This window comes from Dermacentor andersoni, chromosome 4 (genome assembly GCF_023375885.2).
Source record: "Dermacentor andersoni chromosome 4, qqDerAnde1_hic_scaffold, whole genome shotgun sequence".
In the NCBI taxonomy this organism is placed as follows: Eukaryota; Metazoa; Arthropoda; class Arachnida; order Ixodida; family Ixodidae; genus Dermacentor; species Dermacentor andersoni.
In genome coordinates, this window is record NC_092817.1 from 61,077,173 (window position 1) to 61,653,888 (window position 576,716).

The 576,716-nt window shown below is 45.4% G+C and overlaps 12 protein-coding genes and 1 long non-coding RNA gene across 21 annotated transcripts; 7 read left to right on the forward strand and 6 right to left on the reverse strand.

Annotated features, from left to right (window-relative positions):
* Nucleotides 1-156,671: 156,671 nt before the first annotated feature.
* Nucleotides 156,672-175,582, reverse strand: LOC126536182 (uncharacterized). Its single transcript, XM_072287612.1, has 9 exons — nucleotides 175,485-175,582; nucleotides 173,526-173,581; nucleotides 170,905-170,975; nucleotides 167,670-169,422; nucleotides 166,335-166,403; nucleotides 161,804-161,942; nucleotides 160,739-160,831; nucleotides 159,995-160,050; nucleotides 156,672-159,828 (listed from the first exon to the last, which is right to left on the reverse strand). Exons 1-9 carry the CDS (start codon nucleotides 175,580-175,582, stop codon nucleotides 159,749-159,751), a joined length of 2,415 nt encoding a protein of 804 aa, XP_072143713.1. The 3' UTR covers nucleotides 156,672-159,748.
* Nucleotides 175,583-190,861: 15,279 nt separating this feature from the next.
* On the forward strand, nucleotides 190,862-218,270 carry Stt3A (catalytic subunit 3A of the oligosaccharyltransferase complex). The gene is made up of 14 exons (XM_050183069.3): nucleotides 190,862-191,123; nucleotides 191,910-192,037; nucleotides 193,715-193,897; nucleotides 196,305-196,450; nucleotides 197,357-197,554; nucleotides 200,681-200,791; nucleotides 200,885-200,965; nucleotides 202,309-202,465; nucleotides 205,022-205,257; nucleotides 207,955-208,116; nucleotides 208,844-209,032; nucleotides 213,435-213,654; nucleotides 215,356-215,544; nucleotides 217,820-218,270. The coding sequence occupies exons 2-14, from the start codon at nucleotides 191,923-191,925 to the stop codon at nucleotides 217,963-217,965; spliced, it is 2,133 nt and encodes a 710-aa protein (XP_050039026.1). The 5' UTR covers nucleotides 190,862-191,123; nucleotides 191,910-191,922; the 3' UTR covers nucleotides 217,966-218,270.
* A 6,033-nt stretch (nucleotides 218,271-224,303) lies between these two features.
* Nucleotides 224,304-228,948, reverse strand: RpLP0 (ribosomal protein LP0). The gene is made up of 4 exons (XM_050183081.2): nucleotides 228,866-228,948; nucleotides 227,565-228,177; nucleotides 225,124-225,342; nucleotides 224,304-224,548 (listed from the first exon to the last, which is right to left on the reverse strand). Exons 2-4 carry the CDS (start codon nucleotides 228,135-228,137, stop codon nucleotides 224,384-224,386), a joined length of 957 nt encoding a protein of 318 aa, XP_050039038.1. The 5' UTR covers nucleotides 228,138-228,177; nucleotides 228,866-228,948; the 3' UTR covers nucleotides 224,304-224,383.
* A 4,544-nt stretch (nucleotides 228,949-233,492) lies between these two features.
* gkt (tyrosyl-DNA phosphodiesterase glaikit) lies at nucleotides 233,493-239,192 on the reverse strand. The gene is made up of 2 exons (XM_050183074.3): nucleotides 237,503-239,192; nucleotides 233,493-235,648 (listed from the first exon to the last, which is right to left on the reverse strand). The coding sequence occupies exons 1-2, from the start codon at nucleotides 238,585-238,587 to the stop codon at nucleotides 234,880-234,882; spliced, it is 1,854 nt and encodes a 617-aa protein (XP_050039031.1). The 5' UTR covers nucleotides 238,588-239,192; the 3' UTR covers nucleotides 233,493-234,879.
* Nucleotides 239,193-239,285: 93 nt separating this feature from the next.
* NAT1 (N-acetyltransferase 1) lies at nucleotides 239,286-284,164 on the forward strand. Of its 2 annotated transcripts, none has more exons than XM_050183064.2 (8): nucleotides 239,286-239,306; nucleotides 242,283-243,492; nucleotides 243,712-243,992; nucleotides 244,861-245,265; nucleotides 251,940-252,164; nucleotides 260,185-260,493; nucleotides 273,090-273,395; nucleotides 283,671-284,164. In XM_050183064.2, the coding sequence occupies exons 1-8, from the start codon at nucleotides 239,304-239,306 to the stop codon at nucleotides 283,755-283,757; spliced, it is 2,826 nt and encodes a 941-aa protein (XP_050039021.1). In that variant the 5' UTR covers nucleotides 239,286-239,303; the 3' UTR covers nucleotides 283,758-284,164. The 2 variants fall into 2 exon arrangements, with proteins under 2 accessions (XP_050039021.1, XP_050039022.1); XM_050183065.3 differs by lacking the exon at nucleotides 239,286-239,306 and adding an exon at nucleotides 239,987-240,090.
* A 1,283-nt stretch (nucleotides 284,165-285,447) lies between these two features.
* On the forward strand, nucleotides 285,448-304,542 carry LOC126536195 (sodium/potassium-transporting ATPase subunit beta-2-like). Its single transcript, XM_050183082.3, has 5 exons — nucleotides 285,448-285,606; nucleotides 292,318-292,389; nucleotides 296,134-296,360; nucleotides 297,081-297,388; nucleotides 297,930-304,542. The coding sequence occupies exons 3-5, from the start codon at nucleotides 296,322-296,324 to the stop codon at nucleotides 298,528-298,530; spliced, it is 948 nt and encodes a 315-aa protein (XP_050039039.1). The 5' UTR covers nucleotides 285,448-285,606; nucleotides 292,318-292,389; nucleotides 296,134-296,321; the 3' UTR covers nucleotides 298,531-304,542.
* A 31,649-nt stretch (nucleotides 304,543-336,191) lies between these two features.
* LOC126536190 (proton-coupled zinc antiporter SLC30A1-like) lies at nucleotides 336,192-402,891 on the forward strand. Of its 2 annotated transcripts, XM_055073854.2 has the most exons (9): nucleotides 336,193-336,548; nucleotides 363,681-364,109; nucleotides 378,240-378,521; nucleotides 381,270-381,504; nucleotides 383,712-383,921; nucleotides 386,665-386,832; nucleotides 389,374-389,456; nucleotides 391,305-391,487; nucleotides 396,888-402,891. In XM_055073854.2, exons 3-9 carry the CDS (start codon nucleotides 378,318-378,320, stop codon nucleotides 397,152-397,154), a joined length of 1,350 nt encoding a protein of 449 aa, XP_054929829.1. In that variant the 5' UTR covers nucleotides 336,193-336,548; nucleotides 363,681-364,109; nucleotides 378,240-378,317; the 3' UTR covers nucleotides 397,155-402,891. The 2 variants fall into 2 exon arrangements, with proteins under 2 accessions (XP_050039035.1, XP_054929829.1); XM_050183078.3 differs by lacking the exon at nucleotides 363,681-364,109 and having other exon boundaries at nucleotides 336,192-336,548.
* A 9,404-nt stretch (nucleotides 402,892-412,295) lies between these two features.
* Nucleotides 412,296-436,581, forward strand: LOC126536198 (DNA damage-regulated autophagy modulator protein 2-like). Its single transcript, XM_050183087.3, has 8 exons — nucleotides 412,296-412,763; nucleotides 413,538-413,615; nucleotides 417,843-417,964; nucleotides 419,700-419,854; nucleotides 420,238-420,415; nucleotides 423,204-423,277; nucleotides 425,631-425,747; nucleotides 435,507-436,581. The coding sequence occupies exons 2-8, from the start codon at nucleotides 413,545-413,547 to the stop codon at nucleotides 435,657-435,659; spliced, it is 870 nt and encodes a 289-aa protein (XP_050039044.1). The 5' UTR covers nucleotides 412,296-412,763; nucleotides 413,538-413,544; the 3' UTR covers nucleotides 435,660-436,581.
* Nucleotides 436,582-442,687: 6,106 nt separating this feature from the next.
* Nucleotides 442,688-465,223, forward strand: LOC126536189 (tetratricopeptide repeat protein 17). Its single transcript, XM_050183077.3, has 10 exons — nucleotides 442,688-442,846; nucleotides 443,850-444,109; nucleotides 447,215-447,323; nucleotides 450,074-450,190; nucleotides 455,880-455,989; nucleotides 458,578-458,725; nucleotides 458,980-459,119; nucleotides 459,807-459,973; nucleotides 462,354-462,608; nucleotides 464,818-465,223. The coding sequence occupies exons 1-9, from the start codon at nucleotides 442,718-442,720 to the stop codon at nucleotides 462,605-462,607; spliced, it is 1,434 nt and encodes a 477-aa protein (XP_050039034.2). The 5' UTR covers nucleotides 442,688-442,717; the 3' UTR covers nucleotide 462,608; nucleotides 464,818-465,223.
* A 1,456-nt stretch (nucleotides 465,224-466,679) lies between these two features.
* Nucleotides 466,680-486,764, forward strand: LOC140217339 (uncharacterized). 3 transcript variants are annotated; one of them, XR_011893854.1, is made up of 3 exons: nucleotides 466,680-466,781; nucleotides 467,513-476,393; nucleotides 483,879-486,764. It is a non-coding gene; the product is annotated as an uncharacterized lncRNA (long non-coding RNA). The 3 variants fall into 3 exon arrangements; XR_011893855.1 differs by lacking the exon at nucleotides 466,680-466,781 and having other exon boundaries at nucleotides 467,083-467,630; nucleotides 471,505-476,393; XR_011893853.1 differs by lacking the exon at nucleotides 466,680-466,781 and having other exon boundaries at nucleotides 467,079-476,393.
* On the reverse strand, nucleotides 479,476-505,360 carry LOC126536199 (23 kDa integral membrane protein-like). Of its 5 annotated transcripts, none has more exons than XM_055073856.2 (8): nucleotides 505,048-505,360; nucleotides 494,880-495,080; nucleotides 493,442-493,522; nucleotides 489,918-490,016; nucleotides 489,719-489,832; nucleotides 488,464-488,547; nucleotides 488,260-488,379; nucleotides 479,476-479,662 (listed from the first exon to the last, which is right to left on the reverse strand). In XM_055073856.2, exons 1-7 carry the CDS (start codon nucleotides 505,102-505,104, stop codon nucleotides 488,305-488,307), a joined length of 711 nt encoding a protein of 236 aa, XP_054929831.1. In that variant the 5' UTR covers nucleotides 505,105-505,360; the 3' UTR covers nucleotides 479,476-479,662; nucleotides 488,260-488,304. The 5 variants fall into 5 exon arrangements, with proteins under 5 accessions (XP_054929831.1, XP_054929832.1, XP_054929830.1 ...); XM_055073857.2 differs by lacking the exon at nucleotides 479,476-479,662 and adding an exon at nucleotides 481,242-481,477; XM_055073855.2 differs by lacking the exon at nucleotides 479,476-479,662 and adding an exon at nucleotides 481,242-481,481.
* A 16,763-nt stretch (nucleotides 505,361-522,123) lies between these two features.
* On the reverse strand, nucleotides 522,124-536,846 carry LOC126536200 (23 kDa integral membrane protein-like). The gene is made up of 7 exons (XM_050183089.3): nucleotides 535,527-536,846; nucleotides 534,822-535,022; nucleotides 532,648-532,728; nucleotides 532,375-532,464; nucleotides 530,002-530,112; nucleotides 526,164-526,247; nucleotides 522,124-523,811 (listed from the first exon to the last, which is right to left on the reverse strand). The coding sequence occupies exons 1-7, from the start codon at nucleotides 535,584-535,586 to the stop codon at nucleotides 523,767-523,769; spliced, it is 672 nt and encodes a 223-aa protein (XP_050039046.1). The 5' UTR covers nucleotides 535,587-536,846; the 3' UTR covers nucleotides 522,124-523,766.
* Nucleotides 536,847-538,845: 1,999 nt separating this feature from the next.
* LOC126536197 (23 kDa integral membrane protein-like) lies at nucleotides 538,846-565,017 on the reverse strand. The gene is made up of 7 exons (XM_050183086.3): nucleotides 564,703-565,017; nucleotides 550,540-550,737; nucleotides 543,272-543,352; nucleotides 542,605-542,718; nucleotides 541,844-541,954; nucleotides 541,307-541,390; nucleotides 538,846-539,264 (listed from the first exon to the last, which is right to left on the reverse strand). The coding sequence occupies exons 1-7, from the start codon at nucleotides 564,907-564,909 to the stop codon at nucleotides 539,190-539,192; spliced, it is 870 nt and encodes a 289-aa protein (XP_050039043.1). The 5' UTR covers nucleotides 564,910-565,017; the 3' UTR covers nucleotides 538,846-539,189.
* Between the last annotated feature and the right edge of the window lie 11,699 nt (nucleotides 565,018-576,716).

Genomic DNA, 576,716 nt, shown 5'->3' on the forward strand with positions numbered 1-576,716 from the left:
TGGGAGCTGTTTGTTATGGCCTTTTCAATTCGAATAGGCGATTCTCCTCTTTTTCTGTCGTGTTCCTTTGACAAGTACTTTGATTCAGTTGTTCTTCAGTTCCGTATCCTAGATGACGAGAAACCTGCCTGCTTGTTTTGACCTTGCTGGCGGCAAGAACTTTCAACACAAGCACGTCGGAAGGTTGGCGAATGGGCTCCGGGTGGCACTTTGATAAGGTTTGTCACCGGAACCCATTCGTGTGACCTTCCATGCTGCATTGTCGTCTCCCCGCTTCTAGCAGTTTAATATTGCCTTTTCCATTCAAATGAGCAATTCACCTCTTTATTTAAACCCCTTTGATAAGCATTTAGATTCTATAGTTCTTCATTTCCATATCCTCACGAACGAGAAAACTGCATGCTCGTTTGGACGTTGGTTTCTTCAAGCACTATAAAGAAAAAAAGCAGGTATCAAGGTTGGCGAATGTGCTCCGGGCGGCATTTATTTAGGTTTGTCACCGGCACCCATTCGTCTAACCTTCCTACCGTATTGTTGTCTGCACACTAGGACTTGTTTAATTGCCTTTTCCATTCCATTGAACAATTCAACTCCTCTTTTCTCCCTAGCCCTTTGACAAGCATTTTGATTCCATCGTTCTCGTTCTCCAGTTGCATATCCTTACGAACGAGAAAATTGCCTGCTCATTTTGACGTCGTTGTCTTCCAGCACTTTCACAACAAAGGACGTATGAAGGTTCGCGAATGTGCTCCGGGCGGCATTTAATTGAGCTTTGTCACCGGGACCCATTCGTGTAACCTTCCGTGCCGTATCACCATCTGCACGCTTGGAGCTATTTAATATTGCCTTTATACGAATGAGAAATTCACCTCCCCTTTTTCTTTCGTGTTCCTTTGACAAGCACTTTAATTCAGTGCTTCTTCAGTTCCATATCCTAGTGAACTAGAAACCTGCCTGCTTATTGACCTTGCTCCCGGCAACAACTTTCAAGACAAGAACACCTGTGAAGGTCAACGCAGGTTCTTCAAGCTGCATTTAGTTGAACTTTGCAACTGATGAACCTTCGTCTAACCTTCTTGGCTGTATCGTCTACACGCTTTTAGCCGTTGAAGGCTACCTTTCCAGTGCAAAAAAGCAATTCACTTTCTCTTTTTTTTTTCATGCACCTGTGACAAACCCCGTCATTTCAGTATTCTTTAGTTGAATGCTGTAGTCAACGAGATAACTACCCGCTTGTTTTGACGTTGGTGTCTTCAAGCACTTTACAGCCAAAAGCAGGCATGAAGGTTGCCAAATGTGCTCCGAACGGCATTTTATTGATTTTTGTGACCGGGCCCCATTCGCATAACTTCCTTGCAGTATCGTCGCAAACATGCGAGATGTTGAATGCTACCTTTGGCATCTGAATCAACAGTTCCCCTTATCATTTCTTTCGTGCCCCTTTGACGAACCCCTGAATTCTATATTTCTGATGTCCTTCTTTGCAGCTCCTATCGTTCCAAATCATAGTCAATGACAAAAATATTGGCTTATTTTGTAATGTTATTTACTAATACTTAGTAATGACCTGTAATGACTAATAATGATTTAGGTGACTTGTAATGTTTAGTGAAGACAATGATAAGACCAACATGCCTCACAACGGCTCGTTGCGCCCACAAATTACTAAAAATGCTAAGCAGTTATCAGTAATGAGTAAAAGAAAGAAGAGAATTCATAAAAAGAGCTAGAGTAGGCAATCGCCGTTGACTTCTAAGGAGGGATCTTACCAGTCACCTTGTAGTCTTTTGACGTTGCTGTCCTCAACAACTTCAAGAAAGAGGCACGTTTGAAGGTTGGCGGATGTGCTCCATGTGGCACTTACGTGAGATTTGTCACTGGGGCCCACTCGCCCAACCTTCCGAGCTGTATCGTCGTCTCCACACAGTTTAATATTTCCGTTCCCATTGAAAGGAGAAATTCACTTCGTTTTTCGTCGGGCCCCTTGGGGAAGCACTTTTTTTCCCATGGTTTTCAGTTCTATATTCTAGCGAACGAGAAAACTGCGTGCTCATTTTGACGTTGCCCTCTTCAGGCACTTTCAAGACAAAAGCACTGTGAAGGTTGGCGAATGTGCTCCGGGCGGCATTTAATTGAAGTTTGTCACCGGGACCCATTCGCGTAAATCTTCCGTGCCATATCATCGTCTGCACTGTGGGAGCTGTTCAATATTGCCTTTCAATACGAATGAGAAATTCACCTCCCCTTTTTCTTTCGTGTTCCTTTGACAAGCACTTTGATTCAGTGCTTCTTCAGTTCCATATCCTAGTGATCTAGAAACCTGCCTGCTTCTTTTGACCTTGCTGGCGGCAAGAACTTTCAAGACAAGCACGTCGGAAGGTTGGCGAATGGGCTCCGGGTGGCACTTTGATAAGGTTTGTCACCGGAACCCATTCGTGTGACCTTCCATGCTGCATTGTCGTCTCCCCGCTTCTAGCAGTTTAATATTGCCTTTTCCATTCAAATGAGCAATTCACCTCTTTATTTAAACCCCTTTGATAAGCATTTAGATTCTATAGTTCTTCATTTCCATATCCTCACGAACGAGAAAACTGCATGCTCGTTTGGACGTTGGTTTCTTCAAGCACTATAAAGAAAAAAAGCACGTATCAAGGTTGGCGAATGTGCTCCGGGCGGCATTTATTTAGGTTTGTCACCGGCACCCATTCGTCTAACCTTCCTACCGTATTATTGTCTGCACACTAGGACTTGTTTAATTGCCTTTTCCATTCCATTGAACAATTCAACTCCTCTTTTCTCCCTAGCCCTTTGACAAGCATTTTGATTCCATCGTTCTCGTTCTCCAGTTGCATATCCTTACGAACGAGAAAATTGCCTGCTCATTTTGACGTCGTTGTCTTCCAGCACTTTCACAACAAAGAACGTATGAGGGTTCGCGAATGTGCTCCGGGCGGCATTTATTTAGGTTTGTCACCGGCACCCATTCGTCTAACCTTCCTACCGTATTATTGTCTGCACACTAGGACCCTTTTAATTGCCTTTTCCATTCCATTGAACAATTCAACTCCTCTTTTCTCCCTAGCCCTTTGACAAGAATTTTGATTCCATCGTTCTCGTTCTCCAGTTGCATATCCTTACGAACGAGAAAATTGCCTGCTCATTTTGACGTCGTTGTCTTCCAGCACTTTCACAACAAAGGACGTATGAAGGTTCGCGAATGTGCTCCGGGCGGCATTTAATTGAAGTTTGTCACCGGGACCCATTCGCGTAAATCTTCCGTGCCATATCATCGTCTGCACGATGGGAGCTGTTTGTTATGGCCTTTTCAATTCGAATAGGCGATTCTCCTCTTTTTCTGTCGTGTTCCTTTGACAAGTACTTTGATTCAGTGGTTCTTCAGTTCCGTATCCTAGATGACGAGAAACCTGCCTGCTTGTTTTGACCTTGCTGGCGGCAAGAACTTTCAACACAAGCACGTCGGAAGGTTGGCGAATGGGCTCCGGGTGGCACTTTGATAAGGTTTGTCACCGGAACCCATTCGTGTGACCTTCCATGCTGCATTGTCGTCTCCCCGCTTCTAGCAGTTTAATATTGCCTTTTCCATTCAAATGAGCAATTCACCTCTTTATTTAAACCCCTTTGATAAGCATTTAGATTCTATAGTTCTTCATTTCCATATCCTCACGAACGAGAAAACTGCATGCTCGTTTGGACGTTGGTTTCTTCAAGCACTATAAAGAAAAAAAGCAAGTATCAAGGTTGGCGAATGTGCTCCGGGCGGCATTTATTTAGGTTTGTCACCGGCACCCATTCGTCTAACCTTCCTACCGTATTATTGTCTGCACACTAGGACTTGTTTAATTGCCTTTTCCATTCCATTGAACAATTCAACTCCTCTTTTCTCCCTAGCCCTTTGACAAGCATTTTGATTCCATCGTTCTCGTTCTCCAGTTGCATATCCTTACGAACGAGAAAATTGCCTGCTCATTTTGACGTCGTTGTCTTCCAGCACTTTCACAACAAAGGACGTATGAAGGTTCGCGAATGTGCTCCGGGCGGCATTTAATTGAGCTTTGTCACCGGGACCCATTCGTGTAACCTTCCGTGCCGTATCACCATCTGCACGCTTGGAGCTATTTAATATTGCCTTTATACGAATGAGAAATTCACCTCCCCTTTTTCTTTCGTGTTCCTTTGACAAGCACTTTAATTCAGTGCTTCTTCAGTTCCATATCCTAGTGAACTAGAAACCTGTCTGCTTATTGACCTTGCTCCCGGCAACAACTTTCAAGACAAGAACACCTGTGAAGGTCAACGCAGGTTCTTCAAGCTGCATTTAGTTGAACTTTGCAACTGATGAACCTTCGTCTAACCTTCTTGGCTGTATCGTCTACACGCTTTTAGCCGTTGAAGGCTACCTTTCCCGTGCAAAAAAGCAATTCACTTTCTCTTTTTTTCATGCACCTGTGACAAACCCCGTCATTTCAGTATTCTTTAGTTGAATGCTGTAGTCAACGAGATAACTACCCGCTTGTTTACGTTGGTGTCTTCAAGCACTTTACAGCCAAAAGCACGCCTGAAGGTTGCCAAATGTGCTCCGAACGGCATTTTATTGATGTTTGTGACCGGGCCCCATTCGCATAACTTCCTTGCAGTATCGTCGCAAACATGCGAGATGTTGAATGCTACCTTTGGCATCCGAATCAACAGTTCGCCTTATCATTTCTTTCGTGCCCCTTTGACGAACCCCTGAATTCTATATTTCTGATGTCCTTCTTTGCACCTCCTATCGTTCCAAATCATAGTCAATGACAAAAATATTGGCTTATTTTGTAATGTTATTTACTAATACTTAGTAATGACCTGTAATGACTAATAATGATTTAGGTGACTTGTAATGTTTAGTGATGACAATGATAAGACCAACATGCCTCACAACGGCTCGTAGCGCCCACAAATTACTAAAAATGCTAAGCAGTTATCAGTAATGATTAAAAGAAAGAAGAGAATTCATAAGAGGAGCTAGAGTAGGCAATCGCCGTTGACCTCTAAGGAGGGATCTTACCAGTCACCTTGCAGTCTTTTGACGTTGCTGTCCTCAACAACTTCAAGAAAGAGGCACGTTTGAAGGTTGGCGGATGTGCTCCATGTGGCACTTACATAAGATTTGTCACTGGGGCCCACTCGCCGAACCTTCCGAGCTGTATCGTCGTCTCCACACAGTTTAATATTTCCGTTCCCATTGAAAGGAGAAATTCACTTCTCTTTTCGTCGGGCCCCTTGGGGAAGCACTTTTTTTCCCATGGTTTTCAGTTCTATATTCTAGCGAACGAGAAAACTGCGTGCTCATTTTGACGTTGCCCTCTTCAGGCACTTTCAAGACAAAAGCACTGTGAAGGTTGGCGAATGTGCTCCGGGCGGCATTTAATTGAAGTTTGTCACCGGGACCCATTCGCGTAAATCTTCCGTGCCATATCATCGTCTGCACGGTGGGAGCTGTTTGTTATGGCCTTTTCAATTCGAATAGGCGATTCTCCTCTTTTTCTGTCGTGTTCCTTTGACAAGTACTTTGATTCAGTGGTTCTTCAGTTCCGTATCCTAGATGACGAGAAACCTGCCTGCTTGTTTTGACCTTGCTGGCGGCAAGAACTTTCAACACAAGCACGTCCGAAGGTTGGCGAATGGGCTCCGGGTGGCACTTTGATAAGGTTTGTCACCGGAACCCATTCGTGTGACCTTCCATGCTGCATTGTCATCTCACCGCTTCTAGCAGTTTAATATTGCCTTTTCCATTCAAATGAGCAATTCACCTCTTTATTTAAACCCCTTTGATAAGCATTTAGATTCTATAGTTCTTCATTTCCATATCCTCACGAACGAGAAAACTGCATGCTCGTTTGGACGTTGGTTTCTTCAAGCACTATAAAGAAAAAAAGCACGTATCAAGGTTGGCGAATGTGCTCCGGGCGGCATTTATTTAGGTTTGTCACCGGCACCCATTCGTCTAACCTTCCTACCGTATTATTGTCTGCACACTAGGACTTGTTTAATTGCCTTTTCCATTCCATTGAACAATTCAACTCCTCTTTTCTCCCTAGCCCTTTGACAAGCATTTTGATTCCATCGTTCTCGTTCTCCAGTTGCATATCCTTACGAACGAGAAAATTGCCTGCTCATTTTGACGTCGTTGTCTTCCAGCACTTTCACAACAAAGGACGTATGAAGGTTCGCGAATGTGCTCCGGGCGGCATTTAATTGAGCTTTGTCACCGGGACCCATTCGTGTAACCTTCCGTGCCGTATCACCATCTGCACGCTTGGAGCTATTTAATATTGCCTTTATACGAATGAGAAATTCACCTCCCTTTTTCTTTCGTGTTCCTTTGACAAGCACTTTAATTCAGTGCTTCTTCAGTTCCATATCCTAGTGAACTAGAAACCTGCCTGCTTATTGACCTTGCTCCCGGCAACAACTTTCAAGACAAGAACACCTGTGAAGGTCAACGCAGGTTCTTCAAGCTGCATTTAGTTGAACTTTGCAACTGATGAACCTTCGTCTAACCTTCTTGGCTGTATCGTCTACACGCTTTTAGCCGTTGAAGGCTACCTTTCCAGTGCAAAAAAGCAATTCACTTTCTCTTTTTTTTTTCATGCACCTGTGACAAACCCCGTCATTTCATTATTCTTTAGTTGAATGCTGTAGTCAACGAGATAACTACCCGCTTGTTTTGACGTTGGTGTCTTCAAGCACTTTACAGCCAAAAGCAGGCATGAAGGTTGCCAAATGTGCTCCGAACGGCATTTTATTGATTTTTGTGACCGGGCCCCATTCGCATAACTTCCTTGCAGTATCGTCGCAAACATGCGAGATGTTGAATGCTACCTTTGGCATCTGAATCAACAGTTCCCCTTATCATTTCTTTCGTGCCCCTTTGACGAACCCCTGAATTCTATATTTCTGATGTCCTTCTTTGCAGCTCCTATCGTTCCAAATCATAGTCAATGACAAAAATATTGGCTTATTTTGTAATGTTATTTACTAATACTTAGTAATGACCTGTAATGACTAATAATGATTTAGGTGACTTGTAATGTTTAGTGAAGACAATGATAAGACCAACATGCCTCACAACGGCTCGTAGCGCCCACAAATTACTAAAAATGCTAAGTAGTTATCAGTAATGAGTAAAAGAAAGAAGAGAATTCATAAAAAGAGCTAGAGTAGGCAATCGCCGTTGACTTCTAAGGAGGGATCTTACCAGTCACCTTGTAGTCTTTTGACGTTGCTGTCCTCAACAACTTCAAGAAAGAGGCACGTTTGAAGGTTGGCGGATGTGCTCCATGTGGCACTTACGTGAGATTTGTCACTGGGGCCCACTCGCCCAACCTTCCGAGCTGTATCGTCGTCTCCACACAGTTTAATATTTCCGTTCCCATTGAAAGGAGAAATTCACTTCGTTTTTCGTCGGGCCCCTTGGGGAAGCACTTTTTTTCCCATGGTTTTCAGTTCTATATTCTAGCGAACGAGAAAACTGCGTGCTCATTTTGACGTTGCCCTCTTCAGGCACTTTCAAGACAAAAGCACTGTGAAGGTTGGCGAATGTGCTCCGGGCGGCATTTAATTGAAGTTTGTCACCGGGACCCATTCGCGTAAATCTTCCGTGCCATATCATCGTCTGCACTGTGGGAGCTGTTCAATATTGCCTTTCAATACGAATGAGAAATTCACCTCCCCTTTTTCTTTCGTGTTCCTTTGACAAGCACTTTGATTCAGTGCTTCTTCAGTTCCATATCCTAGTGATCTAGAAACCTGCCTGCTTCTTTTGCCCTTGCTGGCGGCAAGAACTTTCAAGACAAGCACGTCGGAAGGTTGGCGAATGGGCTCCGGGTGGCACTTTGATAAGGTTTGTCACCGGAACCCATTCGTGTGACCTTCCATGCTGCATTGTCGTCTCCCCGCTTCTAGCAGTTTAATATTGCCTTTTCCATTCAAATGAGCAATTCACCTCTTTATTTAAACCCCTTTGATAAGCATTTAGATTCTATAGTTCTTCATTTCCATATCCTCACGAACGAGAAAACTGCATGCTCGTTTGGACGTTGGTTTCTTCAAGCACTATAAAGAAAAAAAGCACGTATCAAGGTTGGCGAATGTGCTCCGGGCGGCATTTATTTAGGTTTGTCACCGGCACCCATTCGTCTAACCTTCCTACCGTATTATTGTCTGCACACTAGGACTTGTTTAATTGCCTTTTCCATTCCATTGAACAATTCAACTCCTCTTTTCTCCCTAGCCCTTTGACAAGCATTTTGATTCCATCGTTCTCGTTCTCCAGTTGCATATCCTTGCGAACGAGAAAATTGCCTGCTCATTTTGACGTCGTTGTCTTCCAGCACTTTCACAACAAAGAACGTATGAGGGTTCGCGAATGTGCTCCGGGCGGCATTTATTTAGGTTTGTCACCGGCACCCATTCGTCTAACCTTCCTACCGTATTATTGTCTGCACACTAGGACCCTTTTAATTGCCTTTTCCATTCCATTGAACAATTCAACTCCTCTTTTCTCCCTAGCCCTTTGACAAGAATTTTGATTCCATCGTTCTCGTTCTCCAGTTGCATATCCTTACGAACGAGAAAATTGCCTGCTCATTTTGACGTCGTTGTCTTCCAGCACTTTCACAACAAAGGACGTATGAAGGTTCGCGAATGTGCTCCGGGCGGCATTTAATTGAAGTTTGTCACCGGGACCCATTCGCGTAAATCTTCCGTGCCATATCATCGTCTGCACGATGGGAGCTGTTTGTTATGGCCTTTTCAATTCGAATAGGCGATTCTCCTCTTTTTCTGTCGTGTTCCTTTGACAAGTACTTTGATTCAGTGGTTCTTCAGTTCCGTATCCTAGATGACGAGAAACCTGCCTGCTTGTTTTGACCTTGCTGGCGGCAAGAACTTTCAACACAAGCACGTCGGAAGGTTGGCGAATGGGCTCCGGGTGGCACTTTGATAAGGTTTGTCACCGGAACCCATTCGTGTGACCTTCCATGCTGCATTGTCGTCTCCCCGCTTCTAGCAGTTTAATATTGCCTTTTCCATTCAAATGAGCAATTCACCTCTTTATTTAAACCCCTTTGATAAGCATTTAGATTCTATAGTTCTTCATTTCCATATCCTCACGAACGAGAAAACTGCATGCTCGTTTGGACGTTGGTTTCTTCAAGCACTATAAAGAAAAAAAGCAAGTATCAAGGTTGGCGAATGTGCTCCGGGCGGCATTTATTTAGGTTTGTCACCGGCACCCATTCGTCTAACCTTCCTACCGTATTATTGTCTGCACACTAGGACTTGTTTAATTGCCTTTTCCATTCCATTGAACAATTCAACTCCTCTTTTCTCCCTAGCCCTTTGACAAGCATTTTGATTCCATCGTTCTCGTTCTCCAGTTGCATATCCTTACGAACGAGAAAATTGCCTGCTCATTTTGACGTCGTTGTCTTCCAGCACTTTCACAACAAAGGACGTATGAAGGTTCGCGAATGTGCTCCGGGCGGCATTTAATTGAGCTTTGTCACCGGGACCCATTCGTGTAACCTTCCGTGCCGTATCACCATCTGCACGCTTGGAGCTATTTAATATTGCCTTTATACGAATGAGAAATTCACCTCCCCTTTTTCTTTCGTGTTCCTTTGACAAGCACTTTAATTCAGTGCTTCTTCAGTTCCATATCCTAGTGAACTAGAAACCTGTCTGCTTATTGACCTTGCTCCCGGCAACAACTTTCAAGACAAGAACACCTGTGAAGGTCAACGCAGGTTCTTCAAGCTGCATTTAGTTGAACTTTGCAACTGATGAACCTTCGTCTAACCTTCTTGGCTGTATCGTCTACACGCTTTTAGCCGTTGAAGGCTACCTTTCCCGTGCAAAAAAGCAATTCACTTTCTCTTTTTTTCATGCACCTGTGACAAACCCCGTCATTTCAGTATTCTTTAGTTGAATGCTGTAGTCAACGAGATAACTACCCGCTTGTTTTGACGTTGGTGTCTTCAAGCACTTTACAGCCAAAAGCACGCCTGAAGGTTGCCAAATGTGCTCCGAACGGCATTTTATTGATGTTTGTGACCGGGCCCCATTCGCATAACTTCCTTGCAGTATCGTCGCAAACATGCGAGATGTTGAATGCTACCTTTGGCATCCGAATCAACAGTTCGCCTTATCATTTCTTTCGTGCCCCTTTGACGAACCCCTGAATTCTATATTTCTGATGTCCTTCTTTGCACCTCCTATCGTTCCAAATCATAGTCAATGACAAAAATATTGGCTTATTTTGTAATGTTATTTACTAATACTTAGTAATGACCTGTAATGACTAATAATGATTTAGGTGACTTGTAATGTTTAGTGATGACAATGATAAGACCAACATGCCTCACAACGGCTCGTTGCGCCCACAAATTACTAAAAATGCTAAGCAGTTATCAGTAATGAGTAAAAGAAAGAAGAGAATTCATAAGAGGAGCTAGAGTAGGCAATCGCCGTTGACCTCTAAGGAGGGATCTTACCAGTCACTTTGTAGTCTTTTGACGTTGCTGTCCTCAACAACTTCAAGAAAGAGGCACGTTTGAAGGTTGGCGGATGTGCTCCATGTGGCACTTACATGAGATTTGTCACTGGGGCCCACTCGCCCAACCTTCCGAGCTGTATCGTCGTCTCCACACAGTTTAATATTTCCGTTCCTATTGAAAGGAGAAATTCACTTCGTTTTTCGTCGGGCCCCTTGGGGAAGCACTTTTTTTCCCATGGTTTTCAGTTCTATATTCTAGCGAACGAGAAAACTGCGTGCTCATTTTGACGTTGCCCTCTTCAGGCACTTTCAAGACAAAAGCACTGTGAAGGTTGGCGAATGTGCTCCGGGCGGCATTTAATTGAAGTTTGTCACCGGGACCCATTCGCGTAAATCTTCCGTGCCATATCATCGTCTGCACTGTGGGAGCTGTTCAATATTGCCTTTCAATACGAATGAGAAATTCACCTCCCCTTTTTCTTTCGTGTTCCTTTGACAAGCACTTTGATTCAGTGCTTCTTCAGTTCCATATCCTAGTGATCTAGAAACCTGCCTGCTTCTTTTGACCTTGCTGGCGGCAAGAACTTTCAAGACAAGCACGTCGGAAGGTTGGCGAATGGGCTCCGGGTGGCACTTTGATAAGGTTTGTCACCGGAACCCATTCGTGTGACCTTCCATGCTGCATTGTCGTCTCCCCGCTTCTAGCAGTTTAATATTGCCTTTTCCATTCAAATGAGCAATTCACCTCTTTATTTAAACCCCTTTGATAAGCATTTAGATTCTATAGTTCTTCATTTCCATATCCTCACGAACGAGAAAACTGCATGCTCGTTTGGACGTTGGTTTCTTCAAGCACTATAAAGAAAAAAAGCACGTATCAAGGTTGGCGAATGTGCTCCGGGCGGCATTTATTTAGGTTTGTCACCGGCACCCATTCGTCTAACCTTCCTACCGTATTATTGTCTGCACACTAGGACTTGTTTAATTGCCTTTTCCATTCCATTGAACAATTCAACTCCTCTTTTCTCCCTAGCCCTTTGACAAGCATTTTGATTCCATCGTTCTCGTTCTCCAGTTGCATATCCTTACGAACGAGAAAATTGCCTGCTCATTTTGACGTCGTTGTCTTCCAGCACTTTCACAACAAAGAACGTATGAAGGTTCGCGAATGTGCTCCGGGCGGCATTTAATTGAGCTTTGTCACCGGGACCCATTCGTGTAATCTTCCGTGCCGTATCACCATCTGCACGCTTGGAGCTATTTAATATTGCCTTTATACGAATGAGAAATTCACCTCCCCTTTTTCTTTCGTGTTCCTTTGACGAGCACTTTGATTCAGTGCTTCTTCAGTTCCATATCCTAGTGAACTAGAAACCTGCCTGCTTATTGACCTTGCTCCTGGCAAGAACTTTCAAGACAAGCACGTCGGAAGGTTGGCGAATGGGCTCCGGGTGGCACTTTGATAAGGTTTGTCACCGGAACCCATTCGTGTGACCTTCCATGCTGCATTGTCGTCTCCTCGCTTCTAGCAGTTTAATATTGCCTTTTCCATTCAAATGAGCAATTCACCACTTTATTTAAACCCCTTTGATAAGCATTTAGTTTCTATCGTTCTTCATTTCCATATCCTCACGAACGAGAAAACTGCATGCTCGTTTGGACGTTGGTTTCTTCAAGCACTATAAAGAAAAAAAGCACGTATCAAGGTTGGCGAATGTGCTCCGGGCGGCATTTATTTAGGTTTGTCACCGGCACCCATTCGTCTAACCTTCCTACCGTATTATTGTCTGCACACTAGGACTTGTTTAATTGCCTTTTCCATTCCATTGAACAATTCAACTCCTCTTTTCTCCCTAGCCCTTTGACAAGCATTTTGATTCCATCGTTCTCGTTCTCCAGTTGCATATCCTTACGAACGAGAAAATTGCCTGCTCATTTTGACGTCGTTGTCTTCCAGCACTTTCACAACAAAGGACGTATGAAGGTTCGCGAATGTGCTCCGGGCGGCATTTAATTGAGCTTTGTCACCGGGACCCATTCGTGTAACCTTCCGTGCCGTATCACCATCTGCACGCTTGGAGCTATTTAATATTGCCTTTATACGAATGAGAAATTCACCTCCCTTTTTCTTTCGTGTTCCTTTGACAAGCACTTTAATTCAGTGCTTCTTCAGTTCCATATCCTAGTGAACTAGAAACCTGCCTGCTTATTGACCTTGCTCCCGGCAACAACTTTCAAGACAAGAACACCTGTGAAGGTCAACGCAGGTTCTTCAAGCTGCATTTAGTTGAACTTTGCAACTGATGAACCTTCGTCTAACCTTCTTGGCTGTATCGTCTACACGCTTTTAGCCGTTGAAGGCTACCTTTCCAGTGCAAAAAAGCAATTCACTTTCTCTTTTTTTTTTCATGCACCTGTGACAAACCCCGTCATTTCATTATTCTTTAGTTGAATGCTGTAGTCAACGAGATAACTACCCGCTTGTTTTGACGTTGGTGTCTTCAAGCACTTTACAGCCAAAAGCAGGCATGAAGGTTGCCAAATGTGCTCCGAACGGCATTTTATTGATTTTTGTGACCGGGCCCCATTCGCATAACTTCCTTGCAGTATCGTCGCAAACATGCGAGATGTTGAATGCTACCTTTGGCATCTGAATCAACAGTTCCCCTTATCATTTCTTTCGTGCCCCTTTGACGAACCCCTGAATTCTATATTTCTGATGTCCTTCTTTGCAGCTCCTATCGTTCCAAATCATAGTCAATGACAAAAATATTGGCTTATTTTGTAATGTTATTTACTAATACTTAGTAATGACCTGTAATGACTAATAATGATTTAGGTGACTTGTAATGTTTAGTGAAGACAATGATAAGACCAACATGCCTCACAACGGCTCGTAGCGCCCACAAATTACTAAAAATGCTAAGTAGTTATCAGTAATGAGTAAAAGAAAGAAGAGAATTCATAAAAAGAGCTAGAGTAGGCAATCGCCGTTGACTTCTAAGGAGGGATCTTACCAGTCACCTTGTAGTCTTTTGACGTTGCTGTCCTCAACAACTTCAAGAAAGAGGCACGTTTGAAGGTTGGCGGATGTGCTCCATGTGGCACTTACGTGAGATTTGTAACTGGGGCCCACTCGCCCAACCTTCCGAGCTGTATCGTCGTCTCCACACAGTTTAATATTTCCGTTCCCATTGAAAGGAGAAATTCACTTCGTTTTTCGTCGGGCCCCTTGGGGAAGCACTTTTTTTCCCATGGTTTTCAGTTCTATATTCTAGCGAACGAGAAAACTGCGTGCTCATTTTGACGTTGCCCTCTTCAGGCACTTTCAAGACAAAAGCACTGTGAAGGTTGGCGAATGTGCTCCGGGCGGCATTTAATTGAAGTTTGTCACCGGGACCCATTCGCGTAAATCTTCCGTGCCATATCATCGTCTGCACTGTGGGAGCTGTTCAATATTGCCTTTCAATACGAATGAGAAATTCACCTCCCCTTTTTCTTTCGTGTTCCTTTGACAAGCACTTTGATTCAGTGCTTCTTCAGTTCCATATCCTAGTGATCTAGAAACCTGCCTGCTTCTTTTGACCTTGCTGGCGGCAAGAACTTTCAAGACAAGCACGTCGGAAGGTTGGCGAATGGGCTCCGGGTGGCACTTTGATAAGGTTTGTCACCGGAACCCATTCGTGTGACCTTCCATGCTGCATTGTCGTCTCCCCGCTTCTAGCAGTTTAATATTGCCTTTTCCATTCAAATGAGCAATTCACCTCTTTATTTAAACCCCTTTGATAAGCATTTAGATTCTATAGTTCTTCATTTCCATATCCTCACGAACGAGAAAACTGCATGCTCGTTTGGACGTTGGTTTCTTCAAGCACTATAAAGAAAAAAAGCACGTATCAAGGTTGGCGAATGTGCTCCGGGCGGCATTTATTTAGGTTTGTCACCGGCACCCATTCGTCTAACCTTCCTACCGTATTATTGTCTGCACACTAGGACTTGTTTAATTGCCTTTTCCATTCCATTGAACAATTCAACTCCTCTTTTCTCCCTAGCCCTTTGACAAGCATTTTGATTCCATCGTTCTCGTTCTCCAGTTGCATATCCTTGCGAACGAGAAAATTGCCTGCTCATTTTGACGTCGTTGTCTTCCAGCACTTTCACAACAAAGAACGTATGAGGGTTCGCGAATGTGCTCCGGGCGGCATTTATTTAGGTTTGTCACCGGCACCCATTCGTCTAACCTTCCTACCGTATTATTGTCTGCACACTAGGACCCTTTTAATTGCCTTTTCCATTCCATTGAACAATTCAACTCCTCTTTTCTCCCTAGCCCTTTGACAAGAATTTTGATTCCATCGTTCTCGTTCTCCAGTTGCATATCCTTACGAACGAGAAAATTGCCTGCTCATTTTGACGTCGTTGTCTTCCAGCACTTTCACAACAAAGGACGTATGAAGGTTCGCGAATGTGCTCCGGGCGGCATTTAATTGAAGTTTGTCACCGGGACCCATTCGCGTAAATCTTCCGTGCCATATCATCGTCTGCACGATGGGAGCTGTTTGTTATGGCCTTTTCAATTCGAATAGGCGATTCTCCTCTTTTTCTGTCGTGTTCCTTTGACAAGTACTTTGATTCAGTGGTTCTTCAGTTCCGTATCCTAGATGACGAGAAACCTGCCTGCTTGTTTTGACCTTGCTGGCGGCAAGAACTTTCAACACAAGCACGTCGGAAGGTTGGCGAATGGGCTCCGGGTGGCACTTTGATAAGGTTTGTCACCGGAACCCATTCGTGTGACCTTCCATGCTGCATTGTCGTCTCCCCGCTTCTAGCAGTTTAATATTGCCTTTTCCATTCAAATGAGCAATTCACCTCTTTATTTAAACCCCTTTGATAAGCATTTAGATTCTATAGTTCTTCATTTCCATATCCTCACGAACGAGAAAACTGCATGCTCGTTTGGACGTTGGTTTCTTCAAGCACTATAAAGAAAAAAAGCAAGTATCAAGGTTGGCGAATGTGCTCCGGGCGGCATTTATTTAGGTTTGTCACCGGCACCCATTCGTCTAACCTTCCTACCGTATTATTGTCTGCACACTAGGACTTGTTTAATTGCCTTTTCCATTCCATTGAACAATTCAACTCCTCTTTTCTCCCTAGCCCTTTGACAAGCATTTTGATTCCATCGTTCTCGTTCTCCAGTTGCATATCCTTACGAACGAGAAAATTGCCTGCTCATTTTGACGTCGTTGTCTTCCAGCACTTTCACAACAAAGGACGTATGAAGGTTCGCGAATGTGCTCCGGGCGGCATTTAATTGAGCTTTGTCACCGGGACCCATTCGTGTAACCTTCCGTGCCGTATCACCATCTGCACGCTTGGAGCTATTTAATATTGCCTTTATACGAATGAGAAATTCACCTCCCCTTTTTCTTTCGTGTTCCTTTGACAAGCACTTTAATTCAGTGCTTCTTCAGTTCCATATCCTAGTGAACTAGAAACCTGTCTGCTTATTGACCTTGCTCCCGGCAACAACTTTCAAGACAAGAACACCTGTGAAGGTCAACGCAGGTTCTTCAAGCTGCATTTAGTTGAACTTTGCAACTGATGAACCTTCGTCTAACCTTCTTGGCTGTATCGTCTACACGCTTTTAGCCGTTGAAGGCTACCTTTCCCGTGCAAAAAAGCAATTCACTTTCTCTTTTTTTCATGCACCTGTGACAAACCCCGTCATTTCAGTATTCTTTAGTTGAATGCTGTAGTCAACGAGATAACTACCCGCTTGTTTTGACGTTGGTGTCTTCAAGCACTTTACAGCCAAAAGCACGCCTGAAGGTTGCCAAATGTGCTCCGAACGGCATTTTATTGATGTTTGTGACCGGGCCCCATTCGCATAACTTCCTTGCAGTATCGTCGCAAACATGCGAGATGTTGAATGCTACCTTTGGCATCCGAATCAACAGTTCGCCTTATCATTTCTTTCGTGCCCCTTTGACGAACCCCTGAATTCTATATTTCTGATGTCCTTCTTTGCACCTCCTATCGTTCCAAATCATAGTCAATGACAAAAATATTGGCTTATTTTGTAATGTTATTTACTAATACTTAGTAATGACCTGTAATGACTAATAATGATTTAGGTGACTTGTAATGTTTAGTGATGACAATGATAAGACCAACATGCCTCACAACGGCTCGTTGCGCCCACAAATTACTAAAAATGCTAAGCAGTTATCAGTAATGAGTAAAAGAAAGAAGAGAATTCATAAGAGGAGCTAGAGTAGGCAATCGCCGTTGACCTCTAAGGAGGGATCTTACCAGTCACTTTGTAGTCTTTTGACGTTGCTGTCCTCAACAACTTCAAGAAAGAGGCACGTTTGAAGGTTGGCGGATGTGCTCCATGTGGCACTTACATGAGATTTGTCACTGGGGCCCACTCGCCCAACCTTCCGAGCTGTATCGTCGTCTCCACACAGTTTAATATTTCCGTTCCTATTGAAAGGAGAAATTCACTTCGTTTTTCGTCGGGCCCCTTGGGGAAGCACTTTTTTTCCCATGGTTTTCAGTTCTATATTCTAGCGAACGAGAAAACTGCGTGCTCATTTTGACGTTGCCCTCTTCAGGCACTTTCAAGACAAAAGCACTGTGAAGGTTGGCGAATGTGCTCCGGGCGGCATTTAATTGAAGTTTGTCACCGGGACCAATTCGCGTAAATCTTCCGTGCCATATCATCGTCTGCACTGTGGGAGCTGTTCAATATTGCCTTTCAATACGAATGAGAAATTCACCTCCCCTTTTTCTTTCGTGTTCCTTTGACAAGCACTTTGATTCAGTGCTTCTTCAGTTCCATATCCTAGTGATCTAGAAACCTGCCTGCTTCTTTTGACCTTGCTGGCGGCAAGAACTTTCAAGACAAGCACGTCGGAAGGTTGGCGAATGGGCTCCGGGTGGCACTTTGATAAGGTTTGTCACCGGAACCCATTCGTGTGACCTTCCATGCTGCATTGTCGTCTCCCCGCTTCTAGCAGTTTAATATTGCCTTTTCCATTCAAATGAGCAATTCACCTCTTTATTTAAACCCCTTTGATAAGCATTTAGATTCTATAGTTCTTCATTTCCATATCCTCACGAACGAGAAAACTGCATGCTCGTTTGGACGTTGGTTTCTTCAAGCACTATAAAGAAAAAAAGCACGTATCAAGGTTGGCGAATGTGCTCCGGGCGGCATTTATTTAGGTTTGTCACCGGCACCCATTCGTCTAACCTTCCTACCGTATTATTGTCTGCACACTAGGACTTGTTTAATTGCCTTTTCCATTCCATTGAACAATTCAACTCCTCTTTTCTCCCTAGCCCTTTGACAAGCATTTTGATTCCATCGTTCTCGTTCTCCAGTTGCATATCCTTACGAACGAGAAAATTGCCTGCTCATTTTGACGTCGTTGTCTTCCAGCACTTTCACAACAAAGAACGTATGAAGGTTCGCGAATGTGCTCCGGGCGGCATTTAATTGAGCTTTGTCACCGGGACCCATTCGTGTAATCTTCCGTGCCGTATCACCATCTGCACGCTTGGAGCTATTTAATATTGCCTTTATACGAATGAGAAATTCACCTCCCCTTTTTCTTTCGTGTTCCTTTGACGAGCACTTTGATTCAGTGCTTCTTCAGTTCCATATCCTAGTGAACTAGAAACCTGCCTGCTTATTGACCTTGCTCCTGGCAAGAACTTTCAAGACAAGCACGTCGGAAGGTTGGCGAATGGGCTCCGGGTGGCACTTTGATAAGGTTTGTCACCGGAACCCATTCGTGTGACCTTCCATGCTGCATTGTCGTCTCCTCGCTTCTAGCAGTTTAATATTGCCTTTTCCATTCAAATGAGCAATTCACCACTTTATTTAAACCCCTTTGATAAGCATTTAGTTTCTATCGTTCTTCATTTCCATATCCTCACGAACGAGAAAACTGCATGCTCGTTTGGACGTTGGTTTCTTCAAGCACTATAAAGAAAAAAAGCACGTATCAAGGTTCGCGAATGTGCTCCGGGCGGCATTTATTTAGGTTTGTCACCGGCACCCATTCGTCTAACCTTCCTACCGTATTATTGTCTGCACACTAGGACTTGTTTAATTGCCTTTTCCATTCCATTGAACAATTCAACTCCTCTTTTCTCCCTAGCCCTTTGACAAGCATTTTGATTCCATCGTTCTCGTTCTCCAGTTGCATATCCTTACGAACGAGAAAATTGCCTGCTCATTTTGACGTCGTTGTCTTCCAGCACTTTCACAACAAAGAACGTATGAGGGTTCGCGAATGTGCTCCGGGCGGCATTTATTTAGGTTTGTCACCGGCACCCATTCGTCTAACCTTCCTACCGTATTATTGTCTGCACACTAGGACCCTTTTAATTGCCTTTTCCATTCCATTGAACAATTCAACTCCTCTTTTCTCCCTAGCCCTTTGACAAGAATTTTGATTCCATCGTTCTCGTTCTCCAGTTGCATATCCTTACGAACGAGAAAATTGCCTGCTCATTTTGACGTCGTTGTCTTCCAGCACTTTCACAACAAAGGACGTATGAAGGTTCGCGAATGTGCTCCGGGCGGCATTTAATTGAAGTTTGTCACCGGGACCCATTCGCGTAAATCTTCCGTGCCATATCATCGTCTGCACGATGGGAGCTGTTTGTTATGGCCTTTTCAATTCGAATAGGCGATTCTCCTCTTTTTCTGTCGTGTTCCTTTGACAAGTACTTTGATTCAGTGGTTCTTCAGTTCCGTATCCTAGATGACGAGAAACCTGCCTGCTTGTTTTGACCTTGCTGGCGGCAAGAACTTTCAACACAAGCACGTCGGAAGGTTGGCGAATGGGCTCCGGGTGGCACTTTGATAAGGTTTGTCACCGGAACCCATTCGTGTGACCTTCCATGCTGCATTGTCGTCTCCCCGCTTCTAGCAGTTTAATATTGCCTTTTCCATTCAAATGAGCAATTCACCTCTTTATTTAAACCCCTTTGATAAGCATTTAGATTCTATAGTTCTTCATTTCCATATCCTCACGAACGAGAAAACTGCATGCTCGTTTGGACGTTGGTTTCTTCAAGCACTATAAAGAAAAAAAGCAAGTATCAAGGTTGGCGAATGTGCTCCGGGCGGCATTTATTTAGGTTTGTCACCGGCACCCATTCGTCTAACCTTCCTACCGTATTATTGTCTGCACACTAGGACTTGTTTAATTGCCTTTTCCATTCCATTGAACAATTCAACTCCTCTTTTCTCCCTAGCCCTTTGACAAGCATTTTGATTCCATCGTTCTCGTTCTCCAGTTGCATATCCTTACGAACGAGAAAATTGCCTGCTCATTTTGACGTCGTTGTCTTCCAGCACTTTCACAACAAAGGACGTATGAAGGTTCGCGAATGTGCTCCGGGCGGCATTTAATTGAGCTTTGTCACCGGGACCCATTCGTGTAACCTTCCGTGCCGTATCACCATCTGCACGCTTGGAGCTATTTAATATTGCCTTTATACGAATGAGAAATTCACCTCCCCTTTTTCTTTCGTGTTCCTTTGACAAGCACTTTAATTCACTGCTTCTTCAGTTCCATATCCTAGTGAACTAGAAACCTGCCTGCTTATTGACCTTGCTCCCGGCAACAACTTTCAAGACAAGAACACCTGTGAAGGTCAACGCAGGTTCTTCAAGCTGCATTTAGTTGAACTTTGCAACTGATGAACCTTCGTCTAACCTTCTTGGCTGTATCGTCTACACGCTTTTAGCCGTTGAAGGCTACCTTTCCAGTGCAAAAAAGCAATTCACTTTCTCTTTTTTTTTTCATGCACCTGTGACAAACCCCGTCATTTCAGTATTCTTTAGTTGAATGCTGTAGTCAACGAGATAACTACCCGCTTGTTTTAACGTTGGTGTCTTCAAGCACTTTACAGCCAAAAGCAGGCATGAAGGTTGCCAAATGTGCTCCGAACGGCATTTTATTGATTTTTGTGACCGGGCCCCATTCGCATAACTTCCTTGCAGTATCGTCGCAAACATGCGAGATGTTGAATGCTACCTTTGGCATCTGAATCAACAGTTCCCCTTATCATTTCTTTCGTGCCCCTTTGACGAACCCCTGAATTCTATATTTCTGATGTCCTTCTTTGCAGCTCCTATCGTTCCAAATCATAGTCAATGACAAAAATATTGGCTTATTTTGTAATGTTATTTACTAATACTTAGTAATGACCTGTAATGACTAATAATGATTTAGGTGACTTGTAATGTTTAGTGAAGACAATGATAAGACCAACATGCCTCACAACGGCTCGTAGCGCCCACAAATTACTAAAAATGCTAAGTAGTTATCAGTAATGAGTAAAAGAAAGAAGAGAATTCATAAAAAGAGCTAGAGTAGGCAATCGCCGTTGACTTCTAAGGAGGGATCTTACCAGTCACCTTGTAGTCTTTTGACGTTGCTGTCCTCAACAACTTCAAGAAAGAGGCACGTTTGAAGGTTGGCGGATGTGCTCCATGTGGCACTTACGTGAGATTTGTCACTGGGGCCCACTCGCCCAACCTTCCGAGCTGTATCGTCGTCTCCACACAGTTTAATATTTCCGTTCCCATTGAAAGGAGAAATTCACTTCGTTTTTCGTCGGGCCCCTTGGGGAAGCACTTTTTTTCCCATGGTTTTCAGTTCTATATTCTAGCGAACGAGAAAACTGCGTGCTCATTTTGACGTTGCCCTCTTCAGGCACTTTCAAGACAAAAGCACTGTGAAGGTTGGCGAATGTGCTCCGGGCGGCATTTAATTGAAGTTTGTCACCGGGACCCATTCGCGTAAATCTTCCGTGCCATATCATCGTCTGCACTGTGGGAGCTGTTCAATATTGCCTTTCAATACGAATGAGAAATTCACCTCCCCTTTTTCTTTCGTGTTCCTTTGACAAGCACTTTGATTCAGTGCTTCTTCAGTTCCATATCCTAGTGATCTAGAAACCTGCCTGCTTCTTTTGACCTTGCTGGCGGCAAGAACTTTCAAGACAAGCACGTCGGAAGGTTGGCGAATGGGCTCCGGGTGGCACTTTGATAAGGTTTGTCACCGGAACCCATTCGTGTGACCTTCCATGCTGCATTGTCGTCTCCCCGCTTCTAGCAGTTTAATATTGCCTTTTCCATTCAAATGAGCAATTCACCTCTTTATTTAAACCCCTTTGATAAGCATTTAGATTCTATAGTTCTTCATTTCCATATCCTCACGAACGAGAAAACTGCATGCTCGTTTGGACGTTGGTTTCTTCAAGCACTATAAAGAAAAAAAGCACGTATCAAGGTTGGCGAATGTGCTCCGGGCGGCATTTATTTAGGTTTGTCACCGGCACCCATTCGTCTAACCTTCCTACCGTATTATTGTCTGCACACCAGGACTTGTTTAATTGCCTTTTCCATTCCATTGAACAATTCAACTCCTCTTTTCTCCCTAGCCCTTTGACAAGCATTTTGATTCCATCGTTCTCGTTCTCCAGTTGCATATCCTTACGAACGAGAAAATTGCCTGCTCATTTTGACGTCGTTGTCTTCCAGCACTTTCACAACAAAGAACGTATGAGGGTTCGCGAATGTGCTCCGGGCGGCATTTATTTAGGTTTGTCACCGGCACCCATTCGTCTAACCTTCCTACCGTATTATTGTCTGCACACTAGGACCCTTTTAATTGCCTTTTCCATTCCATTGAACAATTCAACTCCTCTTTTCTCCCTAGCCCTTTGACAAGAATTTTGATTCCATCGTTCTCGTTCTCCAGTTGCATATCCTTACGAACGAGAAAATTGCCTGCTCATTTTGACGTCGTTGTCTTCCAGCACTTTCACAACAAAGGACGTATGAAGGTTCGCGAATGTGCTCCGGGCGGCATTTAATTGAAGTTTGTCACCGGGACCCATTCGCGTAAATCTTCCGTGCCATATCATCGTCTGCACGGTGGGAGCTGTTTGTTATGGCCTTTTCAATTCGAATAGGCGATTCTCCTCTTTTTCTGTCGTGTTCCTTTGACAAGTACTTTGATTCAGTGGTTCTTCAGTTCCGTATCCTAGATGACGAGAAACCTGCCTGCTTGTTTTGACCTTGCTGGCGGCAAGAACTTTCAACACAAGCACGTCGGAAGGTTGGCGAATGGGCTCCGGGTGGCACTTTGATAAGGTTTGTCACCGGAACCCATTCGTGTGACCTTCCATGCTGCATTGTCGTCTCCCCGCTTCTAGCAGTTTAATATTGCCTTTTCCATTCAAATGAGCAATTCACCTCTTTATTTAAACCCCTTTGATAAGCATTTAGATTCTATAGTTCTTCATTTCCATATCCTCACGAACGAGAAAACTGCACGCTCGTTTGGACGTTGGTTTCTTCAAGCACTATAAAGAAAAAAAGCAAGTATCAAGGTTGGCGAATGTGCTCCGGGCGGCATTTATTTAGGTTTGTCACCGGCACCCATTCGTCTAACCTTCCTACCGTATTATTGTCTGCACACTAGGACTTGTTTAATTGCCTTTTCCATTCCATTGAACAATTCAACTCCTCTTTTCTCCCTAGCCCTTTGACAAGCATTTTGATTCCATCGTTCTCGTTCTCCAGTTGCATATCCTTACGAACGAGAAAATTGCCTGCTCATTTTGACGTCGTTGTCTTCCAGCACTTTCACAACAAAGGACGTATGAAGGTTCGCGAATGTGCTCCGGGCGGCATTTAATTGAGCTTTGTCACCGGGACCCATTCGTGTAACCTTCCGTGCCGTATCACCATCTGCACGCTTGGAGCTATTTAATATTGCCTTTATACGAATGAGAAATTCACCTCCCCTTTTTCTTTCGTGTTCCTTTGACAAGCACTTTAATTCAGTGCTTCTTCAGTTCCATATCCTAGTGAACTAGAAACCTGCCTGCTTATTGACCTTGCTCCCGGCAACAACTTTCAAGACAAGAACACCTGTGAAGGTCAACGCAGGTTCTTCAAGCTGCATTTAGTTGAACTTTGCAACTGATGAACCTTCGTCTAACCTTCTTGGCTGTATCGTCTACACGCTTTTAGCCGTTGAAGGCTACCTTTCCAGTGCAAAAAAGCAATTCACTTTCTCTTTTTTTTTTCATGCACCTGTGACAAACCCCGTCATTTCAGTATTCTTTAGTTGAATGCTGTAGTCAACGAGATAACTACCCGCTTGTTTTAACGTTGGTGTCTTCAAGCACTTTACAGCCAAAAGCAGGCATGAAGGTTGCCAAATGTGCTCCGAACGGCATTTTATTGATTTTTGTGACCGGGCCCCATTCGCATAACTTCCTTGCAGTATCGTCGCAAACATGCGAGATGTTGAATGCTACCTTTGGCATCTGAATCAACAGTTCCCCTTATCATTTCTTTCGTGCCCCTTTGACGAACCCCTGAATTCTATATTTCTGATGTCCTTCTTTGCAGCTCCTATCGTTCCAAATCATAGTCAATGACAAAAATATTGGCTTATTTTGTAATGTTATTTACTAATACTTAGTAATGACCTGTAATGACTAATAATGATTTAGGTGACTTGTAATGTTTAGTGAAGACAATGATAAGACCAACATGCCTCACAACGGCTCGTAGCGCCCACAAATTACTAAAAATGCTAAGTAGTTATCAGTAATGAGTAAAAGAAAGAAGAGAATTCATAAAAAGAGCTAGAGTAGGCAATCGCCGTTGACTTCTAAGGAGGGATCTTACCAGTCACCTTGTAGTCTTTTGACGTTGCTGTCCTCAACAACTTCAAGAAAGAGGCACGTTTGAAGGTTGGCGGATGTGCTCCATGTGGCACTTACGTGAGATTTGTCACTGGGGCCCACTCGCCCAACCTTCCGAGCTGTATCGTCGTCTCCACACAGTTTAATATTTCCGTTCCCATTGAAAGGAGAAATTCACTTCGTTTTTCGTCGGGCCCCTTGGGGAAGCACTTTTTTTCCCATGGTTTTCAGTTCTATATTCTAGCGAACGAGAAAACTGCGTGCTCATTTTGACGTTGCCCTCTTCAGGCACTTTCAAGACAAAAGCACTGTGAAGGTTGGCGAATGTGCTCCGGGCGGCATTTAATTGAAGTTTGTCACCGGGACCCATTCGCGTAAATCTTCCGTGCCATATCATCGTCTGCACTGTGGGAGCTGTTCAATATTGCCTTTCAATACGAATGAGAAATTCACCTCCCCTTTTTCTTTCGTGTTCCTTTGACAAGCACTTTGATTCAGTGCTTCTTCAGTTCCATATCCTAGTGATCTAGAAACCTGCCTGCTTCTTTTGACCTTGCTGGCGGCAAGAACTTTCAAGACAAGCACGTCGGAAGGTTGGCGAATGGGCTCCGGGTGGCACTTTGATAAGGTTTGTCACCGGAACCCATTCGTGTGACCTTCCATGCTGCATTGTCGTCTCCCCGCTTCTAGCAGTTTAATATTGCCTTTTCCATTCAAATGAGCAATTCACCTCTTTATTTAAACCCCTTTGATAAGCATTTAGATTCTATAGTTCTTCATTTCCATATCCTCACGAACGAGAAAACTGCATGCTCGTTTGGACGTTGGTTTCTTCAAGCACTATAAAGAAAAAAAGCACGTATCAAGGTTGGCGAATGTGCTCCGGGCGGCATTTATTTAGGTTTGTCACCGGCACCCATTCGTCTAACCTTCCTACCGTATTATTGTCTGCACACCAGGACTTGTTTAATTGCCTTTTCCATTCCATTGAACAATTCAACTCCTCTTTTCTCCCTAGCCCTTTGACAAGCATTTTGATTCCATCGTTCTCGTTCTCCAGTTGCATATCCTTACGAACGAGAAAATTGCCTGCTCATTTTGACGTCATTGTCTTCCAGCACTTTCACAACAAAGAACGTATGAGGGTTCGCGAATGTGCTCCGGGCGGCATTTATTTAGGTTTGTCACCGGCACCCATTCGTCTAACCTTCCTACCGTATTATTGTCTGCACACTAGGACCCTTTTAATTGCCTTTTCCATTCCATTGAACAATTCAACTCCTCTTTTCTCCCTAGCCCTTTGACAAGAATTTTGATTCCATCGTTCTCGTTCTCCAGTTGCATATCCTTACGAACGAGAAAATTGCCTGCTCATTTTGACGTCGTTGTCTTCCAGCACTTTCACAACAAAGGACGTATGAAGGTTCGCGAATGTGCTCCGGGCGGCATTTAATTGAAGTTTGTCACCGGGACCCATTCGCGTAAATCTTCCGTGCCATATCATCGTCTGCACGGTGGGAGCTGTTTGTTATGGCCTTTTCAATTCGAATAGGCGATTCTCCTCTTTTTCTGTCGTGTTCCTTTGACAAGTACTTTGATTCAGTGGTTCTTCAGTTCCGTATCCTAGATGACGAGAAACCTGCCTGCTTGTTTTGACCTTGCTGGCGGCAAGAACTTTCAACACAAGCACGTCGGAAGGTTGGCGAATGGGCTCCGGGTGGCACTTTGATAAGGTTTGTCACCGGAACCCATTCGTGTGACCTTCCATGCTGCATTGTCGTCTCCCCGCTTCTAGCAGTTTAATATTGCCTTTTCCATTCAAATGAGCAATTCACCTCTTTATTTAAACCCCTTTGATAAGCATTTAGATTCTATAGTTCTTCATTTCCATATCCTCACGAACGAGAAAACTGCATGCTCGTTTGGACGTTGGTTTCTTCAAGCACTATAAAGAAAAAAAGCAAGTATCAAGGTTGGCGAATGTGCTCCGGGCGGCATTTATTTAGGTTTGTCACCGGCACCCATTCGTCTAACCTTCCTACCGTATTATTGTCTGCACACTAGGACTTGTTTAATTGCCTTTTCCATTCCATTGAACAATTCAACTCCTCTTTTCTCCCTAGCCCTTTGACAAGCATTTTGATTCCATCGTTCTCGTTCTCCAGTTGCATATCCTTACGAACGAGAAAATTGCCTGCTCATTTTGACGTCGTTGTCTTCCAGCACTTTCACAACAAAGGACGTATGAAGGTTCGCGAATGTGCTCCGGGCGGCATTTAATTGAGCTTTGTCACCGGGACCCATTCGTGTAACCTTCCGTGCCGTATCACCATCTGCACGCTTGGAGCTATTTAATATTGCCTTTATACGAATGAGAAATTCACCTCCCCTTTTTCTTTCGTGTTCCTTTGACAAGCACTTTAATTCAGTGCTTCTTCAGTTCCATATCCTAGTGAACTAGAAACCTGTCTGCTTATTGACCTTGCTCCCGGCAACAACTTTCAAGACAAGAACACCTGTGAAGGTCAACGCAGGTTCTTCAAGCTGCATTTAGTTGAACTTTGCAACTGATGAACCTTCGTCTAACCTTCTTGGCTGTATCGTCTACACGCTTTTAGCCGTTGAAGGCTACCTTTCCCGTGCAAAAAAGCAATTCACTTTCTCTTTTTTTCATGCACCTGTGACAAACCCCGTCATTTCAGTATTCTTTAGTTGAATGCTGTAGTCAACGAGATAACTACCCGCTTGTTTTGACGTTGGTGTCTTCAAGCACTTTACAGCCAAAAGCACGCCTGAAGGTTGCCAAATGTGCTCCGAACGGCATTTTATTGATGTTTGTGACCGGGCCCCATTCGCATAACTTCCTTGCAGTATCGTCGCAAACATGCGAGATGTTGAATGCTACCTTTGGCATCCGAATCAACAGTTCGCCTTATCATTTCTTTCGTGCCCCTTTGACGAACCCCTGAATTCTATATTTCTGATGTCCTTCTTTGCACCTCCTATCGTTCCAAATCATAGTCAATGACAAAAATATTGGCTTATTTTGTAATGTTATTTACTAATACTTAGTAATGACCTGTAATGACTAATAATGATTTAGGTGACTTGTAATGTTTAGTGATGACAATGATAAGACCAACATGCCTCACAACGGCTCGTTGCGCCCACAAATTACTAAAAATGCTAAGCAGTTATCAGTAATGAGTAAAAGAAAGAAGAGAATTCATAAGAGGAGCTAGAGTAGGCAATCGCCGTTGACCTCTAAGGAGGGATCTTACCAGTCACTTTGTAGTCTTTTGACGTTGCTGTCCTCAACAACTTCAAGAAAGAGGCACGTTTGAAGGTTGGCGGATGTGCTCCATGTGGCACTTACATGAGATTTGTCACTGGGGCCCACTCGCCCAACCTTCCGAGCTGTATCGTCGTCTCCACACAGTTTAATATTTCCGTTCCTATTGAAAGGAGAAATTCACTTCGTTTTTCGTCGGGCCCCTTGGGGAAGCACTTTTTTTCCCATGGTTTTCAGTTCTATATTCTAGCGAACGAGAAAACTGCGTGCTCATTTTGACGTTGCCCTCTTCAGGCACTTTCAAGACAAAAGCACTGTGAAGGTTGGCGAATGTGCTCCGGGCGGCATTTAATTGAAGTTTGTCACCGGGACCCATTCGCGTAAATCTTCCGTGCCATATCATCGTCTGCACTGTGGGAGCTGTTCAATATTGCCTTTCAATACGAATGAGAAATTCACCTCCCCTTTTTCTTTCGTGTTCCTTTGACAAGCACTTTGATTCAGTGCTTCTTCAGTTCCATATCCTAGTGATCTAGAAACCTGCCTGCTTCTTTTGACCTTGCTGGCGGCAAGAACTTTCAAGACAAGCACGTCGGAAGGTTGGCGAATGGGCTCCGGGTGGCACTTTGATAAGGTTTGTCACCGGAACCCATTCGTGTGACCTTCCATGCTGCATTGTCGTCTCCCCGCTTCTAGCAGTTTAATATTGCCTTTTCCATTCAAATGAGCAATTCACCTCTTTATTTAAACCCCTTTGATAAGCATTTAGATTCTATAGTTCTTCATTTCCATATCCTCACGAACGAGAAAACTGCATGCTCGTTTGGACGTTGGTTTCTTCAAGCACTATAAAGAAAAAAAGCACGTATCAAGGTTGGCGAATGTGCTCCGGGCGGCATTTATTTAGGTTTGTCACCGGCACCCATTCGTCTAACCTTCCTACCGTATTATTATCTGCACACTAGGACTTGTTTAATTGCCTTTTCCATTCCATTGAACAATTCAACTCCTCTTTTCTCCCTAGCCCTTTGACAAGCATTTTGATTCCATCGTTCTCGTTCTCCAGTTGCATATCCTTACGAACGAGAAAATTGCCTGCTCATTTTGACGTCGTTGTCTTCCAGCACTTTCACAACAAAGAACGTATGAAGGTTCGCGAATGTGCTCCGGGCGGCATTTAATTGAGCTTTGTCACCGGGACCCATTCGTGTAATCTTCCGTGCCGTATCACCATCTGCACGCTTGGAGCTATTTAATATTGCCTTTATACGAATGAGAAATTCACCTCCCCTTTTTCTTTCGTGTTCCTTTGACGAGCACTTTGATTCAGTGCTTCTTCAGTTCCATATCCTAGTGAACTAGAAACCTGCCTGCTTATTGACCTTGCTCCTGGCAAGAACTTTCAAGACAAGCACGTCGGAAGGTTGGCGAATGGGCTCCGGGTGGCACTTTGATAAGGTTTGTCACCGGAACCCATTCGTGTGACCTTCCATGCTGCATTGTCGTCTCCTCGCTTCTAGCAGTTTAATATTGCCTTTTCCATTCAAATGAGCAATTCACCACTTTATTTAAACCCCTTTGATAAGCATTTAGTTTCTATCGTTCTTCATTTCCATATCCTCACGAACGAGAAAACTGCATGCTCGTTTGGACGTTGGTTTCTTCAAGCACTATAAAGAAAAAAAGCACGTATCAAGGTTCGCGAATGTGCTCCGGGCGGCATTTATTTAGGTTTGTCACCGGCACCCATTCGTCTAACCTTCCTACCGTATTATTGTCTGCACACTAGGACTTGTTTAATTGCCTTTTCCATTCCATTGAACAATTCAACTCCTCTTTTCTCCCTAGCCCTTTGACAAGCATTTTGATTCCATCGTTCTCGTTCTCCAGTTGCATATCCTTACGAACGAGAAAATTGCCTGCTCATTTTGACGTCGTTGTCTTCCAGCACTTTCACAACAAAGAACGTATGAGGGTTCGCGAATGTGCTCCGGGCGGCATTTATTTAGGTTTGTCACCGGCACCCATTCGTCTAACCTTCCTACCGTATTATTGTCTGCACACTAGGACCCTTTTAATTGCCTTTTCCATTCCATTGAACAATTCAACTCCTCTTTTCTCCCTAGCCCTTTGACAAGAATTTTGATTCCATCGTTCTCGTTCTCCAGTTGCATATCCTTACGAACGAGAAAATTGCCTGCTCATTTTGACGTCGTTGTCTTCCAGCACTTTCACAACAAAGGACGTATGAAGGTTCGCGAATGTGCTCCGGGCGGCATTTAATTGAAGTTTGTCACCGGGACCCATTCGCGTAAATCTTCCGTGCCATATCATCGTCTGCACGATGGGAGCTGTTTGTTATGGCCTTTTCAATTCCAATAGGCGATTCTCCTCTTTTTCTGTCGTGTTCCTTTGACAAGTACTTTGATTCAGTGGTTCTTCAGTTCCGTATCCTAGATGACGAGAAACCTGCCTGCTTGTTTTGACCTTGCTGGCGGCAAGAACTTTCAACACAAGCACGTCGGAAGGTTGGCGAATGGGCTCCGGGTGGCACTTTGATAAGGTTTGTCACCGGAACCCATTCGTGTGACCTTCCATGCTGCATTGTCGTCTCCCCGCTTCTAGCAGTTTAATATTGCCTTTTCCATTCAAATGAGCAATTCACCTCTTTATTTAAACCCCTTTGATAAGCATTTAGATTCTATAGTTCTTCATTTCCATATCCTCACGAACGAGAAAACTGCATGCTCGTTTGGACGTTGGTTTCTTCAAGCACTATAAAGAAAAAAAGCAAGTATCAAGGTTGGCGAATGTGCTCCGGGCGGCATTTATTTAGGTTTGTCACCGGCACCCATTCGTCTAACCTTCCTACCGTATTATTGTCTGCACACTAGGACTTGTTTAATTGCCTTTTCCATTCCATTGAACAATTCAACTCCTCTTTTCTCCCTAGCCCTTTGACAAGCATTTTGATTCCATCGTTCTCGTTCTCCAGTTGCATATCCTTACGAACGAGAAAATTGCCTGCTCATTTTGACGTCGTTGTCTTCCAGCACTTTCACAACAAAGGACGTATGAAGGTTCGCGAATGTGCTCCGGGCGGCATTTAATTGAGCTTTGTCACCGGGACCCATTCGTGTAACCTTCCGTGCCGTATCACCATCTGCACGCTTGGAGCTATTTAATATTGCCTTTATACGAATGAGAAATTCACCTCCCCTTTTTCTTTCGTGTTCCTTTGACAAGCACTTTAATTCAGTGCTTCTTCAGTTCCATATCCTAGTGAACTAGAAACCTGTCTGCTTATTGACCTTGCTCCCGGCAACAACTTTCAAGACAAGAACACCTGTGAAGGTCAACGCAGGTTCTTCAAGCTGCATTTAGTTGAACTTTGCAACTGATGAACCTTCGTCTAACCTTCTTGGCTGTATCGTCTACACGCTTTTAGCCGTTGAAGGCTACCTTTCCCGTGCAAAAAAGCAATTCACTTTCTCTTTTTTTCATGCACCTGTGACAAACCCCGTCATTTCAGTATTCTTTAGTTGAATGCTGTAGTCAACGAGATAACTACCCGCTTGTTTTGACGTTGGTGTCTTCAAGCACTTTACAGCCAAAAGCACGCCTGAAGGTTGCCAAATGTGCTCCGAACGGCATTTTATTGATGTTTGTGACCGGGCCCCATTCGCATAACTTCCTTGCAGTATCGTCGCAAACATGCGAGATGTGGAATGCTACCTTTGGCATCCGAATCAACAGTTCGCCTTATCATTTCTTTCGTGCCCCTTTGACGAACCCCTGAATTCTATATTTCTGATGTCCTTCTTTGCACCTCCTATCGTTCCAAATCATAGTCAATGACAAAAATATTGGCTTATTTTGTAATGTTATTTACTAATACTTAGTAATGACCTGTAATGACTAATAATGATTTAGGTGACTTGTAATGTTTAGTGATGACAATGATAAGACCAACATGCCTCACAACGGCTCGTTGCGCCCACAAATTACTAAAAATGCTAAGCAGTTATCAGTAATGAGTAAAAGAAAGAAGAGAATTCATAAGAGGAGCTAGAGTAGGCAATCGCCGTTGACCTCTAAGGAGGGATCTTACCAGTCACTTTGTAGTCTTTTGACGTTGCTGTCCTCAACAACTTCAAGAAAGAGGCACGTTTGAAGGTTGGCGGATGTGCTCCATGTGGCACTTACATGAGATTTGTCACTGGGGCCCACTCGCCCAACCTTCCGAGCTGTATCGTCGTCTCCACACAGTTTAATATTTCCGTTCCTATTGAAAGGAGAAATTCACTTCGTTTTTCGTCGGGCCCCTTGGGGAAGCACTTTTTTTCCCATGGTTTTCAGTTCTATATTCTAGCGAACGAGAAAACTGCGTGCTCATTTTGACGTTGCCCTCTTCAGGCACTTTCAAGACAAAAGCACTGTGAAGGTTGGCGAATGTGCTCCGGGCGGCATTTAATTGAAGTTTGTCACCGGGACCCATTCGCGTAAATCTTCCGTGCCATATCATCGTCTGCACTGTGGGAGCTGTTCAATATTGCCTTTCAATACGAATGAGAAATTCACCTCCCCTTTTTCTTTCGTGTTCCTTTGACAAGCACTTTGATTCAGTGCTTCTTCAGTTCCATATCCTAGTGATCTAGAAACCTGCCTGCTTCTTTTGACCTTGCTGGCGGCAAGAACTTTCAAGACAAGCACGTCGGAAGGTTGGCGAATGGGCTCCGGGTGGCACTTTGATAAGGTTTGTCACCGGAACCCATTCGTGTGACCTTCCATGCTGCATTGTCGTCTCCCCGCTTCTAGCAGTTTAATATTGCCTTTTCCATTCAAATGAGCAATTCACCTCTTTATTTAAACCCCTTTGATAAGCATTTAGATTCTATAGTTCTTCATTTCCATATCCTCACGAACGAGAAAACTGCATGCTCGTTTGGACGTTGGTTTCTTCAAGCACTATAAAGAAAAAAAGCACGTATCAAGGTTGGCGAATGTGCTCCGGGCGGCATTTATTTAGGTTTGTCACCGGCACCCATTCGTCTAACCTTCCTACCGTATTATTGTCTGCACACTAGGACTTGTTTAATTGCCTTTTCCATTCCATTGAACAATTCAACTCCTCTTTTCTCCCTAGCCCTTTCACAAGCATTTTGATTCCATCGTTCTCGTTCTCCAGTTGCATATCCTTACGAACGAGAAAATTGCCTGCTCATTTTGACGTCGTTGTCTTCCAGCACTTTCACAACAAAGGACGTATGAAGGTTCGCGAATGTGCTCCGGGCGGCATTTAATTGAGCTTTGTCACCGGGACCCATTCGTGTAACCTTCCGTGCCGTATCACCATCTGCACGCTTGGAGCTATTTAATATTGCCTTTATACGAATGAGAAATTCACCTCCCCTTTTTCTTTCGTGTTCCTTTGACAAGCACTTTAATTCAGTGCTTCTTCAGTTCCATATCCTAGTGAACTAGAAACCTGTCTGCTTATTGACCTTGCTCCCGGCAACAACTTTCAAGACAAGAACACCTGTGAAGGTCAACGCAGGTTCTTCAAGCTGCATTTAGTTGAACTTTGCAACTGATGAACCTTCGTCTAACCTTCTTGGCTGTATCGTCTACACGCTTTTAGCCGTTGAAGGCTACCTTTCCCGTGCAAAAAAGCAATTCACTTTCTCTTTTTTTTTTCATGCACCTGTGACAAACCCCGTCATTTCAGTATTCTTTAGTTGAATGCTGTAGTCAACGAGATAACTACCCGCTTGTTTTGACGCTTGTTTTGACGCTTGTTTTGACGTTTTGTCTTCAAGCACTTTACAGCCAAAAGCAGGCATGAAGGTTGCCAAATGTGCTCCGAACGGCATTTTATTGATTTTTGTGACCGGGCCCCATTCGCATAACTTCCTTGCAGTATCGTCGCAAACATGCGAGATGTTGAATGCTACCTTTGGCATCTGAATCAACAGTTCGCCTTATCATTTCTTTCGTGCCCCTTTGACGAACCCCTGAATTCTATATTTCTGATGTCCTTCTTTGCAGCTCCTATCGTTCCAAATCATAGTCAATGACAAAAATATTGGCTTATTTTGTAATGTTATTTACTAATACTTAGTAATGACCTGTAATGACTAATAATGATTTAGGTGACTTGTAATGTTTAGTGAAGACAATGATAAGACCAACATGCCTCACAACGGCTCGTAGCGCCCACAAATTACTAAAAATGCTAAGTAGTTATCAGTAATGAGTAAAAGAAAGAAGAGAATTCATAAGAAGAGCTAGAGTAGGCAATCGCCGTTGACCTCTAAGGAGGGATCTTACCAGTCACCTTGTAGTCTTTTGACGTTGCTGTCCTCAACAACTTCAAGAAAGAGGCACGTTTGAAGGTTGGCGGATGTGCTCCATGTGGCAATTACATGAGATTTGTCACTGGGGCCCACTCGCCCAACCTTCCGAGCTGTATCGTCGTCTCCACACAGTTTAATATTTCCGTTCCTATTGAAAGGAGAAATTCACTTCGTTTTTCGTCGGGCCCCTTGGGGAAGCACTTTTTTTCCCATGGTTTTCAGTTCTATATTCTAGCGAACGAGAAAACTGCGTGCTCATTTTGACGTTGCCCTCTTCAGGCACTTTCAAGACAAAAGCACTGTGAAGGTTGGCGAATGTGCTCCGGGCGGCATTTAATTGAAGTTTGTCACCGGGACCCATTCGCGTAAATCTTCCGTGCCATATCATCGTCTGCACTGTGGTAGCTGTTCAATATTGCCTTTCAATACGAATGAGAAATTCACCTCCCCTTTTTCTTTCGTGTTCCTTTGACAAGCACTTTGATTCAGTGCTTCTTCAGTTCCATATCCTAGTGATCTAGAAACCTGCCTGCTTCTTTTGACCTTGCTGGCGGCAAGAACTTTCAAGACAAGCACGTCGGAAGGTTGGCGAATGGGCTCCGGGTGGCACTTTGATAAGGTTTGTCACCGGAACCCATTCGTGTGACCTTCCATGCTGCATTGTCGTCTCCCCGCTTCTAGCAGTTTAATATTGCCTTTTCCATTCAAATGAGCAATTCACCTCTTTATTTAAACCCCTTTGATAAGCATTTAGATTCTATAGTTCTTCATTTCCATATCCTCACGAACGAGAAAACTGCATGCTCGTTTGGACGTTGGTTTCTTCAAGCACTATAAAGAAAAAAAGCACGTATCAAGGTTGGCGAATGTGCTCCGGGCGGCATTTATTTAGGTTTGTCACCGGCACCCATTCGTCTAACCTTCCTACCGTATTATTGTCTGCACACTAGGACTTGTTTAATTGCCTTTTCCATTCCATTGAACAATTCAACTCCTCTTTTCTCCCTAGCCCTTTGACAAGCATTTTGATTCCATCGTTCTCGTTCTCCAGTTGCATATCCTTACGAACGAGAAAATTGCCTGCTCATTTTGACGTCGTTGTCTTCCAGCACTTTCACAACAAAGAACGTATGAAGGTTCGCGAATGTGCTCCGGGCGGCATTTAATTGAGCTTTGTCACCGGGACCCATTCGTGTAATCTTCCGTGCCGTATCACCATCTGCACGCTTGGAGCTATTTAATATTGCCTTTATACGAATGAGAAATTCACCTCCCCTTTTTCTTTCGTGTTCCTTTGACGAGCACTTTGATTCAGTGCTTCTTCAGTTCCATATCCTAGTGAACTAGAAACCTGCCTGCTTATTGACCTTGCTCCTGGCAAGAACTTTCAAGACAAGCACGTCGGAAGGTTGGCGAATGGGCTCCGGGTGGCACTTTGATAAGGTTTGTCACCGGAACCCATTCGTGTGACCTTCCATGCTGCATTGTCGTCTCCTCGCTTCTAGCAGTTTAATATTGCCTTTTCCATTCAAATGAGCAATTCACCACTTTATTTAAACCCCTTTGATAAGCATTTAGTTTCTATCGTTCTTCATTTCCATATCCTCACGAACGAGAAAACTGCATGCTCGTTTGGACGTTGGTTTCTTCAAGCACTATAAAGAAAAAAAGCACGTATCAAGGTTCGCGAATGTGCTCCGGGCGGCATTTATTTAGGTTTGTCACCGGCACCCATTCGTCTAACCTTCCTACCGTATTATTGTCTGCACACTAGGACTTGTTTAATTGCCTTTTCCATTCCATTGAACAATTCAACTCCTCTTTTCTCCCTAGCCCTTTGACAAGCATTTTGATTCCATCGTTCTCGTTCTCCAGTTGCATATCCTTACGAACGAGAAAATTGCCTGCTCATTTTGACGTCGTTGTCTTCCAGCACTTTCACAACAAAGAACGTATGAAGGTTCGCGAATGTGCTCCGGGCGGCATTTAATTGAGCTTTGTCACCGGGACCCATTCGTGTAATCTTCCGTGCCGTATCACCATCTGCACGCTTGGAGCTATTTAATATTGCCTTTATACGAATGAGAAATTCACCTCCCCTTTTTCTTTCGTGTTCCTTTGACAAGCACTTTGATTCAGTGCTTCTTCAGTTCCATATCCTAGTGATCTAGAAACCTGCCTGCTTATTGACCTTGCTGGCGGCAAGAACTTTCAAGACAAGCACGTCGGAAGGTTGGCGAATGGGCTCCAGGTGGCACTTTGATAAGGTTTGTCACCGGAACCCATTCGTGTGACCTTCCATGCTGCATTGTCGTCTCCCCGCTTCTAGCAGTTTAATATTGCCTTTTCCATTCAAATGAGCAATTCACCTCTTTATTTAAACCCCTTTGATAAGCATTTAGATTCTATAGTTCTTCATTTCCATATCCTCACGAACGAGAAAACTGCAGGCTCGTTTGGACGTTGGTTTCTTCAAGCACTATAAAGAAAAAAAGCACGTATCAAGGTTGGCGAATGTGCTCCGGGCGGCATTTATTTAGGTTTGTCACCGGCACCCATTCGTCTAACATTCCTACCGTATTATTGTCTGCACACTAGGACTTGTTTAATTTCCTTTTCCATTCCATTGAACAATTCAACTCCTCTTTTCTCCCTAGCCCTTTGACAAGCATTTTGATTCCATCGTTCTCGTTCTCCAGTTGCATATCCTTACGAACGAGAAAATTGCTCATTTTGACGTCGTTGTCTTCCAGCACTTTCAAAACAAAGGACGTATGAAGGTTCGCGAATGTGCTCCGGGCGGCATTTAATTGAGCTTTGTCACCGGGACCCATTCGTGTAACCTTCCGTGCCGTATCACCATCTGCACGCTTGGAGCTATTTAATATTGCCTTTATACGAATGAGAAATTCACCTCCCCTTTTTCTTTCGTGTTCCTTTGACAAGCACTTTAATTCAGTGCTTCTTCAGTTCCATATCCTAGTGAACTAGAAACCTGCCTGCTTATTGACCTTGCTCCCGGCAACAACTTTCAAGACAAGAACACCTGTGAAGGTCAACGCAAGTTCTTCAAGCTGCATTTAGTTGAACTTTGCAACTGATGAACCTTCGTCTAACCTTCTTGGCTGTATCGTCTACACGCTTTTAGCCGTTGAAGGCTACCTTTCCCGTGCAAAAAAGCAATTCACTTTCTCTTTTTTTCATGCACCTGTGACAAACCCCGTCATTTCAGTATTCTTTAGTTGAATGCTGTAGTCAACGAGATAACTACCCGCTTGTTTTGACGTTGGTGTCTTCAAGCACTTTACAGCCAAAAGCACTCCTGAAGGTTGCCAAATGTGCTCCGAACGGCATTTTATTGATGTTTGTGACCGGGCCCCATTCGCATAACTTCCTTGCAGTATCGTCGCAAACATGCGAGATGTTGAATGCTACCTTTGGCATCCGAATCAACAGTTCGCCTTATCATTTCTTTCGTGCCCCTTTGACGAACCCCTGAATTCTATATTTCTGATGTCCTTCTTTGCACCTCCTATCGTTCCAAATCATAGTCAATGACAAAAATATTGGCTTATTTTGTAATGTTATTTACTAATACTTAGTAATGACCTGTAATGACTAATAATGATTTAGGTGACTTGTAATGTTTAGTGATGACAATGATAAGACCAACATGCCTCACAACGGCTCGTTGCGCCCACAAATTACTAAAAATGCTAAGCAGTTATCAGTAATGAGTAAAAGAAAGAAGAGAATTCATAAGAGGAGCTAGAGTAGGCAATCGCCGTTGACCTCTAAGGAGGGATCTTACCAGTCACTTTGTAGTCTTTTGACGTTGCTGTCCTCAACAACTTCAAGAAAGAGGCACGTTTGAAGGTTGGCGGATGTGCTCCATGTGGCACTTACATGAGATTTGTCACTGGGGCCCACTCGCCCAACCTTCCGAGCTGTATCGTCGTCTCCACACAGTTTAATATTTCCGTTCCTATTGAAAGGAGAAATTCACTTCGTTTTTCGTCGGGCCCCTTGGGGAAGCACTTTTTTTCCCATGGTTTTCAGTTCTATATTCTAGCGAACGAGAAAACTGCGTGCTCATTTTGACGTTGCCCTCTTCAGGCACTTTCAAGACAAAAGCACTGTGAAGGTTGGCGAATGTGCTCCGGGCGGCATTTAATTGAAGTTTGTCACCGGGACCCATTCGCGTAAATCTTCCGTGCCATATCATCGTCTGCACTGTGGGAGCTGTTCAATATTGCCTTTCAATACGAATGAGAAATTCACCTCCCCTTTTTCTTTCGTGTTCCTTTGACAAGCACTTTGATTCAGTGCTTCTTCAGTTCCATATCCTAGTGATCTAGAAACCTGCCTGCTTCTTTTGACCTTGCTGGCGGCAAGAACTTTCAAGACAAGCACGTCGGAAGGTTGGCGAATGGGCTCCGGGTGGCACTTTGATAAGGTTTGTCACCGGAACCCATTCGTGTGACCTTCCATGCTGCATTGTCGTCTCCCCGCTTCTAGCAGTTTAATATTGCCTTTTCCATTCAAATGAGCAATTCACCTCTTTATTTAAACCCCTTTGATAAGCATTTAGATTCTATAGTTCTTCATTTCCATATCCTCACGAACGAGAAAACTGCATGCTCGTTTGGACGTTGGTTTCTTCAAGCACTATAAAGAAAAAAAGCACGTATCAAGGTTCGCGAATGTGCTCCGGGCGGCATTTATTTAGGTTTGTCACCGGCACCCATTCGTCTAACCTTCCTACCGTATTATTGTCTGCACACTAGGACTTGTTTAATTGCCTTTTCCATTCCATTGAACAATTCAACTCCTCTTTTCTCCCTAGCCCTTTGAAAAGCATTTTGATTCCATCGTTCTCGTTCTCCAGTTGCATATCCTTACGAACGAGAAAATTGCCTGCTCATTTTGACGTCGTTGTCTTCCAGCACTTTCACAACAAAGAACGTATGAAGGTTCGCGAATGTGCTCCGGGCGGCATTTAATTGAGCTTTGTCACCGGGACCCATTCGTGTAATCTTCCGTGCCGTATCACCATCTGCACGCTTGGAGCTATTTAATATTGCCTTTATACGAATGAGAAATTCACCTCCCCTTTTTCTTTCGTGTTCCTTTGACAAGCACTTTGATTCAGTGCTTCTTCAGTTCCATATCCTAGTGATCTAGAAACCTGCCTGCTTATTGACCTTGCTGGCGGCAAGAACTTTCAAGACAAGCACGTCGGAAGGTTGGCGAATGGGCTCCGGGTGGCACTTTGATAAGGTTTGTCACCGGAACCCATTCGTGTGACCTTCCATCCTGCATTGTCGTCTCCCCGCTTCTAGCAGTTTAATATTGCCTTTTCCATTCAAATTAGCAATTCACCTCTTTATTTAAACCCCTTTGATAAGCATTTAGTTTCTTTCGTTCTTCATTTCCATATCCTCACGAACGAGAAAACTGCATGCTCGTTTGGACGTTGGTTTCTTCAAGCACTATAAAGAAAAAAGCACGTATGAAGGTTGGCGAATGTGCTCCGGGCGGCATTTATTTAGGTTTGTCACCGGCACCCATTCGTCTAACCTTCCTACCGTATTATTGTCTGCACACTAGGACTTGTTTAATTGCCTTTTCCATTCCATTGAACAATTCAACTCCTCTTTTCTCCCTAGCCCTTTGACAAGCATTTTGATTCCATCGTTCTCGTTCTCCAGTTGCCTATCCTTACGAACGAGAAAATTGCCTGCTCATTTTGACGTCGTTGTCTTCCAGCACTTTCACAACAAAGAAAGTATGAGGGTTCGCGAATGTGCTCCGGGCGGCATTTATTTAGGTTTGTCACCGGCACCCATTCGTCTAACCTTCCTACCGTATTATTGTCTGCACACTAGGACCCTTTTAATTGCCTTTTCCATTCCATTGAACAATTCAACTCCTCTTTTCTCCCTAGCCCTTTGACAAGAATTTTGATTCCATCGTTCTCGTTCTCCAGTTGCATATCCTTACGAACGAGAAAATTGCCTACTCATTTTGACGTCGTTGTCTTCCAGCACTTTCACAACAAAGAACGTATGAAGGTTCGCGAATGTGCTCCGGGCGGCATTTAATTGAGCTTTGTCACCGGGGCCCATTCGTGTAACCTTCCGTGCCGTATCACCATCTGCACGCTTGGAGCTATTTAATATTGCCTTTATACGAATGAGAAATTCACCTCCCCTTTTTCTTTCGTGTTCCTTTGACAAGCACTTTGATTCAGTGCTTCTTCAGTTCCATATCCTAGTGAACTGGAAACTTGCCTGCTTATTGACCTTGCTCCCGGCAAGAACTTTGAAGACAAGAACACCTATGACTGTCAACGCAAGCTGCATTTAGTTGAACTTTGCAACTGATGAACCTTCGTCTAACCTTCTTGGCTGTATCGTCTACACGCTTTTAGCCGTTGAAGGCTACCTTTCCCGTGCAAAAAAGCAATTCACTTTCTCTTTTTTTTTTCATGCACCTGTGACAAACCCCTTCATTTCATTATTCTTTAGTTGAATGCTGTAGTCAACGAGATAACTACCCGCTCTTTTTGACGTTGGTGTCTTCAAGCACTTTACAGCCAAAAGCACGCCTGAAGGTTGCCAAATGTGCTCCGAACGGCATTTTATTGATTTTTGTGACCGGGCCCCATTCGCATAACTTCCTTGCAGTATCGTCGCAAACATGCGAGATGTTGAATGCTACCTTTGGCATCCGAATCAACAGTTCGCCTTATCATTTCTTTCGTGCCCCTTTGACGAACCCCTGAATTCTATATTTCTGATGTCCTTCTTTGCACCTCCTATCGTTCCAAATCATAGTCAATGACAAAAATATTGGCTTATTTGGAATGTTATTTACTAATACTTAGTAATGACCTGTAATGACTAATAATGATTTAGGTGACTTGTAATGTTTAGTGATGACAATGATAAGACCAACATGCCTCACAACGGCTCGTAGCGCCAACAAATTACTAAAAATGCTAAGCAGTTATCAGTAATGAGTAAAAGAAAGAAGAGAATTCATAAGAGGAGCTAGAGTAGGCAATCGCCGTTGACCTCTAAGGAGGGATCTTACCAGTCACCTTGTAGTCTTTTGACGTTGCTGTCCTCAACAACTTCAAGAAAGAGGCACGTTTGAAGGTTGGCGGATGTGCTCCATGTGGCACTTACATGAGATTTGTCACTGGGGCCCACTCGCCCAACCTTCCGAGCTGTATCGTCGTCTCCACACAGTTTAATATTTCCGTTCCCATTGAAAGGAGAAATTCACTTCGTTTTTCGTCGGGCCCCTTGGGGAAGCACTTTTTTTCCCATGGTTTTCAGTTCTATATTCTAGCGAACGAGAAAACTGCGTGCTCATTTTGACGTTGCCCTCTTCAGGCACTTTCAAGACAAAAGCACTGTGAAGGTTGGCGAATGTGCTCCGGGCGGCATTTAATTGAAGTTTGTCACCGGGACCCATTCGCGTAAATCTTCCGTGCCATATCATCGTCTGCACGGTGGGAGCTGTTTGTTATGGCCTTTTCAATTCGAATAGGCGATTCTCCTTTTTTTCTGTCGTGTTCCTTTGACAAGTACTTTGATTCAGTGGTTCTTCAGTTCCGTATCCTAGATGACGAGAAACCTGCCTGCTTGTTTTGACCTTGCTGGCGGCAAAAACTTTCAACACAAGCACGTCGGAAGGTTGGCGAATGGGCTCCGGGTGGCACTTTGATAAGGTTTGTCACCGGAACCCATTCGTGTGACCTTCCATGCTGCATTGTCGTCTCCCCGCTTCTAGCAGTTTAATATTGCCTTTTCCATTCAAATGAGCAATTCACCTCTTTATTTAAACCCCTTTGATAAGCATTTAGATTCTATAGTACTTCATTTCCATATCCTCACGAACGAGAAAACTGCATGCTCGTTTGGACGTTGGTTTCTTCAAGCACTATAAAGAAAAAAAGCACGTATCAAGGTTGGCGAATGTGCTCCGGGCGGCATTTATTTAGGTTTGTCACCGGCACCCATTCGTCTAACCTTCCTACCGTATTATTGTCTGCACACTAGGACTTGTTTAATTGCCTTTTCCATTCCATTGAACAATTCAACTCCTCTTTTCTCCCTAGCCCTTTGACAAGCATTTTGATTCCATCGTTCTCGTTCTCCAGTTGCATATCCTTACGAACGAGAAAATTGCCTGCTCATTTTGACGTCGTTGTCTTCCAGCACTTTCACAACAAAGAACGTATGAAGGTTCGCGAATGTGCTCCGGGCGGCATTTAATTGAGCTTTGTCACCGGGACCCATTCGTGTAATCTTCCGTGCCGTATCACCATCTGCACGCTTGGAGCTATTTAATATTGCCTTTATACGAATGAGAAATTCACCTCCCCTTTTACTTTCGTGTTCCTTTGACGAGCACTTTGATTCAGTGCTTCTTCAGTTCCATATCCTAGTGAACTAGAAACCTGCCTGCTTATTGACCTTGCTCCTGGCAAGAACTTTCAAGACAAGCACGTCGGAAGGTTGGCGAATGGGCTCCGGGTGGCACTTTGATAAGGTTTGTCACCGGAACCCATTCGTGTGACCTTCCATGCTGCATTGTCGTCTCCTCGCTTCTAGCAGTTTAATATTGCCTTTTCCATTCAAATGAGCAATTCACCTCTTTATTTAAACCCCTTTGATAAGCATTTAGTTTCTATCGTTCTTCATTTCCATATCCTCACGAACGAGAAAACTGCATGCTCGTTTGGACGTTGCTTTCTTCAAGCACTATAAAGGAAAAAAGCACGTATCAAGGTTCGCGAATGTGCTCCGGGCGGCATTTATTTAGGTTTGTCACCGGCACCCATTCGTCTAACCTTCCTACCGTATTATTGTCTGCACACTAGGACTTGTTTAATTGCCTTTTCCATTCCATTGAACAATTCAACTCCTCTTTTCTCCCTAGCCCTTTGAAGAGCATTTTGATTCCATCGTTCTCGTTCTCCAGTTGCATATCCTTACGAACGAGAAAATTGCCTACTCATTTTGACGTCGTTGTCTTCCAGCACTTTCACAACAAAGAACGTATGAAGGTTCGCGAATGTGCTCCGGGCGGCATTTAATTGAGCTTTGTCACCGGGGCCCATTCGTGTAACCTTCCGTGCCGTATCAGCATCTGCACGCTTGGAGCTATTTAATATTGCCTTTATACGAATGAGAAATTCACCTCCCCTTTTTCTTTCGTGTTCCTTTGACAAGCACTTTGATTCAGTGCTTCTTCAGTTCCATATCCTAGTGAACTGGAAACCTGCCTGCTTATTGACCTTGCTCCCGGCAAGAACTTTGAAGACAAGAACACCTATGACTGTCAACGCAAGCTGCATTTAGCTGAACTTTGCAACTGATGAACCTTCGTCTAACCTTCTTGGCTGTATCGTCTACGCGCTTTTAGCCGTTGAAGGCTACCTTTCCCGTGCAAAAAAGCAATTCACTTTCTCTTTTTTTTTTCATGCACCTGTGACAAACCCCTTCATTTCATTATTCTTTAGTTGAATGCTGTAGTCAACGAGATCACTACCCGCTTGTTTTGACGTTGGTGTCTTCAAGCACTTTACAGCCAAAAGCACGCCTGAAGTTTGCCAAATGTGCTCCGAACGGCATTTTATTGATTTTTGTGACCGGGCCCCATTCGCATAACTTCCTTGCAGTATCGTCGCAAACATGCGAGATGTTGAATGCTACCTTTGGCATCCGAATCAACAGTTCCCCTTATCATTTCTTTCGTGCCCCTTTGACGAACCCCTGAATTCTATATTTCTGATGTCCTTCTTTGCACCTCCTATCGTTCCAAATCATAGTCAATGACAAAAATATTGGCTTATTTTGTAATGAGTTTTTACTAATACTTAGTAATGACCTGTAATGACTAATAATGATTTAGGTGACTTGTAATGTTTAGTGATGACAATGATAAGACCAACATGCCTCACAACGGCTCGTGGCGCCCACAAATTACTAAAAATGCTAAGCAGTTATCAGTAATGAGTAAAAGAAAGAAGAGAATTCATAAGAGGAGCTAGAGTAGGCAATCGCCGTTGACCTCTAAGGAGGGATCTTACCAGTCACCTTGTAGTCTTTTGACGTTGCTGTCCTCAACAACTTCAAGAAAGAGGCACGTTTGAAGGTTGGCGGATGTGCTCCATGTGGCACTTACATGAGATTTGTCACTGGGGCCCACTCGCCCAACCTTCCGAGCTGTATCGTCGTCTCCACACAGTTTAATATTTCCGTTCCCATTGAAAGGAGAAATTCACTTCGTTTTTCGTCGGGCCCCTTGGGGAAGCACTTGTTTTCCCATGGTTTTCAGTTCTATATTCTAGCGAACGAGAAAACTGCGTGCTCATTTTGACGTTGCCCTCTTCAGGCACTTTCAAGACAAAAGCACTGTGAAGGTTGGCGAATGTGCTCCGGGCGGCATTTAATTGAAGTTTGTCACCGGGACCCATTCGCGTAAATCTTCCGTGCCATATCCTCGTCTGCACGGTGGGAGCTGTTTGTTATGGCCTTTTCAATTCGAATAGGCGATTCTCCTCTTTTTTTGTCGTGTTCCTTTGACAAGTACTTTGATTCAGTGGTTCTTCAGTTCCGTATCCTAGATGACGAGAAACCTGCCTGCTTGTTTTGACCTTGCTGGCGGCAAGAACTTTCAACACAAGCACGTCGGAAGGTTGGCGAATGGGCTCCGGGTGGCACTTTGATAAGGTTTGTCACCGGAACCCATTCGTGTGACCTTCCATGCTGCATTGTCGTCTCCCCGCTTCTAGCAGTTTAATATTGCCTTTTCCATTCAAATGAGCAATTCACCTCTTTATTTAAACCCCTTTGATAAGCATTTAGATTCTATAGTTCTTCATTTCCATATCCTCACGAACGAGAAAACTGCATGCTCGTTTGGACGTTGGTTTCTTCAAGCACTATAAAGAAAAAAAGCACGTATCAAGGTTGGCGAATGTGCTCCGGGCGGCATTTATTTAGGTTTGTCACCGGCACCCATTCGTCTAACATTCCTACCGTATTATTGTCTGCACACTAGGACTTGTTTAATTGCCTTTTCCATTCCATTGAACAATTCAACTCCTCTTTTCTCCCTAGCCCTTTGACAAGCATTTTGATTCCATCGTTCTCGTTCTCCAGTTGCATATCCTTACGAACGAGAAAATTGCCTGCTCATTTTGACGTCGTTGTCTTCCAGCACTTTCACAACAAAGGACGTATGAAGGTTCGCGAATGTGCTCCGGGCGGCATTTAATTGAGCTTTGTCACCGGGACCCATTCGTGTAACCTTCCGTGCCGTATCACCATCTGCACGCTTGGAGCTATTTAATATTGCCTTTATACGAATGAGAAATTCACCTCCCCTTTTTCTTTCGTGTTCCTTTGACAAGCACTTTAATTCAGTGCTTCTTCAGTTCCATATCCTAGTGAACTAGAAACCTGCCTGCTTATTGACCTTGCTCCCGGCAACAACTTTCAAGACAAGAACACCTGTGAAGGTCAACGCAGGTTCTTCAAGCTGCATTTAGTTGAACTTTGCAACTGATGAACCTTCGTCTAACCTTCTTGGCTGTATCGTCTACACGCTTTTAGCCGTTGAAGGCTACCTTTCCCGTGCAAAAAAGCAATTCACTTTCTCTTTTTTTTCATGCACCTGTGACAAACCCCGTCATTTCAGTATTCTTTAGTTGAATGCTGTAGTCAACGAGATAACTACCCGCTTGTTTTGACGTTGGTGTCTTCAAGCACTTTACAGCCAAAAGCACGCCTGAAGGTTGCCAAATGTACTCCGAACGGCATTTTATTGATGTTTGTGACCGGGCCCCATTCGCATAACTTCCTTGCAGTATCGTCGCAAACATGCGAGATGTTGAATGCTACCTTTGGCATCCGAATCAACAGTTCGCCTTATCATTTCTTTCGTGCCCCTTTGACGAACCCCTGAATTCTATATTTCTGATGTCCTTCTTTGCAGCTCCTATCGTTCCAAATCATAGTCAATGACAAAAATATTGGCTTATTTTGTAATCTTATTTACTAATACTTAGTAATGACCTGTAATGACTAATAATGATTTGGGTGACTTGTAATGTTTAGTGATGACAATGATAAGACCAACATGCCTCACAACGGCTCGTTGCGCCCACAAATTACTAAATATGCTAAGCAGTTATCAGTAATGAGTAAAAGAAAGAAGAGAATTCATAAGAGGAGCTAGAGTAGGCAATCGCCGTTGACCTCTAAGGAGGGATCTTACCAGTCACTTTGTAGTCTTTTGACGTTGCTGTCCTCAACAACTTCAAGAAAGAGGCACGTTTGAAGGTTGGCGGATGTGCTCCATGTGGCACTTACATGAGATTTGTCACTGGGGCCCACTCGCCCAACCTTCCGAGCTGTATCGTCGTCTCCACACATTTTAATATTTCCGTTCCCATTGAAAGGAGAAGTTCACTTCGTTTTTCGTCGGGCCCCTTGGGGAAGCACTTTTTTTCCCATGGTTTTCAGTTCTATATTCTAGCGAACGAGAAAACTGCGTGCTCATTTTGACGTTGCCCTCTTCAGGCACTTTCAAGACAAAAGCACTGTGAAGGTTGGCGAATGTGCTCCGGGAGGCATTTAATTGAAGTTTGTCACCGGGACCCATTCGCGTAAATCTTCCGTGCCATATCATCGTCTGCACGGTGGGAGCTGTTTGTTATGGCCTTTTCAATTCGAATAGGCGATTCTCCTCTTTTTCTGTCGTGTTCCTTTGACAAGTACTTTGATTCAGTGGTTCTTCAGTTCCGTATCCTAGATGACGAGAAACCGTCTCCCCGCTTCTAGCAGTTTAATATTGCCTTTTCCATTCAAATGAGCAATTCACCTCTTTATTTAAACCCCTTTGATAAGCATTTAGATTCTATAGTTCTTCATTTCCATATCCTCACGAACGAGAAAACTGCATGCTCGTTTGGACGTTGGTTTCTTCAAGCACTATAAAGAAAAAAAGCACGTATCAAGGTTGGCCAATGTGCTCCGGGCGGCATTTATTTAGGTTTGTCACCGGCACCCATTCGTCTAACCTTCCTACCGTATTATTGTCTGCACACTAGGACTTGTTTAATTGCCTTTTCCATTCCATTGAACAATTCAACTCCTCTTTTCTGCCTAGCCCTTTGACAGGCATTTTGATTCCATCGTTCTCGTTCTCCAGTTGCATATCCTTACGAACGAGAAAATTGCCTGCTCATTTTGACGTCGTTGTCTTCCAGCACTTTCACAACAAAGAACGTATGAAGGTTCGCGAATGTGCTCCGGGCGGCATTTAATTGAGCTTTGTCACCGGGGCCCATTCGTGTAACCTTCCGTGCCGTATCACCATCTGCACGCTTGGAGCTATTTAATATTGCCTTTATACGAATGAGAAATTCACCTCCCCTTTTTCTTTCGTGTTCCTTTGACAAGCACTTTAATTCAGTGCTTCTTCAGTTCCATATCCTAGTGAACTAGAAACCTGCCTGCTTATTGACCTTGCTCCCGGCAAGAACTTTCAAGACAAGAACACCTGTGAAGGTCAACGCAGGTTCTTCAAGCTGCATTTAGTTGAACTTTGCAACTGATGAACCTTCGTCTAACCTTCTTGGCTGTATCGTCTACACGCTTTTAGCCGTTGAAGGCTACCTTTCCCGTGCAAAAAAGCAATTCACTTTCTCTTTTTTTTTTCATGCACCTGTGACAAACCCCGTCATTTCAGTATTCTTTAGTTGAATGCTGTAGTCAACGAGATAACTACCCGCTTGTTTTGACGCTTGTTTTGACGCTTGTTTTGACGTTTTGTCTTCAAGCACTTTACAGCCAAAAGCAGGCATGAAGGTTGCCAAATGTGCTCCGAACGGCATTTTATTGATTTTTGTGACCGGGCCCCATTCGCATAACTTCCTTGCAGTATCGTCGCAAACATGCGAGATGTTGAATGCTACCTTTGGCATCTGAATCAACAGTTCGCCTTATCATTCCTTTCGTGCCCCTTTGACGAACCCCTGAATTCTATATTTCTGATGTCCTTCTTTGCAGCTCCTATCGTTCCAAATCATAGTCAATGACAAAAATATTGGCTTATTTTGTAATGTTATTTACTAATACTTAGTAATGACCTGTAATGACTAATAATGATTTAGGTGACTTGTAATGTTTAGTGAAGACAATGATAAGACCAACATGCCTCACAACGGCTCGTAGCGCCCACAAATTACTAAAAACGCTAAGTAGTTATCAGTAATGAGTAAAAGAAAGAAGAGAATTCATAAGAAGAGCTAGAGTAGGCAATCGCCGTTGACCTCTAAGGAGGGATCTTACCAGTCACCTTGTAGTCTTTTGACGTTGCTGTCCTCAACAACTTCAAGAAAGAGGCACGTTTGAAGGTTGGCGGATGTGCTCCATGTGGCACTTACATGAGATTTGTCACTGGGGCCCACTCGCCCAACCTTCCGAGCTGTATCGTCGTCTCCACACAGTTTAATATTTCCGTTCCTATTGAAAGGAGAAATTCACTTCGTTTTTCGTCGGGCCCCTTGGGGAAGCACTTTTTTTCCCATGGTTTTCAGTTCTATATTCTAGCGAACGAGAAAACTGCGTGCTCATTTTGACGTTGCCCTCTTCAGGCACTTTCAAGACAAAAGCACTGTGAAGGTTGGCGAATGTGCTCCGGGCGGCATTTAATTGAAGTTTGTCACCGGGACCCATTCGCGTAAATCTTCCGTGCCATATCATCGTCTGCACTGTGGTAGCTGTTCAATATTGCCTTTCAATACGAATGAGAAATTCACCTCCCCTTTTTCTTTCGTGTTCCTTTGACAAGCACTTTGATTCAGTGCTTCTTCAGTTCCATATCCTAGTGATCTAGAAACCTGCCTGCTTCTTTTGACCTTGCTGGCGGCAAGAACTTTCAAGACAAGCACGTCGGAAGGTTGGCGAATGGGCTCCGGGTGGCACTTTGATAAGGTTTGTCACCGGAACCCATTCGTGTGACCTTCCATGCTGCATTGTCGTCTCCCCGCTTCTAGCAGTTTAATATTGCCTTTTCCATTCAAATGAGCAATTCACCTCTTTATTTAAACCCCTTTGATAAGCATTTAGATTCTATAGTTCTTCATTTCCATATCCTCACGAACGAGAAAACTGCATGCTCGTTTGGACGTTGGTTTCTTCAAGCACTATAAAGAAAAAAAGCACGTATCAAGGTTGGCGAATGTGCTCCGGGCGGCATTTATTTAGGTTTGTCACCGGCACCCATTCGTCTAACCTTCCTACCGTATTATTGTCTGCACACTAGGACTTGTTTAATTGCCTTTTCCATTCCATTGAACAATTCAACTCCTCTTTTCTCCCTAGCCCTTTGACAAGCATTTTGATTCCATCGTTCTCGTTCTCCAGTTGCATATCCTTACGAACGAGAAAATTGCCTGCTCATTTTGACGTCGTTGTCTTCCAGCACTTTCACAACAAAGAACGTATGAAGGTTCGCGAATGTGCTCCGGGCGGCATTTAATTGAGCTTTGTCACCGGGACCCATTCGTGTAATCTTCCGTGCCGTATCACCATCTGCACGCTTGGAGCTATTTAATATTGCCTTTATACGAATGAGAAATTCACCTCCCCTTTTTCTTTCGTGTTCCTTTGACGAGCACTTTGATTCAGTGCTTCTTCAGTTCCATATCCTAGTGAACTAGAAACCTGCCTGCTTATTGACCTTGCTCCTGGCAAGAACTTTCAAGACAAGCACGTCGGAAGGTTGGCGAATGGGCTCCGGGTGGCACTTTGATAAGGTTTGTCACCGGAACCCATTCGTGTGACCTTCCATGCTGCATTGTCGTCTCCTCGCTTCTAGCAGTTTAATATTGCCTTTTCCATTCAAATGAGCAATTCACCACTTTATTTAAACCCCTTTGATAAGCATTTAGTTTCTATCGTTCTTCATTTCCATATCCTCACGAACGAGAAAACTGCATGCTCGTTTGGACGTTGGTTTCTTCAAGCACTATAAAGAAAAAAAGCACGTATCAAGGTTCGCGAATGTGCTCCGGGCGGCATTTATTTAGGTTTGTCACCGGCACCCATTCGTCTAACCTTCCTACCGTATTATTGTCTGCACACTAGGACTTGTTTAATTGCCTTTTCCATTCCATTGAACAATTCAACTCCTCTTTTCTCCCTAGCCCTTTGACAAGCATTTTGATTCCATCGTTCTCGTTCTCCAGTTGCATATCCTTACGAACGAGAAAATTGCCTGCTCATTTTGACGTCGTTGTCTTCCAGCACTTTCACAACAAAGAACGTATGAAGGTTCGCGAATGTGCTCCGGGCGGCATTTAATTGAGCTTTGTCACCGGGACCCATTCGTGTAATCTTCCGTGCCGTATCACCATCTGCACGCTTGGAGCTATTTAATATTGCCTTTATACGAATGAGAAATTCACCTCCCCTTTTTCTTTCGTGTTCCTTTGACAAGCACTTTGATTCAGTGCTTCTTCAGTTCCATATCCTAGGGATCTAGAAACCTGCCTGCTTATTGACCTTGCTGGCGGCAAGAACTTTCAAGACAAGCACGTCGGAAGGTTGGCGAATGGGCTCCAGGTGGCACTTTGATAAGGTTTGTCACCGGAACCCATTCGTGTGACCTTCCATGCTGCATTGTCGTCTCCCCGCTTCTAGCAGTTTAATATTGCCTTTTCCATTCAAATGAGCAATTCACCTCTTTATTTAAACCCCTTTGATAAGCATTTAGATTCTATAGTTCTTCATTTCCATATCCTCACGAACGAGAAAACTGCAGGCTCGTTTGGACGTTGGTTTCTTCAAGCACTATAAAGAAAAAAAGCACGTATCAAGGTTGGCGAATGTGCTCCGGGCGGCATTTATTTAGGTTTGTCACCGGCACCCATTCGTCTAACATTCCTACCGTATTATTGTCTGCACACTAGGACTTGTTTAATTTCCTTTTCCATTCCATTGAACAATTCAACTCCTCTTTTCTCCCTAGCCCTTTGACAAGCATTTTGATTCCATCGTTCTCGTTCTCCAGTTGCATATCCTTACGAACGAGAAAATTGCCTGCTCATTTTGACGTCGTTGTCTTCCAGCACTTTCAAAACAAAGGACGTATGAAGGTTCGCGAATGTGCTCCGGGCGGCATTTAATTGAGCTTTGTCACCGGGACCCATTCGTGTAACCTTCCGTGCCGTATCACCATCTGCACGCTTGGAGCTATTTAATATTGCCTTTATACGAATGAGAAATTCACCTCCCCTTTTTCTTTCGTGTTCCTTTGACAAGCACTTTAATTCAGTGCTTCTTCAGTTCCATATCCTAGTGAACTAGAAACCTGCCTGCTTATTGACCTTGCTCCCGGCAACAACTTTCAAGACAAGAACACCTGTGAAGGTCAACGCAAGTTCTTCAAGCTGCATTTAGTTGAACTTTGCAACTGATGAACCTTCGTCTAACCTTCTTGGCTGTATCGTCTACACGCTTTTAGCCGTTGAAGGCTACCTTTCCCGTGCAAAAAAGCAATTCACTTTCTCTTTTTTTCATGCACCTGTGACAAACCCCGTCATTTCAGTATTCTTTAGTTGAATGCTGTAGTCAACGAGATAACTACCCGCTTGTTTTGACGTTGGTGTCTTCAAGCACTTTACAGCCAAAAGCACTCCTGAAGGTTGCCAAATGTGCTCCGAACGGCATTTTATTGATGTTTGTGACCGGGCCCCATTCGCATAACTTCCTTGCAGTATCGTCGCAAACATGCGAGATGTTGAATGCTACCTTTGGCATCCGAATCAACAGTTCGCCTTATCATTTCTTTCGTGCCCCTTTGACGAACCCCTGAATTCTATATTTCTGATGTCCTTTGCAGCTCCTATCGTTCCAAATCATAGTCAATGACAAAAATATTGGCTTATTTTGTAATCTTATTTACTAATACTTAGTAATGACCTGTAATGAATAATAATGATTTGGGTGACTTGTAATGTTTAGTGATGACAATGATAAGACCAACATGCCTCACAACGGCTCGTTGCGCCCACAAATTACTAAAAATGCTAAGCAGTTATCAGTAATGAGTAAAAGAAAGAAGAGAATTCATAAGAGGAGCTAGAGTAGGCAATCGCCGTTGACCTCTAAGGAGGGATCTTACCAGTCACCTTGTAGTCTTTTGACGTTGCTGTCCTCAACAACTTCAAGAAAGAGGCACGTTTGAAGGTTGGCGGATGTGCTCCATGTGGCACTTACATGAGATTTGTCACTGGGGCCCACTCGCCCAACCTTCCGAGCTGTATCGTCGTCTCCACACAGTTTAATATTTCCGTTCCCATTGAAAGGAGAAGTTCACTTCGTTTTTCGTCGGGCCCCTTGGGGAAGCACTTTTTTTCCCATGGTTTTCAGTTCTATATTCTAGCGAACGAGAAAACTGCGTGCTCATTTTGACGTTGCCCTCTTCAGGCACTTTCAAGACAAAAGCACTGTGAAGGTTGGCGAATGTGCTCCGGGAGGCATTTAATTGAAGTTTGTCACCGGGACCCATTCGCGTAAATCTTCCGTGCCATATCATCGTCTGCACTGTAGGAGCTGTTCAATATTGCCTTTCAATACGAATGAGAAATTCACCTCCCCTTTTTTTTTCGTGTTCCTTTGACAAGCACTTTGATTCAGTGCTTCTTCAGTTCCATATCCTAGTGATCTAGAAACCTGCCTGCTTGTTTTGACCTTGCTGGCGGCAAGAACTTTCAACACAAGCACGTCGGAAGGTTGGCGAATGGGCTCCGGGTGGCACTTTGATAAGGTTTGTCACCGGAACCCATTCGTGTGACCTTCCATGCTGCATTGTCGTCTCCCCGCTTCTAGCAGTTTAATATTGCCTTTTCCATTCAAATGAGCAATTCACCTCTTTATTTAAACCCCTTTGATAAGCATTTAGATTCTATAGTACTTCATTTCCATATCCTCACGAACGAGAAAACTGCATGCTCGTTTGGACGTTGGTTTCTTCAAGCACTATAAAGAAAAAAAGCACGTATCAAGGTTGGCGAATGTGCTCCGGGCGGCATTTATTTAGGTTTGTCACCGGCACCCATTCGTCTAACCTTCCTACCGTATTATTGTCTGCACACTAGGACTTGTTTAATTGCCTTTTCCATTCCATTGAACAATTCAACTCCTCTTTTCTCCCTAGCCCTTTGACAAGCATTTTGATTCCATCGTTCTCGTTCTCCAGTTGCATATCCTTACGAACGAGAAAATTGCCTGCTCATTTTGACGTCGTTGTCTTCCAGCACTTTCACAACAAAGAACGTATGAAGGTTCGCGAATGTGCTCCGGGCGGCATTTAATTGAGCTTTGTCACCGGGACCCATTCGTGTAATCTTCCGTGCCGTATCACCATCTGCACGCTTGGAGCTATTTAATATTGCCTTTATACGAATGAGAAATTCACCTCCCCTTTTACTTTCGTGTTCCTTTGACGAGCACTTTGATTCAGTGCTTCTTCAGTTCCATATCCTAGTGAACTAGAAACCTGCCTGCTTATTGACCTTGCTCCTGGCAAGAACTTTCAAGACAAGCACGTCGGAAGGTTGGCGAATGGGCTCCGGGTGGCACTTTGATAAGGTTTGTCACCGGAACCCATTCGTGTGACCTTCCATGCTGCATTGTCGTCTCCTCGCTTCTAGCAGTTTAATATTGCCTTTTCCATTCAAATGAGCAATTCACCTCTTTATTTAAACCCCTTTGATAAGCATTTAGTTTCTATCGTTCTTCATTTCCATATCCTCACGAACGAGAAAACTGCATGCTCGTTTGGACGTTGCTTTCTTCAAGCACTATAAAGGAAAAAAGCACGTATCAAGGTTCGCGAATGTGCTCCGGGCGGCATTTATTTAGGTTTGTCACCGGCACCCATTCGTCTAACCTTCCTACCGTATTATTGTCTGCACACTAGGACTTGTTTAATTGCCTTTTCCATTCCATTGAACAATTCAACTCCTCTTTTCTCCCTAGCCCTTTGACAAGCATTTTGATTCCATCGTTCTCGTTCTCCAGTTGCATATCCTTACGAACGAGAAAATTGCCTACTCATTTTGACGTCGTTGTCTTCCAGCACTTTCACAACAAAGAACGTATGAAGGTTCGCGAATGTGCTCCGGGCGGCATTTAATTGAGCTTTGTCACCGGGGCCCATTCGTGTAACCTTCCGTGCCGTATCAGCATCTGCACGCTTGGAGCTATTTAATATTGCCTTTATACGAATGAGAAATTCACCTCCCCTTTTTCTTTCGTGTTCCTTTGACAAGCACTTTGATTCAGTGCTTCTTCAGTTCCATATCCTAGTGAACTGGAAACCTGCCTGCTTATTGACCTTGCTCCCGGCAAGAACTTTGAAGACAAGAACACCTATGACTGTCAACGCAAGCTGCATTTAGTTGAACTTTGCAACTGATGAACCTTCGTCTAACCTTCTTGGCTGTATCTTCTACACGCTTTTAGCCGTTGAAGGCTACCTTTCCCGTGCAAAAAAGCAATTCACTTTCTCTTTTTTTTTTCATGCACCTGTGACAAACCCCTTCATTTCATTATTCTTTAGTTGAATGCTGTAGTCAACGAGATAACTACCCGCTTGTTTTGACGTTGGTGTCTTCAAGCACTTTACAGCCAAAAGCACGCCTGAAGGTTGCCAAATGTGCTCCGAACGGCATTTTATTGATTTTTGTGACCGGGCCCCATTCGCATAACTTCCTTGCAGTATCGTCGCAAACATGCGAGATGTTGAATGCTACCTTTGGCATCCGAATCAACAGTTCCCCTTATCATTTCTTTCGTGCCCCTTTGACGAACCCCTGAATTCTATATTTCTGATGTCCTTCTTTGCACCTCCTATCGTTCCAAATCATAGTCAATGACAAAAATATTGGCTTATTTTGTAATGAGTTTTTACTAATACTTAGTAATGACCTGTAATGACTAATAATGATTTAGGTGACTTGTAATGTTTAGTGATGACAATGATAAGACCAACATGCCTCACAACGGCTCGTAGCGCCCACAAATTACTAAAAATGCTAAGCAGTTATCAGTAATGAGTAAAAGAAAGAAGAGAATTCATAAGAGGAGCTAGAGTAGGCAATCGCCGTTGACCTCTAAGGAGGGATCTTACCAGTCACCTTGTAGTCTTTTGACGTTGCTGTCCTCAACAACTTCAAGAAAGAGGCACGTTTGAAGGTTGGCGGATGTGCTCCATGTGGCACTTACATGAGATTTGTCACTGGGGCCCACTCGCCCAACCTTCCGAGCTGTATCGTCGTCTCCACACAGTTTAATATTTCCGTTCCCATTGAAAGGAGAAATTCACTTCGTTTTTCGTCGGGCCCCTTGGGGAAGCACTTGTTTTCCCATGGTTTTCAGTTCTATATTCTAGCGAACGAGAAAACTGCGTGCTCATTTTGACGTTGCCCTCTTCAGGCATTTTCAAGACAAAAGCACTGTGAAGGTTGGCGAATGTGCTCCGGGCGGCATTTAATTGAAGTTTGTCACCGGGACCCATTCGCGTAAATCTTCCGTGCCATATCCTCGTCTGCACGGTGGGAGCTGTTTGTTATGGCCTTTTCAATTCGAATAGGCGATTCTCCTCTTTTTTTGTCGTGTTCCTTTGACAAGTACTTTGATTCAGTGGTTCTTCAGTTCCGTATCCTAGATGACGAGAAACCTGCCTGCTTGTTTTGACCTTGCTGGCGGCAAGAACTTTCAACACAAGCACGTCGGAAGGTTGGCGAATGGGCTCCGGGTGGCACTTTGATAAGGTTTGTCACCGGAACCCATTCGTGTGACCTTCCATGCTGCATTGTCGTCTCCCCGCTTCTAGCAGTTTAATATTGCCTTTTCCATTCAAATGAGCAATTCACCTCTTTATTTAAACCCCTTTGATAAGCATTTAGATTCTATAGTTCATTTCCATATCCTCACGAACGAGAAAACTGCATGCTCGTTTGGACGTTGGTTTCTTCAAGCACTATAAAGAAAAAAAGCACGTATCAAGGTTGGCGAATGTGCTCCGGGCGGCATTTATTTAGGTTTGTCACCGGCACCCATTCGTCTAACATTCCTACCGTATTATTGTCTGCACACTAGGACTTGTTTAATTGCCTTTTCCATTCCATTGAACAATTCAACTCCTCTTTTCTCCCTAGCCCTTTGACAAGCATTTTGATTCCATCGTTCTCGTTCTCCAGTTGCATATCCTTACGAACGAGAAAATTGCCTGCTCATTTTGACGTCGTTGTCTTCCAGCACTTTCACAACAAAGGACGTATGAAGGTTCGCGAATGTGCTCCGGGCGGCATTTAATTGAGCTTTGTCACCGGGACCCATTCGTGTAACCTTCCGTGCCGTATCACCATCTGCACGCTTGGAGCTATTTAATATTGCCTTTATACGAATGAGAAATTCACCTCCCCTTTTTCTTTCGTGTTCCTTTGACAAGCACTTTAATTCAGTGCTTCTTCAGTTCCATATCCTAGTGAACTAGAAACCTGCCTGCTTATTGACCTTGCTCCCGGCAACAACTTTCAAGACAAGAACACCTGTGAAGGTCAACGCAGGTTCTTCAAGCTGCATTTAGTTGAACTTTGCAACTGATGAACCTTCGTCTAACCTTCTTGGCTGTATCGTCTACACGCTTTTAGCCGTTGAAGGCTACCTTTCCCGTGCAAAAAAGCAATTCACTTTCTCTTTTTTTTTTCATGCACCTGTGACAAACCCCGTCATTTCAGTATTCTTTAGTTGAATGCTGTAGTCAACGAGATAACTACCCGCTTGTTTTGACGTTGGTGTCTTCAAGCACTTTACAGCCAAAAGCACGCCTGAAGGTTGCCAAATGTGCTCCGAACGGCATTTTATTGATGTTTGTGACCGGGCCCCATTCGCATAACTTCCTTGCAGTATCGTCGCAAACATGCGAGATGTTGAATGCTACCTTTGGCATCCGAATCAACAGTTCGCCTTATCATTTCTTTCGTGCCCCTTTGACGAACCCCTGAATTCTATATTTCTGATGTCCTTCTTTGCAGCTCCTATCGTTCCAAATCATAGTCAATGACAAAAATATTGGCTTATTTTGTAATCTTATTTACTAATACTTAGTAATGACCTGTAATGACTAATATTGATTTGGGTGACTTGTAATGTTTAGTGATGACAATGATAAGACCAACATGCCTCACAACGGCTCGTTGCGCCCACAAATTACTAAAAATGCTAAGCAGTTATCAGTAATGAGTAAAAGAAAGAAGAGAATTCATAAGAGGAGCTAGAGTAGGCAATCGCCGTTGACCTCTAAGGAGAGATCTTACCAGTCACCTTGTAGTCTTTTGACGTTGCTGTCCTCAACAACTTCAAGAAAGAGGCACGTTTGAAGGTTGGCGGATGTGCTCCATGTGGCACTTACATGAAATTTGTCACTGGGGCCCACTCGCCCAACCTTCCGAGCTGTATCGTCGTCTCCACACAGTTAAATATTTCCGTTCCCATTGAAAGGAGAAGTTCACTTCGTTTTTCGTCGGGCCCCTTGGGGAGGCACTTTTTTTCCCATGGTTTTCAGTTCTATATTCTAGCGAACGAGAAAACTGCGTGCTCATTTTGACGTTGCCCTCTTCAGGCACTTTCAAGACAAAAGCACTGTGAAGGTTGGCGAATGTGCTCCGGGAGGCATTTAATTGAAGTTTGTCACCGGGACCCATTCGCGTAAATCTTCCGTGCCATATCATCGTCTGCACTGTGGGAGCTGTTCAATATTGCCTTTCAATACGAATGAGAAATTCACCTCCCCTTTTTCTTTCGTGTTCCTTTGACAAGCACTTTGATTCAGTGCTTCTTCAGTTCCATATCCTAGTGATCTAGAAACCTGCCTGCTTGTTTTGACCTTGCTGGCGGCAAGAACTTTCAACACAAGCACGTCGGAAGGTTGGCGAATGGGCTCCGGGTGGCACTTTGATAAGGTTTGTCACCGGAACCCATTCATGTGACCTTCCATGCTGCATTGTCGTCTCCCCGCTTCTAGCAGTTTAATATTGCCTTTTCCATTCAAATGAGCAATTCACCTCTTTATTTAAACCCCTTTGATAAGCATTTAGATTCTATAGTTCTTCATTTCCATATCCTCACGAACGAGAAAACTGCATGCTCGTTTGGACGTTGGTTTCTTCAAGCACTATAAAGAAAAAAAGCACGTATCAAGGTTGGCGAATGTCCTCCGGGCGGCATTTATTTAGGTTTATCACCGGCACCCATTCGTCTAACCTTCCTACCGTATTATTGTCTGCACACTAGGACCCTTTTAATTGCCTTTTCCATTCCATTGAACAATTCAACTCCTCTTTTCTCCCTAGCCCTTTGACAAGAATTTTGATTCCATCGTTCTCGTTCTCCAGTTGCATATCCTTACGAACGAGAAAATTGCCTACTCATTTTGACGTCGTTGTCTTCCAGCACTTTCACAACAAAGAACGTATGAAGGTTCGCGAATGTGCTCCGGGCGGCATTTAATTGAGCTTTGTCACCGGGGCCCATTCGTGTAACCTTCCGTGCCGTATCACCATCTGCACGCTTGGAGCTATTTAATATTGCCTTTATACGAATGAGAAATTCACCTCCCCTTTTTCTTTCGTGTTCCTTTGACGAGCACTTTGATTCAGTGCTTCTTCAGTTCCATATCCTAGTGAACTAGAAACCTGCCTGCTTATTGACCTTGCTCCTGGCAAGAACTTTCAAGACAAGCACGTCGGAAGGTTGGCGAATGGGCTCCGGGTGGCACTTTGATAAGGTTTGTCACCGGAACCCATTCGTGTGACCTTCCATGCTGCATTGTCGTCTCCTCGCTTCTAGCAGTTTAATATTGCCATTTCCATTCAAATGAGCAATTCACCACTTTATTTAAACCCCTTTGATAAGCATTTAGTTTCTATCGTTCTTCATTTCCATATCCTCACGAACGAGAAAACTGCATGCTCGTTTGGACGTTGGTTTCTTCAAGCACTATAAAGAAAAAAAGCACGTATCAAGGTTCGCGAATGTGCTCCGGGCGGCATTTATTTAGGTTTGTCACCGGCACCCATTCGTCTAACCTTCCTACCGTATTATTGTCTGCACACTAGGACTTGTTTAATTGCCTTTTCCATTCCATTGAACAATTCAACTCCTCTTTTCTCCCTAGCCCTTTGACAAGCATTTTGATTCCATCGTTCTCGTTCTCCAGTTGCATATCCTTACGAACGAGAAAATTGCCTGCTCATTTTGACGTCGTTGTCTTCCAGCACTTTCACAACAAAGAACGTATGAGGGTTCGCGAATGTGCTCCGGGCGGCATTTATTTAGGTTTGTCACCGGCACCCATTCGTCTAACCTTCCTACCGTATTATTGTCTGCACACTAGGACCCTTTTAATTTCCTTTTCCATTCCATTGAACAATTCAACTCCTCTTTTCTCCCTAGCCCTTTGACAAGAATTTTGATTCCATCGTTCTCGTTCTCCAGTTGCATATCCTTACGAAGGAGAAAATTGCCTACTCATTTTGACGTCGTTGTCTTCCAGCACTTTCACAACAAAGAACGTATGAAGGTTCGCGAATGTGCTCCGGGCGGCATTTAATTGAGCTTTGTCACCGGGGCCCATTCGTGTAACCTTCCGTGCCGTATCACCATCTGCACGCTTGGAGCTATTTAATATTCCCTTTATACAAATGAGAAATTCACCTCCCCTTTTTCTTTCGTGTTCCTTTGACAAGCACTTTGATTCAGTGCTTCTTCAGTTCCATATCCTAGTGAACTGGAAACCTGCCTGCTTATTGACCTTGCTCCCGGCAAGAACTTTGAAGACAAGAACACCTATGACTGTCAACGCAAGCTGCATTTAGTTGAACTTTGCAACTGATGAACCTTCGTCTAACCTTCTTGGCTGTATCGTCTACACGCTTTTAGCCGTTGAAGGCTACCTTTCCCGTGCAAAAAAGCAATTCACTTTCTCTTTTTTTTTTCATGCACCTGTGACAAACCCCTTCATTTCATTATTCTTTAGTTGAATGCTGTAGTCAACGAGATAACTACCCGCTTGTTTTGACGTTGGTGTCTTCAAGCACTTTACAGCCAAAAGCACGCCTGAAGGTTGCCAAATGTGCTGCGAACGGCATTTTATTGATTTTTGTGACCGGGCCCCATTCGCATACCTTCCTTGCAGTATCGTCGCAAACATGCGAGATGTTGAATGCTACCTTTGGCATCCGAATCAACAGTTCGCCTTATCATTTCTTTCGTGCCCCTTTGACGAACCCCTGAATTCTATATTTCTGATGTCCTTCCTTGCACCTCCTATCGTTCCAAATCATAGTCAATGACAAAAATATTGGCTTATTTTGTAATGTTATTTACTAATACTTAGTAATGACCTGTAATGACTAATAATGATTTAGATGACTTGTAATGTTTAGTGATGACAATGATAAGACCAACATGCCTCACAACGGCTCGTAGCGCCCACAAATTACTAAAAATGCTAAGCAGTTATCAGTAATGAGTAAAAGAAAGAAGAGAATTCATAAGGGGAGCTAGAGTAGGCAATCGCCGTCGACCTCTAAGGAGGGATCTTACCAGTCACCTTGTAGTCTTTTGACGTTGCTGTCCTCAACAACTTCAAGAAAGAGGCACGTTTGAAGGTTGGCGGATGAGCTCCATGTGGCACTTACATGAGATTTGTCACTGGGGCCCACTCGCCCAACCTTCCGAGCTGTATCGTCGTCTCCACACAGTTTAATATTTCCGTTCCCATTGAAAGGAGAAATTCACTTCGTTTTTCGTCGGGCCCCTTGGGGAAGCACTTGTTTTCCCATGGTTTTCAGTTCTATATTCTAGCGAACGAGAAAACTGCGTGCTCATTTTGACGTTGCCCTCTTCAGGCATTTTCAAGACAAAAGCACTGTGAAGGTTGGCGAATGTGCTCCGGGCGGCATTTAATTGAAGTTTGTCACCGGGACCCATTCGCGTAAATCTTCCGTGCCATATCCTCGTCTGCACGGTGGGAGCTGTTTGTTATGGCCTTTTCAATTCGAATAGGCGATTCTCCTCTTTTTTTGTCGTGTTCCTTTGACAAGTACTTTGATTCAGTGGTTCTTCAGTTCCGTATCCTAGATGACGAGAAACCTGCCTGCTTGTTTTGACCTTGCTGGCGGCAAGAACTTTCAACACAAGCACGTCGGAAGGTTGGCGAATGGGCTCCGGGTGGCACTTTGATAAGGTTTGTCACCGGAACCCATTCGTGTGACCTTCCATGCTGCATTGTCGTCTCCCCGCTTCTAGCAGTTTAATATTGCCTTTTCCATTCAAATGAGCAATTCACCTCTTTATTTAAACCCCTTTGATAAGCATTTAGATTCTATAGTTCATTTCCATATCCTCACGAACGAGAAAACTGCATGCTCGTTTGGACGTTGGTTTCTTCAAGCACTATAAAGAAAAAAAGCACGTATCAAGGTTGGCGAATGTGCTCCGGGCGGCATTTATTTAGGTTTGTCACCGGCACCCATTCGTCTAACATTCCTACCGTATTATTGTCTGCACACTAGGACTTGTTTAATTGCCTTTTCCATTCCATTGAACAATTCAACTCCTCTTTTCTCCCTAGCCCTTTGACAAGCATTTTGATTCCATCGTTCTCGTTCTCCAGTTGCATATCCTTACGAACGAGAAAATTGCCTGCTCATTTTGACGTCGTTGTCTTCCAGCACTTTCACAACAAAGGACGTATGAAGGTTCGCGAATGTGCTCCGGGCGGCATTTAATTGAGCTTTGTCACCGGGACCCATTCGTGTAACCTTCCGTGCCGTATCACCATCTGCACGCTTGGAGCTATTTAATATTGCCTTTATACGAATGAGAAATTCACCTCCCCTTTTTCTTTCGTGTTCCTTTGACAAGCACTTTAATTCAGTGCTTCTTCAGTTCCATATCCTAGTGAACTAGAAACCTGCCTGCTTATTGACCTTGCTCCCGGCAACAACTTTCAAGACAAGAACACCTGTGAAGGTCAACGCAGGTTCTTCAAGCTGCATTTAGTTGAACTTTGCAACTGATGAACCTTCGTCTAACCTTCTTGGCTGTATCGTCTACACGCTTTTAGCCGTTGAAGGCTACCTTTCCCGTGCAAAAAAGCAATTCACTTTCTCTTTTTTTTTTCATGCACCTGTGACAAACCCCGTCATTTCAGTATTCTTTAGTTGAATGCTGTAGTCAACGAGATAACTACCCGCTTGTTTTGACGTTGGTGTCTTCAAGCACTTTACAGCCAAAAGCACGCCTGAAGGTTGCCAAATGTGCTCCGAACGGCATTTTATTGATTTTTGTGACCGGGCCCCATTCGCATAACTTCCTTGCAGTATCGTCGCAAACATGCGAGATGTTGAATGCTACCTTTGGCATCCGAATCAACAGTTCCCCTTATCATTTCTTTCGTGCCCCTTTGACGAACCCCTGAATTCTATATTTCTGATGTCCTTCTTTGCACCTCCTATCGTTCCAAATCATAGTCAATGACAAAAATATTGGCTTATTTTGTAATGAGTTTTTACTAATACTTAGTAATGACCTGTAATGACTAATAATGATTTAGGTGACTTGTAATGTTTAGTGATGACAATGATAAGACCAACATGCCTCACAACGGCTCGTAGCGCCCACAAATTACTAAAAATGCTAAGCAGTTATCAGTAATGAGTAAAAGAAAGAAGAGAATTCATAAGAGGAGCTAGAGTAGGCAATCGCCGTTGACCTCTAAGGAGGGATCTTACCAGTCACCTTGTAGTCTTTTGACGTTGCTGTCCTCAACAACTTCAAGAAAGAGGCACGTTTGAAGGTTGGCGGATGTGCTCCATGTGGCACTTACATGAGATTTGTCACTGGGGCCCACTCGCCCAACCTTCCGAGCTGTATCGTCGTCTCCACACAGTTTAATATTTCCGTTCCCATTGAAAGGAGAAATTCACTTCGTTTTTCGTCGGGCCCCTTGGGGAAGCACTTGTTTTCCCATGGTTTTCAGTTCTATATTCTAGCGAACGAGAAAACTGCGTGCTCATTTTGACGTTGCCCTCTTCAGGCATTTTCAAGACAAAAGCACTGTGAAGGTTGGCGAATGTGCTCCGGGCGGCATTTAATTGAAGTTTGTCACCGGGACCCATTCGCGTAAATCTTCCGTGCCATATCCTCGTCTGCACGGTGGGAGCTGTTTGTTATGGCCTTTTCAATTCGAATAGGCGATTCTCCTCTTTTTTTGTCGTGTTCCTTTGACAAGTACTTTGATTCAGTGGTTCTTCAGTTCCGTATCCTAGATGACGAGAAACCTGCCTGCTTGTTTTGACCTTGCTGGCGGCAAGAACTTTCAACACAAGCACGTCGGAAGGTTGGCGAATGGGCTCCGGGTGGCACTTTGATAAGGTTTGTCACCGGAACCCATTCGTGTGACCTTCCATGCTGCATTGTCGTCTCCCCGCTTCTAGCAGTTTAATATTGCCTTTTCCATTCAAATGAGCAATTCACCTCTTTATTTAAACCCCTTTGATAAGCATTTAGATTCTATAGTTCATTTCCATATCCTCACGAACGAGAAAACTGCATGCGCGTTTGGACGTTGGTTTCTTCAAGCACTATAAAGAAAAAAAGCACGTATCAAGGTTGGCGAATGTGCTCCGGGCGGCATTTATTTAGGTTTGTCACCGGCACCCATTCGTCTAACATTCCTACCGTATTATTGTCTGCACACTAGGACTTGTTTAATTGCCTTTTCCATTCCATTGAACAATTCAACTCCTCTTTTCTCCCTAGCCCTTTGACAAGCATTTTGATTCCATCGTTCTCGTTCTCCAGTTGCATATCCTTACGAACGAGAAAATTGCCTGCTCATTTTGACGTCGTTGTCTTCCAGCACTTTCACAACAAAGGACGTATGAAGGTTCGCGAATGTGCTCCGGGCGGCATTTAATTGAGCTTTGTCACCGGGACCCATTCGTGTAACCTTCCGTGCCGTATCACCATCTGCACGCTTGGAGCTATTTAATATTGCCTTTATACGAATGAGAAATTCACCTCCCCTTTTTCTTTCGTGTTCCTTTGACAAGCACTTTAATTCAGTGCTTCTTCAGTTCCATATCCTAGTGAACTAGAAACCTGCCTGCTTATTGACCTTGCTCCCGGCAACAACTTTCAAGACAAGAACACCTGTGAAGGTCAACGCAGGTTCTTCAAGCTGCATTTAGTTGAACTTTGCAACTGATGAACCTTCGTCTAACCTTCTTGGCTGTATCGTCTACACGCTTTTAGCCGTTGAAGGCTACCTTTCCCGTGCAAAAAAGCAATTCACTTTCTCTTTTTTTTTTCATGCACCTGTGACAAACCCCGTCATTTCAGTATTCTTTAGTTGAATGCTGTAGTCAACGAGATAACTACCCGCTTGTTTTGACGTTGGTGTCTTCAAGCACTTTACAGCCAAAAGCAGGCATGAAGGTTGCCAAATGTGCTCCGAACGGCATTTTATTGATTTTTGTGACCGGGCCCCATTCGCATAACTTCCTTGCAGTATCGTCGCAAACATGCGAGATGTTGAATGCTACCTTTGGCATCTGAATCAACAGTTCGCCTTATCATTTCTTTCGTGCCCCTTTGACGAACCCCTGAATTCTATATTTCTGATGTCCTTCTTTGCAGCTCCTATCGTTCCAAATCATAGTCAATGACAAAAATATTGGCTTATTTTGTAATGTTATTTACTAATACTTAGTAATGACCTGTAATGACTAATAATGATTTAGGTGACTTGTAATGTTTAGTGAAGACAATGATAAGACCAACATGCCTCACAACGGCTCGTAGCGCCCACAAATTACTAAAAATGCTAAGTAGTTATCAGTAATGAGTAAAAGAAAGAAGAGAATTCATAAGAAGAGCTAGAGTAGGCAATCGCCGTTGACCTCTAAGGAGGGATCTTACCAGTCACCTTGTAGTCTTTTGACGTTGCTGTCCTCAACAACTTCAAGAAAGAGGCACGTTTGAAGGTTGGCGGATGTGCTCCATGTGGCACTTACGTGAGATTTGTCACTGGGGCCCACTCGCCCAACCTTCCGAGCTGTATCGTCGTCTCCACACAGTTTAATATTTCCGTTCCCATTGAAAGGAGAAATTCACTTCGTTTTTCGTCGGGCCCCTTGGGGAAGCACTTTTTTTCCCATGGTTTTCAGTTCTATATTCTAGCGAACGAGAAAACTGCGTGCTCATTTTGACGTTGCCCTCTTCAGGCACTTTCAAGACAAAAGCACTGTGAAGGTTGGCGAATGTGCTCCGGGCGGCATTTAATTGAGGTTTGTCACCGGGACCCATTCGCGTAAATCTTCCGTGCCATATCATCGTCTGCACGGTGGGAGCTGTTTGTTATGGCCTTTTCAATTCGAATAGGCGATTCTCCTCTTTTTCTGTCGTGTTCCTTTGACAAGTACTTTGATTCAGTGGTTCTTCAGTTCCGTATCCTAGATGACGAGAAACCTGCCTGCTTGTTTTGACCTTGCTGGCGGCAAGAACTTTCAACACAAGCACGTCGGAAGGTTGGCGAATGGGCTCCGGGTGGCACTTTGATAAGGTTTGTCACCGGAACCCATTCGTGTGACCTTCCATCCTGCATTGTCGTCTCCCCGCTTCTAGCAGTTTAATATTGCCTTTTCCATTCAAATGAGCAATTCACCTCTTTATTTAAGCCCCTTTGATAAGCATTTAGTTTCTATCGTTCTTCATTTCCATATCCTCACGAACGAGAAAACTGCATGTTCGTTTGGACGTTGGTTTCTTCAAGCACTATGAAGAAAAAAAGCACGTATGAAGGTTGGCGAATGTGCTCCGGGCGGCATTTATTTAGGTTTGTCACCGGCACCCATTCGTCTAACCTTCCTACCGTATTATTGTCTGCACACTAGGACTTGTTTAATTGCCTTTTCCATTCCATTGAACAATTCAACTCCTCTTTTCTCCCTAGCCCTTTGACAGGCATTTTGATTCCATCGTTCTCGTTCTCCAGTTGCATATCCTAACGAACGAGAAAATTGCCTACTCATTTTGACGTCGTTGTCTTCCAGCACTTTCACAACAAAGAACGTATGAAGGTTCGCGAATGTGCTCCGGGCGGCATTTAATTGAGCTTTGTCACCGGGGCCCATTCGTGTAACCTTCCGTGCCGTATCACCATCTGCACGCTTGGAGCTATTTAATATTGCTTTTATACGAATGAGAAATTCACCTCCCCTTTTTCTTTCGTGTTCCTTTGACAAGCATTTTGATTCAGCGCTTCTTCAGTTCCATATCCTAGTGAACTGGAAACCTGCCTGCTTATTGACCTTGCTCCCGGCAAGAACTTTGAAGACAAGAACACCTATGACTGTCAACGCAAGCTGCATTTAGTTGAACTTTGCAACTGATGAACCTTCGTCTAACCTTCTTGGCTGTATCGTCTACACGCTTTTAGCCGTTGAAGGCTACCTTTCCCGTGCAAAAAAGCAATTCACTTTCTCTTTTTTTTTTTTCGTGCACCTGTGACAAACCCCTTCATTTCATTATTCTTTAGTTGAATGCTGTAGTCAACGAGATAACTACCCGCTTGTTTTGACGTTGGTGTCTTCAAGTACTTTACAGCCAAAAGCACGCCTGAAGGTTGCCAAATGTGCTCCGAACGGCATTTTATTGATTTTTGTGACCGGGCCCCATTCGCATAACTTCCTTGCAGTATCGTCGCAAACATGCGAGATGTTGAATGCTACCTTTGGCATCCGAATCAACAGTTCGCCTTATCATTTCTTTCGTGCCCCTTTGACGAACCCCTGAATTCTATATTTCTGATGTCCTTCTTTGCAGCTCCTATCGTTCCAAATCATAGTCAATGACAAAAATATTGGCTTATTTTGTAATCTTATTTACTAATACTTAGTAATGACCTGTAATGACTAATATTGATTTGGGTGACTTGTAATGTTTAGTGATGACAATGATAAGACCAACATGCCTCACAACGGCTCGTTGCGCCCACAAATTACTAAAAATGCTAAGCAGTTATCAGTAATGAGTAAAAGAAAGAAGAGAATTCATAAGAGGAGCTAGAGTAGGCAATCGCCGTTGACCTCTAAGGAGAGATCTTACCAGTCACCTTGTAGTCTTTTGACGTTGCTGTCCTCAACAACTTCAAGAAAGAGGCACGTTTGAAGGTTGGCGGATGTGCTCCATGTGGCACTTACATGAAATTTGTCACTGGGGCCCACTCGCCCAACCTTCCGAGCTGTATCGTCGTCTCCACACAGTTAAATATTTCCGTTCCCATTGAAAGGAGAAGTTCACTTCGTTTTTCGTCGGGCCCCTTGGGGAGGCACTTTTTTTCCCATGGTTTTCAGTTCTATATTCTAGCGAACGAGAAAACTGCGTGCTCATTTTGACGTTGCCCTCTTCAGGCACTTTCAAGACAAAAGCACTGTGAAGGTTGGCGAATGTGCTCCGGGAGGCATTTAATTGAAGTTTGTCACCGGGACCCATTCGCGTAAATCTTCCGTGCCATATCATCGTCTGCACTGTGGGAGCTGTTCAATATTGCCTTTCAATACGAATGAGAAATTCACCTCCCCTTTTTCTTTCGTGTTCCTTTGACAAGCACTTTGATTCAGTGCTTCTTCAGTTCCATATCCTAGTGATCTAGAAACCTGCCTGCTTGTTTTGACCTTGCTGGCGGCAAGAAGTTTCAACACAAGCACGTCGGAAGGTTGGCGAATGGGCTCCGGGTGGCACTTTGATAAGGTTTGTCACCGGAACCCATTCATGTGACCTTCCATGCTGCATTGTCGTCTCCCCGCTTCTAGCAGTTTAATATTGCCTTTTCCATTCAAATGAGCAATTCACCTCTTTATTTAAACCCCTTTGATAAGCATTTAGATTCTATAGTTCTTCATTTCCATATCCTCACGAACGAGAAAACTGCATGCTCGTTTGGACGTTGGTTTCTTCAAGCACTATAAAGAAAAAAAGCACGTATCAAGGTTGGCGAATGTCCTCCGGGCGGCATTTATTTAGGTTTATCACCGGCACCCATTCGTCTAACCTTCCTACCGTATTATTGTCTGCACACTAGGACCCTTTTAATTGCCTTTTCCATTCCATTGAACAATTCAACTCCTCTTTTCTCCCTAGCCCTTTGACAAGAATTTTGATTCCATCGTTCTCGTTCTCCAGTTGCATATCCTTACGAACGAGAAAATTGCCTACTCATTTTGACGTCGTTGTCTTCCAGCACTTTCACAACAAAGAACGTATGAAGGTTCGCGAATGTGCTCCGGGCGGCATTTAATTGAGCTTTGTCACCGGGGCCCATTCGTGTAACCTTCCGTGCCGTATCACCATCTGCACGCTTGGAGCTATTTAATATTGCCTTTATACGAATGAGAAATTCACCTCCCCTTTTTCTTTCGTGTTCCTTTGACGAGCACTTTGATTCAGCGCTTCTTCAGTTCCATATCCTAGTGAACTGGAAACCTGCCTGCTTATTGACCTTGCTCCCGGCAAGAACTTTGAAGACAAGAACACCTATGACTGTCAACGCAAGCTGCATTTAGTTGAACTTTGCAACTGATGAACCTTCGTCTAACCTTCTTGGCTGTATCGTCTACACGCTTTTAGCCGTTGAAGGCTACCTTTCCCGTGCAAAAAAGCAATTCACTTTCTCTTTTTTTTTTTTCGTGCACCTGTGACAAACCCCTTCATTTCATTATTCTTTAGTTGAATGCTGTAGTCAACGAGATAACTACCCGCTTGTTTTGACGTTGGTGTCTTCAAGTACTTTACAGCCAAAAGCACGCCTGAAGGTTGCCAAATGTGCTCCGAACGGCATTTTATTGATTTTTGTGACCGGGCCCCATTCGCATAACTTCCTTGCAGTATCGTCGCAAACATGCGAGATGTTGAATGCTACCTTTGGCATCCGAATCAACAGTTCGCCTTATCATTTCTTTCGTGCCCCTTTGACGAACCCCTGAATTCTATATTTCTGATGTCCTTCTTTGCAGCTCCTATCGTTCCAAATCATAGTCAATGACAAAAATATTGGCTTATTTTGTAATCTTATTTACTAATACTTAGTAATGACCTGTAATGACTAATATTGATTTGGGTGACTTGTAATGTTTAGTGATGACAATGATAAGACCAACATGCCTCACAACGGCTCGTTGCGCCCACAAATTACTAAAAATGCTAAGCAGTTATCAGTAATGAGTAAAAGAAAGAAGAGAATTCATAAGAGGAGCTAGAGTAGGCAATCGCCGTTGACCTCTAAGGAGAGATCTTACCAGTCACCTTGTAGTCTTTTGACGTTGCTGTCCTCAACAACTTCAAGAAAGAGGCACGTTTGAAGGTTGGCGGATGTGCTCCATGTGGCACTTACATGAAATTTGTCACTGGGGCCCACTCGCCCAACCTTCCGAGCTGTATCGTCGTCTCCACACAGTTAAATATTTCCGTTCCCATTGAAAGGAGAAGTTCACTTCGTTTTTCGTCGGGCCCCTTGGGGAGGCACTTTTTTTCCCATGGTTTTCAGTTCTATATTCTAGCGAACGAGAAAACTGCGTGCTCATTTTGACGTTGCCCTCTTCAGGCACTTTCAAGACAAAAGCACTGTGAAGGTTGGCGAATGTGCTCCGGGAGGCATTTAATTGAAGTTTGTCACCGGGACCCATTCGCGTAAATCTTCCGTGCCATATCATCGTCTGCACTGTGGGAGCTGTTCAATATTGCCTTTCAATACGAATGAGAAATTCACCTCCCCTTTTTCTTTCGTGTTCCTTTGACAAGCACTTTGATTCAGTGCTTCTTCAGTTCCATATCCTAGTGATCTAGAAACCTGCCTGCTTGTTTTGACCTTGCTGGCGGCAAGAACTTTCAACACAAGCACGTCGGAAGGTTGGCGAATGGGCTCCGGGTGGCACTTTGATAAGGTTTGTCACCGGAACCCATTCATGTGACCTTCCATGCTGCATTGTCGTCTCCCCGCTTCTAGCAGTTTAATATTGCCTTTTCCATTCAAATGAGCAATTCACCTCTTTATTTAAACCCCTTTGATAAGCATTTAGATTCTATAGTTCTTCATTTCCATATCCTCACGAACGAGAAAACTGCATGCTCGTTTGGACGTTGGTTTCTTCAAGCACTATAAAGAAAAAAAGCACGTATCAAGGTTGGCGAATGTCCTCCGGGCGGCATTTATTTAGGTTTATCACCGGCACCCATTCGTCTAACCTTCCTACCGTATTATTGTCTGCACACTAGGACCCTTTTAATTGCCTTTTCCATTCCATTGAACAATTCAACTCCTCTTTTCTCCCTAGCCCTTTGACAAGAATTTTGATTCCATCGTTCTCGTTCTCCAGTTGCATATCCTTACGAACGAGAAAATTGCCTACTCATTTTGACGTCGTTGTCTTCCAGCACTTTCACAACAAAGAACGTATGAAGGTTCGCGAATGTGCTCCGGGCGGCATTTAATTGAGCTTTGTCACCGGGGCCCATTCGTGTAACCTTCCGTGCCGTATCACCATCTGCACGCTTGGAGCTATTTAATATTGCCTTTATACGAATGAGAAATTCACCTCCCCTTTTTCTTTCGTGTTCCTTTGACGAGCACTTTGATTCAGTGCTTCTTCAGTTCCATATCCTAGTGAACTAGAAACCTGCCTGCTTATTGACCTTGCTCCTGGCAAGAACTTTCAAGACAAGCACGTCGGAAGGTTGGCGAATGGGCTCCGGGTGGCACTTTGATAAGGTTTGTCACCGGAACCCATTCGTGTGACCTTCCATGCTGCATTGTCGTCTCCTCGCTTCTAGCAGTTTAATATTGCCATTTCCATTCAAATGAGCAATTCACCACTTTATTTAAACCCCTTTGATAAGCATTTAGTTTCTATCGTTCTTCATTTCCATATCCTCACGAACGAGAAAACTGCATGCTCGTTTGGACGTTGGTTTCTTCAAGCACTATAAAGAAAAAAAGCACGTATCAAGGTTCGCGAATGTGCTCCGGGCGGCATTTATTTAGGTTTGTCACCGGCACCCATTCGTCTAACCTTCCTACCGTATTATTGTCTGCACACTAGGACTTGTTTAATTGCCTTTTCCATTCCATTGAACAATTCAACTCCTCTTTTCTCCCTAGCCCTTTGACAAGCATTTTGATTCCATCGTTCTCGTTCTCCAGTTGCATATCCTTACGAACGAGAAAATTGCCTGCTCATTTTGACGTCGTTGTCTTCCAGCACTTTCACAACAAAGAACGTATGAGGGTTCGCGAATGTGCTCCGGGCGGCATTTATTTAGGTTTGTCACCGGCACCCATTCGTCTAACCTTCCTACCGTATTATTGTCTGCACACTAGGACCCTTTTAATTTCCTTTTCCATTCCATTGAACAATTCAACTCCTCTTTTCTCCCTAGCCCTTTGACAAGAATTTTGATTCCATCGTTCTCGTTCTCCAGTTGCATATCCTTACGAAGGAGAAAATTGCCTACTCATTTTGACGTCGTTGTCTTCCAGCACTTTCACAACAAAGAACGTATGAAGGTTCGCGAATGTGCTCCGGGCGGCATTTAATTGAGCTTTGTCACCGGGGCCCATTCGTGTAACCTTCCGTGCCGTATCACCATCTGCACGCTTGGAGCTATTTAATATTCCCTTTATACAAATGAGAAATTCACCTCCCCTTTTTCTTTCGTGTTCCTTTGACAAGCACTTTGATTCAGTGCTTCTTCAGTTCCATATCCTAGTGAACTGGAAACCTGCCTGCTTATTGACCTTGCTCCCGGCAAGAACTTTGAAGACAAGAACACCTATGACTGTCAACGCAAGCTGCATTTAGTTGAACTTTGCAACTGATGAACCTTCGTCTAACCTTCTTGGCTGTATCGTCTACACGCTTTTAGCCGTTGAAGGCTACCTTTCCCGTGCAAAAAAGCAATTCACTTTCTCTTTTTTTTTTCATGCACCTGTGACAAACCCCTTCATTTCATTATTCTTTAGTTGAATGCTGTAGTCAACGAGATAACTACCCGCTTGTTTTGACGTTGGTGTCTTCAAGCACTTTACAGCCAAAAGCACGCCTGAAGGTTGCCAAATGTGCTGCGAACGGCATTTTATTGATTTTTGTGACCGGGCCCCATTCGCATACCTTCCTTGCAGTATCGTCGCAAACATGCGAGATGTTGAATGCTACCTTTGGCATCCGAATCAACAGTTCGCCTTATCATTTCTTTCATGCCCCTTTGACGAACCCCTGAATTCTATATTTCTGATGTCCTTCCTTGCACCTCCTATCGTTCCAAATCATAGTCAATGACAAAAATATTGGCTTATTTTGTAATGTTATTTACTAATACTTAGTAATGACCTGTAATGACTAATAATGATTTAGATGACTTGTAATGTTTAGTGATGACAATGATAAGACCAACATGCCTCACAACGGCTCGTAGCGCCCACAAATTACTAAAAATGCTAAGCAGTTATCAGTAATGAGTAAAAGAAAGAAGAGAATTCATAAGGGGAGCTAGAGTAGGCAATCGCCGTTGACCTCTAAGGAGGGATCTTACCAGTCACCTTGTAGTCTTTTGACGTTGCTGTCCTCAACAACTTCAAGAAAGAGGCACGTTTGAAGGTTGGCGGATGAGCTCCATGTGGCACTTACATGAGATTTGTCACTGGGGCCCACTCGCCCAACCTTCCGAGCTGTATCGTCGTCTCCACACAGTTTAATATTTCCGTTCCCATTGAAAGGAGAAATTCACTTCGTTTTTCGTCGGGCCCCTTGGGGAAGCACTTGTTTTCCCATGGTTTTCAGTTCTATATTCTAGCGAACGAGAAAACTGCGTGCTCATTTTGACGTTGCCCTCTTCAGGCATTTTCAAGACAAAAGCACTGTGAAGGTTGGCGAATGTGCTCCGGGCGGCATTTAATTGAAGTTTGTCACCGGGACCCATTCGCGTAAATCTTCCGTGCCATATCCTCGTCTGCACGGTGGGAGCTGTTTGTTATGGCCTTTTCAATTCGAATAGGCGATTCTCCTCTTTTTTTGTCGTGTTCCTTTGACAAGTACTTTGATTCAGTGGTTCTTCAGTTCCGTATCCTAGATGACGAGAAACCTGCCTGCTTGTTTTGACCTTGCTGGCGGCAAGAACTTTCAACACAAGCACGTCGGAAGGTTGGCGAATGGGCTCCGGGTGGCACTTTGATAAGGTTTGTCACCGGAACCCATTCGTGTGACCTTCCATGCTGCATTGTCGTCTCCCCGCTTCTAGCAGTTTAATATTGCCTTTTCCATTCAAATGAGCAATTCACCTCTTTATTTAAACCCCTTTGATAAGCATTTAGATTCTATAGTTCATTTCCATATCCTCACGAACGAGAAAACTGCATGCTCGTTTGGACGTTGGTTTCTTCAAGCACTATAAAGAAAAAAAGCACGTATCAAGGTTGGCGAATGTGCTCCGGGCGGCATTTATTTAGGTTTGTCACCGGCACCCATTCGTCTAACATTCCTACCGTATTATTGTCTGCACACTAGGACTTGTTTAATTGCCTTTTCCATTCCATTGAACAATTCAACTCCTCTTTTCTCCCTAGCCCTTTGACAAGCATTTTGATTCCATCGTTCTCGTTCTCCAGTTGCATATCCTTACGAACGAGAAAATTGCCTGCTCATTTTGACGTCGTTGTCTTCCAGCACTTTCACAACAAAGGACGTATGAAGGTTCGCGAATGTGCTCCGGGCGGCATTTAATTGAGCTTTGTCACCGGGACCCATTCGTGTAACCTTCCGTGCCGTATCACCATCTGCACGCTTGGAGCTATTTAATATTGCCTTTATACGAATGAGAAATTCACCTCCCCTTTTTCTTTCGTGTTCCTTTGACAAGCACTTTAATTCAGTGCTTCTTCAGTTCCATATCCTAGTGAACTAGAAACCTGCCTGCTTATTGACCTTGCTCCCGGCAACAACTTTCAAGACAAGAACACCTGTGAAGGTCAACGCAGGTTCTTCAAGCTGCATTTAGTTGAACTTTGCAACTGATGAACCTTCGTCTAACCTTCTTGGCTGTATCGTCTACACGCTTTTAGCCGTTGAAGGCTACCTTTCCCGTGCAAAAAAGCAATTCACTTTCTCTTTTTTTTTTCATGCACCTGTGACAAACCCCGTCATTTCAGTATTCTTTAGTTGAATGCTGTAGTCAACGAGATAACTACCCGCTTGTTTTGACGTTGGTGTCTTCAAGCACTTTACAGCCAAAAGCACGCCTGAAGGTTGCCAAATGTGCTCCGAACGGCATTTTATTGATTTTTGTGACCGGGCCCCATTCGCATAACTTCCTTGCAGTATCGTCGCAAACATGCGAGATGTTGAATGCTACCTTTGGCATCCGAATCAACAGTTCCCCTTATCATTTCTTTCGTGCCCCTTTCACGAACCCCTGAATTCTATATTTCTGATGTCCTTCTTTGCACCTCCTATCGTTCCAAATCATAGTCAATGACAAAAATATTGGCTTATTTTGTAATGAGTTTTTACTAATACTTAGTAATGACCTGTAATGACTAATAATGATTTAGGTGACTTGTAATGTTTAGTGATGACAATGATAAGACCAACATGCCTCACAACGGCTCGTAGCGCCCACAAATTACTAAAAATGCTAAGCAGTTATCAGTAATGAGTAAAAGAAAGAAGAGAATTCATAAGAGGAGCTAGAGTAGGCAATCGCCGTTGACCTCTAAGGAGGGATCTTACCAGTCACCTTGTAGTCTTTTGACGTTGCTGTCCTCAACAACTTCAAGAAAGAGGCACGTTTGAAGGTTGGCGGATGTGCTCCATGTGGCACTTACATGAGATTTGTCACTGGGGCCCACTCGCCCAACCTTCCGAGCTGTATCGTCGTCTCCACACAGTTTAATATTTCCGTTCCCATTGAAAGGAGAAATTCACTTCGTTTTTCGTCGGGCCCCTTGGGGAAGCACTTGTTTTCCCATGGTTTTCAGTTCTATATTCTAGCGAACGAGAAAACTGCGTGCTCATTTTGACGTTGCCCTCTTCAGGCATTTTCAAGACAAAAGCACTGTGAAGGTTGGCGAATGTGCTCCGGGCGGCATTTAATTGAAGTTTGTCACCGGGACCCATTCGCGTAAATCTTCCGTGCCATATCCTCGTCTGCACGGTGGGAGCTGTTTGTTATGGCCTTTTCAATTCGAATAGGCGATTCTCCTCTTTTTTTGTCGTGTTCCTTTGACAAGTACTTTGATTCAGTGGTTCTTCAGTTCCGTATCCTAGATGACGAGAAACCTGCCTGCTTGTTTTGACCTTGCTGGCGGCAAGAACTTTCAACACAAGCACGTCGGAAGGTTGGCGAATGGGCTCCGGGTGGCACTTTGATAAGGTTTGTCACCGGAACCCATTCGTGTGACCTTCCATGCTGCATTGTCGTCTCCCCGCTTCTAGCAGTTTAATATTGCCTTTTCCATTCAAATGAGCAATTCACCTCTTTATTTAAACCCCTTTGATAAGCATTTAGATTCTATAGTTCATTTCCATATCCTCACGAACGAGAAAACTGCATGCGCGTTTGGACGTTGGTTTCTTCAAGCACTATAAAGAAAAAAAGCACGTATCAAGGTTGGCGAATGTGCTCCGGGCGGCATTTATTTAGGTTTGTCACCGGCACCCATTCGTCTAACATTCCTACCGTATTATTGTCTGCACACTAGGACTTGTTTAATTGCCTTTTCCATTCCATTGAACAATTCAACTCCTCTTTTCTCCCTAGCCCTTTGACAAGCATTTTGATTCCATCGTTCTCGTTCTCCAGTTGCATATCCTTACGAACGAGAAAATTGCCTGCTCATTTTGACGTCGTTGTCTTCCAGCACTTTCACAACAAAGGACGTATGAAGGTTCGCGAATGTGCTCCGGGCGGCATTTAATTGAGCTTTGTCACCGGGACCCATTCGTGTAACCTTCCGTGCCGTATCACCATCTGCACGCTTGGAGCTATTTAATATTGCCTTTATACGAATGAGAAATTCACCTCCCCTTTTTCTTTCGTGTTCCTTTGACAAGCACTTTAATTCAGTGCTTCTTCAGTTCCATATCCTAGTGAACTAGAAACCTGCCTGCTTATTGACCTTGCTCCCGGCAACAACTTTCAAGACAAGAACACCTGTGAAGGTCAACGCAGGTTCTTCAAGCTGCATTTAGTTGAACTTTGCAACTGATGAACCTTCGTCTAACCTTCTTGGCTGTATCGTCTACACGCTTTTAGCCGTTGAAGGCTACCTTTCCCGTGCAAAAAAGCAATTCACTTTCTCTTTTTTTTTTCATGCACCTGTGACAAACCCCGTCATTTCAGTATTCTTTAGTTGAATGCTGTAGTCAACGAGATAACTACCCGCTTGTTTTGACGTTGGTGTCTTCAAGCACTTTACAGCCAAAAGCAGGCATGAAGGTTGCCAAATGTGCTCCGAACGGCATTTTATTGATTTTTGTGACCGGGCCCCATTCGCATAACTTCCTTGCAGTATCGTCGCAAACATGCGAGATGTTGAATGCTACCTTTGGCATCTGAATCAACAGTTCGCCTTATCATTTCTTTCGTGCCCCTTTGACGAACCCCTGAATTCTATATTTCTGATGTCCTTCTTTGCAGCTCCTATCGTTCCAAATCATAGTCAATGACAAAAATATTGGCTTATTTTGTAATGTTATTTACTAATACTTAGTAATGACCTGTAATGACTAATAATGATTTAGGTGACTTGTAATGTTTAGTGAAGACAATGATAAGACCAACATGCCTCACAACGGCTCGTAGCGCCCACAAATTACTAAAAATGCTAAGTAGTTATCAGTAATGAGTAAAAGAAAGAAGAGAATTCATAAGAAGAGCTAGAGTAGGCAATCGCCGTTGACCTCTAAGGAGGGATCTTACCAGTCACCTTGTAGTCTTTTGACGTTGCTGTCCTCAACAACTTCAAGAAAGAGGCACGTTTGAAGGTTGGCGGATGTGCTCCATGTGGCACTTACGTGAGATTTGTCACTGGGGCCCACTCGCCCAACCTTCCGAGCTGTATCGTCGTCTCCACACAGTTTAATATTTCCGTTCCCATTGAAAGGAGAAATTCACTTCGTTTTTCGTCGGGCCCCTTGGGGAAGCACTTTTTTTCCCATGGTTTTCAGTTCTATATTCTAGCGAACGAGAAAACTGCGTGCTCATTTTGACGTTGCCCTCTTCAGGCACTTTCAAGACAAAAGCACTGTGAAGGTTGGCGAATGTGCTCCGGGCGGCATTTAATTGAGGTTTGTCACCGGGACCCATTCGCGTAAATCTTCCGTGCCATATCATCGTCTGCACGGTGGGAGCTGTTTGTTATGGCCTTTTCAATTCGAATAGGCGATTCTCCTCTTTTTCTGTCGTGTTCCTTTGACAAGTACTTTGATTCAGTGGTTCTTCAGTTCCGTATCCTAGATGACGAGAAACCTGCCTGCTTATTTTGACCTTGCTGGCGGCAAGAACTTTCAACACAAGCACGTCGGAAGGTTGGCGAATGGGCTCCGGGTGGCACTTTGATAAGGTTTGTCACCGGAACCCATTCGTGTGACCTTCCATCCTGCATTGTCGTCTCCCCGCTTCTAGCAGTTTAATATTGCCTTTTCCATTCAAATGAGCAATTCACCTCTTTATTTAAGCCCCTTTGATAAGCATTTAGTTTCTATCGTTCTTCATTTCCATATCCTCACGAACGAGAAAACTGCATGTTCGTTTGGACGTTGGTTTCTTCAAGCACTATGAAGAAAAAAAGCACGTATGAAGGTTGGCGAATGTGCTCCGGGCGGCATTTATTTAGGTTTGTCACCGGCACCCATTCGTCTAACCTTCCTACCGTATTATTGTCTGCACACTAGGACTTGTTTAATTGCCTTTTCCATTCCATTGAACAATTCAACTCCTCTTTTCTCCCTAGCCCTTTGACAGGCATTTTGATTCCATCGTTCTCGTTCTCCAGTTGCATATCCTAACGAACGAGAAAATTGCCTACTCATTTTGACGTCGTTGTCTTCCAGCACTTTCACAACAAAGAACGTATGAAGGTTCGCGAATGTGCTCCGGGCGGCATTTAATTGAGCTTTGTCACCGGGGCCCATTCGTGTAACCTTCCGTGCCGTATCACCATCTGCACGCTTGGAGCTATTTAATATTGCTTTTATACGAATGAGAAATTCACCTCCCCTTTTTCTTTCGTGTTCCTTTGACAAGCATTTTGATTCAGCGCTTCTTCAGTTCCATATCCTAGTGAACTGGAAACCTGCCTGCTTATTGACCTTGCTCCCGGCAAGAACTTTGAAGACAAGAACACCTATGACTGTCAACGCAAGCTGCATTTAGTTGAACTTTGCAACTGATGAACCTTCGTCTAACCTTCTTGGCTGTATCGTCTACACGCTTTTAGCCGTTGAAGGCTACCTTTCCCGTGCAAAAAAGCAATTCACTTTCTCTTTTTTTTTTTTCGTGCACCTGTGACAAACCCCTTCATTTCATTATTCTTTAGTTGAATGCTGTAGTCAACGAGATAACTACCCGCTTGTTTTGACGTTGGTGTCTTCAAGTACTTTACAGCCAAAAGCACGCCTGAAGGTTGCCAAATGTGCTCCGAACGGCATTTTATTGATTTTTGTGACCGGGCCCCATTCGCATAACTTCCTTGCAGTATCGTCGCAAACATGCGAGATGTTGAATGCTACCTTTGGCATCCGAATCAACAGTTCGCCTTATCATTTCTTTCGTGCCCCTTTGACGAACCCCTGAATTCTATATTTCTGATGTCCTTCTTTGCAGCTCCTATCGTTCCAAATCATAGTCAATGACAAAAATATTGGCTTATTTTGTAATCTTATTTACTAATACTTAGTAATGACCTGTAATGACTAATATTGATTTGGGTGACTTGTAATGTTTAGTGATGACAATGATAAGACCAACATGCCTCACAACGGCTCGTTGCGCCCACAAATTACTAAAAATGCTAAGCAGTTATCAGTAATGAGTAAAAGAAAGAAGAGAATTCATAAGAGGAGCTAGAGTAGGCAATCGCCGTTGACCTCTAAGGAGAGATCTTACCAGTCACCTTGTAGTCTTTTGACGTTGCTGTCCTCAACAACTTCAAGAAAGAGGCACGTTTGAAGGTTGGCGGATGTGCTCCATGTGGCACTTACATGAAATTTGTCACTGGGGCCCACTCGCCCAACCTTCCGAGCTGTATCGTCGTCTCCACACAGTTAAATATTTCCGTTCCCATTGAAAGGAGAAGTTCACTTCGTTTTTCGTCGGGCCCCTTGGGGAGGCACTTTTTTTCCCATGGTTTTCAGTTCTATATTCTAGCGAACGAGAAAACTGCGTGCTCATTTTGACGTTGCCCTCTTCAGGCACTTTCAAGACAAAAGCACTGTGAAGGTTGGCGAATGTGCTCCGGGAGGCATTTAATTGAAGTTTGTCACCGGGACCCATTCGCGTAAATCTTCCGTGCCATATCATCGTCTGCACTGTGGGAGCTGTTCAATATTGCCTTTCAATACGAATGAGAAATTCACCTCCCCTTTTTCTTTCGTGTTCCTTTGACAAGCACTTTGATTCAGTGCTTCTTCAGTTCCATATCCTAGTGATCTAGAAACCTGCCTGCTTGTTTTGACCTTGCTGGCGGCAAGAACTTTCAACACAAGCACGTCGGAAGGTTGGCGAATGGGCTCCGGGTGGCACTTTGATAAGGTTTGTCACCGGAACCCATTCATGTGACCTTCCATGCTGCATTGTCGTCTCCCCGCTTCTAGCAGTTTAATATTGCCTTTTCCATTCAAATGAGCAATTCACCTCTTTATTTAAACCCCTTTGATAAGCATTTAGATTCTATAGTTCTTCATTTCCATATCCTCACGAACGAGAAAACTGCATGCTCGTTTGGACGTTGGTTTCTTCAAGCACTATAAAGAAAAAAAGCACGTATCAAGGTTGGCGAATGTCCTCCGGGCGGCATTTATTTAGGTTTATCACCGGCACCCATTCGTCTAACCTTCCTACCGTATTATTGTCTGCACACTAGGACCCTTTTAATTGCCTTTTCCATTCCATTGAACAATTCAACTCCTCTTTTCTCCCTAGCCCTTTGACAAGAATTTTGATTCCATCGTTCTCGTTCTCCAGTTGCATATCCTTACGAACGAGAAAATTGCCTACTCATTTTGACGTCGTTGTCTTCCAGCACTTTCACAACAAAGAACGTATGAAGGTTCGCGAATGTGCTCCGGGCGGCATTTAATTGAGCTTTGTCACCGGGGCCCATTCGTGTAACCTTCCGTGCCGTATCACCATCTGCACGCTTGGAGCTATTTAATATTGCCTTTATACGAATGAGAAATTCACCTCCCCTTTTTCTTTCGTGTTCCTTTGACGAGCACTTTGATTCAGTGCTTCTTCAGTTCCATATCCTAGTGAACTAGAAACCTGCCTGCTTATTGACCTTGCTCCTGGCAAGAACTTTCAAGACAAGCACGTCGGAAGGTTGGCGAATGGGCTCCGGGTGGCACTTTGATAAGGTTTGTCACCGGAACCCATTCGTGTGACCTTCCATGCTGCATTGTCGTCTCCTCGCTTCTAGCAGTTTAATATTGCCATTTCCATTCAAATGAGCAATTCACCACTTTATTTAAACCCCTTTGATAAGCATTTAGTTTCTATCGTTCTTCATTTCCATATCCTCACGAACGAGAAAACTGCATGCTCGTTTGGACGTTGGTTTCTTCAAGCACTATAAAGAAAAAAAGCACGTATCAAGGTTCGCGAATGTGCTCCGGGCGGCATTTATTTAGGTTTGTCACCGGCACCCATTCGTCTAACCTTCCTACCGTATTATTGTCTGCACACTAGGACTTGTTTAATTGCCTTTTCCATTCCATTGAACAATTCAACTCCTCTTTTCTCCCTAGCCCTTTGACAAGCATTTTGATTCCATCGTTCTCGTTCTCCAGTTGCATATCCTTACGAACGAGAAAATTGCCTGCTCATTTTGACGTCGTTGTCTTCCAGCACTTTCACAACAAAGAACGTATGAGGGTTCGCGAATGTGCTCCGGGCGGCATTTATTTAGGTTTGTCACCGGCACCCATTCGTCTAACCTTCCTACCGTATTATTGTCTGCACACTAGGACCCTTTTAATTTCCTTTTCCATTCCATTGAACAATTCAACTCCTCTTTTCTCCCTAGCCCTTTGACAAGAATTTTGATTCCATCGTTCTCGTTCTCCAGTTGCATATCCTTACGAAGGAGAAAATTGCCTACTCATTTTGACGTCGTTGTCTTCCAGCACTTTCACAACAAAGAACGTATGAAGGTTCGCGAATGTGCTCCGGGCGGCATTTAATTGAGCTTTGTCACCGGGGCCCATTCGTGTAACCTTCCGTGCCGTATCACCATCTGCACGCTTGGAGCTATTTAATATTCCCTTTATACAAATGAGAAATTCACCTCCCCTTTTTCTTTCGTGTTCCTTTGACAAGCACTTTGATTCAGTGCTTCTTCAGTTCCATATCCTAGTGAACTGGAAACCTGCCTGCTTATTGACCTTGCTCCCGGCAAGAACTTTGAAGACAAGAACACCTATGACTGTCAACGCAAGCTGCATTTAGTTGAACTTTGCAACTGATGAACCTTCGTCTAACCTTCTTGGCTGTATCGTCTACACGCTTTTAGCCGTTGAAGGCTACCTTTCCCGTGCAAAAAAGCAATTCACTTTCTCTTTTTTTTTTCATGCACCTGTGACAAACCCCTTCATTTCATTATTCTTTAGTTGAATGCTGTAGTCAACGAGATAACTACCCGCTTGTTTTGACGTTGGTGTCTTCAAGCACTTTACAGCCAAAAGCACGCCTGAAGGTTGCCAAATGTGCTGCGAACGGCATTTTATTGATTTTTGTGACCGGGCCCCATTCGCATACCTTCCTTGCAGTATCGTCGCAAACATGCGAGATGTTGAATGCTACCTTTGGCATCCGAATCAACAGTTCGCCTTATCATTTCTTTCGTGCCCCTTTGACGAACCCCTGAATTCTATATTTCTGATGTCCTTCCTTGCACCTCCTATCGTTCCAAATCATAGTCAATGACAAAAATATTGGCTTATTTTGTAATGTTATTTACTAATACTTAGTAATGACCTGTAATGACTAATAATGATTTAGATGACTTGTAATGTTTAGTGATGACAATGATAAGACCAACATGCCTCACAACGGCTCGTAGCGCCCACAAATTACTAAAAATGCTAAGCAGTTATCAGTAATGAGTAAAAGAAAGAAGAGAATTCATAAGGGGAGCTAGAGTAGGCAATCGCCGTTGACCTCTAAGGAGGGATCTTACCAGTCACCTTGTAGTCTTTTGACGTTGCTGTCCTCAACAACTTCAAGAAAGAGGCACGTTTGAAGGTTGGCGGATGAGCTCCATGTGGCACTTACATGAGATTTGTCACTGGGGCCCACTCGCCCAACCTTCCGAGCTGTATCGTCGTCTCCACACAGTTTAATATTTCCGTTCCCATTGAAAGGAGAAATTCACTTCGTTTTTCGTCGGGCCCCTTGGGGAAGCACTTTTTTTTCCATGGTTTTCAGTTCTATATTCTAGCGAACGAGAAAACTGCGTGCTCATTTTGACGTTGCCCTCTTCAGGCACTTTCAAGACAAAAGCACTGTGAAGGTTGGCGAATGTGCTCCGGGCGGCATTTAATTGAAGTTTGTCACCGGGACCCATTCGCGTAAATCTTCCGTGCCATATCATCGTCTGCACGGTGGGAGCTGTTTGTTATGGCCTTTTCAATTCGAATAGGCGATTTTCCTCTTTTTCTGTCGTGTTCCTTTGACAAGTACTTTGATTCAGTGGTTCTTCAGTTCCGTATCCTAGATGACGAGAAACCTGCCTGCTTGTTTTGACCTGGCTGGCGGCAAGAACTTTCAACACAAGCACGTCGGAAGGTTGGCGAATGGGCTCCGGGTGGCACTTTGATAAGGTTTGTCACCGGAACCCATTCGTGTGACCTTCCATGCTGCATTGTCGTCTCCCCGCTTCTAGCAGTTTAATATTGCCTTTTCCATTCAAATGAGCAATTCACCTCTTTATTTAAACCCCTTTGATAAGCATTTAGATTCTATAGTTCATTTCCATATCCTCACGAACGAGAAAAGTGCATGCTCGATTGGACGTTGGTTTCTTCAAGCACTATAAAGAAAAAAAGCACGTATCAAGGTTGGCGAATGTGCTCCGGGTGGCATTTATTTAGGTTTGTCACCGGCACCCATTCGTCTAACATTCCTACCGTATTATTGTCTGCACACTAGGACTTGTTTAATTGCCTTTTCCATTCCATTGAACAATTCAACTCCTCTTTTCTCCCTAGCCCTTTGACAAGCATTTTGATTCCATCGTTCTCGTTCTCCAGTTGCATATCCTTACCAACGAGAAAATTGCCTGCTCATTTTGACGTCGTTGTCTTCCAGCACTTTCACAACAAAGGACGTATGAAGGTTCGCGAATGTGCTCCGGGCGGCATTTAATTGAGCTTTGTCACTGGGGCCCATTCGTGTAACCTTCCGTGCCGTATCACCATCTGCACGCTTGGAGCTATTTAATATTGCCTTTATACGAATGAGAAATTCACCTCCCCTTTTTCTTTCGTGTTCCTTTGACAAGCACTTTAATTCAGTGCTTCTTCAGTTCCATATCCTAGTGAACTAGAAACCTGCCTGCTTATTGACCTTGCTCCCGGCAAGAACTTTCAAGACAAGAACACCTGTGAAGGTCAACGCAGCTTCTTCAAGCTGCATTTAGTTGAACTTTGCAACTGATGAACCTTCGTCTAACCTTCTTGGCTGTATCGTCTACACGCTTTTAGCCGTTGAAGGCTACCTTTCCCGTGCAAAAAAGCAATTCACTTTCTCTTTTTTTTCATGCACCTGTGACAAACCCCGTCATTTCAGTATTCTTTAGTTGAATGCTGTAGTCAACGAGATAACTACCCGCTTGTTTTGACGTTGGTGTCTTCAAGCACTTTACAGCCAAAAGCACGCCTGAAGGTTGCCAAATGTGCTGCGAACGGCATTTTATTGATTTTTGTGACCGGGCCCCATTCGCATAACTTCCTTACAGTATCGTCGCAAACATGCGAGATGTTGAATGATACCTTTGGCATCCGAATCAAGGGTTCGCCTTATCATTTCTTTCGTGCCCCTTTGACGAACCCCTGAATTCTATATTTCTGATGTCCTTCTTTGCACCTCCTATCGTTCCAAATCATAGTCAATGACAAAAATATTGGCTTATTTTGTAATGAGTTTTTACTAATACTTAGTAATGACCTGTAATGACTAATAATGATTTAGGTGACTTGTAATGTTTAGTGATGACAATGATAAGACCAACATGCCTCACAACGGCTCGTAGCGCCCACAAATTACTAAAAATGCTAAGCAGTTATCAGTAATGAGTAAAAGAAAGAAGAGAATTCATAAGAGGAGCTAGAGTAGGCAATCGCCGTTGACCTCTAAGGAGGGATCTTACCAGTCACCTTGTAGTCTTTTGACGTTGCTGTCCTCAACAACTTCAAGAAAGAGGCACGTTTGAAGGTTGGCGGATGTGCTCCATGTGGCACTTACATGAGATTTGTCACTGGGGCCCACTCGCCCAACCTTCCGAGCTGTATCGTCGTCTCCACACAGTTTAATATTTCCGTTCCCATTGAAAGGAGAAATTCACTTCGTTTTTCGTCGGGCCCCTTGGGGAAGCACTTGTTTTCCCATGGTTTCAGTTCTATATTCTAGCGAACGAGAAAACTGCGTGCTCATTTTGACGTTGCCCTCTTCAGGCATTTTCAAGACAAAAGCACTGTGAAGGTTGGCGAATGTGCTCCGGGCGGCATTTAATTGAAGTTTGTCACCGGGACCCATTCGCGTAAATCTTCCGTGCCATATCCTCGTCTGCACGGTGGGAGCTGTTTGTTATGGCCTTTTCAATTCGAATAGGCGATTCTCCTCTTTTTTTGTCGTGTTCCTTTGACAAGTACTTTGATTCAGTGGTTCTTCAGTTCCGTATCCTAGATGACGAGAAACCTGCCTGCTTGTTTTGACCTTGCTGGCGGCAAGAACTTTCAACACAAGCACGTCGGAAGGTTGGCGAATGGGCTCCGGGTGGCACTTTGATAAGGTTTGTCACCGGAACCCATTCGTGTGACCTTCCATGCTGCATTGTCGTCTCCCCGCTTCTAGCAGTTTAATATTGCCTTTTCCATTCAAATGAGCAATTCACCTCTTTATTTAAACCCCTTTGATAAGCATTTAGATTCTATAGTTCATTTCCATATCCTCACGAACGAGAAAACTGCATGCTCGTTTGGACGTTGGTTTCTTCAAGCACTATAAAGAAAAAAAGCACGTATCAAGGTTGGCGAATGTGCTCCGGGCGGCATTTATTTAGGTTTGTCACCGGCACCCATTCGTCTAACATTCCTACCGTATTATTGTCTGCACACTAGGACTTGTTTAATTGCCTTTTCCATTCCATTGAACAATTCAACTCCTCTTTTCTCCCTAGCCCTTTGACAAGCATTTTGATTCCATCGTTCTCGTTCTCCAGTTGCATATCCTTACGAACGAGAAAATTGCCTGCTCATTTTGACGTCGTTGTCTTCCAGCACTTTCACAACAAAGGACGTATGAAGGTTCGCGAATGTGCTCCGGGCGGCATTTAATTGAGCTTTGTCACCGGGACCCATTCGTGTAACCTTCCGTGCCGTATCACCATCTGCACGCTTGGAGCTATTTAATATTGCCTTTATACGAATGAGAAATTCACCTCCCCTTTTTCTTTCGTGTTCCTTTGACAAGCACTTTAATTCAGTGCTTCTTCAGTTCCATATCCTAGTGAACTAGAAACCTGCCTGCTTATTGACCTTGCTCCCGGCAACAACTTTCAAGACAAGAACACCTGTGAAGGTCAACGCAGGTTCTTCAAGCTGCATTTAGTTGAACTTTGCAACTGATGAACCTTCGTCTAACCTTCTTGGCTGTATCGTCTACACGCTTTTAGCCGTTGAAGGCTACCTTTCCCGTGCAAAAAAGCAATTCACTTTCTCTTTTTTTTTCATGCACCTGTGACAAACCCCGTCATTTCAGTATTCTTTAGTTGAATGCTGTAGTCAACGAGATAACTACCCGCTTGTTTTGACGTTGGTGTCTTCAAGCACTTTACAGCCAAAAGCAGGCATGAAGGTTGCCAAATGTGCTCCGAACGGCATTTTATTGATTTTTGTGACCGGGCCCCATTCGCATAACTTCCTTGCAGTATCGTCGCAAACATGCGAGATGTTGAATGCTACCTTTGGCATCTGAATCAACAGTTCGCCTTATCATTTCTTTCGTGCCCCTTTGACGAACCCCTGAATTCTATATTTCTGATGTCCTTCTTTGCAGCTCCTATCGTTCCAAATCATAGTCAATGACAAAAATATTGGCTTATTTTGTAATGTTATTTACTAATACTTAGTAATGACCTGTAATGACTAATAATGATTTAGGTGACTTGTAATGTTTAGTGAAGACAATGATAAGACCAACATGCCTCACAACGGCTCGTAGCGCCCACAAATTACTAAAAATGCTAAGTAGTTATCAGTAATGAGTAAAAGAAAGAAGAGAATTCATAAGAAGAGCTAGAGTAGGCAATCGCCGTTGACCTCTAAGGAGGGATCTTACCAGTCACCTTGTAGTCTTTTGACGTTGCTGTCCTCAACAACTTCAAGAAAGAGGCACGTTTGAAGGTTGGCGGATGTGCTCCATGTGGCACTTACGTGAGATTTGTCACTGGGGCCCACTCGCCCAACCTTCCGAGCTGTATCGTCGTCTCCACACAGTTTAATATTTCCGTTCCCATTGAAAGGAGAAATTCACTTCGTTTTTCGTCGGGCCCCTTGGGGAAGCACTTTTTTTCCCATGGTTTTCAGTTCTATATTCTAGCGAACGAGAAAACTGCGTGCTCATTTTGACGTTGCCCTCTTCAGGCACTTTCAAGACAAAAGCACTGTGAAGGTTGGCGAATGTGCTCCGGGCGGCATTTAATTGAGGTTTGTCACCGGGACCCATTCGCGTAAATCTTCCGTGCCATATCATCGTCTGCACGGTGGGAGCTGTTTGTTATGGCCTTTTCAATTCGAATAGGCGATTCTCCTCTTTTTCTGTCGTGTTCCTTTGACAAGTACTTTGATTCAGTGGTTCTTCAGTTCCGTATCCTAGATGACGAGAAACCTGCCTGCTTGTTTTGACCTTGCTGGCGGCAAGAACTTTCAACACAAGCACGTCGGAAGGTTGGCGAATGGGCTCCGGGTGGCACTTTGATAAGGTTTGTCACCGGAACCCATTCGTGTGACCTTCCATCCTGCATTGTCGTCTCCCCGCTTCTAGCAGTTTAATATTGCCTTTTCCATTCAAATGAGCAATTCACCTCTTTATTTAAGCCCCTTTGATAAGCATTTAGTTTCTATCGTTCTTCATTTCCATATCCTCACGAACGAGAAAACTGCATGTTCGTTTGGACGTTGGTTTCTTCAAGCACTATGAAGAAAAAAAGCACGTATGAAGGTTGGCGAATGTGCTCCGGGCGGCATTTATTTAGGTTTATCACCGGCACCCATTCGTCTAACCTTCCTACCGTATTATTGTCTGCACACTAGGACCCTTTTAATTGCCTTTTCCATTCCATTGAACAATTCAACTCCTCTTTTCTCCCTAGCCCTTTGACAAGAATTTTGATTCCATCGTTCTCGTTCTCCAGTTGCATATCCTTACGAACGAGAAAATTGCCTACTCATTTTGACGTCGTTGTCTTCCAGCACTTTCACAACAAAGAACGTATGAAGGTTCGCGAATGTGCTCCGGGCGGCATTTAATTGAGCTTTGTCACCGGGGCCCATTCGTGTAACCTTCCGTGCCGTATCACCATCTGCACGCTTGGAGCTATTTAATATTGCCTTTATACGAATGAGAAATTCACCTCCCCTTTTTCTTTCGTGTTCCTTTGACGAGCACTTTGATTCAGTGCTTCTTCAGTTCCATATCCTAGTGAACTAGAAACCTGCCTGCTTATTGACCTTGCTCCTGGCAAGAACTTTCAAGACAAGCACGTCGGAAGGTTGGCGAATGGGCTCCGGGTGGCACTTTGATAAGGTTTGTCACCGGAACCCATTCGTGTGACCTTCCATGCTGCATTGTCGTCTCCTCGCTTCTAGCAGTTTAATATTGCCATTTCCATTCAAATGAGCAATTCACCACTTTATTTAAACCCCTTTGATAAGCATTTAGTTTCTATCGTTCTTCATTTCCATATCCTCACGAACGAGAAAACTGCATGCTCGTTTGGACGTTGGTTTCTTCAAGCACTATAAAGAAAAAAAGCACGTATCAAGGTTCGCGAATGTGCTCCGGGCGGCATTTATTTAGGTTTGTCACCGGCACCCATTCGTCTAACCTTCCTACCGTATTATTGTCTGCACACTAGGACTTGTTTAATTGCCTTTTCCATTCCATTGAACAATTCAACTCCTCTTTTCTCCCTAGCCCTTTGACAAGCATTTTGATTCCATCGTTCTCGTTCTCCAGTTGCATATCCTTACGAACGAGAAAATTGCCTGCTCATTTTGACGTCGTTGTCTTCCAGCACTTTCACAACAAAGAACGTATGAGGGTTCGCGAATGTGCTCCGGGCGGCATTTATTTAGGTTTGACACCGGCACCCATTCGTCTAACCTTCCTACCGTATTATTGTCTGCACACTAGGACCCTTTTAATTTCCTTTTCCATTCCATTGAACAATTCAACTCCTCTTTTCTCCCTAGCCCTTTGACAAGAATTTTGATTCCATCGTTCTCGTTCTCCAGTTGCATATCCTTACGAAGGAGAAAATTGCCTACTCATTTTGACGTCGTTGTCTTCCAGCACTTTCACAACAAAGAACGTATGAAGGTTCGCGAATGTGCTCCGGGCGGCATTTAATTGAGCTTTGTCACCGGGGCCCATTCGTGTAACCTTCCGTGCCGCATCACCATCTGCACGCTTGGAGCTATTTAATATTCCCTTTATACGAATGAGAAATTCACCTCCCCTTTTTCTTTCGTGTTCCTTTGACAAGCACTTTGATTCAGTGCTTCTTCAGTTCCATATCCTAGTGAACTGGAAACCTGCCTGCTTATTGACCTTGCTCCCGGCAAGAACTTTGAAGACAAGAACACCTATGACTGTCAACGCAAGCTGCATTTAGTTGAACTTTGCAACTGATGAACCTTCGTCTAACCTTCTTGGCTGTATCGTCTACACGCTTTTAGCCGTTGAAGGCTACCTTTCCCGTGCAAAAAAGCAATTCACTTTCTCTTTTTTTTTTCATGCACCTGTGACAAACCCCTTCATTTCATTATTCTTTAGTTGAATGCTGTAGTCAACGAGATAACTACCCGCTTGTTTTGACGTTGGTGTCTTCAAGCACTTTACAGCCAAAAGCACGCCTGAAGGTTGCCAAATGTGCTGCGAACGGCATTTTATTGATTTTTGTGACCGGGCCCCATTCGCATACCTTCCTTGCAGTATCGTCGCAAACATGCGAGATGTTGAATGCTACCTTTGGCATCCGAATCAACAGTTTGCCTTATCATTTCTTTCGTGCCCCTTTGACGAACCCCTGAATTCTATATTTCTGATGTCCTTCCTTGCACCTCCTATCGTTCCAAATCATAGTCAATGACAAAAATATTGGCTTATTTTGTAATGTTATTTACTAATACTTAGTAATGACCTGTAATGACTAATAATGATTTAGATGACTTGTAATGTTTAGTGATGACAATGATAAGACCAACATGCCTCACAACGGCTCGTAGCGCCCACAAATTACTAAAAATGCTAAGCAGTTATCAGTAATGAGTAAAAGAAAGAAGAGAATTCATAAGGGGAGCTAGAGTAGGCAATCGCCGTTGACCTCTAAGGAGGGATCTTACCAGTCACCTTGTAGTCTTTTGACGTTGCTGTCCTCAACAACTTCAAGAAAGAGGCACGTTTGAAGGTTGGCGGATGAGCTCCATGTGGCACTTACATGAGATTTGTCACTGGGGCCCACTCGCCCAACCTTCCGAGCTGTATCGTCGTCTCCACACAGTTTAATATTTCCGTTCCCATTGAAAGGAGAAATTCACTTCGTTTTTCGTCGGGCCCCTTGGGGAAGCACTTTTTTTTCCATGGTTTTCAGTTCTATATTCTAGCGAACGAGAAAACTGCGTGCTCATTTTGACGTTGCCCTCTTCAGGCACTTTCAAGACAAAAGCACTGTGAAGGTTGGCGAATGTGCTCCGGGCGGCATTTAATTGAAGTTTGTCACCGGGACCCATTCGCGTAAATCTTCCGTGCCATATCATCGTCTGCACGGTGGGAGCTGTTTGTTATGGCCTTTTCAATTCGAATAGGCGATTTTCCTCTTTTTCTGTCGTGTTCCTTTGACAAGTACTTTGATTCAGTGGTTCTTCAGTTCCGTATCCTAGATGACGAGAAACCTGCCTGCTTGTTTTGACCTGGCTGGCGGCAAGAACTTTCAACACAAGCACGTCGGAAGGTTGGCGAATGGGCTCCGGGTGGCACTTTGATAAGGTTTGTCACCGGAACCCATTCGTGTGACCTTCCATGCTGCATTGTCGTCTCCCCGCTTCTAGCAGTTTAATATTGCCTTTTCCATTCAAATGAGCAATTCACCTCTTTATTTAAACCCCTTTGATAAGCATTTAGATTCTATAGTTCATTTCCATATCCTCACGAACGAGAAAAGTGCACGCTCGTTTGGACGTTGGTTTCTTCAAGCACTATAAAGAAAAAAAGCACGTATCAAGGTTGGCGAATGTGCTCCGGGTGGCATTTATTTAGGTTTGTCACCGGCACCCATTCGTCTAACATTCCTACCGTATTATTGTCTGCACACTAGGACTTGTTTAATTGCCTTTTCCATTCCATTGAACAATTCAACTCCTCTTTTCTCCCTAGCCCTTTGACAAGCATTTTGATTCCATCGTTCTCGTTCTCCAGTTGCATATCCTTACCAACGAGAAAATTGCCTGCTCATTTTGACGTCGTTGTCTTCCAGCACTTTCACAACAAAGGACGTATGAAGGTTCGCGAATGTGCTCCGGGCGGCATTTAATTGAGCTTTGTCACCGGGGCCCATTCGTGTAACCTTCCGTGCCGTATCACCATCTGCACGCTTGGAGCTATTTAATATTGCCTTTATACGAATGAGAAATTCACCTCCCCTTTTTCTTTCGTGTTCCTTTGACAAGCACTTTAATTCAGTGCTTCTTCAGTTCCATATCCTAGTGAACTAGAAACCTGCCTGCTTATTGACCTTGCTCCCGGCAACAACTTTCAAGACAAGAACACCTGTGAAGGTCAACGCAGCTTCTTCAAGCTGCATTTAGTTGAACTTTGCAACTGATGAACCTTCGTCTAACCTTCTTGGCTGTATCGTCTACACGCTTTTAGCCGTTGAAGGCTACCTTTCCCGTGCAAAAAAGCAATTCACTTTCTCTTTTTTTTCATGCACCTGTGACAAACCCCGTCATTTCAGTATTCTTTAGTTGAATGCTGTAGTCAACGAGATAACTACCCGCTTGTTTTGACGTTGGTGTCTTCAAGCACTTTACAGCCAAAAGCACGCCTGAAGGTTGCCAAATGTGCTGCGAACGGCATTTTATTGATTTTTGTGACCGGGCCCCATTCGCATAACTTCCTTACAGTATCGTCGCAAACATGCGAGATGTTGAATGATACCTTTGGCATCCGAATCAAGGGTTCGCCTTATCATTTCTTTCGTGCCCCTTTCACGAACCCCTGAATTCTATAATTCTGATGTCCTTCTTTGCAGCTCCTATCGTTCCAAATCATAGTCAATGACAAAAATATTGGCTTATTTTGTAATGTAATTTACTAATACTTAGTAATGACCTGTAATGACTAATAATGATTTAGGTGACTTGTAATGTTTAGTGATGACAATGATAAGACCAACAAGCCTCACAACGGCTCGTAGCGCCCACAAATTACTAAAAATGCTAAGTAGTTATCAGTAATGAGTAAAAGAAAGAAGAGAATTCATAAGAGGACTTAGAGTAGGCAATCGCCGTTGACCTCTAAGGAGAGATCTTACCAGTCACCTTGTAGTCTTTTGACGTTGCTGTCCTCAACAACTTCAAGAAAGAGGCACGTTTTAAGGTTGGCGGATGTGCTCCATGTGGCACTTACATGAAATTTGTCACTGGGGCCCACTCGCCCAACCTTCCGAGCTGTATCGTCGTCTCCACACAGTTAAATATTTCCGTTCCCATTGAAAGGAGAAGTTCACTTCGTTTTTCGTCGGGCCCCTTGGGGAAGCACTTTTTTTTCCATGGTTTTCAGTTCTATATTCTAGCGAACGAGAAAACTGCGTGCTCATTTTGACGTTGCCCTCTTCAGGCACTTTCAAGACAAAAGCACTGTGAAGGTTGGCGAATGTGCTCCGGGCGGCATTTAATTGAAGTTTGTCACCGGGACCCATTCGCGTAAATCTTCCGTGCCATATCATCGTCTGCACGGTGGGAGCTGTTTGTTATGGCCTTTTCAATTCGAATAGGCGATTTTCCTCTTTTTCTGTCGTGTTCCTTTGACAAGTACTTTGATTCAGTGGTTCTTCAGTTCCGTATCCTAGATGACGAGAAACCTGCCTGCTTGTTTTGACCTTGCTGGCGGCAAGAACTTTCAACACAAGCACGTCGGAAGGTTGGCGAATGGGCTCCGGGTGGCACTTTGATAAGGTTTGTCACCGGAACCCATTCGTGTGACCTTCCATGCTGCATTGTCGTCTCCCCGCTTCTAGCAGTTTAATATTGCCTTTTCCATTCAAATGAGCAATTCACCTCTTTATTTAAACCCCTTTGATAAGCATTTAGATTCTATAGTTCTTCATTTCCATATCCTCACGAACGAGAAAAGTGCATGCTCGTTTGGACGTTGGTTTCTTCAAGCACTATAAAGAAAAAAAGCACGTATCAAGGTTGGCGAATGTGCTCCGGGTGGCATTTATTTAGGTTTGTCACCGGCACCCATTCGTCTAACATTCCTACCGTATTATTGTCTGCACACTAGGAGTTGTTTAATTGCCTTTTCATTCCATTGAACAATTCAACTCCTCTTTTCTCCCTAGCCCTTTGACAAGCATTTTGATTCCATCGTTCTCGTTCTCCAGTTGCATATCCTTACCAACGAGAAAATTGCCTGCTCATTTTGACGTCGTTGTCTTCCAGCACTTTCACAACAAAGGACGTATGAAGGTTCGCGAATGTGCTCCGGGCGGCATTTAATTGAGCTTTGTCACCGGGGCCCATTCGTGTAACCTTCCGTGCCGTATCACCATCTGCACGCTTGGAGCTATTTAATATTGCCTTTATACGAATGAGAAATTCACCTCCCCTTTTTCTTTCGTGTTCCTTTGACAAGCACTTTAATTCAGTGCTTCTTCAGTTCCACATCCTAGTGAACTAGAAACCTGCCTGCTTATTGACCTTGCTCCCGGCAACAACTTTCAAGACAAGAACACCTGTGAAGGTCAACGCAGATTCTTCAAGCTGCATTTAGTTGAACTTTGCAACTGATGAACCTTCGTCTAACCTTCTTGGCTGTATCGTCTACACGCTTTTAGCCGTTGAAGGCTACCTTTCCCGTGCAAAAAAGCAATTCACTTTCTCTTTTTTTTCATGCACTTGTGACAAACCCCGTCATTTCAGTATTCTTTAGTTGAATGCTGTAGTCAACGAGATAACTACCCGCTTGTTTTGACGTTGGTGTCTTCAAGCACTTTACAGCCAAAAGCACGCCTGAAGGTTGCCAAATGTGCTCCGAACGGCATTTTATTGATGTTTGTGACCGGGCCCCATTCGCATAACTTCCTTGCAGTATCGTCGCAAACATGCGAGATGTTGAATGCTACCATTGGCATCCGAATAAACAGTTCGCCTTATCATTTCTTTCGTGCCCCTTTGACGAACCCCTGAATTCTATATTTCTGATGTCCTTCTTTGCAGCTCCTATCGTTCCAAATCATAGTCAATGACAAAAATATTGGCTTATTTTGTAATCTTATTTACTAATACTTAGTAATGACCTGTAATGACTAATAATGATTTGGGTGACTTGTAATGTTTGGTGATGACAATGATAAGACCAACATGCCTCACAACGGCTCGTTGCGCCCACAAATTACTAAAAATGCTAAGCAGTTATCAGTAATGAGTAAAAGAAAGAAGAGAATTCATAAGAGGAGCTAGAGTAGGCAATCGCCGTTGACCTCTAAGGAGGGATCTTACCAGTCACCTTGTAGTCTTTTGACGTTGCTGTCCTCAACAACTTCAAGAAAGGGGCACGTTTGAAGGTTGGCGGATGTGCTCCATGTGGCACTTACATGAGATTTGTCACTGGGGCCCACTCGCCCAACCTTCCGGGCTGTATCGTCGTCTCCACACAGTTTAATATTTCCGTTCCCATTGAAAGGAGAAGTTCACTTCGTTTTTCGTCGGGCCCTTTGGGGAAGCACTTTTTTTCCCATGGTTTTCAGTTCTATATTCTAGCGAACGAGAAAACTGCGTGCTCATTTTGACGTTGCCCTCTTCAGGCACTTTCAAGACAAAAGCACTGTGAAGGTTGGCGAATGTGCTCCGGGAGGCATTTAATTGAAGTTTGTCACCGGGACCCATTCGCGTAAATCTTCCGTGCCATATCATCGTCTGCACGGTGGGAGCTGTTTGTTATGGCCTTTTCAATTCGAATAGGCGATTCTCCTCTTTTTCTGTCGTGTTCCTTTGACAAGTACTTTGATTCAGTGGTTCTTCAGTTCCGTATCCTAGATGACGAGAAACCTGCCTGCTTGTTTTGACCTTGCTGGCGGCAAGAACTTTCTACACAAGCACGTCGGAAGGTTGGCGAATGGGCTCCGGGTGGCACTTTGATAAGGTTTGTCACCGGAACCCATTCGTGTGACCTTCCATGCTGCATTGTCGTCTCCCCGCTTCTAGCAGTTTAATATTGCCTTTTCCATTCAAATGAGCAATTCACCTCTTTATTTAAACCCCTTTGATAAGCATTTAGATTCTATAGTTCTTCATTTCCATATCCTCACGAACGAGAAAACTGCATGCTCGTTTGGACGTTGGTTTCTTCAAGCACTATAAAGAAAAAAAGCACGTATCAAGGTTGGCGAATGTGCTCCGGGCGGCATTTATTTAGGTTTGTCACCGGCACCCATTCGTCTAACCTTCCTACCGTATTATTGTCTGCACACTAGGACTTGTTTAATTGCCTTTTCCATTCCACTGAACAATTCAACTCCTTATTTCTCCCTAGCCCTTTGACAAGCATTTTGATTCCATCGTTCTCGTTCTCCAGTTGCATATCCTTACAAACGAGAAAATTGCCTGCTCATTTTGACGTCGTTGTCTTCCAGCACTTTCACAACAAAGGACGTATGAAGGTTCGCGAATGTGCTCCGGGCGGCATTTAATTGAGCTTTCTCACCGGGACCCATTCGTGTAACCTTCCGTGCCGTATCACCATCTGCACGCTTGGAGCTATTTAATATTGCCTTTATACGAATGAGAAATTCACCTCCCCTTTTTCTTTCGTGTTCCTTTGACAAGCACTTTAATTCAGTGCTTCTTCAGTTCCATATCCTAGTGAACTAGAAACCTGCCTGCTTATTGACCTTGCTCCCGGCAACAACTTTCAAGACAAGAACACCTGTGAAGGTCAACGCAGGTTCTTCAAGCTGCATTTAGTTGAACTTTGCAACTGATGAACCTTCGTCTAACCTTCTTGGCTGTATCGTCTACACGCTTTTAGCCGTTGAAGGCTACCTTTCCCGTGCAAAAAAGCAATTCACTTTCTCTTTTTTTTTTCATGCACCTGTGACAAACCCCGTCATTTCAGTATTCTTTAGTTGAATGCTGTAGTCAACGAGATAACTACCCGCTTGTTTTGACGTTGGTGTCTTCAAGCACTTTACAGCCAAAAGCAGGCATGAAGGTTGCCAAATGTGCTCCGAACGGCATTTTATTGATTTTTGTGACCGGGCCCCATTCGCATAACTTCCTTGCAGTATCGTCGCAAACATGCGAGATGTTGAATGCTACCTTTGGCATCTGAATCAACAGTTCGCCTTATCATTTCTTTCGTGCCCCTTTGACGAACCCCTGAATTCTATATTTCTGATGTCCTTCTTTGCAGCTCCTATCGTTCCAAATCATAGTCAATGACAAAAATATTGGCTTATTTTGTAATGTTATTTACTAATACTTAGTAATGACCTGTAATGACTAATAATGATTTAGGTGACTTGTAATGTTTAGTGAAGACAATGATAAGACCAACATGCCTCACAACGGCTCGTAGCGCCCACAAATTACTAAAAATGCTAAGTAGTTATCAGTAATGAGTAAAAGAAAGAAGAGAATTCATAAGAAGAGCTAGAGTAGGCAATCGCCGTTGACCTCTAAGGAGGGATCTTACCAGTCACCTTGTAGTCTTTTGACGTTGCTGTCCTCAACAACTTCAAGAAAGAGGCACGTTTGAAGGTTGGCGGATGTGCTCCATGTGGCACTTACGTGAGATTTGTCACTGGGGCCCACTCGCCCAACCTTCCGAGCTGTATCGTCGTCTCCACACAGTTTATTATTTCCGTTCCCATTGAAAGGAGAAATTCACTTCGTTTTTCGTCGGGCCCCTTGGGGAAGCACTTTTTTTCCCATGGTTTTCAGTTCTATATTCTAGCGAACGAGAAAACTGCGTGCTCATTTTGACGTTGCCCTCTTCAGGCACTTTCAAGACAAAAGCACTGTGAAGGTTGGCGAATGTGCTCCGGGCGGCATTTAATTGAGGTTTGTCACCGGGACCCATTCGCGTAAATCTTCCGTGCCATATCATCGTCTGCACGGTGGGAGCTGTTTGTTATGGCCTTTTCAATTCGAATAGGCGATTCTCCTCTTTTTCTGTCGTGTTCCTTTGACAAGTACTTTGATTCAGTGGTTCTTCAGTTCCGTATCCTAGATGACGAGAAACCTGCCTGCTTGTTTTGACCTTGCTGGCGGCAAGAACTTTCAACACAAGCACGTCGGAAGGTTGGCGAATGGGCTCCGGGTGGCACTTTGATAAGGTTTGTCACCGGAACCCATTCGTGTGACCTTCCATCCTGCATTGTCGTCTCCCCGCTTCTAGCAGTTTAATATTGCCTTTTCCATTCAAATGAGCAATTCACCTCTTTATTTAAGCCCCTTTGATAAGCATTTAGTTTCTATCGTTCTTCATTTCCATATCCTCACGAACGAGAAAACTGCATGCTCGTTTGGACGTTGGTTTCTTCAAGCACTATGAAGAAAAAAAGCACGTATGAAGGTTGGCGAATGTGCTCCGGGCGGCATTTATTTAGGTTTGTCACCGGCACCCATTCGTCTAACCTTCCTACCGTATTATTGTCTGCACACTAGGACTTGTTTAATTGCCTTTTCCATTCCATTGAACAATTCAACTCCTCTTTTCTCCCTAGCCCTTTGACAGGCATTTTGATTCCATCGTTCTCGTTCTCCAGTTGCATATCCTAACGAACGAGAAAATTGCCTACTCATTTTGACGTCGTTGTCTTCCAGCACTTTCACAACAAAGAACGTATGAAGGTTCGCGAATGTGCTCCGGGCGGCATTTAATTGAGCTTTGTCACCGGGGCCCATTCGTGTAACCTTCCGTGCCGTATCACCATCTGCACGCTTGGAGCTATTTAATATTGCTTTTATACGAATGAGAAATTCACCTCCCCTTTTTCTTTCGTGTTCCTTTGACAAGCATTTTGATTCAGCGCTTCTTCAGTTCCATATCCTAGTGAACTGGAAACCTGCCTGCTTATTGACCTTGCTCCCGGCAAGAACTTTGAAGACAAGAACACCTATGACTGTCAACGCAAGCTGCATTTAGTTGAACTTTGCAACTGATGAACCTTCGTCTAACCTTCTTGGCTGTATCGTCTACACGCTTTTAGCCGTTGAAGGCTACCTTTCCCGTGCAAAAAAGCAATTCACTTTCTCTTTTTTTTTTTTCGTGCACCTGTGACAAACCCCTTCATTTCATTATTCTTTAGTTGAATGCTGTAGTCAACGAGATAACTACCCGCTTGTTTTGACGTTGGTGTCTTCAAGTACTTTACAGCCAAAAGCACGCCTGAAGGTTGCCAAATGTGCTCCGAACGGCATTTTATTGATTTTTGTGACCGGGCCCCATTCGCATAACTTCCTTGCAGTATCGTCGCAAACATGCGAGATGTTGAATGCTACCTTTGGCATCCGAATCAACAGTTCGCCTTATCATTTCTTTCGTGCCCCTTTGACGAACCCCTGAATTCTATATTTCTGATGTCCTTCTTTGCACCTCCTATCGTTCCAAATCATAGTCAATGACAAAAATATTGGCTTATTTTGTAATGTTATTTACTAATACTTAGTAATTACCTGTAATTACTAATAATGATTTAGGTGACTTGTAATGTTTAGTGATGACAATGATAAGACCAAATGCCTCACAACGGCTCGTAGCGCCCACAAATTACTAAAAATGCTAAGCAGTTATCAGTAATGAGTAAAAGAAAGAAGAGAATTCATAAGAGGAGCTAGAGTAGGCAATCGCCGTTGACCTCTAAGGAGGGATCTTACCAGTCACCTTGTAGTCTTTTGACGTTGCTGTCCTCAACAACTTCAAGAAAGAGGCACGTTTGAAGGTTGGCGGATGTGCTCCATGTGGCACTTACATGAGATTTGTCACTGGGGCCCACTCGCCCAACCTTCCGAGCTGTATCGTCGTCTCCACACAGTTTAATATTTCCGTTCCCATTGAAAGGAGAAATTCACTTCGTTTTTCGTCGGGCCCCTTGGGGAAGCACTTTTTTTCCCATGGTTTTCAGTTCTATATTCTAGCGAACGAGAAAACTGCGTGCTCATTTTGACGTTGCCCTCTTCAGGCACTTTCAAGACAAAAGCACTGTGAAGGTTGGCGAATGTGCTCCGGGCGGCATTTAATTGAAGTTTGTCACCGGGACCCATTCGCGTAAATCTTCCGTGCCATATCATCGTCTGCACTGTGGGAGCTGTTCAATATTGCCTTTCAATACGAATGAGAAATTCACCTCCCCTTTTTCTTTCGTGTTCCTTTGACAAGCACTTTGATTCAGTGCTTATTCAGTTCCATATCCTAGTGATCTAGAAACCTGCCTGCTTGTTTTGACCTTGCTGGCGGCAAGAACTTTCAACACAAGCACGTCGGAAGGTTGGCGAATGGGCTCCGGGTGGCACTTTGATAAGGTTTGTCACCGGAACCCATTCGTGTGACCTTCCATGCTGCATTGTCGTCTCCCCGCTTCTAGCAGTTTAATATTGCCTTTTCCATTCAAATGAGCAATTCACCTCTTTATTTAAACCCCTTTGATAAGCATTTAGATTCTATAGTTCTTCATTTCCATATCCTCACGAACGAGAAAACTGCATGCTCGTTTGGACGTTGGTTTCTTCAAGCACTATAAAGAAAAAAAGCACGTATCAAGGTTGGCGAATGTGCTCCGGGCGGCATTTATTTAGGTTTGTCACCGGCACCCATTCGTCTAACCTTCCTACCGTATTATTGTCTGCACACTAGGACTTGTTTAATTGCCTTTTCCATTCCACTGAACAATTCAACTCCTCTTTTCTCCCTAGCCCTTTGACAAGCATTTTGATTCCATCGTTCTCGTTCTCCAGTTGCATATCCTTACGAACGAGAAAATTGCCTGCTCATTTTGACGTCGTTGTCTTCCAGCACTTTCACAACAAAGGACGTATGAAGGTTCGCGAATGTGCTCCGGGCGGCATTTAATTGAGCTTTCTCACCGGGACCCATTCGTGTAACCTTCCGTGCCGTATCACCATCTGCACGCTTGGAGCTATTTAATATTGCCTTTATACGAATGAGAAATTCACCTCCCCTTTTTCTTTCGTGTTCCTTTGAAAAGCACTTTAATTCAGTGCTTCTTCAGTTCCATATCCTAGTGAACTAGAAACCTGCCTGCTTATTGACCTTGCTCCCGGCAACAACTTTCAAGACAAGAACACCTGTGAAGGTCAACGCAGGTTCTTCAAGCTGCATTTAGTTGAACTTTGCAACTGATGAACCTTCGTCTAACCTTCTTGGCTGTATCGTCTACACGCTTTTAGCCGTTGAAGGCTACCTTTCCCGTGCAAAAAAGCAATTCACTTTCTCTTTTTTTTTTTCGTGCACCTGTGACAAACCCCTTCATTTCATTATTCTTTAGTTGAATGCTGTAGTCAACGAGATAACTACCCGCTTGTTTTGATGTTGGTGTCTTCAAGTACTTTACAGCCAAAAGCACGCCTGAAGGTTGCCAAATGTGCTCCGAACGGCATTTTATTGATTTTTGTGACCGGGCCCCATTCGCATAACTTCCTTGCAGTATCGTCGCAAACATGCGAGATGTTGAATGCTACCTTTGGCATCCGAATCAACAGTTCGCCTTATCATTTCTTTCGTGCCCCTTTGACGAACCCCTGAATTCTATATTTCTGATGTCCTTCTTTGCAGCTCCTATCGTTCCAAATCATAGTCAATGACAAAAATATTGGCTTATTTTGTAATCTTATTTACTAATACTTAGTAATGACCTGTAATGACTAATATTGATTTGGGTGACTTGTAATGTTTAGTGATGACAATGATAAGACCAACATGCCTCACAACGGCTCGTTGCGCCCACAAATTCTTAAAAATGCTAAGCAGTTATCAGTAATGAGTAAAAGAAAGAAGAGAATTCATAAGAGGAGCTAGAGTAGGCAATCGCCATTGACCTCTAAGGAGAGATCTTACCAGTCACCTTGTAGTCTTTTGACGTTGCTGTCCTCAACAACTTCAAGAAAGAGGCACGTTTGAAGGTTGGCGGATGTGCTCCATGTGGCACTTACATGAAATTTGTCACTGGGGCCCACTCGCCCAACCTTCCGAGCTTTATCGTCGTCTCCACACAGTTAAATATTTCCGTTCCCATTGAAAGGAGAAGTTCGCTTCGTTTTTCGTCGGGCCCCTTGGGGAAGCACTTTTTTTCCCATGGTTTTCAGTTCTATATTCTAGCGAACGAGAAAACTGCGTGCTCATTTTGACGTTGCCCTCTTCAGGCACTTTCAAGACAAAAGCACTGTGAAGGTTGGCGAATGTGCTCCGGGAGGCATTTAATTGAAGTTTGTCACCGGGACCCATTCGCGTAAATCTTCCGTGCCATATCATCGTCTGCACTGTGGGAGCTGTTCAATATTGCCTTTCAATACGAATGAGAAATTCACCTCCCCTTTTTCTTTCGTGTTCCTTTGACAAGCACTTTGATTCAGTGCTTCTTCAGTTCCATATCCTAGTGATCTAGAAACCTGCCTGCTTGTTTTGACCTTGCTGGCGGCAAGAACTTTCAACACAAGCACGTCGGAAGGTTGGCGAATGGGCTCCGGGTGGCACTTTGATAAGGTTTGTCACCGGAACCCATTCATGTGACCTTCCATGCTGCATTGTCGTCTCCCCGCTTCTAGCAGTTTAATATAGCCTTTTCCATTCAAATGAGCAATTCACCTCTTTATTTAAACCCCTTTGATAAGCATTTAGATTCTATAGTTCTTCATTTCCATATCCTCACGAACGAGAAAACTGCATGCTCGTTTGGACGTTGGTTTCTTCAAGCACTATAAAGAAAAAAAGCACGTATCAAGGTTGGCGAATGTCCTCCGGGCGGCATTTATTTAGGTTTATCACCGGCACCCATTCGTCTAACCTTCCTACCGTATTATTGTCTGCACACTAGGACTTGTTTAATTGCCTTTTCCATTCCATTGAACAATTACACTCCTCTTTTCTCCCTAGCCCTTTGACAAGCATTTTGATTCCATCGTTCTCGTTCTCCAGTTGCATATCCTTACGAACGAGAAAATTGCCTGCTCATTTTGACGTCGTTGTCTTCCAGCACTTTCACAACAAAGAACGTATGAAGGTTCGCGAATGTGCTCCGGGCGGCATTTAATTGAGCTTTGTCCCCGGGACCCATTCGTGTAATCTTCCGTGCCGTATCACCATCTGCACGCTTGGAGCTATTTAATATTGCCTTTATACGAATGAGAAATTCACCTCCCCTTTTTCTTTCGTGTTCCTTTGACGAGCACTTTGATTCAGTTCTTCTTCAGTTCCATATCCTAGTGAACTAGAAACCTGCCTGCTTATTGACCTTGCTCCTGGCAAGAACTTTCAAGACAAGCACGTCGGAAGGTTGGCGAATGGGCTCCGGGTGGCACTTTGATAAGGTTTGTCACCGGAACCCATTCCTTTGACCTTCCATGCTGCATTGTCGTCTCCTCGCTTCTAGCAGTTTAATATTGCCATTTCCATTCAAATGAGCAATTCACCACTTTATTTAAACCCCTTTGATAAGCATTTAGTTTCTATCGTTCTTCATTTCCATATCCTCACGAACGAGAAAACTGCATGCTCGTTTGGACGTTGGTTTCTTCAAGCACTATAAAGAAAAAAAGCACGTATCAAGGTTCGCGAATGTGCTCCGGGCGGCATTTATTTAGGTTTGTCACCGGCACCCATTCGTCTAACCTTCCTACCGTATTATTGTCTGCACACTAGGACTTGTTTAATTGCCTTTTCCATTCCATTGAACAATTCAACTCCTCTTTTCTCCCTAGCCCTTTGACAAGCATTTTGATTCCATCGTTCTCGTTCTCCAGTTGCATATCCTTACGAACGAGAAAATTGCCTGCTCTTTTTGACGTCGTTGTCTTCCAGCACTTTCACAACAAAGAACGTATGAGGGTTCGCGAATGTGCTCCGGGCGGCATTTATTTAGGTTTGTCACCGGCACCCATTCGTCTAACCTTCCTACCGTATTATTGTCTGCACACTAGGACCCTTTTAATTGCCTTTTCCATTCCATTGAACAATTCAACTCCTCTTTTCTCCCTAGCCCTTTGACAAGAATTTTGATTCCATCGTTCTCAATCTCCAGTTGCATATCCTTACGAACGAGAAAATTGCCTACTCATTTTGACGTCGTTGTCTTCCAGCACTTTCACAACAAAGAACGTATGAAGGTTCGCGAATGTGCTCCGGGCGGCATTTAATTGAGCTTTGTCACCGGGGCCCATTCGTGTAACCTTCCGTGCCGTATCACCATCTGCACGCTTGGAGCTATTTAATATTGCCTTTATACGAATGAGAAATTCACCTCCCCTTTTTCTTTCGTGTTCCTTTGACGAGCACTTTGATTCAGTGCTTCTTCAGTTCCATATCCTAGTGAACTAGAAACCTGCCTGCTTATTGACCTTGCTCCTGGCAAGAACTTTCAAGACAAGCACGTCGGAAGGTTGGCGAATGGGCTCCGGGTGGCACTTTGATAAGGTTTGTCACCGGAACCCATTCGTGTGACCTTCCATGCTGCATTGTCGTCTCCTCGCTTCTAGCAGTTTAATATTGCCATTTCCATTCAAATGAGCAATTCACCACTTTATTTAAACCCCTTTGATAAGCATTTAGTTTCTATCGTTCTTCATTTCCATATCCTCACGAACGAGAAAACTGCATGCTCGTTTGGACGTTGGTTTCTTCAAGCACTATAAAGAAAAAAAGCACGTATCAAGGTTCGCGAATGTGCTCCGGGCGGCATTTATTTAGGTTTGTCACCGGCACCCATTCGTCTAACCTTCCTACCATATTATTGTCTGCACACTAGGACTTGTTTAATTGCCTTTTCCATTCCATTGAACAATTCAACTCCTCTTTTCTCCCTAGCCCTTTGACAAGCATTTTGATTCCATCGTTCTCGTTCTCCAGTTGCATATCCTTACGAACGAGAAAATTGCCTGCTCATTTTGACGTCGTTGTCTTCCAGCACTTTCACAACAAAGAACGTATGAGGGTTCGCGAATGTGCTCCGGGCGGCATTTATTTAGGTTTGTCACCGGCACCCATTCGTCTAACCTTCCTACCGTATTATTGTCTGCACACTAGGACCCTTTTAATTTCCTTTTCCATTCCATTGAACAATTCAACTCCTCTTTTCTCCCTAGCCCTTTGACAAGAATTTTGATTCCATCGTTCTCGTTCTCCAGTTGCATATCCTTACGAAGGAGAAAATTGCCTACTCATTTTGACGTCGTTGTCTTCCAGCACTTTCACAACAAAGAACGTATGAAGGTTCGCGAATGTGCTCCGGGCGGCATTTAATTGAGCTTTGTCACCGGGGCCCATTCGTGTAACCTTCCGTGCCGTATCACCATCTGCACGCTTGGAGATATTTATTATTGCCTTTATACGAATGAGAAATTCACCTCCCCTTTTTCTTTCGTGTTCCTTTGACAAGCACTTTGATTCAGTGCTTCTTCAGTTCCATATCCTAGTGAACTGGAAACCTGCCTGCTTATTGACCTTGCTCCCGGCAAGAACTTTGAAGACAAGAACACCTATGACTGTCAACGCAAGCTGCATTTAGTTGAACTTTGCAACTGATGAACCTTCGTCTAACCTTCTTGGCTGTATCGTCTACACGCTTTTAGCCGTTGAAGGCTACCTTTCCCGTGCAAAAAAGCAATTCACTTTCTCTTTTTTTTTTCATGCACCTGTGACAAACCCCTTCATTTCATTATTCTTTAGTTGAATGCTGTAGTCAACGAGATAACTACCCGCTTGTTTTGACGTTGGTGTCTTCAAGCACTTTACAGCCAAAAGCACGCCTGAAGGTTGCCAAATGTGCTGCGAACGGCATTTTATTGATTTTTGTGACCGGGCCCCATTCGCATAACTTCCTTGCAGTATCGTCGCAAACATGCGAGATGTTGAATGCTACCTTTGGCATCCGAATCAACAGTTCGCCTTATCATTTCTTTCGTGCCCCTTTGACGAACCCCTGAATTCTATATTTCTGATGTCCTTCCTTGCACCTCCTATCGTTCCAAATCATAGTCAATGACAAAAATATTGGCTTATTTTGTAATGTTATTTACTAATACTTAGTAATGACCTGTAATGACTAATAATGATTTAGATGACTTGTAATGTTTAGTGATGACAATGATAAGACCAACATGCCTCACAACGGCTCGTAGCGCCCACAAATTACTAAAAATGCTAAGCAGTTATCAGTAATGAGTAAAAGAAAGAAGAGAATTCATAAGGGGAGCTAGAGTAGGCAATCGCCGTTGACCTCTAAGGAGGGATCTTACCAGTCACCTTGTAGTCTTTTGACGTTGCTGTCCTCAACAACTTCAAGAAAGAGGCACGTTTGAAGGTTGGCGGATGAGCTCCATGTGGCACTTACATGAGATTTGTCACTGGGGCCCACTCGCCCAACCTTCCGAGCTGTATCGTCGTCTCCACACAGTTTAATATTTCCGTTCCCATTGAAAGGAGAAATTCACTTCGTTTTTCGTCGGGCCCCTTGGGGAAGCACTTTTTTTTCCATGGTTTTCAGTTCTATATTCTAGCGAACGAGAAAACTGCGTGCTCATTTTGACGTTGCCCTCTTCAGGCACTTTCAAGACAAAAGCACTGTGAAGGTTGGCGAATGTGCTCCGGGCGGCATTTAATTGAAGTTTGTCACCGGGACCCATTCGCGTAAATCTTCCGTGCCATATCATCGTCTGCACGGTGGGAGCTGTTTGTTATGGCCTTTTCAATTCGAATAGGCGATTTTCCTCTTTTTCTGTCGTGTTCCTTTGACAAGTACTTTGATTCAGTGGTTCTTCAGTTCCGTATCCTAGATGACGAGAAACCTGCCTGCTTGTTTTGACCTGGCTGGCGGCAAGAACTTTCAACACAAGCACGTCGGAAGGTTGGCGAATGGGCTCCGGGTGGCACTTTGATAAGGTTTGTCACGGGAACCCATTCGTGTGACCTTCCATGCTGCATTGTCGTCTCCCCGCTTCTAGCAGTTTAATATTGCCTTTTCCATTCAAATGAGCAATTCACCTCTTTATTTAAACCCCTTTGATAAGCATTTAGATTCTATAGTTCTTCATTTTCATATCCTCACGAACGAGAAAAGTGCATGCTCGTTTGGACGTTGGTTTCTTCAAGCACTATAAAGAAAAAAAGCACGTATCAAGGTTGGCGAATGTGCTCCGGGTGGCATTTATTTAGGTTTGTCACCGGCACCCATTCGTCTAACATTCCTACCGTATTATTGTCTGCACACTAGGACTTGTTTAATTGCCTTTTCCATTCCATTGAACAATTCAACTCCTCTTTTCTCCCTAGCCCTTTGACAAGCATTTTGATTCCATCGTTCTCGTTCTCCAGTTGCATATCCTCACCAACGAGAAAATTGCCTGCTCATTTTGACGTCGTTGTCTTCCAGCACTTTCACAACAAAGGACGTATGAAGGTTCGCGAATGTGCTCCGGGCGGCATTTAATTGAGCTTTGTCACCGGGGCCCATTCGTGTAACCTTCCGTGCCGTATCACCATCTGCACGCTTGGAGCTATTTAATATTGCCTTTATACGAATGAGAAATTCACCTCCCCTTTTTCTTTCGTGTTCCTTTGACAAGCACTTTAATTCAGTGCTTCTTCAGTTCCATATCCTAGTGAACTAGAAACCTGCCTGCTTATTGACCTTGCTCCCGGCAAGAACTTTCAAGACAAGAACACCTGTGAAGGTCAACGCAGCTTCTTCAAGCTGCATTTAGTTGAACTTTGCAACTGATGAACCTTCGTCTAACCTTCTTGGCTGTATCGTCTACACGCTTTTAGCCGTTGAAGGCTACCTTTCCCGTGCAAAAAAGCAATTCACTTTCTCTTTTTTTTCATGCACCTGTGACAAACCCCGTCATTTCAGTATTCTTTAGTTGAATGCTGTAGTCAACGAGATAACTACCCGCTTGTTTTGACGTTGGTGTCTTCAAGCACTTTACAGCCAAAAGCACGCCTGAAGGTTGCCAAATGTGCTGCGAACGGCATTTTATTGATTTTTGTGACCGGGCCCCATTCGCATAACTTCCTTACAGTATCGTCGCAAACATGCGAGATGTTGAATGATACCTTTGGCATCCGAATCAAGGGTTCGCCTTATCATTTCTTTCGTGCCCCTTTCACGAACCCCTGAATTCTATAATTCTGATGTCCTTCTTTGCAGCTCCTATCGTTCCAAATCATAGTCAATGACAAAAATATTGGCTTATTTTGTAATGTAATTTACTAATACTTAGTAATGACCTGTAATGACTAATAATGATTTAGGTGACTTGTAATGTTTAGTGATGACAATGATAAGACCAACAAGCCTCACAACGGCTCGTAGCGCCCACAAATTACTAAAAATGCTAAGTAGTTATCAGTAATGAGTAAAAGAAAGAAGAGAATTCATAAGAGGACTTAGAGTAGGCAATCGCCGTTGACCTCTAAGGAGAGATCTTACCAGTCACCTTGTAGTCTTTTGACGTTGCTGTCCTCAACAACTTCAAGAAAGAGGCACGTTTGAAGGTTGGCGGATGTGCTCCATGTGGCACTTACATGAAATTTGTCACTGGGGCCCACTCGCCCAACCTTCCGAGCTGTATCGTCGTCTCCACACAGTTAAATATTTCCGTTCCCATTGAAAGGAGAAGTTCACTTCGTTTTTCGTCGGGCCCCTTGGGGAAGCACTTTTTTTTCCATGGTTTTCAGTTCTATATTCTAGCGAACGAGAAAACTGCGTGCTCATTTTGACGTTGCCCTCTTCAGGCACTTTCAAGACAAAAGCACTGTGAAGGTTGGCGAATGTGCTCCGGGCGGCATTTAATTGAAGTTTGTCACCGGGACCCATTCGCGTAAATCTTCCGTGCCATATCATCGTCTGCACGGTGGGAGCTGTTTGTTATGGCCTTTTCAATTCGAATAGGCGATTTTCCTCTTTTTCTGTCGTGTTCCTTTGACAAGTACTTTGATTCAGTGGTTCTTCAGTTCCGTATCCTAGATGACGAGAAACCTGCCTGCTTGTTTTGACCTTGCTGGCGGCAAGAACTTTCAACACAAGCACGTCGGAAGGTTGGCGAATGGGCTCCGGGTGGCACTTTGATAAGGTTTGTCACCGGAACCCATTCGTGTGACCTTCCATGCTGCATTGTCGTCTCCCCGCTTCTAGCAGTTTAATATTGCCTTTTCCATTCAAATGAGCAATTCACCTCTTTATTTAAACCCCTTTGATAAGCATTTAGATTCTATAGTTCTTCATTTCCATATCCTCACGAACGAGAAAAGTGCATGCTCGTTTGGACGTTGGTTTCTTCAAGCACTATAAAGAAAAAAAGCACGTATCAAGGTTGGCGAATGTGCTCCGGGTGGCATTTATTTAGGTTTGTCACCGGCACCCATTCGTCTAACATTCCTACCGTATTATTGTCTGCACACTAGGACTTGTTTAATTGCCTTTTCCATTCCATTGAACAATTCAACTCCTCTTTTCTCCCTAGCCCTTTGACAAGCATTTTGATTCCATCGTTCTCGTTCTCCAGTTGCATATCCTTACCAACGAGAAAATTGCCTGCTCATTTTGACGTCGTTGTCTTCCAGCACTTTCACAACAAAGGACGTATGAAGGTTCGCGAATGTGCTCCGGGCGGCATTTAATTGAGCTTTGTCACCGGGGCCCATTCGTGTAACCTTCCGTGCCGTATCACCATCTGCACGCTTGGAGCTATTTAATATTGCCTTTATACGAATGAGAAATTCACCTCCCCTTTTTCTTTCGTGTTCCTTTGACAAGCACTTTAATTCACTGCTTCTTCAGTTCCATATCCTAGTGAACTAGAAACCTGCCTGCTTATTGACCTTGCTCCCGGCAACAACTTTCAAGACAAGAACACCTGTGAAGGTCAACGCAGGTTCTTCAAGCTGCATTTAGTTGAACTTTGCAACTGATGAACCTTCGTCTAACCTTCTTGGCTGTATCGTCTACACGCTTTTAGCCGTTGAAGGCTACCTTTCCCGTGCAAAAAAGCAATTCACTTTCTCTTTTTTTTCATGCACTTGTGACAAACCCCGTCATTTCAGTATTCTTTAGTTGAATGCTGTAGTCAACGAGATAACTACCCGCTTGTTTTGACGTTGGTGTCTTCAAGCACTTTACAGCCAAAAGCACGCCTGAAGGTTGCCAAATGTGCTCCGAACGGCATTTTATTGATGTTTGTGACCGGGCCCCATTCGCATAACTTCCTTGCAGTATCGTCGCAAACATGCGAGATGTTGAATGCTACCATTGGCATCCGAATCAACAGTTCGCCTTATCATTTCTTTCGTGCCCCTTTGACGAACCCCTGAATTCTATATTTCTGATGTCCTTCTTTGCAGCTCCTATCGTTCCAAATCATAGTCAATGACAAAAATATTGGCTTATTTTGTAATCTTATTTACTAATACTTAGTAATGACCTGTAATGACTAATAATGATTTGGGTGACTTGTAATGTTTGGTGATGACAATGATAAGACCAACATGCCTCACAACGGCTCGTTGCGCCCACAAATTACTAAAAATGCTAAGCAGTTATCAGTAATGAGTAAAAGAAAGAAGAGAATTCATAAGAGGAGCTAGAGTAGGCAATCGCCGTTGACCTCTAAGGAGGGATCTTACCAGTCACCTTGTAGTCTTTTGACGTTGCTGTCCTCAACAACTTCAAGAAAGGGGCACGTTTGAAGGTTGGCGGATGTGCTCCATGTGGCACTTACATGAGATTTGTCACTGGGGCCCACTCGCCCAACCTTCCGGGCTGTATCGTCGTCTCCACACAGTTTAATATTTCCGTTCCCATTGAAAGGAGAAGTTCACTTCGTTTTTCGTCGGGCCCCTTGGGGAAGCACTTTTTTTCCCATGGTTTTCAGTTCTATATTCTAGCGAACGAGAAAACTGCGTGCTCATTTTGACGTTGCCCTCTTCAGGCACTTTCAAGACAAAAGCACTGTGAAGGTTGGCGAATGTGCTCCGGGAGGCATTTAATTGAAGTTTGTCACCGGGACCCATTCGCGTAAATCTTCCGTGCCATATCATCGTCTGCACGGTGGGAGCTGTTTGTTATGGCCTTTTCAATTCGAATAGGCGATTCTCCTCTTTTTCTGTCGTGTTCCTTTGACAAGTACTTTGATTCAGTGGTTCTTCAGTTCCGTATCCTAGATGACGAGAAACCTGCCTGCTTGTTTTGACCTTGCTGGCGGCAAGAACTTTCTACACAAGCACGTCGGAAGGTTGGCGAATGGGCTCCGGGTGGCACTTTGATAAGGTTTGTCACCGGAACCCATTCGTGTGACCTTCCATCCTGCATTGTCGTCTCCCCGCTTCTAGCAGTTTAATATTGCCTTTTCCATTCAAATGAGCAATTCACCTCTTTATTTAAACCCCTTTGATAAGCATTTAGTTTCTATCATTCTTCATTTCCATATCCTCACGAACGAGAAAACTGCATGCTCGTTTGGACGTTGGTTTCTTCAAGCACTATAAAGAAAAAAAGCACGTATCAAGGTTGGCGAATGTGCTCCGGGCGGCATTTATTTAGGTTTGTCACCGGCACCCATTCGTCTAACCTTCCTACCGTATTATTGTCTGCACACTAGGACTTGTTTAATTGCCTTTTCCATTCCATTGAACAATTCAACTCCTCTTTTCTCCCTAGCCCTTTGACAAGCATTTTGATTCCATCGTTCTCGTTCTCCAGTTGCATATCCTTACGAACGAGAAAATTGCCTGCTCATTTTGACGTCGTTGTCTTCCAGCACTTTCACAACAAAGGACGTATGAAGGTTCGCGAATGTGCTCCGGGCGGCATTTAATTGAGCTTTGTCACCGGGACCCATTCGTGTAACCTTCCGTGCCGTATCACCATCTGCACGCTTGGAGCTATTTAATATTGCCTTTATACGAATGAGAAATTCACCTCCCTTTTTTCTTTCGTGTTCCTTTGACAAGCACTTTAATTCAGTGCTTCTTCAGTTCCATATCCTAGTGAACTAGAAACCTGCCTGCTTATTGACCTTGCTCCCGGCAAAAACTTTCAAGACAAGAACACCTGTGAAGGTCAACGCAGGTTCTTCAAGCTGCATTTAGTTGAACTTTGCAACTGATGAACCTTCGTCTAACCTTCTTGGCTGTATCGTCTACACGCTTTTAGCCGTTGAAGGCTACCTTTCCAGTGCAAAAAAGCAATTCACTTTCTCTTTTTTTTTTTCATGCACCTGTGACAAACCCCGTCATTTCAGTATTCTTTAGTTGAATGCTGTAGTCAACGAGATAACTACCCGCTTGTTTTGACGTTGGTGTCTTCAAGCACTTTACAGCCAAAAGCAGGCATGAAGGTTGCCAAATGTGCTCCGAACGGCATTTTATTGATTTTTGTGACCGGGCCCCATTCGCATAACTTCCTTGCAGTATCGTCGCAAACATGCGAGATGTTGAATGCTACCTTTGGCATCTGAATCAACAGTTCGCCTTATCATTTCTTTCGTGCCCCTTTGACGAACCCCTGAATTCTATATTTCTGATGTCCTTCTTTGCAGCTCCTATCGTTCCAAATCATAGTCAATGACAAAAATATTGGCTTATTTTGTAATGTTATTTACTAATACTTAGTAATGACCTGTAATGACTAATAATGATTTAGGTGACTTGTAATGTTTAGTGAAGACAATGATAAGACCAACATGCCTCACAACGGCTCGTAGCGCCCACAAATTACTAAAAATGCTAAGCAGTTATCAGTAATGAGTAAAAGAAAGAAGAGAATTCATAAAAAGAGCTAGAGTAGGCAATCGCCGTTGACCTCTAAGGAGGGATCTTACCAGTCACCTTGTAGTCTTTTGACGTTGCTGTCCTCAACAACTTCAAGAAAGAGGCACGTTTGAAGGTTGGCGGATGTGCTCCATGTGGCACTTACGTGAGATTTGTCACTGGGGCCCACTCGCCCAACCTTCCGAGCTGTATCGTCGTCTCCACACAGTTTAATATTTCCGTTCCCATTGAAAGGAGAAATTCACTTCGTTTTTCGTCGGGCCCCTTGGGGAAGCACTTTTTTTCCCATGGTTTTCAGTTCTATATTCTAGCGAACGAGAAAACTGCGTGCTCATTTTGACGTTGCCCTCTTCAGGCACTTTCAAGACAAAAGCACTGTGAAGGTTGGCGAATGTGCTCCGGGCGGCATTTAATTGAAGTTTGTCACCGGGACCCATTCGCGTAAATCATCCGTGCCATATCATCGTCTGCACTGTGGGAGCTGTTCAATATTGCCTTTCAATACGAATGAGAAATTCACCTCCCATTTTTCTTTCGTGTTCCTTTGACAAGCACTTTGATTCAGTGCTTCTTCAGTTCCATATCCTAGTGATCTAGAAACCTGCCTGCTTGTTTTGACCTTGCTGGCGGCAAGAACTTTCAACACAAGCACGTCGGAAGGTTGGCGAATGGGCTCCGGGTGGCACTTTGATAAGGTTTGTCACCGGAACCCATTCGTGTGACCTTCCATGCTGCATTGTCGTCTCCCCGCTTCTAGCAGTTTAATTTTGCCTTTTCCATTCAAATGAGCAATTCACCTCTTTATTTAAACCCCTTTGATAAGCATTTAGTTTCTATCGTTCTTCATTTCCATATCCTCACGAACGAGAAAACTGCATGCTCGTTTGGACGTTGGTTTCTTCAAGCACTATAAAGAAAAAAAGCACGTATCAAGGTTGGCGAATGTGCTCCGGGCGGCATTTATTTAGGTTTGTCACCGGCACCCATTCGTCTAACCTTCCTACCGTATTATTGTCTGCACACTAGGACTTGTTTAATTGCCTTTTCCATTCCATTGAACAATTCAACTCCTCTTTTCTCCCTAGCCCTTTGACAAGCATTTTGATTCCATCGTTCTCGTTCTCCAGTTGCATATCCTTACGAACGAGAAAATTGCCTGCTCATTTTGACGTCGTTGTCGTCCAGCACTTTCACAACAAAGAACGTATGAGGGTTCGCGAATGTGCTCCGGGCGGCATTTATTTAGGTTTGTCACCGGCACCCATTCGTCTAACCTTCCTACCGTATTATTGTCTGCACACTAGGACCCTTTTAATTGCCTTTTCCATTCCATTGAACAATTCAACTCCTCTTTTCTCCCTAGCCCTTTGACAAGAATTTTGATTCCATCGTTCTCGTTCTCCAGTTGCATATCCTTACGAACGAGAAAATTGCCTGCTCATTTTGACGTCGTTGTCTTCCAGCACTTTCACAACAAAGGACGTATGAAGGTTCGCGAATGTGCTCCGGGCGGCATTTAATTGAAGTTTGTCACCGGGACCCATTCGCGTAAATCTTCCGTGCCATATCATCGTCTGCACGGTGGGAGCTGTTTGTTATGGCCTTTTCAATTCGAATAGGCGATTCTCCTCTTTTTCTGTCGTGTTCCTTTGACAAGTACTTTGATTCAGTGGTTCTTCAGTTCCGTATCCTAGATGACGAGAAACCTGCCTGCTTGTTTTGACCTTGCTGGCGGCAAGAACTTTCAACACAAGCACGTCGGAAGGTTGGCGAATGGGCTCCGGGTGGCACTTTGATAAGGTTTGTCACCGGAACCCATTCGTGTGACCTTCCATGCTGCATTGTCGTCTCCCCGCTTCTAGCAGTTTAATATTGCCTTTTCCATTCAAATGAGCAATTCACCTCTTTATTTAAACCCCTTTGATAAGCATTTAGATTCTATAGTTCTTCATTTCCATATCCTCACGAACGAGAAAACTGCATGCTCGTTTGGACGTTGGTTTCTTCAAGCACTATAAAGAAAAAAAGCACGTATCAAGGTTGGCGAATGTGCTCCGGGCGGCATTTATTTAGGTTTGTCACCGGCACCCATTCGTCTAACCTTCCTACCGTATTATTGTCTGCACACTAGGACTTGTTTAATTGCCTTTTCCATTCCATTGAACAATTCAACTCCTCTTTTCTCCCTAGCCCTTTGACAAGCATTTTGATTCCATCGTTCTCGTTCTCCAGTTGCATATCCTTACGAACGAGAAAATTGCCTGCTCATTTTGACGTCGTTGTCTTCCAGCACTTTCACAACAAAGGACGTATGAAGGTTCGCGAATGTGCTCCGGGCGGCATTTAATTGAGCTTTGTCACCGGGACCCATTCGTGTAACCTTCCGTGCCGTATCACCATCTGCACGCTTGGAGCTATTTAATATTGCCTTTATACGAATGAGAAATTCACCTCCCCTTTTTCTTTCGTGTTCCTTTGACAAGCACTTTAATTCAGTGCTTCTTCAGTTCCATATCCTAGTGAACTAGAAACCTGCCTGCTTATTGACCTTGCTCCCGGCAACAACTTTCAAGACAAGAACACCTGTGAAGGTCAACGCAGGTTCTTCAAGCTGCATTTAGTTGAACTTTGCAACTGATGAACCTTCGTCTAACCTTCTTGGCTGTATCGTCTACACGCTTTTAGCCGTTGAAGGCTACCTTTCCCGTGCAAAAAAGCAATTCACTTTCTCTTTTTTTCATGCACCTGTGACAAACCCCGTCATTTCAGTATTCTTTAGTTGAATGCTGTAGTCAACGAGATAACTACCCGCTTGTTTTGACGTTGGTGTCTTCAAGCACTTTACAGCCAAAAGCACGCCTGAAGGTTGCCAAATGTGCTCCGAACGGCATTTTATTGATGTTTGTGACCGGGCCCCATTCGCATAACTTCCTTGCAGTATCGTCGCAAACATGCGAGATGTTGAATGCTACCTTTGGCATCCGAATCAACAGTTCGCCTTATCATTTCTTTCGTGCCCCTTTGACGAACCCCTGAATTCTATATTTCTGATGTCCTTCTTTGCAGCTCCTATCGTTCCAAATCATAGTCAATGACAAAAATATTGGCTTATTTTGTAATCTTATTTACTAATACTTAGTAATGACCTGTAATGACTAATAATGATTTGGGTGACTTGTAATGTTTAGTGATGACAATGATAAGACCAACATGCCTCACAACGGCTCGTTGCGCCCACAAATTACTAAAAATGCTAAGCAGTTATCAGTAATGAGTAAAAGAAAGAAGAGAATTCATAAGAGGAGCTAGAGTAGGCAATCGCCGTTGACCTCTAAGGAGGGATCTTACCAGTCACCTTGTAGTCTTTTGACGTTGCTGTCCTCAACAACTTCAAGAAAGAGGCACGTTTGAAGGTTGGCGGATGTGCTCCATGTGGCACTTACATGAGATTTGTCACTGGGGCCCACTCGCCCAACCTTCCGAGCTGTATCGTCGTCTCCACACAGTTTAATATTTCCGTTCCCATTAAAAGGAGAAGTTCACTTCGTTTTTCGTCGGGCCCCTTGGGGAAGCACTTTTTTTCCCATGGTTTTCAGTTCTATATTCTAGCGAACGAGAAAACTGCGTGCTCATTTTGACGTTGCCCTCTTCAAGCACTTTCAAGACAAAAGCACTGTGAAGGTTGGCGAATGTGCTCCGGGAGGCATTTAATTGAAGTTTGTCACCGGGACCCATTCGCGTAAATCTTCCGTGCCATATCATCGTCTGCACTGTGGGAGCTGTTCAATATTGCCTTTCAATACGAATGAGAAATTCACCTCCCCTTTTTCTTTCGTGTTCCTTTGACAAGCACTTTGATTCAGTGCTTCTTCAGTTCCATATCCTAGTGATCTAGAAACCTGCCTGCTTGTTTTGACCTTGCTGGCGGCAAGAACTTTCAACACAAGCACGTCGGAAGGTTGGCGAATGGGCTCCGGGTGGCACTTTGATAAGGTTTGTCACCGGAACCCATTCGTGTGACCTTCCATGCTGCATTGTCGTCTCCCCGCTTCTAGCAGTTTAATATTGCCTTTTCCATTCAAATAAGCAATTCACCTCTTTATTTAAACCCCTTTGATAAGCATTTAGATTCTATAGTTCTTCATTTCCATATCCTCACGAACGAGAAAACTGCATGCTCGTTTGGAGGTTGGTTTCTTCAAGCACTATAAAGAAAAAAAGCACGTATGAAGGTTGGCGAATGTGCTCCGGGCGGCATTTATTTAGGTTTGTCACCGGCACCCATTCGTCTAACCTTCCTACCTTATTATTGTCTGCACACTAGGACTTGTTTAATTGCCTTTTCCATTCCATTGAACAATTCAACTCCTCTTTTCTCCCTAGCCCTTTGACAAGCATTTTGATTCCATCGTTCTCGTTCTCCAGTTGCATATCCTTACGAACGAGAAAATTGCCTGCTCATTTTGACGTCGTTGTCTTCCAGCACTTTCACAACAAAGAACGTATGAAGGTTCGCGAATGTGCTCCGGGCGGCATTTAATTGAGCTTTGTCACCGGGACCCATTCGTGTAATCTTCCGTGCCGTATCACCATCTGCACGCTTGGAGCTATTTAATATTGCCTTTATACGAATGAGAAATTCACCTCCCCTTTTAATTTCGTGTTCCTTTGACGAGCACTTTGATTCAGTGCTTCTTCAGTTCCATATCCTAGTGAACTAGAAACCTGCCTGCTTATTGACCTTGCTCCTGGCAAGAACTTTCAAGACAAGCACGTCGGAAGGTTGGCGAATGGGCTCCGGGTGGCACTTTGATAAGGTTTGTCACCGGAACCCATTCGTGCGACCTTCCATGCTGCATTGTCGTCTCCTCGCTTCTAGCAGTTTAATATTGCCTTTTCCATTCAAATGAGCAATTCACCTCTTTATTTAAACCCCTTTGATAAGCATTTAGTTTCTATCGTTCTTCATTTCCATATCCTCACGAACGAGAAAACTGCATGCTCGTTTGGACGTTGGTTTCTTCAAGCACTATAAAGGAAAAAAGCACGTATCAAGGTTCGGGAATGTGCTCCGGGCGGCATTTATTTAGGTTTGTCACCGGCACCCATTCGTCTAACCTTCCTACCGTATTATTGTCTGCACACTAGGACTTGTTTAATTGCCTTTTCCATTCCATTGAACAATTCAACTCCTCTTTTCTCCCTAGCCCTTTGACAAGCATTTTGATTCCATCGTTCTCGTTCTCCAGTTGCATATCCTTACGAACGAGAAAATTGCCTGCTGATTTTGACGTCGTTGTCTTCCAGCACTTTCACAACAAAGAACGTATGAGGGTTCGCGAATGTGCTCCGGGCGGCATTTATTTAGCTTTGTCACCGGCACCCATTCGTCTAACCTTCCTACCGTATCATTGTCTGCACACTAGGACCCTTTTAATTGCCTTTTCCATTCCATTGAACAATTCAACTCCTCTTTTCTCCCTAGCCCTTTGACAAGCATTTTGATTCCATCGTTCTCGTTCTCCAGTTGCATATCCTTACGAACGAGAAAATTGCCTACTCATTTTGACGTCGTTGTCTTCCAGCACTTTCACAACAAAGAACGTATGAAGGTTCGCGAATGTGCTCCGGGCGGCATTTAATTGAGCTTTGTCACCGGGGCCCATTCGTGTAACCTTCCGTGCCGTATCACCATCTGCACGCTTGGAGCTATTTAATATTGCCTTTATACGAATGAGAAATTCACCTCCCCTTTTTCTTTCGTGTTCCTTTGACAAGCACTTTGATTCAGTGCTTCTTCAGTTCCATATCCTAGTGAACTGGAAACCTGCCTGCTTATTGACCTTGCTCCCGGCAAGAACTTTGAAGACAAGAACACCTATGACTGTCAACGCAAGCTGCATTTAGTTGAACTTTGCAACTGATGAACCTTCGTCTAACCTTCTTGGCTGTATCGTCTACACGCTTTTAGCCATTGAAGGCTACCTTTCCCGTGCAAAAAAGCAATTCACTTTCTCTTTTTTTTTTCATGCACCTGTGACAAACCCCTTCATTTCATTATTCTTTAGTTGAATGCTGTAGTCAACGAGATAACTACCCGCTTGTTTTGACGTTGGTGTCTTCAAGCACTTTACAGCCAAAAGCACGCCTGAAGGTTGCCAAATGTGCTCCGAACGGCATTTTATTGATTTTTGTGACCGGGCCCCATTCGCATAACTTCCTTGCAGTATCGTCGCAAACATGCGAGATGTTGAATGCTACCTTTGGCATCCGAATCAACAGTTCGCCTTTTCATTTCTTTCGTGCCCCTTTGACGAACCCCTGAATTCTATATTTCTGATGTCCTTCTTTGCACCTCCTATCGTTCCAAATCATAGTCAATGACAAAAATATTGGCTTATTTTGTAATGTTATTTACTAATACTTAGTAATGACCTGTAATGACTAATAATGATTTAGGTGACTTGTAATGTTTAGTGATGACAATGATAAGACCAACATGCCTCACAACGGCTCGTAGCGCCCACAAATTACTAAAAATGCTAAGCAGTTATCAGTAATGAGTAAAAGAAAGAAGAGAATTCATAAGAGGAGCTAGAGTAGGCAATCGCCGTTTACCTCTAAGGAGGGATCTTACCAGTCACCTTGTAGTCTTTTGACGTTGCTGTCCTCAACAACTTCAAGAAAGAGGCACGTTTGAAGGTTGGCGGATGTGCTCCATGCGGCACTTACATGAGATTTGTCACTGGCGCCCACTCGCCCAACCTTCCGAGCTGTATCGTCGTCTCCACACAGTTTAATATTTCCGTTCCCATTGAAAGGAGAAATTCACTTCGTTTTTCGTCGGGCCCCTTGGGGAAGCACTTTTTTTCCCATGGTTTTCAGTTCTATATTCTAGCGAACGAGAAAACTGCGTGCTCATTTTGACGTTGCCCTCTTCAGGCACTTTCAAGACAAAAGCACTGTGAAGGTTGGCGAATGTGCTCCGGGCGGCATTTAATTGAAGTTTGTCACCGGGACCCATTCGCGTAAATCTTCCGTGCCATATCATCGTCTGCACGGTGGGAGCTGTTTGTTATGGCCTTTTCAATTCGAATAGGCGATTCTCCTCTTTTTCTGTCGTGTTCCTTTGACAAGTACTTTGATTCAGTGGTTCTTCAGTTCCGTATCCTAGATGACGAGAAACCTGCCTGCTTGTTTTTACCTTGCTGGCGGCAAGAACTTTCAACACAAGCACGTCCGAAGGTTGGCGAATGGGCTCCGGGTGGCACTTTGATAAGGTTTGTCACCGGAACCCATTCGTGTGACCTTCCATGCTGCATTGTCATCTCACCGCTTCTAGCAGTTTAATATTGCCTTTTCCATTCAAATGAGCAATTCATCTCTTTATTTAAACCCCTTTGATAAGCATTTAGATTCTATAGTTCTTCATTTCCATATCCTCACGAACGAGAAAACTGCATGCTCGTTTGGACGTTGGTTTCTTCAAGCACTATAAAGAAAAAAAGCACGTATCAAGGTTGGCGAATGTGCTCCGGGCGGCATTTATTTAGGTTTGTCACCGGCACCCATTCGTCTAACCTTCCTACCGTATTATTGTCTGCACACTAGGACTTGTTTAATTGCCTTTTCCATTCCATTGAACAATTCAACTCCTCTTTTCTCCCTAGCCCTTTGACAAGCATTTTGATTCCATCGTTCTCGTTCTCCAGTTGCATATCCTTACGAACGAGAAAATTGCCTGCTCATTTTGACGTCGTCGTCTTCCAGCACTTTCACAACAAAGAACGTATGAAGGTTCGCGAATGTGCTCCGGGCGGCATTTAATTGAGCTTTGTCACCGGGGCCCATTCGTGTAACCTTCCGTGCCGTATCACCATCTGCACGCTTGGAGCTATTTAATATTGCCTTTATACGAATGAGAAATTCACCTCCCCTTTTTCTTTCGTGTTCCTTTGACAAGCACTTTAATTCACTGCTTCTTCAGTTCCATATCCTAGTGAACTAGAAACCTGCCTGCTTATTGACCTTGCTCCCGGCAAGAACTTTCAAGACAAGAACACCTGTGAAGGTCAACGCAGCTTCTTCAAGCTGCATTTAGTTGAACTTTGCAACTGATGAACCTTCGTCTAACCTTCTTGGCTGTATTGTCTACACGCTTTTAGCCGTTGAAGGCTACCTTTCCCGTGCAAAAAAGCAATTCACTTTCTCTTTTTTTTCATGCACCTGTGACAAACCCCGTCATTTCAGTATTCTTTAGTTGAATGCTGTAGTCAACGAGATAACTACCCGCTTGTTTTGACGTTGGTGTCTTCAAGCACTTTACAGCCAAAAGCACGCCTGAAGGTTGCCAAATGTGCTGCGAACGGCATTTTATTGATTTTTGTGACCGGGCCCCATTCGCATAACTTCCTTACAGTATCGTCGCAAACATGCGAGATGTTGAATGATACCTTTGGCATCCGAATCAAGGGTTCGCCTTATCATTTCTTTCGTGCCCCTTTCACGAACCCCTGAATTCTATAATTCTGATGTCCTTCTTTGCAGCTCCTATCGTTCCAAATCATAGTCAATGACAAAAATATTGGCTTATTTTGTAATGTAATTTACTAATACTTAGTAATGACCTGTAATGACTAATAATGATTTAGGTGACTTGTAATGGTTAGTGATGACAATGATAAGACCAACAAGCCTCACAACGGCTCGTAGCGCCCACAAATTACTAAAAATGCTAAGTAGTTATCAGTAATGAGTAAAAGAAAGAAGAGAATTCATAGGAGGACTTAGAGTAGGCAATCGCCGTTGACCTCTAAGGAGGGATCTTACCAGTCACCTTGTAGTCTTTTGACGTTGCTGTCCTCAACAACTTCAAGAAAGAGGCACGTTTGAAGGTTGGCGGATGTGCTCCATGTGGCACTTACATAAGATTTGTCACTGGGGCCCACTCACCCAACCTTCCGAGCTGTATCGTCGTCTCCACACAGTTTAATATTTCCGTTCCCATTGAAAGGAGAAATTCGCTTCGTTTTTCGTCGGGCCCCTTGGGGAAGCACTTCTTTTCCCATGGTTTTCAGTTCTATATTCTAGCGAACGAGAAAACTGCGTGCTCATTTTGACGTTGCCCTCTTCAGGCACTTTCAAGACAAAAGCACTGTGAAGGTTGGCGAATGTGCTCCGGGCGGCATTTAATTGAAGTTTGTCACCGGGACCCATTCGCGTAAATCTTCCGTGCCATATCATCGTCTGCACTGTGGGAGCTGTTCAATATTGCCTTTCAATACGAATGAAAAATTCACCTCCCCTTTTTCTTTCGTGTTCCATTGACAAGCACTTTGATTCAGTGCTTCTTCAGTTCCATATCCTAGTGATCTAGAAACCTGCCTGCTTGTTTTGACCTTGCTGGCGGCAAGAACTTTGAACACAAGCACGTCGGAAGGTTGGCGAATGGGCTCCGGGTGGCACTTTGATAAGGTTTGTCACCGGAACCCATTCGTGTGACCTTCCATGCTGCATTGTCGTCTCCCCGCTTCTAGCAGTTTAATATTGCCTTTTCCATTCAAATGAGCAATTCATCTCTTTATTTAAACCCCTTTGATAAGCATTTAGATTCTATAGTTCTTCATTTCCATATCCTCACGAACGAGAAAACTGCATGCTCGTTTCGACGTTGGTTTCTTCAAGCACTATAAAGAAAAAAAGCACGTATCAAGGTTGGCGAATGTGCTCCGGGCGGCATTTATTTAGGTTTGTCACCGGCACCCATTCGTCTAACATTCCTACCGTATTATTGTCTGCACACTAGGACTTGTTTAATTGCCTTTTCCATTCCATTGAACAATTCAACTCCTCTTTTCTCCCTAGCCCTTTGACAAGCATTTTGATTCCATCGTTCTCGTTCTCCAGTTGCATATCCTTACGAACGACAAAATTGCCTGCTCATTTTGACGTCGTTGTCTTCCAGCACTTTCACAACAAAGGACGTATGAAGGTTCGCGAATGTGCTCCGGGCGGCATTTAATTGAGCTTTGTCACCGGGACCCATTCGTGTAACCTTCCGTGCCGTATCACCATCTGCACGCTTGGAGCTATTTAATATTGCCTTTATACGAATGAGAAATTCACCTCCCCTTTTTCTTTCGTGTTCCTTTGACAAGCACTTTAATTCACTGCTTCTTCAGTTCCATATCCTAGTGAACTAGAAACCTGCCTGCTTATTGACCTTGCTCCCGGCAACAACTTTCAAGACAAGAACACCTGTGAAGGTCAACGCAGGTTCTTCAAGCTGCATTTAGTTGAACTTTGCAACTGATGAACCTTCGTCTAACCTTCTTGGCTGTATCGTCTACACGCTTTTAGCCGTTGAAGGCTACCTTTCCCGTGCAAAAAAGCAATTCACTTTCTCTTTTTTTTCATGCACCTGTGACAAACCCCGTCATTTCAGTATTCTTTAGTTGAATGCTGTAGTCAACGAGATAACTACCCGCTTGTTTTGACGTTGGTGTCTTCAAGCACTTTACAGCCAAAAGCACGCCTGAAGGTTGCCAAATGTGCTGCGAACGGCATTTTATTGATTTTTGTGACCGGGCCCCATTCGCATAACTTCCTTACAGTATCGTCGCAAACATGCGAGATGTTGAATGATACCTTTGGCATCCGAATCAAGGGTTCGCCTTATCATTTCTTTCGTGCCCCTTTCACGAACCCCTGAATTCTATAATTCTGATGTCCTTCTTTGCAGCTCCTATCGTTCCAAATCATAGTCAATGACAAAAATATTGCCTTATTTTGTAATGTAATTTACTAATACTTAGTAATGACCTGTAATGACTAATAATGATTTAGGTGGCCCTTAATGTTTAGTGATGACAATGATAAGACCAACAAGCCTCACAACGGCTCGTAGCGCCCACAAATTACTAAAAATGCTAAGTAGTTATCAGTAATGAGTAAAAGAAAGAAGAGAATTCATAAGAGGACTTAGAGTAGGCAATCGCCGTTGACCTCTAAGGAGGGATCTTACCAGTCACCTTGTAGTCTTTTGACGTTGCTGTCCTCAACAACTTCAAGAAAGAGGCACGTTTGAAGGTTGGCGGATGTGCTCCATGTGGCACTTACATAAGATTTGTCACTGGGGCCCACTCACCCAACCTTCCGAGCTGTATCGTCGTCTCCACACAGTTTAATATTTCCGTTCCCATTGAAAGGAGAAATTCACTTCGTTTTTCGTCGGGCCCCTTGGGGAAGCACTTCTTTTCCCATGGTTTTCAGTTCTATATTCTAGCGAACGAGAAAACTGCGTGCTCATTTTGACGTTGCCCTCTTCAGGCACTTTCAAGACAAAAGCACTGTGAAGGTTGGCGAATGTGCTCCGGGCGGCATTTAATTGAAGTTTGTCACCGGGACCCATTCGCGTAAATCTTCCGTGCCATATCATCGTCTGCACTGTGGGAGCTGTTCAATATTGCCTTTCAATACGAATGAGAAATTCACCTCCCCTTTTTCTTTCGTGTTCCTTTGACAAGCACTTTGATTCAGTGCTTCTTCAGTTCCATATCCTAGTGATCTAGAAACCTGCCTGCTTGTTTTGACCTTGCTGGCGGCAAGAACTTTCAACACAAGCACGTCGGAAGGTTGGCGAATGGGCTCCGGGTGGCACTTTGATAAGGTTTGTCACCGGAACCCATTCGTGTGACCTTCCATGCTGCATTGTCGTCTCCCCGCTTCTAGCAGTTTAATATTGCCTTTTCCATTCAAATGAGCAATTCATCTCTTTATTTAAACCCCTTTGATAAGCATTTAGATTCTATAGTTCTTCATTTCCATATCCTCACGAACGAGAAAACTGCATGCTCGTTTCGACGTTGGTTTCTTCAAGCACTATAAAGAAAAAAAGCACGTATCAAGGTTGGCGAATGTGCTCCGGGCGGCATTTATTTAGGTTCGTCACCGGCACCCATTCGTCTAACATTCCTACCGTATTATTGTCTGCACACTAGGACTTGTTTAATTGCCTTTTCCATTCCATTGAACAATTCAACTCCTCTTTTCTCCCTAGCCCTTTGACAAGCATTTTGATTCCATCGTTCTCGTTCTCCAGTTGCATATCCTTACGAACGAGAAAATTGCCTGCTCATTTTGACGTCGTCGTCTTCCAGCACTTTCACAACAAAGAACGTATGAAGGTTCGCGAATGTGCTCCGGGCGGCATTTAATTGAGCTTTGTCACCGGGGCCCATTCGTGTAACCTTCCGTGCCGTATCACCATCTGCACGCTTGGAGCTATTTAATATTGCCTTTATACGAATGAGAAATTCACCTCCCCTTTTTCTTTCGTGTTCCTTTGACAAGCACTTTAATTCAGTGCTTCTTCAGTTCCATATCCTAGTGAACTAGAAACCTGCCTGCTTATTGACCTTGCTCCCGGCAAGAACTTTCAAGACAAGAACACCTGTGAAGGTCAACGCAGCTTCTTCAAGCTGCATTTAGTTGAACTTTGCAACTGATGAACCTTCGTCTAACCTTCTTGGCTGTATTGTCTACACGCTTTTAGCCGTTGAAGGCTACCTTTCCCGTGCAAAAAAGCAATTCACTTTCTCTTTTTTTTCATGCACCTGTGACAAACCCCGTCATTTCAGTATTCTTTAGTTGAATGCTGTAGTCAACGAGATAACTACCCGCTTGTTTTGACGTTGGTGTCTTCAAGCACTTTACAGCCAAAAGCACGCCTGAAGGTTGCCAAATGTGCTGCGAACGGCATTTTATTGATTTTTGTGACCGGGCCCCATTCGCATAACTTCCTTACAGTATCGTCGCAAACATGCGAGATGTTGAATGATACCTTTGGCATCCGAATCAAGGGTTCGCCTTATCATTTCTTTCGTGCCCCTTTCACGAACCCCTGAATTCTATAATTCTGATGTCCTTCTTTGCAGCTCCTATCGTTCCAAATCATAGTCAATGACAAAAATATTGCCTTATTTTGTAATGTAATTTACTAATACTTAGTAATGACCTGTAATGACTAATAATGATTTAGGTGACCCTTAATGTTTAGTGATGACAATGATAAGACCAACAAGCCTCACAACGGCTCGTAGCGCCCACAAATTACTAAAAATGCTAAGTAGTTATCAGTAATGAGTAAAAGAAAGAAGAGAATTCATAAGAGGACTTAGAGTAGGCAATCGCCGTTGACCTCTAAGGAGGGATCTTACCAGTCACCTTGTAGTCTTTTGACGTTGCTGTCCTCAACAACTTCAAGAAAGAGGCACGTTTGAAGGTTGGCGGATGTGCTCCATGTGGCACTTACATAAGATTTGTCACTGGGGCCCACTCACCCAACCTTCCGAGCTGTATCGTCGTCTCCACACAGTTTAATATTTCCGTTCCCATTGAAAGGAGAAATTCACTTCGTTTTTCGTCGGGCCCCTTGGGGAAGCACTTCTTTTCCCATGGTTTTCAGTTCTATATTCTAGCGAACGAGAAAACTGCGTGCTCATTTTGACGTTGCCCTCTTCAGGCACTTTCAAGACAAAAGCACTGTGAAGGTTGGCGAATGTGCTCCGGGCGGCATTTAATTGAAGTTTGTCACCGGGACCCATTCGCGTAAATCTTCCGTGCCATATCATCGTCTGCACTGTGGGAGCTGTTCAATATTGCCTTTCAATACGAATGAGAAATTCACCTCCCCTTTTTCTTTCGTGTTCCTTTGACAAGCACTTTGATTCAGTGCTTCTTCAGTTCCATATCCTAGTGATCTAGAAACCTGCCTGCTTGTTTTGACCTTGCTGGCGGCAAGAACTTTCAACACAAGCACGTCGGAAGGTTGGCGAATGGGCTCCGGGTGGCACTTTGATAAGGTTTGTCACCGGAACCCATTCGTGTGACCTTCCATGCTGCATTGTCGTCTCCCCGCTTCTAGCAGTTTAATATTGCCTTTTCCATTCAAATGAGCAATTCATCTCTTTATTTAAACCCCTTTGATAAGCATTTAGATTCTATAGTTCTTCATTTCCATATCCTCACGAACGAGAAAACTGCATGCTCGTTTCGACGTTGGTTTCTTCAAGCACTATAAAGAAAAAAAGCACGTATCAAGGTTGGCGAATGTGCTCCGGGCGGCATTTATTTAGGTTCGTCACCGGCACCCATTCGTCTAACATTCCTACCGTATTATTGTCTGCACACTAGGACTTGTTTAATTGCCTTTTCCATTCCATTGAACAATTCAACTCCTCTTTTCTCCCTAGCCCTTTGACAAGCATTTTGATTCCATCGTTCTCGTTCTCCAGTTGCATATCCTTACGAACGAGAAAATTGCCTGCTCATTTTGACGTCGTCGTCTTCCAGCACTTTCACAACAAAGAACGTATGAAGGTTCGCGAATGTGCTCCGGGCGGCATTTAATTGAGCTTTGTCACCGGGGCCCATTCGTGTAACCTTCCGTGCCGTATCACCATCTGCACGCTTGGAGCTATTTAATATTGCCTTTATACGAATGAGAAATTCACCTCCCCTTTTTCTTTCGTGTTCCTTTGACAAGCACTTTAATTCAGTGCTTCTTCAGTTCCATATCCTAGTGAACTAGAAACCTGCCTGCTTATTGACCTTGCTCCCGGCAAGAACTTTCAAGACAAGAACACCTGTGAAGGTCAACGCAGCTTCTTCAAGCTGCATTTAGTTGAACTTTGCAACTGATGAACCTTCGTCTAACCTTCTTGGCTGTATTGTCTACACGCTTTTAGCCGTTGAAGGCTACCTTTCCCGTGCAAAAAAGCAATTCACTTTCTCTTTTTTTTCATGCACCTGTGACAAACCCCGTCATTTCAGTATTCTTTAGTTGAATGCTGTAGTCAACGAGATAACTACCCGCTTGTTTTGACGTTGGTGTCTTCAAGCACTTTACAGCCAAAAGCACGCCTGAAGGTTGCCAAATGTGCTGCGAACGGCATTTTATTGATTTTTGTGACCGGGCCCCATTCGCATAACTTCCTTACAGTATCGTCGCAAACATGCGAGATGTTGAATGATACCTTTGGCATCCGAATCAAGGGTTCGCCTTATCATTTCTTTCGTGCCCCTTTCACGAACCCCTGAATTCTATAATTCTGATGTCCTTCTTTGCAGCTCCTATCGTTCCAAATCATAGTCAATGACAAAAATATTGGCTTATTTTGTAATGTAATTTACTAATACTTAGTAATGACCTGTAATGACTAATAATGATTTAGGTGACTTGTAATGGTTAGTGATGACAATGATAAGACCAACAAGCCTCACAACGGCTCGTAGCGCCCACAAATTACTAAAAATGCTAAGTAGTTATCAGTAATGAGTAAAAGAAAGAAGAGAATTCATAAGAGGACTTAGAGTAGGCAATCGCCGTTGACCTCTAAGGAGGGATCTTACCAGTCACCTTGTAGTCTTTTGACGTTGCTGTCCTCAACAACTTCAAGAAAGAGGCACGTTTGAAGGTTGGCGGATGTGCTCCATGTGGCACTTACATGAGATTTGTCACTGGGGCCCACTCGCCCAACCTTCCGAGCTGTATCGTCGTCTCCACACAGTTTAATATTTCCGTTCCCATTGAAAGGAGAAATTCGCTTCGTTTTTCGTCGGGCCCCTTGGGGAAGCACTTCTTTTCCCATGGTTTTCAGTTCTATATTCTAGCGAACGAGAAAACTGCGTGCTCATTTTGACGTTGCCCTCTTCAGGCACTTTCAAGACAAAAGCACTGTGAAGGTTGGCGAATGTGCTCCGGGCGGCATTTAATTGAAGTTTGTCACCGGGACCCATTCGCGTAAATCTTCCGTGCCATATCATCGTCTGCACTGTGGGAGCTGTTCAATATTGCCTTTCAATACGAATGAAAAATTCACCTCCCCTTTTTCTTTCGTGTTCCATTGACAAGCACTTTGATTCAGTGCTTCTTCAGTTCCATATCCTAGTGATCTAGAAACCTGCCTGCTTGTTTTGACCTTGCTGGCGGCAAGAACTTTGAACACAAGCACGTCGGAAGGTTGGCGAATGGGCTCCGGGTGGCACTTTGATAAGGTTTGTCACCGGAACCCATTCGTGTGACCTTCCATGCTGCATTGTCGTCTCCCCGCTTCTAGCAGTTTAATATTGCCTTTTCCATTCAAATGAGCAATTCATCTCTTTATTTAAACCCCTTTGATAAGCATTTAGATTCTATAGTTCTTCATTTCCATATCCTCACGAACGAGAAAACTGCATGCTCGTTTCGACGTTGGTTTCTTCAAGCACTATAAAGAAAAAAAGCACGTATCAAGGTTGGCGAATGTGCTCCGGGCGGCATTTATTTAGGTTTGTCACCGGCACCCATTCGTCTAACATTCCTACCGTATTATTGTCTGCACACTAGGACTTGTTTAATTGCCTTTTCCATTCCATTGAACAATTCAACTCCTCTTTTCTCCCTAGCCCTTTGACAAGCATTTTGATTCCATCGTTCTCGTTCTCCAGTTGCATATCCTTACGAACGACAAAATTGCCTGCTCATTTTGACGTCGTTGTCTTCCAGCACTTTCACAACAAAGGACGTATGAAGGTTCGCGAATGTGCTCCGGGCGGCATTTAATTGAGCTTTGTCACCGGGACCCATTCGTGTAACCTTCCGTGCCGTATCACCATCTGCACGCTTGGAGCTATTTAATATTGCCTTTATACGAATGAGAAATTCACCTCCCCTTTTTCTTTCGTGTTCCTTTGACAAGCACTTTAATTCACTGCTTCTTCAGTTCCATATCCTAGTGAACTAGAAACCTGCCTGCTTATTGACCTTGCTCCCGGCAACAACTTTCAAGACAAGAACACCTGTGAAGGTCAACGCAGGTTCTTCAAGCTGCATTTAGTTTAACTTTGCAACTGATGAACCTTCGTCTAACCTTCTTGGCTGTATCGTCTACACGCTTTTAGCCGTTGAAGGCTACCTTTCCCGTGCAAAAAAGCAATTCACTTTCTCTTTTTTTTCATGCACCTGTGACAAACCCCGTCATTTCAGTATTCTTTAGTTGAATGCTGTAGTCAACGAGATAACTACCCGCTTGTTTTGACGTTGGTGTCTTCAAGCACTTTACAGCCAAAAGCACGCCTGAAGGTTGCCAAATGTGCTGCGAACGGCATTTTATTGATTTTTGTGACCGGGCCCCATTCGCATAACTTCCTTACAGTATCGTCGCAAACATGCGAGATGTTGAATGATACCTTTGGCATCCGAATCAAGGGTTCGCCTTATCATTTCTTTCGTGCCCCTTTCACGAACCCCTGAATTCTATAATTCTGATGTCCTTCTTTGCAGCTCCTATCGTTCCAAATCATAGTCAATGACAAAAATATTGGCTTATTTTGTAATGTAATTTACTAATACTTAGTAATGACCTGTAATGACTAATAATGATTTAGGTGACCCTTAATGTTTAGTGATGACAATGATAAGACCAACAAGCCTCACAACGGCTCGTAGCGCCCACAAATTACTAAAAATGCTAAGTAGTTATCAGTAATGAGTAAAAGAAAGAAGAGAATTCATAAGAGGACTTAGAGTAGGCAATCGCCGTTGACCTCTAAGGAGGGATCTTACCAGTCACCTTGTAGTCTTTTGACGTTGCTGTCCTCAACAACTTCAAGAAAGAGGCACGTTTGAAGGTTGGCGGATGTGCTCCATGTGGCACTTACATAAGATTTGTCACTGGGGCCCACTCACCCAACCTTCCGAGCTGTATCGTCGTCTCCACACAGTTTAATATTTCCGTTCCCATTGAAAGGAGAAATTCGCTTCGTTTTTCGTCGGGCCCCTTGGGGAAGCACTTCTTTTCCCATGGTTTTCAGTTCTATATTCTAGCGAACGAGAAAACTGCGTGCTCATTTTGACGTTGCCCTCTTCAGGCACTTTCAAGACAAAAGCACTGTGAAGGTTGGCGAATGTGCTCCGGGCGGCATTTAATTGAAGTTTGTCACCGGGACCCATTCGCGTAAATCTTCCGTGCCATATCATCGTCTGCACTGTGGGAGCTGTTCAATATTGCCTTTCAATACGAATGAAAAATTCACCTCCCCTTTTTCTTTCGTGTTCCATTGACAAGCACTTTGATTCAGTGCTTCTTCAGTTCCATATCCTAGTGATCTAGAAACCTGCCTGCTTGTTTTGACCTTGCTGGCGGCAAGAACTTTGAACACAAGCACGTCGGAAGGTTGGCGAATGGGCTCCGGGTGGCACTTTGATAAGGTTTGTCACCGGAACCCATTCGTGTGACCTTCCATGCTGCATTGTCGTCTCCCCGCTTCTAGCAGTTTAATATTGCCTTTTCCATTCAAATGAGCAATTCATCTCTTTATTTAAACCCCTTTGATAAGCATTTAGATTCTATAGTTCTTCATTTCCATATCCTCACGAACGAGAAAACTGCATGCTCGTTTCGACGTTGGTTTCTTCAAGCACTATAAAGAAAAAAAGCACGTATCAAGGTTGGCGAATGTGCTCCGGGCGGCATTTATTTAGGTTTGTCACCGGCACCCATTCGTCTAACATTCCTACCGTATTATTGTCTGCACACTAGGACTTGTTTAATTGCCTTTTCCATTCCATTGAACAATTCAACTCCTCTTTTCTCCCTAGCCCTTTGACAAGCATTTTGATTCCATCGTTCTCGTTCTCCAGTTGCATATCCTTACGAACGACAAAATTGCCTGCTCATTTTGACGTCGTTGTCTTCCAGCACTTTCACAACAAAGGACGTATGAAGGTTCGCGAATGTGCTCCGGGCGGCATTTAATTGAGCTTTGTCACCGGGACCCATTCGTGTAACCTTCCGTGCCGTATCACCATCTGCACGCTTGGAGCTATTTAATATTGCCTTTATACGAATGAGAAATTCACCTCCCCTTTTTCTTTCGTGTTCCTTTGACAAGCACTTTAATTCACTGCTTCTTCAGTTCCATATCCTAGTGAACTAGAAACCTGCCTGCTTATTGACCTTGCTCCCGGCAACAACTTTCAAGACAAGAACACCTGTGAAGGTCAACGCAGGTTCTTCAAGCTGCATTTAGTTGAACTTTGCAACTGATGAACCTTCGTCTAACCTTCTTGGCTGTATCGTCTACACGCTTTTAGCCGTTGAAGGCTACCTTTCCCGTGCAAAAAAGCAATTCACTTTCTCTTTTTTTTCATGCACCTGTGACAAACCCCGTCATTTCAGTATTCTTTAGTTGAATGCTGTAGTCAACGAGATAACTACCCGCTTGTTTTGACGTTGGTGTCTTCAAGCACTTTACAGCCAAAAGCACGCCTGAAGGTTGCCAAATGTGCTGCGAACGGCATTTTATTGATTTTTGTGACCGGGCCCCATTCGCATAACTTCCTTACAGTATCGTCGCAAACATGCGAGATGTTGAATGATACCTTTGGCATCCGAATCAAGGGTTCGCCTTATCATTTCTTTCGTGCCCCTTTCACGAACCCCTGAATTCTATAATTCTGATGTCCTTCTTTGCAGCTCCTATCGTTCCAAATCATAGTCAATGACAAAAATATTGCCTTATTTTGTAATGTAATTTACTAATACTTAGTAATGACCTGTAATGACTAATAATGATTTAGGTGACCCTTAATGTTTAGTGATGACAATGATAAGACCAACAAGCCTCACAACGGCTCGTAGCGCCCACAAATTACTAAAAATGCTAAGTAGTTATCAGTAATGAGTAAAAGAAAGAAGAGAATTCATAAGAGGACTTAGAGTAGGCAATCGCCGTTGACCTCTAAGGAGGGATCTTACCAGTCACCTTGTAGTCTTTTGACGTTGCTGTCCTCAACAACTTCAAGAAAGAGGCACGTTTGAAGGTTGGCGGATGTGCTCCATGTGGCACTTACATAAGATTTGTCACTGGGGCCCACTCACCCAACCTTCCGAGCTGTATCGTCGTCTCCACACAGTTTAATATTTCCGTTCCCATTGAAAGGAGAAATTCACTTCGTTTTTCGTCGGGCCCCTTGGGGAAGCACTTCTTTTCCCATGGTTTTCAGTTCTATATTCTAGCGAACGAGAAAACTGCGTGCTCATTTTGACGTTGCCCTCTTCAGGCACTTTCAAGACAAAAGCACTGTGAAGGTTGGCGAACGTGCTCCGGGCGGCATTTAATTGAAGTTTGTCACCGGGACCCATTCGCGTAAATCTTCCGTGCCATATCATCGTCTGCACTGTGGGAGCTGTTCAATATTGCCTTTCAATACGAATGAGAAATTCACCTCCCCTTTTTCTTTCGTGTTCCTTTGACAAGCACTTTGATTCAGTGCTTCTTCAGTTCCATATCCTAGTGATCTAGAAACCTGCCTGCTTGTTTTGACCTTGCTGGCGGCAAGAACTTTCAACACAAGCACGTCGGAAGGTTGGCGAATGGGCTCCGGGTGGCACTTTGATAAGGTTTGTCACCGGAACCCATTCGTGTGACCTTCCATGCTGCATTGTCGTCTCCCCGCTTCTAGCAGTTTAATATTGCCTTTTCCATTCAAATGAGCAATTCATCTCTTTATTTAAACCCCTTTGATAAGCATTTAGATTCTATAGTTCTTCATTTCCATATCCTCACGAACGAGAAAACTGCATGCTCGTTTCGACGTTGGTTTCTTCAAGCACTATAAAGAAAAAAAGCACGTATCAAGGTTGGCGAATGTGCTCCGGGCGGCATTTATTTAGGTTTGTCACCGGCACCCATTCGTCTAACATTCCTACCGTATTATTGTCTGCACACTAGGACTTGTTTAATTGCCTTTTCCATTCCATTGAACAATTCAACTCCTCTTTTCTCCCTAGCCCTTTGACAAGCATTTTGATTCCATCGTTCTCGTTCTCCAGTTGCATATCCTTACGAACGACAAAATTGCCTGCTCATTTTGACGTCGTTGTCTTCCAGCACTTTCACAACAAAGGACGTATGAAGGTTCGCGAATGTGCTCCGGGCGGCATTTAATTGAGCTTTGTCACCGGGACCCATTCGTGTAACCTTCCGTGCCGTATCACCATCTGCACGCTTGGAGCTATTTAATATTGCCTTTATACGAATGAGAAATTCACCTCCCCTTTTTCTTTCGTGTTCCTTTGACAAGCACTTTAATTCACTGCTTCTTCATTTCCATATCCTAGTGAACTAGAAACCTGCCTGCTTATTGACCTTGCTCCCGGCAACAACTTTCAAGACAAGAACACCTGTGAAAGTCAACGCAGGTTCTTCAAGCTGCATTTAGTTGAACTTTGCAACTGATGAACCTTCGTCTAACCTTCTTGGCTGTATCGTCTACACGCTTTTAGCCGTTGAAGGCTACCTTTCCCGTGCAAAAAAGCAATTCACTTTCTCTTTTTTTTCATGCACTTGTGACAAACCCCGTCATTTCAGTATTCTTTAGTTGAATGCTGTAGTCAACGAGATAACTACCCGCTTGTTTTGACGTTGGTGTCTTCAAGCACTTTACAGCCAAAAGCACGCCTGAAGGTTGCCAAATGTGCTCCGAACGGCATTTTATTGATGTTTGTGACCGGGCCCCATTCGCATAACTTCCTTACAGTATCGTCGCAAACATGCGAGATGTTGAATGATACCTTTGGCATCCGAATCAAGGGTTCGCCTTATCATTTCTTTCGTGCCCCTTTGACGAACCCCTGAATTCTATATTTCTGATGTCCTTCTTTGCAGCTCCTATCGTTCCAAATCATAGTCAATGACAAAAATATTGGCTTATTTTGTAATGTTATTTACTAATACTTAGTAATGACCTGTAATGACTAATAATGATTTAGGTGACTTGTAATGTTTAGTGAAGACAACGATAAGACCAACATGCCTCACAACGGCTCGTAGCGCCCAAAAATTACTAAAAATGCTAAGTAGTTATCATTAATGAGTAAAAGAAAGAAGAGAATTCATAAGAAGAGCTAGTGTAGGCAATCGCCGTTGACCTCTAAGGAGGGATCTTACCAGTCACCTTGTAGTCTTTTGACGTTGCTGTCCTCAACAACTTCAAGAAAGAGGCACGTTTGAAGGTTGGCGGATGTGCTCCATGTGGCACTTACATGAGATTTGTCACTGGGGCCCACTCGCCCAACCTTCCGAGCTGTATCGTCGTCTCCACACAGTTTAATATTTCCGTTCCCATTGAAAGGAGAAATTCACTGCGTTTTTCGTCGGGCCCCTTGGGGAAGCACTTTTTTTCCCATGGTTTTCAGTTCTATATTCTAGCGAACGAGAAAACTGCGTGCTCATTTTGACGTTGCCCTCTTCAGGCACTTTCAAGACAAAAGCACTGTGAAGGTTGGCGAACGTGCTCCGGGCGGCATTTAATTGAAGTTTGTCACCGGGACCCATTCGCGTAAATCTTCCGTGCCATATCATCGTCTGCACTGTGGGAGCTGTTCAATATTGCCTTTCAATACGAATGAGAAATTCACCTCCCCTTTTTCTTTCGTGTTCCTTTGACAAGCACTTTGATTCAGTGCTTCTTCAGTTCCATATCCTAGTGATCTAGAAACCTGCCTGCTTGTTTTGACCTTGCTGGCGGCAAGAACTTTCAACAGAAGCACGTCGGAAGGTCGGCGAATGGGCTCCGGGTGGCACTTTGATAAGGTTTGTCACCGGAACCCATTCGTGTGACCTTCCATGCTGCATTGTCGTCTCCCCGCTTCTAGCAGTTTAATATTGCCTTTTCCATTCAAATGAGCAATTCACCTCTTTATTTAAACCCCTTTGATAAGCATTTAGATTCTATAGTTCTTCATTTCCATATCCTCACGAACGAGAAAACTGCATGCTCGTTTGGACGTTGGTTGCTTCAAGCACTATAAAGAAAAAAAGCACGTATCAAGGTTGGCGAATGTGCTCCGGGCGGCATTTATTTAGGTTTGTCACCGGCACCCATTCGTCTAACCTTCCTACCGTATTATTGTCTGCACACTAGGACTTGTTTAAATGCCTTTTCCATTCCATTGAACAATTCAACTCCTCTTTTCTCCCTAGCCCTTTGACAAGCATTTTGATTCCATCGTTCTCGTTCTCCAGTTGCATATCCTTACGAACGACAAAATTGCCTGCTCATTTTGACGTCGTTGTCTTCCAGCACTTTCACAACAAAGAACGTATGAAGGTTCGCGAATGTGCTCCGGGCGGCATTTAATTGAGCTTTGTCACCGGGACCCATTCGTGTAATCTTCCGTGCCGTATCACCATCTGCACGCTTGGAGCTATTTAATATTGCCTTTATACGAATGAGAAATTCACCTCCCCTTTTTCTTTCGTGTTCCTTTGACGAGCACTTTGATTCAGTGCTTCTTCAGTTCCATATCCTAGTGAACTAGAAACCTGCCTGCTTATTGACCTTGCTACCGGCAAGAACTTTCAATACAAGCACGTCGGAAGGTTGGCGAATGGGCTCCGGGTGGCACTTTGATAAGGTTTGTCACCGGAACCCATTTGTGTGACCTTCCATGCTGCATTGTCGTCTCCCCGCTTCTAGCAGTTTAATATTGCCTTTTCCATTCAAATGAGCAATTCACCTCTTTATTTAAACCCCTTTGATAAGCATTTAGTTTCTATCGTTCTTCATTTCCATATCCTCACGAACGAGAAAACTGCATGCTCGTTTGGACGTTGGTTTCTTCAAGCACTATAAAGAAAAAAAGCACGTATCAAGGTTCACGAATGTGCTCCGGGCGGCATTTATTTAGGTTCGTCACCGGCACCCATTCGTCTAACCTTCCTACCGTATTATTGTCTGCACACTAGGACTTGTTTAATTGCCTTTTCCATTCCATTGAACAATTCAACTCCTCTTTTCTCCCTAGCCCTTTGACAAGCATTTTGATTCCATCGTTCTCGTTCTCCAGTTGCATATCCTTACGAACGAGAAAATTGCCTGCTCATTTTGACGTCGTTGTCTTCCAGCACTTTCACAACAAAGAACGTATGAAGGTTCGCGAATGTGCTCCGGGCGGCATTTAATTGAGCTTGGTCACCGGGGCCCATTCGTGTAACCTTCCGTGTCGTATCACCATCTGCACGCTTGGAGCTATTTAATATTGCCTTTATACGAATGAGAAATTCACCTCCCCTTTTTCTTTCGTGTTCCTTTGACAAGCACTTTGATTCAGTGCTTCTTCAGTTCCATATCCTAGTGAACTAGAAACCTGCCTGCCCATTGACCTTGCTTCCGGCAAGAACTTTCAAGACAAGAACACCTATGAAGGTCAACGCAAGCTGCATTTAGTTGAACTTTGCAACTGATGAACCTTCGTCTAACCTTCTTGGCTGTATCGTCTACACGCTTTTAGCCGTTGAAGGCTACCTTTCCCGTGCAAAAAAGCAATTCACTTTCTCTTTTTTTTTTTTCATGCACCTGTGACAAACCCCTTCATTTCATTATTCTTTAGTTGAATGCTGTAGTCAACGAGATAACTACCCGCTTGTTTTGACGTTGGTGTCTTCAAGCACTTTACAGCCAAAAGCACGCCTGAAGGTTGCCAAATGTGCTCCGAACGGCATTTTATTGATTTTTGTGACGGGCCCCATTCGCATAACTTCCTTGCAGTATCGTCGCAAACATGCGAGATGTTGAATGCTACCTTTGGCATCCGAATCAACAGTTCGCCTTATCATTTCTTTCGTGCCCCTTTGACGAACCCCTGAATTCTATATTTCTGATGTCCTTCTTTGCACCTCCTATCGTTCCAAATCATAGTCAATGACAAAAATATTGGCTTATTTTGTAATGTTATTTACTAATACTTAGTAATGACCTGTAATGACTAATAATGATTTAGGTGACTTGTAATGTTTAGTGATGATAATGATAAGACCAACATGCCTCACAACGGCTCGTAGCGCCCACAAATTACTAAATATGCTAAGTAGTTATCAGTAATGAGTAAAAGAAAGAAGAGAATTCATAAGAGGAGCTAGAGTAGGCAATCGCCGTTGACCTCTAAGGAGGGATCTTACCAGTCACCTTGTAGTCTTTTGACGTTGCTGTCCTCAACAACTTCAAGAAAGAGGCACGTTTGAAGGTTGGCGGATGTGCTCCATGTGGCACTTACATGAGATTTGTCACTGGGGCCCACTCGCCCAACCTTCCGAGCTGTATCGTCGTCTCCACACAGTTTAATATTTCCGTTCCCATTGAAAGGAGAAATTCACTTCGTTTTTCGTCGGGCCCCTTGGGGAAGCACTTTTTTTCCCATGGTTTTCAGTTCTATATTCTAGCGAACGAGAAAACTGCGTGCTCATTTTGACGTTGCCCTCTTCAGGCACTTTCAAGACAAAAGCACTGTGAAGGTTGGCGAATGTGCTCCGGGCGGCATTTAATTGAAGCTTGTCACCGGGACCCATTCGCTTAAATCTTCCGTGCCATATCATCGTCTGCACTGTGGGAGTTGTTTGTTATGGCCTTTTCAATTCGAATGGGCAATTCTCCTCTTTTTCTTTCGTGTTCCTTTGACAAGGACTTTGATTCAGTGGTTCTTCAGTTCCGTATCCTAGAGAACGAGAAACCTGCCTGCTTGTTTTGACCTTGCTGGCGGCAAGAACTTTCAACATAAGCACGTCGGAAGGTTGGCGAAGGGGCTGCCGAGGGCACTTTGATAAGGTTTGTCACCGCCTCCCATTCGTGTAACCTTGCATGCTGCATTGTCTCCCCGCTTCTAGCAGTTTAATATTGCCTGTTCCATTCAAATGAGGAATTCACCTCCTCTTTTCCCTACCCCTCTGACAAGCACTTAGATTTCATCGTTCTCCAGTTCCATATCATCAGGAACGAGAAAATTTCATGCTCATTTTGACGTCGCTGTCTTCCAGCTCTTTAACAACAAAAGAACGTATGAAAGTTGGCGAATGTGCTCCGGGCGGCATTTAATTGAGGTTTGTCACCGTACCCATTCGTGTAACCTTCTGTTCCGTATCATCTTCTGCACGCTTAAAGCTGCTTATTATTGCCTTTTCAATTCGAATAAGCGATTGATCTCCTCTTGTTCTTTCGTGTTCCTTTGGCATGCACTTAGATACATTGTTCTTCAGTTCCATGTCCTAGAGAACGAGAAACCTGCCTGCTTATTTTGGCCTTTCTGGCAGCAATAACCTTCAAGACAAAAACACCGAAGAAGGGTGACGAAGGTTCTTCGGGCTGCATTTAGTTGACCTTTGCAACCGATGAACATTCGTCTAATCTTCTGGGCTGTATCATCATCTCCTCGCTTCTACCAGTTTAATATTGCCTTTTCCATTCAAATGAGCAATTCACCTCCTCTTTTTTCCCTTCGCCTTTGACAAGCACGTATATTCCATCGTTTTCTGTTCCATATCCTCATGTACGGAAAAGATGCCTGCTTATTTCGACGTTGCTGTCTTAAGCAGTTTCACAACAAAAGAACGTATTAAGGTTGGCGAATGTGCTCCGGCTGGCATTTAATTGAGGTTTGTCACTGGGACCCATTCTTGCAACCTTCCGTGCCGTATCTTCATCTGCACGCTTTGAGCTGTTTAATATTGCCTATTCCATGCGAATGAGCAATTAACCTCCTCCTACTACCCCCTTATTTTGACGTTGCCGTTTTCAAGCAATTTACAGCCAATAACACGTCTGAAGCTTGGCAAATGTACTCCGGATGGCACTCCATGGAGGTTTGTCCCCAGGCCCCATTCGGGTAACCTTCTGTGCTGTATCGTCGTCTCCGTGATATGAGCAGCCTAATATTGGCTGCAAAGGGTAAAAAGTCATGTACGCATCGAGGAACCTTCGTGCAAAACAATGTTTGAATAAGAGCGTCAGTGCCACGAAAAGCTTGCACGAAAAAGCTTTTAAAATGAAAATTGCAGCCACTACCGCTCGGAGGCGGCCTGCTGGGACTTACTTGATAGCGACATCCACCAGGTGCACTCGTACAACTGTTAGCCCAGGGGCTTTTCCAATATATTTTTCAGTGGTGTATACAACTCATTTCTATGCGAAATTTATCGATAGTAAAATTTCGCTGCAGTTTGCGTTTAAGGGCCGAAGCTGACACTGACTGGCGTGGCGTGAGTACAATGAAAGGAAGGACAATGAATATTATTAGTTAAAATCGGGAGCAGCGGCAAAAACTTCAATCGGAAATGTGGTTCACTGTAGGATCAGTGCAGTTCACGAAATCTGGTTCTGTATCAGCGAATCACCAGTGATTCTCCATTGAATCATCAGTGATTCTTCAGCGATTCATGAGTGAAACCGAACAAAGACTCCGGAAGTCAAACCCATGCCAACCCTGCCTCAAAGATAGGAATAAAAAAAAAGCGCACGACAACGCCTTTATCATTTCTGCAGATAGGAGCGATGGTGGGAAATTTTTTATCGCGCCTAGCGTGAGAATGACCAGTCGCTGATTCTATCTGCGAACGCTCGGTCATACCAGAAAGTCCACTCCAGCTTTAAAGCGCACTGCGAGTAATCAGTGTATTTTGCCCTGAATACGGGGCGTTGATCTTAACTAGAATTTTTTATCATATTTAACAATCCGGGTTGCGCATTCTTTCGAGGTTTTTTGCGTTCTTTAGGTTCCTTCTCCTTTTTTTCGTCTTTCTGCCCTTAAATTGTAACGCGGGAACCACATTCAGTTGCCATGGTTCAAAAGGTAGTTTTGTATGACTCTACTGTATAGATGGTGTAGAAAGCATGTCCGGGCTACTAATAAGCCGCCACAAAGTCGAATTGGCAAAACGTGTTCTCCGACACGTGTTCTGGTTTGCCTGAATGCAGTGACGACGGGGAACATAAGAAAATTTGGACGGACTTCTAAACATTTTGCAGGACGAATAGATGATGAAAGATCGCTAAGTGGGAGTTGCAACGAGTCGACAAGGTTTGCTTTTGGGGACACTCTCTTTACAGTACGCCCGCAAGCTGACCACATTGGAAGGGACTCATTAGATTACAAACGAGGACAAAAACGCCGCGTTCACGTTGACGTCCTTTTCTTGTCCTTGTTTCATTTCGTGCCATGAGGGCCTACCCACGTAGCTGTTTTCGTCGTAGTTACTAATGCAATTAGTACTTTTCGGCAACTTCATCGAGTTCGCTGCACGTCTGTTTGTCCGTGTTTATCGAGCGGAGCAGATGTGGTTTATTAGGTATGTAACCGAACAGACGACTTCGGTACTGCGCGTATGAAATCGGTATGTACCCATTGTTGACCAACCCATCAGGACGGATGTGCCTAGGTGACGCAGGAAGCGCATAGCCTTAAATAGAGATATTTAGGTGAAGGCGCCCCGTCCACATCGAGCGCGATCGCTTGACGGATAGCCATTGCAAATACGAGCGACTAACCGTCAAGGCCGCGCTTCCGAAAGGGACGAAGAAAGATCATATTACTCAACATAACATATAGACATATCCCACCATCGATTGCACACACATCATAAGAAATATTGCTAATCCCACAACCGCCACCAAGCATTTCCAAAATATGGATGGGTGCGCAGCCAATTTTATCGCGGAGCAATATTCGCCTTGTGTTCGAAACTGAAGTCATCTTAATACATCATGGAAGAAAGACGCGGTGCACGACGGCAAACCATCGACACCGAGAGAATTGCTTTTAAAATATATGGAACACATGTACTGTGGGAATAGATGTAAGCGAAGCTTTATGTGTTCGCGTCGATTGACGATAATTAGCGGTGGTGTTGACGGCGCATGTTTTTATTTCTTCAACTTTTAGTCCAACAGGGGAATGTTGACCTATGTTAAACATTACCTTGCGTGCACCACTGCTGTTTGTCTGCGCAGTACCCGGAACAAAGGGGGAGATGTGTGCTCGAGGGGTTGTTGGGCGCCGTACTTCATAACCTCTGAGAGGGTTGAATCGTCTTTGTCTCACATGGCACATTCCATGGTGGCAGAAGTATTAAATTATATTATGGGGCTGTGCGTGCCAAAACTACAATCAGATTGTGAGGCAGGCCGCAGATGCGCACTCTGGATTAATTTTGGCGCCGTGGTGTTCTTTACTGTGCCCCTAAATCAAAGTGCACGAGCATTTTTTTTATTTTGCCCCCGTCCAAATGCGGATGCCTTGCTCGGGATCAAATGACGCGACCTCAAGCAATGTCATTGCCGCAGAGCTATTGCTGCATGCACAGAAGTGTTGATTTGACGGGCGACCGCTTCCTTGGTGTCTTCTAGACCCTGCGATGCGCTTTAATTAATGCGGCTCTGCTTCTGGACGTCCTGCATAAGTTTTCTGCTGTTCAGGAATATCAAAAACGCACCGTACCGTATACTTAAATTAATACCATTTGCCCGTAATTACAGTCGTGTCCATAGTAGTAGTCTTTCCTTAACTTCTCACGCCGCTTTTTACAAATCCCCCCCCCCCCCCCTTTAATGGAACTGCGAGCGAACAATGCCAAGACTGTAACTCACTCGTTTCTGAGCTGCGTGGTTCTAGCCATCTTGTGCCTGTTCTCCACCCTCCTCTCGGCCATTCTATCTTAATTCCCTCTTTATTTGCATGTTAGCAGAAAAATAAGCGCTGCAACTTTTGCAATGCTTTAGCGGAGGTCACGGATAATTACAGCTGTCAAGACGCTAATGTGGCGACGGCCAAGGAGCTGCGGAGGGCATTGTGCATATTCGACCCGTTGCAAAGGTCCAAACGAGTTTCTCGTGTTTCCTTTACTCTTTGCCGCGCTCCTGGTATGTATACACACGCTCAGAAACCTCCCTACCCCCCCCCCCCCCCTGACGCGGTGTGCCAGACAGATGCAGTAAGTCGTGGCATACAAACTCCTGACTCGTCTGCGTTTCCCCTTTTTCGTAGAAGTCTCGCCTTGTCGATTGAGTATTCCATTCATTATTCTATCCGAGTATTCTATTGCGTATTCACGAGAACCCATGTCCTTCCCAGTGTACTTCTCGCCCACGCGACGGCCAAAGTATTGTTTTAGGCCGCGCACCTCGAGTTTTCGGTTATGCAAAGCCCTCTTTCGTCTTTCTCGCTTGAAATGGTTTAGTGACTTTACAAAACTGCTCATTTTCAGCAAAATATCGCACTATAAAGCGACAGCCCGCCGTCATTGTGCATGTGCGGACAATCTTCTCGCCTTCGTCGCTTGGGAAGACAGGGTCCCATAAAAATTCAGGCGAATTAAAGAAAGATAAATCGTACTAAATAAAGCCACAAGCACAAATATCGGATGATTACTTGTGCTAACCGCGATTCCCACGGTGGCTGAACGATCCCAGCACCATAATTCCCTCGAGTAATTTTAGTAAGCAACTATGGCTCACAATACCCAAAATGATTTTGACAACAGAGCGGAAAAACGTGACCATAGGCTCTATCGAATGAACATTTATTCCCCCCCCCCCCAAAAAAAAAAGATCAACTTACAAATACGGGCCCATGTTCCACACATGCGCCCTTGTCACTTTATAGTAAACCACAGGAGGAATGTGCGTCACACCGCATCGTTATTATTGTCGTAATAATGATCTTCTCTCCCGATCCAGAAGGCGACGTATCTTTCTGGAGAGGGTGCCAGATGTTTGACTGTCGCACTCATCGTAGGTCTTTCCTTGCATATTTTAAAGCAATGCGTCTCAAAAATTTTCAGTCAGCAAGAACAACGACCCCCGTCGCCCACCGACTTCTCTCTCACTTACAGATCACTCGCTTTCAGCGTCGTCCTCATACTTTCATCGCGTACAGCACAGACGTACCCTTTAGCCTTTCATTGGTTCCTCTTCCGCCATTGTCATAGCAAACATGCTTCGGGCTATCTGACCACTTAATTATTTATCTTAGTCAGCTTTTTTCTCTATCTGGGGGGTCAAGGCGCAGGGTATGCAAAGAAAGAATGGCGTGTAAAAAAAAGGGAGATGAAAAAAAAAGATATCGGATCCTGTTGATCATATCTGTGTCTGGGTGGGTCAAGCGCCCATCCCTATAAATGCTGGGCGCCGTGCCTCCTTCTAGCTAGTCGCTGAGTGCAGATTCCTCGGGCTACAAGTTCCAACTAAGGCAAGTTGCTCTGCGTTCAAACATCTGTTGTTATATTCCGGTCTAGCAGGTTCTAGTCGGCCGCAGTTCTTCTAGTTTTGTGGTTTCTTTGGGATCCCAATTTCTCAAGCTTGACCCTCCTTCTATCGAATGATTTTGCATCTCTTACAGATTGCTTGCACGATAGCGCAAACTGCGATCGACTGAAGCAGGGTGGCTAAGAACCTTATTGTCGGCGAGATTTTTCATGAAAATGCTCCACTGTCGGTTACATGTTCGCTAGTATACAATGGAGGGGGGGAGGGGGGCGGGAGTCTATGAGGGGCTTCGGTTTCATTTCAATCAAATACAGCGTTCCTTAACGTGCTCTCAAGGCCCGGAATAAGAGTATTTCTCTTTGTTGTATCTGAGCACAGCCAAGAATTCAAACTGCGACGTGGTGCTCACGGTGGGTACGCCGGGCATCGGAGTTTGTGCCCGGCATCGAATGTACGCGGGGTATCGCGCGCGGTATGTCGCCGGAGCAAACAAAATATGGGCTTGCATTGCTGTGGGCGTGCAGATTTGAAGTTTGATATATGCGATACCAAGTTCGATATAAGTCAAACTTTGAAACGAAACGGGATATACCAAAATAATGGATATAAAAAAGTGAAATTCCTCCTCGTGTCTCCGTAGAGATTCATAATACAGTGTATGTAATAGTGAAAATAACTAAGTGATATAATATATATATATAACTAAATCATTATGGGTCCCCGATCAACGTCGTTATGACGAGGTTTTCCTTTAATTAAATCATAGTCTGTTCCGGTACCGTCTCTTTATTAATGGACTATGTTTGGGTGCATCTCAACTTCTTCCATGCCTTTTTTTTTTCGTTCAAGGAAGGCGCTTTCCTACTCGGTTACTTGTTATAGCAAAAAGCATCCTCACGTACGTCGCCAAAGCTTAATATAGCGTTACCTTCAGATTCAGCGCTGTGCACATTTTTACGGCTGCAGCCCACGAACAAAAGGATCGTCGCACCGGTGCATAGATGCCAGTCCAGCGAACTAAAAACGCCTGCTCATTACGTCACAACGTCCCAAATCAGCATTGTGCCCTTTCACAATACCATTTTTATTGTAATACTAATAAGATGGAGAAACCAAGCGAATTTTGACCGTCAGTGTAACCGTTAGGCTACAGTATACTTAGGTATTTGTAAGCTATATGCGATGCTATGCTATATGCCATGATTGCTACGCTATTTTCTTACTATAGCTGCTCCTGCCAATGACAGTTCACAAACAAAGCACGTGCTATGAAAGCGATGAAATTTTACTGGTGCGGCTCTTTAAGGGCAGCGCCGCGGATCCCGTCTCTACGCTTGGAGCAGTTGTATGTTGCTTTTGCCATTCAAATGAGCGATTCACCTCCTCTTCTCTTTCGTGCCTCTTTTTGCATACCTTAAATTCTATAGTTCTTATGTTCCATAGCGGGATGGAGGCACCTGGCCTCATGTTCGCATAATCTATGGGGTGAAGGCAACTGATCAATAATTGACCAGTTGTCGTCACCCAAAAGGATCACGTACGCGTGACGCCTGCGGCAGGAAGGGTATTCCACATCCTCCGCCAAGGTGTGTGAGTGGTGGCACTCGGTAACCCTCCCATGTGTTATTTCAAGTAGTAAAACATAAATACACAAGAAAATGGATGGGAGAACGCCGGCGGCGGTAGCTCAATTCGTGGAGCATCGCACGCGTAATCCGAAGACGGGCTCGTTCCCCACCTGCGGCAAGTGGTTTTTTTTTTTTTTCGTCCACTTTCATTTACATTAATTTATTATTTTTGCTATGTTGTCCTTGATATCAATGTTTGTTGGAATCTTATGATATGACCTCCACTCTTGTAGCACTTGGACGTTGTTTTTGTCATTCGAATGATCAATTCGCATACTCTTTGGTGCCCCTTTGACCTATATTTAAATTCTATGGTACATCAATTCGATATCGCACTCAACGAGAACACTGTCTGCGTATTCTGACGCTGTTACATTTTTACCCAGCAGTCTACAAGCACTTTCAAGGCAAAAACACGATTGAAGGTTCGCGAATATGCTCCGAGCGGCATTTAATTAAGGTTTGTCACCGGGACCCATTCGTGTAACCTTCCATGCTGGATAGTCGTCTCCATATTTCAAGCAGTTTATTATTGCTTTTCCACTGAAATGAGCAATTCAACTCTTTTTCTTACAGCCCCTTTGACAAGCACTTAGATTCCATCGCTCTTCAGTTCAATATCTTTAAGAACGAGAAAACTGCCTGCTTATTTGCACGTTGCTGCCTTTAAGAATTTTCAAGACATAGGCACGTATAAAGGTTGGCGAATGTGTTCCGACTGGCACTTTATTAATGTTTGTCACCGGTCCCCATTCGCGTAACCTTCCGTGCTGTACCGTCATCTCCACGCATGGAGAAGTTGAACGTTGCATTTCCCATGCGAATGAGCAATTCACCTCATCTTCTTAACGCGACAGCGTTAAGGAGCTCGTGTCGAAGAAAATCCGGTGTCGGCGTCGGTGCGTTAACCGTGAGCGATAAATCTGGGAAGGCACTTCATAAATAGTAAAAAACAACTTGCAGGATGGGCTGGGTGGGAATCCAACCAGAGTGAGACGGAGACGCTACCACTCAGCCACGAGTTCGATAGTTCAAAGAGGGACAAAAGCGCCTCTAGTGAATGCGGTGTTGCCTTAGAAAGCTATACTGCGGTGTATATCGGTAATTATGAGCATGTAATTGCAGAAGTCGGTGTTACACGAGTAGCGAAGTACGTTCCCGCTACATTTATTCGGCGCTCTGCACACACGCAGAGCCATCTTGCGGCAAACGCAGAAGACCCCCTCCTCGCAATGTACGGTGCTGCCCCGACACGTGGCGCGCCACTCGCCCTATGATCGCATCCGCCTTCGTGGCGCGTCGCCGCCCGGCTGTCCGTGCCGATCGCGAAGTTTGGCCCGCGTAGATCGTTTGAGTGGGCGGTGCGAACGGGATGCGATAACGATATTGCGTTCCACTCTTGAAGGCGAAGCTAAAGCGTCCTCCAATTTTTTTCCTACCACTTTAACAAGCATTTACATTCCATCGTTATTCAGTTCCATAATCTCACGAACGAGAAAACTGCCTGCTTATTTCGTTGCTGTCTTCAAACACTTTCAAGATAAAACCGCGTATGAAGGTTGGCGAATGTGCTCCGGGTGTCATTTATTTGAGGTTTGTCACAGGGACCCATTCGTGTAACCTTCCGTGCTGTATCATCGTCAGCGCGCTTGGAGCTGTTTAATATTGCCTTTTCCATTAAAATGAGCAATTTACCTCCTGTTTTCTTTTTTGTGCCCCTTTGACAAAACTTAAATTCCATAGCGCTTAAGTTGGATCTAGTAGCCAGTGAGAAAACTACCGTGTTTTATGACGTTGCTGTCTGCATGAACTTTCATGAAGCAACGTTTGGAGGTTCCCGAATGTACTCCATGTGGCACTTAAATGAATTTTGTCACTTGGGTACCCTCGCGCCCTATTCCTAGCTCTATCGTCGTCTGCACACTTTGAACAGTTTAATATTGCCAATTCTATTCAAACTAACAATTCACCACTTTATTTTTAGTGCCTCGTTGACAACCACTCATGTTCCATGGTTTTCACTTCTATGTCCTAGAGAACGAGAAAAAAGCCAGCTTATTTTGATGGCTGCTGTTTCCAATTAATTTACAGCGAAAAGCACCTCTGAAGGTTGGCGACCGTGCTCCGTATGACATTTTATTTGTGTTAGTCACCAGGCCCCATTCACCTAACCTTGCTTGCTGTATCCTCGCATACATGCGAGATGTTGAATGTTGCCTTTGCCATCCAAATCAGCAGTTCGCCTCATGATTTCTTTGGTGCTCTTTGACAAACCTCCTAATTGTATAGTTCTTTAGTTCCATTTTGTAGTGCATATCGTTCAATATCATAGTCAATGACAAGAATACCATCTTATTTTGACGTTCCTGTCTGCACGAACTTTCAAGAAAGAAACACGTATGAAGGTTAGCGAATGTGCTCCGGACGGCATTTATTTGTTTGTCACCGGTTCCCAATCGCGTAACCTTCCGTGTTATATCGTCCTCTCCACGCTTGAAGCAGTTGAACGTTGCATTTCTTACGCGAATGAGCGATTCCCATCCTCTCCGCTTTCGTGCCTTTACGACACTTTTAAACAACAGTTTTTTTGTTCCATATCTGCGTCAACGAGAAAACTACCAGGCTAATAATAAGGCGAAAGCCTCTGCAGGCTTATTGTGAAGTTTGTGTCGGCAGACCTGACCGCCGAAGTGTCCGCCTAAGCGTCGCCACGCCATATGAAGACAGATTAAGCAATGAAAAATGATTGATAGTGACAATTAGTGAATGATAACGTAATAAGAGATTGATGCAGGTCAATAAGGAGTAGCAATGACAAGTATTGAGTACCATTGCCTAATAATGACTGAAATTAGTTGTAATGACTACGAAACGACCAATATCTCTAACGACAACTTGTGCCAAAGTTCCTATATTTAGAAATGGCTAAATATGCCTAGTAATGACCATTAATGACTAATAATGAATTAGGTGACTTGTAATGTTTAGTGATGACTGTGATAAGACCAAGATGCCTCACAATGGCTCGTAGCGCCCACAAATGACTAAACATGCTATGTAGTTATCAGTAATGAGTAAAAGAAAGAAGAGAAAGAAAAGAGGCAAAGAGAAAGAGGCGAATCATAAGACGAGGAAGAGTAGGCGTTCGCCGTTGATCTCTAACGAGAGATCTTACCAGTCACCTATTAGTCTTTTGACGTTGCTGTCCTCAATAACTTCAAGAAAGAAGCACGTTTGAAGGTTGGCGGATGTGCTCCATGTGGCACTTACATGAGATTTGTCACTTGGGCCCACTCGCACACCCTTCCGAGCTGTATCGTCGTCTCCAGACAGTTTAATATTTCCGTTCCCACTGAAATCAGAAATTCACTTCGTTTCTTGTCATGCCCCTTTGGGAGGCACTTTTTTTCCATGGTTTTCAGTTCTATATTCTAGCGAACGAGAAAACTGCGTGCTCATTTTGACGTTGCCCTCTTCAGGCACTTTCAAGACAAAAGCACTGTGAAGGTTGGCGAATGTGCTCCGGGCGGCATTGAATTGAAGTTTGTCACCGGGACCCATTCGCGCAAATCTTCCGTGCCATATCATCGTCTGCACGGTGGGAGCTGTTTGTTATGGCCTTTTCAATTCGAATAAGCAATTCTCCTCTTTTTCTTTCGTGATTCTTTGACAAGGACTTTGATTCAGTGGTTCTTCAGTTCCAGATCCTAGAGAACGAGAAACCTGCCTGCTTATTTTGACCTTGTTGACAGCAAGAACTTTCAAGGCAAGCACGTCGGAAGGTTGGCGAATGGGCTCCGTATGGTACTTTAATAAGGTTTGTTACCGGAACCCGTTCGTGTAACCATCCATGCTGCATAGTCGTCTCCCCGCTTCTAGAAGTTTAATTTTGCCTTTTCCATTCAAGTGAGCAATTCACCTCCTCTTTTTTCCCTATACCCTTTGACAAGCATTTAGATTCCATCGTTCTCCAATTTCATATCCTAACGAACGGCCTGCCTATTTTGACGTCGCTGCCTTCAAGCACTTTTAAACAAAAGGACCTGCGAAGGTTGGCGAATGTGCCCCGGGCGGCATTTAATTAAGGTTTGTCACCGGGACCCATTCGTGTAACCTTCCGCGCGGTTTCGTCACCTGCACGCTCAAAACCGTTGAACGTTCCAGTTTCCGTGCGAATGAGCAATTGGTCTCCTCTTTTTTTCGTGGCTTTTTAACATACATTTAAGTACCCTAGTTTTGTGTTCCATATCTACGTCAACGTGAAACAATATGTGTAGATTTACAGAGCGGTCTACAAGCACTTTCAAGGTAAAAGCATTTAGGAAAGTTGGTGGATGCGTTCCGGATGGCACTTACATCAGGTTTGTCACCGGACCCCATTCATCCAACCTTCCGTGCTGTATCGTCTACACGCTTGGAGCAGTTGAACGTTGCCCTTGCTTCGGAAATTTGAAAATGATCTCTTCATTCCTTTCCTGCCGCTATTACAAACACTTAAATTCTATAGCTGCTATACATAGTGTAGGGAAGGAGTAAATTACCGGCGTATTCTAACGCTACTGTTTGCAAACATTTTAAACCAAAAGCACATCTAAAGGTTGGCGAATGTGCACTATGGCACTTTATTAAGGTTTTTCAGCGGAACCGATTTGTGTAATCTTACCGGCTGTATTTCGTCTCCACGCTTGGAGCAGTTGAACTTTGCATTTCCCATGCGCATGGGCAAATCACCTCCTCCTTTTTTTCGTGCCGCTTTGGCAAGCAATTACGTTCCATCATTTTCAGTTCTATCCTATCGAGCGAGAAAAATGCCTGCTTGTTCTTCTGCTGCTGTTTGCAAGTATTTTACAGAGAAAAGCACCTCTGAAGGTTAGCGAATGTGCTCCGGATGGCACTTTATTGATGTTTGTCACCGGGCCCCATTCGCGTAACCTTCCTTGCTGTATCGTCACATATATGCGAGAAGTGGAATGTTGCCTTTGGCATTCAAATCCGCCGTTCGCTTCCTCTTTTCTTTCGCGCCCCTTCGATAAACCCCTAAATTTCATAGTTATTTAGTTCCATATCCTAGTCCATATCGCTCCATATCACAGTCAATGTCAAAAACACCGTCTTATTTTGACGATGCTGTCTTCAAGCACTTTAAAGACAAAAGCACGTATTAAGGTTGGCGATTTTGCACCAGGCGACACTTATTTAGGTGTGTCACTGGTCCCCATTCACGTAGCCCTCCATGCTCTATCATTGGCTTCACGTTTCTAGCAGTTTAACATCGCCCTTTTCATTAAATTGAGAATTTCACATGCTATATTTTTTCCGTGCGCCCCTCTGACAAGCACTTAGATTCCATCGTTCTTCAGTTCCATATCCTTGAGAACTAGAAACTTGCCTGCTTATTTTGACCTTGCTGTCAGCAACAACTTTCAAGACCAAAGCACGTATGAGGGTTGGCGAATGTGCTTCGGCAGGCATTTAGTGGATCTGTGCACCCGGCACAATCCGCTCAACCTTCCCTGCTGTATCGTCTTCTACTCACATGGAGTCGTTGACTGCAGCCTTTCCCATTCAAATGAGCAATTCACCTCCTCTTCTTTTTCGTGCATCTTTGAACGACACCTTAATTTCATAATTCTTTAGTTTCATGTCGTAGTCAACGAGAAAACTACCCGCTCGTTTTGACGTTGTTGTGTTCAAGCACTTTACAGCCAAAAGCACGCCTGAAGGTTGGCGAATGTGCTCCAGATGGCACTTTATTAAGGTTTCTCACCGGAACCCATTCCTGTAACCTTCCCTGCTGTATAGCCATCTCCATGCTTCTAGCATTTTACTTTTGCCATTTCCATTCAAATGACCAATTCACCTCCTTTTTATTTCCTGCCCCTTTGACAAACATTTAGATTCCATCATTCTTCAGTTCCATATCCTCACGAACGAGAAAACTCCCTACTCATTTTGACGTTGCTGCCTTCAAGCACTTTTAAATAAAAGCACCTGCGAAGGTTAGCGAATGTGCCCCGGGCGGCATTTAATTAAGGTTTGTCACCGGGACCCATTCGTGTAACCTTCCGCGTGGTTTCGTCACCTGCACGCTTGGAGCAGTTGAACGTTCTATTTTCCATGCGAATGAGCAATTCGCCTCCTCTTTTTTTCGTGCCTTTTTAACATACTTTCAAAGCCCAGTTTTATGTTCCATATCTACATCATGGTAAAACAATATATGTAAATTTACAGAGCAGTCTACAAGCTCTTTCAAGGCAAAACCATTTAGGAAGGTTAGTGAATGCGTTCCGGGTGGCACGTACATGAGATTTGTCACCGGATCCCATTCATCCAACCTTTCGTGCTGTATCGTCTACACGCTTGGAGCAGTTGAACGTTACCATTGCCTCGCACATGTCAAATTTATCTCTTCATTCCTTTCCTGTCGCTATTACAAACAATTAAATTCTATAGCTGCATTACATAGTGTAGCGAAGGAGTAAGTTACCGGCGTGTTCTCACGCTGCCTTTTGCAAACATGTTAAACCAAAAGCACGTGTAAAGGTTGGCGAATGTGCTCTAGATGGCACTTTATTAATGTTTTTCACCGGAACCCATTTGTGTAATCTTCCTTGCTGTGTCGTCGCTACGTGCGAGAAGTTGAGTGTTACCTCTGGCATTCAAATCCGCAGTTCGCCTTCTGTTTTATTTCGTGCACCTTTGAGAAACCCCTAAATTTTATAGTTCGTTAGTTCCATATCGTAGTTCATGTCGTTCCTTATCATAGTCAATGACAAAAATACTGGCTTATTTTGACGTGGCTGCCTTCAAGAACTATCAAGACAAAAGCACGTATGAAGTTTGGCGAATGTGCTCCAGATGGCACTTTCATAGGGTTTGTCACCGAAACCCATTCGTGTATCCTTCCATGCTGTATAGTCGTCTCCGCGCTTCTAGCAGTTTACTATTGCCTTTTCCATTCAAATGAGCAATTCGCTTCTTTTTTTCCTGCCCCTTTGACAAGTATTTAGACTCGATCGTTCTTCAGTTCCATATCCTTACGAACGAGAAAACAACTGCCTGCATATTTTGTTGTTGCTGTGTTCAAGCACTTTCAAGACAAAAGCACGTATGAAGGTTGGCGAATGTGCTCCGGGCGACACTTATTTAGGTTTGTCACCGGTCCCCATTCGCTTGACCTTCCGTGCTGTATCATCATCTTCACGCTTCTGGCAGTTTAACATTGCCTTTTCCATTCAAATGAGCAGTTCATCTCCTCTATTCTTTTCGTGCGCCCCTCTGACATGCACATAGATTCCATCGTTCTTCAGTTCCATATTATTGAGAACGAGAAACTTGACTGCTTATTTTGACCTTGCTGTCAGCAACAACTTTCAAGACCAAAGCACGTATGAGGGTTTGCGAATGTGCTCCGGCAGGCATTTAGTGGATCTGTGCAACCGGGCACAATCCGTGTAACCTTTTCTGCTGCATCGTCTTCTACAAATGAGCAATTCGCCTCCTCTTCTTTTTCGTGCACCTTTGAAAGACACCTTAATTTCATAATTCTTTAGTTCCACGTCGTACTCAACGAGAAAACTCCCCGCTCATTTTGACGTTGCTGTGTTCAAGCACTTTACAGCCAAAATCACGTCTGAAGGTTGGCGAATGTGCTCCAAATGTCACTTTATTAAGGTTTCTCGCCGGAACCCATTCCTGTAACCTTCCCTGCTGTATAGCCATCTCCATGCTTCTAGCATTTTACTTTTGCCATTTCCATTCAGGTGACCAATTCACCTCCTTTTTATTTCCTACCACTTTGACAAACATTTAGATTCCGTCATTCTTCAGTTCCATGTCCTCACGAACTAGAAAACTGCCTACTTATTTCGACGTTGCTGCCTTCAAGCACTTTTAAACAAAAGCACCTGCGAAGGTTAGCGAATGTGCCCCGGGCGGCATTTAATTAAGGTTTGTCACCGGGACCCATTCGTGTAACCTTCCGCGTGGTTTCGTCACCTTCATGCTTGGAGCAGTTGAACGTTCCATTTTCCATGCGAATGAGCAATTCGCCTCCTCTTTTTTTCGTGCCTTTTTAACACACTTTCAAAGCCCAGTTTTATGTTCCATATCTACATCATGGTAGAACAATGTATGTAAATTTACAGAGCAGTCTACAAGTACTTTCAAGGCAAAAGCATTTAGGAAGGTTGGTGAATGCGTTCCGGGTGGCAAGTACGTGAGATGTGTCACCGGACCCCATTCATCCAACCTTCCGTGCTCTATCGTCTACACGCTTGGAGCAGCTGAACGTTGCGATTGCCTCGGAAATTTGAAATATATCTCTTCACTCCGTTCCTGCCGCTATTACAAACACTTAAATTCTATAGCTGCTATGCATAGTGTAGCGAAGAAGCAAATTTCCGGCGTATTCTGACGCTGCTGTTTGCGAACATTTTAAACCAAAAGCACGTCTTACGGTTGGCGAATGTGCTCTATATGACTTTATTAAGGTTTCTCACCGGAACCAATTTGTGTAACCTTGCGTGCTGTATATTCGTCTCCACGCTTGGAGCAGTTGAACGTTGCATTTCCCACGCGAATGAGCAATTCTCCTCCTCTTTTTTTTTTTTTCGTGCCTCTTTGGCAAGCAGTTACGTTCCATCGATTTCAGTCCCATATCCTAGCCAGGGAGAAAAAATGCAGCTTATTCTGCTGCTGCTGCTGTTTGCAAGTATTTTACAGAAAAAAAGCACCTCTGAAGGTTAGCGAATGTGCTCCGGATGGCACTTTATTGATGTTTGTCACCAGGCCCCATTCGCGTAACGTACCTTGCTGTATCGTCGCATATATGCGAGAAGTGTAATGTTGCCTTTGGCATCCAAAACCGCCGTTCGCCTCCTCTTTTCTTTCGCGCCCCTTCGATAAACCCCTAAATGTCATAGTTCTTTAGTTCCATATCGTAGTCCATGTCGTTCCATATCATTGTCAATGACAAAAATACCGTCTGAAGATTGGCGAATTTTCTCCGGGTGGCACTTTATTAAGGTTTGTCACCTATTAATTTTTGCCACCTATTCGTGTAACCTTCAGTGCCGTATCATTGTCTGCACGCTTGGAGCAGTTTAATATTGCCTTTTCCATTAACATGCGCAATTCACCTCTTTATTTCCCTACCCCTTTAACAAGTATTTAGATTCCATCATTCTTCTCTTCCGTAGCCTCACGAACGAGAAAACTGCCTACTTATTTTGACGTTGCTGTCTTCAAGCACTTTTCAAGACAAAAGCACGTCTGAAGGTTGGCGAATGTGCGCCGGGTGGCATTTCTTATATCTTTGCAACCGGGCGCCATTCATGTAACCTTGCGAAAGCGTAGTGTATCGTCGTCTCCACGTTTGGAGCAGTTGTGATTTGCCTTTGCCGTTCGAGTAGCTCTGTACATCCGAATCGCTGCCGTATACATCTCCTAGCATGAAAGCTTAGATTGCTTTTAAGCTATTCATGTGAGTTCTTTGCGAGCGTTGCTCGCACCGTAAACTGCACTTTCTGAACCTGCATCTGATTGTCGCTGCGATACTGCTATATTTTCGTGAGGATTCGGTTTATAGTGCGTGCCGGTGAATGTTCTTTATGAGACTTTAATGCGGGGCGCATTCACATGGAATTCAAAATACTATTCATGGGTTTGCTGCCTATGCGGTTGTTTTTTCTGTGCCAAATGGTAAACCTCACTTGTTTGTCACTGTGCGCCGTTAGCTCTGGCACGTGCGTATTTTAAAGCACGCTCCATCACTTGTACCGTTTTGCCATAAATGGCATGTGAATTTTGAGATTACATGTATATTTCATGTTCGGATGTGGCTGCTACCGTTAGGTACCTCTGTGCGTGTTCATTGGTTGATTTTGCTTCATTTCATCCCCTTCTTTGCCTGCACGAAATCGCGCGACCCAGTTTTTTGATTTATTCAACGTCGGACAGATTTTATTTACTTTTGTCTTCGGTGTGGCAAACGGTAACTAAATCTCGCTAAACGTCAACTTTGCAGCGCATAATCCTTTCTCAGGCCTAATATTTTCTGTTGCGACGATAGGAAGGTGCGGTAACGTTGTTGGTGATTTGTCGACTAATTTTTGCATGACGTGCGTCGTATACCTCTGTAGTCATGCTGTTCCGGTCGGTCTGTATGAACAAGAATTTCTACGATGTTTGAGCGGCAGCCAGTTTCTGCATAGTCGCTTTGTGTCTTTTGGAATGAACGGCTGCGATTGCGTTCAGCCTGTTTTTCTCGCGCGCTCTATTACCGCCGGTGTTCCTTCGTCGTGGTTTTGTCATAAACTGTTTTTGAAATTGGTGACATAACTTTGGGGAACGCCATCGGCCAGTCGTACAAAACGGAAAGGACGTACAAATTGACTCAAAATTAATTTTTATTTCCGGGTCGCAACTTTGCTTGGGGACGCTAGTAGTAAAGCCAAGGATCGCTTTATTTTGTTGGCAAAGCATAATCCTTCTCAGCTCGATCACCACAGTCGCTGTGATATTATGTCTGAACAGCTCACAACAAAGCCGAGACTTGCGAATGGCGACGCAGAGTATGCCATAGGATAAGTTTTATCGCGACAGTTCGTTTCGCCATTTCATTCCGCCAGTTTGCGCAGTCTCCTGATTCCGGTATAGTCGCGGTGGCGCACAGCAGAGGCGCTTTTCGTTATGTATTTCGATGGCTGTTTCATAACTTCGTTGGTTTTTCTTTTTTTTTTTCTCGCAGGTTTCTGAATGCCGTACTCATGGACTCGGACAACGTAAATGTGACTGGAACAACTGTCCCAACGACAAGTTGGGCCGCTGTAATTACTGTCATTTCTCGAAATAAAAGCTGTGGGCAACACCACTTTTCAGTGCAGTACAAGTATTTCCCGCCCTGCCTACAGGAATGGCAGCAGGCACGTCAAGACTGCAGCTACAGCAGCATAAAACTGTCACAGTGTCAAATGTCCAAATCCTATTGTAGCGAAACGAGGCCGTCAGAGTTATAGTTGAACAGTGTTGTTTCCCCAAGGGCTCTAGCATGTAAAAGTAGTAGTAGAATGTTTTAGTTACCGAAAGGCAGAAAGGTCGGCCTGGGTTTGTGCAGTTTGAGCTGCTGCTAGTGACTTGAGGATGTGGTACAGTGGTTTAAATAACCGAGTAACCGTATGCTGCATTCGCCATCTCGCTGATGGCTGCCACTAAGCGTGGCCTTCGTTAGCGTGGCCTTCGTTACTTCGTGTCGCTTCCCGCAATAAAATCGCACACAACGTTTTCGTATCGCTGGAAAGGACGGTGCTATATGCTCTGTAAACCAATAAGCCGCACTCTGTTCAAACTATATAACTCCTACAGTGGCACCGGACACACTGCAAACGCCCTGTAGCTACTGCCTTTAGTACCGCAAAATATTTTAGTATACCGAATCGTCACGCAAAGCAAGTGCTTGGTATTCTCGATTCATTCGAGTGGAAAGAACCAGCGTCTTCCAGAGTCTCCCAGCACAAGAAGGGTGAAAGCCAATGAACGGATGCGACTGAAGCGACTCAGTCGATCTCCTGGGACGAAGGCTCCAGCAACAGCAGTAGCAACAACAACAAGGCAGTCATAGAAAGGATTTCGCCTATCGCAGTTTAGCTCAGCGAAGTGCCCATAGATTTTTTAGGAACAGCGGCCTTCGCAGAAATACCTGGGGTCATAACTGCGTCACGACTGCGTTACGTCTGTACGTCTGTACGGTGCGTCTGTCCTTTGCTACCCTAATACAAGTTTTCTTGAGCAACCAGTCTGTATCCACTTTGAATTTGTCTCATCACTTTGACAGAGGAACAACAAACTTTCCGTTCATACTCCGTTTATTCCGTCAAGACTACCACCGTATACATGACTGTCCATCGACAAGCAGTGCCTCCTCGTGGATACACTACTCGTCAGAGAAGTAAGACACTTCCGACATTATATTTCTTGCGGTAAATGAAAGTACCCTGATACAGTAGAAAAAAATACTGGCAAGATTCAGACTTTATCAATTCAGTATAATAGGTTTTCCATGAGCCAGTTCCGGCTTTGTATCCCGAGTAGTGCCTGTGCCATGACGCAGGTGGTGGTCGCGTGGAAGAGGAACATCGTGATGGACTGGCACTCGGTCCGCTGTGCTGCATGGCCCAATGCATACACCAGACAGCGCATGACTTCAGCACACACCTCCTGAGAAATGAATTCAGAAACTAGCTCGTAGAATTTTGCTGAATTACAAAAGTGAGCTCTCAAGCCTTTGCCAGACAACCTCCTCTTTGATAGAATTTTGAGGTCCATGACCTTCATTGAACGCAAAACAAAAAATGAACAGTCGGAAATGTGACGTCAGTATATATAACTATAGCTCGCCTAGACTTCAGTGGTAAAGGATCAAAATAAATCCCCAAATACAGATCAGCTCTGGACATGAAAGAACGGACTTAAGTTGTACGCTGGTGGGCATAAAAAAATGTTTACGGAGAATCGCGCTTGTACTAGCTCGGGAGTGAGCAATGAGCAAATGAAACGCGTATGAGCGATAATATATGTTTATGCATTGTAAACAAGGTGTCATGCAAATTCGCAGGCATAAAAAAGGGGGCTTAAATTAAAAGTAGGAACTGACATCTCGCCATTTCTCTAATCGTTGCGTGATGTCATAGACCTGGTGATTGTTACGGAGAATGTGGTAGAAAATCCTGTCCTGTACTTTCATATTTAGAAAGCGAACAAATTCATTCCATTCACTTGCAGTTTACTTGATCAGAAAATTCCACCTCGCTGTCCGTTTTATGTGTATGTGTCGCCAAACGATCATCTCTTTTACAAGTTCTAACAAACTAAGAGAAAGTAGTACAATTCTAGTTAAAGTGACTGGGCAATAGTGCAGGCCGTAGGACTAGAACGCGATGTTCGAATTCACTATAAAAGGCATAATTCACAGAAATATATGAGCACTTGCAGGATAGTTAGCTGGTGGCCTCGGTGCAAAAGACGTCTGCCTCGTTCTGCCCGAACACATGCAGTACTGGCACTGCGCTTGTGTAAGCCACTGTATGGCCTCGTTACTGCAAATATCGTAAAGGCGAAGTCGTTCAATGACCTTCTGGATTTTCAATACTTGCTTTCCTGATATTAATTGGTTCCGCTCCAGGAGTGCAATATATAAATCGTTGTTATCTCGTCCGCTTTTTTCGGAATCGTTCATCGAATTAATGAATTCCTTTAAATTAAATCTTAATTCATCGAATTAAGAGCCCTCGGCGGGCGTGAGAACCAATATCGGTCGGATATTGGCTCGTATTAGTCTTACTTATCCACCGCAGTATAACAGTGGGTGCACCGTGCTTCGGATTGAAAATGACGACGACGCATTTGTTGACACCGACGCCTGACTGTGGTTTCTATGGAACAATTGTGCACACGAACAAACTAACAGAAATCTCAACGTTACATTGGCCTTTGAATGTACAACTTTTCAGTGCTAACTATACGTACAAGAGAGCACCTCGGTATTTTCAGTACTGCTCCATCTTAGAATGGACATATTAAAGCGTGAACAAAAACGGATTGTACCGCTATTACAGCCTACTGCAAAAGCGTGAAGGACAGAAAAAGCCAGGTATTGAGTTAAGAGCCTTAACACAGGCATACACGAACGTTGGAACTTTTCTCTATTGCTTTATAACGATGCCGTCACTTGTTACTGCACTGCCACGGCGTCAAGTCATGCTAAGCAACGCGGGGGTCAGCGACTACATTTGTAGAATCGCCATACCTCAGCTAAAGCCCCTCCATGTGCGCGCCACCACCGCTTATCGGCGGGAACGTGCATGGCGGCGCTTTAACCTCAGTCTTACGTGCAGGTGGTCAACGCGCAGTCATGTATGCGGCACTTGTGTTTGGGACGGCACAGCGTGGTCGTGCACGTTTTTGGCGTTTGTCTACGCAATGGTGTGGAAAGGCAAGTGGTCTGTTGTGCACTTGACATAACTGTACTACGCAAACTTCTGATGACGACGCGTACCGTCCAAGGCATTTTCGGCAACGCTGCCAGGGTATAAGCGCTATAAGCGTATAAGTAAGCGCTCCTCAAGGCGAAGTTACCTCCGCCCTGAACTCCAACGTCACCGCTGTCGCAATTTCAATTTTTTTTTTTCTGAAAGGCTTCATGTTATCTCAGCGGCCTATTTCACACTTATATCTAATGTAGCAGAGAGAAAAGTGTAAACGGGGTTTTAGTTCGACAGCCACGAACTGCCCATTATGATATGCCATCTGACTCCTATGACACTCGACTTCGTCCTCGTTTCTTCGTTGTCCATACTTTTTCGCGTTTCTTCTACAGGATACGGCGAGCATACACGCGTTTGTTCGATGTATTGATATTTTTTACCTATATGTTACAGCTATAATTTCCCTCTCTCTCTCGACAGGTTACATTTTGTAAACGGGCAAACGTACTTTGCTATAAGCTCCTCTCACACCACATCCTTTGTGGGGGAGCGACTCAAGGTAAAGGCTAAATGAATAGGCGGCGGTATAGTTGAGCATGTTCTCCTTCCTGAACAGGAGAAGGCGTGGCTGTGGCTTGCAATAATGTGTATAAAACCAAAGATACAAAATTCCTGACGCGTTGGCTGCAATGGTCTAGCATTGATGTAGTCTTTGTTATACGGGAGCAGTGAAAACAGCCCGCAAAGCGGTTTCGCCAGGGCTCGTGGCAACCACGATGCGTTTTCACTGCCGCCGACTAAGCAAGGCGAGAGTGCATCTGGGGCAGTGCTCCAGTTCGCACCCACCGAAGATCTCCGCATATCACACACGTAGCGAATGCGCCCGCGGGCTACACAGAAACGAACGGAGCTGCAGGCTTCAGCTTCACGGTGTATCCCCGTCAGTCGAAGAAGCTGTCTTCGTCGTCTCGCTTTTGGCTCTGCAATATTTTGGGCTCCGCGTACATGTCGAGGCCCAGGACTGAAACGAACGAAAAGAGCGCTAAGGTTCATTGGTGGCTATCCCGGAACGCTTCTGCAAGTGTACAGGAAGGCGGTCTACCAGGTCTGGATATAATAGTTGCATCTCTGGGGTGAAAAGCTGCTACCCAGGAGTACAAATGTAAGGAAAGGACAAAGTTACTCACCTTTCCGTGAAATAAGCGAAGGCACGTCATGTTTAACCTTGGCGCTGATTAGATTCCTATGAAGAAAAAAAGTAATCAATCAATCTGTTTTAGGGCGTCCTATACCAAAGCATCCCATATATATACAAGGGGCTAGGGCGAAGCAGCGAAATATATCTCACAATTTTGCAATTGTTGCTTGATACGGCCTCGCGATGGTAAAAACACAACCTGGGGCCTTACTGATCGCAGCTTCTCGTTCTTTCAGTGGCACCCTTTGCTGCAGTAGTGAAATAATGTGGCACCGAAGTAGAAACTGTGCGGCAACCTATCCAGAGAGCAATGTATTACAACGCCATGTGCCAGGACATATAGTCTGCCTTGCCTCAGGGTCTGGTAGTTCCAACTCTAATGCTAGGTTTTCATGGAACAGAATATAGGTCGGGGTTCCTTTTTGACTACGGTAAGGTTAAATGATTTTTCGTGCGTCAGCATCTTGCATTAGGAGGCCGCGATTTTCCAGTTACCTATAAAGGACTGCTTTTACCAACCACGTGATGCGAAATTTAGCGTGCCTTCATTTCTTTTATATTAGTTGCGTTCCCTTACTCAGCACCTGCACGGTATAGTCACGCGCAGATATTCTAGCATCTTACTTGGCGGCTCCTGCTCAGGCAAGTGCAGACGTGCAGATATCTAACGTCATCTCTGAACATCAGCTTCGAAAGATTAACGTGAAGACAGCCGGTATGAGAAAGAACTCACTGTATGTTGACAGAGGTCACGTCATACTCCGGAGGGGAGCTATCATTGCTGCCAGCTTTGGGATCCTCGAGCTCTTCGGGACTCTTTTTATACCTTGGGTGGGTGCAGTGAGAAAGTGCGCTGTGTCACGATGGTGCAGTGCAATAACTTTACGTGTAACTTAAACAATGAACGTTTTGTTTCGTGCACCGATGTCGCCTACTTGGAAGAAAATTCAGGTATGCCTTCAAATGTAGAAATAAACAAAAAACATTTATTTGCCATAGAAGCTTGAATATGACATGCAAGTGCATTCAAAGCAATGGCATACCTATCGGTTTCATCTATAAATATATAGGTGGTCTTTTTTTTTTTGCTTTTTGTGCATTTCTAAGCAATGCTACTGAATAGATTCTAAAGAAAACTACGATCAGTATAGACCAATTAAGCATTATTCCTAAACTATATTTCCTTTCCTTTGGTGACTGAAATTTCATTGTTATAGGACACAAAATGAAGGCCCAACTTAGCCTTTACAATGTCGTGCCTAAACGCTGCGCGAATGACGTCAGTGCGACGTGACCTATTCTGAATATTTCTCTTTCAATATTTTATTGTTGCATCAGAAACAATGCTAACGGCAAGAAGAGGCTACGGAATGGTTATAATGTCACGAGGATCCGGTGGCGGAATATTAAAGATACGTCGCCAACGAAATTTTGCTTCTGCGTCCCTCCTGGACGACAAAGCGTTCGCCCACATAGAGGCTTACTTATTTCTGATGGCAGAAGAGAAATGTTTTGATATAACTGTAAGATTAATTTCTTGCGTAATTACATCCGTTTTCGTATCTTTCACACGCAAACAAAACTGTCGCTGTATATGTGCATCGAGTCTTAGCGTATCTTCATGAATTATTTGTATAGCTTCGTGCTCGGAGAGCGTTCTGAAGTTTGTTTTGAGCAACCAAAATACGAGTGCGTACAGATTAGCTTCTACAGTTAAACATGATATAGACGCGGCTAATGCGAAATATATACTTTACAATAAGAGATAAATGAAACCCTATACGACCGCGTGTCTTACTTGGGTTGGCTGGTCATAACTGCGGCTGCCATTTCGTTCTCAATGTCAGTGCTGCTCTCCGAGGGCTGGTCCACCACGGAAGGCTTTTCCGGAGCAGTGGGCTTCACATTGCCAAGGAGAAATTGGTAGGCAGTGGTATCTGAGCGGCAGAAAGAATGCAGCAAAAGCGTTGCGTTCTGGGGGGGGGGGGGGGGGGGGGGGGGCAAATTATGATCGAGTTCTGCTGTTAACAGCGCAAAATGTAGACAAGAGACGAGACAAGAAGACACTTCTTATCTCGTCTTCTTGTCTCGTCTCTTGTCTGCATTTTGCACTGTTAACAGCAGGATAGAAAACCAGCAAGCCCAAGCTGCTATTCTAGCGAAATGATCGAGTTGTTGTGCAGATATTAAGCTGAAGAAAAGAAGATAAGTTTGCAGATCCAACGCGCACATTTCGTTCACTTTCATCCTACGCAACGCGTGAATGTCACGCAACGGTTATGTTTGCCACCTTGTCGAGGAAATAACGGTGACGACGGGTGTACGCACAGAAAAGTACGACACGCGCATAACTACATTTGAGGATTCTGTAGTTCCCGTGTCGCAGCAAAGCGCATACTCGTTCTGGAAGATTAGGGACAGCTCCCGACAGGAACATTCCCCAACTTAAACCTGCTCAGTAAAAATGTGCCCAACCAGATACGCTGCTAACTGCCCGGGATGCGGTTAAAATGCCACCTTGTAGCACAGCTCATGCCAACTTATAGCAGCAGTCACCATAAATCATAAATCCAAGTGCGGAGCAAACGGTGGCACTACTGGCCAGCGACCGCTGCCAAGAATTGGTCTCGCGCAGTGCGGGCGCAGGGCTGTTGGAGACCTGGACAAAGTGCCCCGCCCCTGCTGAACCCAGTCAACAGCGTCTGGAAAGGCCCTGACGGACAACAACAAAATACCCTGTAAATAGACACCAATAAATGTTTTTATGATCATTACGATGATGATGATGAGGATGATGATGCAGGAGGATCAGCCAAGGACGGGCACACACCCAGCCCCACGTAACCAATGGCTAAATCAAAGAATATGAAGTATACATGAATTAATTCGTAAACTATAGCCATGTCTGCTCTCTGTAGACGACAAAGACAATGACAGAAGTTTCAGCAGGCTGATTATTGTAGCCTGGAAGATCCGAAGACAGCCCAATGCTTGATCTGTACATATACTAAACAGGCTGGTGTTATAATACGTCTCCTCGTCTGCTGTTTTCGGTGCACCATTCAATTCCATTACCAGGCTGGTGTACTTTAGAACGTATGCCGGCATTATATGTTCGGGTTTTACGTATGAATTTACGTCGTGTTACGAGCAACACAGGTGCGCATATTTGCACGTCATAAGCCCGTTCGCTGGTACTTTCATTCGGGACAATATGACATTTGTGTGTATACATACAGGGTGTCCCAACTATCATGCACCAAGATTTAAAGATATCCACATGGCACGTAGCTCGACAGGACCAGGGTATTGTTGTTTGCGGTCGCTTGGAGATACTCAGATTATTTTTTGCATTCCGTCCAATTGCATATTTAGTCTTAATTAATTAATCAAATCAACTCCTCAAATATTATAATTAGATGAAAGGCGTCAAAAAGGAAATTGTAGAGCATCATGAAAAACTCCCGATACAGCTTTCTGTTGCTCAATACGTGCTACATAAATGTCTTTTCCAGAGCGTGAAAGAAGCCCGCGCGAATACACGCAAAGTGCCTCGAGCGGCCGGTCGCGCTGTAGTTTTGCGTGTATATATATATATATATATATATATCCACTGAGATAGTGAGCAACCCAGCCAGCTTCCACGCCAGACCAGGGAGGCTACGCGAAGCAAGATTCGCTTTAAAGACATGCACAGCCAACGTTATGTTGGAATCCAAATGACGAGAAGACGAGAAGCTTCCTTCCAGCTATAGCCGGGTACAGCTTTAGAATAAAGGGGACGCCCCGCCAAGATGACCGGAGTGGGACAGACGATTGCGTCCGCGACTAAAATAGTCCCGCTCAAAGAATCCTGCTTCTAAAACGCGTAATTCTCCGTATAAATAGACTATTGTGTTTTTGGTGACAACAATGCTGCGCGTCGTCTGCTTTTTAGCTTCATTGCAAGGGACAAAAGAAGAAAGAGCAGCTCTGCATGGATTTTGCGCTGGTTTACACGTCCACGGCACATTTACTACTTGTTTTCGGAGCTTAAAATGAATCATTTGCGATTCAATGAGTACAAAAAGACTAACAATGCATTTATTGAAACCATTACAAACCTGGGGCGAGAAGACGTTCGAGGCAGGAAACATACAAAAATGCTTCATCAATTGCTTTAAGTAAATGCCTTTGGTTTTAAATAGCGTACAATTCATATATATATATATATATATATATATATATGTTTTCATAAACCTATTTAACAGAATGTCATCGGTTTGTTTGTTTGTTTTGTTGTTTTCATTCCTTTTCACGCTTTTGTTTTTTTGCAAGCCTGCAGTCTTGCCAGTTCACGTAGCGTAGCGGCGGCGATCCTCGCTGCAAACTTTCATCGCCGGATCACGGCTCAGAATAAACGCGCGCGCTGTGGGTTTGGGCTGCTGAGCACGAGGTCGCGGGATCGAATCCCGGCCACGGCGGCCGCATTTCGATGGAGGCGAAATGCGGAAACACCCGTGTACTTAGATTTAGGTGCATGTTAAAGATCCCCAGGTGGTCAAAATTTCCGGAGTCCTGCACTACGGCGCGCCTCATAATCAGAAAGTGGTTTTGGCACGTAAAACCCAATAATTAAAAAAAGAATAAACGCACACGGCACAAATGGTGCATAGTAAGCTCGCGAAATAATATTTCCGGCATGACAGGCCATCACAAACAGTTTGAGAATTCACTCTGACGAGGGGCAGACGCACACGACTGACGCGACACGGCTTGGTTCGAAGCGAGGGCGGCCACCTTCTTCATTGAGTATATACAGCGTTGCATGCGCGTCCATTTCACGAGTCTTAGTTCCTCCCGTCCCATCTGGCCACAGAAACATCCAGGAGGGTCCAGTCCAGATAACACGGCGCAGCAAAACACGTTGGCTAGCTCAAACCTGCCCACACGACGCCTTTGCCACGGTACGAAACGTACGGAGCAACACGTGCGAGCGCGCACAACCATAACAAAGCCGCCATTGTGGCCCGAGAACATGGCCGATAAAGCAAATTAAAGAAAAAAAAAAGGAAAGAAAGTACCACGTCACTTCCTCCGTGGAGGGGGTAGGGCTTCTCCTCAGTTTTTTTTTTCCTTCCTCCGTGGATGAAGCGAAGCGCGCGACTAATCGCCAACATGTCGCGCCGCGTATTGTTAGAACACCGTTAGAACACCGTTATTGTTAGAGCACCGTCCGAGAAGTTTGAGCAGAATGCTTAGCTTTGCTATCGTTTTCTACGCTTTACCCTTCGAGCGAAACTGACTTTCTTTTTTTTTTTTTTTCCACCCTGCTTCCTTTTCCTTCTTTACTGTGGCCTGAAATGCTCCGTATTTTGGGATAGCGGCTCTAAAAAAAGCCTAGCTCTCCATTTTTCTTCATATAAAATGAAAATAAAATAGAATGCCAACCAGTACATTAGCTGAAAGAAATGCACTGTGTACCAATTTCGCCGTTTTACGTGGATATATACCCTTACATAGGTCGAACTCGAAGCTTGATCAGTTGTTTAAACGATCATTTAATGGAGCATGCGTCCCAGTGAATGAGTTCGCTGGCAACAATTTGGCGTCGCACTGCAAATTGTGATGATGTTGGCCTGAGCTTGACAGGGAAGTTGTCCTGAAACGTTATCGTTATAGACGTGCACGAAATGCATGAGGCCTTCGTCATCGACAAAGTAAGGAGCATCGTGCTTTAGGGCTGCAACGCGAGCGCTGTTTGCGAAGGAAGCTCAGATTTTCGAAAGAGTTTGAAAGAGGTGACACGTAAGCATAGCTCACACATGCTATTTGCCCTCATCCCAACTCAAAGTGGATGCCGTGAGCAATTATTATTATGACCGTTGACTACCTTCACAGCTAATAATACCAACATGTCTTAGTGTTTCCTCTGTTGCCGATTAATTCTTTTCACTCTTATGCCTTCTTTGCTGTCGTTGTGGCAATGATACTGACTGTTTCTTTTAACAGATTTATCCCATGGAGCACGTAGCACACTTCGACCTTTTCCGATGAATTATCTGAAGAGGGCCAGACATTACATGTATGACAAATCGCAATGTCCAAGTAGCTAATTAAGAATATGTATTATCAAACGTATTAAATATTTTTTCGCACATGTTGCAAGTGCAAAATTGAAGTTGTGCAGCGAGCCATGTCTTCCTGCATTCGCTTCGTAGTTTCGGCTGGATTAAGCTTTTAACGAATTTTCCATATTAAAATTTAGAATGACACATTAATTTTTGGTCTTTTCTAGACGTGCGATACAGAAAGCAAGCGCTGCACAGCTACAAATATCATTATCTTACCTTGCGGTAGAATGTCCTTGTCGAAAAAGCTGTCCTCGCTGTTATCGTTGGATTGGCCTTTTCCTTTTCCTGCGTTTGCAGCGAACAATACTACTTAAAAGTCCGAACTACTCGTTAGAACATTATTAAGGAAAAAATTATCAGTTTGAATATATATTTGTAGATTTATACACCTTGGTCGGGTGATTTATTGGCTTCCCCATAATATACTTATTTCTAAATCAATCGACATATTAGTTTCTTATTAACGTACGTAATTTCATTTTCGCAAGCACTTTCATGTTTTCGAGTTCCCAAGTGACAACAATTTCACGTAGATTGCGCAAAAACATAGAGAAAGAGAGAGGTGAAGGAAAAGTATGCATAAGGAATTAAGTTAACTAAACTTTGTCAGCCGGATGCCATACATTGTGGAGGTAAACAGGGGTGAGCGAGAGAGAGCGAGATAATGTGAAACAGTTTAAAGAGCTCAATTAAACACTCACAGGAGACAGCATGCACCTGTTACGCATACTAATTATTTTAGAACCGTAGCAAAAGCTTGTGGCGCGCGAGGAAGGTATCCGTGTGCAACTAGCACCCAGTTACATGGACGTTATATACGTTCCCCAGGAGGCTTTTAGTAAGTGTTCAGCGTATCCAAGGAGATACATGGCTAACGTAAAAGGTTTTGGTACCATGTCAATTAAAGAATTGTCGATCGCTTCTCGATATTTCGACTAATATCAAACTGTAAACCATTTTCGAGGAAGCGGTGGCGTCTTTTGTTAGAGCTAGCTAGAGTTTTCGCATAGTAACTTTAGGCTTAGCAGTGTCAAAACCGACTGCTGATCTCAACATAACAGCAGAACATTCCTAACACTTTTCCCTCAGCGTGAGATGAGGCTATAAGTGAAGGCTTATGTTACCACTAATTTATTGCTTTCGTGACAAAGAGCACGTAGCAAGGTGAATTCGGATCGAAGTGGGTGGCCTGCAAGCCGCCATGTTGTTGCGCTAGATACGCTAGACAAGAAGGATAAAATCCACGCGAAGCTCGCGACTCATTATTACGTATTGCTTTTATACGCATTTCAGACCTGCGAGTTTAACAGGGTCTTTGTGTGCGCTTCCTTAAAAGTCAAAATGAAACGAAAGTTCTCGGTTGGCAAATAGGTTTGCAGGGCAGCCGACTTACATAATTTTACATAACAGTCCAAAGAAAAACCACTGCTAATCACTCGTACGTCCGCAAGCTTCCTTGTGTCTTGTGCAAAAAAACATGCACGGTTTTGTTTTTAGCTTAAGTAAAAGCGCAGATTCGTTGAAAGCGAATATGTGAAAGTGTTTACGTACCACTTGGCGCCTCCTTTGGACTGTCAGACGGCAAGCTTTTGCTGCTAGAACTACTCGAACTGCTCAGGTTCCTGGACTGCTTATGAGACTTGCTCTTCTGTTTATCCGGACACTTTCCCGGTGCCTCCTCGGAATTCTGGACCGTGTGTGCGGACTGGTGGTGGTCCGCCTCTTGCTCCTCGGTGTTCGGCAGAGCCATGCGTTGCGAGTGGCCAGCCAGGTGGCGTGACTCCACCAAAGCAGCTGGCACACTTCTTCTCTCACTGCGATGTCCTGACGAGTCCAGCTCCAGAAGCTGTCCTTCGCTGCCGCTTCTCATGAGCCTGTCCGTCCCCGACTGCTGATTCCAGGAGGAGTGGTCCTTCTCCATGGGAAGCTGAAGCTTTGAGTCCTGAATCCGCGTGACTTCGTCCTCTCTCTGACCAGTGTCCCGCGACGCATCTTGCTTGCTCTCGCTCAACTGCAGCTGTTCTCCGCAGGACACTGACCAGTCGCTGTTCTTGTCGTGGCCCGCGTCGCTGGCCTCGCTCCTCTCAGGCGCGTCGTGCGCCGTTTGTTTGACATCATTCCGGTCAATATGTGACTCATGATCCCCAGTTCGAACATGCTGTCTCACCCTCCTCGTTGACCGCTCAGGCTCGTACGCGTCCTTCGACGTCCTCGAATTACTGGGAGTCGACTTGCTGGGCTCTGCGCCACTGCCGTTGGACGGTCGCCTTGTCGGCGCGACGTTCCGCGGCGCAGCGTGCGGCTGAGCTCCTCGTGATGCCGGGGTCGCTTCACGAGCGGCCTCTCTTCTCGACTGCTTGAACGATCCCTGCTTTTTCAGGGGAGTCCCAGTGTCGTGTCCTTCCCTGGAGCGGCTCGCTGCAGCCTGCCCGCCGTGGCTCCTGCTGGCTTTGCGGAGGCGCACAGTGGGTATGGACTTCGGGTCGTGCCGCCCTTCGTCTGTGTCGCCCTGGTGGAAGCTGTCGCCGCTCGTGTCACTGTCGGCTGCTTTCTTCGTGTCTGCTACGCAGTGGTCCTGTTGCTGACGCGTCTTACCTGTTGCCCCGGCGTCCGAGAGAAGCACTTCGGTCGTGTGGTTGATGAAGACACCTCCGAGGTCCGGTGGCTGGGTTGACGGACCCAGGCGCCTCCTCGCCGCAGGTGGCGACTCGTTGCTCGGGATGTAATCCGAGAACTGGCTCATGCGCGATGGCATTTGTTGCTGGTGGTGGTACTGCTGCTGTTGCTGTTGCTGGTGGTGGTACTGCTGCTGTTGCTGTTGCTGCTGGTACTGCTCTTGATGATCTTGCTGCTTCATCGATAATGTCGCGTCCGTGGCAGCGTGTGGCATGTTGTCTTCCTCCTCAGTGGCCATCGACCGCGCAGGTTTCCTGTCTAGCGCGCTGGTAGTGCGAAAGAATTCGGCACTGTCCGGCATCCAGTATACGGAAGGCTCAAGTAAGGATCCGCCGCTGTTCTTGGCGAAGTGGTTGAACCACGGCTCACTCGTCTCGCCGTCAGGGTATCGCGGACGTCTGTCGGCGCTGCTGGCGGGTTCCTTAGTCGCCGGATGCGGTGACGGGGCGCGAGGTTGGCGGTGCGCCGGAGGCACCGCGGCCGCCGGAGGTGAAGGCGGAGGCCTCCAACGTTCGGGGGTCTGGTTGCGCGAGAGCAGGAGGGGGCCTTCGCGAGGAATCCAGGGCGGTGTCGACAAGCCGAACAGAATCGGGTCGGGGATGTACTCAGGAGGGCTGTAGTCAGATGTCTGCGACAGGGCAATGAAGTAAAGAACTTTGGGGTTTTACGGGCCAAAACCACGATTTGATTATGAGGCACGCCCTATTGGGGGACTCGGGGTTAATTTTGACCACCAGGACGTCTTTAACGTGCTCCCAATGCACGGCACACAAGACGGTGTTATTTATTATTCATTATTATTTTATTTTATTTTGCGCCACAATTCCCTTCGTTCTACAATTTAAAAGCCAGTCGCTATCGCAAGAAGTGACAAGGGAGGATTTTCTTGCCGTCGACATCAAGACAAACGTGTCAGAACACTATAGCATGGCAATGATTTATGCCAAACCCTGTCACACACTCCCAAAAGTTGCCTAGGCCTCATCACACACACAGAGCCATGATTAGGTCTCGTTGAACCATTTGTTGAATTGTTTTCTTGGAAAAGCACAACAGGCGTTGCGTGTGTGGCATCAAGAAATTAATTACGGTTATGTAAACTAAAATATCATTTCACGAATAAGCATGTGCCCTGTATAAATGTAAGTAGGACGTCCCCGTACTGCATGCTATATCTGCGTGGTACAGCTTTGAAATGCGTAGAACTTTTGAGAATTCTTTTTTTTTTTGTTTTTACAATATACATTTAATCCCTCACAGCTGGCGACGAACACCAAGTTGGCGAAGTTATTTAACCCTCTTCTGCCTACCCCCCACCCCCTCCGAAAGAACCCGCTAAATCTTGTATATGCCCTTTTGCACTTGACCTCTTGCCCTTATAGCGCTCCTAGTTTATTAAAGTTGAATTTGCTTCGGCAAACGAACTTCTCAAAACTTACCATGCTATACCTTGCACACTTTGTAGCATTCGTGCTGAATCCAGTGCAGTGTGAACATGCGTAACTTGTCTTCCACGTGGCCAATTTTTTTCTTCACACACAGACTAACAACTACGCATTCTAGACAAAACAACTATTTGCAGTTCTAATGGCGTAATAGATGTAATTGTTCATATATAGGTTCGTATAGGTACCACTTTGCTTTCAGAAAGAGATATGTAGCTTTTCTTCTTCCTCTCTTATTTCGAAGAGAGCAGCGTGACCGTCAATGGAAGGTATGCAGCGTCGCATATGCTGTTGGTATACATACTGGTTTTGCTCATCGTGGAACAGTAAGTATTGCCCGAACATTAACACGTTTAACAAGAAATTATAAGCAATGTACAGTTCAAAAAGCAAGTTTACTTCAATACTACCTGTGTGTGAACAGCGCAGGGACACTGCTCTTGACAGGACAACGCGATCTTGTTCTTGATGTGTCTCATTCTTGTGCTGTCCAGCCACACTTAATTACGCATTAACTGGTCCAAATGCATAACTTCACTTACCGGAACTGAGCCTGTAGTGATAGCAGTGACTGAAATAACTCGCAGCTCTCAATAAATAGTGTGTCAACATGAAAATAAACGTGTCGGATCGTGGAAAGAGTATAAGAGCTTGCCAAAACTCACCTTCGAAGGCTGGTTGTAATCATATCTGTAGCTCATTTCTTCGGGACTCAGATAGCGTTCCCGGATCAGCTCTGAAAAATTATCCTGCAAGTTTAACAGTTTAGGGGTCATGTATAAATAAAAAACTGCATCAAGCACTTGTCTCATATCATTTAATACAGCGTAGGGCCGCTTTCCTTTTGTAACGGTGTCCTGTATATATGCGCGCATGCTGACTTAGTGTGGATTTAGCATAGCGCAGATTGCATCGAGTTGCCGCGTTATCGCGACGCAGAATAATCGTGATAAAAGCAGCTGTACTTAAAGTAACACAAAGTTCTAATTGTGGTCCATGTGTCCAAGTCTCTTAGTCGGCAAGGTTATAGTAGCCGATTCATTCGGGAAACACCAGTTCTTATATTATACGTAAAAGCCGTAATGTCGAAACTCCCTTATTCCTGAGACTCCGCTACAACAGTTTGATAAAACGCTCCGATTCGGTACAGAAGAAGCACCTTGGTTTGACAGCATGATCACCAATTTTGTGCCAGCGTTTCAAATGGCAAACGGGAGTTTTAGCCCGTAGTTCAAGCTATGCCGGCACACTGGCAGCAGTTTTGCATATGCATACGGGAAAGCAGTTTTGGCAGCGACGTTTAGTGACACTGGTGTGCGATAACGCGCTAGAATCGTTGTCGGTTGTTGTTGTTTGGTTGTCGTTGTCGTCGTTGCTTGGTAGTCTTCGCCGTTTCTTGGTGTCATCGTTGTTTGGTCGTCGTCGTTGTTGTTTGGCAGTCGTCTTTGTTTGGTGTTGTCGTTTGGTCGTCCTCGTCATGGTTTGTCGTCCTTGTTTTGTCGTCGTCGCCGTCGTTTGGTCATTGTTTTGTCGTTGTCATCACGTCGTCGTCGTTTTGTCGTCATCATCTTATGGTAGTCGTCGTCATCGTTTGGTCGTTGTTGTCCTAGTTTGGTCGTCGTCTAAACATCACGCGGTGGTCGAAAGGCTTCCGCATTCGTACACGTAGGGATAACTAAGTGCCCCTTGAATTATTTTTATTTCCTCAGTAGTGTTTGGGATGGCATAGACAGCCTAAGAAAACCCCTCACCAGATTTGGCCCTTGCAGACAGACAAGCGCCGTACGTAGATCACGCACTGAACATCGTATCTGCAAAGTATCAAGCCGCCGCTTGGCGCGAAGCTAAATAAAATTTCAAACTGAAGTTGGTGGGCCCTTCTTGGTGAGGGAGCGGCTCTACCTGCCAGACAATCAAGGTCATACGCATAAACGCCTCTACGTCAGACGCACTATCTGCAACGTAGCAATGTGCAGAGTAGCAGGCTAGCTCAGGCTGACCTCTCCATTTCTTTTGATGATTTATCTCTCTCTCCTCATCTCATCGCTCTAACCAACCCTCTGCCGCCCCCTGTTGCGTTTTCTTTTCATGGACGCCCTTTCAGACCCGCAGTTATTCTTTCTGCGCCTTACGTGGCATGCCCGACTGCATTCTTTTCTCTCATACAGACATTCTAGAAACACTAAAAGAGAGAGATAGAAGACAGGAAAGGCAGGGAGGTTAACCAGACGCACGTCTGGTTTGCTACCCTGAACTGGGGGAAGCGGCATGGGGATAAAGAGAGAGAGAGGAGAGAGAGCTATCACAGTTTCGCGCACATTTGAAGCTTCGCACCGAGTCTACACACGGTTGCCAAGACCTGTCGACTTGACGTATTTCAACAACGCATTCGTGGCTTTGTGTGCCATCGACGCGTGCGGCCATGATCCAAGGATCTCCATTTCCGAAAATGGTCTAGAATCCAGCTGGTTCAATTTGCTGTCCGGAGAGCGTCACGGGCGACGTCGTACTTGGGGCAGATACATAGAAGGTGTTCAATCGTTTCTGTGGTTCTATAAGAGTCGCACATGGGCGTATCCCCCACTCCAATGCGGAACGAGTAGGCCTTCGTAAATGCCACCCCGAGCCAGAGGCGGCACAATACTGTCGCCTAGGAGCGGGAAACTTTTGATGGCACTTAGATGGATCGAGCCTATGAAGATGATACTTCGGGAGATTGGAAGAAGACCAGCATTTGTGTGTCATAGCTTTAGCCACGATATGAGGTTTTCTTGCAGCGTCTGTTCTGTATAAGGACATTGGAACTGGTTAGGCTTCCAGATGGGCAGACCGGGCGGTTCCGTTGGCGATGTCATTACCAGCAATGCCGGTATGTCCAGTTAGCCTTTTCATGGCCTTTAGCGATATCTTGATGGTGATCTTCTCTTATTCCATATGTCAGCTGTGCATCAGTCCTATGATATAGGGAAAATGCACACTGAAGTGCTGCCTTAGAGTAAAGAAATGACCCATTTCTGAGGTGTCTCTTGCAGGAGGTATTTGACAGCAGCACACAGGGCAGCAAGCTCTGCCGCCGTTGTTGTCATGTCGGACAGTTTGCATTTCATCGTGGTTTTCGTAGCCGGAATGACAACCGCACCTGAAGATCTGGTAGGTGAGACCTAACCATCGGTATAGATTTGTATTCGGTCTCCGTATGTCTCATTGATTAATATCAGCGTCATCTGTTTCAGAGCTATTTTTGGGTGATTGGCCTTCTCTTTACACCCGGAATACTTAGGCGCACCTGAGGCTGTTGGAGACGCCACAAAGGCACTAAAGGCCTTGCTGCTGGTATATATCCTGGGAAGACAATCTGTATGGGTGATTCAGAAAATGCTGCACGAGGTTTCTGCGATGGCAAAAACGCCAAGTGATGATCGGGGACGCGGGGAAGATGACGGATCTGCATCCTGAGACAATCCACAGCAACGTATGTTTGGATAGAATGAACTTTGGCGAGCACGATTGTTGCAGCTGTTGATGCACAGCGAGGAAGTCCTAAACACGCGCGCAATGATTGGCCCTGTAAGTTCTTCAATGAGCGAATACACTTGCACGCACTGGACAACACTGGAAGGCTGTAGCGTAAGTACCCTAGGAATAGAGCTCTGTACAACTGAAGCATAGAGCGTACAGATGTGCCCTGTGTTTTCCCGCACATTAATATGTACCTGGGCAATCGACAACAGTTTTTCTTCAGGTACGTGCAACGACGGCTCCAGGAAAGATTTCGGTCGATTATTACACCCAAGAATCAATGGGTCTTTCCATCGGTTATAGTGTGCCCATTAATGGAGACTAGGTATGGTGTCATATGTTTATATGTGAATGCAATCAATGCGCATTTCTCGGTCCATAGAGTCAAGCCTTGTGTTTGAAGGTATGCTGATTTCAAAGTTGCTGCCCACTGCAAGCGCCCGCGAACCTGAAGGCGAGTGACCGCAGAATTCTAAAGGCAGATGTCATCTGACTATATAGCGAGGTAGATTGTTTCAGGTAAAACTTCAGCTAGGCCAATGAGTGCCACATTGAACAACGTGGGACTCAATACTCCTCCTCACGCCGCAGTAAGTGCAATATCCAGCTGTGGGGCCATCTTCTGTTTGTACAAAAAATGACTGGCGAGTTACGTAGTCGGATAACTAGCGAAGCATGCGGCCGCCGATTCCAATAGTCTCCAGGGAGTGATTACGGCGTCATGTGCAACGTTGTCATACGCGCATTTCACGTCGAGAAAGAGCGCAACTGATATGCGCTTAAGGCTTTTCTCCTCTTGCACAAACGTTGTCAGGCCAATGACCCTTCAGCTGAGGAACGACCCCGGCGAGAGCCTGCCATGGAAGCGGGGTAGATATTGTAACGCTCGAGATACCATTCTAGAGGTGCAAGGACCATCCTTTCCATCACCTATCTGATGCAGCTGGCCAGAGTGATAGGACGATATGCCGCCAACTCCAAGGGATATTTCCCCGGCTTTAGCAAAAGTACCAGTTGACTTAACTTTCATAATCAGCAGCAGCAGCAGCAGCAGCAGCCTGGTTACGCCAACTGCAGGGCAAAGGCCTCTCCCATACTTCTCCAAATGCCCCGGTGATGTACTAATTGTGGCCATGTCGTCCCTGCAAACTTCTTAATCTCATCCGCCCACCTAACTTTCTGCCGCCCCCTGCTACGCTTCCCTTCCCTTGGAATCCAATCCGTAACCCTTAATGACCATTGGTTATTTTCCCTCCTCATTACATGTCCTGCCCATGCCCATTTCTTTTTCTTGATTTCAACTAAGATGTCATTAACTCGCGTTTGTTCCCTCACCCAATCTGCTCTTTTCTTATCCCTTAACGTTACACCCATCATTCTTCTTTCCATAGCTCGTTGCGTCGTCCTCAATTTAAGTAGAAGCCTTTTCGTAAGCCTCCAGGTTTCTGCCCCGTACGTGAGTGCTGGTAAGACCAGCACTCTTGTTATAGCACTGTTATATACTTTTCTCTTGAGGGATAATGGCAACCTGCTGTTCATGATCTGAGAATGCCTGCCAAACACACCCCAGCCCATTCTTATTCTTCTGATTATTTCAGTCTCATGATCCGGATCCGCGGTCACCACCTTAACCTAACTTTCTAACTTAACTACTTAACTTTCATTTCCGGGGAACACTACCTCTATGCCATGAGTTGTTTAAACTGTTCAGAAGCACTCTTCTTGCCTTTTGTCCAAGGTGTCCCAGGGCAGCATAGGTGACACCTCAGGACCTGGCGAGCATAATCGTTTAGAAACGGTCAGGGCAGCTTCGAGTTCTTCCATCGTAAAGGACACGTCTATTTCTGATACCCAAGCCGCAGGAAGGTCACTTACATCAATGTTGGTGTCGACAGGCTTACCAGTGACTCTCGCACAGAATTACCCCGCCACACCAAACTTAGTTTGGCCAAGATGGAGGGCCAAAGCTGCGAATGGGTGTCATTGTTGTGGGGATGAACGAAGACCATGGACTGTCCTCCAGATATGGGAAAGCGGCTTGCGAGGATATCCAGTGATTCACAGAATGTCTTCCATCGCTCACTCTTTATAGTTTGTCTATGCCAGGCTTAACTTTCTTCTGAATGCGGCGGGCGTCTCTGAGATCACAAATTGATATAGTGCGTCTGTGTCGTCGCTCTGCACACCGTCGATTCGCATGTAGTCTCTCAAGTTCAATGTCGAAATCCGTTCGGTTTAACGACAGTGATAATAATAACACTTGGCAGCTTTCATTGCTGCTGCGATGGTGTCGTTGATGTTGCCGGCAAAATCTCTCCGACACGTTTCTTCCATAAGCGACGTAAGCATAGCCTACTCAGCTCTCTTCAAGACACCACGAGAGAAAAAACCGAGTGTGTCCATTATCTTTGGGTAGGTAGGAATGTGATCACTCCCGTAGTCTCGATGTCGCAAACTTATTTAACATGTGACGTGAAGCTCCGTGACACTAAGGTCAAGTCGAGACAGCTGCTATACGTAGGACCCCGCAGTTACGTCATCGCTACCATCGTCCATGATGCAAAGGTCATAATCAGAGGCAAGCGACACAACATTCCTTCCCCTGGAGTTGATCTTGGTGCTTCCCCAAAGCAGGTGACGCGCATTGAAGTCCCCAGTGATGACCCAGGGGCATCAGTTTTCTTTAATATATATTTGTCTTTCACAGTCAAACTGCCTTGATGGAGGGATGTAATAACCAATACAAGTGAAAGACGCGTTGTTATTTCTGACGCGGAGGCATACGTATTGGCTGTAGTCATGAGGCTGAACAGTATACGAAACATAGGTCAAGTCCATGCGGGTGCAAATGAGAACGTTGCTTCGTTCCTCGATAGTGGAAGAAGCAAAAACTTCGCAACCAGATAATCTGTAAGGAGTTGGTACGTTCGGTTCGCAAATAACAAGTGTAGGAAACCGATTTTTCAAAACAAATAGGCTCAAATATCTGAGATCCGGGACTTCAAGCCTCTGGCATTCCATGGAAAAATTGTCGCGCTTCTAACTTCAGTGCGAAAAGAAAGGTTTGGGTGAGCCACGGAGCTTATATTATATAGGCTTACAAGTACTGAATTCAGTGCATCCAGTATTTGCAATTCGCTTTGCGCTGTCGGTATCTGCAGCTTGTTCAGTAGCATGTGAATCGTATTCATTAGTAATCACACCATCACAACCGCTTGCCGATGCTGATCAGTCAATTCACCGGCAGGAGGTGCTCGGGGTGAACTATACTTCCGTCGGCGTGCAGCGATTCTGCTGGTGATTGCCGTTTTGGCAAAGTAGGCCAGGTTTCAGTGTCCATATTCTTCTCAGTGCCCCTGTCCTTGTCCTACGTAGACCTTTTTAATGTGCGTCGCCTGTGTGGCAGTGGAGGAGGTGAGAGTGGACATGGCTTACGCATCACCGACGCAGCTTTCCTTGAAGAACGTCGGCGACAGGAGCGTCGTTCCCTGGTTTTAGGATTTCGACATTGAACTTGAGAGCCTACATGCGAATCGACGGTGTGCAGAGCGACGACACAGACGGACTATATCAATTTGTGATCTCAGAGACGCCCGCCGCATTCAGAAGAAAGTTAAGCCTGGCATAGACAAACTATAAAGAGTGAGCGATGGAAGACATTCTGTGAATCACTGGATATCCTCGCAAACCGCTTTCACATATCTGGAGGACAGTCCATGGTCTTCGTTCATCCCCACAACAATGACACCCATTCGCAGCTTTGGCCCTCCATCTTGGCCAAACAGAGTTGCCACTTATTTTAAGATAACGATTTCTTTCTTAATTTTTGGGCAGCCCTTTGATGAAGGCTCATGAGATCCGTGGCAGTTTGGACATTTCATGCCAGTGACTGCACATCCATCCGCGGCGTGTGGCTCAGCGCAGCGGGGGCACACTGTTTCGTTCTCACAGATGCTGCTCACGTGTCTTAGTTGCATGCAGTTGCGGCACTGCAGAGGCTTCGGAAAGAAAGGCCGGAAAAGATGACGAAAGTAGCCTACCTTAACGTGCGACGGCAGGCAGTTGCCCTTGAACACAATCTTAATGCAACCTGAGTTGCCCAGGCGCAAGACATCAACAATGACGTAATGATCCCTCGCTGCTTTAACCGAAATCGGCAAGTCATTGCTAAGGATGGCCAAGTCTATCAGAGCCCAGTGGGATGTGATAGCGCACCTGCATGCCATCAAGCTCTGTTATCTTGCTTAGGGCACTAAGTGCACCCGCATGCAGAAGATCAACCGCCAGTACATTTTTGCGGGTGTTCACTTCAATCACCGTGATTTCGTTGGGCATCACGGTCTCCAGCCTAATCAAGACAGATTGCCTATTAAGCCGCTTGTTGGCGTCGGGGCTCCGCGTGGGCCCAATAGTTTGTCTACTGGAGGACGAAGAGGTCCTGATGTTCCTCCTCTTCGCCTTGCGGCTCCGCACAAGTTCGAAGTCGTCGTCATCCGAAGGGCCCTCGCTGCTGAGCGAGTAGACATGGGTGCCTTCGCTGTCAGTCTGTAGCCCGATCCGTTTTCTGGAGGTGGCCGTCGCTGACGCCACCGGTTCCGGCAGACGCCCTGGACGGTCCACGTCCATCGCCACCGAACTAGGTGCGACGACTGTTAGATACACTGGAGATTTCACAGGAATAGCCAGAGGCAGAAAAACAACTTCGCCAAGAGACACTTTGTCGTCGTCCTCCCCGCGACTAAAGCGAAACACTGAATCACTTTAGGCTGATAAAAGTTCTTTCAAAACTCTATTTTAGTTCCTTTCGCAGTAAGAGGCTGACTACTAGAACAGAAAATGAACGCTAACCTGCCACGTTTTGAATTCTCGCCGGACAATAGCGCCAGTACATCAGTGTGACGTCTTGTCTTGCCTTGTGTCCTCAACAGTGTCGCGTACCCACTATGGGGGATTGGCCAAGAACCAGGCGGTTTTCCGTATGGTTAGAAGTAGTTAGAAGTAGAGAGAAACTAGATTTGAATAGGGGAGCGTGGGACGATAGAACTGTAATTTAGAAGTGTCACAGACTTCAAAGATTCACTTCTTTCTTTCTTGGAGTTGGATCGTTGTGGCACAGTAAAAATTATCGAAACTTGCCAAGTTCGTTCTCTGGATCCTTTTCAATGCAAGGTAGTCCGTACTTACCGATAAAATAATAATAACAATAAACTAGGCCAGAGCACAGACCGTGAAAAATCCATGACGTCACCGCTAGCTGATGTGGGAATTCTTCAAGGCGGCCTCGGCCACCCGTTCTCTGTCGTTCTTGTTTCTTTTCTGACAGGTCAAGCCTCTTGACATGGTAAGAGTGGCTTGAATGGCATTGTGCAAGTGTTACTTAGTAACATAGCTCAACTTAATTTTCTCTTAATGTGTTGTTTTCAAGAAGAATGCTAAGTTAAGATGGAGTGGTATACTACGCTTCTGGGTATACCATGCAGAAACGTCAGTTTTACGATGAGTGACATTTTTAGTAAGCCAGAAAAAACGCAGAAACGAATAAAATATGCAGCAATAATATATATATAATTTGAATATGTGGTCTTCTGGCATCGTGCATGCGCGAAATACATCATGTTTTTTTTTTTTAGTTTTTCCCAACAAAAATATCAATCCTGAACTTGCAACAATACATTAAAATCCTAGACGACGCCATAATAGCATAGCGGTGCTGCAGTTTGGGCGGAATACTGTCTCTTCATTTTATCTGCTAATAACCGACCTTTTTTTTCGTATAACAAATGGTAATAGGGTCCCGAAGTAGTAAACATTAAACTTAGCGTTCTTATTCATTGAGCCTTAAATCACAACTACGATATCAGCTATATCCCCTCTAAAACAGTAAATATTCCACAGCGCCAAAGGAAACAAACGTATATATCCACGAAAGAAGACAAAGGGTGTGGGCGCCTTTCCGACTGTCACATCGCTCATCAGTGACCGCTACGAATATCTTCTTTTTTCTCTCTCTCATTCCCCTTTTCTCTTCGTCTAACGAGAAATTTCCATCAGGAGCAAATTTGCCCCGCAGCACTCGTTGTCTGACATTTGTCGAACAAGAGCTTTGCAGCTACACGACACGGCGCTGAAGGACATCAGCGCTCGTCACAGAGCTCGCTGTGGGAAGCTCCCGTGGGTTCAATATCGCTAATAAGGTAAGCGGTTAGCTCATTCGCTCGTTGTGTGGTTCTGCAATGTCGGTCACGACCTTTAGGTTGTTCGTCGCCGTTCGCTATAATTCTTCCTCAATCCGTAACGGCGCTATACTAAATGCGAGCAGTTTATTAGCTAACGGCATAATCTTATTAGTCCTAATGGCGCTGACCGAAGCTACAGCTATGCTTTCTTTTTCAGCTACTTCGTAGAGTTAGAGGGCGCGATCCCGTGCAGATGTACACGCACCTACACGCATGCACGAATGCGTGTAGCGTTGCATCATAATTTTCCCGCAACAACACCATCTCTACAACGTTACTTTGATCGAAGCAGATATGGCAGGAGTAACACGAAGGGTATTCGTTCGGCAAGGGGAAAAATTAGAATTTAGAAGAGAAAGTTGGCAGTTTCTCCTGAAGAGGGGGAGAAGAGGGAACATTGGCAGCGATAGCATGCGATGTTTAGCGTTGCGTTTGAACTCCTCGGGCGGATTTCTAACTATGCGCGACGGCAACACGCTGGCGGGACGCAGCACGCGCAAGGCAGCCCCTGCTGCTCAGAAGGAACAGCGCCCTCGCAGCTGCCAGGCGTCTCACAACGTTGTCGTGATGAAGAGCGCCGGCCGTGGTGTTGCAGGAGTCGCACCTCGACGGTGCACGAGATTAGACAGACGGAACACCGTTAGCGCCCAGTGTATGCTGTAGGCTTGACGTATACTGCCTGTTCAGCTCAGACCAGTGCATACACACAGCGCTGCAGCTCAGCAGCAAGGCTTGTGTGGTTATAGTGTGCGTGCACACAATGCTGTCCTGGCGGCGCCACTGAGGCGATTCAGCGTAGCGTCAACGGTGCGTCAACTTCGCTTCGTAATTACTGCGGCCAAACGCACTCCGCGTCTCTGAAGACCCTCTAACTTTCTGTGCGCGTTCTGCACATGCGCTGTCGATAGGGCACGCGTGACCGCGTTGACGCCAACGGCGACGGCGTGAACGCGCCTTGGGTGTCCTTACTTGATTTTAAAGCCAATAGAAGACCAAAAAATACTATTTGAGCGAAAGTTATTTCTTCACATAGTCCGCGAGGCACGGAACTGACTCCGTTGTGTGTTATAAAATTTTAATACATTTCTACCGCGCTCCTATACCTCGTCGTTTACCAGGTATGCTCCACCTTACTCCTGTAGAGATGGCTCTGCCACACAAAACATCAAGTTGCGGAGAAGCTGTTTTTACGATACAACTGTTACAGAAATTGCATGCATGAAAAGCGGCTCCTCCACGTAGTCCGCGAGCAGTAAAGAATTAATATTAAGGTGAAAGCCTTAAGTGGCTCGTTGCAATGGCTCACACCCGAAAAAAGTGGCGTCTATTCCAGTGAGACAAAAAAATATCATCAACAAGAATGGCTCGCACCCCCGTAAGCAAGCAAAAATCCAATGGCTGAATATGAATAAAGAAACTAAGGAAAGAACGAACGCAAGAACGAAAGAAGGAAATGAAAGAAAGAACGAAAGACCGAACGAAAGAGCCAAGCAAGAAAGAACGAAAGAAAAAAAAAGGAAGAACCTTTAGGTAGTGGATTAGGTGCTTGCATGTGTCGTTGAGGAGGTCGACTACAGCGCCATACGTTTACTTCGCACTGCAGCTGGTTATGTCTTGCAAGAATTCTGACCACTCCGGTCGTATAACTTAATGCACTACCACGTATCCAGCAGGCTTTCCCCTTCACTTGTTGCAGGAGTGTAACACGCTGCCGAACTTTTTTTTTCGTAGGCACAATGAAATTCGACCAAGTGATTAATGTTTGCGTGCCCAATATACCCAACCCGCTCCTACGCACCTAACCACTCACCATGACCCCTGTAAATAAGTATCTGCCACCAGCACAGTCTCATTGCCGAGAAGATGTTGCTGTAATTCAACTATGCCACAACAAGCAATGTCATGTTGGTAAAATAGACAGAACATTGCATGCATGAAAAGCTCCTCCACTACGTATTCCGTGAGCAGTGAACATCTTATATTTGTTTGTAAACGTATGAAGTTTCGCAAGTTATATATATTTGCCTGCTAGATGTACCCTCCTTAGCCCTCTGCTCCCCACAACCACACACTACATCAGCATTGCCATTTGTTGGGCGTGTTGGTAAACTGACTTTTTCCTGAAAATAAAGTTGTTGAAGTTAGCGCATTGTGGTGTCGTCTCCCTTCTGTCCTTGTTCGCTGGCGCTACATATGCTTTCGAACACACTATGTGTCTGACTCCTGTAAAGAAACCACTGCAACAAGCAGAACCGCACTGCAGAGAAGCTATTGCGGTGCTACAACTATGATACAGCTTTACATGCACAAAAAGTGGTTCTTCCACGTACATCACGGGCTGTAGAAATTTTTCAGCGGCCACGCAAAGAAAATTTTCGCACTCGCATCCATCGTCGAGTTATGATATTTTATGTATCTCAAGAATAAATGATAACTTGACGAGATACATACGTATCTGTTTCAAAGCGCTCGAGAATTCCAACGTCGTAGTGGTCGCGAAAAACGTGAACGGCATCCAAAAAGACTCTCTCAAATGTCTTATTTTTTATATACGAGGTGTCGGGCTCGGTAACTACGTCGCATCGCTTACGTTAACTCTGAGGTTGCTCCACCATCGAAGTCATGTTGCCTATTCATCATTCGTACACTGTTAAATTGTGCATGTGAGGCTCCGACTAGCGTGTCGTTTCAAGCTCCTGTAACACCAACCCGCCCACCCAAACTATCCCGCCCCACTCAGGTAAAACTACTGTCCTCTTGCAAGACACTAAAAAAAAAAAAAAAAAACATTGCTATCCCTTATCCGTAATTGTCACAAAGCAGCACACAAAAGGGCGAGCACACGCGTGCGTAGTAGTCAAGTAAAATTATTGTGGCTTGTTATCACACATTGAAATTTCGCAGCCAATGAGTTAAAAGCCGAACGTTGCTGGCAGCCTAACTACCTGCGGTGAAGACTATAGTAAAGACGTCTCTGGGGGGGACACACAGAATAAGAAGGGACATTGCATTAGGGTTCGATAATAAATATTTTTTCAGGTTCCATTGTTTGTTGACACGAACCGCGGATCTTAGGAGCCGATAGCAAACGCAGAAGAAAGATAAATATAACAAGCGTAAGTAGCATTCGCCGCCACTCAGCTTCAATAGGGATGGTCATACTATTCCTTCCATGGCGTCATCAGTACCGAAGTGCTGTTGGAGACAAGAACAAAAAAAAAACAAATACGGCCGAGTAAATTAGGATGAAGAAATCACGGGCGAGCAGCGTTCTACATGTCGTAATTATGAATTCCTTTGTTCTTAGCTTTGCTTGCGGAACACAAAGTGCTTCGCAAGTCTTTCAATAATGTTTCCAATAATGCCACGCCATCGCTCGACGAGTTGCGTGCGCGGAATATACTGTCGCTGATTAGCGCCGGAACTGGAAGAAGAAGAGAAAAAAAAACTCTGCTACTTTAATTTACGCTGGGTATTTCGCTCTTGCGCAAGCTTACTTAAGTATTGCGGCTAATCACGGCCTATAGGATCGATACACAGCGCGCAAAGCCAGCGGTATAGCCCCAAACCATTGCAGCGTTTGTCACCTATACTCTGGCAACGCCCTAGAATATTAGGTGCCCCACTGACTCATAAACCCCGCATAATCGTTAGGTCACGTTCGCTACGCAACTGTGATGACGCGCACAATGCAGAATATTAACTACAAAATAAATGATCCGAGATTAAAATTACGTACTCTTTTCTGGATTATACCAAGATATTGTATATTATCAGGAGTTGAACGAGAAAAAGGGGAACAGAGGGGTCCCATTTTGTTAAACCATATAAAGCCAGCAGATAATGAATCAAAGGAAAGCATAGGAAGAATTTGTTATTATTTAGTATTATTTCGTTTTTTTTTTTTTTCCTAGCAAGGGTGAATTTGTGAATGAGGAGGTGACCCAACGGCGACGTTAGCGTAACGGTATGGACGGACGGACAAATTTAGCCCAGCTTCAAAAGAGAGGTAAGAAAATGTTTTTAAGCTTTTCACTGATTTGAAGGTTTCGTAATGACCTCCTCAAAAGCTCTGGCGAAGGTTAATCTACAACACTTTAATAGCGAACGCCTATAGTCACTTCACAATAAATTATTGCCTCTGCTTTTTATTCGCGGGTTTTCTACTATCTCGTAGAAGGAGCAAAGAGTTACTGTATCAAGATATAGGTCATCTTCGATAGCAGATGCATAAGCTGAGGGCGGAATTGGGTTATCAGTGTCCCGTAAAACATTTGGCACACGAAGCATATACCATCTATTACAACGGCGGGTTACTATATACCTAGAAAAAAACAAAAGCCGAAGTGTCTTTAATGCCCAGATTCATTTTATCAGTTGTTTTCAGCAAAGTTCATGCCTGGAAGCATAAATTTGCGATGGGATCACTATAGCAGTAGATGATGAGCAAATCGAGAACAAGGTAAAAGCGGAAGCCAACGTTTCGACAAGTGAACTTGTCTTTTTCAAAGCGACATATGCTTTCGTCGGCACAGTATATATATGGGTAGGGTTCTTCTAAAAGGGAGAGGAGGTAAGGAGGGTGGGTGAGGCAACGACCAAGGGTGTGTTAGCGGAGAGGGTGTACAATTGAAAAGAAAGGTGTGCTATATTCAACGTCGGTAGAGGACTGTGAGGTAGTGCCATGTGTTAGCCAGTTGACGTGTCACTGTAAGTTCCTTTTTTCGTGCAAGTGTCCTGAACGACGAAGGGGGGGGGGGGGGGTGTATGTGCTCTATTGCCTTGCCCATCCCCCTTACCCTCTTTCCCCTTTAGAAGAACCCTACCCTTATATATATATATACTGTGCCGACAAGAGCATATGTCACTTTGAAAAAGACAAGTCCACTTGTCGATGCGTTGGCTCTCGCTTTCTCGTTTTGCTCATCGTCGTGAATTTCCATCCCCGCTTTCCTCATTTTTTGCCTAATGTGTTTTCTATCGAGAGACACCTCGTATACAGTGAGGGCTATACGTATACGCTTAGTGAGTACGAACGAATTGCGTAGGTCAGGCTTTAGTCGTTTAATAATGCAGAAGTATTAGCAGATAAAAGCAGCTCGCGCCAACAAGCAGGCACTATATATCTATATTTAAAAACTTACATGCGATCTTATCTAATTGAATCCGATCAAAATATGCTTTTTCCTCTAAACGCGACACTTTCTGGAAAGCTATGGAATCAAGCTGTGAACACGTGTTTCAAGCACTGCTCACTTCATGACTTCTCCCTTGCACCGCTTTTATTGCGTCAATTGTCGTCCCATTTCCACGTTCTTTTAACAGCTGCCGTGACATAGGAAGCGAGTCGTGTCTGCCACAGGAAATTGTGCTGTCTGCCACAAGAAATTTTAAAATATTTTATGCAGCTATAGAAAGAAAGGCACCTGATGTAGCGGACGGCATGCGGACGGTTTCGTCTCCTGTAGCTGTTAATGCGTTACGAGAACGAAAGCAATGTATGATGTTTGTCTAGGAAACAATCGCTATGAGAGGCGTTTGCGTAGAGAAGTACGACGCATATCTAAATACATACAAGGCTTCTACACCTCTTATGACACAGTGGCACATACCCATTCGTAATTGACACACCGTGATTACACTCATTCTGCTGAGATGAGTCAACAATGGGCACATACCAAGTGGGCAGCCCAAATATAAGAAATTTAAGAAAATCAAAGAAGCCGTTAAATATCATGCGCTAAATTCCATAAAAAAAGTGTGACTGCTTTAAGGATACCTACGTGCCGCATTATAAAAGTATTGATTTTATATAACGATTTATTGTTTGATTACGCAGAACGGGATTACGCAGATTAAGCTCACGGGCACTACACTCTTAGGCAAAGTTACACCCTTTGGCTTGCCCCTTCTGCCACACAACAATAATCGTTATCTGCCTTGATGCGTTTCCTTTCTTTAACGCTGCGAGCCCGGTACTTTCCAGTAACGAACGGCACGCCCGTTATCAGCATAGAACAGTTTACACCCTTTGGATTGCCCCTTCTGATAACGCGCGTGCCGTTCGTTACTGGAAAGTTCCGGGCTCGCAGCGTTAAAGAAAGGAAACGCATCAAGGCAGATAACGATTATTGTTGTGTGGCAGAAGGGGCAAGCCAAAGGGTGTAACTTTGCCTAAGAGTGTATATGTATACTTTGTCGGTCAACGTTCAGTGTTATGCTATGTAAGTAGTCTATTCGGCGAGACTAGTTTTGCACTGACGTACTTCAACCAAATCTCGGTGGCGAACGTTGGCACAGGAAACTTCGCCATAGTAATTTGTCATAATAATTTGTCTACACGATGAGTAGAAATTAATAAGCAGGAGTTATCTGCCTCGTGCGCTCGCTCAGGAACTGCTGTCTCCGTGCAACAACCGCGGTTCTCGCCTATAGCAGGATCATACGGAACAGTCCCCCGCACCTGCACCGATGTCGCATATGCAAGGTAGATGCTACACTATTCGATCCCCAATGTTCTTCAAACCAGATCTATGTTCTTGATTGAATTATTCCTGGTTTTCTAGAAAATTGAAGCGTGCAAGCTAAACTCACAAAATATTTCTTTTAGAGCGCAAATAATTTTATCCTAAATATCCCGAATATTAAAAAGTACAAAACAAATATTAGCGCTCACAATCTGAAAATTGTGTAATTTCGCTGGCGCCGCTCTTTACTGGAAGCGCAGTGGCGCTTGTGCGATGTCATTGCTAGGCCCTATAGTTTTCACGGAGTGCTGAACCTTTTAAGGGTGCCAGAAAATAAGGATGCCGCGCATAGTTAGAACACCGTCCGAGGAATTCAAGCGCAGCGCTAACCTTTGCTGTGGCGTTAGAAAGGTCACTGTACGTAGCGTTAGAAATGTCCCAGAGGGCGAAGCAAAGCTGTAGAAGAAACAATGCACGTGCGGTTCTCACCCTGAGCTGTCGCAGTCTCTCGGAGCGCTCGCTGAGCAGGCTGGTGCGTTGCTCGATCTCGTCGAGCTTGCGCATTAGCATGTGGTTGCGCTCCTCGTTCTGCTGCTCTTCCATGAGCAGCCTACGCCAGTACTCGTACAGCGACGCATGCTCGTTCATGCTGCGCACGAAAACAACACGCGTGCGAAGCCCCGCTTTATCAAACGCGACGTTTCTTCTGTCACCACGTGCGCAGCTTCCGAGTTACTTTCCGCATACGTCGCCAACAGTGATTGTACAGATTACTAGTGCGGTAAACCCTCGACGTACCGAAATCAGCGCGACAGAAAACGGAACTCGCTATAAGCGGTATTTTGTTAAAAACTGAGAGGTTCTCAAAGAGCCGTCCTAAAGCGGTAAGTGCGCTCCGACGGTCCGGAGGTTCGTAAAACGTGCTATCGTGAACGAAGCAATCGCGGACAAGCTGTAAACTAGGATGCATTATTCCGTTCCCGCTTTGAAGACTATTGCATAATGTCGGCATCATTTCGGCTTGAACGCATAGGTTAAGGCCTGCACCATCACGAGCGACTTGATATTAGCGGTACGAAATCGCACTATCGTGTTTATTTTATTTGTAAGAGATGTTCCTCATTTATAGTTTCACGCTAAGTGTTTTATTTATTTGTCCACGATTGTACGTTGAAACAGGGCTGGGTTCCATGAGGGGTGATATGAAAGTAGCGAGATTCTGATGACTATACCGCCAGCGACTGCTTCGTCTCGTTTGTGATCGCGTGATGCAGCCACAGTCCCGATCAGCTGCTGACATGTGGTTCATTTCAGCGCTGTGTCTGTACAAGATACGACACGAAAAAAGTAAATGATCACCTTTCTTGCTGCACCGAGCTGTCCCGTGCGGATTTTTCGATTTTCACTTCACACTATAAGAGGAATCTGGCACCGCCACACTTCGAATATTCCGGTATAAAAATGCACACACTGCTGCTGGGACATCGTATAACTTCGAATAAAGTGATGTATCGGATAAATCGATTTCGTTGTGACGAGTGTCACAACGGAGATGACTAGCAAGAAGGAAAATAAGGCTTAAACACCGCAGTCAAGGCGAAGGCAGTTTTAATAATCGAGTTTCCCTCCGAAGCTGATGATTCCTCTATACGTTCGACGTTCGCTTGCTGTTCGATCGTCTAAGAATAAATACCTTCGATCAAACGTAGACGTTCGATTTCATTTTTGCAAACCTTCAAAAGTGAAGTAATCCTACCTGTTAGGTTATCGCAATACCGGTCCGCTGTAGTTACAATTCGAAACTGCTACCGTCTGAGGAACAGTACCAGTACTGGAACTTTATGCTCAGGCAGGCCATCGGCCACACATATACTATACCAAGCTGATTATGTTCTCGTCAGATGGTACATACAACAGCTGCTTTATTATCGTTGCCACCATTATCATTCGCACTATAAAAGTATTGTTCATTTGGCGGAAAAGTAAACTATAGAGAACTTTTATACAATTGCTGTATACAATGCTGTATTTTCGCGCGTAGAAGCCGAGCGTACATACTGCCTGCACGGAGGCTTAAAACCCACGGGGAAAAAAGGAAGAATCGAACATATAACCCGCACAAATGAGCGCATGTTTGAGCATACTTGACCGCATACTGGCTGAGCATTACAAAAGCGAGACGGCACTGTTGTATAGTCCCAAACAAAAGCTCCGGAAACAATCGTGTTCTGCGCGCTTACTCACCGCCGCAGTCACAAATCCCTGTCAGCGTAACGCAGCTTCACAGCACTGCAGAGCGGGTTTATGCGCACATTTTACTTCAGTGGGTGACTTTTTTTTCCTTTCTTTTTTTTTTACGTACGGCTTTTTTGCAATGCACTCCGCATTGTTGTGGCTACGCACTTAAAGGAAACAATGGTGCGTAACTTTTATCCACTATGTGTTCTTAAGTTTCCAGAATTTTTCTATGTGGGATTGTATGCGCAAATCTATAAGAACGCTGTCATTGCTTACGTACCTTCCTGAAAATGCTTCGCACGTACCTTTCATTATCTCTGTAATTTAAGTACAAAGTACTAAAGATGTTCCATAGTACGTCTTTGATATCTTAATTAGTGCATTCTTTGTGATCTTGTTCCGTGAGGAATGTCTTAACTATAGTTCCATACACATTTAGGCGCTTGTAGTCTATATTAGTTACATAGGAGCTAATGTGCAATGTAAAACAGATTGCACAGCTGGCAGCATGGAATGGTACATCATGAATAATGTACGAACAAACGAATTCGCTATATAATCTTGTAATAAAGCATTTTTACTCATGGTCACACGTTTTTACACATTCCACGCAAGTTTGAAACCATTACCACCGTCGCATAAGCTCATTTCAAGTAATTAAACGTTTTCATAAAACAGCGAGGCGACTTGACTCACATCGTCGTGATTCAGTCAGTTAGCAAGCACGGAGCGCGCAATTAAGAGAGTATTCCGCCTTACCTAAGTTCTGGCGAGGCGTAAACGCGCTCCACTGGCGAATAGCTCATACCGCATGCAAATGAAATTTGTCCCTCCGCTGCTGCGGCCTGGCGATATCCGCGATGTTCACGCCGACGCTGAACAGGGGCATCTCGGGTTCTTCCCGACAGAGTTCCCTGCGCGCGGCGTGGCCCAATAGCCGTAGCGTGCGTGACCTACATATTGCGGGACGGGATCTGCCGCTAATGATTTGTATTCAGGCTGCGTCGCTATATAAAAATGCGTCTAAAACGTTGCAACATCAATGAAAAAGGAAGAAAGGAAAACTAGGTCGGCACCGCAATTCTCGCGCTCATTCGTCATATGCTATACACCTGAAACTTCTAAACACTTTCCGCGGACCAAGGTAACATCGGGATCAATTAGAGTGGCTTGCGCGGGCTCATAACCCGAACACTGTACTCCTCTTCTTACGTTCTCTGACGAAGGCCCCGTTATCCCATCTTTCTTTTAGGAGACAAACTCTCAACGTTCTCATTCGACAACCACGGAGCAAGTTTAAAGTCAAAGAGAGGAAAATTCACGTTCCCACCGTTCGCGCGGGACTGCGATGCCAAGGCGTCATGTTCGTCTTCCTCGTGAGGGTACCGCAATCTCAGTCGGCCGGCACCGTTGACAAGGCCGCAGCACTTTCTCCCTGTGGCGAGTGCGGCGTAAAACTGGTGACAGCCGCCGAGTAACTCACCTTTGAAAAAGTCCCGCACTGTGTAGACGGTGCGTTGGGCACGTGTGCGTAGGCGGGACGGCGATATGCTCCGTAGAATCGATATACGGATGGGCAAGCTTCTTTTTCAATTTTTGCTACCTTTCTTCTAAGCCCACCGAGAACGTGATGTAGCCGCCGCTGCGCTCTGTTTGGGTAATTACGTGCGATTCACTCGAGCGCTCAACCATTTCAGTTTACGCGGTTGCTACGGGCAACGAAAGCAGACAGCGCTCGACATGTTCGCAGAAGGGGGGAGAAGAAGAGGGAAACTCTGGTTTTTGTGTGCGTGTTGGCCTAGGCGTCATTTTCGTCGTTATGCGGCCCTGCTCGCCGATGTGTTCTTTGATGCTGCCCTTGAAAAGCTTCGTTACGTCGAACATAACCGTTTACACCTTCGAAGGATCCGCTTCAGTGATCATTGCGTTACGAAATTAAACTGCCGTCCAAAAGTGGCCGTGGGCGGCCTTTTACGGCGTGCAGCGTATTCTTAAGAATGACCAAGGTTGATTTATTAAATATTGTCTGCGTATTGTGCTTTACAAGCGCGAAACATAAGTGAACAATGCACAAAAAGCACAGTCGCATAGACAAAAGGCTGCATCTATCTTGCGGGCTTGCAGCCGATTTGTAGCCGTCGCCGGCCGTTCCCCTGTCCCAATGTTTGCCACGTGTAGCTGCGTGTGTAGCGTTGTCGGCAAGTTTCACCGGCTTTGAAGTGGGCGATAGCGTTAGCGCGGTGCGCCCGGCTTACTATGGTGAAACCTTCCATCGCACCGCCGTTGTTTTAGATGAGGCGAAGATCGCACGACCATCACCAGGTGTATACGGCGACCACAGAGAAAAGGAAAAGACAAAAACGCATCTCTTGACTGAGCGTCAAGAGAAACTTCTTGACACGGTCGCCACTTGCTTAGGCCTAGGTAAGCTGATCTTACGAGCTCTTACTTTGTAAATACGGATCGGCAGGTGATCTGCATCCGTGGGCGCATAGTTTTCACGTATAGGCTGCATTAACAGCGCTTGCTTGGGCTCTTGTCGTTGGTGTTGACGCGTTGGTGTGAGGAAACAGGTTGGTGCTGACGATGCCGGTTGGGCGGTTGTTTTTGCTTTTGGTTGCCGGCCTCTAGAAAGGTTTGAACCTGTTTGACACATGCGCGCTGCCCTTGAGAATCAAACTGCTCAGATTGTATGTGCTGCACCTAGATATTAAACTGCTCTTAATTGCCGGACGCATTTTGGACGTTATATTTACACACGATCGTGGTGGTCGTGGTACGAGTTTCTTGGCTGACGTGAGGAAAAGGCCACTGTCTGCCAACTTGTTTCTCGACGTGTATCATTTTAACCTTTTCCTGGCCGAACTTTTAGTACCGCATACAGTGTCGAAAAACAGCAGTGAACACGGTGCTCGATGCGAGAATGTAGTGATGTGTGCCGAGACTCGCTGGAGGCGTGTTCAATCGCGCATGCTGCCAACGTGCTCGGTTTGATGTTCGTTGCGTCTCACTGTTCTCTATAAGGTTTTCGGAAAGCTTTGAAATGGGTGTAGCAGCCGCGAATAGAGAACTCAGTGCAAGCCTCACCACGTTGCACGATTGATACCCGCTCCGGAGATAAGACAGCGCTAGATGCAGTGCGCGCGTGTGAACGTGGCGCTTCCGGAAGCCGGTTGGCGAGTGTTTCTATCCGCTCCCTTGGCATCGCAGGCTCGGGCTCAACATGTCATCTGCAAGCCCCGTCCAGTACAAGAGAGCGTCATGGTGGTCGCGAATGAATCCGGAGAAGCAGGAGACGCTGCTCAAGATGTCCATACTCTCAATGGCAGCGGTGCTGTGTGAGTAATGTGTTAGCGTTTGGTGCACTGAGCTGGTTTTAATGTTAGAAACAGACCACTGTTCCATAATGAAGTGTAATTTATAGATTAGAAGGCGTTCAGTAAATGCTACCGAACTTGAAAACATATTACAACACTATAGTCTTCAACTCTCAAGCTTCACTTAATGTTATTACAAGTATGCGACCATTAAAGGAGATATTGGAAATGTGGAGTAGTTCGCCTAAGTTTTGATATATAAGGGGGACAATGCACGCAGGTTAACCAACTTAACACGAGAAAGTAATATTTGGCCACGGTGTTGTGATGACCAATATTACAGTGAAGTTTCATTTGCATTAACCCCATGTTTTTCCCATACCTGCTTTCTTCCTGTTAAAATTGACCTTTGCCACAGCTACATGCTGTGCACTGTGACCTGCTAGGGTGAATGGGAGCTATTATTAGTGCATGTTCAAATGCATTAGGGAGGTCAAATTGCCAGCTTTATCTGTTCAATCCTTTCTGTACAATCATTGTGCTCACCTCAATACACTTCTTTCAAGGTTTTTAATTATTGTTGTAAATGGTGTTTCATGGAACGCAATTCCATGAATATGTTAGGCTCAATGTCCATCGACAAGGTGCTGAGCTATTGTGAGGAGGCTGTCTGTATTGAAAGTGAACAATAGCTTGTATTTTTTTCCTCATTTTCCTTTCGCTGCTATTTAGAAAATAGCATCCTTCAACAATGCTCTCATCTCACCGAGTTGCAAGAGAGACAATGAAAAGCCAGGTAGCCTCAGGAAATCATGTTAACAATGAAAATGAGCTGGCTTCCACTTCTGAAAAAGTCTTAAGTGGAATACAAGAATCATGTGAGAACTAGGGCTGCTGACTAAAATGAATGCCACAGTTTTGTGGGTCAAGATCCCACATACTTGAACCTAGTTCTTGATATACAAATGCATCAAAGCCAGTTTTCCTTTAGCATTTTTTTATTCGATGTGTGTTCAAAACTGCAGAGATTGATCTTGTTTCAAGGAGATTCGCTCAGAAAATAAATCAGCAAATGGAAATGTGCATTGAAGCTCAAACTAGGATTTCTCGCGACTAAATATACTGAACAAGAAAGAGAGAGGTATAGTGTAAGAATTGTCCATGTTGATGTGGAATGTCCACAAATACAAAAGTTCAAATTGTCTTTTTACATTAAAAATTCTTAAAATTAAAATTTGCTTGAAGTTTTTAACAGTACTGAATTAGTTAAACTGTCCCAGTAGCACATGTTTTGACTGAAGTATAAATCATCAAAAGTGTTATGCTGCATTTGTTCCACACAGAACCAGCATTAAGTGTACTTAGTTTGCAAGCTGCCAAACATGCATGGTACTATCATGCCAGAATGAAAATGAGATTGGTAGAAATAAACTCACCTCTTTCACCTGATTACTTCAGAGTGGTCCATGTGATGGGAGTGTAGCAGGATTCTAAAGCTCGCTGGCCCCAGAACTACGCCTGTGGGAAATAATTGTTGCAGTTTCATGCACAGCTGTGAATGTAAAAATGGAAATTCGCTTTCTAGTTAACTTTATGTGTGAAAGTGATTCCACATTGCAAAGAAGGTATTGCAGTATGGTATCAAGTTCTTGAAAACAAGGTGGCTCACTCACTGTGCTATGTTTATTTTTCTTTCAGCATTCGTCTGCCGGCTCTTCTCTGTACTACGCTTCGAAAGTGTAATTCATGAATTTGATCCATACTTCAACTACCGCACTACCCGCTACCTCGCTGAGGAAGGCTTCTACAGCTTCCACAACTGGTTCGATGACCGAGCCTGGTATCCTCTTGGAAGGATCATTGGTGGCACAATCTATCCCGGTAATTTGTGATTGCTAGGTATTTTTTTCTGATAGCCCTTTGCATGTGGCTGCAGTATGTAATCAGCCTTGTCGATTAAGAATTGCAATATTTACAGAAGAAATAGCTGCGATCTCTGTTCCCTAGTGAGTTCAGATTTCATTTTATGACCCTATCCAGGGAATGTTGCCAGTGATGCGACTATACTTCCAGCATGTAGTGGTTAGAGGTGGGTTTTTTTTTTTTTTTTAAAGCCGAGTAGGTCATACAAGTACACTTGGTCATTGCACTTATGCACTGTCTTAGCACTGCTGAACACATCTTCAAAAGAACCCTCACATTAGCCCTTTCACTACTGATAACAAGTATAGTTCTCACCGAAATTTGTACCAAGATAGCTGATGAATAGTATAGTCAATATGAAGAAAATACCGCGCAATGTGAATTGATAGCAACTATATCTGTCAGCTTGCTTCTAGTTGCATTTGTCGATGTTAGATTGCAGCACTTGTCAAAATTAATGGAAGCATCAACCGGCCAGCAGTCGAGATAAACGAGACGTTTTGAATATTGGTGAAAAAAAAAAGCAGGGATGAGGTTGATATGACCAGGTCTGTTACAGGCATAGGTAGCAGTGCAAGATGGACAGAGAAGTTTTCAGGAAGAGAAAAAAGATTAAAGAGACGTATACAAAAATGCTAGAATGAGAAGCATTTATATAATACCTGAGTAGCTCAAGCAGGCTAGGTGACTGTTTATCACCGCCCCATTTCAAAGGGGTTGCCAATAAATCCCCATCATCATCATCAGTGGCATTGTGTATACTCCTTCCCTTAATCATTGGCTGCTTGAATCGAAAACAAATCAGCCTGCACACCACATTACTGGCAGATATTGCACAATAATAATTTCCTGTGATATAGAAAGAGTGAACACTAGTGCCCAATGCTTATGAAGTGGCAAACTTCATAAGCTGAAACCGAAAGGTTGAAAACCGAAAGGGCTGAAGCCGAAAGGTTCAGCAGTTCATTGCGTAAATCCATGTGATTAAAAAAATAGTGTAACAGGGAAGAGTAGCCTGCGCCTCAGTAGCATCGCCACCGGCATGAGCTCGTCATTGCTGTCCTTCGCCGAACGCTTGTGACTGCTGCCCGTTCGCCTGTGTCCGCTGCTAATAAATCTCTTGGCAAGTACTGGAGGTTGCTGGGTTTCAACCACCCTGGAAATTCGGAGTCATCATTCGCGACGACGCACACACTCTTCCAACTCCTCCAACGGTGCCGCCCAGCCTGGTTTGTGCCGGTGCCTTGCATAAGGGAGATTCCCCTATCTTCTCTGATGCAGATGACAAAGACGTTGAAGATTGGATCTCCTCTTACGAGCGACTGAGTGCCCATAACCAGTGGGCAGAGGCTAGCAAGTCAAGAAACGTAGCATTCTATCTCTGGGACGTTGCGAAACTATGATTTCTAAACTATGAAGCTGACCTAACTGCATGGTTGGTCTTCAAGACCAGCTTTACCCATGTTTTTGATCGGCCAGCAGTACAAAAGCTTTGTGCAGAACAATGTTTGCGTACACGATCCCTAGAGATTGGAGAGAATTTCACAAGCTCTATTGAGGACATTGTTGACCTTTGCAAACATATAGTAAAGGATATTGAGGATGACGCGTTCCAAATGTTATTATCGAAGAGTCCTCACACTTTCATTGAAGTGATCAAATTGTGTCAATGTTCATCGAGTTGCGCAGGCAACGGCTTCACACTTGACGTCCCCCTATGCCCACCAACTCTTTGTCAAGCCTTGGAGTCTGCGACAACCATGCTACTCTGTTCCTAAAAATGAAGAAGTTTGTTCCCGCAGAGTTTGCTCGCCAGCTATCTTTGATGTCTTCTGTCCCGGAATCACCACCCGCTTTGCCACCTCCGATCCATGATTTCATCCATGAGCAAATTTCTCAAGCCGTTCCTCCGGCCCTTGACGCCAGTCACTGCACCTCTCACCTACGCAGAAGCAGCTGCCCGATTTCGTCCACACATGCTCTCGCCGCCCCCAATGTATCGACTGCCTATCTTTTTGCTGCCACCTATGCCGCTATTAGTCCGACAGCATTTTCCTCTTATGCCACTACCGACTGATAGCATTTTCCGACTGCTCAGCCATGACTCGGACGTTACCCCTATCAGTGGCGCAACTTCGATGACTAAGAGATTCATTAGCAGCGGACGCAGGCGAATGGACAGCAGTCACAAGTGCTTGCAACCATGAGTTCGTGCCAGTGGCGATGCTGCTGAGGCACAGGCTAGTCTTCTTCGTTACAATCGCATCAATGAGGCAGGTTTTGTTACTGATCTTATAATTATCTCTTATTATTTTTGTTTGAGGTGTCCTATGCATGCTTCACATTCTCTCTCTTACATTTACAGGTTTGATGGTGACATCAGCAGCTCTGTACCATGCGTTGCAGTTTCTGCACATTACAGTGGACATTCGCAATGTGTGTGTCTTCTTGGCTCCATTCTTCTCAAGTCTGACCACCCTCGTAACCTTCCTGCTTACAAAGGAACTCAAGGTGAGTTGGATGATCGTCAGTACAGCCATGCTGAAACATTCCATGTGGAAAACTTGCCAATCATTCCCTGCGTTTTCTTTATGATTCTTATGGAAATTACATTAGCTATACAGAATTCATATTGACTCTGTCAGAATGGCACACCAACTGAACCTGAAATGCCTTGGCGTCGGCAATGTGGGCTTAGCAACTTTTGTGGCTGTGCTCAGATGTACACATTACCAGGTGCTTGCGTTGATAAATTTATCTGGTTACATTGAAATCCTTCTGACTTCAGGGCTGGGATGGCTAAAGAAATCAATCGGATTTCTCCTTCAGAGCTGCAAAGAGACATTTGTCACTGGCAACATCATCTGCATTCTTTTATTCATGTGAATACTCCTTATTATTGCGATAAGTGTTTGTAGTGCATACAATAATAGGCTGTATAGAACAACTGCTTGTTCATTAATAGATTGCTTGGGCCTGGAAATGTGTAGCAATAATGGAGATAGAGAAGAAGATGGCACACAAATTGCAGTATGTGAAAATGGAGAAACCGACAGTACTCCTTTGGCCATCATCCACAGCACCATAAAGGCTGTTTAGAGTGTTTATGCAAGTATGTTGAAAACATGCAGGTCCAGTGCGTGTTTCAGCTATTTCCAGACATGTTTCAAATGGTGCAAGTGAAAGTCATGCTGACAGTACATGAAATGCTAAAAATGAAAATGAAAGAACAAGTTCTAGCTCGCTTTTACTTGTTCATGCTTCATTAGTCCATCATACTGCAACCATTCTCATTATTTCAGCCCAAATTTAGTCTGCTGCGGTTTGGTGCCCTGAGATTGGCAAATAATTTTCTCACATTGAAAGCACTTTTGTGCAGCATTTCACTTTCAATCATTGATCACTGTCTTTGCGCAGGACACTGCTGCTGGCCTGATGGCCGCTGCTATGATATCCATCGTCCCTGGCTACATCTCTCGATCAGTAGCTGGGTCTTATGACAACGAAGGCATCGCCATCTTCTGCATGCTCCTGACTTACTACATGTGGATCAAGGCTGTCAAGACAGGGGCCATATTCTGGGCTGCCCTCTGTGGCCTTGCATACTTTTACATGGTGAGCTAACAAGTGTCACCCATATATATGTATCACACGTACGAATGGCCAGTCAGAACGTGCAACTGCTCTTAAAAGGCACCTCAACAGGCCACATAACAAATTATGGTTATGCACTGGAAGTTATGTGCCCTCAAAGGAGTGTTCTACCACAATAATATTTCAGGTAGTTCATAAATAGCAGAGATAGAAATACAGTGAAACCTCGTTAAACCGTAGTCGGCCGGAGCTCGGAAAAAGTACGTACTAAACGGTAGTACTGTTTAACCGAAATAGCATAAGATCGCCCACTTACCTGTAGAAAACGGAACTCAGAGAGAGTGCGATGAAAGGGGAAAAAACATGCAGTATTTATTCACTTCGCGCGACATAAGTGTTATTTTCGTTTGATGCCGCGGCGGCCTAGCACGACGACAGCAGCCTCAAACTTACTCAAGTTGCGTGCCAGCTTCTCAGCCAGCCCCCCTCCTCTCGGCAAACACTCGCACGGCAGATTCCTCGTTGGCGTTACGTATTCTCCGTGCACGCGCGCACTAGTGCTGCATAAGTTCCGGGGCGCCTTTTTCATTGCCAGGTGCCGGAGTTCGGAAAACTTTTCGTTTGGAATGGTTACGTTATCGCGCCCCTGTTCTCGTTGCGACGATTGCATTCACGAGGCTGACCTAACGCGCAGCTTCTGCCACTGTCGGGCCTGAATCGCCCGTGCTGTCGCTTTCCGTGTCGTCCTCATCACTGTCGCTAGTCGACACTTCGGCAACAACAGAGGCAACGATGGCGAAAAGTCGAACCTCGTAGCCGACATCTCTTTGCGGTCGCAGCAGCGCTGCCGAGCAACTTCACATTCCAAATGCCACACACTGTAGTCAACAGCAGATCCAAGTCGCGGGCCAGCGCCGACTTCTTCATGTCACGTTCGATAGCACGGACGACGTCTAATTTTTCTTCTATGCTGAGCACCCGGTGTCTTTTATCCGAGCTTCGGCATGACGCGAGTCCTCGCTTGCACGACGCCATAGCGCTCTCTCGCTCTCTGGCACGGCGTCGAAATGATGTTGATGTTGATGCGGCTTCACGTGCAAACGCACAGGGCGCTTGGAGGCCGTTGTACCGATCTCTGAGGCTTGTTGTTCTGCCGGACCGCCCGGTGGAGACGACGCACCGCCGTGTTTGCGCGACGAAAAGTGGAAACGCTACGTTTTAACCGATGCGTACGCAATAAGCTGGTACGGTTTATGCGGATACTAAATACATTATGTTCAATGGCCGCTGAGTCGGGGAATTGACTTTACTACTTTTAAACCGAAACTACTGTTTAAGCGGGTACGGTTTAACGAGGTTTTACTGTATATGAAGTGCTGAGAACCCATGATTTCAGGAGGCGAGCTTCACCACCAACGTAGACTCTCTCCACTTTCCCCCATCAAGCCTCGACAACTGAAATTCCTTCCCTAAGTTCTTTCATACCGGAGCCAGAGAATCACTTGACGTGGACCCTGCCTTCCTTTCTTTTCCCTTTTTTTTTTTCTTTTCTCATTTTCTTTCTCTCTGTCATGTTTTTTCAGAGTGGTGCACTTCCGGTGATGGTGTCGCGCGTGAGCTGTTGCATTTGTTTCGTTTCGCACAGCTCCCTATTTTGCGCACTCTGCAGAACACCTGAGTAGCCGTATAAGCCAGTGCCACAGTCACAAGGACTGAGGCAGACGTAAGTGGATCAAAGAGCACACCCACGTATTGGAACCCAGTAGAAAATGGCAGATAGTTTTGCACATGTGACTGCACAACGTGGGAACAAACACACGAAACTGAAGTATGTACCTCTCGCTACAGCACAAAGTATAACAAAGACTCCCAGACATTTGGTTTGTAGGTTTTCTTATTTCTGTAAACTTTCAATTATCTATTAAAGCAACAAGTCAAACAAATAACTGATGTTGCCTTGAATAATTATCCAAGTCATGTCTCACTCCGAGTGACGTCGTAGCACTGCAATTTATGTAGGCACACTTTTGTGATTGACGTCGGCTCTCCGGCTGGGAGTGCGGCAGCCACGAGGAGCAGGGTGCAAAGTGTTTGGTTTGAAATTACAGCCCTTTTCACGGTGCATAGCGGTGTAAAACTTTGCAGACACATCATCAGCACGCATTGTATGCACTGCGCTTGTCAGCTCAAAATGGGCGGGCCTGGTGAGGAGCCCTTTAAGGGGTCCTGAAATGATTTTGACGGTTCAGTGCAAATGCATTGGGTCCGTAGGGTAGGTTTTTGTGATTATAAGAGCCCAAATATGAGTGGTCTGCATAAACCCTCTAATTTTTTATTGTGTTCTAAACATCTGCATAGCTACAGATTGCTGCGCAGCCACTTGTGTTTTCAGTTACCCCTGCCCATTCTAGGTTGAACGTGTGAAGGATGTCACTCCAGAGAGTGATCCGATTTGCTTCCTATGTAACATCATTCGGAATACATGAAGCGTGCTGCTGTAGTGCATCCCGACAAAGCCAATACTGATAAAAAATAAGTAAATGAGCAGACATCGTCAAAATTCATGGCATCACGGCTAGATGGTGCAGGAACTTCAGTGCGGTGTTGCCACAAGTGTTTTGTTTTTGTGATCTTTGTGGCTTACCAATCCTCCTCTCACGGTCATTGTCGTGTTTGGTGTTAGAAGCGTCATTTACTAATGCTCCTCAATCTATTTTTCTGTTTAGTGTCCCTTTAAGCTGAATACTAGTGCAACTAAGTGACAGCATGCAACAAAACCTAGACGATCAATAGAGCCTTTTCATAATTCTCAAGTTCTCTTCTCAGCACTGCACTTTTGCCCAACTAATGGCAGAACCAGTGATCATTCAAATAAAGACGAAGTGCTAGTTGCACATGTTGAGGATTGTCTTTTGTGCATGGTTTCATCACGAGAGCCGTGTCTACATTTGTCAAGCCATAATACAAGCAAACTGGGTTTGTACACATTGTTTGCAAAACATTTCTATGCCTCCATTAGTTTGGCAAACTGCCTTGCAATAAAGCTGCCTTTGCAATCATGAAAAGGGTTTTATAGTGGCTGCCAGAGATGAGGAGGGATTGCTTCCTGGATGTGCATGTGTTAATAAAATCAATTCATTTCCGCAGGTGTCATCGTGGGGAGGCTACGTGTTCCTCATCAACTTGATTCCACTCCATGTTTTGGCACTGATGTTCACGGGGCGCTTCTCACACCGTATTTACACAGCCTACAGCACAGTAAGGTTTTCCACATTGCTTGTTGCGCCCTTTAGTTTCTGTGTAAGTTAGATACTAAGTCCAATTTTTCTTTTCGTCTCTCTTCTATGCTAGCTCTACGTGTTGGGCACACTGCTTTCGATGCAAATCTCATTCGTCGGTTTCCAGCCCGTGCAGTCCTCGGAGCACATGGCAGTAAGTCGGACATGCCCTTGCTTATTTGGTGACCTAATAGGTTGCAATGGATCAAAAGTGAATGATTCCATCAAAGAATAACGGATACTGCAGTGTAATTCTGCGCAGTAATTGCTGATACTAAAATAGCTGATGTTCAAAAACTTCCAAGAGCTTTTTAACACATCCGTGCAGCCATCCTTACATGCAAAAGTTTATATATTCATACTGCAAAGCATTGTAACTATTCACAGTAAGAATACAATAGATACTACATAAAAAATCTAGCCAGATGTTGTGCAAGGTGCAAGGGCAGAAACTGAAGCGAACTGTCATTGCCAGTGCTATTGTAGCATTGATTTTGTAAGCTCACTTACTGCGTGAATTACTATAAAATCAAAAATCTTGAGAAATTCTGCACAGTGCAGGGTGCTTGTGGAACACTTGTGAATACAAAAGTGATTTGTGATCCACATTAGCTCATGCATGCATTGGACAGAGCTGACCATTGCAATTAACGACTTGGGCTTCATGCAAGTACATTCTCTCCTTTTTCTATTGCACCTTTTTATCTATACTAGGTAAGAAAAGGTACTAGAGCATATTCTCCACTCTGAAGGGCATCACTGTTGATGACTACGAACATCAACCACATCGTTATCCACATCTTCGACCTTGGGTCGTCGGTTCATTTCTTAGCCACAGCTGCCAACTATGTGGTGACAAAATGCAAAATGCTTGTGTATTAGTATTTTCTGTGAAAGAATGCCAGGTGGTTAAATTTAATCTGGAGTCCTACACAGCAGCATCTTTTCTTACTGCGCAGCCTAGGGGCATGAGATGCAATCAATCATTGATAACCATCACATAACTCAGAGATGCGATGTGACATTTTGCTGTTTTGGCACTAGAATGCAGTGATTTGGGCTTGTTGGCAAGACATCATGAGGCTTAAAGCGCATGAAAAGACAAGGACAAAGGGAAGACGTGACACACACAGGCGCTAACTTGCAACAATATTTCGAGCAATGGCCCCATATATATATAGTACAACTTTTTCGCGCACATCATCATACATAAAGATCGTTGCAAGTTAGCACCTGTGTGTGTCACGTCTTCCCTTCGTCCTTGTCTTTTCACGCGCTATAAGCCTCACGTTGGCACTAGAACTTTTTCTTGCGCTGCTATGCACGTCTGTTGACAAAAAGTCCACTTGAACTGTCCAGCAATTGTATGATTGCAATGGAACATAGTACACAGATTTTGTTTTGTCAACTCTATTCACACACAAAAATGGTTTGTGTACTTGCCAGGGAGGAGTTCTTGCTCAAACCTTGCATGTGACTGCCTTTTCTCTTCTGCAGGCCTTGGGTGTGTTTGGCCTGTGCCAGCTGCACGCCTTTGTGGACTATGTGCGTTCTAAGCTGCCCAAGGAGCACTTTGAGCTTCTCTTCCGCACCGTTGTTGTGGCCACAGCCACAGTGACATTGGCTGTGGGTGGTGTGCTCACCATCCTCGGCAGTATCCTTGCCTCTTGTTTTTACAGAGTCCTCTGTTCTCTTAGTAGGACCGACTGTACTGCACTGTGCATGAATGTCACGGTAGGTCTCCTCGATTTGGCTGCACTTTCTGCACTAGTTCAGGGGGTGCAGCACTCTATCACTCGATTTGCCAGTGCAGCTAGCGCCACCTGCACTTCGGCACTTGATTTGACGTCGTGCTGCACGAGTTCATGTACACTTCAGCACTAGACTCTCCGCAGGTTCTTTTCTCGTGCACGTAGTGCAAGGCTTTTGATAGCAGATGACAGATGCGGCTCCGTGGCCGTGCGGGTGTTAGTAGACGGCATCGACGGTGCCTGCTATTAGTAACGCAGCACGAACGCCAGTTTTCTTCAGGATGTGTACGCAGCATCTTGTTAAGGGTGCTTTCCAGGTTCAACTGCTGCTAAGTGCACTGAAGGCCGGGATTTTCCCTCGGGTCGCAGTCGTTTGTATTAATTTTCACGAGCTTACCGCTACCTCGACGTTAAGTTTGCGCGAAACCACATCGGTCAGTCGTTTGAAATATGACATATATGAGATATATGATTCAGAAAGGTGTGGAAACCACGCTTGGTCATGCTTTCTGAATAATGACACACCAACAAAAGAAAAGCCACAGCCGCCCACTCGCAGCAGACGAAGGCCTGTACGTTTCTGCACTTTTGTCCTCGATTTGACCGCTGCACCGAAAGCGCTAGTGTCACGCTACACTCACACTTCAAGAACTGGCACTGCACTGGCACGACACTTTTCTGAACTAGTGCAAAAGGTGCAGCCAAATCGAGGAGACCTGGTGCCTTCAGCATGCTTGGTGCCGTTGCGTGAGGTGCCAGAGAGTAGGATGTTGTTAGCTGCAGGTGGACCTAGCCTTGTAAGACTTGCCCACAATTGCTCCACCCAAGTGTTACCTCTCGGGAGAGTTAAAAAATGTAAACTCTATAGGTATGTCGTTCAGTGCGCCATCATTCTAAAGCATAGCAAGTATTGGGGACACACACAATGAGGCAGAACAGGAAGAACAGCCCACAATTCTTGATCCATCCATCACATGATGCCACACTGACCGTCCCACTTCTCAAACATAAAACTCTGGAATCAGTCTGGCAAATGTTACTAATCTCAGGCTAAGTCAAGGAGTCAGTCAGTCGAGAGGATCAGGAGAAGTCAGGACACCTGCTTCCTGAATCTCCAGCATCCTCACATAAAGACTACGTCGTCCACACTAGTGTGAGGAGCGCCTCAACGGTGAAGCACCCCAGCCAAAGAATTGTGCTCTGTAGCAAATCCAGAACACTCCAACAAATAGTGTTCAATGCCACAGTGAGTCTTACAGGTTTCATGTAACAGCGAGTGGTACTGACACTTTTGGTGATCGAGTTTTCTGGGGGCTCTTGCTGTGTGCCACAAGTGCCCCTATTGCTCAGTTTAATAACATGTCTGGTGTTTTTAGCATTGCATGGCCTAGAGCACAGTGGGATAACAATGCAAAGACAGTGCAGCATATTGAGAACAGCAACACATTGCACAATGTGTTGCAGCTTGCCTCAAGGACTCAGAAAAAATTGCAAATCAAGTAAATGTCATAGTAAAATCTGACTGTGTGTTTTGCAGAACCACCGCAGGGCACACAGCTTTTCACAGTTCCCAATTTCTTCACAGTTCTTTTTTATGAGCTTATTGGAAGAGACGTGACCAACAGTGCATATCATTCTTGAAGCACACTGAATCCTGTGGTTTTTCAGCATGTATTGCACCTTGAGTGTCTCAGACAAACCTTTTAATTGATTTGGAACCCTTAGCTTCCAGCAACTTTATTTGAAAGAGTTCATGGTTGGCAAATGTATCCGTGCACTTGCCCATAATAAGTACTTGTGAGCTGACACGTGACTACAGGAAGATGCAGGAAGCATTATAATTACTGAAAGCTGTTAAAGCAATCATAAATTCTGAAGTGTACTTTTGTCTATTAAACAACTGCAACTCTCATTATTATCATGAGCATTTATTTTCATCAATTCTATTCCTTGTTTTCCTGGACAGTAACACAATGTCAGTTACACACTACTGAAATGAAATGCACTGTGCAGTTGTCATGATGTTTGTTGTGGAATACAAGTTCACAATTAAAGATATACTAACTCCTCTGCCCCCCCCCCCCCCCCCCCCCCCCCCCCCATCGCCCCCAATGTGTAACGCCATTATAAATACTGAAGTACTGAGCTTATTCAACAGGGTCTGTTTGTCAAATGTTTTATTTTTCGTTTGCCGGTGAATTTGTCTTTTGTCATGATACACATGCAGCATACAGTAGAGAAGCTACAATGAGAGAGAGGTGAGAGAAAGTGGAAAGGCAGGAAACTCCACCGTGATAGAAAATCTAGTTTACTACTCTGTATCGCGGCAAGAGAACAGAAACTATAAAGTTAAGAATAAGATGGGGGAGAAAGGGGAATTTAATATTATGAAAAATGTTTTTGCAAATGGCCGTAGCATCACACTCAGAATGTTATTGCTTAGCGAAAGTATGCTTCAGAGATTTCCCCATGGACTGGACGTTTCTACTCGCTGCTCGATCCGTCATACGCCAAGAACAACATCCCAATCATTGCCTCCGTCTCTGAGCACCAGCCAACATCTTGGTCCTCCTTCTACTTCGACCTGCAGCTACTCGTCTTCATGTTTCCAGTCGGCCTGTACTTCTGCTTCAGCAAGCTGACCGACGCAAACATCTTCATCATCCTCTATGGCATCACAAGCATATACTTTGCCGTGAGTAGCACCCCTGATCACTGCCCTTGTTTGCATGTGACTGGGCATTGTTTTTTTTTTTTGTTTAGAATGAATAAGCACCAGTGAAAAAGCATGCCAAATCAGTTTCCGAAAATTCTGTTTTGCTTTCTTTAAGGGGGCCATGACACCAAATCGTCAAGCTTGAATTATGCTTTGCATGTTAAGCAGTGCGCGTCCCACAGCAAGCTAACAAAATTTTAGCACATTCACTGTGGTGGAAAACTTGTTTGTGAATTTTTTTCAATGTTGCAGTTTAACTGTACAGCAGTCTGGCAGCGCTGATGTGTGACAAAATGAAGTGCATTCTGTGCAGTAAATGCGTGCATTATACTACTCGTGATCTAATTTTTACATGTGTACCTCAGTGGTCACTGATTTGTGCTCTTTTTCTCGTGTGAGGGAAATAATTAGAAACACAATGCAGCAATGATGCCCTTGCTGCACTGTTGGTTGCCATTGCAAATGGAGTAAGGAGAGTTTGGCATAGCATGGTTTCAGAATGTTTCGGAGCAGGAAACACAGTGGTAGCCCCGGCACTTTTTGACGTCATACAAGTCATGACAGAATGGCAGTTACGGTCAGTGGGAGGTGCTAAGAGGCAGCGAATTCAAATTGAAATTTTGGGTTAATATTCATACCTAAGCGCCCAGTCTTCTTTTCTTTTTAAAGCATAGCTTTCTTTGCCTCTTTCTTTGACTTTCCGCTGCTGCTGTGGTCTTGCATGTCGCTGCCACTAACGCTGGCCACATCGGGTTGTGGATGAGGCGTGGTCACGTCACAAAAACATAAAAGGCATGCGCTGTCAGTGTTTTGTTTCATGAAATTTGTTTATGAGCTGTCATTCTCAAAATTCAGAGAAATAACTTTGTAAAGAATGTAAGACAAGGTATGGAGGGCCTGCGCAGTTGTGTTTCAGGATAATTATTTGCCAAGTGACACCCGCAGCATCGACACCGGATGTTCTATGACACGGTGCCCTTGACACTGTCACATTAGTACAAGACAGGAGTGTGGCATAATGGAAAGATGACCGGAGAAGCTCGTGTCAACATTTGCATCGCGTCACATGTGCGCAATGCCCTCTGGACACGTAACTAGGCGTGACCACCCACAAATGCAGTGCTGGAACTGCCGCTCTTGTCTCCACGCTCACCCGCAACAACAGTGACAGTAGAGGGAGGAGGTTGGGAGAATGTTAGTGAGGGAATAGAGAGAGAGAGAGAGGAGGCAGTTTTGTGAGCCACAGCGCTACAACCCAGAATGGCGCCAAAGCGTGCGCTTAGTGCCGAGGAGACGAAGGCTCGTATAAAGCATCAATCGGAGCAAGAACAACAAACACAAACGGAGCAGGCAAGGTAACATTTCACATCACGTCATGACTGTCATATGGCGTCAATATATCGCTGCCAAATAACATAAATGAACGCACACAGCAGACAAAGCTTCACTTGCATCGATTCCTCACAGTGCACGGGATCTGCATGTTTGTTTTATTTGCTTCTCCTTCTTTTATATATATATATATATATATTGACTCCTCTTACAATGATAAACAGACTAATCAGATGACCATGTCACGGCCCCCTTAGGAAGGTCATTGTAATGAAAGGAGTGTTGGTTCGATTGAAATATTTCTTAGCACTTGAGTGGCATGGCATTGTTGATGAAATTTGTTCAGATATGTGAGTGCTGCCAATAATAAGCTAGTTGTTGTGAAGATTAGATGGCATTCACTAGACCTTGTGAGAGCCGCTGAATACCTGTTTTGCTTGTCTAGTACATCAGCTTGCATGCAGGCTTCTTCACATTTTGTACACTTCTCATGTCATGAAGAGAGGTGTCCAGCACAGTAGTTAATTGCCAGTGCCAGTCGTACTTTGTGCCCAAATAGTTTGGTCAACTGGATTGTCATTTGTTCACACATCACAAAATTAGTTAGTGTACAGGATGCGGTTAAAGCAATTTTAGACTTCTTCAAAAGGCTTTGAATAAGAAATGTCATAGTGACCTAAGATATGATGCTAGTTAATGAAACAGAAAAATGCTAAGCAAGAAACTTCTAGCAGTTTTGTGTCTGAAAAGGTTTTCTCCAAGAAATGTGATATTTTCACTCAACGTAGAAACCACAAAAAGTTAAGCTCCATTGTCAAAATATGAAAACCAGATATGCTAAAGCCCACTTCTTAACAACACTCTATTTCAGAAGCCTTCTTGAAAGGGAAGTTATGCTCTGTTTGATTCACCTACACTTTTTTCGCAAGTTTACTGCACAGTTCCAAGCTTGTGCAGCACCCATTCAGAAGTGCAGCCACAGCACAACACTATGGCCTAAAATAGTTGATGCATAAAATGAAACCGACGGAAAGGAAGAAGGCTCAGTTATCAATATATTTTATTGTATTGAGCTATCATTGCCGTTGCTGCAGAATACAAATTGGGCTTAGCCATTATGATCTCCGAGAAAGAAACAACAGTGCGTGAAGATGGGACAAAAGTAAACATGAAAATCAAGTGCCGAGTAGCGACTAGGTGTTGAGTTGCTAGTCAGTGTTTCAGGTACTCTTTTCCCATTTACACTAGCTTTATGCACTGTTGCTTCCTTCTTTAGTTGTGCCTGATTAGGTGCTCTATGTAAGACTGCAAATCTTTGTGCTTCTATGGCTGTTGATCATGCAGGGCGTGATGGTGCGTCTGATGCTGGTGCTGGCACCTGTCATGTGCATCCTGGCAGGCATCGGAGTCTCTGCCATGCTCACCACCTACTCCAAGCAGGTGGACGTTGCTCCACCTGACAAGAAAGGCAAGCGCCATGAGGGCAACTACTTTATGCGCACTGAGGTGAGCACTTGACATTGCTCTTACTTTAAACATCATAATAAATAAGACTATAACATAAGACAATAAATAAGATTTTCATGTATATAATCTGCCTGCATGTTTAACTGTTGCCAACATAGAGCATGGTGGAATTGTCAGTTAATGCCAGTGTAGCAGTTCAGAATGGTTATTCCGTTTCAAACATTCACATGCAAGACTAAATGTTCTTTTTTCTTCACATCACATTACATTTTCTTTCTTTATGGAGTTATGCAAAATGTTTATGCTAAAGCAGCAAATCTCTATAAGTTACGTATGTAGTTGTATATGTACTATGTCTACATTATATGTGTGTATATAAGTATGTGTACGTGCATGTATGTATGTGTATAGTTGTGTACGTATAAACTACATATGTAGTTGTATGCAGCTTGTATACCCAGCACGAGGACTCAATGCTATGGTGGTGTGCCGCTGATAATGAGGTTGTGGGTTTAATTCCCAGCTTTTACAGCCTTATTTCGATTAGGGCAGCATGCAAAAATGCTTGTGTTCTTAGATTCATGTGCGCATTAAGCAACCCCAGGTGGTCTGAATTAATCTGGAGCATTCCCATTATACAGCGTCTATCATAGACTAATTTTGATCTTCACTATGCTTGTATCATTTACATACGTAGTGGGTTGCACTGTAGTCTCGATGCATGTGCTCTGTGTGACATTGGCTAGTGCCGTGCAACATGTCGCAGGTGGCACAAGGCTTTGTGGCCATGATGTGCATCTTCCTGACATCATACACAATGCACTGTACCTGGGTGACCTCGGAAGCCTACTCATCACCCTCCATCGTGCTGTCGGCGAGAGCGCACGACGGCTCGCGCATCATCTTCGACGACTTTCGTGAGGCCTACTACTGGCTGCGGCACAACACCCCAGAGGTATGCACCATGCAACTGTAGCCACATTCTGCAGCAGTGACTTTCGGGGATACTTAAATGTTGTGCAACATCAGTCGCAATATCTTGCTGTAGCATACCTGCCAAATCTGCAGAATTTCCCCGTAATGTTTACAAATTAGGGCTCATTTTATAGCTTTACAAATTTTGCTTCAAGTGTTCACATTGCTGTTCCGCTCGTCGATATCTGAACCTTTCCTTCTGTTGATGATCAAAACATGTAACACAGGTACTTGCTTCGAGCAAGCTTATACAGACGGGATCCTCAGGCGGGTGCAATCTGCAACATTGAAGTCGGTGAAAAAAAGTCAGAATAATTTAAAGACAATGTGTTGCTCGTCAGTATTTGCTGTGCAAAATATATTGCTGCTTGCGGGCTGAATTATAAAGGTAAATCATCTTTAATAAAGCGTGTATGTACAATAGAACCTTTCTAATACGTTTCGGAAAGAAAGTACCAGGAAAAATGCACTAACTGAGAAAACATACGATCCAAATTCACTAAAAAATTAAGCAGACTCAACTGTACTTGACATCTAGGTAATGCGAAACATTGCATGAATTGTTGCAATTAGAGACACTAGTACATGCCGATCTGTTTGGTCCTGAGCCACCTGAGGCATGTGTTTTCATTTTTGTGGCTTCTGCAAACTTGCATTAGCACTCCTTGAATTGGGCCTGGGTCAGCAGCTTCTTCTGTCGGAAGCATCTTGGCATGAAGTTGTGACATGGCGAGAAAGGTTGCAGTGTGAGACACCAATACATAAAACTACTGGTGGTGGCCCAGATGCGCATTGTTGTTTTAAAACAGCCATGGGGAAGCCAAAACAAAATTGAGCTACCGGGCAATGGCAAAATACGATGCCACAATGCCACCAGAGCGAAACATGATGCTCGTGTCACGCCGCCTGCAGCAAGAACTAGAGATGCGTTTGGGTTATTATTAAAAGCATGCAGCACACTTCCTGTGCCACGCACGCTGTGAAACAAACAGGAGAAATGCTTATCGCAATAGGATGAGCAGTCGTAGCTGTGAATGTCAGCTTGTCACAACCCGCGAGGAGATTTGCTAGTAACGGAACAGGAAAGAGTGCATGGCGGCATTAGAGAGCGTTAGCTTGTACGATACTTTAACGCAGGCGGACTGGGCATAGGCATAGGCATAAATGTGAGCAGCTGGAGTGGTGCAGCCACCTGGTGGTGCAGAGCTCACCCAGACAAACACAAACATGGCCTCCGAAATATAAGTGCGCCGGCTGGCTCCGGCTGTCCCATTCATTGTGCTCCTCAGCAGAAAAAGTGTAATGTGGCGCTGTTAGCCGAGGCATACGGCGCCAGCACAGGCCACAATAGAAGGCAGACTGCGAGATGTCAGCATGCACATTGGCTCTTTCTTTGCGTTTTGCAGAGCATTTTCACCGTCAAGAGGAAGGACCAACACCCAGATCCTTCACATACACACACATGTGCACATGCACACACATAGGAGCTTTACGTATGCACCTGTAGCTCCAGTCCAGAGCCGTTACAGTGCCAACTACGCTCGGGCTAGACATAGGGCCACTGCTTCACCCTGCTCCATGCTTCTAAGAGTGTGTCCACTCTTTGCACCTCCACAGCACAACGGAAAGAATTTGGAAGGGAAATATAGGGAGCCTGGCAGGCAAGTGGCGAATCATTGTGCGCTATGCGAGCATAGCTCTCGCTTTCACCTTCACTTCGCCAGACCGACGCCTTAGGCTCTGGCGATGTATGACCCTCCTCACAAAGGTGAGGAAGGTCAGGTGTCGCCAGACGTGGTGGCACCAGCAGTATCACGAGAAGCGAGCATATAGATGCCTGTTGCGATTCCACCCGTTCAGTTAGCATCACTCTTCAGCGTGCACTCACTCTTCTTTCTTTGTAATGTGCACATGCTGGTTAAATTGAGCATTTGTGCTGTTGCCTTGTTTGGATGCGGCGCTGCTGTTCAGCGCAACTGAGAAGAAATGTTGTATGTCACAGCCTGGAGTGTCTATAGGTATTGCAATAGAAAATAGTGGGTGTACGGGCCAAAAACAATATGATTATAAGGCACGCCGTAGCGGGGTACTCCGAAATAGTTTTGGCCACCTAATGTTCTCAGTCGTGCACCTCACTCTATATACACGGGCGATTGCAGCAGGTTTCCATGAGTGGGTCATGCCATGTCTTGCTTCACACCCTATCTAGACGAAAACAAGTGCCAACACCAGCAAGTGAAACTGCTTTGAAACTGGCTGCTTTGGTGAGCCAGCATTGGAACCAGCCCACAAAATGATAATCATAACTACATATCCCCCAAATTTCGAAGTATTGTGCGTTTCCAGCACATGACAATCTTTTGCCGAGACATTCCACTTCTACATACCCACATCAGTGTAGCGGGAGTAAGTCTGTCGAAAAAAAAAATTAAAAGCCTTTGAGAATAAATGGGCACCAGCATGCACTTTGCCCCTCGTACACCTTGAGCCATCATTTCCAAATCAGTAAAATATTATATATATAGCAGCACAAAAGCATTCTTTTCTCGCCTAATCCATGCTGCAGCAACAGTCCCAGAGCTCTCAAAAGCCACCCCGACGCTTCCATAGCCCTTGGTCGCAAGCGCTGCGACACGGAGGAGGAGCCGGCCACGCGCACCTCAGAAATTACGCTCTCTTCATGCGATTGGGACGGCCGGAGAAAAACCTGCTGGCGTGTCCAAATCTCGGAGGCCGTGACGCAGAGCTAATATTGCAGTAACGAAGTGTATTCTTTCCCGCTGCTGCTCTGAATTTTCAGAGGCATTATTGTGTCACGATTCACCGCTGTCGAAAATTTACATCAGCAGCGAAGTAGAATATACTCGGTTGATGCAATGTTAGCTATGTGTTTGTGGGGTTCAGCTCTGCCCCATGAGGTGACAGGCACTTGTCAAGCCGCTTATGTTTACACTTGCCACCTATCCGGTAAAAGGCCCAGTCCGCTGGCATTTACCAAAACGCCAGACAAGCTAAAACTCTCTATTCTCAGGTGACACGGGCCGGCCAGTTCTGCGGGGAAGCTGCCGTTGCAGGCCCCAACTGCTCTCGAATGTTCATGTTTCGCACCTTTTCTTGTTCACATGGGATCTAGCAGCCAGAAATTGTATTATACGATCGCAGTTTGGCAATATACTGAACGATCGTGTTTTCTGGGAACATTTTAACTGGTATAATAAGAAGCGTAACTGTACTGAATTATTTTTTTGCTTTCTCGATCGCGAACGTTAGCATCGGGAAATCATACGAAACGGGATTGTATATCCATGACATTCTATTGTAGGTATTCCTGAAAAGGAGTATTTTCAGACAAGCTTCAAAAAAAATTTTGCTGTTCCCATTGCCTTCCCTCCCCCTTCAGTGGCGTGCTTGTGGGATTTTACAAATTTTAATGTTCACAGGCTGGCAGTGGTAAAAGTCATGAAGCAGTACTACCCAATTTGTGCTGTGCTCAGTTTGAGTGCTGAGTTGCGATTTCGGCATAGAAAATAGCACTGGATTGTGCAAGTTGGCGTATCGCTGAACTCATATGAAACGTGCAGCACCTTTTAAGGAAGTTGTAGAAACGTTAAGAAAGCTGTAGTGTGTGCTGTAGTAAAATTGAGGAAAGGAATTTTGACCATCTGTCACTGTTTTACTTTCTTCTATGAAAGATGATTTCACTCCACCAAACAACTGCCCTGAGAGTTCTAAGAGTTATCTTTATAGCCTAGTTTGGTGTCTATTTTAAAGACTGTCTGAAAATAATTTTACGCACACATACAGCGTTTGTTACTTGCTGTCGTAGCTGCGGCATTGTGCTACTAAGCCCGAAGGTGCGGGATCGAATTCGACCACGCAGCCACGTTTCAATGGGTGTGAAATGCAGAAACGGCCATGTACCATGGACTGGGTGCACGTTAAAGGACCCCAAATGGCAATATTAACCCAGAGTGCCTCCACTACAGCATGCCTCATAATCAGATCGTGGTATTGGCACATAAAGCCCCAGAATTGAAAATGAAATTAGTTTAACAGCATTTGTTTTCCCATATTAAATGTAAGCGAATGACTACAATCACTGCAACAAATTCTGGTTTCTTTGGTATGGTCTTCTGGTTTCTTCATCAGTTGACAGATGCCATTGTTTCACAGGTATAAAGGCCTCCTTAACGCTGCTAGAGCTTCCAACTTATTTTTCCTACCTTGGTAACACCACTGTACCCTAAATCATGAAAGCAAAAGTAAAGAGAGGCGCTTGGTGTTGACTTATTGGGGAACATACAAATAGGTCTGTTCACCGAAGTGGTTTATACCGGTGTATAATGTTCACTGACCCCGGCTTATTTATCCACCATTGGCAGGATGCCAAGGTTATGTCGTGGTGGGACTACGGCTACCAGATCACCGCCATGGCGAACCGTACCATCCTGGTGGACAACAACACATGGAACAACACACACATCTCTCGCGTAGGCCAGGCCATGGCCTCTCCCGAGGACCGTGCCTACGAGATCATGCGTGAGCTGGATGTCAACTATGTGCTCGTCATCTTTGGTGGCCTCTCGGGCTACTCGTCAGATGGTCAGTAGCTGCTCCCCTCTTGTTGTCTTGCTTTTTATATCATTGCCATTCTGTCTTGACTTTGACGAGCACATTTGTTAAAGCTGTTTGGCACTTGCTCGCAAATTTTTCTTCAAGTGCTTGCTCTATACCCTTCAGGTGCTGTATGCACAATTATGCACACCAATTAGTGCATCAAATGCGAACCCACTGATGACAGTAATATTTAAGATGTGTCACATGCATATTGAAACACTTTTGATTGACCTGCGCTGCGAGTTTTAACAGTAAGTGTAAGCTCTCTTTTAGTTAAACAAGTTGCAAGGTAAATGGCTGGGTGTTTGCTCTCGGTGTCGGTACGGCGTCATGTAACAGGTTCGCTTCTTTCATTGTTTTCCGCAATTTTTTACATAGGGCATTACTTTTAGGTAGCTATATAACCCATCACAGGGATTGCGCAGCTCAGCACAAGGTCACAGGTTCAATCCCGTTCATGGCAGCCAGCCCTATTTTGATGGAGGCGCAGTGCATGAGCACGTCATCCACTACAGCGTGCCTTATAATCCACTATGCTGTTTTGGGATGTTAAACGTACACTTTATTTAAGTAGCTGGATAGGTGCTTTCTAAGTACTATGTTAGACATGAAATAGTTGTTCACTTATCTGACATTCCTGTAAGAATTCTCTCATGTTGTCCACATCATGTAAACTTGACAAAACTCATTCTAGAATTGACCATTCTTATTCTGTTCTGCAGCTGTAAACTTTTCACAATTCTGAAGATGCAAGAAGTGTGATGAAATTAAGTTTTCAATGGACATAATTAATTGTGCTAATTAATTAGTGCAATTGATTATGTCATGAATTAACACCCACCAAAACTATTGGTGACATAAGCACCGCAGCACCTCATTTTCATGTGAGATGGGCGGGCGAGTTTTGCGGTGAAGCTGCAGCGGTGGGTGGCTACTGTTCTTGAGCATGCACACCTTGCGCATTTTCTTTTGTATATGGGATGTAGTGGCTGGAAAACATATCCTACGATTGCAGTTTGGCAATGTGCTGACCATTGGTGCCAAATGATGGTGTTTTTCTGGAATGTGTGAACCGGTAAAAAATAAGTGTAGCTCTATTGAGTCATTTTTGTGTTCTTGATCATGAATGTTGCCTACGGGAAATCCCACATAACAGGATCGTATCAAAGAGGTTCTACTGTAGCTTCCCTGAGTTTTCAGCTGCCCCGTTACAATCTGCTTAGTTGGGTGAGCTGTCCGATTGGCTACCCAGGTTGTGTCGTCGATAGATGTTGCTTGTAATAGTTGGAATATTGGTGAATTTTTTCTATATAGAAAGAAAAGTAACCGAAAGACAATACACAACGACAATTTATCATTACATTTAAGCACTTCCAGCACACAACAGGTGTCGTCTGCTTCGCATTACGTAGATGTCATCAGTAGTCGAGTCTGTCTAATTTTTTTAGTTACTTCAGATCGTACGTTTGCCCTGTTCGTATGTTTTTTCTGCATTTTTTTTCCCTCCTATACGCATGAACGAGGTATGAACTACTGGTTAAGCGAGTATGGTTTATTGAGGTTTTACTGTATTCGAAAACAACTTTTCTCCTGTTTGATTTGCTATTCAGCATTTCCGAATGTTGTTAGCACCCCTATGCTGGAAAGCCTGAAGGCAGAGTGCATCATTACTCCTGCTTTCCGCAGACATCAACAAGTTCCTGTGGATGGTGCGCATTGGCGGGAGCACAGACCGAGGCCAGCACATCAAAGAGCAGGACTACTACACACCGTCAGGAGAGTTCAGCGTGGACCGTGAGGGCTCCCCTGTGCTGCTCAACTGCCTCATGTACAAAATGTGCTACTACCGCTTTGGCTCCGTCTACACTGAAGCTGGTAAATTTCACAGTAGTACATTCTGCAGCTCAGCTTGGGAACATTTCAGAAGTTCCCACAAGTATTCCTTGTTCTCAATGTGATCCTTTTTTATTGCCAAACGTTTAACCCTTTATGGACAAGTGTTACCTATTAGGCAACACACCAGGAATTTTAAAATCTATTTTTGCCATGTTTCCGTTTTGAGTATGGAGGTTCTGGCTACTGTATTTACTCAAATCTAGACCGGCCGCGATTCTAAGCCAACCCCCAAATTTCCGAAGCAAAAAAAAAAGATATATAAAAAACTTAACTCGAATGTCAGCCAAACAAAAAACGTGAGGACAGCGTTCACAAAATGATAGCAGCATTTATTTAATATGCACATGCCTAGCTCACTCTACATTGTCCTTTATCCATTAGCCTTGTCCCTATAGCCCAGACCACACGTACACTTGCAGATGCGCACAAGCTCACGTCCGCGCGCCCATGCATGCACAGACAGTGCGATATCGCACGCGTCAAAACTCGGCATGATCTCGGTGAACAGCTCCTCTCTATTATTGCACACTTCCTTACCGCTGTCATCTTCTCGTTGCGGCACATGCAAAAGCATCTCCCGTTGCCCCTTCCTACGATAGATGTTTTTCTCATCGATGCTGAAGTCCCACCTGGCTTACTACGCCTCTGCGGCTAGCACAACCTTTCGTTTGAAAACTGCACTATAGTGTGCCATTACGATAGCGCCACACAGCACGTTGATACCATAGAACCAGCTATGATACGACACAGGTCAAAGCGACGACATCGCTCGTGTACTTCAGTTGACTACTTGCCCGGCTAGTAGTGGCTGTGATACTGACTTTTTTAGATGGCACTAGCTATGGACCATATTTATCATTTTCAGTTACAAACAGGCGCGTTTTTTTAAATCCTCGAATCTAAGCCAACCCTAGAGTTTTGTACATGATTATTTGGAAAAAAACTATCAGCCTAGGTTCGAATAAATACGGTATATCCCTTCGGCCTACAACGCTGAATGACAAGTAGCAAGCATTATTAGTTGGATTGTCGTAGAAATGGAAGACGAGAAAGAAATAAGTATGGCAGGTGACTTGCTTTCTTTGGAAAGCACAGTCAGAGGAGAACTGCCAGTGCAATATCCCTAGCTGCTCTGGTTTCATGCAGGAAATGTAGAGGAAGTGCAGTGTACACCTCTATGTCATATCCGATGAGAACTGTGCGTACAAGCTCCATGCAAAACCTTTGGTGGCTTGATGTGTAGCTCACCTTCAGTGTTCTGCCCGGTGTTGCCCCAGCTACTGCTGGAAGAGCTTCCGCGATACTTCTTTTTTTTTTTTTTTCGCATTGAATACTATTGTCAGTGTATTCTGCACATATCGGTGAAAAATAAACATTTCCTATGGGTACCTTTTTTATAGGATAAAGCAGTGCTGACTTGACAGTTTCGCCTCATGACCATTTTGCCCCCATTCAAACTTTGTGAGGAGAAATACTGGCAAGCACCAGACTGTTCTAGTTGTAATTTACTATAACACTTGCTTTGACAAGCAAGTTTCAACATGGCAACTGGCTTCATTGCTGTGATTGTTGCCGCTGACACACAGGCACAGCCAGAAGAGACGTGCAGCACTATTGTTTACTTTTTTTTTTTTACGAGCTACACCAGCGCTTCTAGCCTTATTGCTACAAAGTCAGCACATTTTCCTTTGTGTCATGACTTCAGCATATGGTTGGTAATGCTAGGCCTGACATCAAACTTTAAGCATTTCTCAACGTTCATACTTACTAATTATACTTGCTAAGTGTGATCTTCGCACATGCAAGAAGCTTGTGGTACAGTTTTTACTCTTTGGAAAATGTGTGTCATTATTCCTTTAACTAGCACCAGTCAGACATTGTTAACTTTCTTGACAGATGTTATACACTTATGAAAGGAGAAAAGTGGTACAGACTCATGATGAAACTGTTCGGTGAAGAGTAAGTTCGGTGAAGATGAAGGCAAGCAATGCTTATGTTGCGAGGTCATCTTTGTTGAGATTATAGTGGGCTAGTTGGCTGACCATTATTGTTGTAAAAGCAGCACATTTCTGGATTACATAGACAAACGTCAGAGCAGAGCTGTCTGTTCGTGTATCCAGAAGTGTGCTGCCTCTATTTTCTTTTGTGTTTATTTCATCTTAGTTGTTGCCCCTGACCTGTCTGCAAGGATCTTGTTCTACTGCTACAGAGGAAACCAAGAGCTTCCGTTGACCAATTTTATTCACATTTCCAGGCAAACCACCAGGCTATGACAGGGTGCGCAATGCTGAAATTGGCAACAAGGACTTTGAGCTTGACGTTCTCGAAGAAGCATACACGACAGAGCACTGGCTGGTGCGCATCTACAAGGTCAAGGACCTCCCAAACCGGGGCATCTGAGGACCAGAGCAATCGTCACTTGCTGCTGTATCCTGTGACATACAATCTGTGCAGCAGAGGGCCACACTGCAGCACTGAGATTGTTCTCCATTCTTTTGCTGGACACAACAGTGTCATGGAACACACGCAAATCATCCTCACATTTCTGTGAGAAGCCCTGTGACATCCTTGGCTCTCGCCCCTCCATTTTTGTTTACCCTGTGAAAGTCCTTGTGGGTTTCTCTCTCTCTCTTTTTTTTTTCCTGGGCCATGTGTTGAATGAGAGAATGGGTGCTGAATGCGAATAAAAGCTTTCTACAAAATAATTCACTACTTGAATTTTATGCAGAGCTTTGTGGAAGTATTGGAAGCATGTATCTGTAGTGGCCATAAGGTTTCTAAATTCTCCTACAAGAGAAGATTTTGCCTCCACCCTCATTAGATACGGAAACTAGCTCGATTCATCAAAATGTTAACTCCATTGGAAAAAGTTTCCCTCCCCCTCCCTCCCTTATTGCAAAGCTTAATCGGCAAGGAGCTGAATTCGCTTCATTTGCAGCGTTCAGCTACTACCCTATCTGGATGCCAATTTTTTCTTTAACAGAAGTTTCTGAAGAACTCTGCACAATCTCTGTGCAAGTTACTGTGTCAAGTTCTAGTCAACAGTCTTATTGACCATGCGAAATGCAAGGGGCCGTACTCCGTTTCCCATCCCCACAGGAAAACATGGTCCGATTGGCTGGTACGGAGATGAGGAAGGGGCCCATTCAGGTGTGACAAGACGTGCGAGTGCAGTGACAGCACACATTGTTAATGTTCTTATCATTGCCCTCTGTCTGCAACACCCTCTTTTCCAAGATTACACAAGCAGGTACGGTGCATTATTGCTGTACAGTGCTTCATTTGTGAATATATTTTCTAAATATACCTAGTTGTGCAATTAAGCTTTGTTTGCAAACAGGCAAAACAATTTCAGAATAAGTTTTTACAGCCATAGTTCCTGTGAGATATTGACACGTCCACTTTCATATGTTGCATAAGCTGCAATAACCTCGCACCCAAGACTGGTCCAATGACTAGTCCTGAACGCAGTCAGACAAGTCATTTTATCCTGGTTGGAGGATGTGTTGTAGATAGACACATTTTGTTGCAAATTGAACGAAATCTGAATCTGCTGTTTCAGTCAATCAGACTATGCTCCTTGGGGATTGTGTCCGTGGAGATGAAAAATTGGAAAATTTGGAAGGCGCTTAAGCTTTGCCTTTAAGAGTGGAACGCAATAGCATTCAAAGATCCTCGACTGCTTCTCACGCCTCCTGGCAACCGCAGCGTAGGTAACTGTAATGTTTACCAGGAAACACTCGCGGCAAACACTATGCTCAAAGGTGGGCTTTCTGGTCGAAATGTAGCCTCTCGCAGGGACCGCAATGCGGCGGAGGCGAGCGCCATCTAGAAGTATTTCAAAGAAGGGGGCGCGCTGCTCCGTGGACTCCGAGATATTTAGGTGCCGGCATGCGCAAATGGCAGATGCTGTCTCTGGTTTGTGCATTGCAGAAATGCTGGAAAAGAGGTTCGAGTTTTCACGTAACAGAATTATGTTTTCTCATATGTTCAAATTACAGTTCGAGAGCCATCATATTGGTAGGTTGTGTGTAAGTCGTAGTTTACTATTTTTCCACATATGTTAGCTTGAGAAATTCAGTTCAGTGAATTCCTTGCGTCACATGAACGGCCTGGGTATGTGTGGTTCGAAAGTGTTCTTGCTGGTGCGACGCCAGTTGCTGATGTGGGACGCTAGATTTTCTGTGACACGGGCTCCTTAACGCTATCGCTTTAAAATGGCCTCAGTGTCCCTCAGCTACTATGATTAATAGTGGTCAAACAAGAGACATTTCTGAGCACAATTTTTCTCCACCATGTGTCCGTGGAGATGAAAAATCGGAAACACTTCCCCATTGCCTAGGCAACCCACAGGCTGTGGAGCAGAACGTACTGCGAAAAATTCGGACAGAAGCCATCTCCAGGTGATTGTCAGCATTAATGTGACACACCATATTGCCACCGTCGAACATGTTATGTACGAGCGTGCACTGCAGCCGGGCACCTCTGGCACTTCCCATTTGGACATGCTTGCACCATCTAGCGGTGCTGCCACAAAGTACATGCATGATTTTATATTTTTTCCTGATTCAAGGGGTAAAAGTGGGTTGCATTTTGAAAGAGTAAAACTGGAGAGAAATCTTTTTCTTGTCTGGCAAGTTGGAGGATCTTGTTATTTGTCAGTCCAAAGCTCAGAATTCATAACTTCTACAAACAATTAGCACAAGCACTAGTCTCTCTTTAGACATAAACATTATGTTTAAGTAAGCGAAATCACTCACAGGAACGTGTAATGGCAAAATGAGCTGCTAGCAAATCATGTGACGAACTCATCTCAACAAATCTTCGTTGGCAGGCATTATGAATACAATTAAAAGAAACTGCATTACGAAAAGCAACAAATACAGGCAGACCCGGCAATCCCTTGTTCCTTTTGTTCTGATTATTTTTGAACAAAGTAAGAAAGTGCAAAAAGTAGCTCGCAGGTGGTGTGGTGCTTTCCATTACTAGTATTACAAGACCTTATCGCTACCATGTGCATCGTAACAATCTTGTGCCCATCCTAGCGGACCTTTCGGGCCTTTAGTCCTTGTCTGTTGTTCTGTTTTGCTGGTTTCCAGTATACTTTCTTGTAACAAAATTAATTGTAATGGCATCATTACCCTGGATCACATGCTTTGGCAGTGTCCTGTGACTTTCACAGACTGTGACAAGGAGAGAGACTGGTGGCAGCGAGTCCTACACAGTGGAGGTCTTTTCGATCAAGTACAGGCCGTCCAGAAGGCCCATGATACGGCGGTAAGGTTAAACCTTACTGTCCCGACGTGGGAGCCGCCTGCGTCAACCTAAGGGTTGATCTTCAGGACATTAACCCTTTCGCTGTCGGACGTTTCTGGCCGCGACGCACCCGCAGTGTCGGCTTGGTTTCAGGGAACGAGCATAACAGGGAATGAACATAGCAATTTATTTTTGATTATGATTGGTATACAAATAACATAGTCAATGCAATATGCACATTTCAGTGTTCTGCAGCTGTTGTTAGTAAACATCATCATCATCATCAGCCTGACTATAAAGTCTGTTCAACATCCGAATCTGACGATGCGGAACCCTCTTCGTCTCAAGCGACTTTGTCCGAGTCAGAATCCGAGCTCGGTTCGTATTCTGAATCGGAATTCAGCCACCGCTCCCATGAGCAGACGAAGGTCCCGCGCGCCGAGCCATCCGAAAGTAACTGCGCGCAGGGAGGATGCGCTTTCACTCGCCCGCGCAACGGAGAGAAATGGCACGTTGCGTGATCAAGAAGACAGAGGGAGATGAAAAAAGGCTAAACAAAGTTCGAAGGGCTTTGCGTTTACTGCTGCAAGTCGGAAGCGAGGGTGCGGCGAGAGAGCGAAAGTAGCAATCGAGTCACCCCTTTTGGAGAGGCAACGGCACGTGCGCCTGAACTTGACGCGCCGTAGCAGGCACACCAACAGAAGAAAAATAAAAACCTTCAAACCAGCGGAGATTACAGAACAACCCTTGAACCCATAACCACACGCGCGCGGCGCATGATCCAGCGAACGCGGAGCCACCGCGCCACTCAGCAAAGAGAAAGTGGGGAGTGGCAGTCGCACCGTACTCTTCAATACATGGGTTAACACAGGTTGGAGCGAATATACGAACTTGTAGAAAGAGTCAACAGATGGCGTGGCCAAACCAGGAGCGCCTGTTTTTGCGCTCAGGCGCGAAATTTTGAACGCACGATAGAGAACGTACCGGTACGTCAGTGACACCGTGGGGGGGAAGCGCGATGACGTACCGGTACGTCAGTGACAGCGAAAGGGTTAAATAAAGTTCATCATACCATAGACAACTCAGCCACTCTTTCTTGAGCGTAACGTGCTTTAGTAAACATCGTCTCGGTGTCAAAGCTACCATTTGCTACGTAGAGCAGCGTCAGGGCTATGTTAATTTGCTTCTCATCACATTACATTACTGCTGTTCGTGTGTATGTAAAAGGCGAGAAATGTGATGCAATACACCACTGTTGTATTCTTGTAAATGCAACTAAAAAAGCAGCAAGCTTTAATTCACTTGCAGCGGACAGGTACTAAAAACATACATATGCCGGTTTTTGCTTAAGCGTTGGGTAAAAAGAAGGCACTTGCAATATTCATATAGTAACGATATTATTACAATGCATCCATGAACACTTGCTTGCAAAAGGTGGGCAGCGGTAATTCGTTTTGCAACACCTGCACTTATTATCCTTTATGAAAGGACAAAGTTTGGAGTCAAATCAGTTTAACCCAATATTGATACATTTTTTGGAGGGTGCAAAAATCAGGAATGTTGAGTTTTACCTGAAAACGAAGGACCCTATATACTGTATAGACTCTTGTAAGGGCTGCGCCCGTGCAAGGGCCGCACCCCCAACTTGGTAGCCCAAATTTGGGAAAAAAATTTCCAGCAAAGCAATGGCCATCGGTGCCCCGATGCCGCGCACACGCATCAGCGAATTTTCATGCACTGCGCACTTCCCTGTGTTACTACTAAATGGCTTCACTACTTCCGCTACTAGATGGCTATCGATGGATCGCCATCTAGTAGCAGCCCTTAGACAGGAATGGTTCGGTCCCATGTAAAGGCCGCATCTTGTCAAAATTGTGGGGAAAGTGCGATCCTTACACGAGTCTATACAGCATATATGGCACAAGTTTGATTCTGCCTAGCACTGAAGACATTTTAAAGGATTCCTTTGTCATTGAAGAGTGGCATATATCCAGTTACCCCAGTTAAAAAAATTATGGGGTTTTACGTGCCAAAACCACTTTCTGATTATAAGGCACGCCGTAGTGGAGGACTCCAGAAATTTCCACCACCTGGGGATCTTTAATGTATACCTATACCTAAGTACACAGGTGTTGTCGCATTTCGCCCCCATCGAAATGTAGCCGCCGTGGCCGAGATTTGATTCCGTAACCTCGTGCTCAGCAGCCCAACACCATAGCCACTGAGCAACCATGCCGGGTACCCCAGTTGGCATCAGAGGTTCATTGAAGAGCAGTGCATACCGAGTGAATCAAGTGGCATAGGTCACAGCACAGATAAAGTGCAGGGAGTATCCCAAGAATGCTAATTGCATTAAAAATCATCTCCATCGCTGCACTTTCTCGCTTGCAACCTGTACTGTTCCTATTAGTATCCCCAACACTTCTGGTCATTCTTGGCTCCCTCGCATGCCGGGAGTTTTGCATCGATACCAATTACGAGGGCTGTCATCCAGGTACCCCTCACCATACACCCTTCTTTATATCTCCACACTTCCCCACACTGTTGACTTGACATTTAAATGTCAGGGGCATGCTAGGCAGTTCAACACTTTCATCGGCTTTAGGCACTGCAAACAGACAAGCTCATACCTACGTAGCATCAAATGGCTAGACGGCATGAAAACAGTTAAAACTTGAAACGCCTGTGCGCCTCTCCTGCCATAAAAAATGTTATATCAGATGCACTGCCCAACGACATGAATTATGGCACGAGACTTCAGTAAATCATCCAATAGTGCACAGAATGGGCTAAACCGCCAATGAAAGCGCACAGATGTGCTTCCATTGCAGGCCTCCCAACGTAAACATGACCCTGCAGCTCTGGTAAGTGGGTAGGAATCTCACTTGCGGACACTACTCAAGACTAAAGGAGAGTATGTTGGTAGGGAAGCTTGCTTCCTGGAAACATGACGAGACACTTCTATTTCTTATGCCTCCTCTAATAAAGAAACTAATTACACTCTTAGGTAAAACACTCCTTAGACAATGCTTAAAGAATCTCCAATGTACAACTAAAACTTGCAATGGGGCTTGGTGTGGAACCTTTTAAAAAGTACCATTGTCCATACTATGCGTCAGCATTGCTGCACTTCCGCTTTGCCAGCGACAACAAACGCAGCAGTCTTGCCAATCCTGTCGAGATCATTTAACTATTGCACTGCATTTGCCTAAAGCCATGCTACTGTTCACCCTCTTCATTACTCATATCTGCACACTTAATTGCCGCCACTTTTTCGGGTAGGTAGAAAAAGTTTGCTTTTTCCACATGGCTATATTTAGTGCGACATGGAATGGAATAAGTTACCACTGCAATGTCCCCTCGTGGGTAACTTCTCAAATATCCTAATTTCGTAGCAAAATCACATCCATTATCATTCGTTCTAGTGGCTGAAAGCAGATTTTTACCATGTATCACACCCTGCAATAACAAAACAAGCAGCAGACCTTTCTGAGCAACTTTATTGAGGAGCGGTAAAAGCCACTGCTGCAAAGCAGCAGTGGGCAGCCAGCCATATGGAAGCTCAGTCGAAGAGTCCGAAGCCCATGTCGTCATCCTCCTCTTCGGATTCCTCCTTCTTGGCCTCTTCCTTCTTCGAGGCTTCCGGCTTGGCTGCGGCTGCCCCACCTCCTGCGGCTGGAGCTGCTGCTGCAACGAACTTCGACGGGTCCTTGAGGTACTCCTTGGCCTATATGGAAATGCATGATTGCGGTGAGCCTCTTGGCAACAAATACTAACATGCAGTGCCCACGAACTAGTTAGCTACTAACAAAATAATCAGTGCACTGCTTAAGACAAACAGACATGTTAGCTTAACTTCTTGCCTCGACAAAAAAATTCTGAGTGTGCTGACTGCTTTCCCTGTGTTAGCTCATTACACTTTGCAGCCTCTCAATAGAATGGTGTGGCCAGTCCAAGCTATGTGAAACTTCCACTTGGGAAATATGAACTTCATACCATCTTGAATGTTGTCTGCTTGATAGAAAGCACTTTGAGCGAAATGCAATATGTGCATCCAAAGTTGAACCAATGGCTCGTAGTTGACTCACTAAAGGACAACCAACCTTCAGAAGGAAGTTATGAGGACGTCTAAAAGGTTTTGTACAGAAAACCACTTTTTAAATACATATTTGCCTCACAAAAGTGAAGGCATTAGATCGACTAGCTACTACAATGCCCAAGACAGAGCTACAGCCATAGAAAAATTCACATCTGACAGCAGAAACCAACTAGAAATGGTGCTCGCTCCAACACGACACTGACCATTTCTGCCTCCTTGAATGTGATGTCTGTCTCCACAGCAATGGCAATGAGGTTCTTGAGACCATTGACAATGGAGTGTGGAACCGATGCAACAGTCGGGTATCCGATGGACAAGGATACAGCAGCGACATTGCGGACACCTTCAACAAACGCTGATCGCAGGTCCTCTGGTGTGATGTCCAAAATGTCGGGAGAGAAGACAGTGCCAGAATCGTACACCTGTACAGGAAAGTTGGGCATGTTAACACAGACAAAAATATTAAATGTTTATAATACTTGAAATACGACAAGGAACACATAAATATAGGTTTGTCAATGTTGAATAAAACTGCAAATTGTCTCCAGGGCACTTCGAAAGGCGACATTTAAGCTGTATGACATTAGTTTGCAATAGCTTTTAATGTCAGAAGCACGACCTACTGAACTACAGACCTGCACAGATCTCCCTGCTCCTGCACACCTGGTCTAGTTCGCCCCTTTTGTCGCTAGGGACAGAGCATACAAGCAGAGTGCCGCTGGTTATAACTTGTTCGCTGTCGTCTGTTTCTGCGATCTGTTCAGCGCTTGTGCTGCCATTTCGGCAGGCACAAAGCGCTTGTATTGGTGTTAAAATAGCAAATTCACAAATATAAAAAGAAAACAAAAATTTGTGAATGCTCTGCATTTGAATAGTGAAATTAGAGGAGGAGGAGCAGTGCAAGAAAGGTAGGTGGCAGCTGCAATGCAAAACAGCATAAATTTCCCTTTCCTAACTTCCGTAAGAGACTGGAAGAATTGTTTTAGAAGGTTCATAGGATAATCTAGCTTTTTTGAGTTGATTACAAATGCCTTAATGTTGCAGATGACATTAGGATTTACTGCTGTGTGCCGTAGTGAAAGGCAGGTGGTCTGGTAAAAGTATTCACAAGTAGGTCCTGCGCCCGATATGTGCAATAGGTTGATCGAGTCTGTTTCAAGGAAAGGTGAGCCTAGCTCGTCTTTAATGTTGGATGTCTAGCTCAGCAGAAAGCTTGCAAAAGCGATCCCACTAATTTAAAACGTGCTGACTGCAGGCCTTGTGTCACGGAACTCTTTTCAAACTGCAAAGCTAGCTAGCTTTTCTGCGTGGTACGGCGGCAGCAAAACAGTGGTGCAAAAGATATGTACACAGTGAAGCTGTATATGCAATTCTCTTTTTGAACTCTCGACAAATTCACGGGCAACTTTTTAGAGTTAAATGAGTGGTAATCGTTTGTTGTCGAACGTTACGGTGGTTTCTTCTCTACAAACTCTACAAACAATATACGATTTAACGTGAAAGATCTGTATGGTTTGCTACTGCATGAAAAAAGGCAATATGAGCGGCTATTTAACACTATTTTAGAGAGCAGCGGGCTACACGCACCTACATTTTTAAGGTTCGGGCAGTCAACTTTTGGAGCCAAGTGACCGATCAAAGCCTTGTGACACCATTGTCACTGTGTTCGCAAAAATCATCAATTAGGCAAGCAGTTCATCACAACAGCCGCCGTACTGATTACAACACTGCACTAGTGAACCGTAGAGTAGCAGACGAACAGGTTATAAAAGCAACACCAACAGCCAACGGTCGAACGAGAGTGGGCACAAGTGGCTCCCATAGAAGCCGGATATCTGTGCAGGTCTGGAGTTCCAGTAGGTCGTGGTCAGAAGTATGCAGCAATGTATAAATGAACTTGTAGAAGGTTACAATGCATTAGCCTTTGTTCTTACTAGCCTCGCCGTGCTCCACATTACCACTTAGTGCTATTTGGACTGTAAAAACTGTAAAATTATGTAATCAACACCGATGCACATTTTTTCTCAAGCTCCGGCTACAAAAAATAAGGGATGTGGCACTTTTTTCAGCAACAGAGTTGAAATGTGCTTTACTTAGAAGGGATCACAAAGAGACACTGCTTAGTGCAACACACGGTAGACCATTGCAAAGCTGTAACATTCTTCAAGCTTCGAGGCAATGCAAACACTACCTTGAAGTTACCCATGAGTTGCTACCCCTGAAAAGTCGGCTTGTTATACCCAAAACTTCTAACTGTCATCATTCACCCAGTTTTTTGTACCATGAGAAATACAGTCACTAATACACACAATGAGCACAAATGTACAAATTGAGGTGCCTGCCCAGCAGAGAAGCAGTTATGTCCAGTGTACGAGAAAAGTTAAATAAGGCATTGTACCTGATCTACAATTGTGACTTCAATTTCTTACTGTTTAAGCAATAACCACAACAAGGAGCTCTCATAAACTTTCGCATACCAGGAATTTGATATGCACCTGCAATAGTGTCCTGCTCCCAGTTCACAAAAATAATCCCACAATGTGCTACGTAATCAATTTAGCAAAGCGAACGTGTAAATTCAGTTTATGGTTATCGAAGAATCAGTTACTGTGCAATGCTATGCACACACTGTGCAGGTGCATACCTGGAGAATCTTCAGGCCGTACGAGAATGGCGAGATGTTCAACATGTTGAGAAGGGTGGCCTCAGAAGCCCCAACCCTGTCATCCTTCTTGATCAAGTGGATCTCGTTGAGAATTTCAATGGTACCCTTCGAGATCTTGGTAGGGATCTGAAGGGCCTGGAAGAAAGAGGTCTTCTCGGGGCCAAGGCCGGTGTTTTGCGCCGGGATCATGACGTCGAGCGGGGCCAGGGCGCCAGCTCGGGCGGGCGCCTTCACCTTGTTGTCGATTATCTTCTCGCGCACCTCGGTCAGGTCCTCCTTGGTGAAGACGAAGCCAACGTTGCCCTTGATGTGCGGGAGCAGCTTCTCGAGGGCCGGGTTGTTGTCCAGGTGTCCACGGATGGCCTTGCGGATCATGGTGTTCTTGCCCATGAGCAGGACGGCGTGCTTGCGCAGCGAAACACGGATCGTCTGCATCTGCTTTGAGCCGACATTGTCGACGCCCACGATGAAGCACTTGGGGTACTCGTCGAGCAGCTGCACCAGCCGCAGGAAGTAGTTGCTCTTCCAGGTCGTCTTATCCTCCCTGACCATCTTGATAGTGAGCCAAGGATTACTCTTGCGAGTTTAAGGACTGTCAAGAGAAGAAAATAACACGTGGCGATTACATGCTTGCGCGCAGTGCGTAAAGGACGTCTAATAATTTAAATTATGGAGTTTAACATCCCGCAACTACGCAGCTGGTTACGTGGAACTCCGGGTTAATTTTGACCACCTGGGATTCTGTAATGTGCCCCCAAATCTTAGTAGAGCGTTTTGCACCATCCGCGAGCTGCCGACTAGAGGGATGCTTTGATACGGCACACGCGGGAGACACGCACGTTATCCGTGACAAGGCGATGTAGAGAATGCGACGGCATGCCTACAAATTCACATGCGAGTCACTAAAACACAACGCAGGTGATCAAATATGCTGTACAACCACGCAGCTTGGCCACATGCGTCCGAGTATAAATGATCTTAAAACTGTAATTCGCAACAAAACTGAGACACACGTAAACTTTGTCCGAGGACCACTTCTTTTAAATAAAGAATGGTAACAGCGACACTCCACTCGTAGATTATCATTCGCAAGCCCGGCACGCAGCCTGTATTGGCCGCAAGTTTACACCGCGAACAAAAGTTCTATAAAGTTCCACGCTCATTCTGGATTGTTCAGAAAGAAATCACAAACAGTTCGCGTGTCTGCAGTTTCAATATTCACTAAAAGCAATGAATATAACACTCGATTAACTTCGATTTTCAGGAGCGAAATTTCATACCGTAACAAGACGACAACTCTTCGTATGAAAGGAAGTTGCGAAGCGGAAGCAGCCGAAAGCTTCTCATCCGACTTCGACTTCATTTCGAACTTGGATTCAAGTTAGAATTCACGGAATCTTTATTTTCGGTTTCGTTCACAGCGCTACTCGTGCGGAATGAAAGTACGTCATTTAATAAGCTGTTGTCTTAGATTATCGAATCTCGGCCATTTTAATATTAAAAAAATGTTTCTCTTGATCTTTTTGAAATTATTAGTAGTATAGGTCCTAAAATTGTATAGCCGTTTCAGCTAATTAAATTGTATGCGCGTCTTGCAGTACACTCTTAAGCAAAATTACACCCTTTTGCCACACAACGATAATCGTCATCCGTCTTGTTCGCATTTGCTTTCTTTAACGCGGCGAGCCCGGTACTTTCCAGTAACGAACGGTATGCGCGTTATCAGTATGGCATAGCATTACCGACAGGAAAGTAGCGGGCGCGGCGTTTTCAAAAATGGAAACGCAAGCAAGACAGATGACGATTATCGTTGTGCGGCATAGATACACTCCAAAGGGTGTAACGTTGCATATACTCTTAAAACAGTTGCACCCTTTGGGGTGTATATTTGTCCCACAACAATAATCGTCATCTGCCTTGCTTGCGTTTCCTTTCATGAAACTCGGCGCTCGCTACTTTCCTGTCGAGAATGCTGCGTCACACTGATAACGCGCATGCCGTTCGTGACTGGGAAGTACCGGGCTCGCAGCGTTAAAGAAAGGAAACGCGGGCGAGACAGATGACGATTATTGTTGTGGGACAAGATACACCCCAAAGGGTGTAAATTTTTCTAAGAGTGTACACTCTAAAACAGTTTGCACCCTTTGGGGTGTATATTTGTCCCACAACGATAATCGTCATCTGCCTTGCTTGCGTTTCCTTTCTTGAAAACACGGCGCTCGCTACTTTCCTGCCGAGAATGCTGCGTCACACTGATAACGCGCATGCCGTTCGTGACTGGGAAGTACCGGGCTCGCAGCGTTAAAGAAAGGAAACGCGGGCAAGACAGATGACGATTATCGTTGTGGTACAAATAAACACCCCAAAGGGTGCAACTGTTTTTAGAGTCTACACTCTTAAAACGGTTGCACCCTTTGGGGAGTATATTTGTCCCACAACAATAATCGTCATCTGCCTTGCTTGTGTTTCCTTTCTTGAAAACTCGGCGCTCGCTGCTTTCCTGTCGAGAAAGCTCTGTCAGTGCTAACACGCAAGCCGTTCATGACTGGAAAGTACCGGGCTCGCATAGTTAAAGAAAGGAAACGCGGGCAAGACAGATGACGATTATCGTTGTGGGACAAGATACGCCCCAAAGGGTGTACATTTTTCTAGGAGTGTAAGATTGTGAGCAATGTTACGCCCTTTGGGGTGTATCTCATACACCCTTAAAGAAAGGAAATGCGGACAAGACAGATGACGATTATCGTTGTGGCAAACGGGTGTAATTTTGCTTAAGAGTGTTGGCAGTGTCCGCGGTTACGTTGGCTGCGCCAGTGCGGCTGCAGGCGCTGTTGTTCTCGCCAACGTGACATGCGCGCGCTACGCCAGACTATATTTTCCCTTGACTAGTCACGTAGTACGCAGTGGCAAGCATGGCGGCGAGGCTCGAGCGAGCGCAGCTCCGACGCTTCTCCTCAGCGGATCACGTGACGTGACGTCACACCTTCACACGTGCGCGCCGGCGACTGAAGGTCAAACGCGCTCCGAGATTGACCTTGGGAGTGGTACCTCGAGGAGTAGAGCTTTCGCTCTAAAACGGCTGTGTGGTTAGGCTCCTCTTCTGCTAGGAGACAGCCTCACCTTCACTCCCTGGTCATTCTTACTGCATGTCCTCCCCAAGAGAGAAAAAAGTTTTACTGTCAAGGTTGAGTGGAGTTTTCTTTCCCAGCGGTGTGGCCTAGCGTACGTGGCGTCTGCTTCGTCGCGACGCTATCAGCCCATTCCGCCAACCGTATCTGGTCTTCCGGGTTGTAAGTTTTCGTCTTCATCTCCCACTCTTCGTGTGAAGGAGCTTACCTAGCGAGTTCTCTTGGGGGAGGGTTCTTTTGGCATCCCCACAAGATGTGATATTGGTCCGCAAGGGGGCAGTTACAATGTTTGCAGTTTGGTGGATATTCACCACCGGCCATTGCAGCTAGTCTTCTTGGACTGAATACAGACCTAGTTGGTACTCTCCTGAGGTTGGTGGCCTGTATTCTTGTCAGTGTCTCGTGCGGGGATGGATATATATCTGCCTCGAGTCGCAGTAATAAATGGTCATTTTATTAAAGGTGTGGATACCTTCATGTAGGTCAACCCCGTCGGGCAAGCTCACCTCCCGGTTACTTGCTACTCGGGTGGCTAGGTGGGCGGCCTCATTACCAGGGTTGCCCGCATGAGTGGGTACCCACACCAACTTCAATTGATCAAGTTCTTTGTTGACAATTCTGAATGCTTGAGGGGAAATGAAACCCGAGGTGCAGTTACGAATGGCTGTTTTTGAGTCGGATATAATAATCTAGTTAAAGATAACACAGTCAATTGTGCGACACAATGCATTTTATACAGACTTGACTCTCTGTCAATATTATATTGCAAGTAATCAGCAAACACCTCAGAGGCACCGACTGTCAGCATCAGTCAGGCCACTGCCATGTGTGGCTGCACCAAAGCTTGAGAGAGGGAGAGAGTTAAGCTGTAATGAGAGAAAGGTGGAGTAGTCAGCCTGAATGGTGGGGCTACCAAAGCTCAGTGTGGGACACTGCTGAAATATTGCGAATTGCTCTTAACTAGTGAAAAACTATCGATTTTGTTGACGGCCGAAAATGTTCGCTTATCTATATCCTTAATGTGTACACATATTCACATATATCTTACTGTAGCATATTCTCTTGGTTTTATACATGCTTTCTGTTAACTTTGAGTACATATATAAATATGTTCTCATTAAACCTTAGTTGACAGGTATCACAATTATTTGTGCAGCCTTGTCTGTAGTGTACTGTTTGCACTGTTAATATGAAAGCGCATTGACTGGCTCATTTAATTATTTTACTCATCAAAAATTACTAAATGTTTAGGGCACTTATTGTGAGAGTACCCTATTCTCTATTACTTTAAACAGATTTCTAACTCTGCAGTTGCCTTACTAAGAGGTGAAAAATACCTTCATGGAAAATGTAAATGTTCAGTCTGCTAATTAAGAAAGTATCAGTAATTAATCATCATCATCAGTAGCCTATTTTTATTTCCACTACAGGACAAAGGCCTCTCCCTGCGGTTTCCAATTACCCCTCCACCTTGTGCCTGCAAATTTCCTAATTTTATTACCCCGCCTAGTTTTCTGCTGTCCTCGACTGTGCTTCCCTTCTCATGGCACCCATTCTGTAACTCTAATGGTCCACCAGTTTTCCACTCTACGCAAATATATGGCCTGCCCAACTCCATTTTTGTCTTTTCATGTAGACTAGAATATCAGCTCCGAGCACAGTCCTCAACTTGTTCTATAATTAATAACTGCAATAACTTGTGTAATTAATAGGGGAGTGCAAATATTAAAAACTTTGAATAACAAACCGGATTTGGTCTTTGAATCAAATAGTCGCTATTCATTAATATGAATAGTTTTTGAATATTTGAGAATCACAAACTGTGCTTGGTCAAAAATAAAACTAGAGCAGAAGTACGATAAATTTCACCCCCATGGCCCCAGTAGGCATAAAACATGAGAAATTACCTAATTACATAGTGCAGCACACTACATCGTACAGGGAATCGGAGCTTTCAGGATAAACTGCGACCATTCCCACTCCTTTAAGAGTTCGAGGAATGTGAACTAGACATTCATTCCTAATGTTACCTTTATGCCTTTAATCAGCAAGCCTTCATAATGTGCAATGTAATGACAGTGATTCACTGGCTTTATTGATACTCGAATGTGAACATTGTTGTTTTATAGTAATGGTGATAACTGTCCATTATTCAAAAAGTATTCTACATTTGATTCGATTCTACTCTTGCAGTAGGACTTGAACAAGATGAATTGCACCGTCTTCTACATGCAATTAAATATAAAGCAGGTCATACACGCACACGAAAAGCACCGTAAAGTAGATACGTGCACATATTCATATTAAATTTGGGAATGCATTATTCAAAGGTGTTGAATATTCATTTCTGCTAGTGTAAATGGGCTAACACTTATTGGAGTCGACAGGGAGGAAGACAGAGGCAAGTGGTGACGGTTCCGAGCGATTCTGCTGCAGGGGAGCCGTGGTTTCTGCAGAGAGGCTCCAGTCACTGAACAAATGTATGAAGCATGGTAGCTAAATTCTGCTCAATATCCAGACAGTCAATGAGGATAGCTGGCCTTTAGGAAGCTTATAAATTTGTTTTCTCAACTTAAGCAAAGCAATTTATTACTGAGACAGCCTGACCAAGTTTGCATTCCTTGACAATGTGATCTGTGGTAGTACATTAAACATTGCTCTTTCAGCAAACAGAACACTCTACATGCATATATAGTGACGAGCTGTTCATTACTGGTGTTGGTGATGGCACAGAAGATACAACCACATTTCAGTTGTTTTTCACTGACAAGCCCCTCAGTTTATCAGATGTTTTTTCAAAAAAAATTTTTTTTTTTTGAAGACAAAGTATTTTATTTAGGCATCAAAAACGGTTGCCTAGGAGGCAGACATAAAGGCAATTAATGCCTGACAGAGTGTCAAGCCCCTTCCGCACTCTCCAAACATGTCACCCAACATCACTGTAATAATTGCTGCATTGCCTGTGGACAAAACTTTCAATTATAAATCAGTGGAAAGCACTGGCGACAATGCATCAAAATGAAAACATTTGAAACAAGAGGATTCTGTATCACGAGAAATGTGCAACTAAGAACGAATGACATTTGTGACATGACGTACATGAAAATCGACCAAAGCAATGAAACAGGGACAATACAAACAAAACTCACAACTGAAACCAACATTTACTGATCACTTATCACACCGAGAGCAAAAAAAAAAAGAAGAAAAAAAGAACATCTCAAAATTTTGTGCCATGAAGGTAACTGCTTATGCTCTTTTTAAATGCTTGCACTGAGACGCTGTCTGTAACAATGGTCATAACTGTTTTGTGTCTATTCAACAGGTCCGGAATCTGGTATGATAATTTTTGTGAACTGTAGTTAGTGTGAATGTTTTCTTTGTTATAGTTATGTTCAAGTGTACATGGCATTACATGTACCAAATTATATATATAAGCCTCCTCCTTTCTATCACATGGGCTCCACACAACCTCTAGATTTCACATTGTTTAGAATTATGAAAATATTTGGTATACTTGGTATTCAATACTGTTTACAAAGGTAATTTTTGTCAAATAATCATATTTAATCTGAAAATTTTTCTATTCAGACACAACTACCAAAAAATGCAAAAGGGCAGGGCACCTTGACTCAGTCTTTGCAAAGCAGATTATTACTGTCATAGTTAACTCTAGTGTCTTGTGCATTCAACATACAAAACAATCACCATGAAGTACGTTAAAGAAAGAAATAGAGTTCTTTATGGTGAAAAGTTACTTTTTTGACCTAAGTTATCACTAAGACAAGTGGCATACCACATTATTGGTCATGAAGCAAGTGATTACACCAGAAGTTACGTGCATGTGCTGATAATTCTTAAGGTTCCTATCCCACTCACAAGCATAATGAACAATATACTGAACAAAATCAACATCGTATCATAGTGGGTTCTGCATTTAAATTGAAATGCTGTATCACTCGCACTTTCCTGGTGTAAGCAAAAGTTTGGCACTGTATAATTTAACACAACATCATAGTTGCACACCAGGCAAGAGAGGAAGGAAAGCAGCACACAAGGTCATCACAAATAGTGGAGACATAAAATAATAGAAGCACAGTAAACATCTTTGCCACACATTTTTAGATACTCTGCAGCACATCACAATTTTTGAAGCATAAACTATCCTATCGACCCCGCCTATTTACAGGTGGACACCACATGTTCCCAAACCTATCAGGCAGTTCTCTATGCTGGCTGTCCCAAGTCCAAGGTTCATCCTCCTTAGTGTATGGGACCAAAGGCACATCATATGGAAGAGGCAAGAACAAAGCATTGTTTCCACTTGACCCGTCGGACACAACAAAGGTGGTCGTCTGCCCGAAATTTGCTGGAAAAAGTAGGACTCCGAGTTCATAAGAACGTATCATCAACTGGCTTCCATTCTTCTCCAAGGCACCCCAAGCAGCCTTCGAAAGATTGGCACTCGTGACCAGCAACCAGGCAATCTGTTTACTGCTGGGTGATAGCCGGGTGTATGTCTTGATGTGGGGGGATGCTGCAGAGCGGCCTAACCGGTCGCTCTTCCACCGGTGAAAGTAAGAGTCCAGCCATCGCTGCTTGTCTGCCGTGACTATGCTGTACGGAATTGAGGCACCGGCAGGGTAGCCTTCAAGGCTGCAGCGAACATCGTCCACCGATGGGAACACAAGCTTCAGAGGCACTGACCGTGCAGTCACCACAGAGCCCTTTGTTGTCGCAAGGCTAGAGAGGAATTCACCTAACAGCCAACTCTCTGCACTAGCACCTAGAGAACCAATGCTAGAGAACTGGGCAACGAGGGGCCAGTGGTTAGACACCAGGTCCTTGCTAGGTCCATGTTGACTGAGCAGGTTGCGGAGTCTCAGGTGACCGAAGCACGACTTCCTTGGCCCCGTGTGTCTTCCCGGCACTGAACTGCAAGATGATCCAGATAAGCACGAGTGGATGGCAGCAGTTATTGATTATACAAAAACATTATTACATAGTGCAGCCAATGACGATGATGTGTAAGACTACAAAGAGGGACAAACAAACCGAATGTAGCTTGAATCGGTTAGCTGAACTGTCTTTCACCAAATCTCATAATCCATCTTCACATCTGTTACAAAGCCTATTAGCTTCTTCTCCCTGTACATTGTTAAGCACAATCAACAAATTGTTACCACTGCAGCCTGAATTAATTCAGCCCACTCTTGCTCACAGTCAACAGTGGCATAGTAAGGTCCATAGTATATGTACAGTCATTTTACAGAGATCTCCAATTAACTCTCACATGAATCAACTAAATTAAGCAACAGCAGTTGAATTTTGCAACATCGCCACTGCATTAAACTGAATGCATTTTCCATCCCATGGTATTAACTACTCTGTTCCTTTATTAGAAGACTGCTTACAATGCCTGGCCTTTTAATGAAGCTAAAACATAATAAACTTGCATATGATTCCTAAACTATCATGCTGACCATTATAAATTTCATGGCACACTCATAACACCACTAGGTAATGATCTGAACACTACTCGCTAAGCTGATACATACACAACATAAGGATGCAACATGCTGCCCACAGCATTATCGCCAAAGGAGATTATCGCAATTCAACAAATGTTGCCAATGTTGCAAAAAAATACAGTGCTGAACAAACCCTGGACAGATACAATCGGCCACTTTCTTACGGAACCATTAAGCGACTTGTGATCACAATGTCAATTGCACCTTCCCTAAATTTTTCAACATTGCAGAATTAGCTCAAGATAATTACCACCAATCATATCTTTAAGTTTTAAGATTCAACTTCTTATAACACTTCGGTATTATCGCATTTCAACTATTGCCACTTTTACAAGTTCACACCGAACTGCATCTATTAAAGGAAAAGTATTCAGTTCGCTTTTCATGACCATTCTTGAGGGCAACTTTTGTAGAAATACCATTTTCTAAAAGGCTTCAACTTCATTGTTTAGGTTTTCATTACCAGCTTGTAAAAAAACAATAAAAATTTTAACTCTCTCATTTCTCTTTTTTACAAAATGGGCTATAGGTAACATACAACCAAATATAAGCAATTAATATATTCCCCTGAGTAACAGTGAACTATGTCTAATTATTGGAATAAATTATGTAGCTTTTACTTTTACTACACAAATAGTTTTGAGCCTTTGATTTGCCTTCACATTCTCTGAAAAATAATTTTGCTGCTTATGACACATGCTCTTGTACAAAACAGGTTAAGAATAATATGGGTGTCCCATGTCGTAGTTTCGATTGTGATCTATTTCTCAGATTCCATTGGCTCCTTTGCGCAAGCTGTGGGAGGGAGCCAATCGTGGTTCAGAATTTCAATCCGGATCGGATTTGATCACGGTCAAAAGTATCCGTGTGACACCGGTGTTACAAACCATCTCGTGTAAATTACCATAGCTATTAAACTTTTGTGTAACAGATGGCTACTGCACGGATGTTCTTGATTTGCCTTTGTGATGTTTTAAAATATATAATGTGTCTAAATAACTATGTTGCACATAACACGCTGTGATGAGTGTTATGCAAATATTTTGTTTTTGGAGTGGAAGATGCCCGTTATCCTTCTGATGTGGAGATGCAAATGGAAGTATTAATAAAAATAAAAAAAGCACATCACAGGTTAAGTTTCACGCTGCATTGATAAGAGCGAAAGCGAAATGCGTAGCTCTGACGCAGTTGGTTTTACCAGGCCAAGTTTCCGCATCTGCAAATACCCAAAATAGCAGGTAGAAATAACAGAACGCACCCGACAAGGTAAACCTTGACTGCCGAGAAATCGTGCGTGCGAATATAGTGACACCACTCGTTTATGTGCATGTCACCGTAGGCCGACAGATAGCTCAGGAGGTCGGCTCTAAACCCAGTTTCAGAGTCGCCGTCCTTGGAGCCCGGCGCAAGGCGAGGACAAAGGGGTCCAACCCAGACAGCCTGCGTTTTCTGAGCCCAGTCGGACGGGACCATGTTGGCAGTGTGTATAATAACTCGCAGCCCGTCTTTGTAAAGCAGCAGCATCATTTTGGTGTGGTGGGTGCCGTATATAATTTCCAGCTTGGCCTGCGCGAACGAGACGTGCTGGAAGACAGCCGCCGACGCCTCCAGCTCCCTTTTCGCCTCTCGCTGTTCGCCGTGCACCACGAGCAGAGGAAGGTTTCGGAACTCGGCCGGGTACTGCTCAACGAGCCACGGAATATCGAAACAGTAATTGAACTGCGCAGAGCGCACTAGGCGGCCCATGTCGGGCGACAGCAGGTCCCGTACGGACCGTGCGATCTGTGCCGCATTGTAGCGGGCTGGAATTCCAGCGACACTCGTGTAGTAGAGCCTCAGCAACGCGTCGTTGTAGCATGACGGCTTCTGCTTTTCAGCGACGTCGTGGCGATACGCCCGTATGTGCTCCGGGTTCTTGCGATAGCAGCCGGGCCCGTATTTACACACCGGCCGATCGTCCGAAGCGGCCTCTGCCGCTTCTACTGCCTTGGTCTCTTGTACAACTTTACTGTCTCCTCCGACTGTTCTTCTAACAGCTTTCGCTGTTTCTTTCCTGTCAGCTGCGAGTTTTTCCGTACCGGAGGATGTGCCGGGCTTGCGCTGAGTAACTGACACGGGCATTTTAGAGACTGCCTTCGAGATGGCAGTGGGCATACTTGGAGCATCTTCGCAGTCGGTATCGCTGCTGGAGTCCGATATCTCGTGTATCTTGACTGGCCGTTCGCTGACCTTTATTTGTTTTCGCGGAACGTCGTGGTCAGTCTCACGGCTATTTTGTCTGCGCTTCGTTGAAAGAAAGGAATCCAACTCATCCGAGTCGATCGTGGCATCGGAATCACTCATGCTGCCAGCACTCGGGAAATTTCAGGCAAGCAGCTCTTCTCTCACGAAAGTTAATCCACGGTTAAGGTCTTGGTGGAATATGTATTGTACATACATGGCACAAAGCATAATCAAGCACGACAACAAAACCACAATTTACGCAGCCACAGGAACTACATCACCACTACACCGTGATCTCCACATGCATTTCCTTCCTCCATGGCCACACGCACATGTAACCATCGGCTGCTACTACATTGCGGCTACCGCACGTTCACGGAGCACAAAACGGGTACAAAGAAACCGAAACTCCGAAATACAATGTCATTTTCTGGGAAAATACAACAAAGCGCCTAGAAAACTATAATTTGACCAAGCACGAGAGGTAGCATCATATTCACACACAACTTGCGTGTCCTGCGCGTGCAGTATGGCAAAAAAAAATTAATAAGAAAGTCCAGGCACGCGCACACTCCGGGCACGCGAAAATCATCCAGCGCCAGGTGACGACACCGTCGCGTGGTCTGCTCTTGCTCCCATTGCGATTCCCAGAAACCTTCCTCTGTATCCGTGACGCAACTTTTCTCTCTGCGTCACTGATCTGCGAGTGACGTCTCGTAAGCGCGAAAGCGGCGCAATCGCACAATCACACTGACACTACTGGCGTTGTCCCAGCACAGCCGCACTGTAGACTTCAGCTGTAATCATAGTACGATCAGCAGCGCGCGACGCACTACATGGTGAGTACTTGTTCATAGGCATTTTACTCACGACCTTTATGTCACGACTTACCTTTCGTCTGCTACAACTGAGTTGCGATGTCCAATGACGCTCAAGCAGCGCGCTCGCACTGTCGTCTTTGTTTTCGCAGTGTTAGCAGTCACCGCATACTCAGTGTAACGCCTGTGTTTGGCGTTTCACGCAAGGTTTGATGGTCATAACTGAATTTTCTTTTGTAATGTCGACTTCGTACTGTTAAACAAGTTGTAATTTTTCTACAAATGCACATTTCCCCATGAGTTGGTGTTTACATTTCTATAAGAATTGTCACCATGCTGGAATAGTATTAATTTTTTTTGTTCAAGTATATTCCATGAATAAACAGAAAAAAAAAGGTGGTTACAGATTAGTTTTCAGCTCTTTGTCAAATCGACGTCAAAAGCGAATCAGCTGATTGAGAAGGTGATTCTCGTGCGGGTATAAACAAAGTGCACGCTGGTGAACGAACCGCTATGGATGACTGTTAAGTAAAACGTCAGCCTCACCTGAAACTAAAAAGGTGCCATTTGTAATGAAGTTTTAAGCGCGCATATTCATCCACCGTGAGCAACTCGGAAAGTCACATGCCGAGGTTCGCGCTCTGCTCTGGTCACGTGATCAGTCAGGTTTCTGACCTCACACCGAAGTCTCGAACAAAACGTGAATCAGCGCGAACGGCCCGAACGGTTCGCGAGCTCCCAGGAATTCTGGGAGAGCTGTGCTGGCTGCGTGCACAACGCAGTCTGGAACAAAGCGTCGTGCAGGGTGAGTGCGATTCCTCCGCAGGGGCGAGATGGTATTTTGTGTCTCTAGGTTTCGTTTGTTGTTTTTGTATCGAGTTCTTAAGCAGTTAAAGACCGCAAGTATACGCGTTTCAAGGGGCAAAAGACCATCGTAGCAAGCGTTTCGTTATTACACCTAGCTTTTGCACCGATGCGAGTGGTAGTTGATCTTGTCGGTTGCTCAGGCCTCGTTGTTCGCTGCAGTTAGTCCTAGCCACAGCCATATTGGCCACCCGGACTTCACGTCAGGGTCGCCGGTTTTTATTTTTTCTGTTCATCGAATAAACGACCTTCGAATTCCTTTTGTAATTTCTTTTCTTACAGAAATTTGCTTTGTTTGAGATTGCTCGGTTTGATTCAATATGTTATCTTCGGCGTAGGTGTATCGGCGCAGTTGAACAACCGCTATTTTTTCACCGCTACCGATCTTTTCTGCACGCTGGTTAGGCCTCATTCGAAATTTCGGAGTGAGACTCGTTGAAAACTGCACAGTGGTTTTCGACACAATCCTAAGGGATCCGGTGCAAGTGTTGCGTTTCGGAAGCAGGGACGCTAACCTTGTTCAGTTTATTTAGCGACCTCCTCTTTGTTCCCGAGTCGTCCGGCATGAGCAATTCACTTATTTCCTTTCGCTTTGAAGTTCGTGCAGAGCGGCGGGATGTCCAGTGAGCTGGCAATGGAATCTGCATTTCCGGGCTAGCGGGTGAGAGGGAGGGGTAGCCCGTGCGACCCCCCTCCCTCCTCTCCAATCTTTTGGACTTTGCTCCAAGGCACTGACGCACTCGCGTTCAAGGGAGGGCACGCAGGGGGGTCACGTTCAAGTCGTGTTCGTGGGGCCACGTAGGGGAGGGGGTTAGGGTAGCACACGCCGCGAACCGTTTCCTGTTCGTCGTCGCAACTCGTTCTCTGCCTCCTCGAGAGTGGAGCGAGTCCCGTTCTTCACACTTTTCTTACTTTTTGTTTAGTTCGTTTTTTTCCCTTGCTTTTCCGACAAAGACTGCGGTGAGAAAATTAAAGCGCATGTCCCATTTGCTACGTAGGCGGAGGAGACGCCATTCATTCTCGCGACCACTGTTGGGAGGGGGGTGTACAGCAGTGAAGCTAACCTGATTTTTGTTGCGCTCGCACCTTTCTCTTCCTCTTGCCTCTCTTAATCGTGCACGAATTCACTGCGGCCGCACCGTGCAAAGCACGACAACGGGCCGTCGTTCACCGCAGCTTGCTTAGCCACGCATTCGTTTCTCGTGCATGCTTTGAGAACTGCATTTAAAGGCCCCATTGCATCGCCTCCTGCAAGCGCAACGTTGGTCTGTGTTGCAGCGTCCGCATATGCTTTCTCGAGTTATCCAGTCAGCAAGGTCTCGCTCAGTTTACGAGTGCGTCAAGTATCTGAAGTACTGCGTGGCAAGCGCTGTCTTCGCCGCATGATTCTGCCGTCATGTTCCAATCTCCACTCGTCCAGGAATTCGGGAGTAAGAAAACGTCCTAGCCTCCCAGTGACCTCCGATTAAAAAAAGAACGGCTTTTCTCTGAGGAACGCATCCCTGGTGTTCGGGGTTGGTTTTAGTTGGCGCCATGTGCCGGCTGGTGCCAGATTGCGTAGTCGCCGACCTTGTGTTGCAGCGAGTAATCGAAAGCAAGCGGTGCGACGGCCGCAGCAGACAGCGCGCCTGGTGTCCCTCCTCGAATTCGCCGGGGCTCGTCGAAAGTGCACGCGTCCTTGGAGGCGGCCTTCCAGATTTGGGCGACGGCTGTGTAGCCTTGTGGCTGCCTTCTTTGCGATCCTTCCAAGTTCATTACGGCTGGCTCCGATGCCCGGTGGTATTTTTGTTGCACTTCGCGAGCCGATGGAAGAAACGATGGGGCCGTATAGAGGGAAGGGGGGGACACAGGCACCGTTTTCACGGCGCGGCTGCCTGACCGAAAGAATGGTGTCATCCGGGCCATTCCCTGCGTACCGTTTCGAACGTTTGCCTGACTGGATACTCCCTCTCCCACTAGGCGCTGAAGGCTTTGTCGTTCGCGGTTGCTATGCGAGCTGAAAGGGGCTTGCTCGTGATCGAAAGAAACAAGCGATTGGGCTGCTACCTTTGAAACGATGGCTTGGGGAGCAGGGTGTTCAATCGGTGCTTGCATGTGTAGCATATCGTTAATTTCGCCTTCCTCCTGACCCAGGTACAAAGGCCCTGCGAGCAGGAGCCCCACACGACCAGGCGAGCGGCGGCGAGGCGGTTTAGTGTGGCGCGGGCGTCCCCAACAGACGCAACAACGGAAGGGCCGCGAGGAGCGGGGGGCTCTTCATCTCCGTGCAACAGGGACGGCACAGCAGCGGCAGCGACTGTCTCCTCCCCGTGCGTGCACCGATGGGTTCCCCCAAGCGTTGTCCGGCGAGATGCCCCCATCAACTCTGCCGACAAGAATGACCTCGTATTCCGAAAGGTGCGCGGCATTCTCAACAAGCTCACGCCGGAAAAGTTCCACAAGCTCAGAAAGGAGCTGCTGCTCGTGGGCCTCGACTCGACGCACATTCTCAAGGGCGTAATCCTGCTTATCTTCGACAAGGCCTTGGATGAGCCCAAGTACAGTTGCATGTACGCGTCCCTCTGTCGGGAACTGTGCGACGAGTCACCAAATTTCGAGCCGCCCCCGAGCAGCAGCAGCAGCAGTCAGACCACCACTTTCCGCCGCCTGTTGCTGACCAAGTGCCAGGACGAGTTTGAGAACCGGCGGCGCGCCAACGAGGCCTTCGAGCGTCGAAATGGGCCCCTCACGCCCGACGAGCAGGAGCAGCGGCTGGTCGCCAAGCACAAGATGCTCGGCAACATCAAGTTCATCGGCGAGCTGGGCAAGCAGGGCCTGCTGCAGGAGTCCATCCTGCACCAGTGCGTGCAGCAGCTGCTGGTGGCCTCGGCGCGCGTGCAGAGCGGCGGCGACTGGCAGGACCTGGAGTGCCTCTGCCAGATCCTGGTCACGGTGGGCCGCCGGCTGGACACCCCCCGGGCCCGGCCCCTCATGGACCAGTACTTCGAGCGCATGCGCACCCTCTCCCACTCCCCCGAGCTGCCCGCGCGTATCCGCTTCCTGCTGCGCGACGTCATCGAGCTGCGCGCGAACCGCTGGGTGCCGCGGCGAGGCGCCGCCGAACACGGGCCCCGCACGCTGCAACAGATACGCGACGAGGCGTCGCGCGACCTGGGCATCTACTGCGGCTCCCGGGTGAGCGGACCCCGGGCCGCTTCCCTCGGGGGAGGCATGGACGACGTGTTTGCCCCGCTCCCAATGGCCAGCCTGGGCACGGGGCCCGGGGTCATCCCCTCGGGAGGAGACCGCTTCTTTCCCTACCGCGCGGGCGGCTCGGCCCGCACGCCCCTGAACAACTCTGGCGGTGAGTGAGCATCTACGATTGATTGCGGGGTGTGTGCTTTGAGCGCAATACTAGTTGCGTAGTGTACGGAGTACTAGCATTGCTGGATCTTGGAACCATGTTTTGAACAATGGTGGAATGGCCTTGTGGCGGGCCCGTAGATTCGAGGCTGAAATGTACATATTGGCAGTTTCTGTGCAAGGTTGCCTGCAGGAAGTCATGGTTACTTCTGCCGTGCAGGATTCCTGGGCGGTGGTGGTGGAGGCAACTTCTACAACGGCCGTAACAATCAGCCCCCACCACAGCAGTTTGGCCGCGGCCAACGGGGCGGGGAGCATCTGCCCCCACGCTTCCTCAAGAAGCAGAGCCCTGGCAGCGCAGATGAGATCTCCCTGCGACCAGCCCAGAACTCCATTGTGCTCAAGCCCAAGACTCCGCTGAGCTTCTCAAAGACAAACACTGGCTCCACGGGCAGCACACCCCTGGGACCACACCCTCTCGCTAAACAAGCCATGAAGGAAGTGAGTGGGCACCTTTGTTTCCTGCATTGACTTGGTGAAAATCTAGTGATTCTACTGCAGTGGAGTTTTGGTGGCTTGACTTCACTGCAGTCAAGGCTGAAATAACATTTTATCAGAGTTCAGTTGTATGCTGCACAAAGAGCTATTGGCAGACATAATTTTAACCCCACAGTAAAGCAAGCTAATGCTGAAGTGGTTAAGCCTTCTCTTATTGTACATCAGTGGCTTTCTCTTGAAAGTGTAGTGTAATATTTCAGAAAGGTGCTACAAAATTTCTGTGAGCATAAAACTAGCTACAAATGCAACTCCCTCTCTGCAGTGGACAAGGTGTCCATCGGCACAATACTCCGTGCCAATCCTAAACAGCTAGGTGTAGCAGCTGAGCTGTACCAGCTAAGTTGTGCAACAAGTGCACATCCAGTAGAAACTTTGCATTAGTTCAGCTTTTTCAGCCAGCAGACTACCAACATGACTAAAGAACTGACAGCATTTTGCTGTCATCTGAGTAGGCTTAGCAGTCAACATTGTTTAGTATTGTACATTGAGCATGTCGTTATTTGGCGTAGGTCTACTCAAGTTTGGTGAAAGTGCAGTTATGTCGCTCACTGAGAATGCCACTTCACTAGTGTTATAGCTCATCCTGTGGGACTGTCTCCATGCAGTCTACTGTGAATGTAGCGTACTTGTACATGACCAAGAGCAGGTCTCAGTAGGCCAGTCTTCTCTCTAGGGCAACTTTTTCAGCCGAGTTCAGTGTTCATCAGGCGCCATAATTCTGTAGATGCCTTTGCAGGTTATTAGTATGGCATCCTGATAGTAAATTTCTTGCCTCTGTTATCGGCTCCTGACAATTGTTTTCCTGCCACAGCCCCCTATAGTGATCAAGCAAGTGGTGCAAGACAAGAACCGTGCCAACCGCAGTGCTCCTGAACGTGAGAAGGGGGCCACCCGTGAGGAGGTGATAGCACGGGTGGACGAACTCTTGGCTTCCCTGAAATTCTCCAATGGTGCTGAACAGCAGCAGGGCACCACCACTGCCAACAATACGACCAACAACAATGGTACCACCACTCCTCCTGGGGGCAGCGACAATGGGCTGCCAGACGAGGCAAGCAGAGCTTTTGAAGCGCTGAAGATCCCCCGGAAGTTCCTCTCAGAGGCCCTGGCACATGCCATGTTGGCCACCCTGGACAAACCCCAGGCTGAGCTGCTACCCCAGATGGCGCTAGCCTACAAGAAGGATGGTGGGGCGGCCTACCTTGAAGCCCTGCAGGCAAGTTCAACATTTTAAGAACTCGCTTTGTGCACTCACTAAGATGTTAGCTTGTTGGTGCTCCTCGGCTATCACTTGTGGAGGCGAGCAGAATCTGATCGTAAAGCACACTATGCATCTATTTAATAAAGCTGTATAGGAAGGGCCTTCGAAAGAACAGCTCCTTGAATTAGACTGATTTCACGAGTTTCACAATGTTTCCACAGAACATGCCGGTACTTGTAATAGTAGTCCTTATAGGAGTAAAAAGCTTGTGGTATGACAAACCTGCTTATCCCTAGAGGTCAAAGGCAAGGAGTTGAGAGTAACAGGAGTGAGGTTGAGAAAGTGCAGCCCCGAACTTCCTCTTGAATTTCACTGGAAAAATCCACAATGGCACTGGGCTCTGCAATCGCATCAATGTTGCCTCGGACCCAAGTACAGAGGGACAGTGCCACCGAGGACTACTGTCGTCAGTGCTGTGCATGCGACCTGCACATCGTGAAATCAATGTATTGCTTGTAATGGGGCCATTCGAGCAGTGGTTACAAGGACTGTTGCTGCCCGCTGCTTCAAAAGTTAATGGGGGAACCCTGCGGTTCAGAGCTTTTTAATTCTTATTGATTTTGGTGAAACTTGCATAGTTTATGTATTTAAATGTGGTAATTTTAAATACTCTAATTACTCTAATTTAGGTCAGCCCTGATTCTAAGCCGACCCCTGAATGTCTGAAGCCAAGAAAAAAAAGCCGTAATGTCGAATCAGGCACATACCCAGGATTCTTTTTCCGGGGGAGCACAGCCCAAGGTAACTTTTCTATGCAAATGAGGGTGGGGTGCTTTTACTGGTACAAATATGAATAACATCCACCATTTGCCTTAAAGACTCGTAAACCTGCAAAAGAGAAATCAAATTAGGCGTATCTCACATGTAGGCATGCAAAATACCTGTCCTTTATTTGGCAAACAAGGAATCTCATCAAATGGACTCACAGGAAACAGGCGCAGGAAGAACACTGCCAAGAACAAGTAAACAAGCGAAAGTGTAAAATAAAGATTTCTATAGTAGAATACTACTTAAGAATAACAGCAGTTAGCCACCAAGGTACACGGACCGTGCAGGGTTGTATTACTCCGCCAGCTAATCACAAAACAATATTGTCGTACAGTCTTTTCAAAATGGCATTGTACTTGATAGCTCTGGAGCGTCTGTTCTTGAAGAGTCTTTATGGAGTCTGAGCATTTCACTCTCCAAAAGTCTGCGGTCTGCAGTTCAAAAATCTGCATGGCCCACTATTGCCATTCCATTTGTTTGCATTGCGCAGTGTTCTGCCATGCTGTGCTTGTTTGGTTAGTTAGCATTCCAGACGGCTCTGCTGGCTTCAAGTCTTTCTCGTGAAGTTATATATAGGCCGCGTCAAATGGCACGAACGGTGCCGTCGCAGTCCGAATGAGCCCGATTCCGCAGCTGAAGACACTGAACTGCCGCCTACCACAACGAACCCTAATGCGGACATCATTGATCACCTGCTGGGCTGCAGTGTGCCAATGCCTGACGCTGTTAGATTTGAAGACTTTGCAGACCCCAACGGCATGGTTTCGTCGTGTGCCAAACGATGACGAAGTAATTGTGCAAGTTCTCCCACCGTCAAACAGACTCTGACTCGGATGATGTGCCGTATGCTCCAGAGCTTTCCACATGCGGATCTTTCCGCAAGCCTTTGTAGTCCTTGCATTGGCGTACAGCGAAACTCAAAACTGGCAGAAATGCAGGCAGACTTAGTTGCATGTAAGCGGAAGTGCGTGCAGCAATGCATCGACCATTCGTTCCATGCACAGGCACCTTAAAACGGTGATCTTTTTTGGATACATTCGTTTTTTCGGGCATCCGATAGTTCAGACTTACGTTCCTCGTGGAGTCCGAATTATCGGTCAGCAACTATACTACACAATTTGTGTCGCGCATGCATTATGATAATATACAAGGTTTGGAGAGGACATACGCTACAAATGAGGACATTTGTGTAAGTTCCAAATCATGCAGGCAAGTCTTGCACTGAGCGATAACATTTTAACATTTGTTAGCCAGTGAACAGTGGTCACCAAAGAAAGGTAAACAAGCACACATGCCAGTGTTTACTGTGTTATGCGTTTGAACTTTGGCACACGTCCAGGCTGGTTGAATGCACAAGGCTGGTATAATGCAAGATTGCAAGCAGTACAGTGAAACTTCGGTAAACTGTAATCGGCCAGAGCTCAGAAAAAGTACTTAGTAAACTGTAGTACTGCTTAACCGAAATAGCGTGAGATTGCACACTTACCTGCCAAATACTGAAGTCGGAGAGAGTGCGAATAAAGGGTAAAAGCATGCAGTATTTATTCACTTTGCTTGACAAGTCTATTTTCGTTTGATGCTGCCACGGTGTAGCAGCGACGACAATGGCCTCAAACTTACTGAAGCTGCGAGCCAGCTTTTCAGTCGGCCCCCTCTTCTCAGCAAACACTCACATGGCAGATCCTCGTTTGCGTTGCATATTCTCCATGCACGGGCACGGCCGCACTGCAGAAGTCACGGGGCACGCCTTTTCATTGCAGGGTGATGTTCTCGTCGCGACAGTTTTATTCATGAGGTTGACATAACACGCAGCTTCTGCCACTGTCAGGCCTGAATCGGCCGTGCTGTTGCTTTCCATGTCGTCCTCATCACTGTTAGGTGACACTTCGGCAACAACAGAGGCAACGATGCCGAAAAGTCTAACCTTGTAGCCGACATATTTTTGAGGTCGCAGGAGCGTTGTTGAGCAACTTCGCATTCCAAATGCCATACACCATAGTCAATGGTAGATGCCTGTCGCGTGCCAGCGCAGGCTTCTTCATGCCACCATATGGTGCCAAGTTAGACGGCATGAATGGTCCAATTTTTTTTTTTTTTTTTTAATGCTGTGCTCCCGGTGTTGTGTATCTGAGCTTCGGCATGATGAGTTCTTGCTTGCACGACACTGAAATGATGTGGCTTCACACGCAAACGCACACAGTGCTTGGAGGCCGTTGTTCCGATCACCGAGGCTTGTTGTTCCGACAGACCACCTGATGGGGACGACGCACCACCGTAATTGCACGACAAAAAGTGGCAACGCTACCGTATTTACACGATTGAAAGCTACCTCATTTTTTAAACTTTAAAATCTGAAGTGGGGGGGTCGACTTACAATCAAAACCAAAACATGGCACCGCAATGAAAAGAGACCAAAGGGATATCGGGGGCGCTACAATGTAGTTCCCATTTTATGTTTGCTCTACGGCTCCACCCGTAGCTTTCCGCTATCCTGTGCGTTTGTTCGCTTTTCGAAAGGGTTTTTCAACATTTTTGAGTTTTACAGTGCACACAGCACTCATGTGAAGGTATCAATAGTTCGTGGAAGTGCCGCTGTTCCATTTTCGGCGGCACCCTCAGAACATCGGCGTTTGCGGGGAGTATCGATAGTTCATGGAAGAGCAGACACCGCTCGCAGCTCGCATGTTTCTATTTCCCTGGAGCTCTTTAGTTTTATGCGTTCGATTGACTGGCGGCCACATGCCACTTCCATGCTTCCTCAGTCGTCACGAGTGCTCAGTCCACTAAACATTCGGTGCTCGTTCACAGTGGCATTGCAGAGGGCTGCCATCTTTTAAGCTGAAGAAACAAATAACTGCGCAGCGGGCCGCAAGTTTGATGTTTCTTAATGTATGGTGCGAGAGTGGCGACGACAGCGAAGCAAAATTTTCACCTGTGATGACAAGTGAAGAGGTTTACGTGGGCCGAAGTCGGGGTGCTTTCCGGAGCTGAAGGCGAAGCTTGCAGCGTAGTACAGTAAGTCGCCGAAATGTGTGATCGGTCCCTGCCAGTGACGTGACGTGTGACATGGTCATGAGACAAGCCTGGATCTTCACCTTTTAAGGACCTGCTCCGCCGTGAGTACGAGTGGCTGGCGGCAGAAGACCGCGAACTTACGCCAACTGGACATGTCAAAAGAGCCTGATGGCTCGTGTGTGGTTGGGTGCTTTCGGCGTGGACTTGCGTCTGTATGCAAATGCACTTATGTATGCAAATCTGGAATTTCGCTGGACGGCGACAGGCTGTTGGACTGTAGCAGCAATGACGATGGCAGTACTAGTGAGTAGTCCAGTGACTATGCCAGCTACTGATAAATTTTCGTTATGGAATGCGCCCGCAGGTATGGTCTTTGTTTTTCCCTGTCCCGCGATACGGGGGGGGGGCCGATTTACAATCATGTAAATACGGTACGTGTTAACAGATACATACGCAATACGCTGGTGCAGTTTACGCGGATACAAAAGGCATTATGGTCTATGGCCGCCAAATCTGGGATCTGACTTTACTACATATAAAATGAAACAGCTGTTTAAGCCAGTACGGTTTAACGAGGTTTTACTGTAATCTCAAAATTCGCTGCATGGGGTTGAGCGAGACTGTGCAGTCGGGTTTGTTTATAGCATAGATTCTCACTGTTTCCAAGAAGTGGTCAGAACAAATCTGACCCCATCCTGTCTTTCCCTATTCACTTGCACTTATCATTCTAGGAAAGAGTTTGCATTGTATTTGTCATTGCACGCCGCATCTCCATACCAGTTGTCTGCGAGCGAGAGACTGGGTGCTTTTAATTAGTGGTTGCAAGCGCTATTTGTAACACGAGAGGGGATCAACTCCGAAGTTGTGTAAGCTGAGAGCCGCTTTCGAATTCAGCAGTGTCATCCTGTTCGACTGTTGCTAATGGTATTAACCGTTTAAACAGCATATTGTAAAATGAACTTAGGCCGCGTTTGCATATTATTTGGGGTTCAAGCATATAGCTTATGTACATCTGACGCTTTGTTTGCGTGAAGATGCCATTTTGACACACAATGCATAGAGCGGTAGCTGTGTGCTCAGCGCATGCGACATTGCAGAGTACGAAGCAGTGAGGAAAAAGATTGCTCCTCTAATGCGTTGTCATCAGCTCCTCAAGGATTAAAAATAACCTTAACCATTAATAATTCAGGCCACATGCAGACACGTTCGGCAGGTGCTACTTTGTCTAGGCAGATCCAGAGGGTTAGAAAGCTTATTTGTTTGTACGTACAGTAGAACCTCGTTGATACTTTCCCGGAAAATGAGATTTTTCGGCACCAACGTTCAATATGTGGCCTAACTGCGATCGTATGATACCTTTTCGAGCAGCTAGATGCAGTGTAAACAAGATGATGCGCGAGGCACGCGGGATCAATAATGGTATGTAGCTGCCCGCTGCGTTAGCTTCACCGCAATACTCTCCCACCTGTCTCGCGTGAAAACGCCGCCGCGCACTCGTTTTCTCATTCCGGCACCAGCAAATCTCCGGGGTCATCGCACGCAGCATTCACAGCTATCACCACCAATCCTATTGCGATAAGCATTTTCGCCCATCTGTTTCAATGCCTAGTGCCATAGGCTTTCAATAGGCAATAACCAAAACCCGCCGCCAGTCCCTACTGCAGACTGAGATCCGATCCGTAGACATTTTCTGGCTGCTAGATCCCATGAGAACAAGAAGATATGAGGCGGGCGTGATCGAGAACAGTACTATATAGCTGCCAGTCTCTCGTAAAAACGGCGGCGCGCGGTTTTTATTCCAGTACCAGCAAATCTCTGCCCTGGTCGTCGCACGACGCAGTCACAACTATCACCACCAAGATTATTGCGATAAGCATCTTCACCTATCTGTTTTACAGCGCGTGGTGCCTATTGCCATTCGTAGTGTGCTGCATGCTTTTAGGAGATAATCCAAATGTGCCGCTGTTGCGCAATGTGGGCATTGCATTTCGCTTTGGGGGCATTTGGCATCGCCCACCACAAGCTTGGTTTCGTTTCGGTTTCCTGTCGCCTTCTTAACGCCAGGCAACAGAAAACGACAAAATGGACCACCGGAGCACCATCAACTCTACACGCATTGGCGTCTCGGGCGGCAACGATAGGAGCGACGCTTCGTATTACGTAGATGTCAACAATAGTTGAGTCTGTCAAATTTTTTGGGCTACTTCGGATTGTACGTTTTCCTGGTTAGCAACATTCTTTCTCGCTTTTTTTTTTTTCATCAGAACGTGTGATTGAGGTTCTTCTGTGTTAGCTCGCAGTGGCTATTGCGTTCTGCTGCTACACAGGTAGCTGGTTCAATTTCCAGCCATGGTGATCACAATCTGATGAGGCCAAATACAAAAATACTCGTCTAGATTAATAGACAAGCTCAACTAGTTGAAAAATTACTCTGGAGCCTGCCCCCTTGTGTACATACACATAGACATGCATGCACCCGTATAATAGCTTGTCTCATACCTTTCCTGTTGCTTTGGGACATGAAGCCTCATACTTTTAATTCCTATAAATTGGGTCCTTCAGAAAATTAACATGGCTTACATACAGCTACTTGGTTTTTGCAGCATGCATTTTCACTAGATTCTACTGTTGCCACTTCTGCATAAGTGGGTAATACTGGTGGTGGCAAGACCTCGCACTGATCTGGTCAAGTATGGACAGAAAGAATGTAAAATGAAAAGAATTCTTGCGTAATGTGGCTCCTGACCATATCTTTCCCAGCTGCTCTTGAAGTGTCAGTGCCATATAGCTACGGGAATTAAGAAATGCAATTGATGTTGCTCATATTGTGACCCTTCATTGTGCAGGAGGTGTTTGGGCGCATGTCAGCACTGGAGGCAGAGATGCCCCTGGTGAAGAGCATGGTGGCAGGGCACGTGGCTCGTGGTGTGGCCAAGGGGCTCATCACCCTCTCCGATGTGGCGAGCGCGCTGCCCCAGGGCCAGCACTACCCGCTGTTCCTCCTGGTGCTACAGCAGCTGGCCCGCACTCAAGGCCGCCCGTGGCTCACCCAGGGTCTGGCACAGGCCAAGGTGGGGAGTCCTAGTAAAAACACTTTCTTGTTGGCCATTTGTGTGCACAGGGTGTTCTGTAGGCAACCATTTTACCAAGCTTGATTCCGTGGGTGAAATTCCAGAATACCCTCAGGCACTTACTCCATGGCCATGCCACTAAAGTAGTATTATGACTAATGTGGGTTGCTTGCCAATATGAAGCAGTCTGTCATTTGTTGCATCGTGAACTTGAGCACAGTGACAGAGGCCAAGTATAGGGACGTTATGTTTCCTACTATATTTATAAAGACATTAACCTTTTAAGAATGATACATAAATACTCGGAAGGAAATGTTTATTTTTCATCTAAATGTGCAAAATACACAGAAGCATATTCATGAAAGCAAAAGTATCTTTTGCAAACTCTCAGTAATGGAGAGGCAAAACTGGGTTGAACACTGGATGCAACATTCACCCCAAGCCACCTCTGGTGTTGTACAGAACTTGTGTTCGTGTATTGTATAGAATCATGTCTTCAAAAGAATGGTGGTTGCATGCCAAGCTTTTGTAGTCCTCTTGTTTCTGGTTTAATCAAGACGATCACTGTTGGCCGAAGTTGCTTAGCCGGAAACTCCGTACTCAAAACTAAAGCTGCTAATAAAATATAATAAGAATAATATAATAATAATAAATAAAAAATAAAATCCATAATGAGTTTATAGAGAAGTTGGTGGTGCTGCAATGAAGTTCTAATAAAGCTGGTCTGAGAAATTGACTGGTGTAACTTTGTCCTTAGTTTGCCTTTGCTGTGAGCCATCGGGTTAGTGCGACATTCTTAAACTGTCAATGATGCACGCTTGTAATTTGTTTGCTCTGAATACTGAAAGTTAAGTAAATCGACTGGCAGTGCAAAGCCCCAATATTCCCCAGCTGTGTTGTGGCAAATGCTCACTCCCCCCCCACCCAGAAAAAAAGAAATCAAATATAACACATTTCAAATTGCCATTAGTAAGACTGCAGTTGCCTGTGGTATGTTTCTTCATGTCCTTGTTTTATTTTCGCTGTTCAACCTCAGTTCTATTTCAAGATGCTGTATATTTGCACAAGTATGTTAAGGCGAGATGCTACTTGAAAAAAGTTATTTGTACTAGAGATACTGTCATTTGCAGTTACGTAGATTTCAAATATGTCATTACTTGTGTAGCTATTTTTCTAGTTAATTCCTACACAACTGCAAAATGTAGTGGTCTTTAGAGGCAGTTCCTTGTATATTAAATTTCTGTGAAAAGCATGGTGCTGTAGCTTCTATAAAATTTATTATACCTCATAAGGTCCCACAAGGGACATCACATGAGGGGTGGGTACAGGGGACAGTACACCTGTTTGCAGACTCCAAAAGTGTGACATCTATCCAAAGGGTATGTTTAATTAGGGGAAGTAAGCAATAAAAGATAATTAAACTTGCAACTAATTCGCATGAGAGTAACTTCGTACAGTTATGTTGTCCTATACTAAAAAATTTGGCATACATACTCAAGATATGTAGTGTTGATATCTACTTGAAATTGCAGTATCTCTTGGAAGTAGCTGTGAAAGCACTAGGTTACAGCTATAGGAAGTAAGGATAGTATTTTATTAGCTGTATAAACTTGGAAACATTCACTTATATATAGTTAAACCTCAATATAACGAATTACGTAAAATCTGCAATTTACTTTGTTATGTAGAAATTTCGTATTGAAATTTGACCTCTTGTGCAAATAAGTACAGTGGCCGCAGAATTTTCCAATTGTACGGGCAATCGTAAAAAGCAAACTTGAATGAGAAAACAGTTCATTTTAGTGATTTGGGAGTCGGCGACAAATGATACGGTGTCATGCCACGTCGACATCTTCACATCGGCGGCACAAATCGGTGTGCACTCTGTCCCCGTGGCTGATAACGTCGCCCGCGCTCGGACAGTGCTATCATGAAAAGCGCAGCAGGGGGGAGCGAATGCTTCGTCTGCCTCTCTTTTTAACGGGTCACCGAAACTCTATTGTGCAACCTTCAATACTAAATGCGCAGGAAGACCGTTTACCTGATGCCCTGGCTTCCCCACTCTTTGCACACACGGCAGATAGTACGTCTAAAGCAGGGTGGGCGGCCTGCGTATGTGCGCACACTGTTGAGAGGCGCAGCAGAATTTTGCAGAAATTGCGATGCGTGCCAACTTACCTCCGTCCCTCACGCGCGCGCTTGATCATCTCACTTTGAGCTCGCTGCCCTCCCCCTCTTTCCCTTTGCTTGTGCGCGAAGCCGCCATCTTTCGCACCCCCTCACACTTTCACTCGCACCTAAAGCACAAAGTGCGCGGGGCGCAATAGGATCTTATCGCAGCTAGACGTCATACCGAACATGATGCGCCTTCACTTCTGGGGAGGCTGCGGGCGCTCTTGTTGGCCCACCTGCGATTTGAGAGGTTCATTTGCAAGAGGCCACCTGTAATTCAGTCATTTGACTGTCTGGGTGAGCGGAAGTTTCCATTTAGCGTTGTGGCATTCCTTTGCTGCTGAAGCGAAATTTCGTTATATTGAAATTGCATACAAACACACTTCGTTATATTGAGGTCCTAAGTACGTGATGTTCCATTGACCAGAAGCTATATATAGGTAACGTTATGTCGAGGTTTAACTGTTTTGCTAACTGAATTAATGAGCATGGTGTCAGTGCGCACGCGCAAAGGCGAACACATCACACCCGATGAACGCAGACACTCGCTGTTAAAATGCTGGTGTGAGCAGGCACAGCAGCAGTAGTGAGTGAAGTTACCCTTGTCTATTTGCATCAACGCAACAGCTGCAAGAACACATCACCCATGAAGGCATGAGCTGTCTGCAGATCCCCTTCGAAATACGGCGCGCAACCGTGCAAAGTATGCACTCTTGGCAGGAGTCGAAGCCACCCTCTCTCCCTTCTGCGCTGCCTCCCGCTTTCATACCTTCTGCACCCGAGATTGGGCCACAATCGCTGCTTCCCCTTGCGCCCGGCCATGAAATGCCAATTTGCTGCTGACGGAGACAGCAGAAATGCGCCTGGAGTGTCCATATAATTGCTATCACAAAAAAAACTGTGAATGGCAGTATTTTCAATTTAGTAAAATTTTTGTTTCTTTGAATAGCATTTCCTCTTGAGAGGGGATTTGGCCTCGAGCAATACCATTAATAATATTGCTGCTAGTGGAATCAAATTTGTAGTTAACATGTAATTTAATGTGCTTGATGCAAATATGTAATCAGTTTTTCTCTATATAATGAAAAAATATTTCATACAATTTTTCCTGTTCCCATGTTTTCGGATGACATGCAGAAAATGTTTTGCAGTAAGAAATGTAAAAGTTATGTGAACGTATCCCTGAATTCTCAAGGAGTGCAATAAGCATTGTCTCATGTTTGTACCTCTGTTCTCTTGGTTGTAACTTGACATGTAATATTTTTTGTAACTTCCTCAATATTTCAATATATTTCAAGGTGCAAGAATGTGGTATTGTAGACTTAATGCATTCCCTGGAAGCCTAGCTATCAGGTAAAGCAAAAAATTCTTAATTTGGATGATTAGGCAAGTAACTATGCCTCCCAGAACATTGCTGATTACCAAAAAATGTGTTGAGAAAAGTGGAAAAAACTAGTCGCAATGTGACAAAAGTGATTTACTCTCCTGCATGCATGAAATTGTCATAGCCAATGGCTCTGAAGGTTCCAGGGGAATATTCTGGTTGGGGATTTCCTCGCTGCCTCCGCTTTGCAGCTGCTTGAAAAGCTGCCGAGGACATTTCCTTTCTCTCCGCACTAACAACACGACAGTCCTTTTTAGGGGGGACACTGCTATTGATCTAATAACTTTTTCATCAATATTAAACTTTCCAACCTTATTAAGATTTCTGTACTGATTTCAAATATGTAATTCTTATTCCAATAGGCCATTTACTTCTGAAGAGAAATGAATTTAATTGTTCATCGTTTGCAGAAATAGGAAAATAACCACGCTACAAAAATTCATTTTCACATGCCTAGGTACTAGAAAACATCAGGAACACAATGATAGGAATTCTTTTCTGGTATAACTAATATTAATAATTATCGCAATTTAATCTTCACTGTTCCAAATGTGGGTTCCTTACTGTCTGCTTATATAAAGCAGAACTGAAAAATATTGAAGCATAAATTGCGAAATATGGTCCTACCATTGTGTACTTGGCATACTCGGCTACGAGCCACAAAAAAAATATGGCTCTGCCTGCCTTGAAGGCAGAGATACTGCTGCTGCAAATCAACAAGTAGTCAAAAATCAATGTTTTGAAAAAGAAAACATATTCACTTTTAATCAAGTGTGCAGAAAGAATTTTGCAATAGTTTGCAGTGAAAGTGGCTGAATGCCACTAGGAATGTAGTCGCTCTGACAACGGCCAACCAAATGTGGCAAAAACATAGTTCGCAGATTCCCGGTGGCTTGCATCGCCGCAGCCACGCGCACATGATAACGACCTTTATGGCGAGGCCATATTCCCGTTCGCTTTTGCCTGCTGGGACGCTACCACCGCACACCTTGCACTTAACAAACATCAGTGCATTCACGGAGTCCTACTGACAATAGCAAAGCCTGCCTCGGCATTGACTGGTGTGGCCGCAACAGTGTCGGTGCGAGTGAGGAAATCCAACTTCCGCTTTGTTGCTGGCGTTGAAGCAAGAACTTTTAGCATTAATCTCGCTCTGCAGCAAATCCGCAAGCGCCACGCCGAATGCGGCCGCGGTCTAACACTTTCACTCGTTGGTGAGCTGGCTAGGCTTACTTTGGCGTCGTCCACGGCTTTGGCGTCACTTGTGGTTGGCGGTGGACTATTCTCGATGTTTTCCTAAGGAATTGAACTCTTTTGAAAGTTATAAGCTGATCACTTCTTCTTTTTGCCAAACTTGTGCCTCGTGGCGAACTTCACCGGTAGATCGGACATCATTGCGCACTTGTTGCAAAACCTGCGAGACGCACCATCGCGTCTCCTGCAGAATGGAGCAGACAACAGGAACCTCTTGCAACCAACCACAGCACGCGTTTCTGGTCACGCGCACTAGTTGACGAATGGGATTGCGCATTTCGACATTCTTCTCCCCGGATTTTAATGTCACCGGCGAGCTGGCAGTCACTTTTGGCGGGCAATTGAAGAAAGGCTCCTTTTTCCAACAAGACCAAGATGGCTGTGATCGTACGCGTAGGAAGAGCTATGCACTGCAATAAAAAAGTGTTGTTTTTGCGCCAAATTTTGGTAAGTCACCTTATAAATTCATATTGTGGGCAAATACTCTTCTGTGAGATGGGAAACTTGGTTAATTAAAGGAATAGTAGCTGTAGGTACTGAAATGTCATTTTCAAAAAATCAATTTCTCACAATTTTTCGCCTCAAGAGTCGTGTGCCCCCTTAAGGGGAGACGCGGGTCTTGAAATGTCAAAAAATCGCAAGAAAGTCGATTTTCGGAAAAGTACGTTTTCGCTACGTTTATACATTCAAGAATCCCTCCGCGAAATCTAGAACCTAAATTTAATCGGAAAATAACAAAAAAAAACACACTTATACGGGCCAGGGTGGCCGCGAAATTAGCAAAAGATTGCCAAAAATGTTCGAACTTCGCGCCGTCGTCATTTGTGAACGCGTTGGCCGGCGGGCGCCATATTGAGCTTGTTTGGAAGCTGCTTTCTTTGTGCGTATTTTGCGCCGGTTCAAAATTGCGTAGGTGAGGAGGAACCGACGCTATCGCGTCATTCCTGAAGGATGCGCCCGTGCCGCTGATTAGCCAAAGCACGCACGCCCCCCGCGCGCCTCGCTCCTATTGGTCTGGCGCCGTTCAAATGCAGATTCCCGCGGTCCCGACAGGCTGGTCGCTCTCGTGCGCGCTGCGCGTTTGTGTGGTTTCATCGCGCCGCTGTGAACGTTCGGCCGCTCGCTTCTCGACAACGTTCGATAAAGCGTCTTTTTCGTTGCCCTAATGGCTGGAGGAGATCGTCGTCTGAAGATTACTACGCGTCAAGCGTTCGGCAAGGCGCGAAGGCGGCCGTGAAATGCGCGATAGAAGACGGATAAGCCTGTCGTGTACCCGGAGTTGCCGGCTGCTGGTCTGCCTGAAGATTCTGCCGGATCGAGTTCTGAGCTGCAACCCAGTACGTCTAGCATCAACACTTCGTCCACCCACGCCTCGCATGTTGGCGCAGACCGTGTAGATACCGTTTTCTTCACGACTAAAGAAAGAAGCAAGCGCGCAGCGATCCCCGAGAAGGCGAAAACGCGCCTGGCGTCGCAGTCTGCAACTGAGAGAAAGTTTGAGCTGCTGGGTGTTGACACGAAAGGGGACGTCAGCGACAGCGGAACGGAACTTGCTATTGTGGATTTATCCATGGTGCAAGACTTTTTGGACTTGTGCAGTGTACCGCGTGCGCCAAGAAAACGCTGATGCTTTCGAAGGACCCCGCCAAGGAGTACGGGCTCTGTGCCAAACTTGTGCTGGAGTGCTCCACGTGTGGCATGCGTGAAAGGATCGTCGGAGGCTTCACATGTCCAACAAGGGTCACACAAACAGAAATGCTTTGATAAACAAGCTTGCAAAGAGGCACAAGCCACCAACAGACTCTGCCTACAGTCCTGGGCTTTTATAGTGTGACCTTTTGCTGAATGCACAATTGTGAGAGTGTGCAAGAGATTTTTTTTTTTTTAATTTGAGTTCTGGGATTTTACATTCCAGAACCGTGATATGATTCTGGGCCAATTTTGACCACTTGGGAAGCGCTACAACACAAGCACAGGAACTTTTTTACATTTCAGCTCCATTGAAATATGGCAACCACCACTGGGATTTGATCCAAATTTTTTGTTGTAGCCATAAACTTTGTGGAAAGCACATATTTTGTTGTGGCAATGAACTCTGCGCAACTTTATTTGCATAGGGATGCCATTTGTGTGCCTTCTGTTCAACAAGGAACTAAAATAGGAATGTGAAGCTCGTGGTGCTAGCTTTTTGGCATTGCTTTCAATGACTATGCATGATTTTGCAACCAATATCTCAATGTTATTTTTGCAAAATGGCCATATATATGTCATGAACTTGTTGCTGAAAGACAGGGCTACATGGTGGTGCAATTTATATTGCCATATTGTTAGTCCATTAAAAGTTACAGTGAACTGAAAGTTCAAACTCGTTTTTCTCAGCTTCATTTTTTTGAACACCGCACACTGCCTTACGGGGGATCTTCATATGTTTCTAAGTACCAGCAAAATGTTTGGTATCAATATATTTGTGTCGAATGGATCTAGCCGGTGATGCTATTTATTTATTTCTAAAGTTGCCGGCTAAATTTTAATTGCCACTAAATACAAATGGAAATTAGCAAGAATATTGAAATTATGTTTACATCTGGTATTTTTGCATTATAATTGCACTGAGAACAATAAAAATAGCATCACCGGCTAAAGCTACTCTCTGGCGTTCTGGCCGTATACTTTGTTTTTCCTTTTGACAAAGTTAAGTTTCTGAAAAGTCCTGTAAGAAATTGATTGAATTTCTTTATTAAATACTTTGCATCATTTGTTCTAATGAAGATATACAAAATCTAATTAGATATTTGCAATCAGCAGAAAAAGCTGTACAATACTGTTAAATATCATCTCGTTCACACTAAAATTAACAAAGTTGGTTTTGGGACCCACGTCTCCCCTTAAATATCCGTTTTGATGCCTTGATTGGTGGCGATTACTGATGCTGCAGGTACTTGCAACTGTGCAGGGTGTTCGATGCGGAAGGGCCAGTGTGGCTTCATTGCCCTTGGAGAACAGTTTGGTGTCAGGGTAATGTAATCGGAAAGCATAGAGCATATTTATGTGATGGCACACAAAACATGAATCGGGCACTGTGGGACATGCTTTGATAGTAACCTTTCAAGGGTCTCTGAGGGAGAGAGCTGTCCTTGGGCTTGTAGCAACTGTGGACAGTGTGTGACCAAAATTGTTGTTGAAGGGCGAGTTGTTGGTGCACCTTTGCAGGTGGACCTAGAGTCACTGCTTCCCGAGGGCAACCGTGGCCCTGAGCGTCTGGCAGAGGTCTTGGAAGACCGGGGCCTGGGCTTCCTGCTGCCCCGGCTGCAGGGTGATCTGTGGCGGCAGCTGAAGGCAGACCCCAGCGCTACGGCCCTGTACCGGTGGATTCGAGACTCTGTTGACCCCCAGCAGCAGACTCAACCGGCCTTTGTGCATGCCTTGGTCACCTGCTTGCTGCGGTACATTCTTGGCCAGACCACCATGCCCCAGCTTCTCAACACCAACCAGGGTACCAATGACTCGGAAAATAATGAGGTGAGCAGTACCCCCTTCTCTTTCTCCATGTTTTGCCTAAGTTGCCTGCCTGCAGACAAGTTTCTGTGGTAACGAAGGGAAAGCTATGGGAGGGACCTTCTGCTTACATGTTACTACACCAAAAAGCTCGATACAGTTGACTCTCATTGCAACAAGGACCCTGATACAGTGGAACCCCGTTCATACGTTTTTCACCGGACCGAGGAAAAAAAACGTAACAGCCGGGAAAACGCAACAGTGAGGAAAGCTCCGAAAATGAAGGAGAAAAGTGCAGCTTCAACTATAGACAATTTATTTCCACAGAGTGCGCTTAGAACATTAAAAAAAAGTCTAGAATGGTGGCTTGCAGTTTGTTTCGCTCGCTGGAAAGCGCCACACGTTTCTCAATAGCCTGGAAGGCCGCATTGCTGTCAGCGTCGCTGTGAGGTGCGATGTACCTGCGGAGGAGGTCCAGAGCCGCGACGGCTTCTCCAAAGCTAGGATTTGGCAACTCCCCGGCATCATGCGGCTCGTGCTCTTCGTCGTCACCGCGCCAGGCAACGGCAACGGACGAATGAATATCCGCGGGAAATTTTGCCCTCTTTGGCGTAATCATACTAACGTGCTAACGATTGTTTAGTATTGCTGCGGAGCGCGTGCATCCGAGCAGCCCGGCTGTGCGCAGCGCTGCGTGGTTTCGCGAGAAACGTAAACAAGAGAGGAGAGCTGGCCCGATAGGCGGAGCAACGCCAAATTCCGGCTTCCCTTTACCTATAGCTTCCCGAAGAGTGACGTCAGGGCCTCTCCTGAGTTTCCTTCCTCCGTGAGTCGACCCGTCCAACCAGTTTCTCACAATGTAGTGAGAAACTCTATGCGTCCAACAAACCATGCGGCACGCGGTGACCGTAATTGCAGTGATGATAGTGAGAGCATTTTTCACGAATGGCCACCTAGTGGCGGCCTCGCGAACTGGCGTGCGGCTTCTTGCAGCCAGTTCCATAGCCAAGCCCGGCCATGCCCGGTCAAAACTCTTCAAAAGTCAAAATGGCGGCTGGAGCGCGTTGCCTACTTTAGCCCAGGTGGGTTCGGGTTGCGACGCATCATGCGAGAACGTTTTCACAGCTACTACGTAACAGTGGGGTTCCTTATAGATTGGATCCTGTGGAAGCTATGCCGGGACCGGATGAAAGCGACGTAGCAGCCGGGAAAACGCAGCAGTGAGGAACGTAAAAGCGGGGTTCTACTGTAATCGACAAAAAATGTCCGCCGTATCATAATACGGTCTAAGCTCTGAACAACGGACCCACATGCAACAGACTTTCAGATATAACAGACCACATTTGAGCCTTAGTTTGTTCTACCTATTTTGTTAATGCAACAGAGTTAATGGATTGTGCTACAATGGACTATTGGCTACAGCGGATAAAATTAGCAGCAATTTTATTACAGAATCTGGCGCATAAAGTTTTTGAAGTGTTGACACTGGGTGACGACTGACTTACGAGGGTCAGCCAACGATCGCGGCTCAATATCGCGCGCGTGAGGGAAGAAGGCGTGGCGAAAACGTACCGCCGCCTTTTGTGCGAGAGGCTTGGGAGGGGGAGGGGGAAGGGGTGTTGAGAGAGCTATACTCTGGAGGTTGCTGCTTACGGCGGCTGCTGTCTTGAAAGCAATCTGTAATGTTGACAAAGTGTGCCGAGTGTTTTCGACGCTTAAGGGGGGAAGCGGGGATCAGATCGCGATTTTCGCGAAAAAAATCGATTTTTGAAAAGTACGCTTTTCAGAATCTACAGCATCATTTCTATCTTGTACTGAAATATTTCACCGAAAAACAAACTCTAAGCACTTAAAATAAATATATTTGTCGGTGCCGGCGTCCACAAATCCGCCCGAAATCGCGAAAAAGCCGCGAAGTTCAACGCGCGACTGCTCGGCTTTCCCGCCACGGAGCGCCGCCATTTTGGTATCGTTGGAAAGCCCGACTCTTTGACTCTTTGTCCCAGCCCTTCCCTTCCTTCCCTGCCAGCCAGCAAGCGCACAAAAAAAGAAAAACAGGAGAGTGGCAGCACGGAGCAGCCAATGGCTGCCGCGCCCCGATTGGCTCTGCGCCGCGGCTCGTTGTAAGGCGCCTCCTCATTGGTCGACGCCGCGCCATAATGGCGGCTGAGGCAAGGAGCGCAAGGAGCGTCTGCTTTTGTCCGCTGCTGGGAAGCCTTTCTGGACTTTCCTTCTCTTGTGTTTCGAGGACGTCGGCCACGTGCAATGGATCCGCGCACGTTCGAAAAGAAGTACCGGACGAAGCATGCCTACGGGAAGCGGAAACGCAAGCCCGTCACAGCAAGGAAGAAGCGGCGATTGTCAGCAGGTGGTTCGGCCGAGCCGAGCGTCCGTTCAGAATCGGCGGAGTACGCGCCCAACGTGCTGTGCGATCTCTCGCCCAACGTGCTGCGGGATCTTGCGCCGAGTCGAGCACCAGCCAGCGATAGTGAGACGAACCATGATCTTTTGCCGTCGAAGCGCGGGCGCAGTGTTACTTCACCGGTGACGATCGACATGCCAGTGAGTCTCGCCGTACGCGAGCGTCCCGTCGCAAGTTCGTCCAGCACAGATTACGGAGTGAGCTTGCAGCGGTCATCGCCGCCCGACTGCAGAGCATCGGAGACGCGCTTCCGCGGTGTGTCGTTCAACGCCGAGATGTCTCCGCAGCCAACAACCGCCAGTGAAGGCAGTCCCATGCCATCGACGAGTTCCGGCGCTTCGACGGAGCTGCAACGCGGGCGCACGCTCGCTGCCGCGGATGCGCCGGCGGCCGACCTTGCCGCTCATCGCAGTGTTGACTGTTCGCCCAGTGAACGTCGCACTATTCAAGCTCACCTGGAAACACGATTTGTGTCCGCGGAAACTGCAGAACTGCAAGCGTCGAGAGTTCGCGAATCGCTTCGCGCGGTTTCAGCAACGGAGCGCAAGTTCGGGCTGACTGGCTCACAGGAAAATGCCATTCCCGCACCTCCAGAAGAGGAGTTTATGCTTGTTCAAGTTGCTGCTTTGAACTCGCTGATTGGTTCCCCGCTTTGCCCAACTTGTCAGCAGCCCGGCCTAGCAGTGCACCGCGAGACTGAACTGGGACTAGCTGTGAAGATGGTACTTTCATGCATTTCCTGTGGTAGTACCCTACAGTCTGAGTGGTCCTCACAAAGGAAGAGCGGCTCTAGAGCTTTCGAGGTCAACATCAGAGCTATGCAAGCAATAAAGAGCATTGGGAAAGGACCAACTGCTCTTAATGACTTCTGGGCCACCATGAATGTCTCTCATCGTGGGTTACACCACAAAACATATGATGGGCACCTCAAAAAGACTTTCAAGCCTGCCGCAGCGGCAGCTGCACACATCTTCACAGATGCTGTAGAGGCAGTGAAAAAGGTGTACACTGAAATGGAGACAACATTTTCAAAGAACATTACAGTAGTGTATGATGGCACATGGTTGACACGCGGCCACAGCTCCCATACCGGCGTAGGCTGTATAATTGATTTCCATACAGGGCTTGTGTTGGACTGCATAGTTCTGTCCAACTTCTGCCTTGGGTGCAGCCGACAGCCAGCAGAAAGTGACCCCAACTATGCTGAATGGAAGCAGCAACACCAGTGCCAGAAAAACACTGATGTGAATTCTGGAAGAATGGAGGTTGAGGCTGCACTACAGCTCTTCAGGCGCTCCTTGAGCAGAAATGATCTACGTTACACAAACATAGTTTGTGACGGGGACAGCCGCATGTTTCGCACTCTATGTGATGAAGAAGTTTATGGTTTTGTGCAGCTATCTAAAGAGGACTGCATAAATCATGTTAAAAAACGAATGGGGGCTGCACTTCGCTCTTTGGTGGCCAAGGCAAAGAAAGGAGAGCCACTAGGTGGAAAGGGGGGCCTGACACAGCAGCTCATCAAAAAACTGACAAACTACTATGGCCTTGCTCTGCGGAACCACTCGGAAGTCGAGGAAATGCAAAGGGCAGTAATGGCAACGTACTACCACATCACATCAACAGATGATGAGCCCCATCATGAGCTGTGTCCCCCTGGCCCCCTTAGCTGGTGCAACCACCGGTCAGCTGAGGCAGAAGGGCAGCCAGCACCAGCTCGCAAGTACAAGCTTTCAGCTAAAGTTGCTGAAGCACTCCTGCCTGTGTACCAGCGCCTCTCAGACCCTCAGTTGCTGGCCCGGTGCAGAGGAGGCAAAACTCAAAACGCGGCTGAGAGTCTCCATTCAGTGATATGGTCACTAGTATCAAAAGACCAGCATGCCTCACTGTTTGCTGTGGAAACAGCAGTGCACGAGGCAATTTCAAAGTACAACTCGGGCAGTCTGAAAGCTTATTCAGACCTGTGCACAACATTGGGCCTGCGCCCTGGTGCCCTCTCTCTTCAGCGGGCTGTCGAGAAAGACTCCCAGCGAATGAAGAAGGCACACAAAGTCCATCTCCTGAAAGGACAGAGGGCTAAGAAGTCACCTGCTGCCAAGGACACCAAATTCTACAATGCAGGAGCATTCTAGACAGTGTGTGCCAGTATGGAACTTTGAGGCTTGTTTTCTCAAAAGTTTGTTTTGAGCTTATCACCTCGCTCGTGGAAAGCATAGCACGGCAATGGGAGCACGGATTTTAATCCTGTTTGTTTTGCTGCAATTGGTGAAGTGTGCCTTATGTCAAGACAGTCTCAGATTTACCATTTAGGCTCACCATTTTTTTATTACACAATAATTGGAGCATGATACATTCTAAACATAAAGAGAAGGTGCATACTATATCGTTTAGAAGAAGAGCAGAGAAATTTAAAAAGAAATTAAGAGAATCTTGACTTAGACTATACTTCTTAGTAACTATTAAAAACATTTACAGACCCATAACCCATTTTGCTGTCACGCTAGGCTTTCCACGAGCAAGCAACATGTGAGCAATATATAAATAATGATAAAATAAAAACTACTGAAGATATGATTGTGAAACTTTGCAGCTGTCTGTTTGATGCTATTTCGAACCTGTATGCCAAATTTCATCACTCTAAGATAAAAAATGAAAATGTTAGTTCCGATCCCCTCATCCCCCCTTAAGGGGGGAGGTGGGTCTTAAAAATTTTTTTATTTTTGGGTGAATCCTTAATAAACTCCACTGTCTGGGGTAATTTTTCATGCTGATTTCAGATCTGTAATTAGATTTCTGATAGCTGTAGCAGTTCAAAAAATATTGAGGTCTGAAGTCAAATTAATTTCAAACTCGTTACGGAGCTTTTTGATGATTCCGTCTTGCTAAACCAAAAACTAAATGCATGACACCATTGCTAAAGACCTACTGTAGGGGGTGATGCTATTTTTATTCATTTGGAAGCATTTTGCGGACAAGAAAGCAATCTTGCATTTATTATGAAAATTTTTTTCTAATTAGCAGCGATTACTATACCTGAATGTAATTTTCATGACGGCGCAAGAGTAATAAAAATAGCATCACCCCCCAGATCATTTCAATACGAATAAAATGATACCACCCTTGTCATTTTTGGCCAAGAACAACCTAGAAAAAACACCCGTAAGGCGGAGTACAGTGTGCAAAAACATCGAACTGAAATAAATGCATTTGAAGTTTCAAACAAATGTAGCTTTTGCTGAAGTGAATCTACAGCAATACAAATGGCACCATTTTGAAGCTGTGTTTTGTAAGAATGACCATACTAAATGTGTGACTGCACACTCTCAAAATAATAGCACACTGGCCACTGAACTAGCACAAGAAACTTTATTAGGCACCACGCTCTACAAAGAGCATGGTGCCTGGGTTTCAAACCGAAGTGTAGAACTCTGTGTGGGCATGAATATAGTTCCAGTGTTGTACATGCAGGCCGCCTGATTGATAGCAGTCTCCATTACAATCAGTGAGGCACTTTTTTTTCATTTGGTAGAATTAACCATGTTACTGAATGAAGGCTCCGAGTGTAAGTAGCCTTCCAAGTCATCTTCACCTGACAGTGGCTGTGGAACTTAGGATCAGAGAGTCAGTGATAGATATGCAGCTGCTAGGTGCTTTCCAGAATTTTACTTTTGTATGATGCCTCGATCACTTCTTCTACAGCCAGGTGTGTACCAGCCCAAGGGGCCTAGTGAACAGAGCTCATGATGAGGTTCTCTTTATGAAGGGGTGGTATGATAGATATTGTTACGAGCTATCGTGACAATATGATAATAGAGTGAACGCGCAATGTGCTTGGTTGCGAGTCCGAAGTGCCGATGTGCGAAATGCATAGCTGCAGATACAAGGAGCCGACGCGCGATGTGCTTAGTTGCGCAGTTCAAGGTGCCGACGCGCGAAATGCCTAGTCGCGGGCTCGAGGACTCGACCCTCAATGCGCTTATTCGCGCAGTCCGAATGGCCAACGCGCGAAATGCCTAGTCGCGGGCTCGAGGAGTCGACACTCGACGCACTCATTCGCGCAGTCCTACGTGCCGACGCGCGAAATTTCTAGCCGCGGGCTCGAGGAGTCGACACTCGATGCGCTGGTTCGCGCAGTCGGAGGCGCCGATGCACAAAATGATTAGGTGACGGTCCGAGAAGTCCGCGCGCGATGTGCATGATCGCCGAGTCGGAGGCTCCCTATGCGCGAAATGTTTAGCCGCGTTTCCGAGGATTGCGCGCGCGATCACGAATTTGTCACGAATTCGGAACACAGAGTGCTGAAAGGCTTAGCCGCATGTCCGAGGATTCCGCGCGTGAATCTTGGTCGCGAAGTCCGCTTCGCCGACGCTCGGAATGCTTAGCCGCGAGTCTGAAACGTCCACAAGCGTAGGGATCGGTCACGCTACTGCGATGTCCGCGTAGCGCCCGTTTTGACACGTCGAGATTACGGCGAGTGGAGACACCAAACTCGCGAGGTGCAAAGAGCCGAGCAGACGACGCGAGCGCCGGACCAATGGCGAACCGCGCTGGAGTCACGTGGCGGGCGCGGCCAATCGCAGACTCCGGCACGACCTTCAATCATTTGCTTTTTGTGCGCTTGTTTCTGTATGGAGGAGATCGCTGAAGCGGCAAATTTGAAGACGGAGAAATGCGCTTTCCAACGAGACCAAGATGGCGGCGCTCGGTCGCGCCGTTCCGGAGATATTGTGGCGTGAAAAACGCTGTTCTTTCTTGGTTTCCGCGAGATTTTTCGCCACCTTCGCTAATGAAACGAATTTTTTAGAGTACTTCTAGGTGGTTTACAGGGATGATATTTGGGTATCACACAGAAAAAGGGTTATAGAAACTGAAAATGTGATTTTCAAAAAATCTGTTTTCTGGCCATTTTTCGCGATCTAAAACCCGTGTCCCCCCTTAAGGGGGGACGCGGGTCTTGAAATCGCGAAAAATGGTCAAAAATGGCAATTTTCGAAAATTGCATTTTTTGAAGTCTTTAATGTCCCAACTATGCCTTTACAAAATGTTATGGCTCAATTCCTAATCGAAGTATAAAAAACTGCAATTTAGAAACGTCGGTGAGCCGAAATTGAACGCCAAGCGCGAAGGTTTGCCTCATTTTCAAGCTGCCATAGCTCCGCGCGACGCGAACCGATCGGCGCCATCTTGGTCTCGTTTGAAAGCTGGTTTCCCGCTCTCCATTCTGGCGCCCCTCGGCACGCTGTAGACTCGTGCAGTGGAGCGATCGGCACCCGTTCTCAAGCGCGAAATCGTCTCAAGACAGCCGCTGATTGGGTGAAACGAGCGCCTCCTCGAGGCGCAGCCCTCTGATTGGCCGTGACGCATGCTTTGCCTGCCGCGGCCCCGCGGCTGCGTTGTTAGACTCCTTCACGTCGTCTGCTTTCGCCGGCACGCGCGTCATTTTTCACGCTCCTCTTTGTTTCCTAGTATTTTTCGTTCTGCCTTTTTCTTTATCGTTCTTGTAGATATTTTGGCTATTGAGTCGCTTCTTTTAACCACCAATTTCTTGCTTTTGCGTGCCTGGTGTCCTTGTTCCGCGTGTCACGATGGTGCGAGACGCACGCTTGAAAGCAAGCACGCGAAAAGCAGTCAGCAAAAAGACTCGCATGGAATAAGAAGAGCGCTACATCGTCGAGAACTACAGCTTCGGTGATGCCGCAAGCTGCTATGCCCTTGGTGGATGCGGCTGGACTGAGCTCGCCAACAACAGCTTCGCCGGTGGACGCGGCTGCACAGTGCCGATCGGTGTCAACTTCGGTGTTACCGCAAGTCTCTGCAGTGCCGGTGGATGCGCCTGGACTAAACCCGTCGAAAATGCCAACTTTTGAGACGCTGCAAGTCTCTTCGGATTCAGTGTCGTCGGAAGCGGCCGAGCCGGCTGACCGAAGCCTAACGTAGACTTCGGCGTTTCCGCATGCTGCTTCGGTGCCGACGGACGCGGCTGAACCGAGCTCACATGCTCAACGCTTCGACACGGTGTTTTTCACGGAGGCGGAGTGCGCGGGGCGTGAAAAATACGCAGACATTAAAACTTCATTGGCGAAGAAGTCCGAGACTTCCCGCAAGTTCAAGCTAATGAACGTCTGCACAGCAAGTGAAGACGACTTTCTGAGCTTCTTTTTTTTTTTTTGTCAAGTGCCAATGCAATACAGAGGTTTTCACAATCTTTACATGAACAGATTTCTGTGAGTTTGGTGTTATTGTGTTCAGTAATGACTGGGCTGCATGCTGAAGCATTACATTTTTCCATGTGATAGGTAAACAAAAGTGGCAGAGTAAGCAAAACTTTGAATACAATTTTCTCAGCTTTGCTTTTTCGATCAAATGCCTTTGCCTTACAGAACTTTTCATAATGTTTGCATCAACTGATTTTATTGAATTAGGTATCATTTTTTTCAGTAAAACCTCGGCTACATCCTAAAGCTTTCCATTTTTCATTAAACCCTATAGACATTAAACCCTATTCCCGATCGCGGCAGTGCACTGCGTAATGTGCGCCTCCGTGGGAAAAAATGCTGCAAAAACAAAGAAATCCACGTCCCACCTACGTGGAATTGTTTATGGCGCTTGAGATGGCGGTCGCGGCATATGGAGTGTCACGCATGGGGCCATGATTGACCGATCGTCCGGGAATACGCATCCCTTGCTTCAAGAACGCTGGTTTTGCTGCCACCCGACAGGCATCGTGTGCGGATTCTACGCAAGATGTAGATTTACGCGAAAGGGCCGTTATCTCGATCGTTTGCCGTCGCGTACACGAGATACGATCACTTTTGCGATCGGCACCGGCCGTGTCGGTGCCAACGGGCAACAGCGTGCGCTGGAGAAATGCTGCTGCATGCGCTGTTGCTCTGCGTCCGGTGCCAAGTTACGCAAAATCTCGGCAAGTGATCGCATCTCCAAAAGCAGTTGACCATAAATTCTGCGCCACGGCACTACTGCCACTGCTGGTCGACGCATGCGGCACACTTTGTACTGTCAACAATGCTGTTCTATATCCTCGAGCAAAGCTTGCAAAGTAAGCTAACGGAATTTGGACAGTAAAGTTTTGTTCTGCGATGCATTACCTATCTGTGCTGTCTCTTTTCGCAACAACGAAATTTTCGCGACAGCGAATCTTTTCGCGTTTCCCGCCGATTTCGTTCTTGCGAGGTTCAACTGTAGTCTCACATTTTGACTACTGCCGGATCGCTGCGAAACATCATCAGATAAAAGGAGCTAGAGAAAGGCCAGTAAAGTAGTGCCAAACTGGAATGAGGCATGGCAGCAGCAGTGAGCGAATTCACCTTTGGGCTGCCCACCTTGATAATGAAAGATTAATATGGAATTTTTTTTTACTTTGACAACCTATAACTGGTTCAAAAAGGCCTAAAACGATTTATAGCTTATGACTCAGTATGAACATTCAGAATCAATTATGTGTGCTTTACGTTGCCATGCAAGTTGCTGTTCATTAGCAAATTGCACCCTAAAAGAACCTCTTGTTCTGAATACCATAAAATGTTTATCATGAGAAAAAAGTTATACTGAAGTTGTTTATATCGAGGTTTAACGAAATTGTCTATATAACAAAGTATTTTACTTTTCATGACCTCTTATTCATAGACCACCATGTATTTAGAACCTCAATATAACAAAGGATGTTTGTGTACAGGTTTCAATATAACGAAATTTCACTGCTGCTGCAAAGGAATGCCGAGACAATAAACTGAAACTTCTGTGGACACAGATGGTCAAATGATTGAATCGGAAGCGGCTGCTTGCAAACACTCCTCTCAACATGCCAGCTGCTTGACAGGAATGACTGCCGAAGTCGTGCCACATCCTGTTCCGTATAAAGTCCAAGTGCAATAAGATCCTATCGTGCACTACAGTCGCCGACCGTTTATTCGGACCTCACGGGGACTGCGGAAATGTCCGAATAAACAGGTGTCCGAAAAAGCAGATTAAGAAAAATAAATGAAATCCTTTATTTCCACGCACTTATTCGGGCTCGGCAGTAGGCTTGAAGAAATCGTGAGTGTGCCGTTGCACGCTGTTCCGTTTACGCGCAATCAGATAAGCCTGAATCTCGGAGAGCCGTACGGTCACTATAGGAGACTGAAAGCACAGTCACTGCTTGTGCACGCTCCGCATGCGACGGCAGCGTAGCACATGGTGTGTCATCTTCCGACTCGGAGTCATCGTCCGGCGGTGCAGCAGAAACCTGACTAATGATCTCTCCGTCGTCAGCACCTGTGAAACTGTCAAATGAGACGTTGTCCGGAATCGCAATGCAACCACTGCGCAGGTCTCTGCAGAACATTTTCCGCGTCGGTAGGGAGTACATCTTGGGCCTCCCGGCACCCGCTTGCCGGCATTCCCCAGCGCAGTCTGCGCGGGCACTGTCGGCGCCATTAGACAGTTGACGTGATGTTTCTGTACGGCGCGTTGGATCACCGAAACCTCGAGACAGCACACAAAGCAAACACCACCGTGCCGACACCAGTCGCACAAACGAAAAACGTGTCCTGCTCACAGCGTCGCGCGCGAAAGAAACAAATCAGCTGCTGGATTGTCTTGACATGGCTTACTAAGCTGAAACCGGAACTGCTGTACGGCCACTCTATCGAACCAGGCAGAAACGATGATGATGAGCGGGGATTTCCAGTAGCGCCACTTCGTGGGGCAGCAAGGAGGCTCCGTTCAAAACAAAAATGGCGTTCAGCAAGTCGAACTATGCGCCGGTCAGAGTCTGTGCATGATGCCCTCAATCGAGTTGGCTCAAGGAGTGTCCGAAAAATCGGACGAGAGGTTGCAAGGTGTCTGAACTTTCGGCAGTTGTTATACATTGTGGTCTATGGGGAGAACGGCGGTGCCGCGAAGCTGACCGAATAATCGGGCATGTCCGAATTTTTGGAGTCCGGAAAATCCGTCGGCGACTGTATGTGCTTTAGGTGCCAGTTAAAGTGCAAGGGCGAGGTGAGAAAGATGGTGGCTTCATGAGTGCCGCCTGCCCATACGAGTAGAAAGGGGGGAGGGGAGCGAGCTTGCAGTAAGCGCGATCAAGCGTACGCGACCGACGGGAGGTAAGTTTGCGCCTGTCTCAATTTCTGGTGCGCATCTTGGCTGTTTAGCTGCGAATGCAGCTGTGCATCCTGCTTTAGAGGCAATCCACTGCACGCTCGGAGTGGGTGTGCCGTGATGCTGTCTTCTGGTGTGTTTAGTATTGAAGATGGTGTAATCTTGCATTTCGGTTAGCTGTTAGAGCGAGAGGCAGACCAAGCATTTGCTCCCCATTGCCAGTGCTTTTCCTGATAGCGTCTTCACAGTGTGAGCAATGCTATTGGCTGTGGGGGCTGGGGGTGGAGTGCATGCAGAAGCGTAGCTGGCTTCGCTTAATTTGTATCACCGATGTGAAGCCATCGTCGGCGTGGCATGAAACGTATTTGTCAGACTCCCAAATTTATCAGAATGGTTTTCTCATTCAAGCTTGCTTTATTTTATTGCCTGATAATTCGGAAAAGTCTGTGGCCCCTTGCAAGAAAGATCGATTGGCGACTGTACTTATTTGCATAAAAGGTTGAATTTCAATACAACGAAATTTCGATATAATGAAGCAAATAGCAGATTTTACTGACTTTGTTATATTGAGGTTTAGCTTTAATTGCATTTTTGAAATCTGCCAGTAAAAATTCATTAAATGTGGAAGTTTCATTAAAAGTGTTCCCTTGGGATTTTATCACTGGTTTCGACCGTATAAGCCATGACCGGCCAGTGGTGCCACGGCAGTGATGCATCAGTTTTGTGTAAATGGGTTTCAGTGTACCTAATGTTTACGTTGCTAGCAGTATTGGTGCTTCGCATCGGGTCATTCAAATGAAATTACCTGTGTCCTGTTCTTCTGTGTTTCGCAACATCTTCCTTCCCTCTGCTGGACCCATCTCTAATTTGCTGGTCTTGAAATTGGCAGGTTGTGCATGCAGATTTCTCAAAAAGGAAGCTTCACAGTAGCTAAGGCTCTTGAAAATCCCTGCATTGGGACAAATTCTGCTCAAGACAAAACTCAAGCTGTCTGAAAAACTTGCACAGGTGTCCTTCGTGGTTTTTACGTTACTGTTGGGTGGATGACTTGCAGATTTCCTCTGAACTAGTTATCTTTTCTGCCTTGTGCTCACAGAGCACCGTACAGCAGCAGCAGCAGAATGCGGTGGCGCCCGAGCGTGCCCAGCTGGACAAGGAGAGGGAGCTGCTGGAGCGGTACCAGGGCCTGTTGCGGGCCTTCCTCGGTGAGCGGTCAGCCTTGCAGCTGACCGCACTGTACGCCCTGCAGACCCTGTGGCACTCGCTGGGCTTTCCTAAAGGCATGCTGCTGCGCTGGTTTGTGCTCCTGTATGACCTGGAGATCGTCGAGGAGGAGGCCTTCCTCAAGTGGAAGGAGGATGTCAACGACGACTACCCGGGCAAGGGCAAGGCCCTCTTCCAGGTGGGTTTCTTTGGCTAGTCGTTATAGTTATACAGTTCGATCACTTTGGGGGGATGTGGCAGTTGAAGTGGTCAAATTTGTCAAAATTTGATTTTCCAATTTATTTATTTATTTCATTTTTTCATAATCCTTAGACCATAATACTGTTGTGTAGCGACGGCCATTCTTCTTAGAGGGCCCCTCATCAGGTCTGGTCGTTTCGGGCTGACAAGTGCAGTGCATACAATGTACGCTAATGATCGTGTCTAAGTACCGTATTTACTCGAATCTAACACGGACCTTTTTTCCGATAAAACTGGTACAAAAATTGTATGTGCGTTAGAATTGAGTACGACTCTAAATCCGCGTTATGATATCGCCATCGGCATTCAAAAAATGGCCGCCTCGTACACCCTTCTAGCCTAGTTGCCATAGCTTCCTCCATGTGCATACCTCCATGCTGTACGTGTAACCAGGCGCTGGTGTAACCTAAGTCTACCGCCTGTCTTCCCGTTTCTGCATTTATTCAATCAGCATGGAAACGCTGACAGCTAAGACATGCCGAGTCTACCATGATGCCGCATTTAAAAGGAAAGTTATCATGTGCGCGGAGACGGACGGAAATCGGGCCACATTACGGGTGTTCAGTTTCCGGAACTTGCGTGCGGGACTGGCGCAAACAGAACAATGTTTTCGCCAGCAAAGCAACAAGAAAGGGTTTCAGTGGAGCGAAGCAGAGCCGCTTCGCCGAAATAGAAGAGCTGTTCGCGGAATATGTGCAAGAGCGGCGAGCGGCACAGCAGCCTGCTCGCAGACGTGCCGTTGCTCGCAGTCGCACCTTCGTGGTTGCGTAGGTGTTCTGTGGTCGCGTCGTCAGCAGCGCACGCGAGCACGCTTTCCCAGTCACCGAAATGCATCTGTCGTGCCTCGTCAACAAGCTCGGCGGCATCCGCTTCTACGAGTAGTTCTCTCCCTCTTTTCTATGCCTTTCGTGGTCTTCCATACATGTGGGCCGTTTGGAACTTCATTCCTTTGTGGCTTATCGCAGAAAACGTGCGTAAACTGCCACGATCGTCAGTCATGTCGATAGGGACACGCAGCTCGCTGCTGCGCTAATGCGCGCGAGAGAGGTTGGTCAGCAATTCAAATCCACAACAGCCCATAGGAGCGTGCCCTGTGCCCCATGTGACTGCTATGGCCAATCGCAATGCTGCGTTTGCTATTTTTTTCGCTTGCATTTGCCGGTTTATTTTCCGGTGGAGAAATAGCTCCGATCTCTCCTTTACGATGGTACGAAGATGGCGGCGCTGCATCAACGGATAGCCGGGCGTTCTGCGGTCCGACGGGGCCTTCCAAAGCCCATTATTTTTTTGCAATTTTTGAGGACAGCACTCTATGAAAGTGCTATTTTCTCAATTTCTACCGCATATTTTGTTATATTTCACTACGAGGTAAATACCGTTTTTACTCTCATAATGATCGCACCCCGAACTTGCCGCAGCGATATGTCGTGTGCAAAGTCTAGCTAATAATGATTGCGCTTACCATTTGTCGAATGCTACGCGAACGACTCTTATAGACAAGCCAAGTAGTCTGCACACAACAAACATTCTTAAGGGGGGACACCCCACTTAAATTTTTATTTTTTATTTGTGGCCACAATTTGATAAAACTTCCATCACTTATGTATTTTGACATGCTGATTTCAAACATTCAATTGGTTTTCCCATGCAACAAGTACTTTTCAAAATATATGCAATTCATGTTTTTTTGTATGGACTAATTTGGAGGCAAGTTCTCTCTACAATGCTGGCTGTTAATGAAGGAGACTGGCACATCAAAATGATGTTGAATGATCAGAGGTTGCAGTGCTACAAGAATGAATGTTCTAAACTGATTTATGCCGAAGTTACAGCATGTCAAACTTTTGTAAGCAGAAGGCATTAGTGAAACCCTGGAGAAATTATTACTTTTTCAAAATTTCTGTACTGATATTTGTTCACATTTTAGGCCTACTGCACTCCCAATTTGTCCACCTTTCTGATGAAAAAAGAATTATTGCAATAAGATGAGTAGAACCAGAGATATCGTCACTCCAAAACTACACTACCATCAAAAATGTCGTTTTGAGAAAACGAGAAAAACATTTCAGGACATGTTCATAGTGATTACGGCAAATGCTTGAATACTAAATTGATCAAGGATGATACAGGGGTCCAACCAGGCAAGAATGAAACTTTCGCTTCTCTAAGGGGGGACACTGTAATTCAAATAATGTTCATGATGTTTTCCATCAATATTCACGAACTTTCCATTCTTGTTAAGACCTTTGTGCTAATTTCAAATATGTAATTATATTTCCAATAGGCCATTTAGTTCTGAAGATAAATGAAATTCATTGTTCATAATTTGCAGAAATAGGGGAAAAAATGCGCTACGAAATTCGTATTGGCACATGCCTGGGTACTAGAAAACATAAGGAACATAATGGTAGGAATACTATTTTGATATATCAAATATTAGTAATTTTATAGCAATTCAATCTTTACTGTTCGAATTGTGGCTACCCTACTGTCTGATCTAAAGCAGAATTGAAAATTTTTAAAGCATAAATTCCAAAATCTGACCCTACATTGTGTACAAGTGAAAAGTCGGTGTTTTGAGAAAACGAGAAAAAAGGAATACATTCACTTTTAATCAAAAGTGCAGAAATAATTTTGCATTACTTTGCAGTGAAAGTGGCTAAAAGCCACCAGGAATGTAGTCGCTCTGACTACGGCCACCCAAATGCGGCAAAAACATCGTTTAGCGCCGTTCGCCGATTCCCGGTGACTTGCATCGCGCGCGCGGCAAGGTTGTTCACGAGGGTCGAGCTCTATGCCGACGCGATATCGCCGCGACACGCGCACGTGATAACGATCTTTATGGCGAGGCCAGATTACCGTTCGCTTTTGCCTACTGCGACGCTGCCGCCGCACACCTTGCACTTGACGACATCAGTCCGCTCACGGAGTCCTACTGAGGAAAGCGAAGCCTGCCTCGGCGTCGACTGGCGCGGCTGCAACGCCGTCGGCGCGAGTGAGCAAATCCAACACCCGCTTTGTTGCTGGCGTTGACGCAAGAACTCGAAGTTTTTTTTTGAGCATTCATCTCCCTCTGCAACAAATCCGCACGCTGCAACATTGCAGTGTCACGCCGAACGCGGCCGCTGTCCGTAACGATTTCATTTGTGAGCTGGCTAGGCCTACTTCGGCATCGTCCGCGGTTTCGGCATCATTTGCGGTTGGCGGCGAGCTACTCTCGATGCTTTCAGAAGGAATGGAGCGCTTTTGAAAGTTATAAGCTGATCGCTTCTTCTTTTTGCCGAACTTGTGCCTCATGGCGAACTTTCCCGGTGGATCGGACATCGTTGGGCATGGTGCCAACAAACCTACGAGACGCGCAGTCGCGTCGCCTGCGGAGTGGAGCAGACGATGGGAACCTCGCGCAGCCAACCACAGCGCGCGTTTTTGGTCACGTGCGCTAGTCAACGAATCGGATCGCGCGTTCGGGCTTTTTTTCTCCCCGGATTTCAACGTCACTGGCGTACCGACGGAGTCACTTTTGGCGGGAAATTAAAGAAGGAAGGCTCCTCTTTCCAACGAGACCAATATGGCTGCGATCGCGCGCGTAGAAAAAGAGCTACGCGCCGCGATAAAAAGGGTTGTTTTTGCGCGGAATTCAGCTCACAGTGATGTTATAAATTGATATTGCGGACGAAATACTCTTCCCCGAGATTCGAAACTTGGTGAATTAAAGGAATATTAGCTGTAGATGTCGAAAATTTCGTTTTCAAAAAATCGATTTTTTCGCAATTTTTTCGCCGCAAAGAGCCGTGTCCCCCCTTAAGTAGTGTGGCTACCCTGGAGACCGAACTTTCTTATATTTAAGATATCCAGATGAAACTTCAAGGGTACATTCACACCACCGAACGACGAGGAACTGCAAAGTTTCATGAATATGTGTTTATTTGTTCCGGAGTTATTAAGGTCTAACTAGGTGGTTCATGTATATGCCTGAGGAAGAGCCTGGAGAAATGCCAGGACATCATAGGAAGCTGAAATTCACTGTGATGATCCTTTGATAGATATCCCAGGGGGCTAAAGAGCCCTTTTCATTAATTTCCGCTCCAAAAAAAATTTTAAGAGAACATTGAATTTGATGTAGCCAGTAATGACCACATTCATCAAAAATTAATTGCTTATTCTAAATTAACTGCACCAGCTTTAAAAAAAGGAAGCCTGTTACCCCCTAGTAAAGTCATTCAGGAACAGAGTAAAAAGAACGGCATACAAATTTTAAGAGCGGTTCTTGAGATATCGCCTTCCTCAGCACCACTACTAGCGAAAAAAATCCATTCCGAGAAAACGGGCCTTAAAGTTCAACACATTTTTTTTTTATTAGAAAGAGCTTTTAAATAACTCTTGCGGCTCCAGGTGCACTCAATGTGTCTGATTTTCGACTGCCGACAGCACAGTTCCGCCGCTAAAAGGCGTCTACGCATTCGGCACTCACTGCGGGAGATGGGAAGTTCGATGCTCGTACAAGACTCATATCGTGCTCCTGCGCACCGAACATCTGCATTGTCTTGGGCTTTGCAGGCATCGCGTGCGGCAAAGAAGTAGCGAAAAAAAGAAAGCTGAGAAAATAATCTAAAGGATAGCGCAAGGCGATGAGCAGCTCGAAAGCTCATGTTGAGGCTGACGGAGCAAGGGGCAACAACGTCGCGGGCGCGGCGAGCGCGGCATCAAACGGAGCAGCCGCTGCCGTCCGCGCAGCAGCCAATGGCAGGCGCGCTTTAGCCCGCGGGATTTGAACGCGCTGCTCCGGCCAATCAGTGCTCCGCATCGCATCGCGGGAAAGCACCAATAGCGCCTCAACCGCGCCGACGATGCCATTTTTCAAGGCGGCAAAACAAAGAATTCACGATCAAAACGACACCAAGATGGCGTCGGCAGGCCGCATGGGCCGAGAATGGCGCGCGCGCGAAGTGCGACTGCATTTCGGCATTTGCGAGTGTTTTGTGAGCTGCGGTGGCCTCAAAAGTAGCTTTTTTTTGGTACTTTACGGTTGAATTAGGTGCTGATAATTACAGAATGGGTAGCTTATGAGACATACAACCCAAAAATATGGTTTTTCAAAAATCGACTTTTTCGCGATTTTTCAGTTTTCAAGGGCCGCGTCCCCCCTTAAGTAGATGCCTGATTTCATTACTTTCATCACTTGCCGCACTTCCATGACAAAAAGAGGTACAACCAAACTTGCCTTTATTGTGGGTAGGCTTTCAACAAAAACAAAGGCGCCTTTCGATTCTTTCATCTGCACTTGTGGGCACGGAACAAATCAATGATAGTAGCCACGTTTACACTGATACGTTAAAAGTGTACCCTATTCATACGCCAACGCTTGTAACACAGCAAAGATATTCGCCCACCCTTAGCGGAAACGTGCCATATTAGGATAGTAGTGAAGACAGATGCCGCAGTTTCAGCAGCACTCCGGCCATGCGTTTGTCACTGGCAGCTAAGCGCGCCCATCTGTTTCTGTCCCCTCAAAGTGGACATGGCTACATTATTGCTGCAAACTTGCCGATACTAACAATATTATTCATAACTGATACAGAAGAAACTGTTTCAATGCACGTTATGTACTTGGACAAGAAAAAAACGCGTTTGGCTTGCTCCGCCGACTGCCATTTTTGTTTTGGTGTCCCGCATCCCGCAACAAACGCAGTACGAAAAATTTTTTTTCGCATGAAATTTAACCCGCGTAGTGACCGCACCCCTGAATTAGCGTCAATTTTTGACAAAAAAGTGCGATCATTATGTGAGTAAATACAGTAAATGTCCGTGGATTGCGAAAAAAAAACTCAAATTTTGACAATTTGACCACTTCAATTGCCGCCTCCCCCCTTAAGCAGATGCCCCATTTCATTCCTTTCACCATGTTCCGCACTTCCATAAGAAAGTTATTACCAAACTTGCCTCGGCTTTATTATTTGTAGCCTTCATATTGGTTTTGTTCAGCAACATACAGGGCGCCTTTCGATTTTTCTCGTCTGCACTCGTGGGCACGCAAAAAATCGCGAGCAGCAACAATAATGGCCACGTTTACACTGACACGTTACAACTGTACCCTATTCATATGCCGATGCTTGTAACGCAGCTAAGATATTCGCCCACTCAAAGGAAACGTGCCGTAGTAGGATAGCAGTGAAGACAAGTGCCGCAGTTTCCGCAGCATGCCCGCCATGTGTTTCTATATCACTGGCAGGTAAGAGCGCCCATCTGTTTGTCCCTTCAAAGTGGACATGGCTACGTTATTGTCGCAAACTTGCTGATATTAACGATGTCTTTCATTACTGATACGGAAGAAACTGTTTCAATGTGCGTAATGTACTCACGAGAAGAAAAATAATCGCGCCATGTTCGTTTTGCTGTCCCGCACTGACAGCTGCAGCCGCCTGCTTGTCATCCCGCAGCAAATGCGGGATGAAAAAAGAAAATGTTTCCTTTCATGGGAAATTTAAAAGTAAAGAAAAAAAAGAGAGAGCATACTTCAGGGCACATTCGATAACGAAAGTTTATTAGTAGCTGACATGGTCACTGGACTACTCGTCTTCACTGGTGCTGCTATCATCGTTGCTGCGGTCCCACAGCGTGTCGTCGCCCAGCGAAATTTCACATTTGGCAAACTGCCCCACATCTTGTGGAACAGCAGCCCACGCCGAATGCACCCAACCACATGCCGTCAGCCACTTGTACTCACGGCAGAGCAGGTCCTTAAAAGGCAAAGATCCGGGCTTGTTTCATGACCATGTCACATTTCAATGGCAGGGACCGATCACGCATTTCAGCGACGTAAGACTCAAGCTTAGCCTACAGCTCCACAAAGCGTCCAGACTTCGGCACGTGGGAAATTCCGCACTTGCCGTCACAGGTGAAAATTTCGCTTCGCTGCAGTCGCCACTCTTGCACCACCCGTTCAGAAACCTAGAACTTGCGGCCCACTCCGCAGTGATTTGTTTCTTCGGCGTAAAGGATGGCAGCCCTCTTGAACGCTGCTGTGAATGAATGCGGAATGATTGGTGGGCCTGGAGCACTCTTGACTGAGGAAGCATACAAGTAGCGCGTAGCCAGCAGTCAAGTGGAACGCGTCAAACCAGTGCCTACACAACAGGGAAAGAGAAACCCATAGAACACCTATGAGAAACCCACGAGCGGTGTCTGCTCTTCCATGAACTACCGATACTCCCCGCAAGCGCCGCCGTTCTGAGGGTGCCGCCACGAATGGAACAGCGGTGCTTCCATCAACTATCGACACCCCCCCCCCCCGAGTGTTGTGTGCACTGTAAAACTCTCAAAAATGTTGAAAAACCCTTCCAACACCAACACGCGGGATAGCAAAAAAGCTATGGGTAGGGCCATAGAGCAAACATAACATTGTAACTACGTTGTCGCTCCCGTTGGTCTCACTTTTTTGGCAGTGCCATGTTTTGGTGTCGATTGTAAGTCGACCCCTCCCCCCCCTTCAGATTTTCAAGTTTAGAAGAAGTGGTTAACGTACAATCGTGTAAATACAGTATGTCTCCGCGAACTGCGGTGATGTTGCGCAATTTAAAGCTGTTTTCTCACCCTGTGCACTGACAAATGAATTTTTTTCAGGCAGTTTTAGTGCATTTCCGGCCAAACCATTTTGATTCAGCATAGACTAAACGTTGCAGATACCAAAACGCTTAGTTTCCAAAAACCCAATTTTTTTCCACAATTTTCGCAACCTGAGCCTCGCACCCCCCTAAAGCAGGAAGGTTACCCCTTTCAAATGAGACCAAGATTGCGGTGATACGCAGCATGAAGTGGCAGCTGGGCGACGCTAGGGCAGTTTTGGGGTCAATTTTGGCTTGAATTCAGCCAGGATATGTGCAAATTATTTCGGCTTACATTCTAATTCTAGAAACGAGAAACTTGGTGGATAGGTGGGAAAATCGATGTAGATTGCAAAACCAACACTTCCAAAATTTATTTTATTTTCGCGTTTTTTCTTCCCCCCCCCCCCCCTTTTAAAGGTGTACTGGCGTATTTTCATCTCATGTTTTCTCTAAATGAAGGTCTGAGACCTTGAAACCCTAGAAAAAACACTTGAAAGACTTGCAGCGCTGAAAATATTTTGTTACAACAGTTTTTCTACATCCACTTTCGGTTTCGTTTCTACTGTGTCAGGATGTCATTACGCAGAAGATGGTCACGTGGGAGCTAGACATTGAAACGTTGCGACACTTACTTCATTGTCTGCTATGCTGCTACATCAACCCTAATGAGTAGCCGCATAGGAAGCAACTGAGCAAGCCTCGGAAAGTGCCAGAATGTTTCAATGTCCTATTTGCCCACGTTGACCATCTCTGTATCGTGACGTTACTGTAGAATTTGCTGTAGAAAAGCTGTTATAATAAATTAAGGGTGCTCCAAGGCTTTCCAGCACTTCTGAAAGCTAGTTCTAATACCCCCATTGCACGGGCATCTGAAAACTCCTTTTAACTCTCTTCTATCTTGAGGGAGATGCACTCAGTGTCACATGGTCGCTCTTTTGCGAAGGGTGTCAGGCTCAGTCAGCTGGACTGTATGGGGTAGGTTGATCCCGCCCAACCCGATTGCAGCATGCATGTATACGCAGACGAGTCAGGCTCGCCAGCGCCGAGACTTGCGTGGGGACCGCTCTGACGTCGCAATTTATGTTCCGGCATCGGAAAGTGTATCGGGACACGGCAAAGACAAGCACTGTGCCGTGCAACCTCATCATAGCAATAAGACCCATGAAATAAAGCTGTTGCAGACGGTAGTGGGAACTGGAAGCCAAATCGAACGTGTTCGTCTTTGCTTGACTCTCTGCCGTTGTTTTCCAGACTCTTCAAAAGTGAGTCGCGTAAATGTGATCACATTGGGCCTGGTCAGCCAGACTTCCGTTCATGTAAATGTAGCTTTTGTCGTGCTAGTCGTGCAGGGGTTGGTGTGGTCACTGATGACCGACACCGACATCAGTACACAAAAAAGGAAAGCTCACAAGGTCGCCGTGCACGAAATATTGCATATTTAGTATAGCTTGCAGTAGTTTGAGTAGAACCTACTCGCCACACTGCAAAGCAAAACGCAGATAAGGACAGTGGCTAGTATCTGCTTAGCGAGTGCACTTTGATTTTTAACGAGGTGCATGTTTTCTGCATCAAATATATTGAATAAATATTTTTTTATGGAAGGAGAGCTAATTATAATAGCTAGGAGCATAATTAGAAGTTGCAGTCTTGTGCAAAAACTGCTGAATGCTGCGCCTCTGACGGCTTCTTTCAAAAGTTGTTATTGGCCGTGTGACACAACCACAACTTTCTTGAAGTCGAACTTGCTTAGGTAGTCTCATGTTCGCTTATCTTGGAGTTCATGGATGCCCATGTGACACAAGTATAAGCTGACTTCAGATAGGGTTGACGTATCGGGGATTTGGTTATCTTGTAACCACTCTAGAAAAAAAAAACTGTAGGCTGACCATGTGTTATGAACGTGAAATATGTATCAAATATAACACGTAGCAATAGTCTGCAACTAAGGATATAATATATGGTATAATTAGTCTTAAATAGAGTGGAATGCAAGTGCCTGTGTCATTGCCGTCTGTCGTGCCGCTGCCAAGTGCCATGATCGTTTATGGGCTTAATAGAAAAAGCAAATTGCTAATTTTCATGCATACACATCTTTATATAAAAAAATTTTATTCCTCCTATTTTGGCAATCAGAACGAGATTTAACCTGCACAGGTTACCTTTGCAAAGCTTAATTTACTTATGGTCACTCTGGGATAGCTTTTTTTGTCTGTCACTCACAAGATGTCCTTCGTACATTCTATTGCACTTGATATTCTGCTTTTCCTCCAACTACCATCGTGAATTGGATGATGCCCATGCCTCCACTAACCTACTGCACCAGTTCATCCTGTGGGCCAAGCGTCTACAGAATGTCAATAATGCGGAGCATTTGTTGCTGCTGGCTTAATATGTAAAACAGCTTTCTTTGACAGCTCTCGTAATAAGAGCAGTGCATTGTTGTCATCTACCTACATGAAAACTTCCGTTGCCATCGCAGAGAACGCTGCATTGGTTTTTCTTTTCCATTATGTGAAGGTAGTTTTGGGTAAATGTGAATGAGAAAGTGTAGTGAGAAATTGATCTAAAGTACTGCACGGAAATTGATTTTACTGCTGCTCCTTGTGCAGGTGAACCAGTGGCTAACCTGGCTGGAAGAGGCGGAGGAAGAGGAGGAGGAAGACGAGGAAGACTGCTCGGATGAAGGAGACAACTGATGTGCTACCGGCAGGACTCAATAAAAAGCGAGGCGGCAGTCGGAGAAAGACACTCCGCTCTCAAAAGACAACAGCGTAAAAAGAACCCTGCATCCTCTGTTCTCAGCTCCCCCACCTTCACTTTTTTTTCCATTGCGTGCCTTTCTGTTCCAGATCTGCCACTCTTTCCTGTCCACTCACTCTCTCAAGCCCTTGCGCCTTTCTTAACATCCTCGCAGGGCAGGAACAGTCACTTTTTTAAAAGAAAGGCAAGCAGTTGAGGCTGCAAGCTGAGCTCTTTTTAAACTGGAACGCATTGTTTTGATCTTAAAGCAAGCAAGGACTTCGCTGGTGGGGCACCCACCTGTGCATGTGGGACAGCCCTGCTACGATTGGGATGAATAAAGCTTTCCTTTTTCTATCTTGCAGAGCTCGTGTTCTCTTCCATGGGGGTGCTTTATTGGCAAGGCAGCTCCACAAGCTGTCTTGCATAGCTGGCACACCTGTGACTAGTTGCACTGCTTAAGGCATATAGTAACAGCCAAGTCTTTTGAACATTTTTTTGTAATTGCTTCCCCTATGCAACACTGGAACAGCTGGTGGGCAGGTCTTAAGCTTTAATAAGACAGTTGCAGGCACATTGGGGGCAGCTGTCTGGACCACACTTTTGCTTATGTAGCACAGTGGCAGTTTGGCTGCAACTGCAGTGGAAATCGGGCTACTAGTACTAAGTTTGACTTAGTACTAGTTTGGCTAGTATTAGTATTAGCTAGTATTAGGCTTAGTATTAGTTTGGCTAGTAGCATCTCGTGCCACTTGGAAGCATGAATGTTAGCCATTGGTGTTATACATGACGTCTGCACACGAATGCATGTGTGAGAGGTACAATCTTGCCAAGTGCGTTGTGTACATGGGCCAGAAGTTACGATCGTGCATTATGAAAAAAATGCAGGATACGAATGTATCGCAAACTTGAGGGGAATATCTTTTAATAAATACACGGCTGTAGCTGTAGAAATATTGCTAAAGATTAGTTGTGCTTGTCCAGGCCGCAGCTTTTTTCCCCATTGCTTGCACGACATCAGCTGGTCCTGTCGACTCTGGTTCGCGTAGCACATTTGCATTTTGCCACTTGGAACATATTCCTCACAACTTCAAATTCCTTTTGTTAATTGCTTGGAGAATCTGGCTTGAATCTCGTACGTGCTAAGGGAAACTCTTTCCGGGCCATAAGTGTTTTAATAATTTGTGAATCTACACATGTAATGTTAATTGTGTGTGGATATAATGTACAACTTGCTGGAATAAGAAAAATTCTACATAACTGGGAAAGAACTTGGGAATGAAGGGTTGAACTAGTTTGTGCTAGGTAACTGAATTCCTAATGATTTGAGCCATGGTTTTATCTGGCAATATATTTTGTGGAGGTCTTCACAGCATTTGCAAATGACTCATTTTAGTTCCAGAAGCTCTAAAATGCTTCACCTGCTGAACGAATGTACGAGACTGTGTTAGCTTTATCTTTTTCCTCCGGCCAGTCTTTCGCGCGTAATATCACAAACTTTCGCTGCAAGTTGTACAGACAGTGCGCATCTGGTCTACCCAAAATCCCGTCGGGTGGAGGTTGGGGATAACGGCTAACGACTCCCATGCTCGCCCCACGCTGGCGCCCGCGTCGCGTTTGGGGAAGCGCGTCGAACGGCGCATGCGCGGGCGGCCCTCCGGGTGAACGCCTACCTTCGCGTCGCTGCTTCGTGCTGGTGGTGGTGTTGCCGCTCCCGCTTGCTTGCGTTCGCCGTAACCCAGTGCTCGCTGCGCTGTAGCTCGGAATTACTCCGCCATGCCGTACACCATGGACGTCGCCACTCAGGTGAGCCTCGGCCGAGAGCTCGCGGCAGACCCGAGCCCGCGGAGTCGCGTCGGGGAGCGGCCACAGCTGTTCGCGTCGGGTCAGAGCCGAAACGGCACGCGCCTACTCGGCTGCTGCGCCGCAGGGCGATGGCGTCTCGGGAGTCCGCGGATCGATGCCCAGCTCTTCCGCATCCCACCACGTTTCGCGGGCGCGCGCTCAGCCCCCAGCTTCGCGCCCCCTGACTTTCCTCTCTTTCCCATTTCGGTCGCGCGTTTGTATTTTGGAGCTGGCGACGAGGTGGGAGCGGCTTGTTTACTGCTGCTAGCATGTCGAGGCCGCAAAAGGCACGCCCTAGTTCCCTTTCGGCGCTAGGCGTTGTAGCTTGGCGCGAGTCGGGCGCTGGACATCGTAACAGGGATGACGGAGGGGGAGAGGGCTCTCTGGACCAGTATTTTTTTTTTTTGTTCGTGACAGAACGAAATGAGCAGCGGCGCGGAAAGAGACGTATCTGAATGCGTCACGATATTCGGGGCCCGATGACGTCATGGCCCAGTTCAGAGAATGTACTGCAATGATGCGTGCCCCGCTAACCTTGACTGATTAAACGCGATCGCTTCACGGTGGCAAGCTATTGAGTAGCTAGGACTTGGGCACATTCGAACAAGTGAGCCTGTTTCTAGACGTAAATGGTGTAGCTTTATGCGGCTCGCGCATTGCTCTGCGCAGTGGTCAACTGCTTTTGGTCGACGCCCTGGCGCCCGGTCTTCAAAGAACGTTGCAGCGGCAGTTCGTTTCTTCACGATGAAATATGCGCATGCTATGTCGTGCCTTGTGTTGTCCTTAGCTGCTTACAATACTAAGTTCCATCATAATACAGCAACAAGCCACCCACGTTTGCCAGAAAACCGAAAGAATGAACGCAGGGATTGCTACCTTTGCCTTCTAATTCGTAAACGTTCAGAGGACAACTCGCTTTCTTGACTTCGTTTCCATCTGTCACGTTTCGTGTTAGTAGCTCGACGAGATTTGTAATCTCGGAACTGTAATGACGTAGGAATTCATGCGCATTTGAGAAGTTGGTAGTCCGTTGGCTGTAGATGCTATTCGTTGCCGTGACACCGGCTCGTTCTAATGTGAATCGTGAACATAGCAAGTTACCGCCTGCTATCTAGCCTATAGTTGTGAAGAACACGACCAAGTTAGAGGTACTGCAAGTTCGTAATACAAATCACCGATTTCATCTGCAGAGGTGTCTTTGGTTCCTTTCTTTCGGCTGTCGCCAGATACATTCCTTATAAAATTATACCTTTTGGGGCTCGTTTTGTGCCCAAGCAATAACGTACCCGACGCGATAGCTCAGTGACTATGCCGTTGAGTTGCTCAGCTCGAGGTCGCGAGTTCTACGCATCCCGGCCGCAGATGCGGGCGGAATGCAGAAACGCTCGTTTACCGCGCGTTGACAGAGCTTTAAATTACCCCAATTGGTCAGCAATAACCCGGAGTCCCGCCCCCCGCCCCCTCCCCTACAACGGGCGTCATGATCAGATCGTGATTCTTGCACCTAAGGCCTCATTACTTAATCGTACTTAAATTTCAATCCTTAAGCAATAATCGCACACTACCTGCGCGACGGTTGTTGGTAATGTTTTAACTAGTCAAATTTTTTTTTTAACTTTATCAGCACCCAGTGAGAAACGACTCGTAAAGAGCACGTGCTACCTTTAGAAGGACGACTTTTGTTTATGCCGATTCAGAACATAATTGAGCGAATCACAGGCATATATAATGGCTGTGGGTAGTTAACAGTGCACGAGAAGCATTATCTCGCCTTTCTATAGTTTCGTAGTCCCATCTGGGACTACAGAAAGACCAGTAGGAATACGTTTCCTGTCGCAACTTGTGAAGCTTGAAATGCGGCGTTATCCTAAGCCACTGCGATATCTTAACCAGTTTTCCCTGCTAGCTCAATCAAATGGTTGCTGCATTGTTAATAGAGAGCTGTCGAAGATCTTTCTATGCCACGTGCTAGGACATGTAGAGAGGCCCTTGACTACGCCTCGAAGACGTGAAACTTGGTGCACATGAAAGGAGCGACCATGGGACTTATGATTTTGGCCAGACTATTCTCCCGTCTCGGACTTGGGCTGTCTTTAGAAAGACAATGCGTCGTATAATTGAATTAATTCCTTGATTTATTCACATACATAGTGCAAAAAAGCATGGGGGCGGAGTTGGTGGGACCAATTTGTCAGGGTCAACTCACCGTAATGTGAAGGGTTGCCTCGCTATGAAGCCTTTTGGAGGGCCTCGAACCAGGGAATGACACGCACCCGATGAAATCACTCGTTGTCGCGTAATAGTAAGGTCTCTCCACAGAGGTAACTATATACGATAGCCCTGCATCACTTGTATCACCTTCTCCAAGAGGTGTACTTTTAACCTTCTGGGGGGTTGCATAGGGCACTATAATAGAAAGCTTACGACGGTACTGTATACTGTGAGCACTATAGTAATCATAAGCTTCAAGCTCGCGCGAGGATTAACGGCACGAGCGCAAGACGTTGCTAATCGTTTACCTGCTGTGCTGATGGATATTTCCAACACGTACAAATGCTTTCAACAGGTAGTCATCATTAACATCGTATCGCAAGGCCTGTTGGAATCGTACCGCTGGCACGAGTTGTTGGGGTCTCGGTGCTGACGCCCGTTATTGCCAATGGGTCGCAAGCCCCAAGGGTAGCGTTGGCCTGGCGGCCTGGGGCACTGGAAGCATCCGAAGGTCCCGGCAAAGCATGAGTAGACTGGTAACAGAACAACTGGTTTATTCTAACATAGCAAAAGAGCGGCCGGTCAGTTCGACCGAAGTGGAGAGACGGGAGAGCACGTAACTCAACAGTACAAATCGGAGCCTCTCCTCTGGCGTCCGGGGGCAGCTGCTCTTATACCCTCGGCGTCGCGGTCCAAAAGGGAAGGAGGGAAGGTCACGGGATGAAGGTCACGGGACGGCGCAGCAGGAGCCCACGACGGCGCGAACTGTCGGGCCGAGAGACCTGCTGAACCGAGAGACGTCCAGGCTCCTCATTCGGGGAACTCCGCTCCCCGGCTGCCGCGCTTTGACAAGCGAGGGCACACACACACACACGCACACACGAAGACACGTGGCACTGAAACACGCCTGGACACGCTTGGCGGGTAGGCGTTGCGGCGGCGTCGAACAGGCCAAAATGTCCGCCGTTTTGAACAAAGCCCCGGCGTCCGTTGCATCCGCGCCGGCATTACCGCGCGTTGTAGGCGAAACGTAACAGGCCGGACGCTTGTCCACCCTCGACAGAGTGGGCGTGTGCACACACAATGACGTTCGGGGAAGAAGGACGCCTTAAGTATAGCCCGACGAAGGACGACAGCGAGCTAGAGCGTTCCCCGGACTTGCGGCGTTGAATTTCAGGCCGATCCTATTGTAACAGCGGCGCGAGCTCCGGCGTGAACTGCCATCCTCCTCTTCTGCTAGAGGGAGGCGAGAGCGGCGGGAAAAAAAGGAACCCTCTCCTTCCCGAGCGCTCCACCACAGCACGCATAGAAAACCTTCAGACGCCCCCAAAGCTTACGTGCAACCAACTTGCGGGGCGTGTTCGTCACTCGAGCCTCTATAGTTCTCACGAACTTATGCGTTCTGGGCACGGAATTCGCAACGCTAAAATGAATCTTTCGTCAAATTTCGTTAAATTTGCAGGGCTGTTGCGGAGGTTGTGAAAATATAGGCAATGGGTGACAATGCGAAGGTGGATTCGTTAACGGCGTCTGTTCAGCAGCATGTGTGTAAGCGAATAGCCGCGCCTGTCGGCAAGTGCTATCGTGCGAGATTTTTGGGGCCGCATGGTGGTTTACATGCTGTGCTGGATCGCTCGGGAAGGACAGCCTTCCTCATTTCCATCTCCTCCTGTGGTGATTGGTGGAGCGGCTTCCAGCACCGCTACGGATGTGCTCGTTAACGGCTCTGGTCTCCACAGAATTACACAATGAAACCACAAACGCTGCCTAATTCCTTTTTCTGCAAGAAATAGACGAACGCTTTTGAAGCTTTCAGCTAATCGCTCTCATTGACGGTCATCGTCGAATGTTTCCGTAACATATTTTTTATGTCCTCTTTTTGCGCTATATAATTTTTTTTTACTTTGTTATGTACCAATTCGCCAAACAAAACGTTTTGCAAACCCACATAATTCTGGTCAAGTCGGTTCCGGAGAGTGGACCGAAATTTGGTCAACTTGGATGTATGGGGGCAGCGGTATGTAGGGCAGCGGCTGGCGTTTGGTTCGTCCCGCAGGAGTTTGGCTCGCTCGACTCGCTTGGCAAGACGCTTCCATAAACGCAGTGAGCCGGTCGGAGTCAGCCAGACATTTAATTAGTCTTATGTGAATTAATCGTATGTGAACGTGAGGGAGCAGAACGAATGACCGTGGGCAAGGGATACTGTTGTCGGACTGGGAAATAGCGCCACTTTTGGCGCGTGCATGCGTCTCTCTTCTTTTAGTGCGATTTCGTGCCTCGGTGCCAAAAGGGAGTCGCAACGTTCGCATGGAGGAATGATCGCATCAGAAGTGGTGGCTGTGTAGACTGGGGCTACAAGAAGCAGATGAAATTATCAGTATTCGGAAACTGCCCATCAGTGTTGAAACTGCCTATCGACGTTGAAACTGCCTGGACTATAGCACCATGGTTTTATGGGGTACGAGCTCCCGATACAGCTTTCTGTTGCTCAACACGTGCATTTATGTACCACGTATTGAGCAACGAAAAGCTGTATCGGGTGTTTTTCATGTTGCTCTATAACTTTCTCATTGACACCTTTGATCAAATTATAATAGTTGAGAAGTCGGTTAATTAATTAGACTAATTATGTAATTCGGTAGAATTACAAAAAGTAATCTGAGTATCTCCAAGCGACGGCAAACAACATTACCTTGGTACTGTCCAGCTACGTGGCATTCACACATTTTTTTAAGGTTTGGCTAAAGTTACGTGGGACACCTTGTATACTGACAATAAGAAGAAAATCAAAATCAAAGCGCGCCCAGCGGGCTTCGTTCGAGCTGCACGCGTTCTGAACAGGACCGCGCGCGTACTTCCGTGCTGACGTGACAAGATGTTTTCAAATTGCGCGGCAGTTATGCGTGCGCGCCCATGCATGTGCGGCCGACTGCGCATGCTCGGTTCGGTGGGCAGCACCGCGTGCACCAAGTAGGAAACTTTATACCGCGCGACTGCCCGCAATACAGTCCACAGAGGGAATCCCTTCGCCACGAACTCAACCAGGTGGACGACCGACCACTTTTGGAAGAAGGAATTCTACACGGTCGACAGGAACTAACGTCACAGAAGGCCGTGCGAGCGCTACCGCGCTTCTTGCGATCTACCGGCCTCTGTGAACGTCTCTAACCGGAACGCCTTTTGTGTGTGTGTCTCTGTATGTTCATACCCCCCTCCCCCCCACACACACACACTTATTGCGAAGCAATACTACTTTAGGTCGCACTTCACCCCCTTCCGTGGCGAGGCGGTGGTAGGCACCATTGACCTTTAGCGTGACCTCGCTGCGTGACGTCACACCACGTGACCTAGAGTGACGTCACACCAGCTGTGTAAAAACGGGGCCCCATCTCACGCCGTCGTGAGGCGAGGCGGTAGCCACCAACGGCGGCCTAACTCCCGCTCCTCTCACCAGGGGCACGGCGCGGCGCCCGAGTCTACCCGAGTCATCCTCGCGTGTCGCGACATCAGCAGCGGCCTCCTCGCAGCCACCGACGTTCGGCGGGTGTCGAGCATCGAGAACGTCGTTATGCGCTACTTGGACCTCTCGTCCTTCAGCTCGATACGGGCGTTCGCCAACGGCGTGCTCAAGTCCGAGTTGCACCGGGACGTGCTGGTGCTTAGATGATTCACTGTAAGCCGTAACACTAGCATAACCCAAGACTACCACCAGCCATACTACCAGCTGATCCGAGAATAACACACTATTGCTTCGCAATCACCAGGCTTAACCAAGCTAAGCCACGGCCGTTTTTTATTTAACCTCTTCCTCTCCTCTTTGTAACCCCTATCTTCCCACCCCAGTGTAGGGTAGCAAACCGGAGATTAATATCTGGTTAACCCCTCCCTGCCTTTCCTCTTCATCTCTCCCTCTCTCTCTCTTGTACCGTGCACCAGACGAAAACTTTCACCAAGGCGTTGCGTAATGCCCGACCGGTTTCTTTCGCCCTCTCATTTCGTGTTGCTGTTGCAACGGGACCACCACCCCGATGCGTCCCCCCTTTCTCTCTATGTTGTCCGACACGTGCGGGCTTCTGCGCTGCGTTGGTTTCCTCGGCGTGAAGAGACCCCGAGCTGCGCCGTTCCTCCTCCGGCGCGTTTGTTGACGCTCGCGCCGAGCGTGCCACGGTCGGACGAAGCCCCCACCGCACGCCTCCCTGCTTTCTGATTTATTATTTCTTTCTTTCTTTTTGCCCGGTTCACCCCCGTCCCCTCTCCTCCCACCTCCGGATGCGCGCGAGGAGGCACGAGCTCTCGGCAGAGCCGCGGACAACGAGCAGCCGGCAGTGAGCGCTGGTGCTGCTGCGTTTGTGTATCGGTCAATCCTCGTGCGGATGTTGGGCGTGATGCTGAAAATCCGAGCTGTCCCGGATGGTGGCTGACCGCAGTGTCGTTCGTCGTCTGCTTGTCGCCGTTTCGCAGGTGCACCTGAACGAGCCTTCCCCCGTGGAGTGTCGAGATGTGGAGGTTTATTTTTTAGTGATTCCTTAGAGGGTGAGTAGCATACGCTATTAACTGCCTGCTTCTCTTCTTTTTTTCTGTATATAGAGCCTCACTCCGAGAACTGTGCTCGCGTATATTGTAAAATCCCCGCTCATTATATACGTAACCGTCTATCCAAAGTGAATTCACACTCGCTTTACATTCCACCCGCCCCACCCACCGTTAAAAGAATTGAGGTGGTATGGATCCGAAGGGCGACATACCAGTTACTTTAAACGTACATCAACGACCTTGGTGGTGAGGCATTACCCACCCAGAACGCACGCTCTTGGCGCGACCACCGACCACCAAGGCCTTGCCGTTAATTACGTAGTTGCTGCTTAGTCTTGAGAGCGTGACGCTTACGCGTCAAAAAAAATGACTTTTTGGGAAAGTAGAGCGCAGCATTCTTCCTCGCAAGCAGTGTTGTAGCATGTAGTTGCGGTGGTGTTTGTAGTTCTAGGGATAATGCGAATAGTTCTTGCCTCGGATTTTCGTTCTTGACATTTTTTAACATGATTTTCGTGCTGTATTAGACAATGTACCATATTATTGTGTATGTACTCTGAGCTGTATAGGTGTTCTCTGTCCATGTTGTGCAAGTGTCATTAACTTTCATAGCTAAACTTACCCGTGTCCAAGTGATACAAAGTAAGCTGTTCTTATACAGACTTCGCATGCGCGTGTCGTTATCCTATGTTCAGGGTTTCGCATTTCGTTATGTACGTTTTGGAAAATCGAAACGATACAGAAACGTGCACTTTTATTGTTATTGCCGTTGACGCTTGTATCTATGGGCCGCAACCGGCCGCTTGCCGCTTCTGAGTACAAAAGACATTCTATACAGATGCGCTCGAAAGCAGACAATGACCCCGGACAGTGACCTCGGTGCCCCTTTTGCCGGTCACGCGAGTGACAATATCTCAGGCAATTTCGTCTCTCTCAGCGATCATAACGTTCAATGAGCGTGGCATTCAAACCGTTCCTTGTTCACCAAAGGTGGCTTTTTCTTAAAATTAATTTGAGGGGAACGTGGAGCGACAAACGAATAACAGGAGCAAATTGGACTTGTGCTGTTCAGCTCGAGCAGTGCATTCCCAGCCAGTTTCCTCATTTTAGGCTGTCTGTGTAGCTTTAGAAATCTGTATTTGAACACACGCACACACACACACGCACACACACACACATATATATATATATATATATATAAACGAGAAGAAAGGGGGTTAACCGAGGGTCCCGATTTTATTAGTCATATCATAAGAAGCCAACAAGCATTGACACCAAGGACAACATAGGGGAAATTATTGTGCTTAATAAATTAAATAAAGAAACGAAGAATTAATGGAAATTAAAGTGGATGAAAAAACAACTTGCCGCAGGTGGGAACCGAACCCACAACCTTCGCATTTCGCGTGCGATGCTCTACCAATTGAGCTACCGCGGCGCTGTTTTCCCATCCACTTTATTGGGTATTTATGTGTCCTAGTAGAACCCTGGGAGTGTTAGCCAGCGCCACCACACACAGACCTTGGCGGCGGACGTGGGACGTCCACTCCCAGGGTTCTACTAGGACACATAAACACCCAATAAAGTGGATGGGAAAACAGCGCCGCGGTAGCTCAATTGGTAGAGCATCGCACGCGAAATGCGAAGGTTGTGGGTTCGGTTCCCACCTGCATCAAGTTGTTCTTTCATCCACTTTAATTTCCATTAATTCTTCGTTTCTTTATTTAATTTATTAAGCACAATAATTTCCCCTATGTTGTCCTTGGTGTCAATGCTTGTTGGCTTCTTATGATATGACTAATAAAATCGGGACCCTCGGTTAACCCCCTTTCTTCTCGTTTATTACATAACGAGGGTCTCGAATCCGGCTACATTGATGCCTTCAGGTAGCATATGTGGGTTTATTGACCAGTTGCCTTCACCCAAAAAGATCACGTTCTCGTGACGCCTGCGGCAAAAAAGGACGTCCCACGTCCGCCGCCAAGGTCTGTGTGTGGTGGCGCTGGCTAACACTCCCAGGGTTCTACTAGGACACATAAACACCCAATAAAGTAGATGGGAAAACAGCGCCGCGGTAGCTCAATTGGTAGAGCATCGCACGCGAAATGCGAAGGTTGTGGGTTCGGTTCCCACCTGCGGCAAGTTGTTTTTTCATCCACTTTAATTTCCATTAATTCTTCGTTTGTTTATTTAATTTATTAAGCACAATAATTTCCCTTATGTTGTCCTTGGTGTCAATGCTTCTTGGCTTCTTACGATATATATATATATATATATATATATATATATATATATATATATATATATATATTGAGCTCTTATCACCGCGGCCATTTCAATTCTGTCGAATGTTCGCGTTATTTCTCCGGGGTTTCGATGCATGTCGCTAGAAGGTGTAGTTTGAAGCGATCTGTTGCACACGTCTCTTCTCGAGCTTTATAGGTGAAAGACACTTGGTAGTATGGCTATGGCGCGAACTGCAATCGCGACGGAGCCCCGCACATTGACCGTGTAACACGGCGTGCAAACGGACGTTATTGAAAGGCTCAGGGCGCCTCTATATTCGTTTGCTATAACTGATCTCTAGCAGAACCGTAATCACACCGCCTGCAAAGCTATTGTTTCTTCGAGCTCGTGAGCACTTTCTCGAAGCAATAGAGTAATAGAGGACGTAGGCGAAAAGCAGTAACGAGTCGCTATATTGCAGTCGCTATAACCACGTCTTCGGAAGGGTATGACATATCAATGCCGGCACGATTTTCATTGTTCACGCCAATAGAGCTCGAGTTAACTTCAGAGCTTACTTTTCTCTTCGTGATGGGAAAGAAGAGCGGAGGGATGTTTAACGAATAATGAAGGTTAAAGGCACACATCAGCGCGCTGCTATGTCGGGCACACTAATCAATAAGCAAATACTATAGATTACTGAACACACTAATTATGAAGGAAATAGTATTGTTTGAAGGTCAGAGAGTAATTCTGAAAATCGAGAATAAAAATAAAGATACTTTTGCATACATGGCGCGCGAAACCTCAGCGATGATCACTGCATCACCAAATTGTGGTCGTGGGGCTTTGAAAAGACACCCACGGAAAGGGGTGCCCTGGATTGGGTAATGTATTAAGCATGCAAATAAAAGGAACACTATCATGGACAAAAGAAACGCATTGACGACGTTTATCGAAGAACGACAGGGTTTTCCGAGAAGGGTGGTATACCAACTGAGGTTTGTGGGACAGGTGCGGCAGTTACCCTACGCCCAGGCAGCGTTCCGGCTTTTAAAACGTGTATCCTACATGGAGAGTTTAGGAAGCAATATGTTATGTAGCACGAGATTACATTCGACGTTATCACTCCCCTAAACCAGCTTAGAGGAGATAAATGGTGGCCTATCAAAGTAACAAAATGGCCGCAGAGGGAAGGAAACGACATGTCCAGCTAGGCGGCAGATAATGAGGTGGCGTGATATATAAGACTAGAAAACTAGCAGTTGGGCCGGCTGACGCAAGACAGGATTAACGTTTGCACATCGCTAGGAGAGAGACCTTCGTCCTGAAACGTCGTAAAATAGACCGATGACCAAATTATCATGACGATGATAATTACGCTGGCGGGGGTCAACAGGTGTGGCGAAACCAGCGGAAAAGCGGGAACGTGTCGCGTCGCGCAGTATGCATGCAGAATCACAAAGGACGAGAATGCGCTGCCTCGTGTGACACAGCCTCTGTCCCGTACGTGTCGCACAGGCGCGGCTTCCGTGCGAGCGCCCTCTGAACCGCGCACTCCATCACCGGCGCCAGCGAGTCTCCGCGAACAGCAGAGGCAGCGGCCCGGCGGTCCCGCAACCCCGGGCTCGGCGGCAGCGGGGCCTGAGGAGCAGGCCACAGCGGCGCCCCCGCAGGCCGCCGCTGTGGTTGACCACAGCAGGCCGGCTATGGCACCACCAGCGACCGACGCACAGGAGCCTGAAAAGGTCTGTCTCCCATTCTCTGTCTTGATGTTTTGGTATTCGCTTTTATATTCGCTCCGTTTCCGCGAGACGGAAGTGGAAGAACTCACTCGCGCAAGTTACCGAGGCCCGAGCTGTGCGGGTAGCGGGTGTGCTTGCGAGAAATGAGTGGCCGCGAAGGGGAGAAGACGATGTGTAGCTCGCCTATACTAGCCCGCCTTTGCAGTGTTCGGCCGGATGCATGCAGGGGCAGTCACACGTACCGAAGGCTGGGAGAAACAAAGATGGGAGGAAGGGAAGGAGATCGCTCATTCAGTTTCTCCGTTTCCGACCTCACTGGTTTCAGCTAGATTGTGCGTAACCACTTAACAAAGCAGTGCAGATGCCCTGTTCATTTGCGCAGTTGACGGAGCACGATGTCTTCAAATACAAATGCTATTCGCAATGGGGAGGCTACGCCATCGCTCTCTCGTGGCCACTGCACACACTGCTTTCCACCTTCAACTAAGACCGCGACGGCTGTCAGTAAATATTCTGTTTGTCTTCTGCAACAAAGGCTCACCCGGCATAATCAGTTCCGAATATGGCTGCCGTACGGTTGAATGCAGTTCGTAGACATGACATGCATGGCGAATTCGTGATTATTAACGAGTCGTATGGCCTTTACAAGTATACGCGACGACGTTCTTCGGCCACTCCGAAGACCCAGCCTATGACAGCGGGAGACTTTGCTGCGCGTGACAGGTTCCGCTACGCACAGTCTCGGCGACGGCCGATGGTCCCGAGGACGGCGCTGCGACGAAGGCCGATGGCGCCCGGTCCTCCGACCAGCAGCAAGCACAGCAGGAGCAGGGGGGCGCCTTCAGCCTGTGGCTGGCCAAGCCGCGGGTCATGTGGTGGATCGCTGTGCTGGTGGCCATACTACTCGTGGCGGTCGTGCTTATCGCCACGCTGCTCTCCACCGGAAGGGAGGTCGACGACACGGTATGGGCGGACGACGCCTCCCTGCTGACAATGTGGCCACGGCCCAAAGGGAATCACCGAATGATCTGGTGAGGAGAGCACGCGATATTCTCTCTCTCTCTCTCTCCTTTACCCCACGCTGAACGTAAGGTGATAACGAACCTCGGTCTGTATAGAATCGCGGCCCACAAGCTCCAAGCGGAGGGGATTACGCGACCCCGCGCCGACTCAGCAGAGAAAATTGTGTTAGAACAGCCTGAAGTTACGCTTGCGTAAACCGCAAGGTGTTTTATCGTGGCCGTTTAGGTTCATCACTGTATGAATACCAACTTCAGCACCATTTCCTTTTTCTTGACCTCGTACCCATGATATGTAGGGTAGGGTGCTCCTAACTGTATAGGAAGTGTCTCGGGGCATGCGTATCCTTCGCGGACTGCTTTATTTCACATTGATACAGCGCGTGCCAGCACCAAAGAGTCCGATTGAACAATGGGAAGGTGCATTTTCATATCTTGTGTTCTATTTCTTGTCATGGTGGCTGCCCACTTCATAATCATTTGACATCGCGAATAGCTTGATTTGCACATCACAGTGGCCTATATCGCATCTGCAAAAATCCCGCGCTCGCAGGTTCCGCCACGGAAGCTTGCCGTACGAAGGTCGCGAATGGCCCGAGCTGACTGCGCAGCTCAACGGTCTCGTGTCGGCCTACGACCCCGTGCGCGCGTCGCGCAACTCCAACGTAACCGAGTGCTTCGGCCGGCGGCCGGAACACGGCAAGGTGTGCCTCTTCGACATCCGCGCCGTGGCTCCCGAGTGCACGGCAGCGCTCGACTTCGGCTACAAGGAAGGCAGTCCCTGCGTGTTCCTCCAGTTCTCCAACGTTCTAGGCTGGGAGCCTACACCCATCGCGAAGCACGAGGCGGCGCAGCTGCTGCCGGCGGCCCTGCTGCCACTGCTCAAGCCGGACCTCGTACTGCTGCAGTGCGAGGGCGACACCGTGGTGGACCGCGAAAACCTGGGCGGCGTGGTGTACACGCCGTACCAGGGCTTCCGCACCGAGTTCTTCCCGTACACGGGACACAAGGACTACATGGCGCCCCTGGTGGCCGTCCAGTTTAGGAAACCCTCGACGGCCGTAGTGATCGGCGTCCGCTGTCGCCTCTGGGTACGAAACCCGCCGCCGGCGAATGCCTCGGCTGAGCTCTTCTTCAACTTGCTCGTCGACTGAGGCCTTCTGCTCGGCGTCTGCGCGGCCGGCTGCGACCACACGGGGGCGCCCTCTTGACCCATCGTCTCTGCCATCAAGTGCGCAGACGTAGCGCTACTGGCCGCTGGAAAGGAGCGATGACCGAATCTTCTCAGCCACCCCGAGGTCTGAGTTGAGAAAAAACGTTCGTCGGTTCGCGTGGATGATTGAGGGAAACTTCAACCGAGCGTTGCCGCACTTTGCGTTGAGCGTTGCCCTGACATTCTGATACGTTACTTGAAGGCTGTTTCGCTCTGACGGGAAGAGACAAAAAATTGGTGGGTTTGAAGTTGCTATAGATTTTTTTCTCGATCTCTCTCTCGCTTCTATGTGAAATCTGCATATATACCACAAGAACGAGAGAGAGACAGAGTGGTCACGTGTATAGTTTGCAGCTCAGTAGCAGCAGACCTACGTTAAGTGCGGCAACATTCGTTGCTTTCTGGTCATCGTTGCGGAGACTGACATCTTTTTCCGTGGCATTGTACCGCGGCCAGCTGGCGCGTTACTGTTGTCATTGAACGTTACTGATACGGCGTCAACGATAAGCCACCAAGTGTCTGAGCATTGTATATGCCCGCAGCAGGTTGCGTTTGCGTCTTTGGCAGGGCTAACAACTTGAGCGGCACTGTGAATGCGCACTTTTGCCGACCGCGTAGAGTGCTGGAAACGGAAACGCATTCTGTCGCAAGTTTGGGCGTCGTCGATGGAGAGTTGTAGGGGAGTGTTCTGGAGCAAAGGCAGGCAGACCACCATTGCCACTGCTGCCATTTTCACATCATGCATGGTGCACGCTTAGAGCATTGGCGATCTACATGGAAGTCAACCCCAAAGTTTGTACTTGCTTTCATGAAGATGCGATGCACGTCTGCAATAGGGGGAAAATTTGTTGGGTTACAAAGTTTCACGCGAGATAGCTGGGAAGCAGAGCTTAAGTGATTGCGTTGTTAAGGAATAGGATGAGTCGGTGAAATGTTATGGTATGAATTGTATTGCGTCGTTGCACTTGGAAATAATCTATTTGTGCTCTGTGTTTTTTTTTTTTTCATGATCTCGGTGAAGGAAAGAATTTGAGATGCTGAAAGGCTGACGCTGAACGCTGGTCAGAGAGAACCCATTGAACTTGATCATTGTTCCATTAGATGGCTGATTTTCCTTTCAGTGTACGCGAAACTCATCAGGATTAGTTATGCTGTTTTGCTGATATTAGATTTGATTGTATCCTTGACTTGAGCCAGTTGGTTGCCTGAGAAAGGCGTTCTAAGCTTTGGTCGGTGGCGGAGCGTGCAATAGAATTAGATGAAAGATCGGTAAGCAGGCAGAGACTTTCGCTCAAAGTGAGTTATTAGGAGACGGGCTTAGGTTTCGATGAGGGTCATTGTTACAAGGTTATGGTCTGGCGAGTCGAAGCCGCTGTTTGTTTTGTAGGGCTGAAGACTGAAGCCTTAGACTTTTTCGGAGAGTCGCTCTCATGTACTTCATATGCCACACTGCCATTCTGTTGGAGCCCCCACAAGTAAAGGGTAGTTTCGACGTCATAAGGGTATGCAAGGGATGAAATGCGCAATGGTCACATATGGCTAACGCTTAGTGGTTTTCAAGAAGCCCAGAGGCAGGTTTTCAATTAACGAAGTGGTGACGAGATTTGCTTGAGTCTTTTTTCACTGTAATTTTCTTCTGATTGTCACATGTGCTTTAGAAAACAAAAGCGGTTAGTTTTCCCTGACAATTATTTTTATTTATTTATTGTTTTTTTCTTCTCGCAGCATAGGAACATTTGGAAAGGATGGCAACTGTACGATATTAAAAATGAACAATTTCTGTTTTTGTTCAAGTATAAGGCGCATGGTAGCAAATACTATGAAGCATTCTTTCCTAATGCAAAAAAAGAAAGTTTAAGATATTACGATCATTCGCCGGCCTCATACCCCTTCACCTTCGCGTCCGCTGTCATTTTTGCTTATATTTATGTAGTCCTAACGGTTTCTTGAACTCCATGAGCCGCAGCCGTGTGGTAGCAGAAGTAGCGGTTCCGGCTGAAGGGTATCCGTCAGACATAAGCCGTTCGGTGAAAGTAAAGAAACAAAGAGTGACGAACGTGTCGGTGTTCTTTTGTGGGCTCATTTATTGTTGCGCGCGTCCACACGCTCATCGACGCATGTGTTACTCGCAAGTATATTGTGCACAAAGGCAGCGAGGAGGGTAGGACGGGAAGGTGAGGGGTTGTTCTCTTTAATCGTATAACAGGTCAGCAGTTTAATTACCCACCTCTTTCGCGCCACTTCTTTATACTCGTTGTGAAAGACAGGTCGACTCTTCTTTTGAAGTCGCGGACCATATATTTACGGGGTATTTTCCTCCTTGACTGCGCCAAGTTAACAGCGAACCTTCTAGAGAGTACTTGTGTTTTCAGCGATGTCGGGGAAGTTCTTTGAAGCGGCTCCCACGCCGAGTAAGTCTGTTGTCCTTGTAAGCATAAAGACGCCCTGAAACATCCTTCGTCGAAAGTGCAGTGTTGTTTTTTTTGTTTACCTGCGAAACTTTCGTTCAAATGTAGCCATTGCAAGGTGACTGCATACAAATGAAGCGACCAATGTACCCCGCTGCCAGATGATGGGATCTGGGACTGGGAGCTGTAATGTCGCGCTAGCAGTCTGACAGAAGGACGCTGTCAAATGAGGAGCAGCGACTGTTCGCGCATCCATATTTTAGTTACTGCGTGTTTTACAATGGAAACATCAATACACCATTGACACCGCAGCTGTAAACCTCCAGTACTTGTCTAGTGTGTGATTCGCTGTGCTGCTTCTTTCATTTATTCACAAACACATACGAACATGGGATATGAGGCTATCGACCTTGGACAGCTGGTTCGCAGGACTTCTGGCACACGGAATATATGTCGTGGCCAGAGGAAAAAGTGTGCACAGAAAGAAAAGTGTCGCTCGCAGTCGCAGGAAGACGAGCCTGAAGACGACGACTGACATCTGACCAGCCGTACCTGTCTTTTTTTTTTTCTTCAGATAATGGTTACGTATACACAACTGTCACCTGTTTCTCACCTTTGCTGAAATTTGTTTCTGGTGGTGAGCTTCATATTTCTTTTCTTTTTTGCACAATGAAACCGGATATTGGTCGCTATGATCACTGCACGAAAGTCAGCGTCCTAGCACAAGAAAATAGTCGAAGCATCGCGAATCGTTTCAGAAACATAGGAAAGGGCCGACAAGAGTGTTTCGGGGCAACGTTACGCCTATTGAGGACAATAATTGGCGTTCATCAAAATTGTCAGCCATTTAACATTAGCAAACTATAATTACCATGTTTTCTTAGCTGATACGACGAAAAGGTTTACTATATGTGGATTATGATTCGCTTGATTTTCACGAGTGAGCGCCACTGAGCACAACCACGCTTATCAAAATGTTGACGCTGAACTTGCCTTCTGACTTTATTAAATGATCTGGCGCCAAACGAGGGAGAGAACACCCAGTATACAGATATTATATATATATGCATTTTTAGCTTAGGTGCCGCACGAAAAAGAAAAAAAAAACCAACGTATTCAGATATTTTTAGCGCCAGTTGAAGTGTAGTAGCGGTAGTTCCCGTTTAAGGATGAGATAAACAAAAGGCACTTGAACAAAAGCATATTTCTGATAAAAGCACGTCGAGTGGATCTATATTTTTTGCGCTTGTATAGATAAGAGGAAATTGTGCGAAGGGGAAGACGACCGGAACGAGGAATCAGTCGTTGTCCGGTTTTTCACTCACATTCGAGAACACTGCACACAGCCAAGAGCTGCGAGTCGGGCAGCGCGACCTCGCTCATCGAGACGCTCATTCATTCTGCGCTCACTGTTCTCTACGTGTAGCTGTATTTGCGCGTGCGCGTGTGTGGTTGTATGCGTACATGTACAACGTGGGTCGTTGTTCTTCGGACTCGCGTGCATCTCACTGTGGAGTTGTGGCTATAATGCGCTTCGCTATAGTTTCTGTGCGGCTCGTTTCTCTTCTTTCCTGTCCTACAGCAGCCCAAGGAGTTGTACCCTTGCACGGGCACGAAGGCTGTTGTTTGAGGCACGTGCGCTGTGTGGAGGTCGGCACAGCGGTTTGTTTACACTTGAGGCCGCAGTTGGCGCGCTTACACAGCATAGCATCGGCGCCCCGTTATCGCAAACGAATCCTGTCTTGCTCAGTATCCATCACTTGTCTTTTGCGAGTCGGCGATGCGAAAGAAGGACCATCTCTCGCTTTTGTAATATTTTTTTTTTAGTTGCGTGCGTGTGCGTGTGTGTGTGTGTGCATGCGTGCCTTTTTCAACTTGTTGAGTTAGAGCTGGAACTAAATCACCTCCTTGTTTTTGTTTTTGAGACATCGGGGACATCGCTTTGACCCCCAGAGTCGTACGCGCAGCTGATTCGACTGGTGAGCCGGCTGTTACTGAAGCGAGATCTCGGCACTGAGGCGTTTTTCGTGAGGATGCCACGTCGTGGCTTATGTGAAGGTGTGGTGTCACCGTGAAGTCTTATTCTTAGACTAGCTCAGTGGTACATTGCATTGTTTTATTGGTTATAATGTCCCAAAAGCTACACCTGTACAATGAGAGACGCCGCATATGGTCGAAGAATCCGAATCGGTTTCGATCACGTAGTGCTTTAACGTCAGTTTGTATCAAAATGCATGGCCGCTTTTTCCTTTTTTTTCTTTTCTTTAATGTCGTCAGCATTGGAGAGACGGTCTATATGCACACTGTCGGGGCACCACGAATTTGCACACGAGTTCCCGCACTCTCGGTCAGGTGCCCGAATCCACTGGACGTTCAAGTAGCCAAGCGCTCCATACGCTTTATTTTGGCGGTGCGGTCGTCATTGTTGTACAGCCAAACTGGTTGCAGCTGCTCCGGAACCATTAAAAAAAGGCTTGCATGCCATGACATCAAATGACTACGAAGTTTAAGACAGTAGGCACCTTTCAAAATAAATGTATGAATTTTTTTCTTCTTCTTGAGGAAGAAGGCGGGCGTGGAGGTTTGTGGCCACTGCGGTCGATTCTGCTGTGCAGTCGATGCTGGCGAACAGGATCTCGTACACGTTAACTGATACTGTTAACTGATCGTTAACTGATACGTTAACTGATCATGTGTCGAGAGCGGTCGCGTGATTTCAAAGAAGCGGTGTAATGAGACGCGGTCTTGTGTGCTGCACCGGTCAAGCACATGAACCTTAGCTGACGGCAATGTCAATACACAGAGCCTTGATGTCCTGGTTCCACGAAGCGAACTCCGACGCGCCTTTGAAGCACCGGTGTACATTCGGCAGCCGCGAGTGAAACGCAGGAATTCGAGCGCGTGCCTTTAGACACGGGCTGCGTCAAGACAAGGCATGCATGGTTCGGGAAGCATAAAAATATACACGTGCTATTTCGCACCTTAGATATTTTGGCACGGTCACTGAAGTTGCCAAAGACCAGCCCATCGAACCACTGCGTTTCATCCGTTGCCAATAAACGTGCGTGTCACGCGGAGAGGAACCACCAATTAAATGGTCGATGTTACAACACTGATTGCGCTTCATATTAGATAAGCATGCGTGCAGACCAGCGATCTTTCGATAATGTACACATGGGGCGTCAACGTCGGTCACTGTTTTCCATGAAAACGGCTGGAACGTGAAAGCTGTTTCCAGCCGACAAAAAAAAAAAAAAAGAAATGAATGGTTTCCTCTAGGTGTGACACGCGATGTACGCTAACATGCGCTGCGAGTTTCAGTTCTTGTCGTACGTTGTTACATGACGACGCATTCACTTGTGCGGATGAGTGTGTTATTCACTATGTCGTTGCCCTGCTCTCCCACCTTCCCGACTCTCCGCCCTTCTCTGTACAATGTGTTCAGCGAGGACCGGGCCTCTGCACATCAAGGAGCCATGTCTTCTCTCGGGTTTACCCAACTGTCCACTGTCTCAGCCTGAGGAATAAATCTATCTTATCTCGTTCCTCTTTCTGGCGAAACCACTGAAACCCTTTCACGTCGAAGTTTGATTCGCTGCACATATGTGTTTCAACAACGTGAGATCTTTTGCCCATGGTAAGTTTCACCCGCCGCCTTTATTTTGTGCCCACTTCAGCACAAACACCTCTCCCAGTAATCGCCAGAAAGTAGCTCTGTCCTGCGTTACCTTACCCTATCATATAGGCCTGCGGATTCCTCAATTTCATCAGAACACCTCTACACACTAGACATTTCAACACCCTTAAGGTGTGTAAATGGTGCTTGGTTTGACCCATGGCTACCATTCACCCTTAAGCGTAATATTGAACATTTCTTTGGTGACTTTTTTTGTGACGAGTAAAGGTGATGATATATATATATATATATATATATATATATATATATATATATATATATATATATATATATATATATATATATATATATATATATATATATATATATATATATATATATATATATATATATATATATATATAGTTGCGACAGCTGACACGAAAGCCGCATGAAACAAACTATAATTGCTGTCGCTGCTAAACTCCTGGGTCAGATATTTCGATGCGTTTCAGGTGGTCAGAATAAATACACAGTTTTCAACTACGGCTTCTGTCATCACAGGTGTAGTGGTCGTGTTTTTGTCGTCGAACAAACCCTTAAGGGTGTAAAAAGCTTTAGAGTGCAGTGCGCTTTCGTCCTCTACTGCGTTTCCCTTTCCTTGGTGCCCATTCTGTAGCTCTGATAAGCCAGCGGTTGTCTATTCTACGCGTTACATCGCCTGCCTAAATCAATTTTCTTTCTCTTAATCTCAACTATAGAATATCGACTATACGCCCTTTTGCTTTAGTTTTGTTCTGTCAAACTCCGAGCGCGCACGGCTTTAGAAGAGCTCACCAGGACAGGCCCTTCACCACACGCTTCTTGGCGCTAAAGTGACGTCACAAAAAAAGGCTTGCCGCAGCCTATAGTGAGACGTGAATAGGGAGTTTTAGAAACAGCGGACAGAGTAAGTTTGGATACGCAATACCTAAAACATACTAATGTTAGCAATGAAGACACGCCACAAGCAGATGACAGTAAGAGAAAAAATGGTTAATTCCTTGTTACTGTGGATTTTTCTTTTTCTTGCGGATGAAATTGTGAGCATGTGAAGCCGGACACTGAGCAGTATGTGTAGGTTTGGTAAAACGCCCGGCAAAAAACCTGCGATATATGGAAGCACGTAGGTTGGTGGGGTAGCGATCGGAAAGACTTTAGCGATGTGCCGACTAAGCATTGTTAGATGACATCTAAACAAAAAAAAGTCAAATTTTTGTAGTTTTCAGGATGTTCGCCGCACCAACTGACGAAATTGTCTCCGTGCAGTGCTTCATTTGCGCATAGTTGACGTATGTGACGGGATCCACGGCTCCCACTTTGTATACACTGATCATAAATTTTACTCTGTTTTATTCTAGAGTAGATCATTTGTTCTTTAGAGAACGAATGTGTTATTTGCTCGACCGCAACGAAAATATGGCTCGTGCGCGCACGCCATAATTATTTTACAGCGGTGCTGTTACGCGCTAGGTTCTGGCGGTTTGTGTGCGTACGCAAAAAAGATGGCGGTCACGCCGAAGCTAAAAGAGCTAAAGCATAAAGCAAAAGCGTATCGCTGGGTATATGCCCCAGCCGCGTTTAATCGCGAGAAGTGTCGAAACGTATTGTATGTAATGAAAAAGGATATTGTAATAAAAAAGTAAAACCGGAGTAGTCACTGTTTAGCATGGATTGTGGTTCGACGTCATGGGCTGTATAGGCAAACCACGTAACGCTATCTCAGTTCCCTTCCACCCGAGCAATGGGAAGGCCGCGTGCGGCGAGGTCTGCGGAAGAACAGCGCGCCTATGTACGAACACCGTCGTGGACAGAAGCGGGAATGTGCGCGGCGACGGCATGCGGCACATAATGCGGTCGAAGATCGTGCCCCAAACGCCAAGCGTATGTACTTTTGGTTGGATCATCCCTATCAACTCCACTCCCATCGTAATTAGGGGTGATTTCAACATAGACGAATCTCGCCCAGACGGAAAATGGTTCGTGGCGTTTCTCTATAGGAAAGGTTCGGCACTCAATGCTACACACACATCAGTGTGCCCGCGACGTCTCATCGTTCGTGTATAGACCTCACATTGGCCAAGAACCCTTTCCAGTGTCGCCGCCGAGCCACTGGCCGTATATCATAGCAATCATAAAGCGATGGTCACCTTGGTGACCAATTAACAAACACAATAAAGCAAACAAAAGAAGGTTTAAAAAAGCATTCAGTATGCGCTTTAATAAAACAAAAAGAAAAATCGTGAAAGAACGAAATTCATTGTGGTATGTGTCTTTTACTTCGAGTCAACACTTTTATTATAAGCATATTTATCACCATATATATACAGCTCCACCGGTCATCCACCTTCGCAGTGTGGAATGGCTCTGATTCTTTTTTTTTTTTATAAGGAAATTGTGGATGGGTATCAGGGATCGTGCGGCGACCACGTGTTTGTAAGCTGAGCGTCACTACCAGCACGCAAATAGCTTCATTGTTAAACCATCTTACGAGGTCGTATTACTCCTATTTATTATTCTTTCTGTGACCAAAGTTTAACGTAGTGTCAGATAAATACCTTAAAAAATAAAGTAAATAAATTAAATTGAGAAGGACTGAAGAAAGTAGCTGTTCCCTCAAGAGTCGTGACTATGTTGTTCCTAAGCACGGCAAGAGACGAAGCTGAGCACAGTACAGCAGACGACAACGTTCGCTGATGTTGCGCAGGCGGCCTTCCATCTTGCGTGCCAGTGAATGCGTTGTAAATACCACGTAAATATATTTAAACCTCTCTTCTCCCCGTAACAATGTATTACTAGATTGGGTTCGTGCTCACCGTAATGACGCGGTGAGCGCTTGAACTGAAATGATAGAGCGCAAATAAATATATTTAAACCTCTCTTCTCCCCGTAACAATGTATTACTAGATTGGGTTCGTGCTCACCGTAATGACGCGGTGAGCGCTTGAACTGAAAAGATAGAGCGCAAATCAATGCTTCCTGCAAGCGTCGTACAGCCAGGTAGCCTTCTTACAGAATGCGTCAGACACGGAGCGTTTAAAACCTTCATACGTTTTCTAGTCGTGACTGTTTTGAGCAGCCACATTGTGAACAGAGGTACAAAGTAGAGAAACTGTGATTGCAAGCAGAAGCACGTACTGCTGCCAGACCACAGCAGCTGGTTCATGTCTTGGACTCGAGACATATCCTGCGGTCCATAGCTCGCACGTAAGAGCGCTGGGAAAAACCGCACGCTTATTAAAGGGCCACAAAAGACAAACATTGACTCAATATAGAATGCTATTGTAGAGAGGGCCCTCAGCCGAGACGGCCACGACTTTTTGTCACTGGCCAGCCAAACTGGTGGTGATGGCACCGGGAGAGGCAGGTTGAGATGGCCACTCAGGTCGGGCGCGCTAGCGTTGATGTTGACGTTGATTCCTATTCAATATGGCACATACCTAAAGGGGTGAAGTGGGGGGGGGGGGATAGTTCACAAAACGAGAAATAAAAGATCTATAACTAACACACAATTTTGAAAAGATCACGAAAACAAACATACTTGATGAGGAAATATAGCAAAAAGAATCGTGATTAGAAGAACGTGTGACAAAGATGTTCTGTCGGGTGCCATTATCCCGCCTCACTCGTCTTCCTCAGCCATCGCTGCATGTGGCGGTCGCGTCGCTACACTATTAATGCTAGTATAAAAACTCGCAGACAACTTTTATCGGCAATGAAAGGGCCCACGCCAGTGCTCGAGATTTCACGAACCGAGCTCAGTCTAGCCTATAGAGGACCGTTTAGACGCCTATAATCTCCCTCTCACATTCACTTCCAAAGCTAGACTACTTACATACCATGACATTTGCGTGCATGACCACTTAGGTCGACGAATCCTCCCACCTTTAATACGCCTGTTCTCACACAGACGCGAGCTGCGTAAGCTATACTCTCCCCTACCTTGTGTTAAGTATTTCACCTGGGAATATACCATTCATCAGCCTGCAAGTTTTTGTCCTGCTAGCAGAGCGTACATAAGCCACATTATGTGGCACTGCAAGAACCACTTACTTCCCGCGAACCTTAATAATGTTTTAAATAGTCAGGAGCTGTGGGAGCCTGCTGAGTGCAGCCACAACCCCGAACTTCAGGAGGCAATACTGAGGTGTGCTGAGGTCGTAGAGGAGGCCTACCGCGAGTAGGATAACCTCTCCCGTCTTCTTCTCGCAGCCACTTTCCCTTTAACATGGGATAAATAAGGTTGTTTCGCTCTCTCTCGTCTGTAGCAATGAAGGGAAAGCTACGGGGGCGAAGCTACTGCACATGTGTTACCGTGACAAGTAGTCCGGTAGCGTTTGACAGAACTTTTGGTGAAGGAGGTCAAACAAAAAGGATATTGCTGCAGTGGCAGCACCCGCAGTTTCTTAACGGCGCAGGTGAAGCCAGAGTTTGCCTGTACTTTTACCCTGAAAGAGGGCCGCCACAGCTGAAATCCGCTCACAGCCAACTTTATTTTGCTCAGTTACTGTAAATGCTTGCCTAATCGGAAAATAAAAGCTCATGGTTTCTGGCTAAAACGTTACCTTTAATTGGCTACGTATTGATATGATGCGCCATAAAATTTGACAAGTTTAGGCTTCCTTCTCAAACCAGTGACAGACAGAAAGACACCGAACAATATCTGTGCAGCAAAACTAACGATCCTAAATAGCAAGTTGTAGGAGGAAAGCGCTTCCTATATTCCCCGTCATTTGCAGACGTTTCTTTCGTGCCTTTTGTAAGATCGCGGCTGCTCGGCTTCACTTTTGAGACCTCATCTCCACTCCAGTAATCTTTTTTAAAATCTCCTTGGAACAGACGCTGGACCTCGGAACAGTCGCTGGGGGAATCGACGCAGCTTCCACGTGCGATGGTTTCGCTTTTACTCAAATGGGGGAGCGAAAAGCCGCAATATAAGTGAACTTCCACACACAGTGGTGTGTTTTGGCTTATTTAGGGAGGAAGAAGACGACGAAGCTGCTGCTGCCTGTCAAAGTAGATCTACCTGCATTTATTGTTATTTTCTGGTCATCTTACTGGTCGGAACTGTTATATAAGGCGTCGCTGCCTACCGCAGCGCCATGAGAAGGCGCGCGCTTGGAGCCGCCCAAGGGAGAGGAAAAAGAGGATGGAATAAACACAGAGGATGAGTAATGTATCCATTCCTGTCGTACTGATTTAATATGCACGATATAACATAATTGGCGACGAGGATTTAACAACCCATGTGCTACCGGTTTGCCCTTCATCTGTGCCGTCGATTGCTGCATATCATCCTCTACGATGAGTATTTCGGGGCTACAACCGCCACCTCCGTTCCTGTCATCACCTGGAGACCCAGTCATCCCATGGGAGCAATGGATTCAAGCGTTCAAGAACTACATGGTGGCGTCGGGCGCCTGCGACCTACCTGCCATGCGTCGGAAGGCGATTCTGCTCAACTGCTTGGGCTTGGAAGGACAACGCATCTTCCAGACTCTCACGTCGGAGGACGACCCGCGCTTTTTGGCTTCGAGCGCCACCGGAGGGACGTTGACGACTCCAGCCCCAGATGAGTTCGACTGCGCTGTTGCGACACTTGAAAGTCACTACAAGAGCTCTGTCAATGTCACCGCAGCGCGTCACCGTTTCCGTCGACGTGCACAAGCCCCAGGTGAGACTGCGCTCGATTACGTCACCGCGCTACGAGGTCTCGTAGCAGCGTGCAACTTCGGTGACTTGGCGGACGACATGATGCGCGACCAGCTTATAGAAAAAACTACTAGTGAATACTTGCGTGAACGTCTTTTACTGGAAGAGTCTCTTACGCTTTCTCGGGCCCTTACCATTGCGAGACAGCATGATCAGGCGACTAGAGAAGCGAGAGAACTTGCACGACATGAAGCACAAGTGCATCACGTTAAATACACAAACACGTCAAATATGAGAGAAAAGCACTGTGGCACGTGCACGTGCTATAAGACGCCAACTGAAAGTCGTCGAGCTCTGAAAGAGCAAGAATGTTATCGTTGTGGCTCTTTGGACCATCTGGCGAATAGCCCTCACTGCAAAGCTAAGACACTTAAGTGTCGCAGATGTGGAAAGACTGGCCATCTGGAAAAGGTGTGCAAGTCTTCCCAAAAGTCTGAAAAGAAAATTCAGCATGTCACGGAAGGCGACGCAGATACAGCTGGCACGGACGATCACATAAGTGTTTGTCACATCTGGAGTCGTAAGAAGGGAATTTATGCAGTGTTGGAAATTGAAGGAATTTCCGTGTCGTTCCTGATTGACACTGGATCATCAGTCTCAATCCTAGCCGAAGAACTTTACCGACGCCATTTCGATACTGTATTTCCTCTGACATCAACATCCGTCCAGCTCCTCGATTATTCTAAGTCAGCAATTCCTATAAAAGGATGTTTCATTGCTCCAGTTTCATTTCATGGACGATGCACTTCTGTCCTTCTGTACGTTGTGTCGGGAGGAACAACAATTCTGGGGTTAGATGGCATCGCGGCTCTGGATATGAAGATTCGAGGGTCACCTCTCAGGTGTCTGCTAATGACGCAAGAAACTCCTGTGCTCCCTCCTGAATTACGTTCCGAGTTCGAGCACTTGTTTGAAAAGCAGCTAGGAACTGTCAAAGGTTTCACTCACAAGGTCAGAGTTCGTGCATCTGTTCAACCAGTGGCCAGCAAACTAAGACGACTACCACTCGTCATTCGTGAGCAAGTCTCGGCAGAAGTACAAAAATTAGAAGCTCAGGACATCATTGAGCGCGTCGATTCTTCAGAGTGGGTCTCGCCAATTGTCGTAGCCAGAAAAAAGGATGGCTCGATTCGCATGTGCGTAGACCTACGAGAGCCAGACAAAGCTATAGTAGTGGACAGTTTTCCCCTGCCACAAACTGAGGAACTTTTGAACAGCTTGGCTGGTGCACAGCGATTCTCCAAGCTAGATTTAGCTTCTGCATACCATCAGTTACCACTAAGTCCAGAGAGTCGTGATCTTACGACGTTTATAACCCACGACGGACTATTTCGCTTTAAGAGGGTGTGCTTTGGACTGACATCGGCACCGTCAGCGTTTCAGAAGATGATGCATATGATCCTCCAAGGGTGCAAATGCGTCTTGTTTTACATTGACGACATAATCGTGTACGGACGCTCCAGAGAGGATCACTTGGTCAATTTGCGCACTGTTTTGAAACGGCTCTCTGACGCTGGCCTCAGGCTCAACTATAAATGTGTTTTCGACGTCACAGAGTTGACTTTCCTAGGCCATGTTGTCAGCGCCAAAGGGTTATTCCCACTGATGTCATCTATCGAGGCGATAACCAAGGCACCATCACCTACAAATATTAATGAACTTCGCTCGCTGCTGGGACTCGCAGGCTTCTACTCGAAGTTCATCCCGCATTTTTCTGATGTTGTGGAGCCAATGCGTGCTTTGCTTCGCGGAAACGCGCCTTTCGCTTGGACTGCGGCAGCCCAAACCGGTTTGGAGCAGCTGAAAACATTGATAACATCTTGCGAAGTTCTTCACCTTTTTGATCCTCAGTTACCCGTGTACGTTACAACTGATGCCTCGGGATATGGATTAGGTGCTGTACTGCAGCAGAATAACGGAACATCACTGCAGACTGTCGCGTTCGCCTCACGCACTCTTCAACCGCATGAACGGAAGTACTCCGTCGGTGAACGTGAGGCCCTTGCCTGCGTCTGGGCCTGCGAGCACTGGCACGTTTACCTGTGGGGCCGACCTTTCATCTTGCGGACAGACCACGCTGCTTTGGTGACGCTCCTCTCAACGAAAGGCACAGGTCACCGTCCGTTACGGATTGCGCGCTGGTCATCCCGGTTGCTGTGCTACAACTACACCATGGAATACAGGAAGGGTAGCGAAAACGTCGTGGCTGACGCACTCTCCCGGCTGCCCGTACAGAGTTTCATCCATGATGCACCCGAAGAAGAATTTATATGTTTCTTGTCCCCAGTAGTTACCATGCAATAGCTTCGAGAAGCAAGTGCCGCCGATCAGGCTATCTCTCAAGTTAAGCAGTTTCACACTACTTCTTGGCCTGACAAGAAATCCTTGTCAAAAGAGCTGCTACCTTACTTTCACGTGCGATCTGAACTCTCTGTTGTTAGCGACATTCTTTGCCGGGGTGACAGGATTGTCGTGCCTTCCGCTTTGACCCGCCGTCTTATGGATCTGGCTCATGAGTCACACCCAGGAATTAGTCGTACCAAATCTCGTCTTAGGGAGTCATATTGGTGGCCGTGCATGGATAATCACATTGAAGAACTTGTACGCACATGTGTAGCCTGCCAGTCATGTGACAAATCAGCACATACATCTGCAGCCCCAATGCAACCCGTCACTCTTCCTGAGAAAGCCTGGGACAAAGTTGCTATCGACATTGTGGGACCTTTCACGCAAGCTCCAACTGACTGTCGATTTGCCATTACGCTTATTGATTACTACAGCAAGTGGCCAGAGGTGACTTTCGTACGCGATGCGACCACGTCTACAGTGACCAAATTCCTACTTGAACTTTTCGCAAGAGAAGGATATCCACGTGGTATCGTATCCGATCATGGACCACAATTTTCTTCAGCGAATTTTGAAGATTTTCTCACAGAGCGCGGAATCACCCATTACAACTCTTCAGTGTATTACCCGCAAGCTAACGGTTTAGTGGAAAGATTTAACAGGGTATTAAAGTCCTATATTCAATTAGCCCTGTTAGAACGTCGTGAGATAAGAACAGCGATGTTTGATTACCTACAAATATATCGCTGTACGCCTCATGCGACTACTGATGTTGCACCCGCTATTCTTCTTCATGGACGCCAACCTCGCACCAGACTTGACATTGTGGGATTCCCTGACAAATGTTTCACCAATGACCCTTCAAAAGCACTACAACAGTTGAGAGAGCGCATCAAGAACAAGCAAATGACGTCGAAGCGCTACACCGATCAAAAACGCGGTGCCAAGGAACCCAACTTCGCCGTTGGTGACTACGTGCGGGTTAAATTACCTGCAGTTCATGGGATGTTATCTTCACAGTTTCCTGCGCCCAAGAAAATTATTGGAAAGCGCGGACCCGCCTCCTACCTCTTGGAAGATGGGCGGGTGTGGAACGCTTCCAAATTAGCGGCCGTTCACCCCGAAGCTATCAGCAGAATGAAATTAGGTATCATGGCTGTCATGAACTGGTCACCGGCATCCGATCACTCAACTAGTGCGGCTGTAAACCATCCGTCACAACCTGGCACATCACGCGCAGATAATGCACCCCTGAATCCTGAACCACCTGCTGCAGGACACACGCAACAAGCTTCAGGTAATTTGCCAAGATGCCAAGAGCGCGTGAGGAGAAGCGCCCGCAACAAGAAGACACCAAAGAAGCTGCACGACTACATCAGGAAGTAACGGACCTTTTTTTTTTTTTTTCACGAGGGGATATGTTATATAAGGCGTCGCTGCCTACCGCAGCGCCATGAGAAGGCGCGCGCTTGGAGCCGCCCAAGGGAGAGGAAAAAGAGGATGGAATAAACACAGAGGATGAGTAATGTATCCATTCCTGTCGTACTGATTTAATATGCACGATATAACAGGAACTGTTCAAGACGTCGGGCGACTCGAAAATATACCTTCCGTATTCCCGAGATCGATGGCTGCTGCGCCACACGTCACCTCAGAACCCAAGCTGGCACTGACGAGCACTCCGCCATGACCTCTCAAGGGGTGACACCGGGTCAGAAACGCCAGCTGGCTTGTAGAAGCCTTACTGACTGCAAGCGACAACACACTGGAGAATCTGAGGACGAGTCAACAATCATCGGGGACCACGACGAGGCGAACCTTTGAAACCTAGATATGGACGAGGGTAGAGACAGGACGGTGGGTATTCCTATGTTGAATAACTGCAGCATCAGAAAGAGTTGAAATCATGACTTTAAGACGTGTGCTAGTAAAGAAAATTTTGTGTGTGCAAACTGCGGCGGCGACCACCCAGCTAGCTACGGCCAATGTCCTGCAAGGACAGCTGCTCAGCGAAGGAATAAGATGTTTGTCTTAGGCCCAAAGGAGGCAAGCGCACCATCGGACAAGGTGAAGACGTCCAGCGCGCCACAACTATGTGGCGTCTCACATTGTCAAAAGAAGTTACTGAGCCAACGCAACTGGTAAACGCCGCTGGAGAACATGTTCCAAAAGAGTCCAAAAAAGCGCACCTATGCAGCCGCAGTGAACCAACCTCAAGTACCAGTTGGAAGCACTCAGCAGGAAAACTGCCAACATGTGATACGGGCTTTGTTCACTGCACTGCGTTCACACGTCACGAAGATGCCTGCGAGTACAGCAAAAGATATGCTGAAAGCAGTGCTGACTCTTAGTAGCATACCCTTAGTAGCATAATGGCAATTTCTCGCCCACCTGGTACATTCCGCCGTTCAAAAGTGCCCCTAATAATGCAATGGAACTGCGCCGGTATTCTACAGCGTCTGTGTGAATTTAGTCTTTTTCTTCGAGACATGCCTATATCAATTCTAGCCTTCTCGGAGGCTGGTTTCCCAAATACAAGGATGATCCCAGGGTATACATCAGACACGGCAATCCGAGCATACCTTCATTTGCAAATGACAGTGCAATGATATACATCAGGTGCGAAATACCTCACCTCACCTTACCAGTGCGAGACCTTCGTTCTACCTCCTGTTAAGAATGGCCGTACGGGGTGGCAACGTGCCAGCTTTCAGCCCGCTGCACGTGTTCCAAGCCCACCAGTCGGGGCGCCCTTCCGAGAACTGCGGACGGCCGACGGCCACGTGGCGCGCGATCAACTCCGGAAATTGGTACTTGGCCGAGCCACCCGGGACAAAGCAGTTCTACGAAGCCCTCTGACGTCGGCACTGAAAGCTGGGCGGTACCGAGAACTGCGGATGACCGGCAGCCACGTGGCGCGCGGTCAGCTCCGGAATGTGGTACTCCGCCGCGCCACCCGAGACGGAGCACAGTTCTACGAAGCCCTCGGTCGTCGACTCCGGAGCCTTTGTGCGTATGGGCTCGAACGTGTGTGCCTTTGTGTGTGTGAGCCATAGTGCGGGGCGGCGGCGAGTTTACAATGCTTGGACGAACCTTCTCGACCATTCCTGCTTCGTCCACGCCGAACGATGACGTCGAACTATGACGTCAAGCGGAGAGCTTATAAGCAGCGTTTGCCGGCTGCTAGAGTGTGCTCGTGTCGTGATCATTGTCGGGAGCTGAGTGCTCTGTCATGCTCGAAATGTAGTAGTGAGCTGTGTGCTCGTAAACTGTTTGCTGTATGTTAGTTTTGCGGGCTCCATATGGGAGTCGCGCTAGTCTGCCAATGTATCCTGTTTTAAAATGTAAATCCTGCAATTAAAGCCTGCTCGCCTAGCCCTGTCGTCCCAAGTTCATCTCTACAGCTACGTCTGCCAAATCTTACAACTGAATGGCAGCGGAGGGATCCGACTACGGCTCCTAGATCGGCCTACGACTCGGGAGACAGCAACGGCAGCTGACGGACGTTGGCACATGGTGACCGACCGGCATCCTGATCAAGTTGGAGGCGACTTGAGATTGACCACCTCTTGCAACTGACTGGATACGGCGGGGAAGGACTGGTGATATGGTGCTGCTTCAGTGGGTAAGCGTTTGGTTTTGGCTGTAAGATTTACCAGGCTTCAATTTCTCTGTGTTTTTTATTTGATTCGCTAGGATCTTTTACTTGTATTTTGATTTGCGTGGGTATCGCAGCAAGTATTGTGTGACAGCAGAGCCAAAGCTTAAAGTAGCGACCATGGTCCTAATGTGTTTGACGAGGGCTGACCTGTTGTGGTTGTGTGAGGAGATAGAGGTAAACGTAGAGGAGGACTTGACGGAATCAGAAATTCGTAAGACAATTCTAGAAAGTAACAATGATTCTAAATTCATAGAACAAATGGGCAAACGAATTCTAAGTAAAAGACAGGAACCACTGGTGCGTGAGCGTCGTGAACGTAAGAGTGAGCGTAAGCGTGAAGAACGCGAGAATGAACGGAAGCGTGAACTTCAAGAACTTACTCTTAAGTGTGAGCATCACGAACGTGAGAATGAACGCGAACGTGAGTATCAGGAACGTAAGCGTGAGCGGGAGCAAAAGTATGAGAGAAAGAAGGCAGCACTGATCAAAGAGATACAGTATTGTGATCAGTTATTGGCACAGAGACAACAGCGGCTTGAGAAATCTGTAGGCTGGACGCAGCGAAAGTGGCAGGAAGTAAATAGCAGATTTTGTTCAAAAGCCGAGGAAAGTAGTAGTACCTGTGAGAGTAGCAGCACGTTCATAGGTGAACTCGAAGTGCTAGCAGCTAACGAAGCCTTAGCGGCAACAGAGGCCGTTAAAGGCCAGAGTGAGAGCGACGAGGTGCTGTGCCAACAGAGGACTGTAGAGACAGCTAGGCCAGCTGCGAACAAATTGGCACAGTTACAGCGCGTGTGCGTCACATCTCATGGTAGCGAGGTCGTTAGCGAGGTACAGAATACTACGGACTTGACAGACGCGAGCACCCATGTCGAGTCAGATCTGCGTGCAGAAGTAAAGTGCCAGCTGAACGGTGCAGTTGAGAGTAGTTCTCGGGATGGCGAGCTCCGTAGCTCACGAGAGAACAACTGCATTGTTCAGGGATCGGTGCCGCTCTCCGCCAGTCTAGATAGCCTAGATAGGGATGATTCAGTTGTTAATCATTCGGACTGTGCGCGTGAGACAGCGATCGATACCGACGGGCTGTGTGCAGATGCACAGCGTGAGCTGGGCAATGTAGTAGAGGGCAGTTCGCAAGAGTGCGAGTTGTCTAACTCGAGTAAAGCCTGCTGCATTGTTTCAGAGTCGGTTGGGCTGTCCGCCAGTCGAGGCAAAGTGAGAGTAGATTTAAATGTAAATCACTCAGACTGTGCGGTTAAGAGACCGATCTGGGCCGACGAGATGTGTAACGGCCAGCACGAGGCGCGAGATGACGACGTGAAAGAGAAATCAAAGAGAAAGCGCCGCAGAAAGAAGCGCCGAAAAAATCGGAATGCGGTGACTAATGTAGCGCCGCCAAAGACGGCGAGAGACCCAGAAGGGCAGGGCGCGGAGAAAAGACAGGTGCGGTCGTCACGGACGATGTTGACGCATCAAACACGTTCGAGCCACCGGTCAAAGGGGGACCGAGAAGCTTGTTCTGCACGGACGCGGACAAAGGGCACGGGGCAGTCAAATTCCTCGTCGTTCCGTCGTTCTCTTCGAAGCTCAGCGTGCAGTACAAAGAAGCGCAAGGTGGCAAGACGAGACCATGTGGGGAGTAGCGACGCGGTCAGTCGAGGTCATGTTGAAAGCGGGGCGCGAGGACGCAAATTGGCAGGAGACCGTAACGTCTTGGGGGAGCTGATAGTGAGCCAGCCCTTTTGTTGTTCCTCCGTAGCCAGAGTAGCTTTTAAACCGCGACCACCTCGGGTTCGGCTGAAAGTATGAGTCAGTCGTAAGCAATCGGGAACGGGAGGCCAGGAGAGCTTCCGTAGTAGGAAAACGTTTTGTTTTATTTTTGAACATTTGCAAATTTTCGCGATTTGAGACTAGGATTTCTTTCAATATGTAAGGTATGAGCTCTGTTTATGATTTGTTTGAGAAGCTCGAGATTTGAAAGACGCGTTTTAAGTAAACCTGTAGTCTCGCGAGGTGTTCATTAATAAGTATATAGGCTTTCTTTTTGTGTATGCGTGAGTAACCTGAAGGTCAAGGTTATCGTTGAGAGGCCTATCGTAACGCGCGTGTGTGTTATTTCACCTTCTTTCTTTTTAAGTGTTTTTGAATTTTCTATGGTTAAGCGCGTAGATTTTCAGTAAGTGCGTGATTTGCACTGAGAAGAGCTCTTAGGTCCATTAGCGCGTGTCCTGGGTGGACGGAAGGAAGCAGAACGTTTATGACTGGGTTGCTCGGGTGTGTCGAAGGCAGCCGTATTCTGACTTCTCTAGTACGCGTGCGAAGAGCTAGTTAGTAAAAGACACATTTGTTCAAAGGTTCCTCTGTGTTGCGTAAGTTACGCAAGTGTGGTTGTTGGTTTAAGGAATGTGTCCTGTGTGGATTAAAGGAACAAATGTGAGTCAGCGTGATAAAAACTTTGTATGATGCAAGCACGTGTTCGGAATAGGGACCTCAAACTTAGCGCGTCTGTGATGACGTACCTGTGGAGTTGGCCAGACGGTTCAGTGGCAGCAGTACATGAGATAAGTACGCCACTGTGATAGGGTAGGAACAGGCTGTTCGCGAAGTTAGGCTGCTTAAGTTATGTTTGAGTATTGGTGTTTGAAAGGCTTCGGTTTAATTCTGCGTAAACCTTTACTCTTGTGCAGCGCGACGGTCGGGTTTGGTCGAACTCAGGAGGAACGTGAACGCTCGCTTTGGCGGCACGAAATTTTGGGGCAAAATTTGGGATTCCCAGTTGAGTGACTTGCATGGAAATTGTGATAGGAGGCCTGGTGGGTTAGCAGCTAATTCCGGGCGTTTGAACGCTGAGCGGTATTGTGTTGCCGGGTCGACTCTTCTGTGCCAGTTGTTGTAAGATGGTTGAAGGCATTCCGAGTACGCAGGGGTTGCAGAGAGCAAAGCCGTCATCTTGCTCGCCAGCCATTCTCTTCCTGCCCAGCGGTTGCCAGCACTGGCCAGGCGAGATTTTCCGGGCCATGGAGGAGCTGTTAAGAATGGCCGTACGGGGTGGCAACGTGCCAGCTTTCAGCCCGCTGCACGTGTTCCAAGCCCACCAGTCGGGGCGCCCTTCCGAGAACTGCGGATGACCGGCAGCCACGTGGCGCGCGGTCAGCTCCGGAATGTGGTACTCCGCCGCGCCACCCGAGACGGAGCACAGTTCTACGAAGCCCTCGGTCGTCGACTCCGGAGCCTTTGTGCGTATGGGCTCGAACGTGTGTGCCTTTGTGTGTGTGAGCCATAGTGCGGAGCGGCGGCGAGTTTACAATGCTTGGACGAACCTTCCCGACCATTCCTGCTCCGTCCACGCCGAACGATGACGTCGAACTATGACGTCAAGCGGAGAGCTTATAAGCAGCGTTTGCCGGCTGCTAGAGTGTGCTCGTGTCGTGATCGTTGTCGGGAGCTGAGTGCTCTGTCATGCTCGAAATGTAGTAGTGAGCTGTGTGCTCGTAAACTGTTTGCTGTATGTTAGTTTTGCGGGCTCCATATGGGAGTCTCGCTAGTCTGCCAATGTATGTCCTGCCTAAAATGTAAATCCTGCAATTAAATCCTGCTCGCCTAGCCCTGTCGTCCCAAGTTCATCTCTACAGCTACGTCTGCGAAATCTAATACTCCTTGGAAGTCGCCGCTGTGCAAGTGTGCCTAGGAAACGGAAAACTCAGTGTGGTGTCAGTGTAGTCCACGAAGGAAGGTCTCTATGGAGGCGTTTCTAAAGGACCTTTACATTCGTTGCCCCTCGTCTAGAATAATCTGTGAGGACTTTAACACACATCATTCGTTTTGGGGAGATGAGATTGTAGATTTTAGCGGCAAGGAACTTGTCGCTACCGAAGATGCTGCTGACTTATGTGTGGCGAACGATGACAAACCAACTTTCTCCAGTACACCAGATTCATGGGGTGCCATAAACCTCGTATTACACTCTACAGACCTTTTGGTATCATCGACAACGGCCCCAGACAGGATGGGCAGTCACCATTTCCCAATCTTCATAAACATAATCGAATTTCAGACTGCTGGTCGGCAATTCTGTACTGTGACACGCTGGAACACTTACAGAGAAGCATTGGATGAATGCCCTGCTGAGCTGTTCGCAGATACGTTACGGAGCAAGAGAGTGGCTACTTCAGTGTTGAAACTGCCAGGTCATTTCCCTACTCCTGACTAAAGAAACTAAAGAATCTCTGCGCAGCGCGTAGGGGAGCGGAGCGGAAACTGATGAGAAAGAAGGGAAATCCATCTGCGAAAACGGAATATAACAGGATAAACGCTGTCATTCGTTGTCACACAAAAAGGTTAAGACGAGTTCAATGGACTGCTTTCTGCAAAAGCTTGCCGGCATTTAATCCCATGGCAAGAATATAGGGAGTAATCAATAGCATATCCGGAAAGATTCGACCACACAAACCATTCGAAGCACTTGCTTTAAAGCAAGGAAAATATTTACCAATCATTGCAGAAGATCTTGCAGATGTATACACATCTGGCAGATCCGGAGGAATGGCGAACCCTCTATCATCTCAATCATTCCATGCGATGGATACGCCATTCACCTTTCGTGAGTTAGATTTGGCGCTTAGCAGGAACATGCTTAAAATGCTCCACTGTTAGTCATGAGGTACGCGATCTCTACAGCGAAGTTGCCTGTATAACGAAGGGTTGCGAGATCCCAAGGACTTCATTATAAATGCGTTCGACTGTATCATGCATTGCCTTCGCCTTTATCACATTGTTGTGTTGACGTCTCACTATGCACCAGCCTGATTTGGTATTTATATTTGAGCACAGCCTGTGAACGGTGTAGTCCATTGACAGATGAGCATTGCATGAAATCAAAGTTGTGCGCTGTGCCGTGCGGATAGCCGTAAACATTGCGTGATATTACGCGTTGCATAGGACGAAAATAAACCTTCGCATCCCATGCAGTTGTATAATAGCGTTTAATTAACCGCTTCACTAAAGCGTCGCTTCACATAAAAACCAACATCGTGTGTGCGATCTGCATAATTATTTTTAAAAAATATCGTCTATCTTTTGCTTGCAATTATCACCACGCACAAACGTATATTTCTCGCACTGCTTTCATCAATGCCGTTCTTACATTCGTTTCGCCAATGGCCTTCTAACTGAAACGCGCTCGCGCGATATAGAGTTCGAACGGAAAGTATGAGCCTTCAAGAGGGTATAACATCATCAGTGACCATCCAATGTGGTCTTCCCTGTCAGTTTCGACATTATGTTCAACATCACCAGTCGTCGCTATGTTTCTTCTTCGCCAAATGCGCAACCCGTATCTCTACCGAGTTAGATAATTTCAGTTTATATTTTCGTTTGTAAACTGCCAAACCGCGACAATAGCACCCGGGAGTCCCGCTTGGTTCCTACACGAGAAACCTTCAAAGTCAAGTCAGCGCCAAGCTACGAATGCACCAAAACGCGCCGAAATCGCCGAGAGGCTCCCAAATCGATTCCGGATTCCGGGCGCGTGGACTGACGTCATTGCACGCGCGCTCGCGTGTCCTTGCCTGCTGTTTCGTTGCCCGACCCGCTGCCCCTTCTTCGTGTTGATAACGGAACAATTTTTCCACCCGACCCCGAAGGGTCGCGAGCGACGGCGAACGGGGGAACCCGATCCGAGAAATACGTTATGTGAGTGGCGGCCGGAGAGGCCGACTATATCGGGCTAGGCTGAGCGGCCACTGATTACCTCTGTCGTCTCGATTGGAAACGGGCTCCAAGAAATCCATTTCAGGGGGCAACCTCCGCGGCTCTTGAGTATAAATCCCCCATACCAGTTCGCATTTTCCCTCCTTTCCAGCTCCCTTTCTCTTTTTTTTGTTGTACTCGTGGCAACGTTTGGAAATTGGCATATGTTGTGCAGGGCAAGCACTCCGCGCCCTTCTGAGCCCCTCTCAGCCCTTTCTACTCTTTTCCCCACCATTTCCAATTGCTGTTCTTCAACTATCTTTGTGTATCACTTTATAATACGATGTTGAATATGGGAATGAAAGCGGATGTTCTTAACTTTTTACTGTTGTCCCAAGAAACAAGCGGCCGCTGCCACTTTCCCTGGTTGCTCGGAAATCGAGTTAGAAGCGCGAGTGCATAGAATTGCATTGGGAGCACTGAGGTTAATGGGTTTTAGAGCGATTTCGTGCTGTTGAAAATTAATTTATGATTCACGCGTGTTTGTGTCACATGATCTGTCAGCACCAGTCGTCGTTCACGTCCCGGTACTTGGGTCGGCTTGAGCGCAAGTTTGGGCAAAGGCAAATTGGTGAACTTATATAAAAACGGTTTATTAAACGGTGCGTTGCACGCGATAGCATTTATTTTCCTTTTTTTTTTTGCAGAGAACAGTTTTAACGGTTAACCAAGTGGCGCATTGGGCACCAGGTAAAACCAGGCTGGCATCAAGTAATGCTTTGTTCAATTGCACGCACATCACTTTGTCATTTATTCGTCAGCTGTATTTCTTGAGAGAATGCACAACCACCTCTTCCATTTCAGAGGTAAACATGACTTCAATGGCAAGCACAAGACTGAGAAACCAGAACCCTATTTTGCGAATGAGCTAACCCTCTAAAAACAACGTTGCGGCATGGAAGGTAGAGATGCGTGTCCGTTTGGAGATATACAACGGTGCAGAAAAGTTTCCCATAAAGCCAGTTTATCTCATACACATACACGCACAAAAAAGGAAGTCTTATGCGAAGCTGCATAATCAAATTTTATTTTTTGTTTCTATATGAGCGGAATATTCTGATGGGCTCTCGCATGCCCAGTAGAGCTAGAGCGAGTCGAGGCATCCTTGTCCCTATAGAAACGTCGGAATAAATTGCTTTTTCAGACATGTTTAGCAGCCTGTTGGGAGGCCAAGATTAACGTTTACGTATGCAGCGCCTGAAACGGTGTGCCTCGCAGTTCTACAGGCGGAGCTGTTGCATTTCGCAATAGGCGTACGCGCGTTTGAGAGAGAGAGAGAGAGAGAGAGAGAGAGCGCTGCTCAGCATCACAGTCTGCATACATACACGTACAAGCACCGCAATCTACAGTCCTCGATACAGTCTTCCCGTCCACTCTATATTCTTTTCGGTGTTCCCGATGTCTTCAGTAGCTATCACACGCTTTATCGCGTTCGTGTGCCACCCTTCCTTCCGGGCAATCGGGATGGCTGATACGAAACGACGCGAGACATTCACACCCTGCCTTCGCGGACGCTACTCCCGTTCTCCATCTCTGTCCCTTCTTCCCGTCGAGCGGCCGCTATCAGCCGCCGCGTCGGGAGCCTAAACCATCAAGGGAAACACACACACACACGTAAGCGCGCGCGTGTGCACAGAGAGAGAGAGAGAGAGATAGAGAGAGAGAGAAATAAATGACCTTCTAATATACGGCCTGCTGCGCCCCTCCGTAAGCTGCCAGATTCTTGTTTTGCATCTGCGTTCTTTCTTTCTATTGTTTACTGAGAACAGCTGTTATGATCCACGGAATGGAGGCTAATCGTGAACGTTCTATCACGAAGCTTCGTTTTATGTACGGCAGGATGTGACGTTGAAAAGAAGGTATCCCACCTGAAATCGAACCAGCGGCCTTTCAAGCACAGAATTCCAACCGCTATACGGCTGGGTCGCTTTGCTCAGGCGACCAGATAATATCAGAATAGGACGCTGGCAAACCGACTGTTCTTCGTCGGGCTGACCCTCATGCGCCTTATACATAGCGCCACGCGTAATCCTTAAAAACCGAACATCACGCGAACCACAATATTGCCGAAAAAGTAAACCGAGACATCCTATATACAAACCTCGAACGTGACTTGCTCAGAACACGCAACATCAATTCAATAATTAGGCTGGCTTTTTGCCAAAACTGTGCGTGTGGCGGCAGTATTCACCTGGGAAAAGTAAAGGCAAGAAGTGCGCGCATAATTTAGAGCGTTATACGCGCGCATATGTGAGCAGGTGAATGCTCTGGACCCGCGCGTTCGGGTGTCGAACGACGCGCGCACATGACTTGCATCAACAGTGTGATGAGCCCACGCATTTAGAGGGAACGCTATGTGATAAAAGCTCCTTTAAGTCGTTGAAGAGACCCCAAGCATCTCGGCGATGTGCCCACGGTAATGTGTACCCGGTATCCGACCTGCGCGGTTTCTTTAGAAAAAAGCTTTCGCTGTAACCTTCCCTTCTCAGTGGCAAGTATGAATATTTTCGGGTGCTCGAGGTCCTAGCAAGAGAGAGAGAGAGAGAGCACGCGCAGTTGGAACTGCGAATAAAGCGACGAGCGCATTAAAGGTTAATCACTTATTCAGAGCCGGACACGCGAAGTATTCCTTCGGGGGGATCTGCTTAGAGCGGCGCCGACACCATTCCTCCTCTGGGCCGGCAAAAAACTCTAGCAAAGAACGCGCACCAAGTGCTGAACTCCTCTGGCAACGGCATTTGCCCGATAACTGCTTCAGCAGTGCCCTGGAGCGCGGGATACCTGTCTGAAGATGCTAAAAAAAGGTTGAATTGAAGCCGGATGTGCCACACAACTATATAAAACAGTTGGATGATGGACAACGAGTTCTGAGAGACATTGCTGCAGTTCTTGCCAGATGTAGAGCGGCACTCTTTTCTTCGATTTTATTTTATCATTACGCCTTGCGGAAAATCTTACCAATTATAAGGTTAAATGACTCAGTTGCAAGTTATTCCTTCTACGAAACGAGAAAATGTTTTTTTCGAGAAAAGGCGCAGAAAATAGTTTAAATAATTTTGGAGTTTAGCGTACCGAAACTGCACAATACATTACGAGGGATGTCGCAGTGGAGCATTGAAGATTATTTTTTACCACCATAGGTTCTTTAACGTACACCCGAAGCATGCTACGCGAGCGCGTGTTTTTCTTTCTTTTTTTTTTCTTTCATACCGCTCCCATCGGAATGCAGCCGCCGCTGCCGGGAGTCACTGAGCCACCATACCGGATAAGGTGAAGCAGGGTGACAAATAAACAGAATTCTAATCAAGATGAGACATGAGATGGAGTTTTTTTTTTTCCTTTTCTTTGTGAACATATAACATATGGCGAGGGTCATCGCCCTCCAGAGTTCGTTGTCGACGCCGAAGGCGCTCTTTGCAAAAGTGGCGCGCGGCACTGGTGATCTTGTGATAGACTGATTAACCGAGTGAGTGAGTGAGTGAGCGGAAAAAAAAAGTTCTGGCATTGTCATTCGCAACCCTAATGGGTACACGGTGCCTTATAATGGTGGTGACAAGTGGTCCGCACAGGCTGGAGAAATATATCGCGTCTCTCCCAGCGCGGTGTCGGAGAGACGTAGACACCCATATTGAAGTGTGAGGCAGGCTTTACTCGCAGCATGACATGCTGTTGCAAAGCGAAAGCATTCCCAACTTCCTTCCCTTTGTCTTTAGCGCTTCACGCTCGACATTTCTCCTGCCCAGCTTGCATTAGTCCGCCGAAGCGCTTTTTTTTTTTTTTTTTTTGTTTTCCGTATCCTTTCGCAAGCAAAATGGAGCACCATGTCGCATATTCCTTCCAACCTCTCCATCTAATCTAGTTGACCCCTTATCGCTCCATACACCGCCATCTCCTGGACACTCTATTTCTCTTTTCCGTTATTTTCCATTTATATTACAATCTCTTTTTTTTTTTTGCTTTTTCGTGTACGAGCGGATGCAGTGGAAACAACGGGAACGTGTGTTATGCGTAGCACGAGAGCGCTAGCACCGTGGTCGCTGAAGATCAGGCACTGAGCACCACGAAGAGCGAAGGGAGAGGACGCCGGGAGAGCCGCATCCTGGCGCTGATGGACGGCTTCCTGCTTGGCGATAGCGCTGTAGCGGCGACATTACGACGCGCGTTATGGCCGCGCCGTGCGACGTCGCTTGCCGTTGCCACCTCGAGCGATCGCCGCGCGTGCGGTGCTGTAGTCGCCTTATTGTAGAGCATGTCGCTTAGCTCTTGTCGACGTTTATAGTTTCATTGTGTGAAGGCGCGACTTCGAGCTCTCTGTCTCTCTCTTTTACAGGCTTGATACACATTCCTGAACTCAAGAGCACCGGCCGCGTGGAGTGCATTTCAGACGCGTTCTTTTAATTAGACTAGCATTCTTCGGGAACTTCGCGCACTTTCTGAGAGGACTAACTTTCGATCTAACCGCTTTCCTGCCAACTTGGGTCACGGGTCGTTTGGGTACATGGTCTAACGGGTACAACATCTGGCTGCCGTGATGAGGGAGCGTAGTTCGAAACCAGCCGTCGGACCAACTTGCGCAACAGGGTGCATGTCACTGGGTGGGTGCCGCCCTAGCCGCCGCAGCGTGCTCACTGGGAAGGGTAATCCGGCTGCATACACTCCTCACACATAATGGGTCTCTGCTGTGGCAGTGTAGGGTGTGTCCCTACATTGCTTCGGTGATAATCGCCTTAACGTCGACACTCTTCGTAAGACGGGTACTGCCAGAATTTTTTTCTCTATCTCTCTCTGTCTCTCTCTTATTTTCTTCGCCATGCGTCGGCGCGTCCATTCGGCACTGCTCGGTGAGTGACAACGCCGTTTCCACGGTGCGGTTCAGTAGAACGGGGTGTTCGCTTCTGCCACTAATCACGCGGAGCGAACTTCTTCCGTGATTATATGTGAACAGTAAAATATCTGCACGGACGCCGGCAGACGACAAGTCGAGATGCGCCCATGAATTTGAGGAGGTTGACGGTAAATACTCTCGACACCACGTGCCGCTGAACGTTAGCACCCCTGGCGCCTACCCGCTGCTCATTTTCACTTTTGGTACTTCCAATGTTGGAAAATGTTTGCGCTTTCTTCTTATTTGCTTACGAGAAAGTCAGGACTTAAAGAAAGAAAGAATCAGCAGACGAGCGATTTCTCTGACTTGGAGCTCTAATCCACCGTGGTTGCTCATTATATATATGGTGTTGGGCTGCTAAGCACGAGGTAGCGGGATTGAATCCCGGCCACGGCGGCCGCATTTTGATGGGTGCGGAATGCGAAAACAACCGTGTACTTAGATTTAGGGGCACGTTAAAGAACCCCAGGTGGTTCAAATTATTCTGCAGTCCCCCACTACCGCATGCCTCATAATCATATTGTGCTTTTGGTACGTAAAACCCCATTATTTTGACTCAGAACTCATTTGCTATACGACAGCACTATTTCACAGCGGATGCTGCAACTTTCTCAAGAAAAGCATCGCAGTGCACACAACATCGTGTTGGTTTGCTATCGTATTGCATGCTATCGCTATCGTATTGCACCTCCCCTCCGCCGCCACCCCACTCCCTGTTTTTCTTCTTCAAGTTGCTATAGTGCATTCGTTTCCACTCTCAAAGTCGGCGGGGCGCAATAAAGCCCCACGCAAATTGCCCATCACCGAATCAGCACGATCACGTAGTGGTTAACGCGTTGAATGTCATGTCCAGTATCGATGATGGGAAAAGTGTTATTGTAGTCTTCGCCATAGGGTGAGGGCAAATATGACGAGGCGGCTGGATGACGGCCACATGACAACCACAATGCTTGACGACGGGCTAACGGGATGTACGGACGGAAGGACGGACACAGCAAACACGGTTTGCAACTTTAAGCTACTCTCACAATAAATCAATGAATGAATGAACCTTGATTCGAAGCAATGACTTGCCAGTCGAGGTGGGAGGGTCGCTTATTCCAGGAACCCTCTGGCTTGGATTGCCCTCCGGGCCCGGGCGACGAGTTCGCGCTGGTCTACCAGGTCCGGCTTGGAGATCGCAGCCCCCCGCGTTTCAGCGAGGAGATTTGGGTCTTCGTCTGCTGCTACTAGTTCGGGTGTTTTTGCATTGCAGTAGGAGGTATGTGCCAGAGTATCTGGCCCGTTGCAGTGTGGACAGGTGTAGCTGTATAGCGTCCAGTGGAAATGATGCAGTAAGCTTCCGTGGGTAAATGTATTGCCCTGGAGTCGCCTGCAGTAGGTGCCTTCGTTTCTCGCTAGTTTTGGATGTGGTGGAGGGTATACCCTGCGTCCAAGCCGATAGTGCTGCAGTAGCGCTGGGTAAGTTAGCGGTATTGTTTCCGTTTCCTCCGCTGATTTGAGAGGGTGGGACATGTCTAGAATTTTGTGCGGGGAGGCCCGGTTGACGCTTGCGCAAACCGCGGTGTGTGCCGCTTAATTCCCCTAGAGTCCCTCGTGTCCTGGAACCCACATGATGCAGGTATAGGTAAAGAAAAAAAAAAAAAATCCGCAACAAATTCTAACGCATCGCTTATAGCCCCTTGAAAGCATGCTTCGTACAATTTTTTTTCGCACTGCGGTGAAGGCCGTCGTATTAGAAAAGTACCATGTATGCCCGCACGCATAAAACTGAGCCGCGATGATTGCGGAGACGCAGAGACGTCAACGCTGTTGACGCTGTTTGGGGCTTCGCTCAATACTCATGTCCCATGCATTATGACAGTAGCCACTTTATTTTTCAGGCTCTGGTCATTTAAATGCAAGCGAGCGACATTGTACCAGATGCGGTTCGGCAACCAAGTTTTTTTTATTTATTATTATTATTATTATTATTATTATTATTATTATTATTATTATTATTATTATTATTATTATTATTATTATTATTATTTATTATTATTATTTCACTGTAGTTACGTATGGCCGGTCTGGGCACCATTCCCTTTGACAACAAACATCAAAGAAGGTCATAGTGAAATAATGATGGCACAACTTTAGAAAAGACATGGAATGAAAGGAACTTTAAACTTTTAGAGTATAGGAATCCTAATTAGGAGTCCGAACGCAAAAATGACGAGGTTCGCTGCACCAGATACAGCGCGCTTTCACAGGAGGTCCTCGTAAAATCGATACATCCATTCAGCTGGCCCGCAGTACCTTTGACTTGAAATGCGAGATATAACCCTGCTGTGAAACGCGAACGCTTGAACGTTGGTGAGCGACGTACACCGAATCAATGCTTTGATCTTTTCGCGATGACCTATCCAGAAGCGCACATTTTCGCATTTGAGGTGAACAGCCGGCGTGTTGATACTGCTGTTTAATATTTCCATCTAGTCTAAAGGTTATATCGAACGCAACGATGTTTGCTGGATCAAATTATAGGTTACTGCAATGCCAGGGGTTGTGCTACACATGGCAAATTATACGCGACGCTACCAAACTTCTCGAAGTTAAAAAATTGGATGTGTCTATATCACACTGCTCTCTCTCTCTCTCTCTACTTTTACACCGTTATGTGTAGTTCTGTAATTCATTCCGTTAAAATCTTTTTCACAACCGATTGATAAAGAAAAGGTGAAAGATCGAAACGTGAAAAAGGCAAAGAGTATTTATCACAGTGGAAAAAGTGTTTTTTGCAGTGAAGTGGCATCCAGGAGTATTAAGATCAAAGTGCAAATTTTCTGATGAGGCAGCATACTTGGTCCACATGGTGTGGACATGCCCGACTAAGTACGATAGCTCGCGCACACTATAATCCTGGGAGGCTTTGCTCCGCAGCCCGAACCCCAACGTTTAGCAGGACATCATTGGTCAAGTCCTTGCTGCTGCGGTGGCTCAAGGGATTCTCGCCGACGGCTAGGGGCGACGGGGGCGATTGACTTCTCTCCTGACGTTCGTTGACTGGTGCTTTAATAAAGTTCTCTCTCTCTCTCTCTCTCTCTCTCTCTCTCAGTGAAAAACCCTCTTTCCCAAGAAAACTCTATATTCCTTTTTCACAGTGATATAATGTCAGCTAAGTAGATAATTCAGTTCGGTTGTGCGCCAAATATTAGGCAAAAGGCGGAGCAACTGTTAAAAAAAAAAAAAAAAAAAGAACACGCAAAACTGTGTTTGTAGTGTGGAAGCAACGATTTTTACGTTACTCTGTGAAAGAAAGTCTTCTCTTCGACATTAAAACACAATTTTACATAAGTATCATAAGAAGCCAACAAACACTGACACCAAGGACAACATAGGGGAAATTACTTGTGCTTAATAAATGAAATAAAGAAACGATAAATTAATGGAAATGAAAGTGGATGAAAAACAACTTTCCGCAGGTGGCAAACGATCCCAGAACCTTCGCATTTACGTAAAAATTTACGTAAAAGACGATGAGCAATATGAGAACAAGGCAAAAGCGGGAGCCAACGTTTCGACAAGTGGACTTGTCTTTTTCAAGGCTCGTTGTTCTCTTTTTGCTCACCGTCTTGAATTTCCATCTCCCGCCTTCTCCGTGTTTTCCCTGAATTTTACGTAATGTGACTCAATGTGGTGCCCGTACCAAGTATTCTATATATTTCGGTAAGTCCGATGAATGTTTAGTTGAAGAGCAACACCCACAAAAAGAAGGACGCTGTTTTAATTTCAGTTTATTTATTGCTTCGCAAAACGGTTACAGCTTTGGCAAATATCAAGTACAAATGGAGGCTGCATACTCAATTTCTGTATTGGGGCTGTATTGGGACAAATCCCGTCTTCTAAGGAGACGGAGGAGATTGCGAAACCAAACCCATTTTGCCTACGCAGCGTAATCAGCCAAAGCCTATCTTCGCAGCACCTAGCGTTTTGATGAACTCGCATTACATGTGCGATAACGGCGCCAGATGCTTCAGTCACAGTGTCGTCACTAACGCCATCGCGACGCCTATAGGCGGATGTTTTGTGTTGTCAGGGGTGTCACAGATTCCTTTCTTTCTTTATTTTTTTATCTTTTGCGAACGAACCTAGCGGACACGCTATCAAAGTTGACATTTCCTTTACGTACAATCTTTCAGTATACTTGTGCTAGTTTGTTCCCCTAAAGCAAGGTTTGACTGTGTGAAAGTATACCAAACGGTTGTTTCTTCAGAATGCAAATATAGGAATTCCGGACATGACTGCCCACTGCCTCCAAGGCCGCGACCTAAGAACAGGTGCGGTCTCTATGAGAAAACGGCGCTTTTCGCGAGTCACTAATAACGCAGGCAAAGAGCCGGTAATCGTCGGAGCAATTATGCGTTCAAGGCGTGCATCACTCATGCAGCGTTTCTGTTCAACCACGGCTGGGCTCTCTTTCCGAGAACGGCGTCCGTGCAGCACGGACTTGCCGTGCACAAGCGCCGCGGTCGGGCGATCTCAACAATCGCGGATCAAATTTTGCGATAAAGTATAAAACTGAGTTCACTGTTTGAATTTCCGTGCCGTCGGGTTGTTTATTCGCCCCCCACGTTCGCTTCTTCACCAATCAATTTGCCGCACGCAGTCGCCCTACGTCATTGATACTGTCACACGGCGGGAATTCTGAATATCAGTAGAAAGCCTCGGTGCACTTCTCGTGTTGGCGAAGCGGGAGGTCTAAGTGTGACCTCCCGGGTGTATGGAGTTCTTCAGTCTTCGAGAACACCCTGGAGATATAATGCAGATGGGCGACCAATTTTCACCGCTATGTGGTGCACGCTCCTAACAAAAGTCCTATATATAAATATATTATTAGTCACTATATCATTCTCCATTATCCACTTCACTGCTGTCGCATGTATAAATAAATAAATAAATGAATAAATAAATATATACATATATATTCTGATGAAGGCCGGGGCCCCGGCCGAAACGTCAATAAACCGCTTCATACGCGCGTCTGCTTCACTGTGTATATATATATATATATATATATATATATATATATATATATATATATATATAAATAGATGCGACAGCAATGAAGTGCTCGAAACTGTGTTTGCCTTGTGCATTTGCCCATCTCCTTACGCTGACGGCGACCTTCGTCGTCATCATCGTGTTTTTGTCGTCGTCATGCTGCCTCGTCATTCCCAGCTTCACCATCGCTGCAGGTCAAAGAAAAAGAAAGCGCTGTCCCCAACCCTCACCACTGGGATTCGAGCCCACGTCACGGCAACAGTGTACATTTGGGAGTTGAGCACGCTAACTACTGAACTGTCAGGCAACAACAGTTCTGGGAAAATACTGCAAGGTCTTGTGCTTCACACAATCCCTGGGAGCGGTGGCGTCTACGTGTTTGTATTTCGGAGCTTAAAACACGCAATCCTAAACCCATACAAACAGCACTGTACCGATAGAAGCGATACTGTGTGAACGCGACAATAGAACATCGCATAGAAATTGTTCTTTACAAGATTAGAGTAAGTGTATGGGAGTGCAATGATTCATCGTCATGCTCGTGAAAACAATTTCATTGGCACAAAGGAGGCTTACAGTATGACAATCGTGATGATCACCTTTAAGCGCAGCACATACTTAAAATAGAGGATGCGCCCAGAATCAGGCGTTTGAAGCAAAAAATACGAAGAAAAATATCGTCTACGACGTAACTATATATATCAGCAAAGACGTCGCAACGATTGCACCCCACAGTTTGATGCACAGTAGCTGACAAGATCCGCAGCCACCAAGCGCGTGACATTGCGGTACTGCAAATCTACAGGAGAGAGAGAAAAAAAGACTCGCTCAAATCTTTTGGGTAGCACTGCGTCATTTCGCCAGCGACACCAGTTGTATAAGTGGTTTTGGCCTCGGAGTTGAATAATCCTCATCCCAGGACTTCAAGACAACACATGGAGCCTGAGAACGAGGAAGCCTTTAACTCAACAACAAAATGGTATAAGGAAACTTCATATTTAAAGGTCTTCGCAAATGCCACGATGCTGGTGAGTCGGACAGGTAGGTAATTGGACGTTGTCCTACCGAATAAAGGAAACAGAAAATACGACCGTGTTACACAACTTCTTAAAACGTATTACACTGACTGCAAGGTAACCTCACCACGAAACCACATAAAAGAAACGAAAATAAATATGTTCATACATCAAAAAGAAAATAAATCCACAATTTACTTATCTAAACAACACTTTACTTTCTGTAATATCAGAGAGTTGATAATTAACATTTAAATGGTATTTAAACATATTTTTCAAGTTATTACTTAAAATTAGTACATTATCCTACTTACATTATCCGACCCATCCTCCACATCAACCGAACCCTGCAACCGCTGCCTCCTTGCCCATCATGTTAAGTTGCAGTAGGTGAGCGCAATTATTTGAGGAAGAACCTGGCAAGCGAAAATAAGGGGACGGCCTTCGTTGAGGGAGAATGGGGGTTGGCAGCAAATAAGTACAGAGCCGAACGAATCGCTGAAGGCCTCTGCCTTTTTTTTACCTATGCTGGCAGTTTAGTATCTTAATCAGCGGAGCATATATCTCTTAATTTGTCGTCTGCATGTGGTTTTGTCTTGCCTCCACAGATTTCTCGTTAGGATGAACTGTTGTCGAACACATTCTGTAATGACATGTCAGTATTATCAAAGCCAGCACGGCATGATCGGAGTTAATCGGCTTCCGAATATACAGTGCCCATAAATGGCGGGGTACATCAGTAAGCGTATAACCACGCTGCGTTATCTGATAAACTCGATAAACTAAACTGATAGTAAATAAAGGCGGTGTCTGAAATGTACAATTTCTCTTGGTTTAACTTCCCATTCAACAGAACAAAAGGTGTCCCGTCAGCTCCCTTATTCGGGAGTAACGTCTTGTCCCGCGTTTTTAGAAAGTTCTCGGACACCCATATCTTTGAAAAAATGCTTGCACTTTTTGGGGCTTATCCTGTCCCCAAGTGATACTCGTCATTCATCTCGTGTGCATTTTCTTTCTTTGACACTCTGCGCTCGTTATGCTTTCCTGTGAAGTACGCCACGAAACGGTGAAACTCGCACGTCACTCGTGACCTGAGAGCGCCGAACACGCAGCGTTGTAATAAAGGTATGCAAGATAAATGACATTTGCAGGTTGGGACTGCTGAACTCTCCTTATAACTACATTTCGGCAGCACTAAAATATTAATACCGGCAATGAATAGAATATCCTGTAGCGCCATGTCGAGAGCAGCTGGGCTGCGCTTGCACATATATATGGGCACTAAAGCAGCGGATGTACTGCAGGTTGCACATGAAATGACAACGACCTCTTGCGGAAACAAAAATAAAAATAAAAATAAAATAAAAATAAAAGAAAGAAAGAAAGAAAGACAAGGCATGAATTGAACAGGGAAGCAAGAGTGCGTTCACATTCATAGGTGTCTACGGTTACGACGTCACATCTCTGGCTGCAAAGATGCAATAGCAATCTGGACATTGGACGGAAGTGTTGAGGTAAAGGTTCGCACAGTCGAGGTTTGCGCAGTATTGAAATTCGTTGAAGCAAAGTTGACTTCAATATACAACATTGCCTCGGTGACGTTCAATAATCTCAGCACTTTCTTCGCGTGATGTTTAATGGAGCACTCGACAGTTTCATTATGTGCGGTTGCATGGAGGATCTCCTTTGCGCAGAACTATAGCTACTAGAGCGTTATGTCATATGCCGGTGAACCAAGTCAAACATGCGAAAGTGCAGCGTTGACTGTACATAGCTCAAGAGGACGCAAATATATCAAAACCAGTTTCACGCATTTGTTCTTCCCGCTCGTTCGGACTGCTTCCGTGTCACCAAACTTCTCGTCTGGTGCGGGGGGGGGGGGGGGGGGGGGCTCAGAAATTTTGGTGAAGCTCGAAGGTATTCTTTTCTTATTATTATTAGGGCGTTAGAAGAGCCCATGCATTGAGAATAACGCATATATACCGTTCTAACTTATTAGTGAAGTGGCGTTGAAACTAGCGCGTTTTAGACGTTCACTGTGTGTATGCCACCAGTTGCTTCTGGGAACAGCTTAATACTTAAGTTCACAGCCTGCTCCTTTTACGGCTGCAAAGTCGTCTCCGAACGCTAGTTATTTTCTGACCAAACCTTTGCTGCCTCCTCCGATGCATCTGCATATATTACCTCCTGTGTAAAAAACTTTGCGTCTTCGGCGACCCGTCTGCGCTGCATGGTCATTCATAAAGTGAACGGTGCAACGAGCATACTTCCCATCCCACACGAAAGAAACGAAACTTCTGGCTAATTACACAATTTTTCTCCTGCCGTTTCCCTCTAACTAGCCGCGCAGAGAAATAAATTAGGGCACGAATGAATAGTGGGCAGTCTTACCAGCAGCATTGTGCGCGCAAGGCCTCGTGTGTAAATAGAGAGAGAGAGAAACGAAGAGGGAAAGGTAGGGAGGTTAACCAAGGACGTGCCTGGTTGGCTACCCTACATTTGGGGAGGGGGAAATCGGAAGAATAGATAAGGAGAGAGGAGAAAAATAATAGTCAGTTATTCACAGTCAGTCGCATAGGAATCTCTACCATCACAAGCGTTCATACAATCCAGTGTCTTTCACAAAGTGCAGAAGGGCTTTTGTGGCCTTTTGCATGAAGGAAAAATAGGCCATGGTTAAAGGATCTTTTCTGCCGAGAGCGCTCTGTTATCTAGCAGGTTGACTTTAGCTTCTAGAGTATGTCGTTCAGTGTCAAGGGATGGGCAGTGACACAGCAGGTGCTCTAGAGTCTCATGCACATGAACGCACATGCGTGGATGGGATCCAAGCAGCCTAATGTGCCGGCCAGCCCGAACGACAGCTCTCGAGCGCATGATCGCGCTTCTCCAAAACAAGCAAGGAGGTAACTGCCGACGCAGTCGAAGAGGGGCCTAGGGCATCCAGCTGAGCTTGCTCGGGCAGGTTGCCGCACCTTCGACTAAGTGACGCAACATAGCGGTTGAGCGGCCTTGCCTGCCTTGCCTGCGGCAACCGCGGAGCGGCGCGGCTAGCTATAGGCGCGGCCGCGTCAGCAATGTCGTCGGGAGTGCGCGTATACGCGCGCATGCCAGTTTGACCTCGTCTCGGACCGGCGCTGCTGCTTGCCGCGGGCTAAAGCCCGCGCACGGAACCTGATAACTGTGGTAACGCCTCTCCTTTACGCTTATCACGTACAGCGTGGACCGAGCGTCCCTCCAGCTGGCTCAACCGGAGCGAGTGAGTCGCTTGACGACGCCGCAAGCAGCTGCCGATGAAGCAAGCCGCGCAATCCGCACTCTCGCATCCCCACGTGTTTTCAGCGCCGCGCTACACAAGCACGCGCGTCGTCTGCTTCGGATGCTGTTCTGCTGCTTCAGGGCCTGGCCAACGTTGTTGGCTTTACAACTGAGCTCTCGACTCGGGGGCGCACTGGAGCAACTGCATGGCGCTTCCGGTTGACTCACGTGTGAGTCTTTTTGTTTTGTTTGTTTGTTTTTGCCACATCTCATTGCTCGCGGGTCTCCCCCATGCACCGGTCACGTGCTTTTCGTCGGTGGTGTCCTTGTCCGTGAGTGCGCGAAGACGCAGTGACGTCGATTGATATGCAGCTGGCTGGCGTACGGAACGCGCTGTGTATCTGCCAGCTGGCTTCAGCCTGTGTCGAAAAGCACGAACGTGTGAGCGCCGAGACGAGCACTATCGAGTACAATTACCAGAAGAGCCGTGCGCTTTTTAAGGAACAACGGGCACACTTCGAGCGAACTGTTCGGTACAACGCGTCGCTGTCACGCGTCGCGAGAGGGTCAATGTTGCCAATCCAGGTTTGCGCATCGGGACTTCTCTAACGGTTCTTCTTTCACTGCAACTTGTAGAGCAACTAAATAGAGCACAGCGCATGACGGACAGGGGTACGTGAGGCTAGGAAAACAGATATTTGTTTACTGTTTAGAAAAAAGTGACGTTCAGAGGCGGCAGTTTCAGTAACGAGACGCTGGCTACTCCATTCATACCTGTAAAATTTTGAGGACGCTTGAGCTTCACCTTTAAGAGTGGAACACGGTAGATTTCAAAGATCCCTGACTGCTTGGCACGCTTCCCGCGCAACCGCAGCTTTCTTGCGGAAGCGAGCGCGGCGATATGTGTACTTGCAAGGAGCCGAGCGGGCCGCGCCACTCGCAAAAGGGGTTTGTCTTTAAGTTTCCGCGTAACAGAATGATGATGATGATGATAAAAAACTTTATTTATCCCTCTTTAAAGGGAAGGGGCAATGGAATAGAGGGTGAGGGGAGGAACTACTTGAAGTAGGCCTCCTTTATCCTCTCAGCCCACTCAAGGATGGCCTCCTGAAGATCGGGCCTGGAGCTGCGCAAGGCAGCCTCCCACTGCTCCTCACTAGATATTAATTGCTTGAGGAAAGGGGAAAGGGGGTGCTTAGGGCACCCCCACATGATGTGGTTTAAGTCTGCTTTGGGAGAGACACAGAATTTACAAGAGGGAGAAAGGTAAATGGCGGGATGAACGCGGTGGAGGAGGTAAGGGGACGGAAAGGCGCGAGTCTGCAGCTGTCGCCACAGAACTTTACACCTACGCGGGGATTTGCCCATGAGTGGCGGAAAGGTTAAGCGGTCTAATCGGTAGTGTGTGCAGATGTCGTGGTAAGTAATAAGTCGATCCCGCGCTGTAAACGGCGCCTCCTCCGTAGCGAGGTCCGACACATCTGATGCCTGAGCTCGGACTGTAAATCCTCGGGCCGCCTCGTTTCCGGCAAGGCCCGCATGCGCGGGAGTCCAAATTAATGCCACAGTTTGATGGAAAGGATGGGCCAAGAGGAGAGAAAGGGCTGGCTTGGAGACCCTACCCGCTCCGAAGTTATGTATGGCTGCTTTGGAGTTGCTAACGATAACTGATGAATTTGGGATTGTGAGGAATTATGTTTTCGGTTATATTCAAGTTAAACACCGACGCTATCATGTCTGTATAGGTTGTGCTACGGTCGTACTTTACAATTTTTCTGACGTATTTTACAATGAGGAATTCAATTAGTTCAGTAACGCCTCTGCGCCACGTGGAGCGGAGGGCCTGCGTGCACTGTAAAATAATTTACGCCCTTAAAAGTGAAAAAGGGGGAAAGTGTGTCTATTACTCACACCCTTGGGATGTGATTTATACAACTGACACCCTAAGGGTGTGATGTTATAGATATATTTACGCCCTTTTTCACTTTTAAGGGCGTAAATGATTTTAGAGTGTGGTTGTGGTTCAGAATGATTTTTCGCCAAGCGGCGTCCGACGCCGACATCGGGTTTCTTGCGACCGGGGTCCTTAACGCTGTCGCGTTAGAAGAGTGAGGCATAAAACTTGAGACAGGCGGTAAAAAAGTCTGTAATGCGAGAGATCCAAAGCTGGTATACGGGCATGATTTTGTGAGAACAGATAGAACTATATATACACACTATATATGAACACGGAGTGATCATATATAGTGTGTATATAAAGTACACGCGTCGGTAGCGTACATGCGTTAGGCCAACGTTAGTGCACTTACGCAAACATACGCATGCTGATCTGTGCACAGGCACCATGGACGCATTGGCCGGGGAAACTTTGCCTTACATCACAACAAGTGATTTCCAGTGAACGGAGTCGGCAGTAAGGCCTTCCGTTATCAGCAAGTCATGAAGTGAACGCGTCCCCTAGGAAAAATCACTCGTGAAATGCAATTGCATCTCAACAGACATCTTTAAAAAGAAAAAAAAAAAGGAAGAAGGAGAACAGTAGGAACGTACCAGAATTGCTGTAGTGACATTTGTAAGGAATGTCGGTTGCTCAAACCACAAGTCGGTTAAACGCGATGTCAGAACATCCTGCTGTCGTGTGTCTCGAACTGAAAGCGTCATCACCTCCTCTGCTCAACCAATTGTTTTGAAGTGACACATGACGTAATTAGGAAAGCTTCAGATGCCGCACGGCTTCAGGCATCGCAAGACTTCCGTCGTAGTCGTGTGAGAGGACGTGGAGGCGGCCAAAAGCACGAAACATTGCTTAAATGGCTTCCCGGTGTTTCACCCTTTGAAGCAGGATGAAGTCGAATCTGTTATCAAAAGTATACACAGGATCGTCCGAGGAAAGTGCGGGTACATATTTTTCTTCTCGTTCTTTCTGTTCTGGATATTCTTTCACGATTTCTGTACATGTCTACATTGCTACAGAACGTGCCGCGGTGTTTTTTTTTTTTTTATTGGCTGTTTAATCACGTCCTGTGATGTGCTTTGTTGCTGGGACGTTTTGATGTCGCCTCATGTTATCATCCTTCGGTCATCGAACAATTTATGGTTTGTGAAGAAGTCGGCGATACATAAGTTGCCAATATTTCTAATTTAATACAAATAAATTAGTTGACCATTATGCTCGGAACTTTTTTTCCGTAGCACACAGACAGGCTGCCGCAATTGTACCAGCCCCCCGTACACTCGTCCGCAATAGAATATTCGAATAAATAAAATACCAGGTTTTAGAATAATGTATGCCATGCTCGAAAGGAACGGTACGCGATTACCATCCAAAACTTTGAATATTCGCACACCTACAAAGTTTCAACGTCTGTCTTTCTCTTTTCTTTTTCTTTTAGCGACATTTTGCTTGTCGACGTATACCCTGCGAGTAAAGCGCTGTGTGACACATCGTGAACTGATACTCCGTCTTCTCCTGCCCCCTAAGGCAACTAGCCGGCGTATGTATATAAATGCTTTGCAAGTGCCTTTTATGTCGATGGTTGTCTCTCTCCCTTTCGACGCCTTTAATGCTCTGCGGTGCCGTTAGAGTGAATACAGTGCTGCACAAGCAAACGCTAGTGCTTCTTGGTATCTTTAGACTTCTTCTGCTCTCATTTAATGTTAAGCAGTATTGGGAATCCATATTTATTATTGAGCTGCAACAGACGTGGCCCTACCGTTTTACTTCATACATACAGCTGAACGCTTGCTTACAACACAGCGCGAAGATGATATACAGTATCGGCTGTAAAGCAGTTGCATTCAAGCGCTTCGTCAGCTTGATGTGTTGCAATACACGGTTTTCGAGCATCACGCGCTGTCCTTAGCGCGGATAAAGACAAAGCGTTGAAGTTGAGCCACATACGTTGCTTTCTGTATTATTATTATTATTATTATTATTATCATTATTGGAATATATATTTTATAGGATTTAGTACGATGCGGCGGCCACGCTCGGCCTGCCCGTCCCAACGTGGGAGCGGCCCGCTGCGCGATAATCGCGTATCTCAGGACTGTCAATAAAGTTGTTCCATCCATGCATTCATTCATAGGATTTAGCAGCCGCAGTTCCGGAGCCTTCCATATAAAGTGAACCGCTTGGGAAACATGATGATGGCTTTCAAGACAGTGGCACTTACTCGCTCAAAGCTATCGACCAAGAGTCGGGTGCCATTCCATGTGCGAGGAACAACAACGACAACAACAATAATAATGTTGTCAGTCATGCCTTCTGCTTTCTCTTTGCCGTGAGCCCGAGACCACTACATTGTCCCGATAAAATAAATATAGCGGATAAGAAGCTTCGCTTCAGAAGCAGGACAATCGATAAACACTGGCAAGTAGCTTTGTCTAAAAGTTCGCAATTATAATCACGCCCCTAGCAATGTTATACAGGCTGATTAATTGCGGCGAAAGAGTTAAATTATGGGATTTTACGTGCCAAAACCACTTTCTGATTGTGAGGCACGCCGTAGTAGAGGGCTACCGAAATTTCGACCACCAGGGGTACTTTAACGTGCACATGAATCTAAGTACACGGGCATTTTCGCATTTCGCCCCCACCGAGATGCGGCCGCCGTGGCCAGGATTCGATCCCGCGACCTTGTGCTCAGCAGCCCAACACCATAGCCACTGAGCAACCGCGGCGGGTTGCGGCGAAAGAGTTACGCTTAATAGCAGAGAAATCAAGAATCTGTCTGCAGCTGTTACCTAGGTTCAGTTGTTTGCGCATGTGTGCTGAAGGCACCAACAGGCTGAAGACAACGTCGCAGATTCGATAACGTTGGCTCAAGATGTGTTTTGGGAATGCCTGTGAAGTCACAGTTACCATCCCGGCTATACAGTACACATCTTCCTTGAATATAGTGCTGCATGACGTAAGACATTCTGGAAGCGTATAGCTTTCCTTGGACCTTTTCGCCGCTTTAGTGGTTGGGGTGATGGTGGCCGGACTGAGCAAGGAAAATGTTCGTTCGTTCGTTCGTTCGTTCGTTCGTTCGTTCGTTCGTTCGTTCGTTCGTTCGTTCGTTCGTTCGTTCGTTCGTTCGTTCGTTCGTTCGTTCGTTCGTTCGTTCGTTCGTTCGTTCGTTCGTTCGTTCGTTCGTTCGTTCGTTCGTTCGTTCGTTCGTTCGTTCGTTCGTTCGTTCGTTCGTTCGTTCGTTCGTTCGTTCGTTCGTTCGTTCGTTCGTTCGTTCGTTCGTTCGTTCGTTCGTTCGTTCGTTCGTTCGTTCGTTCGTTCGTTCGTTCGTTCGTTCGTTCGTTCGTTCGTTCGTTCGTTCGTTCGTTCGTTCGTTCGTTCGTTCGTTCGTTCGTTCGTTCGTTCGTTCGTTCGTTCGTTCGTTCGTTCGTTCGTTCGTTCGTTCGTTCGTTCGTTCGTTCGTTCGTTCGTTCGTTCGTTCGTTCGTTCGTTCGTTCGTTCGTTCGTTCGTTCGTTCGTTCGTTCGTTCGTTCGTTCGTTCGTTCGTTCGTTCGTTCGTTCGTTCGTTCGTTCGTTCGTTCGTTCGTTCGTTCGTTCGTTCGTTCGTTCGTTCGTTCGTTCGTTCGTTCGTTCGTTCGTTCGTTCGTTCGTTCGTTCGTTCGTTCGTTCGTTCGTTCGTTCGTTCGTTCGTTCGTTCGTTCGTTCGTTCGTTCGTTCGTTCGTTCGTTCGTTCGTTCGTTCGTTCGTTCGTTCGTTCGTTCGTTCGTTCGTTCGTTCGTTCGTTCGTTCGTTCGTTCGTTCGTTCGTTCGTTCGTTCGTTCGTTCGTTCGTTCGTTCGTTCGTTCGTTCGTTCGTTCGTTCGTTCGTTCGTTCGTTCGTTCGTTCGTTCGTTCGTTCGTTCGTTCGTTCGTTCGTTCGTTCGTTCGTTCGTTCGTTCGTTCGTTCGTTCGTTCGTTCGTTCGTTCGTTCGTTCGTTCGTTCGTTCGTTCGTTCGTTCGTTCGTTCGTTCGTTCGTTCGTTCGTTCGTTCGTTCGTTCGTTCGTTCGTTCGTTCGTTCGTTCGTTCGTTCGTTCGTTCGTTCGTTCGTTCGTTCGTTCGTTCGTTCGTTCGTTCGTTCGTTCGTTCGTTCGTTCGTTCGTTCGTTCGTTCGTTCGTTCGTTCGTTCGTTCGTTCGTTCGTTCGTTCGTTCGTTCGTTCGTTCGTTCGTTCGTTCGTTCGTTCGTTCGTTCGTTCGTTCGTTCGTTCGTTCGTTCGTTCGTTCGTTCGTTCGTTCGTTCGTTCGTTCGTTCGTTCGTTCGTTCGTTCGTTCGTTCGTTCGTTCGTTCGTTCGTTCGTTCGTTCGTTCGTTCGTTCGTTCGTTCGTTCGTTCGTTCGTTCGTTCGTTCGTTCGTTCGTTCGTTCGTTCGTTCGTTCGTTCGTTCGTTCGTTCGTTCGTTCGTTCGTTCGTTCGTTCGTTCGTTCGTTCGTTCGTTCGTTCGTTCGTTCGTTCGTTCGTTCGTTCGTTCGTTCGTTCGTTCGTTCGTTCGTTCGTTCGTTCGTTCGTTCGTTCGTTCGTTCGTTCGTTCGTTCGTTCGTTCGTTCGTTCGTTCGTTCGTTCGTTCGTTCGTTCGTTCGTTCGTTCGTTCGTTCGTTCGTTCGTTCGTTCGTTCGTTCGTTCGTTCGTTCGTTCGTTCGTTCGTTCGTTCGTTCGTTCGTTCGTTCGTTCGTTCGTTCGTTCGTTCGTTCGTTCGTTCGTTCGTTCGTTCGTTCGTTCGTTCGTTCGTTCGTTCGTTCGTTCGTTCGTTCGTTCGTTCGTTCGTTCGTTCGTTCGTTCGTTCGTTCGTTCGTTCGTTCGTTCGTTCGTTCGTTCGTTCGTTCGTTCGTTCGTTCGTTCGTTCGTTCGTTCGTTCGTTCGTTCGTTCGTTCGTTCGTTCGTTCGTTCGTTCGTTCGTTCGTTCGTTCGTTCGTTCGTTCGTTCGTTCGTTCGTTCGTTCGTTCGTTCGTTCGTTCGTTCGTTCGTTCGTTCGTTCGTTCGTTCGTTCGTTCGTTCGTTCGTTCGTTCGTTCGTTCGTTCGTTCGTTCGTTCGTTCGTTCGTTCGTTCGTTCGTTCGTTCGTTCGTTCGTTCGTTCGTTCGTTCGTTCGTTCGTTCGTTCGTTCGTTCGTTCGTTCGTTCGTTCGTTCGTTCGTTCGTTCGTTCGTTCGTTCGTTCGTTCGTTCGTTCGTTCGTTCGTTCGTTCGTTCGTTCGTTCGTTCGTTCGTTCGTTCGTTCGTTCGTTCGTTCGTTCGTTCGTTCGTTCGTTCGTTCGTTCGTTCGTTCGTTCGTTCGTTCGTTCGTTCGTTCGTTCGTTCGTTCGTTCGTTCGTTCGTTCGTTCGTTCGTTCGTTCGCTCGCTCGCTCGCTCGCTCGCTCGCTCGTTCGTTCGTTCGTTCGTTCGTTCGTTCGTTCGTTCGTTCGTTCGTTCGTTCGTTCGTTCGTTCGTTCGCTCGCTCGTTCGCTCGTTCGCTCGTTCGCTCGTTCGTTCGTTCGTTCGTTCGTTCGTTCTATTCGCTTACATTGACCATCATCGTTCACAGTTAATGTGAATAATGTTCTTGAGAAAACATATTAAAACTAAAGGAATTAGTATTTTTATATGTAATTATCGATGACGGCGAAAAATCGCGTGGGGTGTTCATAAAACGCTGCAGGCGTCTCAACGCACTGACCGTTTACAGCGGCATGCACCTGTAGCTTTAATGGTTATAGGAACAAACTCTCATGCTGGGGTCCTCTGTCCGAATCCCGCTGTCGGACAATGGCAGTTTTGTTTTTTCATTAAAGACAGAGTCTTCCTTAGTAACTTTGCCACCACTTTTCCGTATCAGGTATATTTCAAACCCCTTTCGTGGGGCCGATCCTGGAGCTAGTGCGGGGCCACACTGTCAGATGATATTACATCATTCTCACGTTTGGGTTTTAATATTGTTTCGCACTTTCAATATTTGATGGTCTGATAAGATTTAAGATAAAAGGCATGCGCTCTCCGTGTGATGTTTCATGAAATATCTGTTTGTGGGTTGCCGTTTTCACAATTCTGAGGAATAACTTGGTCAAGGATGTAAGAACTGGTATGAGCAACCTTAGTGGCAGAATAGTGTGGAAATATAACCCGCACATGCAGCTTGTCATATAGCATGGCTATAGGAGGAGTGAGAAAAAGTGGCGATAAGAGTAAATCATCAACAAGATAGTAAGACAATGATAGCAAAGAAAAAAATAATAATACAGGTAAAGCGTCTAAAAGTTCGCGTATAGGAAAGCAACAAAGAGTACCACAGAGTTTAAATGTTTAAAAGTGGATGAAGAAACAACTTGCCGCAGGTGGAGAAAGGCGGAAGTCACCCATCTAGTAAACACATACTTGAGATTCTAGGGCAACACCCAAAAGGAAGTCACTCGACACGCTCGACGACCACATTTCCGCAGCGGTAGCCAGGTGGCTCGTCCGGGCATGAGCACCCGCGTATGCGACACAGAAAGGAAACATTGAGCCAGAGACAACTGCAGGACAGGTCCTATTCTTAGCTACCCGGACATGTTTGCTGGCCGGAAAGGACGACTTCATTTCTAATATGGTGCGGTTCAAACCTTACGTTTCTTGGATTCAAGACCCAGAAAGTGCCGATGACGTCATTGTGCGATGTCCCAGATTTTCTAGCACATTCGCTTACTATAAAACTTGTTTTCTTTTCCGCAAGAAACATTCCAAAGATGACAGCTAATCTTACTTTTTGCGAATGCAATGTGGAGTTGTCAATCAACCGCCCATCTCGAGTGACCTTTCTTTTTTTTTTTTTTTTGAGCAGGCCGGTGCTTTTTGTATAAGTGGTAAAAATGTGACGTAATAACGGTGTACCAACATCCCCAGCCCAAAACAGCGGCGCTGTGGTTCTTTTACGTAAATGCGCCCTTGCCTTTCACTCTTGTTCAGTAGTTTAACGTATGCTATGCGTTTAGGAAACTCCCGCCTGCGTAAGCGATGTCGCAGGCGGGACGGCGTACTTGCACAAGCTACCGCGCGCCGTCGGAGAAAGGCAGGGAAAGACGTGTGACGGGGCCTCTGAAGCAACGGTGGCCCTTCCACGCGCTGAGCCGTAAAGGCGGATTGAGCGAATGCGTCGCGCTCCGCACTTGTCGCGAATCGCATATGGCACGAGCGCCCCAGGTTTGTGTCACGCGGTGGCGGGAAGGAAAATAAAGTACAAACTTATAAGTACGCTAGGTGCTATGTAATTCAGGTTTGATTGATCAGAGAGGAAGAGAACGCTCTTTGCTCAAAAGGCAGAGAGGTTTCCCGGCGTAGAAATGTTCGCCTGCCTGCTACTCTGTCAGGTAAGGAGAGAACGGAGAAAAATGCCTTAGAAAGGACGGGGGCAGAAGAAAGAGGGAAGAAATAATAATAACATCATTTGATATCTTCGTTTCGTTTTTGAGTCCCAATTGTCCGAATATATGAGTCGTATTGACTTCACCGCCGGCTTTTTATACGATGTAATAGCCCGAACAATATCTAGAGCTTTGAGAGGAAGCCAGTTGATTGAGGGCAATCAAACAAGAAGTCGAGTGCTTCACGTCGCATTGAAGGAGAGTTCCAGGGACTTAATGTGGCACCGCAGTGTCAAAAAGCCTTGGCAGATGGTTGCGTGGTTGATTGAACGCGTTTCTTTACTGCTACAGCAGCGTATACTCGCGGAGTTGAACATATGTTTTACATCAGCCAGGAAGTGGTGGTGTTCCCGTGAGAGCTGGTAGGGGTGGCTGCGTTATAGCCCAGAGCCGAAGGGAGTATACTGACATATATTTTCGAAGTTGTAGACACTTTATACCATGTGTTTCTCGCAATGCAAAATGATGACACTTAGCAAGTATGAATGTTTGGAAACACTTGTCAGATATTTTAATATGATATTTAGGTTGATCTCGAAATAGGAGACCTGGATTCGCGGATATCATCGTGTCGTAGTGACTTCAAGGGAAGTTTACCGACGTCATGTTGCAATAAAGCTATAAGTATAATGACGTTGCTTGCACAAAAAAAAAAAAAAAGAAATGTTGCAAAGAGCGCCACTCGTCCGGCTGCGTTCCCATGTAGCAGTCGCAGTGATCACGGAAGGGGGGAGCCAGTGCATAATGACGTCATGACGCATCCACCTCCTGGGCACGAGAAACCGAAACTGGGTTGTAGAAACAAGTGTGATATAAAATTGTTTATAGCGTTCTGCCGCTTGCCACTGTTTTGAGATGGTTTAGAAGGCTTAAACCTTCATTTAACGTTAAATAATGAGAAGCGATAAATTTCTTGTCGGTACTTCTTTGACTATAACACTGCTCCCATTACGTTGGGTTTTGTTACGTCGTGGCGGTAGGAAACATGTCGGCGGTATTCCGGTCGCATTGTCATTGCAAGCAGGCTAACCGCCGCAGCTACCTAACGCTGGCAACGCCCGTGGGGATATGCGAGAATGCGAAAAATTGTGCAATATGGCGGATTGGTGAGTTAGCGGAAGAGGCGTGATGCGACGTCTTTAACATTGCGTCAGTATCGTGTCAGTGAGAGAGAAGGGAAAAGCAAAGGACAGCTTATTTGAGCAAAGGCAGTGAAGTCGGTCTGAGGTAAAAGTCATTTAACCTGCTTCTTCACGCTTGTCCAAGCTGGCTTCTCTGCAAGAACACAGTGTGTAAGCAGAAGCTTGCTTCTGCGGTTCTGTTTGCTTTACGGTTATCATAGTTGACGGCCAGGGGTGCAGAAGTACTAGAAATAAAGGTGCTGGGACTTGGAGTAGTCAATTGTGTATTCTTAGCTCTTTCATCTCGCTGTCTTATAGCACAAAACACAGAACACATTACTACGCCAACGGCATCATTACAGACAAGTGAATGAACTAAAGCCCGAATAAAACTTGGAGCCTATAGGTTTGGAGAGCTGCGCTGCGACCGAGTGCACCATCAGGATATACTAGCGGTGTCACGTGTAAGAAACTGCCCCTCCTTTCGGAGGTGTTCGGAGGAAATTTGTGCCAGAAGGGGGAGCACATTTTCACAAGATTGTTGAAAATTTTCACAATTTCAATTTCACAATTGTCGTACACACACACACACACACACAAAACACACACACACACACACACACACACACACACACACACACACACACACACACACACACACACACACACACACACACACACACACACACACACACACACACACACACACACACACACACACACACACACGCGCGCGCGCGCGCGCGCACACGCACACACGCACACACGCACACACGCACACACACACACGCACACGCACACACGCACACACGCACACACACGCACACGCACACGCGCACGCACGCACGCACGCACGCACGCACGCACTGAGACACCGTGTTGCCACCAAACGAAGCTATCGGTTTCAGCGCCAGGAGGTATAAGTTATCAGCCTGTCCATCTGTAGGAACACTTTTCACTCATTTTCGTGTGCGCGAACTGCAGTGGCTTCTCTTTTTTTTCCTGGCAGACCTATCAAATACTGCTTTATTTTAGAAGGCAGACTATGACATAAGACCTTCGTGCGATATCTGAGTGCGATCGAACCAGTGGTAAACCGAAAGGGGAGGCAAGAAAAATCAGGTTGTTGGGTTGGTTGGTCATAGTATCTTTCTTTTTATTTCGGTGAAGGCATGCCATAAGACACAATGTCTTTTGGGTGCCTTATATTCTTGCGGCACTATTCTTCTAGAGGAGCGTCGATGAATAAGACGCTTTTGATCTGGCGCGCGCTCTCGACCACGTGGTTCAGCGCTTGATCGCCTTGCAAATATATGGTAAATGCGTTTTCCTAGTCTGTCTGCCTACACGTGACGTCTTTGTGGAGGTGCTGGGCGTCTGACGCAAGACGGAGCCCCGCAGTGGTCGCCAAGTCGCCACTCTAGGCATGCCTACCGGCGGTGAAACTGCGTCAGCGGCGGCAGCCATGCCAGCCATCATCCTGGTTCCACCCCTTGATCCTGGGACATCTTCCGGCGCTGATGGTGAAGACTGGATTCGACTCTGTGAGTGCGTAGGCGCACATTACATTTGGGAGCTGACCTTGACGCTGGCGAACGTCATATTTTACCTAAAAGGAACTGCGAAGGCCTGGTTCGATACAGCGAAGAAGATCGCTCACAAGCCTGGGAGCGTTTGTAAGACGAAACTTCTTCAAGTTGTTTGGCCAACCTACAGGCTGCCAGCGTGGCGCCAAGAAAAAACTTTCCTCGCGCATGCAGACTTTCTACAGAGTACCAGAACACCCTGAATGTACCTGACGTACATTCAGGATGTTCAGGCCTTTTCCCATGAGTTGACGCCAAGATGACAGAAGTCGATAAGGTCGCGCACGTACGGATGATGAGTTTAACCTGATCGTGTTTAAAGACTCTTCGACAGTCAACAAGATTGTTACTGAATGCCGACGCTTCGAAGATGCTAAAGTCAACAAGACGCCCGCCAAAAATATAATCGAGCCATCCTGCATCCCTTAGGCATCTCCTGTGGTTCTTGATCAAAAGAAAAATGACAGCCGGAGATTTCGCGTGGACTACCGGCAACTTAAAGATATCACCAAAAAGGATGTGTACCCGCTCTCACGCATCGACGACGCCCAGGATTGCCTTCATGGCGCCAAGTATTTTTCTTCAATCGACCTTTGGTCAGGGTACTGGCAGATCGCCGTTGATAACATGGACTGTGAGACGATCACTTTTATTACCTCTGAGGGCCTTTATGAGTTTAAAGCCGTGTCCTTCGGCTTATGCAACGCCCCTGCCGCTTTCGAACGCATGATGGACACCTTCTTACACTGTTTTAAATGGTCCACTTGCCTGTGCTATCGTGATGACGTCGATGAATTTTCACCGACATTTGAAACGCATCTCGACCGACTTTCCTCCATCCTTTCTGTGCCCCGTAAGCTAACTTCAATCCTTAAGTCTTCATAAGGGTGTGAACCGGTGTATAGCTCACACCCTTGCACTCTTTTTGTGTGTAAAGGTGTGAGTTACAGACTAACTTACGCCATTATGCCCTTTTAAGGGGCAAATTAGTTAACAGTGTGTTTCGCAAAGCCGGCATGCAGCTTAATTCATTCAAGTGCCACTTCGGAGGTCAGCAACTTACAATGCTCGGTCATCTCGTCGACTCAACCGGTGTTCGCCCCGACCCTGAGGAAGTTCGAGCCGTGCAGGAGTTCCCCGTTCCGACTCGCACAAAGGAAGTTCGTAGCTTTCTGGGTCTGTGCTCTTACTTCCGTCGTTTTGTCAACATTTTCTTGGAAATCGCACGCGCTCTCACAAACTTACTGAAGAAAGGCGTCTTTGTCTTTTTGGAGTGCTGCACAGGCTGCGGCTTTCTCTACCATCATCACGTCGCTTACTGCACCGCCTGTCCTGGCTCATTTCGACATCTCCGCTTCAACAGAATTCCGCGCCAGTGCCAGCGACTACGGAATCGGTACTGTTTCGGTCCAGCATCGGAATGGGCATGCCCGTGTTATCGCCTATGCCAGCCGTCTCGTTTCCTCAACTGAACAGAACGACTCCATCACGGAACGGGAGTGTGTTGCTCTCGTTTGGGCGGTAGGCAAACTCCGCCCCTACTTACATGGCCAGCATTTCACCGTCATTACCGATCACCACGCACTTTGCAGGTTGTTGTCCCTTAATGATCCCGCTGGGCATCTTGGTCGCTGGGTACTGCGGGCTCCAAGAATACGCCTACTCCGTTTCTTATAAGTCTGGCCGATTGCACCGGAACGCTATTTGTTCCGCAATCCCGTGGATCTGCCTGAAGCCTCCGATTACGCGCCTGCATGTGTACTCTCGCTCTCCGCTTGATGCCACATCCGTGATGAACAGCGCCGTGATCCAATATTACGTGAGCTTATTCAGAAGCTGGATTTCGCAGCACCCGATCCGCCCCTTCGCCTATTCGTGCTTGTAGATGGCACAATATCGCCACAACCTCCACCCGGACGGACGCGAACTGCTGCTTGTCGTTCCTATGCATCTGCACTTGAGCGTTCTCAGCCAGCTCCATGACGTGCGCCATGACCGCATGGTCGGTCACCTTGGAGTTTCCCGGACCTACGACCACGTTCGGCGTCGCTGCCTTTGACCCGGTCTTTACCGGGTCAAAGTTTGTAGCTACGTTGCTGCATGTGAACCGTGCCAACAGTGTAATAAACCACCTATGCTCCCTGCTGGCCTCCTTCAGCCCCTTGACGTCCCATCTGGCCCCTTCTTCCGAGTTGGTCTTGACCTCCTCAGTCTCGGCATGCTATGCTCTAAGGCCTATGCTGTGCATGAATTGAACAAGTGTTTCGGTGGTACATGTGTTGTCGCGTACCCAAAGCTAGATGTGGCATAGCAGCCAAGGCCGTCCTGCCGAAGGAGTCCGGAGTGTTCTACTTGTATAAGACTGTACTGGATAAGTACATATTTATTGGCCGAGTATCTGCTTACGTTACTTGTACATATTTAACGGCGAGCGTCTGCTTACATTCCTTGAGATGGTAGTTTGGACGTCTTGCACCTGGTGAAACGTGCAGTTCCAATTAAGTACATGTGACCATAGAGCTTTCTACATAATTACTTGGACGTTTATAAACACGCCGCTAGGAGGAGGAAAAAGAGGATGTAGGTGAAGGAAGAAGAAGAGAAGGAAGAGGCTGCAGGTGGAATACTAGTCTAGTTATTCCAGTATATCCTTTTGTTTTTACTTTTAATTTGAATTTCTCCTCTTCTAAAATAAGAATTATCTTAAGCTACCTCCTACCGCCCTATTCTTGGCCTATCATCTTTAGTGGATCGAGCCAGAAAATTGGTTCATCATCATTATCATCATCATCATGTGCTGATAATCGTGGATCACGATGTTTAACTCCCGACCACTGCCGGTATTTTATGTTCCGAAGCTTTATTGCTTATACAGAGTGATTACACCTTCGGTCTTTTGAAGGCATACGGGCAGAATGACGTCGCAAGTATATTGTATCCCGTGTGAATTTGAGTACGTAAACTTAAAGAATACTCGCCGTGATGACTCAGTAGCTATACGAGTTCTGCTAGTGAGCAAGTGGTTGCGGGTCGGATTCCCTGCAGCTGCGCCCGCATTTCAGTGGCAGCGGAATGCAAGACGCCCGTATATCTAGTAATGGGTGCACTCTAAATAACTCCGGGCGGTCGAAATTAATATTGAGTGTTTCACTACGTCTATCAAGTTACTGTGTTGCTTTGGTGCATTAAGACCCATAGTCGGTCTTTAAATAAAGAAAACGCGGAAGTTGCACTGCGCAGTACTCACTGCTGTCAAAATCAGTTACCACATTAATGGTATCGGTTCACCTCGCTTCCTACCGAACTTTGTTTACTACCACTTTTTTGCTTAGACAATCTCATTTTGTTTAGCCATCATAATTTTGCGAAACGACCTTGACGCATTAAAAAACAAAGATTCCATATTGAGCTTCACCTTATGTCCTCCTCGATCCCATCGAGTAGTGCTCCGAACCATCCTGGATCAAAATACGTCCTACGGGTTGGCTATACGCATAATACTAAACCAAACTATTCGTAGACTGGTACTGCTACTTGGCGTTGTAAATCATGAAGGTCTATATTTTGCATATTAGTGTGCCAGCTCCAACTGCCTGCGCGACGAGGAAGCGGCAGGGCGTTCTTTATCTCGTCGGCAGCGCTCGGCCAGCAACATACATTTTTCCGTCATCCGACGGGAGCCGACCTTGTTCACCCGACGCACGCTTGAGAGCAGCACCATACCACTGCGCAGGCGCTCCGTCACGTGGCTTTCTTCATATTTCGCGAGCTGTCTTTGCAACCCTGAAATAAGGACTACGTGAGACGTATCGTAATGGAAACAACTCGATCGGTGGTTTCTGAAGGTGCTCTACAAGTCTGCGTATCATATTTGGGGTCATCAGTCAATATTTAAAAACAATGTGTAATTAAATTTAATGAATGAGTGAGTTACGGGGAAAACGAAAATTTGTGTGAGTTACCATAGGTTATTGCGCATGGTATGCGTTCGGTTCAATTCGCTTCCGACGCGCCTTTCATTTTTAAGTTCTTCGCTCAAGTTACGTAGGACCCCCTGTATACCATGCAGTAGCGACTGTGCCGCTTACTTAAAGGGACGGAGTCGCTGTCCATCATCTTGCTGTCGCGTGCGCGCGCTGACGTGTTCCCATGGCCTCGGTGCACGGCGGAGCGAGCGGAAAGCGGAAGAGAGACCTGCGGCCCGCGAGCACGACAGGTGTTCGGTTTGCACGCGCGTGTGTACGTACAACAACGGGCCAGCGACCTTCCGTGTCTGCGCGCGGAGCAAAACATATCGGCGAACGCCACGCTTAGTGCCGGCACGAGGCTACTAATTCACCATTCGCGTGAGTCTCTTGCCTATGCGTAAAACTCTCCCGAGTGGGTGTTTCTCGGCGAAGCTGTTAAGGGGAGTTCCACGACGGTCTTCGCTCTGCGGCGGCGTGGTCTGTATCAACTGTCAATCAAAGAGCAGCCCCCGAAGCACCCTGCGTCCAGGTCGTTGGCGAGAAAGCGCAGATTATACAGACCGGAATTTGAAGCGCTCGTAAGTGTCAGATCGATATTTTGCTCGGGAGTTGTGCGGGGTGAACTGGCAGAACGAACGGCCAAGCGCGTGCTTGCCGCCTGTCTTCCATTGTCGTGGTTTCTTTTGTCAGCTCGCTCGATCATCAAACCCGCAGTTCATGCGTGGGAGATGCCGATAGGCTTTCTTTTGTAAGCTTAAAAGCACAAGCAAAGATGCACGAACTCCAAGAAGCACCCCATTAATTGACGACTAAATGCCCATTCTTGGCCGTAGTTCAGATGAAATGAAACAATAAAGGAGGTGCTGTCGCTTGACCCAACGCTGCTTTCTCGAAACAGGTAATGAGTAGCGCTATCTTGTAGCGTACTTTTTCAAAAAAAGAAAATTGTGGCTGAGACGTAGCCAAGATGCATCTAGAACTGGGGCCTAGCATAATTTGCATAGCTCAGTTGAGCTACAGATGGCTTACTCGGCAAAAGCCATCACCTTCACCCATCACGTTTCAGGCATGTGCATTGGTATATACCTACGTTTACAGTGCAGGATAAATGCAGTGACGTATTCGTGGTCATTAAAAAAACCGCGTACCCCGCACCTGGCTCGACATCACTGTCTCGTAATCTCACACTGAGTGTCTAAGTCTAAGCTATATGTAAGCCGAGAAAGAAAAAGTTCGAAATAATGAAAATTTAACACATGTTAGGAAAGTATAATCAAAGTTGTGTTAGTTGCTATGGGTGCCTTTCCTTCTTTTCTTTCTTTGTCTAATAGTGCCACGAAAAGTAAATGATGACGGGAAAAGTAGACACTTATGTCCTTTTCTGGGGCTTGTGTCCGTGTCTACTTTTTCCCGTCTTCGTTCACTTTATGCGATGTCACTACACCAGAAGTGTTCGTAAGTTCCACGTTGCCCTTCGTGGTTAGCACCGTGACTTTCTTTCTTTTTTTGCTTCTTTTTGTGGAGGAAAATAATAAATCAATCGATCGAACATTAAATCTTGATAATGACGACCGACAACGTTTAAAGTTCAAAAATCGACCTTATAATTGAGCTTTGACTTACACTTACTGGTACTTGGACGCTGTAGTTTCAAATTACGGCATCCCTCATTAGAAGAGTCGTACAACGGCACACGTGCGAGACGTCTATTCTGATCACGTGGGGTTATATAAGACGCAGCAATATATTCGTTACACACATTCATTTTTGCACTCTTCTCCCATCGATCGTGCGGTCGGAAATTAAACACAGACAGGTCACACTTTACAGCAGTACATAAAAAGAAGCAAAGTAGACCTGACAGTGAGAAGTCGTGAAAGAAGCACCCAATACGCGTCATGCTCAGCAGCAGACGTTGTGACCACTGCGCCCTCTGTGGCGGTTATCAGTAACTAGTACCGGTAATCTTGATATTGGTAACCAGTTAGATGGCGCTCGGTAAACTATACCGTGTGCCCCAGCTAACGTTAGCCAAGCTGTTCAAAGAAAGGTTACAAAAACCCGGTACAAGATACAATTATGAGACATATACGGCGTTTGGTCGTAAGAAGTCTGACGACCGAACCCCGTAGGTCTTAAAATCCTATGTTGTACCGCGTTCTTAAATTTCTTTTTGGTTGAAGAGCTTGGTTAACCTTATCTGGGACACCCTATATTATTGAGTGACAGCAACGTGTTACAGGCATTTTCTGCAACTCAGTAGACTCCCTCACGAGGGCGATTCAGCAGTCCGTAGAGCGTGACCGTGGAATGTTGCCAAAAGCAACTTTCCTGCTCAGAGTTGGGAAGCCAGAGCGATCGCGTGCCAGGAGGCGTAAAAAAAGTTAAACGAACCATAAGACACAGAACAGCTTGATAAGAGTACTGCCAGCATCGTGACCTTCAGAATAACAGTTTGTTTCTATAAATACATGCCGCTTTTTCACCTGCCGCCGTGTGTTTCTCTTGTGTATACAAACTGTGTGTGCGTGTGTGTGTGTGTGTGTGTGTGTGTGTGTGCGTGTGTGTGTTTGTGTGCGTGCGTGTGCGTGTGTGCGTGTGTGCGTGCGTGCGTGCGTGCGTGCGTGCGTGCGCGCGCGCGCTTCGTTTTCCGGTAAGTCAAAATGGATGTTATTTGCTCGCAGAAACCACGCAGAATTGACATCCGAAACTTCGCAACAACAAGCATAGCGAAAATCGCTTGCGGTGCGTCCGCTCCACTTGAAGCCGCTGAAACTATTCTGCTGTATTACAATACATGTATAGTGAGGCGGGACAGAAATTTGGAAAAGTGAGCAGTGTTTCTTTTACAGAGAAATAAAAAAAAATTTACATTAGCGCTCGAAAAAAGAATATTTCTTCAAATGTCGAATCGAATGCCTTTCTTTTTTTTTTTTGCCTCGGGAAGCAGTGTGAAAGGGCATAAGACGGTCAGCAAAGCTTATTTGTGCTCAGTATGCATCTAATCCTGTTCTTAAAGAAGCCAAAGCAACGGCACAAGCTTGTATCAAACCGAATATGGCCGCATTGTTTGCTAGCATAAGTTAAGTGTAAGAGCTACGCAAAAAAAAATAATAAATAATAATGTTGGTGGATTCATGTGGATATTTATTATACAGAAAGGCTTACAATGACTGTCGGTATCATTCAGAACAGGAACCCCGTAATAGATCGGAATGGAGTACATGATATTAGTGAATAAAGGAATATATTTCCGTATTAGGAAAGACAACACTACCTCGCTATTCGAGATAACACATTATCGAAGAACCTAGGAACGATTCACCCTTTAATGCATGACGGGAAGTTATTCCTTATAGCTTTCTGCGCGGCGTGCTTTCTCAGTAATAGGTCCCGCTATGTGGTAACGATGCGTCCTGTACTTGTATCAGAATAAATAAATAAAAAGTACGTTGCAAGAATGGCCGAGTATTTTAGGTTAATCTGACAGCATCATATTTGAAGAGGCCATTACACCAGTGTCATAAGAAGCCAACAAACACTGACACCAAGGATAACATAGGGGAAATTACTCGCGCTTAATAAGTGAAATAAAGAAACGATAAATTAATGGAAATTAAAGTGAATGAAAAACAACTTGCCGCAGGTGGGAAACGATCCCATAACCTTCGTATTACGCGTGCGATGCTCTACCAATCGATATGATGACTATAATATATATAATATAATATATAATATAATGGTATGATATGACTAATAAATATTGGGCCCCTCGGTTATCCCCCTTTCTTCTCATTATACCAGTAGTCCCTCGGATAAATCATTCTCCTCCAAGTGTATATTGACACGTGTACTTATCTTTATCGGGCAACCACGTTTCGCCGCTTAACAACTGTAATCGCGCAGCGCGGGACGCGCCTGCATGTATCCGAAGATTCTGGAAAGTTATCGATGCTGCTATCCGCTCTCTGTTGTCGCCGAACCTTGTGTTATCAGATTTCATCGCGTGACACGAATGGTGTAGAACTTTGTGGAAGACACGCGGGTCCCATCAGTTAATCTGGAACATTCGACGACTGATCTATAAAAGCCGACGCGCTTGACCCGCTAATCAGTTTTTCCGACGATCGCCGACCGTGTTCGCCGCTATCGTTGTGCTATAAGTGTAGCCTGTTTTTGTGGGCACAGGTTCGCCCAATAAAAGCTAGTTTTGTATTCCACCGTATTGCTTCTTTCTTCCCCGTCACTACCACGTGACATCTGGTGGAGGTGCTTTTCGTCCATGTACAGGACGCCCCCGACAAGCCGTGATCCCAGCCCAGACCACAAACAGAACACCAACGTAGTCCCGGACCACCGAGCAAGCCGCCGTCTTCAACAGCTGCCTCCGGAGCACGGACTTCTACCTGAGAAGACCAAGAAGATTGTGGCCAAGGCAACCGCAATGGCAGCCCCGGCGTCCCCCATCGTGCTGCAGCACCCCAGGGAACCACCAACGTTCCGCGGTTCCACATTTGAGGACCCGGAAACCTGGCTGGAAACGTATGAGAGGGTCGCTGCGTTTAACAACTGGGCAAGCGACGACAAGCTACGACATGTCTATTTCGCATTAGAGGACGCCGCCAAGACGTGGTTCGAGAATCGAGAAGCCACCTTGACGACGTGGGACCTCTTCCGAAGCGGCTTCCTGCAAACATTTCAAAGCGTCGTGCGAAAAGAGCGAGCCCAAGCTCTACTGGAGACAAGAGCACAGCTGCCGAATGAGACGATCACGATTTTCACTGAGGAAATGAGCCGTCTGTTCCGCCACGCCGACCCAGAAATGTCCGAGGAGAAGAAAGTACGTCTACTGATGCGTGGTGTAAAGGAGGAACTTTTCGCCGGTATGGTAAGAAGCCCACCGAAGACCGTCGACGAGTTTCTTCGTGAGGCGACGAGCATCGAGAAGACACTGGAATTGCGGAACCGACAATTTGACCGACGCACCAAGCCAACAAGCTACTCCGGAATTCAATCACTGGCCACGGACGATTTATGCGAGACCATCAGGGCCATCGTGCGCGAAGAACTGCGCAAGGTCTTGCCATCGTCGCAGCCTCAAGTAGCCTCGATCGCCGACATCGTGAAAGAAGAGGTGCACAGATCGCTAGGAGTTCCTGAGGTGCAACCACAATTACCGCAGCCCCAGCCAGAAGCGATGACTTACGCCGCCATCGCACGCCGTCAAGCCCCTCCGCGACAACGCCAGGGCCCTGTAACGCCACAATTCCGTCGTCCACCGCCGCCGCCGCCAGCACGCCCACCCGTCGCCCAGCGCACTTACGCGAGGAAGACGGACATTTGGCGCGCCCCCGACCACCGCCCGCTCTGCTACCACTGCGGCGAAGCCGGCCACGTGTACCGCCGATGCCCATACCGCGACCTGGGATTGCGAGGCTTCGCCGTGAACGCACAGCGCCCGAGGGAAGGTGAACGCCCTCGTGACATCGCCGACTACCTCGCCGCTACTCAGTGGAGCCCTCGACGACCGTCCCGTTCGCCGTCACCAGGCCGCTACCTGTCGCCGCAGCACCGACCATACACCGGCCCAGCCCGGGGCCGCTCTGCGAGCCCATATCCGGAAAACTAAAAGCAGCAACCGATGGAGGTGCGGTTGCTGTTCGTCGAACTGACGAAGATCCTCCGCCGCCGACGAAGACGACGAAGAAACCATCTCGACGACCTAATGACGACACGCCGCCGTCCCGACGAAGTCAGGAAGCGAAGACTACACCGACGAAAGACGACTTGACGAAGCGACGTTCCAGCTTCAGTTCAACACGACGCAGCCGTGATCCGACGCCACGACCTAACTGCAACGCCAGACAAAGAACCACCGACCTTGACGTGCTTCTCGACGGCCACGCAGTCACTGCCTTAGTCGACACAGGGGCCGATTACTCCGTAATGAGTGGACACATCGCCGCCCAGTTGAAGAAGGTTAAGACTGTATGGGAGGGCCCCCAAATTCGGACCGCTGGAGGACACCTCATTACGCCGACTGGAGTCTGCACGGCAAGAATTACCATTCATGACCGGACTTACCCTGCCACCTTCGTTATCCTGCAACAGTGTTCACGAGACGTCATTCTCGGCATGGACTTCCTGAACCAACACGGCGCAATCATCGACCTGAAGTCGCAGTCAATAACGCTGTCGGAAGATCAAGCGATACCTCCGGAGAGCCCTCGTAGTCGCCACGCCTTGAGTGTGCTCGAAGATCAAGTGAGCATCCCGCCTCGCTCCAGCATTGTTATTTCGGTCGGCACCGAAACACCCGCTGACGTAGAAGGCGTCATCGAAGGCGACCAACGTCTACTGCTCGACCGTGAAATTTGCGTCGCAAGAGGGATCGCTCGACTGCATGGAGGAAACACGAGAGTGTTGCTGACGAACTTCAGCCAGGAGTTCAAGCACATCAACAAGGGCACGACGATCGCATTCATCGAGGAAATACAGGAAACCAGCGATGCCTTTGTCCTCTCGGATTCTGTTGCATCTACCCCGACGACCGCAGTTCCCGAGCCAGACTTCAACATAAATCCAAGTCTCCCCGTGATTAAGCAGCAACAGCTCAGAAGTCTGCTTCGACGATACAAAGACTGCTTTTCGACGTCATCAAAGATTCGACAAACACCAGTCGCAAAGCATCGCATAATCACCGAAGAGAGCGCTCGACCACTACGCCAGAGCCCTTACCGAGTTTCGACGCGAGAACGCGAAGCTATAAGACAACAAGTCGACGAAATGCTGCGCGACGACATCATCCAGCCGTCGAAAAGCCCGTGGGCGTCTCCAGTTGTTTTAGTGAAGAAAAAGGACGGAACCCTACGTTTCTGCGTCGATTATCGTCGACTGAACAAAATCACGAAGAAAGACGTATACCCCCTCCCACGAATAGACGACGCATTAGATCGGCTCTGCAATGCTAAATACTTCTCATCGATGGACCTCAAGTCTGGCTACTGGCAAATAGAAGTCGACGAAAGGGATCGCGAAAAGACCGCCTTCATCACGCCAGACGGCCTCTATGAATTCAAGGTTATGCCATTTGGACTGTGCTCGGCGCCTGCAACATTCCAGCGCGTGATGGACACGGTTTTAGCAGGATTGAAGTGGCAGACCTGTCTTGTTTACTTGGATGACGTCGTCGTCTTCGCCGGAAATTTCGACGATCACCTTAAGCGGCTTGCGACAGTATTAGAGGCCATCAAGTCATCAGGGCTCACCCTGAAGCCGGAAAAGTGTCGCTTCGCTTACGATGAGCTTCTATTCCTAGGCCATGTCATCAGCAAATCTGGAGTGCGCCCCGACCCGCAGAAGACAGCTGCCATCGCAAAGTTCCCGCAACCAATCGACAAGAAGGCAGTGCGCAGATTCCTTGGCATGTGTGCCTACTATAGGCGCTTTGTCAAGGACTTTTCGCGCATCGCGGAGCCGCTAACACATCTAACGAAATCTGATGTCGAGTTCAATTGGGAAACGCCGCAGGCCGACGCATTCGAAGAACTCAAACGACGCATGCAGTCGCCGCCGGTACTTGCACACTTCGACGAGGACGCCGATACTGAAATCCACACTGACGCCAGTAGCCTAGGCCTCGGTGCCGTCCTAGTCCAGAGGAAAGAAGGACTTGAACGGGTGATATCGTATGCTAGCCGGTCGCTGTCAAAAGCGGAAAGCAATTATTCGACAACTGAAAAGGAATGCCTCGCCATCATTTGGGCTACAGCTAAATTCCGCCCTTACCTCTATGGCAGGCCATTCAAAGTCGTCAGCGACCACCACGCGTTGTGTTGGCTAGCTAACTTAAAGGACCCTTCAGGACGGCTGGCGCGGTGGAGCCTCAGACTACAAGAATATGACGTAACGGTAATATACAAGTCCGGAAGAAAACACTCCGACGCCGACTGCTTATCACGCGCCCCAATCGATCCCCCGCCGCAAGACGACGTGGACGACGACGCCTTCCTTGGGATAATAAGCGCGGAAGACTTCACTAAACAGCAACGAGCAGACCCGGAGCTAAAAGGCCTCGTCGAGTATTTGAAAGGGAACACCGACGTTGTCCCTAGGGCATTTAAGCGCGTGTTGTCTTCGTTCACGCTACGAAACAACCTGCTCGTGAAGAAGAACTTCTCACCAGTCCACGCCAGCTACCTTCTTGTGGTGCCGTCAGCGCTCCGTCCAGAAATACTGCACGCCCTACACGACGATCCAACCGCTGGGCACCTCGGATTCTCCCGGACGCTGTCGAGGATACAGGAAAAGTATTACTGGCCGCGTCTGACCGCCGACGTCGCCCGTTACGTCAAGACATGCAGAGACTGTCAACGACGCAAGACACCACCGACAAGACCAGCAGGATTACTACAGCCGATCGAACCTCCTCGTCGACCATTCCAGCAGATTGGGATGGATTTGTTGGGGCCGTTTCCGATGTCAACATCCAGGAATAAGTGGATCATCGTGGCGACGGACTATCTCACCCGCTTTGCTGAAACCAAAGCTGTACCAAAAGGCAGCGCAGCCGAAGTGGCGAAATTTTTCGTCGAGAACATCCTGCTGCGACATGGTGCCCCAGAAGTCCTCATCACCGACAGAGGAACGGCTTTTACAGCAGAGCTCACCGAAGCCATTCTGCAGTACAGCCAGACGAGCCACAGGAGGACAACTGCCTACCATCCGCAGACGAATGGTCTCACGGAGCGCCTGAACAAGACCCTCGCCGACATGCTAGCAATGTACGTCGACGTCGAGCACAAGACGTGGGACGCGGTCCTGCCGTATGTCACCTTCGCCTACAACACGGCGGTGCAAGAAACAACACAGATCACGCCATTCAAGTTGGTTTACGGCAGGAACCCGACGACGACGCTCGACGCCATGCTGCCGCACGTCACTGACGAGGAGAATCTTGACGTCGCTACCTATCTCCAGCGCGCCGAAGAAGCCCGACAGCTCGCCCGCCTACGGATCAAGACCCAGCAGCGTACCGACAGCCGACACTACAACCTCCGACGACGCTTCGTCGAGTACCAGCCCGGCGACCGTGTTTGGGTATGGACCCCGATACGCCGGCGAGGACTCAGTGAGAAGCTGCTGCGACGCTATTTCGGACCCTACAAGGTCGTCCGACGTATTGGCGCTCTAGACTATGAGGTCGTGCCAGACGGCATTTCGCACTCACAGCGGCGCCGCGCACGATCTGAAGTGGTGCACGTGGTGCGCCTTAAACCATTTTACGGACGCTAATGAACTTCCTTAGTTTGTTGTTTTCTTTGCTACGAGTGCTTTTCTTTGTTACTTTCGTTTGTTAGCAGCATCGGGTCGATGCTTTTTAAGAGGGGGGTAATGACACGTGTACTTATCTTTATCGGGCAACCACGTTTCGCCGCTTAACAACTGTAATCGCGCAGCGCGGGACGCGCCTGCATGTATCCGAAGATTCTGGAAAGTTATCGATGCTGCTATCCGCTCTCTGTTGTCGCCGAACCTTGTGTTATCAGATTTCATCGCGTGACACGAATGGTGTAGAACTTTGTGGAAGACACGCGGGTCCCATCAGTTAATCTGGAACATTCGACGACTGATCTATAAAAGCCGACGCGCTTGACCCGCTAATCAGTTTTTCCGACGATCGCCGACCGTGTTCGCCGCTATCGTTGTGCTATAAGTGTAGCCTGTTTTTGTGGGCACAGGTTCGCCCAATAAAAGCTAGTTTTGTATTCCACCGTATTGCTTCTTTCTTCCCCGTCACTACCACGTGACAATATAGACGATAGTTGCGCGCAGATATCGCGCTTTATTAGGCCTTGACGAATATTTCAAAAGCTGTCAAATTCTCGTATCGAATAAGAATAGAATATAGCAAATGCTGTTCCATTTCTGTAGAAAATATAAATGGACATCTGATTTTTGAAATTAAAGCGCTGCTTCTAATTTCTGTCCGGATCCGTTGCCTGCCTTCGCGCGCATCCTGTGACTACATAGCGGCTCGCGTTTTTCCGACTTCGCGCGATACCCGATACGCATGGCAGGAAACACCGAGTGCTTCGTTTACAGTTCACTGCTTCCATTATTCTTTAAAGAGCACCGCAGACATTCTATCCGTCTCTCTGCAAGTGCTTTGTTCCCGGGTCCTTCTGTGCGCTTTCGTCATCGATACAGTTGCGCTTTATATGATGCAAGTACGAGACTTCAGCTGAAATCGCGCGGCAACCTTGCATAATTTCTCGCAGCTATCTCGTAGTGTGAAGCCGTCAGCGATCTTTGCACGTACTTGCCCATGCCGAGATTTTGTAGAAATCTAATCTTGCGGGTGCAAGAGGACTTGACACATTCGGAAGCGTTCTTCGGTGTCCATATATATTTAACCATGGCACACCGTGTGTGAAGGGTCCAGTGTTCTCCGAGAGTGCCAAGCTTTATTCCGAAAGATGCGGCGCACTCACTCGATATATATATATATATATACGGTCGAGTGCAATAGCCTAAAGACCACCGCATCGGCAAAAAAATTCAATTTCTTCTAGCGCAGTCATCCGACGTGAAATTGTATCAATGCATGACGCTGGTCAAACAGGCGCACGTAGGCAGTACCACTTGATTTCAGCCTTTGTGCCTATAGGTTGCGAAGAAAAAATATTTTAGCCGCACCTCTGGTCCTTTAACTTTTGCACTGGACTGTGCGTATGCTCAGGTACACGCTTTAGTACGATGACTATCAACAGACCAACGTTTGGCATGCGGAAATTTTCTTCAGCTTTCTTTCTTTCTCGTGGCCCAACCACTCGATGTGTTATCTTTGGCGAAGTACGAAACTGTCGACAATGATACTTACTGGTTGTTCGGCGGCCAAGCTTAAGTTTCCTCTTCTGCAATTAGTATAGTTACTTATTGTTCTAAAAACTAAATTTGGTTTTTACAAGCCAGAACCACAATCTTGAGAAGCACGCCGCATAATGGGAGACTCCGGATTATTCTTTGACCTGCTGGGGTTTCTTAATGTACTACATGTACGCGTACACTTGAAGCTAAGTCCACGATAATGTTCGCATTTCGCCTTCACCGAAATGCGGGCACCGCGGCCGGGGATCGAAACCCCGGTGACCTCGAACTCGACCGCACAGCGCGATAGCCACTAAGCTATCGCGGCGGGTTCATTCGTCGTTCTTAAACAAATCCACTTTGTTTACGTCGTTATGCTTACGAACCTGTTTATTGAGCTTACTATCGTTACGCTCCTTAGTCACTCAGTTTGCTTCGTTTACTTCGTTTTACTTCCAGACGAAAGACGCTGCAAACACAAGACCAGCAACGTCATCGTTCACGCTCACCGCCGGGAATCCGGACTGACTCGCTCTGTTATCAGCTGGGCTCCACCGCGAGATGAGCAGGCTGGCGTGCTACGCTAGGCTTATCGACGTCCCCATCTTGTCCGTTCGGCACTTCGGCGATAACCGACGCGGAGTCGTCGATGTTGTCGCGTCCTCTTCAGCGGCGGCGGATGCGCTTAACAGCCGATCTCACTCAATTGTCACGCGCGCGGACGGAACGTGTGCAGACGGTTTTGTCGGCAGGCGGGGTACCGCCACGTTGTGTGCAGTTGGATTCCTAAACGCTTACGCGAATTTCGCCAACCAGCAGCTCCAAGGAGAACGAACCCTGTCACCGCGCCGGGCATGGCGGGAAGAAAGCAGAAGCTCTGAATACTAGGCAAGTGGTGCTCGCTCTTTTGCCCTTCTCCCCATGGGCTCGAATTCATTAAGTTTTTCGTTCTCTAAGTGGTGCTGCTTACCATTGGCTGCCGCAACATCACAATTGGCTGGTGTCTGTTCTTAAAGCAGACTTTGCGTAAGAACATTTTTGTGGGTAGGAACATTTGTAGTGTCTTCTCGATAGTCGGCTTCTCGTGTACAGAGGTGGCGCGCGTGGCGTATAATATAAACACAGGCGCCGCTGTTGTTCGAGACAGATGCTTGCAGTATTGTCATATGCCTCACAGAAAGCAGATAGACGTCGTTCGGGTGGTGAGCGTCATCTATAGGGCATTGGCCGTCAGCCCTGACCTTTAAGAGTACGCATTCCATAACGCATAACATGCTTCCAAACGCTAGAGATAAAAGAGAAAGAAAGAAAAAAAAAACACGAGAAAGCAAGCATAAACAGGGCAATAGACACTGGACACATGTCCATTCTAGAATACAAAATTTTTTTCGCAATCATAGCCCAATCGCAGAAGAACTTGCACAAGCAAGTGTTATTTTCAAATATGTTAAACGTTTATAGGCACCATACTGTGAAATCGTGCCGCCAAACGTTAGCGGCCCCCGGTTATGAGTGTCGTCATGAGGGGCCCGAAAATTTAGAGAGCGAATCCCGTTTCGTGCCCATATACTTGTGTATGTCGGATGTATGTGGCTGAAAGGCACACAATGGAATGGAAGCGTTGAAGGGGGGGGGGGGGGGATTTTAGTTCCCTGACCAAGTGACTGAAGAATTGATCCATATATGACCTGTAACAAGTTTGCCTATTCTTATTTCTGCAGTGTCTTGTTCAATACACCACATTATTCTTATTTCGTCACGCCCTCCCTGCTTGGAATTTGTGTCCGCCGTATTTTATAAAATAAATAAATAAATAAACAAATAAATAAATAAATAAATAAATTGACAGATGCGCCATCGGTCAGCAACAACGCGATCGCATCGATGTGTCGTTGCCTTTCACCTACTAAAATGTGCTCCAAATGACAAATACGGGCAAAAAAAAAGGCCTAATTAGAGATTGTTGAATTCACACGTGCATGACTTCGTCTTTGTCTTTTTTGTTGTTTTTATGGTGTTATCTTTATATATTTATTTATTGTGTGTGTGTGTGTGTGTGTGTGTGTGTGTGTGTGTGTGTGTGTTAGGTAAATGGTTCTTTGTAGTTTTGTAGTGCACATGTGACGCGAGAACCAGCAGGCACTCCGTGCACTTGGAAACATGAGACTCACAACGAGTTCCGCAACATGTATGAATGAATTAAGGGCTCTGGCTAATGCGGGATAAATGCGGTTCTCTCTTACGACTTCGGCGCTACGGAAATTTCTGCGACAGGCGCTGCGACATGTTGTAGTCGGGCATTACATGCACCTGAATTATTAGAGCACCGACGTGAAAAGTTCCGGAATAGTGCATTTATAGCTGCGAGGGAGAAAAAGAAATGGGTAGATGCCCGTTTCTACCTCCGCGAGGTTCATTAATTTATTTTTATGGTACTGGGTTTAAATATTGGCAAGTTCTTCTGTCTGTATTGTAAACGTTGCGTAGGCGGCTATTCCACGGCACTTGATTGTCATATGAGCAGCTTGGAGTGGGGCAAAGTACAGGGGGGAAAAAAAGTTATCAAACCCAATTTTGGTCAATGACCCAAGGTCAGCGTTCTCATGATGCTATCAAAGTGTGTGGGTCGGGTACAGAAAAATAGCGTTGCACTTTGGCGAAAGCCGGCCCCGACGAGAACAGAAATCAGACGTGTTTGACCACGTCCCTTCGCTCTTTTTGCTATAAACTTTTCATTACGGGTGAATAATATCACGTTGTTTTATAAAACACATGGAGCACTTCCATCTGCCGACGTAACCTTCAGGCACGGCAAAGGACAATCAAGACAAGACAACAATTTTGCTGCTAACTTGCGCCTGTGTGTTGCTGAAAAAAGAAAAGTGAGCAAGAATGTGTGCCTTTTTATGTACCGTGTGTCCCAGCTAACGTTAGCCTAGCTGTTCAACAACAACATAAAAAATATTTTAAAAAAGACACGGTACGAGATACAATCAAGAGACTTACGGTGCTCGGTCGTCATAGGTCTGACGACCGAACGCTGCGCAAGTCTTAAAATTGCATCCTGCACCGTGTCTTTTTATATATATTTATTTTCGTTGAGCTGCTTGGCTAACATTAGCTGACATCCTTTATAGTAGGTTGTATTTGAATGTGCGCACGCGGACTCGAGGACTCAACGCCGGCTGGCCACGCGTTGATTGCAATGACATGACACGTGCCAAGCAGTCTACGTGCATGGTCTGGCACGTGCGCCGCCCCCTCCCCCCCCCCCCCCCCCGCCACTCCTGCCTCCCGTTGCTATTTGAAAAAAAGTTACAACACGTCGACTGCTGACCCTGCTATCGAGGATTGCTTAAATACTTCGCAATATAGTGTGCCGCCCGCCGCCGCCGTACAAAGCTCCCGCTCGCTTGTTGTCGCCGCATTTGCGGTTGGCTCTCGTCAGCTGCTAAAGTGCTTCGTTTAGAAAAAGAAACAGGGAGTAGAGGTAATAACAGCGCCGAGTTCTGAATGTGCAAATCACAGTCGGCACCTGACTCCATGCTTCATCTTTCAAATCCCGAAATAATTACACTGGCTTCGTTCCGATGAAGCATTAATGCAGACAAAAACAGAAATATGTAGATGTCGTCCGTTATAAATGCGTGAGTGACAACCAAACTTGGTGTCCCTGGCCCGAGGGCGACAACTGACAACAACGATGAGGTCATGAGAGAAGGCTATGGAGCTATTACGAACAACAACGCCCATGGCGGCAGGACCGCTCACGTGTTACGGACCTGGGGGATCAAATTCTGAACTGTCCGAATGGGCTTTACTGCAAACTTCTGACCGAGGGAATACGATGGCGGCAAATACGACGATGATCCAGACAATCCCTGCGATGGCCGGGCCTCGAAAGCTGATCGATTCCTTATTCGGTGCTAGAAACGTCTGCCCGGCCACACGTCTAGAATACTGCTCCAAATTACATTCGTGGTGCCATAAAATGACCGCCTAATACACACTATACAGACGCGCACAACACGCACAACTATAGCAAGGACACGCATGTACAGTAAGAAGCATCTATAGAGCGTCTGTTTGAGGCCAGCGTCGAGGATGAAGGAAAATTGCACCTTCTCTAATTGCGTGCAAAGCAGTTGCAGCGCTACTCCGAGGTCCAGGTATAGGCGGATGAACTTAACAGCAACATACTTCATTTGCTTTTTCACGTCAGAATCAGGCCAGTTCCTCATCGAGGATACGTCTCAGAGTTGTTAAGGCAACAGAAAATATCAGTGTGAAGAGCAAACTCAATCGATTCCCTCTGTCGATTCTCAAAGCTGGCATATTCGCTCAGCCGTCCAGCCCAGTCACCGCGCCCTTTCATTTTTCAACGTCTCCGCAGCGGTGTTGCAATATGACGACATTTTCTGACTCTGAGCTGAGCCTGTTTGCCCAACGACTCCGTAGGGACAGCTGGCGCGTATGCGAGAAGTCTAGTTAAAACGCGTCATGCAAAGAAAAATAAAAAGAACCCATATAAATCGCAACGTTACCCTACACGTATAGTTCAGTGCACTTTGGCGAAGCGATACGAAGCTGCGAAACACAACCGATATGAGTAAAGCCGTTTAAGCACGCGGTTGGCATAGGCGTTCACCTCTGCACTGGAACCAAACAGGAAGTAGCATCGTTTCCCAATATTTCACCGGGCAAACTTGACGCTCTCGGCTCCCCGGCGGGCGCGTTTCGTCCAGCACGCCTTCTTCGCCACCACTGCGCGCGCACCCGCGGCCGTCACTGAAAGTCCATCCTTCAACGCAACCGACCACCGCGATGTCGCAAGTTTAACGACTCTTCCAGACTCGCAATCGCTTCCGTGCAGCAGAACGTCCAACGATTCCGCCGCCCGTTCTCAACGTACAGCTTTCAGTCAAACTGGCATGCGGACACGTGGGGAACACAACCCCGCACCTTCGTCACACACACTCGCACGCCCGCGGACGCCGCAGGGTTCCACGACTCCCTGTTTTCGCCTCCGAAGCGCGAGCCCGCTGCTATTTTGGGCCTCCCCAGCTTTTGGCTCCAGGGCCTGCTCCCTCCATTTAGCGAATCTCAACTTCACTCTTCTCGCGCACCTCTGCTAGCTGAGCGAAACGCCGCTCTGTGCGCGCACCCACGCTGCGATCGCGTCGCGTGTTGGATTTGTAGATCCACGGGCAGCAGCAGCAGCGCACCCGAGCCCGTTGCACGGCATCGCTATTTCTGTTTATCGCTGCGCCGCGGGTGTGTATGCACGAGTATGTCGATGACAGCCGGTGCGATGGATGATGGCCCCGCGGCAGCCGCGCCACAAGCGATCTCTACTACCGTGCGTATCGCTTGTTTTCTTTTCTCCGAAGCTGTGCTCTAAGAACACCTGGAGTGCTCGCAACTTCTACAGGAGGAGAGAGTTGTAGTTTCCGCATTCGACCCTGCTATAAAGGGTTCTCGTACGCGCTCCCAGTGGAGTGCGTTCACGCTCGTTCGTTTGCACGTGCTTCATCGGAAAAGTGCACAAACTCTCCCAAATTTAGTTAAATGGCACCGACAGCTATGCAACAGCTCACCGTTGATTTATATTTAAGTGTGTCGTTCCTGTGTGCTGATATCTGACTTTGTTGGCTCTCTGAATATTTTTTTTTTTGTCTATGGCAAATATCCTTTATATCTTGCCTCATGAACATCGTCCATGTCTTGCAATAAATGAAGAGGTCGTGGTATATTAGAACTATCTGCTTTCTAAGCGAACTATTTGCACCTTCATGCCTCGTTTTCACTGGCGACACGTTTTGCACGACGAACACGCGATATGCTTGCGCAAAGACAGCACGTGGTCACCTGCACGTTATATCTGACGTAAATTCAAGTTATAAGTACATTCTAGGAAACTGGGGTCCAGTTACTGCATAATTGCATTAGCAGCAGAGTAGTTCGCTCTTGATCGCCGTTATTTACCGTGATGTTTGACAAGCACGCAGTTATCGCCTTTAGAAGATTTGCAGGTGTCCTTAGCTATCGCCTATGAGATGCGAAGGCGAAAGCCTTGTAAAGTCTACTGTAATTCGCCTTAATCCGCCTTAATTCACCTTAATGTAGCTTAATTAATCCACCTTAATACTCCTTCATCCATCTTAATCCATCGTAATCGACCTTAATGCTAATCCTCCTTAATGCACCTTAATCCACCCTAATCCTCCTTAATCCGCTTTCATCCATCTTAAACCACCTTAATTTTCCTTAATTAAAAGGATTCTACATAAATTGAGGACGACGCAACGAGCTATGGAAAGAACAATGATGGGTGAAACGTTAAGGGATAAGAAAAGAGCAGATTGGGTGAGGGAACAAACGCGAGTTAATGATATCTTAGTTGAAATCAAGAAAAAGAAATGGGCATGGGCAGGACACGTAATGAGGAGGGAAGATAACCGATGATCATTAAGGGTTACGGACTGGATTCCAAGGGAAGGGAAGTGTAAGGTCGCTCTGATTGTTCGTGTTCTTAAGTGTCACGAATCAGCCACGTGCTGTGTGTATAGAGAGGGGGTGCACTCCCCCCCCCATGTCAGCGGGGCAACCGTTTCTGTGTTATGTGGGGTCACAGGGACCGCGCGGTGTTGGGTGACGCGTCGCGGCAGGCGCCAGGAGGGCGAGTGCCGATTCCGGGAAGTCGGTATTGTGCGCACGGTGTTGGCAGTCCGCCGACGGTCACACGAGTCCACACAGACCAGCCTTGAAAGGGACCGCTGTACACGGTATTGTGCGTCTGGCGCCCGAGTACCGACTAAGTGGAGGCGCTGCCGCGGTTAAGAAGGGCTTAGCAACCTTGACCCCGTGCCGCATATACGGAGCAGGGACCTATCCTTCTACGCGTCCGGAACGCAATCGCCAGCCTTGTTGTTGGGTGCGACTGCCTGTGTGGTGTCGAAGGCCAGCTTACAGTGCACGCTGTAGGGATGCGGTGCACACGTGAAGAGTGCATTCGGACGGCGGCGTCTTGTAAACACGCACTCGGAGAACTTTGTCTTGTAGACAATAAGTTTGAAGGACAAGGAGGGCCATCAGTCTCCCACACGGACAAACTTTGAGTACAGCTGCACTACGTGGTGTCGATGCCCCTGCTTTCGAGACATTTGCGGCCTAGAGACGCCCTTGGGATTTGAGGCGGCCTAGCGATAACTTGTTCGGGCCTGGCGTGTTTTGCTGAGCCCGTCACTAACTACGGAGAAATGAGAGGGCAACGGAGTTTTATGGAAGAAGGAAAAGAGCTTTGTTTTCCAATATGTTTATTTTTAAGAGTAAGCCCATCCCTGTGGGTTATGGCTTAACAAGCGATTGACTCTGATTGGCAACTGAACCTGTGGGACGGGCCAACGGCCCTACCGCCTTTTTTTCTTTGTATATTTTGGGCTATAAAAATCGGGACGACATGCTGTCCCTCAGACTTGGCTGAAATCAGGATTACTGATAGATCAGTGAGGCTCCGTACCATGTACGTTAGACTTGGCTGAAATCAGGATTGCTGATAGATCAGTGAGCCTCCGTACTATGTACGTTAAAACGAGTCTGGGCTCTAACAGTCATTGAGACAGTCGAAGAGTGAGACTTTGTTTCTCAATTGTTCAAGTTTGTAATGTATTTGTTTTACCTGCCATGTATATAGAAAAGTTTACCTATAAATATTTCTTGTACATCTGATCTCATCGCTTCCTGCCTGCGTTTGATCAACAACTGCCGATCATCGTCCGAGAAGCTTCAAGTTCCCACGGAGAAGCGAGGACAGAGAACGAACGAAACTTTACTGGAAGCGTAGCAGGGGGCGGCAGAAAGTTAGGTGGGCGGATGAGATAAAGAAGTTTGCAGGGACAACATGGCCACAATTAGTACATGACCGGGGTAGTTGGAGAAGTATGGGAGATGCCTTTGCCCTGCAGTGGGCGTAACCAGGCTGATGATGATGATACACCGTAATCCAATCACTAACCAATAACTCATTTTGCTCATCGCTAATAATCTCTTATACACGGCTGGATATGTTTTGGTTCGCTTCTGGCTTTCCTTGGGTCACGTGATATTTTCTGTACCTCACAACGCGACCTTGAAACATAGAGATCTAAGGTTCTCGCCTTAAAATAAACGTCGAATGAAATTTTATTCATTTTGGAATGAATAAGCTCCGGAATAAGCACAGTCCCGGGAAGCTTGGCACATCGGAAAAAAAAATATGGCCTTAGAAAAATGTGCCTTAACGACGACATAAAAAAAGAAAAAAATATGAAATGAAATATATGGTTCCCCAACAAGCGAGTAAGCCTTCGCTGTCAGCACTGCGGACAATAAAACTTGCTTCAAAACCGAGCGAAAGACTAACTTACCAATAAACGCACGGCGGGCGCTCGCACACTAGCCGCTTCGCCTTCTGTGTTCTTTTGGCCCCCTGCGTCGCGGCTCTGTGATCTGTGTGGCAGTTGGCAACGGATGCCACCAAGGCAAGATGACTTACATTGTAGTCGGAATAGAAAAAAAAAGCGCAGAAAGTAACGCGAGCAGAAGGGACACGTCAGAAGAGAGCAAGCGACATCGCAGCTCGGTGCCGTCTGTCTGCCCGCGATGCGTAACGGGCTTAATTGACGACCCCTCAAACACTGTACATTGTTGAGAATTTAATTAAGGCTCCGTGCCGCCTAAAGGTACGATCGGTCAAACTGAGTGCATAGTGCTACCGAAGGACGGATGCTCGCTTCCAAGTGTTTCAGAAAAAAAAAAAAACCGGAAGAATTCATTTTACGATGAACGCCGACGTTAATGCGATTAGCGTTCAAGTAATGTAACGACGTACCGTATTCTTGAAGGCACCTTTATTTACAATAATTAGCCATCGCTCCGAGATTTAGTTTCGGGTTGGCGGACGCCACAAAGGAAGCTTTGCTAAACGCGGCGTCGTATCTCGTTCCACCTACAAGACACTGAGCTCCACTGTTCAATGCGGCTGCCAGAAGTTTCATCCGATAAGCCACGCTTATGGCCTATATACTTTGTTGAGGAAGAGTACATTTTTGTTACTTAGAATAGGTTTTCTCCCACCCACGTTGTTCTTCATCGAATCAGAAAGTCAACGCAGAGGAATTTAACCTCGCGTACTGCCAAAAAAAGGAAATTACTTCGGAGGTTTGGCTTGCTGTCACGAACGCGAGATCGCGGGGAAACAGAGAACCCTGCCACGTCGGGGAAGTAAAACAACGCTTCCAATGGAAAGTTTCTGCGAAACTCGAGACGCCAAGAGCACGAAATTGAGGGCTGCTCCGCAGCCGGAAGAAATATTCGATCACCCGCACGCCCCCCGTCGGAGCTCCTCAGCAGTGAAGCCACTGATTATCGAAGCAACGACAGAATTGTTGTCACATGCACCTTGTTTAAAACAAGCCAGAGAACGTGCTTCTGAAGAAAAAAAAAAGACCTCCTGAGAGTCATGCAGAGGAAAGCAGAGAACCTCGCCGCCGTCTGATGTAACTTGAAGTCCGCCCAGAGAAAAGCGACGTCGCCCAGAGAAAAGCGGCGTCTCGATCCCGTCGAGCCCTCGGACCGTTCCCGACACAGCGGGAGACCGCGCAAGTGTTTTCGCTGCCTTTCGTTCCGACCGGGTGACCCGGACCGACGTACCCAACGCAAGAGGCGCCGCGGCAAGGGGGACAGCGCGGCGTAAACAAGCAAATAACACCAGCCGCATGCATCGCCGGCGCGAAGATCGGCCGAAGATGCAAATATGCTGATGGGCGAATTACCAGATAGCCAAGAACAAACAATAGAACAAAAAATAATCGGAGTTGAGAGAGGGTTAACGGGGGGTCATCTCGCTAACGTGTTGTTACCCTAGCTGGGTCGGTAGAAGGGATTTGCGAGGGAAAGTGCGAAATCCCATAGCACTCTCCCGAGCAGCGAGGCGCGCTGTTATATTATCCGTCGTCCGCATAGCTCTCGCCCAACAACGTGGGCTTCGACGGAATGGGCGGGGAGGGGGTGGAACCGAAGTGGGGAGGGCCTCCAGAACAGCCACGAAACCCCCGCAGGTGGTAGTTGACCAACGGGTACTGAGGCGACCGCGGGACCGGTGGCCCTCGAGAATGGGGGCCCTCCACCGGCAGCCCAAAGGGGGCGGAGGACGGAGTTCGCGGCACACAACCGAGGTAAACGCCACCCGGCTTTGTTCTTGCACGGCGGGACTGCGAGTACGTGCGTGCTCCAGACCGGCCGTGGTGCCTGCTAGCGTTTGCATTCTTACAGCGCGCGCAAGTTTGGAAGAAGCCAATAATCCCTTCTGGGCCGCGTTTGCTCCCATACTCGCGAAGGTTGCTCCCGTGAACAGGCACCCTTATGTGTGCTAATCAGCGCTGTCCGTCGTGTTATGCTTCGTTGTGGTCATATGACAGCATATCATGCTCTTGTGGCACCAGCTAGCTCAAGTTCCACGCGTCACTGTGCTGGGGCTGAGTTCGTTCTGCTTGCGTGTGCAAAGTTACGGGTTACATTCTCGGTCGCGGCAGCTGCATTTCGATGGCTGTGGAGTGCAAAAAAAAAAAAAAGGCTTTTATACTAAATTTATGGGCACGTCACAGAACTCCAGGTAGCCAAATCATTCCGAATTCGGCGCTCAAAGCTGATGCAAGCTCCTATCTAATGCAATCATGATGTTTTGCAGAAAGTATGCCGTCGTTAAAAAGAGCAAACAACAAAATGTTTGTCATGAACGTGAATGTCAGCAATGCTATTTGCACAATTCGTCGGCTGTGTGCTGAATGTATGACTCTCCGTAATACTTCAGAAATAAATGTCCATGCGTGACATCAAGCCGAGGTTAGGCCTTTTTTCTGTACAGAGCCTTTAAATTCTGCGGCCCTGTTTCACACCATTATGATCGTGAACTAAGAAGTTTGAAGAACCGCATGTTGCGTATACAACACAGCGAGCTCAGTGAGTGGCAGTTCACGAGAAAAATCTTCAATTCATTGCCAAAGACTTCAGTAATAATAAATTTTCTTTATTTTTCTTTGTGTTATGTCCGTTCATATGCACGTGATATAAGATGTTCACTTGATCGAAGAAAAATTAATACCAGAGAGGTTTAACTAATTAGCGGCTGAGATAATCAAGGAGGTGTTTAGAGCTGTGGTGATAAAAAAAAAGAAGGGAAAGGGAAAAAAAAAGAACAGAGGAAAGATGGAGCCTGGGTCGTTTACAGAAGCATAAGCAACTTCACAATATAAAGATATGCAAAACGCTAAACTGCCATAGATGTAGTATGACTTCATTAGCTAGAGCAGGCTATTTGTCACCCTCCCATTTCACAGGGGACGCGTTTGCTACGGCATCCCTCGCATAAACCATTGTGCAGTTTCTGCCCGTCAAGCGCCACCGTTTTATTTTAAACAACTTACATTCTTTAACGAGCTTCGAGAATAAAAACAAATCTGCTAGTTGTGCGCCTTTTAGTAAATATTCGCGCACTCCAACAACGCCGTGCCAGCCCTGTATATGTATACGTTCCCGGGCCTTCGTGAAACTCGCAAGCCGTAGTCAGCGACGAACCGCGGACTACGAAGCGCCGGGTTCGTCTTATCGCTGTTTGCTCAGCCTCACGCGGTATAGACACTCGTCCGCCTATCTGCTACCGAGATAGCTGCATGCAGCAGCTCAAGCATTAAGCCGTTCGCTCCCTAGAGGCTCTTAACAAAGGATCGTCGCTTCTGTCTGCGGCCGTATGAAAGGTCACGCAGTGACCTTACTGCGCTCGGCGCTAAAGACACGCGTAATCCGCAGAAGTCACCAGTCGCGGGACGCGATCTTCATTACATTCACGGCGATTGTCGAAGCCTTAAAGGGACACTAAAGCGAAACAATAGATCAATTTAGATTAATGGAGCATTGTTTTAGAATCCTGCAGGCAGTCATATAAAAAAAAGATTGTTTATTAGATGAGAAAATGAAGGTCCAAGTATCAGTATTTGAATTTCGCGCCGGAACCTCAGCGCCGGTACGTCAGCGTGACGTCGGGGATCCAAAGAATGTTTTCGCATTTGGGCCGCGTTGGCTGAATAAAGGTTCCCGAAACTTGCCATGTTTAATATTTGGTTCCTTTAGAACACAATGTAGTCAATCTGTACCACTATATATAATTAGTAAGCCCTAGAAGATGCCATCAAAATCCAAGACGTCGCAGCCCCCAGGTGCGGGCACTCGAGTAGACGTCGCCATCCGTATTTCGTTCCTGCGCTTTTTCTGGCTTACCAAACGTATTATCCTTGTAAGAGTGGTGTTTTTGGTGTTGCAGAACGGTAATTTACTCATGCAGAAGAAATCATTTTGCACTTTAGTGTCCCTTTAAGGAAGCAAAAAAAGCTTTTCGCCCTTGCTTTCGCCCAATTGCGTTCACTTGACGACGAGAGTGACAACAACGGCACGACGATGACGTGACGTCTCAAATCGTCTCAATCGAATCAAATCGTCGGCAGACACTATGGTATTGCTGTGGCCTCCGAAGACTGCATGCGCCACGACGACAACACCTCAGAAGCCACGGTGCATCTTCATACTGTTCTTTCCCTCGACACTTTTCTTGAATGCGTCATTTTTTAGAAGATGTCGGCACCTTTGAGAAGAGCAGGCTGCTTCTTTGCTCATGTAAATAAACAGTAAAAGAAAACGTGGTGGCAAGCAGGCACTGAATGTAAGAGACGCAACATTAATATATGGGAAAGGTTATGTACGGGCATACAAACGTAAAGGTCAGCTCACATTAACACAGCGAAAGTACCGTCACGATTCTGTGAGCCAAGTCACTGAAAGGCGCAGTAAGTGAGGCATATAGGAGGGAACACACAGTAAAAAACTACAATGGAAATAAAAAAATGACGCAGATTGGAACGCACAGCTTGCAATGTACGTGAACAGGGTAATTAGATGCTATGCATCTAACGTTTAATAAGTCAGGAACAGGGGACAACATATTATACATAAAAAAAAAAACAAATTTAGCTTAGAGTGAATAAGACATAATTAATGTTATCTATATTTACCAAAAAATAATGTTCGCTGCCAGCAGTCTCTGAAGGGCCACTAGCTCGCATTTGCAAAGTGAATGTTCATTTTCGGGTTTAGAGGTCTGCTTTTAAAGCCTTTAAATCATGTATCAAACAGCGGCTTTGGGAATACTGTCGCGGCCACTATAATAGTCAACGTTGTTGAACATCCCGAACTGCATGGCAAATTGGCCCTCCTCTTATTCACTTCTTTCACGACGGCGTAACAATGGCACCGGCTTTTATCAACGCCGTAAGTCGTCTTGAACCGGGGACAAACCCATAAAAGCCAACACTGTAAACCGACACTGCGCGCGTCCTGTCGATTTCTACTTCTGTTGTCCGTGTGTTCATAGCGCAGCAACCCCCGTATTACAAGATGAACTGTAAACCAATTCCTACGTCATTTCCGACAATACTTCGCAGTTGACCGCCACGGCGCCGCTGAAGTGACCCAGCGCGATATGTTTGCCTGTGCGATGTCCTTAGGTGAACTTATATATCTGCTTCAGATAGGAAGGTCATTATATTGCGAGACTGACTCTCACTGCGAACATTTAGTATCCCCCCCTCCCTGCCTTTATTTAGCCTTCTTGTTCTTTTTTTTTTTTTTTTTGAGGAGGTTGTGCCACACATTTGGGGTCCAGTGTTCTCTCTTTTATTTTTATTTTTTTCGGGCTTACTATAAGATTGGATTTGTAAAGGCGGGCTAGGAAAAAAGAGGACGAAATAGGCCGTGTCTCTTGACTTCACCACCGCGGAGATCCACTTTCACGATGAATGAAATCTTATTTGCGCCAGGAGATCGCTCCTGACGTTGTATTGCATCCTTGCCATGTTGCACATCGTCTACCCGGACATCTATACCCCGACGACGCGTGCCCCTCGTGCGGGGTCACGGCGACACTCGCACACGTTTCTGGGAGTGTAGAAACGCTCGATCCGCCCGACTGCACCTCGGACAAGTGGGGAGAAGACCCTACGAAGGCCGCTACTCCAAGACCAGTGATGGGCAGCCCAGCAGGGCCGCGCAGCGGCCGCCAGGTACTCCCCGTTGGTCCCTGTGTGGGAGATGCCCGCTGCGCGCTGACGCGCGTCTTTCAGGACCTTTAACAAAGTTTATCCAATCGCTCCGCGTGCAAGCTATCGTGTCAGGGCTTCGCGGTATTAGGTCGGTCGAGAGTGCATTTTCTTTTTTATTACGAGCTAGCGAATTCAGTGAAATGCTCGAATTTGCCGCTGTCAACGTTTGCGCCGACTGGGATTCGGAAATGCGGGAGAGAATATACGTAAATGGTGGCTCAAGACCTGTTTGTGAGTGAGCAATTGAGGGCAATCCGGCAGAATCTTACCATTCCCGATATTATGTCTTTGGGAGAGAAAGAGAGAGAGAGAAAACTTTATTTAATGTCGTTGCTGGGGTCAAGGGAGGCGGGGGGAGACTGGCCCCACTGGAGCCCTTTCTCAGGCGGCGGCCAGACCTTGAGTCTTGGCGTCGTCGTCGGCCAGCTGGACTACCCAGGTTTGATCCTCCGGAAGCCTCCTATCTAGGACATCCTATCTTTGATGACATCCTATCTAGGACATCCTATCATATGGATGTCGGTGCAGCTGTTGTGAAGTTTATAACTTAGTCAGTACAATCTCCTTACTAAATTCTTAAATTTTTGTCTAACTTCATTCCTTTTTTTTATCTATTGGCCATATCTCATTAGTGTTTCATTTTTAAACTCTACTCATTCTTTTAACTCACCAAAGTGGCCAATCACTCATAGCGGGTACGAGCCATGCACTCGCACAAGATAACCAACCAACCAACAAACCAACCAACCAGGAGGACTTCCCGCGGCTGATGCGCGATATATAACGATACATTTAGGCAGTCTAATTGAACCGCAGCATGGTATACTCGCAGGGCGAGCCAGCGAGTTCTCCCGGCGTCTCCGCAACCAGGGGCGGCGGCGGCGGCGGTCCCGTCGTCACAGCAGTCGACATGTCCAAGGCGGCGACGGCGACCGGTGGCGGCGGCAGCGGAGGCGGCTGCGGTCGCGTCTACGCGGCGCTGGTGCTGTCGGGCCTGTTCTTCCTGGCCGAGATCGTGGCGTCGCACGTGACCCACTCGCTGGTGCTGCTCATCTACGCCTACCAGATGCTGTACAACGTGCTGGCGCTGGTGCTGCTCGTCATCAGCCACCACGTACGCGGTTCAACCTCTCCTCCTCGATCTGTTGTAGCTTAAAGGAACGTTAAAGTGCTAAGAGAGAGAGAATGCAGAAGGGGAAGAAAAAGGAAAGTTGAAGTGCATCAGTAAATTACCCGTCTACGATGCCAAGAAAGAAATCCGCTCTTAGCATGAGAGCAGGTTTGGTAAGCTAGAGGAAGAGACGAAAAAAAGAAAAAAAAAATGAGATACGGATGACGACGTGACCCTGACATTCCTGCACAAGTTGGCGATGTTCGAGCCTATGGTTAACTGTGGTGCCAATAAAACTTTGTCACGTCGCTTTCGAAAGGTACTAGGGAATCAGTTTCGGTAACTATTTGGGACTATTCAAGGACAAAAGCGGCCGAAATATGTGGATACTGAGAGAGAGAGCGAGTATATAGGAAAAGCAGAAAGGTTGGCTGTAGGAGGAAATACACTGAACTTTGTGGTGTAACATTGACGTCGCCGGCGCAGTGGCGGTTCGAGGCGAACTTCAAGAAAAGCGATGTTTTCGGTGTTTCTTTTAGTCGCTAATAGAGGTATTATTCCCTCAAAGCGACGCAAAGAGAGTTTTGAAATATATAATTATCTGCCACACTATATTTATTTAGCGTTTTTGTTTGTGTTTAAGTAACGCCTTTTCTTCCTCTAATCTCCACGGTTTCGTGTAATTTATTATAATATGAGTATACAATGCCCCAGACATCGACATAACAAGTAAAAATGAATGTCTTTGTGACATTGTAGACATTTTCGTTCTGAAACAGTGATAATTGTGTCAAATGCTCTCTCGCGACTTCTTATATGTATGTAGTTCATCTATAGTGTTTGTGATCCCTTAAGCTGTATTCTCTGTTGTGAAATTTATCTTGCGAGGATTTACTTTAACGGCAATTTATAACTTTATTTATTTATTTATTTATTTATTTATTTATTTATTTATTTATTTATTTATGTTTTGCGACTTGTCATTATATGTGAAAAGACGTAGCCTGCCGGTACCTTCGCTGGACGCCAACTTCTCGTTATTTGTTCATGTCGATAAGAAAAATTCGAAAAGAAGAATGGAAGTTTATGATCAACAAAAGAAACGTGCGCATAACAAATGAATGGCAGTGACAACGTGACGCTATGGTGATGTGTCGTTAGACACGCAACTCGTGATGCGAGAGTTGTTAATCTAGACGTGTGTACAGATGGAACAGCTAAGAATCTAGGTGTTTCGTCTGAATTAGCAGCTTCATTTCTTGGAACGCAATCGGGTTTTTTTTTTTCTAAAGAAACAAAGCTTGCTATTCGGATTCGAAATTTGGGATGTCACTGCGCAGAGGCTATTGGCAGAACAACGACTGAGTGTGATTCATAGCATTCTTAATTTTTGTATCTTCTTTAAGGGCACGCTGCGTTCTTGATATTCAAATGACCCAATATATATGTATCAATTCATGCTCCCATCTCAGATTTCAAACATTGTTGCTTGTTGTATCTGCATTTGATTTAATCCTTAAAACAGGCTCGCCACAAGGCTTCCCTCGGCCCCCAAAACGCGGGCGGCATGGCTCGCTGGCAATATATATATATATATATATATATATATATATATATATATATATATATATATATATATATATATATATATATATATATATATATATAATAAGAATAAACATAATTTTGAAAGGAAAATTGCCATTCACCCGATTTACCACGAAGTTACAAAAGACATCCGTACGGGTTTCTCAGACAGAAAGGTTTAAAGAAAATTCGTCCTGGTCCACGTGTCGAACCTGCGACCAACGCTTTTCCGGGGCAGTCGCTCTGCCATGTGAGATAACCGAGGGGCTGGCAGACCGCAGAGCTGGGCCGAATTATTCTACAACTCGAAGCGCAGGGTTACTAAATACGGCATATCTTCCCGAATCTTCCCCCGCGCTGAAATATTAGGCCGTATTCAATGTCCCTGTGCTTCGAGTTGTCGATCGATTCGTCCTTGCCCTGCGATCTGCTAGTTTCCCGGTTAGGTCAGATGGCAGAGCGACCGCCCTATAGAAAGGCGTTGGTGTCGGGTTCAATAATAATAATATATGGGGTTTTACGTGCCAAAACCACTTTCTGATTATGAGGCACGCCGTAGTGGAGGACTCCGGAAATTTCGACCACCTGGGGTTCTTTAACGTGCACCTAAATCTAAGTACACGGGTGTTTTCGCATTTCGCCCCCATCGAAATGCGGCCGCCGTGGCCGGGATTCGATCCCGCGACCTCGTGCTCAGCAGCCCAACACCATAGCCACTGAGCAACCGCGGCGGGTCTGGTGTCGGGTTCGATCCCTGTACAAGTACGAACTTCAACCGCGAAGCTCTATTTCTGAGAAACCCGTGCTCTTTGTAGCTTCCTCTTGTACAATCGGATATGAACGACAATTTTCTCTCGCGAATCTTTCTCCTCCTCGCGAACTTCTGCAGAACTAATGGCTCGTCTTGTTCAGCGAAGAAACAGCTGCGCGCGATTGACTTGTCCATTACTCGGCAGTCCACGCCGGGCACCTATAGGATCCATCTGCGCAGTACGGGTGAAACACACGGACACCTAACAATGACGTGTAATAATGCCTTACGTCAGGCGTATCCAATTCGCGGCGAAACGCTGCCAGTTGCGAACAAAACCCGCAACGGGGGAAAAAAAAAAAAAAGGTTCGGCGTCCCTCATTTCGGACGGGCGCGCCCCCCACGCACCGCAGATCTGCCAGGAGCGGACGCTGAAGAACACGTTCGGCTGGGCGCGCGTCGAGGTCCTGGGCACGTTGGTGAACATGCTGTTCCTGATGGCGCTCTGCTTCGCCATCTCGGTGGCGGCCGTGCAGACCATCGTGCACGCGTCGCACGAGAACACCGAGCCGCACTACCCGATGCTGCTGCTCTTCTTCGGCATCCTCGGCCTGGCCGTCGACATCGTCTGCTACATCGTCATCGGAGGTACGTGCGTGTGTTCGGTCACGGAAACACCGCATGCGGTGTTTTGAAAGAAAAATTAAGTGCCTGTTTTTTTACGTGCCAAAACCACGATATGGTTGTGAAGCACGCCGCAGTAGGGACGACTCCAGATTGATTTTGACCACTTATAGGCTTCTTTAACGTGCACTCAATGCACGGACGCTTTTTGAATTTCGCCCCCATCGAATCGCGGCCGATGCTGATAATGATTTATTGGCGTCCCCTCTGAAGCGGGGCGGTGGCAAACAGCTAACTAGCCCGCTTGAGTTAATCAGGTATGCTATACGTGCTTATCATTCTAGCATTTTGTATACATCTCCTTAATCTTTTTTTTTCTTTTTCTCTTCCTCAAAACTTCTCTATCCACCTATATATACCGCTAACTATGTCTGTAACAGATCCGGTCGTATCAATGTCTTCCCTGCTTTTTTTCCCCTACCAGTACTCCAAACGTATCATTCTTATCTCGGCTGGTGGCCGGTCGATGTTTCGTCCAATTTAAATCCAAGCGCTTCTGGAAGGTGTGTGTATAACTATAGGGGTCTCACAGGGCGAATACCTTCGCCTTCCTAAGAATGTACTGAGTGGTCTCCGGATTATTGCTGCAGCAGACACATGTCTCATCTTGTTGGGAATATTGGCACCAGTACGTTTTGGTCCTTGAGACAACCAGCTCGAGCTTAAAATCGCAAAAAAAAACTTCCATTTGTGCTATCGTACACACTTTCCCTTATGCTTTCTTTCTTCTCATTCTCGTAAAGCTCCATGGTCTTCTATGTCTCAATTCTTTGCATCCAGTTCGCTGTCTCTGTTTCTCTCACTTTCACTTTGATGACTACTGGTTGCCTGCTTAAACTTTCAATTACCCATGTACTTGGTTGCTAACTTTCTTTACCTCTTCCTGCACTCTTTGTCCACGCTTCTCAGTTACGGATACTCGCGCACTTTAGCTGCCCATTTATTTTCATCCATGTTCCTGAGACTTTCTTCAAAAGTAATTTTTCTCTGCGCTTCTCCGACTTAAAACGAGGCCCAACCCGTATCACCCTGCACTGCCACGTTTGTGGTTTTGCCGTGGGCTCCTGCGGCCGCGATGTGATCCCGTGCCCTCGTGCTAAGCAACGCAACGCCATGACCACAACGTCGTGACCGCTGTCTCAGATAAGTAAAAAAAAAAAACAAGAAAACAGGGAATTCGAGTTAAATAGAAAGCTTCAGTGCCGATGGGATTGTTAATGCACAACTTCCACTAATTAACTTGAATCGGCGGGGGCACACCGTGCCCTTTTCCAGTGACCCGTGCATGTCTCGTTGCAGCAACAAAAGCTGCGTATATCCGAGAGATGATGGAAGCGCGACAGTCAAAATGAATGTGGCGCGTGCCTCAGCGAAAGGGTCATCGCAAAGCGACAATTGCGACAGAGACACCAAGGAGCGCTGCAGTATAGAAATTGGTGTTTGCCTTAATTCGCGGTCCGCTGAGCGCTATTTGTGTCGGCTACGGAGTAACGCGTCATTACGGAGATATGCTCTATAGGAGCTTGAATAAAGTGAAGCGATTTATTACGAAAGTGACTGGCATTTACGCATAAAATTAATTTCGTCTTCGCTTAATTATTTAGTAATTTTTTTCTTTATGAACAAGCAAGCTATACAGTTGTTGCCACATTTTCAATTTCACCCAAATAAAGAAATAAGGCACTAGAAGCTGATGCATGCATGTGGACGCTCTCGCGCCAACTGTTTCTGTGCCACGTAGAAAACAGCTATCTCAGCCCGTTTCTTCGCGCTCAGGCAAGCGCGTTTCCATCGCAGGGTGTACTTAATTGTTGCCTTCAGCTGCAGGCGGACAGTTAATTAATTAATTAATTAGCTACTTAATTAATTTTTGACGTCCCAACGCAACACTGCGGCTATGAGGGAGGCATACAGATTAATGTCGACCAACTGAGGTTCTTTAACGTGTACCTAAACCTAAGTACGCGAAAGGCTTGCATTTCGCCCCGCCGAAATGCAGTCACCACGGCCGGAAGTCGAATCCGCCACCTCGTGCTGAGCAGCGTAACGCCACACACAGCCTACGCTCCACCGCGGTGCGTCGGGCAAAACGGGTCTCGCGCGTCAGTGTCGCAATCTGCGCATCCTCAAACGCGTCGTCCCACCTCCGCTCGTATACACACATTTTGCAGGCACCCGCGTTCGTCGCGGCTGCAACCTGCGCATCGTGCAAGGCGCCGAGGTGCAGGTGAACTTCGTGGTGGGCACCGAGTCCGGCACCGAGGAGGAGGACGACCAGGCGCCGCTGCCTTGCCAGATGCAGCTGCCCGACGAGCCGAGCGCCAAGCAGCTGCAGTCCCTGCTGCCCACGCACGCGCACCACGCGCTCTCCGACGCCAAGAGTGAGCCATTTGCCTTTTTTTTTTCAGTGCACCCAACATATGTGCGCGAACTATGGCACCTAGCCAAAGAAACTAAGCGAGCGCAGTCCTCACGCATTAAAGCGCATGGCGCCTTCACGTTTTAGTTAGTGCATGCTGTTGAGCTTGCTTGAACACCAAAGCACTCGCACTGCCTTTCCTTCTTTCATTCCTTATTTATTTCTTTTCTTTTTTCTTGGAGGGGGAGGGATTGCAACGGGCGATTCTGGCGCGGGTCAGCGAGCGTAACAACAGCGTTGTCTAATTAACACGCTTTGTTTGGTTGGTTGGTACCAGACCCAAGAAATGGCACGAAACATACATTTAGGAGATCGACGGGACAAGCGCTAAGCACAAAACTCTGTCAAAGGCTCCTCTGTAGCGCAGAGTAGCGCATGTTTTGTGCAACTGCGTCTGCTCAAGGGCGGCGACAGTATTTTTCTTCTGGAGGGCATGATTCTAACTTTCGGTTTGGGGTGCAGGAAAGCACTATATAGTGATTCGGAGGAAGGAGAAAAGATGCTGTTTCTGCTACCCGTGAGGGAGTGCTGCTCAGCATCAGGGGGAAGGGGAGAGAGGGAGAAAATAGAGAGGTAAAGAGGGGAAGGAAGTAGGTTGTGGGTAGGGTCAGCTCATCACTGCGCACTCCACAGTTGTAGGAGAGGGGGCGACGGGAAGAGGAGGGGTGGGGGCAGTAAAAAAATTTTGTATGGTCAACAAACCCCTCCCCCTCACCCCCCTTGTAAAAATGTCCCTGCATCTACTGCGAATTTCCGGCGTGTGTGTGTGTTGTGGGGTTCTCCTCTGTACTCTTGGGACAAAGGAACGACAACACAGTGGTGCAAACAATCACAAGGGCATTTATTGCACCTTTCATAGATCAATGCCTGCTAGCCGAGTTGCTATCCACAAAACATACCGATGGGCGCGCGACAAATCTAGAAGTCCGACTCACCGCGACCGGATAGCGAGCGAATATGTTCGCCCCATGCTGGATCCCAACGCCTAGTCGTTCGCGTGTACGGTCACGCGAACGGTGGTGCGTTCGAAGGCGGCCACGCGAGACGGTCTCGCAGAAGCATGGATCGGCGCACGCGCGGCACGGCACGTCCGCACTGCTTGCTTGCCCAAACCAAAAAGGGAGCCCTTGTCTTTCCCGCACCCAAGTAACCTCGCCGCAGCGCAACACTCGCGCCATCTCTCGCACTGCGCTTGTACCACTCCGACCACCGCGGGCGCCAGGCCACGCGGCGAAGCCGCACTGCAGGAGCTATGCGGGAAAACAAGATATCAGGGGACGCGTGAGAGTCGCGCATCCCCACAGTGTGTGTGTGTGTGTGTGTGTGTGTGTGTGTGTGTGTGTGTGTGTGTGTGTGTGTGTGTGTGTGTGTGTGTGTGTGTGTGTGTGTGTGTGTGTGTGTGTGCTTTTTTGCAAACAAAGCATGTTAAGGGAAGTGCGTGAGACACAGCTTTAAATAAATGGAATATAGTAATCGTTATCTTGAAGGAATGCCATCACATTTAATGTATACGTACACCGGTATTTTCCAATGCCTGATCAGCCTCAAGGCATCTGAGCGGGCACAAAAATGCAGTCCTTAAACCGTGCCACAATTGCAAATCTCGTACATCCCCTAGCTGGCTCAGAGATAATGTCACAATGTCTGCGGGAAAGACAACCAGGTGTACTGCTTTCGAGCCCCCTTACGATTTGCGAGCGCGAGTTGTGTTCCCGCACACTTGCGTACGGGTAATAGCCATAATAATCATGCACAACAGCGTAGAGCTTGGCAGTTGAATAGCGCGCTGCGAAAAGTTAGGGGAGGCTGGCACCGCAGATCGTGCAGTATATATAGCGGAGTCTGCATTGTGCCGACGGACATTGCTTCCGAATATACGCCGAGGACGCCATCTCGTGACACCGCGTGACATGTTTACACTAAGGAAAGCGCTGAAAGCATTCCTTGCTGTGATGGATTGTGTCCCCCTCCATTATAGACTGCTACAAGCTCATCGGCAGAGGCATAATCATCGCGAAGGTATTTTGCTTGTTTTCTTATCGAAAAGTTGTATACGGAAAATAGTGCAAGAATGTTGGTGCCGCGTTATGGTTCACCACAACGTTGCGAGGTGTAGTCACCGGCGCCTCTGTTACCAGATATGTCAAAGTCAAAGTATCTTATTTAGGCATCAGAACGGTTGCCTAGGAGGCAGACATAAAGGTAATTAATGCCTGACGGAATGTCGGCCTCCTTCCACCCACTCCCCAAACATCTCACCCAACATCACAGTAATAATTCCTACATTGCCTGTCGACAAAACCTTCAACATAAACCAGTGGAAAGCACTGGCAGCAATGAATCAAAACGAAAACATTTGAACCAAAACTACTCTGTATCGCGAGAAATGCGCAACTATGAACGAATGACATTTGTGTCAGGGAGCACATGAAAATCGACCAAAACAATGAAACAGGAACAATAAAAAACAAAACTCACAACTGAAACCAACATTTCGTGCTCACTTAATTATCACCCCGAGAAAAAAAAAAGATACGTACTCCGGTATTCCGATATACGTCTATACATTATACGCCATCCCGTCTCCGCTTTCTTGAATATGTTTAATGTCGATAACTCGTGTTGGTCTTGCTGTTCGTTGTTATATGCCGAGTCGTATGCACACGATGCTCGCGCAACCTTCTTTTTGCCGCTGCTGCACGCAGGTTGGCGCTCGTGCCTGCTGGAAGCGATGCGCACGTGCGGCGGTTGCCTCCTCGTGGTGGGCTGCGCATGCGCCGTGCACTTCGGAAAGGGGGCGCTGCCGCGGTACGTGGACCCAGTGCTAGCCGTGGTGGCCGTGGCCATACTCATATGCACCTCCTACCCGCGCAGTGAGTACATGCGCGTATAACGAGAGCATGCGTGATGTGGACAACCGCGTATGCGATAGGTCAACGCAAACCGCTCCCTGCGAACATAATATAAAAAAAGTTGTTTTAATTTATCTGTTGCTCGCAGTATGTAACATACGGGAGGCAGCTACTAGAATTTTCTGCTGCTCTTATTTGGAACTTGTGCACAACATTATCAATGTCGCACACAGTTTTTTGCAGTCCTTGAAACTTTTGAAACATCAAAAAGAATTTTTCCTTAATATGTACGCCGTGTTACCAAGACCATAAAAAAAACCGGCGCGTCTGTTGGCTTTACATGGTATTGATCAACAAAATTGAGCCCCTCGATTTCCCTCCGGCTCTAGCCATATATTGTGGGGTTCTCACCCGTGCTCTTGGGACAAAGGATCGACAACGCAGTAGTGCAAACAATCACAAGGGCATTCATAGCACCTTTTATAGACCAATGCCTGCTAGCCGAGTTGCTATTCACAAAACATGCCGATGGGCGCGCGACAAATCGCGGAAGTCCGACTCACCGCGACCGGATAGCGAGGGAATATGTTCGCCCCATGCTGGACACCAACGCTTGGTCGTTCACGCGTACGGTCACGCGAACGGTGGCACGTTCGAACGATCGTGTTCGTCCATTCCGGGGTAAGCCTCGCGAGACGGTCTCGCAGAAGCATAAATCGGCGCACGCGCAGAACGTCCGCGCGCTCGCCGATTCCGAGCCAAAGAGCAAGAGCCTTCTCCTTTTTGCGCCCAAGTAACCCCGCCGTTAGGTGTCGTTAGCAGAGCAACACTCGCGCCATCTCTCTTACTACCCTGCAAGCATACCGACAGCCGCAGTAAAGCCGCGCGGCAAAGCCGGAGAACAGAATACGGGAGTTATGCGAGAAAACAACATATCAGGGGACGCGTGAGAGTCGCGCATCTCCACAATATATATTGAGCCCTTCGAGTTCTGTCTGCTCTGTCATATATATATATATATATATATATATATATATATATATATATATATATATATATATATATATATATATATATATATATATATATATATATATATATATATATATATATATCATGAGAAGCCAACAGACACTGACACCAAGGACAACATAGGGGAAATTACTTGTGCTTAATAAATGGAATGAAGAAACGATAAATTAATGGAAATTAAAGTTGGTAGAGCATCGCACGCGAAATGCGAAGGTTGTGGGTTCGGTTCCCACCTGCAGCAAGTTGTTTTTCATCCACTTTAATTTCCATTAATTTATCGTTTCTTCATTCCATTTATTAAGCACAAGTAATTTCCCCTATGTTGTCCTTGGTGTCAGTGTTTGTTGGCTTCTCATGATATTACTAATAAAAATCGGGCCCCTTGGTTAACCCCCTTTCTTCTAGTTTATTACATTACTTCTAATTATTACATTATTTATTACATTACATTACATAACGAGGGTCTCGAATCCGGCAACATTGATGCCTTCAGGTAGCATATGTGGGTTTATTGACCAGTTGCCTTCACCCAGAGAAATCACGTTCTCGTGACGCCACGGCAACAAAGACGTTCCACGTCCGCCGCCAAGGTCTGTGAGTGGTGGCGCTGGCTAACACTCCCAGGGTTCTACTAGGACACATAAATACCCAAGAAAGTGGATAGGGAAACAGCGCCGCTGTAGTTCAATTGGTAGAGCATCGCACGCGAAATGCGAAGGTTGTGGGTTCGGTTCCCACCTGCGGCAAGTTGTTTTTTCATCCACTTTAATTTCCATTAATTTATCGTTTCTTCATTCCATTTATTAAGCACAAGTAATTTCCCCTATGTTGTCCTTGGTGTCAGTGTTTGTTGGCTTCTCATGATATTACTAATAAAAATCGGGCCCCTCGGTTAACCCCCTTTCTTCTAGTTTATATATATATATATATATATATATTGACCTGCCGTTATTCTGAATGCCCGTAGTGTAGTTAATATCGGTACCTTGTCGGCCATGGTTCCTAACAAGGTCCCAATGATTCTTTGTAGTTTCAATTATTGTTAATAAAATTTATTAAATCATTTTTCAAGCCAGATACCAGCAGTGTGCATATCCAGGCAGTGACTCGCGGTTGGGTGGCGAGGATATTTGATAGAAGTAGTGCATACTCTTACGGAGGAAACGGTACTTTCTCCTAGTAACGCGTCGTGTCTTTCATCAATTGAAACGCGTGCTGCACTTAACTCGCATTTTATTTCTTGGTGTCCCGGCGCAAGGCAATTTGTCCTCTCGTTTAAGAAGTGAGACTCTGAAATTTGACGGTTCAGGCTCACGCAGTGCTAAGTATTTGCCTGACAGATCCAGGTGCATTGCATAAGCAATAATACAACAACTAGAAAATAAAGTGCAATACCGATGTTTGCCGGGACAGAGAATTGGGCGGTGCTCCGCGTTTTCACTCGGTGTCACACATCTGCCTTGAGTCATCCGACGGTGCACTACTTCTCTAATGCCCGGCTTCTTTCATTTCTTTTCTGTCTTCGCGTAGTAAAAGAGTCGGGTCTCATCCTCCTTCAAAACGTTCCGCATAACGTCGACGTCACCACGATGCAGAAGAGGATTATGCAAGAGGTGAGCAATACGTTGTCACCGCTCAAGATTAAGTTGCTTGACTTACTTATTATTTGCATAGACGTGAATATATTGCAAAATGAGTGGTCTTATTTCGTCCATATTTGTTCTTAGCTGACTGTAATTATGTTACACATCTGTCATTTCACAAAAGCTGCTTAGGGAACCAAAGTGCTCTATTCGGAGCCGCTTGTAGCTTCTCATCATGCTTCGCGGTTACCGTTCGATTTTCGCTTACATGAACTCGACGCGAGCGGGTCGAATCAGAAGTCCAGTTGACCCAGCTCGACCCGACCGCGTGTACATACATCTTGTCAACGAGCCCTTGCAGGCAGGTTCACTCGCTCTGCCCGATTATGTAGCGTTTACATGAACCCGATTACCAGTTGTCGTCTGGACAAGCCGACTCAAGCCGGCTTCGTCTGGTTCGCGTATACGTAGCTCACGTTCTTGTCTGGAACGCACGTAACGCTTAACAGCAGTACAGCAGTGTATTGCTGTAAAAACAGCATCGTATTCGCGGGAATGCGCTGCTGTGCAGCACCACCCGTCACTCTTTTATCTCCCCTCGAAAGCGCCGGCTATGAATGTTGATGTCCGAGGTCACCATGATGAGGCCTTCTTGTGCAGAGATTGTTTCGCTGTATAATTTTGCAATAGGCACGATTGCGCGCAGGACTGCTGTGAACACGGCCCTGTTGAGACATGCAGAACAGTCGCCTCCAGAGCTGTTTTCGAGTTAATTGCAATGTCCTCTCTGTAATGTGAACGACACACTTGTTTGATGTGCGATAGGAGATATAGAGAGCAAGAGCACGCCGCGTTTGTGAGGCCTTAGCTACATGCCGCGATTCTCCGATGTTTTTTGTCTTCACTCGAACGCATGGCTTTCCAGCACAGATGTCGAATCGGATTGAATAGGTATCTTGGATTCTTTGCGGTGCCAGCATTTAAGACATCTAATAACCTGCGTAACTGTTGTCTGCAACGTCGCACAGTGATGTATTCGTTGATATTGACACGTGTACTTATCTTTATCGGGCAACCACGTTTCGCCGCTTAACAACTGTAATCGCACAGCGAGGGACGCGCCTGCATGTATCCGACGTTTCTGGAAAGTTATCGACGCTTCTATCCGCGTGTCTGTTGTCGCCGAACCTTGTGTTATCAGATTTCATCGCGTGACACGAATGGTGTAGAACTTTGTGGAAGACACGCGGGTCCCATCAGTTAATCTGGAACATTCGACGACTGATCTATAAAAGCCGACGCGCTTGACCCGCTAATCAGTTTTCCGACGATCGCCGACCGTGTTCGCCGCTATCGTTGTGCTATAAGTGTAGCCTGTTTTTGTGGGCACAGGTTCGCCCAATAAAAGCTAGTTTTGTATTCCACCGTATTGCTTCTTTCTTCACCGTCACTACCACGTGACAATATCTATATTAAAGAAAAGCCGGTATTATTTATTTTTGGAAAGCTTTCTTTTTTCAATTTTTTCTAAATCTCGCATTAATTTCCCTTTCAAAAGGTGTAACTGAACATGCGTTAACGCTGTCGCATACAGTTGATGGGTCATCCACGTTTTAACTTCGTACACTATACTTACCGCAAGCTGCTTCGAACGCGGTTATGATGAGCTTATACGTCTTTGTGTTCGCTAACCTTTGGTTGTGGAGTACAGTACTTAACATGGTCGGTAGTGAACTTGAGAGCGAAACACGTTAAAAATTATTTCTTTCTTTGTGCGTGTCTATGTGCGTATGTGTCTGTGTGCGTGTCATTGCTCCAAATTCGTGCGTCCGATTCGCCCGTCTTCCATCGCGGTCGTGACCAGTGACCCTCTTGCAGTTCCCGTCCATCCTGAACGTGCACGAGTTCCACCTGTGGCAGCTCACCAACACGCACCTGATCGCCACGGTGCACATCGTGTTCGGCTCGCCCGCAGTGTATGCGTCCGTCGCCGACCGTCTGAACCGTTACCTGCTCGAACAGGGGATCACCTCCACCACGGTGCAGCCCGAGTTCTGTCAGGTATGTATACTATATGCGGTTGTGCGTACTCGCACTTAGCGAGGCACTGTCGTGAATAATCTTATGTTGAAACTTCCGGAGTCCTGACGGTGAAAGTGTTCGGCAGCCTCTGAAAGTTTTCGGTAGTGTTCGGTGCAACATACAGATGTTTTCATCGGGCGAGGAGGAAAGAGCGCGCGGCCTTTCCTCCTCTCTGGCTTCTGCGATCCGGCGCGGCGCTGTTTGAAAGTATTGCTGTTGCGTGCTGCGGAACGACTTCGAGATGTTTCGGCTTGAGAAATTTACGCAATGTCCGTTCATACAAGGTCATCGGGAACCAGTGGGTGTGTTGCCCACTGGTTCCAGCCTTTGGGTGCGTCGGTAACTACAGAGTGCGGAAATATATCTCTTGGGGGCGCAAACATGTGACGCGCGTCACCAGCCGTGGTGTTGTACGTGTTGTGAGCTATTTTGGGTGTATCGATTTTAATTCAACGAAGAGAACCGGCGTCTTCGTATTGCCAGGAAATGGAAAATCTGCTCTATATCTGATCGCTTGGCGTAGGAACTAAAACATAAGAACGCATGCTCGTGTACGGCCAACCTAAGGCAACCCTGAAACCTCTAAGCGCCAGGCGCTATCATATATTTGTGTAATAGACTTGAAATCACTACGATGTGTCTACGCAAGCGCAAGCCTCCTGTATGAGGCCGACGGCGCTGCTCAACACAGCGATCACTGCGGTTGGTGAACTAGCATGATACATATATATATATATATATATATATATATATATATATATATATATATATATATATATATATATATATATATATATATATTCTCTGTTGTCATTCTCTTTCTAGAAAAACAAATTATAAACGTCGATGTCGCATGCTTGGACCATGTGTTTTATACAGCGAAGATATGTGTAATACAGCGTCTACCACTGCTTCTGACGCTCGCGCAGTTCGTCAACAGTTGTTTTGCTGGACAAGTGTAATTCACACTGTAAGGTATGCTGTTATTACTAACCAAAAGTAGTTTATTCATGAGTGGAAACCACGTCTACCAAACCAAATAGTCACGTAATGTAATCTACAGCTAACAGTTTGAACGCTTTTCAAAGTTCAACAGCACAACTTGTATACCGTAGCAGAACGGTACCCACGCTTTTACGATCGTCGCGTATGTTTCATTGCTGCTAAACCGCAGCTTAGAACTAAAGGAGAATACTGATATGAGGTCACATCAGTGAATAGAATTTTCAGAAATACACAACTGATATCCGATGGTGATTGTAGGCTCAAACGCGCGCGCACACATCGCGCTGCGTGCTCCATCGGCCTCTACGCCACGCAGCAGGAAGTCTGGCCATGCCGACTTAAACCACTTCAGTACGTCTCACAGGACCGTCTGGATAGGTCTACTTGGAAAACGGTCCGTTTTCCTAGTAGAACACGCCACGTCACACTTAACAGACCGCGCGAGCGCGAAAACAAACGCCAAAAACCAGCGCCGAGCGTATACGTCACATACACAAGATATTTAGGGGCATTAGCAAAGACGGCTCTCAGAGTGGTGGACGTGCGCCGCTAATGAACCGACTCTCTCTCTCTCTCTCTCTTACAACGGTGTCTTTCTTTCTTCTTTGTTTTATCTTTTTATTATTTTTTCTTTCTTCGGCCTGAGTAGGTTGGAATACTACTCACCCGTTACAAAAGGGTACGGCCACAAGTTCAGTTCAGTTCAATGGTGGCGCCCATGAAAAAAACGGTCTATAGGAGGCGGAGTCGGGCGGGACGGTGCGATGTCATGGGTGGGATTCTGCGAGCGATACGACGATTATGATTGGTCGCGACACAGTCATCAGATTCTCTAGTCTAGTCACCTCGGGAAGACGACTGTTTTAAAAACGCACTTTTGGTGCGGTGTGGCCTGACGTGTTCTGATGTGTGCTCAGAGATGTATAGGGAGCCGAGACATGTAAAGTGCTCCTATATATAGAGTGGGCTTGCATATCTGGAGCCATTGTAAATATGTAGAATAACCCCTCTTTTCTGTCGCTTCTGCTCCCGGACGTACTCATCCCTGTGCCTCGAGGATGCCGTGGCCTAAGCGCAACCACGAGCCACAACAGTGTGTACTTCAAGCATGGCTCTGTGACGCTCTGCTTGCAAAGGCCATGGCAACGATTCCTGGCATTTTACTGACTACGATTACAGTCTCAGCATGACAGGTCTAGAAAGAGTTTTACATTTAAGTTTCACGTTTTGAGTGTAAATAAGCCCGAAGGAGCGAGCGGCATTCTAGAGGAAATCTGCCGTCTCCGCCATCTTACAAAACAACGCACTTGCGAAACGGTGGGTTGAGCGTAAATTGTAAGTCGAAGGCTATTCTTGGAGGAATTTATATCGGAGGATTGTATTTGGGGGCTACATATATAACGAAGAAAATTAAAAAATAACCTTGGTCGGGATAGTGTACCGGTTTTATATATTCTAATACGATTCCTTCTCGTGCTTCGTCAGTGGCACTCCACCTGCGTTATCACCATGATCAACCGTTCGCGAACGGTTGCATAATAAGAAAGGAGTCGAATCGAGCGAAAAGAATCCTTACATTATACCGGCCCACATTTACGCTGCGCGGACGCCGCAGCTTCTCTGTGTACTGTTTCGGCTTTGTGAACAGAGCTGCCGTCGCCTGGAGCGCAGATAAGCACGACGCGCGCATACATCATCAACCCTGTTGCGTATAATAAACCGTCTGCCGCGCCTGCAGTAAGCGTTCTGCGCGCCCCTAACGGGTGAGAAAAAAGAATCCCAACTCTTTCGCAGCGCTCACCCTTTCCAACGCAGGGCCCAACAGCCCGAGTGCCGAAAGGGCCTTTGAGGGGAAAAAAAGTGATAATAATAAGATAGCGACATTGGTGCTGGCGCAGTAGAATCTGCCCTGAGTGTACAAAAAGAAATAACTAAAATGCTTACGCAGGCCTGAGAGTGTCCGATAAAAGCGAAGTGCCTCGCAGCCGGCGTTTAGAAAAATAAACAATAAAAGAAAGTTTTGCCCCAGGGAGGCCTTGAACCGTAGAAGATGTATGCGGTAGTCGCCCCGTCCCGGCTTAGAACGCTGCTTCACATGTGGCGCCCGTTTTTCCACGTGCGAGTTGCTTTAACTCCCCGTTTAGTTTACGTGTTTCTTAATTGCATTTAAGCTCGTACTAGAGCATATATAACTAAGGCGGGAATTCACTTGCTTTTTATTCAACTTGCTTTACTTTCTACTTTTATGTTTGCTGTCATCGTTCATCTACCTTTCTTTTTCTTTCTGTGGGGACGAGAAGGGCGGTGGGGGGAGGGGGGGGGGAGAGACTCCATGAAAGTGTTTTACTGACTCGTGCATAAGCTGTCTCGCAAGCACGCACGCACTGCACGACGTACAGCCGTGCGCCCTCGCGTAACATGTACGGACGCACGCGCGAGCACAAATGTACGAAAGCATGGTCGCGCACGTATTATAGCTGCCTTTATCGTGCATGGCACCCTTTACTTATAACGATCCACATCTTCACACCTTCGTGCTAAGTGAGATTTGTGCATGCAGACCACTTTCTTCGGCCAACGTAACCTTTGGACTCGTCAGAGAATAGTCTTTAAGTTCCGTTGCCGCCAGTGTATAGCTCGCTGCGCAAGAGCGAGATAAACATGCGTATTTTTAAGGCTATCGTGATAATATTGTGTGTATGTTGATCAACGTTCTCTCAGTTCTGTGTCCACCCTAGATCCAGCTTTTTCCAACACAGAATTTTCGTCGGACCGACTAAAGGTCATTTTTTTGGCAGATGGCGAGCTAACTGTGCGGGGGTGACATGGGGATAACCGTGTTCGCGCGCTCCGTACAACGCGGTCGACACACTGCAGTTACGATAGAGCAAGCTGAGAAATCTGACACAAGTTACGATGGGCCATACAGCAAACGTTGTTTGCTGTGATGTATACATATAGCAGCAGGATGAGGTGTTGCGAACAAACATATCTTGCGGTATTTCCCGACCATTTCTACGTCCGAACGTAACATCTATAGGCGCGTTGTTCAGAACGTCATCCTCTGTATATAGAAGTGCAACGCAAGACATTCGAGACTGGCTGCATTAGAAGGCATTCATGATCGTGTTCGCTGCTATGCGGACTACGAGTGACCCTAGAGCGTAGGCTCCTATATAGGTAAGAACATTAACATATACCGCCCCCATGTTAATTGTGTGCGCCGAGGCAGGAAATCCAAGCCGCGACTTATTGAAGTTGTGCTTGTAAGTTTCCGCCAAACGAATGGACGAAAACTCATATAGCAAAATTTCGCTTGAATGACATTAGCAATCGAATGGCAATAGGAATAGAAATGCATCTCGTGGCACTGGCTTTGGATTGCGCTAGATCAAATTTGTCTAGACAGAGAAAGGCACACAGACAGGACGAGATGGCACACACTAGCGCTTGTGCGTCGCCATGTGCTTAGATTTACGTATGCTGCAAGTATACTTACACGTAACCAAAAATTATTTGCATCCCTTCACCACGGCGTGTCTCGCAAGCTATATAGGGTGAAGATTTGCGATCGACTGTAGCTACTGTGGTTACAGCCGCCGTCAGACTTAACTCGAACAACGAAGACAACATATATATGGCGGTTTAACATTACAACAAATATAAAGTTCCAACTCACGGTAATATCCTTGAAGTCTTAAGTGCTACGAATAAACGGCAATTACGGTCTTCCATCTGTTCCTTGTTCTCCTCTTGTTCTCATCCTTGTCCTCCTCGTCAGCTATTTAGCAAGGATCACGATAACCAGCTGGGCTGTAACGAGCGAATATCTAATGCTTTGAAAGGAAAACGGCATTGAGCTAGCTCGTACCATTCAAGGCACCCCCACCGGAAATCTCCGGCACTCTCCACAGGAGAAGCAAAAAGACGTTTAAGGATTGTTTGGATTAAATATAATGGTGAATGTATCTTTTCTTTCTTTTTTTTTCATGTAGAAAATTCGAGGTTAGATGGTGCTGCTCTGTTCGATTTCAACGCAATAATTTGCTGCGGAGCGATCGATGTCGAAAGTACGACCGGTTACTTCATTCTTCTTTGTTCTACAGCAGAGTACAAAATAGTGATAATGGACGTAATCATAAAAAGATGAGGATGGAACGAAGAAGAGCTCAATCAACATCCAACTTCAGCCCACGGCTTACAGACGCGTGTACAAAAGAACCCTACGCCCAGTTCTGATTTCGCGCACGTGTGGCAATGTATGGTGATGTCATGGCACGTACATAAGGTTGAGCTGCAAAGTCCGTTTATAGCTTGCTCAGTCCGCACGTGCTCACCGTTTCTAAATCTCCGTTATCGTGGTCCCGCTCGCAGGAGACGCACACGGGCGGCTCCCAGTGCATCTTGCAGTGCTCGCAGGCCAAGCACTGCGGCTCGCTGACCTGCTGCGGCAGCCACGCCGCCAAGGAGGCCGAGCTGCGGCGACGGAACGCGGCCGCCGTTCATCCCACGCCGAACGGCGACGGCCTGCTGGCCCTGCCAGCCAGCGCTGCAGTAAGCCCCTCCAGGGCATCCTCGGTCGTGAGCCTGGACAGCCAAGTGCTGTGCGAACTGGGCGGACTCAAGGAGACCGACCTGTAGCCAGCACTGCGCGCCGTGCCTGTTCGCTTTCTCTTCGTGAACCCTTTGCGCCATGCGCAGAGGCAACGAAATGTCCATCCACCCGCCGGGCAACGCTCAGCTGGGCGGCAGGAAAGGACGCTGTGTCGGCATTGTTCGTTCTTTGCAGATTGAATGCAAGGATCAGGAGGATCGGCGGACGTGCGACCATGCGATCGATGCATTCCCCGGAGGACCGTGCTGGAAGACGTCGGCTCTCGCAGGTCTGTCCTGTACATACGGTCATCGGTATGGATGACGTCACCGGACCACGCATTGAAAGCAGCAGTGTGTAAGAAGGAAAGGACAGCGCCGCGCGGTCAAAGTGCGGGTATTGGACTGGTCTGAAGCAGAGGCCGCCATCAAAGTTGCAGGGAACTGCGTATCGATGCAAGCTTTCGGTAATCGCGCATTCGGTGTGGATGCTATAATCCGCAGAGGTAGACCCGCGCCCGTTCGGTGTTGAACAGCCAGCGACGACGTCCGTGGTCTACCGAACGGCGGGCAGTGTTGTCACGCCACGATTATTACGCAGCATTCCGAACACAAGTGTTGCCTATTCAATTGATTCCCCTGTCTGGTCAGTCAAACCGTGACGCAATGAGGGTCGCGCGTTTTTTGCTTGGCGAACGCGGCATTAAATAACCCATATAGTTTTGTGCCAAAACGTACGTTTTCGTTTAATGGTCGCCGCGAATTAGGGCCACAACGCGTTACGCCCTCGCTCACGCGGACAGAACGGGGTCGAGCATGCGTGCAGGCGCGCCGCACGCTTCAGCGACAGCGCAAAGCAGCGCCAAGTCGTCGTATATCCGTGCAGCGTTGTCAAAGCAGTAGATGCGGCTGATGCCAGTCCAGTCAGCCTAGATGGCGCGTTGGACCTCTGTACGATTTGGCCTCCATGTATGCTATGCACGTACCTGTTTCTCCAGTCAAAGACTTTCTAGTCTCGCAGGCGCCTTGCACCGCAGGCGCCTTGCACCGCGTGCTCACAAATTGCTGAACCTGCATTACATCCGTAAAATTCGGTAGACGTTTACGTCCGATGTGTAACTAATATATGTACCGCGCTATAGGACACGCGAAAGTTACATTATAGCGCTCCCTCACAGTTTCCTCGGTTCTGCACGGAACTGGCGACACCGAACGCGATTCAGGAGGAGCGGCTGCGTGGAATGGATCTCCAGAGAACATGTGTGAACTATTTGCTCACCGCGATGGAACGGTGCAAGACCGAGGCTTCTGGCGTTCGTTTTTGCCCGAAGCGCAGCTACGCCTTTGAGTGTGTATTTGTCGTGATCCTACTGTATGCGGCCTTCGAGGCTGTACGGATAGTGCCTTGATGGTAAAGCCGAATGATCGTCGCTAATGCGTTTTGGAGCGGAGCAAGACAGACTTTCTTTTTGCGTGTGTGTGGCTGTGTTGTGTGCGTGTTGTTATGAACGCATTCCTATAGATCCGATGTTTTCACGGTGTGCTTGAAAGCAAAGCCACAAAAGAAAAGAAAACGGTAAGGAAAGCTGGAAGGTATATGGGGAAATGGTAGAGCATAGAGTTGATGTAGGGGGGGGGGGGGGGGGATCATGTTTAAATGTTCCGGAATTTTTTAAAGTCCCCTGTGCCAGATAGAATAATTCTTGTCCTTGAGCTGAATTATCTGAAGAGGCGGATATCACTAACACGAGAAATCGAAACATATTCTAATAATTAACGAAAATAGACTTATTAACTTCTTAAATACTTTAAGACACATATTACAATTTACGAATTGTAGCCGGTAAGTTTGCAAGGCGTACTCACTTGGAAATGATTTCCAGAATGACACGAGTTTCCAGGTATTTCCGAAAGTGTGGGATGAAATACATGGGCGTTCCAGTTACTTTTGTGCTTCAGTGCATAAAATAGTGTCTTGTTAAAAAAAAGTAACTAGAACAACAGTGAATTTTTACGGCAAGTTTGATGGCGCATATCTCCAAACTGGCGTCATTCTGGAAATTCATTCCAAGCGGTATGCCTTGAGAAATCGCCGGCTACGATTCTTAAATAACGATATGTGCCGTAAAGTAATTAAGTTAATTAGTGATTTTGTTTGAGCCGTTGAATACGTGCTTCTATTTCTCCTGCAAGATTTGTCCACCTCTCCAAATGTCCAGCTCAAGGAATGGAATCACGTTATCTGCAACAGGCAATTTTTGTTATTTTTTTCGTGAAACTTGAAAAAGACTGCTCCGTATAGTGACTATATGGAAGAAACGCGTTGTTTGCTGTGTTCGAATGTGAGTAAGTACGATATTCAGAGATAAGCTCCTCAGTTGCGAAAAAGTAATTAAGTAATATTTCAAGTGGAAATTTTCGAGGATATGTAATTGTGGAATTTAAACCACACACCCGTGAACACAGATTCGTTTACGTTTCATTTACATTACATAGGGCGTTGCGTCGGGAAAGCCGACGCGGCATCGTGCGCTGGAAGGCTCGTAAGCTGGTGGTTAGCTGCGCTGAACGACATATCGCGAGGCTATAGGTCCACCTGGAGCCAATAGCATTCTCCTCCTTCATTTACGTTAAACATGATCACTTGAGCTACAGATATGTTGTTGCGTTTCTCACTTCCAAGGGACAGGGCTGTAACGCACAATGCGGTCGGTTGCCTTGCATTCATTCCATGGTACAACTGTGTTCTTTGTGGCCCACGGTCTTATAATGCTGCAGTTCCAAAACAAGAAAAAGTTATGGTGCTTTATATCAATATTTCAAGATTAAAAACAAGGAAAGAAAAGGCTATAGGTACTGCCGACGTGAAAGCATCCCGGGTCAGAATGTAGTATATCTGTTCTATAAACATGTCTATGTATACGTACAGTAGGAGTCACGCCTTGTCGTATTATCCGCTTAATGCGTTTATACCGCCTTATATAACCTATTGATAGCACTTTGCTGAGCAAGAAGGGAAGAGTTCTGCATGACGTCGTCGCAAAGAAGCGTCAGAGGTGCCGTTAATTTTAGTGCAGGCAGAATATATTCCATGCAAGCTACTGCCGCGAATTTTCTCGGACGACGGGATTTATTTGAGCAATGTTTTTTTTTCTAATTTACTTGGCGAATGCTATATTGTCCAATGCGGCAAGAATCGAACGGAAAGTGTCTGCTCTCTTTGCCTGTGCTATCTGTCGTGACGCCCCATTTTTTTCGCAAACACGCAGCTGATGCATATAAGTGAGGACTAAAGAAGTTATCGAATCAAAGTAGTTGGGGGCGCGCGTGGTAAAGGCGTGCAGATGACACTGTTTATGTCCTTTACAGCAGCAGAGTGGGGAAAACGTCCCGAAGGTAGGAAGTGGTCCGGAAGTACAAAGCGCGTTGCGTGATACCACGCAGGAGTACAAACGATATCACTGTGTCTACAAACTGTCTGTTTGTCACACACCAGAATATCCTTTTCAAACTTCGTATAGGCATTGTTCATGAACGAAGCCTTGCTCGTGTGGGCCCCGGTCATTTGCCCATAAAATGCAGCAAAAGCTCAGTTAAAGAATAGGTATCCGCTCAGAAATTTTTCACTGAAGCGTTTGTATATATATATTTTTATTGTGCCCGCAGACTCGAACCTTCCTGCCCTTGGCATAGGAAAGTCAAACTGCGTCATGGTACCCTGAGAATGCTCCTCGGCGCATAATCTGCCTCCATGTGCTATAACTTATGACCCCCCCCCCCCCCCCCCCCGAGCCATATACGCCACATTGGTAATTTTCCTGTGTTTTCAGCTACGCGGCCATGGGAACTCAAGTCTATTCGTATAGGTTGCTACTTTCTGCTACGGTTACCTGATATCTTTTGGAGCTCTAGTTGCCAAAGGCTAGTATAATGACCCTGACTTGCATACCGGAGAAAGGGTGCATTGTATCACTGCGCTTAAATGGCATACATATGTAACTTCATTGTTAGGGTCCGCCGCTCGTGCCGGAGTGAAACAACAATCGTTGCCTAGAATTCTCACTCGGCAAATGCACGCATTCAAGCGCGTCATTCCTTTAATAAAACAAATAGCTTTCTAGAAGCGTTCGGCTATCGGCTTACCTTGGCAATCATCGTCGATGGTTTCTGCACAACTTTCTTTTTTTTTTCTCTCTTTAACATTTTAGCAATACAAATTTTGTGAAAGTGTGTTCGAGTTTTGTATATCGGTACAACTGTTTCCAAATGTGTCCAACGGTGATGTGTGCTGGGTGTTTCGCTCACCCGTCAACCCTGCTGTTACTGGACCCAAGATGGTCGCTTGCTCTAAAGTTGCGAGCCCTGAACCTATAATGCTCTGCGGTTTTAGCAAAGAGATGCGTTCATGCTTGTATACGCATATAGGATCATCGGGGCATTCTTCAGTAGCGGACGTCGTGTGCTCGACTCCTACAGCAAATTATTTTACGAAGCTATCTGTCCGAGTACTTGAACCGTTATTGTTACCTGGGCAAAGCTGTCTCACTGAAGCCCACCAATGTTGTTTCTTTACTTGCTTCGTTGTTAGAAGGTACACAAAGCAAGAAATTGTGTGCGGCTTTTCTGGGGCGAGCTTTCGTCCGAAATTCGCCGCTCCGGCGCTATCCTATATGACTTCTGTATACGTTGTTGTCAGCGCTTTGATTTCACTCAGGGCCATAAAAATAGGCGTAGGCGAAAGCAGGAGAGAGTGGGTGTGTGGTGCAGAGGGGGACCGGGTCTCGCGACAAACCCCTCACCCCGACGATCCAGCGTGAGGCGTAGAGGTACGTCTTCACTTGCGGAAATAAGCGCGAGTAAGGCGGCGCGCGTTTCTGCGGCAAGAATTATCTATAGAATAGCAGCTTGGGCTTGTTGGTTTTCCATCCTGGTGTTAACATCGCAAGACGTAGACGGGACACGAGACGAGAAGACGACACCGCAAGTGAGGACGTATACCTTAACATTGCCGAGACGAGGCCGACCCAGTATGGGAAACATGAGAATTGAATTGGTGCGCTGGTGCTCATTATGCGGCGCCATTATTTAACAAGTTTCGCTGTTCAAAGTCACTCGTCTTCCCGGGGTACACTGTAAAATAAATTACGCTCTTAAAAGTCAATATGGGTGTAAATCGGTCTATAACTCGCACCACTACACGCAAAAATGGTGTAATGGTGTAATTGTCACCCTTATTCACTTTTAGGGGTGTAAATTATTTTACAGTGTGCGCAACTGAAAGGCTGAACTATCTTTCGCCGTAATATTTATGTATACGGAGGGTAAATAACAATCCCTGCAGGGCTAATGTGGCTCTCGCGTTGTTTTAAGCGAGCTAAATGGTGATGAAAAGGTGGTGAGGGCTATATGCCTTTCCCCGTGGACATATGACCTCCTGGCCACCCCTGTCTCAATCGTGCGTACGCCTGTGCTCGTAACACACTGGCCGATTGTGTCTTACGAAGTTATGCGTGTTTTCGGCACCACTTTTTCGACTGTAAACGCTTGATAGCAGGATGCTTTTGTACGTGCGTTTAGGGAGTGCGTCTCGAAATCGCCCCAAAGTGGCGATGTTCAAAGTGCCTGTTGCTTTCAGTGGAAAAGCGTTATGTCTTTGCCATTTGTTGATGTGAACGTGCCAACGCGTACGGTATTAATAAGCGTTCTGCTCAACCTTGCGCTGTGATAAGTTTGAGGGCGGGGGAGAGTGCCCTATGTCGCTGAATAAAGAAACTATCGGATTTTATTCTTCCTTCGCAGTTATTTTGGATTGAGCAAATGTGCACGCGAGTTGTTTGAATTCGGTGTGCATCCAGTTGATAATTCTTCAAGAAAGTTGATTGATCGATCGATCAACCGATTGATTGATTGATTGATTGATTGATTGATTGATTGATTGATTGATTGATTGATTGATTGATTGATTGATTGATTGATTGATCCAAACTTTCCGCTCTGTCCGAACATGAAATACAATTAAGTCAAATAAAATTAACTGAAATGGGAGCCGCGAATTACATGTATAAGCGGTATCCCCGGTCTTGAAGATTGAGTAGGAGCAGCTGAATTATCAGCTGCTCCTGAACAGCACCCTTTGAACAGCACCCAAGCAGGCTTTCGAGTACAGTCCATACAACAAACCAACCTCATCACCAACCCAAACCAGCTGCCGCCCCTGTCGAAGTGACACCTTGGCAGTCGGTTGGTTTGTTGACGAGGTTTTTAAAGGTCAACTGCAACGGAATTTTGGATTGCGTAAAAAGCGTACTTTAGGATAACGTAGACATAGAGAAGCCTCCGTGCGAAATTTGACATTTGAAATACAAGCGTAAGCGTCACGAAAAGCTCTCAAAAATAGCCATTCTTGATAACAAAACTTTAAAGGAAACGCCGTCATCACCGCTCGCCGCGGTAAGGCAGTGCCAGCATCTATCAGCTGCACGCTGACAAAAACCCGGATGTGGCATGCTGGGATTTAAGTCATAGCGACGACCACCAGATGCCCGTGTCGTCTGCTTGGGGGCTGTTCAAAGGCTGCTAACAAGAACACTATGGAACTACCAGCCCTCCGGAGTTGCAAATATTGCTTCAGTGGTACACACTAATCGCTTATAAAAAAATTAGGCGACGTGAAATTTCGTTGCCGTTGGCCTTCATTTAGCGTCCCGCGAAGCAACACAGCTTACGTTGACAGGCGTCTTGTACTCGCTATTTTAGAAAGAAAGCCTTGCTTACGCACGGCGGGACAAAACTATACGGAAACATTAATGCAAAAATCTCCTAATAGATTACGTGGGCGACTGCAGGACTTTCTCAAAACTACTAAGTGAGCACCTCGAACGATATATGAACGGGTCGCAACCCCCTAGCATTGAAGACTGTACGCTACTGCAAAGAAGGCAGAGCTCTTCGAGCCAAAGTAACGGAACCCATCTGGAGGACTTGATAGCGACTGGACGCAGCCTTGCGTCAACGAGAAAAAAGGCTAAAGAAATCATATATAGCTGTGTTTGAAGCACGTTGCGTGTGCGAACCTCCGGGAAACATCGCGTATATCTCAACCTTGCCGCATGGGAAAGCGTGACTATGCGTTTTCTTGTGTGCAGAAGACCTTCCCATGGAGTTTCCAAGCATTCTGCTCTGCTGCCACCTTGTTTGGACAGCGAAACGCTTCGTTTTTTGACTTCGATGAGTTATACACAAAGCCGACTTTGTGTGTGTTTGTGTGTGTGTGTGTGTGTGTGTGTGTGTGTGTGTGTGTGTGTGTGTGTGTGTGTGTGTGTGTGTGTGTGTGTGCGTGTGTGTGTGTGTGTGTGTGTGCGCGTGTGCGTGCGTGCGTGCGTGCCCGCGCGCGCGCGCTATTCTCGAAATTGTCAAATTCCGCCATATTGTGGAATTCACCGTCTTACTAATTGCCACTCTGATTTGCCCAGAGGGCCTTTACGGCCTCTCTGTTTGGCTCAAAATTCCGTCATTTCAGACAACGACAATGTGGTGGAGTTTCCGGTGCCTCGCTAGATTTGGAACGAGACTTAGGAAAGCCGCTGCCCACTTATCTGTCTGTTTAGTCGCCTGCGGCGAATATTGGGACACAGCGGCGAGTATTGGTACACACGCTCGCGCAACCGCGCAAGTATATATATATATATATATATATATATATATATATATAGGGCAAAATGCGAGCAGACAAGACACGATGGGCGCCTCGATATAGAGGTCCTGCTACTGCGTGGAAAGCTTTCATTAATTCGACAATCCATGCGCTGCCGATGCGACACAGCGAGAATGATGCTCAACAGCGCCATTCCGTGCTATCCGTTTCTGGTGGCACGAGGTCTGAGTAAGAATACATAGTGCTGGGATCAGTATTAATCGCAAGGAAGCGGCGTCTCTTACGCATGCGGCGCAACGAAAGCCGCATACGTGTATAATGGCGTCAAACTGTCACTCGACGTCGTGCTTAAACGTCGTGCGTAAAGCACCATCTTACGAAATGTGCTTTACGGGGCGACTGTCATATATGAACTGTCAAGTTGCATTCGCAACGTAGGCGCCGTTCACCGCATTGTGAGTACAAAAAAAATCTTATTTTGCAGTACCCCTGTCATTGCAAGTATTCGATGAAGGGCGTATTATATGCGTTGAAAAGACGTAATTCTTTATCGTTGCTGCAAATGTCTCGCGTGTGTCGCATTTCCTGAAGAAATAGTTTGTCGGTTCTGTAATATTGTGTAATGCGGAAACTTGCGCCAGCGATGGCTGCGATATATATATGTATATATATATATATATATATATATATATATATATATATATATATATATATATATATATATATATATATATATATATATATATATATATATATATATATATATATATATATATATATATATATATATATATATATGTTCCCCTGAATACACATTACGAGACAACATACTTCATGAGTAGCCGAAAACAATCATCGGCGGGCGCCATTATTTCTTCGACGTTGAGTTGGAAGTCACACACCGTAAATGTAAGTGGTAATTCCAATAATGATTAGGCTTTATCAGATGAGCATTAAGTTTGCTTCTACAGAGACGAAGTTTATTGCTCACAAGGTGCTGGTGCGTCCAATGTTTATTTATTTATTCAAATTATTGCACACTATATGCAATCTCTGAAGGAACATTGAAATGGCGGCTAAAAGGGTGACTAACAAAGTACAAGGCAGTGAATAAAACAGCTAAGAAAACTAGAGCAGTACTTGGTCTTTGAAGGCTGCAGAGTCATGAATGGCAACGATGCGATCAGGAAGATCATTCCAGTAGCTTATGGCCCGCGGAAGCGCTGATGAATTAAAAGCCGTGGTTCGGCCAAATATGTGCCTAAAGCTGTGGCTATTACAAAGACGACGGGATGTACGATGTGGTTCGGTAAGGGGAAGGGTAGCAGGATGCTGACTATAAATTATTTTGTGGAAGAGACAGAGCAAAGCTACCTTCCTTCTTGCAGCTGTAGTGTCGGGAGTGATAGCGAGAACTTCAGGTTAGTAACGCTAGTCTGTCGGTCATATTTCCTGGTTATAAAACGCACCGCGCGGTTCTGAATTAGTTCAAGGGTATGCCTGCGAACTGTGGGTTCCACACGTTCAGTATTTGATATCATACCTGGAGCAAGTGCAAAGACGTGCGCTCCGATTCGTATTTTTCTCGTTTTCGCAAACAAGACGCAGTCATGCCGCTTCACAACAAAGCAAATCTGTTCCTTCTACAGGTGAGGCGGAAGCAGAGATGATTCAACCTTTTCTACTCAATCATTAATAATCTAGTCATTGACAACGAACAGTATATCAAAGAATACACTTCCCGTAAGTTGATGTTCGCCTCGATATCAGTGAGGGAAACTTGAAGATGTTGTGGGTGTCGCGAAGTCACGTTACAATAGGCAAGCCAGTGACGCTGAATGCAAAGGAGTTAACTGTTTGTTAAGATAGAATAGGCAAGCGATAGAATGGAAAGTATTTACACGGACATGAAACTACGAGTCAAAAGTTAGAATTTTGGTCTTCCTTAGCCGAATCTCCCCCGAATCCCCTCCAACGGCCCTGCGCGTACCGAAAAGCATCCCCAGTAACCCTCTCGCCCCATCGTTTGTCCAATCACACTGCGGTGCGCGCGGTGTGCACATAACGAGGCTCCAGGGTGACACTATCGGGAGTTCCAATACGTCAAGGCCGTCGCCACACATCCTTTGCAGTGCAACGAGTCTCTTGTCTCACAAACAAGCAAGGCACACTCCCCCGCAGAAAACACTTCCACACCCCGTTGGGGCATCTGGTCCGTCTGTGGAATGTCTCGACATGGTGCGGTTCAGCGGCAAGGGGTCGCCTTCAAAGCCACGGCACTGCTTCGGCGAACCGACCGGCGGAAGCCCCGACTCACAGTCTACTCGCTTACGCGCTCTTCGTAAACCGCGGCTCCCCCACCCCCGATGGCTATAACTCTCCGCCGCCGTCTTGGTGTCGAACCGCGCGCCTCTTCTGGCCACTCGGCGTGACCCTTACGTGCAGCCGCCCGCACAAACAACACTGAACTTCACTCCGTATAACACGCAATAAAAATCATAGGCATGTAAAAGAGAGGTGTTCAAAAGGCTGCATGAAATATTATTTTTTCGTTCAAACAGCGCGTGATTGGAATAAGCTGCCCAGTCATATTATTGTATGTGCAAAGAGCCGTGAGGAGTTCTCTACTATGCCGATTGAATTGTTGCGGTAGCACCTGACATAAGTAGTTCGTGTATAGTGTTTTCTACGGACATGACTGCATATATACGTACATATTAGAGACTGTTATTTTATTATCTGTATGCTTCTACTTGACATGTAGTTCACGTATTGTGTTTCTATGGATATGACAGCCTTCTATGATCAGGTTATGCATACTTGTAATAACCCACTCCTATCTTGTTCCTGAATAGGACTGGTAGTATGTTAAATAATAGATAATAATAATAAGACCCCTTGCACAATATGTTGCACATTGCAGTGCCTTCCATTTTCCTTCTTTTTTTCAGAATTCACTTGCAAGCGATTACTCAAAATTTTCATTCTGGACATGAAGTCCGGTGCATGTGGAACTCTACAGAAGTGGTTTACTCATATTCTTGTCATCCGCTTTCGAGAAATCTTACACCAAATAGATGGCGTCTGTGTTGTCACAGACGGCGGAAAGCAACCTTGAAGTGTCGGATTTCGATTTTTTTTTTTAGATTGCGTGAAAAGTCAGGACGCAGCAGCAACATGGAAATGTATACTACACGCAGCTCCATCTTCAGCTCTGCGCTTAGACAATGAAATGCAATTTTTAAATTGGCAAACATGAGGAGATGGTTACTTTTTCCACGTACGTGAAGATGCAGCTTTCAGCATCTAACCGCGGCATTTATTTTACAAAATATGTCTTTCACGTTCATAACATACCAGTAGACAATAAAAACCAGTTTCAAGAATAGTGATTACGTCCTATAACTGAATTTGGGTCTCGGGATGATATGCAGAAAGCACGCTGCCGTACAGTGGCTCTGAGGCCACACCTTTGTGGATTTATACTGGCACGCGGACAGGCCCGTTGTTCCGCACCCGGCTGTATACCGTGTTTGAAATCTTTCAAAACCCTCTAGACTGGGCCCTTGGCATTCTTTCTATTTTTGTGGTATATTTTATTAGAATGCAACATAAATGTTGTTCTCCATCGACAACGCTTTATTAGACCTGCAGTGCGGTAGCTTAGTGAATATAGCGCAGCGCTTATGAGCTGGAGGTATATATATATATATATATATATATATATATATATATATATATATATATATATATATATATATATATATATGTGTGTGTGTGTGTGTGTGTGTGTGTGTGTGTGTGTGTGTGTGTGTGTGTGTGTATCGATCATCACATCGATCATCATATCCTGTATTCCTTCGACCGCGTACTCACGCGACGGCACTAATTACCGCTCGACGACTTTACGGATTTCGTCGGAGAGTAACGTGATGTAATACGTAACGCAAAAGCGAGACAATTAAAGGGCCCCTGAAACGGTTCGGACAAATTTTGTAGACGCGTAGGGTACAGCTTAAGTAGAACATTCGCACCACAATTTAAGTGAAGCGTTACGTATTAATGGAGCTACAAGCGATTAGAAGTTACCCTCCTCCCCAGCCATGCTTTTCCTCCTCAACTCGTTCGCCGAGCGAGCGGGGCTAAGCTCCGCCTTCACTGGTCCTGCGTCACGATGCGACGTCACATCGTCCACTTCCGGTTGTTTTGAAGCCCGCCCCCGCCCGCGCGAAACCTCTCCGCTAGCCGCTTGGCTGTCGACCCCAAGCGAGAGCTATCGAAGCAGCGTGCGTTGCGAGCATTCTGTCGTAGCGCCGAACGTGTCTGGTATTCCGTTAGCCACAGGCAAGCTGGTCATATCGGCAAATGACTGGAGGCATAAACTCAAGCTGATGAAGGAACTTTGGCGCAGACGTACGTGAGCGGCCTGATCGGTCTGCACGGTCCAGACACTTGTTGGCGCAGCGTTTAACCAGCCAAACACAGCGCTAATATTGCTCTAACCAAGTGTAAAACATTTTAAACATTTATGAAAACAATGTGTTGATGATTACACTCCTGCGAAAAATACGCACCAGCAGCAAAAAAGAATACGCTTCGTTGCTGCTACTGTGTATGGTTGAGCTCTATGCCACCAATTGGCTGCACCGTGCAGACCATTCACATTTGCCCTTCTGCTCATCTCGGCTCATCCCGTTACGGCACAGTCAAGCGGCCAGACCCTGTCCCCGTGCGCTTACGTTTGCCCTAATACGGGACTCGCGAAACGCTAGTGCGTTAGTAATCTTCCGGTGTAAAGTGACGGCCACAAACGCGCAAATCCTGGCGCCGATCGGATAGCGGCAGTCCGATGCGCAGCAGCCAGTTCGCTCGTACGCTGCCCTGCAGAGGGACACGATGTCGCAGCTTGACATATTGCCAGTCACTACGTTTGCAGTCCACAAGGCAACAAAGTCGAATCATAGTGCTCTGACCGCGGAGCTCTCGTCAAAATGGAGTACGTTGTAACACAAGCAGACGACACTTGCTGTGTGCCGGAAGTGCTTAAGTGTACTGAAAAATTGTTCTTGTGCATTCTCTTTCTGCTACTTTCTCTTTATAAAAACAAATTAACTAACATTCCAACTATTACGAAGATCATTTGTTTACCATAAAGTTGGAGAAATTATCGATCACGCGCCCTGGTCAGCCAATCAGATAGCTCTCCCACGTGACGTCATATGGGTTATTTGCATCATATGGGTAAGGGCGGCTTAAAATTCCGCCTAGCAGTGCGCTGCGATCGACAGCGATGTGCATTTTTAAAACCTTATAATAAATTACACGCTTTACGCAGAGCACTTAGATGTGTCAATTAATGATCAGAAGGACCTACTCTAACGACTCAGTACGTTTGTAGAAAATCGCCAAAATCGTTTCAGGGTCCCTTTAAGGGCAGTGGAGGAGGCGAAACACACAGAAGCGCTGGTTTTCCCGGTATTACTTTTGTCGTGGAGCAACACGCCCACATTGCTGTCGTCAAGAACAGGCATGCATGCATATGCTATCGTGACGTCCGCAACCTATACCGAAAAGGAAGCACTTGCGCTCTCCTACTCGTCATCCACTATAGGACAAATGCCGCCATGGAGACCTCTGTGAATGTTGTAAATATGCCTCTCCCAGGGCTCTTGAGCTATAATAACAGGCCCTGACTTCTCTGTCCTGCGTCACGTGGGAGAGCCCCTGAACCTATTCCTTCATCTACCGCTTCTCTCCTGTAGTATACTCTAATCTGCTATAGAACTTTACGGCATGTCTGGGCCATGTGAGATGTGGATTCTTACCGGACGGACAGTAATACGCATGCCTACCAATACCAAATGGGTAGCTTTCCTCATAATCGTACTCAAAACACCGCACTCTTTCCTTTTTTTTATTCTCCTCTTCTTCATTACAATACATGCACAGTATATGGCCAAGAAAAAAAAAAAACAGGACCTAAATCAGTCGTATTACCAACAGCCGTTGCTCAAACACCATTAATTATCTATATGGCCACTACAGTAGCGTTACTATGTAAGTGTCCACCTAGTGGACTGTCGATTTCGGCCGTCGCTGACTCGTTGGGGCTGCACAAGCGAGAAGGAGACTGTCTGGAGGCCCTTCGAACTCGCGGGTACCCCTGCCCAACCAATCAACACTTCAGCAGCAGCCGAACTGGACAGTCCACTAGGTGAACTCTTACAATATACACTCCCCCTCCCTACGACCCACCCACAGTTCTTCCTCGCCAAAAAATAAATTGCGATGCTTCATGTGGTCCCTCACAAGAAAACGTCCCGGGAGCAATAGCTGTCCACACTATCGCGGCGTACGTACTCACAGAGGCAGTGGTCGAAACTCAGATAGGAAAAAGTCTTGACGTAAGGTTTCGTCGCATGTTCGCATCTCTTAGGACGCTATAGGAGACCTGCGGAAGTAGCCAGCTGCTGTAGAACGAAGTGCGGGAAGCTAGCTAGGGCACGGATGAACTCATGGAGCAATATCCTGTTTATCAGTTATCGTAGCAGCAGCAGCAGCAGCTCATTGTCGCTTCTGAACAATGTGTCGCTTCCTGGAAGTTTATCGCGCCGTTAAATGTCGCCATTGTAAGTCTGGCGCAGACCATATGCCGCTGGGAATCAACGAAATTTCGACTGAAGTTTTGCCAACTTGGCACGAACTTCCGCGCCTTCCGCAGCCAGGCTGAGAAGCCTCTCTTCTAGTTTGAATATATGATTCATTTATTTATTTTCACGCTTAGACAAAAGTGTTCTGTGTACAGCTACGCACGTCACTGTGGCTCAGTGGAAATGGACAGCGCCAATATGAGGTTCTTTGCTCAGCACGAGCTCACGGGTTAGATTTACGGCTGAAGACAAAAAGAAAAAAAGCTTTCGTGTACATGAATTAAGGTGCATGTTAATCCCTCAATTGCAGCGTCTCTCGGAGCTCACACGTGTTGCCTCGAGACATTATACCCTGGCCGTCAATCAGTGCTGCAGGTAAGGCTTAGAGTGCTCAGAACTTTGCACCCACGAACATTGCGGATGCTGCTGCACGCTTGAAGTGAGAAGGTATAGGCTGTACAGGCCCTATAGGTACCAAAGATAAACAATTCTGCGCTATATCTTCACGGGTCATCGGAATTTACCAGAGACGGAGAAATTCGTCGGACTTCGGCACGTACTTTTTTGAAACTGCAGTCTATGAACGTGCAAGTTACACCGGACACATACCATAATACTGAATAAACGCAGCTGACGTCGCGAATATTAATATGAAACTCTGTGCATAGTTATTTGATGCTCCGATGAGCAATGCCAACAATCAAAAACCAACGTTACTGGTAATCTAGTAACGGTGTCAAAAACAACAATTTAGACAAAAACGAAACCAGAAGTGCCCGCCACAAAAGCAACATGGTTGTTGCTTGCAAAAAAATTATTCAAATGTAATATTTAGGTCTTTTGTATTTAATATTAGTTAAAGCAAAAACGCGTTCATGTGTGTAACCTAACTTTTTTTTTTTTTTAGTTTTGAATGCGACTCGCTACAACCGCCCTCTTTTGGTTGCTCGTCTATCGCACCCGCAGGACCCGCACGGCCCGCACGCGAGTGTTTCCTCCTCCTCGCTAAGTGCAATCAGCCCTCATTCCTTGATCCTATAATTGCGGTTTCTCTTCTTTGTGTTGCGATATTCGCGATTACTTACGCAATGCTCAACTGACACGAAGGGCCTTGATAAGAAGACGCATTGTTCCAGTTGTGCTCTGATCATTCCAACCGTTTCCATAGTCGGTGTAACGACGAAGCGCCGATGGATACTTGCATCCTACAGTGATTCAGTGCCCTGCAGTTTTGACTTTCGATTCGCTAGTGCGAGCGGTTTCCTGTCGCGAACTGCCGCATAAACGTTAGATACGACGTGTACTACGTTACCATCGATGCTCTTCACCTCAGTTAATCCCTCAGCGGCGTGGGTAAGTTCAAACGGATTACGCATCACCCGAGCAGAAACAAGGAACGTTGTTGTCGTACGGGCGTACGTCACTCTTGTCTGCTACGCATATTACAGAGCATTAACCTTATAATGTCACTCAGAACTAAGTAGCTGTTAAAATACGTCCGATATGCCTTGAAGATGTGCGTCAAAAATTGTGTGAATACACAATTCGCGTTCGGGTTTCGTAGCCCGACACGTCAAGGGAATCCATCGACTCGCATGGACAGAACGTTATAGAATCCTGCTATGTGACACCGTTGTAGTCATTTCTCCGAGTGCATACGCCATGAATCCGATTGCTGGACGCGAAAGATTCAATCTCGTACGAGAGGAAACAAACTGGCAATGGTTGAGCGCAAGCATTATATATTCGTGTTGACGGGAGTCGCGTTTTTCTTCAGCACCTCTGTATTGTTACATGCGCCTGCGAAACGCTCGTCGGTTTTTGTCCAGCACGCGACTAGAGACAAAAGCCGTTGTGTTGCATCGGAAACGCAGCACTGTTTTCGTCAGTAGTCAGATACAATTGTGTCTCCCCCGTGGAGCACACATACGGGCCTTCTCGCGGCTCAAATGTCGCTCAACATTTGTGTAAGATACTGGATAAGACCTATAGTTGTACTGCTTCCGTGCAGGGCTAGTTAAATTTTACTGTGATTTTGATCAGGTGTCGGGAAGGGAGAGAGAGGGGAGGGGGTTGGCCAGTGAAGTTGAAGCAGGTGCCTTCTGACATATTTTTTGATGCTCGCAGCACTAAAATGCCCCTGACTCGAGTGGAACTACTCCCTCTGTCGGTCTTCGTTCTATTGCCTGGCACCTTCATAGTTACGTGAGTGTCCTTTATTTATATTTATTTCGCCTGTGTTTAAAGCTTTAAAAAAAATGAGGGAAAGAAATAACATTACATACATTAGTGCACAACTGTGTGTTTGCATTACGTTGTCAGAATGGTTCATGTTGAGTTGCACAGGTTTTTTTGCTTGCATTTAGTGGGGAAAGCTTTCTGTCTTGTGGTTTCCTTTTTTTTTTTTTTCTGTCAATGGATGCCATGCCCTTTGCCCATAGGGTACTGCAGTAAACATAACGGAGTGGGCCTCTTTATTACCAAGCTGTTTAGCACTTCACTCTGGTAACCATGTCTGTGGCAGCACAGTCACTTGTGCCCCTTGCCTTTTTAAATTTATTTCTGTAAACACATCTTGTTTGCAGTCACACATCTCGAGATTATGTTTGGCGAAATTCTGTGACAACCACGCAGTGCTCAGTGCAAGACCTTAGACTATATCCACCTCAATATTATAATTCATGCTGTGTCATAATTACTTTAATAGACGTTTAAAATTGTCCTTGAAGTCATATTTGTAGAGTAGGTTGTTAAGCTTGTTACACTTAGTGTTCTTTTTTTATTGTGTCATGAATAAGATAGTAATGCATTGTTTTATTTCAAAAACATTTCACAAATTGATTTGCTGTCGGGATAAAATGAGGTGCAATCATAGTGCCTTGCTTGAAGTCATAAACTACTCAATGCCAGTAAGAGTTAGTTAGTCATCACCAGCACGTAAACATCTTAGGTGCACATTATAGCCAGAGTGGCTTGTAGTATATTGTTACGGGGAAGCAGAGTAGATAAACTAGTGGCATGGTGTATTTACAAGGCTTAGCAAGCACTGGCCAACATGGAACCGTGCGTCAAGCAAGGTATGTCGTCGTCCTCGGGTTGGCCAGACGCCGCTTATGGCTATGTCCCACTAAATCCAAATGTCCACATTATCTTCTTCGAATAGCATGTAGTATGACCCCGTGTGGCAGAAGGATCCACAGCAGAGAATGTTCAGTAATGCTTAAGTTGTGAAATGTGAATGTCGGTGGACAACGGAACAAATGTAGTGGGGCTGGTGGACACAATCTCATATGTGACGTCAATCACTTGACGAAGGACGGGGTATGGCCACGTGTAGCGAGTAAGGTGCTTTTCAGAAAGACCGACACCTCGGGAGGAGTCCAAAGTAGCACAAGCGCACATGGAGCAAAATGTTTGTCACAGTGTTGCTAGTCATAAAGGTACTCATGATTGTGTTGGGAAGCAGCAAGTCTACTCTGAGCTATCAGCCACACGTAATCAGCCCATGCAGTGGCGTCGCGTGTTGTGTGTCCAACAGTAAAGTTGGTTCCCGTCCTAACAAAATGGTAAAAGGGAGAGTATTCAACAGTGTCATGGCGGGAGGAATGATAAACAAACGTCATGTATGGCAGCGCTAAGTCCCAGTCACGGTGGTCAGCCGACACGTACTTTGAGAGCATGTCTGTTAAGGTGTAATTCAAGCACTCGGTGAGCCTGTTTGTCTGGGGGTGGTACGGCATGGTGATCTTGTGCTGTGTGGAGCAGCAGCATAGGATAACGTTCGTGACTTTCGACAGGAAGGTATGTATGGCCTTGGTCAGTCAGCAATCGACGTGGGGCACCGTGTAGTAAAATTACATCACGGAGGAGAAAGTCCACCACGTTTGTAGCACAGCTGGATGCCAGTGCTCGTGTTATTGCATAGCACATCGTGTAATCAGTAGCGATGGCATTCCATCTGTTTCCAGAAGTAGATTTAGGAAAGGGCCCAAGAAGGTTCAAACCGATACAGAAGAAGGGCTCAGGTCGGACATTGATGGGCTGAAGATATCCAGCAGGAAGTGTAGATGGTTTCTGTCGCCGTTGACAGAGCTCGTAGGCGCTGACATACCGCCGCACTGAGCTGGCTAAGCCAGGCCAATAGAAGCGACGGCACACGCGGTCATGTGTTCGAGCAACACCAAGGTGGCCAGCAGTTGGGGCATTGTGAAGCCCACGAAGAATGGTGGAGCGCAGGTGTGATAGTATAACTAGGAGAAGATCAAGACCGTCAGGATACACATTACACTGATATAACGTACCAACCTTCAGGGTGAACGTGCGCACAAGGGCATCACTGGGAGAGGACTCCAGGCACTTGATTATTTCCCTTAAGTAGGAATCCTGACGCTGTTTGTCGGCGATGTTAAGCAGCTGGCTCACGGAAAAGACTCGGTTGAGGGATTCAGTGTGCGAAGAGTCACAGTCGGCCCGAGGGTAACGGGACAAACAATCTGCATCACTGTGCAGGCTCCCTGTCTTGTATACCACTGTTTAGGTGTACCCCTGGAGGTGCAGTGTTCATCGAGCGAGTCTGCCTGTGGGATCTTTCAAAGAGGCAAGCCAACACAGGGCATAGTGGTCAGGAACTACTGTGATCGGTCGGCCATATAGATAAGGGTGAAATTTCGCAACTGCCCATACAAGAGCGAGGCACTCATGTTCTGTAACAGTAATTTAGCTCCAATGTAGACAGTTGGCTGCTGGCATAAGCGATGACGCAGTTCACTCCATGGTGACATCGGGCCAAGACGGCGCCTATCCCATTACCACTCACATCAGGGCAGACTTTGGTTTGAGCTGATGGGTTAAAGTGGGCCAAAATGGGGGGCGTTATGAGGAGTGTGGTGAACTCGGAGAAAGCTACGGCTTGTGCAGGACTCAAGGTAAAAAGGGTGTCAGGTTCAAGAAGGCCTGTGAGCGGTTTTGCAATCACTGCAAAATTCTTCACAAACCGGTGAAAATAGGAGCAGAGCCCCACAAAGCTGCGAACATCTTTGGCAGACTTGGGCGCAGGAAAGCCTTTCATGGCTTGAATTTTTATGGGTCAGGTTGTACGCTGGCAGTATCCACAATATGGCCAAGGTTCGTAATGTGGTGATGGCCAAAACAGCACTTCGATGAATTCAACTAAAGTCCGGCAAGGCGGAATACGTCAAGAATTGCTGAGAGGCGTTCAACATGTGTATCAAACATAGGCGAAAACACAGTCACGTTGTCTAAATAACACAAGCATGTATACTACTTGAACTCGTGAAGCAGGAAGTCCATCATTTGCTCGAATGTGGCTGGGGAATTATACAGACCGAAAGGCATGACCTTGAACGGGTAAATCCCATTGGGAGATGCAAGAGCCGTTTTCTCTCAGTCAGTTGGGTCCACAGCAATCTACCAATATCCAGATCAAAGGTCACTAGAAGAAAAGTAAGCGGCACCATTCAGACAATCAAGGGCATCATCATTTCGTGGAAACGGGTAAGCGCCTTTTTTCATAATGTTGTTGAGGTGATGATGGTCCACATAAAAGCGCCACGATCCATCCTTCTTTTTAACTAAAACAACAGGGGATGCCCAGGGACTGGAAGATGGCTCGATAATGTCCTTTGCAAGCATCTTGTTGACTTCCTGCTGCGTGATGCTTCTCTCAGACGCAGACACATGATAGGTGTGCCGGTGAACAGGGTTGACATCACCTGTGTGTATGCGATGCGTGACAACAGACATCTGGCCCAAAGTCCGATTATCAAAGTCGGAAATATCTCGCTAAAATTTGAGATATGCCTAATATGAACCATATTAATAAATAAGTAGTTTTGAAATTGCACAAAGAACACAACCGTTTTTCATTTTTTCTAGTGGTACGTACCCGATCACTGCCCTTTGCACAGCTGATGCCAAAATAAGTGCTGCCTTGCAAAGACCAGTGACATTTTTACATTCTGAGAAATGAAGGTTGCAGCAAAATTACATTTTATTTGTGAATTTTGTTTCTTAGTATTTTCTTAAACTAGTTCAGACATTCTTTTTGTATGTTACGTTATTGCACACAAGCAGAATGCTTCTGTAGAATTTATATTATGGTTGGTTTGGTGGGACGAAATGTGCAGCACTTCAATTTTCCTACTTCATTCATGCACATCTCTTCAAAAAAGGGAAAGAATTGGTGTTCACACTTAATGCTACCACAAAGCAACATTAACATCAAGCGCGCCTTGATTTCTGTTGACTTGCACATTACTGCAGCCAAAGTAGTGTACTACATTTATGGCATGTTAGATTCACCATTTCTTCTTGCATATTTCTAATGCCTATATGTAGTAAGTTTGAATGTTTGTTATGTGTTTTCACATTGCTGGAGAATGCCAGCCTGATGCGCTTCTGATAATGCTGCAGATACTTGATCTCGATACTCCTCGGCCATGTGGAAGTTGAGTTCCCATATATCAGCGACACGGGCACATACGCCCCCGAGAGCTGCATATTCAGCCAGCTCCTCAACATCTGCTCTGTCTTGAGTGAGTCAAGCTCATTGTTCATTTCCTCCTTTTGCTGCTAAGGATAGTGCGCATGTTGCACTTTGGAGCTGAAAGCTGCACTTATTGTTAAGCCTTTACAGTTTTTTGCAGATTGGCTGCTGTATTGTGCTTGTGTTAAGTTGGCTGTGTCATATATAAGGTAGCACTACATAAGGTGCCCCATTGTTCACTCGTGCTTCATGGCTCGCGCGAAAATTTCAAGTAAAGCTACGCATTCTCACCTTGTTGATAGAGGTTTCAGGAATTATTTCGTATGCCTGTCTAGAAGACAGATTACCTGAGAAAGAATTATGACAGAGCTTGCCAAATATGGCATGTAATCATTGCAGTCATTATACGCGATTTTAGCTCACTAAATGTTTAGTTTTGATCTACCCATGTGCCTTCAATGTACATCAAATGAAGGATTAAGTGCGCAGGTTTTGGTCACCTAAATACAATTCTCATTGGTACACTATGGGCCGTGTAAGACGTTAATCAAATTTTTACACAGAAATATTCTGCTACACAACCTTATGCACAGGTTGTCACTTTCATGATTGTTAGTTGAGCTTTGCCACATTATCCAAGATGATTTAAGATCCTAGGCAAACTCAGAAGTACATGCTTTTTTTTTTTTCAAATTTATTGTAATCCATGTGAGCTTTTTGTCATTCTTGTTGTTGCTGTGGGGTTAGCTCACATAAAAAGTAGATAGTGATTGACGTTTTCATACAGTTAGCTACTAAGTTAGATAAAGCACTCACTTGTTCTACAACAGTAGATTAACCCCTTAACTACAATGAGAAATTTTTTAACAAATTGGTAAGAATTTTTTTTTTTTTAACCTGCATTTATGTTGCCCTTTTCTCCCTAAAAATATGATACCGCGAATGCCTATAGCAATTTTACTTCTCTTGTTGAAAAAGAAAATGCAAAAGGCTATTATTTATGTGTCAGAATTACAAAGTAGTGGAACCTTCATCATGATGAGTTAACCTGTCATCCTGTCAACCTGTCATGTTAACCTGGCATACAAGGGGTTAAAACTCTTTTGAGGTCACAAGTTCTTTTCTTGAGAAGACTGGTGACATTTACATCAAGCCTGTTTTTTGTGAGTCAAGCCCACAGTTTGTTCCTTCCTTTCACCATTAGTAACAACTGCATGGCCCCTGTAGGCTTTATTTTTAACCACTTGCATTAATTATTTTTTTGTCTGTGCTCATGATTGTGAACTATATGCAGCACGCATATTTAGTTTCTTTCTGGCTAAAGCCTTGTCATTCCAGACATAGTTGATGCTCATGTGGCTGCAATGCCAGTTCTGTTTAAGTGTGACTGGTACAAAATGTTGAAAGTGATACCTAAAGGATTCTTCCAAAGTAATTAACAAAAAAAAGGCCCGATGACATGCATATGTTAGTTTGCATGTGTGTTCAAGAACCTCAAGTGGTTGAAAGTAATGTAGAGTAGTGCATATGGTACAGTGCAGACCTGGGACATGAAAACCCATCCCTTTATCTACCTAAAAGTTTGTTGAGGGCATTGCGCAGAAAGTGTCGAACCTAGCCCTGTATAGTTCAATGAACTCACACTGAAGAGAGGGATAGCTACACTTATAACTGCATGGCTGCTTCAGCAAGAAGTGATGCTTTTGTCCTTTAGCATTTGTTGTGTTCAGGGAAACTGAGTCCATGGCGTCTTTGCACATAGCATTTTGATTTTCTACCTGCAGTGGCTGCGACAGTGTATGTGCGTTACAAGGAAGTGGAGCAGTACTACAGGGACCATCTGTCCCAGGAGTCGCCTCAGGTTCTTCGGATGAACGCCAGTGGTCTCTGGCTGGGCTGGATGTCATCGCTGGGTGTGTCCATTGTCGCCAACTTTCAGGTGATTATGGTGGCGTCATTGCTTCCCGACCTGTAAAAAGTAGATACAGAGTAGATCCTTGTATGACTGTGCAGCTTAAGCTTCTCTGAATCAGGATGGTAATTTGAGCAAGTTGGTTGAAGTTCTTGACGAAAAACAGTGCAAAGCATGGGAAAAAAGATAGGAGTGCAGCCAAGTCAGCACCTGTGTTTGTGCTTTTTTCCCATTAACAATCCTATTTCTCTTCTTGCATTTCCCAGTTTTGTGCTGCTCTTACGTCATAGACTTCTCTGGTAGCCTGAAGGCCATTACTGGTTTTGATTGTGGGAGAGACGGGCGTCTGTTTGCCGTAGTTGAAATTTGTGTAGGAAAAGTCGATTTCTCAAATGCGTGCTTGTGCACAGGAGACGGAGGTGCTGTATGTTCACCTCTGTGGAGCCCTGCTGGCAGTGGGCGGAGGCACGGCGTACACGTGGATCAACACGCTGATGAGTTTCCGCATGCACCCGCTGGTGAACACACGCTTCATGGCATGGCTTCGCCTCTTCCTCTCTGTGGTGGCGACGATAGCCTTCATCAGCAGTATCCTTTGTCTGTTTTGCCTCAAAGAAATTATGCAGAAGGAAGATAATGTTGTGCATCTACAAAGCGTGAAGAAAAGCAGCCAAGGAGAGATGATTACAAAAGTACACACATGCATGGACACATACCATTGCCAGTCCCATAGCCGCAATTTCCCATGTGGCGTCCCATGTCACCTATCAGGTGGGGACCTCCTCAGGTTGGAGAGGAACACCACTTTCCTAGTGTTGATGTCCCGTAATGGCCAAACACCTGGCAGAGAGCACGCTTGTACTGATTTTACCAGTAAGGCACTCGGCAACAGCTCCAGTCCGTTTCCCACAGCCTTGGCAGATGTTTTGTACAGTAAAAGCTCGTTAATTAGAATTCTGCGGGAATGCTACGAAAATTTGAATTATACAAAATTTTGAACTAATGAAAGTCAGAGGAAAAAATTGCTCGGTTAAGCCGCGTAATAGTCCAATGTAACATGAGTGTGCGCAAGCACACGCTACATCACATTGGTGAGAACAGCGTCTATATTTTCAAGCGCTGGCCCAGCCAACGTAACTGGATGTGGCCAACGTTGCCCGACATTGCCGACGTCGAGATTGCTCTTGCTCCATCTGCGTGTTCGTCGTGCTGACCGCGCCGATGTGTGTGTCGGTGCAGTGGGCACTGTCACACACATTGGATTGCGTGGAAGAAAAAGGTGTCCACGCTGTTTCGCCGACCGTCGCAGGCAGCCGTCCAAAACGGCGCGTGGGTTGGGGATCATTCTGTGCATGCTCTGAGGAGAACAGCCGACAGCACGTGCTTCGAAGTCTAAAGGGGACGGCATTTCAGCTGGCACAGCGCAAGTGCCCTAGCGTGACTGGCAGCATGCAATGCGCGCCGACGCTTGCCGTAGGAACAAGAGCTGCGTCCTAAATGCACTCTCAAAACGCATCACAACCAGCTGCGACATTGGTCACGCTTGTACTTTTGTAGATGCACCGGCTGCATGCTGCCGAGTTCCACTATATGCATAGCTGGCATCGAAACACGTATCCCAGTGATGCTTTCCTTTGAGTAATAGCCACGGATATCAAAGGCTATGCTTTTCGGTGCTGCGAGCACCGACAAAAGTCACGGCCGCCGTGTTATAGACTACCTGGTGCCGTTTCTCGGCAGAACACCTCATAGATAAAGGGCAAAGCTTCCAAGATGTAACAAGAAAAAAAAAAACGAAAGAAAAAAGACACAGTTTCGCCCTAAAGATGAAGCATTGATTGCGACAGCAAATTAGTAGACAGCGGTGTGACGTAAGGATAGTACTTTTATTGGCTGTATCAACTTATAAAACATTCGCTTGCGGTAACTAAAATACTAACCATGGTGTCAGCGCGCACAGCAAACATGAACACATCACACCCGATGACTACGGACACTCACTGTCAAAACGTTGGCATGAGGAAATGCAGCAACAGCAGCGAGCAAATTGACATTTGTGCTGTCTATTGCTTTTACGCAAAGTGAGCGCCGAGAACATAAAGCACGCACAAAGCTACGAGCCACCGACGCAACTAGACTCTGCCCCCAACGCTGATCGCTCTCAAGATACGGCCGCGCGACCGCGTGCAACGGCCACATGCGCAGTTGCAGCCGGAGAGAACGCGCGCCCCTGGCACCTAGCAACGTTGGGTACCTCGCACGTGAGAGAAGACAGCGTGCTTCCACTTCGCATGCGTACCTATCATTTGGGCAAGATTGAGCTGTGATCATCGGCTGAAGTAACCCCTCTTATTAGAAGATAAACTTTTACCAACTAGCCCAACTTGCCGCTCTACTCGGCTCCCCTTGCGCACTTTCACTCATACATACAGCGTAGGGCATGCGGCGACGGTGTTATCACCCTTGGACTTTATATGGAACCTTGCAGTGACGCCGACGCCCACGCTGATGGCAAAATGTGCTTGGAACGTCCATATAATTGCTATTGCAATAAATAAATAAATTAATTAATAAAGACAGGCAGCGCCACGTCCGTGTTTTTATCTTGAAGGTCTTGAGTGATGGAGAGAACCGACCTGCAACAGGTGGCCACAGATGGAAAGAGCAAAGCTGCGCGCCAACGATCTTGTGCAGTGCGGATTTCAGTGTGAATTAGCAGGATGCGTTACATATTGCTTTCAATACATTGTTGGACGGACCGCGGCGGTTACTTCGAATTATCAGAAATTTTAAATGAACAAGTTGTGAATTAATGAGCTCTTACTATACTGAGGTTGTTTGTGGTTGGACAAGGCCACGAATATGAAATCTCTATAGGGCCCCTGTCAATTTGAGAATACCTGAAAGCAACCCAGCAGCAGGCCGGGGGATATCTTTACCCATTATAAGAACCAGTGGGTTTCTGAGGACATCGCAACTCGAACCCATACGAAGCAGGTGCTCAATCACCAGGCTACTCGCTGTGGTCCAGTGCACTCTATATATGCCGAGTGTAAACTGAAGGAATTTGTGACCGTGACAGTTGTGATACGGATGTTGCTAGTTCATGTGCCGTGCACAGTACACTGCACAAATATTGACTGACGCCCTTGATAAACAATCCAAAACAATAGCTACACATCTTGGCTGCCTAGAAGCTGTTTGGATAGTGCTACTAGCAGACGCTATCACCTCATTCTAGAATGCAGTTAAGCAGTTTTGCAAAACCATACTGTGCTTTTGTCTACTTCGGTGAGGAAACTGCTGGCTGCTTCTCCCCCATCCTCACTTTCTATTTTTCTTTGCGTTGTAAACCTCCTTGACTCGACCATTTCAGCTGCCATTACAGCGCCTATGTCGATTTCCAGATTTCACGGAAAGGACAAAACGAAATGGAAGCCTGAAGATGGGGTTTGTTCTGATCTCGATTATTTTTCTTAATTGACCTTAACTTATATGTTTGGTAACAAGTTTTTAAAATAATTGCATGCTTAATATCCTTGCTAGAGCACAGCAAATATTACAGCATGGGACAAAGAAGCTTTTCCAAAACATTTGTCATTGTACAAGCGGTGTCTGTGCACAACAGTAACGTTTATTGGTGTTGCTACTGTCACACCGAAATATAAAAGAAAAGGCAAATGATGAAAATAACAAAAGTATGAACAGCATAAAATTGAAAGCACTTTTGTACTTCCATAGACTATATTTTCAATCTGTTGCTGTTGGTCTCGCTGTATTTTTTGGTGTGCATAGGCTGACTTTACTAGTGGAAGTCTACAAGGAAACAAAAGCAAACCATTAATGACTGGTCATACTTTCTACCTTTGTTGTTTTCACACGATAAGCTAGCCATAAACTGTGCTGACAGACTGTCTGGCAGATGCGCTAAGGCATTGTTTTCGTGGGCAGTTAAAGGGCCCCTCACCAGGCCCCAGAGAATTTCGGTTATACACTGGAAGTTGTTACGTGTCCTCTAGGGAGTGTTCTACCCACAAAATGTTTCATATCTGTTCATTAATAGCCGAGATAGAAGTATTTCAGTGCTGTGAACCCATGATTTCAGGAGGTGAGCACCACTGTCAAGAGAGACACTCTCTCTACTTGCCCCGTCTAGCCTCTGCAAGTGAAAACCCTTCCGTGCGTTCTCCCATACCTGAGCTCGAGGATTGCGTGACGCACACATGACGGGCCCCGCCTTCATTTCTTTTTCTCCTCGCTTTTTTACAGCACGGTACACTTTTGCTGACAGCGTCGCGCACGAGCTGTTGCGATTGTCTTGTTTTGCGCAGCACACAATTTTGCACGCTGCCCACAGAGACACCTGACTAACAGTATGAGTCAGTGCTAAACAAATACTGAGCAGATCAAGCATATGATCGCGCTCTGGAACACGGTAGAAAATGACGTACTTTCGTTGTCCTCGCACGCAACTGCATAACGCGGGAACAAGCAGACGAAATTGAAGTACATCTCTCTTGCTGCGGTGCGAAGTAAAACAAGAACACGCAGACATTCGATTTGTGTTTTATTATTTCTCTAAACAGTGATTAGTCTATTGAACTAATAGATTATACAAATAACAGATGTTGCCTTGAATAATTCTCGAAGTCACGTGTCACTATGAGCGACGTCACAGCACAAACACATCTACACAGGTGCACTAGCACGTATACATCACCCTCCAGCTTGGAGCGCAGCGCTCGCGAGACGAAGGGCAAATGGTGCTCGGTTTGAAATTTCAGCTCTTTCCGCAGCACGTAGCTATACAATACATAGCAGACACGATCATTAGCGCGCGTTGTATGCACTGCACTTGTAAGACCTGGTGAGGGGCCCTTTAAGTTAATATTAACTTGTTTGCAGTTTCTTCACTTCATCTTAATGAAAATTCCAGTGCTGCATCTGCAAACAACTTCATTCTTGCGAAGAATCTAAAATTTGCTAAAAAGTTTCTCCTGAATGCAATTGTCAGAGCCAGCTTTTCAAGTAGCATACTCCTATAGGGGCATAGCCATTTCACAAAGTTTATATCAGCAAACAGTTTCACAATTTTAACACTGCGATATTATAAAGAAAGAAAGAAAACAAATGAAGCTTGTAAAGAAAGCCATTTACATGCAGTACAGTGGAACTTCGATATTATCAAGTAAATCGTTTTTTTTTTGCCAATATTGGTATGTAATGATATTATGCTTGTAATGTATGTCAGATATAGCAAAGATACTTTCGTGCCGGACGATACATAGTTGTAACAAAAGTCAGCTATATTGATGACTCGTTGGTATGTTTCCGTTACGTACGTTTTCCAGGCGCCAACTTTCGCAATAGAGAACACAAAAAATGACCTAATAGAGTTACGCTCATTTTTTACTGGTTCATACATTCCCAGAAAACATGATTTTTCTGCACCAACATCTAGTACTTCACCAAACTGCAATCGTATGATAAGTTTTCCGGCCGCCAGATCCGATGTAATCAAGAAAATGCGTAAGGCACGCGCAATCAAGAACAGTATATAGCTGCCTGCTGCGGCAGCTTCACCGCAATACCTACCCGCCCATCTCACATATATGTGAGATGGGCGGGTACGGTTAGTATGTTTAGTATGTATGGTTAGTATGTTTTTTTCTCGAGGTTTTTTCCAAAACTTACGAACGAGGTTCTATTGTATATCAACAAAGAATAGCAATAAGGCCAGGGCTGTATATTGTTTCTGGATGTGTGAAAACGAACCAGTGCTCTTTCCCCGTCCCAAATGCAGGGTTACCACCTTCACGTGGCAAGCACGGCATCCGAGTGGGTCCTGGTGTTTGCGGTGGACCTGTACCTGCTCACGTTTGTCAAGGAACTGCGCCAAATCTGCCTCAGCTCCCCTAAGGTGCATAGCTCGTGGCAGCAGCGGCACAGAGCACATGCCCTGTTTCCCTGGGCCATCTGTGCTGAGCGCAAGCAGTCTAAGCAGCAATGCTCGGTCACCAGAAGTACACTGTATTAAATTTAGTTTTGGGGGAACTGGGAATGGTAAATTCAGGTTCTTGCCCCCCGAAGCTTCACTTCTCTATTCATAGAAAGGACTGTGGCAAGTCCGCTATATAAGGTGAACAAACTTTATAGTGGGGCAAATAGCGTACAACTAAGGGCAGTACAAGATCTGCCTGGTGGCAAGCAATCTAGAGTAACTCCCACGGATCTAGTCCACGTGTACAGCATACGAGGCTTCCTCACCTCGTCCAAGACAGGAACGAACCCCTCACTTAGTCCGATGGCCACCTAAATATGCAAAAACTTAATGTGATCTGGCAACCTGCGAGAGTGACATAATTTATTCAGTTCTTCATTGGTCTCTTCTCACATTGCTCTCTCTACCTGACATCAAGCTCAGCTTCGCCATCGGCTAGGTCTATCATTGCGTCGCTATTGTATTCCTGTGGTGCAGTACTGTAAGTGAGACAAGTCCCATGAAATATGTGCCTTTGGTCGATACAGCGCTGGACAAAAAGTAAACAGACGATGGGCACTGGCACCAAATCTCATAGGGACCATTGGCAACAGCTGGTGAATTAGTTTTCTCACTGGACTGTTTTTTTCTCTCTCGCCTTTCTTTTTTTAGCACCAATAGTTCTTGTGAGCCTGCCACTCATAATTCAGTTGAAGTTTCCCTAATTTGCAAGTGTGCTTTTCTGCACTGCACATTTGCCAAATGAACAGCAAATTTATAGATGACCGGCAGCACTGGTCATCTTTCAAATGAAGGCAAAGTGCCGGCTGCACATGCAGGGACCCTGTCTCTTGGGCATGGTTTCACCGCGAGAGCCACGTCCACACTTTTCATGTCATAATACATAAAAGCAAACTGCTCTTTGCTTGTACACGCTGTTTGCAAAAACGAATATGCCACCATTGGTTGGCAAAACTGCCTCACAGAAAAGCTAGGTTTACATTTATGAAAAGAGTCTATTGCTGTCCATCCGCTCTCACCATGTCAAAGTATAGCCAGGATGGGGTTAACTGGCTCAAAATTATGTGTGCTAAGCATTGAACAAGCATTTTGAGGACTTTGTGACTTTCTTTCTTTCTTTCCCTCTTCTTTTTCTTTTCCAACTCATGCACTTAGATGGGCCATTACTCTGAAGGTGTGTAGGTGTAATCCCTATTTTCCCCACTTTTGCTGTTCTTGCTTGCTTCTCAATGATTCGCTTCATTTAATCGTCTAATTTATTTATTGAAAGAGCGGCCTAATTTATTAGTTGTTCAGAAATGAGGAGCCGTAATATTATGATACAGCTCTTGTTAGGAAAAAAAAAATATGTGTAGCATGAATTTTCCAGTCAGTGTTCATGAGAGAGAGAGAGTGAACTTTAATGAGAACCAGCAGTTTAGTCGGCTGGGCCTAGGCCTTCCACGACGGGACGTCGAGGTCTTGCCTCTTCACTACTTCTTAGGCCTGCTGGGTAGCCCAGGGTTGTTCGTCGAGTTGGGAGCTGCGCAGGGCAGCGTGCCATCTCGACGAGAGGGTCACGTGGTTAAGGTCTGGGTATTGATGTTTGCACTCCCGTAGCATGTGGGGAAGTGTTGCTGATTGAGTTTTACAGATCTTGCACGTCTGGCTCGGGTAGATGTCTGGGCATATGATGTGATAGCATGTGAGGGAGGGGTATGTATTGGTCTGTAATAGGCGAAGGGTGGTTGCCTGTGCTCTGTTTAACTTGTGGTGAAGGGTGGGGAAGGTTGTTCTTTGGAGGTAAAAAGACTTCACGAGATCGTTGTATCTTGTAAGGTGGTCACGTCCTGCTGGTGCACCTGCACCGTCTTCGGCACGGTTGACTAGTCCTCGTGCTACGGAGTGTGTAACCTTGTTGAGGTTGGTCAGGTGCGGGTGGACAACGCTGGCTTGTGCTTGGATCCAGACGAGGGTGATTTGATTTTCAGACGAATGCGGGGCTTGTTGTAAGATACGGAGTGATTGTTAAGAAATACGACCCTTGATGTAATTGTTGATTGCTGTGCAAGAATCGCATGTGACAGGCTGGGTCAAGAGTGGCCAGGGCAATGGCCACTTCGTCGGCTGTTTCGGCATTTTGGGTAACGATGCTGGCAGCATGTCGGAGCAAGCCACCTGCGGTGGTAACCGTAGCAAAGCGACGTCCATCTTGGTATTCAGCTGCGTCGACGAAGGTGATGCCGATGGTGTTGGCATAAGCTTTGATGAGGGAGGTAGCTCGTGCCTTTTTGCATTCTTTGTTGTGGTCTGGGTGCACGTTTTTGGGAATAGGGTCGGCGTGTATCCATTGCTGAATGTCACATGGTATTGGGTGTTTGTCTCCATGTTGGCGGTAGTAGGTGATGTCAAGCTTGGTTAGAATGCTGCGGTCCGTTTTCGTGAGGGTAAGCCGCTCCAGTTGGGATCAACATCGTGCTTCGATTAACTTGTCTATGGTGTTGTGGATACCTAATTGTAGTAGAAGTTCCATGCTGGTGTAGTTGGGTAGTCCTAAGGCCTGCTTATAGGCTCCTTTGATGATTATGTCCAGTTTAGTCTTTTCAGCTTTGTACCAGGTGAGAAAGGGCACAATGTAAGTAATCTCACAGATGATAAAAGATTAATAAAGGGAAATGAGACATCCACCCCATGCTACAAAGGAAACCCATACGGGTTCCTCGAAAGAAAAGCCTCGCAGTTGAGGAAAAATTCGTCCTGGTCCGGGACTCGAAACCGGGACTACCGCCTTTCCGGGGCAGCCGCTCTACCATCTGAGCTAACCAGGCAGCTAGCAGATGGCAAGGCGAAGTCGGATTTATCGACAACTCGAAGCCACAGCAAGTGTTTGACGTAATAGTTCTGCAGAAACCCGCAAGGTGGAGAGAAGTAATTAATAAAGGGAAATGAGACATCCACCCCATCGTAGCAATTGCTACAAAGAAAACCCATACGGGTTCCTCGAAAAAAAAGCCTTGCAGCTGAGGAAAAATTCGTCCTGGTCCGGGACTCTAAACCGGGACCACCACCTTTCCGGGGCAGCCGCTTTACCATCTGAGCTAACCAGGCGGTTAATAGATGGCAGGGCGAAGTCGAATTTGTTGACAACTCGAAGCAAAGGCAAGTGTTCGACGTAATAGTTCTGCGGAAATCTGCAAGGTGGAAGAAAGTAATTAATAAAAGAGAAATGAGACATCCACCCTATTGTAGCAATTGCTGCAAAGGAAACCCATACGGGTTCCTCGAAAGAAAACCCTCGCAGTTGAGGAAAAAGTTGTCCTGGTCCGGGACTCGAACCCGGGACCACCACCTTTCCGGGGAAGCCGTTTGGATAAAAGATTGGACAAGTCGGATGAGGCTTTCTTCTTTCATTCCCCCTCGTCGGTTGGTCACTCATTTCAGCAGTCTGGATGTATAAACGCCCAATACCAAGAAATCGAACTCTACCTGAGGGATTGCAGACCCATTCCCGTGGTTCCTAGCATCCGCATTCTTGGTATCACCATAGAAGCCAATGGAGCCAACTCTACGGCTATCTCCAAGATCCTTTGACAGACCACTAATACATTCAGTGTTCATGAGAATATATTTTTTAGCATGAACGTGTGTGGCTGATCCTTTCTTTCATTTGTTTCATGAGCATGTACTGTATATCATTAATGTATTTATTCTTTTAAAGAAATGCAGGAGTTTGTCTATTTTACTATGTTACAATTCAAATTGAATTGCAGATGAGGTATACCTTTCGTCATTATGTGCACACTTTGATCTCTGCCAGTGGCACTTGAAATGGGCATTACCGTATTACTCAAATCTAACGTGCACCTTTTTTCCGATAACACTGGTCCAAAAATTGCATGCGCGTTAGAATCGAGTACGACCCTAAATCCGCGTTACCATATCGCCATTGGCATTCGAAAAATGGCCACCTCGTACGCGCTCCTAGCCTAGCTGCCGTAGCTTCCTCCATGTGCATACCTCCATGCTGTACGTGTAATCAGGCGCTGGTGTAACCTAATCTACCGCCTGTCTTCCCGTTTTCTGCGCTTATTCAATCAGCATGGAAGCGCCGACTGTGAAGACACGCAGAGTCCACCATGATGCCGCATTTAAAAGGAAAGTTATGTGCGCAGAGATGGACAGAAATCGGGCTGCATAATGGGCTTTCAGAGTTCCTGAAACTTGTTTGCGGGATGGGCACAAACAGAAGGAGAATATTTTCACCAGCAAAGCAACAAGGAAAGGTTTCAGTGGACCGAAGCAGGGCCGCTTCGCCGAAATAGAAGAGCTGCTCGTGGAATATGTGCAAGAGCAGTGAGTGGCACCGCGGCCTGTGACGACTGATCTGCTCAAAGTACAGGCGATGCAGTTAGCCCTACTGAAAGGGGTAATGTGGAGTGACTTCAAAGAGAGCAGGTGCTGGCTATCAAATTTTATGAAAAGAAAAGGCTTTTCTCTTTGAAGGCAGACAGGGATATGCCAAAAATTGCCCGAAGAATATGAAGAGAAATTACACAGTTTTCAGCAGTACGTTTTTAAGTTGCACCATAGAAACAGCTACCACTTCGTACAGATTGCAAATGCCGATCAGACGCCGCTCTACTTTGACGTGCCTGCCACCGCAACCGTTGAAAAGAAGGGGGCGAAGCAAGTGCGCGTTTTGTCTTCCGGCCACTGCGGACGGGCACAAGCTGCCCCCGTATTTTCAGACAAAAGATGCTCCCAAATGGAATAGTGTTTCCGAGTGGCGTGATTGTGCGCACAAATGAAAAAGGTTGGATGACCACGGACTTGATTGCTGACTGGATTGATAACGTTTGGCGGAAGAGACCTGGCGGCAGTTTGGGTCTGCGTGGGTTGCTTGTGCTTGATGCGTTCAGGTGCCACCTTGCCAGCACATCAAGGACAAACTGGCTGCATGCAACACCGAGCTTGTCGTGATACCTGACGGCATGACATCGCAGCTCCAGCTGCTCGATGTTTGTTTGAACAAGCCAGTGAAAGATAGAATTCAGGCACTCTACGCCGACTGGCTTGTCAGTGGCTGCCACGAATTCACGCCCACCAATAAACTTTGCAAAGGACTTTGCTGGATGGGTGAAAGATGCATGGTGCATGATCCCGTATGCCATGGTCAACAAGGCCTTTAAAAAGTGCGGAATTTCAAATGCCATAGATGGCACCGAGGATGAAATGCTTTGTTCTGTTGATGACATTAAGGAGTTGTCTGATAGTGACGACGAATGACATCTATTGCCCCACGCAACTCGTACCGGCGCAGTGAAAATCTTGGCGGCAAGGTACGCCGCTTGCATTTGTGTTTTTATTCATTGCAACTTCAGTGTATTGGGAATAAATCAGTTTTTTCTAAATGAGAGAAAATAGTATTTTTATATGAAAGCACGAGGTGCGCTGTATTATACTATTTTTTTTTGTCATGGAAAACGAGTGCACGTTACAATCAAGGTTTTCATTTTTTTTTTATTTTTTGGTCATGGAAAACAGATGCGCATTACAATCAAGGGCGTGTTAGAATCGAGTAAATACAGTACTGTCAAACAGAAGTGACATGTTTTCCATTATGACAGGTGCCCAACTCCTTCCCACTGTAGTCATTGGAATCGGATGAATATCTGTATGTGTCAGTGTTAATGGTCCTTATGGCTGATATGCATGCAATCCAGCAGTAGCTGCTTGTGTTAGGATATAGCACACCATTTCAGGAGCAGTCATCTGGAATTATGTATCCCGCCATTATTGTCAGGGAAGTTAGCAGGCAGTTGCAAACAAGATCTGGCATGTACGTGTCTGGAAATCTTGAGTCCAGTTCACGTGCGCACAAGTGGCACTTGCTACCCAAAGTTACATAAGCACTGCTTCTCATTAGCTATCAGAGTGGTGCAGTATCTGTTAAGTTTAGCCTGTGATTGGAGAACATATTAGATGTGAGCAGTGCTGAAAGTTGAGAAATAAAATGAAAATCTCATTTTGCAGTCCTTTGTTACCTCAGTGTGGTGCTGTCTTCCAGGCTGCAAATCCCTGTGCTGCGTCTTTCTGTATATAGGGAAAAGAAATAATGTGTTCCGGTAATTGTCAACATCGCTTCTCACATGCATTGAAGCTTCTGACCCAACGGCTTGTCAATACCATTCACAGCATCATGCAATGGCCACTAATTTCATGTTGCTTGTTGATTGTGGGAGGCATGTTACTACGGGGGCAGTGAAAAGTCTGCTTTCAAGCCTTTACAAAGCAAGTGTACTGTGCGAGCCAGTCGAACCCTTCCTTGGGTGCCAAGAGGATGGCAGCCTTTCTTTTCTATGAATAGTAGGCCACTTAGCAGGCTTCTACTCTTTTCTGAAGGACCTGACAAAAGTGTAATGATGCTGCCCTCACGTGAAGCAGTTGCCCTTCAAAAGCTATACAGCTGGGAAGCATTACATTGATTAGGAGCACACTTGACTGATTAGAAACACTTGAGCACACATGCTATATTTGTTGATAACTTATCAGCCCCAAATCACCTGCAGCAATACAAAGGACTGGGTTGATGGCTTGTTCATTCTGTAGGTCTATCTGGATTCTTTGTCAGAGATAAGCTGGGGGTGGGAGGGCGGGGCATCCTAGCTCCTGCAATTACCTTTTGGGTTGTCACATGGTCCAGCACAATGCGTTGGTGGTCTAGTTGATGCAAATACATAATTACTTTGTTTAGTGCAAAACAAAGTAATTATGTTGTCACATGGTGCTGAGCTTGCATGCTGTCATATGCCATTTGTATGAAAGTGTCATTTTTACTCCGTTGCTAATTCACTGCACAGGTAAGATACTGTAGGTTGGAAAATTGTCCTTGTCCAGAGCACAGAAGTCTCGGAATTCTCTGTGCACATTTTTATAAATAATAATAAGCTGTTTTTTAAATAACATGCTAATGGATGAAGTAGGCATGTCGTGGCATTCAAAACATTCAGTTATTTTGGCATTCAATACATTCAGTTATTTTGCCAATGTAGAGCCAAAGGACCAGAGGTGTTGAGTAAAGGTTGAGCGAAACATTGCAAGCTTAGCTCGGTAACAAACCCATTTCAGGGCTAGGCTCCACATTATTCTTGCTCACCTGGTTCCTTGCTTTGTTACTGGCTTTCTGTTTGAAACACCATGCTGAGTGCTGCTCACTTCTACAAACTCCTGCAAAATTGGAGGGAAACTTCAAAAGGACTACAGAAGACTTAATTTGGCGTGTGTGTGTGTGTGTGTATGTGTGCGTGCCTGCATGCATCAGTTCTTTGCAGTGCTTTATTGCTTTAGTTTTGCCAGGGTACCACATTTGTAACGCCTCTCTCGTGCAAGTGACTTCCATGATTGGCCATTGCTGTTGTGACTGTTTCGTTATCACGCTGGTCGCTATTGCCAGTGTCAAGTGTCCAAGTGCTAGCTGATTGGAGAACTTTTGTGTAAGAGAGGTTTTGTGATACAGGTTTTTGATTGTCAACATCTTCATATGTTAGAGAGTTTTAGCTTGTCTGGTATTCTGGTAAACGCAAGCGGACTTGACATTTTGCCGCATGAACGAACGTGCAAACGTGAACAGTCTAGAGTCACTGGAAAAAATTTCAGAGTACCGCATTCGTTTTCCCCGCGCCGCCGACGCGTTCATTGGCCCAACCGTACCACGTGAGTTTGGGATGCCATATACCTTCCAAGCGCCGGGCGACACGGCTGAGTTAGAGCGCAGGCGGCGCAGGTTCCCTACGTTTTTTTGTGTTCCGATTGTCGCGCTCGCATTTGATTGCAAGGAAATCATGCCTGGCTGCTGCGTCTTCGGACGCAGCAACCGAACCGAGTCTGGAAAGACTTTTTACTCGATTCCGACCGAGAAAAAATGACCGAAAGCGTCGTTCTGCGTGGTTACACAGAATCGGCCGGGAGAACTTGAAGCCTACAAAAAACACTCGCGTGTTCGAGGTATAAGTACACCTTGCTTGTGCTTTTCGGCACTGCTTTAGAAGATATTTAAGCGAAGTCCACGTGGTCTTAGCGATGCTACGAAAATAGAAGTTCATTGCAGGGATCGTTCGCGTCTTGCACGCTTGTCGCGGGTACACGTGTACGCGTTTGTTGCTCAACACACGCGGTTATTCTGTGCTCGTGGCACGTGAAGGCACACTTGCCGCGCGAGAATTCCGTGTCACTCGACCCATATATCGCACTTGTTTTTCGCAGATCGTGACGATCGCAGTCAATAAAAACATGGTCAATACGAGGCCCACGACATTTCCTTTTTTCCACTTATCCTTTGCTCATTTATACATACGCATTTCGAGCTTGAAACCAATGGCCAGGTGATATTCACAACACATGCTTCAAATTTTCAGCTTGTAAGCCGAGCACACGCAATGAACTGAAGTCAGCATATATATTATGTTCTATGTTGAAATGCTACGGCGCATACCCAAATAACGTTGTGCTTGATGCATAACAAGAAATACAAAACAACAGAACACCCAGTAACTTTAGTTTCACTCTCACTATGCATGTTACATAAACCGCTCTAAAAGCACAAGAATGTTATACATCGCCTATGTAACTTAGAAAATGGTGCTGCGTCACCAACGGGCGTTCCTGCTTTTTTTTTTTTTTATTTACACAGGCAGCAAATCTTGGCAGTCTAACAGTCATAAATAAGTTGGGAAGAGTAGCCGCTGATGCACGCACTAGACAGCCGCGTTCATAAATCGCAATGTAGCACACTCTCGCTCATTATCAGTGTAGAGAAGTACATATACGTTGCTGTAATCACGCAAATGGCTCATATTGGCCTTCCACAAGATTTAGTGCGCGAAATGGTCATCCAAGTTGGTTTTTACGCCTGCTGGGCACAGATCGTCTTACGATCACGGCCAAACACCAGTGCGCACACGGCAGTCGCAGTGTGTCGTGCGTATACGGCCGACGAAGTCGCCCGGCAGAATCGAGAATGCGCGGTATCCGTTTACAAACTAAATTAAATGTATCCGATTTAGCTTGCGAAATTATACAATGAACGTACGTGCCTGTGACACTGTCAGGTGTTAGTTTCGTCCTGTTTAGAAACATTCAATAGAAGCCGACGGCGGTCCACGATGTTCATGCCCAAAAGCACAAGCTTGACTCATTCCGGCTCGAAGTGACGAAATGTTTCCTTCGTAGCTAGCTCCGCGGAAGGAAAAAAAAAAAATGCGTGCATAAGCTCCCGATAGCAGCGCTAAGCTGCTGCCCACAATCGTAGCACAGTTCCAGCAGTAAACACGATCAGCGTGCAAAACAACCACCGGCTGCATTACTTCGCACAAAATAACATTTTATTTTCGTTCTTTGCAACGGTTATCTCCGGGCACAAAGTATTTGTACTTCAGTAAACACTCAACCCGATGTGTCACCGAATATCAAGCTCTTCCAACACGGCGGCCTTCCCGCGACGCAGTCCGCTTGGAAGGTATATGGCGGTGGCCGCTCAGTGTTGCCAGTCAAATCCCGACCTTTGCGGTACTCTGAAATTTTTTCCAGTGACTCTAGAACAGTCCACACAGTGCAGCCACCTGGTGGTGCAAAGTTCAACCAGACAAATACGGCTATTGCAGTAATTATTGGCCCCAATAACTTCTTTTTTTCATATTGCAGGTGCAGTTTCTGGCAGAAGGCACTCATCTGTCAAGCTCAAGTGACGTGTACCATACACAAGACCACTTGGAAATTGCACATGCCCCCATGCCATCCTTGGGCAACGGGGCTTCAGATGTAGCCATTCTCACCACGCGAGCAATTGTGCACTAGTGTGGTGTGTGCCGTGCTAAGACTGTTGCCGTGCACTCCGAAACGTGCACATTCTAACTTGCGAATTTTTTTACTATGCTGATATGCAAGTGATATATATTATATATATACACATAAGTGGCTCGCCATCAACCGCTTGCATGCGGTTGTTTGGCAGTCGCCCTCGTCATGCTGCAACAGCCGGCAATTGCATTACTAAGCCACGAGGCCGAGCCCGCACAGAAGTTCATCATTGCTGCTTGCCATTGTGTTCCTTTTGTTCAGTTGCACTTCTGAAAGAGGAAGAATGTCTATGGCATGCTGTGATTTGCTTGTGAATGATCATGTTTCCTGCTGATTGTGCACGCACACATCGTTGGTCTGAACTTTGCTCAGTTTGCGCTGCCTGCTATGTATTGGGGGCGCGTGCTGAGCCGGTGCTCTAGGTTACGACGCCACGATACATAGCGCACCGGTGATGTAAAACATTTTGCAAACATGGTCAGCCATCACCTGAGCAGTTCCAAGATTTTGCAAGTCCACTGTAGAGTATTTATTTTTTTGTGTCTTCAAAGAGTCCTTTTGTATGTAGCCCTCCTTGGCTATGCATTCCCTCGCGTACTTTTAGTACTTCATTTGGATTGTAGCTTTCTTGGTTGTTTTTTAGTTGAACGTATCGCGCATTTTAGGAAGCATTGCTTCCCTTGTAGAGCCAGTTTATTTAACTTTACATGATGCCTTTGAGAGTAGCATTACTTCAGTAATGTGGGCATTCGTAAATCAATGTACAAGTTTATTTACTAATGAAAGGGCATAAATTCATGTAGCCTTTTTTTGTTCTTTCCTTGTGGTTTAAAGAGCCTTAATTGTGTATAGTCTTTTTGAGCCCTGCTGATGCAGTTTGTATTTTTATTATAAATTAAAACACATTTTTAAACAAAAAGTGTTCCTTGTGGTGAATGCACTACATTAATTGAAACCATTGCAAAGCACTCTAACATTCATGTAGGATTCTGTGACATGCTTGCTTACTGACCTAACGTCCACATGCAGGTATGCATGTCACTGAGCGTTTGCCCTCAAATGTTCTGAAATACTGCAGGGAACAATGAATTAGTACAAAAACAGCAGAAGGCACCACTCCAGTTTACAGGATAACTTGAAACATTAAAAACCCTTAAATGTGACCTTAACTATGCAGAGATGGTTCCCATGTATGCAGTCATGCACACTGTTGGGCCAACTCAGAAACCGTAAATTTTGGGCATGTGCATATATTAATTTGACATGCTCATTTAATGGCACGTAATGCTTGTGTCGAAATTGGCTGTAAGGTGCAATTGCTGCTTTTAAGCATTATAGCATGGAATGTATTTGGGTCATGATTACAGGATAGGCACCATGTGTCGTGAAATAGATGTGTCAACAACTTGACGAATGCACATGGACTTTGTACACTCTATGGTGTAGTTTTGCCTCATCATCATTCCTGTGTATGATGCTTTAGTATGGATAGCATTCTTGGCAACGCAGTACTGGCTATTCGCAGTGTTATCCAAAGGTAAACCAAGAAAAATGATTCCTATGTCATGGTAAACTTGCGCCTTCATGTGTTCATATGCATTCCATATGTAGTTTCCAGTGCATTAAACTTGAGTAAATAGCCTGAAAACATGTGCACATTCCTCCACATGCTTTGATTTTATGCACTGCCAGAAGCACTGCTTGCACAACTTGGGTTTCCTTTATCTCGACAAGCAGTTGCCATCAAAGACGTGATTTTCATCTAGATATCGCACTAGGTTTGACCAAACATTTTAGTATTCCTTTTTCAGGTTGTGCAAACATACTGACGGCAGAGCATGTGGGCAAGATTAGGCAAGGCAAGGCCGCAGGCCGTAGGATGAAAGCTAAACATTTCGGGAATCTAATGCAGTTAAGGTATGAATCATAATTGAACATTGTCTCCAACTTTCCGGAGAGGTACAGCTTTTTTTTTTCACCGAGGTTAAACTATGGATGGCAAGCAGTTTTGTTAAGCCGCATAAATATACATATAAGCTCTCTAGCACAGTTGTGGTACGGCAGCTTTGATGTAAGCTGACCATGGCAAGAGAGTTCATATCCATCTTGACAACTGTGCTGTGAGATGTAAGGTGGATGTACTTGCAGTATTTTGTGCACATAAGAAGGCAGCATACCATGTAGTAGGAAAGTTAACGGTTATTGCAAAGCGAAGCATTCATACTATTTCAAGAAATATAAATGGAAAGTACTGATCAGTGAACGTGTGCACTCAAATTGGTTTTACTTGTTGTTCCCACATCAGACCTCTTGGTGCTAGCTAACTTGGTTTTAGAAAGCCTGCAACATTTGATATCTTAACAGTAAAAGGTAAAGACAACACAAAGAAATGAAGCTTGCGATAAAGCTTTTGCATGGGTTAATGCCATTAATTACACTTCCTGTATGCAAGAAAGTGCAACTATATATATATATATATATATATATATATATATATATATATATATATATATATATATATATATATATATATATATATATATATATATATATATATAAAATCATCAGCCTATTTTTATATCCACTGCAGGATGAAGGCCTCTCCCTACGATCTCCAATTACCTCTGTCCTGCACCAACTGATTCCACGTTGCGCCTGCAAATTTCCTAATTTTATCACCCTCTTAGTTTTCTGCCGGCATCAATGGCACTTCCATTCTCTTCGCGCCTATTCTGTAACTCTAATGGTCCACCGGTTATCTACCCTACGCATTACATAGCCTGCCCAGCTCCATTTTTTTCTCTTAATATCAACTAGAATATCGGTTATCCCCGTTAGCTCTCTGATTCACACTGATCTCTTCCCATTTCTTAACGTGACGCCTAACATTTTATTGCGATAGCAAGTTATGGACATTCCAAGCGAATTTCTGCCGTCAGCATCATCGTAAGGTTCCGTATATATTTAGGTGTATGTACGCTATATGCTACACCATGCTATATTACATGCGATATAAGCAGGTTATATTCCACATCATTCTATCGCTAAAGTTGCTCATACCAGGGCCTACATTCTTGACAAAATTATTCCTCGGAATTTTGAGAATGGCCACCCACAAACAAATGTCATAAAACAAAACGCCAACAGAGCATGCTTAGACTTATTAAAAGTATTAGAAGTGTGAAACAATAATGGAGCTCAAACCTGAAAATGATGTCTTTTTATTGACGCAACTGGGCACTACCTCTGGTATCTGCCCAGGAAAGAGGTTTGAAATGTACCTGATGCGGAAAAGTGGCAGTAAAGCCTCTAAGAAAGGCGTTGGCTTTTATTGATAAACATAACTGAAATTGTCTGATGGCATGATTCAAACAGAGGACCCCTGGAACAACAGCTTGTTTTTACTTGGTCAGCTTACATTTACTTCATACTGTCACTGCAGCAACGAGTCTTGCACTTCATGCAATATTCTAACATGTTGCTATCACATTCATTGCTTCGCGCTTATGGTGAAACTGATATTTTTTTCATTCCATCACTTTTTGCACGGTCCTTTGTTCTCCAGCTTCTTTAGTTAACTTCCAAGTATCTGCCCCATATGTTAGCACCAGTAGAATGCAATAATTGTACACTTCTCTTTCAATGGCAGTCGTAAGCTCCTAGCCAGGATTTGTTAATGCCTGCTGTATGCACTCCAACCCATGCAGTGGTGATCCAGCCAATTGAGGATTTGGAGCAATTTTTGTAGCAGGAAAAATGTTCTGGAGCAGTCTAGCAACAGCCACACCAGCATATTGGAGCAGTTTCAGAGTAGAAAAAATTGGTCTTTTAGGAACACATGAAGTACTACAGCAGTAATCCGCAGCCATTTGGTGAAGCTTGTTATTACTGTGCAATCAGTAAGTGCTACTCAACAGTGAAGTGAGACACAAAGCCAACAGCAACCAATTATTCTTGACTTCCCACGGACGGTATACCATGCAAGCTTATGTTGCAAGTATTCTTATTTGGGTAGGCAAAGAACTTAATTTTGTAAACAAATAAAATTGTGCAGGCTAACGAGAACAAAGATATGCGGCTGGGTGCAAAGCAAACAAAATAACAAATGAGCGAGAACAATTTGCGCCATCAGGCACCACAAGACAAAAAGTGATGGCAAATGTCTTATCTGCCTTCCAAATGACAGATATGCTTTGATATGCTTTACCACACAAGACAATATGTATATTACGCCCAATAACAATGCTAAAAGCTCGAGAGACTATGCGTCTGTGAACGGCGCCAAGGTGAGATGCCTCCGTATATGGTGTGTTGCAAAGATGGTGATCTCCAATGCCATCAACGAACATTGTTCAACAGCGTTCGTACCATATCCCGTACACTTAATTTTTGCTTTTATAGTGAGGCGGTTTGTCAGCTTCCTGTGAGTCATGTGGCCACTGCAAATAGAAACAAGTCGGTTTGACGTAAAACTATAACTTTTGTCGCTGATACCCGACTGACCTTTCGAAGCACTACCAATTTGGCCTAACGGCCAAGGCTGTTGGGCAATGTAGCATGACCGGCAAGCTTTCCACAAGCCGTCATGGAAAGTTTGCCGCAAATATATTCGTGTGAGTGGCTAACCAGTGATCGGTTCTGAGATCATGCATATGTGTTTTTGACAGCTGTCGAAGCTGGTGACTACTGCAATCGTGGATAGAAGTTCACAGGTTTACAGTATATTCTGAACTGCATGTGCAAACGCGTGAATCTGCGTGCACGGTCACACAAACGTGATACGATCTGCGTGCCTTTCAGTGGCTAATTGGTCCTATATCTTTGCACATAGGTGCTGCTTTCGTTATTCCCTTTGTTGGTGTTGGGTATAGGAATCATTTCGATTGGAGTTGATGACCCGGACAACCCTTGTACCAAGACGGGCACACCTCACAATCAGATTGTGGTTTCACCACATAAAAACTCCAGAATTAAATTTTCTTTTGTCCCAAAACCAACTGAGCACCATGGTAAGGCTGCGTGCAATGCATCGACCTTGTGAACTGAATTATTTCAATGTTCACAAATTAATTCATATAGTTGAGTACTAGCTGCATAACACTACTAAAAACATTGAGTTGCTGTGAAGACGCAAAAATACAACACTTTAGCGCAGTTGGTGCAAATGGCACTTGAGTGGGCGCAGCCAGGAGCAGGCAAGTCGAATTGTACCAAACCACCACTGCATTTTTATTCTGTAACATACTCCTGTACAGACTTTAGAAGCTAACTGGCGATCACATACACACACACACACACACAATTATATACAGTGAACTCGTTAAGACGAATTCGGTTAAGCCGAATTCTCGCATATAACGAACAAAATGGGAACGTTTTTTTGAATTAAATTCAAAAATTTAATTTTTTTGGTTTTCCGTAGACTCAATGCAAAAAATTTGCTTAACATGAATCACCCCAGACATACATTGCTCTTCGGTTAAGACGATCATTCGGAGTGACCGCTACCGATCCCGGAGGCTTGGGTGCCTCAATGCGCCGCACCCGGGGCCATGCATAAAGACACCCTACTGGAGGCCTGAGGCGCACATCGCCGTAGGCAGAGGCGTACAAGATCGAGGAGGAAACAAAAAGAGATAGTGACATTTCACTTAGTGAATGCGGGTGACGCGCAAGCGTATTATAGCGCATACGAAGCTATCGGCCTTCGGTGTGTCTAGACTGTCCGCATCGCAGATCGTATTCAAGACGGCTCGCGCGGCCGCGCCAAACGCAGTAGTTGCCGGAGTAGAACGCCCCCTTGTAAACATTAGCTTTTCGCTTACTAACTAAAAGCATAGTGTCAGCGCGCACAGGCAGACTTGAACACATCACATCGATGACCACGGACGCTCGTTGTCAAAACGCTGGCGGGAGAAATCGCGGCAGGAGCAGCGATCGAGAGAAGTGACCTCCGCTGCAACACAAACTGAGCAGCGAGAACATGGCGCACGCCAAGCGTACGAGCCATCTGCCCACCTAGACTGCCCCGTAGCAGATCGTGTTCAAGATAAAGCCTGCGCGACCGCGCATGGCCGAAGTACAACACCCCCTCCCTCCCCTCCTGGGGCCATGCGCGCGACGGAAGACGGCGCGCTTGCCCCACCCCCCTCCCCCCTTTCCTCCTCTGCGCACGCGACATTGAGCCGCCATTGTCGGTTCACGGTTCACCGTCGCACGCCTTCACTCGCACACGCAGCGTACGGCGCGCGAGGATGATATCACGAGACGAACCCGGTACGTCCGTATCGCAAACGAAACGTAGCAAATGTCAGAGGAGGTCAACCCAGCGTGCCTCCGCCTACCTTCCCTCTCCGCGACGCTTCGCCTCGTTTCTCCTTCTCCACTTTGCTCAACGTCACCTAGCAACTAGGTTGCTTTGCTGAGCGCTCAGCGCGCTCCCATAGAATAAAGAACCTACACGACGCTTCTCCGTGCTCCCTCACGGGTTGCAGAATCAAGCGTCCTTCCTTTCTTTAGATCACTATCATCATCATAAAGAACCAACTGCGCTCCTTCGTACTTTCGCTAGTGCGGATAGGGTGGCTAGCTCGGAGCCTGCACCGATGACCCGTGAGGCTGCAGATGCCTGCTTCAACTGCCTAGTGAACTTTTTCTAGCACCAGAGAAGGATTTTCAAGGTCATTATAGGTGAGATGACATCGTTTGTGGCTGCTCGCCGATTTGCACAGAAGCGCCAAACGTCCATCATGGACTGGATGAAACCAAGCAAGAGTACCGCTTGAAAACAGTTTTCTATTTTCTGGTAAATAAATGCTTTTTATGTCAACCCTCCTCCCCCTCCCGGTTTTGACTCTACTTCATTTACCGTTTTGAAGTAAAATATTTGGATGCACCTGGTCATGTTGCAAATTCTTCTTCTGGCATAAGAGTAAAGAGTTTCATACTACTGTATTTATTTAGAAGCTCTATGGGTTCAAGGATGCGAACTAATGACTAAAGTGAAACGGGAGGCGCCGTCGACATGGTCATCGTCATCACTGCGGAAGAGGAGCATGGACGCAATGGGTCAACGCAGTTTTACTTTCGGAATCTGCATACACGTTGTTCTTTCATTTCTTGCGTACTATTCAGAATGTTCCACGCACTGGGTGGTCACTGAAGATGGCAAGATACAGCCTCAGGTGGGGAGAAATTCTCTTCCGTGCGTTTTACCGCAGCACCATCTGTGCCGCCTAGGTGCACATTGGTCGGGTCACATACAGATGTTCCGGTCGTTAATCAAATCATGTCTTGCCTAACGTCGGTCGCATTATTTTTTAAACGGCACAGTTTACTTCACAGTAGGTTTATACATATGTGTGACAACACGGCCACTGCTCTATGTTATATGTTGCGCTTCAGTATTGTGGACTGCGTTCTTGAGCTGCCGCCTACGCTCGTGCCAGCGTTTTGCGTCTAAACGCTTGTTATTCTTTAATATTCGTAAATTTAAGTGCATCCTTGCGAGCTAAGGCAGTGTTACGTGTTGCTGATTAGTGTTATCATCGATGTCATCGCTTCTTAATATCTCCACATCTGTGTGCAGCTAAAGGTTAAACTCCGCGTTGAGCAATATACCGGCGGATAACGCAAATGGCCCAGTTTGCGCTATGGTCTTGTAATCGCTGCTGTTGACGACAATGGCGGTCATTATAGCATATGTCGCAATAGTCTTTAGTAAGGCGTACAAGGCCAGCGACATTGGATATGGCTCGCTCATCTTCGCGCAGAGAGCGCATTATTTGATTTTGTTTAAAGACGACCGTCTACTACGAACAAAGGCAAAAAACAATATCACCAGATTTGTATAACGAATACAAAAAAGTGTTGTATATTGGCCCAGTTCTTCTTTCTTTTCGCTCTCTGTTTTCTGGTAAGAAATAAATTGTAATTGTTTGTTAGACTGTCTATATGCTTCTGGCAGAGAAAATTTCACATGGCACAACAGTCTTATATTCTTAGGCGATCTGCTGTCTTCTTGCCACAGCAACCATATTTAGGTAAACTTACATGGTGATGCTTGGTGTGCTAGGATATCTTCTTTTCTACCGTGGATTATTTGCTGCATTACATGACCACATAACACACCATACACCTCTGTTTACGTTAGACTGCCACTGACCTCTGCCCCTTGGCTAAGCGCAGATCGACAGTGTATTCTCCCTGCGGCGGCCTTATGACCTTCTCGGCCTGCTGGCACAAGAGGAGCGTGCCGTGCAGGTAGAAGAGTTCAAGCAGCAGCTGCTGCAGCGAAAGCAGGAGATCGACTGGTGTGAGGACCAGGCATCTGATGTTGAGCAGCGGCTGTACTCTACTGACAAGGACTGTCTGTTGGCTGGGCAACCCCTCACAGACTTCGACCTATATGTCAGCACAGTGGTACCCTTCGATCATAAGATACAGAGGTGTGTTCCAAGATGAAGGCTGTTTACTGTTTTGTCTATTTCCAGTTTTTCTTACCGGCCTGGTTTCTTCTTTCTGTTATTATTTTTTCTTCTCATTATAAATGCAGAAGTTGTGCAGTGAACATGATCTAAGGCCCCCTCTATAGTGAATCACTCCAGCTCGATGAACTTCGTATTCACTTAAACATGAATTGGCACGTGTGGAATAGCACAGCAACAAGATAAAGAAAGTGGGGAGATGGCGCAGTCACCCATGATTTCATGGAAACAATGCAATATGTAAGGGGCTCCTGAAGGTGAAGCGAAAAATTTGAGGAAAACAAACAAAAATCCTTGCACCGTTCCTTGTTCTTGACTATGTACCAAGCAACCCGAATAAGCTCTTTATGAAGTCGAGGGTCCTTAATTTGTTTTGGTGCCTTAGAAAAGATGGATTTGCTCAATTTGCATCAATAATAGTGGCCTTTGAGACTAAGTCGCATGCTTTGTGCCAGTGGTGCATTGGTTACCCTTGCTGGCAGAGAAGGGATGAGTATGTGGCTGCCAGTGCACAGTGGTATTGGTAGTGGAAAGCTTGCAGAGCAGGTTTGGGTGGGCTGCTGCAACTTTGATCAAGTTCAAGAAGGGCACTTCCACTGAATTTACATGTTCAGGAATAACTGTTGCAGCTGTTCAGGGAACAAAAGACATGCTGTAGCCATTAATGTATTCAAGGTACGTTTGATTTATCATACATTGCTTCGCATTATCTTGTATCGTCAATAGCAAGAACAAACCATCTGCAGCTGTTCTTGTGATATTCCATATTAGTACGTTTTTGCTTAGTGCTAGCTAGCCTGTATTCATGAATTTTCTTCACAAATATTAAATTAACCTCTGCAAATGCCCAACTGATTTTCTTGTCCCATGCCTCCCGCTGTTTACTTGATGTCGTCTGACAGCTTGCAGTGCTGCAGAAAATCTTTGATCCACTCACAGAAGTCTAGTTACCTTACACTAACTGCTATAATGACATTGTCTCATATGTGAGTCGTATAAACTTTCATGTGAACCTATTGTTATTTGGTATGTTTTAAGTCCTCTTTGCTTCATTGTAATCCACAATCACTTTGCAGTGCTTTTCAGGAAAGTATGACTGCCATGTAGCAGATGTATCATTTAGTTGACTTTTTGTGGATGTTAATTTTGTGTATGAAAAAAAAAATATGTGAAACAGCTTTTTAGACTGACAATTTTGAAGGAAAGAAATATCACAGTTTCATCATAAGGGCGAAGCAATGAATGTGATAGCATCATGTTAGAATAATACATGAAGTGTAAGACTCGTAGCTGTAGTGACAGTATGAATTGAAGTAAACATGTAAGCTGACTAAGTAAAAATGAGCTGTTGAGCTAAGGGTCCTCTGTTTGAATCCTGGCATCGGACAATTTCATTTGTGTTTATTAATTAAAGCCAACGTCTTTGTTAGCGACCTTACCACCACTTTTCCGTATTGGGTATGTTTCAAACCTCTTTCCTGGGCCAATCCCAGAGGTAATGCCCAGCTGCGCCAATAAAATGACATCATTTTCAGGTTTGAGTTCTATTATTGTTTTGCACTTTTAATATTTAAGCCTGGGAAGATTTAATATAAAAGGCATGCACTGTTGTTTTGTTTCATGACGTTTGTGGGCTGCCATACTCAAAATTCTGAAGAATAATATTGTCATGAAGTAATACCTGGTATGAGCAACTTGAGTGATAGAATGGTGTGGCAATGCTACCCGCATGTTATATTGCATAGCGTGGCATATAGCATACATATACCTAAATATTTATGGAACCTCATGGCGATGGTACGCAAATGGCGACGACGGTGGCAAAAATTCGCTTGGAGTGTCCATATAATTGCTATCAAAATAAAGACTAAAAAAATTGTTGTACTCCAGGACGAACGTGAGTCTACCTGCAAATGAGTAGAGTAATTTCTGCAGGGCTGCCTCTTCTCGACACGATCATTCGGTGAAGTTTTTGTTACTTTATAGTATTCTTCGTAATGATTGTTACGCAATGGAGCACCGTGTAGCAGCTTGTAAAACTGGCTTGCGCTAGCATTTAGTGCTTACAAGCCTGGAAGCAATGGAACCTTTTGCAATAGTTTATTTCACTGTTTTTAACAATTGTTAAAAGAACTGCAAAAGTAAATATCAAGCCTAGCTGTAGTGATAGGTTAAGGGATCCTAAAATATTCTGAGGTGTAATTCTGCTCTAGGCAATGACTTAATCACAAGAAAGTTTCTGTTGAAGACAGTAGTTTGCTCAAGAAACTAGGTGAAGGTATATTCTTTACATTTAATGCATAGTGAAAATTATATGCTGCATCAGCTGCCTCTGGAGATCTTGCTTAGCTGGACATGCTCACTTCAGTAAATGTGGGCACTTTACAGAGAGAGCACCACACTTCCATAGACATTTTCGATACAGCAGTGGGAAAGGGTTGTGTCCCTGAACTCTACACCAGAAATATCCAGTGGAATTGGCCTGCCTGTATTTTCTATCACATTAAAACGCAAATATATTTTTATAATGAGTAGTTGACAGTATTGTATTGTTGTGCACAAGAGTAGCAGATGCGCCCCCCTTTTGTTCTGACCTTCATCTTTGCATCATCTAGCAAAGGCTTTGTGATTTCTGCTTGAGAATGTTCTGCAGGCATATGACTGCGCATTAAACAACAAATAATGGTAACTTTTCCATCATGCAATGCTCAGTCGAGGCTTGAAAATGCTAGGGTGCATGTTACTTGTGGATATGCATGTACCAGTTGCAAGAGAAACATAAGGCATCCTTGAGAGCTCATTTCTTATTTACCCAAGGCTGGGGCAAATTCTTGTAATGTTATGTGTTTTATATGTTGTGTTAATTTACTTGCTGATGAAAGTTGTGTTCTCAGTAAAAATAATGGTTTAGAAATTTTGTAGAACTTATTCCAGCTTTAAAACGTTTGCCCTTGGTGTTCCTTTAATTACAAACATGCGACATCAAACAACAGATAATAACCTCTACAGCATAACACATTACCTGGGATCAAGCTAATATAAAGTCGCTTGTCTTATCTGCCACAGTCACTGGGAGAAAATAGACCAACGGGCTGCCCGTGGTGACCTTCCAAAGCCCAACTGTTCTCGTGCTCTGGACTTGGACTTCAGCATGCATTCCTTTGAACATCTTACCGTAAGTAGCACAGTTAAACCTCGATATAACGAACTTCAGTATAACGAAATTCTCGATATAACGAAGTATAACTTTTCATGACCTCTTGTCCATAGAACGCCATGTAATTAAAACCGCAATATAACGAAGTGTGTTTGCATGCGATTTCAATATAACAAAATTTTGCTTCCACAGTGAATGAATGCCGAGACAATAAAGGAAAACTTCCACGGACGCAGATGATCAAATGATTGAATTACAAGCGGCTGCTTGCAGACGCACCTCTAGAATCGCATGCTGCGCGACAAGAGCGACCATTGAAGTGGAGCCGCATCATGTTCCGTATAAATTCCAAGTGCGAGAATATCCTATCACGCCCCGCGCACTTTATACTTTAGGTGTGAGTGAAAGTGCGAGGGTGAGAAAGAAAGATGGTGGCTTCAAGCACTAGTGCCGCCTTCCCGCACAAGCAAAGGATAAGAGGGCGAGGGGAGCGAGCTTGCGGTAACGCGATCAAGCGCGTGCGAGGATGGGTGTGGTTGGGGGTTAAGTCGGCGCACATCGCGATTTCCGCCACGCCTCTCGGCCGAGGCTGCTCATTGTTGTAAGCGCGGCTGAGCGCATACACAGCCGCGTGCCTGCTTTAGAAGTAATCTGTCGCGTGTGCGAAGAATGGGCGTGGCATCGTGTAAGCTGTCTTTCTGCACGTGTAGTGTTGAAGGTTGCGTAATCTCGAGTTTCGGAGACCCGTTGGAGCGGGAGGCAGACGAAGGATTCGCTCCCCGCTGCCGGCGCTTATCATGATAGCGTCGTCGCAGTGTGGCCGGGGCTATCAGCCGCAAGGGCGGAGTGTACGCGAAAGCGTGGCTGGCTTCGATTAATTCGCACCGCCTCTGTGAAGATATCGCCGACGTGGCATGAAATCGCATCATTCGTCGACGAGTCCCAAATTCATCAGAATGAATTATATTCTCATTCAAATTTGCTTTTTTCGATTTCCCGTTATTTCGGAAAATTTTGCGGCCCCTTTCTTTGTAAGAAAAGTCGATCGGCGACTGTACTTATTTGCATAAAAGGTCGAATTTCAATACAACGAAATTTCGATATAACGATATAACACCGATTTTACCTACTTCGTTATATTGAGGTTTAACTGAATTCCATGACAGTATAAAATGCAGCTGTTGTAAGTACTTGTCTATTTATGAAGATTGTTTGGTTAAATTTCAACATACACATGCTGTAAAGTTGAGGTTTGATGCTATTACAAGAAGGTATGAACATAAAATTCTGACCAATACATAAGGTGTTACTTCTTTAGTGCATTAGCACTGATGGCTGACCAGTTAGGTTTTGTTAATTTGTGTGTTAATTTTTCCACGCTGGCATCCCGTGCAAGCATGCATGAACTGTCATTGCATGGGAATTAAGAAGTTCCTTGTTTATTGCCAATGTTACACTGTTACTAGCTGTTGCAATAAATAAAACTTGTGGAAAAATCAGTGGCAGTCATTTGCACTGTCTGTGCAATTTCTGCAGCATTGGTGGTGTGACTGGCATGGCTCAGGTTTGTTCCAAATTGTGTTGTTCAGCATGTGCAACTAAATGTTGAGGTCTCATTCAAGTTGCATGGTGGTGCGCATGGTGGTGGTGGTGTTGCATGGTGGTGCTTACTCCATTCTTAAGTAAAAGCATTTTATGTATTGCCAACTAGTATTGTCTTTTCACACATATTATCACCATTAAGAACTCAAGAAACTTCAGTACAGAGTGGTTGGACCATCTATGAATTTTGTTTTGCAGTGCAACTTCAAAACAATGCACTACTATTCACTGTGCTGAAACCGCGCCTTTTTTAACAGACAGCAGTGGAGAGAGCAGTAATACGAAGAGATTTTTTTCTATGGAGTCTAAGTAGTAATTTGAGTGCAGTTGGAAGCTATTGTTATCTCATGGCATGGATGATTTTTTTTCAGAGTTGCAATGAGGAGTGCAGGTTAAATTCAGAAGCATGTTGTATACATAAAGGTGTCGCATGCAGACATATAGTAATTCAACAGTAGTGGAGACATGCAGATACTGCTTCTACCACCATATTTCATTCATGTGATGGGTTGTAATAAAAACAAGAGTCAGCTTTCTGTTTTTGCTAATACAAACTGTACTTGTGCAAACCTCAGTGTATGATGCGCATGTTGGCCTTGCACAGACTGCATGATAGGCAGAATGTAATGCATGCATTCAAGCAGTAGTGAGAAGCCCTCATGTAGTATCACATTAATTTTCAACATTTAGTGAATTAATTCTGGGGTTTTAGGTGCCAAAACCACGATTTCATTACGGGGCGTGCTGCAGTGGCAGTCTCGAGATTACTTTTGAGCACCAGGGGATCTTTAACGTGCCCCCAATGCATGGGATACGGGCATATGAATTTACAGCATTGACTTGTTTCAATCTCTGAGATCACTGTAAGTCGACACCTGCCATGTTTGATGGTAAAGCCGGTGCAATGTAATCCATTCACCATATGGATATTAACTATGGATGTCGAATGTATTATCTTGACTATTTGTGCTTTGACAGTTTATACCGTCATGTTTTCTTGGATATGCTTAACATGGAAATCAGGCTTTGTGTGCGAAACTGTCACAACAAAATTTTGAAAGAGTTGGTTTTCACCACAACTGGGCAAGGGCTAAACCTGGTGAAAGTGCCAATTCTTTATGTGACTGGACACAGTATTTTGTGTCTATTTTGGCTGTGTTCACTAGGGTGTTCGAGAAAGAAAGAACCTGACCATGACACCAGAGGCTGGGCTGCATCGGGCTGTCTCGGCAATTGAAGGGACGGAGCAATTCGGCTACGAGGTGTATAAGGCCATGGCGAAGGTAAGACTACTACACCTCCATTCTCCAGCCCTTTGTGTATACTTACAGAGAATCGAGAAAAAGGCCCTGATAATGAGGCACTCACTTAAAGCTGTTTATTGTCAGGAGAAAACACCAGTATTTCCCTATTACATATGCTTGTGGCTGTAATAGCGGAACAACTACACCCACATAGTAGAAAGTTTTAGCTTGTCCGTAAACATCTTACCGTTTACGGATTATCGAAGCCAAGGACAGCAGTGGTGATGAGGATGATGATGTTTATTGGCATCTCTTTTGAAACTGGGCGGAGACATATAGTCACCTCTCCTGCTTGATTTTTGCAGGTTTTACTACATTTATTGGCATCTAGCCTTTTGCCCATCTGGTCTCGATCATAACTTTCATATCTAAAACCTTTATCACTATAATGCACTATTACCTTTGCTTGCATTGACTCCAGTTGTGTTCTCATTGAAGGAAAATCACAAAAGGGCTTACTTGATCGGTTATGTCACTATCGATGCTTTACACCAGCAGTTAAGTGGAATATAATAGATCACTACAGTGCTCTATTAATCCTGTTTCCTGTTTCTATTTTGCACAAAAGCAGTGCAGAAGCTGCAATGTGCCTTTTTTATGTTCTTGTGCTGCCCTCTGCCGCACGTGCTAGAAATGTTTTGGAAGGGTATAGGGGCTTTCGCCAGTTGATTTGTGTACCTGAGCCCACGTTGAGTGTGCATGGGTTGTACGTTTCGTGGTTTGAGATGAATTAATAATGGTATCTCCGGCGCAGCCTGTCGTTCCTGGAAGCCATGTAGCACTCATCAACTACTGGTTCAGCAGGCCTGAGTGCACTATTGTGCTAACAGTACGACCAATAAAAGCATGCTGAGTCAACGCTTCCTATTTTAGGAGGTGTTGGCTTAGTTCGATCTGCCGGTGCAGCTGCCTTGGAGTTTGTTGTTGCTGATGTCTGCTCTTACACATCGATTTTCGTATTAATTTTATACATTCATTCAATATTTCACATATTCAAGAAGTCTTTGAGTGCAGCCTTCCATGTGCACATCGAGTTTGACATTTACAGCCACAGATCATTGTTAGCTTCGGATATTGTGGAAATGGTGCATCGCTGATAGGAAATAATGTCAAAATGTAGTAAAACATATATATCTGCGCATATGAGCCGCGTTGTTCCACCCAGGAACGAGTCTATATGAACGGCTGAGCCACTTAAACAATGACAACTGTGACCCAGACACATATATTATGGGCTCTTATAAGTGAGTCTTGTTTTTTTTCTTTTTTTAACCTCATCATACAGCTTGTGCATGCCATAAAGTATTTTTAGAGGAAGCTATGCTCGGCAGAAGCATTCATTTACAGGCCGTGTAGTTCTACCGCGACAACACAGATGCCATCGCTGACACCGATGGTAACTGAGCAAGTTTATACTGCTGCACCAAATGCACTGTCTCTTGTTTCCAGTTTGACCGAGAGGTAAACTGTGCTTCTCTGTAACTAAGAAATGTGTCAGCATAACAACACATACAGACCCACCCATGTACATAGCGAATACGACTGGTAGCCTTCGAGAATGGTAGCGTAAGTACAAATGTTGGCACAACGTTGTGTCAGCGCTTGCTGCTTCTTGTGTGTGCGCCGTGCGAAGTGAAGATAATTGATATCAAATTGCTATAGGGTCACAACTGAACTATAAGAGCAGTTTCCTTCATCCTAACTGCTTACCTTTATGTTCAGCTCCACTGGTGGCGGGTGCACGAACGCGACAGTGCCAGGCGTAACCCAACCTTCCCTAAACAGGATCAACATTGGCTTAAACTTCATGTGCATGGCTTCAGATAACTAAAACTTGTGCATTGCAACTTGGTATGCATGTTTTGACCCATCTTGAGTGCGATTAATTGTACAAACTTTGTCCATAAAGTTTCGAGACTGATTTATTTTCTTCTCTAGAAATGATTTCCCAAAACAAATGTTGGTGCGTATGTGTAGCGCCATCTTTTCGGGCTAACCTGAGCTATTTATGTTAATTGCTGTGGCAGCCGCTAGATGGCACTACATGTAGAAAAATATGTTGTCGCTAGTCGTCTGCGCATTCTACTGTGAATTAATGTGGAGAGATGAACGTCCACCTTGAACAGCGTGTAAACATAAAATTCTGTGTGAAGCTTTGCAAGACAGCCACACAGACGTATGAGCTCCTTCGTGATGCTTACAACAATGAGACATTATCGCGGGCGCGAGTTTTCAGGTCGCACAAGAGGTTCGTTTCAGGGAGAACATCGGTGGAAGACGACACAAGGCAGGGGCGCCCTGCAACCTCACGGAATGAAAACAAGGTGGCTCAGATCTAGGAGATCATACAGCAAGACTGCACCATTACAGTCCGCATGCTATCGTATGCTCTTGACATTAGTAAGACAACACGCCACCAAATTTTACGTGAGAACTTGGGGAAACGAAAGCTAATGCCAGACTTGTGCCGCACTCCCTCACACAGAACCAAAAGGACACGCGGGCATCAGTGAGCGCTGATTTGCTCTCCAAGGCAGAGAAGGATGCTACATTCGTCAACAGCATCATTGCTGAAGACGAAACATGGTGTTTTCAATACGATCCTCAAGGAAAGAGGCAGAGCGCCGAATGGCGGTCCACAAGCTCTCCAGCGTCGAGTAAGGTGCGGCGACAGAAGACCAAAACAAAGACGGTGCTGATAGTTTTTTTTGATGCCGGAGGTGTCATTCACCACGAGTTCATCCTACAAGGGCAGACAGTGAATCGGGAGTTTTATATCCGCGTGCTCCAACACATGCGTGATGCACTGCGACGCCGTCGCCCTGACTTATGGGCATCTGGACAATGGCTCCATAATTACGCAAGGCCGCACACTGCTCTCAGCGTGACAAAATTTCTCGCCAAGCACTGCACTACTGTACTTCCCCATCTGCCATACTCGTCTGACCTCTCCCCATGCGATTTTTTCCCGTTTCCTCGTGTGAAGAGAGCCCTAAAAGGTTGCTGGATGGTTAGCGTGGAGGCCATTCAAGAAAAGAGCTGACAGCCCTGCCAAAAGAAGCGTTTTCCAACGTTTCCAAGACCCCAAGAAGCATTGGAAGTTGTGTATAGACTGCACGGGAGACTATTTAGAAGGGGTGCTGCACAAATGATTTCAATGTTAAACGCATGTTTTTTTAATGAACTCAGTCTCGGAACTTTACGGACAAAGGTTGTATATACAAGCGAAGGCACTGCAGCTATCGCGTTGTTGGTTTGATGGCCAATTGCGTGGGGTTCAGTCGAGCAGTCGTGGTTGGCATGCAGATTTTGTCTGTGCCATCAATAAGAAAGCTTGTTGCGCTACGACTACTGATGCCCGTCGGTTACGTCGTTGTGGGTCTATTATAATAAAATTGTTTCAGCGACACACTGTGCCGAATAGTCGGCCAACCGTTGGCGTCAGCATCTTGTCAGTCTCGTATTGACCCAGTGTTACCGTGCCCTAAACGAGTACGTGAAGTCCGGCACACACTGCGACGACCAGAAAGAGAGGACCGATGCTGCAAGAGGACTTCGTCAGCAATGTGATGTTTTTGAAATGTCACCCAAGTGCAATGCTTTGCCGGTAAAGTTTGTAGCCATCAATGCAAGGCGGCAACTGCGTGTTTCACAGTGCAGTCCGGACGAAGCCCTGGGGGCCCTGACTGCTTTCTGTTTTAGAGTGGAGTTGCAGTCTCGCGCTACGCACGTTTTCGGCACCGCACCAACGTAGAGCTATGTGCCAGTGGAGTTACAAAGGGGTACATTGCATGAGTGTTTGCTGCAGTGCGCTTCTGTACACTTTTAAAAAAATTTTCTGTCTCTTCTTCGGGGTACTGTCTCCCAGTATCTGGCCATGTGGCTGCACGTGCATCCCTTCCAAAATGTTTCGTGGCTAATCTGCTAGGCCAGGGCAGCATGCATGCACCGTCGCGCTGCGAAAAAGGCAGATTGTCATCATCTCGTTACAGATTGACTCTCTCAGTGGCAAAGGCCTTGCGACTTCTTTCGCAGTGTGACTGCTGCACACGCCTTCATCTGAGACACTTTTTTTTCACTATCGCGTGCATATCCCAATTATTTTTTCACCAGTGGGCTGGTCACCAACAAACTGTCTGTCTATCGAGATCTGGCCACTGCTTTATATCCTCACCAGCTTTGCAACAAGTCAAAATGAAACAACTCTTTGCTGCAACCACTGCGGACGAAACCACGGCTGCAATTGACGTGTTCATAGACGGCGACCTTGCGGTTCTGAAGGCACCTGGCTGATGCATGCACTGAGTCAAGACGAAGCTACTGTTAGCCACAACCGCTGCGGACTAAACCCTGGTCGCTATCGACGCAAACATAGATGGTGACTACGCAATTATGAAGGCACACTGATGATGCAGTGTTGTGCGAGGCGGTCAATGCAAGAATAAAGACTTTAAAGGCACAAATAGGCATGATGCATTCCGGTGTTGCTGTCATTCGTGTACGGTTTCTGCTGATAACTATGGCTATGCAGACTTGTGCTAGAGCTGTTCTTGCTCTGTGTCGCACATATGCGGTACTCGCCGAGTTCTGAGAGTTGTCCGAATTAACCTATGTGCAGACAAATAGGTCTGATTTAACGAGATTTTGATTGCATGATTGCATTGAATTATCTGATTTTCCAAATTAACAAGAGCTTAATTAACGAGGTTTTACTGACTAGCATTGTTGCTTCAGTACATCTCTTTGATAACCCGTCATTCTGCATACATTTACAAACAGGCTAAAACTCTATCAACATGAAGCATATTCACGCAGGCAGGGCTAAGTTATTCAGTATGGTAGGTATTTTCTGAAGGTGTTTGAAAGACTTGTTTCTATTAGTTTATTGCTGTTTGCGTACTGTGCAACTTTCAGAGTCAATACAGAATGTACCCAACTCAGCCAGCAGCTGGTGTCGTGGTGTGGTACCACTATGATACAAGGCCTACATGCTTCAAGGATGGATTATATTGCTATAATGTCGATGATAACGACTACTAACAGGCTCCAAGAAGGAATGCTTTTGCTATAATGCACATGGTTACAGCGCCAACATACTTACATTATGATTGGTCTACACCGTAATATGCATTTTTCCAAGGGTCGCATTACATATATTGATAATGCCTGCTAATAGCATAAACTTCCTGACTGTTGTAATTTGGGTGGGTCATGATTTTAGATGCAGTAGCTTATACATGCAAATTTAAATTACAAGGAAACTCGATATAGCAAAAGCTGCAATACAACAAACATTTTTAATTTTCCAATATTTGTTCCACTGGACACCACATATATTTTTCTCCATCATTTGGCAAGTTAGTATTGTTCACCTGTTTCAAGGACTTAATCTTCCAACATCTGTGGACTTTTCTTCCTGCACAAAAGCGATCCGTATAGGCAAAAGATATGAGGGAATTCTTCATGTCAAGCTCACTCCATTGGTGGTGCAGAAAGATTGGGCTTCATTTTCTCTGCTAATAATGAACCTCTATTTTACTTAAGAGGTACAAGTGCTTTAGAGAATGATCTAGCAGTCTTAAGTGTTTATTTATCTACATTGTCATTCAAAATGTTGAACATGTATGTGTGTGACCATGAACAGATTCCTTTTTTTTTTTTGGCCTAGAACAATACGTCCTGGGTGATCTTCAACTTAGCGGCTTACTATTGGAGGGAGCAGGGTGATGCTGCCAGTGCCATTGAGTGTGTACGCAGGGCACTCCACTTTTCTCCCAGGTGGGTCACCTGCATCCGGACTTTCACCTGTGAGCTGAGAGTGTAGTCATGTGTGACAGTGTGTGAAGAAAACAATTGTCATCCATCCATCTGTAGTGAAATGCTACAAAGGGAGTCAGCTGGTCTCACCATGAAGTGAAATTCCTGGTAGGAGTGTGCTGAATTGGGCTGGTTGGTTCATGATGAAGGGGTTTCAAAAAAAGTGCAAAGGGCAGGATGAAAGCAGAGATAACGTACACAGTGCTGACAGACAACCTGGTTGACACTAAATGGTTGGCACTGTAAAGTCATAGTTAACTATTTCTTTTTACCTTTGTGGTACTATGTCAGCTGTTCAAACCAGTATAAATTTCTCTTCCTATCTCTTTCTTTTTCAACTCCCTCTGCATCACACTGCTATAGTCAGGCTTGTGGCATGCCTTTCTCTTGCACAAAAGTCTCTTGGCATTGCAAGGTTTTACAGAACTGCTTTTGTTATAAATAGCTTGCACCTGATGGGATTTGTGCCTGAATGCTGTTTAAATGAAAACCGAGCTTCTCCGGTTAAGAGTTGAAGGCCAACTGCAGTGAAATTTCACTTTGGCTAAATTTGTTATAAATGAATTAAAACGAGTATAGTACACTTAAACCTCTATATAAAGAACTTCAGTATAATGTGATTCTTGATATGCCGAAGTATTTAACTTTTTATGGTATCTTGTTCACAGAATACCTGTACTTTGAACCTCACTATAACTAATACCCATGCCACACGGGCACAAAATGTGACATTCGTTCGTTAATGCCTTAAGCTCACTAATGACATTTTTTTCGGCAGAGCTGCCAAACGTCTAACTTTAATGACATATGATGTGGTGATGTTGAAGACAGCATCTTCTGAAGTGAGCAATTTTAAGGTGCTACTAAAAAAAAATATACATATACAAGTTCACTTTGCACCTTCATGAACAGTGAATTATAAAAGCGAGCATACTGTGATGCTGTGAGCTTGAGTTTGTTTCTGTATTTTACAACGCTGCAACCGACCATAGAAACTTTAGCCATTCCAAGTCAAATCCGAAGCCCAAAACCAATATGGCACTTGGTTTGTCGAAGCGGTTCCAATGTTGACCTGAGGAAGTTCACCAAGTACAACTCCTTGCAGGAGCATTGTAGTTGAAAGTTGTGTATAAATTATTTTTTACATGGTAGGGACTGTTCTAAATACTTCAATTATACTGCAGCGTGCAAGCTGCGAAGTTGAGGGTGCGCATTTCTCAGTCAAATGAGTTCTGGTGAATGCATTAAATAACAAATGACATTAAGGCAAATGGCATTAAAATTTAAGGCATTAGCAAGTTAATGTCATTTCCTGTGCCTGTGTGGCACTGGTATAAGTGTGGTTATACAGTCAAATCCACTTATAACGATGCCGGTTTTAACTATATCAGATATAACAACCAGCAGCCGATGCACCGTCAACGTTTGTATGTGTTCTATGGTAAAATAAACCACTTACTTCAACGCTCTCATGCTGCACTATGGATTATAACAATTAAATCTGACTACGGGGTGTGTGCACTGAAAAAAAAAAAAAGAACTTAAGATTGCCTAAGAAAAAAAAAAAAATTGCCAGCCCCATTTTGACACACCCCCCTGCTTCCTTGCACGACATGCCTACATCACATTGTGTCAAAAAAAAAAAAAAAGAAGAAAAGAAACGCAAATCCTTTTGTCACACTCACCTTTTTGCCGATGTCGATGTCTTTTGCTTTTTGGTATCAAAAACATTTATGCGAGCTCATTGTATCCGCTCATATCTCAAACATTGAATTTTGCATGAAGGCCTTGCATATGTCTGCACTGTCAGGAACTATGGTTTTTAAACAGTTCAAAGTTTTGTTGCAGTTGCCTCTTAACAGCGAGGGAATCAAAATTGTGCTAGGCAGGAATTGCCATTGAGAAAGTCAAGGTCGGGCATTGTGAAACATTGATATTTGTCCCTTATTTGGTTGATCATTTCTTATTTTTTAAACTTTAATTAGGCTGCATGAGAGAGTGAACTAGGCAGGAGACAATGCAGTGTGTGTTGATACTGAGTACCTGACTGCAATAGCCAGTTAATTATGCAATTCATTTTATGTGGTTCTTTCTGTTGCTGCTCTTCATGCTAATCCTATGTGACAGATAGCATAGATACACAGTTTTGCACATTGCATGCAGTGGACAAAAAGCTATGGGGCCATATCAGCCAATCAGGATAGAGAACCACCTGTTTGTCTTAGAGAAAAGAGAAGGCTTGCTCATTGTGTTCTGCTACTCTTTGTAGGGTAGCAAACCGGATCCTCTGGTTAACCTCCCTGCCTTTCCCCTTCCCTCTGTCTCTCTCTCCATGATCCTTTCACTCAACCGGTGTCCCATACAAGAGGATTAGTTCCATACAGCGGACAAACCTTTCTTCTGCTTTTTACTCATGGTTGACTGATCCACTACATAAGTTCTCTGTGTGTCTTCGTGTTGGTGAGGTGGAGCACAGGTCCGATGCTTCACAGCTGTTGCTAGCCAAGGATGTCTGTGATGCAAAGGTGTTTCAAACATGCACAATGCAGGGAGCACAAGGATGTGGCCTTGATCAGCTTGGGAAATGTCCTGCACCGGGCCCACCTGTCTGAAGAAGCTGCTATTGTAGTTCACGCTGCCGTGGACACAGCTCCCGACAATGCCATTTGCCACTTCACACTTGGCAATATCTATGCTGTGAGTGACCCGCGTTAATGTCTCACTTGGGCATTGCGCTGTTATTCGCACATAAAATGCAAATGGGAAACATTAAAGTAGAACAACTCTAACGAGTTGCAACTCATGAGTGCATTGCATTTAACTGCCGCTGCATGTGTGTGCAAAGTTCTGCTCGTAGATTTAATTTTTTTGTCACTGGGAATCTACAAAGTGCTGTGTATGTCTGTATCACTATTCTCATATATGTGATCTTGTCCCCCGTTTGGTTGCAGGTCTTGGCAGACTACAACAAGAGCATTGTCTGCTTCGAGAACACCCTCAAAGTGCAGCCTGACTTCCAAAATGCTCGTCAGCGTCTCCATGCTGTTCACTGCCACAGCAAGCTGGAGGGCGCTTTGGAAGCTCAGCACACGTAAGAAGTATATAATAGTGCCTCGGCATTCCTCATGTTCCATCTCCAGTGCCTGAAGACATTTCCTGCTGGCACCATAAAAAGAACCTGTCTGCACTTCCCCCAAAATTAAGAATTCTGAAGTTCTAGATATATTAGTTCTTACTGCGGCTGCTTTGTATATTGTTGCTACTGTATATATATGTAGAGACTGACAATGGTCTGCTCCCGACCACTGTCAGTTGCATTTAGCTCCTCGAAGAGGCAGGACATGTGTCGATTGAACTCCTGAAGAATGATTTGCAATGTGGGGAATTCGGTTTAAATCATGGATCTGGGACCTCAAAGAGGTGCGATGCAATGCCAACACATTTCTCTTTCATTTACCACTCAATTGCCACTGAATTCATTTTTACCCTTTCATTTAGGATGCTGTCAGTGACATATCAATGTGCTCAGAGCCAGAGGGCTTGTAATTTCTGGATTTCGGTTATTTCAAAACTTTGCTTATTGCAAAATTTTCCCCGGTTTTTACAGCTTCGAGTTAATAGGAGTTTACTACTTGAATAGCGAAATTGGAATTAGCCCCTAGCTAAAGCTTCCTCTTAAAAGAAAGAAAGCAGGTAGTGCGGGCTCCTGCTGTGTTTGTTGCATGCACTGTTAGTATGCCAGTTTTCAATCTCCCCATCACTGCCTTCCTCATTCCAGGTCTCTGCAGCGCACTCTCGGTCAGCTGCGGGAGTATCAGGAACAACGGGAGCGTTGGCTCTACCAGAATGCCAAACTGCTGAGCGAGCAGGCACCGCCTGAGATGCGCTTGGAGCAGCACCTTGAGTACGAGGAGCACAAGATCCGGCAGAGCCTCGATGGGAAAGGTAACAGGGTGCTGTTTGCTTGTGAACAAAGAGTGGGTTTTGCACCACATGATTCCATGCTTATGTGTCTTAAGCATCACTTGTAATTCTTGGTATAGTGCTCTGCTGATCAATCTTGCAAGTGCTTAGCTTCAGTGCACTGTGAAATTGAAAATTTAAAGGAATTTCTTGCTGCTTATGTGGATTTCAAATTTCTTCCTGTCTCTCTGTTTTTTGTTTGTTTGTTTGTTTGAGTACAGAACTAGCCTCTACAAAATTAGTGTTTAAGTTGGTGAGATAAAACACTGTGCTGAAATAAGGAGTGATAACATTGAATTAAATTTTTTTAATAAGCCAGGTAGTAGGTTTCTTTTGGTATATTAATGTGGATATGAGTAGCTGAAGCTTTTTTTGGTCACGCGGTATGCCACAAAGGTATTCACACAGAACCTGACCAAATGTTGGTCGTTGCCAAATTGCCTGCACCAAAGAATAATTGTTACATAGATAATTTCTGGGGCTTTGTCCACATTAATACTGTTTCATGTCTGACTTGCCCATTAGAACCCCTGCAACATTTTAAAAATTTGTAATTTTCTTGGCACACAGAGAGACTTGGTGGTTTTTGATAGCTACAGATGTGTCTGCTGATTCCGTGACCTTAGTCATGCGTAATGGTGCCTGCTGGAGAAAGGTGGGGGAAAATAAATATCTCCTAAGCACACCCCTGCCATCACCCCCTTTCCATGGCAACTCCTTGCACACAGGGTGATTAGGGTAAATTTGACTCTTGTTGGTGGAAAACGAGAAGAGGCCATAACTCCAGCAAAACAATTTTTTGTGCACTTAGAAAAGGGGCATAAAGGTGAAAAGATGAGAAAGCGAAACTACTCAAAGAAGCCACCCTAAGCATCTACAACTACCTTGAGGTGGCTCCAGAATCCGACACCAGTGGCCTTCACAGTGTCCTGAGGAAGAGCAGCAATAGCGGCCTGAATCTTGTCGATCAGTTGGGTCTTGACATTACTGGCAGTACAATTGTTCACATGCTCAACCACACCCAGCATAATAATAATCCATAAGATTTTAATCAGGGCAGGTAGGGGGCCGAATTTTGGGACCAGTGAAATCATGAAAATTCTTGGACAGCCACATATGAGTTTTCCCAGCAGCATGGCTGGGAGCAGAGTCTTGCTGCCACACATAGGGCCATTCAGCAGCCACCCTTTCCACCTAACGCTTCACAACAGTGCTCAACAGCTCCGCATACCTATTCAAATAGAGCCTGAATTCCAGTGCAAAGACTTGTGGAGGCATCACATCACCCTCACTGGAGACAGACAGATCAGAACACCATCACACTTTAAAGAAATTTTGTTGTCCTGACCCGCAGAACATCCAATGAATTGAAAGCCGGCCATGTGTTGTTTTGGGGGTTGTTTAGTTGGTCTTGGAAAAAGTTTTTTTAAATCGGAGTTGAACCAAATTGTCCCTGGTTCAACAGGATGTTTCACTTTGTTGAGGCTGCTTTTTGCATTAATCAGGCAGTTGCCTCGAGCCTTTTGTGTGAGTAGTTGGCCTTTCTGCCCCTTGTAGCACTGATTGCGGAGGTCCTAATTACAGCCAGCTTCATGGTGAACGGTGCAACTCCCATTTCCCATGCTGGACCCCAGATTCCATACTGTGGGCCTTCTTTCACCATTTCCTGGAGTTGAAGGATGAATTCTGGTGGGCGGCCGACTGTGTTCTTTCCTGCTAGCCACATCTTCATAGCCTCCATTGCAACGCTGCATTTCACATTATACAGCTTTTACGGGGCTCAAGCTGTATTGAATAGCTGTCTTGATAACAGAATTTGGTTGCCTGAACCAAATCATCATGAGGCAGGTCACTCTTTTTCAATATTCTGGTGGCTTCCATACATCCATTGCAGTTGTGTTTGATGTCATGAATTTATCTGATACAAGAGATAACAAATATATGTAAGTTAGAAAATATATATATTGACAATGCATATTTATATCTAATTATACCAACTGTTAAATTTTTCTTGAACAGCTGGCATAGAATCTACATCTTTCGTCCTCGTCCTGTCTGCTCCTTTCTGTGTCCGTGTTTCACTTCGCGCTAGAAGCCAAAATCATGTTACCGTACCAACTTGCCCAACTGTCTATCCTTTTGAATCTACATCTGCAAAGCCATTAAAGCTCCCTAGCAGCCACCTGCACAGTGTGCCCCCCCCCCCCCTCCCTGCCACACACGCACACATGCTCCCCCTGGCTATGCTCTTGTTCTGCAGAAACACCAGGTTCACTGAGCCAGTAGGTTCTTTGTAAAAATTCCATGTATACCATTCCATACGAAACTATTTTGCTCATGCATCTGCTTGTGCTGTGCACAGGGCACGACTGCTTCCAGTTTGAGCAGAATGGCCACATGGTGCTGAGCTGCAACATGCGTCGGGACCCTTACCAGCTGAACAGCTTGCTGGACCTGAGCCTCAATGTGCAGTTCGTGCAGGCCGTGGAGTCGCGTGTCAGCCAGCTGAGCCAGAAGACTGGTGCTCGTGGTGGTGGCAGCCGCTCCTCGTCGAGCTCCTCTCCCAGCCAACCTCCCCCTCCTGCACAGTCCGAGGAGGAATGCCAGAACGTCTGAGGTTTGTGTCTCAGACACTCTTGAAATTTTGCCTACTGGAATGACAAGTCATAAATGAAAAGTGAGCGCACGTGATCGACATTCAGTGAAACACAATGACTGGGTGACTTGACTGGTTTATCTATAGGAACCGCATGAACAAATGGAAGACAAAGGGTGAGAGCACACCGATGAAGCACAGACTCTCAACTGAAATTTTAAAGACCAACTGCAGTGCAATTTCACTTTGGATAAATTTATTATAAATTAGTAGTACTATATAACACTGAATCAATCTTGACAATGCTGCAGGGCTGATAATTGTATATCATTTTCTTGTTAGAAGTCTTTAAACAGCACCTAAGCAAGACAATGCATGCACCTGGTGGTTGTTGCTATGACGCAAGTCCCAGCATGCCGCCTCCGTCATTTCTCAGCGCATCGTGGGCAGCCACATACGCCGCCTTATCTCAGAATCCACACCAAGTAGCTCCACATTCTAGGTCGTGCGCCTCTTCTAGGGAGCAGTAATGACGAAACTTTTTTCAGCTTTCGAAAATGGTTCTCTTTTTGAGCTTTTCGTGATGCTTCCACTCACATTTCAAACGTCAAATTTTGCACGAAGGCTCTTCTATGTAAATACTATATTAAATTAGGCTTTTTACATAGTCCCACTTTACATTTAGCCGTTGACCATTTAAAGATGAGAAATCACTTCTGTGATTTTGCGCTTCAAAACCGTGATCCAATTATGAGGCACGCCATAGTGGGGGACTCTGTAATAATTTTAACCACCTGGGGCTGTTTAATGGGCCTTCAATACAGTGTACGCGAGGGTTTTTGCATTTTGCCCCAATCGAAATATGCCCACAGCAGCTGGGAATTGAACCCTAGACCTTGTGCTTAGCAGCGCAATGTTATAACCACTAAGCAGCCATGGCAGGGACAAAAAAATTAAGTTGGCTTGCCAGAAATTGTGAAAGTAATTTCTCATCTTTAAATGGTCAACGGCCAGATGTAAAGTGGGACTACGTAAAAAGCCTAATTTAATATAGTGTTTACATAGAAGAGCCTTCGTGCAAAATTTGACATTTGAAATGTGAGTTTGCTTCTATCCATGCCCTCCAGATATATATTTGTGAAAATGTTTGTTCCTTTCTCGTGTTACCTTTTCTTTTTCTGTAAATTCTCTGCAGGTAGCTTTCATTGTGCCAAACTGAGTTCAGTTTTCCTGCATCGCATGGCTACACAGCCCCACAGCTGTGCTGCGTGTCTTCGGTTTAGAAAAAGAAAACCTGTCCTGGGGTTCTGCATTTAGCAGTTCACGTCTGCGTGATATATGTGGAAACATGCTATTGCTCAGGGGGCTTCATTGTAGTCATTGCACCATGTTCATGCTTTCTTGTGAACATGTTTTCATGCACAATACACATCTTCTTGTCAGTTTCTCATTTCTCACCATGGCTGGAAAATGAGAAAAGTGTTATTGTGTTAGCCTTGGTAACATGGTGTTGCAGGCATTTCCTCTTTTAGACTTTGCTCTTTTAGATGAAGGGGAACCTTCCTCCATCTTATGGGCTTCCACATAACTGATTTGCCAGAGTCAGTGTCCCTCGGCTAAGAGTTGGAGAAATAATTTAGCCTGGCTCTGCTATTACTGGCCTCATGGTTAGCTCAGACGTTAAAGTATTGGTAAAGCATTGGGCCCGGGTTTGATCACTGGACCAGGACAAATTTTTCTAGAACTGTAACACTTCATAACTGAGAAATCCAAATTGGGTTTCTTTTGTAGCTATGTAACATGCTTTGCCATCTCAAAGAATTTTCACTGTGCGGCTTGCTGCAGTAATAATGTTTTCCACTTCAAGAGAAAATTTGCACTTTTATCAGTACTGAAACTGTGCATACCCATGTGCAGCACCATGTCCACATCTCTTGGCAAGAAATAACCCCATCGCTCTAAAGTTTCCTTATAAATTATTTTACAGATAGTGTATAGTTATGCCATTTATGGTAAAGGCACCAAACAGATCGGCTGAGCCCTACACATCCGAAAAAATAAAAAGCAGGTGTGATTGTAATATACAAGCTGTACTCGTCTAAAACATTTATATACTTAAACTTGCAAAGACGTGCTCAGCTTATACAAAACACAAAAGGAATCCAGTGTTCAGATGGTGCTTATTAGTGGCAGCTTTAATTGTTTTCTTCTGTTTTGTGTCTCGTTGCAGGTGAAGCCAGAAGAGAACCAAGACACTGAACAAGTATTTAAAAGAAGAAATGCCTACCATGTGTTCACTTCACGCACACTACTGCAGAAGATAGAAGTCTAGTCTCAATGTTGGCAAATTAATTAATGCATAATGCATTGCGGAGGGTGTTCCCTGTTATACAGTTACCAAGCAATGCTTGCAGCTTTTCTCGCACCAGTTGTGCAAGGCCTAGAAAAGAATGGTCAGCAGGAGCAACTTTCTGCGGCATTGCTGTTTGAGTGCCATTAATGTTCACGCATACTATTGCAGAAGTGTCTGCAATTATCCACTAATTGCTGTTGTCATCACTTGAAGTCCTCATATAACTGATGTACATACACTGTTGTCCCTAATAAAAAGAACGCACAGTTTTAAGCCACTGGAACACGATGTATGTCTGTTTATTGGACACGTTACATAAAGGCTGGTTGTTTGTTATGATCGTCACTTTCTTGAATGTGTGCACACAGTGCAAATGTATTTACATGCATTGTGTCTATCCTAAATATTAAAGCATACTAAAAAAAATATTCTTTATGGAAGTTTCGTGGAGATCATTATGCTGATCATCAGAAGCAACTGCGCAGAAGAACAAAAATAGGTTGTAGCACGTTTGGCATGCACTCGCAAGTCAGAATCGCAATTTAATAGCCTAAAAAAAAGAGTGCTTTGTTGTTGCTGTGTTCTGCTAGTACCCGCCTACAAGGCAGAAATGTGCCTCGGGCCGCCAAAGCCCCACCAGCTCGGCGCACGTCTTGTGCTTCGTGTGCAACAATTGCTGATCTCTTCGCATTTCGTAGATGCGAGGAGTTGTCATTTGTCAACTATAGCTGAGTCTCAAATTTTTTAGTCACTTCGGATCATACGCCCTTTTCAGTTAGTTTTTCTCTCGAGTTTTTTTCCAAAACGTATGAACGAGGTCCTATATTGTATAACGAACCCAAATAGACCGAATTTTCCTCCAAATTGACCACGCAAAACCTACCTTCTGTGTCAAATAGCTCCCTTATAATGAACTGTGCATTGGATACATCGAACTTGGGGTGTCTGCTGCCAGGGGAGCAGCCACCACGCCTCATACTTCAGGACGCACTATTGCGGTGGATGTGCAGCACCTGTACTATGCCGAAATTGAAGAAAGTGGACTGGAGCAGGCTTACAACAATTTTGCACATTGAGAACACCTTGCTTAGTGATGCGGAGGAGCACTTTAATATACAGGCAAAATTACTGCCTACTGCATGTAGTTTTGTTTTCAATAAATGGATTCCTGCTTTGCTTCTGTTCACTGCTGGAGATAGCAAATCCATCCCTAGTGAACTATCACAAAATCTTGTTAAAATTTGTTATAATAGGTGAGTCAGGGTTTATCGAATTACCTCATATATAACACTATTTTTAGCTCACAAGCCTGCTCGTAGCTAGGTTTGATTGGAATGGAAAATCATTTGCATAACATTAAGCTTTGTAACACGTACCTGTATCAGAAAAAAAATTAATATAAAAAGTGAATATATAAAGAAAAAAGAGCAAAAGAAGGAGCAAATGGTTGCGATCTCCTCACTTCAAGCATTACTAAAGCCAAAACCTGCTTGACGCAGGTTACTGCATCAAAAAAGAAGGCTGGTTTTGAGGCATGAAAGGGGGTACGTAGGAGGTTCGACCCTATGGGCTAAAGGGGCCTTGCCTCCGAGCTATGCAAAGGTAGTAAATTTTTTGCCTAGTATTTAGTATCTTAGATATATTATCGGAATAAGTTTTGCACCTCTGCTGTGAAGTTGCTGCTACATCACATTAAGATCCATAAATTGCATTTATTGAAAATGCTGGGTCTTGGGCCTCTTTGGGCCTAGTGTTCAAGGCACAGTGTGATGTGCCGGTCGCCGGGGTATCAGTAGCACAAAGTGTACGAAAATGAGCTATCTGCCCTCTTCAGCTTCACGGTATCCCCCATATCCCCCCCCCCCCCCCCCATTTATTATTATTATTATTAACTGCACACAGATCACTGCCGAACTACTGTTTTGAAAGCGCGCGCGTCGTATGAGGCCTTTAAGCTCCGAATGCTGGAAAGTTGCTTGTTGTTCTCTTTCCCCTTCACGGGAAACAAAGTAGCCACGTCGTTTTGTTCGTGATAATTTTGGAAGTTTATGGTAAAAAAATCGCATTCACCGAAGACATCTGAAGCAGCGGCATTGTTATCGGTATGATTGTTTAAATTCGAAGATGGCAGATAGCTCGACCCACGGCTGTTTCTATGGCACGGCAGGCACGGCCGGCTCGGATTGGTAGAGGGGCAATTGTGGGATTTGTTTGAAACCTCTGGGCAGAAGGGAATGTTTCGCCTTTGTTTCCCTTACTATTCTCTAGTAGCTGTTTCATAAGCGTGCTTGTCGATCAAGAAAGCGGCGCATGTCTAGTGAAAGGAACGGGGAAGAAAATTTGGCTAACATTTTTTTGCAGCTAGCTGCGTAGGCAGGAAAAAAGAAAAAGCGTTTCTTCGCTATTTCTTTCCTCGTGGCCAGCGACTTGTCTCTACGGTTTTGCTACGAAGTCGCATCTGTGTGCAATCTGCGTCTAACGTGCCACCATGGTTTTAATTCGAGCCAGTGTTGCTTTTTGCGCTGCTTTAGGTTGCATTGACGTAGTGCTGATGGACTGCTTTGTATTTCAGGCTGATCTTCCACGACCAGTCTACGGCACACACCTGCGACTCCACGAAGTTTAGCGGTTTTTGTGACAGCGTGTGTTTTGTGGAGGGACGGTGCCTACATTTATTGCGGATACGGAACGTGAGAATCGTGATGTAGACAAAATGTGAACACTGTTTTTGCTACGACGTTCATTAATTTGCCTGTAAAAAAGCAGTTGACTCACTGGGATGTGCACTTCGTCTGAGTTAACATGATTGGGTCGAAGCTCCGCGTATAAATAGTGGCGAGTGCGTTTCACGCAAATTTTGAACGGCGTGACAAAAGCGTTTGTTTTTAGGTAAGGTGCACGTCAACAAAACGTTTTGTGTAGGCTTGAGTACGCCGCGTCAGAGCCTCTTGTTAACTGTAGGTTAAAGGGATGTGAATGATACTTATAGCGTCACTTTCTGTAAAAGTTGAATAAATGCAATATTAAAAATTCTAGTTCACTTAAAAACTCGAGTTTATGACAAACTGTATCAATGGTTTGTATACCAACAAAGAGGCTTTATATATTGGTGATTTTATGAATTTGCATGAACATAATCAGTCATTGTGTCAAAGTTACTATTTAAGTGTTGTGAGTATTTCGCTGCATCACCTTGCTGCTATCCTCCAAGGTGTCTGCAAAAGGTTTTGTGCATGGCTTGTTGCCTTGTGATGTAAGGCATGCTTCACAAACGGTATGAAGGGATACGTGTGACCACCATTTATAGCAAAATGTTGGCCCTAGATAAACATGTCAGTCCCAACCCACTGTTGAAGTGCAGATTGTGGTCACATTGTTCTTGTGTATTTATATAATCTTAAGCAACTAAAGTGCAATGCCAATTCATGGACACAACCATGCATAGTTCGATTTTAAGAACTGTTTTTTTCTTAGCCGCAGGTTTATACAACAAACACTTGTTTTTTGGTTAACACAGTGTGCTACATGGTGCAAGAAGTGGTTCTTCCTTCTTTTTGTCTGCAAAGTGGAATTTATCAGCATAAGAAATTATTGGATGAATGTTTATTTCTGAATGTTGCCTTTCTCATATAGTTCATATGATTAGGCATGTGGCTTGTCTTTTAGTTTTGTGACTGCAATTTTTGTGACGCTTTCAACCACAAGTATGCTACTTATGTTCATGAAAGCGCTGCAGCAATGCAACTGTGCTGGAAGTTGCAATCCCGGCAAGCACAAATTTAAGTTAAGCTTGCACCTACTGACATTCGAGAAACATGCGTATATACCTGTCCAAGGAGTTAAACCGCTATGCCTGTCTGTACCCATGCTGATGAAAAGTACAGTTGGTGCACTTCTCATCCCTTATTTGTTGAAATGTATTACAATTTTAGCCTTGGACATTGCCTCTCTGAAATATTGAAGTTCCCTATGAATCTTCAGCAATTGTTGTGTGCTGTTGGTCCCTTCATGCATGCTTTTGTAGCTACTAGCTTCCCAGCCATTTCTGCCTAGCTAGTCACGATGGTCTTCCAAGGTTCTAACTTGGACTGTGAAAACTGAGAAGTAAATTTTTTGTCCAATAGGTGGCCCTGAGGTACACTTGTGTTTGATGCATATGTGAAGTCAATTTTGTGCAATACAGATAAGTTGCCGCATTGCATGGGGCTGTGCATTTGCAAGATTGCAATGCTGCATACATAGTTTATTCTGGCAGATTTGCATTATGCAGTAATGAGTATGTTAGTGGGAAGTGGCCGTCTGGCTTTTCTGAATGTGGTATGCATCCATCGCCAAATAACATGTGGCCCCTTACTGTCTCATAATAATTGTGGGTTACCATGTTTCATGTATGTACCCGAGAAGGGTGCAGCATGGCTAATATTTTATGGTGCTGTATGCATTCCAGTGAGTAAAAGTGGTACAGTTGTGAAAGGGAGGTGGAGAATGTCTCATCAAGGTACTATCCGCAAACAAATAGCATTGTGTGCAGTTGGTGCATGTCTTGTCATGTGGTGATGGCACTTCTCTAGCAAATGCTAGTTGAGTGCAGGTAATTGTTTGTAGTAGTGTTTCTTTGTGTTTAAATTCCACAACAAACTTAAAATAATGTCTTAAAAGTTGTGTGCTGCAAGTTTCCTTTCTTAGCTTTTGCACTTGAAGTATTATCTTGTTTTCAAGTTCTCATTAATTTCGTGTAGTGTTTTGTAGGCCAGTCTCAATGGCCACTAATCAAATAATGAAAAAGTAAAGCTGGTTTACTCTTTTCCTTTATGTATGCAGTACGTAATCCTTGCTATCTTTTTTGACTGAGCTCGCAAACTTTCAGCTGCCCCACTGAAGTGCAATTGTTACTGAGGTTCTGTTCAAAGTTGTACTGTGAGATTCTGAGTGGCTTGTAGGCATTTTGAGTGAATTCTGTGGTTTTAGGTGCCAAAACCACAATCTGATTATAAGGCACATTGTAGTGGGGACTCTGGATTAACTTTGACCACCACGGGATCTTTAATGTGCCCCCAGTGCACGGTCCATGGGCGTTTTTGACTTTCAGTATCATTGAAATGTGGTAGCCAGGGCTGAGATTTGATCCCACAACCTCATGCTTAGCAGCGCGGCACCACAGCCGCTAAGCCACCGGGGCGGATGGTAGGCATTTTTATCCTGCACAATAGGGGCACCCAGATCAGCTTGTATGTGTTGCTTGGGAACAGCAGAGGGAAAAACACTGGATGAATATGCCTATGTATAATAAATTTGCCTCTAGAGAAGCAGCGTACAAAAAAGAAGGCTTGCAAGAACTTTGCACACTCTTATGTGCATTGAATTTGGGCAAACTTGCTGAAGAGAAGCCATACCATGCTAGACGTCGGCCTGTGGTACTTGAGGAAAAGCATTAAATATTGTGCCAGTGTAGTGAAACTATTTCTCTGTTGTCTGAAATGTGCCTATCGCAAGAAGAAGAAAAAAAAAAATTCGTATGGGGTAGGCATTATGACATACAAAAAAGGTGCCAGCTAACTAGAGCTTTAGACTGATGTACCTACCTTGCCATTGATTTGATGCTGTGATGCTGAGGCACAGTTAGAAGAGACAGCACTAGTGGTGATATCTGGGGTAGAGATTGGCTAAAATGTGTTGGATTATTCTCTTCAGCCAATGTGTGCACATTTGTGCATGCCAAGATCCATGAAAAGCAAGAGAACTGATGAAAATATCTAAAATGTGCTGCATGTGTCTTGAAACACTTCTGATTGGACCTGGGCTGCAAGATTTGATATGGGTAAAGAGTTGAAATTTAGATAGCTGGGTGTTTGTGCTCAATGTCAGTACGTCATCGTGTGGCCAGTCGAGTTCTGCTGTTTCTCAAAATCTTTCACATGAGGCGCATTTTTAAGTAGTTGGATAGGTGCTTTATAAGTATGCTACGCATTAAATAGTTGATGTTCTTTTTTCTGGCATTTCTGTACAGAGTTGTTTCATGGAGACTACATTCTGTAACCTTGGCAAAACTCGCCGAGGTATAACAAAATCTCAATCGGTTCTCCAGCTGTACGCTTTTCAGGATTTTAAAGATGCAATAAAAGTGGTCAAACTAAATTTTCAATGGACAGAATTAATTTGCTCCTGTAGGGGTTACTGTCTTGCATTGCTATTCTTGGTAGGAGGTTATTGGAAATTCGTATCTGCTAAAAGCTTTATGCCAGCAGACAAGTAGAATCTAACTTCTCGCTGGAGCTGTGCTTCCCAAGCTTTGCTTGGCACATTCTTATTTCAGGGCATTGTGACTGAAAAAGAAAAAAAAAAATTAACAAGAGAGGAGTTTGAGTCAGCATATGTAGTTTGGAGACATGCTTAGCGCTAACCCTCCTTGTGATGCTAGTGCTACCACGGCAGCCTGACACTTGCGTGGCACCATACTTGTGTGATAGTGGTAATGTGTGCATGTCGTACGAAACTCCCGGAAAACCTATGTTGGCTATTTTTTTTAGCAGCTGTTTGTACCCTGTGTGTATTTCTCTTGTGCAGCTGGAGTTGCGTCTAACACCTTGCTTCCCACTGCCGTGCCGCTGGTAGAGTGCCCCATAGACCGGCAGCGACGCCGACGTTCTCCCTACATCAACCAAGTGGGCAGGTACCAGTGTTCTTTCTGTCCTTACCGCACTGACTACCAGACCAACCTGATAGCGCACCAGCGTACACACACAGGGGAAAGACCATTCCGCTGCAGCTTCTGTGCCAAGGGGTTCGCCCAAAAGAGCAACCTGAAATCCCACCTGAAGAGGCACATCACTGATGCTGTCGCCCAGTGAATTTGCCGACTCTCTGCTGGTTTGTGCTTGTGTGTGCCCCACTAAACAAGCAGCTGAGTGAGAACTATGTTCTAGTAGCGTCACTTTGTCTTCTAAGTAATGTCATTTTTTCACAAGAAAATGTTTCTCTTATGTGGCCATCTGGTGGATGCATATGTTCACATAGTTCAAGCATGTGTGCTTATAATTTAATTGCAAGGGAAATATGTGTAAGCGAGAAAAAGAAATAGTAGACAAATTGTGCTGGACAAGTTATTATATTGGTGCTGCTTTACCTGGTGGTAGTGACAGTAGTATTCAACAGTTATGTCCCTACTTTCCAGCCAGAAAATTCATCTTCAACGAGCAGCTAAAATGGCACCTATTGTGAACAGATTAGGCTTAGGCATCATAAAGCAACAAAGCTTACTCATCTTTTCATATTTATTTTGGTCCTGAACTCGAGTTAAACATTCCAATGTTTAATCTGTTTTGCATGTGTAGTGTACAGCCAAAACGATTACATGTGGCATGATGCACATTCTTTTAATTGTGCTTGCATGTCAATATAATGTTCGGAAGGGCAGCCAATGTTTTGTTTTGTGAGCAGTTTAACTTGCATGGGCTGATCTATTCCTTACCGGAACATCTCATTAGTATGCACTCACACATAACTTCAGCATTTATCCTATTTTGCAGCAGACTTGTACTCCATGCAACATTTAGTACAAGTTTTTGTTTATGGAAGATGAATATGCAGCATTTAATGCCAGATTTAAGTGCCATAGCATTTGAATACTAGCAGAATCCACTCTTTAATAAGAGTTAACTGCACTGTACATAGAGACTGCTGGATTCAAAGCAAAATTTACGCTGCAGAGAGATAACTTTCTTGCACGAAGGACAAATTTTATGTTAATTCACTCTTAAAATTGAAGCCACCATTTCTATAATACTGAGATTTAGCATTGCTACAGTAGCATTTGCAAAATTGAGTGTGTCGAACTCGCTAAATTTGATGGGATCATCTCTGCATTTTTGTGCTTCAGGTCTGTCGCAGTACCATGTGAGAGGTGTTGCTGTGATTGTACAATTTGAATGGTGGGAAATCAACATATGTGCTGTGTGCTTCAAGTAGATTCCAATTCAGATCACGTCATTTAAATACTGTGAATTCTTGCATGTTAGAACTTGTCACACAACCAAAGTTTATAAGTTCCTAAGGTGTTAAGTTAAAATGTCATTCTGGAGGTTCCTTACGTAAAAATTTATTTTTCTTGCTGGTGTTAGTGACCAAAGGAGTCATCTGAGCTTATACAAGCACTGAACTGGAATATCTTAGCACTAGTTCTTATAAGGATAAGAACATCTGCTGAGGTTTGAACACTTTGAAGCTACAAGCCAAGTGTAACTTTTAGCCTCGGTGCTAACAACTAGTGTACAATGCATCAAAACACAAGTTTTTATGTTCGTTTGTGCTGATAAACATAGTCATTGAAAATAGAATTTCTTTAGTTTGTTTTATTTTTGCTAAAGTTGTTTGCATAATTTGTAAATATTATTCTAAATCAGCCTTGATTCATAAATTATTTTGTTGCATAAAATGTTGACATCTGACACTGATCCTGAATTTAAGTTTGGTGCAATCAAATGGCCTGGTTGTCATAGGAATTTATATCTTATTTGCATCCTTAATTTGCAGTAATACCAAACATGTATATTTGTAACCATTTGCTTCAGCTAGTGGTGAGATATTGACAAATAGGACGACGTCTAACAACTTACAACTGCAGGAATGCTCGATCAAAATTATCCAGCAAAGATTTACACAATTTTTATATATTAATAATAATTTATGTCAAGTACAGTGATTCTTCATATTTTTTTCTTCTTGATTACCTTTATTGTGACATCAATGGTCTACTTGTGTATCTTGACCAATTAAGTTTGCTGGCATGTTCTGAACATTTGATCAGAAAATGTGGCATTTACGATTGAGGGACACTGTAAATGGTGCATGAATATTTTCTCCACCTAATGATTTCAGCCGTTGTAATTTTGAAGACAAGGAAGATCATGTTAAGTTTTCTAACAGTGTTCTTGCTTTTTTACTTTCTAATCTCATTTGTTTTCTCTTTCTTTTTCTTTTTTTTTGTATTTATCTGAGATTTCTAATTTCTTTTTCTTTACACCTGTGAGGAAAAACAAAGTATACATGGTTGTTACAGCCAAGTGAAGCCATTGAACAAGGAAGTGAAGGCTTGGCATTGTCTGTTAGCTTCATTGCGTTCACTGAATCAATACCCCCTCACTTTCCCTGATTCTTCTCACTCAAAGTATAGGTGAACGAGTTGTACCACAAAACTGTTTTACAAAGGCACCGGTGAGCTTTAACTTGGTGAAGTTTTTACATCTGTTTTGTAATTGTTTTCTATTTATTTCATTACATTGAAGGTAGTGAATTTGTTACTCACCGAAATTTCTTATGCTTGGGTTTCCCAAGATCTTGCAGCCTGTAACAACAACAACCATAGTGCTGGATATTGCTTGTGCCTGTCATATCTTGCTGCCCATGTGTAATAGCACTGTGGTTTCTGTGATTCCTGTGTGTGAGTCTTAGCAGATTGTGTGAAAATTGTATGAATCGACCAGTGTGCCTCTGCCTACATAAGTAAATTTTTCTGCATATAGTTTAAAGAGACAGTAAAAAAATTAAGATGGGTTTTTTTTGCAGAACTCTGTATTCATTTTGTTGACAAAAAAGTTTTGTTTAATACTAATACACAGAATGAAGACGAAACTTTCATTTTTGAATACTGTGGCACTGACGACATTGGTTTGATCCAGATTCTACATTGCCTACTTGTCCTTGGGACCTTCCTTTTTTTTTATTTGTGAGAAATATCTGTAAAAGTTGCCCTGTGGTGTCTTTGCATACATTCAAATTAAATGTAATTGTTTCTTTCCTATCGATACACAGCTAAGTAGTTCTGAGCAGATGTTGCTGAAATCTCTGACATCACAGGCAGCTAGCGCAGGAATCTCAAGGTGAGGTCGCTACCTGTCTTTCGTATTTGCATCGTTCGTGTCATACCAAGCCTCTGCTCATGATAAGACTTTGCTGATTGCAGCCTAAGGAGTATAACATATGACTTCAGGCTGACATAATAAGTTACATCTTTAGTGTCTCTTTCGTGATCTCTCTCTTTATTGCTGACAGCTATTCTCTGCTGTATTGCACTGTCTGTTGTGATAAACTGTCCTCTCATGTACGCCGTCGTGCAATGCCTCAAACAGTATGGCACGCAGTTGTGCAAAAGTACTTTGTGTGTAAAACTCTTACCTATCTGAAAGATATGTGAAGCTCAGCTTTGCAAGAATATTAAGTGCTTGCAGTTCCATGCACTTATATGTGCATTTAAGCTGAGTGCAATGGCACTTGGTTGATTCTGCGAAATGTTTTGCGACTCCATGTACAGCCTGAAAAAATACACAGAACATCTTAAATACTCTTTGCTTGTCTGATTCATGCTTTTGTGCTGGAAGGTTGTGCATTTCCTATAATATAGCATAGTATATTAGGAAGCTTGCGTCACTGCAAAAACTTTCGCACCTGCAAGGCCTGATTTAGTTGAGCAATGCCTCACAAGATGTCACCATCAATGCGGCTGTTCACAGCGCTGCCCTGTTGTTTAAATGATGCATTAATGCTGAATTCAATGTGTATTAGTTAAAATGCTCTTTGCTGTGCTGAAGCTGGTGAACTGCTGAATGTATATGTGCTATTTAATTAAAAGAACAGCGTCAACATGTACCTACTGTTTGAACGCTGTTTAGAATACATTACTGGAAGGACACCTTGCAACGCCGGGCTTGAGCGTAGATCAGCTTATCAGCGGGAGCAAATACTTATGTGCCCCTGTATAAATTTGAGGGATTGTTGTCAGATTTCAGTGAGAAGACCTGTATAGACAAGTTGCAGAGTGTTATTTACAAAGATATTAAAATGCTGCCATCACAGATACACCCACAGAACATGCACACACACAGGGTGAGACAGATAGCGGCAAATTCTGAAAAAGTCCTGGGTGAACAGCGTTGTTCAAAACAGCAAACTACAAAAAAAAAAAAGTGTTTATGCAGGACTTTGTTCTTAGCTTTCGCTGTGTGCTGCCATGTGCCCTTTGTTTACAAGCATGGAATTTGGCTATTGTAATATACTCATTTATTCAGGATTCAGCTGCATTATTTGCATTATTGTTTAATAGTCTGTGCTGAAAAGTGCGGCAAAAAAGTGAAGTCATCATTAATATTGATAATGAAAACATATATAAACACAACAAAGAGATGACGGTGAGCTATTGTCTCAACTGATGTTTGTGTTGCAATCATGCTCAGTCGGAGTGAACGGCTGAACTTGGCAGATTGGAGCATGTTGCTAGTGTAGTTGTCACTTGCAGCCATTCCTAATTGCTGTAGTAAATGAAGAGATCTGTCAATTTTATAATTTGGTTCTTGTGGCTAGGATTCTCATCTTTCAGCATGATTGGCCTTGCCAGCAGAGTGACCTTGAAGGACAGCTGTCTACAGAAAGCCCTCTTCATACCAGGATCACCATTTAATATGGTAAGAGGAACTTCCCACCCTCTACTTCTATAATTCTTGAGTGTGCAGTTTCAGTTCTGTCAGCTGCATTTGATTTGTGCTACCTATTTGGGTGAACAGTCTCCAGACAGCTAATACAGAGGTGGTGGCATTTTTAACTTTTATGCAATGTGGTGCATAATAATTAGCTCTTTAATAAGACTGTGTAAGTATTCACACATCTTGAGTAAAAGATTGAATACCTTGCTGTTCAGTTTGGACCTTGTATTATATAGGTGATGTTCAAATTTTTATATATATTGGTGAATAGACTTTCAGGTATATTTTAGTTGTTCACAGTCAAGCAGCAGTTAAGCAGCTTTTTCTCACCGCCCCCTTTCTCTTCTTGAGATGAATAAAGTTTGATTCGATTTCATTTACGTTGATGTGGGAGCAATCGAAAAGTGAACTTGAAACAGCAGCATTAGTTCCTTATGAATGGATCGACTGGGAACACTCGGGTGACGTAGCATGCAGCCAATCGGGTTCTGTAAGTGGAAATTCAAACTAATGCGTATAATTTTTAAACTACTAATGGGCCCATAGAGCCAAGAAACACCAATGTCAATAAAAGCATGCTGTGCATATGACCATTCTGCATAGGTTTAAGTGTGCGATTATCTTTCAAGGATATGAGGACCATATACCACTGTTCATCTAAGAAATGATGGCATTAGCAAATTTAATTCTCTTCTACAAATTGTTAGTCTAATCTAAATAAATTTTATTTCCGCTGTGCTTTCCTTGTCATCAATACTTGCCAGCCGTGACTTAAAATGGGCATCAAGCATTTTGCATGCTCCCTGCGATGTGGCCTGTTGCTCCCAACGCTTCAGCCTGTGATGAATTGGTAAAAGGTCTGAGTGAGCTCCGGTGCACAGTGGGGGCTGGTGCGTGTCTTCTCTCCATGGCGCGACCTTCCTGTGGCTTGCTCGAGCTTGTGACTCGCTGTCTGCACAAAGACGAGCATGTGGCTGGCTGATCAACAAGCAAAAATTATGTGGCCTGTGCCAAGAGGTAGCGCGTTAGTTAGTCTTACCTTTGCCGAGAAGGCCGAACATTGAATTCTTTTGGGTAGCCACTCCCCTGGTCGCTGCCATGTTTTGGGAAAGATGCCATCATCTCCTGCTGTGCCACTGTTTTTTCACGTGTGACTACAAACTTCATTCTGAGGCTGAACTGTGTGGTGCATACATGTAGGGAGGACTATCTAAAAAAATTAATTACTGGGTTTAATATGAAAACTTGTCGGCTATAAAAGACATCATAGTGGCGGGTTGTGGATTAATTTCAGCTACCTGGGGTTCTTTAATGTGCACCCAAAGCATGCTACACGAGCATTGTTGAATTCTGTCTGGGGTGTCAAATTTGTGGAGGGGAAGGGGGGGGATTTGAACGGAAAAAAAACAAAACTCCAGTTCAGTTTGGGTGCAGTGCACTTAGATTTCATTACAGTTTTGTTTTGGTTCGAAAAAATAAGAATTTATGACAGTTTGTGAAGCAGTTCAGAGCTGTCCATGTGTGTTGAATTATTACACATAAGAAAAGCAGATTTATCCTGCCCTTCACAGCTGCAATTGCCACATACTGACAAGATCACTTTATTCATTAGCTACCACAATGCTATAGTTACAATAAGCCATGCAGCTGAGCTCGTTGAGTTCCCTCAAAGAAGCACCCTGAAAGCACCACATCGTCTTGACATCATTTGAAGTCATAGTGCTGGATTGACACGGACAAGAAAAACGACAGGACGTACGCTATCAACTGAATTTTATTTCAGAAAAGCATGGTACTTATACCGGTCAAACAAGTGATTTCCACTCATTTGACCAGTATAAGTACCATGCTTTTCTGAAATAAAATTCACTTGATAGCGCACGTCCTGTTGTTTTTCTTGTCCGTGCCAATCCAGCACTATGGCTTCAATTGATGCAACGAACCAGCTAGCCCAAATATCTGCACTCCTCGTTGTCTTGTCTGCTGCGTTCCTTAAAGTTAATGTTCACACTCTTACCTTAATAGGAATGTCATTTAGACTCCAATGCTCTTTTATAAAATCTACAGTTAAAGGACTAAGGCACTCTGGTAACGGTAATGAATGTATACTAATGCAATATCATATCATATATGTGTACCATATGTTAAACATATGATGCGTGACATATGTATAAGAGTGGATTCAGTTGACTGATCACTGTAATAACAGTGGCTGCATACAAGTTGTGCCCATTTGGGAAGTTTGGCGATGAGAATGCCTGCCACTCTTTCAAAAGTGTACGGACAACTGTTCACATAGTTGTAGTTAACTCTGGGCTATGTGGTGGAACTCCTGTTGCATCTCTGGTGCTCCCGAGTCCCTGTTGGCTGAATGCAATTGTTCTTCTTGCACTGCACTGTGGAGCAGGAGTTCCATTGCACAGTTTGGAGTTGGCTCCAAGCCTTCAAGTAAAGCTCAAAATTCTGTTTTTGTTAAACACAAATATGCAAGTGCATTAAGTTTAAGCACATAAGGAGCATTGCTTGCAAGTGATTTCTTGGCAAGTTATCAATACATATCACCTTCAACAGTGTGCTCTACAATGGAACAAGAACACTTTATCATTTGAAGACCCTATTACGTAGTGTGAGATTCGTAACACAGGGTAACAGAGTTGCAGTGTCTGTCTTCAGGAGCGCAAATGTAAGCTGAAGGATATGCAACTTCTGCAGCGTGTAATTCTTTCTGTACAAACTGTTTTTAGTGCTTGTGCGCAAATATCTTTTGCCATTTTAGTTCGACGTAATCATTGTATGTTTCATGTAAGCATGTTTGCCATAAGCGTTTCATGCTTTCGATGAAGAAACAGCCTGCTCACCGACAAAATGGCATACATGTCTATGTTCTGGGATTGTTTCCTTCTCACCCCCACTGTCTCCACATGGAAAACATGCTTACTTTATTTACTCAAATCTAGGCCGGCCTTGATGGTAAGCGAAACCTCCGAATTCAGAAAGTCTAAAACTAAAAAGCAAAGCTTTACTCAATTATGGGCCAACAAAAATAATAGTAATGAACAACAGCCACAAAAAGCAAATGACATTTATTTTGGAGGATGCTTAAGCTTTACCTTTAAGAGTAGAATGCGATAGCATTTAAAGAGCCCCAACTGCTTGGCATGCTTCCAGGCAACCGCAGCTTTCTTGCGGATGCGCAGAGGTGAGCGCCATGGTGTTGTTGCAAGGAACTGAGCCATGCCGGCCATGCCGCCCTATGAATGGTAGAAATACTGGGAAAGGGGTTTGTGCTCGAGTTTCCGCATAACATAATGATGTTTTCTGGTATATTCAAATTAAACTCCGATGCCATCGTGCCTGTAGGTTGTGTTAGGTCATACTTTACTATTTTTTTGACGCATTTTACTGTGAGGAATTCAATTATTTCAGTAACATCTAGTGCCATGTGGAGGGCCTGTGTGGTTGTGGTTTGAATGATTTTTCCCGAAATGACTTCAGACGCCGACAACAGTTTTTTTGTGGCATGGGGCCCTTAATGCTCTCGCATTAATATGCGGCGCCAGTGATGCCCTTACCCCAGCTCATGTAGGCAGCATTGTACCAACACCTCATGCTCGATGCTGGTGTTTCTCTGAAGGTGAAATTTGAGAGAACCATGACAGTGCCTGCACTGCATGTATTAAATGTGGTCAAAATGGCGTACGGTTTATGAGAGTTGTAGTACGGTGCGATACGGCAGTGGATAATAATAATATTGGCTACAGCGCCATCTTTAAGCACTGGCATTAGTAGACCACCATTTTTCTCGTTCCAACAGCACCTAACAATGTTGAATCTAAGCCTTCCTAGGAGTTTTGTAAATCGTAGCCTAAAAAATCAACCTAGATTCAAACAAATACAGCATGTTAGTGCGGTGTCAAAAGGAATTTCACATACCCTGCAGTAAACGCAGTAATGCAACTGTCTTTGAAGCTTCTGCAAGAACTAGTGGCTCGTAGCAGCCAATTTTTGCCATGTTGCTTAAACAGCATTGTTTATTTCGCCGGCACTTTAGGTCTGCTTGACCAAATCTGACCCAGCAGATGTATGGAAGTAGCGATGCACTAATTTATTATGAGTAGCACTCATGCCAGAAAAAAAAGGATGAAATTTTGGAAACAAAGGAAAAACTATTGCATGCCTGTTGTACCATCTAGGGGGAAGTTATCCTAACACACAAAACTTGTTAGTTAAAATTTCTGACAGCAAATGAAGCTAATGTTTCAGTGCTCGGTTGCACCTTCCATAATGCTTGAGCGTACCGAGTTTGATTTTTGCCTGCTGTGTTTCATTGCTGCTACCCACAGGAGTGAACAGTCTCCAGACAGCTGGTGTAAAGGCGGTGGCATATTTATGTTTATATGACCTGGTTTGTAATAATTGGCTATTTAATAAGACTGTAAGTATTATATTGGTGATGTCAAAATTTTCAAATGTATTGGTAAATAGTCTCAGTTATTTACATTGATGTGGGAGCAAACTAAAGGTGAATTTGAAACAGGGATGCTAACTACTTGCCATGAACGGATGGAGCAGGAATACACAAATAATGCAGCATGCAGGCAACTGGGTTCCAGAAGTTTCAAGAAACTGATGGGCATATTTTTTAAACAAGTAGCGGCCATACAAAGCAAACACCAATGCCAATAAAGCATATTGTGCATATGATCATTCTGCATAGGCTTAAGGTCTAGATTATTTTTCAAGGATATGAGGACTATATCTCAACGACCATTTATCTTGGAAATGATGGCATGAGCAAATTTAATTCTCTTCTACAAATTGTTATTCTAATTTAAATAAATTTTATTTACGCTGTGCTTTCCTCGTCATCGGTATTTGCCAGCCGTGACTTGAGATGGGCATCGAGCATTTTGCGTGCTCCCTACATTGTGGTCTGTTGCTCCCAACGCTTCAGCCTGTGATGAATTGGTAAAAGGTCTGAGTGAGCTCCGGTGCACAGTGGGGGCTGGTGCGTGTCTTCTCTCCATGGCGCGACCTTCCTGTGGCTTGCTCGAGCTTGTGACTCGCTGTCTGCACAAAGACGAGCATGTGGCTGGCTGATCAACAAGCAAACATTATGTGGCCTGTGCCAAGAGGTAGCGCGTTAGTTAGTCTTACCTTTGCCGAGAAGGCCGAACATTGAATTCTTTTGGGTAGCCACTCCCCTGGTCGCTGCCATGTTTTGGGAAAGATGCCATCATCTCCTGCTGTGCCACTGTTTTTTCACGTGTGACTACAAACTTCATTCTGAGGCTGAACTGTGTGGTGCATACATGTAGGGAGGACTATCTAAGAAAATTAATTACTGGGTTTAATATCATGAAAACTTGTCATCTATAAGAGACATCATAGTGGGGAGTGGTGGATTAACTTCAGCTACCTGGGGTTCTTTAATGTGCACCCAAAGCATGGTACACGAGAATTTTTGCATTCTTTCCAGGGGGTCAAACTGAGGGGGAAAAAAAGTTTGGTTTGGGTTCAGTGCACTCTGATTTCGTTTAAGTTTAATTTCCATGTGGGAAAATACTATTTTATATAAGTTTGCAAACTGATTCAGCGCAGTCCATTTTATCCTTCCCCATGGCAACATGCTGTGTAGTGCTGTCAATTTGTTCACCCGGTGCATAGGCTAGTTTCATCGGAAGGAGGCGGAAATGAGCTCCCTGGTGCATTGGATATAGCAACCGACGTATTACATAATGCCTGTTGATTAAATTTAAAGTTATACAGCTACAGCACACTCACAAATAAAGGCAACATCGTGTGGCATTGCTAAAGTGTGCGGAAAGGGGCCGGCGCCTCAACAAGTTGATGCTTGCACTTTCTCTTTGCTGCATTTGCTGTTATCATTATTCATATAGAGTATGGGAACGACCGGAGACAATAGTCTTCCGAGAAGCATAAATGTGCCGATTTCGAAATTTTAAATACATGCAAAATCTCACGGATGCAACCAAATTGTTGTAAAGCTTTTTTCTTCATAAATGGCACATTGCAACTTAGTAATATAACATTACAGACATTAAGAAATGTTGTCGTGAATATATTAAAAAAATAAGATGTTGATAAGTCTAATACAGTATAGCACATGCACAAGGATGGTAAGGGATGCAAGTGACAAGCATTTGATATTTCACTGGCTTTGCTACTTTTATCTAGGAGCTGGCGATGACATTGATGTTTCTGAACAGGGAATAAGGATGGTTTTGGCATAACCTCACCTCGATCTTACGCATCTGCACGTGGTGCGGATTCTAGCATTGGCCAAAGGCAGACAGAAAAGTTGAAAGCGTGCACTTGTGCCCTGAGAACTTGACGAGTGTTGTACTGTGCTTGAAGGCATCAAATGTGTGTTGAATCATTACACGTTAGGAAGCCAGATTTCTCATACTGTTTACAGCTGCAGTTACTGCTCTCCGAGAAGGTGACGGCACACATTAGTGACCACAATGCTATAGTTGCAATAAGTCATGCAGCTGAACTTGTTGAGCTTTCCATTTTCCCCCCTTGCTGACATTGTCTTTTCTGCTCTCCGTGTATCCTGGTATGTGTGTCTCACGGTTTACCTAATTATAGTAACAAGCTGACCTAAGGGCCTAATTGGGAGAAAGGGTGATTTCTTGGAACCCCTGAGACAACTGTTTGGCTGTGGTGCTCCGCTGCCATGGCTGAATTCAGAATTCCAACTGTCTCTGCCGAGGTGGTTGTAGCTGCCCATCATCTAGTACCATTCCTGCACACAGCGCAGCTCATGAGTTGTAACAATCTGTTGTGCCGACTGAAGTTGTTATTTTGAAGACTCGCGAATCTATTGAGGCCTTTCTCACTTCATATGGTTGAACCATTTTGCGTCAAACCAATAACCATTATTTCCTTTTCAGTTCACGTATGATCTGGGTTCAGGCATATTCCAAGAATATCGGTTTGTGTTCAGGTCCAGTTCTGACCAAAATTGCAGTTCAGATATGGTTTTCGGTTTCGGTTTGACACCGTGATTCTGGCCCTATTGGAATATGGCCACTGCGGCTGGAAATCTAATTTACAATTTCATGATCTGTAGGTTCGAAGTTGCCGACCTTGCATAGTTTGAGGTTCTTAAATCGACATTGTGCTTTTAACATTCGATAGGATTTAGCTTTCTCTTCTAATTGCAACAAATTTCATTCGAATTTGTTCAGAGGTTGTCTGTTAAGAGAATTGCTGCTTCTCACATGTTTTTAATAGGGAAGTTGGAGTTGGCCTCGACCCTAAAGTTTTCTCTTAATCTGCAACTCTCCATGACTGTACTGTTTCTCATTACCCAGAGTGCAGGTTTGGAGGAGCATGATACCCAATTCCCTTAAAATAACTTGTACACACACCAGAATTTTCATTTGATGACTGTGCTTGTGGTAGCAAGTGCATAGAATAGTGCCATCTATGTTGCAGGCCACAAGGAAATGCAGCAGGTGCGGCTAGCAAACAAACATGAGCATGACCCGACATCCTTAACCTCTGCCACTGGACACACCACAGAGTGGAACATCTCGTGTTTTCGTAAGCATGGTTACTTGCACCTTTCAACTTTTTATTTCTTATCACAAGAGGTGCAGCTTCCTGTGGTGTCATCTTTCAACAAAGGCAACTTTTCCTTCCAGCCCAAAGACTTATGTGGGTGTGCTTTAATCAGAAGCTGTATCCTTCTGTCTGCATGGCGATGGACTACATTTGCATTCATAAAAGGCAGATGCCAATTTTCATTTTATATCAGGCTCCCTTCACAACTTTCCTGCTAACCCTTTGAGGTGCTGTGTACATAATTGTGGAGACCAACATAGTGCATTAACAGCAAAGGCATTGATAAACACAACGATATTGAAAACTTGTTGCTTACACTTTAAAAGACTTCTGATTGGAATAGTGCTGCAAGTTTCAATAAAAAAAGGGCAGAATGTTTTGGTAGAACCAGCGGGAAGGTCGATGGTTGGGTATATTTGCTCTATGTTTGGGTGTTGTGGTACGTAGTTCACTTCCTTCGTTATTTTTCATGATGTTTTACACCAGGTATAATTTTCAAGTGGCTAGATAGGTGCTTTTGAAGCCTGCTAGACATGAAATAGTTTATCTTATCATATTTGATGTTCCTGTAATGAGTTTTTGCATGGAGTCCACTTTCTGTAAACTTGACAAAAAACACTAAATAAGTGAAAATTCTTAGTCTGTTCTGCAGCTGTATGCTCCTAATTATTCTGAAGACGCAAGAAATTCAGTAAAAGTAAGTTCTCAATCAACAATTAATCAGCGCCTCAAAGGGTTAAAAAGAAGCGATCCAAATGCATCGCATTATCTTGACAGCTGTAATTCTCATGATTGGTTGAGTTAAAAATTGATATAAAGAATATCAATGTATGAAATTCCTGATATAACGAAGTAGTCAACTATTTATAGCTTGTCCATAGAACATCTATGTGTTTTGAATCTCAGTATGACGAAGTCGGTGTATGCATGATCTCAATTCAGTGAAATTTCAATTCCGTAACAAAGCAATACTGGGGCAATAAATGGGAACTTCCACGGATGTTGATGGTGAAATGATAGAATTACAAGGGGCTGCTTGTGAACGCATCTCTCATACCGCGCACTGCGTGACTAAGAGCAACCGCTGAAGTGGAGCAGCACCATGTTACATATAAAGTCCAGTGTGATAACATCCTATCACACCCCCTGTGCTGTATGCTTTAGGTGTAAGTGAAAGTGTGTGAGGGTGAGCCGAGGAGGATGGTCGCTTGATGAGCGCAGTCTTTCTGTGTGAGCCAAGGAAAAAGGGGGAGGGGAGCGAGCTCGCGGTAAAGCCATCAAGTGCAAGCAAGGGAAAAGGGGGGGAGGGGCTAGTGCAGGTTGGTATGCGTCTCCTGGTTTGGTGAGGCCGTGGCTGCGCATGGCTGTCAGGGCGACCGAGTGCATATGCAGCTCGTGCACTTTTTTAAAGATGGTCTGCTGCGTGTTCTCATAGTTGGTTTGCCAAGATGGCCTGACATCATGTGCTCTGTCTTCTCACATGTTTGATACTGGAGGTTGTGTACTTTCAAGTTCTGGAGATGCGTTGGAGCAAGTCTACGCTGCAGACGCCTTTCATGGTATCATTGTCCTACTGTGACACCATCGGCCATGGAGGCAGAGTGGACGTGAAAGTGTGGCTGGCTTTGCTTTGTGCCTCCGATGTAAAGATATAGTCGACACAGCATTAAACCGTATACTGTGTTGCCGACTCTCAATTCAACAAAATTTTTTTGAATTGAAATTTGCTTTATCCGATTGCTCAATAATTCAGAAAATCTTGCTGCCCCCCTTCCGTGTAAGGAATATTAGTTGGTGTCTGTACTTATTTGCAAAGAAGGTCGAATTTCAATATAACGAAATTTCAGTGTAATAAAACAAATTGCCAATTTTACTGACTTTGTTATATTGATGTTTAACTGTGTTCATAATTTGTACATTATTAGAGTTGTCATGGAGACTCAAGTACCCTTTTAGAAAAGCAGCATTATAAAAAAGTAAAGCCATTTCCACGCAGTGAAAGCTGTCAAAATAGTGAAGCTGGTGGTCATTTTCTCAAGTTAGAACTCAACATTTTCGCTCTGGTTTTGGTAGTTAAAGTATACCACTGCTACATCATATCATTTGTATACCTTATGTTAAGCATATGATGTGTAACGTATGTACTGTAAGCGTGGATGCAGTTAATTTATTGCTAATAACAGTGGCTATGTGCAAGTTGTGTTCATTTGAGATTTTTGGCAATGAGAATGCTTTGGAATTTGTAAAAGTGAACAACTGTTTAAACTGAAAATGAAAAACTGAACAACTCTTCAAATGACTGTACTAACTTCGGGCTATGTGGTGGAACTCCTATTGCATCTATGATACCCCAGAGTTCAGTTGTCTGAACATAATTGTTCTTCTCACATTGAAATTTGTGCCAGTAAGAGTTCCATTGCACAGTTTAGAGCTGGCTCCAAGCTTGGTAGTAAAGCACAAAGTTATATTTTTGTGAAACACAAATATGCTTTCATAATTGTGTTTTAGGTGCATTGGTGCATTGCTTGCAGGCTATTTCTTGGCTTGTTATAAATATTATCTTCAACAGTTTGCTTTGCAATGGAACAAGAGCACTGATCATTTCAAAAGCTTATTAGCGTGAGATTGGCAGCCTGTGGAATGTAACAGAGCTGTAATACTTATCTTCAGGAGCGGACATGTAGGATGAAGGATTCGCTACTTCTGCAGTGTGTAATTCTACTTGAATAAACTGTCTTCAGTGCTGGTGAGCAAGAACTTGCGTTTTAGTTTTGCATAATTATTATATATTTCACCTAAGCATGTTTGACATGAGCATTTCATATCTTCTATGAAGAAACAAACAGCTGTACACTGACAAAATATCATGTGTGTGTTCTGTTAATGTTTCCAGTTGCTTTTACTGTTGCCACATTGAAAACACGAATACAGATGAAACAGTTTCACTTTCTACATTTACTCAAATTAGGTCGGTCTTGATTCCAAGCTGATGCTCCAAATTTGGAAGGTCAGGAAACAATAAAAAGCTTTCCTCAAATGCAAGCCAATCAAAACAATAGTAATCAACAGTTGCAAAAAGCAAATGACATTTATTACCAATGTGTGGCGCCAGGGTTGCATTTGCCCCAGCTCTGTGTAGGCAGCATTGTACTGGCACAGCTTGTTTGGTTCCAGTGTCTCGCCGGAAGTAAACTTTTCAAAAACGACTGTGCCTACTCTCCGGGCATTCATTGTGGTCAAATTGGTGTACTGTTGCAGTGAGGTGTAGTACTGTGTGACTGCGGCAACAGATAGTAATGGCTACATTACTGCTGGTGTTTAGTAGTGCTGCTGTTAACAGCGCGCCATTTTTCTAGCTCCAATGGTGTCTAACAAAATTCTCTAATCTAAGCTGACCTAGGAGTCTCGTAATTAATTTTAGAAAATAAATCAACCTAGATTTTAAAAAATACAGTATTTTTAGTGCAGTGTTACTGCTGCATTTCATATACCCTGCAGCAAAAGCAGTAATGCAACTGTCTTTGAAGCTACTGCAAGTAGTGGCTTAAAGTAGCCAGTTTTTTGTGGTTACTTCGGCAGCTTTGTTTATACCGACAACACCTTACATCCGCTCGACCAAATCTGACCAGGCAGTCGTGTGGAAGTAGTGATACAGTAATTTATTATGAAGGCAACATGTGCAAAAAAAAAAAAAACATTGCCTGCTTGTTGGGCTGTTTATGGAGAGGTCATACAAATAGTACAAAACGTGTAAGTTAAATCTCAGACAGCAGTTTGAGCTAATGTCTCAGTGCTCTGTCACTCTGTCTTGGCAGGACAGCCATGATGAGCCTCTGTGGCAGGTCCATCCACTCTTTGACAGACCAATGAATTTATGAGCAGTTTATGAATTCTGAATCGGGAGAAAGCAATGACGGAAAACAAGCTTCAGTGTAACATGAAATATCCACCAAACCAACACGCAAAAAAAGGCAGTAATAGGGTTAATAGCTGGAATAGTGTTCTGTACTCAAACAACACTCAAAATAACGACCACAACACTTTTAATTACAGATTAAATAAATGTGTCGGCTGCTTGGGTCGAAATATGTAATCTGCACCAAGCTACAGAGAAATATTCTTGCTGCCAAGCACAGCTTCATGGTGTCCATGAGCACTTCATTGTTTCGAGCACCTCAAGAACAAAGTAAAGATACATCTCGGTTCTATCACAAGCAGTGTTTGGATAGTATAGACGTGATGATGTGCGTACGTGTGAGAGATGACCCTTGCTGGAATTTCGCCATCACAGTCCTCATTACACAGCTGTAACCTTTGGTCTCGGCTTGCTCGTCATCCTGAGCACGTAGATGGCACTGGCTATGCTTCCCACCTGTAAGAAACAGGTCAAATGAGTACTGGATGCTGTACCCACTCCGTTCTAGAGCTGTTGAAGACAGAAAAATGCAGTGCCTACCTGAATGAGTAGAATGAAAAGGCAAATGAGGCCCACAGCAAGACTCTTTCCCATCAGGAACCTTCTCATTTCTCTGCCACATCCCTGTGGGAAGCATGAAAAGAGGTGCAACCTGTGAGCTGAAAGGCTTAAGAGTTCACCCAGTTCTTATCTCTGTTGCTTCTTAGTAAGTTTTGCTTAGCTACTTACTGCAGCATGTCTAAGGGAACCAGTGTACTAATTGTAATGCTCATTTATGCAAAGAATTTATGCAAAGAGCTGCTGCCTAGTCTTGCAGTACCTGCAGCACTGCAGCATAAAAAACAAGTTTATTTCTCTGGTTTCATTTTTGGGGGGCTTATGGAAGACTAAGTATGCCCAAATCTGTGTTAGCTAGCTAAAACCTTAATTTAATGGGCTATTGTGTCCTGGCTGCAAATGGAGCAAGTATTACTGAGGAAAGGATTTTCCCAGAAAACATACATTGCTGATGAAACTCTGCTAAACCCAATTACTGCGCACTGAGCATGAAAAAATAAATTGCAGCAATGCGCAGATTAAAGCAAACTTGTTTCAATATCCTAAGATTATAAGTAAACTGCCCACAAGAACAGTGGCGACTACACACCATTATTTTTATAAACCTAAAGAAAGGCTTAAAGGTCTGGAGCTTTTTGCATCATATTCAAATAAGTTATATGCAAATCAACAGAATGTATGAAGCTCTGCTTTTAGGAAAATGGCCATCCACCTGACTACAACCTAATGCTACAAAGGTAACAATTTTTGCATCTTCAAAAAGAAAACTTTGCTGCTAAAGAAACATTTACGTTATCCTGCTCCTAAGAGGAAATACAGGACTACTTGTCTTCCTGGGGCAGTCGCTCTACCATCTGAGCCAACCAGCAAGTTAACGGTCTGAAGAAATGTAGGTGTATTCCTTTGTAGCAGTTCTCTATGGTCAGGTGGACGGCAATTTTTAAAAGTTTGGTGCCCTACAGAGGCTTCTGACTTTTTAGGGTGTGATTTTGCTGAATGTGTCATTCACAGAGGAATTTAGAGTGTCGGAACGCAAACACAGTGCTCTTCGTTAATGCTATCACTGAAGACTTCGAATACTGAGTCAGTGAGCATGCCATTTGTGCCTTGTTTTATGAGCAATGGTTATACTGGGGCAAATAAGATTCTCATGGAATTCACAACTGTCTCATGACTCCACTTCCATTGCTGCGATGGGTTGTTGAATGTTTTGCAGCTATACACTACGCTCACTCACATCTTGGTAGACTGCAGCAGCCTCCTTCTCGTGGTCGTAATAGAAACAGCTTCCCACGTAGTCCATCTCCAATGCCTCATAGTCCTGCGGCCCAGCTCCTCCGCAGCACTGGAGCTTTGTTAGGCAACAGTAAAAAAAATTATGTCCACACTGTGTGCAGAAGTGGTCCCTCATTCGTAAGTGCCATGAATTCAGTTACCTTGAACTGAATGTTGTCTAAGAAGTATTCAATATCCACAAATGCATTCTTGGACTTCGTGATGAGTCTTCGAAAGGCATTTGACAGGTATATGTCCATCTGCATGAAGAGCATGATTAGTATAGTGCAGAGTCTTGGTGCTGATGCTGGCACAGAGGCTTCCATATAGAAGCATAACAATGCAGTGGCCCTTTAGAAATATACAGGGTGCCTTTCTTTTTTACGCCATACAGAATTTTGAAAAAAATTGCCTGTGACAGATAGCATAATTGTATTCCTCTAGCTGGATTACTTGAAGCAGCAAACTTGCACAAAAAAATCTAAATTCATAATCTACGAAGTAAGAAAGTGCACTAATTAAATTTTTAATTAATTACATTACTGCCCGTATTGCAATTTACAAATTGCATCCAGTGAGTTTGCCAGGAACAGCTACTTGAAGCAACTTCTAAGCACTGCAAGGGTTTCGATATGTGCACCGTGAGGCTTGTGGTAAAAATTCACTAGTGTTCAACTTTTTTTACCAAGCCACCATTTTATTCACTGAAGCAGAGAAGTATCTGGAATGTCCATGTATTCTGGCACACACTTTAAGGATGAATATCTCGAAACTGGCGTCATGCTGAAAATTTGTTTACGAACGCTTACTCCTACCATATTGGAATGTCCGATAGCTTGGCATGTGACTCCTGTAGGGCGAGGAAACCATTGAGCACCTATTGTGTATCTGTCTTCGCTATGACGTCCAATGTCTCTCTCTCTGGACATCTTTAAACCGGGTGGACTCGAGACCTTTTTCGAAGTTAAAGATACTCGAACCATGGCCACATTCGTTGCTGGTACGAAAGGATATCCATGCATTGGTGCAGATTTTGAAATGTATCAGCATGAGGGACGATTTATAGTCCTGTGAATCATTCTGCATACACAGCGTTCACTCCCTCCCTCTTTTCTCTTTGTGTTTCACTTTTTCCCTGCACCCTGTGTAGGGTAGCAAATCAGATGCTAGTGTGGTTGACCTCCCTGCCTTTCCACTCCTTGCTTTCTGTCTCTCTGTTGAATGTCCATCATATTTACTGGTGCATCACAGTGAGGACGAAAGGTGAACGAGTTGAAGGAATGGGCAGGTGGTTTTATGTGCAAAATTGTAAACTCCCTGTTATGCAGAATAATATTTGGCTCAGGTGTTCATGAGAACATTGCGTAACAGCTAGGCAGGTTTATGTACCATGTTCAAAAACTGTTGCAGAGTTCAGGCGCAGAGTAGTTTGCGAATAGGCAAGTTTGAACTGGCTTTGCTATTTCACTATGTCACATATGTTCATTCAGCGTGGTAGGCAGAGGCTCCAGTGTAGTGGCATGCTGTCAAGCGAGTAGGTAATATGCATGCCTGTACAAAGTGCGGACAGTGAGGCAGGATTTCACTCTGGCAGTATTATCAAAGCAACCAGTGAATTTTCTTCATAAATGTTTCAAATGATTACAAAATTGTAATTCGAAGGAAGGCAGTGGGATAAGTGATTAATGCACCTGCAACCATCTGTGATCAGAAATGAAAGTTGGCCTGAATAGTATGTGCTTACACTATTCATGGTTATATTGCGCTCAGTTTTACAAACACGATATTAAGGAAGGACAGGACGTGGACGGATGTAGCGCAAACTACCAACTGTTTAATACTCTTAAAGAACGCGCTTATATACAAGGAGATATGGAGCGGGGGGGGGGGGGGGAATTACATATAAGATATGACAAGGTGACGACGTGTGATCATAGTTCGGGTCAGGCATACATTGTTCACATGCACCCGTTCGCCCTGGCAAACTCGACCTCAGCTTTGATAAGCGCGATGGACGGAGTGCTTACGCACATCTCTTTTTCTTTAGCTATTGCAAGTGCCTCCCATATTTCTCGCTCCGTTTTTGTTTTTGATGTTCCAATGACTGTGGTGCTTTCTATTAGCGGGGAGCATTTGCATTGTTTGCAATGTGCGGCCAAGTTGCTAGGTGCTGTCAGAAGCTGACACGTGTATTTGTGCTCCCGTAACCTATCATTTAGACAACGTCCAGTTTGCCCAATGTATACTTTCCCGCAATCTAGTGAGATTTGGTAAACAACTGAAGTAGCGCATTCCACGTACTTTTTTGCGTGCTTAGTCTGACAGACCGTAGCACTAGGGTTGGCCTCTTTGGATCCTGCGTTCACCCTCTTGCACATGCCTTTTAGTTTTTGCGGGGCGGAGAACAGAACTTGAACATCATGGCGTTGGGCTGTCTTTTTTATCCGATGTGACAAGCCATGGATGTAAGGCAACACCACGCGTTTTTTCAATTTTTGCTGTGTTTTCTGCCTTTTCCTGTTGGCTCTGATTTCGGGCAACAAGTTTTCACAGATTTGCACCACCATGCTGTTCGGGTACCCACTGTTTCTTAAGCGGCTTACTTGCAAATCGATGCTCTCCCTCACAGCATGGTGGCATGATTTTTCAATTGCTTGACTGATGCAAGCCTTGGCGATGCCTCTTTTTATGATTTATGATGAAAGGCAGAAAACACAGCAAAAATTGAAAAAACGCGTGGTGTTGCCTTACATCCATGGCTTGTCACATCGGATAAAAAAGACAGCCCAACGCCATGATGTTCAAGTTCTGTTCTCCGCCCCGCAAAAACTAAAAGGCATGTGCAAGAGGGTGAACGCAGGATCCAAAGAGGCCAACCCTAGTGCTACGGTCTGTCAGACTAAGCACGCAAAAAAGTACGTGGAATGCGCTACTTCAGTTGTTTACCAAATCCCACTAGATTGCGGGAAAGTATACATTGGGCAAACTGGACGTTGTCTAAATGATAGGTTACGGGAGCACAAATACACGTGTCAGCTTCTGACAGCACCTAGCAACTTGGCCGCACATTGCAAACAATGCAAATGCTCCCCGCTAATAGAAAGCACCACAGTCATTGGAACATCAAAAACAAAAACGGAGCGAGAAATATGGGAGGCACTTGCGATAGCTAAAGAAAAAGAGATGTGCGTAAGCACTCCGTCCATCGCGCTTATCAAAGCTGAGGTCGAGTTTGCCAGGGCGAACGGGTGCATGTGAACAATGTATGCCTGACCCGAACTATGATCACACGTCGTCACCTTGTCATATCTTATATGTAATTCCCCCCCCCCCCCCCCCCGCTCCATATCTCCTTGTATATAAGCGCGTTCTTTAAGAGTATTAAACAGTTGGTAGTTTGCGCTACATCCGTCCACGTCCTGTCCTTCCTTAATATCGTGTTTGTAAAACTGAGCGCAATATAACCATGAACGTTCACCAACTAGCCCCCTTCATTGCTTTACTAAATGCTTACACTATTGCCTATTCAAACTCATCTCTCTCTCCTTAGTATTTATGGGGTTAAGAAGGTAGTGTGATAATTAACCTACCTGTCGGATTTGTGGTGTTATATACTGGAATACTGATCGAGGGTGAATTGTGTTCCTTAGCCCACAGAACATATTAAACCAAGGTGCACTCTTACCGCTTCCTCTTTGGCATGCTTCCACACGAGGCCCATGACAGCTAGCTCAAGGATGACGAAGAACACCATGAAAACATTGTACTGCAATGAGAGATGGAGGACACTTTAAAAAGACAAATGGAAAAAACAAAAGAGCCTACAAATCAGCAAATATAATTTGTGGTGTTTTGCACAACTGAAAACTACTTTTTTGGTGACAACATTTGTTGCACAGGTTCCCTCTGCATAACCTCTAACTGAACAGTGTTTAATTAAAGAATTGTGGGAAGTTTGGAGCACTTATGTGCATCATTGATGAAGCCATTTCCTGTTGGCATGTGCCTTCCACTCTGTCTGTCTTCTTTACGATGTGCCAAGTGATAGAAAGATTTTCGCATGTGAACTATATATTGCATTTTAATGTACTAATGTCCATGTACAAGCCCATGGTCACTGCACCAAGAAATGGTTTGCAGAAGTAATTCATTTTGGTGGGGGAAAAATGCAAAATTCCTTTTGTGCTTAAATTTAGCCGCACATTAAAGAACCTCAGCTGGTAAAAGTTATTTCACAGTCCCCCTCTATGGCAAGCCTCATAATCATATTGTAGTTTTGGCATGCAAAACCCCAGTATTTAATTAAGTTGGGAGGCAACAGGCGCTTCTATCGCTTCTCCATAGTGTTCCTCACATAGTACAGCATGTGTGCTTCATTGTGTGCAGCATGTGTGCTAGTCGCCTCATTGTGTATTTAGGGATGCCAACTTAGGCAAAAAGGCCACCGAAAGAACGGCTACCCCACAATCATAAAAGGTAGCTGAAGTAGCTGAGAAACACAATCAAAAAAAAGAAAAAGTGCTCTTAGGTTGTGCATTTAGCATTTGCAACTCCTGCAGCCCATTAGCGGTGCTGTCACATTGACAAATTTGTACATGTTAGCAGATTTTTTGTGAAATGCACAGAACTATTGAGAGACTTGTTCGGATGTCCAGTTGACTTGTCTGAAGAAGCTAGTGCTCTTCCTGAGGCGCGGTCTCGCAGGAAATCGGGTCTTGCGACCACCGGGCTAGACATGCGCATCATGACGCGATAGCCACGCACTGGCACACCTCTGATCTCGGAGGCCAGGCCACCAATGTCACAGTCGCGTGTGAGATGGAAGAGAGTGAGTGCGGTGAGTGCGTCGACGGCAGAAGTTTCATGTACTCTGCCCAGTGCTCTACGCTTACTGCCGACATGCCCGCCACTTGGAAAGAGGCACTGGCATGTCATAGAGCAACACTACTACCTATTATCTGGTAACATTGTCATAGAGTTACTGTATATATGCTACTAACGTTTTAGTAGCATATACAGTAAGTCTAGGGCAGTGCAGGGAATGCAAGAGACTGAAAAAAGAAAGAAAGACTGTTGCTTGCTGCCAACCGCGCAAAAGCGCAGATTGTGTTTGTGTGGCTGACCGCGATGAGTAGGCGCTTGCTCTGGAAGAAAGCTCCGCAGCAACCCAGGAAGCCGACGAGCAGTAGGCAGGCGCCGACGAACAGCGTGGTGATGCTGGCCGCCCAGTAGTTGTCAAACACGGTGAAGTACTCGGCAATTCGCCGCACATCCGGGTCCGAGCGCAGCAGGCCGCCCACCACAAGAAGCACGATGCCGAACACCTGCACAGCAACCACGCGCAGATGGGGAAGAGTTAGGCTTAGCAGGCACGGCTGACAGTGCTGTTCACATTGAACACTCGCTGACTGACCACACGTGATCAACATTAAACACTTAGAAACACAAGGGAGGGGGGCAGGGGGAAAGCAATTGCCCCCCCACTTTAAGAACAGGAGGGGGGGCAGAGTTGGTCATTTGATCCCCCCCCCCCCCCCGGCCACTTCTGAAAACTGGGAATACTACGCTTGGAGTCCCGACCAAGATCACGCGAGTCTACAGAAAGCCGCTTGAAGCCATGCAATGGGAATCTGACCTCTCCGCCACCTGCACACGGAGTCTCGGCCACATTGGTTCTGCGGTGCACTCATCACCGGTATGTATATAACACACAGGGTCTGCTAGGTTCCAGCTGGTAAATTTTCCCACCTCTACAAGTCCACAGTTGCCTTTCAAGACTTGCTCTAAGCATTGATTCGGGCTACTAGGGAACCTCAGTGGCACAATTGAGGTTCCCAGTATACTTTCAAGACTGCATTCGTGTATTTGGCCGCGAAAGGTGTTCTCGCGGTGAAACTAGAGGCAGCACGAAGCATTCGCTTCTCGCTGCCAGCGCTCTTCATCATGCCAGCGTTGTGACAGTGAGTGCTCGTGGTCATCGAGTGAGATGTGTTAATATTAGCCTGTGCGTGCATGACGCCATGCTTGTCATAGGCGTATCTACCGGTGTGTGTGTGTGTGGGGAGGGGGAGACTTGGAGGCATGCCCCCCCCCCCACCCCCTACACACACACACTGGCGAAAGTGGGCACTGTCGGCTGCAATACAACAAAACAACAGCTGATGCCAAGTTTTCTCTCGGAAGTACGTCCTCATAGGTACGATTTCTGTATTGCGTATCCGCTGCTTGGGCAGCTAGGATTGTCTTTCGGGCATCATCGCCACATGCTGTAGGAGATAGTGCTTGACCGGGTGCCCTAAGCAGTTAAGGGTTACCGTGCTTTGCGATGTGAGATGCCTGCAAGACATGCCTTGCAAGCCTACATTGCTAAGAAAGCTATTGCTGGGCATTTCAAAATAAGTTTAATCTACCACCACCATCACATGCTTGTTGGGGCCGTATAACTAGCCATGTTTCAAAACATAAAATCAGGTTTGCTTCTTATAATTTACTGGTATTTAATCAGTGTTGCAATGTTAAAGATATTGTCGCCAGATTTAGTAACTTTTTTTGTCTTTGCGGCAAGGTTTTCTATTTAGCAATCAGCTATTTTTTTAGTGACTTGAATGAGCAGTTGGTGATATTTTAACGACTTATAACTTAGAAAGGTTGCTTGGAAAATGGCCTTCTAGAATGCACTTTAATATTCAAAAGCTACATATAAGTGGCCGAAATTCGCTGTGCTACGCATAGGCTCTGTGACCATGATGAACCAACGGTTGCTTTCACATTAGTAGCCTTCACACTGTTATTGTGTTTCACAGCACAGTGGTCATTATAGCCTTTACATTGTGTTCACAAAATTGAGGTTTCTTTATTATTTACAAAACCTATTTGAATGCTTTTAAATGCTGCGGGTTCAGCGGTGTCACCAAATCCATTCGATTGGTAGACATATGCAAGCACATCTATATAGCTAATTTAGCAAAACATTTTCTGTTCAGATTAAGAACACAGCAGGCGAATAAGACATATCGACTGCGTTAAAAAAAAACCGTCGGTATCGGAATGGCTGAGCTCGTTCACGTGTGACCGAACAAATTGTTTCCGTTTCTCACGGCGGCTTTCAAGTAGATGTAGGGCGAAAATGTGGTATTTTACTTGTACAAAACTCTGATAATTGTCATTGCCGTTCTAACAACACGCGGCCAAACGCGTTCCACAGAATCTCCTTCTGCTACCACGAACATCGAGAAGCACGAAAAATGTAGGGTTAATATGTAGACTAAGTGCATTTTCATGCTAGGAAAACTACATTGCTTGTCACTTAAACTATCCTGTATTTGTAAGCTTCCAATGTGCAATGTGTAATGAAATATTTAAGCTGACATAATCCATTATGTAAAAATTAGAAGTGGATGATTGAATACAGTCTTTTTCGGATACGAGTAGTAACTATCAAATATAATCTCAGATAAACGCAGACGCACATATATACAGCAGGAATACTTATTTTGCTATAATTAGGAACACACTTGTACTGAATAGACGGTCAGCTGTTATGGACATTTAGGATCATTTTAGGTAGAATATCACTACAGCTGTCACGAAAATAAACTGCACAAATAGCCGCTTGACACCTTTGGAGCCTGGTGGCAAACAAGCCTTCCAAGAATGACAGGCTGCTGTATGACCAACATTCCAAGAACACAAAATAAATATTTGTTGAGAAAATATCAGAAGTTATGGAAAAGGAAAACAAAGCTAATTAGGTATTTGTGTGCTCTAGACACAATAAAGTGCCTGTTGCAAGGAAAGCATCACTGGTTGTAAAGTTGTTTTATTTGGCGCCTTCGTTGTAATCATGTATAACCAACTTGCCCACCAGCATGTGCTCAGTGTAAAGTAAAAGATAAAACTGCTACATGATTAGACTACAAGAAAGGCTAATCGGCAGGCCAGAAGCAAAACTAGCCGGTTGTCATCTGTTGGACGAAAAGGAGGGGAACTGAGGGGCCTGGTTTTGTAAGGGCAATGGTTTTCTAAGAATGCTCGCACATATTTGTTAGCCAGGATTAACCCTATAAAACCAACAGATAATGAAGAAAAAAAAAGAAGGCATAGGGGAAATTTGTAGTTTTTAATTGAGATGAAAAAATGAGACGCTCAAGGAAAATGGAGGAAGGAAAACTTTCTGACGTTGAGAGCCGAACCCACAACCTCGGCATACCTGCACGTTGCATTACTAATTGTGCTACAGCGACGGCAGTTCCCACGTCCATGCATTCTTGGGTATTTATGTATTTTTGCAAGATGTAACCCAAGGAGTGTTAATGAGCGTCGTGCTTCCACCACAAAACCCCCCAAAAAACCTGCATTACTGATTTTGTTCCTGAATTGCTTGAAAACTTGTCACTGATTTACTTCTGATAATTATAATTTGCGATACTTTGTTTAGCAGGTGGAGAACAGTAACCCGGTTTTAGCAGCCGGTTGTTGTGAAATATTTCGTTAGTTTTGGTATTCGAAAATATTGAATAGTTCATTTTCTAATACGAATAAAATATTGCACACAGACTATTCGTATTCGAAACTTCAAATATACGCCCACCTTATAGTAAATACACCAGTAAAGCTAAAGCCCCACATATATACCCTGCTAATAGTTCACCGTTTTCCTTCAGCTACACGGACATAAAACCAACAGTGACACTTAGAAGGTGGAGCTTTGTGGGCATGCCCAGCATGCCCCACTACACCGCAGCCTTCACAATGCAAGACATAGAAGAAGGAGCGGGAGCACTGCGGATGCCATGTTTGATTGCCAATAACTCCGCTTCTTCTGAACGCATTGAAGTACTTTTTGAGCAAAGTGTTTCTGAAACAGCCTATTTTCACTCCAAATGCATTTTTCTGCTGCGATAAGTGATTCAGGGCCCTTTGAACTCTTTCCTTATCATTGGGTTTTTGTTGTAGGTTAAGCCATCGTTTTTTCTCAAGAAACTACTGCGCTCAATATTTTATGCAATATATAAACAAAAAGCAGAATGAATGCACTTTTCACGCATAAGAGTTTTATTAATGAGATCTATGTCACAGAAAAGGTATAAATTGCGAGAATCATGATTGTGGGATAAAATTTCACAAAGCTTGTAAAGACACGCTTGTATAAACTAAGAAAAATATGCAACAAAAATTATGAGATAAACAAAATGTGTTGCCGTCTAATAGGCACTATCTCCGAAAAAATCAAATTTTCATTGAGCAGGTATTCTACTACAAAAATTTAACTGCAAGCACTACAGTTGGGTGTGCTGGGCTGCGGCTGCCGGTGTTCCGGGCTGGTTTGCGTCATCGTCGCTCTCAGATTCAAAGTCCGAGGAAAAGCCAGCATACAGACTCGTTGCTGCTCGATCCATCGTTACAATCAGCCACAGACGCAGTGGCGTCATGACATCTGCGATCTTTCGAAGTGTGCGTGCCGCTCCCGGAGGCGTATCTACCATTTTTGCTTTCTGCTTTGATGATTGCGAAATTTCCGAGCGCATTCAAAAATTTGGACCGCATTCAAAGATTAGCGCCTGGCATGAAAAAATCGGAACTGCTTAGAAAACAAAAATGCAGTTCTCCTTCCCGTTCAATGGCGTAATGTGTTCGTGAGCGGTGCGGAAGGTCTCTAAAGCGGCGTTACAACCATTGTTAGCGGGCTAACTGTACCCAATGGGCACGGTACGGAAAGAGTTAAAGTCATATGCTCAAAGCCCTCTATTATTTGCCGCTGGAGGGCTTACCTAAAGTCCTTCATCCCGTGCACCAGTACCGAATACGGAGCCACCTCCCTGCCTCCATTGCCGTTATCACTGACAGTGCCAACTTTTAAAAGTGTGGCACAACCATATCATGTCTTCCCACTCCTCGCTATAATTCCATGTGGGCCTTGAGAGTATTGACAATAAATCAATAAATTATGACAGGGGAGGCAGGAGTGCACTTTCTTTGGCAAGTGCACCCCTGCCTCCTTGTTGCACTTCATCTGCACTTGTTAAGCAGTGCGATACTTTCGTCCTCAGCTTGACTACAGCTCGCGCATCCCGCGCTGCACTCTTCGATTTGGCTTCGTGCAGGGGCCATAGATAGTTCAGCATGAGTTCACGGGTATCCTGCACTTTGCATTTCTTCTTGCTCCGTGCATTTCTTCTTGCTCCGCCAGACTTCACAAATGGTGTATGAAAAATCCGAAGACACCTAAGCACACATGAGTCGTGAGCGCGAAAGAATTAATGCCCAATTGAACGCCGCTAAGTGGTCCTTCGAGCTTTGCGCTGCAAGTGGTGTACCATAGCGCCACGTGCTGTCTGAGCCAGCAAACAGCAGCAGCCTGCTGTTCGAACGCTGCATGCCACCGACGTCTTGCGCGACGAGAGACCACGCAAGCAGCAGCTAAGCTAGATGGGGGTGAGAGAGGGAGATACGGACCGCGTGCCTGTTTCGGAGAGCTGGAGCGAGGGTGACGTGGCGTCGCGGCGATGCCCTCTTCGCTCACGCAACACCTGGCTCGCTATTGCGGCAGCATGTGTAAAACCCCTTAAACTTCCTAAAGTAGCGACACTCTCCTCCGCCTTCACTCCTCCTCGTTTCTCTCACGCTCCCTCCTCGACCGTGGCGCCGCCTACACTGCTCGAGCGTAGCAACGGCGCCAACATGCGCTCCTCGCCACTCCGTAGGTGCTTCTCGAGCAAAAATGGCGCTGATGCACGGCGCGAGGGCCCACGTGATGCTATTAGGCGTATAGCGACGCGGCGTGGGCCTCGGCCAGAGCGGGCGAGGAGGAGGCGGCATTCTTCAAAGCGTGCCACTACTTTACGAAGTTTAAGGGGTTTTAAGCATGTGTTCCCTCCCTTTCGCCCGCTCTGCTCCGTAGAGGCGCGCCCGTGACGGGGTGTCGCAGCTAATGACAATGGGAGCTTAGCCAGGGGCCATTTCGCTGTTACTGATGGCAGACGCCGGCTTTTTCGCTTAATTTTTGACGCTTTCGCATCAAAGAATAGGTGGGAAAAGGGGGGCGAGGGATAATTTTCGGTCAAAAACGCGTTTCGGATTTCTTGCGGCAAGTTCCCCAACTATTCGAGAAAGTTCCAGCAAAATTCCAACCATTATATATCTGCGCGGTAATAGACCGAGAATATGTATTTTTAGGTTGGCTGTAATTTAGGGGGAAAAAACGCGTTTCGAGTTTCTTGTATTTTATGCTTCCCCAATTATTCAAAAAGGTGCCAAAATATTGCAGTCACGTCTGTCCTGCAATAATGCGATAATTCATTTTTTTTAAATGAGCTGATGGCACCTCAGATAAATGTGTCCATATGACCATCCTCTTAGAAGTTCATTCGTGACGCGAGGAAAAGGCTTAGCATGTACACCATCACTTTAAAAGGGTGATTTCGTCTTTCTTTTTTTATAAGCTTAGCAGTGGTATGAGGGGCGCGACAGTATGTGTGTAAAGGCTGATGAATTAATTCAAAAGTAACAAATATTTGCCCGTAACTGCAAAGCAAGCAAAACCCGAGGCACTTGACCACAATTTACCGCTACGTGAGGCTTCACGCGGTCACCTGGTTTCCTGCGACATGCATACGGCTTCGCGCACTCAAGCCATATTTTACTGCCGTTTTCGGTGCACGTTGTACTCTACGGTCTCTCCGCCATTTCTAGTGCGCACATCTGGATCTGTAAAATGGCACTCAAGATCGGCACATGCCACAGCTTTGGAAATCGGCACTTTTTCACGGAGCCGAGTGCAAAAGTGGCCCGCGCCCCTGGCTTTCCAAGTCAACGCGAGAGATCGACGCAGCATCTTCACCCCCGACGCTGGACGTCTCTGTTCGGTAAGCTCTGGTGTTTCAAACGACCACAGCCGGTCGCATATAGCCAGGGGGTGGCACATCAAACACGTGCCAACACCCCTCCCCCCCCCCCCCCCCGCTTGACCTCCCCTACACCAGAAATTTGTGTTAGTAGGTGTCTTCCCAGCGCCCTCCTTCCTCCCCCACCCTGGTCAAGTGGATGACCCCTCCTCCTACCCTACGAAAAACATTTCCAGATACGCCACAGGCCACGGCCCTGTCAGTCATAAAATTAATTTGCTGGCTCAAAAGAGATTAAGAACACTTTTCAGTAGTTGGTACTCTTTGTGGCACGCACACGGCACGCCAGTTTGAAGAAAAGCTTCAGAAGAATGCGCGTCCAAGGCGACAGCGAATGCAGCGGTGCGTGCAAAAGTGGCCAAAACGAAGCGGGAGATCGAAACCAATCTCGCAGAAAAACGTGGAATACGAGAATGCCGCACATACACACGTTCCTGGGTGGTCTTAGGGGTCACGCGCGAAGTATTTAAATGAAACAACACTGCTCTGAATCTTTGAAGGCATTTTCTTCATTTTGCATATCACTGCGATAGCAATTATATGGACACTCCTGGCGAATTTCTGCCGTCGCCGTGATGTTCCGTATAAAGTCCAAGGGCGATAGCATCGTCATCGCGCGCCGTATGCTGTATGTGCGAGGGTGAGCCGACGATGGCGGCTGAATAGGTGTTCTGTGGCTGAACCTCGTGTGCGCGCTGAGCCGTGCTTCCGCAAGGGTTGCAGAAGATAGTGCCAACCTTTCCTCCTTCCCCCACAAAAACCACTTCTCTCTCGTGTGCGCTAGCGCGGCCGCGCGACCTCTGTTTTAAAAGCGATCTGCGCTGGGGGACAGAGTGCGATTGCTGATAGCTTCGTGTGCGCTGTGTTTTCGCAGCTTAGTTTGCGTTGAAGCCAGAGACAACACGGAGGTCACTTCTCTCGTGGCTGCTGCTGTCGCGCTTCCTCACTCCAGCGTTTTGACAGCGAGCTTCCGCGCTCGTCGAGCGAGATGTGTTCATGTTTGCTTGTGCGCGCGTGACGCCATGCTGTTTAATTTAGTTAGTAAGCGAATGTTTACAAGTTAATACGACCGATGAAATTGTTAGTCTTACTTCGTATAGCTGTCTACTAATTTGCTATCGTCATTGATGCTAGGCCTTTCGGGCCAAACTGCGACTTTTTTTAACAGCGTCCGAGTTTGCAAAAACTATCGTTTCTACTTTGCACACACTTAGCTCTGGAGAGTTTACTCGGGTTAAATATGATGCAGATTGCTGCTGCGGACTCATAGATTTAAGTGTCGTTTATTAATGCAGCGTCACCGTGAAAGAGCGCGACACCTTCCCCCTGCAGGTGCTTTTGCCCCGTTGAACTAGTGCCCATCCGTGTACACCTCCACTATTACGTTTACCTCATGCCAGTCCTGTGCATCATATAGTAGTATACTGCACGTTCGCGCGAGACAGTGTTCAGGTATTTCCGTTCATTCTCGCAGCAATATGTGCACATGTCCACTTGCAGTTGCCTGTGTTTCTGGTGGTGCGTTGACACAAACATGTTTTTGCACTCTGTCCGCATTCCAGATTTGGGAGCGGTGAGCCGCGCATAAGGCAGTCACAATTGCTGTGGTATATAGTCTGTATATGACGGCTCTCCACGCTATATCAGTCTAGTTACTTATATAACGGCAGCAGAGCCGCGACAAACACAGAACGAAACTATATGCCTCGGCCGTTTTGCTATAGACAGTGCGCGACCCGATCCGTAGACGCGATGGTCGCGTGTTCTCAGAAATCTCTGGAATGCACGCTATGTACAGGAACTCTTGCATTAAGGCGCCAGAACACGATGGGATTTTACTGGTTTAGGTGTAACGCATCGCCATGTCTCCATTGATGCACTGGTGCTGATGTATTGCAGTCAACGAATGGCACATCGCGGTGGCTTACGTATACTGGAATTGGTTCTCTTAATCTCTTTCTTTCGTTCGTTCGTTCAAATGCAATATACCCGTAGTTTTCTTATTCAGACAAAGGAAAATAAAATAAAACGACTGGTGTCACATTTCCCTCGATTTAATTATGAAATTGAGGGCGAATTCAGAAAGAAAGGCAGGGAGCTTGGCTCCTCTCACTTCAAAGTTTTTTTTTTCTTTTTGTGTAACCGAGTGTGTGCCTTAACCGTTGCGTCCGCACATGCCTTGCATAAATAAGCAACAGGGCTAGTATCTCTTACCGTAGCGGGATTTTCGGCCCTACTGCGGCTTGGATAATTTGGTAAGGCATATGCCGCGGTCCTGTTTGATTACGACGCTACATTGCGTCCTTGGCATATAATCACGCCATGGCAATAGAGGTTACCCCTGTTTCGTATTCATGCGAAGCATGTGTCGACACAACGTGGTCGAGTAAACGAAAAACAAAGGGATCTTGCAGTAACTGAGAGGAGTCAAGGTCAGTGCCATCCTGCATTTGTCCTTTACTTATCGGCTCTCCGCACAGTCTGCATCAGCAAACTATATACGGATATAATGCATTTTGTCGTAATTGAGAAAGAAATAGGTTGCGCGGTGATCGGTAGCCACATTCATGCGCTGCGCGAAGCGCACTAAGTTCGAATTTCATTACATGCATATCATTATCCGTACATACTTCTATGACAATGCAGCGTCACATCCCTGTCTGAAAAGTCTCATATGCATGGCACACCCGGTTTTAAAAACATTCTCATCCTTAATATCTTTTTTACATATAAACAAACTTTTTATCGTGCTTGACTGCGTTTGTTTACGGAGCTCACGTGCTTGCATGGTTATGCTTTTCAGTGGCATGTTTGCGACGTTCGCAATATTAAAAGTAGCCTAAACTTTCACTTTCCACGGACGCACATCATGCATATCAACATGCGGGTAGAAGCTCTTTTTTTTTTCCACTGGGGGAGCGGTTACGAATCGCCCGTGACAAGGATGGCAAGCAAAATTGACTCACAGAGTGACCGTAATTCATTTTGTTTCACTTGTGTTGATAGTCACAGCTTTTGTTAGTTTACATGCACGTGAAAAATAGAGATGTGAAATCTCTTTGCAAGCACATATAAACAGTTGTCTCTTGACGTATACTGTGGTCAAAAGTAAGGGTATGGAAATTATTTCTAGAAGCATATTTAAACAGTTACCTGTTGATGTATACAGTATTTGCCTTCTGTACTGTTACGGCGACAGTAGTTCGACCTAAGGTCCATGCCCGAACCAACCAGGCAGCTTTTGCCAGCTTTGTATGCATTTCCTTATACGTAGCACAGCATGCTCGAACTCTGTATAACAAGCGGTTCGAACACTCATCGGAAATCGATATCGGCGCAAAAACGAAGACTCCCTTTTCTTGTTCGACAGTGCAGTCTGCATACTCACCCAAATGAAGACGCTGCTGACGAGGAGACAGTAACGAGCCGCAAGTAGGCGCGCCATGTTGCACGTGGACGCGTACCGGCGGTTCCTCAACGCTCCCGTGATGTCATCGCGACGGCCACAAACGTTTTAGGCATCACCTTCGGTACAAACAACATCTCGACGTGTATAAAAAAGTATGGCGGGTTCCGACCGCGCCTCTATAGTCTCTAACTGTCGCTCCTGGCTGAGAGCGTTGCCTATACCTGACGGCAGAGCCTTATCGCCCAGAGCGAGAGTTCTTTTTTTTTTCTCTTTACCGTGTTTCTTTCTTATCACACCGTTTCTTTTTCCCTTTCTTGCCTACCCTCAATCCACTATCTAGCCCTGTACCTGGCCGCGTATTACACGCAGGTGAAAGAGCGGTCGTGATGGAGGAGGTGGCTCCGTGTTCGTCAGCAGTCTCCACGCTCTCATCATTGGGATAGGAAGAGATCTTTGAGCCGGACATGCCTTCTGGGTGCGCGCGTGAAAGGTGTTTCAGCGGCAAGGGAGTGCTGTGCTGCGCTGTGCTACGCTACAGCGTGCAGACGGTCGCCAACGCAACCGACTGACGCCGCCGCGAGCACTTGCTGCTAAGCCGATCCATAAATCTTTTTTTGTTTCCCTGCCTTCCTCGTCAGTCTCGCCTTCCCAAAGCTTCCGCCGGTCGCCGTGCCAAGTAAATGTAGAGGCGTGTTTGTCCCCGATCGAGGGTCGCGCCCGTCAAAGGTTTCGAGAGACAACGTTCGGCGTCAGTATACTTGCGTCGGTGATCGCGTTACGGGAGCTTGCTTACATACAGGCAGTTGTGAAGGGGTGCTTACATTGTGGCCTTTTACAGAATGCACGGGCACTTGTATATTTTCGATTTAACGAAGATTTTTTTCTTTTCTCTTTAAATTTTCGGACATAGATTCAAAGAACCTAGTGCGTTGAAAACCTCGAAGCAACGGAGTGAACTCAACGTCCCGCCAGATTTAACGAACGCTTTGGGAGAAATGTTTGTATGCCGGGTTTCCGGTCGAGGTCACAGACGCCGTTGACCTGTTGACTTACTTTGCCTCTCCCACAAAGAAATTCAAGACCTTCTCAGCGGGCTCACCATAAATTAAGTGCGTACGCAGGCAATTTTCTGAGTCTTGAGCAAATTCAGTCCTATACTCGCACGAGTCATTAAAAGTGTTTTCGATTGAGCAAAGTTCTCGATTTAACGAAATACTTGTGTTCCATCGACTTCGTTACCAACGCACTGTATCTAACGGCAAAGGGGCCGGCAAAAGCAAAGGGGCCGGCAAAAGCAAAGGGGCCGTATTCTCACTTTCGGTGCGCATTCATTCGATTTGCAAGAGGGCTGGATGCCGTCAGGCGAAAATGCCTGCGAGTTTCACAAAGGACAAGCTGGAAGCACTGCGGCATCTTGAGTCACTTATCCTCTGTAGTACAATGGCTATCACTATAGTCCACCTGGTAGCTTCTGTCTTCCAAATGTGCCGCTCATCTTGTTGTAGAACCATACCGCTGTTGTATGTCTCGTTATGCGCACTTACCTTTTCTTTAGTGACACCTCTGCACCATTCCTAACCCTCCCGAGGCAGTTCTGCCAAATGGACGAAACAATATTGTAGGGTATACAGTCATGTCCGACTCACGGCAATCTCACTATACCGTCCTTTACAAATTTAACTGTCATGATATATACGTCGGCGAGAAATTCGCCGTGTATGTTACCTTGTCAGTGAAAGACATTTGCTCCTGCATCTTGGAAGTCTTCCATGTGCAATTGTGCCTAGGCAGTCGAAGTGCCGGCGTACATAAACTCCCAGAAGAAAGATGCACATGGAGGCGCTTCTGGATGACTTCTGCAGTCGTTTCCCCCTTCCGAGGGTAATCAGTGTCGACTTTGCTGCACATTACTCTCTCTTGGGAGACAATGTCGTAACATCCGGGGCAGATTTGTCCTATATAGTAGATGTCTGGATGCTATGGACTTACACTTCGCGAACGATGGCAAGCCGAATTTCTACAGAACACCGGATTCGTGGAATGCCATACCTACCGTGTGCTATGTTCAACATACATTTTTGTTAGCATCGACGACGGTGCCAGACAGGATGGACAGCGACTGTTTGCCGATCTTCACAAATGCCATTTATTTTCAGATTAACGATAAAAGATTCTGTAGTGTAACACGTTTGGACAATTTCTTTCTCTATATGCTTGGACGTTTACAGGAAGGCATTAGATGAACCGCTTGGTGAGCTGTGGCAGACATGTTTCGTAGAAAAAAAAAGAAGGAAAGAAAGAAAGATAGAGAGAAAGAAAGGAAGAAAGAAAGAACGTTCTTTGAGTGTTGAAACTGCCAAGTCATTTCCCTCCCAACTTGATACCAAAATTGCAGTTGTGCTGCTCGCAGAACAGCGGAGTGGAAGCTATAATAATAAAGAAAATTGTGGCCAGAAACCATCGAAGAAGATTTTCAAGGTCTGCGATAGCTTTCTTGTCTAACTTTCTGTCTATATCCCCGTGCCATAGCCGCGAATCGCAAGACCTTATGCACGCATAGCAGACATGCGAAGCGGCAATCTCGCCGCCAACCACAGTAGCCAGTGACATCACGACACAGTGCATCCTGCTGTGATCATTCATTGCACACCAGTTGAAACTCTGTAGCAACCCCCACCAACCCTGTGTATGGTGGCTGCAACTTCGTTGCAATGGCCATCCATCAAGCGGCCGCGCTCGCCGCATAGGTGTCGTTCCACGTGGGGCGCCATCGCTTTAATACGGGGTGATCATAAGTGTTCCAGAATTTTTAAAAATCGTCTGTGGCAGGTAGCATAATTCTTGTCCTTGAGCTGAATTATTCGAAGAGGCGGACATTACTGGAGCGAGAAATCAAAACACATATTCAACTATATGTAACGAAAATTCGAATTTTACGGCACACATCGCAATTTACGAATTATAATCGTAAGTTTGCAAGATGAATCCCATTGAAATGAATATCCACGATGACACCGATTTCGATATATTATTTCCCAAAGTGTGGGACAAAATATATGGGCGTTCCAGTTACTTTTGTGCTTTAATACATAAAGTACCGTTTTGTTAAAAAAATAAGTAACACAACAGTAAACTTTTATGACGATCTTGATGGCAAATATCTCGAAACTGGTGCCATTCTGGAAATTACTTCAAAGTGGACACGCCTTGAAAGCGCACTGGCTACAATCCATAAATTGCAATATGTGCCGTAAAGTAATTGAGATGTTCAGTAGTGAATTTATGTTAATTAGTTGAATATGCGCTTAGATATTTTTGTGCAAGTAATACCCGTCTCTCTCAATAATCCAGTGCAAGGACTGGAATTGTTATCCGCAACAGGCGATTTTTGAAAATTCCGGAAAACGTAGAAATGATCAGCCTGTATATAACGCTACATGCCCCTTGTGTCACCTTGGCGTATCCATCCTGGGAGATTGGCCCAGAATGGACACATACCAATATCACGCCGTGGCAAAGTTGTCTACTAGGTTATAGACAGCAGCAGGTGGTTGGGCACATTCGCAGTGGCCCATATATGCTCGGCAAAGCAGCAGCCAGCACCTACCTATAGCGGCCCAAACTTGTAGACAACCTGGGTCAGTGGTTAATGTGGCACTGTGCGAGATATATATATATATATATATATATATTATGAGAAGCCAACGAACAAGCACAACACAGGGGAAATTACTTGTACACGCTCGTCCACTTCCAATTTGAACACGGCTCCGGGCGGCCGGCGAGGCCGGCGCTCCGCGGAGCGCCGCTCGGCCACGTATAACGGTCTGCTTTCTACTTTTGATATTTCAATACACTGAGTAAGAATAAATAAGTTGTAATCTAAACGCCTGCTTATTCTGAAGCCATTCTGAAGTTCTCCCAAAATGCCATTATTCTCTGCCCATGCTTGAAGCTTTGATTTGGTTGCCTGCATTGCTAGCCTGTATATTACCGATGTAATGGTCAACGGTCTATACGAGTGAATTCTTTCTCCCCTTTACCTTTATAAATTAAATTCATTCTACTTTGTCGCCAACTGTCTGGTGTTCGTCTATCTTTTAAAGTTTTTTCCATTACTTTCACCAGAGCTTCTTTACTTTTTGGTCCTAGTTAATTAATCAGCCTAACGGGAACCTCGTCTAGCCCTGTGGCTGTGCGCTTAGGAATTTTCTCTTCGGCTTTGTTCCAGTTGAAATTTGTCAGCACCAGCTCCTTTTCCACCTGGGTCTCTTTCATGCTATTTTCTTTTCTTCAAATAAAACCTCGTCATTGCCTTGGAAAGATTCGGCTGTTATTTTTCGGATGTAATTTATTGCCGCTTCTCCTTCCAGTCTGTTTCCATCTTCGTCTAGGATATGTTGTATTGTTGTTGACTTCCTGCCTAATAATTTTATGTGGTTCCAAAATATTCTAGGTGCGTCCTTCTTTTTCTCACGTATTTCTGACAACCTACGCTCACTTTCACCTTTTAATTTTGCTTGCACCAGTATTTGAACCATAGAGTTTTTCTCCCGGTATATTTCCCATTTACTGGCTACTTCATCCTGCGGCAACTGCGCCTTCTTTGCCTGCCTGTGCTCTCGGGATGCTTTCTGTCGTTCGGCCATCGCTTCTCGTATCTCTCTGTTCCACCAGCTGTTACGTACAAGTACATACCGGTTCGATTCGTCGGCCGACACCTGGTGGATCGTTATACTGAGATGAAGCGCATACGGAGCGCTGTTTGAACGCACGCACCCACGAGGATGCTGCGTGGCATGACCGCGGGCGTTCTACTGTAGTTCAGTGGCGTAGCCAGAAATGGTTTTCGGGTTTCAGGGGGGGGGGGGGGGGGGCACCAACTTGAGCGGGAAGGGAGATGGGGAGGAAGAGGACAGGGGGCTGGGCAAGCCCCATTTAAACACGTAAATTTCGGTGGTGGGGGGGGGGGGGGGGAGGGGGCTTACACGTGGCCAGCGTGCCACCCCCTGGCTACGCTCCTGGTGTAGTTCCTATCCAGATCAAAGCTTCGTCGCCTATTGCAGATTGTCTCGTCAATAAGCTAACTGGTTACACGTAATTGATTAATGAAAAACAGTAATTGAATTACAGCGAGCGTTAGCGAGTAAATAAATATAATCAATAAATAACAAAACTACCAAAATGTTTTAATTCATTATCAGTAAATAATTACATGCAGTTGTTACGTAAAAGTCTGCTTAGAGCAATATCAATAGATGGTCTCCAAAGATGCGAGCGACGCACATTGCGTTTGACTGCGAAAACGGCCCCACCACGCTTCGCGCAAATAATGGGCTCAGCGTAGCCAAAGCCAACGTTTATGCAGGGTGTCCCACGTAACTTGAGCCAAGACTTGAACGAAAGGCGCGTCGGAAGTGAATTGAACCGAACGCGCACTATTCGCGATAGCCTATAGTAACTCGGGCAATCTTTGTTTTCCCCATAACTGAAGCGGCAGGCGTTATGATGGTTGTAGGCAGATGGGCCGGCGGCTCCCGTCGGATGTCGGCGCAAATGCACGCTGCTAGCCGAGCGCTGCCGAGGAGATAAAGAACGCCCTGCCGCTTCCTCGCCGCCAGTAACGATGCAGCCGGCCATGTTCACCGAACATATGCTTGAGAGCAGCACGATACCACTGCGCAAGCGCTCCGTCACGTGCCTTTTTTCATATTTCGCGGGCTTTCTTTGCAGCCCGAAAAAAAAAAAAAAAGGACTACGTGAGACCTATCGTACAGTAAACAACTCAATCGGTGGTTTCTGAAAGCGCACTACAAATCAGCCTATCATGCATGGCGTCCTCAGCCAATAATGAAAAAGTAGGGTAAAAAATTTAATGAGTTAATGAGTTATGGGGAAAACAAACAAAATTGCCTGAGTTACTATAGGTCAGTGCGAATAGCATGACTTCGGTTCAATTCGCTTCCGACGTGCCTTTCATTTTATTGCGATATCAATTATGTGGACACTCCAGGCGCATTTCTGCCGTCGCCGTGAGGTTCCGTATGAGTGAAAGGTGTGAGGGTGAGCCGGCGAACGCGGTTCAATCTCGCGTGCGCGAGTGTGGAACGCGGCCCGGATGCGTGCCCTCTCCTGTGGCGCGCTAGGCAGAAGGGTGAGGCGAGGGAAGAGGGGCGCTCTTCTCCGGCGGCTTCTACGGTGCCTCGTTGTCTTCCTCGCCCGCCGCTCCGCACAGAGTGGAGACAACCCGGTTGGCCACGCGAATCGCGGACGCCGTAGTAGACGCTTTAGCGGAAGCCGTAGGGACGCGTTGCTGGCGCTCATGTGTCTTGAAAGCTATCTGCGATGTGGCTAAAGGTCGTGGCTATCTGTCACCTGAGCCTCATCTTCAAAGAGATCTGCGACGTTTGCAGAGTGCGCGCAGTGCCGGTAGCTTCGTATCCGCTGTGCTTTCGACGTTTCGTTCGCGCTGAGGCGAGTCATGTATGATGGTCATTTCGCTTACTGCTGTCGCGATTCCTGACTCCAGAATTTTCACAGCGAGTTTCCGCGCTCATCGAGCGAGATGTGTTCATGTTTTCCTGTGCGCGCATGACACTGTGCTGGTTAATTTAGTTAAAACACGTTGACGGGCTAGTTGGTTTGAATCCATGATAGAATGTGTAAGCGTGAGTGAACACGGACGTAGAAAGAAGCAGACACACAAGGACAGTGCTGTCTCTGTGTGTCTGTTCCTTTCTACGTCCTTGTTTAGTCACGCTCACACATACTATTATTGTTCGTTTAGTTAGTAAGCGAACGTTTAAAAGTTTATACGGTTGTTAAAACCACTATCCTTACTTTGTACAGCTATCTACTAATTTGCTATCGCAATCGGCGCTTCGCCTTTCGGGCGGAACTGCGAATTTTTTTTTTTAAATCCTGGTTCAAGTTACGCGGGATGGCCTGTACATATCCAGGGCAACATTCTGCCTTCCACTACTGGCATGAACGCTGTGTGCGTATCCTGCATCGTCATCATCCTATTTTATGTCCACTGCAGGACGAAGGCCTCTCCCTGCGATTTCCGATTACCCCTGTCCTGCGCCACCCGATTCCAGCTAGCGCCTGCGAATTTCTTAGTTTCATCACCCCAACTAGTCTTCTGCCAACCTCGACTGCGCTTCCCTTCTCTTGGCACCCATTCTGTAACCCTAATTGTCCACCGGTTATCTAACCTACCCATTACATGACCTGCCCAGCTCCATTTCTTTCTCTTAATGTCATTTAGGATATCGGATATCCCTGTTTGCTCTTTGATCCACACCACTCTCTTCCTGTCTCTTAACGTTACGCCCAACATTCTTCGCTCCATCGCTCTTTACACGGTCCTTAACTTGTTTTTAAGCTTCTTTGTCAGTCTCCAAGTTTCTGCTTCATACGTCAGCACCGGTAGAATGCAGTGACTGTACACCTTTCTTTTTAATGATAATGGTAAGCTTCCAGTCAGGATCAGACAATGTCTGCTGAATGCGTTCCAACCTATTTTTATTCTTCTGTAAATTTCCTTCACGTCATCAGGGACCCCTGTGAGTATTTGACCTGGGTAAACGTACTCCTTCACAAACTCTACAGGCTGACTAGTGATCCTGAACTCTTGTTTCCTTGCCTGGCCATTGATCATTATCTTTGTCTTCTGCATATTAATCTTCAACCCCACTCTTACACTCTCTCTGTTAACGTCCTCAATCATTTGTTGTAACTCATCCCCAGTGTTGATGAACAAGACAATGTCATCTGCAAATCGAAGGTTGCCGAGATATTTGCCGTTGATCCTTACTCCTAAGCCTTCCCAGTTTAATTGCTTGAACACTTCTTCCAAGCACGCAGTGAATATTATTGGAGAGATTGTGTCTCCTTAATTGTCTGACCCATTTCTTTATAGGTATCTTCCTACTTTTATTGTGGAGAATTAAGGTAGCTGTGGAATCCTTGTAGATACTTTCCAAGATATTTACATAAGCGTCCTGTACTCCTTGATGACATAATGCCTCTATGACTGCGGTATCTCTGCTAAATCAAATGCCTTTTCGTAACCTATGAAAGCCATATAGAGAGGCTGATTGTACTCTGCGGATTTCTCGATTACTAGATTGATGGCATGGATGCGATCCATCGTAGAGTATCCCATAATCCTTTCGCACCGATATTAAAAAAAATAACAAGGGTTATTCCATCTGGGATTGATAAGTGGGTTTTCTTCTCAACAGTTAGAGTTATGGTCATTGGTTGCAGACTTTGTTTTTCTGTAGTCATATTGCACAATTTCAATTTATTGTTTAGCTTTGTTTACTATAATTTGGATTTTATCAAGCCACGATCTTATTGTCTTATAAATTTCAAACGGCCTGCGATGTTTCACTTGATCTTGTTGAGTGCCATCTGATTGTAATAACATTATAATAGCCACGTAATCTTAAGCGCACTTTCCTGCAGAAATATTTAGGATTTAGAAACAAAAAATTTAAAATAAATTTTTGGGCTTCATGCGCCAAAATTAAGCGCGCTCCGAGTATGAGACAGCCGTAGTGGGGGACTCCAGATTAAATTTGACAACCTCGGTTTCCTTAACGTGCGCATAAATCTAAGTGCACGGGCGTTCTTGTATTTCGCTCCCAGATAAATGCAGCTACCGCGGCTGGGGTCGAACCCGCAACCTCGGCAGCACAACGTCGTAGCCACTGGGCTACTGCGGCGAGTCAGGATTTAGAAACAACAACACTTGTGTTTTGTGGCCCCGGCACTCGGCGCAGGTACACTGCGTAGGCCCCACACATAATGTTCTTAACGACCCACTGCAATAAATTTTGGGCTGTGTAAAAATTCAGAGTTTCGTCTGAAAGGCGAAACACTGATGCTAGCGATAGCAAAGTATTAGACAACTACACGAAGTAACGTTCGCAGGTGCGTATGAGTTGCAATAAACATTTTCTTGCCAGTTAAATCAACAAGCACGGTGTCACGCTCGCATAGGCAAACATGAGCAGATCTCATTCGATCACCGTCACAACTTGCATGTTCACCCGCCGTAGATTAACCCCAAGCTAAGGCGGGTGACCCGTGTATGCGCTCAGCCATGGCCAGGTTAGATAGAAGACGCACGCTCACATGCCATCTACACCCGCCCCACCACCCCCCTTGCCAAGCACGCGTTGGATTACGTGACCTACAATGCCGGGCACGCGGGAGGGCGGTGTGCATCAAGCAACCGTCTTTATAGGCCCACTCTTGTCTGCTTTCCCTCGCACCAACAGCAAAGGGTGCGCGAGTCGCGATCTTACCACACTTGGACTTTATACGGAACCTCACGCCTCACGCGAACTCGCCCGGAACCTCACGCGAATTCGCCCGGAGTGTCCATAAAATTGCAGCAGAAGCCTAATCCCAGATACTGTATACATAGAACAGCCTCTGTGCAAAATGTTTGCGGCGCGCTGCAAAATTCTGGAGGGGCATACGCTCCTCGTTTGGACTGTCCGAAAGACGGTGATCTGCATGGCCGGCTGTCCGACCTTGGTGCCATTCCCCTGAAAAACTGCGACGGTGTGCAGGCCGAACGCTGCAGCTTATTCCTTAAGACAGATGCTAAGGTGTCCTTCGGAGAGATTTAGAGCGATTAAGTCATTGGTTCAATAAAGTTTTGAATTCTTTGTGCACTGCTATGACCCCTCCTCTTTTTTTTTGTTTGTTTTCAGAAAAAAAAAACTTTCAGCTGCCACCTTAAAGGGACTAACAACAAATTTTCATGGTACCCATTTATTTCAGTGCAATATGAAGCTTATCAGTCACAGTGTCTAATTATGAAGTGGTAACGCAGAAGATGCTGTGGAACATTTTTAATCAGAATTTTTGAATCTGAAGCATGCTGAAAACAATGATAGGCGAGTGCGATAGCGATTATACGCCAGTATTGGTGTGAGGCAGACGACAAGTGCAGTCGTAGTTGTGAGAAAGTATTATTTTGATTCATGTTTTCCGAAGTGTTAAATTATTTCTGCAATATTAGATACATGCTTTCATGGTTTCCTGTCCAACTACTTTGGCCATTAAATAGTCAATAGTTTTTTTAGTCAAGCCAAGTTCTTGAAAGCAAAGTGACACTTTTGCATGTGATGTATGTTGCCATAGCCACGCGTGCATTAATATTGTAGTGCTGGCACCAATTTATGGCACAACTAGTCGACGGTATTGTCACGTGGTCGTGACGTCAAAGAACACAGTAGCAATACTGTGGAACACAAAACTAACTTTTATTGGGCGAACCTGTGCCCACAAAAGAGGCTACACTTATAGCACAACGATAGCGGCGAACACGGTCGGCGATCGTCGAAAATCTGATCAGCGGGTCAAGCGCGTCGGCTTTTATACAGAATCGTCGAATGTTCCAGACTAATCGTTGGGACCCGCGTGCCTTCCACAAAGTTCTACACCATTCGCGTCAGGCGAATAAATCAGATAACACAAGGTTCGGCGACAACAGACTGCGGATAGAAGCATCGATAACTTTCCAGAAACTTCGGATACATGCAAGCGCGTCCCGCGCTGTGCGATAAGATTTGTTAGGCGGCGAAACGTGGTCGCCCGATAAATATAAGTACACGTGTCAATACCCCCCTCTTAAATAGCATCGTCCCGATGCTACAAATATAAGAGAGCGAAACACAGAATGACACTTATTAAACATAAGTAACAAAAGAACGAAAAGAAATCAAGTCCAAAGGTCAGTTATGCGAAGTCCCAAAGTTCGTCAACGCTGGTGATACGGCTTGAGTCGCACAACGTGGACAATTTCAGGTCGTGAGCGGCGCCGCTGTGACAGCGAAATGCCGTCTGGCACGACCTCATAGTCCAGTGCGCCAATACGTCGGATGATCTTGTACGGTCCGAAATAGCGACGCAAGAGCTTCTCGCTCAGTCCTCGTCGGCGTATAGGGGTCCAAACCCAAACACGGTCACCGGGCTGGTACTCGACAAAGCGTCGTCGGAGGTTGTAGTGTCGGCTGTCGGTCCTCTGCTGGTTCTTGATCCGCAGGCGGGCGAGCTGTCGGGCTTCTTCGGCGCGCTGGAGATAGCTAGCGACGTCAAGATTTTCCTCGTCAGTGACGTGCGGCAGCATGGCGTCGAGCGTCGTCGTCGGATTTCTGCCGTAAACCAGCTTAAACGGCGTGATCTGTGTTGTTTCTTGCACCGCCGTGTTGTAAGCGAATGTTACGTACGGCAGGACTGCATCCCAGGTCTTGTGTTCGACGTCGACGTACATTGCTAGCATGTCGGCGAGGGTCTTGTTCAGGCGTTCCGTGAGACCATTCGTCTGCGGGTGGTAGGCAGTTGTCCTCCTGTGGCTTGTCTGGCTGTATTGCAGAATGGCTTGGGTGAGCTCTGCTGTAAAAGCCGTTCCTCTGTCGGTGATGAGGACTTCTGGGGCACCATGTCGCAGCAGGATGTGCTCGACGAAAAATTTCGCCACTTCGGCTGCGCTGCCTTTTGGTAGAGCTTTAGTTTCAGCGAAGCGGGTGAGGTAGTCCGTCGCCACGACGATCCACTTATTCCCGGATGTTGACGTCGGAAACGGCCCCAACAAATCCATCCCAATCTGCTGGAATGGTCGACGAGGAGGGTCGATCGGCTGTAGTAACCCTGCTGGCCTTGTCGGTGGTGTCTTGCGCCGCTGACAGTCTCGGCATGTCTTGACGTAACGGGCGACGTCGGCGGTCAGACGCGGCCAGTAATACCTTTCCTGTATCCTCGACAGCGTCCGGGAGAATCCAAGGTGCCCAGCGGTTGGATCGTCGTGTAGGGCGTGCAGTACTTCTGGACGCAGCGCTGACGGTACAACAAGAAGGTAGCTGGCGCGGACTGGTGAGAAGTTCTTCTTCACGAGCAGGTTGTTTTGTAGCGTGAACGAAGACAACCCGCGCTTAAATGCCCTAGGGACGACGTCGGTGTTCCCTTCCAAGTACTCGACGAGGCCTTTTAGCTCTGGGTCTGCTCGCTGCTGTTTAGTGAAGTCTTCCGCGCTTATTATTCCAAGGAAGGCGTCGTCGTCCTCGTCGTCTTGCGGCGGGGGATCGATGGGGGCGCGTGATAAGCAGTCGGCGTCAGAGTGTTTTCTTCCGGACTTGTATATTACAGTGACGTCATATTCTTGCAATCTGAGGCTCCACCGCGCCAGCCGTCCTGAAGGGTCCTTTAAGTTAGCTAGCCAACACAACGCGTGATGGTCGCTGACGACTTTGAATGGCCTACCATAGAGGTAAGGGCGGAATTTTGCTGTAGCCCAAATGATGGCGAGGCATTCCTTTTCAGTCGTAGAATAATTGCCTTCCGCTTTTGACAGCGACCGGCTAGCATACGATATCACCCGTTCAAGTCCGTCTTTCCTCTGGACTAGGACGGCACCGAGGCCTAGGCTACTTGCGTCAGTGTGGATTTCAGTATCGGCGTCCTCGTCGAAGTGTGCAAGTACCGGCGGCGACTGCATGCGTCGTTTGAGTTCTTGAAATGCGTCGGCCTGCGGCGTTTCCCACTTGAACTCGACATCACATTTCGTTAGATGTGTTAGCGGCTCCGCGATGCGTGAAAAGTCCTTGACAAAGCGCCTATAGTAGGCACACATGCCAAGGAATCTGCGCACTGCCTTCTTGTCGATTGGCTGCGGGAACTTTGCGATGGCAGCTGTCTTCTGCGGGTCGGGGCGTACTCCAGATTTGCTGATGACGTGGCCTAGGAATAGAAGCTCATCGTAAGCGAAGCGACACTTTTCCGGCTTCAGAGTGAGCCCTGATGACTTGATGGCCTCTAATACTGTCGCAAGCCGCTTGAGGTGATCGTCGAAATTTCCGGCAAAGACGACGACGTCATCCAAGTAAACAAGACAGGTCTGCCACTTCAATCCTGCTAAAACCGTGTCCATCACGCGCTGGAACGTTGCAGGCGCCGAGCACAGTCCAAATGGCATAACCTTGAATTCATAGAGGCCGTCTGGTGTGATGAAGGCGGTCTTTTCGCGATCCCTTTCGTCGACTTCTATTTGCCAGTAGCCAGACTTGAGGTCCATCGATGAGAAGTATTTAGCATTGCAGAGCCGATCCAATGCGTCGTCTATCCGTGGGAGGGGGTATAAGTCTTTCTTCGTGATTTTGTTCAGTCGACGATAATCGACGCAGAAACGTAGGGTTCCGTCCTTTTTCTTCACTAAAACAACTGGAGACGCCCACGGGCTTTTCGACGGCTGGATGATGTCGTCGCGCAGCATTTCGTCGACTTGTTGTCTTATAGCTTCGCGTTCTCGCGTCGAAACTCGGTAAGGGCTCTGGCGTAGTGGTCGAGCGCACTCTTCGGTTATTATGCGATGCTTTGCGACTGGGGTTTGTCGAATCCTCGATGACGTCGCAAAACAGTCTTTGTATCGTCGAAGCAGACTTCTGAGCTGTTGCTGCTTAATCACGGGGAGACTTGGATTTATGTCGAAGTCTGGCTCGGGAACTACGGTCGTCGGGGTAGATGCAACAGAATCCGACAGGACAAAGGCATCGCTGGTTTCCTGAATTTCCTCGATGTATGCGATCGTCGTGCCCTTGTTGACGCGCTTGAACTCCTGGCTGAAGTTTGTCAGCAACACTTTCGTGTTTCCTCCGTGCAGTCGAGCGATCCCTCTTGCGACGCAAATTTCACGGTCGAGCAGTAAACGTTGGTCGCCTTCGATGACGCCTTCTACGTCAGCGGGTGTTTCGGTGCCGACCAAAATAACAATGCTGGAGCGAGGCGGGATGCTCACTTGATCTTCGAGCACACTCAAGGCGTGGTGACTACGACAGCTCTCCGGCGGTATCGCTTGATCTTCCGACAGCGTTATTGACTTCGACTTCAGGTCGATGATTGCGCCATGTTGGTTCAGGAAGTCCATGCCGAGAATGACGTCTCGTGAACACTGTTGCAGGATAACGAAGGTGGCAGGGTAAGTCCGGTCATGAATGGTAATTCTTGCCGTGCAGATACCACTCGGCGTGATTAGGTGTCCTCCAGCGGTCCGAATTAACGGGCCTTCCCATGCAGTCTTAACTTTCTTCAATTGGGCTGCGATGGGTCCACTCATCACAGAGTAATCGGCTCCTGTGTCTACTAAGGCGGTGACTGCGTGGCCGTCGAGAAGCACGTCGAGGTCGGTGGTTCTTTGTCTTGCGTTGCAGTTAGGCCTCGGCGTCGGATCACGGCTGCGTCGCGTTGACCTGTGGTTGGTACGTGGCGTCGTCAGGTGGTCTTTCGTCAGCGTGTTCTTTCCTGCCAGACTTCGTCGGGACGGCGGTGTGTCGTCGTTGTTATGTCGTCGAGATAGGCTTTTCGGCGTCTTCGTCGGCGACGGAGGATCTTCGTCAGTTCGACGAACAGCAACCGCACCTCCATCGGTTGCTGTTTTTAGTTTTCCGGATATGGGCTGACGGACCGGCCCCGGGCTGGGCCAGTGTATGGTCTGTGCTGTGGCGACAGGTAGCGGCCTGGTGACGGCGAACGGGACGGTCGTCGAGGGCTCCACTGAGTAGCGGCGAGGTAGTCGGCGATGTCACGAGGGCGTTCACCTTCCCTCGGGCGCTGTGCGTTGACGGCGAAGCCTCGCAATCCCAGCTCGCGGTATGGGCATCGGCGGTAAACATGGCCGGCTTCGCCGCAGTGGTAGCAGAGCGGGCGGTGGTCGGGGGCACGCCAAATGTCTGTCTTCCTCGCGTAGGTGCGCTGGGCGACGGGTGGTCGTACTGGCGGCGGCGGCGGACGACGGAATTGGGGCGTTGCAGGGCCCTGGCGCGGTCGCGGAGGGGGACCTTGACGGCGTGCGACGGCGGCGTAAGTCATCGCTTCTGGCTGAGGCTGCGGTACTTGTGGTTGCACCTCAGGAACTCCAAGCGATCGGTGCACCTCTTCTTTCACGATGTCGGCGATCGAGGCCACTTGAGGCTGCGACGATGGCAAGACCTTGCGCAGTTCTTCGCGCACAATGGCCCTGATGGTCTCGCACAGATCGTCCGTGGCCAGTGATTGAATTCCGGCGTAGCTTGTTGGCTTGGTGCGGCGGTCGAATTGCCGGTTCCGCAATTCCAGTGTCTTCTCGATGCTCGTCGCCTCACGAAGAAACTCGTCGACGGTCTTCGGTGGGCTTCTTACCATTCCGGCGAAAAGTTTCTCCTTTACGCCTCGCATCAAGAAACGCACTTTTTTCTCTTCGGACATTTCCGGGTCGGCGTGCCGGAAAAGACGGGTCATCTCTTCTGTGAAGATGGCGATGGTCTCATTGGGTAGTTGGCCTCGGGTTTCCAGTAGAACTTCGGCCCTTTCTTTTCGGACAACGCTCGTGAACGTCCTCAGGAAGTTACTGCGGAATAGGTCCCATGTTGCTAGGGTGGACTCCCGGTTTTCGAACCAAGTCCTCGCGGCATCTTCCAAGGAGAAGTACACGTGTCGTAGCTTATCCTCAGAGGTCCAGTTATTGAAGGTCGAGATCCTTTCGAAGGCTTCGAGCCAGGTTTCAGGATCCTCTGACGTAGCTCCACGGAAGGTAGGGGGCTCCCTGGGTTGTTGAAGTACGATGGGTGACACTGGGGCAGCCATTGTGGTTGTCTTGGCCACAATCTTCTTGGGCTTCTCAGGTAGAAGTCCGTGCTCCGGGGGCAGCTGTTGTAGACGACGGCTTGCTCGCTGGTCCAGGACTACGTTGGTGCTCTCTTTGCGGTCCGGGCTTGGATCACGGCTTGTCGGGGGCGTCCGGTACATGGACGAAAAGCACCTCCACCAGATGTCACGTGGTCGTGACGTCAAAGAACACAGTAGCAATACTGTGGAACACAAAACTAACTTTTATTGGGCGAACCTGTGCCCACAAAAGAGGCTACACTTATAGCACAACGATAGCGGCGAACACGGTCGGCGATCGTCGAAAATCTGATCAGCGGGTCAAGCGCGTCGGCTTTTATACAGAATCGTCGAATGTTCCAGACTAATCGTTGGGACCCGCGTGCCTTCCACAAAGTTCTACACCATTCGCGTCAGGCGAATAAATCAGATAACACAAGGTTCGGCGACAACAGACTGCGGATAGAAGCATCGATAACTTTCCAGAAACTTCGGATACATGCAAGCGCGTCCCGCGCTGTGCGATAAGATTTGTTAGGCGGCGAAACGTGGTCGCCCGATAAATATAAGTACACGTGTCAGTATTTTGTATCTCACAGGGAGACCACACGAATCTGGGTACTTTCAAAACCTTGTGCGCATACATGTGCGCCGCCATGCATTGTGAATAGCATGTGCCGCTCGATAGCATAGACTTTCTTTGCAAATTGCAATACGAATAGAATAAAGTGCAAGCGTCTAATAATATATGAACTGCAATTTTGAGCAATAAGTATGCTATACATAAGAACAACCGACTTATGTATAGCACTCTCGTATACTGCATTGGGAATACCAAGATTTCAACACCAGGCTGCGACACTTAAATTTTGAAGCTTCCTTTGTTAATTTAAAATCATATTTCCTACTTACATCTCGAACAGCATGCTGAAGTCAATAACTATAAATTGTGGTCATTTTATTTCCATCATTGCCTCACAACAGATTCTGGCCAGTTGTCAGTTCTTTTAAGTTTTGCAGCCAGCTTGATCAGGTACCCTCTCCTCAACTTCCGCAATATTATCCCCAAGCCCGCGAGGGGGGGGGAGAGTATGCGGAGCGCTTACTTGGAATTTTACAGTATGCTGCAGTGTGGGGGGAAAGACTAGTACAGTTGAAACACATTATAATAAAGTTGCGTCTGAGAGGAAAGTACCTTTATGTTCGATAGTCATTATAAGCATATATTAGATGCATGTAGATGTCGACAAGAAACACTTTAGGTTTCCTTCACGATATCCATACTTGTTAGTTCGAAGTCTCAGTGTACATGAAAAAGAAACATGCCTGTACTACAAGCTTGACGCTGCTAATAGCCAACATGAAGGGCACAAAATCAAAAAGAAGGCAGCAGAATTTCCTTTCGTTTTTGCACAATTTTATTGCAGGAAACATTTTATATATAAAATATGCGGCACCATTAGTGCCTTTGTATAATTCGGAGGAACCAGCTGCTTGCATGGCAATGGTAAATTCCAGCTGCAAATGACCTTTACTCTCACAAATGCAGAGAAAGAATAACATTTACAACACAAAGAAATGCCACATATAAAGCTCTTCTTAGAAATATGATTAAACAACAGTGCAGGAGGGATTTCAGCCTGATTGTCGCATTTTCTTCACTGCAACAGCAGATTCTTGCTGCATGCATTACAAGTCATAAAAGAAAACATGAATGAAATACTCACACGTGCAAGTATTCTACAACTAAAAAAGTGTACAGTTCATGTCTTATCAATAAACTCAAACATTGACACAAGCAAATCTGGACTGATAAAATGCACAACTCGTACAACAACAAACACTAATGTAAATTAACAGAGCCCATGTTTGGTCTCTAAACAATGATCTTTGATAAATGAACATTGGGTTAAATAGCTCTCTGTTAGGAAGCATGATCCTGACTAGGTGCCTTTGTTAAACAGGTGCGGAGTGTGGGGAAAAGATGCTTTGGGATACCTAGCACACTTATGTACAGTGCTATGCTTGCTTGGAAGTCAGGCTCAGACCAAATGCGCATATCATACAAAGAAGGCACAACAAGCAAAAACCACGGCACACATTAAGTGCTGCATAAAAAATATGTCGCTTTCTCTCTAGACAGCACAGTACTTATTTGTGCATTTCAAGAGGTTAGCAAGTCTGCTTTCTGTACAACTACCCATTTTCATGACTAGGGACTGAATTACTCGTAAGCACAGATTTCATGACAATGTCAGCTTCACATGTGAAGAAATAATATTGGAGACACCAGAAATCGTTCAAAAGGATGCTGACACAAGCAATTAGTCTGCAAACACACTCTGTGCCAAGTTGTCTATTAATGGTTTAAGCTGCACTTGAATTCTAGGATAGGAAAATCATTAGCTAAACAAGATTTCAAGTTATAGCAAGCTTAAGGCATTTACCTGGTTGGCTGTGCTAGAAGTACTGTACACTGAATATGATAAAGATGGTGGCATGATGTGTGCATTATATAGGCACCTTTTCTACTTTTGTATAGGTGTCAATGTAAAAGGCACCACAAAGAAATAGGCAGATCCTCATTGAATAAAGTAGTAGTTGCTGGATTTCCGCTGCGACGAACAGTGAAGTGGCACAACATCGGACTGTAAACTACATTTATAAATATTGCCAAGTTACTTGGGCCATGGTATTCATCAGCAACATTAAGTACAGCACGTAAGGCACCTAAAAGCATGCATACAAAAGCAAAAATTAAATGCTTATTAATTTAAGGAGATGCACATTTGCACTTTCACATTTTGTACTTCTGCGATAGCTCGGTTATTTGGTGAGTGTTTCTAAACAAGAGGCACTTTACAAGATGGCTAAACATTCCACGAGAGAACCCATTACAGCAGCTGTAATTGTGGCTACAGGCAAAACTTTGTGACTTCGGCGGCACAAAAGCACTGTCGTCACAGGAATGAAAAAGAAATGCACCTTGACCAACAGGTCTAGAGATTGGCAAATGCCACACCAAATTTTGCAGCTGTCTACAGCTTGCAATATAGAAATATTGCCAGTGATATGGCAACCACCTGCAAACAGATAGAAAAGAATTCATGTGAAGCAGGAAGAGAAATGCAGCGATACTGAAAAACTTGCTGTTTTCAAGAACATCGATCAGATTTCCTATTCAGGGACTCAGGAATTTTTTCATTCTTCTGCTAGTAATTACACATTTTGATATTGCAAGCAGTAAATAATAGAGTAATGAAACTGCATGCTCTCACACTGCAAATACCCAATGTCTATCTACAAGGCAGTTATTACGACTAAGAAAATGCCCTTATCACTCCAGACAGCTACTGCACTAATAGGGGCAAAAACAAATAGGTTCTCAATCGTGAAAGTACTTAAACCAAACATTGAAAATGCATAGCTTATCACTATATGATTACAGCCATAGCTTCAGCATAACCAGATGCCTTCACGAGGTTGCAACACTTATAAGAGTCCTTCAACCTACATTTAGCTTGCCTCAAAAATAACCTAGGGAATCATATAAGCACTGTGAGTCACTAGTTATTGCTAGTGACTCATTCCTAACAATATGCCTAAAAAATAAAGCATGCTCGATACAGGCGAACATAATCTCTCTGGTTCCTGCTTATTTCGTGTGTATGTGACGAATGTCTCAGATTATTTTTAGAAAATGGCACTCAAGATAGAACTTTTTCTGACCAAGCTTCATAGCAGCGGGTAACAACAGAATTTGTGCAATAACTGCCAATATTATTATTTAAGAAAATCACTAATTAACTTATTATTTTCTTAATGGGACATTCAGTTAATTGCAAAAGTTAGGTCAACCAGTACTTATAGCAAAACCTTTTGCATCTTGGGCCTAGCCCCGGTTTCCAGAAATGCAAGTCAAAGGGTGTCATGAAATGCATTGCTGTCCCAGTTGAAGGAGTACTGACATGGCATTTTCGACATCATTTTTCTTTTTGCTTTCTTTTCCCTCACTTCTTATCAGTCTTTAATTTACTTTTTTTTTCACTCTGATTAGAAATAAAATATTCGGTGCTCTGTTCGATTAGAATATTTAGTCATTCAGACATCCTTACTTACTCTAAGACCTAGAAAAAATATTGGCAAGTTTTAAGAAAGCCATAAATACTTTAATACAGCTGAATGCCGTTAATTCGACCTAGGCAGAACTTATGGAATTGACTGATGATCTGGCATGTGAAATTAAAAAGCAAGAAAAAATACATCCAGACACACCACTGCTTCCTTTGGTAGTGTTTATTCAATTCTAATGTGCACCCAATTAGAACAAAAATTGCATGCCTCCGCTTCAATCAGAAATGCCTCTGATCTTGGCAGTCAGGACAAGATGACGCCAGTGAAACTAACCTTCACAGAATGGACATTTATTTAAGACTAATGTTAATTGTCATTAATTTTAGGCAGCTTTTTATCACTGTATGTGGATCATGACACATTGCTCTCATTGTGGCCCATTGCATTTGATATGCAGCACTTCTTGAACAACAATGCTAGAATAGCAAACGGAATGGTGGCCCATGCCCAGACTAAACACTTCGCCAGTTTGTCTTGCGATGCCTGCGAGTCTCCAGAGTGCTGAAAATATGCGATGTGACTCTGCTATCACTTGCCTGGTGTGTAAGATAACTCATCCTTTGAATGAGCTGCAGTAATTGAAGACTGAACGCAGCACATCATTGTCGCAATTCTACGAGCTATCTTTTTCTTTCACCATCTTGTGATGACAATGACGCTGGCTTGTGAAGGCAGGCTGTTGCGAACGTGGTTCCAATTTCGAAGCCAATTGTAGCATGCAGGCAATTTTCGAACCAATTTTCTCAGAAAAAAGAAAAGAGGCGCATGTTTGAGTTGTGTAAATACAACAATCATTCATTGTGAGCTGTCAGTTTCATCACTTGAAGATTTTCCTAGGGCAGGCTGAAAATTAGCCTTTTCAGTGAGAGATAATGTTGTCTTGGGTGCATTCACTATTCCCTAGCATCGTCAAGAAGAGGCTGCAGCTATTGCGATCATGACTGTGATCAGTATGTGGGTCGGGTGTGTTCATGCCGACCAGTTGAAATTGTAATATCTGGTGAGGGCCAATTTCAGGATTGAAATAGTGAAAAGTTCTGGCCTATAGAATTGTATGGTCATCGACCAGACCTTTGGTCGGGATCGAATTAATCTAAAATTAGAATCAGCTGGAGTAAAATTAACAAAAGTCTACTGTAGAAGTTTTCCCCAACTTTCTTAGTACTTGCCAAGCATCATCACGTTTCATGCGAGAAACCTGTGGTAAAGTCTTTTCCACTTGGATAATAGGTCCGTAATCCTTTAACAGTTTTCTGTACTGCATTTTGCCACAGTTTACAAACATATTCTTGTAAGCTCACCTGGGCAACCACGATGCCTAGCACCAGGAGACCAATTTTCAGAGACTGCTCACCAAGAAATGTGGCAATGGCTTCTCCACAGCCCTGAAACAACACGCAACATTCCTTTCAATCTGGCTAGCATTGAGTGTCTATATGGGTGGTTGCCAACATCAGAAGATGTGGTAGAAAAAAGTAGACAGGAGCGATCACTAGGAGACAAAAATATGTCCTGCACGTGCAAGTCTATGAGTGGTCCAGAATCTTGGCTTGTTGCTTTGACAACCACAGGATTGTCCACTTCTAAGGAAAGCATGTTAATGCTCAAGTGCTTGTAGCAGCTTTAATTTGGAATGAAGGCTTGCCAAGTGGTCTCATTAATAGTTACCTTTATGAAGCGTCATACTGAAGACTCTTTTATTAAACAATGTCATACAAAACTGAATAAGAAAGGGATATGAATGTTAATGAGGTGTTTCCCTCTGAGTGCATAACTCTACAGTTCCAAACAGCCCAGAATAGCTGCAACCAACTGGCACAGAAAATGCGAAATGTAAGGAACTTACATGAGGAAATGACTTTAAAGGAACCTTGAAACTTTTTTGACGATTTTGTACAAATTTACTGAGTCGTTAGAGGAAGTCCTTCTGATCACTGACACATCTAAGTGCTCCGTGTAAAGCATGTAATTTATCATAAGGTTTTAAAAATGTACATTGCTGCCGATTGCAGCTTGCTGCTTGGCGGAATTTTCAGCCACCCCTACCCATATGACATAAATCACCCAATTGACGTCAGTAGGGTGAGCTATCCGATTAGCTACCCAGGGCGTGTAATCAATAATTTTTCCACCTTTCTGGTGAACAAATGATGTTCGTAATAATTGGAATGATAGTCAATTTGTTTCTATAAAAAGAAAGTAACAGAAAGAGAACGCACAAGAACAATTTCTCACTACACTTAAGCACTTCCGGCACACAGCAAGCATCGTCTGCTTGTGTTACAACGTGCTCCGTCTTGACGAGAGCTCCGCGGTCAATGTCGGTCTGTCTTTTCGTGAGTGCCATGAATCGCCTTTGTTGCATTGTGGGCTGCAAGCATAGCGACTGGCAATATGTCAAGCTGCGACATCGTATTCCTCTGCAAGGAAGCAGACGAGCGGAGTGGCTGCAGTGCATCTGACTGTCGCTATCCGATCGGCGCCAGAATTTGCGCATTTGCGGCCGTCCTTTTAGACCGGAGGATTACTACTACAATAGCGTTTCGCGAGTCTGGTATTCGGGTAAACGCAAGCGAGGGGACAGGGCCTGCCCGCTTGACCTTGCCATTTCATGGGATGAGCAGAAGCTCAAACGTGAGTGATCTGCACGGTGCAGCCACCTTGTGGCATAGAGCTCAACCAAACACAGTAGCAGTAACGAAGTGTATTCTTCTTTGCTGCTGGTGTAAATTTTTCGCAGGAGTGTAATCGTTAATATGCTGTTTTTGTAAATGTTTAAAATGTTTTACACTTGGTTAGAGCAATATTAGCTATCTGTTTGGCTGGTTAAGCTCTGCGCTAACAGGTGGATGGACTGTGCAGACCGATCAGGCTGCTCACGTACGTCTACGCTAAAGTTGCCTTATCAGCTTGAGTTTATGCCTCCACCTATCCGTCGAAAGGCCCAGCCCGCCTGTGGTTACTGGAATACTAGACACGTTCGGTGCTGCGACCGAATTCTCGCAACGCACGCTGCTTTGATAGCTCTCGCTTGGGGTCGACTGCCAAGCAACTGCTGGAGAGGTTGGAGAGGCTTCGTGCGCTCGTTCCTAAAGAACCGGAAGGAGACGACACGACATTCCATTTTGATGCAGAGCCAGTGAAGGCGGAGCTTAGCCCTGATCACTCGGCAAACGAGTTGAGGAGAAAATGCATGGCTATGGAGGAGGGTAACTTGTAATCGTCCGTAGCTCTCTTAATATGAGACGGTTCACACAAATTGTGGTGCGAATGATTAACTTTAGCTGTACCCTACGCGTCTGCAAAATCTGTCCAAACCGTTTCAGGGGCCCTTTAAGAAATTGTTGTGACAAATGTGTGTATTTGAGGACAATATACAATGCCAGTCTTCATTCTTCACTATGAACATCTCTTTCAGTGCTTTTCATTTGAACTTTTAAGCTACTACATGTACCATTTCCATTATTTACTTAGACCTTTCCTTGTAGATTGTTCCACTGTCAAACCACAGTACCATAGTCCACTGATGCAAGTCACACTAGCCCCTCTTATACATCAGAAGTGCCACAATCATGTTTTGCTGGCAGAAGTCAACAGAAAGAAACCCTCAATTCGTTCGCAGCCAGGGTTTGATTTCAAGTATGTGACATGCTAGACATTGCACCACTGTCATTATTGCTGTAGTGCTGTTGCATTTGCTTGACACCTACTGCTCTATTAGGAACAACCATAGAGTTTCTCAGTGTAACACCTATAGGGAAATCTCGCGCCATCGTGTATGGGAGTTTCCTAAGGGGCACTGTGCCGTCATGGAAATGACGGTATGTGTCTGTGAGGCTTGTGTTGGCTGGTGTTGCAAGAGGCTTCGTCTAAAACGTGGATATGGCTACACAAATAACGTGTTCTTAAAATAAAATCTTAATAAAAGATTTTCATTCAACCATATTACATCTTCCAATGAAGTTTACTCACCTACAATGCATAACCAAGCGAAGAAAAGCAAGCACAGGCAACAAACTGCCACATTGCAAGCCCGGACATTGTCGTCCTCCAACTTTAGCAGCCCGCTGATACTTTATACGTCTCATATAATTGTACATGCAATAACAAGTTTTCATAATTAAACAAAACATGTTTTTGTGTAATAATAAAGCTAAAACAGCTTTTTACGTGCTGTTTTAGTCGAGAATAAATCACTGTGACAGACGGAATGGTGCTTGTCAGGCACGTGTCCTGCTCTCCGAGAACGATGCCAATCCGAAGTCGCAATATACCGGCATTCCTGTGCATACCACAGCGCAGCAGCGCCAGAATTTCCTCTAGGTAATATAGTGAGAAAGTCTATGGGAACAACGATGTGAATCCAACAGACAATGAAGCCAAAGAAACCTTAATTGTTGGCTTCATTAGGTTATTAATAATCAAGCCCCTAAGTTCCCTTGATTCTTTTCGCTCATTGCTATTTAAAATGACACTTAAGGCTTTTCTTTAGGTGGCCCTCTACAACTACTTTAATGCCCTGCAATATTCCTGCTCTACACTTAAAGGGACACTAAAGGGAAACAATAAATCAGTTTAGACTAATGGAGAATTGTTTGAGAACCCTGCAGGCAGTCATTTCAAGAAAATAGTTTGATTATTCGATGAGAAAATGAAGGTCAAAGTATCAGTATTTGAATTTCGCGCCGAAACTGCAGCGCCGGTACGTCAGCGTGACGTCAGGGATTCCAAAGTATGTGTTCGCATTTGGGCCGCGTTGGCTGAATAAAGGTTCCCGAAATTTGCCATGTTTATTATTTGGTCCCTTTAGAACACAATGTAGTCAATCTGTAGCGCTATTTATAATTAGTAGGCCCTAGAAGATGCCATCAAAATCCATGACGTCACAGCCCCCAGGTGCGGGAACTCAAGTAGGCGTCGCCACCCGTATTTCGTTCTTGTGCTTTTTCTGGCTTACCAAACGTCTTATTGTTGTAAGAGTGGTGTTTTTGGTGTTGTAGAACGGTAATTTACTGATGCAGAAGAAATCATTTTTCCCTTTAGTGTTCCTTTAAACATTTTGAACACATACAATTAATTGCAGAATATTTTTGCTGCCTTATACAAGGCAGCTATTTTGCCTGTGTGAATGATTCTCACCGTTTTGTGGAGCACTGGCGGTGATGACTTTGACTCTGTGTAGCAGCTTGCTGGCATTTCGAAGCCGTTCCGTGGGTAGTCATCTGGTCCTTTCGCACCACAGCACGAGAGCTAGGGAGCAGGAAAATGGGCAATGCATAATAAGCACAAAAGCAGAGTCATTATCTTGTGGCATACTTCCCTGCATTAACCATAATCAGAGTTAGACATTTCTGACAAAAAAGAGAGGGAAAAAAAAAAAAAGGAAGGCTGTGGCTTAAGGTACATCCAACATCTCCCTCCAACTTTTTTACAGGTACGTTACACAGATCCAGCAGTGTCCTTATCGAAGTGCATCTGATGTTTCTCGTTGACCTTTCCCGGTTTAATGTTACGATGTGTTAGGCATCAGCACGCTAAACAGCTAAATACATGCTTCCATAGCGTCAGGGCTTATTCTGTGTGTGTTGTGATGCAGCGTGCCTGTTTTGGCACAGCCAATGCAGATCAGTGTGCGCATCATTTCCACAATGACTGCCACATCTGCTTTTATAGACACTGATGCGTGTTTTCACAGCAAGAAAAAGGCATTCTATTTGGCGGCCCTCGACGCAATGCTATGCCATACAACATGTGCTTATCGCATATAGAGCAATGCGACAATTATGCCTTGCTACTGATTCACAAAGTGATTGGTAGAAATATGTTCCTGTTGCAGCATTTAACAAGCGGTAGGATTTCGAAATCGGAACTGCAATCCACAAATGAACAGAATCGTTAACTAACGAAAGCAGAGACGCACCACTCTTTTCCGTACAGTTAGCTACGTGGACAGCTCAAGTTGCGTTCAGTTTTCGTTCGCGAACAGTTGTAGCGTACCATTTGCTTTACTGCTCAAAGCAGTTTTTTGTTGGCGCTTCTTCTGGAGACTGCTTTAATCAATGTGTTAGGCAGATCACAAAAAAAAGATTAGAAATTGGTCACGCGATGACATTGTCATATAAGACGTCGTGATTCTGCATGCATATTTTTGGAAAAGTACTGCACTTTTGGAAGTAAAAGTACTATAAAGGCATCCCTAATTTTACTTTAAATAGCATGCTGACTTAATTAAAAAAATGTGCAAGAAACATTTGGAATTATGAAAGATTATGAAATTATGTTCATCCGCCGTGGTTGTTTGGTGGCATTGGTGTTGCACTGCTAAGTACAAGGTCACGGGATCAAATCCCGGCCATGGCGGCCGCTTTTCTATAGGGGCGTAATGAGAGAACACCCGTACACCCAGATTTAGGTGCATTTTAAAGAACCTCAGGTGGTCAAAATTAATCCATAGTCTCCCGCTACGGTGTACCTCATGATCAGATCGTAGTTTTGGCACGTAGAACCCTATAATTTAATCAATTTTTTTTTAAAGATGAGTGTTCACGCACGCCTATCATGGGACTCGAAAAACTTGCCTAGGCAATTATGGCAGAAGAATAAGCAGTGTTAAAGGTATGCTTAACTGGCTGGAAATATGCAGTATATTTAGTGCAGGATTGACAAGCATTAATGAAAACACTAATAAAGTAATAAAAAATGCATATGTTATCAAAGCTACCCCACAAGTGATTGCAATAAGACAAATAATAAGCAGGGATGTTTTCTACTTTCATAATAAAGGGACAGCGACCCATATACACCTTGGTGCACAGTTTAGTGCGCCTTCTGTTTCACTCTATTTAGCATATTTACTCGCGGAAGGCCCGCACTTTCTTTTAATGGACTTTTATCGGGCATGGGCTTTACCGGAGGCAGGCTTATGACTGCTCACTGACGCCTCAAATCATGCACAGACTTCCGTGCAAATAAATGCAACCACCGGTGGCCAACTATGAACATGTTTACAGGTGCAGATAGATTTTTCTGACATGCACTAGTGCCATCTCGTAGCGGTTTGCGAGAATTCACGAGCACGCTAGAATGCGTTTAATGCTTAGTGATATATATATATATTTTTTTACAAATTTTTGCACTCCATAGTCTGGGTGCGAGCCTTATGAGAGCACAGGGTTTATATAAGTAAATATGGTATTTTTTTATACACAGCTAATTTGACAAGTGAACATGCTCTTGTTTGGTGGTTGCTTTATTGCTTGTCTGGGTAACTTATTACACTGGATTCTGGTACAATTATAAAGAAAGTCATTTTTATGTGTAATTTGAATGTCCAAGACATCATCCTAGCATGACTATTTATGTACAGGGCCTTTCCTTGATGCTGTTATGCCTGCACCCTCGTGCCTGCCCGTGCCTGCAGCATGCTTGCAATAAGTGCCAGTGCATGGTTCTGCATTCTATGCATGAGAGCATTCTAGTGTGTCAAAAGTGAAGGCACAAAGAAAAACTTACGCCTTGCTGCAAGTCTTGCAAGAAGTTTGGCAGCCCACTCTTCTTTGCTTCAATGAGCGTGTACAATGTTGAAGTGAGGGTGTTTTCCAGCTGCAAAAGAAAGGACATTCACTGCTGGGACAATCGGTCAAATGTGAGTGTTCTCCGTGGACTGTATTAAGTGACAGGCTTATGGCTAAGTGACAGCCGTGCTTTGATCAAGTGACAGGCTTGCATTATCAGTGGTCAAAAGCGAAGAATGAACAAAGAGAGCAGGTGCATGCGTGGACTCACTTCGGCACTGTTTGCATACTTCCAGACAAGTCCCATCGCCACCGTTTCCACAATCACGAAGCCAGCCATGATGATGATAAACTGCAACGTTGACAATGGTAGACATGAAAGCAGTTGTATGACAAAGCTTTCGAATGCAATGTATAAGACTAAAGGTCGAGTGTCTGCATGAACATTCAACCTTTGGGACAGCATTGTGTTTGTGCACTCACTGCCATCTACAATGTGGAAGTGAGGACAGAAGATTGAGGCACTGATACATGCTGTTGCATTTATGAACATATGTATGGCTAACGAACGCCACTTGAATAAACCTGTTGTTTGCTAGGTTCCAGAAGAAAGAATGGAATGTGTTACCAGTTCAAGCAGAAAAGAAAACACCACGAAAAGAAAGGAGTTAGGACTGGTTTCAGTTTCACTAGATTGTTACTTAACCATGAGAAAAATGGAGGTATCCTAGGTAGGATTGGAAGACATAAATGCCATTTTTAATATTGTACTAATTTAATATTGTAATGTTGTGCAAGAAGCAGAATATGAAAGAGTACTTATGCAAGTACAATGTTATGTGCACTTGTTGTAGTACAGTACAACAGCAATTTCTACAATACTGTTCAGCAGTTGTACAGTGCCTTTTTATTACTTAAATGAAAACATGAAACCAGTGCTGACGGCAAGAAGCAAGGTCTCCGCAGCTGGCAATTTTATGTGCAGCTGCAATTGACATCTGCTTTCAAGAGATGCTAAATGCTGGTATGTGAAACAGCTGCTAAGGACTATTAGATGTATTTATTTGTTTAAGTAAAGCTCAATGATTTGCCTGCTGTGCTATAGGAATAAAGCGCTGAAAAGGCATAAATTTTATACTCCACACGGCAGAGGCCTTATTTTTGGTTGATGATTTGACTTTTGGTACGCTATTATAGGATAGGCCAATGGACAGGATGACCATCGTTCCACTGAGACATAAAGCTGGATGTGTCACGTCACGTAAATCTGAGAGTATTGCTAAAAGTGACTGGTTAGTTTACAGAGCAAAGCATGAGTTTTTAACTTTGAGCCTGCGGAACAAGCACTACATGCTTGAAAAAAGGTAATGAAAATATATTTTTTATATATTATATGTCTGCATGCTTAAACCACAAGCTTTTTATATGGTAGGTGTCCCATTGTATTCCTTAAGAAGGTGCTATAACTGGCCATGGAGCATTACAGTCAACAGGAAATATAATTCTCTGACAATTTGCTAGATGTTAAATGCATCTAGAGATATATTTCAGTTTCTTGCTTATCATGATGCAGGAATGACAGCTAATCACAAATTATTAGCCAATTGCACTGAGGTGGTAGAACAAATGGCTAGGCATGTTGGTAGACGATTTAAAAACAGGATGAAGGAAGAAGACTTGGGCAAAAGGAATAAGCACTCTGGTGCTGACTTAGAACTATGCTTTACCTGAAGCAATAACACCAAAATATAGGCACAAAACAGAAAGAAACAAAAACAAATAGAACGTGAAACAATATAAGTGCCACAACAACAAAGCTATAGGATAATGTACACTAAGCAAAAAGTTAGCAATGAAATACCAGATTTTATCATATGTGCTAAACAGATAAAGTTTTGCACCGAAAATAAAAGCTGTCTATATTGCATTGTTTATTTGATAAGAAAACGTGAACAAAAAGACATAATTTTGTTCTTTGAATTGTGTAGTTTGCTCCTCATAAGAGTAGTTGTTCCACGCTTAAGAGAAGCAGCTCATTTGTTTCTGTCCGATATAACTTCAGTATTTACTCTACATTATAATAAAAAAAGAAAAGACAAATATGGTGCAATAACAAGTACATACGTTACTGAAAGTTTAGTGTGGTACTGGTTATATAAAATTTAATCTGCCATGAGTGGCACTTGAATACTGATAAGGCTTTCTCTTTGGCACGACTGCGCAGGTACCATATGCTTTCATGTTACTTTATTTGCTTTTAATCTTCCTTCTTTTTTTTTTTTTCACTTTCCTTTGCACTCGATTCAGTAATTTTTTTTCAAAATGTGCAGTTGTTATGCTGATGTGTGTCCTTGTTCAAGTCCGCCATGCCTAGACAGTGCTTGCATTGCACAAGGCCAGCTGGAGATAACATGATTTAGCATAAATCTAGAAACAGGAACACACCATAAGCAGAAGCCAACCAACGCCGAAGCAGGCCCCACAGCAGCCGCAGACGCCAAACAGTAGCACTGTGACGCCTGCCACAAGGGCAAATGTGGCCGCAGTTGGGTAGTTTGAGAATTTTCCCAAGTGGTCGTTGACATCATGGAGGTTTGGATTGTTGAGCACAATGGCAGCCACGACAATCGCAGCCACTCCCAGCAGCTGCAGATAGCAGAATGCGAATGAGCACATCTGTGAAACATGCACATTATGCATATGCATATGTGCGCACAAAGAATTAACCATCTGTGCTGCTTGCCACGCAAGCCATGTGTTTAGATGCATTGCTTATCCGTGAAGTGTATGATTGTCTGAATACAGAGTTTTGGGTAAAGACGAAACACTGCAACACCGTAATCTCTAGACAGCAGCGGGGCCGAAGCCAACTTCATGTATTGATCGAACGCTACAAGATGAATGTCTCTTGGGTGCATCACACGCGCGTCCGTTTATTTTCTTTCCGCGCCTCTATGCCGAATACATGTGCGCCCTACGAGATCTGGCGGTGCGTTACACCAGGTGTTGCAAGTGGCGCGCTCGGCACGCTGTAGGGAAAATACGTGCGACCTTGCTGCATAAGAGCTCATGGCAACAAACCAGCACCGTGATTCCGCTCTCCCGGGTACCTGTTACGCAATAAATTATGCATGAATATGCATTACGTACCGAGATCGTCAAGTTGAGGGCGCACAAGACGCCCTTGATGACTCCCAGACCGCACACCATATTATTTTCGGGGGAGGCCCGTCCTGGCCCCGAGGACCCTTTAATACGTCTTCCGACACCTCACGTCGCGTCAAGATCGGCGTCTCGACAACATGACAAGGACAACGACCGCACGATGACGTACCACCGCCTTCGCTCAAAACCAGTCGACAGGCGCACACAAACACAGCACATGCCACTGGCTTGGGCGTCGGTTTCAATCGTGACCTCCGTGAAAATTGCGGCAGCCAGTCGCGCACTTCCTCAATCGCGCGACGCTGCGCTTCGGTAGCTCACTCGCAGCCACCGAGCGCGAGTGCGTCTGCCGCACGGCGCGACTGCAAGCGGGCAAATGCAGCGCTGTCGTGAGCTGCGGGCTTTCCGCTGCTCGTGCGCCTACATACAATCAGGAAACCACCGAGCTGCCGAACTCTGCTGCTGGCGTGCTTTCCGCCGCGACTCCCTGGCGCGGCTCGAGCAGCAGCTGCCGACGTCGGCGTCGCGAGGCACGGCGCCGAGCCATTATGTGACCTCACCACTGCCTAGTGTTTCGCTCCTCGCCCGCGCTCTCCCCTGTTCTTCTTCCGCCCTCGCACGTCGACGGAATCGCGAGAACAGCGCAACTTGTGTTGCTGCCTACTGTGGCGGGGTGTCCTCTTTGTAGGCCATCGCTCGTTGTCGGACGATCAGTAGAGCGCGGCACGGGTCACGGAGTGATGCTCTTGTTGCATTCCTCGGTGAACAATGCACGATTGCAGCACAGATCAAATGAGCTACCAGCAGAATATTTCAATAGTTTCAATCTGTGCTTTTCTACCAAGGCGGGACGCGCTGCTCACTTCACAAGGCGCCCATCAACATTCTTCGCACAGGAATTTTTACGTTTCTCCCGGCCGCTAACTCGCTTCTTTTTTCTTTCGCAAGGTGGCGTCACTTGTTTCTGGCGCGCTTTTGAACATGGCTCAAATGGCTTTTAAATTTTTTTTTACAGAAATGCGTGCCAAGACAGAAATAAACAGAAAAAGTGGGCTCATAGCTCTCACTTACTGATGTGAAAACTTCGCCACATTTTACTGGGACACCAGACGGAAGTTATCGGAATACAGAAAGAAGATTTTCTTTACACGTTTTTGTAAACATTGCGTAAATTTGATGTTGTGAAAACTTGAGAAATTTTGACCAGATATACTCAAAAAAAGATAATAAAAAAGTAGAGAGTCAGAAAGTCGTTAAGAGTGTCACCAGGCGTTGATAAGAAATAAAGGAGGAAATCAGATTAAGAACACTGCACCTTCCAGACATGACAAGAAGGTACTAAGCTCGGCAGAATCTGTGGTCTTCATTGCCTATTCGCGAACAGCCTTGGTGTTGGTATAGACGCGGGTACTGTGCTACATTCAATTTACGCTGCGTCCGGAGTCTTGGTAATTAGCCTTTCTACAATTCGAATCCTTTTATGATTAGCAGCCTGTGTTTAACTTCTCATCTTTTTTTCCATAGAGCGTTTCCGTGATTATTTTACCCGCGGGAGAAAAGCTCTCGCGAGTAATATAATCGCAGGCAGAGTGGGGATGTCTGCAATCACGGAAGTAGGAAACAACTCCAGCACAGAACCGCATCTGATATATTACATAGCACTGCGGGTGCACTTCTCTAAATGTAGGGCTCTGCCTAAGCCACTTTACGCCGCTACCTAATCCCGGCCAGATTTCCTGCCCCAGCAAATAGAAGTACCTGTAAGTGCAAGTTTGCGGCAAGCACAACGATAGCCTTGGCAGAGCGCACGTTCCCAAACTCCAAACTCTCATCCGCAAGAATTTATTGACTCCTGTGGTGGTGCATGGTGACGTCACGGATGGGTTGGCTTTAAGAAGCGTTTATTAAAGGAGGATCGTGGACAAGAAAATGGTGGAAGTGACAGACAGATACATCATTCGTCCCCGATAATCTCAGCGCTACATCGTGGTTTATCACAATATTACCTCGTTTTCCTGTCCATCAACGCAGGAAACAAGGCAGACTAGAGCGCAGCTTTGCATGGCGTATCGCTGCAGCTCTGACCACGAACGCTGTTAGTCCTTCTCAGCCGCCCACGCTAAAACATACAGCCTTTTACCTCATCTCTTATACATACAACTTGGGGAAACACGTTAGTGAAAATGTATGTGGTTAACTGGCTCGTCAGTCAGATCAATGCAGGGCGACCATAGGGCTGGGCCTTGATCTTTCAGAACGCGCGGATAGGTTGCTGGAATTGCCATTATGACGGCTGACATCGCTGATGCATAATCGACCAGCATAAATTGTAGCATGTGCAATAATATGGACCTGCAGAATCGAATGAGTTTGTATCAAAGACGTAAGACCATAGAAGTTAGTAGCGTCGTTTGGTTCGCGCACAGCGGCATTTTGCCGCTTTCCGCGTTTCTACTGAGCGTGTTTAGAGTTCACAGGGCATCTTATGGCAGCAAAGCTATCAACTCCGAGCACTCTTTACCTTCCTGTCTTTGTCATCTCTTTGTCATATGTCTTTGTCATATACGGTGTGGTCAGCAGGCTTTCATCTTCTTTGCCAACCAATCTCTCTCTCTCTCTCAACCGCGCACAGGAACGTGGAAACGATAAACCGCGTCCACTTATATCATAGTTAATCATATGAGTTACGGGTACACTGCTATAACTGCAATGGCTTACTTTTAACTATAACTGCACTGCAATGCTTGCCTTCTTTCCAAGTAATGGATCGCTTCGAATCATCACGAACTTGACTTATGAATATATTGTGTACTATAAACACAGTAACAAAAAAAGCCAATAATGTAGAAAGTGGCATTTTCCGAGTCTTCGTATCAGTTTCTTTTTTCGACTTGTATTTATAGCCGCATTCCCGCAACAGTGCAATTAGGCTACGTACTATGGAAGGCTGCTAAAAAGAAACGTTGGCTAAGATTGCCATCCTCTTGCAGCAGATAAGATATTCGCTTTGAAGAGTACATACTTTCAGCAATGCCTGCGGTTTTCTACGGCACTGAATGAAAACCCCTTGATTAAAAATACCTTTATTGTGGTTTCTTTCATCGACTTCACCAGACCTCAATAGTCGTTTATGTTGTGTATACATAAAAAAGAAAGGCGCCGTACTCAAAGAAACACTGTATGACTGCAAACAGGCACTGAAGTTTGTCGACGTTACTTTGCAAAAAAAAAGGGGGGGGGGGGGGGCAGGCATCAGAGACTTGCGTTGTGCGTGCTTCCTTAGAAAATGAACGGATACCTGTAGTCTGAGAGAATAGAATATATTTTCGAAAATGTGCACATTTCTTCATGCCACTGCGAGGAGTGTTATCTGCAAAGACAAACGATCATATAACAAACGCATATAGTGACATTTCAATGATGTTCCTTGACTACACGTCAACTTGTAAAAAAGAAAAAAAGTGAAAGCTGATTCAGTAGATGGGAATGGTCAAACTCTGAAAATATGACGTAGAATAGCGTGGGCGCTTCGTGTTTCCCCTCCAAAAGTTTCTCGTGCAATAATATACAGTGAAAGTATAGGCGTATAAAGACGCGTAGAGATGCTCTCGACGAGTGGCAGTGATACAACGGCCGCATGGGGTGGCTCTAGGCTCCGGATGCATTGTTCTGAACTTTCTTGATGCCCTGGATAAGAAGACAGCAGCAGATCATGGCGGCAATCTGAAATGGAGACGGTCGCCAGCCGATTATTAAAATGTGAAAATGCTGCCTTCGGAAGCACTCACTCACTCACTCACTCACTCACTCACTCACTCACTCACTCACTCACTCACTCACTCACTCACTCACTCACTCACTCACTCACTCACTCACTCACTCACTCACTCACTCACTCACTCACTCACTCACTCACTCACTCACTCACTCACTCACTCACTCACGCACGCACGCACGCACGCACGCACGCACGCACGCAAGCGAATAAGCGCTGTGGGCGCTGAATATTGAGATTATAGAACCGCACAGAGCGCATTGTGGATGCGTTTTCTGCGCAGTCATGTGTCGCCGCGCAGTAAGCATGTCCAGAATTTCGATTTTGTGGGTTGTTACCAGAATGCGGGAGGGTGTGAATACGAAGTTATTGGTTATATCTTTTTTGAGCGAAGGTGGGGGGAAGGGGGAGAGGTTCAAGGGGCTAGCAGTCTTTTTACCACGTTCTTTTATTTAATTAAGGTTGAACGTTTGTTTTTTCAACAATTTGTGACGGGAAAGCTGCTAATGAGCAGAACTACACTAATTAACCTTTTAAGCAAGCATATTAAGCTACATGCCACGAGGGAGTTCGTCCTTGTTGGTGCATGTCGAGCCGATGTTGTTGCGCAAAAAATACAACGAAGGTGGAGACAGGCGGGCACGAACGAACGCTGTATAGAAGGCCGAAATCTGTGCCTCATTTTGCGGGATTATAAATTCAATACTACATTTAAGCACCAACGGCATTCTGCCACCATGTTTGAAAATTGCTAGAACATAAGGGACAACGTTTAGAGTGTTCATTTGATTGCACAAAGTTTATTCTCTTTTTCTATGCAAAACAAAGTGGAGCAAGTTCTTAATCTACAAGTCTTGATAGAACAAAGTGCAGATGTTTTCAATACTAAGTGCAATATTGTTACGCGAATTTCGCACGAGAAACAAAAATTAAGCACAACGTACAGGCAGCAGCCATATATTTTAAACAACACAATAAGAATATAACAACTAAGAACAAAAAGTATGTCACTGTAAAACAATTTACAACCTGAAAGTGAGGAAAGTTGTAAATGCGTCTAGAACTCCCCCTATTAGGGGGTCGGTTATATAAATCACACAGTAGGGTGTGAGTTATAGACACACTTACACCCTGTTCACTTTTAGGGGTGTAAATTATCTTGCAGTGTGTGCGCATAATGTCCGCTACAACCCGGAACATACAATTTCCAAAGAAACTACAATAGGTCAACCGTGGCTGCTACATTCGCTAAATAATAATTAAAAAAAGAAACTGGGATTACACAAACTACACAGTTGCACCGTGTCACCTCGAACGTATATATACAATACCCGACGTGGTTTCTTGACCCACATCATGTAGGGTCCGTCCACAAACTGCAAATATTCCTCCTTTTCTTCGTCTGTTGCGTTGCTAATAACGGGGGTACTTGGAGCTTCGATACAAATTTTCATCAGTGCGTCGACATGAGCCGGCATCATGCGACATCTGTCTGATGTTAAGATCCTGTTCATGGCAGAAAAGCTTATTTCACCGGTAGCAGTTCCCAATAGTTCCTAATAATTTTTTGGGGGTGTCGGGATCCTCCTAAGGGGGTTGTTAGGGGGTTGTGTATAAATCCCTGACCGCGGCGTTGTCCTGTCCAGTATAGTAAACGTAACGTGTGCTATCTGATATGATCGACAACTGTATGCGAATCTCATATATAATTATATTTCGGCCCTGATTACAGCGGTGAAATCGTGTACCTTAAAACGGACGCACCGACACCGATTGACCCCCAAGCTACCTGCATTTTGTCTACTCTTGCTTGGTGCTGAGTGAAGCTCTACGGTTTTTGGATAGCAGGCTCTTCAGTATCCAAACATCCCATTTTGTCGCAGTTCATAAACACCACCACCAACAACAACAGCAAGCCAAACATGCGTTGTAAATACGTTCCATATGGTTGTCGCTTAACTTGAAGTCCCAGTTCTCAGCGTATACGTACCTGGGCGAAAAGGGTGAACAGGTTGACGAGCCCTATGCCCAGTCCGTTGCGCATAACATAGCTTTTCATCGCCTTTGAGCAGCCCTGTACGAAGAGCATATTGCGGGATTAGTCTTGCGCGCAGGAATGAGAATGTTATTGGCATGGGTTCTGCGGAAATATACAAAGGATGGGTGTTTAAGGTAAAAATATTTCGTCTAAGGGAGGGGAAAAAGAAAGCAGGAGCGGCGAAAGAAGAGGGTTCCGCGCTCTCGCACTGCGAAATTGAGGCTAAAACCAATTCTATAGCCTCTGTATTTCTGCTCAGTGTCTATGACTTGATGACTGGCCAGTTTAATTGATTTCTGCAATCTTGAACGTGTGCCCACAAATTAATAATTTGAGTCTTCAAAAGTTAAGTTCCGTTTCACAGTAACTGGAATATTGCACCTTGTCGTGCAACTGATATCCGCATGTTCAAATAAGCCACCTGAAGAGGCCGAATTGCGCTACGCACGCAATAAAAAAAGATAGTTAAGAAATAAATACGGCGTATACCGTTTCGTAGAGGTGAGGCCGCTGGCTGTCGTGGTTGTCGTAGCAGCTCGGTGGGATGTCCTGGCCACTGTCAGTGTAGTCCTCGACGCCTCGTCCTCCACAGCAACGGAACTACGAGAAACAGGTCAACCGTCTCTGAGGCAGCAGCAGTGCGCATGACTTGATTCTGCAGAGGCTCGTACATTGCTTTCAGACAAAAAACTACTCCAGCGACAGGAAAGAATTGCCATCCATCCGAGAGCGGCACGAAGCTACAAAAGAAACCCGTACGGGTTTCTCAAAAAGAAGGCTTCGCAGTTGAAGGCCGCAACTACTTTAGCTAGAGCGCCATGTAGAACGTCTCGAAGCAGTCCGCCATATATTAATTAGCGTTCTTTTTTTTTGTAAGCAGTATACAATGCTTTGAGCGGAGAACTCGGATTTTAGCTCTTCTCAGAGGGCTCCAGTATCTATCTATCTATCTATCTATCTATCTATCTATCTATCTATCTATCTATCTATCTATCTATCTATCTATCTATCTATCTATCTATCTATCTATCTATCTATCTATCTATCTATCTATATCTATCTATCTATCTATCTATCTATCTATCTATCTATCTATCTATCTATCTATCTATCTATCTATCTATCTATCTATTAATTCATTGATTCCTTCGTTGATTCATTAATTCAATAATTCATTCATTCATTCATCCGCTTGTTAATTAATTAACTAATTAATTAATTAATTTGCTCGTTCATGCATTCACGCTTACTTCGGCTTGCACGAAGAGCACCATGTTCATGTCCTTCTCCTGTTGCCAGGGGTCTTTTTCCCGGCGGCCACCCGTTATTATGTCCTTGAATTGGTTGTTCAGGGCTTCCTCCATCTGCGCGAGACGAACGGGGTACAAGATCGTGCAAAGAGGGGTGTTGACTTGGAAGTCTAATAAACGGTTGAATATTTTAAGCTATTTATTAGCCTCTTACGAAAGCAAAACAGCCTTTCAAAAGTACAAATAACGATTCGATTACAAAAGAAAATTAAAATGAAGTTGAAAGGAAATAGCGCTGAACAGCGCACCACGAGAACAGCTGGCCGAGGTGAACGTCTAAATGAAGTCCAACTGCACAGCTTACGAGCTGAAGAGCAGTGTGCTTCCGGCTACTCCATGTAACATATAGAGAAAAATATATAGATTTGCTTAAAAAAACAAATGAAATGAAAAAAAGAAGACGCACTAGCGTTATTAAGTGCTGTTTCTTTTCATTTCAGGACCTTCATTTCGGCGCTTACCTGTAAAGATTAGTTGCCTAGAGGTCGTGCGGATATATGGCGACATAATTGCACAACATGTTCAGACTGCGACATCTAACGTAACCTGGTTCCTGGAAACATCCACAATAGCATCGCGGTCTAGTTAGGGGCGAGAGCCAACTTACCGCGGAGCTGTTGACGTAGGCGAACGCCAGAGCCAAGACTGCGATTTCGAATATCAAGACGATCAGCAAGATAACGAAGTACTGCGAGAAAGAAAGAAAGAAGGAAGGCATTATGGAAGTATCTTGTTACGAGTAAACCAACTGTGGACGATTGTTTAAAGGAAATGACGTGAGCGTTCGCGTGAAAAATGCCATCTGCTTACATTTTGTCGCTGGTGTGACGGATGTACTCATGTAATACCTGCTTCCTTAATTTGCGTCTCGACTCGCAGCGCAGACGCTGCAGAAGCGAGACGTCACATAGTTGCGGAATTAAAGGGGCACTACAGAGAAGCAACGAACCAGTTTATAGCAGATAAAGCATTCTTTAAAAAGTGTATTTTCGTTAGTTTCGACGTACGAGGTTCACCACTCCAAGAGCGAATGAAGGCCACACTTCCATTATTTAAAAATTTGTGCCGTAATCCGAGCGCCCGTATACGTTAGTGTGACGTCATGAATTTCAAAGTATTTTTCTAGTATATTTAGGTTCGGGGGCCCAACTTCGGTGCCACCTATTCAAATATATGTAAAGCGCACAAATGCTCTTATAAAAGAACCCATGGACCAATTTGAATGAAAGTTCCTGCATTTTAGAGATAATGTTATATTATAGTGACTGTAGCAAGATGAGTTGCGATTTAGGGCTAGAAACTTTTTTCGAATTATTGCTAAAATTGCCAAGTAAAAAAAAAAATTAGAAGTACGAAGTTTACAATCTCGCAGTTCTGCACCAAAAGCAGATGTCACAGTTCTGAAAACTGCATCTAAAGAGAGTAAACATTATAGATTAATTTATGGGTCATGTGGTTTAGTTTTAATGTTCACTAGGGTTTTGCAAAAGTCTTACTGAAGTAAATGGTTTATTTCGTAGTGGTCATACTTCATAACACATCAGCTTTGTTCGCTTTAGATGTATAGTGAGGTGCAGTTTTTGCGACATCTGTTGTATAGCTGAGTTAGCGAGTTGTAAAGGCGAGCATTATTTCTTGTAATTTTTGCGATTTTCAATAATTTTTATAGAAGTACTGACGACCTAAATCAGAAATCCGACTTCTACAATCACTAGATTTTAACTTTTTCTTTTTAGTGCAACATACGTTCGGTGCAGTGGTTGCCGAGAAACACGTATTCTTAACAATTTTTATAGAAGTACTGATGGCCTAAATCAGAAATCCGATTTCTACGAACTTTTTCTTATTAGTGCAACATACCTAATCACATTCGGTGCAGTGGTTGCCGAGAAACACGTATTCTCAACAATTTTTATAGAAGTACTGACGGCCTAAATCAGAAATCCGATTTCTACAATCTCTAGATTTTAACTTTTTCTTTTTAGTGAAACATACGTTCGGTGCAGTGGTTGCTGAGAAACACGTATTCTCCGTTTTTGTGTATTTAGATGGGAGCCCGCGAGCTAAGGCTTCCTGTTAACGCATCAAAGTTCTTGAAGCTCTCTAGGTTCAATCTTAGGTCTCGTTAGAATATAATCTAGTCCTTCTATACCGATGAAAGAAAACGTTAACTGCGCCCGAGTAGACGACATCAAAATTCATGACGCCACGAGGACCTGATGCAGAGTCTTCAAGGTGGCTTTGCCACCGTTGTTTTCCTATTGAGTCTTTACTGGCTTATCAAGCCACCTGTCGCAATAAGAGTGACTTTTTTTGCGTACTTTAGAAGCGTCATTTACTGTTAGTACAGCTCAAGTTATATTTTTCGGTTTCGTGTCTTTCTACAGGTCGCAGTGAGAATGGACACATCCATAGCTTTGATTTAACTTTACGTGCTTTTCGTACTTGATGACAGAAAAATGAAAATATGAGACAAAAAGAAAGAAAGAAAGCGAGGGAGATGGAGAGAGATAAAGAGCCTAGAGTTCCGTAACAGGGCTTGCGAAAAGCTGCACTGGTGGCAAACTATTGTCCATGCATAGCGTGTCTATCTGTGCCGTGAAGCTCATTGTACTCTGTGAATGCACTCTGCAAAACTTCGTGCGTGAGCCTCTGTGCCACACTGTCCACTTGCGTCAGCTCCTTCTTCTCAGTTGCATGAGCATTCCCTCTCGCGTCTTTTCGCCTACACTTCTTGCGCTGAATTCACGATGTACTAATATTTTGAATGCGATAATATTATGCACAAACACAAAATTGGTCGTAGGTGTTGCACCCAGATTTGTAACACCAGCCTGTTACGGAGGCAGTGTCATCAAAGGCGTGAGTGTGCCGGCACAGATCCCAGTGCACGTTACGTTCTCGCAAGGGTTTCCTTTTCCTTTTCTTTTTGCCTTCGGCAACGTAGGGAGAGAGAGAGAGAGAGAGAAAGAGAGATTCTTGGTTGGGGGGTGAAAGGTGGGGCTAAGTGCAGCGCGGTAGCTGTGTCGTCGGTAAAAGTAGCGGGCGGGGTGAGAGCGACAGAGCGGGAAAGGAGCAGCGAGGTGGTGTGACGCAGAGATGCACGTGACAGGGGGGGTGTGGCGGGCGCTCTGGATTCCGTAATGCTCTCAACCATGCTGCGCTGTATCAGGTGGAGGTGATAAAGCGATAACTGTGGTTTGCCTGTTCGCATGTAAGTGATACGTGGTTGTACAGCGATGTGTACGGTCGGTGTTGCAGTGAGTTTCATAGTCAAACCTGCACGGTATGTTGCGTAGCGACACCTGCAGCGTATATGTATCGTGCTTAAGAGCAACGAACAAAACGTGGCAGCGGTGCTTTTGTGTTTTGGTTGACCGTACATACACATAGGTGACGTAGAACGGCAGCAGATATAGAGAGCAGCAGTGTGATCGTAATGTCATTACTCGTAATTGACCACGAGGCAGGAGATGTATTGCTTGTGTCACTAGTTAATAAGCTAACGATAAGGTCTAATAATGCTATCTATTAGAGTCACTAAGGCAAAGGGTAAGTGCCTGCAAGTTTTCTGGGAGAAAAATGTTGGTCATTGGCGGGCCCGCCTTTGCACATATTATGCTCGCTATCACGACTGACCGGCGCGAGTAATCGATACGTCTCAAAAACTGGGGCCGCATTCACAAAAAATGTCAGTTACAAGACCTGTCTATCATTGTCCGGCCACCTTCACTATAATCATGTCAGAATCTTCGCATGGAAACAATCGGAATGCGTCACAACTGTTCACTAACAATTAACAGGAGTTGGCACACCACCAATAAGTTACAGACACTTGACAAGATGCATAGGATCGACTGCGCTTCCTTTCCATTGACACTCATTCTGTTACTCTGACAAACCTACTTGTTCTGTGCATTTATGTACGCAATCCCCGAATATAGTTTTTGAATCCTCCATATGATCTGGCCCGCATTCACAAAACTTCTATTACGTAAGAGCGTTTCCTAACTTTGTAAAGGAATGTAAATTGTCTTTTCTCCTTTCCTCCTGTAATCTTCCAGCTGCCATCTCTACATGTCCTGTTGATCATGCTGTTTATTAGCGTTATCTTCGAAACGGGGTGGCGACAAATAGTCATCTAGCATTTTAATTCCCCCTCCCAGCCACCGTTCATGTATTTAGTCTGTTAATCATCCCGGCAATGGTCATTTGCGCAGATCGCGCACGTGAGGGAAGCTTTGTGAACGCGGGCCCATGTATTTCGATCTGATTGGAGACACTACATCAACTCATTGCGTCGAATCAGCGAGACGAAAGCACAAGCAACGACTTCCCAAGCGTTCGCAGTCGCTTTTCGGTTATTTCAGGCGGCTCTTACGTCGAGGCTCGCAACACCAGGCGCTTTCTTACGACGACGAACAACCTCTCGTACGATGGCTCCGGCCGCACCCCGATAGCGAACGTTCGTCGTCGCTATGGCAACCTTGAGGCGAGGCAAGGAGGTGAACCGTTATTCTAGGTTGCACGCACTTCTATCCTTATCTCCACCTCGATGTACTCGCAGGAGAAAGAGAAAAAAAATATATAGAGAGAGTGCGCGGCTGGCACGAGAAATGTTTTCGGCATCTGGCTACGCCGAAAATACCCCTCCGCGCAACAGCAGAGGTGCGTAAAGGGTGCGCCTCTTTTTTTTTCCCGCGTGGCGACCAGAATTAAACATCTCCGATGGCTTTACGTAGTGCCAGCTTGAAACTCAATTACCTCGTTTTTTAAAAAAAAAAATTGGCGTGAATATGAGTTAGAACCAGAAAAAAAAAAAAAAAAGACATGCCGGTGTCGCTCCTTGTTAGGTGAGCAAAACGAAAACACAGCGCTCCTGTCGTGAGGCTACAAGCAAGTGCACGCATGCAAAATTGTAAGATTCTATCGCAAAACGGCCAATTTTTAGAGCTCCTTTCCGCATGTCGTATTAAGGCCAATGCTTTTAACGATTTCTCGTTTGCATACAATTTGAAGCAAAATTGATTTCAAAAGCATACAAAACGCAGTCCCCGACCGATTTATCAGCCCTCCGATTTTTCCAGCCAGCTGGATTACTCGTATCTAGCCGCAGCAGCAACGCAACCCATGCATTGAACCACTTATAGAGACAGGCAAATTTTCAGCCGCCGTTGTATGCGCGAATATTTTATAAATAAACTTCGTTGAACATTTACGCTTCTCATGTGGCACAGATCCTTTTTACTGCGATTACGGAAGAGCGTGCGTGTTCACAGCTTCCTATACAAGGACAAACCCTCCAGGTCGTTTTTGACAAACAGTGAAGATTATGAGTAGTAAAACAATTTTTACTATGTTTTTCCCACTAAATCTTGCCATTATTCAAGCTTCGATGGTAGTATCCCTGAAGTGGTAAGGTTGGCAGGTCTGCAAGTCTCAACAAACGTCACTGTGGAGAGAGGTGTAACTAAGCTTCTTTAAAAAAAAAAGATGAATGTATATGAGGAGCTGTCGCTGCCTCGTAGAGGCACCAGCTACCACTCTGCTTTGAGGTACGAGAAGAGAAGAAACTGCCTAAAAGAAAAAAGCCATTAGGGGAGGGAGGGAGGGGAGGGGGAGAGGATATTTGAGGCAAAGCAGAGAGGGAAGTGAAAGAGGAGAAAAATAGGAGTGATAACGAGGACAAGCACTAGGACGCGACTACGTGCACATTTGTTCAGGAAGGGCCCCGCTCAAAGCACTTGGAAGCCATAGCGTTATACGAAAAGATTCCCGCGAATAATATCTCTCAAGTCGTCACACGCAAGCCATAAATTCAGAAGCCAGCTCTCTATACGCAGCTGCCGTAGATCGTTTCAAGCGCTTAGCAACAGAATAGCTTCATTGTTTAGCTGCATAGTGCATAGCGCACACATAAGACGGGCGCAGGTAAAAGACAAGCGCTGTCCTCTGCGTGCTGCAGTTCAGTGAATCATGGCCAACTCGCTCAGCTATCAGTTCCATTGAAGCCCATTGATGCTTATCAGCGTGCTCGTTTAAATAAAATGAGGACAATACCATAGGCTTTCAAAGAAAGAAATATCGGCCGGATGCCGGCAACATGTTATAATAGCGTCGAACTGCAGACACATATAGCGTAAGATAACCTTGACCCATCGGTCAGCTTTCGCCAAGTTTCAAGACTGGGTAAGGACTGACAGGGTTTTTCTTTCTTTTTCTTTTTTTTTTTGGGGGGGGGGGGGTGGTTTGCTGCGCATTGGCATTATCTACATCTGCACATGATAGCCACACAGAATGCACTCGTTCTTCTCATGGCCAGGTCACGCTGGAATACGTGTTCCTCAGATATGCCTCGGTCCATGGATTTCCTTCCGATAAGCGCACCGCCGACGTTCGAGGCAAAAAACAAATTATTAGGTAAATATTATTGCCTAATAAAACTTGAAACTGCGCGGCGCTCTTTCGCTGTGAATAATTATGGTCACAAAATAAACTATTCTCTACAGAAAATGGGCTCAAAAATCTTGCCTCGTGATTTTTGTCTTTTGTAAATAAATCTGTAATGAATAACTATAGCTTAAAGACAACGCGCCCTGAGCTCATGGTACAAAATCTATGATGTTACGGTGAACTAGTTCAGGAAATTTAGCTTAGCGTTTTTATCCCACTTCAGCTTCTATGTGCACTCTGGCATACCATGCAGTCTTCAGTTCAAAGAAGGATTGGAGAATTAGCGATTATGTGATCTATTTTTATTTGGCTCGTCTTAATGGTTTATTTTCGTGTCCCTTAAGACAAACCAGTTTGTATCAAACAACCCTGTTTTCCTCCCCGCCCCTTCTTTTTGTTACGAACATATGTATTCCTGGTTCTGCTCCCTGTCCTTGAGTGTTTTGCATGGCTAGCATCATAAAAATATCGCGAGGACGCCAAACAAAATCACTATGTTTCTTTGGAGTGTGACCCGAGGTTCCTCGCGGTGGCCGAGAGCCCGAAGCATAAACGTCACGTGAGTGTCCTCGACACTGCCTCTAACCGCCTGCCCATAGCTTACGACATTAAGGGTCGTTTAATGAGAGACAGAGAAATTAGCTGGGAAAGGCAGGAAGGTTAACCGGAATACAAACATCCCGTTTGCTACCCTAGAATGATAAAGGGTAAGACGAGATATAGATATGACAGGGGAAGCGGGGAAGAAAACCACCCACTACACGAACGAACGTATTAAGTATGAGGCTCTTACCGTACTCACCAAGTGTAAATACACGAATTTTGTGAGCGAGACAACTTGAGGGCGAAAACCAACTTCCACAAAAACAAATGTGCAATTTCTGCTACAATGGTTCGCAGCCAAAAGGCCCCTCTGCATGCATTCAGGGTTTTCTTCGAATATAATAACGCTTGAAGTAAACGCAGCGATTCTCTCAAACGCGAGTACACAGAAGTTCCAGTGATCGTCATCGCTGTTTTGGATGGCACTAAATACACCCCTTTGTGTGGCCTCCAAAAATATTCTGGCAGAAAACTATCTCAGGATGACTGTCGACGTGAATGCGATTAGCATTGACACAATGTAGAGACACACCGTATTTCAACCGCCAAAACCCGTCGTGTATTAGGCGTGAACTGCACCCGGGCTCCACTACTTTCCTCTGGACACGCTGCGCCATCTAGTGACGCCGCCACGAAGTCCACGCGTGGCGCGTGTTCCAAGTTGGCGTGAAAGGAAAACGGTTAGATCTGGACATAGATAGGTACGTAGATACTGGAAACTACGTGAAGTATCCTAAGAATGCTAATCTCATTACATCTTGTTTTTTTTCGCTCATGGTCGTTTCGTTCTCTGCAGGAGTTGCAGCGCTCGCTACTTACACCGATAAGCAGAACCTTGGACTCTTTCAGGGACCCGCAGCAGCCGAGGAAGCCTACGATGAAGAGCAGGCAGCCGAGGAAGAGGGCAGTGGCCGCCGCGCTGCGCACGCTCTGTAGTCCGGGCAGCGGGGCCTCTTCCGTCGAGGAGGATCCCGCCAGCGACACCGCCGACACCACGATCAGGGCCAAGCCCAGGAGCTGCATACGTGCGCCGAGTACAGGGTTGCCTTTTAGTTATGTAATCGTTGCGACAGGGACGGTGACACTGGTGTGTAACGTGACACTGAACAATTTTCGTGCACAGGTATACCAGACGAGGAAAAGCGGCGCGCAGTGGGTCGCCAGATACACGAGCGGCCGGATTTGCGCGGTTGCTCCGTTGTCACGGAAACAGAAACCATAAATGACCATCGGAAAAGGCACCATAATGAATTATTTCTGATGTTTTTTGCGAGGAACAAGTTCAACGACGTATAGCTAACAAGCTAACAAGTCCGCGACAAAATAGGTAAAGAAAAGAAAGCCGAAATGTGATGTTGAGTCCATATTTCGAACCTCTTTCTTTCTTTTTCTTATGTAAAGCGACATGCAAGAAGATATTGGTGCTTGTGAAGGTGAATTTTTGCTCAGTGAACGTAATCAAGGTGTAACAGTTTCATTAGGAAAACAAATTGGCCTCTACGACGTAGCACATTGTGTTTATTGCACTACTGCAGCCAGCAAACGAATAAATAAAACAGAAACGCAATGCGGCTACGTCGGCCCCGTATCTCAACACATAGCGCATTGGTAATTGTGTAGAAGTTATTTCACGACTTGTGTAGGTATGCTTGAACTATTGCCATAACAGTCTAGCGCACACAATTCGCGAGCAAGCAAATATGTTCAACATATACTAATATGTAAGCAATAAACAGAGTCTAACCAAATCAGTAGCTCACAGATGACATTAACAACTGTTTAAGCCTCATGTACTTGCACACCAGCTCTGCTCAAGGGCAAGTATCAGGCTAACCTTCCATTTCAGAGTAGAATTAGTGGTTTTAATGAGTTTGTGACCTCATAGTTATATGAATTAGGTTGATGACATTGCGTTTTTAGCTTATTTCGTCATTGATTATGGTAATTATGTTAGTTTATGTTAGGTGAACATAAAGGGCGTGCAACTTCTGTTTTCTTCGCGCCCTTGTTCAATTCTTAACAGTCGCTTATCTTCAATACCAGTGAAATGATGCCAGTCATCCTTGAGCGTTTATTGATAACCAGTATTTTGAGGTGAGATCTGTTAACTGACTTTCGCTTCTCAATACATTGATCGTGCGATGACCTGTAACTCGAATTGGCGTCTCATTGTTGTCAGCCGATGCATACTTGTGTAGCGGTGGTGTTTTGAAGCATGTATGTGAGTGGCGCGGCGCCTGTTCACATTGCAGCTGCATTGATTAGCAGCGTGCATATTCACTTTGTGTCTCGTGTGGCAAATTTTCTTTGGAGCCACAGTGAAGTACTAAAAGTTTGTTTATGGCTTTTAAGTAGGCTTCTCCTTTTTTTCAGACTCGCATCCCTACTACAATAAATGCGTTCGTTCCTCCTGGAATAAATCCGGTACGCCGGCATTTGCCGCAACGCGACTCTGTTACTGGATGCGGAGGACGTCAACAGTGTTCAGCGTTCGGCGAACGCACCACAGGATGCATTGCGACAAATTATACGCTCTTAGCGCACGTATGTGTACAGCGAAACTTTATATATGCTATAAAAAATAGAGAGAATTTGAGAAGCCGGCTTCACCGCACAACAATTGTTCATGTGGAGAAGCCATCTATGATGAACACTTTTTCTGGCTTCAGACAACGGCGGCAGTTTCATCGCCGCATCGCCACTGCGTTGACTTTCATCGCTTCGAACGCAAGTGTGGAATAGAGGATTATTAAATGATGACTAAATGGAAACGAAAGGAGCAGGAAAACAAAAGCAATGTTGCTGGTATCAGGTGCACACCGCTGATATAAGAATCGCTTCGTGTTCACCGCGCCGTTCGGGAACGAGGAATACGTATTCTATGACGCAGCGGCGTCCTCACGCTGCCAGCGAGGCAGTGCGTATTGCGCTGAGCTGACATATCACGCCCTCTAGCTAGCTTTATAGATTCACTGATTTTCTCACGCGGTGCTTTTTTGTTCGTCGGCCACCAGCCGTCAAACTCTGTCATGTGCAGCGACGCAGCCAAGAAACGCATATTTTATAGACACGACCCAGACGTTTTATGGTGGGTGATAGCGGAGGGGCGGGGAGTGTATCTGCAATAAAATTGCTATCAGTATTGCGAAACTCAACTGCAGAGCGCCGTGTTCGGCTGTGTTGTTCCGGAACGAAAACAGAATTGAGTAGGCTGCGCACGTTGTACACAAAGCGCAGTTGCTGCCGTGTGCTATATGTACTATGGTATGTTCTCGTGCGGCGCCCGAAATTGACTCTGGCAGCATCGACGCTTCCCAGCAGCCGATGTACTTGCGTCATGAGCACGAATACTGGATCTTACGAACAGGCATTAGATTTCACTCTTGCACTGGTCGTTTGACTTGCCAGGAATATGGTGCCAGTCAAGTATTTCGCGTCAGGTTCCTGTTCAATATGAAACCATGGACAGGTTCTCGCGATGCTTTTCACGCACAGGTAAACCAGAAGATGAAATTGTAAACGTTCCTTTATTTTTGCAGTAAAAGAACAAACAAACATCAGGCAATGTGTATAGCCCGGAATCATTATAAAAACGGTGCAACAGCCCGGCTTTTAAGTTATCATAACGGTACAGAACGTTCCAAAATACCAAGATCGTTCGTTCGTTCGTTCAATCAATCAATCAATCAATCAATCAATCAATCAATCAATCAATCAATCAATCAATCAATCAATCAATCAATCAATCAATCAATCAATCAATCAATCAATCAATCAATCAATCAATCAATCAATCAATCAATCAATCAATCAATCAATCAATCAATCAATCAATCAATCAATCAATCAATCAATCAATTTAGATGTTTCACATTTGCGGCCACCTAACAGCCATAGTATGCTACATCTTTGAACGCATAACGCGACATCGTTTTACATTTTTGGAAGGCACATCATTACAATTACCGGATATATCCGACATTGTTGCTTAGTGGCTGGTTAACCTCCCTGCTTTTCAGTTATCATTTTCTCTCTCTTGGCGTTACGCTGCTAAGCGTGAAGTTGCGGGATCAAATCCCGTCCGCGGCGGCCGCATGTCGATGGGGGCGAAATGCTAAAACGCCCGTGTACCGTGCTTTGGGTCAAAAACCCCATGTGGTCAAAATTATTTCATCACAATTTGTCGCATAACCCAATCCAGTATGTTTCGGGTAACGCAGAACGCAGCAGTGCTTTAAAGTCATGCTAGAGCGAACGCATGTCACAGCTGTACGTAACAGGCAGCAAACTAGACGAGTAACAAACACTCTCGCACTTCGTCTGTTTCGCCTTGTAGCTGCAATCAAAATTGTATTGACATACCCGAAAGTTCACCCGGCCAGTCAAGCTTAAAATGAGACCGTGAAATAAGTATTAGGTATCGTCCACAGCGGCCTCACAAAACGGCTACGTTTACTATAAAGTTTAAACGCGTCGTGGTGAGCCAGTCGTATACGAAGTCCATCACGCGGTCATAGTATCGAATACTGGCCACGACGTGCGCATTTCGACCAGGGCAGACGGCGATAGCGCTCGCGTATATACAGTTACGTTCACATTAAGGAACTTAATGTGGTCAGAATTATAATCTGCAGCCCTCCGCTTAGGGGTTCTTCATACATCCCATTGTGCACCTTTGGTATGTGCAAGATTCCTTCAGTTAATCAACGATGCTGTTTCTCATGGTGCTATACATAAAGACGCCGGTATTCGAAAATTGACTCCGGTAGAAAGCGTTGTCACATGGGTGGTTAGACGGCCGGCGGTTCAAGCAGGAAATTGGCATGCCACATATTTATGAAGTAGTAAAATCCTCCAAAATGCCATGGTGACATGTTCGCTCCTCTTCAATTGGATCCAGGATCCCGATTCCCGCGTGGCTACCTTTCCGGAACTTGGAAAGGTGAACATAGCCGCGTTACCAATAGGGCAACAACAGGGAAGTGTCACTCCCACATCACCCTCCTATGCCACCTAGGTAGCGCGTCACGACGCCCCACTTATCATTCCCTTCCTGCAAAAGACAAGCAGTCCACAGCGAAAAAAGTAAAATGTATTTTTAAAGCAACTACAACAACATAATAATAATAAAGACGTTTTCAAACAAAGTAGTAGTCGAAGATGGGGAACAAAGGAAACGATTATCATTCCTCACGCTTTTTATGTCTCAGTATTGCCTAGACGAATGTAATAAAATAAGGAAGCATGCAGTGTACGTACGCTCCATTAAGGAAAATATATGCGTTTATAACGTCTCTAATAAACATGCTATCTGAGAGAGTACTTCCGACGCCTCATAAGCATGCTCAAGTTCATGAGGGGCGTTTCAGAAGACCTCCTTAATGTCCTCTCAATAGCCTTTCCTTCGGGAAATAAAGTGGAAGAATATGGGGAGCAGCACGCGCAGTGTATGGCGTTTCACTCTTTATGATCTCAATCTTGTGCACGATTACGGAATCCTCAACGCTATTTTTTTTACTCGCTTCGCTGAGTTAAAGCAGAGGGAACTTATTACAGGTAGATGACGCATACTATACCTTCACCTCTAGACTGGAGAGAAATGACGAGCCATATAAAAGCATCTCAGCACGCACAGCGTATAGGTTATGTCGTCGACGAAAATTGTTCAGCGCCCTCAATTACCCGAAGGCATCTAATAGCTTTTTTTTTTTTTGCTTTGCTTAACTTTTTTTTGTTGGAGGCAACCCGAGAATGGATTCTCGTGCCCCAGAGACGAGCGAGTTGGATGAAATGGAAGAAGAAAATATTTAGAACACGGAGAGACAGACGGGAGAGTTAATCTTCGGCTCCGGCTCTCTTCAGCGAGAAATGAAATCCCGTCCGCGCTCTTGTTTTTGCGAGGATTATATATATATATATATATATATATATATATATATATATATGCATAAGGCAAGGTGATTTCTTTTTTATGCTGTCATTACCTTTGTTTAAATTTCCTTGCTTAATGCTCACCTGTCGAGTACTGCATTGCCTGCGACCTATATTTCCTTCCTCTTTTTGTTCTTCAGGCAGCATGGAACAGGTGCTTCCATTTGCGTTCTAATGAAACGAACGTTGCCGAAAGCAGATTACGACGGCAATGCGGAAGTGAATTTTACATTTCCGCAAGTGTTCCACACATCTTCGTTTAGACGGTGCGCACGCGGCTTCTTTCTTTCTTTCTTTCTTTCTTTCTAAAGCACCTTTTCTCTTCGTGAGAAGAGATTATCTATACCGCCCACTTGTTTGTACATACATACATACATACATACATACATACATACATACATACATACATACATACATACATACTGTTAGTACACGGCAGTCAAAACACGGAAGCACCAGTGGCTTTTCCCACTGACTAAAGATTGTTGTTTTACTATCACCACAAGAGATTCACAACCACGTTTACAGCCTGTCACGACTTAGAGGATAGTGTGGTCATCTTTCTCTTCGCACAAATATATATATATATATATATATATATATATATATATATATATATATATATATATATATATATATATATATATATATATATATATATATAATTTCGTCTTCTTTGTGCCTTTGTCGACTTCACAGTTCCTTTGAGAGAAGGCCGGCGTTATTTTTCTTACTGGGTTTTTACGAGCAGACCGAGTCGAATAGTGCCAGAAGCGAATGGAATCGAATCATATATGGAATAGTTTTTGAATAACGAGCAGCCGTTATATAGAACGATGTCTACGTCGTAGTATTCTTAAAGTTGTCAACTTTTTATCATTACATATACGTTATGAAACGTTGTTCATTAAAAGCGCAAATGGAGCATTGTGCCAGAAACAAATGGTTTCTTAATTAGCATGCACAGGACCGTTCAGAGAGTGGGAACGATCGCTGTATAGCTTGTAAAGTATGACTATGTTAGTGACGTAGCCTGCTCCGCTATACGCAAGTTCTCATATTTTAACGAGATAGCTTTAAGGGCTCCGTGTCGCAGAAAATCCGACGTCGGTGTCGGCGTCGGTGGAGGCGACGTTGTCCCTATGAGGAAAATAATCCCGAACCACACATACCGATCCAGGCAGGCCCTCCGCGTGGCGCATAGGCGTTACTGCGCTAATTGATTTTCTCAAAGTAAAATGCGTCAGAAAATTCGTAAAGTACGACTCACACACAACCTACACACTCGATAGAGTCGAACTGTAATTTAAATATACGAGGAAACGTAATTCTGTTACGTTTCTCAAACTCAAACACAAAACCCTTTTTCAGCTGCCGTTCGACGTCTGTCTTAGTCGGAGCGGCGCGCCCCAGAAAACTCGCCTTCCTGCATAGCGTTCGCCGCCAACGTTTCCAGGAAACATTGTGGTTACACAAGTTGCACTTGCCGGGAGGGATGTTTGAATGTTATCGCGTTCCACAATTAAAGACGAAGTTTAAGCGCCCTCCAAATTTTATGTCCATACTATGCCCGCGGTTGTGAGAATTTACCGTAACTTTGCTGAAATTTTATGTTTGATTGGGCGCAGTTGACGTTTTCAAATATATTCGAAAAATATTCACATTTACGAATAGAGACTACGCAATTTGAAGACCGAATCGAACACTATTCGATTCGTTAATCAAACGTTTCGAATATTCGCGTACCTCTACACCATTTGTCATGGAAATGCAATGCAGTCAAAGGCATGCGAAAGGTCCAACGTCAGCAGAGAGCTTGCAGGATTCTTGAGGGGCCGACTTAGTGGTACGGGTAAGCCATCGAAATCCAGCAATTACGACGAGCTCATCAGCTCAAGCAGTGAAAATGGCTGCATAGGCGGTGACTATAGAAGAGCATGTAACCACCACCAAAGATGGGGGCGGTCGCAAACATATGCGGTTAGCCTAGGACAAGGGGGCCGTACTCGGATTGTAATTACAGTGAGGACTGATGACATTACTGTGTGCGCCATACGGAGCAGTGGGTGATCTCGTTTTCGGGAGGAATCTCGAAAGGATGGATTGCAGCAAACACGTCGTCGCGCTAAACTACTTACTGATAGTAGAGCAGGCGGCCCTGTCGCTTTTATCTGTGAGCACCGAAGATTGTACGAGCTTATGCTGATAGTACCGGCGGCTCTCAACACAGGAAAGAAGACGTCAGCGATAAAATAAGAATGAATCACTCGTAAATACCAGAAAGGATTTCTCAGCCAGTGTGTTTTCACCAGGCCCGCAATAGATCGTGTAGTTGCGTTTGAGGTGCTTTGGATGGCAGTCAAAGGAATGCCGCGGTTTTTTTGGTAAACTTTAAACCGACTTGCACCATCAAAAGTGCTTTCTGTCTATAACTCACACCATTCCACCCTCCTTCACGGGTGTAAGGGTGTAGGTTACAGACCAATTTGCACACTTTGAGACCCTTAAGGGTGTGAACCGGTTTCAGTCTTAAGGTTGGCAGCCTTTTGAAGGGATATATCAAATTGTTAATAGATGTTTGGTGTTTGTAAACTAATATTTCTTTGGGGAGAATCGGCATCCACTTATAAATTTCTATTCTGATAAGAGAGACATTGTAACCTTGCTAATCTACTTAATTCTTTAGGTTTATATGTAGAAACACATGGGAAGATATAGATCTTAACACCGGCTATCTCGAAATCCCAAATACATGACCCTCAGGCAAGGATGTTTTAGAGAAAACAATAAAGAAAAACAAAATTCCAACGTGCACTGGACACACAAACACAAGTCACAAGTAGTACACAAATAGTTCACTTTATGCGGGCATCAGTACAGGCAGCATAGTCCAGGACCTGGGACAGTCGTCCGCCACATCCACCACGTAGAGCCATCCACTGCATCTCTAAATTTGCATCCATTATCGTTTTGGTTTTTTATTTCTGCCTTCGTTATTTCAATGAAAAACTACTGTGCTGAGTATCTGAGCGTTCGAGTTTATCGGAAAGCGAGGTACTTTTCCAATCCGCGTACGTATATACGCCGATGGAGCATCCAGCAAAGGCTTTCACTTCCTTTATGCTTTTGCCAAGACGCAGCCATGGTCGCCTGAAAAGGCTGGCAATTATAAAAAAAAAAAATATCGTGATTAGTCAACTGACATCACGAATCAAAACAAAGTTTTTAAATGCGTCTGCTATTAAGACGATCAGAAGTCAAGGTCACTTGGGTGATCTGTATAATCAGCTATTGCCCTATCTTTTTGTTTATTGCTGAACCGACAGTATAGGTATTAAAGGCTCGTAATTATGCTGATGTGAACAAAACTGTTGCCTGTAGATAGGCACTGGTGTTTAGTTTCTGTTGTACGCTGAAGGTATGAGTTTGCTTTTTCTGAACTATATATTAAAAATAGAAAAAAAATGCAGATAAACTAAACCTCATCTAGTTTTCACATGCAAAAACTGCATGATATGACAAGAAATATTTTCGACGCAGTAACAAAAAATAAAGATAGTTTTGCACAAAGCGACCGATTTATTCCGCGGCAAAGCGGATGAACGTTAGCGCGCTCCCTGCATTTCTTATTATTGCTCAATTTCCATTGCTTTGCGTATTTAGATGTATGGCTAATTTCACTACGCAAGTATGAATAGGGTTGTGCTTCTTCGTATTTTTCTAATATTAAGCTATCTTTCGACGCTGCACCTTGAGCTACCGGGGACGAATCAAAACAAAGTTTTTAAATGCGTCTGCTATTAAGACGATCAGAAGTCAAGGTCACTTGGGTGATCTGTATAATCAGCTATTGCCCTATCTTTTTGTTTATTGCTGAACCGACAGTATAGGTATTAAAGGCTCGTAATTATGCTGATGTGAACAAAACTGTTGCCTGTAGATAGGCACTGGTGTTTAGTTTCTGTTGTTGGTGGAGATGTTCCGTATTAGTATTGCCACGCGGAAGTCTTTAACGTACGCCAGAATATTAAAACATGGTCGTCGGATGTTGTCTGAGGGAAAAGGCTCCGCGATTTCGTGTTCAGCAATGGAACGTATCTGCCGAGTAATTCCATGGGGCGCTAACTTCCTTAGCGATAAAGCCCGTGTTTACGAGTACTGCATAAACAGAAACATTTGCGAAAACCTGTGCTTTCTGGCAACTAATACGAGCGATAAGATGGCGTGGTTATGATTTTAAACTTCCCAGCTTAACCAAGGATCGTGGTACGCAGTGCGTGTAGTTGTGCAGAGAAAGAACGCTCTGTATAATGGTGGGAACATCCCAGCTGTGTCTAACGCGCCTTCTAAATGGAATATACACCGAGCTGGCCTTCTGTGTCGTCTGCAAAACCACTGTATCAGTGCTAAGCGCTATATGAAAACAGCTGCGCACATTTATTCTTCGGACAGGCCCCACGAAGGAGCAATGATTTTGCTTAGGTTATTTAGTAACGCCGCCGTATCCACATGTGCCTGTTTTTTTACCACAAGCAAGGCAATATAGTTTGAGCGTAGGATGCAATGTGGAAGTTCGTGTAAAAAAGCTTGAGAGAGATCGAGAGAGAGAGACAGAGCGGAAACAATAAGTAATCAAGAGAGAAGCCGTTCGCGTTTAGCGGCGGTACGGCATTGTGCACACGCTTCCAGCCTCGTACGTTTAGCGGCGCTTCCTGCGCTAAAGGACGCGCGCGACCGCTAATGCCTTCCTTAATTGTGTTACCCAAATATAGCCGAATGCGAACGCTAGGACAGAAAAGTGCGCGTACCCTCACTGCTCGCGTGCTCGCTTGTATACGAGGTAAATACGAAAGCCGGCGTCTCGTTTTTTTTCTTCTTTCTTTTTTTTTGTGCGGCTTCCTTTCGCGGTTGGCGGTGGTGCAGCGCTGTTACCACGGGCAAGCCCCCCCTATCGCTAGGCAGTTGTTGATTATTAAATTAGTAAACGACAAAAACGCAGAACCGGATATATCTCGGATTCACTGACAATAAAGCAACGCTATGAAAAGAAAGAAAAGAAGACGAAGAACAGCGACAGGATAATGAGAGCCAGAAGAACGCTAAGCAATACATGACGGTCTCTACCGGCATCCCAGCCTGCTTGAGCTGATTAGGTTTTGCTACATTTACTGCAGTCTAGAATTTTGCCTATCTCTCCTTAATCTTTTCTCTCTTCATATTATACACTTACCTATGCCTGCAACGACCTCGGCTCTATCGATCTCCCCCCTACGAATACTCCAAACCTCTATTTTTCTTGCTGTTTGACTATCTTGGCATTGCATTACGACATGCCGAGCCGTCTCCGGACTTTTGCGGCATGCAGCAGACATGCATAGGCCACGAGCGCATCCAAGCAGAACCTGACCAATCACCATAGCAACTCGCATACAGGCGTCACAATCCAGTATTCATTGGTATACTATTTTTGCAGCTTGTTGTTCATTTCCTGTTTTGTTAAGCCAGCGATCGGACATTCTTGGAGCTAGTTTAATGGACAGGCGCTTGAAAAAGCATGCGGAAGATCCTGATACGTTTTTCGCGATGAAATCACGTTGTTCTATATGAAGCTGCAATGCTCATGCTGCCTTGAAACGATTTTTTTTTTACTTTGAAAGCGCCCAGTGCCGAAAAAAGGAGGTGAAGGTGCAACACGGGAACGCAGACTGCGCATTAAAGAGTGAAGTCCACCGCAGCGGCGCACGTGTATACAAATACTAAGACTATTAATTACTTGCACTTACGTTAGCGTTGTAACCTCAACCCCGCGAACCACGATGCATTGTAATCTGTTCTTAGCAAAGAAGGCGTGATTAAAATTTTATTGAACATAATATTCCGCATTATGTAAGAATAGCGTTCGGTAAGGCACCTCATGCAGATATCGAATTATAGAAGATTACTTTGCGGACCTTATAGCGGCTGCATACATTGTTTTCAGACGTTAGAAAAGTAAAAAGAACCACTCTGAAGAGTTAAAACAAAATGCATAAACGTCTGAGGGTTACTGCAGGCAGTTCAATATATTTTTTTTTATCTACTGCGAAAAGTTGCAGTGATCTCGCGCTAATTCCCCTCTTGTGAGGAATTCGCTTTATATAGTTGAAACCTGCTATAGCTCACACTGCTCTCAGGAACGGAGGAAGCCTAAAAGCAGTGAAGAAGAAACTAGGACTAGGCAAATATCAGATGTATGCGTTAAGAGACAAAGCCGGCAATATCATTACTAATATGGATGAGATAGCTCAAGTGGCTCAGGAGTTCTATAGAGATTTACACAGTACCAGTGGCACCCACGACGATAATCGAAGAGAGAATAGTCTAGAGGAATTTCAAATCCCACAAGTAACGCCGGAAGCAGTAAAGAAAGCCTTGGGAGCTATGCAAAGGGGGAAGGCAGCTGGGGAGGATCAGGTAACAGCAGATTTGTTGAAGGATGGTGGGCAGATTGTTCTAAAAAAACTGGCCACCCTGTATACGCAATGCCTTATGACTTTGAGCGTACCGGAATCTTGGAAGGACGCTAACATAATCCTAATCCATAAGAAAGGGGACGCCAACGACTTGAAAAATTATAGACCAAACAGCTTACTGTCCGTTGCCTACAGAATATTTACTAAGGTAATCGCAAATAGAATCAGGAACACCTTAGACTTCTGCCAACCAAAGGACCAGGCAGAATTCCGTAAAGGATACTCAACAATAGACCATATTCACACTATCAATCAGGTGGTAGAGAAATGTGCGGAATATAACCAACCCTTATATATAAATTTAATGGATTACGAGAAAGCGTTTTATTCAGTCGAAACCTCGGCAGTGATGGATGCATTACGGAATCAGGGTGTAGACGAGCCGTATGTAAAAATACTGAAAAATATTTATAGCGGCTCCACAGCCACCGTAGTCGTCCATAAAGAAAGCAACAAAATCCCAATAAAGAAAGGTGTCAGACAGGGAGATACGATCTCTCCAATGCTATTCACAGCGTGTTTACAGGAGGTATTCAAAGACCTGGATTGGGAAGAATTGGGGATAAGAGTTAATGGAGAATACCTTAGTAACTTGCGATTCGCTGATGATATTGCCTTGCTTAGTAACTCAGGGGACCAATTGCAATGCATGCTCACTGACCTGGAGAGGCAAAGCAGAAGGGTGGGTCTAAAGATTATTCTGCAGAAAACCAATGTTTAACAGTCTGGGAAGGGAACAGCAGTTTACGATAGGTAGCGAGGCACTGGAAGTTGTAAGGGAATACATTTACTTAGGACAGGTAGTGACCGCGGATCCGTATCATGAGACTGAAATAGTCAGAAGAATAAGAATGGGCTGGGGTGCGTTTGCCAGGCATTCTCAAATCATGAACAGCAGGTTGCCACTATCCCTCAAGAGGAAAGTGTATAACAGCTGTGTCTTATCAGTACTCACGTACGGGGCAGAAACCTGGAAGCTTACGAAAAGGGTTCTACTTAAATTGAGGACGACGCAACGAGCTATAGAAAGAAGAATGATGGGTGTGACGTTAAGGGATAAGAAAAGAGCAGATTATGTGAGGGAACAAACGCGAGTTAATGACATCTTAGTTGAAATCAAGAAAAAGAAATGGGCATGGGCAGGACATGTAATGAGGAGGGAAGATAACCGATGGTCATTAAGGGTTACAGACTGGATTCCAAGGGAAAGGAAGCGAAGCGGGGGGGCGGCAGAAAGTTAGGTGGGCGGATGAGATTAGGAAGTTTGCAGGGACAGCATGGCCACAATTAACACATGACAGGGTAGTTGGAGAAGTATGGGAGAGGCATTTGCCCTGCAGTGGGCGTAACCAGCCTGATGATGACAGCTCACACTTGAATGGACTAGTGATATGCACGTAAGAGGCGTCTTTCCTCGTATGCTAAGATTCTGTAAGACGCGGAGATTTAAAATACGGCGTTATATTTTTTTCGAAACTCGGGCTAAACATTTTTACGTGCGATAATCGTGTAAGTATATAGCGTATAAGTTCAAAGGATGATAAAGCACACGACTCCATATCGGCTTACAAATAACAGCGAGGCTGTTAGAGAGTGCAGACTTGATGACTTCGTCGCACTTTTGACCTTACGTGCGAATCCGTACGGGCAGAAAACAAACCGCCGTGTCAAAAAAAAAAAAAAAAAGATACTCGCAAGGGTACATCTTCCCGTGCTAATACTGTAGACAGAGGTACGCGCGCCACGCTCAGGCTCGGGCACACCTATCTAGCCCCCCTCCTCACTCTCGCAGACACAAAACACACGCGCGTATCTGCGCACACGTACTGTAGACAAAACAACGCAGTTTCGCATTTATATGCACACTCGTCGTTCAGCGGCTCATCGTCGGCTTCTGGAGTGCTTCTTTGCGTTATATACTGCAGCTTCTTGCACGAAATTTGAGATCTGAATGTGATGTTACCTAATGTGTTACCTAATGAAAGATATTGGCTCACAGTTCCACGCATCAGCGTGAGAACCACATAACTATAGTCGGAGTCCACGCATTAATTCTTACGGATTACCTCCATACGCCACATGGCCACAACATGTCGATGCTTTAGTGGATGTTAGCTCAAGAACCGAATCTAAAGCTTTTATCGTATCAGAATGCCAATTCCGCAGGGGTGTATGCAACAGCCCGGTAACAATGCAGCGTCGGCGCTATCAATCATTCGGGGTAAAACTGACCTTCCGGGAGGCTATGAACGAGAATATTACCAAGCGAAGTAACGCGACAAACTGTATAGGATCAACCAGCGAAAACACGAATTAAACACGGCAATAGAAGTAACTAAGTTAGAAACGCGCAGGACGAAACAAGTGATGTAGGCGATTTGACTTCCGCATATAGACCTAGCGTTACTTAAGCGTCGAATCAGAACCGTAGGTGCAAGACAGGAAAGAACGCAAGCAGTAAACGACGAGCAACCGCGCCCACGAACGGACGTGATCGGTCTCCCAACGGCCAAGGGAAGGGCTTCGTGTGTGTACGCACCCAGACGACAAGGTTGACGATAAAGAGGCAGTACTTGAGGCAGGTGAATCCGCACGAGTTCCCGCCGCCGCCGCCGCCCTTCTTTCCGACGTGAACAGGCCGCGTGCGGGGAGGTTGCTTCGAGCCCTGGGGCACCGGACCGGGTCCCGAAAGTCGAGGGTCCGGCTCCCCGCCACCGCTGTTCCGTTCACCTCTGCTGTCGGCCATGTTCTTTCTTTTTTTGCCACCTCCGAGCTCCTCCTCACGTTTTCCTCGCCCGTGCGACGCTCTCGCGTTCCTTCGCGCGAGTTGGTCGTTGTGCGGCCGCCTTATCGGGAGCAGCAGCGGCGTTGCCGGCTTATCGCTTCAGCCGCGGGGGCGCCCTGAAAGAACCTTTGGTCAACGCGCGCGCGCGCGCGTCGCGAGCGTTCATCCGCGCATACCACGTGCTGTTCTCCGCTCAGCGCTCTCTCCCTTGTTTGGTAGGCAACATCTTTCGTTGCTCGCGTTTTGAGCTCGTGCGGCCTCCTTCCGCTTGGGCGTATTTGCGGGAGCAGGTTATGTAAATGAATAAACTTTACTGCGAAAAAGGTGGCACTTCAGCTTAAATACAGGGGTAAGGGATAGTGTATAGGGTAAGAGAAGGGAAAAGGGCTTCGGTTGATTCATAGCTATAGTTGCCCTATGAGGCCGGCTTCCAGGGCGAAGTCCCACAGAGATTGAATGACACGTTTCGCGTCGGTCCGCAGTGGAGTCGTTCACTTTTCGACGGAGAATGCGTGTCCACAGTATTTCTTTCGTGTGGTTTTGAGGCCCGGGCATTCCTAAAGCAAATGCCACACTGGCGGCGGTTATATCATATGTTGCAATGCATGTTGTGCTATTGAAGATGGTTGCTGTGGTTGCATCTGCTGCATTTCCGTCATCCTTTTCGGCAAGAGTTCCCGTTCCCCCTTCCGGGATGTATGCTCGGCACTTGGCTATACAACCTCATCAGTTAGGCCGAAGCCCGTGCAGGCCTTGTCTACAAAAGCCTGTTCTTTGCGGGGAGATCCCTTGGGTAGAGAACGAGGTTTATCGGAAGGGCTAGCTTCCCTAGGATCGTGTCCATGTGTAGACACAAAACTATCGTCATAAGAATTGGCTCCAGCGTCCTCGTCTTCTTTCTCAGCTGGCTCGTTGGCGCCCCTCGGCGCTACCGCGCGAACGTGCTCGTGCCACTGCTCCCGCGTTCGCCGCCGCCATTATAAATAAATAAATAAATAAATAAATAAATAAATAAATAAATAAATAAATAAATAAACACAAAAATGTAACCAATTTTACAGCGAAACTGTTAAGAGCTAGTTCCCCCAGGATCGTGTCCATGAGTAGACACTGAACATGGACGTGGTCCGATCCCGAAGGTAGTGCAAAGCCGGGCCGACCCGCGGCGGAGGTGCAGTCCGCCATTAAGGGGCCCACATACGCAGCTTCGCTGGTCATCTTTCTTCACCGAGGGGAAGGGCACTGAGTATTTGACTAAATATATTTAAGGGATATATTGACGACTCCTAGAGGCGCCTGCTACTTGTTTGGTCCGGCGTGTGATAAAGAAAAAGAATATACTCAACGAAGATAAAGCGAGTTTGGCACACAAAAAAAGCACTTGAGAAAAAGTTTGTGTGGGCGCAGATTTTCAGTACAAGTTTTACGGTCTACGACTCTAATCCAAACTTTCCTGCAGGTATGCGCCAGTGTTTGCGCGAGTTAAAACCTCCTTTCAATACAATTACCATTCTTAGGGTTTCACGTGCTTTCCGGGATGTTTCTACGTTTGTCTCTAACCGTTCTCCCGCCAGCTTGGGTCACCGGGCAGTCCATGGGTAGAAATGTCTAATGGGTAGAAAAAGTGGCTGCTTTGTCTAGGGAACCTTGTTCTAAACGAATTGCTGGACCGACTTGCGTCAGCCATGTTTTAAGTGCGTCCTCCTGTATGCTGCAGTTGTCTAACCAGACTATAACAAATAAAAAAAAAAGGGAACTGTAGTCTAATAGTTGGAGCGTCCGGCAGCTATGCTGGCAGATCGAGGTTCGATCCCACCATCGAAAGTGCAACTCATTTTTCTCCCTCTGTGTGAACTATTCGCCAAAAAGGCAGCAGCTGAACCGTGCGGCAGCCACGGTCAGCAAAATCCGGGACAGTTCACAAAGGAACCTTGAAATGCGCCGACGGTCTAAACGTTATATGCAAAGTTGGGCGGACGAAGAGACGCAGGAGCACATCCGATATGCAAAGGACGAAGTGCAAAGTTCCAGCGCCGTGCTTTATCGCACCTCACGCTCCCAGTGTAAATCAAATAAAGGGCCGTTGAAAGGAACGACTTCCGGCTGAATGAAGAAAAAAGGGAAATAAATCAAGGTGGAAGAAACGCTGTTTCTTCTTTTACGCGCAAATCGCTGCTGCTTGGGAAGAACTATAGATGACTTGGACATGCTGTTGTGTGCAACGTTCGCTTGTACTTCCGTGGTTTCATTCTGGTTTTTCTTTGTGTCGCTACAAATTGGCTGACAGCGATTCATAGGCCGTTTATAGACACTTATAGGCAGTTGTATACAGGTCGCATGGAGTTTACAACTGCTGATCTCGCTGATAAAATGCATCACGATCTGCATCTACTGGAATATATAAAGTGGGCAGAATTGATAGATATACACCGTTCTGAAGTATACGCCTAATTTGGGAGTTGGGCTCTTACGTAGCTCAAGCAAGCAATGTAACGCGCCACTTAAGTTGTAAGCTATACAAGTCATATCGGCAACCTTTAGACTAGCAAAAATAGTTCGTGGAATTGCGACGTCTACTTTTGGTTCAGAATTTCAGAGTTGCGAACTTCTTGCTTGAATTTTAAAGCGAAACTTTCTTTGCAAACCACAACGAGACCTTGCTTTTTCTCGTCGTCATTGCACGGTCGTCGTTGGCTGTCTCTGCAAGTAGAAGCTGTTGATAACCTGTTGATACTCTAGCCGCAAGAACGCTTCGCGTCTCAATGCAGCATCCGCTTCCACCGCGGTTGATGACTGGCAGGTTACGGGACGCGTTCGTCGGCCTAAACCGCTGCGCGCATCATGGGGCGCCGTTTTGCCTTGTCAGCTCATCAAAGCTTCAATTACAGATTCCCACAGTGCGTTGGATCTGCATGTTTCTTCTAAGCGTACTTTTCCCCCCCGCAATTATTGTGATAGCTTTGAGGCCCTTATATCAACATTGTGGTTTCAACAACTTGTAAAATTTAGCTTACTCTCTGATGCAACAACTTTCGTTGAAATTGGTTCACAGGCTGTCCGATAAGATGATTTCAGCGTTTAACACGTATTTCAGTTGGAAGACCCGCGGTAAATCTTTGAATTTCTTAATGAAGGCACTTGAGGCCTCAGCTGCACACGAAATACAGAAATTAAATTATGGGGTTTTGCGTGTCAAATATATATATATATATATATATATATATATATATATATATATATATATATATATATATATATATATATATATATATATGTATAGAGAGAGAGAGAGAGAGAGAGAGAAAAATTATCAGCCATAGCACTCGTAGTACAGCCCTCTGGGCCGTTCTCTTTTCGAAAGTAGTCATATTAGGGTTATTATAATTAGACAAATGTATTTCGCTCTCGTGAGCAGTACACCTTGGGATAGTTGGTCGGGCGAGCTAGTTGCTCGGGTTAGAGATAGTTGCTCGGGCGAGATAGTTGCCGCGCTCGCCTCGCACCTGCTTAAGCTTTTCCTAGTCTCTAGAGCCGCTCGAGTTCCCTTTCATCGACGGGCGGCCATTTTTTCCAAGAAAGTATGCCTTCCAACCATCCAAGACATCATCAGCCTCTTTTCACGTAAGTACGCGGCTCTGGACAGGAGCTATGCCGCTTCAATGTAACCTGGGGCCTGACGGTCCAAAGGACTGAGCCATCTCTCCGGGCAACATCCAAGGGTCACGAGTTCAAATCCCCTGTTCTCTTCCTTTTTTTTTTGGTTGTCCTTTTTTTTCTTTTTTTCTTTTTTGATCTCTTTTCTTCTAGTTTATCGCTATATCAGGGAATTGCGTATCTTCTTGCATAAATTTTTTTTTCATCTATTATTTATGGCCACTCAAGTGCAGGTCATAAACTACCAGGTTTCTCCTGTTGAGTCCCATCTGTACGGTTTAACCGAGCTCAGATTGGTCGACCTTGACTGATCGAAGAAGGCACCACTGTAGGTTAAATGAGGCGTACAACTCCTGCGGTGGCGTAGAGGTAGAGTATACGCCTCTCGCGTGCAAGAGGACCGTGGTTCGAATCCCGGTGCCGCGCAATTCTCCACCGGAAAAAAAAATCCTCGTGTTGATAAAATTGCATAAACAGGCCTGGAGTGCGGCCTGATCCCGGTGACCAGAACCAGTAACGCACCCTCTCATCAGAGCAGGATTGGCCACCCTGGTGCAGTACTTGGCCACAACCTCCTATATGAATACAACAATCAAATCCTGGCCCTCAGTCTCCAGCAGCTACGAAGCAACTGACCACGGCGGCGGTCAGAGCTGTGACGCAGCAGAGGGTGCTAAGAATCCCTGGTTCGGGACAGGCCGCCATTGGAATCTGAACCTGGGAACGTTTAACGTTAGAACGTTATCTAGTGAGGCGAGTCTAGCAGTGTTACTGGAGGAATTAGAGGGTAGTAAATGGGATATAATAGGGCTCAGTGAGGTTAGGAGGACAAAAGAAGCATATACAGTGCTAAAAAGCGGGCACGTCCTCTGCTACCGGGGCTTAGCGGAGAGACGAGAACTAGGAGTCGGATTCCTGATTAATAAGGATATAGCTGGTAATATACAGGAATTCTATAGCATTAACGAGAGGGTGGCAGGTCTTGTTGTGAAACTTAATAAGAGGTACAAAATGAAGGTTGTAGAGGTCCACGCCCCTACATCTAGTCATGATGACCAGGAAGTCGAAAGCTTCTATGAAGACGTGGAATCGGCGATGGGTAAAGTCAAAACAAAACACACTATCCTGATGGGCGACTTCAATGCCAGAGTAGGCAAGAAGCAGGCTGGAGACAAGTCAGCGGGGGAATATGGCATAGTCTCTAGGAATAGCAGGGGAGAGTTATTAGTAGAGAGTGCAGAACAGAATAATATGCAGATAATGAATACCATCTACCGCAAGCGGGCTAGCCGAAAGTGGACGTGGAGGAGCCCGAATGGCGAGACTAGAAATGAGACTTCATACTCTGCGCTAACCCTGACATCATACAAGATGTGGACGTGCTCGGCAAGGTGCGCTGCAGTGACCATAGGATGGTAAGAATTCCAATTAGGCTAGACTTGAGGAGGGAACGACAGAAACTCGTACATAAGAAGCCGAACAATCAGTTAGCGGTAAGAGGGAAACTAGAGGAATTCCGGATCAAGCTACACAACAGGTATTCGGCTTAAACTCAGGAAGAGGACCTTAGTGTTGAAGCAACGAACGACAATCTTATGGGCATCATTAAAGAGTGTGCAATAGAAGCCGGTGGTAACTCCGTTAGACAGGATACCACTAAGCTATCGCAGGAGACGAAAGATCTGATCAAGAAACGCCAATGTATGAAAGCCTCTAACCCTACAGCTAGAATAGAACTGGCAGAACTTTCGAAGTTAATCAACAAGCGTAAGACAGCTGACATAAGGAAGTATAATATGGATAGAATTGAACATGCTCTCAGGAACGGAGGAAGCCTAAAAGCAGTGAAGAAGAAACTAGGAATAAGCAAGAATCAGATGTGTGCGTTAAGAGACAAAGCCGACAATATCATTACTAATATGGATGAGATAGTTCAAGTGGCTGAGGAGTTCTATAGAGATTTATGCAGTACCAGTGGCACCCACGACGATAATGTGAGAGAGAATAGTCTAGAGGAATTTGAAATCCCACAAGTAACGCCGGAAGAAATAAAGAACGCCTTGGGAGCTATGCAAAGGGGGAAGGCAGCTGGGGAGGATCAGGTAAAAGCAGGTTTGTTGAAGGATGGTGGGCACATTGTTCTAGAAAAACTGGCCACCCTGTATACACAATGCCTCATGACCTCGAGCGTACCGGAATCTTGGAAGAACGCTAACATAATCCTAATCCATAAGAAAGGGGACGCCAATGACTTGAAAAATTATAGACCGATCAGCTTACTGGCCGTTGCCTACAATGTATTTACTAAGGTAATCGCAAATAGAATCAGGAACACCTTAGACTTCTGTCAACGAAAGGACCAGGCAGGATTCCGTAAAGGCTACTCAACAATAGACCATATTCCCAATATCAATCAGGTGACAGAGAAATGTGCGGAATATAACCAACCCTTATATATAGCTTTAATTGATTACGAAAACGCGTTTGATTCAGTCGAAAGCTCAGCAGTCATGGAGGCATTACGGAATCAGGGTGTCGACGAGCCATATGTAAAAATACTGAAACATATCCATAAAGAAAGCAACAAAATCCCAATAAAGAAAGGCGTCAGGCAGGGAGATACGATCTCTCCAATGCTATTCACAGCGCGTTTACAGGAGGTATTCAGAAACCTGGAGTGGGAAGAATTGGGGATAAGAGTTAATGGAGAATACCTTAGTATTGCGATTCGCTGATGATATTGCCTTGCTTGGTAACTCAGGGGACCAATTGCAATGCATGCTCACTGACCTGGAGAGGCAAAGCATAAGGGTGGGTCTAAAAATTAATCTGCAGAAAACTAAAGTAATGTTTAACAGTCTCGGAAGAGAACAGCAGTTTACGATAGGTAGCGAGGCACTGGAAGTGGTAATGGAATACATCTACTTAGGGCAGGTAGTGACCGCGGATCCGGATCATGAGACTGAAATAATCAGAAGAATAAGAATGGGCTGGGGTACGTTTGGCAGGCATTCTCAAATCATGAACAGCAGGTTGCTACTATCCCTCAAGAGAAAAGTGTATAACAGCTGTGTGTTACCAGTACTCACTTATGGGGTAGAAACCTGGAGGCTTACGAAAAGGGTTCTGCTTAAATTTAGGACGACGCAACGAGCTATGGAAAGAAGAATGATGGGTGTAAGGATAAGGGATAAGAAAAGAGCAGATTGGATGAGGGAACAAACGCGAGTTAATGACATCTTAGTTGAAATCAAGAAAAAGAAATGGGCATGGGCATGACATGTAATGAGGAGGGAAGATAACCGATGGTCATTAAGGGTTACGGACTGGATTCCAAGGGAAAGGAAGCGTAGCAGGGGCGGCAGAAAGTTAGGCGTGCTAATGAAATTAAGAAGTTTGCAGGGACGACATGGCCACAATTAGTACATGACCTGGGTAGTTGGAGAAGTATGGGAGAGGCCTTTGCCCTGCAGTGGGCGTAACCAGGCTGATGATGATGATTATGATGATGACGTGCCAAAACCACGATTTAAATATGAGGCACGCCATAGCGGGAGACGCCGGAATAATTTCGAACAGATATGGTTCTTTAACGTGAACATAAATTTAGGTACACGGGTGTTTGCGGATTTCGCCCCCGTCGAAATGCGGCCGCCGTGGCCGGGCTTTGATCCCGCGACCTCCACCTACCATATTCCTCGCTTAATGTTCTGAGGAATTGTAACGACAGGACAGCAAGGCCGCATTACCCAGGAAGAGCAAATAAAATGCTCGAAGAACATGCGTGGCACCACCAGGTTCATTTGTGTATTAAAAACCATCGGATGAGAGAAAAAGAAATGTGTTCACTGTGTTCTCATCCTGACACTGTTATGCGATTATCACCTAAAAAAGCAAAATAATTCAATGTTTCTGGAATTTATGTCTGGGCACAGACTGTTTCAAGACACAGTGAAGTCACTTTACGCTTACAACATTTGAAGTCTCTGTTTCAAGTTGGGCAGCAAGACGTCATTTGCAAAGAGACGGGAAAACTAAACGCGTGTACAGGAATTCTGGAAATTGCCCCTTCATCCACCTGACGAATTTCACCGCAATGTACCAGAGTAACCGAATTGGTAGCATTAAAAATATATTAAAAATGATATTTAGAAAGGTCAATGGAATTTCAACAACTTGAGATTAGCATTGTTGAGAAGGTACTCCCTTCTACGAACGAACACTGCTATACATCGCAGCATGGAAAGTATACGACTAGGTGCCGTAAATGCTTACGCTACTAAGAAGGACTGCTATCTCGACGTTGATAACTGAATGATGTTGAATTTTGTCAGATCTTATGAAATACCTATATTTGAAGATGCTGCCAATTGAGTTACGCTGATGCATTATGATGAAGTTCGACAGTTGACCGAAAGGGCACTGTCTGATATGCCTGGGTATGTGCGGGCACGACATCTACTTAAAGTCAACGCATATACGCATACATAAAATGCAGAGTACTGGACCTGATGAGCGCTTCTCGGTTATATCTTTGCCAGTTGTTCGCTGTACTAGTGTGTTCTTCGATGCGTCAATATCGCTAATCAGATGGCCTAACAAAAAAAGTATGTCGGGAAAGTATGTTCTTTGTTGACGACAAAGTTAGGAAGCAATTACATTTAATCAGGTTATTATATCCGAAGCTTTAACGGTACCTCTTACTCACGACCAGTAACCACCTCCAGATCTCCAGTGCTTTGAAAAGCCCGCTCGTGACAAAAATGCGTCTCTTTACAAAACAAGAAACAATTGTTTACCTTTCGTTGGTTCGCAACGAGTAGTCGTGTCCTCCGGCTAGCTCCGGCCACGCATATAGGTGTGCGTGAATGAGACACAGCATTGCAAGTAGTGTTATGAGATACCGCAATGTCGCCATGTCTCTGGTTTTACCTACTGTCTCTGCCACTTGAGCGCAGTACTTGAGTGAATCGAGAAATCACGACTGGTGGTGGTGAGTCGCAGCAACAGGCGGGTTTAGCCTAGCGATTAAGGCCAGCAATTGCTCCGCCCGAGCGTATTTTATAGAATCACTGTGGTGGTTTCACCACATGTCCATCAGACCAGTCTCTCTTAAGAATGCGATAAGAAGACGTGAAGTTTCTTTAGGGGCTATAACTGGTCCTTCGGGGGAACACAAGGTGTTGCAAGCACGCATACGGAAGGTCATTTTGTTGCATATTTGCCAGGAGAGCATCCCTTTCATCTTGGAATTTCGGGCACGACTGGAGATAGTGTTCGATGTCTTCTTTCTTGTCGGGTATTGTACAGAAATCATGAAACGATGGCCTCTTTCACAGTAAAAAAGGTGTGTAACCTGTTTATAAACACCAGAACATTCCATTCTTCAATTCCCAATGCAAGGATCGCGTGATATGGTATGTATTGAATTTCTGTGGGGGCCAAACGATGGAATACTTAGTTCATAAGCAGTTTTTTTTTCTTTCTTTGTGTGACTTTCGTGTAGACAGGTATGGTGGAATCATACTCACCACTAAACTGGTTGCCGCTTTGGTAGACCACCGAATAAAATTCAAACCCTCGTTTAACCATTTTTGGCAGTTGTTTCTTAGCCGCAATTGCATACGAAAACGTTTGTGCGATTTGTATAACTTTGACAGCAGTACTTTTGCAGAGTAGACTGAACTTTTTCAGGTAGTGATGGCCGCTATTATACTTTGAATGCTGTAGCAGAGAATGTCCACATTAAATACAACCAGAGCCTTTGAAACGCTGATTCACCGTCTGCGGCTAGGTACCGCGTACACAAAACACTTTTTACATAAAATTTTAAGAGCTGATAGTGCGGAATGCACTTGTGGCCACGTTGATGAAGATGTACAGCATCTTCTGCTAGGATGCCCGCGACACGACACACACAGACAACGCTTAGCACTTGATTTAGTGGCATTAGATCGCAGGCCCTTCAGCCTCAGGAAGATCTTAGGTCCTTAGCCAACATACCCATCGCGAAAACGAGCGTTACTGGCCCTTGAAGGATTTCTAGAAGCGAGCAATATTCTCGGAAAGTATTGAGTAGAGTGTCTAAATGGTGATAGCGCATTCTGTGTTTTTCTTTTACCCCGCTTTGTCCAATCCAATGGTGTCAAAGTCTGGTTTTTTTACCCTCATAAGAATTTAGTACGTGATTTCTTATGTGCCCAGATTTTAGTCTAAGTGGACGGACTTTGTGTTTGCTTGAGTGCACATATGCGACTGGATTTTGTGTTGCTGTGTGCTTTAGGTGACTTTCAGTTTTACTTTATTAATTTTTTTTATTTCAAGGTACCTTACAGGTCCCAAGGGGAGCATTGAGTAAGAGGGGCGTCGTTGAACAAATGACAACAGAAACCGATACATGAAAGCTGCACATGTGAGAGCTAAAAATGTTCACAATGATAACGTGCTTGCAAAATAGTGTTACAAATAAAAACGTTAAAGCACCCGCCGTGGTTGCTCAGTGGCTACGGTGTTAGGCTGCTGAGCACGAGGTAGCGGGATCGAATCCCGGCCACGGCGGCCGCATTTCGATGGGGGCGAAATGCGAAAACACCCGTGTACTTAGATTTAGGTGCACGTTAAAGAACCCCAGGTGGTCGAAATTTCCGGAGTCCCCCACTACGGCGTGCCTCATAATCAGAAAGTGGTTTTGGCACGTAAAACCCCATAATTTAATTTTAAAACGTTAAAGCAATACAAAGAGTTGTCAGGAAAGGAAAGTAGAGTTGACGGTAACATAAACAAATCAGCGCATCACTCGCGCAAACTAACGCGAATTTAGTGTGGCATTAGTGTACTTACGTAACTGGACTTTGTGTTTTTATGATTTGAAGTTGTCTTTCAGCTATAGTGTGACATTAGTGTACATTGCTGAAATTTGTGTTGTTATGATTTCACAATTTTTACTATGATCTATTCTTTTTCTAAATCCCTATGTGAAAAGGAGTAGCCGGCGCCAATTAAAGGCGACGACATCTCCTAAATACCATATAATAAAAAATATATATGCTTGATATTTAGACGCTGGACTTGTCGGTATTAACTCAGCTACTATAGTTCTCATGCGTTATTTCAAAACTGCGAGCAACACAACGAATCTAAAGATATTTTTACCTTGACCAAAATGTGTGTTTTGCGAATCGCAAACTGGATTCGTTTCTGAAGTAAGCCTGCTGAAGCATTCCGCTTACATTATACTTTCCCATTTCTTCTACAATAATGAAGCTTATGTGGAGTCTTGCGCTCCATTGTCCGTTTGTAATACTTTATGAAATGCCAGACTCACATCTAGTAGTGTACCTTATCATTGTAATGAAAGAGAAACCTCAATTTAATTTCATTACGGTTCAACTTAATTATCTAGGAAAAATCATAGGCTCAATTGACGAAGCTCTTCGTTCGTGAGTGCTTTTTGCCATTACCTGGTTATCTTTGCTAATAATGTGTCCAGCGTTGGGATGGGCAGCGCATTTCTCCTACGAGCTATTCTAGCATAAGCACTTTCTGTGAATACGGGCGCATAAGTAGAGGGCCATCTTACCTGCAATTTTGTTTTTCCGTTTGGCGGTGATGCTCACGCAGTATCATGCAATCATTTCAAGCGCACAATCAAATTAGAGGCATTAGACTTGGTGCCTGGGTGTGATGGTCCTGTTGTGGTTTGCCGTCGCACACTTCGCAGTTGAGCTTCAGGAAGGCAGAGCCGTTGGTATGTGCTTCGCAGGCCGCGGATTGTGTATCATTTGCAGGAGAACGGGCCAGTATTTACTTCTCCACCATCGCGCGATGTCGACACAATGAATGTATCATGAAAGCTTAGGAAGCCATGCGGACGGCCGTTTTCCTCGTTACTTCAGGCGCCAATGTCAGGAGCGAGCTAAATCTGTCAGGGCTTTTTGACTGTCGCGCAAACGAACAAAAGATAGGGCGGTGAGCGCGACCGATTTCAAACCGACCTCATGTGCAGTCAAAAGTATGCCTGGTTCTCCTCATTGACCAGCTACAACTAGAGAGCGTACTGCGATCGGAATGAGTACAGGCTCCTACGAAAAATCTGGATGTGCCGCATGTAAATG

What these genes read in the sequence shown, in the direction of transcription:
- LOC126536182 (XM_072287612.1), bottom strand. Translation starts at nt 175,582, where the DNA reads ATGGAAGAACTCGAAGCTGCCCTGACCGTTTCTAAACGATTATGCTCG. An exon ending in TGGGACACCTTGGACAAAAG is followed by an intron (nt 173,582 to 175,484) that starts GCAAGAAGAGTG and finishes TTGTCTTCCCAG; the next exon opens with GATATATACCAGCAGCAAGG. An exon ending in CAAGGACATTCTACCGCAAG is followed by an intron (nt 161,943 to 166,334) that starts GTAAGATAATGA and finishes TCTGCCGCTCAG; the next exon opens with ATACCACTGCCTACCAATTT.
- Stt3A (XM_050183069.3), top strand. Translation starts at nt 191,923, where the DNA reads ATGTCATCTGCAAGCCCCGTCCAGTACAAGAGAGCGTCATGGTGGTCG. An exon ending in TGCTTACAAAGGAACTCAAG is followed by an intron (nt 196,451 to 197,356) that starts GTGAGTTGGATG and finishes GTCTTTGCGCAG; the next exon opens with GACACTGCTGCTGGCCTGAT. An exon ending in CTCCGTCTACACTGAAGCTG is followed by an intron (nt 215,545 to 217,819) that starts GTAAATTTCACA and finishes TCACATTTCCAG; the next exon opens with GCAAACCACCAGGCTATGAC.
- RpLP0 (XM_050183081.2), bottom strand. Translation starts at nt 228,137, where the DNA reads ATGGTCAGGGAGGATAAGACGACCTGGAAGAGCAACTACTTCCTGCGG. An exon ending in ACGGCCTGAAGATTCTCCAG is followed by an intron (nt 225,343 to 227,564) that starts GTATGCACCTGC and finishes TTTCCTGTACAG; the next exon opens with GTGTACGATTCTGGCACTGT. An exon ending in CATTCAAGGAGGCAGAAATG is followed by an intron (nt 224,549 to 225,123) that starts GTCAGTGTCGTG and finishes ATTTCCATATAG; the next exon opens with GCCAAGGAGTACCTCAAGGA.
- gkt (XM_050183074.3), bottom strand. Translation starts at nt 238,587, where the DNA reads ATGAGTGATTCCGATGCCACGATCGACTCGGATGAGTTGGATTCCTTT. An exon ending in GTCAAGGTTTACCTTGTCGG is followed by an intron (nt 235,649 to 237,502) that starts GTGCGTTCTGTT and finishes ATCATCTTGCAG; the next exon opens with TTCAGTGCCGGGAAGACACA.
- NAT1 (XM_050183064.2), top strand. An exon ending in CCTACCTTGAAGCCCTGCAG is followed by an intron (nt 245,266 to 251,939) that starts GCAAGTTCAACA and finishes TTCATTGTGCAG; the next exon opens with GAGGTGTTTGGGCGCATGTC. An exon ending in AGGGCAAGGCCCTCTTCCAG is followed by an intron (nt 273,396 to 283,670) that starts GTGGGTTTCTTT and finishes CTCCTTGTGCAG; the next exon opens with GTGAACCAGTGGCTAACCTG.
- LOC126536195 (XM_050183082.3), top strand. Translation starts at nt 296,322, where the DNA reads ATGGCACCACCAGCGACCGACGCACAGGAGCCTGAAAAG. An exon ending in ACGCACAGGAGCCTGAAAAG is followed by an intron (nt 296,361 to 297,080) that starts GTCTGTCTCCCA and finishes TGCGCGTGACAG; the next exon opens with GTTCCGCTACGCACAGTCTC. An exon ending in GGGAATCACCGAATGATCTG is followed by an intron (nt 297,389 to 297,929) that starts GTGAGGAGAGCA and finishes CCGCGCTCGCAG; the next exon opens with GTTCCGCCACGGAAGCTTGC.
- LOC126536190 (XM_050183078.3), top strand. Translation starts at nt 336,525, where the DNA reads ATGGCGCTTCCGGTTGACTCACGT. An exon ending in TGCTCGTCATCAGCCACCAC is followed by an intron (nt 378,522 to 381,269) that starts GTACGCGGTTCA and finishes CACGCACCGCAG; the next exon opens with ATCTGCCAGGAGCGGACGCT. An exon ending in CGCGCTCTCCGACGCCAAGA is followed by an intron (nt 383,922 to 386,664) that starts GTGAGCCATTTG and finishes TGCTGCACGCAG; the next exon opens with GTTGGCGCTCGTGCCTGCTG.
- LOC126536198 (XM_050183087.3), top strand. Translation starts at nt 413,545, where the DNA reads ATGCCCCTGACTCGAGTGGAACTACTCCCTCTGTCGGTCTTCGTTCTA. An exon ending in CAACATCTGCTCTGTCTTGA is followed by an intron (nt 417,965 to 419,699) that starts GTGAGTCAAGCT and finishes TTCTACCTGCAG; the next exon opens with TGGCTGCGACAGTGTATGTG. An exon ending in TCTGCCTCAGCTCCCCTAAG is followed by an intron (nt 425,748 to 435,506) that starts GTGCATAGCTCG and finishes TTCATATTGCAG; the next exon opens with GTGCAGTTTCTGGCAGAAGG.
- LOC126536189 (XM_050183077.3), top strand. Translation starts at nt 442,718, where the DNA reads ATGGACGCAATGGGTCAACGCAGTTTTACTTTCGGAATCTGCATACAC. An exon ending in TTCGATCATAAGATACAGAG is followed by an intron (nt 444,110 to 447,214) that starts GTGTGTTCCAAG and finishes TATCTGCCACAG; the next exon opens with TCACTGGGAGAAAATAGACC. An exon ending in TGTATAAGGCCATGGCGAAG is followed by an intron (nt 450,191 to 455,879) that starts GTAAGACTACTA and finishes TTTTTGGCCTAG; the next exon opens with AACAATACGTCCTGGGTGAT.
- LOC126536199 (XM_055073856.2), bottom strand. Translation starts at nt 505,104, where the DNA reads ATGGCGCGCCTACTTGCGGCTCGTTACTGTCTCCTCGTCAGCAGCGTC. An exon ending in GCAAGCGCCTACTCATCGCG is followed by an intron (nt 493,523 to 494,879) that starts GTCAGCCACACA and finishes CTCTCATTGCAG; the next exon opens with TACAATGTTTTCATGGTGTT. An exon ending in CTGCTGCAGTCTACCAAGAT is followed by an intron (nt 488,548 to 489,718) that starts GTGAGTGAGCGT and finishes TGCTTCCCACAG; the next exon opens with GGATGTGGCAGAGAAATGAG.
- LOC126536200 (XM_050183089.3), bottom strand. Translation starts at nt 535,586, where the DNA reads ATGGTGTGCGGTCTGGGAGTCATCAAGGGCGTCTTGTGCGCCCTCAAC. An exon ending in CCCTCAACTTGACGATCTCG is followed by an intron (nt 535,023 to 535,526) that starts GTACGTAATGCA and finishes TGCTATCTGCAG; the next exon opens with CTGCTGGGAGTGGCTGCGAT. An exon ending in TTGGTTGGCTTCTGCTTATG is followed by an intron (nt 532,729 to 534,821) that starts GTGTGTTCCTGT and finishes TCAACGTTGCAG; the next exon opens with TTTATCATCATCATGGCTGG.
- LOC126536197 (XM_050183086.3), bottom strand. Translation starts at nt 564,909, where the DNA reads ATGGCCGACAGCAGAGGTGAACGGAACAGCGGTGGCGGGGAGCCGGAC. An exon ending in TCGTCAACCTTGTCGTCTGG is followed by an intron (nt 550,738 to 564,702) that starts GTGCGTACACAC and finishes GCACGTATGCAG; the next exon opens with CTCCTGGGCTTGGCCCTGAT. An exon ending in GGCCTCACCTCTACGAAACG is followed by an intron (nt 541,391 to 541,843) that starts GTATACGCCGTA and finishes CTCTTCGTACAG; the next exon opens with GGCTGCTCAAAGGCGATGAA.